Raw genomic sequence first — 559839 nt, forward strand, 5'->3', positions numbered from 1 at the left:
TGATGCCAAATCAATTAAGCATTACAAATAGCTTCATTTAGCTCAGCTGTGAATCTGTCACATCGATTCAGACCTTCCTCCCCCCCCCTCCTTCTCCTGCCGGCCCCGTGCAGCCATCATTCAGACGTGGCTTCCTTCAGGGCACGTGTTGATGAGAAGGATACACTCTGTTATGGAAACTGCAGCTCCAGCACTGGCGGAGCTCAGGCAGAGTTATGAGCTCAGGGAGGAAAAAGAGGAGGAGTCCAAATGAAGTGTCAACGTGAAAGGGATTTAAGGTTTGATTCCCTCTGGGCTCACACACACACACACACTAAGGACATATGGGTTCATTGTGCTGTGATGGATAAAAGTGTTTACTGTGGAATGGAACACTTGGATTCAGAAGTCAAAAGGGGGCGTGGCTCTTTGTTATGAGGGGATTCAAGTTGATGAGGAGAATCGAGTCTTATGTCTTATTCATTTCATTCCAATCAGTGTCTGTATGTGTGTGTGTGTGTGTGTGTGTGTGTGTGTGTGTGTGTGTGTGTGTGTGGAATCATCATCATCATTGTTGTCGTCGTCATCATCATCTCCCCCATCCAGATATTAAGTGTTGTTGTTTCTGATGCAGTCACTGATTTCTTATCTCTTTCTCTCTCTGCCTGCGTTCCCGTTCTCTCCGTCTCTCCACATTTGCTCCTTCCTCCATTTTCACTGCTTTTCAACTTCCTCATTCTCCTCTCTCCCTCCATCTGTCTCTTCCCTCTCTTCCTCTCACTCTCTCTCCCCTCCATCCTCTCTGTGTTGTGTCTTCCCTCCTTCCCTCTCCCAGCAGCCCTGGCAGCCAGTGGAGGCCAGCTGCCCATCTCCAGCCTGGAGGGAGGAGCGGGTCACTTGCTTCTGGGCGGCCACGGCGTTCCCTCAGTCACCGCCTCCCTCCGCCCTTCCCTCTTCCTCAACCGCCCCACCCTCCTCCCCATGGCGGCGGGCTCCATGGCCACAGCCTCATCACCCATCATGGGATTGGTCAGCGGCGGCTTGTCCGGCCTCAGACCGACCGGCCTTTCCCAGACTCCGCCTCCTGATGCCAGCGACCTCTTGAGCCCGACCTCCTGCCCCGAGGAGTCTCCTTGTTCAAGTCCCGCCTCTTTCTGTTCGTTCAGCGAAGCCTCGCCACCGCCCCTGGGAGGGGCCATGGCCAAGTGACGCCTGAGTGACAGCCAAAGTATCATATCAGAGGAGGACGTGGAGGAAAAGGAGGAAGCAGAGCTTTAAAATAAGAAATTTACAACCTCGCCTTTCAACCAAAGCCATCTCTCTGTCTGACCCATCTGTGCTGTCGTCTCTCTCTCTCTCCCCGCTGAAGTCTACCGAAGCCAAAAATATACACCGACGGATGAGGGGAGGAGGTAAAGAGAGCAACGGAGGGTGGAGAGGATGGAGAGAACAGGAGAACGGAGGGGGGAATTTGAAACCAAATAACGATCTATGGATGCAGCTGGAGAGGAGCGGCTTTGATGGGCAGCGGGAAAAAAACCAACGCCGTGCTTTTTATCAGATGGAGAGAAAAAATTAGGGCAGGGAGGAGAGGAGGATTGAGACTGTGCGCCTGTGTGTGTGTGTGTGTGTGTGTGTGTGTGTGTGTGTGTGTGTGTGAGAGATACACTGGCAAAAAAAAGAAGCAAAGACTTGTTAAAGAAGCCTGGAAGGTCGTGTGCTTGCTACCAAATAGAGAAATACAAAGAGAACACACTTACAAAGATGAACACATGCCAAAATCTCCAAATACCAAAAACTGAAAACCAAAAATCCACCAACAACAAAAAAAACAAAACAAGAGAAAAGCTTTAGCTCTGAAGACTTTTCCTGATCAGTCAGGATCAGCTCAGCATCCTTACATGTCAGTCAAACATCTGTCATCTTTATGTTCCGCTTCATTTACCAAACACACACACACACTCCTCTCTTGCTTTGTATTCCTCACACAGCTGGATGTTAGTGTCGTCCAGCTGATCCCTCCTGACACAGATCTACCTACCTCTCTCTCTTTACGCTTCACAGCTTTACAGCCACCCACCTCTCAGAACCGGATCAGAACCGGGGTTTGTTTTATCCAACTCAGAGTGGCAGACGGGTGGGGTTCACCACAGATACACACACTTCTCTCAGAGGCTCTCTGGTGTCTGTCAGGTGGTCCCCTGTGGTCAAACTCATCCTCCTGGCTTTAAATTGGATAAAACAAAGCGTAGTGTTTGGAAAATCCCGTCTGATGCAGATCTGCTTTGACTTTAAGTTCCTGCAGTGGTCAGATTTATGCTCTTACACTCATGGGCGCTAAAAGAAGCGGCAGTGATCCTCTGGATGATGCATTATGTTCACATCCTCATCATCATCTTCATTGTTTTAGGAGTTACCCTGATAGGTACACTGAGCAGTACTTACTCAGGCTGACAGGAACACATCACCTCGCCCGTCGTCATGGTTATTTGCCCGCTTTGGTCTCTCTCTCTCACTCCATACACACATCACACACACCATCGTCGTGTCATTTTCCAGACTGCTCATCACCGAGCAGACAGTCACTCTTGGATACCAAAGCATCGCCTCTGGCAGCGTTGTCTCTGGATTCGCCCGCAAGACGAGTGTCCAGACAAAACCTCAGCAGTGTCAAAGGGAAAAACACACACACGCACACACACACACATTACAAGCATAAATTCAAACCAAAAAAAAAGAACAAAAGAAAGAGGTGAAGCACCGACGTTCCCCCACACTGCCCCCAAACCCCTGCCTGCCCTCCATCCCTCTCTCTCTCTCTCTCTCTCTCTCTCTCTCTCTCTCTCTCTCCCATCTGCCCCTCTCCTTTGTCTCCAAAGATCAGATCAAAGGGCCAAAATAAAAGAGAAGAGGAGGAGGAGGAGGAGGACAAGAAGTAATGTCAGGACGCAGGAGCCAAAGGTACGAAAAGCTGCAGGGGAAAGCAAGAGGAGGAGGAGGAGGAGGAGGACGAGACGAAGGAGGAGGAAGAGAAAGAAAGAAGCAGGAGCGGCAGACCAAAAAACCAAAAAGTAACCCAAAAACCAAAAGCTACTACTACTGCTACTAATGTGTGAGTGACTGAAGCGACCCGCAAACGAAACCAAATACAAGACGTGAACAAAGAGGAGGGGGAGGAGGAGGAGGAGGAAGAGGCTGTCTGTCTTATTTGTCTTTAACTGTGATTGCTGTTCTTGTACCGGCAGACAGAATGAGTTCCCTCCGTCCCTCCGTCCCTCCCTCCCTCCCTCAGCCGGGGGACCTCGGCTTTGTTCACACTTTCTTTGTCCTGGATGGACAGAAGATGGAATAACCTCAACAAACTGACTTTGAGAATATATATTTTCTGTTTTTGCTTTCCATAGTGTGTCTGTTAATGATGTATGGATTTGTCTCATTGCTTTCTACTTATTACGCGAGATGGGTGGGGAGGGAAGGGGCGGGGGCGGGCGGTGGGCGGGGCCGGGGGCGGGGTTTAAAGCTCGGGGGTTAGGGTGATGTGTCGCCTATTTTTCATATCTTCTTGTCTCTTGGGTTGTGCTCCGGGTTTGATTTTTCTTCTTTATGGTTGGAAAGAACTGTGAAAATGTAACTTTCCTTTTCTTTTTTCGTCGAAACCAGAATGTTGTGAAAAAAGCAAAACCAAAACTGAAAAACCAAAAGCAAACCTTTTTTAGACGTACAAACCATGCCAAATAGAACAACCAAACCAATGCACAAATGGTGAACGTGAGGTCGGCTGAGGCCAGCGTGCTTCTGTGTGTGTGTGTGTGTGTGTCTACGTATGCATACATGCATGTGTGTGTGTGTGTGTGTGTGTGTGTGAGTGCGTCTGCATAGAGATAATACACTTGCATACAAACCAAACCGTAAAACACACAAATCACACACTCTTTCTGTCATACGTATTGTGAGTTGACGCTGATGTGAGACGCTCTGGACATTTTCAGCCTGATCCCTGTTTCCCCTCAGTCGGCCATTGCTCAGTTTGTTTACCTGCAGGCTCAACCTTCAGTTAGCTCCACCATCTAAGAGATTCTTCGATTTCTCTAAATGTCACGCAAATTAGATCGCAATCGGCTTATTCCAAGTTAAACACCCAGATAACAGGATTGAAAGAAATGTAAACAATCCAAGAACTCATATGCTGAGTCAGCAGTGTGTGATGTGTCCATGTGTGTTTGATCTTAATCTCAGTACAGAAACACCAGCGTGTCTTTCTATCAACGCTTGGGTTCAACTTTCCAGTATATTGATCATTCAGTTCTTACTAATCACAAAAACCTTCTCATCACTGCTGACCAGATTACAAATATCTGGATTAAAAACTCGTCCTCAGCGGTGCGTTCAAGGATTCTCCAGTATGGGAAATTACAAACTTCACTTGGTTCAAGCTTCTTTGAATGTAACAACGAGTCACAGCAAGTTTGTCTTATCTTACTGAAATGAATGGACGTCTATGGCGGCCTTAAGGAAGGGAGTAAGGAAGGGAGGGAGGAAACTTGCGTGCGAGCGATGCGTTGGAGGTCAAATGACAAAACTGTGGCCCAGGTTGAAAATGAACAGAGTCGGACATGAATGTCAGTGGACAGAGGCACTGAAGGCAACCAATGATAAGGACGATACTGGGTGGGGGCGGGGCTGGGGACGGGAGGGGGGCGGGGCGTGAAAGCTGGAATAAAGGCTTCAAGCGTCCACTTTTTAGAGAGGGAATGTATCCGTTAGCTCTTCTATAGATTTTTGTAGGAAGGTTAAAAAAAAATCTATGTTCAAACTGCTCTTACGTGTTGCTCATGTGTACAAAAAAAAGGAAAAAAAGAGAAAAAAAAAAAGTCTGGGACTATAATCCTCTGACGAAGATGACCGAAGATGATGATGATGATGATGATGATGACTTGATTTCAGAAACCAAAAGCTTTAAAACTCTTTATCTCTCATGGGCTCTTTGTTGGAAAAAGTATTTGTTATTTATCGTATGAGGGGCGGGGGTTGTTGGGTGGGCGGGGTTTGTGGGGGGGCGGGGTCACATGTAATTTATGAACCTATTTGTCTCTCACCTTATTTATTGATTTAATTTAATTCTGTATTTATTGGATTCTATTTAAGGCTTTTTGGATCTTTGTAATAGTTTTTGTTTGTTTTATTGTTTTGTTTTTTTTTAAAGGGGGGGTGGGCGGGGTCAAGGGAGGACAAGAATAGAAGATGCCAAACGAAATATTTCAAAACCAAACCTTAAAGACTGTTGCGGTAACGCCAGACTGAGACACGTGATGGACGGAGGACGCTGCATCTCAAGCCACACCCACACAGCTCCCAGTGTGTGTGTGTGTGTGTGTGTGTGTGTGCGCCCGTGTGTGTGTGTGTTACTGTTGCGCAATCTTCAGTCAGGGAGGTTTACTTTCACGTAGCACTTAAAATGTCCTTTTATTTCGTTTTTTCTCATTTATGCACAGAGTTCTTGATGGGAAACCTTGTGACCCCACAGTTTGACCTTTTGATTTGGTCACAAGTCAAAATGGGAATGTTGGGATCCAAGGTTTCCCTCCGCTCTGCCACCTGGAGGCATGCGGCCTGTCTCACACACACACAGACCGGTCACACACACTCCAGTTTTAACGCCTTTTTCCATTCATTTCCTTTTGAAATTTGCCAAATCTCCTCCGTTCGCGTCGGCCTCCTCTGCTCTCCAAAGCTTTTTTCCGACTCCTTAACTCATACCTCTGACGCTCTGATACAAGAAACCAAATAGACGTTCAAGCTTTAAAAATGTCAAAACTCAGGAGTGAGGGATGTAAAAGAAAAAAGCGACTCTGACGACAACAACAACAACAAAAAAAGGATAAACAAAGATTTCCATGACTCGTTGTTCTTTATGGCTTTAACCTACAGAACACATTTCCTTTCCTCTTTGCTGTTTAGAGTTTACAGAGGTGCTGTGTGTTTTGTAGGGAGGACTGTGTGTGTGTGTGTGTGTACATCCACCACTGCTGCCGGGTGAATCCCCTTTAACTCCGGCTTTGCTAGGGTGTTTTCTTGTGGTAATTCCTGTTTTGGGTGCATTTAGTTAATCACAGAGTTTCACAACTCAAAATAAGAATTTAATTTCTGTGTATTTGTGTTTTCTTTGTTTCGCCCTGGCAGCAGTGTGTTCTTACTGAGTGTGTGTGTGCCTGTGTTCTGGCTCTACTGTGGTGGACAGAGAATGATACCAAAGCTACAACCGCCACAGTGAGACATTACACACACACACAGACACACACAAACACACACGAAATGTCATTCCATGTGTATATAAACATTCAGGATTCTTGATAGACTGTAACTGCTAAAATAAAGGTATCCAGCTCCTGTCATTGATATAAGCAGACTGTCAGAATAAGAGCACTCGGCGCTGTGACAGTTTGTTTTTTTTACTGTAGTTCTTCTGTGGCTGTGAATGTTAAACTTTACTACTCTGCGCATATTAATGAAATCCTCAACTCTCCAAGTCACCGTAGGACATAAGAGACACTTTTGTTGGCCTTGAGAAACACACACGTTAAAATGTAAAAAAGAAAAACCCCCAGAACAGACAAAGAGTTCCAAAAAGAGAAGAGAGAAGAACTTCAGTCCATGTTTGCCCCCCTTAGCCTTCATTTGTTTGGGAGAAATGTTTCCTTTCTATTTTTTCTACAATGCAGCTTAAATCCAAAGGCTGATAAGAGGACAGCAAAGTTAAGATTTTACTGCTTATGAAAAAACCTCAATAGTGAAAACCAAAGAGCTCCACTGTATCTTATCTCACCTGAACTTTTTCCTTTCTTCTCTCCGCATCGTGCAACTCCTACCTTTTGAAACGACGGCTGTACACTTAGCGACGACGACGAAGTTAAAAGATTGAAACCAAGCAGCGCTCTGTAAAGCTTTTGGTATATATCTGTTCTTTGGGTCCTTTTTCTGTTTTGGAAGTATTTGCTTTAGGCTCTGCTGTTGTTCTGACCTGGAGGCTCTCTCTGTCTGAGTTGAATCTATAAACCCCGATTGATTCTGTTGGAAATGTTTTGAGTTTGAAAACTGTTCTCTACTGTCCCTTACTCATCGCTATCTGTGTGCCTGTTGTTTTGGGGGCCGGGGGAAAAAGGGGACAAAACAAACCAGTAAGTGTTAGGAATAAAGTGCGACTTTAGACCAAAGTGATCTCCCGTGTCTTTGCTTCTTTGCTCCCACAGAGTGAAAACAAACAAAACACTAGGCCCCGTATTTAACAGACGAAATGAGAGGAGTGAGTATGGAGCTGTGGCCCTAAACTGACTGATCTTGTGAAGAAATTTGTCCTTTTCTTGATAACAGAGACTATCATGGTTCCTGACAGCTTCAGTCCCAAAAACAAAAACATTATTAAACACCTCTGATATTTGTCAAAGCCTGATTTGGTCCAAACTGGCTTCCCTTTCTTTCCATCCTGGCTCCTTGCTCCGATGCTCTCACAGGGTCAGGAGTGCCCCGCGTAGTGAAAGCACCAGTGTGAGAACCGGGTGCCCACTCGGCGTCTGCGGATAAAAGAGGCCCAGTTTGTAGCGTTGGTCGGTACACGCTGTGCCTCCCAGCAGGTGGTGTGTTCTTTTAAAGTTACGGCGTGGGCGAGCACGAGCTTTAGGAAGAAGACATCCTTTATCTCGCCTCTCTGTCGCTCCCATCTGTCCTCTCACAACACTGGGATTATCAAAAACACATTTGCAGCGGGTTTGCGAGGAGCCAATTCGTTTTTTAGCCATGTTCTGCTTTCCATTCTGGCAGGGGAGGGGGAGGGAGGGAGGGGGGGACGGAGAGAATCCTGAATGATGCAGGGGAGTCAGACGTGGACAGGAAGGAGCCCTGACAGATGAACCACCAATCAGACTCAGCATGGATTGAGTTAAACTGTAGAGCTTTTCTGAGCTGTATGCAGCTTTGTGACATGGCGATGATTATCTGAGCCAAGATCCACTTGACCGCACACAGCTCCCGCCAGCTATATCACACACAGCACACACACACACACACAGCACACGCAGTCTGACCCCCACGTTACAAATCCTCCCCTTATGGAAAGAAGAGGGAAGTCTCCAGTTTCACAGCCAAGTCAGATACAGAGCAAAGTCTCTCTTCTCCCTTTGGTACATCTCTTGTTTTTCTAACAGTAAACCGAGTTCCTGTCAGCGAGGATCCACTTTATTGAAGACGGTGTGTTTGGTTTGACTTTGTCCCAGGATCATGAAACACTTTCTGTCATCACCTGCCAGCTGCGGCCCAGGGAAAGTCAAGATGGCAGATATGTGGCTTCAGCGGGAAAGTGATGATGTGCCGTTCTGACATACAGTGTGTGTGTGTGTGTGTGCGTGTGTCGCCTCCCTGATGAACCTCATGAAATAATGACACTGATGTTAAACTTGGGTGGTTGAGATCTGGGTGGGCCTGTGTGTGTGTGTGTGTGTGTGTGTGTATGTGTGTGTGTGTGTGTGTGTGTGTGTGTGTGTGTGTGTGTGTGTGTGTGTGTGTGTTTCCAGTTAGACCCGGCCCAGATGCTTCCCTTTTCTGGGAACTAAACTAACATGTAACCCACATGTCCCTTAGGATAGGTTTAACTGCTACACACACACACACACTCCTAACTCCATCTTGACCCTCCCATGCTGGTAACCATGAATAACTCTCTCTGTTTGAACCTTTATGTACTGTGTGTACCAGATGTAAATGAGCTGAACGTCTGAAGCCAGAATGAGATTCCAGGTCTGGAGCGAGCCTGAAACCTGTCACCTGCAGTCTGACCACAGCCACAGGGACGAAGACCTGAGGAAGAGGGCAGCAGAGTGGAGGGCAGTCAGATGGTGTTACAGAGCAAATGACAGTTAGTTTGTTTCCTAAGTTAAGTTAAGTTTAAACATAATCTTTGCTATTTAAGAACAGGACTGCACAGAATACTTCTCCAATCTTTAATGAGATACTGGAATGATTATTTGTCACTGTGTGTAGTTGGAAGAAGTTACACTAGATGGCGCCCTTTCACTTCCCAGTCTTTGCCCTCTTTAAATGGAAGCAACACCATGAAGTGAGATCTGCAACTGATCTTCACCCTCTTTATCTCTGGAGACGTGAAATGAAATGTGCAATTCATTTAAGCTCATAGATCTCACAATGCTGGGTCCTCAACATTCCTCTGGTCCAAACATTTACATCCCTAAGAAGGAGTGTGTTATCTCTTTAGCTGCACTAGACTACAGACTTTGGAGGAGTGTTTCTGTCCCTTTAGAGTGGAGGCAGCGGTGCTACTTCAGATTTGATTCCTTTAACGTTTGGTGTCCTTTGGCCTGATGGTGGCGCTATCTTGTTTCGCTTTAACAATTTTGTAACCACAAGTCTTGGATCTATTTGCACCCATCCATACAGGCCACGCCCATTTTCATTATTCTTTTTTGCATCACCCTATCAAGCCAGATAAACATTTACTCTTTCTTATTTTAATGTTGCTTTGCTGTGATTGGCTGCCAGAAGTGGGGGGGGGGGGCGGGGCTTATTCTTCAAAACGTGCTGTACCTCATGAGTTCATTAGTCTGCTGGAACCAAACTCAGTGACACGTGCACTCACTACAATAACATGTGATCAATCAGCCTGATGGTGGTGCTATGACAACAACAACAGATGAAATTTAATAATAACTTTGGAACCAGACGCTATAGAACCCAAAGTTTGTTGGTGTGTCGCTGTAGGGAGGGGCTTGATTAAGGGCTAAGCAACAACGTATCACACAGGCATAATTGGAGGACTGCTCTGCCTTGGTGGAGGTATGAACTCTCTGAATGCCCTGTTTTCAGCTATAGCATTTCAAAAATGAAGACCATGTTTCCCAAGAGGGCAACTGCTTTCTTTCCCAGCTTAAAAGAAGCCATGTGTGCTGGAAGTCTCTCCTCTCTCTGCTCGCCGCTCTGATGACAGACAGCTTTCACATCCAACAAATACCAACCATCCTCTCTCTCCTTACATATCTGTTTCTGACATGTTGCTTCATAAGGGGAATCATTATTATTACCATTATTATTATTATGAACTTGCATACATGCGACAGAGGAGCTTTACGTTGTGTTTTTGTGTTGTTATGTAGGAGAAACAGGGCGTGTGTGTGTGTGTGTGTGTGTCCATGGGTGCATATGGAAACACACTCTTCCTCCCTTTGACAGCCTCCATGTTACACTGAGGGCATAACAGGTATGTGTGTTTAATGGAGAGGCATGGCAGCAGTTGGTGTGTTTAGCCACATTTCATATGTAAATTGTTTCTCAACAGTTAAACTGTCTGTGTTGCTAAACCGGTATGGACATGGCATGATCTATTTTGAATAAATATTAAAATTACAAGGCAAACAGCTCAGGCTGCGCTCTTTAATGATTTTAGACTGTTGATACGCTATTTGTTTATTCACTGGTGTTTGTCTAAGTAACCCTGCGATTGTAACTGGTTAATTTGGTAGCACGCAGCGAGCAGACATGGCAGAGATGAAGGGAGCCGCTCAAGCATACTCAACTGCAAACACACACACACACATACACACACCACACTGACGGTGAGGATCCTGTAAGTTCAGTTCCTCCTGCACCTCAACTACTTTTTCCAAAAACTCAGCAACTTTCTATTGTTTTTGCAGGAGGAAACCAGAGCTCCTTTGGTAAAGAAACTATTAGGTTTGTGTTCTGCAGCGGCTCAGGAACTTTAAGACCATCGCTGACAAAACAGGGAGAAAGCTTCCAAAACAGATGGACAACCAATTGCTTAAATTTTGTGTTTTGGTTGTTTTTGTGCAGAGCGAAGCGGCGAGAGTGAAGCTTCAAGAATTCTCAAGAGGATGGAAAATGACACACAGCTGAATTGGTGAGGATGAGGAAACAGTTCAATCTTCTTTATGCAGATGAGGGGTTCCACTTTAACACTTTAGTCACTGTGATCTGCACTTTCCTGGAGCTCTGAATTGCTCCTAACAGAAAGCCTAACACCGACCTTGACTGGTTCACATCGCACCTTTAATCCAACCAACACAACCTGGCTCAGCCCACACACACGCTCTGCAGTGTAATCACACATGTTGACCATGAGAATACATTTGCTGCAATTACACTTTAGGACCCAGGACTCTGGTGGTGGTGTTAGGACATGTTGACAACTCAGCTGAGAGCCTAACTTTTACTTTAAATGTGTTGGGCCTGTGTGTGTGTGTGTGTATTAAAACGCCTTTACTTTGGTTTCTCATCTTCCGTCTCACATCAGATCACTATGGAGACAGATTGGTTCAGCTTGACGTAAACAAGATCACGTTTTCTCCCGCAGATTGCCAGGACAAATATGGTGACACGTTCCCCTGATCCTGCAGCTTGGCCCCCTCTCTGTGTGTGTGTGAGTGTGTGTGTGTGTGTGTCTGGATGAGAGCCCCCTGGCCGAAAATGTGAATGTATGAGTCAACACAACAACACATATCAGCCTATGACGTTTGATTGTCTCCCTTGATTCCATAATCCAGACACAGCGCCCCTTGGTAACCGCGGTGATGCATACAGCTCCTCTGTCACTATAGAAACAAAACTGTGTGTGCGCTCGGGGTGTGTGCGGTGAGTGGACGTCTGCTTGCGGTTGGTTGGTTGGCGCGTCGTCAGGCTGTCTAATCACCGCAGCTCTTGTGCGACGTCTGCTGCCTTCACGCTCGTCAGTGCAGCCAGACTCGGAGGCCTATAGGCAGATTTCCCACCCGGGGGCCAAACCTACACAAACACAGTGCCAGCCAGTCTCAACCCTCGCTCAGACACACTCGGTCTCGATCCAAACCCATCCGAGCGCGACTGCGTGTAGCCGAGCTCGCCGCACTCCACCCTGCTCCGACCCAATTTGATATTTCATCCTCCAGACATGATTTAGTTGACGGTTCTTTCGCCAGAGCAAATTGCAAAAAGTGCAAAACAGCGGAGTGAATCACCATAATTACAAGTGGTAGCCCAGCGCCGTGGTTTAGAGGGAGAGACTCAGAGTTCACACGCTCGCTGCTATCAATAACCGATGCCTCTGATCTACAACCAGTCTGTCCAAACGTCTCTCAGCGTGAGACGTGAATCATAAGTCTCTCCATCTTAGACACACAAAAGGGTGAAGGTCACACATTTTTGGCTCCTATTCGTGTGGCTCATCGCCGTCGGGCTCCGCGTCTCTGAGACACGAGGCACAGAGTTGATGTACAGCAGAAAGGCTTCACATGCCTGTATAGTACAACACTGTAGACTATACATGTCACTTTACATATTTACATTAGAGTGTGACAGGAAAGACAAAGAGGATGGGAGAAATGTAGAAAAAGAAGAAGAAATGTTGGCTGCTGACTCTCATCTCTGCTGAGCTGTCAGGAGAAAAGAGGAAACAGAGCAGGGAAAGGACAGAACGCCGAAGAGCAGGATGGGGTGAAACAGACGAGGAAGGAAAGGGAAAGGAGTTTGGGGAGGGAAAGACGGCAGAAAGAGAAAGAAAGAGCGCGACAGGCTGAGATATACGAGCGGCTCAGGCAGAAGTTATGGCTCCCGGGAGTGAGTGTGTGTACGAGTGTGAAGAAGAAGAAGAAGAAGAGGAAGAAGAAGAAGGCCCCGGCGGAGAAAGACAGAGCGCGCCGAGTAGAAAGCTTCAGAAATGTTTGATACGCACACAGATGAGAGGTTGAGCAGGAAAAACAGGCTGCAGGGTTCCACTCCTGCGCCGGCAGCGTCGCATCCAAGCCACAGACGTTCAGATCAACACCCCGCCAAAATCTAAGCTCCTCGTTAGTGTTTTCATTGGCCCGTCACCTTGTTAGCTCCGTCGAGCTCGTACATACTTTTACGTCTCTACTGTCAACACACAGAGAAACAGAATGAATCAACCTCTGTTCACTACTATCACTGCTAAATCAAACTTTATTCATTATTCACCGGTGAGCCCATGCTCTGGCTCGGAGCCAGACGAGGCTCAGGACAGAACCAGAGTAAACATCCTGGAGAATCTCTTACTACACAGCTACCGGGCCTGACGCTTCTGTTCCCCCGGCTGCTCACGCTGCTGTGTTGTGTAACTCTTTCTTGTTTCATAGATACCTGGACAAACACATGGGCTGACCTCATTTTCATTTTCATTGTTGCCCATTGAAGAGCAGAGCAGGGGAGAGCTACTGTTGGGTATCAGCTGGTTTGGGGGCCGGAATTGGGCCATCGCTGGATGTTTATAGGCCATCGATGACTAAGCCTGTGACAGTTGTCGGTCCAAAACCCTTGGCTCTCCCTTTGCCTCTGAGAACAGATTCACAGTAGCATGAGAAGCGATCCAGAAAAGCCTCAAAACTGAGATATTAGCAGAATAAATGGACAGAAACGACAGAAAATAGCTGCATTGTTTTCTCACAACTCAGTCGAGCAGTCAAGCCCATCTTTTCACCGGAGACGTGAGGCGATGCAACGCGTTTCATCAGCCTGTCTTCTTCTTCTGACCTACTTCTCTGAGGTCAGCTTGGGCTGTCTGGGCCCGGACAGCAGCTTCCATAGAAGAAGAAGATGAAAGAAGAAAGGCCTTTATTGTGATTGAAGCAGCACAATGGAATGATAGAAGCTACAGCTGTAACACACAGGGCAAGTTTAAGTCCAATCAACATCAGACACAGCATCAATACATAGAATACAGAAATAGAAATGCTCTGAAAAAAGTATATATAGTTAGCATGAGGCAGATATTATGTTTATTATTATCTCCCTCTCTGGCTGTAGCCCAGAATGCATTGCAGCCCCCCAGCACGTGTTAAACTGAGGCCCATAGCCGCCGCCGCCGTGCCCCACCTCAGTCTGGTGTGGCGATGGCCCGTTTTATTGAAATGCCCCCGAGTCCTGTATCACGTTCAAGGGATGATTGAAGATCACTCGGGGATCTGCAGGAGACGTTTTAAAAAGCAGCTTTAAGGAATGCGGCGAACGTTAAAGAGCAAATTTACAACCCTTCATTACGGAATCACTCCCGGAATGTGCTAATGATGGCAGGTTGACTGATTGATGACACGCAGCCTCAGAATATACAAGGTTGCATTTTTTTCCTGGGGCACACAGGCAGCGTGTGTGTGTGTATTGACGGAGTTGACGGAGCAGTCTGAGTATTTGGGGAGTGTATTATAGGAGGAAGCAGCGCATGGTGCCAATAGGAATAGGAAGAGGGAGTTCCTCCAGTGATAGACAGAAGAGTCTGTTAACACATACACACCGACTCTATATAGACTGACACCGTTCCACACATACCTCTCCCTCTCTCTCTCCCTCCCTCTCTCTCTCTGCCCAACTCTCACTTGACTTCCCTAATCTCTCTCTCTCTCTCTTTCTCACACACACTCGTGCCCACCCCCCTCCACTCTTTCTGCTCTATCACACCGTCTGTCCTCGTCTTTTGCCAACTTCTCCTTCTCCCCCTCTCTCCACTTTGCCAACTCACACTTCTCTCCTTCACTCACTGATCCAACCCTGTCTGTGTACTCTGCCTCTCGGGTTTCCCCTACTCATGTTGCCCTCTCTCTCTCTCTCTCTCTCTCCCCCTTTCTCTCTCTCTCTCCGTCTTTCTCTTTCTATCTCCCCCCTCTTTCTCCCTTTCTCTCTCTCCAGCACAGACTTGGCACAGAGCCGCAAATAGGTCAAATATAACTCTCACATTCCTCTCTGCAGTCTCTCTTCCTCTTCAAGGATTGAATGTGGCCTCTCTCTCTCTCTCTCTCTCTCTCTCCCTCTCTCTCTCTCTCTACATGAGCAGTTTATTTAATGTGACTTGCACTTTGCAATTAAACCTTCGCTTTTTTTCTCTCTCTCTCCCCAAGATACCACCAGTTGACAACAAAGCATTCTCCACTCTCCAAGGTCGTTACTCTGCTCAGAGAGAGTCTGTCAGAATTATCGAGCGAGCACAAAACACATCTGAGTGGTAATAAATCTGCAAGTTAAGATTAGAGAGCGTGTGCAGAGCAGAGCAGAACACAAAGGAGTTATGAGAGAGCAGGTCTGATTTCAGGCATGCTTGATCCTAACATTGATCCAAACTGTGGAGCATGAACGTTGTAACAGTATCATCCCTGTTCCTCACTGAGAAGATACACCTCCTGACCTTAAAGCTTCAATCTCGCCCTTCTTCTTGTCCTCAAAACACTTTTCTGCCTCTGAATTCCCTTTCTTCACTTGTACATACTGTATATTCTCAGACAGAGCAAGGACTCCTTCCAAAAATGACATTTCAGTCTATTTGGCCTTCATCAGGTGAGCTTGACTGAGGACCAGGGAAGCATTTTTAAATCTCTTCTGGCACACACTTTGTTAGTTTGTACCTATACACCTTTTGTTGCACTTTCTCACCTCGTGTGTGTGACTGCACCACATTCACTCTACTTTGGTTGTATTTCTGCGCATTGACCCTAATTAGCATGGCTGCAGCTGTAGACTCTCTCCTCTCCTGATGTCTGTTTACATGATGGCAGCGCTTCATAATGTTCTAGCAAACCTAAAATAACTAAACTCACTAATTACTACAAAATAAAAGGAGTTCTGTGTTGGTTTTCAAAGTTTTGGTATTAGGAAGTACACTTTGCTTTTTTACTTTTCACCTGTTCAAAGATCCTCACCAGATTTCACATTAATAGAGCTGAAATGCTGCAGTTTGTTATTGGTTTGAATCCCAGCTGTTGCTTGTGTTGTGCAGAGGGGTTCAAATTCAAATGAGGCCCAAACATCCCCTGTGACCTCCTGTAGCCTAATAACAGGCGCATGGAAAGAGCGGTGCCAGCCCTCTTTCCCTCTTTCTCTCCTCTATACATTTGTTTTCCTTTTCAACAACCTCACGCTCTCCTCCTCCTCCTCCTCCTCCCCCTCCACTTTCCCCCTTTACACTCCTCTCTCACCTCTCTCTCTCTCTCTCTCTCTCCCCCCTATGTTCCGACTGCCCCATTTTTTCCATGGCCTCATCCTCTCCTCTTTCCTCCATTTCTGTCCCCTCCACTGCAAGAGCATGTTAATCCCATTACAGAGTGTGTGTGTGTGTGTGTGTGTGTGTGTGTGTGTAGGGGGGGGGCTTCTAATGTAATATCATTTTATAAAACATACAGTGATACAACAATCTCATCCAGTTTAATATTTTACTCCTGATTTGTTTGTGTGTGTAAGTAGAACTTCACTTATATAACTTCATATTTATAATTCCTACACTTTTAGATGATGTAAGATAAATGTGTGTATAATTAAGTAGTGTTGTTGAAAAGTTAGAAAGAAGAAGTTAAACAAACGGCTCCTTTTGTTTTCAAATACACGACAAACACACACAAAGTATTTCAGGTGACGCAAAATGAGTAGTCTCAAACACACACACACACACACACACACACACACACACACACACAGGAAGCACTTGTTTTAACTCCATTTGAAAACAATTTTCTCCTCCTCTGAAGTGTTGAAGTGGCTGTGATGTTGAACTCTGGCTGCTTGAAATGTTTTGGTATTTCCAGCGCTGGTGTTTGGTTTTGTTGGGTCCAGCTCGCTCGTCCTCTCGGTGATTCAGGGCCGGTTGCTGGGATTTTTGGGGAGGCGATGAGGACGCGAGCGAGACAGCGCAGACAGGCCCAATGTGGCTCCTGAAGAGCTCAAGCGCCAAGAAAATAAACAAGTCTTTTGATCACAAAGGGCCCATTCAGGCTCTCTCTCTCTCTCTCTCCCTCTTTCTTTCTTTCCCTCCTCCTCCTTCTCTCCCTCTCTCCCCCCTCCCCCTCTACTTATCCTTGCTAGTCCTTGCTGCCTCTCCTCTCCTGACCCTTCTTTTCTAATCCCTTTTCCTCCTTCAAAAACCCTCCTCATGCCTGTCTCTTCTCTCCAATTGGAACCCTCTTCTTCCTCAGATGTTCCCTCTCAGCTGTCCTGTCTCTCCCGCGCGAACACATCCGTGACTGTCCTCGGGCTTTCACTGGGAAGACAACAGAGGCAGGGAGACAGGCAGCCGCCGAGGAGAGGGGGAGACAGGCAGACACCATCTGACCGGCAAACAGGCAGAGGGACAGACAGAAACCCAGACAAGGGCCTCCTTATTCAACAAACATACGGTCATGGTGCAAAGTAGAGGAACACGACATGGAAAATGTCTTCATCGCTCCATCTTTAGCACAAAAGCATGAAGAGGGACGAAGGCAGACTTTTCCCCTCTGGACACCCAAACACTTTAAGCTCTGTGTGTGTGTCTGTGAGTGTGTGTGTATGTGTGTGTGTGTGTGTGTTCATGTGGAGCCTCTTGTACATGAAATACAGTCAAACGGAATTTACCCTACTTCAATGCTACTTTATGTAATGTGTGTGTGTGTGCGTGTGTGTGTGTGTGTGTGTGTGTGTGTGTGTGTGTGTGTGTGTGTGTGTGTGTGTGTGTGTGTGTGTGTGTGTGTTTTCTTATGCATACAGATGGGCTGGTGTGAAAAAGGCCTCTCCCATTCCAGTTTTGTTGTTGTGAGTGGGAGCAGCTCAGCCTGGGTGTGTCTCTGTTACCATTTGCCCCCTCAGGCCTATTTTCCATTTTAAAACACTCCAGATTTCCTCTGATCCAAAACGCTCCACTCATCAGAACGCAAAGACACGACCTCATCTCTCCCGGGATGTCACACATCCTGCAGATTGGCTGATACTCATCAAATCTCCAAAACAGAATGAAAGAATATAAAATACAGAGACATTAATACATACATTAAATAAGGAAGTCAGTGTGGAGAAACCAGGAGTCTTTGAATTTAGTTGATTGATTTAAAACCACGATTGTGGATCTTTACATGATGTCCTCACTGATGAAGCAGCTGATTATTGATCCTCTCTAAGTTCTTATAGTTTCTCAGCACTCCTCATCAGTGGCGATTGATTGTTCCTGAGTCATTAATGCCCCAGTAATGAACTGATACTCACTTTGGTGATCAATTAGTCCCAATCACCCCACCAATTCACACGTATGTAGCCAGCAGCTCCCCTGCTGAGCTTTTGTTGGTGTTTGCTTTCACATGCGGCAGAGCGGCCCACCTCCCCCCACCATGGAGGACGGACACATGCTCAGCTTCCCCTCGTGTCTTCAGCACCTAACTGTTATTTCCACTACAGCTTTTCAGTTTTGGCTGCTTGGTTGGGATCATGTTGGCTTCAAAGCTGTCGCAAGCAGGGGGATGGACTCCAAAATTATGAATTTATTGCAAGAAATAAAACAATAATAGAGAATACTGCATGACCCAGTGGATCTGAGCTGATAAAGAAACATTAAACAGATTTAGAGGTCTTCAGGACAAAGCTTATAGGCCTTTAAGTCATAATGAACTCTCTAAACCCATGTGGGCAGAGGCTTGATGCATATAGGATATACAGTTTGTTATTGTTTGAATGGAGCATTAGCAGCTCTCACTACCTGATGTTGTCATCTAGGCGTGATGGGCAGACTGGACACCACAGGACCACTCACACCTCACTCTCTCTCTGACGTTTTGACACGTTGTCTGCTCAAGTGAAAGGTCAGCGTCAGAGCGAGAACCGGGAAATCTGCAGCATCGGTGTTCCTGCTAAATCGGGGGAAATAGAGGATTTCTGGTTGCAAGTGCGAAGTAGCTTATGGAGGTGAGAGGGAGAGGAACCTGAGAGGAGGAGGAGGACTGGCTGGAGCTGGAGGAAGAATTTGAGCCGAACAACTTTAAACAAAGGCAGATGAGTCCAAGGTTATTCTACTCACACTGATATGAGGCAGAGAGAAGCAGGATGTTTGGTATTTATACAAGATAAAACTTCCACAAGAATGAATCAGTTGGTTAATTAACTTAACTAATGGAGGAGAGGAACTTCTGAGAGTGAGGAGGAGAGAGGTGAAGGAGTAAAAGTGGGGAAGGTAAGCAGGTAGGGAAAGTGTGGAGGAGATGAGAGAAGCTGGTGGAGGAGGAGGAGGCTGGCGGATGTGAACCGACATGGGAAAGAGTGATGTGACAGAACGAAGGGTGAGGAAACATTGTTTGCGATGATGAGGTGTTTTCCGTTGTCTTGACGTTATTGTGCCTCTGCAGAAAGAGTGTGTGCGTGTGTGTGCATGTGCCATGGTGACACTGTGACAAACACATGAAACACTTCACCCACCGGCTGGCCTTCACTTCCCACACGCTGCCACTCAAAGTAAATGAGGAGAGCAGAGGAGGGAGATGGAGAGCCGGAGATGGAGGGAGGACAAACGGCAGCACAGGCAACAAGCGTGACGACTGATTGGGTGGAAGGAAAGAATAAAAAAAGGCTACCTAAGCACAATCTACACTTATTCTCTTCACTTCCATCCGCTCTTCAGCTCAGCCCGTTTGCTGCTCTCCAGTAATTACCGCTCCTTTCTCTCAACTCCCTCTCTTCCCTGCCTGCCTCCTCAGAGCTGATGTAAGTGCTGCAGGGCCCTTCATTAGAGATGAAGAAAGGAGTGTGGGAGAAGACGTGAGCGCGCATGTGTGTATGTGTGTGTGGTGGGTGCTTATAATGCTAATAAGCGCCTGATAGGCTACAGGCGATGTCCTCTTATAATTATGCTCGATGTAAATTCCAGTCTCACCCAGCCAGCGTCCATCTCTGTGGGACCAAAACACCTGTTGATTGGCCCTTTCTTCTTTCCTCCCTTCCTTCCTTTCTGCCCCGGGTTGAAATGACGGATGGCGGCTCCCTGGCTGCCTCGCTGCCGCAGTTTACAGGTAAACACGGCGCCTCTCCTCACCTGCGGCGGTAAAGGGTCTCCACAGCAACGCCGTGACGCGGCAACCGGGAGCGAGCGGGGCGACAATGTGGAGGCAGCATCGGGCAGCAGCCACTGGTCCTCATCCAAGATCATATATGGAGAAGATGACACACTCTATGGACGAAATAAAGATGAAACAAGGTCACGCGCGATCAAAGAGAGGGGACGTTTCACTCATCCCGCCTGTCCGGAGTGTATGGTGGAGTGACATTAGACGTGACTGTGTGTGAGGCTGCGTGGGTGGTACTTTTAGCACCATCGTGACTGAATGCAGCCATGTCGTGAACACACACAAATCTGATCCAAAATCGTGCGTCACTTCACAGCAGCCTGGTTGGAAATGTTTACCCCAGATTTTTACCAGTCATGTTGCTTTGTGCTTAATTAAATACAACAAAGAAGTGGCAGTTTATCAGCTAGATGTTTGAGCATTAATGCCCAAGTAATAACATATGTGGAATATCGGACGTTGATACCAAACTAACACATTCTAATATCCATTCCCCAGGTCACGATTGAGGTGGGAGGAGAAGAAGAAATCTCCCAAAAACATAGACGATCTTTGTCAACAAGTGGGCGTTGAGTTCCTCTCTCCCTCCCTCCCTCCGTGGGTCAGCGTGGGCGGCCCCGTGTGGCAAGAGGAGAGCGAAACACGACACCCCGACAGAAGAAGGGGGGGCCGAGAGAGAACACGAAGTGAGTGAGTGAGTGGAAAAAGAAAAAGTGTGCCGGAGAGAAGAGAGAGGCAGAGAAAGAAGAGAGTTCGCTTTGGTACTTTTGTTCCCTTTCCGACGCGCCGCTGCTGTGACTGTTGGCGAGAATGATGGCGCGGAGGAGGACTCGACCATGCGACACGGCTGCAACAAATGGGATGAAATTTTAAGACTCGTCCGCATTCCGTTGCTCCCTGACGAACCGACAGCAGCGCGACTCTCCCAAACTTCGACCTGCGCCATTCAGACCCGGGCGGCTGGATTTCCCCCCCGAGGCTCAGGGGAACTTTTCACATCTGAAGCCCCCGAACTTTAGAGAAAACAAAACAACAAACTCTACGGCGCAAAAGTTTTCAAGCAAACTCGGATGTCTCGATATAAAACGGACACTCTGAAGAAGTTATTTTGGGTTTGTCCAGTTAAAAAGTCGAGTTGTTCCGCCGCGCAGGTTCTTTCTAACGAGCCGCTCGTGAGAACAACACCGGAGGAAGGAGTGGGGTGTCACTGCTAACTCCGCTAGCGCACTTGGCTACCAGGCTAGCTAACTAAAGTCTAAAGTTACCAACCGGCGGGGACGCGGGCCGAGGCAGCTTACCGAAGACGACAACGATGAAAACCCCGTCAGACACGGGTAAGATGACGACCACACACGCGACACAAACTTTTTTACAAACACAACTGTTTTTGTTCTGGAAATGGAATCAACAGCGCTTAGCTTCGGGGGGCTAGCGGTTTAGCATGCTAACCAACCAACTCTGCGCTCGCGGAAAGTGTGACAAAATGATGGCGCTTGACTGAATCCATCCAACTCACTTGTTATTGTTTCAGTTCGCAAAGAAAGCGAGACGAGTTCAAGACTGCACCGTGTTTTAACGACACGGAGTCGAAACAACCACGAGGTCGCGTTCATTTGCATTTACGTGGCTTTTAACTTTTATTTCCGAAATACTGTGTCGAGCTATTTACTGCCAGGGTGAGAGGAGAGAGGATAACAAACACAAGTAAACAATAATGCACCTTTTAAACAACACTATGTGTAAGATCTAGTAGATGCACGATAGATTGAGCAAATCGACACAATAAAGTCAACTTTCCAAATCTCAGTCCCCACATGTTCTGACTACAAGAGTGGGGCATCGCGACCATCAAAGTCTCGATTATCCATTATGTTTCACTACTAGAGAAACGCCAAATAAACGACCAAAACAAGCTAAACGGGTTTGTGGAATGTTGCGTAAATTACACGCATTATGAAAAAGCGTAAATGTTTAGTTGAAGTAAGTTTGGGAATGCGTGTGTGATGTGAGTGGTATTGTCAAGCAGGATTTGGAGGCTATTCCCACCGGGACTCTCTCCTGTAAGCATGGGCGAGTGTGGAGATGTTAATGCGTCTCTATTGCAAATGGAGACCGTGGATGAAACGCACGAATTTACTCTAGTGCCGCTGTTGATCTGTTTGGAGTCGAGTTTTGGTTAGTTTCAGTGGTTTAACCCTTTCAGGTCATGTGCCTCCTTGCTCAAGAGTGTGATTTAATCAGGAAAATAGGGAATATTTCATCAGCGTGTGTGCATTTTCTGCAAGGAAATGTGTAATTAAACCCATTTGACTCTTATATCAGGTCTGGGTTCAAAGGTGATAGTATTACAGTTTTTGCCAAGCTGGTGTAAGGCTTGAATTAGACTTCATAAGAAGAACAAGGTGTACTGAATCATTTGGTCAGATTCATTAAGCAGAGTGGAGCATGTGTGGTGATGTTGCCCAGGCAAAGCTCCAGTATCTTGCCACAGCAGATCACGTGTCTTTATCTCAATTATGACTAAACAGATACACAACTAGCCCTTTTCACTCGGAGATATTTTACACATAAGGTTCATAGATGAATAAATGTGTTTTTTATATTTCAGAATCAACCTAGAAGGTGTTTTGTAGACGCTCATGGTGATCATATCTCTGAAATACTCTCCCTACTGTCAGCATGGTGACAATTGCACGCTATGACTCATAAAACAACCTATTTATTCTATTTGAGTTAATCATCCAGAAAAACTGCAGGCTTAAGGGGCAATCATACATAATTGATTTACTCCTAGTATTTGACAAAGAATAGTTTTTCCTTGGGGCATAACTATTCAAATAAAAGTTCTCAACTCCAGGAAACTGTTTCATTACTCACGTTTCCTGCAGCCAGACTGTAATCTTTACAAATGACACTTTGTGAGAATCCGAATCAAGCGTGGCCATTTCATTTTTAGAGTAGCACCGGGTCTAACTTGTCAGTGTGGCCTATTTTGGACGTCTGAACATTGCATTCTCTCCCAATGTCCTCCATTATCCAGGGGATCAGATTAGCAAGGTTAGTGCCAAACTTCCGCTTGGTTTTAAAATCAGACCGCCTTGCTTTGTCCCTGTAGCAGAGGATTGCCCTGCGTTGTCTCAGAATACTTTGCTGTACATTGTTTGGCTTACTTTTTTTAGAGGAATCTAGTCTGTTTGTCTTCATGGCTTTTAAATGTGACCTGATTTGTTCCTGGTTTCTATTCAGGTTTAATTGGTTATAAATGTTTTAAGACCATGTGTGTTTTATTGGTGTACAGAGAAGATATTAGGACAAATGGAAGAGAGGCAGACATCAGGACACTCGAGTAAGGTCAAGAATGGGAATTCAGTCCTGTGATGTTTCAAGTACATTACACGGGCCTCTCTCCTTAGGGGGGGATATTCAGTGTCTTGCTCAAGGACACGTCAGCAGCTGCTTGCATGTTGCTTGCGACATAATCCCCCTTACTGACTATTTAAAATTCATTGGACATTCACTGCCACTCAAAATTCTGCCTTTGTAATGTCCTATCTGTAGAGACACCACAGCTGATTGAGCTAAAGTTGAGATAAAGTTGTTCCTTTACATTGGTGAATTATGACTCTAAATGAAGTGTGTATCCTCTTAAGTAGGTCCATTGCTATGAAAGTACCTTCAGTACGATATGGAGTTAAAGCCCCATGCAAGTATCAAAACAGTCCACTGGATAACCTTGATTTATATCCCCACTCAATTATGCACACAGCGACACAGACCTTTTGTCTGTACTTCCCGTGGTCCTGCAGCCTGCTGACTATTTTATATATATATATATATATATATATATATATATATATATATATATATATATATATATATATATATATATATATATATATATATATATATATATATATATATATATATATGGGTCAACCCTCCACTGTCTTCCTATCAGGAAGTCAGCAGTCTGGCCCCACCAGCTCCAATTTTCCACTTGTGTTACTCCTTATATCAACAACGCGCCACATGTGAGACGTCACAGCTGTAGACGGGCTAGCCAGTGAGCCAGCACGCTTTGTTGCACTGTGTATGCGAGTATATGTTGGCACACACTGTGTGTTTGTGCGTGAGCATGTGTGTTTAAGCCCGTGTGAGCGTGTGTGTGGAGTGAAAGGACCCATACATGAGCAATTAGCTGGTGTTAAGTCTGGTAAGGGCAGGGCTGCTGTTTATGACTATGAGTGGATGTATGTGTGTATGAATGTGTGTGCACACATACATGCGTGTGCTTGCCCATATGTCTGTCATTGTGTGGCTCTACCTGACACCAGTGTGGTCACAACAAAGTGAGTGTTTGACTTTTACCAGTGGGACCAAATTGCCCTTGAGGAAGACCATTTGGTTGTGGGCACTTGACTCAGCCCATTGTAATTACAGGAAGAACAACTAGACGTCTTTATGCAGATCCAAATAGCTCTAATAACACTGGTTAGACTGAGGATAAGTCCAAAGGTAATGAAGCAAGTACTCATTTAGTTTAAAAATGGTGCTGTTCATTTCCTTTGGGAAGAACTCTGTTGTGTTGCTGTCTCACCAATATACTGAATTATACTGCTGGCACCAGCAACACAGACGGCACAATTGCACTACACGCTGAGGCCAAGTTGCTTGTCTCAGAAGTTTTGAAAAGTGGTGTTGGCAACCGACGTGCTGGGATGTGGTTCAGTCCTGCCGCTTTTGGACTTTATTTAGCTTATTTATGGACTCTAAAGGGAGCTGAACACTACAGTAAGATGAGAGGAGAAATGATAAACTCTCAAACCCAATTAGACGAGAATACAACATAATTCAAAACAGGTCAACTAAATGGCAGTGTTCCTCACAGGATGGACATTTCCCCTGTTTTACACTCTGAGTGATCAGGTCAACTCAAACTTTGGCCTGATCACATTCCTGATTCCTGCTACGACCCCAGGCAAGCAGACCCTGGAAAAAGCTTTCCAGCGTGACGTCAGCATATCTCTGGTGTGTCATCAAGAGGCTGCCTAGGTCGGCGTTACTGCAATCATCCCTCGGTGCTTCCAACAGGCCTCTTTTCCTGGAAGCGTGTGTGTACAGTGGCTTTGGTGACCCATACAAACCTCAGAGAATAGACAACAGGTTGCCTGAGCTCGGACATGTTGGCCAAACAAATACCAGGGCCTCATGCGCAGGAAATCCCGATGAGCTCTCTGGGAGTTGAGTGTTGGTAGACATCCATTTTGGCTCCTTAAATCACACTTAAACTGTCTAGAAAATCCAGTTTTCTTGCAGTGGTTTAATTATATAAACTTGGCAGCCAGCTATCCTTCTGGAAGTGGTTTAATTTGTTCTAAGTTAGTGCTATAAAGCATTTTGTGATGGCCTGTGATCTCAGGTGACAGATATGTTATCTTTCAAACACAAACAAAGCAATTCGAGGCCACACATTTTATTTTGAGGCAATGAAGCATCAAGCTCAGTTTAAATGAGAGATTGTGTTGATGACCTTTTTTAACTAGGCGTTAGGATTTTAGTTTTTCCTGTCTCTCAGCTTCAGTAGCGTGTTGGTGCATGGAACAAGTCTGACATTAGGAAACTAATATTATAGCTACACTGTAATGTTTGCTGCCACCTTAGAGCCTCTGGGCAGACACACTTGGAGCTGTTGAGTTTTAAGTGCCTTGCTTAAGGGCACTATTGTGGTTGTGGTGTAGCAACTCGCATATTCATGGAAAAATCCCCCCAGTGCTCTGGCTGCATTAGGAATGTGTGATGTTCCACTGCAGGAGTTATGTTTGTGTTTATAATAGCCATTTCCACTCAATGTTCTTCATCAGCTTCTAGAGCAATTAGCGATTTCCTACATTTCCCAGAATGCAGTTTAACTCACTTATTAGAGCATGCGTTGGATTGAAAATGCAGCTGTGGGCTGCGTATGTAGGTGGAAAAGCAATAATCGCAGCCGAGTGAAAGTTTTGCCGTTGGAGAGAAAATGTGAGTTGCACCCTTTTCGCTCATTAGAATTTGTCTTGGAGCGCTGTTTTGCATTGAAGCTCATTGAAGCCTCTGTTAAAATTGATCTTTGCCACATTTACAATTAATTTCTCTGTGCCAAATGATGTGTAGAAAAAAAGTGATGGGCTGAAACAAAAGTTCAATGCTTGGGGTTGTTCCATCTCTGGAAATCTCTTGACATGTTCCCACACACCCTGCCAGTTGTGCTGAGTGTGTTAATGAATGTACATTTTCACATGAGATGGCGTATATTCCTCTGTTTTAATCCACGAGTGTGCTGAGGGAGCCGTGTGGAGTCTAGGTGTTCCTAAGGATTATGCTTCTGTGTAATTTTGTCATGAGGAATCTGGGTTTGGCACTCTTGAGCAGCAGAAGTATAGGCTAGGCTTAGACAAAGTGCAGGTTGGTTATTTATCTGTGCGCTGTCATATCTAATGTAAGGCCTGCACAAGCTTTCAGTAAGAGACCAAAGAATGCACTCATCATTCAGAAAGCTTCTCGTCTGCCTGCGTTTCTCTCAGCCGGCCTGCCTGCTTCATATCTGTAAGTATTTATGATGGAGTGTATCCGTGGACCCCTGACAGAGCAGATGAAAGGACAGAGCAGGTCAAGTGGAACCAATGACTCGCCTCAGTGGGCAGATAAGGAAGACGTACCGTGGGACAGATATCGCTACAACACCTGACAGGATACTGGGCTTCTGGCTTCATTGTTGGGTCATGCTCTGATGAAGTCTTTTACATAAACTTGTCTTCATATGTCACTTTGTCAGTGTTGACGGCTTAGAAACACATTGAAGGCTTTCTGTTGCCTTTAGCTATGGTGCCTTCAGCTATATTTTGGCTACTTTTGGTTAAATAAGGCCCTGCTCTGTGCCACATAACTGAAGCTTCATAGATTCATCAACATTGCCCTCTGAATCAGAACGTGGAAAACTCTTGAGTGACCGATTCACACACCATTTGCCCTTGGAGCCGCTTTCGAGGTTTTAGTAATAAACTCAAGTAATAGACTGTGAGAGACACACAGGTGGAGGTATGACCATGCTTTGTCTGTGATTGTTTTGGCTGGAGTCATCCGAACTGAAACAAGTTGGGAGACTTGGGCCGTGTGTTATGGCTGTCATCCATGGTTCGTGGAGCATCAGAGGGAGGGGGGGGGGGGATTCCCTGGCTGGTTTGGCAGCGTTTTTTGTCCAGATGAATTCTGAATAGGCCTCTACCACGATGGTTTGTCTGGTCTGAGTGAAAGGGGGCAGACTAGGTGTGGCCACATTGAGACTGTTGGAAAGTTTCTTTCAGAGCAAATATATACCCCAAATGTCAAATCGGATTATGGTCTGGCAGTTCAGCTGCAACATCTAGGTTAGCAGGGTGAAGTCTACATTTTGATAAAAGCTCTGGTCATGCATGAACTAAATGTAAAGTACCCAAGCAAAACAAATGGAATAGATAAAGTATTTTCGTAAACAGGACCACCGCGAGAGCTGCTGAGGGAAATCCCTGCCAACAGGTTGCACAGAGAAAGAGTACAGTTTGGTTTTGTGGTTGTTTGTCCTGGGTCGATGCGAGCCAGAGTTTCCCTGCCCATACACTTGTTGGCACTGCACCTGCATTTTTACCCCACACTGGGTGATTGAAAACATGAAGCGACCTGCTCTCAGAAACATCAGGCAGACTGTTTTCTATCCCTTGTTTGGTAAACATATCGAACAGAAGTTCTGTTTTTCACAATTTTGGAGACTGGGGTACTTCTCATTCCACCCTTCTATACAAACCCTCACTGTTCAATATACCACCCAAACCTCCGCAAGAAGAGAGAGATGTCTGCCAGCTACACCATCATCGACTCCATACTGCTAGGACAAGCATTTTTAAAAATTGATAGCTATTCAGTGTTGAATGTGAGTTGCTATACAGGATTCAGTAGTAAGGATTGCCCAGTGACTTAGGGCATATTAAATATTAAATTAGATTCTGCACGTATTGGTCTAGGAGGCTTTCAGTTTCTTTTCTGTCTCTTTGTGCTGGCCCATTTCACACCCATAGCCAGAGGCAACCGCACCTCACCTGCACAGTGTGTTGGCAAAGCACCTGGCTGACATCCTCAAACCAGGTGGAACCAATGTGGTTTTCCTGTTTTGAGAAATGTAGAGAAAAGTTTTGCACCTGATGAATCTGTATAGTCTGGTTTAGTGCTGTAAATGAAGCTTCGGCGTAAAAGTGAAGGTAAATGATGTAATGTTTTGACTAAATGAGGTGAGCAAGAGCTGAGGAAGGTTCTGCTGACTTTGCGGGCGGTGGTCGGCTTGTCTGGGACCTTCAGTGTCGACCAAACCTTATGAGGGGGATTGACCCATTAAAGTCTGCTCCAGCTTTGTCTGTTTTGTCTGCTCCAGTCATGGGTCTGTTGGGAACCCTGTGTTTTTCTCTCTCACTCATGGCTGTCGAGACGTGCCCTGGGTCTCTGTGTGTGCGTGTGCATGTGTGTGTGTGTCTCATACTTGTAAAGTGAACTTTATTACTACTTTTCATTCCGTTACCACACTAACACAGATGCCCACACTCGCCTCTTCCCTTTTCTTAACAAATGCACAATTTCACATAGTCACGGGGCCTCGGCACATATATCACCTCTGGGCAGATCAAAGCGATGAGAACAAGAGGGTAGATAGTGTAGCTGAGGATGTGGAAGGGGGTTTCACAGTTTACAACATAATCTTAAAGTCTTCTGGTGACATTGTTGGCCAGATGCAGGTGACCTTATCTTTGGGCAGCAGTTAACAAGCTTGGGTGGCGAGCCTGAGCACACTGCAGTAATCACAGCCATGTGCTTTGCTTTGTTCTAGTCGCACAACCGCTGCCTCGCATGTGAAAGCACTCCAGACTTTATTTCCTTTGGAGTATATCGACAGTCATAGCTCTGCATTATGTTAACTCTTAACATCTAAAGCTGGAAGAACACAGAATGGCAGTAACTGACCTGGTGTGAAATTGAATCTGAATGATTGTTAAATAGATCATGAAGGGACACAGAACAAAATTTGTCCTTAATTTGTCTAATTTCTCAACGGCCACACACATTTCAAACATTGTAAGTAAGACCAGCTGGAGGGTCTCAGCTGAAGGTAGGCTATAAATTGCATTAGTGATAAGAATGGCACCATTTGATCAGGTCAAACCCATCAGTAGGCCATAAATTCAGTCTGCTTTCTCTCCCCCCTGTCTTCTTTATCTCCCCCAACACACTCGGGACCCGTACCTTCGTCCCTGTCTGTGCTTGCTTAGATGATAAACGAGCTAATTGTAATAAATAAACAAATTGAGAAGGAATGCTTTAATCATTGAACCCTGAACAGCAGCATGGTTTTACATGTTGAATGTATTAAATAGAGAAGAGTTCAGCCTTGGTCTGTTTGCAGACCCATAAGAAGTAGATTTGCGACCTGTTTTGTTGTTTGCAAACCTGAAACAAATGGCAGTGATAAATTAGTTTGGTCTCAGTTTTATTGAAATGGGAAAATCAGTTTTTGCACTCACTCACTCCTCTCCCCCACTCTGCCGCGCACACACACACACACACATATGGAGTACACACTTTATTAGGGGTCTGGACCCCCCACATGCAATGAAAATGGGTGATGTCTGTGTTGCATTAACACACGCATGCTCAGAGAAATGCACACACAGACACACTCTTTTAATTTTCTCACTGCAGCGAGCAAGTGTGCTCATTTGGGTTGCCGTCTCCCTGCGGTGACGCCGTCGTGCCTCTGTCTTTAATGTTTTTACACAGCGAACGAGCCATTCAGTCTAGAGACGGGAAGATCCAACTTTAATGCAATAGACTAAGGAATTAAGACTGCGGTAGTTCTGCCAATAGGGAAAGACTGACTAATGCACCCAGACATGACACAAGTAGAAAGTCCCCCGGTACACTGTTTTACATTTTGAGAACGTAACGGATGCTCTCATCCTAGCCAGTGCGATTTACAGTCACTGTAACTACAAATAAGCTACAACTCCTAGATCACCTAAAGTGGTACCCAGTGGTGAAGATTGACAGGTCAGAACCACAGTCTTGGCAGCAGATATACCCGTGTAGCAAGAACGATAACATATGTTAGAGAACTGTTGGGTAAAGATGAGGTTTCACTGAGGGAAGGGCCACTAGAAAAGAATGGGATGCTACCAAGGGTCCTAGATGGCTCCTAAGTGTTATAATAGTTTAAGATGGCTTTGGTTGTTTGTCTCTCTGCAGTTTGTGTGTTGAAGTTGAGAGACTGAAAGCAGAAAAGTAAAATATTGCCATTGACTTCAACATTCTGAACTTTTTCTTTGTGAAATGACTTTGACATGTTTGTCTTCACTTGACGATGTCGTATCGCGTTCGCATCCCTCAACTGAACCTCCAGCACATTGAGCTTGTTGTCCTAGTATTTGTAATTGGCAGTGGAGCCTCTTTGTCTGTGTGGAAAGATGCAGAAAGGAAAGCGCCATAATGGGTGGGAAGGAGGGTGAGCGCAAAAGTAGGAGATGAAATTTGATTGGCAGGGAGTACAAGACTCTGGATTTGGAGCCATGGGCCTATTCTGGGCTGTGGTGACAGAAGTGTGTGTGTTGTATCTGCACACGAGTGTTAACACGGTTCAATCCAACAGCTGAAGTCACCAATTTATCGTTATTGGCATGTGTGTGTGCGCGTCCACGTGTGTGTGTTGGAGGAAAATGAAAGTAGTCTGGCTACCAAACCACAACACAGAAGCCAGATTTAAACCCAGAAATTTATCTTCTCTCTCTCTCTCTCTGAACACACTTGCTCCAACACCACCACCACCATAGCCAGTCGCTCCAGCTCCATAGTGGCTTGTATCTGTTTGACTACTTCGCCCATAAGAAGTATTTATAGGGAACCTTTTATTCCACTAATAATAAAATATAAAAGCCTGCTCTGAATCAAAAGGCCTCACGTAACCGCCACCATCAGAGTGTTAGCTCAGACGGCGTCCTCTCCATTTAACAGCTACCATAAGATGTTCAAACGCAAGCAATATCTGCATCAAGACCCTGTAGCAGATGGATTTGCTTTGTTTCACTGCTTCTACCAAAGACCCAGAAGCCAATGGACGGTCTCTGTGTTCATACTGCCAATCTGCTGCCCAGTTTGATGTTGTTACGCAGCCAACCCACTGATTTAATTGTCTGACTAATGAGCTGGGTGGTTTGTTGGTCTTAACGTCGACTGTCTTCACACTGCAGGACATCAGCCTGTAACCTGAGGACAGACAGTCTATTGTGAACATGTCAGAGTAGTGGATATGTCTCTACAAGTACTGTATGAATACATTAATGTGTGTGTGGCAGTGCATTTGACCAAATTAGTGCCACCTCTGGATGGCAACATTATCTGTCTGCTGACTTTCCCATGCAAACACGCACACATTCCTAAAAATCAAATTCCATTCCTGACTATAGGAAGTAAGCATGAGGTCTCCAGTCAGGTATCCAGGAGCTCATTACAGCTGAATGTATTATGGGCTTGTCATAGTCTGGGAGGAAGACATGTTGAGGCGAGTTTCAAAACAGTGTGTGTGTGTGAGTGTGTTTTTGTTTTCTTTTCTTGGAGTATAGGCCTGAAGCTGATAAATCTCCAGTGTTGGCTGCTTTACTGGAGATTTAGATTGCTGATAGAAGTCGGGATTCTGTGATCACTGGTGGGAATGTTTGAGATGTTGTTTTTTTATTAACAACACTAATATTCATTTCCATTGGAGATTCCCTTTTTTCTTTTTAATCTCATTCTGTTTTTGTCTAGCAGCTTCATTTCTTTGCATGGATAGAGCAGGTTACTGACACAGAGAAGCTCTCCTGAACATGGATACAAACGTAACACTTTTATTGTTACATTTATTTTTTAATTCATTTCAGATTTGTTCTACGCACTCGGTCTTATACCTCCCCCATAAGCTGCCTCCGGCATCGTTTAAGGAATTTTGGAAGTTCATCCCACAGGCCCCACAACCGCAGAACACGTGTAACCACGTCAACCCAGGAACGCCACATCCGACCTCTTCACCTGCAGGCTCATCTGAGGCCAGCCACAAAGACAGCTGATCACACAAAGCTCATCTGCCTGCTCGCCATACTCACAGGGGTCTTGATTTGTCTGCAGTTTGCCGTCGTGAGTGGGCAAGAGCCCACCTTCTGTGGCACACAGGGGAAAGGTCCTCTTCCCTGATGAATCACGGTTTCAGTTGTACAGGGCAGATGGCAGGCGGCGTGTATGGTGTCAGGTGGGTGAGCGGTTTGCTGATGTCAACGTTGTAAACAGAGTGGCTGGTGATGATGGCGGGGTTATTGTACGGGCAGACGTATCCTATGAGCAGTGAACTCAGCCTGTTTGGGATGCTCCAGACCGGCTTATCCCAGTTCCCACCAATATCCAACAACTTTGTACAGCAATGAGGAGTGAGAGAATGTTCCACCGGCCAAAGTCAACAATTTGATCAATGAAGGAGAGTTTTACGGTTTACGTTTATTTTCTTTGAGCTCAGTAACATCTTCACATTTGACATGTGATCAAACTAAACTATACAGTGGAGCCATTAAACCGTGTCTGCAAGTCACCACGGTTGCATGACTGAGGCAGCTTTAAACTAGGGCCCTGCTTAACGCAACTGTTGCTTCCCCTCATATCAGTATAATAACCAACTCAACCCACACACACACAAACCAAGCCAGGGCTGGCTTAATCACCGCCTTGGCTGACTCAAGTGTGCTGCAGAGTTCTCTGGGACACGGCAGGTTTCTGTCTGGCAGGGTTTGTGCAGCCACTGTGTCACAGATTACACAGGCTGTCTCAGATACAAAGTTGATGTTTGATACACTGTTTTCGCTCCAAAGGCCCAAGTCCACACAAACGCTCCACTGCCACAAATAGTCAAACTCTCGTCTTTATTTTGTGCGCTTTAACTCTTTTCTGCACACTTCAGCAGTGCAGCTGTTTGTCCTCTCAAACTGCTTATCACAAATGGTGAGGATTTGTTTATCTTGGATTATTCCCCGTCTATGGGAAGCATCGTTCACAGCACAAGCTATTTTGAAGATGGATTTTGTTGCACTTAGGTGGAGCGCATCCACCACACCAGTGGACAACCTGTGGGCTGATTTAAGCCATGCAGTGCTTGCTCACTGATCGTGACTTGCAGCTGCAGTGCTGTTACCAACGTTTAAAAGATCAGAACAAAGTCAACTCTTTAACAACACAGCATCACCTGGTTGCTCAGGTTTGACTTCAAAATGAAACATCAAGCCTCTTGTCTCGCTATTCGACTGGCACAGATGTGATACCTCATTACTTGACTTGACCTTTTCCACTATTATTCCTTCCTGTTTTCTGTTACTCCAGAGAAGCTACAGACATTTTGTTGTTGGCATCAGGCTCTTCCCTTTCCCCCTGATTCCCCGTCTTGCCCTGTGCCCTTGCCCAATGTTGAAGAATGTGCAGATTTCTTTTCTTTACTCCTTTGTTCACCTCTCTTTCCCTGCCCTTGTCTGCACTCTCTTCCTCAGCCAATTTGTCTGTCCGTCTGTCTCCACCTGTCTCTCTTTAAGCCTTATGTAATTGCAGAATGACGTGAAAACTAAGGTGAGGGTTCATGTTGTGCACCTGCAGAGAGCCATCTTCCTTTTCTTTTGATCTCGGATGGATCCTGGTCCTTCATCTCCTCTGACCCTTCTCTTCCACTTGTTCTCCTCTCTTCCATCTGATTTCCTGCTCATCCCGTCTGCTCTGCTGACTCCTCCCCGGCTTTAAGCCACTGGCTCCTACATTCTAAACTCCATCCTTTAACAGCAATTATGAGATCAACACAATGAGGAAGGAAGCTTTGTTAAACAGTAGTTTGAGCCACAGGACTCATTGGTCTGTCTGCTGTGATCCTGGTATAAAGGATGGGTTCTTTGAGTAGCTAGAAAAAACTGAAAACACAGTCAAATAGGTGTTGGCTCCTAGATTAGTGTTTTCATTGGACTTTTTAAAAACTGGGTCCCACAACCAAGCATGTTTATTATTCTGTATTATGTATAGGTGTTGTTAATATGATTATAATATGTGAATGACAAACATTGTAGATTATTCATTTTTGCAATAGAAGCACATTGGAGCTACCATAAATAAGATACCATTTAGCTTCAAACTCTTTATTAGGTCTTTGTCATGCCCTTGGCATGTGGTGCTTAACATGAACACTGAATTCAAAAAGACTTTCAGTTCTTTCTCCCTGTCCAAGCTTTGTAAAACTTATCTGTTCTCAGTTTAGTTGCCCTTCTTTGCAGTAAAAGCTAGAACTTGTACTTCTGTATTAAGTGAAAAGGATTTAGTAAATCAGTGGATGATTTAATGTGCCAACTTTTCTGGGCCTTTTTCTGTTCAGAATCCAAATTCTCATGATCGCAAGTAAAACTAAAAACTATCTGCTTCTGCTAAGTATGAGTGGAGCACAGGAAGTTGGATATGATTCCTTTTTCCAGTTGCTTGTTTGTGTTTTTCCCCCTAATATCACTCTCTGGCCAGGCCAGTCCTGTTTACGCCCAACAGAGATTCCCCTTTTCCTGTTCTGTACTCATTTCTTTCCTGCTTTTCTGTGCTGTCCTGATCCCACGGCTGATAAAACCCCTCCACTTTTCAGTAGGTAGTCAACTCACGTCTCATTTAGCCTGGCCTGGTACCACTCTGTGCTGGTCTCCATGCCCCTGAGTCGTTAGCCTGTAGACAGACACAGGTCGACCTTTCCCGCTGCTAAATATAGATCCACCAAAGAATAGGAGGAAGGGAGGGAAAAATAAATGGTGGATAGATGGATGGAGGGAACAGCGTGTAAAAGAAACTTGTTGGGGAGAGTAAAAGACGCAGAGAAGGCAGTTTGTGTTTAGTCTCAGTGCCTGCAGGCATCCTGCACAATACCCCAATGATGGCTATCAGTTATTAAGAACACTATTCTCACTGTTGTGACGTCGGAGTCCCTAAGAAAAGCAGGACTTGGTGTTGAATCCCCCCACCCACTCACCTCTCGCTGTTTCACAGATCCTGTTTCTTTTGGAAAAGAAAACAAAGGTGTCTTATGGCTGCAGGCTAATAGTAAATTAGGTTTTGTACACTGTACTTGCCTATATATAGAGTCTAGCAAGGCCTGAGATGTGTGTGTGTGTGTTGTGTTTCACATCCACCTGACAATCAGAAATTCTTGTCTGGTATAGAGCTGGCCAGATAAGTACACGGTTCATTTGCCGACTTGTGTTGTTTTCCTAATCTCTAGCTCTGTGTCAGCCCTCCTGTGTCGTCATTCAGTTAAACTAACAGTGCAGCTGGTGATATACTATGATGGTCAATTAATTAGCAGCACAATGTAACTGGAGGTCAGTAATGATCCCTAAAGATTTACCTTTGATGGACCTTTAGTGTGACAAAAGTCGTCCTAAAACGTTGGCGATTGTTGCAGACACAAGACTGTTGACCACTCTTGTCTATTCTAGTTTGATTGTATTTGCAACCAAAGTTCTACGTCTCTCGGCTTCCTTTCTTTTTCTTTTCTCTCCCTGTATCTCTCATCTCTCTCTCGCTCTCCCTCTCTTGCTTGTTTGCTCTCGCTCTGTTCGTGCCTTCTCGTATCTATTAAACTCTTTTTTTACTCACGTTACATTAACCACCAGCTGTAACAGATGCACCTCCAACTGGACCGCCGTGGTGCATCTGTCAGCGTGCCACACTATCAGCCTCGCTGTCTGGCATTCTGGATCTGTCTCTCACTTTATCAACGTGTTGGTGCGGCTCTTACTCGGTTCAAAAGAATGAGCCTAATGTGAATGAAAAGGCCTTGTGTGTGTTCTGAGGCAACGTGCGATTGGATCTTATTGTGATTATTAAGTTAACTTGGTATTCGGCCTGATGCCTTGATGTGCTGCAGCCTGTTTGAAGACTCATTTGAAGGACAACTCTGAGACGCTTTCTCCCAATAGCAGCGCCAGACAAACCTGATTATTCTGGCTGTTACTGAGGCATTATTATAACTCCCTCCATCTCTCTTCTCTCCTCTTCTTGAGTATTGTAAGTACATAGAGATGAGCATTAACACCTTCAGAAGCATGTTCCGTATGTCTCATAAACCTAATGTGACAATGAAACCAATGGCTACAGATCTCTGCTGGTCCGTCTTGGACAGATCGTGCCCCTCGCTCCAAACTCCACTGGATTTGTGCCTAAACTCCATCACTTTTGGCAAGTTTCTGCAATTGAATCATATTTTGTCTTGTTTGTCGTGCCTCGACCATTTTATTTTTAGAGCTAAAAGCTTTCGTTGCTAGGAGACAGTGTCTTCGGAGAGAGAGAGAGTGAGCCAGTCGCAGAATAACGAAAAATAGAAAAGAAAGAAAGAGGTGGCGATGGTGTTGAGGGGGAGAAAGGCAAATCTGTGAAAGCTGAACGACAAACGAACAAGCTATGAGTCAGCAGGGACATCTGCAACACACACGCAGTGCGCATGGTTACTATTCCTGTGTTCTTTGTCTGTGTGCTCTGTGCACCTACGCATGAACCCACTTACCTATGTTGTATGTTTGTGTACTTCATGGCTGTGTGTGGGAGCAGTATTACCTCGCCCACTTTGATTCTATCCACTCATGTTGTTTGTTGTGTACTGGTACATCTTTGTATGAACATACATGTAATCATACTCCATGTGCATATGTAGATTTCCAATGTACTCTGTGCTCTGTGTCACGACGCCTAACCTGCCCCCAGTGACAACAGCCCCAGTGTGTGGAGTATGAATCATATGCTGGTACCCCATTAGTAATCTGCCATCAAATGGCTATTATCAGCGATCACAGCCAGCGTGTCTGTCTATTGGCTCATTCCCCGAGCACAATAGGAGCTCAGATAGCAGCATGTGGTTTATTAGTCATTAAGGGGGGGGGGTTGTTTTCAGGATACTTCTTTTCCTTCTTCAAAGATGCTTTTGTAAGATTTTAAAAGTGGAGCTGCCAGATACATGAAGTTTTATTCATTAATATTTTGAGGAGCCACTGTGGTTGCAGTTGCACTGTAAGTTCTGGAGGAGGTGATGTTCCATGGCACCTTCCTACAGCTTTCCTATTCAGAAGTAAACAAGAGATCTATAACAGTATAACCAGTCTGGAATCAACAACATGCATAAGAAGATGTGACAAACAAAGACACATGACACATCTAGGTAGTCACATGTAACCCTCTGTAACCTTTACTTGCAGATTTGTTCTCGCATACACACGCACACAATCTATCCAGTGCATGCAAAGACAAACACATACAGTGAATCCCAGTACAGAGTTTTAATCTCACTAATGCAGCATTCTGTGTATAAATGTACAGAGTTATGCTCTTGTATCAAAAGCTAGTTTAGTCAGTTGCAGTAGAATTTCACCTTATTTCTTTGTCTGTGTGTGTGTGTGTGTGGGCAGAGTTGTGATTTATCTTAGTTTTATGAGTTGTGTCATTTGTTGTGATAAGCCCTGTGTTGCTGCTGCTTCTATGTATCAACACTGTTTGAAGACACATGGCTGTACTTTGCACACTTTGATAGTGGACTTTGTTTCACTCCATCTGATATGCTTAGCTTTTCCATGACTCACTCGGGCCTCATTTACACCAAATCAAAACGTGATCTGTGTCTGGATGAGGGAGAAGTGCTTTTTTCTTGATCTGGATATCTGCAGATTTCCTCCAGCCTCCACACAGTCGGCCATTTGTGAATGCACTCAATATAGTCGGTTTGAACGCAGTGCCCGTGTGGGCAGCAGTGTCGTGACTCACAGAGATTTGCCGTCCGCTCTGCTTCGCCGGCAGGATCGGCTGCTTTAGTCACGGCTCCTTTCCCGTCGTCCACTGTGACGGTGAGGATGTAAATATGAATGCTGGAGTAAAAGCTCTGGTGTTCTGTGAGCAGGGACTAAAGGCCCTTTGCACCTTTAAGTCATCAGCTGTGGCGTATAATACAGGAGAGGGTTAAAGATCTGACATCCATATTTCAGATCAGCACAACTATTCTCAGAGACACTCTTTTAGAGACGTTGACCAGACCTGATGCAGCAGTGTTCATGTTTAATCAGCAGGCTGGAGTTCTGCCGTGTCGGAGTGACGAACGGCCCAAGCTGCACTGCTGGAGTTATATTTGGTCCAATTGTTAACAGTTCCTTTACAATCAGATATGAAGTTGTTTGTCCCGTGTGGGAACCGAAGTGTAACTTTGGAATTTAAGATGGCTACTTTCATTACGCTCGCAGTAAACGCACACAAAACACAAAATTCAGCATTGTTACAGTGCGGCCATATGTTTCCCACCCTCGCCTTTCTCAGACTGATTGCCAAGGCACATCTGGTCCTAATGAAGTGTGTGTATGTATGTGTGTGTGTGTGTGTGTCACTAGGCCGTTGGTATTCAGCCTGGCCTTGTGTTGAAGTGGTGTTGAGTCTTTAACTGCCACCCACTGCTTTACTACACAAAGCCTATACTTCTTACTTTGTGTCTGTGTGTAGTCATAAAAGCTTTAGCTTACAGTATATTTTGTCTACAGAGAATTCAAGGCCTGTTAACTTCTGTATCGCTTGTTTTAACACTGCTGATTCTCCAGCTTTGATGGTGATAGCGGTGAAGTTTTGATTTGACTGCGGTCTATGGGAACAGATTTGATAAGGCTTATCTCCAGAGCTTATGAACGCAGTACGACTGCAACACAGGCATTAAATGTTTAGCATCTGATCTTAAATGCTGCGTGAGTTATTACACTTTTCTTGATGTCTCTCCGCCTCGTGCCTCATGTTGACCCACCTCTCTCCTCTCTCTCACCCCAGGGTTCGCCTTCCCAGAGTGGGCCTACAAGCCGGAGTCCAGCCCCGGCTCCAGACAGATCCAACTGTGGCACTTCATCCTGGAGCTGCTCAGGAAAGAGGAGTACCACGATGTCATCGCCTGGCAGGGAGACTACGGCGAGTTTGTCATCAAGGACCCGGACGAGGTGGCCCGCCTGTGGGGGGCCAGGAAGTGTAAACCCCAGATGAACTACGACAAGCTCAGCCGAGCACTAAGGTGAGCCAGGCACCACATCCGTCAGCAGCAGTGTTTGCTCCTTACGTTCTGTTTGAGCAGATGAGAACCAGGCCATGCAGGATGTTGACATCTGAAAGTTACACCTCCTTCACACACACACACACACAAACCATCAAACTGAACACACATCCTACTATAAATTGTTGCCAGCAACGCATAGTAGGTTATCCTTATTTGAATCTGTATGTAGCTGTGTAAACATCACTGAGGGCACATAGACACATTATATAGCTGTGTTTTGTGTGTTCATTTGTGTAACGGGAGCAAAGTAACAATAAGCTGTGTGTTGTCGTGAATCACACTACAGATTGTGAGATTTGGAAACGCACACCTATAGTCTCTGCACAGCACATGTGGGATCTTGCAAAGTTTAATTTAGCTTCCAGTCTGTTGTCGCGTCATGATGGAAACAATCAGACAGACACACACACACACACACACACACACACACACATTCACACAGCTAGTCATCAGTGTCGCCTCCTGTGTTGTAGGTGGGTGTGGGTTGTAGCTTGCCATAGTGATGACTAGTTACACTGCCTCCTCCACACACACACACACACACACACACACACACACACACACTAACACCTTGTTTTATGTCAGTCCTCCTCCGGCCCATCTGTGTCAGCGTTATTGTATAGGCCTCCATCCAAACCGTGTGTGCGCGTGCGTGTGCGCGTGTGTGTGTGTGTGTGTGTGTGCTAATGTAATCAACAGAACACAGATCACCTGCTCAGGCTTGAGTCATCACTTTAACCGTTATGTTGGCTCTTTGATTGTTTATCTCAAACCTGTTGTAGTTGACTGCCATGCCTCATCTCTGCTTCTCCATCTCTCCTGTTCGTCTCCTCCATCTTAGCTTAAAGTCTCCTCATATAAGAAATGGAGTGCGGAGTGTAGATCGTCAAATTAATTATGAATTGAGCTCAAACTCATTTAGCATTCAGTTAAGACTTAAAAAGGACAATATTTTCCATCTGGCCTCAATGATTGTTTAGCCAGGGAGCAGCTGGAGCGTCAATATATTAAAGATGTGTTTATGTGGTTGATGAACCTCTGACATGAAGGAAGGATCTGTTCATTAATGATGAAGTCAGAGGGAAGAAAGCCGCCTCTCTTTTTGATGTAAAGCTTTGATTAATGACACTTTGAAGTGTGTGAGCTCTCATGAACATGTGTGTGTGTGTACAGGCATTTGTGTTTTTTGTGTTCATGAACTTCCACGTGTGCGTTCAATACACAAACGCTCGGCTCATGCAGTCAAAGTTCTTTCTAGTTTATTTGAAGGAAGTTCAAATGCTCTTCAAAGAGCTGCAGGCCTCCAGTCTGCAGGCCCGGTGTGTGTGCCACTCTGGCCCGGCCCAGATTGACTCAATACTTTAGCGCTCCAGTGCGTGTTCTTCTCACATGTATGTGCCTGGCCTTTTCCCATCCTCGTTCAAAGTCCCATTCATAGAACTATACATCCCTGAGCCTCCAGCTGGTATCTACCTCCTGGTGTGTGTGTGTGCATGCATTCACAGCATCACCCCATAACCTATATTGAATGAGGATATTTTAAGGGGCCTGACGTGCAAAAGTGTGCCAGCAACAAGGCCAAGGTAGAGAAATGATCACCACATTGATCAATAAAATCAGCAGCAATCAATTAATAGCTGATCAGTCATTATAGTCTGATAGTGTGGTTATTATGTGTACATCTGACTTTCATGTCATATTAATCTATAATCACTACGGCCACTGCACCAGATTATGTGTGTGTGTCTAAAATCATCATTTAGTTTTGCTGGATTCATGTAAAAGCTTAAATAGAGCAGCTGTAAGTACGATGAGCGACAGACAGAGGCGCTCTGGCTGCTCTTCTCGTGTAGATTAGATTCAGATTTGTGTGCCATCAAAGGACTATTACGCAATCTCATCTTTTATTGTGAAGTGCAGCAGTTCACCTCCTTTGTGACGGCGCTGATGACCAACATACACACACACACACACACACACACACAGCCTTCCTGGAAACAGAGCAGTCAGTGGCAGTTAAATGAGGAAACACTGAAGCTCTATGTAAAGAAATATGAATGTGCTTTCTTCCTTAAGCAGCAGATGAATCACCAGGACCCATTTAGTTAGGATGAGCTGTCAGCCTCTCTATTCACTGCTCTACACCTCTGTGTGTGTGTGTGTGTGTGCCGACAGGACAAGGACACTCTTAGTAATGGCCAATTAGCTGAACCACTCCAACACAACGTATACACACACAAACACTGAATACTGTACTTAAAGGCACAGTAAGACAAAGCTGTAAACACACATGTAATCAACAGAAGTCTGCCACTCTCCCACAAAACACGTAATCTCATTGAGGAGATTCAGGTGGAAGTGACGGACTCTGATCTGAGATGTTTACACGCCTGAATCAATCTATTCACACACACGCACACACACATCATCTCTGTTCTGTTTCTGTCAGAGACGATGTGATCGGTTTCACGTTTTGCAAGCGATGCCATAACACACACACACACACGCACACACGCACACCTTCCCTCCATGTGTTGCTGTTCCAGCATGATGTGAGCGATCGATGACACTGTGGCCTCCTGTCTGTCTGTCTGTCTGTCTGCCTGTCTGTCTCTAGGTACTACTACAACAAGAGGATCCTCCACAAGACCAAAGGGAAGAGGTTCACCTACAAGTTCAACTTCAACAAACTCGTGCTGGTCAACTACCCCTTCATCGACATGGGATCTGGTACGTCCTCACACACGCTTATACACACTGTACGTCTGCACACTCCAGCTGAGGTGACGTCTCCAAAAAGACCTGGAGGACTTCACCGGCTCAGGGTGTATGTCACATATTTCTAGACAGCCACTTTCAAGGCAAGGAGACGAGCGTGTAGACGTGCTTGTCTCGACTGAGTGAGTGAGTGAGTGATTGTGTGTGTGAGTGTGTGTCGTCTCCAGCATCAGTGTGCCACGTCGTCCCGGTTTGTTCCTCTCCTCCCTCTGAAGCCCTCTCTGGTTTTGATCCCGGCCACCCAGTGTAAACACGCTCCATATGGATACTGGGTGACATAAGTGCAGCACCAAACTTTAATTATAGCCTCGCTGTGATGTGGCCCACACACTGACATGTTGTGATATGATGGTTACATGGGATGGTTACACACACACACACACACACACACACATGCCACAATCAGCGGTGACACACCAGCACAGGCTCACACAAGCATACACACACACGCATGCATGCAAAAGCACACATAGGTTTTACGGCCATTTTCACACACACACACACACGCACGTACACACTCTGTTACTGGAAAAAACGGAGCAACCCAACCCATGTTTGTGATGGCAGCAAGAGCGACTTTTCCAATATTTAATTCTGGCACGTGCTTGGATGCCAAGAATTTATTGCAGTGCCACAGTCTCTCTGGCAGGAAAAACAGGGAGGGAGGGAGAGAGGGAGAGAGAGTGTGAGAGAGAGAGAGGAGGGGGTGAAAAGAAGGGAACTTGTGGCTTTGTGTTGTCTGTCTGCCTGTGACCTGCAGGGTGAAAGTGTTGGTGTTAGAAGAGACACACACACTTATAATTGTCTCTGCTCTTCCCCGCGTCTTCATTTCCTGCTTCTTTCCTGTCACCTCGCACGTTTCCTTTGTTTGAACAACACTAATCCTCCTCTCTCGCCCTCACAGGCCGAGGCGTCCCCCAGAGCGCCCCCCCTGTGCCGTCCGGAGGCACCCACTTCCGCTTCCCCCCGTCCACGCCGTCAGATGTGCTCTCCCCTAACGAGGAGCTGCGTAGCCCGGGCATGTTCAGCAGCGTGGCTCGCCGCATGGCCCGGGGCTCCGTCAGCGACTGCAGCGACGGCACCTCCACCAACTCTGAGCTGGAGGAGGGCGTGGGGGCGGAGGAGCGAGGCGTCGGGCCCGAGAGGGCGTACAGGGGCCTGCTCGCTCCCCGCCTGCCTCACGAGTCTCTCTTCAGGGTCTACCCCAACCCAGGAGGGCTCTCCAGACACCCCAGGGTCCACCCGGACTCCCTGTCCCCTTTCCCGGTCTCCCCCCTGCCTGGCCCCGGGGGTCTCCTGCCACCGACTCTGTCCCCGGCCCTCTCCATGACCCCCACCTCCCACCTGCCCTACACCCCCTCCCCCTCCCTCTCCTCCCCCATGCTGGGCTCCCACTTCTCCTTCAACCCAGAGGACATGAAGCGTTACCTGCAGCACCACACGCAGTCCGTCTACAACTACCACCTCAGCCCCCGAGCCTTCCTCCACTACCCCAACATCGTCATCCCTCAGCCGCACCGCCCCACCCCAGAGAAGCTCCCCGCCCATCACCTCCACGCCCCGCCCCTTTCTCTCTCTCACCCCCTCAGCCAGCAGGCGGGCGCTTCGGACGACGGGCTGCTCGGTCAGCAGCACCCGTCGCCTTTCAAGTTCAAACTGCAGCCGCCTCCGCTCGGGCGAAAACAGAGGGACACAGGGATCTTACTGGGTTCTTCCTCCTCTTCCTCCAGCCAGTCCTCCTCTTACTCAGGCCATCTAGCCAACTCTGCCTCAGCTGCAGGGCCGCCTAAGATCAAGGTTAGATTGCTAACACATCCAGGATGTGGCGTTTCCACAGAGATGCTCAAACATCTGAAATATGAGAAACATCTGTTCAGAGTCATAACATGTGTGTGTGTGTGTGTGTGTGTGTGTGTGTGTGTGTGTTTCCATTCTCTCTCTCCAGGTGGAGCCCATATCTGACATCGAGTCAGAGGAGGAGGTGGAGGTGACTGATATCAGCGAGGAAGAGGAGTTGAATAACCCCGACCGTGATGATGAAGAGGAAAGTGATGTCTTCCCTCCAACAGGTCGTCACCATCATCATCATCATCACCACCAGCTGCACCTGAACAACCATCACCAGGCCAACGGGCTCAGCAGCAGCAGCAGCAGCAGCCTCTCTGGCCTTCTTCACCCTCCTCCATCTAACCACCATGATGAAGACCCAGAGGATGATGAGGATGTCTTCAAGACCCCTGCCACGCCTTCTCTGGGACACGGAGGAGGCAGCACCCCGGCCTTCCCTCTGGTCAGCCTGAAGACGGAGCCGGGTCAGGGGCCGGCGCCGGCTCCCATCAGCCCCGGGGGAACGCGCTGCATCCCGCTCAAACTGAGGTTCAAGAGGCGCTGGAGCGAAGACCAGAAGATGGAGGCAGATGGAGAGAGGGATGAGGCGGAGGACAAGAAAGTGAGGGCAGAGGGAGAGGAGGAGTCGGAGGCGAGGAGAGAGGAAGCAAGGAGGAGAGGGGAGCATGTGGAAAACGGAGGAGGGAGAGGAGTAGGAAGTGTTAGTCTGGGATTGATGCTGCCGCCACCTCCCACCCAGCGCAGAGCCAGCTCAGAGCTGCAGAGGGCCACGGCACAGCTGTCTCTGGAAAACACAGGCTGCTGAGCACACACACACACACACACACACACACACACACACACACACACACACACACACACACACACAGGGGATTCTACTTGGATACAAAACACATGCCTCTGAGATATTGAGCACATTGGGTGGTTGAACAGAGAGCATAACGCTCTGTGGCCTCTGGTTGACAGTAGAATCTGTCTCAGGTTCTCAGTTTGACAGGACACATTTAAGAGACAAAACCAGCAAAGAAGTTAGACAAACACACCTTCCTCTTATTCTTCAGTATCTTGTGGTTCACAGATGATGAAGAATAAGACGACCATATTGAGATGATTGACAGTTCTGCCAAATTGGAACCCTTGGGACCCCCGCTGTTGACCTGAAGCTGCTGGGGCTTTATGGTGTGTGTGTGTGTGTGTAAAGCCTCCATCCGTACACACATAGATGTGCCTGTGCAGCTCCCGTGCACTGCCTGACAAAAGACTCAGCCTGAGTTAAAACACTAAGAGATAATCATGCTTAGCCTACATACTGATCTGCTCCCTCTGTCCTCCAGCTGAAGGAGTCTGATCTTAACCTCCCTTATAGATTGCACGCTGCGTTTCCAGTGCCTCCTCGCCCTTTTAGTGCCAGTTATGCTAATAATTCACTGCCAGTCAGGGACGACCTCATCACACGCCCAGACGCCTCGGAAGGCACCGGCTGATCAATTATGTGTCCTACATCTGTCCCACAAGAGTCGCCCTGGACTGTAGGGGTTTCATGAATTTCTCACCCATGCCTGGCTCCCTCCGAGGTGGGGAGCTCCCCCTTCTCCTCCTCCTCCCCTCCTTCTTCTCCCCCATCATGAACTGACACACCCGGACCCAAACAGCCCCTATAGAGATTACAGAAGTGCCTGTCTGTCTGCTCCCCTCGCCACGCAGTCGTTTACAAGACGGAGGGCATCGAAACAAAAAAACAGAATCAAGAACTCACACCTGCCAGATCCCACAGGCCGACGACAAGGGTGTGTGTGACAACAAGGCGATTAGGAAGAACTCTGCAATCATGGCCTTTTCTCCAGGGAATGGACTCAGACACTTAATACGGCCTCCATCCAACCTCTCCTCCTCTCCCTCGCCCCAGTGTGTAGAGATGTGAAATGAGCTGAAGAGGAAGATTGAACTGAGCTGGTGTTGACCTCTTCTGGACGCGTCTCATCAGACAGCTCGGGATACGACAGAGGGTTTCCCTCCACGCTGCGGCGCCAACCGGGTCTCAACAGAACGTTCTGCAAAAGCACAACCACCAGGATCTCTCTCTCTCTCTCTCTCTCTCTCTCTCTCTCTCTCTCTCTCTGTGTATATCTTGCTCTATCTGTCTTTAAGAAAGTGAAGAAGAGCAAGCAAGGCTGTAATTAAGGACGCCCTGAGCGTGCATGGACCTAAAGCCTTGACTGAGCCGTGGAGACGATCAGGATCCAGGATGTCCCGAGCGTCCTGTGCCCCCCCCCTCCCTGTTCTGACTGAGCACAGTCTTCAATGGAGGCATTTGGAGGTCTGAGGGCATTGATGTTAGTTTTGTTTTGGTTCTCCCTCCCCTGTTAACAGAAGAACCCCTCCCCTCCCCTCCTGGGTTCTCAAAAGGCCGTGCTCCTCCTCCCCCTGGACGCTCGGGCCTCTTCAGGATGTGGACAGTATTTTGAAAGCTGTTTCTAAGGGCATTCACACACACAGATCTGAGGCTTCACCAGGCGGCGGCCCCTCGGTTAGGAAGCCTGAGCCGCCGATGGGAACCAGAAGCGATTAGACTGTGAGAGACGGTGAGCGGTGTCGTGAATGTGGAGCGTCAGCATTAAACTCAGGCAAACCTTCACTGAGATCCTCAGAAAAACAAACCTTTATTTTTTAAGAAATTTTATTCGTATAGTTGAAGAAGAAAAGCAAAACCCAAGCATCGCTCCCGTTTTAATGAACAAACGATTTAAAGTGAGTTTGTGCCTTTTTATAACACACAGAAGAAGAGTTTCGCCAATCCCCCCGCCCCCAGCATCACACACACACACACACCTATACACACACACACACACACACACACACACACACACTACCACCTTGCCTTCTGCTTTTGTAACAGAGAAACAGAATAAGTAAAGCTACACATATATATTTTATTCAAATATATATTAAATTCAAATATTATATTTCAGTAAGATCATTTGATACAAATCAGGAAATGCTCCTCTTTTTAAAGGTCAGGTCTCTATATGCCCTCCTGGTTGTTCAGCCATATGATCCAGCCTTTGCCTTTCACTCTCTTGCCTTCTCTCAGCTGCAACGACAAAGGCTGCCGGTATCAGAGTTTTATATTTATATTGTCAAAGAAACGTCATTGTGTATTCAGGGGGGAAGGAGGGCGTGACGGGATAAGGATAGACCGGCGGGCGGGAACACGTAACCGGACCCGGGTGGAGCGATACCAGCCGGGTGTGCAGGAGCACACGGTGGGTTCAGTCACCGAACGGTAGATTTCTCTCTCTCTCTCTCTCTCTCTCTTACGTGCCAGTAAACGCGGCCGTGACCGGCGAAACCCCGCCCACGTGTGCGCCAAGGCCATTTGACACTGCCGCCGCGTGACCCAGATCTGCTGAGAAACACCTGGAGCCACAGGTCGGCCCGGGGGAGCTGGGCCGTGATCGATGGCGTGTTGAGAGCAGACGGATTGTGATTAGATATCCAGCTTTTGTCTGCATGACGTCACCTCACCTCACAGAGCCACAGGCACAGATACCACCGGACTTTGCTTCTAAGGTTGGACTGTGGCCTCGGGCAGCTGTGTGCACCAAGTGTGTATGGGCACACACACTCACTCACTCTCACACACACACACACACACGCCCTGGTTGCAGTGAGGCTTTACTGTGGCTAGAATAAAGAGAACATGACATCACACGTGACATCAGACGCCCCCGCAGTCTCCAGAGTAGACGGCCTATAACCATAGAAACTACACACACACACACACGCATGTGCATACACACACACACACACACAATGACAGAGAGGAAATGGCATCACAAAACCTAAGAACAAAGTGGAGAGAGGGACTTCCCATAATCGGAGCGGCTCATTGCTTGGATTGTTTGTACGTGCACTTGTGCATGTGTGGTTTCTATGGTTGTACTATGTACACACACACACACACACACATACTAAGAGGCTGGCTAAATGGTTTGAGCGGCGTTGTTTAGTGGCAGTTTTCTTGTTCAGTTCTCCATCCAGCTCCGTCTCGTCTGTATCTTTAAAGCATTCACTCATTTTAAAACCTACTTGCTTATTTTTCTTACCTGGCACAAAGACACACACACACACCCCACCCCCCCTCACACATGGATCATAGACACGTTGTGATTGGCTCGTTAGCGTCCCCGGTCCCAGACGTAAAGCGACCTCTCCAGGACAGATGTAGCATCGTGCCGAGTGTCTGGTCTCCATGCTGAGCTGTGTCTGGTCTTGTTGCACCTGTGCTGCCTTGCCTGTCGTGGCTTTTAAACAGAAAAGACGTTCAGATGAGCGTTTCCCCGCCCGGTTGATAGTCTGAACTCATCCATGCTGTTCTCGTTTCCTTCTGTATTTTTTCCAATGTATTACTGTTAACTCTTGTAATTATTATATTATTAACTTGACTCTTTTATTTTGATTCTTTTGTACCCTCTCTTGCCAAGGCCCGGCCTCTTCTCCATGAATTCCCGGTTGTTGAGTTTGCCCCTGTGTTCCCAGTTTGCACTCCCCCCTTCCCCCTCCCCCCCTCCCTCCTCCTCATCCTCCTCCTCCTCCCTTCACTCGGCCGCTTCAGTACAGACCCTATTTTTTTTTTTTTTTTTTTACTGTGCTTATTTTGTAATCATGTTACCATGGAGAAGAGGCGGGTCATATAATCCCCACACAGTGTACCGGGAGAAAACAACTATTATTTTCACATTTGATGTTGTATATATATATTTTTTTCCATTTTTGGGGGGGATTCCAGGAGAAAAAGCATTGTATTGTTTAACCATTGTATTATTTGGAATATGCCCCGCCCCCTTTTTCTTTCTTGTCGTTTCTCTCTCTCCTCTCCTGTCCACCTCAGTGGTGAGCTGTCACTCCAGAGGAGAGGCGGAGACTCAATATTATTCTGGAGGAACCATCTGTACTTCCGTTTCTCTTCTATCTGTTCATCTTCATTTGTAATTAAACAATAATCAGGGTTCATTAAAAAAGGTTAAAATGGAAGTGTTTTCCTGTTTTTCTTCACGTGTGTGTGTGTGTGTGTGTGTCTCTCTCTCTTCCTCCATCAGAGACTTGATGAGGAACTTAAAGAGAGAGTGAGAGACAAACGGCTTCTGCAGTGAACAGCAGAGTTTATTCTTAGATTCCCTGGTAAATACACTTCTACACACACATCCAGTACTCTGATCCTCCATGCGTGTGTTGCTGTATTGAACAGTCTGTGCTGCCAGCTCGTCTACGTATGAATGCTTGAATTCCCTGGCAACAGGAAAGTGAAGTGTTTGGCACGCGTCAAAGTTCTGCTGCAGGTTCAACCTACACATTTATGACAGAAAGGCCAAGACGGGACAAGACCAGACATGTCAGGCAGCTGCAACACCGAAGACCTGTGTGTGTGTGTGTGTGTGTGTGTGTGTGTGTGTTTGTGTGTGTGTGTGCGTCTTGGAGCGTCTACTTGTTTCAGAGGCTTTGACAGTTTTCAAAGTCATGCAGGTTAGATGGATTGAAAACTCTAAATTGCCCATAAGGTGAGAGTGAGCATGAACGTATTTATGTGTGTGTGTGTGTCTGTGGCTTCTGCCCCCTGCACCCCGTACAGGATAGGTATGGATGGACTTCAGTAATCATGACTCTGGTACTCAGTGTGGTATGGAGCCCATTAGGATGTTTAATTGTGGGATTTGTCAGTTGTGACTTTGGACCGGAGTGCCAGGACTCACCTGTGACACAGAGCCACGACTTTGTCCTCCTTTGTCCAAATCCCGACAGCATTTCAGCCCAAACTCAATGACATCACCGTACAAGTGAACCCAGTGTGTGAAGGCTGTGTGTGAACAGATCAGGTGCGTAAGTTTGAATAATTTTTTCCAGCATATTGACACACAGATCTTTTGAATCTCTTCTGCTTGCTTAAACCAAAGTCTGTGTAAATATAATATGTTAAATTATCCTTAATGGGTTATTTTGATGTTCAGAATCTTATTAAACAAGCTCAGACTGTTCATGAGATTCATTTTAATATCGAGGTGAAGCCTCTGGCCCGCTTCTCTTCTGCTGTTACGCTGACACACTTGCTCCCCCTGCTGTCGCTTTGTAGGGCTACACCTTCCAGAGGCCCCGCTCGGCTGCGTGAACTCTCGCGAGACCTCGCCTTGGACTCCTGGGATTGCATGTGAGGCCATAACAGCTTTATAATTAAATGTTTGCCTGAAGATTGTTTACATTCTGTTGCAAACATACATTTATGTCTAGACTGATCGGTCGCCCATCTGGAAACGAACACAGTGGATAAAGTCACCATTACACAAACATTAACCCTTTAGTGTGCGCTTAGCTGAGTTTTTACGGAACTTCAGATGGGATTTCTGAGGGAATAACTGCAAATATATTGGAGTAGAGAAACATCAAGTTTGACTGTTTGGCACATAAACACTGAAACCTCAAAATAACAAACAATTTATCATACATTTCTTGTTATGTTAAATGTTTTAAACACTGCAGACAGGCTTCAAATCAAACGTGTTGGTTAAATCATCAGCTGAGCAAGAAAAAGTATGCAATAGTAGGCAATTTAAAGTAGTCGGCACTCAGATTGTGCTCTAATAAGCATGCAAACATGCACCAGGTAAGATCTGTAGCAGATATAGACGTAACAAGCTCGTCCTCTTCTATCTTTTACAGTGTAATGCAGGAGAGTCGGGGTTGAACATGCATGTATGCAGTATCCCACAGGCCCTGAACCCACCATCCTCCCCATGTTCTCTTTTTTAACCCTGTTAATCATTTCATCCTTTACTTTCTTCACTCTGCCCATGAGCTCTCGTCCTCCCCTTCCATCCGTCCGTTTCATCCCTGACCATTGTCTCTGCAATGCGATGCGTTTGGATGCGTTTCTTTGGCTGCCGAGCCGATCAGGGGCAGGGCCGCATGAGAAGGAGGCTGATTGATGGGCTGTTTGGCTTCCAGTAGAGAGGAATTGTTGTCTGGCTGAGGGACGAGGTCAGAGGTCACAGCACAGGGAGCCAGAGACAGAAACCAGATCACAACAGAAGGCTAATTATCATGCATTGTTGCGAGCTCCTGCTGAGGCTCCACCTTCACTTTTAGCAGCAGATCACAGCCAAAGCTTCAAACAGCCAACATTTAAAGTCCACACAGCAGGACTCAGGCCTGCTTTGTGTGCGTTTGTGTGTGTGTGTGTGTGTGTGTGTGAAATAGAAGCTGCTGTAATCAGATTAATACTTTTTTTACAATTAAGATCATCTGATAATAGTCTTGGAAGTTATTTGTTAGAAAGAATTAATGAGACAATTTTATTACTTTAATCAGAGTTTTGTATATTTTACATTGTATAATTTCACAAATTTGAATCTTTAGATTGGCAGCTTTAGGGAAGCCTGTGTGTAAGTAAATGTAAATAATCAGATTAGCAGTGGACAGGTGAGGGTGATGTGATGTGGATCTGTGAGTAATGTGGCAGGATTACATGTGAGTGTGTGAGTGTGTGTGTATTTCTGGAGGCAGATTGTCCTTGAGGGTCAGTGTGTGTGTGTGTGTGTGTCTGTGTGTGTGTGTGTGTGTGTGTGTGTTCCTCGTGTGTGTCAGGAGAGGAGAAAGTCCACCAGCTGCTGCACAGATCTGAAGCCTGCTCAGCGTGTGGTGAGCCAAAGGTTCCCAACCTGTGTGTCTGGACCCCCTGAGGGAGAAGTGCATTAGATTATAAAGAGGTATCAAGGACATCTTACTTCAAAAGAGTCACTGTTGCATATTATTACTATATTCTTCACCTCATATGCAAATTTACTATTATGTTTACGGGTTTGTATTGTACGGTTTTGCAGCAGTTACTGAATTTTTGCAACCTTTGGACCTTTGTTGACCTAAAAAGAAAAATTCCAGCTAAAGACCTCAGTGCTGGAGTGAAACACACACACACACACACACACACACACACACACACACACACACACACACACACACACTTCAATTTTCCCTGCTTGACAACATCTCAGTCTTTAAAACCTAGCAGCATCCATATAGCTTAGCTAAGGCCTCTATGCTTAGTTGCAGAGTAGACAGCGCCATCTACTGACGCACAGAGCTAACTGTCACAGACTGAAGTGAGTGAACTAGACTGTAGTTACTGTTCCTGGTTACAAACACACAAATCAGTGCAATAACATAACGACACAATTAGCAACTTTAACATCTAAGTATTAAATGAAATGTATTACACATATCTTAAAGATGAGGTATTTGTTTACACCCAGATTAGAGATTGTAGAGGAGGGGTTGGGTGCTGTAAAGTCAGGTGGGGTCGGGACCACAAGGGCACAGCGGGGCACGGGGAGTTTATGTGCAATCCAGTGGCAAAGTTCATAACAAGCTAAATCTTTCACAATATGACTTTACAACATATTAGTTATTAGTTTCGCTGAGAAGAAAGAAGCTGAAGTTGTAACAAGTTACTAAATCACAACCTTTGGGCCAGTGTCCTCCTTCCACTTTACAATGGAGATTACTGCTCCACATGTACTTATAAGTATCTCCATGTAGTATAGAGTTGTAAAATATACTATTTAAGTGACATCATCCACCACACCGGTCTGGGATTCATTAGTCATCCCAGGTTGGTTCACAGCTACTCAAACCTCAACAGTGGAGTTAAACCTGTGTGGGCCACTTCTCTGCTTAACTCATTCACTCACTCACTCACACACACACACACACACACACACACACACACACACACACACACACACACACACACTCTTGAATTAGTCGGGCAGAGTGTTCAGGGGTCAGATTCCGAGTCCCCAGAGCTGTTTAGCAGTTAAGTGGCCCCATAATGCATTTAGTGAGTGAGATGGGGAGCTTAGCTGCAGCTCTGGGTCTCATTCTTAGAAAGTGCTCAGAGGGTTTAACACCACATGGACCTGTGTCAGCCATTCATGAGCAAAAGAGCAAAACTCCATCAGAACTGAGTCCCCCCGCCTCTCTCTCACTCTCTGTCTGTCTCTGTCTGCTCGTCCCTTTCTGTCTCCTCTCTCTCTCTCTCGTTTAGCTCCGTCACCCTCCCTCGGTTTCTTCCCGCTCCCCGTCTTCCATGTTTCTGTCTTTCATATTATTTTACCGCTTTAATGTCACCGTTGGCTTTTCTCCTGTAAAACCCATTGTCACTCAGAATCACACTCTCGCCGTGTCTCGTCTCCTTTCTGCTGTGAACAAAGTGAGACTGCAGCACTTTGCTATAAAGGGTGGGGAAGATGTCTGGAGATCCCACTCACTGTGCATCCGTTTGTGCGAGTGTGTGTGTGTGTGTGTGTGTGTGTGTGTGTATGGCGCATTACCACGAGTTACGAGCCGCAATTCGTACTTATGGGTGTGAAATTTGAACAGTAAATATATGCATGGATGAATGTTGGGCTTCTATGTAGTGTGTGTGTGTGTGTGTGTGTGTGTGTGTTGAGTGTGTGTGTGTGTGTGTGTGTGTGTGTGTGTGTGTGTGTGCATAAACGGAGGACTCAACAGGAAGGGTGCATACTAAACACATTATCTATCTTTACCATGTAGTGCACCATAAATGCAAGAGGGCATTTGTATATGGTGTGTATCCTGTATATTTGCGTGTGTGTGTGTGTGTGTGTATGCCCCAGTGCACGTACAGCTTATGTAACGACTAGGCATGTTATTCCTCCACTGTGACTGTTAGGTGTGAGTAGGTGCTCGCTTCTATACGCGCCCAGTTGTGCATAGCTGTTGTAAAAGCACCCGCTTGCGTGAGTGTGAGTGTGTGTGAGTGTGTGTGTGTTTGTGGCAGGCAGACTGCAATGCCGCAACCAGCTAGCTGTGTATCATCATTGACCAAACCCGCCATCTGTGCCTGTACACTATAGAAGCAGCACGTCGCACTGCTACACAGCGCTCCACACCACATAGGCGTCCTATTAAAGCACAGCAGGTGGCGAACAATAGAGCCTGTGTGTGTGTGTGTGTGTGTGTGTTTGTGTGTTTCTGCGCATGCACGCCTGTGTACCTCCATAAGTGCATCGGGTGTGTGATGTATCGCATGTGTGTGTGGGTTTGAGTGTATAAGTGCCTGCTCCTGCTTGCCTTTATGCATGACTCCCTGCTTACGTGTGTGTGTGAGTGTGTGTGTGTGTGTGTGTGTGTAGGCCCAGAGTGTATGTGGGTCACTCTCTTAGGAACCATAATCCCATGATTGTACTAATTTACTCACTGGGGTTTCACTCTTCCTGTTTGGCCAAGCTGATGGCAACAAGCATAATGACCTCACCACAGCACTCGGTCATTGGCCTGCAGACCCTGTGCCTCTCAGCCAATCAGACGGGGCTCTGGTGACGTAGGGCCTCCAGCGCCTATCCTGATTGGATGGGTAGGCGGGACACGGGACGCTGTGGCAGTGTGATTAGCCGGGGAGATAGGTTGAGTGTGTGAGTGTGTGTGTGTGTGTGTGTGTGTGTCTGGGAGAGAGAGAGAGCGAGAGAGAGAAAGAGTGGGAGAGGGAGAGAGAGAGAGAGAGAGAGAGAGAGAGAGCATGAGAATTTGGGAGTTACTGTTCTTTGTGGTCCCTGTAAAACTATTCAACCTGTAGCTTGCATAGATACGAATGTGGACACATAAGTTCAACCAAAGCAGCATACATAATAGGCAGCATCAATCGGGTTAGAGTGACGATACGACATCGGAGCAGAAATGACAGAATCCATATTTAATCTGGATTTGACAAAGATCTTTACTATTAAATATGATAAATGTCAGATTTCACTTTTGAGGGATTTCTGCCTCCATTTAAGAGGAGGGAGCGTCTACGCCCCTGTTCACATGTCCACAGACAGATGGAGGCAGAGACAGGCAGGCAGACAGACAGACAGACAGGCAGACAGAGGGACAGACAGCTCTCATCCCTGTCCTGACCGCCTGTGTGAGTCGGGGACACGCCCACTGACGCCCATTGGTCGCCGCAGCCTCGCTCTCCCAACAGCTGTTCTGTGTTTTCCCACACCGCCATTGGCCGCCGCGCGCTGCCCGTCAAATTTACTTTGACGTGTGGCTCCGCCTCCTCCGCGGCTCGGCGCCACCCCATTGGCTACTGTACGCGTTCGTGCTCGCCGATTGGCCGCGCCGGCTGGTTGTCAAGGCTTTGGGGCTTCATTCACCATTTTGCGACTGTAGTGTAGAATGTACAGGACAGTAGTTTTTCCTCCTTTTAAGTTGCTTTGCAGGAAAAACATGAACGGCCCCTTATCGGCAGCTGCGGTCGACTAACCACCCTGCCCTATTTTAACCCGCGGACTCCGCAGAGAGGCACCCCGGGCTCGTGTTTGTGCTCCGGTGAGTATTAGCTGCCCACAAATCTTCCTCCTGCAGCACTGCAGTGGAGCTTGTTGTGCTTCGGCCGAGCTGCTAACATTCTACATGTTTACCGGGACCGTAAACAGCGTTTGCAGTCGGTTCCGTCGCTATATTTCCCGATATCTGGACGACCTACGGAGAGGAATAGAGGGCGGACTGGTTGTCTCCGGCGAAAAAAGGGAGCGGTGGCTTGACATAGTGAGCTTGAAACTTTTCCACTAGAAATATATTCAACGCCATAACTGCTGTTGGACTTCCTAGAACAACTGTTATTCCCCTGCGTTGTAATAAATCCCGAACAGCTCTCCTCTGTTTGACGCTCTTCTCTCTAACAATGACACCATTTCTTCCTCTTTTCCACGATTCAACGTGGCTGTCTGGACGCGTCCGTGTTTTGGGGGCTTTGCGGGCCTTCTCCTCCTCGGACGAGTTTGTGGCCACTTTCCTCCTCTCGGTTCTCGTTTGTTACGATCGCAATAAGGCGAGCGACGTTTACGGTCGACACCAAGTTGTCTCCGGCTACATTCTAAAGCGACTGTCACTTTAACACGAGCAAAATAACACACTTTGCTCGCCGTTTGTGTGTAGACGTGGAGTGGATTGTCAAAGTTCCGTGTTTCATCTGTTTTGCCCACTTTGTCCGTGTCATGCAAAGAGGGAATACGGGTCGTAGCCGTGATATTAGAGGTTAATATGCACGCTAAACCGGCGATTTCCCGGTGACGGTGAGTGCAGGGTTTCCAAGCGGCCTTGTGTGTAGTTGCGGCCTGGTGCTGCACGCCTCGGCCTGCTGCTGTGTTGTGGAGTAAAACTGGTAGTAATCGCGGTACTACGAGGGCTTGACACATACGCGGTACTAAACCAGAGGTGACGACATCCCCCTGTTTGCATTGTGCTCTTTGGGCCTTGTGTAGAGATAAAGTTAACAGCTGCTTTCTACTTTAGGTTATTATTATGTCAAAGGTATTTATACACACACACACACACATATACACTCACACACACACGCCAGTCATTACGAAAAAAAACACTACTAGTCATTCTGGTGGAGACTTTAGAGAGGTGCGGTGCAGGTAGAATTCAGCTTGGTTGAAGGTCATAAAATGAAATGCAAACCGTTGGAAAGCGTTTAGAAAACAGCACAGCGGGCTGAAGAAGAAGTGCTGTCTGCCAGAAAGCACAATCTGTAAGGTTCACACAAGCTCAGCATGTGACACTGTGGGAATATTGTCGTGAATTCATGAGAGATTTGGCACGAAAAACAGAATTGTGAAGGGCGGAATTGTGCATATTAAAGCGTGTGTGTAGTGTAGTTATCAGTGTATTACCTGGATTTTGTTGCATGTTGCTAAAAAGGGTTCTCACTTTGTTTTAGCAGTCAGGTGAGGTTGAGACTGAATGAGTGTTAGTTACCTGCACCTGAACTGCAACTTAAATGATATTTAGCCAGTAAAAAAGGGCAGAAGTTCATGTTTGATTGAACCTACAGAGCCTATACTGTGTGATTATTAATGATTATTGATGAAGGATTATTTGTATGAATGAATGTCAGCCTATAGTGGAGCGTAGCCTCGTCTGCACACACAATCCAGGTGCAGTGAGGTTACCCTGTGTCTGGCTGATTGAAAGTTATCCAGGGTGAAGCGTATAGAGAGCCACTATAGTTCCATACGGGGCTTTCTCGCTCTAAATTTCACTGCGAGGGGTGTGAGTTGCGTCAGTTTGTCTTTAAGCTGTTATCTCTGGGCCCATGACTCTGACACCAGCTGTTGTACACACCGCACTACTCGGTAAACACACGTAGCACACTTCTATCGTGACCAAGTAAGGCAGGCTGCCAGGTTATTTTATGGTGGCTGCGCTACGGCTGTCTGTCCTAAATAGGGATTTACATATAGCACAGTGATGACTGTTAGGTCTGCAGGCCAGCTATCATCACATAAATGTTTTCTGTGTGTGCGTGGCCTTGAGACAGGCGGCACTCATCTCTGGAAATGGATTTCTCTCTCTCTGGCCGATATGATGTGGCAGATATGAAAAGGACCTGAATGAATGCGAGTCTTCACTGGCAGACAAACACAGAGGCAGCTAAAGGGAACAGAGACACGCAGAAAGACAGACAGACAGACAGAGAGAGAGAGAGAGAGACAGACAGCCTGGTGGGAGGACAGATGTAGAAATGTGAACAGACAGTCTGACTTACAAAGTGACCGACAGTGAAACAATCACAGAAAAGTAAAGCCGGCACTATTTTGGTAGAATGTGACAACGAATTTCCGAGCCGGGCGAGCAGGGAGAGAGAGAACCAATCTACAAAAAGACAACCAAGAATGTAGGGGGTGTTGTGAATCCTACTACACACTTGTTGACGTCTCTCTGACACTCCCAGCTCTGTAGAGACTATTGTATTGGAAGAAACGAGGCAGAGCACACAGCTGCTAGGACTTGAGGCAAGTCCCGCGCGTATCAGCCACACAGCAAACAAACCAGTTAAATGACAACAGTCCCCGTTCAAGCCCCGATGTCAGCAAAATCAATCTGCTTTACTCTCTAAATGGAGGCATAACCGTGAATGAGTCCAGTGTAGAAAAAGGTTGTACTTTGAATGACTGGGGTGGCCAAGAGTGATATTGAATGACTCTTCTGTGGGATAACAATTGTTTGGGGGCAACTCTGCTATTTTGGACGGGCTAGAGCTCGAAGAAGAAGAGTGAGACAGACCGGACGGAGAGGCGAAGGCGAGAGAGGGAGAGAGACAAGCGGCCGAGATGAATATTCGAGAGAAAATACAGAGATTAGAATGAAATTGTAATCGTAGCAAAGAGAGAAGAAGGGAAGAAAAAGTAACAGGAAGTTAGGTAATGGTCTTCCACAGGAAATGGAGATTGTAGGGGCGGTTTGACTCTGCTTTGAAATACATAGATAAAGGTTGCCATCGAGAGAGAGAGAGAGGAGTGATAGAGAGAGGGAGGGAGAGAGAGAGAGAGAGAGAGAGAGAGAAAGAGGGAGGGTTTCAATATGCGAGTGAACAAGGAATTCCCCCGCCTCTACTGCCCAGGCCAAGAAGTCGTGTGGGTGTGTGTGTGTGTGTGTGTGTGTGCGTGCGTATGAGAGAGTGAGTGAGTGAGTGTGTGCCTTTTTAGAGAGTGCATGCAAAGGCTTGTCTGGGCAAGCACTTGCAAAGCGCTTCTCACTATTTCCATACAGTGTTCCTCGACCTACGTTGTATTTACTCTACAATATCTCCTCTCGCTCTCTACATGTCCCTGATATGGATGTAGGCTCTGTGTAATGTGAGTAGACGTTGGCGTTACATAATGAATTAATGTGTACTGAATTTGTGGATGAGTCATAATCATTACTACTCTAATACTATGGTGCACCATTTTTGTTTCCACTCGTTTAATTTTTATGGCCGTTATTTACTCGCCGCTTGCAGTCAAAAGCTTTTATTTTGTCCTGCTTTTATTCTGGATTACCTCAAATTTACCACATTGTTGAATTTTGTTTTTTATTTAGTCATTTATGCCTGTTGGGGTTCTGAAATGAGTGTGTACGGTCGTGCATCGAAGGCCCTTTGTGCACAGCTAATTGTGTTTACCACATGAGTAACTGTGTTCCCTGGTCCCCCCCTCTTTCAGAGTCTCTGGAATAAGGTTGCCAAGTACTGAAGTCGTGCAACGAAGACGAGACAGGATGAGAGAAAGAAGTCCCGGCAGAGGAGGAAAATAAGAAGAAAGGGGAACAAGGAAACGCGAAGCATAGAGAGAGGAACGGCACGGAGAATCTCTGGGATAAATAAATAAAAAGACTTGTTTGAAGGAACGGAAAGCTAGATGAAAAGATGAAGCCAATAAAGAAGCGCTCTCCCCCCTCCACTCGGGCCAAGGGGGGAAAACGTCGCGGAGTAGGCGACGCTCCAGAAGGAGGGGAGAAAAGAGACTCAGACGAGAATAGAGACAGAAGCAGGTCCCACAAAAATCAGACTCCCTCCTCCACTTCGTCTAATTCAGACTCCTCTCAGGCCGACTCTGTCAGGACGCGGTCCACTCCAGAGCGGGAGGAGCTTCATAGGGACAACCAAGGGCTCTCGGAGACAACAGTATCACTTGTGATGGATTGTGGGAAATCCTTCAATGATAGAGCAGGGAGTTTGGCTGTGAGCGGCGGCAGCCACTGTGACTCCAGTGGTAGCAGTAGTAGTAACAGTAGTACGCCAAGCGCCAACAACAGCCCCAACCCTTCCTCCAACCGAAAAACAGCCACCTTCAAGGCACGCATTCCCAAGAAGAAGTACACATCTGAACACTGCTCGTCTGTTGCTGCTGGTAACCACAGTAACATCGCCTCCAGCACTCCCCCACCTCTGCCTCCGAGCAGCGCCGGTCACCCTGTGATCAACCAGGCGTCGTCGGGATCGGGAAGTGACGTCAGCTCTTCGTACCCGGACAGCAACAGTCAGAGCCGGAGCCTGATGGAGGAGTTTCACTGCAGGACCACGAGCAGGGAAGCACCTCACAACGGTTCGCCGGGACCCCCTACACTGTCACTGGGAGTGGAGAGGGAGAGATTGGGCGGTATGGAGGCGGTGAGAGATCCAGAGCGAGTCTCTCCCAGCCTCTTGCCCCGCTGCTCCTCCACAGATACTGCCAGTGAGCACTCAGCTGACCTGGAGGTGGTGGGCGATTCACACCCACACACCAAGACTTCTGCACATGCACAATCAGGTCTCTCTGATGCATTTGCCGACGCCTTGGCCAAAGGACTGAAGAACCAGCGTGTCCTCGCCCGTCTGTTCAGAAGAATAGGCGACGAGGAGGCGGCAGGTGAGAGAAGGGATAGAAATTTGGACTCTGTATTCCGCGCCGGGGTCGTCCGCAAGGTCAGCGGTGAGTACGGAAGCTTAGAGGTCCAGCTGAACGGGGAGAAGTCGCTATGCTGTTATCCATACAGACATGACAGCCCTCCAGGGGTGGTGGACATTATTCTTGATGCCCCGCCACCTGGTGCCCACATCATACCCATAAACACCCGTGTCTGCGTGCCGTTTGGCAGTGACAATGGCAGTGATGGACAGTGGCAGTGGTACCGGGAAGGCCTGGTGACCCAGGTGGACACACACCCAGCAGTTGCCAATCCTTATCGTGTCCTGCTCTCTGAGGACAAAGCCCCCTCTGTGGAGGACGAGGCAGCTGGCAGGGTCGCAGCAGGTGCCCCCCAGGCCGTTTGGGTGTCCAGACAGACTCTCCGGCTTCTGGTGCCACCTTGGGACCTGGACTTTCCCTCAGGTGGAGTAAAAGACGAAGAGATTGTTAGAGAAAAGGAGAGAGAGCGGGAGGACAGGGAGGAGATGGAGGTGGAGTCAGAACTGTGTCATCTGAGCCGTGTAATGGCCCCTGGCATCGGGTCGATGTTGGGGAGAGGATTGTCCTACCCCAGCATGGTCACTGTCTCCTCCTCGGCCCCAATCATCACCTCTCCAGTGACCCCGGCCTCGGTGCTCACGCTGGCTCCTGGCAGAGAGTGGGAGATAGAGAAAGATCTGGAGAGTGAGAGGGAGCACCAGAGGCAGCAGGAGAGAGAACGAGAAAGGGAGAACAATGCAATACTGCTGCTGCAGCAACAACAGCAGCAGCACCACCACCCATGCATGCCACTGACCCCCGAAGAAGACATGGAGGTGTCTCACTTCAACATGGTTCCCATGGGGACAATCATACCAGGGGCCAAAGCCATGGCAGTGACCCAACACCGCCACATCCTGTCTAAGCCCCCACCCGGCTACCTCAGCCCCCACCTGTCTGTGGTGCGGGGCATTGGGATCCCCTCGGCCCACCTGACCTTGAATCCCCACCCCCCTCCATCACCTGTCCTACTAGGTCTTGATCCAGCAGCAGCAGCAGCTGCGGTGGCCGGAGCTGTACTCGCCACCCCACAACTCCCGCCTCTCCCTCCCATGTCCTCCTCCACCCCGTCTTCCTCCAGAGGAGAGAAAGCCTCAGGAGGAGGTTCTTCAGGGGGGGGAACAGGAGGTGGTTCTGGTTCTGGTTCAGCCTCGTCTTCTTCCTCACGTTCTCGCACCCCACTGACAGCTGCCCAGCAGAAGTATAAGAAGGGAGATGTGGTCTGCACACCAACGGGCATCCGCAAGAAGTTCAACGGGAAGCAGTGGAGAAGGCTGTGCTCCAGGGAGGGCTGCTCCAAAGAGTCCCAGCGACGGGGGTACTGCTCCAGACACCTCTCCATGAGGACCAAGGAGATGGAGGCCAGTGGAGGTGGCCGGGAACGCGGTGGAGCCAGCAGCACGGGGACTCTTACACCATCTGATCTCCGCTTAGGTGGGGGGAGAGCCAGTTCAGAGTTTGACTGGGATGAGACATCACGGGAGAGCAGTGAGGCCAGCAGCCGAGGAGGAGACTCTCGTCCTCGGCTCGTCCTCCCTTCCTTGCTCCCCCAAGACCTCTCTCGGTTTGATTTTGATGAGTGTGAGGCAGCGACCATGCTGGTCTCCCTGGGGAGCTCCCGCTCAGGCACACCTTCTTTCTCTCCCATCTCCAACCAGTCACCTTTCTCCCCCACCCCGTCGCCCTCGCCCTCACCCCTCTTTGGGTTCCGCCCTGCAAATTTCAGCCCCATCACTGCTTCTGCCTCGCTTACCCCTCGCCGCCACCGCCAGCTGAGTGGCACTAAGATGGGCACACCAGGCACTGAACGAGAACGCCACCTGTCTGGCATCGTATCCACGTTTCAGACCAACCTTACCTTCACTGTGCCCATGAGCCCCAGCAAGAGGAAGCTGGATGTCCATCCACCTCCCCCCTTGCCTGTAGTCCAGGACTACCACACTAAGCCAGAGCAGCAGCTTGTGACAGGAGGTTTACTGGGAGACCCGGCCTTGGGCCACAACCCGGCTGCCTTCAGAGTCCTCTCCCCCCAGAGTCAGCCCACCACCCCTTCCTCGCTCTCCTTCCCTCGGCCCCGCAGCGCCACCAGCAGACCTCCATCCTCCGCTGCCTCCACGCCTCCACCCATGCTGGTCTCACCTACTCCTCCATCCCCGCTGCCTCAGGAACCGTCCCCACGTCGCATCGTTCCCCTCCGAGACTCCCCGGTCATTGTCCGCAACCCAGATGTCCCCCTGGCTAAGTTCTCTGACGGACCGTCGGGGAGGAGAGAGAGAACCAGATCCAGGGAGCACAGCCAGCCCCAGCACATGGCTCCCCCCGGACTGCAGGCCCCCGTCCCCATCAACGGAGCGGCTTCCAATGGTGCAGTTCTCCTGCGTAACCCCACATCCACACTGGTCTTGGTCACCTCCACCTCAGTAAGTCTGCAAATGATAAAAATCCTTTCTTGATGTATATTAATATTTGCTCTCCTGTCAGCTACAGCCATCGATTTTGATTGATCTGCCATATACGGTGCCATATACATTTCCCCCCAAAAACACATCGCATTATCCTGACTAGCAGGAAACACGCACTGAGACAGGAAGTTCCTCTTTCATAGTTATTATCCAAGATGACAGAAACAAATGACAACAAAAACATGAAACAAATTGAATCAACTAAATCAGAATGAACAAACAAGCGTCCAGTATCCAGACGTGCAGCCTGGTACACAGTCATACTGTAATGTACCAGCCTTGTTGATTTGTCAGCATAGGTATCTAAGACACTGTGTTCCTCTCCTCCCAGTCCCTGACTCCAGCCACAGCTGTACACACCGCTCTGTCCAGCCCCGCCACCCTGGGGTCAGTATCCACCTCCTGCAGCTCCGCCCTGTCCTCCTCCGGGGGCAGGGAGAGGGAGAGGAAACCCGAGGGACACCCAGACGCCTCTGGAGGGGCGCTGCCACAGCCGGTCGCTTGTCACCCTACGCCAACCGCCCTGCTGCCTCTCATACTGCCGGCCGAGTCGCCCCACCCTGCGCCGCGCAAGGAAATCATCATGGGACGCCCGGGGACAGGTAAGAAGCCACGGGGTGGAGGAGGGGAAACGGGGTGGAAGCTCAGGGCACGGCAGCCTTGACCCTTGTTCTCCTCAGATCCAGATTCTGCTGAGCCACACTTCTGCTAGACTGTAAAGTAGGAATGGATACGCACGCACCGAAGCTAATGTACTCTATCCCTCGTACTTCTCTCTTACATGACGGCTCTAGTGTTACAGGAGCATCATCAGAGTGCTGTGGCTCTGACACTTCGCTCATGCACACCTTACTATGCTTTGGTTTCAGGCTTTGTTTGTTGCCCTCTTCATCAGCTTTTTAAAGACACATCAGCCTTTTCTGGGAGTGGCTTTACTGAGCTTCATTGTGAAAGTGGCAAACACGCCGAGGTTTGGATTTATATTCAATACTAACACACCATCATGCACAGTAGAGAAAACAAGAATACGACTTGTTTTTCAGTATTAGAATAAGGATTGTAGCAAAGTGTTCAGCCACGGTGGAGTTATGCACGCTGTGTTTTCTAAGGATCCGTGATATGAAATGTTTCTCGGCTCATTGTGCTCCACGCAAAGTGTAAGAAAATCAGCACTGAGCAATAGAGGTGCTTGAGTTCAATATATAATCTTGTTTCCATGCCAACCCTTCAATTTTCTATACTCATTTCACTTGCTAGAAGGGATTGTTAGTTTTGAATGTACGTCTCTATTGAAGTTGTGTCTTGTGTGTCAGCTTGACTCAGACTACGCTTCCTAAAGCTGAAATCTCTGTTTGACTCATTTGTGCCGGAGAGTCACGTTTGGCAATTATGTTTGCTTTACAGTTCATATTCACCTTGGCCGACCAGAGAGTTGATACATATTCAAGTCAGATGACATAATGCTCCCTGTTCCTCCTCAGTCACTGTGGGCTTTCAGGTGCTTCACATGGATGTAATTGAAACTCCAGGAAGATGAGTGGCAACAGATTCAGATTAGCGATGAGGAGTTCTTTAGAAATCTTTATTTGAATTTCCCGTAACCTCTTTTTACAAATTCTCAGTTCTTAGTTGACATAAGGAGGATGACTTTAGAGTGAAGCGAGATGAAGTGGAGAGAGTCTGAAATATTAGTTACTATGCAACCGCACAGATCTGCAGTCTCTTCTGACATGTGGTGAGTAAACGGCTGTGCGTACACTACGTCTAGGCGGTGTCACTTTGTGTGTGTGTGTGTGTGTGCATGCTTGCGTGCGTAAGTGTGTGAGATAAGGGCTGGTACACTGAAACTTTAAAAGGCATGTCAAAAGGATATTGACAAGTCCAGACATGCCAGACTGAGAGCACGAGTGCAGGGACAGTCGACGCCTCCTCAGGCTCGCGTACAAACACACACACACACACACACACACTCGCCTCAGAGACACTTGTCTCCGTGTTCCAGACAATCAACAACCTCAGGCGGGGCATCAAGGGCAAGTCCAGCGTGATGTGAATGTGTTTCATCCCTCTCAGCAGAAAAAGGAGTAATCCTATTGCCAGCGTGTTGTCATGGATACACAGTTTCCGGCGGTCGAATTAGTGCAGTAAGGCATTGAGGCTTGAGCTGATTACAGGAGCGCGCCCTTTCTTTTCTCTCCTCGCGCCGCCGCTGATAGCAGCCTGTGCTTGTAAGCGTAACGTTTCCCCAGATATACATTTTTAAAAACACTTAGAGCTACAACGAGCTCAGAAACAAACACGGGCGGAGGGAGGGAGGAAGGAGGGAGGGAGGGAGGGAGGGAGGGAGGGAGGGAGGGAGGGAGGGAGGGAGGCCCCCATGGCTGAGGTCTCACCTAAATATAGCCGCTGAAGTGCAGCTGCATTAGCATCAGAAGTTTCATTACTGCATCCTTTGACTACATCTGCAGCGTTGGAGGATGAACCCTGAGATCAGCGCTCAGACACGCTCGCCTCTCGCCTCTCGCCTCTCGCCTAAGCAGTGTGTTATTGCTTTTACACCCACAGGAGAAATGATTTGCAAAGTTGTGTGGTGGTAGGTGCAGAGCAAAGTGGCATCTGCACTGCTGGCTGTCAGATAGATCCACTGTGTGTTCTTACTCTAAGCATTCAGACAGCTGCTCCTCCCATCAGGCCCTCTTCTCTCACACTGCTGCTTCTTCCTCATCATTTCTTTGTCAGCACTTGTGTCAGCAGATTGAGACTGTTGGAAGTTTTTCTGATATGTACCACAGCTCACTACTGTTACTGCTTAAGTTGAATCAGTCATTCAGTCAGTCAGTCAGTCTGTCTCTGTGTCAGCACGTCCTGCAAATGTTTGGGAAACTCAAAGTCTATTTGTTAACGACCTTGTAAATATTCAAATGCATTCTTTCGTTTTGGCGCCATGTAAAATATTTTTTCACACACAGGGAAGTGGAGGTGAGGCAGAGTTGGAAATGCAACAATTGTGTGTAGTAATTGTTCTCTGACCTGAACCCCAGGGGAGAACAGCGTTAGTTTGAGTTCCTAAGTAGTTTTTCTTACATTATGCACTCGTGTTCTTGTGTGGTGACATTCTGCCTCCCATGTTTGCTCTCATAGCAGCGCAGGACAGGAGGAGTTCATGCTGCTGGATGGCCCTCGTCTCTCAAAACATGTCATTTCCTGTTGTTCTTTCACTTCACTCTCCAGTCCCAGAACTGTATTTAGTGAAATTCACTCGAAAAACTCTCTTCCAACACCAGCAGTGCTTGTTTCATAGTTAAAAGCTCAGGGAATCATTGATGAAGTCATGCAGGTAATCAACATGTTTAGGTTTGTTCAGTGGAGATTACAGCGGCTGCCGCTTGGCGTGGAGCCTGACCTCTGACCTCTGACTCTCCAGGGAAGGAGGAAGGAGTAGAGAGAACTTCCATATGACCGTCATATCATTACTATTATCTCAGTCATAGTAGTCACAGTGACCGGTGATGATGATGATGATGAGTACAACAGTTGAATAAGTGTCACTCCTCCAGTTCCCTATAATCACACACCAGCAGTTAGTAGGGCAAAGGTCAAAACACACTGATAATACTACAGTGAGCGTTTAACAGAGAACTTCTTAGAGGGTTTAATGTGATTTTAAGCCTCTTCAGTACATCCGTGACTGTTCCAACTCTGTCTCCAGCTCAGGATGTCCATTTTGAATTCACCATAGTTTGCTATAAATAGATCATTTTCATACTTTATTTAAAAATGATTTGAGGAAATGGGAAACGGACATTGCACAGCCGGTGTGAGTGTGTGTGTGTGTGTGTGTCCGTCCACTCGCCCAGGCCTCGGTGCAGCAAGAGTGGAATGTTTGTTTGTGTGAGTAGTAAAGGCGGAGTAAGACTAAAGGCATTTGCCCACGTCACAGTTGTAAAGAGGTGTAATAGTAATGGAGTTAAGTGTACAGAATAAGCTGCTGTCCCGTGGTGGTTTAGGTTGGGTTAGAGCCGTTAGCACAGTGCGATGAGCCGTTAGCACAGCTGTGGCTCAACGTCACCGTATCTCCTGTAAAATGGTGACTGACGCAGACGCAGTCCAGAGTCCGCAGCTGGGCTACGGTGCGGCGGTCTAGACGGCCGGCAGTCTGGAGTCTTAAAGCTCTGAGGATAAAGTCACAGATTTCCTCATCACACCGCAGAAACACGTGACCCTTCAGTGTGTATTATCCTGAGGGATGAGTGTGTGTGTGTGTGTGTGTGTGTGTGTGGGGCAGAGGAGTGACTGAACACTCCATTCATGGTCTGTGGTCTCTGGCAGCTTCTGCTAAAGTGCTGACTGACAATCACATCACATAGGATTCCACATTCTGCCAGAGGGAACGACCACCGCCTTCACTGTTCACTCCCTGGTGCCGAGATGCATGAGAGTAAATGACATTCTACTCTTTGCCTCTTCTCTCTCTCCTCTTCCTCCTCTTCCTCTCCTCTCCCTTCCTCGCTGTTCCCACAGTTTGGACCAATGTGGAGCCTCGGTCCGTGCCAGTGTTCCCTTGGCATTCACTGGTCCCTTTCCTGGAGCCCAGCCAATCAGGAGCAGCTGCCCAGCCCGCCGACGGCCAACAGCTCGTCAGTCAGGGCAAAGGTAGTAAATGACCACACAGCTTTGCTTTGCTTTGCTTCGCTCCGGACACGACATCATCTTTTCTGTTCTTACCCAGGAGGAGGAAGCACAGGAGACCAAATGTGGGTTTCAGTGTTTGTGCAGGAAACGCTGCCCACACATCCCAAATACTTAGAACAACTACACAACTACACCGCTCAAGTATGAGTGATCACTGGAGGAGCAGACTCTCGGTCTTTCCCAAAATGACTCCACTCATTCACTGTTGTTCTAAAATAGACACTCCAAAACATCAGAATCACTTTAGAATCACTTTATTATGGGCCATTTCTGTATTTGTTCTTTATTTTACTATTTCCATTAAGCTGTTGACTTCTTATGAGGCATGAAGAGACGTACAATCTCACCTTTTTGCTGGATTATCTCTGATATTATTGTAAGACATGATGGAACCCTGCACAGCCTCGTTCGAGCCACAAACATCCCAGTTACATTCACATGTGTACCTAAAGTGTGTATGTTTGTCTAAATGACTCCCGTGCTGAACTCTCCTCTCCCCTCGTGTTCAGAGCCTCGCTGCGGCGTGGCCCTGGTGAGCGACGGCCGCACCGGCCCCCCGGACGAGCGGGGGTCTCCGTCTCGCCCCACCCCGGCCAACGACAACGCTCCCACAGAAAGGAGCGGGGCCGACAGCGAGACGGAGAGCGACACCGACGACCCGTGAGTTGTATTTCCTCCTTCTGGTTTTTTTGTCTTCCTCTCTGATGTAATCAACCCGTGATTGGAATTGTAAAATGTCTTGAATCTTACGCCTTAGTGCAACCAGAGTTCCCCTTTCAGCAAAATAAAGCTCAGAGTGTCTCAGCGGGACATTGTGGTGTTTTTCTGTCGGTGTTACAGCAATATTTGGGCCCCTGGAAACCAGACAAGATAAGGAAAATGGCGCATCGGGGGCAAATCCCTCGATCGAGCACAGGCCGACAGAGCAGCGCCGCTCTAGGTTACATAGAAGAGCATTGATTTATATCTTTGTGTTACACATTCGTTATCTCTCTGACGCTGCTCCGTCTCTGTCTGCATGTTTGTCTGCTTGTTCTCTCTCCATACGGGACATTTGATCGGCGCTTTACGACAAAGTTACAGGGCTTTTTTTGCTATTTTTTGTAAGGTTGTGGATCTATTATGAAGCCAGCCGCTCACCTCACAAAGTAAACGTTTCTGGTTCACACTGCGTTCTTCTGGTCGGCCTCAGGCTTAGTTTACTGTCTGTGTTCAACTGGGGCTGATGGAAACCAGGTCACTTCCCAATTTAACACCTTTCAGCTTTTAAAAAATAGAATTATTTACTGTATTTCATTCTTCTGTAGGCCTGAATCTTAGAAAAGGAGTAATGACTTAACAATTCTTCTACTGCTCTCATTTAAAAACCCGCAGCGATGTGTTTACATATCGACAACTGCCATCACACATGTGTTACACCAATGTTTGCCGTCTTTCCTCTACAACTGCTTGTGCTTGTGTGTGTGTGTGTGTGTGTGTATGTGTGCGTGTGACTCAGCAGAGTAATTGCAGCTTGTGTGCCGGCCAGTCTTTCTCTGTTTTCTCAGTTTGAGTCATCGCCTTCACAAACCAGAAGGAGGTGAAGCTCGAGCAGCAGCAGCAGCAGCAGCGGTGAAATCCACCTCTGACGGCAGAACTCAGAAGTAGCTGACAGAATAGAATGTGTTTTCCGGCAGCTGTGTGCATCAATGTATGTCTGGCGAGATGTTGATACGGCGCACTGTGCTCATTCTACTCAGTCTCAAGCTGTGTCTCCACGTCTGGCTGGGTTATTGCTCTTTCAGTGTGACTCAGACAGGCTGTGCGGCTGTCTGGCTAGTAGTGTGGTTTTCAATGTTTTCAGGGTCACCGTGCTTACAAAGGCTGCCGTCGGCGAGAAAGAAAAGCTTCAGCGATGCTAGAAAAAGGAAGGAAAAAAGTGTCATCTTCATGTAGTCAGAGTTTGCTCTGTTACAGAAGCAAAGGTTCAGACTTTCTCTGTGCCAACTCGCAGCTTAGAGAGACTTTCCCTCTGCCAGTGTCTGTTTTTCTGCTTTCTTTAAGAATTGGCAAAGTTTAGTCAAGGTTAATTTAACACCAACAGATTCTTACAAACCGACTTCGGTCTGGATTCACTGATATGCTGGTTATAATAGTGATTTAATAGACTATTCAGCTGCTCCATGAGGTCACACAGGCTTGGAACTCCTGATGTTGCCAACAGACCACAGCGTTTCTGAGCATCCTTGATTTAGCGCGGCAGGTAGATTCTTTAACCTGATCTTTCCTGGTGACTGTAGGTTCTCCCCCGGCGTGGCCAACGACCCAGCACCCTCCAGCGGCCCCACCAAGAGACGCACACAGTCCCTCAGCGCCCTGCCCAGGGATGCAGACAGGAAGGTCAGTCCACTGAACACATTGTGGAATAGGCAAAGACAAAGAACTTGACTGTGTTATTGTAAGTGTCACTCAGCAGCACCCTCATAAACATCTGCCCGTCTCTCCAGAGGGAGAAGGACCACATCCGCCGCCCCATGAATGCATTCATGATCTTCAGTAAGCGACACCGGGCCTTGGTGCACCAACGACATCCCAACCAGGACAACCGGACTGTCAGCAAGATCCTGGGGGAGTGGTGGTACGCCCTGGGGCCCAACGAGAAGCAGCAGTACCACGATCTGGCCTTCCAGGTACAGACACGCTCTTCGATTTCTGATCATCATCATCATCCCTTCCCCCTGTACAGAGCCATGTATAGTCTCAACCCCACATTCAGCGAGATCCAGCAACACCAGGTTGTCTGGAATTAACAGGAGACCTAATGTGGAACCTGGGTGGAGAGAAAACACAAAGACGCCATCTGTTCTCTTCCAGGTGAAGGAGGCCCACTTCAGAGCCCACCCAGACTGGAAGTGGTGCAACAAAGACAGAAGGAAATCACTGTCAGAGGGCCGAGGGACGCCAAAGGAACCACGGGAGAGGAGCATGTCAGAGAGCATAGGTGTGTGTGTGTGTGTGTGTGTGTTTGTGTGTGTGTTAATATTAGGTTGGATTTTGTTTTGTAGAATGGAAGTTTGTATCGATTCCCTTTTTCTCTCCTCTCCTCTGCAGAGGCTCAGTCAGAGTCGCCGGTGCCGGAGGTAAAGGGCGGAGGCTCAAACTGGCCGGGGGCGGCGGAGCGTCGAGGGGGGATGTTTGCGGGGCAGCACAGCCGTCCCAGAGCGTTTTCCCAGAGTGCCGTGCACACCCTGGAGCAGAAGGAGAGACAAAGAGACCTGGTGAAGGTATAACATCTGAGTCTTCATCTTAAAGGCTATAAACAAACCCGGGAGATCAGATGCCCTTCACGCTGCAAAGCATTCTGGGGGAACTTGTTCGGGGTTGTTTTTGCGTGAGCCGTTGCTGTTAAAAGCCGGCCGAAAGCTCTGGGGGAGCTCAGCCTCCGACTTCAAAGGTTTCCCTCTCTACTTTCTTGTTGCCTTTGAAGGTTGTAAAACTGTGATGTTTGCTTCTCCAGTGGTAATCACCGAGGAGTCGGCCCGCATGTGAGGCCTTTTGTTTGTTAAAGGCATTAATTTAGCGCCGACGGCAAACGCACAGTTTGTACTCGGAACAACGTACCGGTTAACTTTCAGAATTTGTACTTTTTTGCTTTTGTATTTGCGCTGCAGTTGCGTGTTTGTAAAACTCTGTGTGTGCGCTCTGTCAATTTACTTTGGTGTCGTTTCAATTTTCTCTCCCGTGTCAGGAGGACAGCGGCCAGACTTTGTTTCGCAACAGGGCCCCTCCTCCGCTGTACCAGGGCGGGGCTAGTGAGGACGTGACCAGCGACGAAGAGCGCATGGTCATCTGTGAGGAAGAGGGGGATGATGACGTCATGGGTGAGTTAGTTGAGCAGCGGGGCGACATAACGGTTCACCGGGCCTCGTTGAAGGAAGTGAATGTGGTTTGCAGGAATGTCTGAGGTCCATTGTTCCAGCAGTTCCAGCAGCACTGTTCTTGTCTTTATCATCGACAAAGAAGCTTCTTAGAACAATGGCCACATAATGAGCAACATGCTCGATGATGATGCTGCCCATTAGTTCAGCAGAATACTCTATCCAAATTGCCGTCGCTTCAATTGCAAATGAAGCCGCTTCCAGCAAGTAGCCCTATCCGAGTGCTCGCTATTGGAAAGCTGCGTTTAATTCTCTTTTTGTTGTGAATGCGTCTGCGATGTGGTGAGTAACTCCTCTCTCGTCTGTGTCTCCTTCTCAGAGGATTCGTGTGCTGAAGGATCCATTGACCTCAAGTGTAAAGAGAGGGTGACAGACAGTGATGAAGATGAGCCAGACGGACAGGTAGGGACACAGACCACCTGAGCTTCAATCAGTCCTCGTTTAGTCGCCTCTCTGTGATTCTGAGACATCGAGCTCAGGATGTTTAGTCTGAATGAGTCCTGATCTGCACTGTGTCTCTACTATGAGGTAGACATTGAAATTGATTGTGGATAAGTCATCAGTCAGATAAGGTAGATCTTAGTTTACAATGTAAAGCTTTTCTATTTTTGAAATCGAAAGTGTTCAGGAGGAGAATGATTGAATCTCTTGTCTGTCTGCCTCTCCTCCTCCATGCAGCCCGGCTTCCAGTCAGTGGTTCATTCCTCCCTCCCCTCCTCCTCTCCGTCTACTCCTCACTTCGACTCCACCTCGGCAAAAGGGAATGTGGGAGGAGGCGGCGCTGAAGATGACTCTGAGAGGAAGACGAGGAGAAGCACAGATGGCGAAGATGAGGGCAGCGTCGGTGGATCCAAGAGAGAGGAAGCGGCGCCGGCGGCCGCGGGAGAAGCCGGTGCAGACGGGCGAGTCGTCTCTCTGTGTATCGCAGCCTCAACACCCAGCACCCAGGCCCCCCTCTCTCTGGCCCAGCAGGGTCTGACCCAGGTCCTCAGCGCCGTCCGTATGGCCCCGGCCGCTGTGACCAACGTGCTGCGACCCATCGCCAGCACGCCCGTCTCCATCGCCAGCAAGCCACTGGAGGGGGCCGTCACCTTCAGCCCCCAGGACAACAAAGCCACCCTTCTGATTGGAGGAGGTGGATCTCAGCAGCTGCCAGTCACTGCAGGGGGTGGGTACTTGTCCTCATCCTCCTCCCTGAGTCCACTCAGTGTAAGCGCCGTGGGGGTCGGCGGCCTGGTCACTAGCCTAGTTCTGGGAGGGGCCCAACCTGTGCAGCTCCTGACCCCACAGCCGTCTCAGCTCCCTTTGCTCCAGCCTCAGCTCCACCCCTCCGCCGCCTTGCTCACGCCTCCCGCCGGCCCCAAGCCGGTACCGCAGGTCCAGTACATCCTGCCCAGCGAGAGCCCTTCCTCCCCTCAGCTCGCCCATCAGCATACCGGCCTCCTCTCCCTGCCCTCCGCCCTCTCCTCCACCCTGCCCATCAATGCTTCCCTGGCCAATGGCGTGCACTCAGGGGCGGGGATCAGATTTGCGTCAGTCAGCCCCGGGACCAGAGGTGAGACAGTAAGCAAGGATAGACCGACAGAAAAGAGAAATCCTCTTACTGATTTCACCCGACCACATCTCATTTCCCAGCTTTCTTTTCTCTGGAAACTGTAAATAGATTTGATTGGCTTACATAAAGAGGAGATGAATGATAGACAGGACGGCTGGAGGAGAATACTGTTGGATGCTCGCCACCCACCTATGGCTTCATCACTTTCTATTCATAAAGAGTCAGAAGCAAAACAAAACAGCTCTGCCTTGTTATCTGCAGCATATTTCCCTGGTATCAGAAGCTGAGATGTCCTCTTTGTCTCAGTTTGTCTCCCGCCCACCCGTGGTTGCCGTGGCGTCCTCACCTCTCCTTGTATGACTTGATTCATCTGCTCCCGGTGCTGAGTGATTTAATTCTCTCCCCGTCTCCCTTCTTTTTCTCGCTCATTAGTCCAAACCCAGTCACCGGTCTTGCAGAGCAAGATGTTGGTTCCCATGGCAACAGTGAGAACAGGGTCTACTCCTCCTCATCCTTCCATTTCCCTGGTGGCTCCGCCTCTTCCTGTGCAGAACGGCCCCCCGACAGGAAACAAGGTAGGAAAAGTCAACGCAGTGCAACAAGTGTCAACCGCATTAAAGGCACAGTACGTAAAGACCATGCAGCTGTGGCAGGGGATGATGTCATAGATCCACAACAACATCTGCAGCGACAACATGTGTGTGTGTGTGTGATAGGAAACTATCAATAACACAAAGCTGGTGGTGTGAAAAGAACATCTGTAGGAAGTGTTTGATTTGATTTCCTGTCGTCTGCGGCGTGTTTGCTTCTTTTTGACTCATCAGATGTAAACTAATACATTTAAAACAAATTCCCTCTTCATCGTTAGAGGCCTCAGACCCAGTGTGCTGCTGACACACTCATGTTGTCTACATGTACTCCTCCTCTCTGTAGATCATCCAGCTCACTCCCATGCCTGTTGTCCAGACCAACGTTCACCCGAGCGGAGCAGCGGTGCATCCTGGGAGTCCCTTTCCTGTTTCCGTAGCAACGATGATGGCTCCCTGTGCCACGCCGCCACAGACCGTTCTGCTGACCACTCCGCCCACCCGGTCAGTAACACAGACCTTCCGGCTGAATGGCAACTTACGTCTTCTTGACTCAGTGTTTGATTCATTGCTCAGCGACGCCTCACTGAAACCAGATCTCCACTTTCAGGAGGTCATAACATTTATTTATTCCATGCCTTAAAAGTCTGTCTCCTGGAGCTGTGTGCACCATGACACTGACTTTGGAGATTTTCAGTCTCAGTTTACCAAGTTTGCCGAGGTCAGAGGAGGTGTGTGTGTGTGTGTGTGTGTGTGTGTGTGTGTGTGTGTGTGTGTGTGTGTGTGTGTGTGTGTGTGTGTGTGTGTGTGTGTGTGTGTGTGTGTGTGTGTGTGTGTGTGTGTGTGTGTGTGTGTTACAGTTACTCACAGTTCTCTGAGTTCCACAGTTAGACTGCGTTCACATTACCTCACCATGTATTTGGAGTTTGGACACTCATATCTCTCCTCTCCCGCAGGATCACATATGTCCAGTCGAGCCCGGGTTTGGCCACTGCAACAGTGCCACAGGCCCCGCCCCCTCCAGGCCCCGCCTATCTCCCATCGCCTCTCGCCACTCTGGGCTTCACAGCCATCGCCCCGGCTGGGCAAACCCTGGTCCAGCCAATCGTTGGTCCAAAGCCACTGCTCGCTCCGGCTCTGCCCATGAGCTGTCAATCACAGACTCCCTCTTGCCAGGCACCAGCAGCCGCTGGCCGACAGGTGAGACCACAGACGGTTATGAGGTCAGACAGTAAACATGGCTGGCTGTCTAAAGTGCATTTCAGACAGACGGTGTCTAGACCATGGTGGAGACGGTGTCTTTGTCCAACTGTAATCTGTCTCTGTCTGCCTCCTCAGGTCGTAACTGCAATCTACCCCGCCCCAACCGTTACGCTGGCAACAGGTGTGGTCTCCTTGACCACCGTGCCGGCGGCCCTGGCGACGCCAGCGCAGGGCGCGGTGAACCCGGCCTCTCCTTTGTCAACCGGGGTGCAGGGGTCACCCAAGCCCCTGTGTGTGTCTGTGGAGCTGGAGCACAAGGTGGAGGTGAAGAGGGAGTTCAAGACAGATGTGGGGACGGAGGAAGGAGAGCAGGGGATGACCGGTAGTGCAATTAACTCCTTCATGGCCACTCATGCAACAACAGGTACGGGATGTTCACGCACTGTTACATTCTGTTATTATGTTTCTGTATCATATTTCAGTCATGGGTTTGACACTATGAGTCCAAAATGTGTGATTTAGCCCACAAAAAATGTTTACGCCAACAAATGATCGAGGATATTTTAAGGGCATAAACGTTTTCCCTTTACATAATATATGAAAGCTGCCACCTGTCTGGAGAGGAGAGCAGTGTGTGTGTGTGTGTGTGTGTGTGTGTGTGTAACTCTCCTCTGCCTCCACGTCACGTCTCTACCGCTCACTTACCACAGAGCTAGTCTACAAATATCACTTAACTCTCTGTGGTTTGGCACAAGACTCTATGCTGCTGTTTGTAAATGTGCTTCAGCTGAGTAGAATGTGTGTGTGTGTGTGTGTGTGTGTGTGTGTGTGCAGTCAAAGAAGAGGACGGAGGTCAGCGGCACATCAAGGAGGAAAACCTGAGAGACGGCTACGGCAGAGACATCCGGGCCGAGGTGGACGGGGAGCATGAGAGAGGGATGAAGGAGAGCAATGAAAGGAGGAGAGGCAGAGAGACGGAGAGGGAGGAGCACAGCATGAGCGACAGCAGCAAAGAGGTGAGACAGGCTCCGTTCAGTTACTCCTCCATTGATATGAGACGTCTGAGAACAGTGTTTCATCAGCCAGTCTCTCTCTCTCTCTCACCCTCTCTCTCTCTCTCTCTCTCTCTCTAGGCTGGACCTCGTTCTCCCCCTCCGCTGCCCTCAGGTCTGGACCCTCCTCTTCCTCATCCTCCTCTTCCTCCAGCAGAAAGAGAGCCTGCCTCCTCCTCAAAGAAGATTAAGTTCCGCCCGCCGCCACTCAAAAAGACCCCCGACTCTGTTGACAAGTACGTGGACAACATATTAGAGTGTGTTGGTGTGTGATGGGATCTCCATGAAGGTTTCATTTCATTGAGATGTTGGAGTTGTAATCTCGTCCCTCCTCACAGCACAAGTGTGAGACGAGCTTCTCCAAAACAAAAAAACAAAGCCCAGTCTTGGCGTCACGCATCGGTGAAATCTGTGCCAAGGCAAAATTAAACAAGTTTGGCTTGCTGACTCGGTGATAAGCCATGTTTCCTTTATTTAAGCTGTTTACTATTTCCGAGATGAGAGAGTGCTGAGGGATGAAGATGGCTCTGTTGCTCAGACTGGACTGCAGCCTGACACGCTCTCTATTCCCTCTGTGTGTGTGTGTGTGTGTGTGTGTGTGTGTGTGTGTGTGTGTGTGTGTGTGTGTGTGTGTGTGTGTGTGTGTGTGTGTGTGTGTGTGTGTGTGTGTGTGTGTGTGTGTGTGTGTGTGTGTGCAGGGTTCTGTCAGGGACGTACTTTGAGGAGCGTTTTGCAGAGCTTCCCGAGTTTAACCCCGAGGAGGTCCTTCCCTCGCCCACCCTGCAGAGTCTGGCCACCTCACCCAGAGCCATCCTGGGGAGCTACCGCAAGAAGAGACGCAACTCCACAGGTGAGACGGAGACAGAAGCGTGTCAGAGAACACGGTGCTTCCTCCTCTACTGGACTTCTACCCTGACTCTTTGCTCTCTCTCCCTTTTTATCTTTGTCCTCCTCTTCCTCCTCCTTAATTCTCCCACCAGAGATGGAGCTGACGGCAGAGGAACCCAGCTCGCCAAGGAGGAAGACCCGTCGTCTGTCCAGCTGCAGCTCAGAGCCCAACACCCCCAAGAGTGCCGCCAAGTGTGAGGGAGAGATCTTCACCTTCGATAGAGCAGCAGGTACAGCAGGTGACAGAGCCGCTCCACTCTTTAAACCTAACTGTACTGACAGTTGTCAACTACCGAGAGAAGCATTACAGAAAGATGTGGCTTCTTGTAAGAACCTGTACTGACAGCTCTGTGATGTTCAAGCAGGTACGGAGGCAGACGATCTTCTAGGAGACTTGGATCGCGTCCCCTACTCGTCTTTGCGTAGGACATTGGATCAACGCCGGGCCCTGGTTATGCAGCTCTTCCAGGAACACGGCTTCTTTCCTTCAGGTAAACCACCACTGAACTTTATGCCACACTGTAATTGTGCTGAAACAATTCATCAATCAATTGAACGTCATTTGACAGCAAAATAATGCACAATTTGTTTTCCTCCTCTTTCCCTTCCACTCCCCTTCCTTCCTCCATCCAGCCCAGGCCACTGCTGCCTTCCAGGCGCGGTACTCGGACACCTTCCCCACAAAGGTGTGCCTGCAGCTGAAGATCCGCGAAGTCCGTCAGAAGATCATGCAGACGGCTACGCCCGGAGCTGCAGAGCCCGGTGTGTCCATGGAGGCCATCCCAGCTGTGTCCCACGGCTACTCCTTCAATCAATCGGCTTCAGATGACACAGGGGCGGAGCAGCAAGGAGAGACGGGTCAAAGCCCGGAGGAGCCCAAAAGTGAAGGATCATAGGCTGGAGTGGATGAGAAATTGGGAAAAAACATGGAAAGGAGTAGAGAAAGAGAGAGAGAGAGAGAGAGAGAGGAGTGTGTTATCCCCATCACATGTCCATGTATGTGTTAAACCCAGACTGTGGATCAGCAGCAGAATCACTCTCCTGGCTCTATTCTCCACTGGACTCGGGCAGAATTACATCAGATTAGTCACAAATATCCAGTCTACTCGAGGTGCACCTGATTTGTCTTATCAAACATTTTGAAAAGCCTCAAAGTTGACAAATTACATGCAAGACATGATGAGTCACGTGCTCCTTTAGGTCCTTTTCTTTAGTATGGAGAATTCCGTTTGGTTGTGTGTTTGCCCAGGTCTGCCGTCAGCACATTTCTACAGTATAGTTTATAATTTGACACACAGACTCTGGTACACACTCTCTATCTCTCTGGCACACACACACACACAAAAAGCCTGGTGCATATTTAACCTCCAGCGTGCACATGTCACATAAATACACACACACACACGCACACACACACACATAAACCCTTACCAAATCAGACTGTTACTCTTGGTTGGCAGTCCCCTGGAGCTGCCACCCAGGACCACGATACACAAAGGCACTTTGTCACTTATTGTGCAGATGCAGTTTGCTGTTGCCAGCCGGCCCTCAGATGCCATTGACTTGACCTCCTTCTCTCCCTTCCACTCCTCAGCACAGTGGATGAGACAAAAACACAACCCCAATGACCTCCACTGATATTCCACAGCCCCTCGATGCTGCAAGCCAGACAGCACACATGCACACACACACACACACACACACACACACACACACACACAATGCATGGATATATCTGTGCAATGTGTGCACCTACACAAATACACGCACACACCTAGTCAACCCTGGTTTGACCAAGCCATTGGCCTGCACAGTTTTTAGTGATTGTAGTGAGAGAGAGAGAAACTCAAAGCATGAATACTCTTTGTTCCCGCACAACATAAAGAAGGCGGGAGTTGGGATTTAGTGTGACCAATCTTTGCACCTTCATTTATTGCCATTTTGACAGACTGTGTCCTCATTGGCTGGAGCAGATTGTAGTATACTGTATGTCTGTATGTATGTATGGGGGTCCCCCCCCCACAATGGTGTGGACAAGCACCGTAAAAAGAGATTATGTAAGAAGACTGTCGGTTGTGAAACTCGGAGGAATCAACATTAAGTCAGACACTGAGCGGCTCCCAACAGAGCGCAGAGAAAAGGCAGAGGAAGAAACTGGATGGTGTTCATTGTTTGGAAGTTTCATATTCCGCTGATAACAACAATGAATGAGGACAACAACAACGTGACAAACTTACCATCAGAGAAATAATAGAATTTTTAACCAAACTTCTCTGAATCTCCCAGTGGATATGATGTTGCTTTCTCTTGTTATTGTTGCTGTGGAAATAACCAGTTTTACTGTGGCCTGTTTTTCTCTTGTGGCTCTATGGTGTTTCTTCTCCAGCATAAAAAAAACACAACAAAAAAGACTTTGGACAAAGAAGGGGACAAATTCAGTCTCTGGCCCCCCCCACTTTTAATTGTACTAGGGGCGGATCTCCCCCTCCCCTTCCCTCCGGTTTCTCACCAGACACAGCGATGAAGGGGAGCAGGGGAGTTTGGTGTTTTGTAAAATGTTGAAATCAGGTGTTTGCACAATTTGTGCGGCCCAGCTCCTTTGGGTCCGCCGCAAGTTAAATCAGGAAAGTATTGTTTTTAGAGATTGTTTTAGAAAAACTAATAATCTTGTTCCATATGTTATCAACCACCTTTTCCTCCCCCCCCTGTCACCCCCAGCCTCTCTTATCTCACCCCTGTCCCCTCAGGTCTTTACCTCCTTCCTGTATTTGTTCCCCGCTCCCACCCCATCACCCTCAAGTGTTAGAAAGTGCCCTTAAGCACTGGTCCCGGGTCAAGCGCTATGTAGCTCAGGATGGTTCTGGTTAGGGTTAGTTCAGGGAAAGCAGATCCTAGACCAGCCCTGGAGGGCAGTCTCTAGAGCCCTCCCCTCCTCCCTCTCGTCTCGACACTTTATCCTTTCCCATCAAATGGTGCAATAGGACATTTATTTTTTTGGAAATGGGTGGGTTATCTTGTTTTTGGGGGACGGCTCTGTGCCATAGATATTGAATCAAGTACAAGTCAGTCAATCCGATGAATGAACTGTTGTGATACTATCTATAGTTATGGTTAAAAAAACAAACAAAACAAAAAAGAATGACACAATTATCGTTGAAGAGATAGAAAGCATAACTTACTAAAAGTCAAAGACAATTTTTCGAATAGCACTTTTTGGCTCTTTGCTTCCTCGGTGAAGAGTGGGGGTAGTTATTATTGTGGGTATCTCTTTTATTTGTCTGTATACAGTTGGATGTGTGAAAAATATATATATTTCCATATATGTGCATTTAGGTCTGTGTCTGGGTGTGTGTGTATGTTTTAGCACATGCATGTAGTGTGTTAACATGACCAACCTCTGGTTCTTTCACCACTCAGCAACATTATCAATATTCTATTTTTCCTTCCATGTATTATACATTCTATATTCTACTCTAGAGACAGTATTTTTATAGTCACCATGACTATTTTGTCTGCCATCTTGACTGTTATCAAATCGATCTGATTCAGGATAGATATGAAACATACATATATTCAGGATATATGATATACAGTATAAATATATAAATATACAGTATACTGTATATAAATACACACAGGTAATAGAAGACTATCAAATCACATCTATTTTGAGTTAGGCTTGCAATGTGTTCATCTGCATGCATGTGCAATCATATGCACGCATGCACACACACACAGACATACGTGCATACACACATGTATGCGTGTACACTGTATGATTGTGCTTAAAAATAAACTGTCCTTACTTTGGAGAAGGAATTCTAGGATGAGCGAGGTGAGTGTTATCTCATAAACAGGCATGTTGACCATGTGCAATATTTCTAAACAACAAAAAACTAAATATTGAAAATATTAAAGATCTAACACAATTTGTTTCGTCCTGGGATTTATTTCAAACTGATGAGGTGGAGCAGTGTTGTGTGCTTCATCACTTATTTCTACTAAACTGCCTGTTTGTAGTGTAGTGGTCTTGTGGCATCAACACACTTTTGAAAAGTTGAGATGCATAGATATCCAGTGACCGTGAGATAACTTCCTGATTAATGCAAAATCTCAATAATAATAACAATAACCGGAATAAATGCAATCTATTGATCTGTTGGAACCTATTGTATGGATGAAAATGTTAATGAATATACAAAGGGGCTGCCATTCGAGTGCATTATCTCAACCAAGGCCAAACAATTCTACAATTATGAATCATGATGAAATTTAAGGTTGATGAGTAAACCTGTTAATTATAATTACATACAGTTGATGAGTAATACAATACCAATATGCTTTTTTAAAATATCACAAACACCTAGTGGCAAAACATAATCAATGTATCACTTCATTGTAACAGCCTTTAAAATTGCTTACAATGCCAACAACTACGTGCACGTTTTTTTTAGAAGATGAGTCCGTGTAATTATTAACACTATTGTCGTATGAATTAAAATATTATCTGTAGTAATGTAGTTTCCAAAGTGCAAAATTTGTAATAAGACTAATTTACACCTGCATTAATGTTTGTACCATCAAAGCTTAATTAATTATTATTGATTGCTTTACTGATTATTTTAGCTGCATAAACGTGTTGTCGTTTTATTTCTTATATATAGTGTGACTCCTTCCCTTCTCTGGCCTACATACGCTCTGTTTGTCCGTGTTAATTCTGTAGTTGTTTTGGTTTGTGAAACGCAGGGGCGCGAACTTGAACATCGGCTACTTGGAACTCCATCTCCCATGTGGCATTGCGGTCCACTTCGGTGTCTAGCAACAGCTATCTGCCCAGACAGCCGGCGGCAACGGGAGCGGTGTCTTTCCAACATTATTCGCTGTCGGATGTTTGATATTGACAGTCGCTTGGTCGTAAATAGTGAAACAACAACTCTGACCCCTGCGCAGAGATATGAGCGGCAGCGGGCGGCCCAGGACCAGCTCGTTTGCTGAGCCGCCAGGTGTTCCAGGAGCCGCTGCAGCGTCCGCTGGATCAGCCGCTGCCGTGGGGAGCAGCACAGGAAAGTCCGGGGTCCCGCAGGCCTCCGGCAGCAGCTCTTCAGGATGCTCGAACCTGAAGCTGACCAGTAAGTCGTAGTTCGGTTGCTTTTCGAAATTATACATCAACTACATTCTCCGGTTGTTCTGACTGTTCATGCATGCTTGTATTTTCTGTCACAACCCAGAGGAAAGTCATTGTTGCCTCGGATCACTGCCAACCATCATGCTAGCTTGCTAACTAGCTAACTAACGCTAGCCACTTGTTTTGTGTTTTCCTAGTTCCCCCTCCTGCCCCAATGATAGGAACCAAAGAGGCTTTAATTTAGGGTTATGTCGGGCTATACCGTGAATTATTATGTTATCTGACTTGTGAAGTAATGTGAAGTAACTAGTTAAAGGCTAGTTTGGCTGCCATGCCCGTGTGTTCAGTGTTCAGCTGCATAGATGAGCCTCTGTTGTTTCCTTGTGACCAGGCGAGATCCTAATCCTTAACTTCAGAGCTGCATTGTGATGTTTGTGGGTGTTGTTGTCCTCAGTGCGACATCAGTTGACGGCTTGGCTCGGCTCCAGGGGGGCTTCGGGGTGGGAAGTCTCTTTTCACAAGGTCACTTCTGGGGTTTAGCAGCAGGTGGCCCACGCCTGGAGGATGCAAGTGATGCACATCTGACACAAGGAGCAATTTATAATATGCCCCTTTATCATAGTAGTGCCAGATGTATGTAGAGGTGTGTCTGTGTGTGTGTGTCATGTGTGCTGGAAGTATCATCCATTAGAAGGCGTGTGACTTTGATATTAGAGCCCATACGGGAGGTCATTTCCAGTTCAAAGCAGTGTAACCTGTTTTCACTCCTGCTGCAGCGTAACAATCAGGCCCTTTTAAACCCAGAGGCAGTGGAATAAAGCCTAATGTTTAATCTGACTGATGGGTGTTTGAGTGGGAGATTAAACCATTTGACCAGATATGTTTAAGAAATGATGAGAGGATTTGAAATTGTGAATAAAGAGCAGATGTAAACTCACACAGTGTTGAGGATGTGCTGCCATTGTAAGCAGTGATGAGCCACCGTGAACCCTGGAAGGTATCTTGTGATTATTTGTCAGAGTAGTGATATTTAAATACTCCTATTTATCTAAGTAAGTGCTTTGGATCCGAATGTGGCATCTACATATTCACACTCCCAGCGTGACCTTGTTGGAGTTCAATATTTGCTTTGCCTTTCTAGGTTTCCATTGGTTGAATACCTGCATGGTTGCTGAAGTAGTTCCATCTATGTTCAGGTTGCCTTCATTACAGCAGCAGGTGTGACGAGCCCAAGGAGAAGATGACAAGCCCAGACATGTTTAGTCAGATCAGTGTAATGGAACATGTGAGGCCATGGCTGTGTGCTGGAATGACACTGAACAAGCAGAGTGGCTGTGTGTGTGTGTGATGCATTCTGTGCTCCAGGTCATTTGTGCAGGTGCATCAAGACCAGGTGCATCAAGACCAGGTGGATCTGACGAGTGCCACGTTCGGAATTCATTCATTGATTAGTTCATATTTGCGTCTTCTTTTAATGGTTACCTTTTCACTCGATGTCTGATAGAAGATCCCGTTTGGTAAAGGTGGCGTCTTTCTTCACCTGTACCTACAGAGGAGTGTGTGTTAGTGTGTTTCACTAAAGAAAACAACCAGGGGCAAAGTGCAAAATTGTCCCCATAGACTAAATGTTTGCTTCTGAAACTCAAATAAGGGTGCAGAACATTCCCTCTGTGTAGCTGAGCGTCATGTTTAATAGTCAAGAATGAGAAATTAGACTTTGATGTCGGTGCAGTTGAGATAAGAATGATGAAGTCCCTGGTTGATCCACCTGAGGAAGATGCAGTGCAGAGGAGGTTGGCTGTAATGAAGTGGTTCTGCCAGTAATCCCAGCAACTCTTCAACCTGACAAATAACTCATCCACCGGTTAAGATGTTGAGATTGTATTTCACTAAATTGACCCCAAGTGCATTTAAACAGGCAAATAATCTCTTTATTTGGCTGTGTGAGCAAAAATTGCCAGATTTTAAAAATAGACGAACTTGACCCCTGGTGTGCGTGCGTGTGTGTGTGTGTGTGTGTGTGTGTGTGATCACGCCTGACCGGGGCATGAACCCAGTGGCCGGCTTAGAGAACTCAGTGCCCGGGTCGCTCTGCAGGCATTACAGCCTCAACACGGTACAAGTGTAACAGATATCACCACGGCTCCAACCGCACCAACGCCACTTTGGTTGCTGATGCCAATTCACTGTGAACAGGGTGGAGACACACACACACACACACACACACACACAAGAGCAAAAGCTGCGGTTCTGATTCCACAGAGTTCATATTAGGTCATTATATTGTTGTGATAGCCAGCATGGTGAGTGTGTGTGTGTGTGTACATGGTGATGGTGGTAATGATAGAGCATGATGACAGCTAGATGCTCCATTATTCAAGCTCCACAGGGTTCCATAGGAAACTGTATTTCCCTGCTGCAGGCCACATGGAACAAGGTGACACAGAATCCAGGGGCTTGTTTTAGTGCTTTGTCAGCCTGGTGCATAGAAATACATCTGCTGCTGCTGCATAAGGTGGACCACAAAGTTACCAACCAGTCTGTGGTCGCTCTTATATATCCGGGCCTTTTCAGGGTTTAAATGCAATGCCGGCTTACTTTGTGATTTGATGTCATTTGGTCTTTTCTCTCTCTGGTTGATGAAGTCATTCAGACGCCTCTAAAGGTGCAAACTGCTTGGATTGAACAGTATTTTCAGAAAAAGGAATGAAAACCTCTCAAGGTTAGCTCAGGAGAAAGGAAGTGCCTGGCTGCTTTATTGATGTATAAATATGTTTTGAAGGCTTAAGTTGAGGTCCATTCATGAAGCCATTATGTCTCTTCTTATTCAAGCAGTGTCCCAGATGTTGAGGCTGACTTGAATTTCAGCGCCGTGTGTCGCGTTGACCCAGACAGACTGATAACTGTTTCCTCCCTGTTTCCTAGGAGACAGTGGGAAGGTGACGACGGTCGTGGCCACACCTGGGCAGGGACCGGACCGCCCACAGGAAGTCTCCTACTCTGACATTAAGGTGAGAGAGGAAGGAAACGAGGCAACAAATGGTTATTAGGTGGGAGGTGTTTGCTCTGGACTCGGTGATCTCATTGTTTCTCCTTTCTGAAAACCCTGCAGGTGATCGGTAACGGGTCGTTTGGTGTGGTGTACCAAGCACGGCTCATCGACAGCCAGGAGATGGTGGCCATAAAGAAGGTTCTGCAGGACAAGAGGTTCAAGGTACAGCAGGTCTTTGATTTTATGACGTTGGGCTCATTTCTCCTCACGCTCCGCTCTTCTCAACTCCCCGTTTTGTCGTCTGGCCTCTGCAGAATCGGGAGCTACAGATCATGAGGAAGCTGGACCACTGTAACATCGTCAGATTACGTTACTTCTTCTACTCCAGTGGCGAGAAGGTATTGGAATTGTACAGTGTACGCTTATCTGCAATCCACCTGGCAGTTATGGGTAAACAAAGCAACACATGCAGCTGTGTCATGGTGTCGCATTCTCTCTGTCCTGCGCTGTCCAGAAAGATGAGGTCTACCTCAACCTGGTGCTGGATTTTGTACCTGAGACTGTCTACAGGGTTGCCAGACATTTTAACAAGGCCAAGAGCATCATTCCTATTATATATGTGAAGGTAAATTTTCCTTTAGAGTGAAGTCCTTTTAATGAAGCTTTTCCATATTGTGATTTTAATGCCATTTTGACAGCATATACATGATCTGCTCTGGTTTGACTCTTCCTCAGGTGTACATGTACCAGTTGTTTCGCAGTCTGGCTTATATCCATTCCCAGGGTGTGTGTCACAGAGACATCAAGCCGCAAAACCTGCTGGTCGACCCGGAAACTGCCATCCTTAAGTTGTGCGACTTTGGCAGGTGAGCTGCAAGCGAGCGGTTTGGTTTCTTACCCACAGACTCCACAGGGGTTTGACCACAGCCTCTCTTGCATAAACCTTTGGTCATGTTTAGTGTTGCAGCCGTGTAGCGTTGCTCGGCTGATGTATTTCTCCAGTCGAGGGGGAATCGGGAGGATAAACGATGAATTCCACACCATTTGAAACACCTCACATTGTTTCCAGTCCCTCTGGACCTCATCCATGCTTGGCTGCAAACTCTGGTCCATTGATTTGGTTTCATCTTGTCTCCCCAGCGCCAAGCAGCTGGTCCGCGGTGAACCCAACGTGTCGTATATTTGCTCCCGGTATTATCGCGCTCCGGAACTCATCTTCGGCGCCACGGACTACACGGCAAACATCGACATCTGGTCAGCGGGGTGTGTGCTGGCCGAGCTGCTGCTGGGACAGCCCATCTTCCCCGGGGACAGCGGGGTGGACCAACTAGTAGAGATCATCAAGGTGTGTGTGGGGGTTTGTGTGTAGCTGATCTGAGGGTAGAGTGAGTTTATATTCCCTGTTGTCAATGGTGATTATCAAAGGAACAGATGGTGGGATGAGTGTGAACTACTCATACTCCATTCTCTATTTATAGGTGCTGGGAACTCCGACAAGGGAACAGATCCGAGAGATGAACCCAAACTACACAGAATTCAAGTTCCCTCAGATCAAAGCCCATCCATGGACCAAGGTAAAGGTTCTTTACTTGATTCCTTTCGTTCTTAAGCAGAGATGTCTCTTCTGTGGTCATGTGTTCTTGTAATGAACCTTTCTCTGTGTCAGGTGTTCAAGCCTCGCACTCCTCCAGAGGCCATCGCTCTTTGCTCCCGGCTGCTTGAATACACGCCCGCCTCTCGCTTCTCCCCACTAGAGGCTTGCTCACACGCCTTCTTCGACGAGCTGCGCCAGCCCAACGCGCGGCTACCCAGCGGCCGAGAACTGCCGATGCTCTTCAACTTCAGTACCACAGGTACGTACACACACACACAGACACACTTACAGCTCGCAGATATGCGGATACCACAGGTCCCCACAGAGAAGACTAGACCCTGACCTATTGACCTGTGTGTGTGTGTGTGTGTGTGTGTGTGTGTGTGTGTGTGTGTGTGTGTGTGTGTGTGTGTGTGTGTGTGTGTGTGTGTGTGTGTGTGTGTGTGTGTGTGTGTGTGTGTGTGTGTGTGTGTGTGTGTGTGTGTGTGTCTCTGCAGAGCTCTCCATCCAGCCTCAGCTCAACTCAACACTCATTCCTCCTCACGCTCGTGCTCAGGCGGCTGCTTCTGGTCACGGTGAGACACACTTCCTGTCTGCTATCCTGAATCTTATTCTTCATGTTATATTGTTGAAGTCGCTGAAAGTCAGTTTGGAGTATAATTAGGAACATCACAATTAACAATGTCCAAAAATACATGACTTGTCTGGTGAAGTCCTTGTCATTTCCAACATGTAGTGTGTGTGTTCTGACACTAGATGGCAGCACTTCACTGTAATGGCTACACAGTGCAGTTACTCATTAGTTGATTGGCTGCAGCTGTTTGATTGAGACGCACAGGTGCCCCAAATTAGTCACATGATCAAGAGAGGGCGGGGTCATCTTCATCACCAGGGGAGACAACAGAACAAATGTTAACTCCCCTCTCTCACTGAAGCTTGTGTCTGTTCCTCTTCCTCTTCTGTCCTGTAGATGGCACCGTCTCTGACTCGTCTCACAGCTCAGTACCAGGATCTCTGAACAGCATCTGAAGCAGCCCTTCACCTATCTGCCTGACAGCCTCATCGTTAGCTCTCGTTTCTCACACACACACACACACACACACACACACACACACACACAGAGACACACACACGCATACACACACACACGCATACACACTCACAGCTTTCCACAGTGCTGCTTGCTCTCCTCTTCAGTTACAGGCGTCCGTCTTAGCACAGTACATGCGTTGAACAAACAGTAGCTCTCTAGCTGAGTGGACTGTCACTAGAATGCGTCAGAGATTGTTTTACACACGTACACACACAGTTGTCTTAGTGCTGCTTGGGTGGTATGTGAAGGTTCAATAGTGGGGGCTGGTCCTCTGTAATATAACCTTTTCTTTTCTTTCTTTTTTCTTTTTTAAATCATTTTTTCCTTTTTGTCTTTTTAATTTGTGATTTATTTATTTGAGTGATCACAGAGCATTTTGTCTCTCGAGTTCTGAGAATTTTTAACCAATTCTTGATCGTTGTTCCATCGTTGTCGGTTCGGGGGGTGAAACAAACTCTGCCTGACGACACCAGGATCGGCCCTATGTAGGTCAGCGGAGGAAGATGAAGTCCCAATTTGTTGTGAGCTCAGGGCAGAGAAACGGCGGCGTTCAGGTTTGAATGAAACCTCAAACCGTTGTGAAGTTACCTGCTTAAGTGTTCCGGCTCCAGTAGAAAAGGCATCGGTAGCAGGTCCTAGTTATTGACCCTTTCAGGAAACGCGTAGTGTGTGTTCTTGCTTGATCACTTCTGTGCCTGTATTGTGTTAGCGGCTGCATTCACCACAGGCAGGAGACGCGTATGTTTGATGACCTTCCATGTATCGTACAGGACTGGAATCTGATCTAGCAGCCAAATGAGGGTGGGAGTGTGTTGCCTCGCTCCTCCTTATTCAGTATCTAGTTAGTATCTTCCTGTTGTCTCTAATGAAGTGGTCCTGTGTTGTCACTCAGCTCCCTGACCTTTCCCTGTTTTCACCCCTGGATCTCGGCTCCTTTACAGCTTTTAATCGTCGTTTTAAGATTTTTTTCCACATCCAGTAGGACGGAGGTATGTGGGAAAGGTTCATATGTCAAACATGCAAAGGAAAACCAGTTTGTGTTCATTACCACATGGATTGTTCTGTAGAATTCTGCTCAATTTGTATTGAAATTGGGCCTTTAATGGTATTCACTCCTACCGATTAGTCATTGGGCTGCTGAGCAAGGCAGCAGTTTATAGCTCATGTATGAAAACGTCCAACCTTAAAGCCCTGGACCCTAAGTACAGTTTGTCCCTTATTCATTGTCTGATCTGTTTCTAATGCTGATCTGTTCTCTGTAATAAAATTTGGAATTCCCTCTTAGTACAAAGATCCTTCCTGTGGTTGGTGCAAAACTCTCTCTGTATTCACTCCAGAAACTAGGGGAAGATAAATGCCGATGCTATGACTTAGGCTTCATAAAGCTATGATGGGTAAATACGTCTGTTTAATCATACTTTGTGTGTTTCTTAATTTATCTTCGGATGCTAGGCTGTAAATGATAGACATGTTGGTAACAGACAGACTGTCATTAGTCGGCTTCACACCATCGGCGTCAAACGTGGAAATTCAAAGCTATTTCCCCTTTTCCTTGTCAACAATAAGCTGCGTAGAAACAATAAAAAGGACTATTTTGTGCGAAACCCTCTCCGCTTAGGTTAAGTGGAAAATCAATAGATGTGAGCTGTAAACATAAACACAAAGCAGGGAAATTGCTTTTAGACAACTTTGTGCGTGCGTGCTTGTGAGTGTGTGTGTGTGTGTGGATGTTCAGTGTGTGCCAGGCTGAACATTCAGAGCAGCCAGTGTTTTAGACGTACACCAGTCAAGGATCCAGATCAGTAGGAAGCAGTCGTGGACACTTGAGTGTTAGTAGTGTAGTATATTAGATACTACAGTCCCACACCGCCCCCTGCTGTTTATTTTATTCTTTTAATAAGCGACGGGTTCTGCTGAGCCTCTTATCATGTTTTTATCCCGGTGCGTCCACATATTGAAGGAGAACAGATCCAGATAATTCTCTCTTCCTCTCTGTGGTTCTTCCCTTCCAAGCTGGCCACTCTCCCTCTCACACTCTGGGGTAGCGTTGCACAAATTTAGCTTTCTTCAAATGTTTAATTCCGTCCACGCCAGGGTGTCACGTCCACCATGTTCACACTCAGAGCTGTCAGCGTCACTGTAGCTATGAAAAGGTGTGAACGAGCCACATTGGTATGCTCACTGACTGACTGGCTGGTTGATCTTGTTCCCCCGGAAGCCGTGTTTGTCCCGTCCATCTCCTTCCTTATCGCACATGTAAATATCACTGATTTTTATTTTCCTCTTTTTACTTTTTATTACAGTGTTTCTACCTTATATCTCGCTGTCGATGAAGCCGTCTCCGTTTGGTTTGCCAGTTTTTGTAAATGTGTCTCTTCTCTGCAGTGTCCTTTACAATCCAACATGTAAATACTGCCCAGGGGGGAAAAAGGGGGGAAAGAAACCCACCTACCGCTTTCCTCTCGTGTTTGTTGATGACGTCTCGCTCTCTTCCTCTTTCCTGTCGTCCAGTAAGAATTGTAAAGAAGCCGTCTTAACTCGGCTCTCCTCCCCATCCGGTCCTCTGTAGCGCCACCTTATCTCATGATTTCTTTTAGGGGTTCTGTTCCAAAACGCTCCGTATGTTCCATCTCTGACTGAGGCTTCAGGGACGCGTACCACTTCTGTTGTCTAACGCATCAAGCTGTCATTTATTTTACTAAGGACTTAAGTTGGCTACTGTCACTTAAAATTGCCATGTTTTTTTTATTTATTTTGACTCTATAGATCACTATTTCTGTCACTTATCACATTTTGGAACAGAGCTTTTCATGTGTGTGTGTTCTGACAGAATGTAATGTATTTATCCTGTGCAGTATTGAAAACCTGACTTGGCTACATGTCACTTGAGTAATATAAAAAGTGCTTAGCTGGATGAGAAATCCCACGTTTATCTGCAGCTAAGTACTCAACATGGGCATTTTTATATTACAGTATATTAATATTTTCTGTATGGAGTTCAGAATTACTACTAATGATCACAAGATGGCAGATTTGTGTAGCGACTGTGGCGGTGGGCCACCTATCAGCTCTGTGTGTGTGTGTGTGTGTGAGAGAGAGAGAGAGTGTGAGTGAGTGTGTGTGTCAGACAGAGACCAGGCTCATGACCGACTGTTTCTCATCAACAGGATTTCAAAAATTGCACTGTGCTCTGCATTTTTGAACTCTTTGAAGCCTCTTGTGTAATAATTTCCTCCTCTTTGTGAGAAAGCACTGTATCACTTTTTGTCTTTCAGATTTTTTTTTTTTTTTTTTTGATATTTAGTTCCAATGCTGTTACCTCTGCTGTCATTCTGCTCTAATGGACTGACACGTTAGGGTGATGGAGGAAGAGAGGGAAAAGGAGAGAGAGAGAAGGAAAAACAAAACATCCCCTCTGTCTATGTTCTGTGTGTGTATGATATGGACTCATATAATAAAGTGATGAAACTGTGTTCAGATGTTTGGTGTGTGTCACTTAGTTGAGACCTCAATCTAGAATCTTAGGGGTTCCAGTTGTGACCCCTGCATGTTTCCTCACAATTACAGATGCATTTGTGTATGTTGCTTAACATCAGGTCCCTTGTGATGAGGATCCCTGCTTGGACTGAAGGGAAAGACTCGGCCTTCCCCCCAGCCCAGGAGCCTGCAGTGTGTAATATTCCCATTACATTAAGTATGTTTAGTCTGGAGATACAATCTCAGCCCCTCACCCAATGTAAACCAAGTGCAGGATGGTTAAATTGACCAGAACCTCGACTGGTTTTACTATTAACTACATGAACATTAATCTAACTTGATCCTCACAGACTGTGTTGTTGTCCTCGGTAAGATCGGCCACAGAACTCCACATAGAAACACCTTAACTGCACTCAAACCCAGAAACCTTTATAAAATGATGGGTTCCTGTTTTAATTTGGGCTTTGCTGCCATCTAGTGGACTCTTTGCTCTTTACTTCAGCTCTACAGAACCTGCAGGTACTGATACGTGATTTATACCGTATGGACCGCCACTGTTAGAAGTGTGTCAAAGTTGTTGATCCAACCTTATAGCATGCTATTTATCTGTCTGCGTGTGCGTTGTGTCATTCTCTTATGTTTCCTAGAACTATATAGCGTGACGTCATCCCTATCGTTGCCGGGGGTCGTCAATTACGTCATATTTACGCCTAATTTACTAATTTTCCCGAACGGAAGAGTCTGCTAACGAGAGACTGTTGCAGACTTTAGCTCTGTCGCTGTATTTAAAGGGACTTTCCATAGTTTTCGAGCAGCGGCGACATGGATAGCGACCCTTTCATCAGCCAACAGGTACGTTTATAACTTTTCTTGTCCATTTTAGTCTTAATTAGACTTTGCGGTTCGGTATTTACAGAGTCGTGTTGTGTTTCACTGGCGGTAATGAAGCCAAAACGCGTTAATATATCAAAGATATGGATTAATACGTTCATTATGTGATCAATTGACGAATCGCGACGATTAGTTTTTTATTAAATGAATGAAGGTGAAGTGAGATAGGAATGATTTCTTCAAGTGTTTGGTCAAAGTGTGTATGAAGGAACTGTTTAGTTTTGTTTTGCAGAGGACCATGCAGACCAACCACAGCCTCTGTTACCATGATGAGAGCTCCTCTGACCAAAGCTCATCCTCCTCCTCCTCCGCTGATGATGATGATGAGAGCTCCTCTGACCACAGCTCTTCGCCTGATGATGATGATGACGGCTCCTCTGACAAGAACATCTCCTTCTCCTCTGTTGTCTTCTCAGCTCCTACTTCACCTCTTTCAGAGACACAGGAGTGGATTCCAACTGAGGAACCCACCGAGATCCTCCAGAGGCTTCCTCCTCTCAGAGCTCCTCATGAAGTCCCCACCAGAGCCTCTGTGGAAACCCCTCAGAGGTCCCCCCCGAGGTTCCCTTCCATGGATTCTAAGAGTAAAAAGTATAGTGACTTGTACTTTGGTGGTCCATTACCAAGGTGGGTGAAGAACATCCGTGCTATCCTGGCTGAGAGGAACAGGCAGCGTGCTTACAGGAGAGCTGATGAAGGAAGTGATCAGCCTCCATGTAAACGCAGATCTGTGGCATCCACCTGGTCAATTTATACTAACTGTTAATGTTTATGTAGTGTCACTGCCATGAATTGAATCAATCCAGTCAACTAGAGTAAAGCATCCAAGGCGCGTTTTGCTCATCGGGTTCAATGAAAACTTTCATGGTGCTGTCTCTGTTTCCCCTGGAGGAAGCCGGCCCTGAGTGAACACAGGCTGAGGAAGGGAGATGTCAACTCCTTCATTCTCCTACCCTGACCTTTGTTAATGGTTACTAGAAAGCCAGCCTGACAGGTAACTGCCACCTCACCCTCATCCATCATGATGTCAATGTGTCAAATGTGACCTCATGGATGATGACATATTTCATCCAACCCTTTGTTCCCCGCTGCAGGGGAGGCTGGATAATGATGTCATCCTTTGCACGCTTTAGTATGTGTGTGTGTGTGTGTGTGTGTGTGTGTGTGTGTGTGTGTGTGTGTGTGTGTGTGTGTGTGTGTGTGTGTGTGTGTGTGTGTGTGTGTGTGTGTGTGTGTGTGTGTGTGTGTGTGTGTCAACTGGAATGATTTCATCAACAACTGAATAATGTCATCATGGGGATCGTATTACTATTATGCTATTCACATTACTATATTTGGTAAAATAACAAATATAATGTAGATGAAAGGAAAAGCACCCTGTGCAAATGCAGGAATTCTTAACAATGTTTTTTTTTGCAAGTTTGGAGGAATGATGCTGATTGTATTGATGGACACACGGCCGTGCATGCTCTTCGCTTCCAACATAAGATATTTGTTAATGCACTTTGTTTATTATGTACTATGTATACAAATGTTTTGATGTGCAGATTGTTAACGGTTTCACATTTTAAGCAATTTGTCTGATTTTGTCTAAGTCTTTGTTTTTACTGTTCTTTAATTTCTATTATATATATTTTTTTATTGAAGAAAGAATTTGACATGACAATATGCATACAGGGGACAAGGGACATTTTGGTGTTTTTACATTTAGTTTTGACTGTTTTCTGTTCAAAATGCAGTTGTCAAAATAAAATGAATTACACAAAATGGACAAACTAGGCCAGTGTACTTATTATATATAGTATGATATCAAATAAATGCTTATACATAACTAAACTTCGGAGTTGCATCAATTCCTAATCGACCCCAGATGGCTGATGGAGCTGCAGTTCCTCATCCGGGTCGTTGAGTGGCGCTGTTTTTTTCCTTAGCAGCTGTTGAGCGCTGTAACCCTTCTCTGAACTTTCCTCTGGCTTTTCAAACTGAGAACGAGTCCGACAAAAGAGCGAAGAGAGACACATCAGCCAGGTAATGAGCCGCACAGTCGGCCTGTTTGTTGTTGTTTAAACGTTTCAACACACATTCTTGTGAGTTAATGGCCGCTTGTGGTCGACGCCGCTTGTATAACTTTAGCCCGTTAGCCGTGTGTAGCGCTGTCTGTCGGGGTCACATTTAAAGCTTCTGTAGTAGCTAAACGAGCTAATGGTGCTAGGCGAGGCGGCGCCGGGTGACGAAGGCCTTCCTGCTCCATCACAGCACTTTAGCTCTTTATTACCTTTTCTATATTAATAATAGTTGATAAGTGGTGGGAACCGACGCGTTTAGTTAAATAGTATCTATTTTAATCGCGAGTAACAGTTTCTAACTCGGTCTAAGCTGACCTACATGGTAAACATCGTACAGCAGCTGTGCCGGGACTCAATGCTAACATTAGCTTCACTTGCCGCAATGTCTTCCAACAAAGTTTATGAGCTAATCCGCGCAGGCTAACGTTGCGTTCAGGCTCACCGCACTGTGATGCGTTTTTGGGCCACTGTGAACTCTGCAGCGGTGTGTTGGTGGCCAGACATTCAGATACAACGGGTATTGTTTATGAATACTGAAGATGCTAACGTGAAAAGGGTCATGTTATCATCTGGTTATTGGATAAAACTCAATTCTGAATGTATTTTCAGACTTGGACGAACTTTGTTGTCATCCAAGCTATACATATAGTGTACGTTCGAATGAAATGACGTTGCAATTGGCTCACCGGATAGTTAAATTTACAGCAGAAAAAACTAAAGGAATAACGTAGGTATAAATATATACTGTACCAAACATATAAACAAATTCTTGTAAAACAGGATGCTAAGAGTAGGGTAAATGCTATGCTACCTAGATTGCACCGAATAAACTAAATGATTGTACTTATAATAGATATAAATATTAGATATAAAATATAATATGTAAAATGAAATTGTTACATACAATAAATCAACGGTGTCCATAAAAGTCTCGGGTGTGGGGGTATTTGTTTTTGTAGATATTATGACGCTAAATAGCAGTAAAGCCCCTCAACCATGTGCATAATCATAATATTCCATCATATCCAGATAATGTCTCTAAGATGGCTTGTTTCTAGTTTAATAGCCACTTCACCCATGAGGCGGCACTCTGTATGCACAGGTTAAGTGATTTCTTCTTCTGTTGTTTTATATTTGGTAGCTGAGGGCGATGGCTCGTGGACAGCAGAAGATCCAGGCCCAGCAAAAGAACGCCAAGAAGGCCGCAGATAAGAAGAAAGGTGCTGCTGCCGACCAGAAGACTGCAGCTAAGGCGGCCCTGGTCCACACCTGCCCCGTCTGTCGGGTGAGTCAAGACGCAAACAATTAACGCTTCCCTTTAATGATTCAATTCAACTTTATTTATACAGCAAAGGTTATCTCAAGGCACTTTACATACAGAGCGTTTAAAGAAGCACTCCCCCGTCTTCATTATCACTTGGCAGCTCATCCTCATCACTTTCTCCTCTTGTTCCAGACGCAGATGCCGGACCCGAAGACGTTCAAGCAGCACTTTGAAAGCAAACACCCCAAGTCCCCCATGCCTGCAGAGCTGGTAGACGTTCAGGCCTAAGGAACCACTCAAGGACTCGGCCACCTATAGGTGCGTATGATGAAGAGTAGAGTCTGTCCTCACTGAGCACAAACTGAAGCTCAGCACCTGTATATGTTTGGATTAAAGCTGTTATGGTAGTTTTGTAGCTAAATGATCTAAATCAGTGAAGTGACCTTATTCTATATTATTACTTACAGATACTGAATGACCCTGGATTAAACTTTGCATCGTGCGCCAGAAGGATGTTGACAAACACTGGGACCCTTTGGTATTAATGGACAGTATGGTTGTAATGGGTTACAGGGGGGTGGATGGCTGTACAGTATGTGCTGTGTACATGTGTGGGTGTGTTTGTGTCAGGGAACAAACCAATAACTAAGAACGCAGTACACCAGCACCCCTTTTTATATTTATTGTGTATAACTACCTTGCTATTGGAGAGGGGGGAAGAGAACAAGCATGTCTGCCAGCTTACACTGAAGAGAATTACCTGCAACTAAACATTCTAACAACATTAATATGTAGAACAACTGGGCCCGAGGTGAGTTTACATCATGCAGGCGGCTGGTGTTGATCTCTGGTCCGTGTGGTTGATCGGCACATTCCAGGCCCCTGTCATTCATGTAACTCATGCTCACAGGTCACGTCTTTATTCTTTTATTTGAGCTGAAGATTAGTTGACTAAAGATCCCAAACCCGCACCTAAATCAAGTAATTCCAGAAACAAACGGGTGTTAAAGGGGCGATCCTGTCCAGAGATGTAACCTTTATTTGGTCCAGTTCCAGCTTTGCCTCTCAGTGCTGCTTCACTCAGTTACACTTTAAACAGAAACCTCATGTCTGTGTTTTTGCTTTAAAACAAATGAATCAACAATCTCCTCAGTCATATTTCACTAATCAAATCTCTGCAATAACACATCTGTCCCACTCTGTTTGTGTAAAGTTTGTCAGGGCCGGTCTGAGAGTTTCAACATTTAATCAAGTATCTGCCAAAGTGATAAAAAGATGACTCCCTGTTTTGGTTCCTCAGATACGAGCGAGCCTCCGAAAGCTTCACTAACATTTCACTGTCCTTTTTGTTTTTTTTATTTCTTTTTACCCGATTAAATAAATTGACCGATGTATTTAACGTGACGAAGCTTCACCGCTGATTTGTCCTCTTAGGTGCATGAAAACAACCTGCACGCATGAAGGAGGTTAGTGTCTAGAATGGAACGTGTTTACAACTGTAGGATTTAAGAGTTCAACATGCTTGGTTTGGTTGTTTATAAAAGATGCTGAGTTTGGGGCAAAAGTGAAATTCAATACAGAGCTCAGAAGAATTTCCAGCTGTGTAATTTTATTATAAAATGTGGAGTGCAACAGTAACTACTTAAACTTTGAGACAATTGTACAAAAATTCACAAATGCAAATCCATTGTAGCTCTATCACAGCTCCTCTGTGTAAACAAAGCTGGCAGTATCATCTCTATATGTTTATGATAGGAGTGCTTTCATTTAGTCTAATGTATAGCTTAGCAAGAATCTCTGCTATCCAACGCAATAAGAACAATGTGACTGAATCTGAAAGACATTCTGTCTGCACAAACTGCAGCATTTTAACTTAACTTTGTGCTCTTAAATATTTAGTGAAGTACAGAAACTTGGGTGTGTTTAAAAACTTAATTCTTGACATTTCTGAGCATACATTTGTGGCACTTTTCCTCATTTGGTGCAGTTAGAGCCCAAGTTCCATCAGGAGCATTAATATACAGTCAACCCTGAAATACCAAAGAGATAAAGAAGAGGCATCGGTGACCTTTGACCTTCCCGGAGCCAGAGAGGAACGCCGGTCACAGATCGCTCCTGTCACTGCGAGGGACGATCAAACCTCATAGACAGCCGCAGTTCTTCACCACCATGTTGCGGTGCTTCTTGAGGATGACGTTGTTGTTGTCGTCATAGAAGAGGACGGAGATGGGGCTGAGCTTGGTCGGCGCGCAGCACGCCTTCGGCACCTCGTCCGGCTTCAGGAGGTGAACCTGCCCACACACAACAGACCGGAAGGGGTTAATACTCACAGTTAACACATTTAGCCGAAGCTCTCAAACTGTCGGGGGTCTTGATTGTACTGGTGTGGCAAACATTTCACTGGGTAAGTAAAGAGATGCATTGAAACACAATTTTAAGAATAAGATTGCCACATTAGCACTTTCCTAACTAATTTGTAAGTATGAAAAATCTAAGGCTCCATTTTCCTGCATGCAATAAAATGCTATCTCAGTTTGTTACACATGCTTTTGTCTGTACCGTCCCATGGAAAATCAAGTTACAGATAGAAATTGGAGGTTGCAGAGATAACAGAAGTGTGATGTGACACTGACCACTTGTTGGATGAGGGCGTGGTTGGTGGCGTTCATGCAGGAGTCCAGCGGGTAGAAACACTCTCCATGACAGTAGTAGGCAGAGTAGCCTGTAGGTGCCAGAACCCAGTCCTGACCAGAACACACACACACAGTATAGACCTGTCACTATGATATCTTTACACTGTTTATCAAGTTAAGTCCACATACCCATAAAACACTTAGTCAGTCCCTATTCCACCCTAATGTGACATTGTTACCATCATACTTTGTTGGATAGAAAAAACAAAATATAGCATAATGACACAAACAGCCTATCAGGAGGAAACATGAGGTATGAGGTTAGTTTGATATATTTTAAAGGCAGTTGGTGATGTTTTCAGACGGAGAGAAAAAGTAATCAGAGTGCAGCTTCACTGTGGCTGTGAGTTTGTGGTTCAGATCTGAGTGAGACGTCTCAACCTAATAGACGCACACAAGTCCATGAATAGATTTAAAGCCAAGCACCGGGATCTTCAAATCCACCAGCAGACTTAGCCTGAGGTCAGGGCCGGGGCATCAGAGCAGGAGAGAGAAGCACTTAAGCTTCCACAGCTCACTGAAGGAAAGTTCAGGTGTTTTTAGGCCAGCAAAGCAGAAAGATGTCCTTCAAATTCAACCCAAGGTTTAGATGTAATGTTGAATAAATGTAACACTGTCTACAAGAACTAAAGACTCTGTAGGTTGATTAGCAAATCTGGATGAAGCCGCTCACCTTCCACCCCAGGTCACTGAAGCTGACGTACAGTTCGTGCTTCTTACACGCCTGGCGTCCGCTGTTAGCATGGCTGTGGTCTGTAGGAGACAGAGAGGGACAGGATCATTGCTTTGTGTGTTTACAGGCAAATGCTGTTTTCAAACATAAAACATTCTTTTTCTGATATTTAGTGAGCGAGTGTCATAAAGGTTACCATGGATACTGGGAACGGGGAGGTCGTATTTGGGCTTTTTCTTGCGGGGGTGTGGCTTTACGGCGCGCGGGGGCCGACAGGGGATCTGACTCTCCCTGAAGAAGGTCACCATGAAGGGCTGCTTGGAGCGAGGACCCCGACGGCCCACCAACCCAATCCAGCCGGCAGAGAGGGAGCGGTCTGAGTGAGAGAGAGAGAGAGAGAGAGAGAGAGGGGGGATGGAGCACATTAGAAGTGATTAAACACAAACCACCGTATGGAGCTCAGCCACAAGCCTCAGTTTGGTTTAATGAACTCTATTTCTGTTCTGTCATTAGACGAGCCTGTGAGGGAGTGGAACCAATCATAGGAACCTGAAGTCAAATGTGAAACGGACAAAAATAATTTGGAAAGCCTTGTGGTGCAGTCAGAGCTCCAATTTGTCGTCTTTGGTTCAAAGCGGTTAGGAAAATGTTGCTGTTTAGCTTTGTTGCCCTCTGCTTGAGTACAAGAGAAGCAGACGTCACAGTGACTCACTCCTATCTACAACCTGCTGTTTAGGGTTCCCTTCCAGTTGCTGTTTTGGTTTGGATTGTGTGTTCTCGCCTACTCGTGTACAGGTTTAAGCTATCACTCCACCCACCCTCCTCCGTCTCCACGTAGAGCCGGATGCCCAGGTTGCTGCGGGGGTGGAGCAGCCATTGGTTGGAGGCCGAGGTGACGTCGAAGGCGAGCCAGCCCTCCTGACCTGCAGGCACCGACTGGATGTCCAGCAGCACCAACTCTGGCTCCCTGCAGTACAGACACACGTTAGTCTGGTTTAGATTAGTTTGACTCTAATTCCTGTCACAGAGGAAGGAGGTAAAGTGTATTAGGTGTGTAAACGTGGTGACTAATATGCTGAAAGAAGAGCGTGAACCTGAGTCTGTTCTCTCGTTTGATCTCGTAGACGGAGATGTGCAGCGTGCGGTTGGCCCTCTGGCCCAGCGTCAGGGTCTTATAGATGCGAAACTCCGCCGCCGTCACCGTTTCACCCTGAGGTAGAGGAGTCAGGTCGAAGCGAAACTCCTTCCAGTACGGACGGGGATGCAGGAGGTCGCGCTCCTGTTCCACTGTGGGAGGACAAACAGAGATAAGGGCGTGACCTCTCTACTAATGAGCTGATTCTCTCACAATGCAACAATACAGTCATCAAGCAGAGTAATGACAGGCAAAATGTTTCACTAAATCAAGAGGAAAAGCTCCTTTGTGCCTTGGATCAATCCCACAGAGTTAAACAACAGCAACACTGTACTGTACTGTGATGAACGCTTCAGCTGGACTGAGTCACTCATAGTGGAAACGAGTCAGAGGGGACAGGCAGCGTCAGATCAAAGCAGATGTGAGGAGACAATGCTTCACATACTGGAGCCACTCGTTTGACAGCAAAGGAGCGGTGAGAAAGAGCCAAGAAAAGGAGGAGTGTGAAGGAGCGGAGGAGATGAGAGCACAGGGAGATGAATCAGTGGAAAGGAGACGGAGCTTTATCCAAACGCTGCAACTCCCTGAGGAGCGAAGGCCTGCCTGGTTCTTAAAGAGGAGGATTCTGATAGAGAGAACTTGGAAAAAGCAACTGTCAAAGATGAGAGTCGTAGTAGTGGAAGTACAAAGAAACAAAGATGGAAGTGGAGAGAAGCAGGAACCCTTTAACCTGACCCAGCTGCACACCAGCAAATATAACAGAACCAAAAACTATAAACATGAAACTGGAGCTCTGGTCACACACACACGCACACAGATTGGGGACACCAAGGACAGGACCAAGATTGGAAGGGTGCACACGTATGGGTACACACACGCTGCGCAGTAATTAGAGACACTAAGTGCCCTGAACCACAGCAGCTGCTCCTCACACACACCACTAATTGCAGGCCTGCGTTTTATTTATAGCCTCGCTCCCTCCGCATCTCTCTCTCCCTCGCCGTGTGTCAGTGCCTTTTGTAATTCCAAGCAGCTGTGTCTTCCCTCCCTTACACATGTGTAGGCACGCACACACACACACACACACAGGCGTTCGATTCGATTTAGGCTTTTTATTTGATTAGGAATGAGACTTTGGCGCCCGCAGCGTTTCCGGTTCTCTTCTGCATTCTGAGAGCTTTCTGTCCCTCAGCCCTCAGATGTGAACACACTGAGCTTTCATGTGAGCGTTTTACCACCAAACGAGAAAGAGAAACTTGTGATTACTCCTATAAATGTCTGCTGGCACGACCGGACGCCTGCTCTTTACAGGCATTAGTCACTTTTGTGTACAAAACAGTGACGGTCGCGAGGCTGAAGCTGTGTGTTTGCACAGTGACCAGCGGCAAATTCCTGCCTCTGCTTTTTCTCCAAAAGACAGCATTTAGAAAAGAGAGACCCTTCATTTCATGCCAGTTCACGTGAGGAAATGGCGTTTCCCATGGCGACGCTGGGGCGGCCTGACGAGTTCTTACCAGGGAGGAAGGAAGCCATTTAGGAGAGGATGTTTAATTTTTATGTCGGACAGATAAGCTGTGACACACACGCACACACGCACACACACACATACACACACACGTCAGGTCACATTTCTATCTTCTTCTTAAGATCTCTTCTGCCAGTAGATTCTATAGATCCTCTGCCTCTCGTTACGTTCACCTCTTTGATCTTTGACCTCTGTCCTCGCCGCAGACATTCTCCGTCCCTCCCTGCAGTGTTTGGGTACAGCAGCAGAGGGACATGTTGTCCCCAGGGTGGTGGATTTAGGAATGCTGGGCTGGAATTCTAACCTTCCACTACAGATCCTCCATGCAGACGTCTCTGAGCGGGGAGACGACTCACTGCAGAGACGGACAAACTAAAGAGGGACACCAGGGACACCTCTGCTGCTGAGCCTCCAGTGCTCGCTCGCTAAGAGGAGTCTTTCTGGCTTCTGATGGTCTCTAGAGGACGCTCTTGTCTCGCTCGTACACATTTCTCCTTAGATCTTCTCAAACAGAAAAGTTTCCCAGGCAATAGAAAACGTTGCATAAAACTGTAAAAGCTAAGACTAAGCTAAGAGTTTCCCTCACTTTACTTTACTGTAAGATAATAGTTTGAAACAAAGGAAAACACTTTATGGTAAGACGTGGAAGGGGAACAGAACAGTTTGGCTGAAGACCTGAAGTGTGTTCTGTTGTTCTGTCTTTGTTTACTCACCCAGGTTGACGAAGCTCATCACCGTGTCGGCCTCGCTGACCACCGTCCCCAGCGGAGGTGTGTGTGTGCTGAGGGTCGGCAGGACGGCGTGGTTGGCGTGACCCAGCCCCTCCGCCCCGGTGACCTTCCCCATCCTGAGCCCGGTTCCCACAATGCCGTTCCCCTCATCCTCCCCCTCGGCCGACATGGCGTGGTAAAGGTCGAGCATGAAGAGAGGGGCGGAGGACGGCGGGCGGAGCGGCGGGTGCGGCCTGGGTCGCCCCGGCAGCCCCAGGATGGACAGGATCTCCTTCTGCATCTCCTTCTTCTCCCGCCCGCTGAGCCGGCGGAAGCTGGAGTGGACGACGGCCTCGGCCTGCTGGCTCCACAGGCAGAGGGAGAGCAGGAGCAGCAGGGGCAGCAGGAGCAGCGTCCTGGCCTGGAGGAGAGGACGGCGGGGGCCAGAGGAGGAGGAGGAGGAGGAGACGCTGCCTCCATGGCCGCCATGCTGCTGCTGCTGCTGCGTCCTGCTGCAGGAACAGGAGGAGGTGAAGGTGCTGCAGCTCTGCTCTAAAGTCATGACTCTGCTCTTTCTTCCCTTCCCTTAGTTTTGACTCTTCACAGGTTTCTTGATTTAAACTTAGACAAACTGAGAGATTTGCTCCTCCGAGTGTTTGCTCCTCCCGTCTTCTCCACCGCAGACAAATGCAGACTACTTGAGCCTGATGTGCTGAGGAGAGGAGAGCGATGTGTTTACTGACTTAAACTGCCTCTGTTTATCTCTCCCTCCCTCCTCGCCTTCCTCTCTCTCTCCCCCTTCTACCTTCTCTCAGCTTGCAGGGGGGGAAGAAAACCCAGCGTCTCCTTCACCTCTTCTCCTGCAGCAGAGGGAGCAGAGATAATGAGAGTGAGGACATAATTACTGAGCTTTTTGATGTGTTTGAATATAGACAAACAATGTCCCTGTGGAGAACCGCTCTCCTGCTTTGAACTCGGGACGGAAAAGCAATTTCAGCGACGACCGGGTGCCGAGGAAATTGGAGCGAAATGGGAGAGCGATGTGATCAGGAGCGGCTCCCGGGCCTCCCTGACCTTATGGGGAAGACGGTGACGAGGGTTCACACCTGCAGGGGTTCATGTCTCAACCACAGGAATCTCCCTCCGCCGCCGGGCGAGCGCGGCTCCCCTCCCTCCGTCCACGGCTGGAAGCTCTTATCCACTTATCCTCCAGCACTCATTCATTCATTCAAGCTGCTTCCTCCCACACGCCTCTCCACTTCCAGATGTTCCATAATCCGACGCACTTTAAAGAATAACTCCAATTGATGGTAATCCCCGGGAAAGGCCTTCTTTAATTATTAATCCGCAAGGCTTCTGCTTCACTCCTCCGCTCGGACCGTGTTAACGTGTGAGAGCGGAGCTGCGAGTGGTGTGTGTGTCCTGAGTGCGTCCACTGTATGAAGCTGTGGTGTGTGTGTGTAGCAGCTGAACAGGGAGTTTCCCCTCACAGCCTCCACCTCTCCTTTTCTTTCAAGTCCTAAACATTCTCTCTCTCTCTCTCTCTCTCTCTCTCAAAAGCGCCAAAGTTTGGAACACTTGTGTTTCTGAGTGTGAAATACTTGTATCTTTGAATAAGGTGCGTCTTTCTGATCATTCATTATATTTCAAACACACACACACACTCGTCTCCAGGAACTCTTTTTCCTTTCCTTGGCTTTTTATTTCACAGATAATTCAGAATCTTAACAGCTCGTTCTCTGAAGGGGCAGGTTTCCTCTGAGCTGTGAACCGGAGCCGGCCAAAAGCAAACATGCCGAGTGTGTGTGTGTGTGCGCGTGTGTGTGCGCCTGTGTGCACAAACGTTTGTGGAAGGGAGAGCAGTAAGTAACTCAGATGCCAGCCTGTGTGTGTGAACGCCCGGCTTCAAAGCACAACGGCACTTGTGGAGTCTTTGATGGGCCGAGGAATACTGACCGGCCCGAAGTGACCGCGGGTAAGTTTGTCCCGGGCCAGAAGAGTTCCTCAGCAGGACTCAGCTCATGTTTTCCTTTTGTCTGCATAGTGGCAACGTTTGGAATTCTGTCTGGAGAGATAATGGGGGAGAGGAGTGCGAGACGACGAAGAGGAGGAGGTGGAGGAACGGAGAGGAGTGAGATAAGTGAAGGGCAGAGAAGAAAAGCAACAGGATTGTGGGGAACACGGTGGCCTTGAAAACACACAAACTGGAGAAGAGGGAAGAATTCCATTCCTATGGAGAGAGGACGCGGCCATCAGAGAGACGTCTGATGAGAGACGGAATGCAGGGAGGGAAAGCATAGATGGATGGAGCGCGGACAGAAAATGAGAGGAGGGAGAAGGCTGGACTGTGTGTGTGTGTGTGTGTGTGTAAACACAGCTGCACAGGGTGGACTCCGAAAAATCAGACCTCATCATCTCCGGTGGAACCACCAAATAAACAGGATAAGGTTATTTTCAAATTCTCCCTCGCTCTCTCAAACACACACACACACACACAGAATGGCAGTGACCACCAAATTGTGACTGTTGTTATAGCGCCACCAACATGTTAACTGATGAAATGTAGTTACACTGAACTAAGGATAGTTTACCCTCATTGTTTGCACTAATTGTATTTCTAAGCTAACTTTACTTACAGTGAATAAGAATAAAGCCGGAGCTGGGGAACAAGCTGGGGGAAAAGAGAGAAAAACTAGGGAGATGGATTTTTCCTGCCCTAATCTTCCATCACCAAAGCTTTCTATGTTGACTTTCCTCAGTCAGGTCGCTCCAAAGAGAGGTGAAGAGTGTCTACAGCTGGCTTCCTCTAAAAAGGAAGTAAGTGAACTCTACAGTGTGCTCACGCTTTAAAAACTCTTTTTTAAAGAAGCCACCTGTATAAAGATGTGCAAAAGGACTTGTGAAAATTTTGTCAAAATATTCTTATATCAGTGTATACACTGTTGTTTTGGGAAATTGGACCAAAAATGAACTTTGCCCCAAACTTACAGAAAATAATCCTGGTGTCCTGTAGATGCTGTGTTTTCAAATTTATGAGCTCTAGCCGTCTTTTTAGAAAATCTAACAATCTGGTCCATGTAACCATGCTTTTAAATTGAGAAAAAAGTTATATACACATCGATAACAATGTTAAATTCATAATGTACAAGAGTAGTAGAAGTTTACAGTCAGAGAAAAAAAGTAAGTATTAATAAATAATAACTACTGAATGAATCAATGACACCATTCAGTTTTACTGCAAGCATAGTTTTAATACAAAACAGAACAAAAATTGTTGATAATTTTAATTTTAGTTTTTCACTTTTACACAATTGACTCCTAGTAACAATACACCCCCCCCCCCCCCCCCTCCATGCCCTCATAATCACACTGAGTAGCACAGCATCAAAAAGGTGTAGGACTCGTCTGGCCCCCCCCCCCTTCCAAAAAAGCCACAATAAATAAATAAAAATCACTTTAAGTTGTCTTCTTCCTTAAATGTCATTTCCTGTTTTCCATGACTTCCTTCTCTTTACAGCGAGAGGACGCAGAGCTCAGCGACGGGACGAAGCCTCAAAGAAGAGACGCCCCCCCCCCGCCGCCCTGTCATTGATACTGTAGTTCTTCCTACACATTTAAGGGTGAACCCCCTTTGGTCATGATCTGGGAATCGTAGTCATTAGTGAGAACGGAGGGAAAGCAAACGAGGCAGCAGCCACCAGGATGGGCGTCCCAGTGAATGATGTCATGTTACAATGGAGTAGAAACAAACTTTACACGCAAAACAGAGTCAAAAACCAGCGGATCAGAGCGACGCGGCCTCGGTACAAAAGAATCACAATGTCTTTGACCATAATACTAACGACTCTGATCGAGGTGAAAGAGGTGAAAATAAATATAGATTTCTTTCAAGCAAGTTAACAAAAGCATGAGTGGATTATAAATTAACCGGAGGAGAAAACAACAACGTTACATTCGCAAAGGAAAACAGTTTTTGCATACAGTGACTGGAGTCCATGACCTTTATGGTTTCTGTAACATGTGACAGTAACACACGTGACGGCGCTCCACCCCTTGTGTGTGTCTGGGTTGCTATTGGCGACACAGGGCGGCTTGTTAAGGTGGAGGTGCAGAGGAAGAGAGGATTAGTGCATGCTGGTAGTTGAACTCTGCCACTCAGTCGTTACCACGGTGTCGGGTCAGACTCTGTACCGTCGCTGTGCTGTGAGCTCAGTCCAGTCGGAACCCAGCATGTGACGAATCCACACACACTCATAGCTGCGACCGCGCCGAAGGCCGACCTCGGCGTTCCTGTGGTCGGGGAGATTTCGCTCCTCGGTGTGTGTGTGTGTGTGTGCGTGTTAAGATTGTTCGCCCACAGCTGCAGCACCGCCGCCGCCGCCGACCCTCTGAGCCTGAGGTTAGCCGGTGCGTTGTGAAGCGGGAAGCGGTCAGACGGAGGCCGGTCCCTCCTCCCGGATCAGTCGTCCTTGGCTGCCAGTCTCCCACCCACAGACATGCTGAGGTGACTCTTTCTCTGAGCCGCCCGGTCCAGAGGAAACAACATGGCAGTCGTTGCATATTTTCTTTTTTAACTCATCTCTGCGGCCTCTGGCCCGCGAGCCCACATCACGACCCACCACTTATTTATGTTGCGGCGGCGGCTGTGGTACATGGCCCTCCTCTCTCCTGCCTCTGTTTAAAGTGTGTTTTCATCGTGCGTGTGTGTGTGTCAGTTTGGAGACGTCTCTTTCCCTCTGATAAGGCAGCGTCACATCCGGAGACTGGAAGGCAAAACTGGGGTCGATTCTTAAAAGGGAGAAAAGTTTTCAGTTTCAACCCCCTTAAACTCTGATCTGGGGCAGCCGGAACCAGAACCAGAACCCTTCTCCTCTTGTGTTTCAGTCAGTCTGACGATGAGCAAAGAGAGAGAGAGAGAGAGAGAGAGCCTTTCGCTTTTTCTTTCCCTCGGCCCATAGAGAACAAAGTCTAAGGGAACCCAAAGTGTGGAGCAGCAGATCACCCAGGGTCACAGTGACCCACAGTGAGATGGAGGAGGAATGGTTCTGCATCTCACAGCTTTCACAGACCACCTTCTCCTTCCTCAGTCTCCTCATCATCATCATGGTCGTCTCCTGGCTTTATTTCTTAGCGGACCCCGGGGCTTTGGGGCTGGGGGCTTTCTTGGAGATGGTGGGGATCTTGGATGGTTTGGCTCCGCTGCCCGGCCGCCTCGGTGTGTCTGAGGCGTCCGAGCAGACCGAGCGAGCGTCCTGGAGCTCCGAGGCGTCCGAGGCGTCGCTGCCGCGCCGACTGCTGGCTCTGCTGCCGGCCCGACTGCCCGCTCGACTGGCCGGGCCGCTGGCTGAAGACGCTCCTCGCTTTGGATCTGCAGAAGAAGGAAGACGCACAAAACACAGCAAGTCTGAATATAAACAACAAGTGCTTCTCTAATGTTTTTGTCTGTTTTATCTAGAGACTAAGGTGTGTGTGTGTGTGTGTGTGTGTGTGTGTGTGTGTGTGTGTGTCTCACCTGTGCGTGCTGGTTTGGTGCTGGTGTGCGTCGAACCACCGTTCTCTCCGGTCAGGGAGCCTCGGCTGGAGTGGAAGGTCGGCCTCTTCAGCTTGGACCCCGATGTCGCCCCCTACAGGAGAACAGAGGAAACATCAGCTGAGGAGAACGAGGACCGGCGGAGGAGAGGAGAGGAGAGGAGAGGAGAACTCGGCGGGTTAAGATACACGGGGGAATACGTTTAGATACATGGGAACATTTTAGTTAAATAATCTTACTTACAGAGCTACACACATGTTGTACTAGAACACACAACAACAGAGCCACAGTAACACAAACATGTAAGTAACAACATTAGTAACTTAAGATCTAAACTTCATCACAACATTTAGTTTGTCAAATGAAGGAAATTCATTCAAGAAACTTTTAAATGTGTGTGTGTGTCAGAGTGAAGACCTGGGGAGGGAAGGGGGGGGGGTGTTAGTGCAGTAGCACATTCGGGGGAGGGGGGGTGGGGGGGGACAGGGTGGTGGATGGGAGCGAGGGGGGGGGGGGGGGGGGGAGTGTGTTACCTCGTGGCTGTGATCTGGGCAGCAGTGGCACTTGGTTGCCGTTGGAGTTTTACTGTGTGCCAACCAGGGCTTGGCATAGTCACGCGAGTTAGTGTGTGAGGACTGGAGGAAGGGATGGGCAGGAAGGAAGGAAGGAAGGAAGGAAGGGAGGGTGGGAGGGAGGATGGATGGAGGAGAGCAAAGCAGCGAAGGGAGAAAGGAGGATGGTGGGAGATAATGTAAGGGAGGGAGGGAGGAAGGGAGGAGTGGGACAGTGAGGAGGTGGAGTGCAGTGTGTGTGTGAGTGTGTGTGAGTGAGTGTGTTGATCACAGAAACAGTTAAAGAAGAATGATGGAGAGAGAGAGAGAATGGAAGAAAGACAAAAGAAAAAACAAGAACAACAAAAAAACAGTTAAAGACGTGGCGACTTTAAACATGTGACAACATGAGGATGACAGCCACACACACACGCACACACACACAAATCTAAAGACACAATGCTGACAAATGGAAAAACTCAACACATCACAACATCAACACTGATGAAGAGCTCGACTGTCTGATGAAGAAGTTACTGCACTTTGTCTGAACAAACCACAGATAAAAGTCAACACAGACAGTAACAGAGTGTGTGTGTGTGTGTGTGTGTGTCTGGTGTCGGCGCTCTCACCCTGGACGATGCGGAGGCTGTGGGTGTGGCTGGAGTGGACGGAGCGGAGGGGAGCGAGGCGCCGCTGTGGGAGGCGGAGGAGGAGGAGCGGGTGGGCGAGGCGTTCCGGGAGCCCGGCTTGGAGCGCCGGCCTCGGGAGCGGAAGGCGGCCAGGCCCTGAGACGCTCCCTCAGGCAGGATGAACTTCTCCCGCAGCTCCAGGTTAGTGCGGCCGCGCGCTGGACGGAGACGGAGGGGGAGAGAGAGAGAGGGGCAGAGGGAGAGAGAACACAAATGAGTGAGTTTGTTACAACATGTCTTCCTCCAGCAGGGGGCGGCAGAGGCAGCGAGCAGAGTGAGGGAGAGAGTCGGTGCTTCACCGTGCGTGTTTGATTTGAGGGAGCACGGTGGGGTTAGGGAGGAAGTTAAGTGCACTTTGGTTGAGCAGTTTTTAAGAGAAGGTAGAGGGAGTGACTGTCTGTGTGTGAGATGATCTTGATCTACTTGATACGCAACGAAAGCATTGGACCGATTCACTTTCAGAAGCATTGCAAGGCTGCAAGCACACACACACACACACACACACACACAGATCACAGCTTCATATCTCTGAGTGACGTTTCAGAGTGATGCAGACACTTTCATTGCGTATTTGCTTGGAAATCAAAACTCTGAGGGCGGGACTAAAGCACAGCCTCTCTCTGCTCTCGCTTTGATTCATTCCCGCTCTTCCTTGGTTGGGATGAAGAGCGTCTCCGCCATATGTTTCCCCCCCGTGTGCGTTCATGCCTGGCTTATGCTTGGCAAGAGAGAGAGAGAGAGAGAGAGAGAGAGAGAGAGAGAGAGAGAGAGAGAGAGAGAGAGAGAGAGGGAGAGAGAGAGACCCGAAGTTCCAGGTTTCCTCTTTTTCAAAAAACAAAACAAAAAGGAACTCGGCAGCATTCTGGGACAACATCAGTGCAGCAGCACGAGCACACAACACTCACAGCCCAGAGAAGCAGGCAAAAACAGAGAGGAGGAGGAAGAGGAGGAGGAGGAAAAGAGAGAGAGAGAGAGAGAGAGAGAGAGAGTGGGGACAGACAGGATGAATGAGAGAAGAGAGGAGAATCACAAAAATAAAGTTTGGAGTGAGGGAGGGCTGCAGGTTGCCATAGCAGCAGTGCGACTGTGGTTGCAAATGTCAGCAGCTCTAAGCCACGCCCCCGCCCCGCCCCATCGTCCCCCTAGCAACCGAGCGGCGAGGCCGGCCAGAAATGGGTGCACCCTGCAATTACTCCCCCAGCAGCAGCAGCCAGCCAGGTGCACCCTGTAATTGTGCCCCCCCCCCTCACACACACACACACACACACTTAAAAGAGCCACGCTGGAAGCCGGCGCTGTTAGGATCCCGGGTCGGCCACGCCCAGGTCGCACTTTACTTTATATACAAATGACATCACGCTAAGAACTAAGAGCCCCGACTGTGACCGACATGACATCATCCTGTAGTCATGGTCACCGGAATCTTATCTAATTATAAAATATATAAGCTAAACAAACTCTGTAGACCAGGGATTGGCCGGACCCTGCTGGTGTGAGCGAGGAAAGCATGACGACGTTAACATGTGGCACACAACACACACACACACACATACACACACAGAGAGGACAGGAGGGGGTTTCACATGAAGAGTGACAGCCATGTGGATGGATGGAGGAGTGAAAGAAGCAGATGGAGTGAGCAACAGGAGGAGGGAGAGAGTTAGAGAGAGAGAGAGAGAGAGGAAGAGAAGGAGGAAGAGTAGATACCTCGACAGCAGAAATAGCCGGGGGTGACTGTCACTAAGGGACACAAGAGACAGTGTGAAACAAGGGCATGCTCGAGGTGTAGTGAAGAGAAACACAAACACACACACACACAAAGGAAGTGACACAATTTTCGCCGTCTTTTTCCTTTAAGAAACCAACACACACACACACACACACACACACACACACACACACAAAGGGAAGTGTGGAGGTGAGATCTTATTCCTTCAGTGACACAAAACCACTGAAATATCAACACACACACACAAGGTGGCATTTGATTGCCCGTGGGTCCCGAGCTGCCAGAGAGGGGGGGGGGGGGGGGTCGTCAGGACAACAGGGAGACTTCATGTTAGTCTGGAGGTCACATTCAGCAAGGCACAGAAACAAACCCAAACCACAGCAGAGAGAGAGAGAGAGAGAGAGAGAGAGAGAGAGAGAGAGAGAGAGAGAGAGAGAGAGAGAGAGAGACAGACAGACAGACAGACAGAGAGAGAGAGAGCGAGAGAGAGAGGGGAGGAAAGACAGGCAGTTAGTCAGAAAGACAGAGGAGGAACCCAACCTATACGAGATGAGATGGAGCTACTGGAATCGGAGCGGAGAATCTTAAGTCCAGGGTGTTGCACTGGGGACAGAGAAAAAGAGGGGAGGGGAGGGGGAAAGAGAGAGAGAGAGGGGGGAAGAACAGGGGGAGGAGGGAGAGAACTGAGGACCATGCATCATGCAGCACTACTGTTCAATTTGAGAGAGACGATGGATGAAAGGGACAGAAGAAGAGGAGGAGGAGGAGAGGACCAGAGGGAGACGTGTGGACGTGTGGACAGAGATAAGAGGGAAGACTCAGAGACAACCACAGCCACGACACGACGAGCTCCCCGAGGATCCACACAGGGTGAGCTCGGACGAGAGAGAGAGAGAGAGAGAGAGAGACAGACAGAAAGAAAGAGAGAGAGAAAGAGAGATAAAACACAAAACAGGGACACACTAACTGGAGACGCCATCGGAGGTTAACACTGGAAAGAAAGATGGAGTCACCTGCTGCTACGACAACTGAACCACAGCGTTGGCACGTGTGTGGTTGAGCGTGAGTGTGTGAGTGTGTGTGTACGTTTCTCACCTCTGCACGGGTCGTTCTTCACCAGGAACTCGTCCAGCGCCATCCAGCCGCCGCCCACTCTCACCATCACCGTGCTGCGCAGGATCCGGACCAAACGCAGCTGCTGAGAGTCACCGAACTGAGAGGAGGTGGGAGAGGAGGAGAGAGAGAGAGAGAGAGAGTGAGGGAGAGAGAGAGAGAGAGAGAGAGAGAGAGTGAGGGAGAGAGAGAGAGAGAGAGAGAGAGAGAGAGAGAGAGAGAGAGAGAGAGGGGAACGGGTCCACCATCAGGAAGAAGAGGAGGAGGAAAACAGAGACGAGGGAGAGGAACAGTGAGTCATGTGATGCTTGAACACACTCATGATGAGCTTGAATAGACTGAGAGCCATGCAGAGACCACATGCACCGACTAAAGAGACTCAAACCCACAGCCAAGACCCCTTATTGCGCAATCATTTCTCCATTCAGCATTTCATTTCATTTCATTTATTTCCCAGGAAAATTTCCAGAATTCCCAGCAGCAGAGCAGAATTCCAGCAGAAACCCCAACAGGGCCGAGGCCTTTGTCATCATTCTCCAAACCAAACACACACACACAAGGACGGGACGAGGGAACCTGCCTACACACACACACACGCTCGCCAGCACACAGAGGTCCGTGTGCGGCGAGCGAGCGAGCGAGCGAGGAAGCAGATTCCACACGTCGCCTCACGGCAGCGGAAGTCACTTTACCTGGTTTCCGAGGAAGAACTACAAAACAAATCCAGCGGACGTGACGGAGAGGAAGAAAGAGAGGAGAAAGAAAGAGAGAGAGAGAGAGAGAGAGAGAGAGAGAGGGTGAAACAACATGGACTCACAGATCTGACCTGATGTTTCTGACTGCTTCTTAAACCCTAATGACATCACTAATTTGTATTCTTGCTCAAAATTAGTAGCGGGAAAAGGGGGGGAGGGGTGTGAGATGGAGGTGAAGAAGGGAAGGAGGTGAAGACACACATGGACATGAGCAGACAGACAGAGGAGACAGAGGAAGACACTGGACATCATTAATGTGGGGATGGATGATGATGAAGAGGAGGGAGACAGCGGCGGGAGTGATGGACGTTCCAGGAGGGGGTGCTGTTGACATTGTTATGGGTTTACATTCGTTGCATAGATACACACACAAACACACACACACAACCCACACACACACACACACACGCACACATACACACACACACACACACGGCTGGGCTGAGATTCACAATCCGATCCCAGAATGCAGTGGGACGTTATGTGATCGTTATGCAGCCGCGTCCACACACACACACACACACACACACACTCACTCACACTCACACACCTGTAAATACACAATGTGAGGGATGGACACACACAAGGGTTATGAGGCGGGAATCGTTAATCAGAAGTCAAGAATACAAACATGTCCAACTTTATTTGACTCTAAATCTCTCTTTTGTATTATGTGAAAGTGACAGACTGAATACTTACGCGGTATTTGTTCTCTCCTATCTGCTCCACCTGGAACCTCTTGGCACATTTACACTGAGCCACCTGCCGAGTCACCTGCACAAGAACACATGACATACGTATGAGTGTGTGTGAGTGTGTGAGTGTGTGTGTGTGTGTGTGTGTGACAGTGAAGGACTCCACATAACGACGTCGTCTCTCACCTCGTCCTCTATCTTATCAGCGTCGGTGGTCGGTCTGTAGGCGTCCTTGTTGGGGTGCAGCGCCGCCACAAACTCGTAGTAATCGATGTAACCGTCTCCGTCTCGATCGAAGATGTCCGCCACCGCCGTCATCTCCAGCCTGCTGGTGGGGAACTCTGCAGAGGGAACAGAGAAGAAGACAAACCACAGGGAGGGTGAGTGAGTGTGTGCCAGTAGATCTGAATCTACGTGACCAGGAGGGGAAACGTGACGCACTTGAGGCCAGAATGCCGTCAATGAACTCCTGCCGCGTGATCTTTCCATCCTGGTCCTTGTCGATGCGCCGGAAGAAATCCATGACGCGAGACTTCTTGTGGTTCATCCAGCGCATGTACTTCTTCCTCCACACGTCAAAGTCAAAGTTGGCAAACTCTTTCAGCTGAAAACCAAGAGGGTGGTTCATGTTTACTGAGGGTTAAAGCGCCGGTCTGAAGGTTCCACTGATGTCACAGACGAGCGTTACCTCCTCCAGACGGTCCAGAGAGTCGTTGAGCTTGCGCTGGCGGTCCAGAGCGAGCAGCCACACCTGCTGCCACCTGGCACAGAGCTGGTTGAGCCTCGGGTTTCCCCCTGGAACATGCATGGCCGCCTGCTGTTGCTGCTGTTGCTGGTTCTTGCCTGTAGAGGGAGCAGGAGGACACGTTCATTACTCACATCCTGTTTGGATCCTTCCTCATCCACTTCCTGTCAACGCCATAGTGTATCTTCTAGAGAGGTAAAGCTAAAGGACTCACGTGTTCCTCTCCTCTCAGCCAGGCTGCTGGGAGCCTCAGACGGCTTCCTCTTGTAGGACTTGGTCACTTTGTCCACATCTGGTTGCTTCCTCGTCATCTCCTCCATAAATGTCTGAGATCAACAAACACAATCAATAAGAGTCTGACAAAATCGTGCCAGTGTTCAGTTTTAACAGACGAGTCTATGAACCCACAGAACACCCACCTGATGTTCTGTGATGAGCATCTTGACTTGTGTGATGTCCTGAGGCAGAGGCTCCGTGTCTCTCTGGACCAGCGTGGTCTCGGCAAACTGTAGCCACGACAACAGCTCCTCCAGCAGGTTGGCGTTGTTGAGCACCTCGGTCAGAGCCGTCTCCAGCCTCTGCTCGTGCTGTTTGGCCCACGTCAGCACCTGGAGAGAGCAAACATGATGATTAATGTGTGAAGAAGAAGAAGACTTGTGTTTATTTAGTTTTGATCAAGCGCTCCTCCCTCACCTCCTCAAACCGCGCCCTGATGATGGTGATCCAGTGTTTGATGGTGGTGATGGAGTCTGGGTGGCAGACGGTCAGGATGGCTTCTCCCATGCCCGCAGACTTGTTGACGTCCGTCCTCTTTTCCTCCACGGTGCCCATGAAGTCGCGGTGTGTGTGCAGCAGCGTCTGCAGGGTTTCCGCCTCTTCGGGGAGAACGCCGCGGAAACGAAGGGTTTGCTCCGCCTCCGAGAGCCACTCTAGGATCACCTGGACCGAGGTACGGAACTCCTCAGCCTGGAGGCAAAGAAAGGGGGAACGGACCAGTAAGTTCATGGATTCAAGTCAATGTTTCAGCTGAGCACATTTGTAGCTTTGTAGCTTCCTCTCTGACCTGTTTGAGGGCCTTCTGGAGGCGTGTCTGCTTGGTGACGGACAGGGCGCACACCGTGTCCCAGCGGTTGCTGAGCTCCTGAAGCTGAACTTTGACCCAGGCCGTGTCGTCTCGGCCCGTCTCCATCAGCTCCCGGGCCGATCTCTTCAGAGCCTGGACACTGCTGGTTCTCTTCCCCAGCTCTTTCTGGAAAGCCTGCAGGTTCAGAGGTCAGAGGTCGTTATAGAGACATCGCAGGGTTTCTCACACTGGGATCCATGTTAATACTGCCCTCACTGTTATTCCATCCACTTCTACCCACACACACCTTATGTGAGTCCATGAGGTTGGACACCAGGTCCATGTCTCCGTGGACGGGCTGGTCATCAGCTAGCTGGGGCTCCACCCGGTACAACCAGTCCACCAGGGCCTGCAGGGCCTCGGCAAACTGGCCTGAGAAGAGCAGCGCCTCCTCCAGCTTGTGTTGCCTGGATCAGACAGACAGGATGTGTAACTGTCAGCTTTAGCTTCATATTCATGGACATCCTGTATGATCCTTTCCCCTCAGCTACTTCCTGTCTCCGTCTCTTACCTTTCCACGCTCTTGCCACAGACGGTGTCCCACTTGTCCCGCACCTCTCCCACCAGGTGGTCCAGCTTCTGTGTGTCTGCAGGCAGCTGGGCTTTGTCCCTCATGGCTCTCCCCGATCTCACCGTGGTGTCGTACACCGGCTGCTTCGATCCCAACGCCTTCTGGAACTCCTGGAGAGGTGGAGGAGGGAGGGGCAGAGATGGAGGTAAGAAATGTCCCACACTCACACAGTCTGAGGCGTGTGTGTGAAGGATCTGAACCTGTACCTTGTGTTTGGCCAGTTGCACTTTGATCTTGTCTGGTTCATTGGAGATTTCCAGCTCAGAGTCCAGCCTCTTCTCAGCTTCCTCCAGCCAGTCAGTCAGCTTCCTCCAGGCCTCGTGGAACTACAGAGAGGAGTCACACCACATCAATACACACACAAGGACAACAACTCACCGCCACACACACACTCACACAGAACCAGCTCCTTTCCGCTCCCTACCTGTTTGGCTCGTTTCCGGGCCTCGTCTAGGTGTCGACCCCGGTCCAGTGACCTCTGGACCAGTTTGTCCCAGCGGGCCTGGACGCTAAGCAGCAGGTTTTTGATGAGAACCACATCCTGCTTGAGGCTGGCGAAGCGGAGCTGAGAGCCGGCCTTCTCCAGAGCCAGAACCTGCTCCCTGTGTGTGTTCACCTCATTCACAAAGACCTGGAGAGACGCAGACGGAGTGGAATGGGAGTTAGGAAGCAGGAATCGAAGGGAACATGTATCAACGTCTGTGTTTTCTAAGAAGTGGAGTTAACATGTAAGCAGTTCCTACCTTGTGCTCGTCTATCTGGAAGAGGACGGTGTCCAGCATGAGGCTGGGGGGCTGGGCCGTGTTCAGGGTCTGCTCAGCCTGGGTCAGCCAGTTGATGGTGTCCTGCAGAGAGGTCTGGAAACCCGTCGCCAAGGAAACGGCTTCATCCAGCTTCCCCTGTAATGTTTAGAGTTCAAAGTTAAGAAACCTGGAAACGCTTAAATCTCACACTGAAACTGTGACTCCTTATCAACAACCAATGATGAAGAAGAGCAGATGAAGCAGCTTTACATTACAGCCTTACTCACCCTGCGGTCGTCCATCTTGGTGGTGAGGCTGCCCCACTTGTTCTGCAGCATGGCCAGGTTCTGATGGGTCTGCGTGGTCCCGGGTCCGGCCTCCTCCCCTCCGCGGGCCAACAGCATGGACTCTCCTTGATCCAGGAGGCGGTGGAAGTTCTCCCCTCGCTGGCTCACCTGTGCCTGGAGCTCCTGAGAGAGAGAGAGAGAGAGAGAGAGAGAGAGAGAGAGAGAGAGAGAGAGAGAGAGAGAGAGAGAGAGAGAGAGAGGGACAAACAGGTAAACAAACACCCAAACGTGAGCCGAGACGCCGGCTGATGGATGAACGTCGTGTATCACAGGTTGGTGTGGAAACAATGGAAGCTATTAAAGTTTCATGGTTGCCATACGCCAACTATCTGTGTGTAGAGACAGAAGTGTGTAAGGGAATACTGACTGTGCACCTACTTAAAACGGCACTTGTAAAAATTTGATATGCTTATAAAATGTGTTTATTACATCGTAAAGATACTTGTTGACTGCTTATTTTGAAAATCCGGCCCCATGTACAGCCGTCACTTATATATATTTATAAGACTGAGGGAGGGAACATAATAGGTACATTCACTGCCCTGTGTGTGTGTGTGTGTGTGTGTGTGTGGGTGTAACGTGATCCTATGTTACCATGTGTTGCTGGAGCTGCTCCCTGGCCGTTTCAGGGAGGCCGCCTGTCGGTTTGGCAGCAGACAGCTGGCTCTCCGTCCTCCTCAGCCACTGGAGGAACTCCTCCAGTTCACCATGGAAACCCTCCGCCTGCGCCGCACAGGGAGGAGTAAGGAGTCGTTATCTTAACCTCACTTTAAAATACTACAACAACACTGACACAGCTCATGTTGCTATCGTTGATATTATTTCATCTGATGCTATTTCTGTTCTTAATACGACTTCTTATGATAACAATAACAACTGTAATAATAAAGCAAGGTCACGACTTTGAGGGAAATGAGGACTGAGGCTAATCTTATCACGTTTAATATAGAACCATACAAACAATGAAACCTTACACACAGGAATGAATGTTTGGACGTCTCAGACTCTAATGGTTCACTTGAACCCGGGTCTTTTGCTTCCACATTTCCTTTTTGTTTTTATTCTCATAAGCTCTAATAGAGATCTAACAGACTCCAGTGTGTGTGTGTGTGTTTACCTGGTGCAGTGCTCCCTCCAGCAGCTTCTGTCTGTCCTGGGTCTTGAGCAGCAGACTCTCCCAGCTCTGGTTGAGCTTATCCAGCTGGTCCCTGAGGTGACTGGCCTCGTCGCCGGGGGACGACTCCAGCAGCTCGGCTCCGGCCCTGTTCACGTTCTCCACCGTGGCGTGATGGGAGAGGACGTCATTGCGCAACACCTGGGAGAGACGGGGGAGACGAAGACATGGGTCAGAGCGGGTCAGAGTATAAATCATTCACCTCAGCTTTGGTGGTTTTGTGAGCAATGTAAACCTACGTGGTGTTTGGCCAGTTCGATCTCGATGGCCTTGGGGTCCGAGCTGACGGGTCGCTGTACGTCCAGCATGGTGTGTGTGTGGCTCAGCCAGGCCTGCAGCTCAGACAGAGCGTGCTGGAACTGACCCAGAGCCAGCAGGGCCGCCTCCAGCTTGTGCTGCGGTGGAGGAGAGACAGACAGAGTGAATACATGTAGATAACAATATCAGACTATTTCAGTAGCTACATAACTATGAGGTCACTCTACCTGTCTTTGGGTGATTTTATCCCCCAGGTTTTCCCAGAGGTGCCGGAGTTCTGTCAGCGGCTCTTGGATCATGTCCCGGTCCGTCTGGTCTGACACCTTCTTCAGCAGCAGCTCCCCCTGGTGGCAGAGCTTCTCCATATCGATCTGCTGCTGGTACACGTCCACCTTGTACTGCTGCTCAGTGGAGGAATGACAAAATAAAAGATCAGATTAAAAGCTCAAGCTGGTGGATTGTTGATGGCCATAACTGCTGTGATGACTGAACTGTAACACCAACCTTAAGTTCTTCAATCTGTTGTTTGACGGTGCCCAGGTCAGTTCCCACAGTCGTCATGTCACACAGCTTGATCACTGCGTTGTCCAGGTAATCAAACATGGACTGCAAAGGAGGCAGACAGAGATCAAAATCACCCCAGTGTCACAAAGACACAGCAAAGGCTTTCTTTCCCTTATATTAAAGGCTCAGTAAAGTGTAAACACGCTGAGTACAAACCTGCAATGCATCCTGGTACTGCACAGAGGCGGTCATGGCCTCATCCAGTCTCTCCATCCTCTCTCTCCATGTGCGATTCAAGCCTTCCCATGCAGCGTTCATCTGAGAGAGACAGAGGCAGACAGGAGAAGAAGAGGGAGGAAGAAGAGGGAGACAGTCAAAAGGGATATTCCAGTAAGGTAAGGATAGATGTATCTGTTTTAGATGTTGTTGTTACGTGGTGCTGCTCTCTCACCTCATCGATGGTCTTCTTCACCTCAGGTTTCTCAGTTTCTCCACAGGCGAAGATCAGGTCAGCGCCAAGGGTCCTGACAAACTCCAGCTCCTCCCTCAGGCCGTCCGTCTCTGCCTTGATGGCCTACAGGAGGCACAGCGAGGCATTTAGAATAACTGAACACACAACACACAACCCACGCTCCATTCCAGCCCCTGTATAATCTCCCTTCCCTCCTTTCCTACCTCAGCAGCCTCGATCTGTTGCTTGATGAGCGAGGGGTCGACCCCGGGGTCCTCCAGCTCTTTCACGATGTCCTGGGAGTCCCTCAGCGTGCTCAGTAGCGCCGCCACGTCAGCCCAGAACTTGCCGGCCAGGTCCAGGACGTCGTTCAGCTTCCCCTCCCTCTCCTCGGCCCGCTGCCGGATCTCATCCCACAGCGAGCGCAGGCGCAGCAGACGAGAGCGCACGGCTGGAGGGGGAAGAAGAGGGGACCGGGTCTGGGTTGAGACTTCAAATAACTCCAACCAAATGGGTTTTGTGCGACTACATTAATAATGCTCTTTTGTCATTCCGTATCTACTTCAGCTGCACAGAGATGTCATTCATGTCCGTGCAGCGCTGGTGGGCTGGAGGGTCTGACAGTCTCAAGGTTCTTAGAGGGCGATATAACAAAGACGGATGTGTTTTTGTCTCAGCACGTGGTGAGGGGGAAGAAAGAGCTGAACTGTTCCACTGCATGGTTTGACAAGGATGCCCACTGGCACTGAATTGAGTAAAATAGAGACTCCAGCCAGCTGATTGGTCGGGTAAGAGAACTAGCTGGATCGCCGTCCGCGCAAAAGGTCCCGAATAAATATTTTTCAAGCAGAGAAAAGCCTGAAGTCTTTCTGACTCACTCTCCTCTTCTGCACTTCTTTCTCTGTCCAGAAGGAGAGTTGTGTCTTTGCTGGAGGAGGCCTTGATCACTCTGCAGTCTGTTGGACTGTTTCTGCCAATTTCCCAGCAAGGTGGCTCATTTTTTATGCAAAAGCAAAAATGACCACAACCCACGACAAGAACTGGCTGAACATAGTCTGTGGGTTACCCTGACAACCCTTCATCAAATCTGATTAATGTACTGGAAAGACAAATAAAAGGAAGAATGAGTTTCCCACTTTTCCAGCCGGCTACATCAACAGGAAAACCTCTAACAGTCGGTCACAGCAGCTCATCCGTGAAAGCAACAAGTGCAACAAGAAGGAATTCACATAAAACAAATCTAAATGTGTTCTCCCTTCTCTCTCACCCTGAGCTGCAGGGTCGTCGTGGGCGGCTCGGCCAATGAGCTCCTCTCCGCGGGCGCAGAGGGCAGAGAAAGACGGCAGCAGCTTGTCCAGCTCCAGTCCCTGGGACCGGTGCTCCGCCAGCTGCTCCCGGATCTTCTCCACCTCCGCTGCGACCGGAGGCGGCTGTCGGAGTCGCTGCACCGCTCCCTCCAGGGTTTCCAGCAGGGGGTCCATCTTGTCGTGAAACTGGGAGGAGAGGCAGAGGAAGGGAGTTATGAAGAGGAGGAGGAGGAGTGTGTGTGTGTGTGTGTGTCGAGCTGGTCGTCTGGGTTTCATATCTGGGTGATATGTTGAAAGTGGGAAAATACAGAGATAGTCCAGCGTGTAGGTGGTTAACCATCTGTGGTGCAGAGACGCCCAGAGCGTCGCCTAACAGACATGGCACCAGTCTCATCTCAGAGAGTTGATGGAGAACAAATGAACTGTTCCATATGCATCATCGCTCTGTGTCATATCTCTGTATTACACTTTCAGGATTTCACCCAAATAGTTTCACTCGGGGACAGAATCAGGCTCAGAATCAGGCTCAGTCTACCACACAGGAAGGAGAACTAGAGAGCAAACAACGACTACTGGAGGGGAAGGATCTACATAGGAGTCACCTAATCTAGGGACAAGGGAAGGTACAAGAGACTAAAGGCTGTAAGAACTTGGACTAAGGACTTGGACTAAGCCTGGTCTCCGTTTTGAACTAGGCTTAATCCAAGTAAGGAAACCTACAAACAAACACAGCTCCTAACACTTCTAGGATCACTCAGGTTTAATTCCACACATGATTGAGGTTCATGAGACACTGTGACTATGTGACAGCATGTATAAACAACAGAATGGGTACAGATGTAGATAAGAATGAGTTAAGAGCTTTGGTAGTCGTCCTTATTTAGCCGGTTGATGAAATCATGTGATGTAATGAGCCTGAGTGGCAGTTTAATGTTGACGTCCGTTAGTTAGTGAGCTCTTACCTCTACCAGCTGGGTGAGCAGTGAGCAGTGACCATGGAGGAAATGGTGATGGTGATGGTGATGGGGGGGCAAACACACACAGCAATCCACAATGAACGGAGGAGGTGACAGAGGAGGTGACAGAGGAGGTGACAAAGCAGGGAGGGGAGGGGCGAGTACAGGGTTGCAGGGGGGGGGGGGGGAAGGAGACGGAGGTGAGATTGTGTTAGAGGATGAAGAGGGGAGGGGGTGGAGGAGCGGGGGTGAGGAGAGTGTGGTAGTCCGGGTGGAGGGAGAGAAGAAGGAGCGACACACACAGATGGGTTTTTGAAGGGATGGAGGGTGGAGAAACAATATCATGAGTTAAACCACAGACATGCGTCCAGTATCAAACACCAGCAAGCAGTAAAACACTCAGACTGTGATTAAATGATGCTGAATGAAATGAAGAGCACAGGAACTCTACAAGGTCAGTCAAGATCTGTGCTCCTTTACTAATGTTTAAAAGAACAGCTAGACTCACAACTCAACACAATAAATCCTCCACACACACACACATACATGCCAGGTGTTTGTCTGCCTGCTATAACCAGGCAGCAATGATTAAGTGTTTACAAATGAGTTGAGGGCAAGTTAATGTATTTCATTCACTCAGTCTACTCTCATCTTACTGCACTCATTGCTTTCCTAATGTGAGTGAGACAGGTAGCAGTCAGGCCTGTGGGGCGTACCTGTGCAGACTGAGACACCGCCTCGTCCAAGGTGGTAGCTCTGCCCTTGACGTCCTCTTTGATGGCCAGGTAGCGTCTCTCTGCCTCTGTGTAGCGCTGCGTCACCCCGCCGCCCTCCTGCACACTGAGCTGGGCCAGCTGGGGGCCGATCTTCAGCAGTTTGTCTATGTGCGGCTTGTGCTCGGCTATGGACTCCCTGAGCAGCTGGGTGTTAAGGATGAGAAAGAAGAGGGAGAGGAGGTTTAAGGGAAGCGAAGGGCCGATCCTGTCCGTTTAAATACAGCATGGAACTGTGAAGCACTCTGATCCCTGTCCTCCTCTTACCCTCATCTGGTCCTGCTGCAGTCTGAGAGCGTCCGTGTCGATGGCTGGCGGTGGAAGCTGCGTGATGAGGGTTTCAGTCTCGCCCAGCCACGGCTCCAGCTCCTCGTAAGTCTCCCAGAAGCGGGCCACCAGAACCTGGGCCTGCTCCAGAGCTGAGAAGCGCTCACTGTGGCTCTGGTTCACGGCCTCATAACGAGCGTTTAGAGAGTCCGTCTTTACCTGAGGAGGGGGAAAGACAACAACAAATAAGCGTTTGATTTGTTCTCTTCATCGGACCACCAGTGTCCTTCCTTTCCTCCTTCCTTTCCTCCTCAGTTTTTCCTCCATGGTCCACTTACCATCAGTGCATCCTTCTGAGCGTCACTGCAGGTGTCCAGGATGTCGTCTCTGGTGTTGAGCAGCTGATCCACAGTATCTTTATGGCGGATGATGTCGATGTTGAAGGCCCTCTGCACCTGAAGCTGAGCCACGGTCACATCAGGCTCCAGGCTCAGGGGACCCAGAGATGCCAGCTTACGCTCCGTCTCTCCCACCCAGGCAAGCTCTGCATCCACAGCCTCCTCGTACTGAGAGACGGAGCATTTTGTAGTTTAGCACATTTAAGTAAACACACTGAACTAAAGGAACGTTGAAAAATATCACCAACTCTTTAACACAGATGAAACTGCTTGCAATACCTGCTGTGACCTCTGGATGGCCGCCTGTACCAGCTTTACTCGCTGTGTGATGGTTTCATCAGCCTGGCGGTAGCGTTGGTTGGCGTCGGCGACGAGGCGGTCCAGGCCTTCGCGGGCTCGCCACGGCACCAGATCCAGCAGGGCGCTGCCCACCTCGTTCACCGTGTCCAGCACCAGACGCTTCTCTGCTGACACCTTCTTCAGTTCCTGTGAAATGTGGAGGTTTGATTGAGGTCAGAATCACTAAAAGGTGTTTGGTTACAGCCGGTGCAGAAACAATAACATTATTATTATTATTACAAGATTGACTTGAATAGGCAATCACACATGTGTAGGTGGGGCTGCAGAGAGATTAGAACTTTATACATCCATCCCCTCCACCCACCTTCTGCCTGTCCTGGTAGGCCGGGGTGGCGTCCGGCTCCATGCTGTTCAGCTCCGTCTCCACTCTGTCCAGCCATTGGTTGATGTCCTCGTGTGCGCTGGCGAATCGCGTGGCCAGCTGCAGCGCCTGCTCCAGCGTGCGGAGGGCCTTGCTGCTGCCGGCCGTCATCTCAGCGTAGCGAGACTTGATCCCGTCCAGCTTCTCCTGGATCAGGAGGACCTCCTCACCTGGACGGGGTCACAAGACACACACTTATTCATCTCATAGAGTTGACGTGAGTGAGCGTGGGTCATGACATATGATGTGAAGAGAAACACAAAACAGATGAGGCTCAGAGTATCTGAAGGGTTAAGATGAAACGTTAGATCACAGAGGAAAGCTGTGGGACGTTGAGAAGTCTGTCTCTACCTGTCGTCTGTTTGAGCAGAGCTTGTCCGTTCTTGATGGCCTGATCCACCGTCTTCTTCCTGCTCACAATCTCCTCATTTAGAGACTGAAGGGGAGGAGAGAGTGAAATATGATCAACCACAACAGAACCATTCAGTAGAACATTCTGGCTTGATGGTGGCAGCTCAGTCACAGCTCTTCATATAGACTCTGACTGAGTCACTAAGCACTGTGTTGCTTTAGCAGAGTGGCTTCATGTGTGCGGACGATGAGGTCATACCAGGCTGTGTTTGTGCTGCTCTGCCAGTGTGTGTGGCTGGTAGCTCTGGACGGAGACCTGAGTGAGCCTCTGTGCCACCTCTGCCAGCCAGTTCAGCACCTCTACCTCATCCTCCCCAAACAACTGAGCGTTAGCCAGCGCCTGCTCCAGCATGGCCGCCCGCCTGGCGCACCAATCGGCGAGCTCGGAGTGACCGGAGCGCACCGCCCCCACGCGCTCGCCTAACCAGCTGCGGTCGGCGGCGCAGCTGAGCGGCGTCAGGGATTGGCTGAGGGACTCGAGGCGTTCAACCTCCACTTCTCGGGAAGACACGGCGTCTTGGAGGGCCTGGGAACGTTGTGTGTGTGTGTGTGTGTGTGTGTGTGTGTGTGTGTGTGTGTGTGTGAGAGAGAGTTTATAGGAGGAAGTGAAACAGAAACAGAACAGAAAAAAAAATGGATAAAAACTCAACATGAGCATGCAAATGAGAAATCATATTGTAACTGGAAATAATAGAACAATCAATGGAGGAATGAGAGAAAACACGAAAACAGAAAACTTAAATGACAACAAACAACAAACTTGATTAACTTAAACTTTGCATGAGTGAAAGAGGAAACGAGCTTGTCAAAGTGAGGGAGGGTCTTTTTGGAGGGCGGGGGTCCTCTGAGGGGGAGGGGCCTAAAACAGGTTTGTTGTCCATGTTGTTTGTGTGTTTGTATTAAAATGACACATCTATCAGCAGCATCTACACAGTAAGGAAGCAGGAAGGGTTACGGCCTCAGGTCACGGTTGTCGATGACCCCGAGGGATCAAACTCTCACTTCCATGACCCGACGAGCTCCCGTGAGGCCAGACGGTACCTTGTGCTTCACGATCTGCTGGGTGATCTTAGCAGTCTGGGTTCCCATGGGTTCAGCGGAGCTCAGGCGTCTCTCGGTGGCGCTGAGCCATTCTCCCAGCGGCTCCAGGGCTTCGTGGAACTGGAGAGCCAAAACCTGCAGCTCCTCCAACTGCCTGTGCCTGAAGAGGGGATCAGGGAGGGGAGGGGGAGGGGAGGAGGGGGAGGGGGAGGGGGGTGTCAAAGATATGAAGAAAGGCGGGGGGAGGGAGGGAGAATATGTGGTGAGAGCTTTTATTGGCATTTTATTGCTTTCGTAAAATTAGATTCTGTTTTGCTTTGTAATTGAATTGTCACCTGGTTGATCGTATACAGCTGTCCTCTAAACACATTACTGAATGTCACCAAATGTTTATTACATCTCATAGAAATGTTTAAAAACTTCTGCAGAGTGGAGATGTTTCATTGTGTGTGTGTGTGTGTGTGTGTGTGTGTTGGTGTGTGTCAGACTTATGATAGATAAAAGAACGGCGGTGTGTCACGGTGTGTTTACACAGAAACCAGTCGTGTTTGTTAGTGTTCCAACTAGACTGTATGATAAATGACACACACACATACACACACACAGAGACATGACAGAGTTCTTCCATCAACACTTACTACAGTGTGTGAGGTATGAATGTGTCATAAACGTTACTTCCCCATGAAACGGCTCATGAGCTGCAGAAGCATCCAGCAACACGACTTATTGAGCGTGAAACCCAAAAGCAATGACACGATTCCTTTTAAAGCGCTGAGGCACTGAAGAGGAACACGCAGAGATGAAGAAGAAGAAGTGAATGAGGTAACCACAAAATAACAGGCTACGTGGCTTTTGCTATATCAGATGATGATGTCGTAAAAATTGAGAACCGATGAGTCAACCGCCATTTACAGTTCGGCTGAAAACGCTCTCAGGAGAGTTTGCGGCGCCCACACACGCCCCGATAAGCAGGGATCCTGACGCAACGCATCCAGAGCAAATGTGAGGCTTTGTTGCCAATTGTTCCAATTTCACACCTGTCCACCTTCCACAGGGGTCAGAGGTCAAAGGTCAAGGCCTGGGGCTGATGGAGAGTCTGTGTATTATTTGAGTTTTCAGTGATGCAAGTCTCATTTGCTTGGAAACAGGCACCTCATAAACTATTCAACCATGTGGACCACAGAGGTGTGTAGTTTACCTGCCGCTGGCCTTGTCCAGCAAGTCGCTCCATCGCTCTGCCAGACTCTGGAGCTGCGTCTGGATCTTCTCTCGGTCCTGGGTTTCCGCCGTGGCCGCGATCCTCTCTCCTTCGGCACGGATCATCTCCACCGTCGGCCTGCGGTCATCCAGCAACCTCTGGAGCAGCTGGGGCGAGAGAGAGAGAGAGAAAGAGCACACACAGGTTTGAGTGGAATCCATATGAGAGTGAGCATTATGACACAGAGCAGCTGGACCAGGTTTTTGTACAGTTTGAAATTTCTAGATCTTAAATTTGTATTTGTATAATTGGAGACGACTCTGTCCTTCCTTCCTCCCTGGCCTCTCTCTCTCTCTCTCTCGCTCTCTCTCCTGCTCTGATGCGTCTCTCCCATCTGGGTTCTGCCTCAGGAATGCAGGTCCAAACACCAAACGGTCCCTGAACTCACCGTCACGGATGTAAACACCTGTGATTGATCGCTGGCCGAGACTTCTGCACTCTTATGCGCACAAACACAGGAAGCGTGTGTTTGGTAAACAGGGAAAGTGTGTGTGTGTGTATGTTTCTGAAAACAATACCAATCCACCGTGTGTGTGAGTGTGCGCGCGCGTGAGAGTGTGTGTGTTTTTTTATGCCAGTCTGACTGGCAGACAGACAATCAACTAGGGGGCTGTTTGGCTGCCAGGCAGACTGGTTGTTAGAGTGTCTGTGTGTGTGTGTGTGTGTGTGTGTGTGTGTGTGTGTGTGTGTGTGTGTGTGTGCGTGTGTCATTCAAATATCTATTGTTTCTAAGTGAAGGACACAAAGGAGATCTGAATGTCAATAATGTCTCCATTCCCCCATCAGCTGTATAAGAGAATCGACCAATCAGACTCAGACCTAAGCTGATGTTTCTGATCACTTCATTTATCTAAGATCAATTCATCATCAACCTGTCTGCCTCCTTCCCTTCCCTCTATCCATCCTTCCCTTACCTTTTGTTCTTGGATCTGGGCCTTGACTACTCTGTACTCTGCAGACGGAGGCTTCTGATTGGCCACCAGCTCCTCTGTGTCGCTCAGCCAGCTGAGCAGAGGCTCCAGAGCGTCCTGGAACTTCCCACAATGCAACAGCGCCTCCTGCAGTTGCGCAATCCGCTCTGCCACCTGGAGAGAGAAGAGGCGATTAGGGAGTTTTAGAAGGACAACGCATCTTTTCCTCATCGTACGACACACACACACACACACACACACACACACACACACACACACACACACACACACACACACACACACACACACACACACACACACACAGAGACACACACACACAGAGTCGTACCCTCTTGTTGAGTGAGTTCCATTGTAGGTTGGTTGTCTCCAGGTCGTGCTCCAGAGCCTGGGTGTCTGTGTGTTTGGCGGCGCTCTGGATCAGACCCTGACCCACTGCGTTGACGTGCTGCAACCTGGGCTGAATGTTGTCCACCTGCTCTCTCTCCACAGCCTGGGACAGAGACGAAGAACAGGAGACAGGGAGGTTAGATTAATGATTTAATGAGGCCCCATTAAACACCTTAAGAGTTCCTACTGTGTGACTGTTTGGTTTCATTCAGACGAAGCGGTTTCTTGGACAACAGAGCATTGGTAGAAGCAGCGGTCAGAAATACACACACATTCAATCTGCATGACAACAAAGCGGAGTGAAGCGTCCCACATACTGTACCTACATATAGAAGTGAGTGAATATGAGGAGATGAAAGAGGGGATGGAGGGATGTATGGAAGAGATAAGAGAGGAGCGGGAGACAGGAAGGGAATTAGAGAGAAGGGGGTCGAGAAAGGAGGAGGGGGGGAGAGAGAGAGGAGGGGGAGAGGGGATTACAGGGATTAGAGGGTTAGACGAGTAAGGGGCTGGCTGGAAAAAGCTGAGTTGGCAACAGACACACACACACACACACACACACACAGACAGACAGCGAACAGATGAAGTCTAACACACAGGCATATGTGCACACACCCGGCATGTAATCATTCTTACAGAACGCACGCCCAAATGTCCACACACACACACACACACACACACACACACACACACACACCCCTAAACACGGGCCGCCTTTCATCCACCCAGTAACACACACATTTAGGGGCACATAAATTGCACACGGTTGCCTGTCTCCCCACATCACTTACACACACGTACACACACGTACACACAGTGGAGGGCTGGAGCCATCTTGTGCTGACAATAGAGGCAGCCAGCCGACACTAAAGACAACCAGACTCCACTTCCACGGCTACAAAAGACACAACTAAAGCCAATAACGCTTCATTCTTTCCTTTTCTGTACGACTCACTGTGTTCAACACATGGTCTGGGGTCCCGCTCAGGGCCCATATTGTGTACTGGGAGGTCCTGGCTTGATTTAATTGCAGTTTCATTCAGAGTGTCAGATTTATAGTGACTTCTCTAGGTCCCACTGAGGCCCGTGTGATCAAATTCCATGACTTTCCATACTTTCTGACTGATTTAACCCAACCTACATCAACTTTTCAATACTTAACTTCCTATGTTTGTAGTCTAAACGGGTAAACAGTCAAGAATTTTGCTACAATTTGTCTTAAAATGGTGGAATTATATCATCAGGCTTCCTCCAGAGTATTTACAAATCCTGTAATTTCCTATTCCCAGACACAATTATAGCAATTTCACAATATTCCTAATTCCAGGCCTTGTGGGAGCTCTGCAACTCACCACCAATAACAGTCTTCCTATCGGGCTAACTGGACACAAATCCTATCATATGTGGCCGGGTGGCGCTGCTGTGGGTCCGTCTGGAGGTCGCGGTACAAACATGAAAGCACTTCACATGTCCGGACGCTCAGAGAAGAGGCGCAGTGAAGACGAATTAGGCCCCAGTGGTTTGCAGCGCTGCGGCAGCCAAAACCTCACCGGCCACACAGAGAGACACACACACACACACCCACACACACACACTGTATACTGACATTCACAAACAGCTAGATGCACGTTCAAGGACACACACACACACACTTTTGCTAAGTCCCGCTCTAAGCATGGGAGGGAAATATCTAGTAAAGAGGGTAAAACTAAAGGAGATTGAATGTGAAAATAAAAACGTTTGGGTTTCACTAAATACCACTGTGAAGCAGACGAAGATTGAATAATAACAATCCACGACTCACTGCTGGACTCGACAGGACAGAAATGCAATAAAGACGTTTGCATTTTCTCCCTAAACTTGGAGTCGTAACGTTCCACATGTTCCACTGAACTAAAGTCAATCCTGGTTGTTGCCGGGCAGAATTTGATTCAAGACTACGAAGAAACATGACTGAATATCGTGCCGATCCCCTGACTTTAAGTTGCAGTTGATGAACTTTGAGTCTTGGATCAGGATTTATGATGTGTTGAGGCTTTACAGGAAGCTGGACCTTCACCTGGAAGCGGTCGGGGCCGGAACGTGTTTGTGAGTCTTTACAGTGAGTCATGATCAAAAGGCTTTACAGCAGTTAAATATGGCAACAAAATACAGGTTCTCAAGGCCAGGGGTGTGTGTGTGTGTGTGTGCGTGTGTGTGTGTGTGTGTGCGTGCCTCTACAATCAGTGTAGTGTGTCTGCAGAATTATGAATGCATGTGTGGGATTGTGCGTGGAAACTAATGATAGGTGGTAAACACAAGTTAATATGAATGAAGCAGAATGTGTGTGTTTGCGTGAGTGTGTGTGTGTGTTCCTGTCCAGTTCGGACACAGCTGTGTTGTGGTGACGGGCGTCGCTGCCCTTTGGAACAGGAAGTCTGTCAGCCAGAACAACAATGAGCTGCGGCGTTGACCTGCTCCGCCCTACGTTTATCCTGCACACACTCATGCGTTTGTTTATGTGTGTGTGTGTGTGTGTGTGTCTGAGATAGAGGGAAAAAACAGGGAAAGTACAACAAATCAACATCCACAGGGATGTATAGAAACATGTTTTGAGTTTGCGTCTGCTTATATTTCTTTGCGTTCTCCATCTCTTCTTCTTTTTGCGTTTCTGTTCCTTCTTCTTCTTCTTCTCTGTCCTCTTTGTGTCTGCGTTGCCTTTTCCCCTCCTCTCTCTCTCTCTTTATCTCTCTCTCCTTCTCTCCCTCCCTCTGGTTTCTGTCTCTTGCCAGCTCATAGTGGTTGAATCCACTAAACCAGAGCTCTGGACGCCGTCCCACATACTTCTCATTCTTCCCCACCTCAGCCAGCACACAGCAGCAGCACACGCACAACTTCACCCCGCTCACTCCAAACCGCCATACTTGTCACTGTCGGCTCTCCCTCGCCCTGCTCCTCCTTTTTCCTCTCCTCCCTCTTCCTCCCATCCTTCATCTTTCCTTAAGCTCTCCCCTGCCTCCTCTCTTCCCCTCTGTCTCCCCTTTCACCTGCTCCACACACTCATAACGGTTGTCTCACGTCAGCTGCAGGGCGACAGCAGCTCCGTCTCAGGTCAGGGCTGAATCCAGGATGCCTCCATTACAGCAAAATGAGTAACATCTGCCACATTCTCAAGCATGAAGCGTCTCTCTAAGTGGTTTATCCCCCAAAATCACACTGCTACTGGTAAATGTCATCTGTCATTTCACGTTTGACACTTAGACTAAGAAACACTTGCACAGAGTCTGAGCAGAGTGAAAACGAGTGTGGAGGAGAGCGGCTCCTCTTAAGTAACCGCACATTTGCTCGCGGTAACGTCTGACAACAAGCGCCGTCCTTCACCGCTCCGTCTGGTGCATAATCCACAAACTCTTACCAACTACTGACTACTTCACAAGGTACCCTCTCTGTCATCACGGCAGATGAAATACTGCGCGGGAGTGTGTGTTCCCACATAGGACTGTGATGCTGCTGTAGAGTAACGGTCAGTCAAGCAGCCTGACCATCTAATCTACAGGAAGACATAAGGACATAGAACTTGCCTGACTTATCTTATCTATTTTTACTTCTACATGCCTGGCGTGTGTGTACTTGTGTGGCTCCGTCTGCAGCTGGTCCATTCTGCCTGTTACGGAAAGGATTAGCTGTTTGCGTGGCTCGTGTCCAAAACATCACTCAAGGACAATCAATTCCCTCATCAGAGCAGATGAGGAACATCAAGAGCCTCGTGTCTTTCGCTCTCTCGTCCACACAAACACACGCAGCTCTGGTTATTTTACTAATAAGGCCGCCTACGACCGCGGCAGGCTTCCTTTATCTGCTTATGTCGCTGCTGTGTTGAAACCAAATGGGTAACTTCAGCTTGAACAAAGGGATAACGCCTGTAAGTTGTTCACTATGAGAGCATTCCTGAATATTCGGTGCAGAGCGTAAATTATTCCCCCTGAAAGAAATACTGCTATCAGCCGCTGCTGTCAGCTCTCCACCTCCTCTACTCCTCCCTCCCTCCATCCATCACCCCTCTCTTCCTGCCTCAGCCCTCGTCCCCCTCTTCCTGGCTTTCAACCCTCGTCCTTCCTCACCCCACTTGCCTCCCTTTTATAATGGCGACCGGGAACGAGGGAGGAAGGAGATTGAAGGGGGGAGGGGGGAGGGGAGGCGGAATTCTTTTGCACACTAACCTTGATAGGAGAAAGTCATAACGCCAGAAAGGATTTCCTTCAAAGCCACAGACTGGATAAAGGAGGTTAATGGGTTAATAATGAATCCCATCTGAACTCTTTTGCTTATTCCAACATCGACTAACACAAACAAATCTCATGCAAATGCTGAATGCATTCAAAGCCGTGCGGTGAAATCATCCCGTCTTCTATCCTTCTCTTCTTCTCTCTCCCTTCCCTGCTTTGTCTTTCTCTTCTTTCTTAGGAATGCTATTGTATTTTACACACTCATTCGTTTTTTGAATTTATGGCACAAGCATTCTTTCCATTTCTGTGGGATTTGGGGAGTTGCTAGCGAGCTCCCAGTTCCAGACGGAGAGATGAATCCACTGCATGATCTCTGTTTCTCCTCTTTCCCTGGATGGAAGTTTTCCTGCAATCACGTTCACATTTAAAGAGGAAGATCAGGCCTCTGCCGTGTCTTCAGTGCTGTGCTGTCTGATATCGCTGAGCGGTGGATGCAGCAGCAGCAGATACAAACACGTGAAATCGTTGCAACTGTAAATATTTGATCTCTTTCTTTCCCCCATTTCATTGCAGCTACACTGAGATCCAGGCTCAGATCAATGCTTTCCTCCTGTTGCTTTCATTCTGTCTGTGTTCCCCCTCTCTCTCTCTCCCTCCCTCCCTCCCTCCTCTCTTCTCCTTTCACAGGTTTGTCCTGGAGGCGGTTCTTCAATCCGGCATTATCACATCAATCAAAACAGGTTTGCATGAGCCACAGACCTGCGGCCACCTGGTTTCTCTTTCGTCTCTCTCGCCGCTCTCTCAACATCCGTCTTTCGGCGCCTCTTCTCTCTCTCTCCCCCTATCTTTCCTACCCTTCCATCTTCTATTGAAAACGATTAGGGCCCAAACACAGAGTGAGAGCAGCTTTTCAGCGAACACAAACATCCTGATTTTCTGAGTGCCTCAGACTTGAAAAGCTATTTCCAAAGGAAAATAAAGAAGTGTAACTGACAGAAGCAGCAAATTTCAAACGTGCAACAAAAGGACAACAGTAGACAAATTACTAGCTGTCATATCTGATTATCATAAGTGAAGAAACTTTTATGCACTTGAATTTGAGGCTGCTGACAGTAAGCTAGCACATCCAGAGCAAACGGGCCAATTATCAAACACATTTACAGAACTACCCTCTCTAAATCTGGGGGTATGAGGTCATCGGTCAGTCTGCTTGTGCCCCCGCCGCAGCTCTAACAGCATGCTAAGCTAGTCCATCTGTCTGTCTGTCTGTTTGTCGGTGCGTGCACACACATATGCACATACACACACACACACACACCGCGCAGTGCTTAAAACGAGCCCCATATTAATCCAGAGGCCTTCTGCTCGTCTCTGACGGCCAAAATAGCCCCTTATCATTGTGCTAAAGTCTTATCTTGTGCTAAAAGGTGCTCCCAAACACAAACAATAGTTTCCTCCACCACACAGCCTCTGTCCTTGTCTCTATGTCTCTCCTCACCTCCGTCACATCAGCCCCCTTTTTATAAACGTCCAACAATGTCCTGCAAATACAACCAGATGTTTATTTTTGTGTTTATTTCTATTACGCATTGGAGCAGAATGGAGAAAGGAAAGATAGAAGGAAAGAGAGCGGGAGAGAGAGAGAGAGAGGCAGAGAGCCAGAGGTTTGGGAGAAGAAACAGACAGGGGAGGGGAGAGAGATGGACAGAGATGGAGACAAAGCACAGAACGAGACAAAGGAGGACAAGAGTAAGGTTACGTAAAAGAGAGCAGAGTGAAGTCCACAGCTCCAGTGTGAGCTCTGGCACATTCTTATCTCTTATCCAAGTTTATATTCCCAGGGCGACTCAGTGTTTGTGGAGCCATGTTGGCAGAGGCGACTGCTCCAATAGAGCCACAGCATTTAGCTCTCACCTCCCTATCTCAAAACTCACCCAAGCATGGAGGAGAGGAGAGGAGAGGGGGGAGACGTGGGGGAGAGAGAGAAAGAGAGAGAGAGAGAGAGTGAAACCTTCCTCTCATTTGAACCAACCATGCGGAGGTGGTGGTGTTTTGAATGGAGGTGCATTGGAGACAGAGTCTGACAAACTGTAACCTATTAATAATAATTATGCATTCTGTCCTCAAACTTTCCTCCCTCTGACTTTTAAAAAGCTCATTTCCTTGCTTATCCAGTCTGATGTTGTTCCTCTGCCAGACAGAACCTTTGCAGCACAGCACTCTGCACCGTGCCGCAGTAATCTCTCCCCTGTTAGTTCTACGGCAGAGTGGATAAGACATCTGATTATATTAAACTGGGGCCACAGAGGCCGAGTGCAGAGAAGACAAACTCCCTCCCACAAACACACACAAAAACACAGTTACACAACTATAGCTTTCTTTAAAAACAAGTCCAGTGACACAGGACAAGTCAAGGACCAGTCACAGGCTACATCTACCTGAGGGCGACTATACAGAGTAATAAAAGGGAGCAGCAGTTTGTGTCTTTATCTGTGGATCAGGCACATCTATGGCCGCCCAAAGGATACAATGTTTGTTCAAGAGGTGTGTAAACAGAAGAGAAATAATCTAATTCCTCTGCCTGCCATTATTATTTGTTTTTCTTATTTGCTTGTTATCTGCACTAACAGGTTTGGGCCGACGTTCTGTTTTCACTCTTGTGTTTAAATCAGATCAGTCAGTTAATTTGATTCTGGTCAGGATGAACGGGCAGAAGCAGCGACCTCGCAATTTCATTCACTTTGAAGGAAACACAGGGATCTGAATACACATGGGGAGCATTGAGTCAAATCTCAGGGGAGGAGGAGAGACAGGCGGCTGTCAAACACATCACAATTACATACCTGAGACATAAACACACACACACACACATTTGCATTCATTCCACACATCACTCAGTCGCCAGAAGAGGGGAAAGGAGAGACACACAAACCAAGATGAACACTGAGTGCAGATGAAGGCAGAGGAACACGCCTGACACACACACACACACTCACTGATCAGTCTAATCTGATCTCTGTCTGCACGCATCAGTCATGCCGCCAACACACTGTGACACCAATTACAACATTCCCAAAAGCAAATCCACTACAACAGGCACAGACATTCATAGATTTTGGTCACATATACAAAATTGCCGCATCCCCAATCGTTTATCACAAATGATTGAGGCCAGATGAGAACCTTTGATCTGCCTTTCTTGTGCTTGTGATGTGGAATTCACCATTTATAAACAGTTCAACCACCAGACTTTTTATAGAAACAAAATTTTCTGCACCCCATGTGCAGTGAGACCACAACAATAGCTGTTTGTGTTCCCTTTACCTACATTTCAGAAACCCCAAGTAGTAGTCTCTTCTCTTAATTACACACTCACTCACACACACACACACACACAACAAGTGAGCAGTCTCAAACACAGGAGTGTTTAGCCCCAACCCCCATCCAAACACACACACACACACAAACCATCTGCACACACACACACACACACACACAGTGAACAGCCCTGAGGCTAGTCTTCCATAAGAAGAAAGACCCCCCTTTGAGCATCGTGTTGCATTCATTTAAAGCCCTACTACTCAAACACAACTGGCTAATTATGGCATCTACATAACTTAACCCCCCACCCCCCCTCCCCCCCCCCCCCCCTCCCACATGCATTTTCCATGCTATATCTACATCGGTTATACTGGAAGCTTGGCTACCTGATCCAATTCTTTTTCCATTCTATGTCAGTGTGTCTCTTGTCTGTTTGTCCACATCAAATGCTTTCAGGGTTAAAAATACATATTTGTTTTACCTAGCGAGCCTCTCTTATTAAGGAATTAGCTTCATTGTGGATCAGTATTGGCGAAATGCACTGCTGTCTGTATTTGAACTCTTTGTAGCATGACACGTATTCCACATCCCACTAAAGAGCACCTGCTGAGTCACACACACGTATGAAGAAGCTGAAGCAAGGAAAAAAAGAATAAATCTCATACTCATACCTCTGTCGGAATGTCAGTGTCCGAGCATGGAAATGTAGTTGTTGATCCATTTCCTGCTTCAGAACTCTTTTCTATTTGAATGAGGGTTTTTGTGTCACAAGCCGTGACCCCTGTCTGGGGTTCATGAACCCCATCTCCCTGGGCACTGAAGGCCTGAGCCTGACTTGTCTCTATCTGCAAGAACAAACCCTGCAGCAAGCCTGGCTCCAGCTGGTCCCAGTCCATGTCTGTCGCATTGAAGGCAGGAGGGTCCAGAGCAGACCCGTCCGACTCCCAGTCACTATCGCCCGTCATAGAGCCCAAGACAAAGTCGATTGCATCCATGCCAGACTGGGTTCCTTCAGAGTATGAGTCCATGTCCAGCTCCAGAACATCCTCGCAGGCTGAACTGACATCTGAGTGGCCGGGTTGGGGCCGTTCAGGTGCTGCCAGGTAAACAAAACTGTCAGGGCAAAGGAAGGCTCCCTCCGCCTCAAGGTCTGGGCAGCTGGGAGGTTCGGAAAGAGGACTTGGGGGAATGGAGTCCTCAAGCGGAGAAGGGGGGCAGTCATTGGGATACTGAGGAGGTGCAGACACAGCCAAGTACACAAAACTATCCGATATCACAACGGGTTCAGAGTCTTTGCTGTCCAACCCAGCACACGGAGAACCAGGTTTAGATGGTGACGGAGGTGAAGGGAGAGGAGGTGCTGAGTCTGTAAGTGGAGGAAGCAGGGGAGGACCAGAGTCTGATTCAGGAAAGCTTGATGTCATTTCTGTTGGAGTTCCTAGATCTTGGTCTATTCCAGACATATCCAGTTCTGATTCTACATCTTCGGGGACAATAATACTTTGAGTCTGTGATTCTTCTTCTGTGTCCCCACATGTTCCCATGGCAACATCGCCGATCTCTGAGGGGACTGGACTGTCTCCACAGGGAATTAGAACATCCTGTGAACATTCAATGTCAGTGTCTTTATGAACAGTATGCAGAGGCTCCACGGATGGATCCATGACAACCCCCTCGCTACCATCTAAACTTGGCTCAGATTGATCATACACATCCCACTCTGTTCCCAACTCCTCTTCTTCTTTCAGTCCCTCCTCCTCCTCTTCAATGTCCACCTCCGCAGCATAAGGGTTTAGTGGGCTACCGAAAGGAGAAGAGTCTTTCTGAAGGACCTTATGTTCCTCCTCAGAGTTCTCCCTGTCTTCTCCATCAGGATCTGATGATGCCCCGCTATCCAGGTCTGTCTCAGTGTGTGCAGGTCTCTCTTGTTCACAGTCTGTCTGAGTCAAATCACTAATACCAGTTCTGTCAGGTAGGGACATGTGGACCCCACTGGAATCTGACTCAAGTTGGGGTCCAACAACAGAGCATGTTGGGTAACTCTGCTCTTCCCCATCCCCAACTGCTGCATACTCATTACAGTCAACATCACACTGCTCATCAATGAAACCATGTTCATTTTCATGGTCTCGCATCAAGTCAAAGTGTGGAATCTGTGGCTGTTCTACGTGTTCAGAGTTTACATTTGGATTATTTGTGGTTTCCTCTGAGCTCGACTCAGTTCTATCTGGCTCTACTCTGTTAACAGCATCCATGGGCAGAGTTCCTTCAAAATCAACTGAAACACTGATTGATTGTTCCTCTCTTTCCTCTACATCTTCCTCTTCACAAGGAAGAGAATATGGATCAAGAGGGTCGGGGTCTACGCTCATCTCTTCACCCTCCTCTCCCTCATCCTCACATTGCCTTTCCAGCTGTAGGAAGAGATCATCTGATTCAGCTCCTGAGCTGGGGCAGGGTGAGACACTGGGGGCTCCAGGCCCTCCAAACCCTGTGGGGGGTGTCAGTACAGGCCAATGTCCAGAAGAGCCTGATAAGTCCCATCCCTCTGAGTCCAGCGTCTCCCTGTCCCATGGATGGTCAATAGTCTCTCTGTTCTCTAATTTAAGAACTACCTCCCACTCTCTTTCCTCTCTCTGAGCTCTCTCTTCTTCTGCTTTATCTCTTTCTATTTTCCATGCCTCCTCTTCCTCCTCTTCCTCCTCCTCCTCAACAATTTCACTGCACTCTTCCTGCTCGGCTTGTTCTAGCTCCTCAATTATCCTGCGTTCATCCTCCTCAAATTTGAGCTCAGAAGCTGTGCGCTCCCTGAGCTCACCCCCCTGAGGGCACCAGCCGAGGAGGCCCTCAATACCTCCCTCCTGGCTGATACAGGGGGAAAGAGGCAAACCACCATATACCAGCCCCTCCTCCTCCTCCTGCAGAAATGGAGAGGGGGGGTCTAAGAGATAAAGTGTCTCTTCATCCATGTTGTTATCATCCCCCATTAGGGGAGGCAAAGGAGGAAGCACAGGGAAATTATGCCTCAGACCCAAATGTGTCCTCTTCCCTGTTGTCATACTCCGGGGCCAGGTGCGGGCCTTGGTGGGGGGGCAGAAGACTGGTTTGGGTGGGATGAGGGGAGTATCGTCCTCCTGGTCCTGTTCCAAAAGTGGGGAATCTCTCTCAGAATCTGAGGTCTTAACCGACTCGACAGGCTCCTCTGGGATCTGTTTGATTCCGACCTTAGACGAGACGGCGGTCCGTCTGTGCTCCTCCTTTCTTCTCTCTACATGTCTGCTTAGACTGGGGCTTTGCTGTGGTGTAGATCCAGAACCCTGGTGTGCCTGGGCCTGGCTAAAGGAAGGTAATTGTTCTTTTGACTGTACCGGCAGTGCACGGGCCTGTTTGTGTTGCTTCTGTAGCAAAGAATGAAGCTGCTTTTGCCTGCTGAGAGGATGCTGCTGGAGAGGAGGCACAGGGCTAACAGTGGGTGTTAGAGAAGGAGATGAAGACACAGGAGGAGTGTGGGGAGCAGATGAAAGAGGCGAGGGTGTATAAGCAGGTAAGGGAGGAGTGGATGAGGTAGGGGTGGATGGCGTGAAGTGAGGGGGAGGGGCCTGTAGAGGAGCGAGAGGAATCCCTGCCCCAGACAGGCGCTTCTCTGATCCATCCACAGACGAGAACTCTAGTCTTTCTGCAAACTCCGGATAGCTTGGGGGCATAAAGGCTTTCCAGGAGCGACGGTTGGGATTGTCTTTCTTATCCCCACCTTGATGCCTTCTCTTGGCCACTGCAGAGACCCCAACAGAGCCTGATGAAGAGGGCGCAATTGGTAAACCTGGACTTACAATACCAACTGGTGGTGGCATGCTCTGAAGATCACCAGTCAGCTTTAAGGCATCAAAGATCACCCTCTCATCCAGCTTCTTTACTCCAGCATTATCCGTGTTCCTGGAGACAAAAACACTTCCTAGATCAGCTCCGATGGTGCCGTTGCTAGAGAGTGTACTTCCTTCTCCTCTGGACTCTCCACCAGAACCTAAAGTGCTCCTGGAGGGCTGACTCAGTTTGGTCCCCTGGTCAATTTGTTCATTGATCCGCATAGTATCATATATGGATCGCTGGGGGACGTAGCAGTCTTCAATGTACGCCTCGTCCTCGTCACCTTTCCCCAGGCAACGAGGATTTTGCCTCAAACAGTCCGGACGGCTCAGTGGCTTCCCCATTCTGTGGCTTTCAGAAACTTTGGGGTGGTTGTGATGAAGTGTGCAGGTGTGGAATCCTCGCCCGTGTCGCTCACACGTCCGAGGAAACAACACTTCAAGAAACAAACTACAAAATAAAGTGGTATTTGCGGAAAATTAAATCCTTAACCTTCATCTGTCCACAGTTTGATAATCCACCATCCATTTGGCAGAAATAAACAAACACAACTGAGGTTTCACATTCTAAAAAACAGTTTTAACATCCACATTATAACTTCACTGGTGTAGGCTGTGCCGTTGACTATGTCACTTCAACAGTTGTGCATTCCCTTCGTCTTTCTGCGATGCTGTGTGGCATCAGTGAGGGAGCGAGGGAGAGAGCCCTCCCCTTCGGCACCATATTAATCACCAGCTCTGTTTATATGAGAGCCTGCTTGGAATGAGGGATAGGTGAAGGGATGAAGAGTGGGAGGGAGGAAGATAAATGGTCATCATCTCATCCGAGCGGTGCAAAGTCCAAGGTGAGATAATTGCCGTGCAGATAAGTTCCCAACGTTTTCCTTTCATAAAAGTACTTTGTCCTTCATCTGGCTCTGGCTTTCATGTTTAAGTACCAGCAACTGTTTTCCTGACTCGCCTCTCGCCTCCCTTCTGCCTCCTTCCTCCCCTGTCTCCTCTCGCTTTGCACAACAGGAAAAGGCAGCAATGGCTTAGACAACTTCAACAGTCTCAGTGAGAGGCAGGGAAGGAGGTGTAAAAGTCTCCTTTTAAGGTGAGAAGAACCCACTCCATTATATAAAGGACAAGTCTGCGTGGGGTGTGAAAAATAGCAAAGTACAACACTGTCATATTCTGTGGATCAACATGTCCATTGTGGAAAAAATGAATGAAAATGTGCGATTCAACCAATGGAAGACATCCAATAATGAAAATCTCTATCGCTGATAAATCCCGTTATGAAGTAGTGGTGCTGTGAATGTTCTAGCAGCCAGCTGCTGTCTGGTTTCTTGCCGTCTTCACCTTCTTGTGTGTCTGCAGGACGTACCTCAGTTTTGCACAAGATATCCAATCACCATCATAGCGCTTAGTCAAACAATCAACTCCTACTCCATCATCCACCGCAGTCTAAAACTTGGAGAAATAATCCATCCAGAACAACAGGACAAACAGACCTCTTCCACAGGAATAAAGATCTGCCAATGTTTCAGTTGTCTGTTATCCTGCTGTCTTTCAGTCTCATCTCCAGCGTATCCACAGCCCCGAGCAAAGAGCTGGTCCAGAAAATCCAAAGCAGGCAGGATTTAGGAAGTGTCGAGGCTGAAGGGAAAGAGGGCATCTGGGGGTAGATAGAGAGGGGGGCTGGGGGCTGAACCCTGGACCAGCCAGGCAAGCGGGGCAAAGCGGTGAGTCGTGGGATTGTATCCAGAGGGCAAAGACCCAGACAGCCCTCGCAACTCCAGTCCAAGCTTTGCCTCGCAGGAACCCTCACTCCTTTCTTTGCCACCCGGTCTTCTTGCAGCAGACGATCCCAGGACACGCTCAGCTTCCCTTGTGCTCTTTCTTTGCCATGTTTTTTTCCTCTCCTCTCACTTCCAGCTCCTTACAGAGAATCAAACAAAGTGCCACGCAATCCCAGTTTCTCTTCCCTCTCTGCGAGGCGTGTGAGCTCCTTAGCTCTGAGCTCTTTCTCTCCCAGCCTCTGTTCTCAGGCCACTACACAGCTGAAATGGTTTGCAGCTGCTAAAAAAATCTCTCTCTTTTCCTCTCACTCACTCACTCACTCTCGCTCGCTCGCTCACTCACTCCCCCCTCCTCTCTTCTCTCACATGTCCCTTTTCTTTCTCTCTCTCTCTCTCTCTCTCTCTCTCTCTACCTCCCTCCCTTCCCTCTTGCTGTTTTTGTTTGAATTCAGCTCCGTTTGTCCTGTTTCCTGCTCTGGTATTAAAACACAGGAAGTGCTCCAATCATGCTGGTTTCCTTTCTCCCGAAAAAAAGAAAAGAAAAACACATGAGATGGAGCATGCCAGAGAGAAAGAGAGAGCAAGGGAGAGGGAGAGAGAGAGAGAGAGAGCGCAAGGGGGAGTTAAGTAGCGATCGAGAGGGAGGCAGGGTGCTAAGAGGGGGCGTGGAGCTGGAGAGAATAAAAGAGCAGAGTTGTGCAGAGGAGGATTTTGCTTGTTACCAACAATCAAATGAATACGGGGATGCACCTGATTATCCCACGCTGAGGAACAGATCCAAATAAAGGGAGCAAAACAGGAGTGAATTAAAAGAAGCTAGAATGTAATCAAACCCAGGTGAGGCTTCCCCCTCTAAGCAGGCGGCGCAGAACGTCGTCTCACTCTCTCTGCCTGTCAGTGTTGGCAGATTTCGTGCGGTGAGCGAAAAAGAGAAGGAGCACGGTGAGGAGAGACGGCTACATTCGTGACAGCTTTGTAATCCACCTCCTAATTCTCCAAGGGCAAACTGCCTCCCCCCCACCTTTAGAGAACAAAAACACTGTCCGCCGAGAGTGAAATGATACAGACTCAAAGAAAGGGAAAGAAGGGAAGAAGGAGGGAGCAACAGAGGTAAAGAGAGGGAGGGAGGGGGGGGGGGAGTGGTAGTGCCAACGGGAGAGAAAGAGGCTTATCAATAATGAGCTGTGTTCTCTCCCCACAGCTATAGTCCGGGCTGAAAGCAGACGAGGAAGTGAGCCCAAGCTGTTCCTGTTCACTTCCCCATTTCCTCCTTTGTCAGTGGCTTTCCCAGGTTTCCAGCTCAGCCTCAGTTCCTCCCGGTGTGCTGGAATATTGTCGGGAGTGGAAGCAGACAGCCGGTGGGAAAAACAAAATCAATATGGAAAAGATAGAGAGGCGCACAAAAGTGGGTGATATTCACAGACTCCACTTGTGCATTCCCGTCTGCGCCTTCACTGAAACCCAATCCGACTGGTGGAGACCGGTGTGTGTGTGTGTGTGTGAGCATGTGCGTATATGAGTCAGAGGGAGAGAGCGAGGGGCCAGGAGCAAACGAGCTGTGCACAAAAAACAGGAGAGGAGGAGGAGGAGGAGGAAGAGGAGGAGGAGGAGGGGTGGTGCTGTATGTTTCCTTGGGATGCCACACAAAAGCTATGCACAGACATCCAGTCAGTCACAGGGCTGAAGAGCCAACATGGCAACTCACAATCCTGGAACAGAGGGAAGGAACTTTGTTTTTCTCCTCTCATCCCACGTTAAAGTCTGCACAGCCGTACTATTCCTCCTCCTTCTTTTTGTCCCTTCCTCTTCTGCTCTCCTCTTCCCTTTTTCAGTCGGTCTGTTTGTTTAAAGCCGTCTGGCAGAGCTCGGCTGGTCTGAACCCAAACACGCCTGCCTCCTCTCTTTCTTTCTGTGTGACTCCAGCGCTCGCTCCTTCACCCACAAACACACTTTGGGCCGATCACAAGAGGAGCTCTCTCCTTCCCAACTGTTGCTCAGCGCAGACCGTGGCCTGCATGTCAAATATGCTAAATACTCCACTCTTTCTTTTTAACTGCCCTCCCTCCCTCCTTCCCTCCCTCCCTCCCTCCCTCCCTGCCTCTCCCTCAGCTCCCCGCCCTCCCTCCCTCTCTCTGTCTCTGTCAGTTGCAGTGCAGCTGTCATTGCTGCGTCCAAGGCAAACGTCTTCATAGAGACAAAAGGGGTTTGTCACTGATTTGCTACACACATATGCATACACTCCCACACACACTCACACACAAAGCTCAGAAAGTCTCGCGTGACCCACGGCTAACCGACAATCCCCTCTACACACACCACAACAAGATTGAAATCCTAGCATTCTCAGATGTGGGCCAGCTACCAGGAGAGATGGAGGGACGGACGGCGGCGGCGGAGGGAAGGATCAGCAAAAGGAAGCGAGTGAAAGACGTGAAGGACAACAACAATGGATTGATTACGGAATTATGCTCATTTAATTTGCTCATTCAAACGAGTCCCTCCTTTCTGCTCTGACTCACTATTGACAAAGGCAAAGTCAATGCCTCCTCACATAACCCCGGGGTGATCTGTGAACGGATAGAAGAGCAGATTTAATCAGTCCATTCCTCCACCCCTCTTCTCTTGTCCCTCACATATTATTTCCCTCCCTTCCTCCTTTATCACGGCCGGTTTAAGAAACACAGACTTGACTCTGCGGCGGGGACTTTCTGTGGGAACAAACGTGGCCTGTCAGGGTGCCGAGTGGAACCTCAGATGACTGAACGGCGTGTTGTTCACACATTATGTTGTTGTGTTGCTGCCTCAGGTGAAGGGTCAGGCTGCTGCTGCTGGCTGCTGAGTCCAGGGACTTGAAACTACTTAGTGGAGTTAATTGACGTAAACAGTCATGCTTACATACACAGATAGAGGGCACAAAGTGTGTGTTATTGACTTTTCTTGGTGGTGTGTTTGCTCGTGGGAGAACACCTGTCAAGCTCTCCCTGCTTCGGTTTCTCTCCTTTAACCAACCTGAAGGGAATCTCTAGTTTCACTCTTCAAAACACTCATTTAATGTCATTTTCTTCCCTTCGGCATGTTGTTTTTCAGTCTCACTCTCTCGCCCACTCTCACAGTCTCCCACTCTCTCTCTCTCGCTCTCTCTCATGCTCTCTCCGTCTGTCTCGCTCTACTCTTTCTCACTCTAATAACCCCCTCCCCCCTCTTTCCCAAGTCTCTGGGGTAGTTTTATGTTAACTAGCTGAGTATTTCACCTACCTGTGTGTGTGAGTGTGTGTGTGTGTGTGTGTGTGTGTGTGCGTGTGCGAGCTTGTGAATTGTGAAAGCATGTATTGTTCTCAGACCTTCCTCGGCAGACACAAAGAGACACAAACACGCACACATAAAACAAAGGCATACATTTGCACGCACGCACACACACACACACACACACACAGACACGCAGCTCTCAGCGAAGTAGGCGTGTACTTCAGTGCTGTTTCACCACCGTGCTTAATAACCTTAATAAACATCTGTCAATCACCTGCACACACCACTGTTACTCCTAATGGCCGACCCAGACGATGTGTACACACACTCTCCTCAGTCTGTCTTGCTGTGTGGAGCCGTGTATTATAAATCAGCAGGTGAGCAAACATCTCCTGTACGCTACAGAGTCTAATGTCCGTGTGTCATTAATGCAGTCAACACTTCTCTGCAGGGGGGTGACATCATTTAGGGCATTTTAACATCGTAAATATAACTGCATTCTCTCTTTAATTGACACACACACACACACACACAGCAAACACCAGTGCGGCTTCTAGCTGAGAGGTCAGCGTTGGAGGTCATATCGCTTCTCACACACACTCACACACACACACACACACACACAGACAGAAGCCTCCTCCGCCTCCCACTCGTCCCACTCCCACCCCAGCAGCTCTTGTTCTCACCATGACAGCCATGACACTGCAGCTCCACTTCTCCATTTGGGCTCTCAGCCTGGGTGTAAAGCTGAAGTTCCCATCATGCTCTCTGCTTTCTAACAAGTTTGTTCGACGTCTTTATAAAGCTTCCTTTTGCCCGGATGATGTGAGCCAGCGCCTAGATTACAATCACACGCATACACACTCAACCAACCACCAAGAACTGCATAGCAACAGCCTAGCAACACACTAGCAAATGTTCCAAACGTAATAGCAAGCAGATCAACCCTCGCAACCACACAGAAAGCCACAGTAACCACCTAGCAACACCTTAGCAACGGCTCAGAACAGCATAGTAACCACCCCTCAACACCACAGCAACCATTTGCAACTTTAAATACATGTTCAATTTCCATCAGGAGACACTATTATGATATTGCTTTTAGTTTCAAAAATGAATTTAAAGCTCTAACACCGGCTCAAGTGTTCAAGTATAGCTCACATTACACTTCACTCTATTCCTCCACAGGGCCACAGATGAAACACTTTATTCATTATGTGCAGTCTACAAACTGAGAATGACAGATTCCGTCCTAAACACACTTTCTGGTCACATGTGTCCCCGTCCGTGCCAAACTAGTTTCAATTTAACTGAAGTGAGGAGAGGAAAAGTTAGAGAGTGAAAGGGGCTCAGCCAAACTGTGGCATGCCATTCTAATTCACAACAGCTGAAACAATACAGGACCTGAGAGTGAGAAACCTAATGGTTTACACACACACACACACACACACACACACACACACACACACGTATGCACTAACTCAACCCCCACCAACCCAGACACATATGAATCATTTAAATCATACAATCCCGACATAAGTATATGTGTGTGTGTGTGTGTGTGTGTGTGTGTGTGCCAACAAGTTACAGGAAAAGGCGGCCAGATGAATCAGGTTATATGATTATAGAAATGATGTTAGTCTGATGCAATCAGCCCCTTGGAGAGAGAGACACACACAGTAGACAGCCACAAAGTAATGCACACGGACACACACACTCAAGTGAGGAGCACACAGATGAGTCATGTGCACACACACGGACACACATGAATATGTGGATGGAGTGAGAAGAAAGAAAGTATTTGAGGAAAGCTCAGAGAGGCAGTAAACAAACTGGTGTCCAGATGATGTGTGACCTGGATCAGACTGGGAGTCATGGGAGGGGGACCAGGCTGTGACACAGTCAACTCTCTAACTGTGACGCACATGAGACGCTGTGTTAGACTAGAGAACATGTTAAGCAGTAACAGCGAGTCCTGCAGCGACGAATTAATTACAGTCAGAAGACAGGATGCAAACGTGGAACCGTCTTATTCCAGGAGTCTTTTTATCTGGAATTCAGCAGCGTATCTGTAGAGTTCATGTTCAGTGTGACGGAAACCTGTCTGCACTACTGAGGAGTGTATCTGGGGTTATAAAACCACAGAAGGTGAAACAAAAAACCTCAAATCTGACAGACACTCAGGATTACAGTTCCATTTTGACTGAAAATTCCATTTGGTTGAGTCTCTGTCTGCTAGATGAAATATCTGCTACATGTTTCTGCCTTCAGAGTTAACTTGAGTTCAGGTCAGGGAAATGAAAAACAGGACTAAACTACTCAGAAAGTCCAAACAATGTCTCCACCTAATTAACGGATGATCACTAAATCATCTAAATGCTGTAGGATAAGCAGCTTTAGAGGTTAAAATTAGGATGAGTTCCAACTTTGCAGCGTGGGCAAATGAACAGGCAGGGAGCTGCTGGCCCAGTTTGGCTCCACTTCCACACCCACCAGTAAATAGCTGCTGACACAGTGCGTGTGGGGAAGGACAGTGACTCAGACGCACAGCAGTCAGGATCTCCAGGGGCACGAGATTACAGGAGACTATAAGAAGAGATACTAATTGAGAGAAGGGGGTGAAAGGTGCGACGTGGAAGGAGAGAGGGGTGAGGACAGGGGAGGCGTGCGGTGGTGATTTAGGACGGGGGACTTTTTCACCGACATGTGTGCACAAAGACACACAAAGACAAAGATGCCTCCTCTTCCCCTGTCACCGAGTCTAACCAGCCCTGCCCAGGAATGTCCATCTGCAGCAATGGATTCAGAGCCTTGTAACGCCTCTCTGCTAATATACACCACTGTGTGTGTGAGTGTGTGTGTTCCCATCCCACCCGGAGACCCAGAGAGTCAGCTGCTTAGGGACGAGGGGAGCCAGCAGGGGCATGCAGAGGGATGTTGATGCCACACCCTATCTCTCCCTCTGTGTGTGTGTGTGTGTGAGGGTGGGGTGCAGAGACAGCTGAGATTCCAGTTGCACCCCGAAAAAGACTGGAATTTGAAGCATCCTCTCATGCAGTGTGTATGAACACACACACACCTCGACGGCCCACTGAGTAACCCTAAATACAAACACGGATTCCACAGTAGCACATATGCGCCGACAAGATGGCCATGTATAAACATCTACATGACAAATAACCATACTCTCACTGACTGGAGGGAGAGAGAGAGAGAGAGAGAGGGAGAGAGAGGGAGAGGGAGAGGGAGAGATGTTTTCATGTCTAACAAGGGGTTTGGATTTGCACCGTGGATGTGTGTGTGAGGCACGTTATTGAAAAAAGAGAGAAAGAAAAATAATGGAGGAGATGATGACGGCTACATGCCATTTTAAAGATGTGAACATCGTTTTTCCCCTCATTCCTCTCTCCCTCTCTCTCCCTCTCTCTCCCTCTCTCTCCCTCTCTCCACCCCCCCTCTCTACCTCTGTCAGTGACCCAGTAAATTTCAATGAGATCAGTGTTACGGGATCTACGTTATGGAGTTTAAACAATAATGTGACAACACTACCTTCCACTCCCATGACCCCTTATCCCCTGGCTGCCCCCCCCCCACACACACACACACACAGCCACACACACACTTACACGCCCTAAGCCCCATCTTTTTTTCTAAACGACAGCATGACATCATCCCTCTGGATTGGAAATGGGGTCTTGGTGGGGGGAGAGCAGGGAGGGGAAAGGGGAGGGGGGAGAGGAGAGGGGGGAGGAGAGGAGAGGAGAGGGGTGGCCCAGACTGTTTTGGAGCCAGACAGACATGTTTAGGTTTAAAATGACCCGAGCTGGATCAGTTACAGAAAGAGAAAGAAGGGGGGAGAGAAGGAGGAGCCTGGTCAAAGAGGCGAGGGGCTTGAGAGAGGCCACCAAAAGTGAGAGGACAGGAGAAAAGTCAATGTTTCCCTTTCTCTTCTATCTAGACTTTGTTACAGAAGGGTGGAGCTGAGGCCAAGCCGCCACATAAAGAAGCAGAGAAAGGAGAAAAAAGCTCCAAGAGGGTAGAAAGGGGATTGAATTTACTTTGTTTATCAGTTTTCAGGCTGCTTCTCTATTCCTGACAGAACCCTTTCCCCCCCTCTTCCTCCCCTGGATGCCCTCACACCCCACTGTCCGCCCCTCAGACACACTGACACACCATCTCTCCATGCTCTACATACCCGGCAGACGGTAGCGTTTATACATTCTGCCCCCGCGTCCGCTGTTCCACCCAAACTGCTCCTCCTTCTACTCATCTTTTACCTCAGTTTACCTCATGTCTACTGGCATTACTGCAGTTCTTAGCTTTGTTTTGATGAAGACAACAAAAAGGCAGAAGTGATGGGTTCCTTTTGATTTGTGTGTCTGAAGGAGAGCGAGCGTATACACACCCACACACACACGCTGCGGCTGTGAGCTATGTATACATCTCCACTGAAATATTGATTTAACCCACTTAATCTCAGTCACCAAAGACTTTGTGCTGGTGTAAACATTCTCAGACATAATTCAGTAAAATGCGCACGACAGCTTTACACGCCGCCTTTGTCTGATTCTGCCTCTGTGTGCGACTCAGACTCTCTCAGTCTATTTAGCCTTTCACAGCTCCGTCTCCACACCTCTTTATCTACTCCGCCTGTTTGTTCTCCGCCACACATTCATCTGGCTTGCTCTCATTACGAGACTGGGGAGGGGCGGGGTGGGGTGTGGGGGCGGGGGGAGGTTTGGGTGGGGGTGGAGGTGGGTTGATGAGAGAACTGGAAAGAGGAGTGAGACCCAGAAATAGGCGGAGGGATTGAGAGGAGAGAGGCAGAAGCACAGAGAGGTTAGTAGGGCAGGGACGGAGAGACGTGAAGGCCACACACATGAATCACTAAACGTCCGTATAATCCAATCAAGTGAGGTAAACGACGGGGAGAAATGAGGGCGAGTGGGAAATGTGGAGCCGGAGCGACTCGTGACGAGGAGAAGACGTCCTCTCCTCCACCTCCTCGTCTTTATAACAGTGGAGCAGCACACCTACTTATTTGACCAAACGTGTGAAAATGATCAGCGAAAAATATCTCATGAATCACCAAAAGCTTTATCAAAAAGGAAACATCTCTGAGGCGTCGTGATGAAGAAGAGACGGGAGCAGGACGGCCCAGCTTGCGTGGGATTCTTACATACTTTTCCGAAGCGGTCACATGCTGACATAGTTTGCTAAAGTGGACAGGATATTACATCATGGCGAGAAAATGTGCTCTTTAATGATAGTAGCCAGGGAGAAAGGAGCAGTGTGTGTGGCTGTGAGACGAGCAGAGGAGTGAGGCAATAAAGCACAATGGAAGAGCCAGCAGAGCACATTCCTGAGGTCCACTCCTGTGAAACACTAAAGACTTTACACTTTATACCATCACTACCTCTGAACTGTGACTGAGCTGATCTTACTCATCTATATGGATCCCATTTCCTATATCAACTTTTACCATAATGTCCTCCTCCTCGTTATCGACAGTTTAATTCCTAATTCTTCATCTTCAAAGTGTAGAATTAGAGATGAGAAGAGAGAGGAGAAAGGAGCTCTGGTATCAATTTTAAACCAGGATCCATCACCGTGGTGACATGTTTCCAATGGTACAGGGCTAGTGCCTGAACACCATGGCGTGGGAGGGGGAGTATGGTGTGTGTGTGTGTGTGTGTGTGTAGGCGATGTGCATGCATGAGTGTAGGAGAGAGGAAATGTTGAGGGAGCATCATGACTGTCCTTTACTGCAGAAAGAGTGTGTGTGATTCAGCAGCGTGTCAGGCATTTCAAAGAGGTGTGTGAATCGCCTATTCACCGCCTGTGTCTCCTGACGTGCCATAGAAGCCCCTCATGGCACACACACACACACACACACACACACACACACACACACACACACACACACACACACACACACACACACACACACACACACACACACACACACACACACACACACACACACACACACACACACACACACACACACACACACACACTCCATTACCTCATGATCTCTGGAGGTATGAGCAGGGAGAGAGGAGGGAAGCTGACCCTCCTCATCTATCACAGCCTCGACAAATATTGAATGTCTCCATTCATGACACACACACACACACGCATTTATACATACACACCGCTGTGCTATGAGGAGCTGCTTTATTTCAAGCCAAAATAAATTCCTTAGATGAAATCAAAGGCGATTATGAAAAAAAGGCAGATTATGAGCACATGGAAACATATTCAGCCTGATTGGGACCAGACTTCACTCAATGCTCCCACCGACTTCCTCACACGCAGCATCTCACACACACACACACACACACAGCCATCTGCACATACATACATACTCTCACCACTCCGTAAACAATACAAAAAGGTGAACCATCCTACCTTGAACTCCTGCAGCTGCTGCTTGATGGTCTCCACCTCTGTGCCCACGATGCCCTGAGCGCTCAGCCCTTCCTCGGCCTTTCCCAGCAGGCCTTGCAGCTCATCCACGAGCCTGTAGAACTCCCGAACCCTCTGTGCAGCTTCATCAATCTGGTCCAGCCTGGCTTGGCCTCGCTCGCTCAGCTGGAAGGGGAAGACAAGGTCAACTGTAGCTTCCACATTTATAACTTTATAGTGTTTGTATTTGCTTCATGTAACGAGCTCATTCATATGCTGCTGCTCTGTGATGTCATCATATGGTGAACACACTTATGCCACTTATGTCCGCTCACCTTCCCAGCCTGTCGGTTTAGAGCCTCCGTCTCTCTCCGCAGAGCCAGGAGGTCGGGGGAGGAGCCTTCTCGCCGCAGCATCGTGGTGCAGTCGGACGAGTGATCCTCCAACTCTGTCCTGAGGTTGGCCAGGCGGGACAGGAAGCCACGCAGGGCATCGGCCTGAGAGGCAAGGGAGTCTGCGTCCCGGCCCACAGGGCTGAGGGAGTCCAGTTCGTCATCCAGGTCGGCCAGACGTGAGAATACGTCCCGCACGTGAGTCTGGACCTCGCCGACGCCCTGCAGCCGAGACTCCAGAGAGGAGCAGCAGCGCTCGATCTGATAGAGGAAGAGGAGCAGAGGGAGAGACGGACATGAACAGGGCGGACAGACAGAAAATGATGTTTTGGGACAAATCTTTGCACTCTGCTGTTTGGAGACATTTTGGGATATCATGCAACCACAACAAGCTAAACTAGACTTTGTTGGTGCAGATCCAAGAGAGGCACAATAGAACAATTAAGAAAGAATCTTCAGTCCTTCCTCAGCTCCTCTCTAACATGGAACAGTGACTTCTGCTCTGTGTTTTACAAATAAGAAACATCTGAGTGGATGAGAGTGTGTGAAGTGATGGTTTAAGCTGTACGGATCAGCGTGGCCTTAAAAGGAATATTTGAAAAGGGAATAGCAGAAAGTGGATGCAGTCCTTTGACAAAGCTCTGGTTTACATTTCAAACTATGAAGTAAATGTCCACAATGACCATATATGAGGAGTGGGACTGAAATGCCTAAACGCTTCTGACAGCTTCAGATGCTCTGCTCTCTCTCAAGTCGTGGACACTTAAGACCCCGCCTCTTCCTCCCCCTCCCTCCCCTCTTGTTGTTGAATTATTCCCCCTGTCATCTCCAGTCCATGTTATCATTTACCTCATCCTTCCCTCCGGCTCCTCTTTCTGTTTTTCCAAGTAGATTTTGCTCTATTGAACTAAATATACCAAACAATGTTCCTCTCTCATTACCACGCTGTGAAAACTGTTTTAAAGTTTTCCAAACGATACAAATACTGATTCAATACGAGTACGTGCAGGAAGTGAAATGTACGACCTGTTAGTTCTTTGGCAGACAAAATATTTTTTGCCTCTGAAACATAACGACCAAGTGGAGTCATTTAAGGATAAATCTACTGAGTTAATAACTCTGTGTTCCAAATGTTCTGCAAGTCAATTAATATTCACTTTGTGATCTCAGCAATAAACAACATCTGGCCTCTTATTTTTGAAAAGCCCCGGCTGTCGTTCGCTCTGCTTTCTATTTGTTTTGGCCTTTCACATCCAGTCAGACTCTTTGTTCCGGTGACTGTAACACATTCCCAGACTTGTCCGGTGCTGTGACCTATGACCCTGATCCTCACCTTGTCAGTGACGCCCTGGTACTCTTTCTCTGTGTTGTGGGCGTGCTGCTGCAGCCTCTCTGCTCCCTCTGTGCTGCCCCCTGGTGTCTGGGGTGCGTCCTGCACCAGGCCCTGGACCAGGTCTTTGAGATAGCCCACCTGGGACTGCAGAGACCTCAGGCCATCCTGCTGACTTCTCAGCCGCTCCAAGCTCTTTGCACTACATGCCTGAATTGGAGGAAAGCAATCATGAATGGAGTTTGTATTTATGTGACCTCTAAATCAAAAACTTTTACACGTTGTGAATGCTTCAGTTTTTGTCAATACGAAAACACATCTTTCAGTACCTGAGGCCCGAGAGCTTCCTGGACTTCAATCTGGTGCTTGGCAGCCTCCAGCCTTCTGTCCACAGCCTGTCTCCCCTCCTCAAACTCCTTCAAGCGACCGGCCAGTTCTTCCAGCTGGGAGGTGCGACTGTGGAGCTTCTCCCCCATTCTGTCGGCCCTGCGGTTCAGCTGAGCCTTCTCATCCCGTACCTACAAAAACATTAGTTTAAGTGTATCAGAACAGAAGCTTCATACATGTATTGTGATACAACAGACTTGACATTGAACATGGATGAAGGTACCTCTTCTTCCCCAACTGGACACTGCTCCAGCAGCTGATCAGCTGCAGTATTGAAGGCTTCCAGTAGGGGCTGTCGTCTCTCCAGGTCCATAGACAGACCTCGGGCCGTCAGCAAGGCTTCATCGATGGAGGTCAGGTCGAGTGAGGGCTTGATCCCTTCTTCCTTCCCTTCACACTCTGATAACCACGGTGTGAGTTCAGCTTTATGCTGCTGGTAGGTTTCTGCTTTGTTTAGAGTGTTTTTGAGTTTATTCTGGTGATCTGAGATCCTCTGATTTAACCCATCCCAGTCCTGTCGTAAGGTGGCCAGTTTGCACTGCAAAGAAGAGCGTTCATCTCCTCCAGCAGGCAGAGAAGCCAGCAGTGAGGCCCCCTCAGCTTGGATGAGCTCATAGGAACCTCGCTGACTAGCAATCCCACGCTGGAGGTCTTCTGTATGGGCGAGCAGGGAGCGGATGGCCTCAGGCTGGCAGGGGAGAGACTCAGAGGCCGACTCTCTGCTATCTGCCTGGCTGTCCAGCCAAGAGCGCAACTCGTCAAACATCTGCTGGAACTGCTGAGTGGAGGACAGAGCAGCCTGCAGCTGAGACAGACCATCAGCTAGAGAGAAAACAAAACACAGGAAAACATTTACATAAACAAACCAGAGAGCCACAGATTAGAAATATAAACATTCAAATCCTATTGTAAACAAAGAATCACAAATAAGACTCATGCCTGTTGGTTGTACTCTAACTGTAAGTGGATTCTGGAAGTGGATTTGTTACAAATAAGCATATAAATCTGTTAGTGGTTACAATGAAAACATTGTTCCCATTACGGCTTCAGAGGGATGAAGTATTAGGGACAGCAGATTCTGTTTGTCTGCAGAGAAAACTTCACAAATGAATCCATTAAAATGTGCCGTTATCCTGACGTCGTAAAGCAGAAACATCTGAACACGCAGCAGCACAGGCAGCTCAGTGTGAGATCGGTAAACAAGGCAAAACAACAAAAACGACATTATCCATCATGAGTAAGCCAGCATGCTGCCCAGGAGTCTGGCAGAAAGTTTACTCAAACAAAAACAGGAGCCAGAATAACAGAGTGCCAAACATTTAAAAACACAAAGAGGTCATAAAGGCGAGCACATGTATAAGCTCCACCCACCAGCTCGCTCCTCCAGACTCTTCAGCGGTCCGCTCACACTGGACAGTCGTTTATTCAGCTCCTCCTTCAGGTACGGCTCGGCTACGATTGCGCTCAGCTCCTGGCACAGCGTCTCCGCCTCGCCCAGCTCGGTCCGTCGTCTCTCCAGCTCGGAGCGGACCTCTCCCGTCTCCTGCAGGCGGCGCTTCAACGCCTCGGGCTGGGCGCTCAGTGAGGCCTGAGCGTCCAGCCGGTCACTCAGCGTGGAAATGCTGGAGGAGAGCTCCCGAAGCAAGACCTGGACAGGGAACCAGAATCAGTGATTACAAAGCTGAATGTATTATGGTTCACGTTATAAACATCCTGCTCATGACAGCTGGAGGCCACACCCACTCAGTGTGACTGTGATTAGATCTATCTCACCTGGTAGCGTTCGCTGGTTCCTTGTGCCTTGTCGATGTTATCCGACCTCTGCGTGAGTCGAGAGGTCAGGTCCTCCCACTGCTGGGAGATGGCGCCAAGCTCAGCCCGCACCTCTGCCAAGTCCTTGGGGTCCTGGGGAGAGTCGCCGGTCTGAGAGAGGATGCCCTCGGCGGACTGGGTGAGCTGGTCGTACTGCGGGTGCCGGGTCTCGAACTCACGCAGCATGAACTGGAAGAAAGAACGAGGGAATGAAGTGTTTTGAAATATTTACTTCTATCTTCTTTACAAGTTAAGAAGAAGTCTCAATTGTTACTTGATGTATAGAACTGGGAATCGATGTTTTGGATATTCTGTGGCTTCATTTGTCTGTGTTTGCTGTTCTGGATCCTCCCCTACCTGTGCTTGCTGTTTCTGTGTGTTGAGCATGTTGGGATCGATGCTCAGCGGCCCCAGCACACTCATCATCAGCTCCTTCTCCCTCAGCCACGGGCCCAGCTGACTGGCTGCTGAGGCGAAGCTGCCCAGCCTGTCGGCGCACGTCTCCAACTCCGTCTGCCTCTGGGCCGCAGTCTGATTGGCCTTCTGCCAGCGAGCGTCTGGGCGAAGTGAGAGAACACAAGACGTCACGAGATCTGAACATTTCTGTTTCTTTGAGAAAAATGATTAGGTGGTCAAATCTTCAAAACTTTTCTTCTAAAGTTGGACAAAAATAATGAATGTCCTTAATTCAAACCTTAATTTAGACGTCTTCTCTTCCTCCTTTCATCTCTCAGTTTGTTTACATGGAATTCAATTAAACTGCGATTAAGCCAATAAACTAAATTTTGAATGTTCTGCATCTAAATCGGCACAAATTGAACGATGCCAAACACCATTTATTTATCATAAAGGATTCATTCAGGCATGTCAACATAATCAGAGCACTGGATGCACAGACTCGGTCCCGTTGCGTACAGCTTAATAATAATCAGGCCTATAATCACAGTCAGGCCTAATAGTCTGAGTATTGAGTGTATGTAAACACACAGACCGTTTCTCCCTCTCTGACTCATGTTCCGGGCATTTGGCAGCGTCTGGTATGAAGCCAGACATTATGAAATATAAAATATAAAGGCACCCTGCTTGGATTTCACCTCCAGTATTTCTGTCGGTTTAGCTCATAGGACACACGGGTATAAATATCCAGCAGAAGAGGGAACAAATAGAGTAGAGCCGTTGGAGGAACACTTCCTACTCTGCGTGGAGAACACTGAGCTCAGATTCTTAGAAAGATTATTTTAAATTCTGAGCTTGTTCGCTGCGTTTCTCTGAGCTGCTTTGGTTGATTGTTTATAGTGATGTTCGCCTCAGACATCAGGTCAATCCTCCACATGTTCAAGCTCAAAAACAACAAACTGTCGACTGGTTTCTGCATAATGGCTCTAAATACAGACGTCCCTTCATTTGTCAGTTTCTATCTCCATCTCTGTTTATCTGCCTCCCTCCTTTTGCTCTCTGGGCACCTGCTTTTGTAAAGATAGAGTTCCTAACATTGATTGTCCTATTAGTAGCTTTGATGTCTTCTGAGTGTAATTAAAGCACGGACCTATCTCCTGCAGCTGCTGCCTCCACGTGTCGGCCTCGGGAGAGTCGGGGTTATCGGCAATTAGCTTCCTCAGCGTGCTCTTCAGCTCCTCCAGCCTCCCAGAGTGCTCAGCCAGCTCTGACAGAAGGGCCTGAAGAGAGAGGGAGGAGAGGGAGAAGAGAAGGAACTGAGTTATGAGTTCAAAAATAAAACAAATACTGTGCCAATCTTTGTCTTTAAGGAATGGATGGTTTGAGCAGAAGCCGCTCTGAGTCTGACCTTGTTCTCCTGGGCCTGGGCACGTACCACCTCTGGTTTAGAGGGGGAGGAGGTCTGCCCCTGTTTCAGGCTGTGTTCTCTATCTTTCAACCAGCTGCTGAGCTCCTCTGTGCCCTGCCTGGCCTTCTGCCTGAGCTCCAGCGAGGCCTGCTGTCGCCCGTGTCGCTCCTTCAACTCCCCGCCCAGCGCTTCATAGCGAGTGTTCACGTCAGAGACGGCTACCTGGAGCGAGGTCAGGTCTGAGGACGCAAAGAGGGCAGGTGAGGGACAAACGGCACTGAGATGAGGGACATGGGTGATAATGGGACGCTTACACGTTTCCAATGGACAAAAAGCTGACAGACATTAGACAGTAGAGCAGACAGCTAACTATGAAACTAGCTGGCTGTTAATATGAAGCATTATAAGCAATACAGCTGATGTGGCTTAAAGAGCAGACAGTTATCACAAACAAACATGTTTCTCTTCCCTATGATGTAAATTGGGAAGAGAACAATAGACAGCGTGATTGAAAGAGTGACATCTAGAGAGAGAGACAGAGAGTGAAGGAGAGAGAGAGAGAGGGACAGAGAGAGAAGGAGAGAGAGAGAGAGAGAGGGGGACAGAAAGAGCGAGAGACAGGGAGAGCCAGAAAGGGAGAGCGCTGCTCACCTTTACAGGTGTGAATGCCATTGACACTGCTGCTACTAGTCGAGCCATTGATTTGTGGAGCACCTGAGAGAGAGACACACACCTGACTGAGACAGCAGCGCTACAACACACACCCATGCATGTTCACATGTGTGCACACAAACACACACACAAAGTCACATTCATGTAAGCTTAATGAGGGAACTGAAGCCATGGAAACAGACGACAACAGGGGGAAGACATGGGATCACCATAGTCTTTATAACACAACACTTCATAACACAAAAGAATTCATGGGGAAAAATAAGGATGCAGACATCATTTCCTCTGTTTATCAATGATCAGACAGTTCTGATGTTTGAGGTAAAACAAAGCAAATGGAAAACCTGAAGATCAAATTAAATCTGTCACAGGAAGCCTCTGTGTTGATGAGATGTTGAGTGAACTCCATCACACAGTTTCATTCTGATATCAGATTACCAGGAACAATGTGAAAATTGTGACCCAGTTATAAAATTCCTTTTTATTTTATTTGCCATCTTACTTTCTGTGCATGAACCATTTTAATGTTTGTACATTTTCAGCTCAAACTCTTTTATAAAACCCTTGGTGGTTTTATTCACTTAACCTTCATCTTCTGGAAAACTCACCAGACCACAAACGTTCCCATGAGCACAATAAATAACAAACTGCTGATGGGGAATTGCTTTGTTTGGCAGTGTGTCCTCTCCCCCTCACACACACACACACACACACACACATCTCACCGGTCTTGGTCTGTGGAGCGGTGATGTCGATGATGACCGACTCCAGCTCTGAGCCCGTCTTATTGAGCTCCTGAACCCTCGAACCCTGAGACTCCCAGTCACTCAGCAAGTCCTGAGGGCAGATAACAAAAAAGTTTCACTTCCTGACTGACAAACACTTTAACGAGCACGATGATGGACGCAGGCGTGTTGACGTCTGAAGGAGGAATGTGTCTGTTGCGAATCAAAGTACCTTGAGCTGCTGGACTCTCCTCTGCAGGCCCTCTGTGTTCAGGCTGGCCTCTTTGGGGGGCAGCTGGTCCTGCGCTGTCTGAACCCACCTGAGGAGGGAGCCAGAGAGGCCGCGGAACTCAAGCAACTGCTGCTCACAGGCCTGGATGGCAGAAAACCTGGGTTTTGCAGAGACGAGAGAAAGAACAGGAACGGAACAAGAGAGAGGAGGAAGAAGGGATGGAGAGGATGAGGGAAAAGAAGAAGAAAGAAGAAGAGAATGATGCAGGGGAGGAGAGGAAGTAAATTAAACTCAGATCTAATTTGTATAATCTTCACTAAATTGGTTTGACAGTTTAATATTACAACAAACACACAAAGCACCGTTATGAGGGAGCATTAAAACTCCATATGTGCCCTGTGACAGCAATAACACAGTCTTGACCTCCGCCTCTGTATGTAATCTGCCTCCAGCTACGGTTAGGAAAGCTCTGCCTGCTCGTAGAAAGAGACGCTCTGATTGGTCCTCTGGCACAGAGCAGTATCATTATCATGCTGCTATTTTGCCCTGTCTGGATTTGAGGCTGGGAGTTATCCAGAGGGCCTTTTATAGGACGGACAATGAACCGTGTCCACACTGCTTATATTAGCCCGCCGGACGCACTCGTCGGTACACACTGGCCACAGACACACACGCACACACACACTCCTATAGACACTCAAACAGATTGTACTTGTTAACAGGTTGTTTTGGAATAGCGTGCGACACAGAAACTAATCCCCAGAGTTATCACAGATACTCTGCAGCAATCCCAGCCCCAGGGAAACTGAAATAAGGACCTATTAACACACCTATGTTCAGATTTTATATTTGTGATGGACTCGTAAATCACTATCTATATCTCCTCCTATGATGTCGCCTTTATTCATAGTTTTATGTGACTGCTCAGTAAACTCAAGGATAACCCAACAATCTCCAGATGGAGGGTATTTATAAATTCCCAAACCTCCTCTGACAGAGTGTGGTAGAAAGTCAAAGAGGGTTGGCATAGCAACTGGGTTCAATATGAGGATCCCAATTTTAAATAAGTCTACTTTGGAGCAGCCAGTGGCTCAGTCTGTTTTGTAGTTTGTCTCCTGGTCTCACTGGTTTGGCAGCAGTGGGACATGAATTGGTGCCTGTCAGAGTTCAGCTCCATATACGAGCAAACACAGCACAACTCTGAAGTCATGAAGGCTTTGAATATGAGGACCCCTTGTGTTTGTTAAGAGGAACTGCAAGTGAGAACTTAAATGTTATCTTTGAAATATGTTCTTCTTCTTCATATTGATACCTTTGATTGACACCTGCTTCCAGATGGGTGAATCCATCAGACACTCCTTTGACATTATCCATTAGGCCCTGTGTGTTCTGGAAAGCCTTGGAGTGGCTGAGCTCTGTGCCCAGGTTGCAGAAGGACTTCAGCTGGCTGGATTCCTGCTCCAGCTCCGATTTGACCTCCTGGGGGAAAAGAGACAAAACGGTATTGACGTCTTTTTGTCTGTTTGTTCTGCTTCATTAGTGAGGTAAACACATCTGTCCCTGGGGCTGCTGATGAGGTCACTCAAATCGAATGGACTTAGAAGCCCTACAACAACTGTAACTTCACCTTTGTAAACAACTTAAACCCTGTTCACCTCCACGGTCTGCTTGTAGTCGTCCACACTGCGGTCAGGCTGCCCCACAGGGCTCAGAGCCCTCAGTCTGCTCTGGGTGAAGGCCTGCAGGTCTGTACCCAGCCTCTCGTAGCTCTCCAGCTTGGGCAACAGACCTCTGAGCTCAGCTTCCTTCTCAGACTGGCTGGCCTGTGCTGCTGTGTAGCGCTGAGTCAGCTCATCTAGTGAACCCTTGAGGCCCGAGGCTGTAGATGCATCGGAGCTCTTCAGGAGCTTAGAGATGGAGTCGCGTGTTGCTTCCACGCTGCCCTGCCTGGACAGAAGCTCCTGACGAAGTTTCTGGGGAAAAAGATGACAATAAAGTATGTTTATTAAGGGTTTGATAAGGAAACCCTGTGTTCTTCTTCTCTGTCTACACTCCTACCTGGTTCTGTGTCAGGGCGTCTTGTACAGCCTGTGCAGTGGGTTGTACCGGCCCAGGGGTCAGAGCCAGTTCATCCAGCCACGCCAGCAGACCCTTCAGACCCTCCTGGACGCTGACAGACTGGGCCACAGCTGTCTGAAGGTGTTCGGCCCGCTCGGAGACGGACGCTGAGAGGGAGCCGAACCTCTTCTCCAGACCATCTGACAAGAAAGACGGGCAAGGTACATACGTTAGATTTCCTTATTCACTGCCATCGTCTCAGCCTCAGGACAAAGGATCAAAAGGACCAGACGAAGTAGACAGAGATACAGGATTTAGTTACCTGCAGTACACAAGATGTCAACGGCTTTGAAGGAAGGAGATTCCTCTGTGCTGACCAGATCTCTAATCGCTCTCTTCACCTTCTCAAGCCGCACTGAGCGCTCTGCCAAATCATCCTGCAACAGCTGAGGACAAAGAAGACACTGGTTTGAACACTGATTGAAACATTTTCCACACTTAAGACTTGCAGGAGCTAATCTGTCCTACCTCATGGTTTAGTTTTGTCCCTTACCTGAACTTGTTGCAGAGTCCTTTGGAGGGTCTGGGGATCCGTGTCTCCACTGGGCTTGGCTATGCTCTCGTTCTGTTCCTGTGTGCTGAGCCAGGAGTGCAGCGAGACGACCTCGTCCTGATACTGCTGGTACCTCTCCAGCAGGCCGGACAGACGGCCGCCCAGCTCTGATGACTGCACAGCAACAACAGAGGAAGAGACAGGGAGGAGTGTTTGAGGACGTCCGAGACAACGTCAAACTGCTTTTCACTGTAACACATGATCAGATTCCGTCATCCCTCACCTTGCTGTGTAAGGTTGTGTATCTGTGGTTGGCGTCCTGTAGCTTGTCGGCCACCAGCAGCTTGGTGCCGTTCAGAGCCGGGTCTGAACCACCGACCTGCTCCAGCGCTCCCTGGACAGAATCCAGGACCTTTTGCCCGGATATGGAAACAAAACGCAGGTCCGCCTTGTGGCAGATGACATCCTCAGCAAGCTGGGAAGACAAACAAAGGTCAGAGGTCATTATGGGAGACAAGCTGAATGAATGCTCCTGTTTATTTTCTATGATTGTCTCGGCACACTGGACTCAGCAGAGTGGATTCTGTTCACCTTTCTGTGCTCGTCCAGTCTGCCCTTCAGCTCCTGTGCATCGGTTTCTCCTTCCCCTAAGGAGCGGAGGTCCTGCTCGTTCTGTTCCAGCCAGGTGACAAGACTTCCATGTTCGTGCACAAACTTTGACAGCTCATCCTTCAGCGCCTCAGACTTCCTCAATCGATCCTGGGAGAGGCAGATACAGCAGTAACAATCAGATCATATAATACAAAGACCAAGCAGAAGGCCCGTCATGCTTGCTGCAGCCGTATCCCCCTGATGAGTGTTGAGTACCTGGCAGCTCTGGAGCCTGTCCTGGTGCTGGGCCTGCAGCTGGTCCAGGGCGGCCCGGAGACGCTGCTTCTCTTCAGGAGGAACGGTGGTGTCGGGCTGCTCCAGGAGGGAGCGAGTGGACTGGGTGACCAGGAGCAGCTGGGACTGTTGAGACTGAATCTGTTGAAGCTCCGCCTAGGAGAGGAAGATTCAGAGGTATGAGATAAACGATATTTGATTTTATTGTAAAAATGTGCAACAGGCATGAGAGTGAATCTAAACTGAGTGTTGAACCTGGAGCATGTCTGTGTGTGACAGCAGAGCGCCCTCTGGCTGTGATGATGACAATGGCGTATCGATCACATCTTCAACTCTCCTGCCAGGTTGGTCAAGGGAAGACAACTCCTTCAGTAAAGAGTCTATCTGCCCTCGTGTCTCCTGGAGATCCTCCACAGCTTTGGCCTGGTGGAAAGAAGAGAAGATGAGATGTGTGAAGAGTTACAGGTCATAGTAAATCATATTCAGTTTGAACACAGATGAGGAACCATCTCCTCTCCTCACCCTTTGTGTGTTCTGCTGCACAGTGGTGCTGATGGCTGTGTCTAACTCTGACACAGATGTGTTTGCTGTATCTGTCAGGGCGCTGTACTGTGCCTTCATTCTGCTTAGCGCCCCCTGGAGGTTGGCTCTCTCTTCTGGACTCAGATCTTCTCCCCGCTCGGCCAGGAGGTCCTCCACAGAGCGGATGGCCTCAGCTATGCCCTCCCCTTTGGTCTGGAGGTCCTTCTGTACTTCCTGGACAAAAAAGATGATTGCTTTTAGGTTTATTGATAAGTACTGTACTATTCTTGCTTGCTTGCTTGTCATTTAGATTTGGAGAAATGAGCTCTGAGTTGCAGACGAGCATTGTACCTTCAGCTTCTTCTGCTTCTCTTGCAGGGCGTCCACATCACCTGACTCTGCTCCAGCTTTCTGATTGGCCAGTAAACTGGCAGCACCTGCCAACCACATGGTGAGACCTTCTAGTTTCTGAGAACACTCAGCCTTCTGCTGCTGTGCCACCTGAGAGAAACGGGAGAGAACGACGGGGGAATAGAGCAAAGACAGAAAACGTGAGCACAAACTAATATTGACATTTATCAGTCAGGAAAGCTTCAACCAACTGAGATGAATCATATTCTGCAGTTTCCAAAACAACCAACCGAGTGCACACTAAAGCACATTTCCCCCTTGTATACTTTTGTGTAGTTGTGCACACTTTGCCAAGCTTTGAGCAGATTGTGTCCAGAGTTCACACACACACACGCACACAGGCAGACACACACATCGTATCGTCACGTAAACATGTTGGTCACGCCACAACATACAACACAAAGAGAAATCAAACAGATATGTGTTTCTCTGCTGTTTTCCCCATCTCTCCTGTGAGCTCAGTGAGATCAGGGGGAAACAGCACTGCAGGTTTATCTGACATCATTTGGTTTCAAGCCTTTTTTCCGCCGTGACACAAGCAAATTCCCTCAGTGGCAATCTGGAACAGCAAAGCAAACAGGTTAATGACACACATGTTAAAGAGAGACGTGCAGAGTAGCAAACGCGCTTGTAGTGTGTGAGTGTGCTGTCCATGTCCAGTGGCAGAGCTTTAGCAACGAGAGCAACGGTGGGTTTGTATCAAGATCTGATGGAATGGTTTGTTTGAGACGATGATGTGTTAGAGTATAAACTGAAGTGGAAGTTAGCTTGTTTACATCAGGTGTTCATGAGTCCTACATGAGTCTGATATGAGGTTTTAGTATGAGTGAGTGATCTGTGTGTGAGAGAGCATGCCACACATTACAGTGTGAGTGATAATATGTTATCTGACTCAATCATCTTCATCCAAACCTCTCTCTCCCTGGCATTCTGCCTCTCTCTGTCCTTCTCCTCTTCTTTCACCCTCTTCCTGTGCCGGCGCTCCTCCTCCCTCTCTCTCTGGGCAGACAGCGCTCCGGCCCAGGCCTGTGCTTGGCCTGAGGCGCGGTGGAAGGCCTTCTGCAGCTGCTGGAGCTGCCCCAGAAGATGCCTGCTCTGCTCCGGGGCCAGGTCCTGGGCACGCTCAGAGATGAACAGCTGAATGTCAAAGGCCACGTGGTTGACCTCACCGGAGCGAGCCATCAGAGAGGACTGGAGCTCCTGAGATGGAGGAAGAAAGAAAGAAAGAAAGGAGAAGTGAGCAGAGGACAAACCACCGATGAGGTCATTAACTCCACTGATGCCTCCAGTTTGGACAGCTTGCCTTGCAAAGATCTAACTGCTGTGTGAGCTGATCATAGTTGCTGTCTCTCTCTGTCATTCCTCCATCCATCTGAGCTTCTGCCTCCTTCAACCAAGAGAGCAGTTTCTCTACTTGTGCTCCCAGAGACTTCTGTTCAGCTGTTACAGCCTCCTGAGGAAAGGGATTGATCACACATTGGTCAGCCTTGTTCTTGTCTTTACACCTCCAGCATTTACACATTTCTGATCAAAAGAACTCTGCTCCTCTGCTTGTTTTACCTTGTATGAGTCTCTGTGGTCCTGCAGGCTTTGCTGGATTTCCTCTGAGAGGGCTCTGGCAGCCTCGTACCCTCGAGCCAAGCTCCTTCCATCCTTTTCCAGAGCCAAGAGGAGCTGAGGAGGAACATCTTTGTTGTGTGTTTTGAGCAGCAGCTCAGCAGCTTCAACCTGCTTATTGATCTCAGGCTCCAAGTCGTGCAGCTCAAGGTCCAAAGCCTGTAGAGAAGGATGAGGAAGAGTCCAAATGTGTTCATGATACTGCTTCCTCAGGTTGGTTGATGCGTCCTATTCAAGGTGACCAACAATGTGAAAGGTTAATTGAGGTAAACCAGTGTGCAGATTCCTTTACCTTTGTCTGTCTGATGATGTCATCCAAGGCGATGAGACTGCGGCCCACAGATTGCTGTTGCTGCTGTTTGAGGCGGACTTCAATATGCCGCACCATGGATACCAGAGCCACGACCCTCTGATCATGTTCTAGACATTCCTGACGCATCAATGAGGACTGCAAGGAGAAATGTGTTGAAAAAGGAAAAACACAATATTCATAATAAAGAATTGTAAATCTTTGTTCTTCTTACCTTGCCTACCATGGCTGAGCTCTCTTCCTTCTCTCTGACGTGCTCCTCTTCCTCTCCCCAGCTCTCTGTGGCTGTATCAGACTCTGGAATGTCAGCTGACTGGGACGCAGTGGGAGAATCCTCTGACACGGAGGATTGTTCTGGAGACTCCTGATCCGGCTGGTGATCCTTCAAAGATTTTGATTCAGGAACGTTGGCACTTTCACCTCTGGGTGTTTGGTTCCCTTTCTTCTTTTTAGCTTTCCCAGTTTTTCTCACTGGTTTGGTGCTCGGGGCCACAGATGACACGGTTGGCTCGATGTGTGGGGTGCAAGTGAACGCCTCATGAGGGCTTTGGGTTAAATCACTCACATTCACAGGTTCTGAATCAAAGAGCTCTTTAGGTGTCTGGGATTCTGTGATGTGTTTAATGGAAAGCTGAGGCATCTCACGTTTGCCTTCCACAGGGCCACATTCTCTCTCTCTCTCCTCTTGTTTTTGTTCTCTAATGTCAGATGTTGGTTCCTCTGCTGGGCTGGAGAGCTCTGGTGCTATTTGCTCACTTGCCTCAGTGTCTTTAGGATAAATGGCAGAGGTCTCAGTTGGAGGCATTATGACATCACTGCTTGACAGACCGTCACTCTGCCTCTCTGGCGTTTGCTCATCAGAGGAGGCGGTGCTATCCGAACCTGGTTTTGTCATTGGTACAGGGTCAGACTCCAGTCTCTCAGCAGGCCGTGATGTTTCTGTAACAGGCTCAGCTTTGAACTTCTTGTTTTTCTTACTTCTCTTGTTTTGTTGGGCTTCTTTAGGTTGATCTAGTGGAGCCTCCTTAATACCTGTTTGTATTTCCTTCTTTCCTAAACCTTTGTCTGTATCTGTCCCTTTGAGCAAAGACTCTGTGTCTTGCTTGGCAGAAACTCCCTCCACAGTCCTATCTTTGATCTTGGCCACTCTCTTGCTCTCCTTCTCTGTGCTCTCTACCAGCAGAGCTTCAGGTCTTCTGCTGCCATCGTCGTCTTTGACAGAGACACTCTCCACACCTTCAGCAGTGAGCGTTTGTGCCTTTGCCTCTGTCACTCTGGTTCCTGGACTCTCCTTCTTCCCCGCCTCCTTGCGTAGAGCCTGCAGCTCCTCGGCAGCCTGCTTCTCACTCACTCCTTTCTCAAAAACCTTTTTCAAAATGCTTTCCTTTGCCTTCAGTACCAAGGCGGCTTTCTCGTTGTCTGGTAGAGTTGATTTATGAGCCAACTCCTTTTTATTCACCTCCTGCCTGGGTTGTAATTCAACAGGTTGCTGAGAGACCGAAACCTTCATCTGCTCTTTCTCAACCTCCTTTCTTTTCTCTTTCCTTGGCTTCTTTTCTCTCTTATCCTTCTCTTGGTCCTTTATTATCACTCCCTTCTCTGGCTCTCTCATATCACCTGTGTGTTTTAGAGGAGCTGCTGCTGCCTCCTGGTGTTCACCCTCAGTTTGGCCTTCTACCTTTGAAACACCGTCCTCTCTGCTGGCAGGATCCAGGCATAGTGACTGATCTCCGGTCTGTGATCTCTTGTATTCATCTTGTGACACTGGATCATCTGTGACCGGCTCAGCAGCTTTTGACAGCCCATCAATTCCTGCCGCAGCTTGATCGAGTTGAGGAGAACGTGTTTCCTCTTGAGGCTGTGCTTCACTCTCTGTCTCTTTGCCCTTTCCTTTCTTTTTGCTCTTCCTCTTTTTCTTGCCTTTGCTTTCTGTCTCTTTTGTTGGACACGTCATTAAAAGCTCTGACGGGTCAACTCCAGCGCTAACTTCGCCCTCAGTCTTTAGAGATTTCTCCTTCTCCACTTCTTTACTCATCTCCTTCACACTATCCACGACAGCTGCATCATCACTTCTCACAAGTTCCTCCTCACTAGGATCTGACAGTGTTATTCTGTCTCCATCATCCTGATCCCTAAATGTTTCTTTCAAAGATTCCTCATTAACACCTTGTTGTACCCCTGTTTTAATACCATCTCTGGCTCTCCTCTCCTCTTTGCCTCCCTTTGTAGGTTCCCCATGTGAGCTTATAACAGCTGGTCCTTCTCTGACCTCTTCTGGTGAAGTGTTGTCAGTAATAGCTGGCAAATGTTCTTGAATAGATTCTCCTTCATAAATTCTAAGAACACTCTGCTCCTGTTTACCACCAGTTTCATTTGCCTTCTGTTTTAGAATAGGCTCTGATTTCCTAACACCTTTCTGAGGTCGAATCTCTTCTATAGCTTGCTGAATTCTTTTCTCAACATTACTGGCAAATGAACGCAGCAGATCTATGGACTGGTCCGGCTCAGTCACTGCTGTTTCTTGTGCTTCTACTTTGTCAGCCTCTGCTTCCTCTCCATCATAACTCGGTGACTGATTTGATGCTGCAGATGTCTGTGTATTCCCTCTCTCTGACTCTGATCTTGCCATCAGTTCACTGTTTTCATCTGACCAGTCTGCTGGGCTGTCCGGGCTACACACAGATATTGTGATAGCAGGGCTGTATGTACTACTCTGTGAAGCTACTGTTGTGCGATTGTCGTCATCGTCCTCCATCTCCACAGAGGCTACACAGTCCTGTATCTCTGAAGCCATTTCCCCGGATATCAGTCCTGTTCTGATGGCGTCAGTAAGACTAGCAACTCGTTGTCCAGTGGAAGGGTCAACTAGGCCTCCTCTCATGATCTGGTTGGTGGCTATCGTCTTGACCGTATCTTCCAGTACTAAGCCTCTTTTAGAAGCTTCAGGAAGAGGGAGCCGACCCCCTGTGGTGATGTCGATGATCCCTCCACTGTCTGCCTGGCTCTGGAGCAGCCTGAGTGCTGGGATTGGGTCAACTTGGTTAGACGTAACTGCTTGAGGAAGAGTCAAACTTTCTCTCGTGTTCTCATTCTGAACGCCTCTAAACGGTTTCACCTCCAAAAAGCGTTTTCCTGTTTCGATATCTATCTTACCCTGGCTCACCAGCTCTGCGTACGGCACGATGTGAGCCGTGTGTGGGTCCAGCACGCCTTCTGTCACAGCGGGAGAAGCCATAACTTCACTTGCGGTGTTGTCATCCAAAAGACCCTTAGATACCGCCTCTGTTAATGTCAGTCTGCATCCAGACTCGGGGTCTAGAACAGCTCCTGTTGATGAAGCCTGGAAACTGAAGGCGTCTGGGTGTGACGAGGGGCTGACTCTCCCTTGGTAGGTCCACTCTAGTTCCTCCAGTCCGGGAGCGATGGAACGGTCCACCATTCCTCGAACTACAGCATCAGAAACAGACAGCCTGACACCTGAAGCGTGATGTATGATCCCACCCTCAGCCACCTGCTTGGACAGAGCTTGGTAGGCGTCCTCTGACCTAATGAAGCCCTTATGAATCGCCTGCTCTAGAGGAACAGGAGTCTTAGATTGAGGGTCAATGACTCCTCCCATCTGTAGCTGCAAAGTGGCTTTGGTGAGAGCTGTAGCTGGATCCGTGTCCTTTCCTTTGTAGGCCTTCTCTAAGACCACAAGAGCTTCTCTTTGTTCCTCGTCTATCAATCCCATTTTTGCTGCTAAAGTGACAGAGACTTTTTTATCCCTGCGCAGGTCGACGATCCCGCCCGAGGCCACCTGGGCCTCAAGGAGACGAGAAGCAGTGTTGGGGTCTATGAGCCCTGCCTGAGCCGCCTCTGTCACCCCACAGATCTGACCTTTTTCAACATCCACAACCCCGGCCAGTGTTTTCTCAGACTTCAGGACACCCCACATGAGCTCCTCATCTAAGAAGCCCTCCTGCATGATATCCTCCATACTGAGTGATTCTCCACGATTGGCATCTATGAAACCACCAAACAGCCCAGCCTGAGCCATTAACCTGACTGCAGTGTGGCCTGGGAGGAAACCTTGGGCCACTGCCTCGTCTGGGAGCAGCCTCTCCCCTTCTTCTGTCAGCAAACCTCCCTGTTTGAGCTCCACGACTAAACGTGCCAGCTCTGGATCCTCTTCTTTCTCCTCTGCTGTCGCTTCACCGATAGCAACCTGGACTTTGGCAGGAACTGAGTCTCTGTTTGTCTGTGTTTTCAGTGAGATGGGATCTTTCTGGGTCAACGTTTGGGCTGAGAGAATGTTTGTATCTGGTTGGAGTGTCGCTGTGACTGCTTTTCTATCTGTTCTATCTCTACTCTCGTGCTTCTGACCCTCCACAGCCCCCATCTTATCTGAAGCTCCTGTTACTTCTTGAGGCTTTGCAGCTGAAGTTGTGACACTTTGGAGAGATAATATTCCTTTATCTTTTAAACTAATATCATCTTTAGCTGCGAAAGCTGATTCCCTCTCTCCTGCTGCTTTGTGCTGCAATTTATTGTCAATTCTTCCACCAAAGCTTTCATCTACACCTCCTGCACTATTCGTTCTAACCTTGCCAGCAGACTCCTTGCTTGGTGCGATGATAACCTGCCCTTCATCTTCTATTCCAATCATCTCCTCATCAGTCAGACTAACATCTCTCACCTCTTGCATATTGTCCTGCCTATCTTTGGCTAAACTGCTTTCAGCTTCACCTTGGTTTCCCTGTCCAGCAGTCAGTCCTTTGACTAACTCCACCAGCTCAGGCTCTAGCAGCACCAAACGTTTCCCAGAATGAGCGTCCACATAACTGTGAGTCATCAGGTGAGAGAGCAGTTTGTAGTTTGCTTGTTCTTTGGGATCCATGTCAGTCTTCTGTGAAACATCCAAGACGAAATCAGTGGCAGGTGACAGAGGCGATGGGGAGGAAGGTGGAGGAGAGGAACAGGAGGAGCCCCAGCTCCAGCGGTTCAGTGATGGAGTGCCTGATGAGTTTATATTGGGAAGGACATCTGGGATATGGATGTCTTTGAGAAAGCCGACTACGCTGGGCTCCACAGCCTCTTCAGCAGCCGGTCCCAGAGGCATCACCTGGGTGGTTTCTGCGTTGTACAGAGCCCCAATATCATGGCGCTGCTTCAGGATCCTTCTTGCCAGATCTGTTGTGATCATCCCATTATGGAGAGCCTCAGCAATGGGCATGAGCTCTCCAGATTCAGGCCAGAGCATTCCCATGAAGGCCCAGAGGGACTCCAGCACCAACAGAGCCAAACGAGGAGAGAGAATGTCCCTGCGTATAGCCTCCTCTACCTCCAGACGCTCTCCACTCAGAGGGTCGAGAATTCCTCCATTCTGCAGCTGTCGCACCAGCATGGCACAGGCTAACTCCTGGTCCATCAGTCCGTGACGAACAGCCTCGTCTATTGTGAGTCTGTGGCCAGAGCGTGGGTCGGCAATACCGCCAGCAAAGAGCTGAGCTTCCAGAAGTCGAACGGTAACTTTCCGATCGATCAGACCTTCTTGCACTGCGCGGAAGATTCCAACCTTTCTTCCAGACCGGAGGCAGACGGTTCCTCCAGGTTGCTGGTTGACTGGGAGAAGATGGAGCCCCGATTCCTCGCTGAGGACACATCGTTTCTGTAACTCATAAAGGTTTAACTTCTCAGCTGTGTTTGGATCAATCAGCTCCCGGTGTTGGAGCCACGACTGGAGTTTGGAGAAAGTCCTGGCAGGCAAAAGACTCAAGTTTCCTGCCGTCTCCAAACTCATCCTCTCCCCTCTGGAATCCATCAGGCCGCCTGTGTTCATCTGGAGCTCTAGAACACGTAGTCCCACCTCCTGCCTGATGAGCCTGTTCTCCATGGCTGAGGCTACTGGCAGCAGAACGTGCTGTTGGTCACCTACAGACTTAGCTTGGTCCATCAAAACCAAGGCGCTCTCTAACTCACCGAGGGTCTGCTTGGTACGGGCGTCAATCAGGCCTCGAGTGAGACTTTGTTCCAGTGAGAAACAGAGTGAGGAGTCGGGTTGGAGGAGCCCACCCATGATGAGCTGAGCCTCCAGGATTACAAGACAAGTGTCCTGATCAATGAGGCCACGCTGGGCTGCCTGGAACACTGGGAATGTTTCCACTGTTCCCAGATCAATCACTCCTGCAATGGCAATTTGGCTCTATGAAAAGAAAGAGAAAAGCATATTCTAGTTGGAATTCATTCTGGTTGAAGTTTAAGCATATTTTTGAAAATAAATAGAAGAATGAACAAGATGGGAATCACACCGGAGCATCAGAGAGAGAAGGAGACCCACATCATGGAACTAAACATTACATGCACAATGGTAAACTAACTCTAAACTCAGGACTGCATGAATACTTACCACTCTACTCTAAAGCATCTAAGCATGCAACAAAGCACCCAAAGAGAGAAATGCAGAAAAGAACGCTACAGAAAAGAGGATTCACTTAGAAACACCTACAGGAACACACAAACAACCACAAGGATAAGGAAACATATGCCAAAGAGAGAGAAAAGGAAGAAATAATAGCAATGGTAAAGGAGAAAGCGAGCACCACTTACCGTGCGGGCTTGTTTCCACGGCACACACACTAACGGGCCAGCTTAGCACTCGGCACAGCGAGGAGCGACAGGTGAGAAGCTGGTTGTTAGAGTTCTGCATGCCACTCTTCCCCCTGACTGACCCTACATCTACACGCCCTCACACACAAGATGCTGACTATATATGAACTTCTGACACCTAAAAGAAAGGAAACTAATCTGAATACATGCTAACTATGATAAGGTACAAACGGTCTAAAACAAGACTTTTCATCAGTGATGCTGTCTGATATAAACAAATTTTAAAAGTGTAGCAATCATTGAGCGACTGTTCCTATTAAGACGCTTCCTGTTCTCTGTGCTACTGATAAAGATCCTCCTGGTGTCTACAGGCGCCCTACTTTGACTCCGCCCCTCATTCTGACCCTTGGCTATAAGCTGGGACGTCCACAAGTCTCCTTTTGGCAGCTGTTAGTGATTTTCAAGCAAAACGCTGGTTTAAAGTTTCACACATGAATAGTAATGCATTAGAACAAACAAACAAAGAACAAACTCTCATCCACACACACACACACACACACACACACACAGTAAATCTCTGGTGATCTGGACACAACATGCTCAAATGGTGAAGTGAGTATTTTTGCGTAGCTGGCCGACGGTGCACTTTGAAAGTAACTAAGAAAAGTATTTTAAAATGTCAGTATGTTCACTTTATAACTTAGAAATCCCCCATAAGACCATAAAGCATTGACATAGTTTGTAATACTGATATCAGGTGCAGTCATCGATACACAAGGACTGGCTTTGTTTCCACACACCCCCGATCCAGTGTGACCGTGCAGCATGTCCAGGACAGGAATGTTTCAGGACGAAGTGGAGCCGAGTGTGAAAATGTGAACGTGTGATCTACGACACACACACACACACGTGTACACGGTATGAACAACTTCTAACAATGGAATGGAGAGTTGTGTCTACAGCTACAGGGAGTGAGTGAGTGAGTGTGTATGAGAGCTGCTACTGGAATGAGCATCAAACGTGTGCGGCACCGCTAAAGGCCAAATATTAGCCATGTTAGCAGTTTATTTGATGATGATGATGACACTGGTGATGAAGACTACAGCGACTAGGATGAGGGTGGTTAGAGATGTGAACGCAGGCTGTAATGGTGAATGATGATGGAGGTGTGACGGTGGAGAACACTCGCCATGCTCAGGCCTAATTCAGACATTGTATAGGTTGAAATTATTATTCTTTGTTTTATTTGATTCAATTCAATCAAAGTTCTTTTTGGGTCGTCTGAGTTGAATGTCTGAATTGGGTCTGTGGTAGTTGTTAAACCAAACCAAATCCATGAGTGAGACTTTGAGTAGTGATCTCTCAAAAATGCAAAAACTCTTGTGAACACACAACATGCTGAACATCACACACACACGCTCCGCTGGCCCGTACAGGAACACACACTCAGCTTGCAAGCATATTCAGACTCAAAGGATCGTAAATAAACACAACCTTCACATCGCAGATTGTAGATAAACGCACAATTTCCCAAACTTGGTTCAGCAGAGAGAACATGTCATGAATCTGTCCTCCCCTCTTCATCAGTGATGAAACACCTTCCTTATCTTCCTCCCCACACATTTGTCTCATAAACCTCTCAGCCCGTCCCTCTGCCCCAGCTACCTTTCTGTCCTCCTCCTTGGCCAGTTGCTGCTCGAGCTGCTGCAGCTGCTGTGTGGAGCTGTCACACATCTGGCTGTACGTGGCCTTTAGCTCCTCCAGCTGCTCCTCCACACGAGCTCGTTCCCTCAGAGACAACCTGGGGTGGACACAAGGGAGGAGGTGAGAGCAGGCGGAGGGTTTCAATGGTTTAAGCTGAACTTCACCTGCTGATGATGTGAACTTACTTGCTGGCCTGTTTGGACAGCAGGAAGGCCTGAGTGCTTCTGATGGCTTCAGCCACTTCATCCTTCTTGGCTGCCAGCTGTTCACTGATGGCCTTTGGAGCGCACAGAGATCAATAATGTTAAATGATGGAGATGTAAACAAACATAAGACATAATACGCAGCAAGCAATATATCAATTTAACTGCCTGTGACACACTATCATCTCACTACACACTCATTGATCAGCTCCTCTGGGCTCTGTACCTGTTGAGCAGCAAGTGAGGACTCCATGTTGGGGCCTCCAGTCCGTCCCTGCAGGCCTTTGACCCAGAACAGCAGGTCTGACACCTGACCCACCCTGGCCTGCTTCTCCTCCTCCACCTCTTTCTGCATCAAAGGGAGGATGACAGATGTGTTATGGGCTGAAGATGATGTAAAGTAAGAAGATTTGACACAAAGTCCTACCTCTTCCTCTTCCAGTCTTCTCAGTGAGTCGCTGATGTACTTTACGTGTTGGGTTGTCAAGGTGACCAGGGCTGTGTAGCGTGTGCGCAAGTCCATAAACTGTAAAAATACACAGGTAGAGATATAACATATTATATCAAAGTCAGGCTAAAACATTGAAATGTCGAAAGATATTTCTCAAGAAAGTGACTTTTCTCTGCGTACCTCTTGGGTGATGGCGTCAGATGAAGAGTGCATCCTCCTCTTCTTCACAGGGGACTTGTGGGTGGACTCTACAAAGGCTCTGTATGTCATCAGCTGTAGTTCATAGTCCTACAGAAAACAAGACAGGAAGATGAGGAGAAAAGCACCTGTGTGATCATCTTCAAACATAATATCTCTGTTTGCATCCTGAATGGAATGTTTGTTTAAATCCCTTTGCTTGTAGGAAACACATGGGAAATTAGAGCAGCTCTTCCTCACCTTCACCGCTGTGCAGTACTGTTTAGAGTGAGTCTGGCACTCATCTAGTTTGGTCTGGTTCTGTTCAATCTCCACTACTAACGCCTGTGGAAAGAAGTCAGAAAAAACATTCAAGCATGAAATGTGTGTGTGGATTCCATGTGTGAGCATCTTTGCAGGCAGACACTCGCCCCACCACAGATCAAAGCCTAATGATTCACTGTTATCCTCACCGTCTGCTGGGCCAGCTGTTCAGACAGAGCTTTGCTGTCCGTCTGTCCAGATTCCATCTTCTCTTGTCTCTCTGTCGTTTCTTCGATCCACTTGATCAGTGCAGTGTGGTTTCCTCTGTACTGCAGCAGGACAGAGCCCAGAGCCTCCAGATCACTTTGTCTGAAAGAAAGCAGGTGAACCGTCACTCTCTAAGCCCTCTAGTGTTGTGTTATTGTAGTTGCATCACATTAAGTCAGAGTGTTGTGTGATCATTTCCCCCCTGACTCACCGAGTCTCCGTCTGTTTCTTGATCCCGCTCCACCGGTCTGCCAGCTGATTGGCTTTGTCCTGGTAGCGCTCCAGCTCCGGGCTGCGGTCTGCGTGCAGTTTGCTGAGCTGAGTTCCCGCCTCTTTGGCCCGGGACACTTCTGACTGGAGCGAGTGGAAGACGCCCTCCTGCTCCGTCAGCTCAGCCTGCCACTTCTGCAGAGGGAAGACGGACAAACCAGGAAAGGTCAAAGAAGAGGAATTAGAGGACGAGGGTGGGATAAAGAGGAGAGGACCTGGGGAATGAATCTCACCCCGAGTTGATCTCCAAGTCTTTTGATGGCTGTGGTTTCAGCAGGAACAACGTCTTCTTCACTCAGCCTCATCTCATACTTCTTGACTTGGTTCTCTGCGTCCTCCAGGCTGTGTATGAGGACGTCAACAGTCTTTAACCTGGGGATGGTAAAAGAGCAAATGGTTACTGGATTATTATATCAGAGCATATCAGGATGTTAAACAGGCTTCAGGGAGACAAAGGTTCACAAACTTTTGCAGGAAGACAGACGAGAGGTTGTGCAGTTTGTCCATCTTGTCCACAGCCTCACTGAGCTCAGACCGCAGCTGAGGAACGCTGGAGGATGACGGCTTCTCCTCAAAGAAGCTGACGCAGCGGCGAGACGTATCACCCAAACTGGAGCGCAGGGAATCCAGCTCGAACTGGAGTTTCTACACAAGAAAACACAACAACATTGTTTAACCTGTGAGGTAATGAGACCAGAAACTGGAATTAAACTGAAGCAGATCTCAGGAGTGGAAGTACTCCTTGTTACCAGCAGATGGAGCTCAAACTGACCTCTTGCTCTGCAATCTGAACAACATTGTCAGCGTTGCCTCGTGACAGCCTGCTGGGGGGCGGAGCCAGGATCCCCCTCATTAGTTTTTGCTCGGCCTTGTCCAGACTCAGCCTGACGTTCTGGAGCTCCGACAGGTGAGAGCGAGAAACTGACTCGTCCTTCTCCACTAGGGGGAGAGAGAGATGTAAAGGTCATGTATAAGCTTGTGTTTGTTGTTATAAAGCTTAGTGCCTTGCATAAGGGTAGTGGCATGAGTAATTCATTCTCCAGGCTCCATGTGTCCCTCCAGTCCTACCTGTCTCCATGTTGAGCACCAGGTCCCTGCTATGCTTCTGGGCCTCCTCCACCTCCTTCTCCAGATCTCGTCTCTCCACTGGCGTAAAGAGCGGACTCTCCTTGCTGTCGGACAGGAAGTCAGCCAGCTGGGCCTCCAGGTGATCCAGGACGTGCTGCCGCTCCGACGGAGACTGGCGACGAACCTGAAGGGAGGGACGGAGTACAGAAGACAAGGTAAGGAACAAGGAGTAAGGACACAAGGACAAATGGACAGAACAGCACCTAGAAAGACAGCCATCCTGAGACATACAAACTAAATGTGTCTCACCGTGTCCAGGTTCCATGCAGAGACAGTCCTGATGTCTTTGAGCAGGTAGTGCCAGGACACCACACTCTTCATGTTGACGTGGAGCTGATGCCACAGAGACATCACCTTCTGGTACAACTGCTCCATCCTGTAAGAGACATCAGTGTGAGGACACAACAACAAAGGACATGCAGGACATCAAGCTCTTGTTTCACACCTCAAGTTGGGTTTACCTGCTGGCTGTGTCGATGGCGTCCTGGTTGGGAGGAGGGACAGTGAAACACACGGAGGGGACCATGGCTTCGTTCCCCGTGGGACTGATCACCTTCCACTTGGTCCTCTGAGAGTTGTCCTCCAGCACACACTCCTCTCCTCGGCTGATCGTGATCTGTGAGGAGACGGGCGAAGGAGGGGAGAGAGAGAGAGGGAGAGAGAGAGAGAGAGAGAGAGAGGGAGGAGATGACACCACAGATTGAGGTGGATGGAGGATCAGTTAGGGATCATTTAAGGGTCATTTGAGGTCGTGGATGAGAATTCAGATGAAAAAGATACAAAGGAAGAAAGCAAGAGCGGTGGAGAATAAAGGGGAAAACACGTAAACCAAAAACGGATACACACAACGGAAAATAAGAAACGTTGATGGGTTTCATGAGGTTAGCAGAAGCGCCCAGATGACATCATGATGACATCAAGCTGCTTTACTTTTCAGAAAGCAGCAAATCCTCTCCAAACTCAGAGTGACTGAGCTTCACAATCTGGGTTTCACAAATTCACCCACAGCGGGAATGAGCATGATTTGATGAAACCCAGCACAGAACAATCAGGAGGATTTAAAGTTGGCGTAGTTCAGGATTGTTCTGAAAATAAATCCATTGCTAAAACGCTACAAGCGAAGCCACGGCTGCACATAAAGGCCATGATTGTCCTGTCTCTGCCTCTGCCTGACCCACCCACCCGCCCTCTCTCACCCCCGCCCTGCACACAAACACACACATCAATAATGCAAAGCCATGTACAGAAATATATGAAATGTAAATCAGCACTTAAAGCTGTGATTGATTAAAATGAGCCGGGGAGGCGTGAACGGTGTTAACAGTCACTTCAGCTCAGCTCAGTGTGACGCCTGCCCTCATCAGCTGATCTCAGGCCAACTTAAGCATAAGATCCCTTAACGAAATACTAGATCTAAGTGTTTCCCTTAATCTATGTCCAGTATATTGGCATCATTATGTTTTAGATCCAATCTCAATCTAACCCGTCATTTAGGATTAGAACTGTCAGGTGATAAGAGAGAGGCGACCAGGGCAGTGATTTGTGTGTGTGTGTGTGTGTAGTGTCAGTATCTGAGGCGAGAGAGGGAGAATATAGGCAGCTATACCTGAACGTTAGTCTTGCCAGCCCAACCGACAGACGAGAGGGAGGAAGAGGATGAGGAATTGGAGAGGGAGAGGATGAGGGAAGTGAGGCAAAAAGGTACATAAAGGTATGGAGAGAGAGAGAGAGAGGGAGAGAGAGAGAGAGAGGAGGACACAAGGAAGTGAAGGAGAAACAGATTACTTTGTGTGTAAGTTTATCCAGAAGTGTACTGAATGTTTCAGACAGCGCCCCTGCGTTACCTCGCCAGAACTCTCAGCTGTTGGCTGGATTGTGTCGTCCTATTTTAGCATTGGACGCAGCAGCAGAGCACAATATGGCAGGAAGGAGACATTATGGCAAACCACACCGCTCCTCTTTTCACCACCTCTCTTATATACAGAACGCTTCACCGAGCAACAGCAATCTAACGCAATGAGGTTTAAAATAGCATCAACCGGGGGGCGGGGGGAGCCAGGTGTCCAGGCCAGGGTGGAAGGCCAGGAAGAGACCGGGAGAGATGGATAATTGATAAGCTTTTACATTTCTAGAGGACAACCCAGCTATATATAAATATATGAGAGAGAGAGAGACAGGGAGAGAGAGGGAGAGAGAGAGAGAGAGAGAGACAGACAGACAAACAGAGAGAGACAGACAGAGAGAGAGAGGGAGAGCGAGATTCTATGATGCTATGATTTTTGGAGAATTTGAGGCATAAATGGAGGAAAAAACTGATAACTTAAGTCCGCCTCTCCTTTTTGATAAAGTTTTCTACCTTCATAATAATAAAGGGAGAGAAATTATATAATGGGAATCAAACTAAAGTGAACATTGCATGAAAAAGCTCCAACCAAACCCTGTAACCCTATAATCTGTGGCGTCTCCGTGCTTATTCAGCAGTTAAGTACAAACAGCTGGAGACATTTAGGCCATCGATACAGACCACAGAGTCTAAGACATAAATAAGAGGTTTTGCCGAACTTTTGCAAAGGGAAGCAGCCATAATGTGGTTGTGGGCGGGGCTTGGAGAGGACGCTGCTCGGCGGTGAAGCTTAGATCATAGAGCGGCGAGGGTCAGTGAACTCCAGTGAGGTCGTGCTGACGGCTCCATGGAGAGGGAACGCTTCAACCTCAAACCTTCAATCACTCAGCTAATGGACCGACTGCACTGGAAGCACTGACCGCTCATTAGCCTGCAGTGTGTGTGTGTGTGTGCAGCCTGCATGTCTGTGTTCATACAGGACAAACACACACTCGCAGATTCTAAAAGCAGAAATCAGCCCGTTCTGCTGAAGGGCTGAAGAAGAGGAAGAGGAAGAGGCCCCCTAACATCACTCCTCAGGTTATGAGGTCATAGTCCACTCTGGGTGCCGTACCTCTATCTGCCTGTAGTCACAGATGGCTTTGATGGGCGTGGCGGCTCCCAGGGTGGTCTCTGCACTTCTTGGTTGAAGCTGGACGACGGCTTTGGCGCGGCCCACCAGGCTCGCCACGCTGCTGCGGTACTCGATCAGCTGCTCCTTCTCCTCCTGAGGGGGGAGAACATCGTGTGTGTTATACAGATATCAGTCATGTGTCCGTCACTCACGCTCCTGTGGCAGAAAATCATGTGTGTGTGTCCATCAGGCATCAATCATATAAACAGGAAATGAGCCTGGATCAGGTTTTCAATTACGCTGCAGGTAAGAAAGAGTTATTAATTATTCTGACTCGCCCAGAGCCCAGAGTGGAGACCCCATCTATGACTATCAGCCTGTTAGCCTGTAGGCCCGGAGGTGATTGGACTCTGTGTCTCCGCTCTCTGCAGCACATGTTCGTTTGGCCACCGACCATAAAATATTTAACAACATTCTCTTCACGCTGACAAGTAGAATCATGCTTCGTTCCTGCCTCGCCCACAGCAGAGATTCATTAAGGATTCATCAGGGAGAGAAGATGGCTGTCAGAGGGACAGATACAGGAAATGTACAGAGAGGAGAGAGAGGGAGGGAGGGAGGGAGGGAGGGAGGGCGGGCGGAGAGAGACAGAAATAGAGAGAAGCGACATTTTACATTACACCCCAGAAATGAATTTGACACCCAGGTTGTATGAGCTGCAGTCAGCGTTCCCCTGACAAGTCAACTGATGAGCTGAGAAGATGCCAAGAGCAGATATGATGTAGAAACATAGATATGTAGAGAGATATGAGTTTGGTGAGGATGAGACAGACTGCTTCGTCTTCATATGGTCTGAGTTCATACACAACATGACATCACACAGGTGTGGATTTCTGCTGCATTCCAGTCTCATCTTCCCTCGGACTGGAAATCTCATTAACTGGAGGTGGAACCCGATTAACACACACACACACACACACACACACAACCTCAATTAGACACCGAGGCAGACGTAAACAAACAGAGATGCAAACATTACGCAAGCACACACCCGCACACACACACTCGCAAAGGCTACCTACAGCTCGTGGCTTTAAAAAGGACAGGTGCTAGTGACACACACACACACACACACACGTACCTCTTCATTAGAGGACATGCTTAGTGCTCTCGCCCAATGGAGCCTTGCCAAGAGTGACTGCCATCTGCTTTAAGTCAAGTGTGTGTGTGTGTGTGTGTGTGTGTGTGTGTGTGTGTGTGTGTGTGTGTGTGTGTGTGTGTGTGTGTGTGTGTGTGTGTGTGTGTGTGAAGATGGCCGTGTCAAAATGAGCAGCGGGGGTTTGTGATTCAGCGTAAGAGTTCTCTGGCTGATTATTTTCCCCCGTCATGCGGCGCGCTGCAGCCTGAGTGTATCAGGCGGGGGCGTTTGGAGGTCAGCGGTCTGCTGGAGACTGCAGATACTTCAAGTGTTACTCCTGTGTGAGGGAGTCTACACTGTGCACACAAGGTGGCAGCACCACGACACACACTCGACAAGGACGCAGACATGGATGGAGTTCATTATGTAACTTTGTGAAATCTGTATAAAGGCGCTTAGAATCATTTAAGGAGATGAAAGGGAAGAGGAGCGTGTGAATTCTCATGTGTGCGTGCGTCTGTACTGCAGAGGAGGAGACACAGGGTGAGGGATGAGGAGGGGAAGAAGGAGGCAGGCGTACCATGGAGTCCTGCAGTAGGTCCTCCAGTTTGCTCAGTCTGCTGTTCTTGTCACAGGTGTACTGCCTCTTGATCGTCTCCTGAAGCTGCCGCAAGTACGACTCACAGTCCCGCGCGTCGCCCATGAACTGACAGAGGACACAGAACAAAGGTGGGAAGGTCAGGATCAGGGTCAGGATCACATTGATATGCTTTGCATGAGTGTGAAGGCTGTCTGTCTCACCTGGAAGTAGGCCGTGTTGTCTTTGAGATGCTGCTCCACACAGGAGCACAGCTGGTCCACCCACTGCCACTGGGTCTGCAGGGCCGCACTGTACGCCTGAACACACAGCAGAGACACAGAGGGAAGACGTGAAATAAAGGTTTACTACCTCCAATAAGAGTCAGGCAGCTGATTAACACTCAAACACTCATTTTCAAGCTTCTAATCTGCTTTAGGAGAACAGAAACCTCCTTTCAAAACTGATTTTCAAAGGTTTGTGGAAGCAGAATTCTAGTATTTTATGTTGTGTAACAGTCTTACTTTCCTCTAACAATTGTTTTTATGTATTTGCCAAATCCTACCAGCTGCACAACAGGCGTTTAAGAGAATCACCTGCACAGTCAAAGGAAAAGAGGAACATCTAAAGGCTCAGCTGCTTTTAAAGGTCATTCAGAATCAAAGCTTCACCTCCACAGTCTGCTTGGCCGGATGGTTCTCCTGACACAGACGGTTGGCCGTGTCCTGGAGCGACCGCATCACTCCCTGTTTCTCGTCCAGCTCCGACCTCATTTCCTATAAACAAGACACAGAGTGAAGGAATCTATCATAACAGTTTTGTACTGAATGCATTCTTCCGTCCTGCTAAGCCCAGACAGAGGATGACCTCAGCATCAGCGTGTCTGCTCCCCTCCCTCTTGTACTCACAGTGTATAATTCCCTCTTGGCGGCCATGTTGGTGTTGCCTTCACTCCAGTCGAAGGCGATCTCCTCCTCCTCCCTCTCATTGAGCCAGATCAGCTCCTCAGTGCAGTGCGACACAAACGTGTGCAAGCTCTCCAAGCTCCGCATGCGCCACGACGAATGTTCCTATGGTGACGGCACAGGCAAGCATCCTCATCATCATCATCATCCTCATCATCAAAACTATAACAACATCCTCTCTTGTTTGGTCCCTACTGGAGCTTTGTGACATGTGAAGAAGATGAAGTGTAGAGGTACAACAAGTGACTGGTGAGGGAATAAAGGGAGAGAGAACACACACACACACGCACACACACACACACACACACACAGATGTTATAGTTCAGACTGACCAGTAGTTTGCAGTATTGGTGCTCTAGTTTGGCCAGAGTTTCAGAGTAACTTCCCCTGAAGTTTGGAGAGACTTTAGCCTGGAAGAGAAACAGGAAGATTCATTATAAAGCAAAGCTCTCAGCAGAAATGAGTATATATGTGTGTGTGTGTGTGTGTGTGTGTGTGTGTGTGTGTGTGTGTGTTCATTCGTTTACCTCATAGTTGCGTGCCTCCTGCAAACTGCTCAGTAACTCCTCCACTGCTGTGTGTATCCTGTTGTGTTGCTGCAGGTTGTTTTCCACAGAGGGAAGGTCTGCTCCCCACTCTGCATGCTCCAACAGATCCTGACACACACACACACACACACACACACGCAGCATTGACAAGACGGTCACATCGAGCAACATGACTAACACCCATTTCATATTCCTGCTGATGATGTAGGAGCTCATGGCCTCACCTGCGTCTCCTCCACCCAGCCCAGCAGCTCATAGATGAACCTCAAGCTCCCTTCGTCCTCAGATGAGGACATGGCCACCAGCTGGGATCTCGCCATGGGCCTGCGTAGGAGCGCCGCCCCGACCGCTCCCACAGCACCCACGGCTCCCAGCAGGGTCTGCCCCAGCGAGAGGCCGGCGTCTGCGGGCCGGTGGACGGTGCGCTCGGCCCCGGTGCTGCCCAGGGCCTGGGTGAAGTGACCTTTCCTGTAGACGCTGGAGCACTGCAGCCTGAGGGAGACCAGCTCCTCCTGGAGGCAGGACACTCTGAGAGGAGCAGCACAGCACACTAGATTAATACACTTGTTTGTTCCTGCTACACACACACACACTAACGGACCTTTGCCTCGTCTCACCTGAAGGCCAGCTGCTCCACCTGGTAGTATTTCTCATCCCTCAGCACTTTGAGTTCCTGGTTGAGTTGTCTGAGGAGCGACTCACAGTCTTGAAGGTAACACGCCATTTCTCTTTCACACTGCACCGACTCACCGCTCTCCATGCGGGACATGTCCTGCACGCAGGACACACAGGTTGATTAGTTTTCTGTTTACTGAGTGTCTAACTAACTTAAGACTGAAAGATGACTGTAGGGAGGATGAAGGTCATTCTGACGACGTTCAGACTCAGAATCTGAGATCACAACAATGATTCCATCAAAAATCAATATGTGACCCTGTTATAGTCTGCTTCCAATAACACACGATCACATTGATCTGTGAAAGAGCTGCAAACTACAAATGGCCACTAATGGTTAGTGTGTGTTTGTGGTGACACAGACACAAACACAGAACAGCCTGTACCTCCACACACACACACACAATACAACTCTTTGTTCAAATGCTGTAGATTCAAATGTAAGACGACATGCTCAAGAACCCTGCATAACCCTGTGTGTGTGTGTGTGTATGTGTGTGTGAGGCTCAGTACTCACAGCTTGCAGTGTGTTCTTAGCCAGGGTGAGCTTCTCTTCACAGTCCAGAGCGATGTTCTGGATCTTATTTGCCCTCTGAAGCAGCAGCTCCAACCTGAAACACACAAGCACACTTCAGCATTTCTGCCTGAACCACACGTCGCTGTGTTTGTGGTCTGCATGCGCGCCCATATGTGTGTGTACACTTACCTGTCGACAGCAGGTCGTAGAGCCTTCTCTCTCTCCAGCATCTCCAGGATGAGTTTCCCCCACTCCTCCTCTAGATCGTTGGGATGGAGACCCTGAGGAAGCTTAATACGACCAAACTCTATCCACACCTGGACACACACACACACACACACACACACAGTAAAGTACATGTCATCATACTGACAAACACAGTATCAGCTGAGTGGGAACAAATAATCAGCTGTTATATGTGTGTGTGATAAATAAAACAATCTGCTGCATTGATATCATCCAGATGTCTCCGCTTGAGGAAGCAGATTCATGACCAAACACTTTGTTACTCAATCCTCTCTCTTCTCCTCATGCACATGATAAAACAAACTCTTCCTTTCTTCTATTGACAAACACACGCACACACACACAATATCCCCTTGTGGTGCACCGCATGATTCACACAGAGCCCTGCACATGGTGTGAAAACATGGTTCATGGTTCATCCTTCCTCCCTCCCTCCTTCCCTCCTCGTGTCCTCACCTCCAGCAGTTTGTAGAGATGTTCTGTGTAAGCCTTCTCCACCTCCTTAGCCGGGATCTCTGTCTCTTTGAAATGGACGTACTCATTGTAAAGTGCCTGAGGAAGGAAGGAAGGAAGGAAAGGAAGGACAGGGTGAGGATTGTGAAGAAAGAAAGCTATTGATAAGAATATGGGCTCAAAATTACCACAGGATCAATACCTGCTATCAGAGGGGAAAGCTTTGTGATCACAGTCTCTCTATGAGGCCTCCAGCTAAGGGTTTCCCTCTTTAGTTTACTTCCTACATTGACTCAACGTCTCTGTCAGCCATCTTGTTAATGTCTGAGTCTATCTGTGTCACTCGGCTTTGCTCTCAAGGTTTTGTAGAAATCACTCGTTTCCTCCTTGAGTCTCATCTCTGCTCTCAGGTTTGTTTTGAACTTCAATTTTACACAAGGTTTGATAGTAAAAACGGTAAATAAAACAGTCTGTGTGAGGGATAAATGAATACTATGTACACTCCTGTCGTGTGTGTGTGTGTGTGCTCACCTTGAGTTCCACAGGGTTTTGTGGGAAGTTCTTGTTGGCCATGAGGGCCGTATGCTGCCGGCTCCACTGGAGCAGAGAGGAGAACCGGGACTGATACTCTGACCAGCGGTGGTCCACCTCCTGGAGGAAGAGGAGGAGGAGGAGGAGGAGGAGGAGGAGGAGGGGGGAAGATGAAGGGATATGAAGAGGCAGGGGGAGAATACAGATGAGGCAAACATGCATCTCAAATTTGGTCTCCCACAATGTGAGCTTAACCTCCAGAGGATTCCAATCTGAATAATCTGAATACAGCGTGTTCAGCTTTACTTATAAGTCTATAGGTCCACTCTCATGAGAAGAAAAATGGCCAAACATAAACTTTAAGAATATGTAGAGAAATGCAAGAGTAGATTTACTGTAAACTGTAAACAGGATACAAATCTAAACTATGTAACATTACATTACAGGTTGAGGTATCAGTGATCAGTGTGTGACGTACGTTTGCGGTGATGCCTTCTCCTCCCTCTGGGATCTTGGGGAAGGCATCATAGATGGAGGAGACGTAGGTGATGACAGACTTCTCATCAGGAGACGGAACATCGACGTCTGAAGAGAAGAAGAAGCAGAGAAAGTTAGAGAAGGCAGAGAGAGGAAGCAGGAACATGCAGCTTGAGTTCTCTCTGTCACATTATCAGAATTGTAGACAGAAAGCAGACACAAGCAGCAGACTCAGACACAGTAAAGTGACGGACTGTGTTCTCCCTGAAAGGTCACCCGGCCCGTAACTCAGTCAGAGGTTCATTCAGCCACATTAACAGTCTCACCCTCAGCGTCCAGCAGTCTGGTCACCCCTAGCGACTCGGCGATCTCGAAGGCCTGCTCAAGGTTCTCACGGTTACCCTGCTGCGACACCACCGCCATGTCAATCAGGTCGGGCCTGGAAAACACACAGACACACACAGACACACACACACACAGAACAGATGTGTCACCGTCTTGTTTTTGTTCTCCCACGAGTCTATTTTCATTTTTGTTCACAGATTGGCTCTATCTTGATTATGTGTGAATGGCTCCCATCCAAATGTTCGTGTTGTTCATCACAGTTTGAAGTGTAAGAAGGTAAATTGTGAAGAGATGTGTATGTGTGTGTGTGTGTGTGTGTGTCTGTGTGTGTGTCCCAATCCTGGTTGGTTCCTCCTCCCACCTGTATTTGTGCAGCAGAGCGTTGAACATGCGTCCGTCGCTCCAGCATGAGGTGAAGTTGACACAGCGGAGGCCGGGGTAGCCTTCTGTCGCCTGCTGGCTCCATAGTAACAGCTTCTCTTTGGCCGTGAGGTCAGCTGACTCGCCGCTCACATAGATTTCTGAGATCTGATAGGAGAGAGAGAAAATAGGTTCATACACACACAAAGACAAACACACACACCAGGTGCTGATGAGTGATTATGTCCATTTGTGCCGGTTTGTTGTAGCAATATGGACTCAAAAGCCTTTTTTTTTTATATGCAGTCCCCACTACACACACACACACACCCACACAGAGACAACAAACAGCTTTGTCTCTGTATGAGACAGACACAGACTCATCGGAGGTTTCAGTCACTCTAATTCCACCTGTCATCTCTGCTTGAATCCTTCATACATCTTTCTTATAATCAATAACCCACTGTGTGTGTGTGTGTGTGTGTGTGTGTGTGTGTGTGTGTGCGTGCGTGCGTGTGTGCGTGCATGTTTCAGTAATGGAAAGCTGGAATTCTACATTTCCCAGAGTCATCTCCAGTCTGTGTTTCCTGTTATACTTCATCTCCCAACATTCAATCAGTCTGCTCAGTTCTTCGGTGCCTTCCCTGTCTGTCTGCCTCAGATACTAATCAATCTGCTCTGTCCTCCTCCTCTTCCTTAATGTCCTGTTCATTTTCCCAGGCAGCATATTGAATCCGGCCCCGGATGGAGCAGAGACGATCCAGCTATGAAACCTGCCTCATCAGCCGCTGACTACCAGGTATTGTAGATTTCCATTTCCCTGTAATCAGCTGGTCTGTGTGTCGTCTTTACCTTGCATGATATCACAGTTTAGAAAGCAGCTACTATGACGTTCACCTTCTCATTTCAAGAGCTGGAACGGCTCCAAAACTACAAACCTTTTCCTCGCCTCATGGCCTCATTCCTCACTGGATTTAACCCTTAATAAGTCTTTAAGATATCCAAGTAACAAACAAACAAACAAACTGGACTGAAGCCTTTTGTTGGACGTCATCATCCACAGCCCATCATAAGCACACACTCCATGTAACCTGAGGGGCTTCCATGGAGACCCACAGCTCCTCCATCTATGCACTCTCACACACACTTTACTACATGTCCCTGTCTTTCCTTCTCTGTTTGCTGTGTTAAGTTACATCTGTCCATGACGGCTCAGTGACGTCTCTGCACTAAGCGCCGGTGCCAGACTCCTGTTGTCTGTAATCAGTATTCCTCTGTCGTCCCTCCGTCCCCCTGCTTACTGTCTGTCTGTCTGTCTGTCTCTTTCTCCTTGCTGCTAATATAGAGCGCTATGAAAGTCCAGAGAGCGCCAGGAGACTGCAGCGACGGCCAACATGGGCAAGGGGAGGATGAGGGGAAAGAGGGAGAGCGGAAAAGAGGAGAGAAGCCTGCAAACCCAACAACAAGGAGGGAGGGTGGGAGGGAGGGAGAGGGAGGGAGGGAGGGAGGGATGGAGGGAGTCTTCTAATGGCCTCCCAGTTACCGGCTTCATGTTGGGCCGATCTGTCTGCATCATGTCCATGAAACCATTACAAATAAGTTATGTAATCATAGATATGTGGCACACACACACACACACACACACACACACACACACACACACACACACACACACACACACACACACACACACACACACACACACACACACACACACACACACACACACACACACACACACACACACACACGTAGAGATAATAATGACTGTGACACAGGGCTTGGCTTGTTAGCTACACAACCGTAGCATGTGGTCAAGCTAACTACCAGCGTCTTGTAAACACACAGGACTCCCACAGTAAAAGCCTGCAATCAGTGAACAGCAACCGAAGACGAGCTGCTCTGTTCCTTCATCCTGCCAGAGACTCACACACGACCCCAGATAGAGGAGGAGATGTGCAATGTAACTGAGGAGGTCAGGGATCGACACCCGTGTGCTCATTTACATACAAAAGGAAAGTGAGAGAAAACTGTGGAGGCAATAATACACACTAATGAGAACACACACACACACACTAACACACAAATCTGGGACACTCCTCTCTTGGATTGAAATCAAAGGTTGTGTGTGTGTGTGTGTGTGTGTGTGTGTGCGTGTGTGTGCATGTATCTCATATGTATGCATTGACATCTGTAAATATGTATGAGTGTGTGTGTTTGTATGCATCTGTGTGTGGTGCAGCAGGTGGGAAAATGTAAAGCGTGCTAACGTGTCACACTGCACATAACCACACAGACACACACACGCACACACACACACCACTGACTCATAGAAGTTATGAATAAGTAGCACTATCGTTCCGTGCAGCCACACTTCTGTCTCAGACGTCGGTGATCCGGCCCCCCGGGACTCTGATCTGGCCCTTTTATAGAAACATGGCCTCTTTGAAGTTACAGAGGAGAGAGGGGATAGAGAGGAGAGAGGATGATAGCGGGGTGAAATGGAGGATGAAGAGCTGAATGGGTGGAGACATGGAGGAAATGGTTGATGGTTGGATGTGAGTGATGGTTTCAGAGGCTTAAACAGCAGCTCACTGATGAATGCGCATTACAAATCCCTCCTTATGCAGAGGACGTCTCTCTCTCTCTCACACACACAGACACACTACACAGCTACACTTTAAACCTGACACACACACCCTGACATCTATCTGTGTCAGGACACACATGCACAAAGCAGAACTGTTGATCACCACTGAGTGAAAACACTTTTAAACAGGCATCTCTGCTTTTGGCATTGTGCTGACGGGATGCGAGTGTGTGTATGCGTCTGTGTGATTGAGAGTGTGAGTGCACGGAGCTGTGCACGCTGCATTCTCATGACTCAGCAGCTACGCATCAAAGGAGACATGTAGCACTGAAGCTAGAAGCTGCCATGACGTCAGCTGCTGCACTGCACTGCTTTACTTCACTGTGCCGCCTTCATCATGAGGAGGAGAAAGACACAAACTGTGGCTGCTGCTGTGAATCCACTGGTTTGTTGTGTTGTGTTGCTACTGCGGTGGCTGCAGCAGCTTTTTGTCTTTTCAAGGTGAAGTAGAGCTGAAGAGGAAGAGGAAGGCAGCACAGAAGCTGCATCACTCAGATAAGAGGTCGTCAGGCAACGCCAGCATCTCAGTGAAGAGGAAGAGGAGTTTGGGTTTAAAGATGCACGTTTGACAAGTGAACGCATCGCTGTGCAACAAATGAATCCAGTCAGGATGAAATGTGATGTTTACATATCTGGAACAAACTGGAATAACTGGAAGCTTCATGAGTCTGAAGTCTAATATTCATGCTAGAGCTCGAATTCAAAATGATGTAAGAACCAGACCAGAACCAGAATCTGGACCTGGACCTGGCTGAACCTGGACCTCTTTGAACCTGCTTTCCGAGTCAACCTCAACCATATAACTATGAACTATATTCCAGGCATTATAGATTCTATATCCTGATCAGTCTAGACCTGTTGACCCCTCATGGCCTCTCGTTGACCCTCGTCACAAAACACTCCTCACTCTTCACATTCAACCGTTAACAGTGTGTGTGTGTGTATGTGTGGGGCAAAAAAAACAATTGACGGAGAGAGAGAGAGAAAGGACAAGAAAGGGAAGGAGAGAGGGAGGAAGGATACTGGGAAGGAAAATGATTAGAGGGAGAGAGGGGGGAGGGAGAGAGAGAGAGAGAGAGAGAGAGAGAGAGACTGTCTGTGCAGAGCTGATTACAGTCTGAGTGCAAAGGTGGGAAGAATGGAAGGAGAGAGGAAGAGTGGCGTTTCAGAGCTGATAACCAACACACACACACACACACACACACTTTCCTGACCTAAGGAATATGGATAGCCGCCATTAAGGCAAACAGGAAACACTCACTCAAGAGGTGTTTCCGGAAAAAGTTACTTTGCTACAAACGATCCCAGTGTTTCTGTGCGAGGAAGTCTAAGGTTTCTTTCTCTAAGCTCCTCCCCCTCTGTACAGCAGAAGTCTGGGTGATAAGACAGAAGCAAACCTGTGGCAGGCATGGAGCCGCATGCTGCTGCAGAGCCAGAGGACTCTCCATCATGGAGTCTAATCTCTCTGAGGAGCTGCTGGTGAGACCCCCCCACTCCGTCCCGCTGGGTGTGGTGCCCCCCGTCTCCGGCGAGGTCAGGGGCAAGTCGCTGGCGTAGCCCGACTCCAGCAGGGAAGGCCCCTCATGCGCACGGGCCGGCGTGTCCAAGCTAAACCCTCTTAATCCCGCCGTGTCCCGATTCCCAGTTTGGTCAGAGGACAGGAGGAAATCCACGTCAGACATTTGGGCTCCGCTGCTGTCCTCTGAAAGTTGGACTTTGAGGATATTCCCGGTGACCGGAGACGGGACGGGGGGCTCCGTCCGCACCTCCACCTCGCTGTCTGTGGCGTCGCCCCTCCACACAGGGGAGCCGTAGTCGCTGGGATAGACGGTTCTCACCACGCAGAGTTTCCCGTCCACCTCACGGATGTGGACGACACCTTTGTGCTCCGTCGCCGAAGCCGTTCCAACCATCGTTTCCACGTCTCCTCCCTTCACCCCTGCGACCTCTACTTCCTCCTTCTGTACCACGACTCTCCCTCTGTCCTTCTTCCCTTTCCTTTGCCGTACGATCCAGGGCTTTTCCAGAACCCCTTGGACTCTCTCCTTCACCCTGCAGACTCTCCCTCCACCTGGAGTGCTGCTGCCTAAGGCCGGCGTCAGGATGACAGGAGTGGTGGTGGTCGTCTGGCTGGGGATGCTGGAGACATCCACGATGGCGCTGACGGTCTCTTCCTCCCCCGGCAGGCAGAAGACTCCTCTCCAGCTGGGACTCGGCTTGGGGGAGACGTCCAGCCCCCTGCTGCCCATCAGCACCATGGAGGGGGAGAGAGTGTTGCTGGACTGCTGCATTTTGGAATGAGTTAGCTGGACGTCAGGCACTGTTGTCGGGGTTATTCTGGCTCGGTTGCTACCCTTATTAAAATCTAGGTCTGCCGTTTCTATGACAGCAACCTTTTCCTCCTCCTCGTCTTCCTCCTCTCCCTCTCTTCCACCCTGTGCATAACTCCTTTGTCGCTCATATACCTCCTGTTCTGCTTCCTGCTTCCTGCTCTTCTTGCCCTTGTGCTTCCGTCTGAAGCGCAGGCGTCTTTTGGGCGGGAGCGGCGGTTGGCCGGTGAGTCCGACCTCACGTGGAGGCTTGACGCAACCCATCGAGTTCCCCATCTGCTTTGATGGTGAGACAGGTGTTTAAGGCATTTAGGTGTCCATATATATTACAGTTTGTACGAGAGCACGGCTTCTCCACACCAGAAATAGAATCTACAGTGGAAATGTTCAGGTGACTGACAGCTCCTGAATCAATGTGACACCTGTGAGAAATGTTAATGTGGGAAGAGCAGGTTTGGCTCAATTTAGCGTGAATAGAGAGATGGAGGGGGGGAAGGAGCTGTGACACACGTAGAGAGGGAGGGACAGGCAGTTGGAGGCTCAGTCATGTAACAGCTGTCCTCTGCTCGCTCTCTCTTCCTCCTCCCTTCCTCTCTCTCCTTCAGCTCACCTCTCTTCGACCCAGGCAGTGCAGTGGGCACCTCTGCTCGCTGGCTGCTTGACTCAGGTTAGGATGTTGTCGAAGTCAAGGACGAGAGGACGCCGGTGAAAGTAAATGTGTCTCCGGTCAGGTGACAGGTTTGTCACTGGGCTGCTGGCAGCTGAGCCGTTACCTGGTGTGAGGCAGTGTGTGAGGCAGGCTGATACAGGAGTGTGTGTGGAGGTTACGCAGGAGAGAGGAACATGGAATGTAGTAACTCAGCCCATTAGTGAAGCTCCAGATAGTTGACCCGCACGCTGCATGTGTCCAGGAGAGTGCTGAGGTCAACAGCAGTCCCATCACATCGCTTGATTCTATAATATAATATAAAGCTCCTTTGTATCAGAAGTCAAGCGAGGCTCAGCGCTGACATCATCACACACATCAACTGTGACACAGGAAAAACGCGCCAATCCTCTGAAAATCCATGCAGATCCCTTCTTCCAACCACAAAGAGTTAAGATGTGTTGTTGACTCTCGTGCCGCCGTGAAGCGAGAGCTCTACCTCCACTCAGCTGTGAGCTCATGCATTAGTGATGAAGAATGTTGTCGCGTTGCAAAAGAGGTAAGACGGGGGAGACAGCGAGGAAGAGCAGGGATCCTCCCGTGGATGGCCGTAGTGGAAGCTGTATTAATGGCGTCGGTGTGGATATCCCTCGTAGTGACGCTGGGCTCGGTGTCTCATTCTGCCGAAGCAGCACAGTGTCCAGATTGGTTGTGGGTGAGGCATGGCGAGCAGTCAGTCAGCCAATGCTGCCACAGATTGCTGCGGGACTCAGCCAATATTCTGACAGGCTGTTAAATACTCAATCAGAGCATCGGCTTCCCGCTTCCGTGTGTCTTCTCCTTCATCCTCTCACAGGTTCTCCCGCTCATTGAGCTGTTTCTCCTGTTGTCAAAAGGTTTAGAGCTGAAATTGCTGCCGTCGATTCCTCCCATTGATGAAAGAAGCACGGGAGCAGAAAACTCAGGCGATGCTACGGTCCAGAGTGTGTGTGTGTCAGTCCAGAGTGTGTGTGTGTCAGTCCAGAGTGTGTGTCAGTCCAGACGTGGTAGCTGTCGAACGCAGCCAGTCTGCACCCTAAGCTCCCCAGACAGCTTAGCATCACATGCCTCTCTCCCTGGATACCAGGCTGAAGACACACACACACACCGAAATGTCAGACTCCCGGCAGATCAGAGGTGTCTGGGTAACGTAGTCCGGCGCCGTACGATACTCCAGGTGCATCAGGTGGTGCAGTGCGACTACAGCAGTGACAGAATCCACAATTTGAAGGAGACGGGGGGTTTGTTAGATGCCGTCTCACACACACACACACACACACACAGGCAGAGGGCAAGCGTAAAGGAGAAGGCAGTTACAAAGACTCTCTTGCTTCGGCTCGTCTCTCCTCTCTCGTGCCTTTTCTTCTCATAATAGCTCCTCACGTCCAACTGGATCTAATTAGGAGGAGGCGTCTGGGGTGGGAGTCGGTCTCTGCCTGTCTCACTGAAGACAAACAGACCGGCACAGGAAGGGTCTCCGTCTCAAACCGGCTCTGCTATCACAAACGGAAATAATAGAGATCTGTAGTCCAGTGGAGTTCCAGGTCCAGACCTCGTCCTCGCTCAGGCGGCACAGCGGCTCGGAGGGTTCACACTTCTTATCTTCTTACAAAGCAAAGACACAAAGGGAGCAGAAATAGGAACACAGGGCGTCTCCAGCTGAAAGAAGTCAAGCTCTGTCAGGCGAGCGTGACTGGAGAAATCCGACTGGAGCGGCGTTTGCTGGCGAGAGACGCCGATTGTGTGTTTGTCCACAGGAGAGGAGAAGTGTGTGTGTGTGTTTGTGTGCGCTTGGGCAAGCCTCTGGTCAGTCTGTGCAGGAGTCCTTCTGCATACGTGTGCGCAAGTGTGGCTTTGCCCCTCTGCTGCTGCTGCTGCCTCTGCTGCTGTGTGTGTGTGCGTGTGTGTGTGTGTGTAGGCCTGTGGATCAGGAGAAGCCTGGAGCTCCAGTGACAGCAGGCAGCCTGGATTCCTCTCTTCCTCCGCTGCTTTCCCTCCTCTGCTCTATCCCTCGCTCGCAGACACCGGCTCAGGGAGAGGAAAGCTTTTATCTCCCGGCTGCTGCAGCTTCACACTCTGTACAGCTCGATCTCTCTCTCACTCCCTCTCTCTCTCCCTCTCTCACTCTCTCTCCGCTCCACCCCTCCCACCTCGGCTCTCCTCCTATCCGCTTCCTCGTTACTCCCATCCTCTCTCTCTCCCTCTCTTTCTCTACTGTTAGTGAGCAGCGTTCAATCACACACTTGACCCAGAACCTTGTGTGAATGAGCGGCAGCTACAGGGACGAAGGAGGAGAAACAGCCAGCAAATGGGAGGCAGTTTAGCATCTCGACAGGTTCGCCTCTGCAGCCTGCTGCCGCCATCAAAAACCCCATCTAGCCGTCTACCAACAGGTTCTACAGAGGCTCTGGGGTTAAAAGAGGAAGACGGGGGGAGGGAGGGAGGAAGGAGATTAGAGGGAATTAAGTTGAAATGTGAAAAGGAGAGAAGAAAAGAGGAGGGAATGGACTGAGGCGGTGAAATGAGATGATAAGGGGGAAGGAGGGGGGCTGGAGGAGAGGGAGGGGGCGGGGGGCAAACACTCTCACACTCGTGCATTTCAACACATACACACATCAAAGCCATCACACACACACTTCCATTTCCAGGACCTGTTTGCATGTTGAGTCTTAAATGGGTCACACAGGCTTCCACCCACCATCATCAGCACACACACGCAAACACACACACACGTGATCCTGTAGCACACAGCAGGGAACACAGCAGGACCCCCTCAGTGATTTGTCTCCCACCCTGGCTTCCCCCTGCTAGAGATGCATGGATTCATCTCCAGGGAGCTTCACAGTGCCCGGTGTGACCTATAGAGTCTATATGGAGACAGCTAATGGCAAACATCCTCTGCTGGCAAATCCACAATCCATCTTCCCTCATTAACTGGGAGTATAGCAAAGGAGGACACACAAACACACACACACACACACACACACACACACACACACACACACACACACACACACACACACAGGTACTCACAGGAGCCTGGACCAGTGGTAAGAAGGCTCTAATCAAGTCCCCGAGGCCTTCAGCCCCTCACTGCAGCTCCATGCCATCAAGAGCTCTGGTAATCAGACTGCAACCTGCGCCTGAACCCGTAATCAGCTTGAGCCAACACACAATCCGCTGGTCCATCAAAACCAAGACTTCCTGATCACACGATTAGCAGAACTTGTATTTAGAATCACTTCACTCCTGTGATGTACTCGGATATTTCTCCTCTAGCCACCACTTGAGAGGAGCTGCTGGGAACAAACCCTTACACACACACACACACACACACACACATGAAGAATAATGACAAAGAACTCAACCACCTCCAACTTATAGCAAACACTAAATCACATCCTATAAGAAGGTGACACATGATTGTACATGATAAAAGGCACTCCGTCTAATTTACAGTGCTGTTGCTTGGAAACCCCATGTGTGACTCTGTGGTACCTGCGGTGTTTCATCCCGTTTCTAACAATGTATGTGTCATTAAGGAATGAAGGGAGGTGTGCAAACGCCACTGTGTGTGTGTTCATGTGAGTGGAGGCGATGGAATCATGTTGGGTTTGGGGCTTTGGCTACTAAAACAGTTGAAAACCTGTATCTACTTAATGCTGTTTGATTGCTCCAAGTGGGCGATTGAGCTCCAGCCTGAAATGAAGTTCAGGCTGATAAAGTAGGATGGGGATCGATGAATGGATTTGAGTCCTCAGCAGTTCAGGAATGCTCTCCGTTGAGCCGTTTCAACCAATCACAGTGAGACACAGAGCAGGAGGACTTGGATGGGGACGTCTACACTTTCAATGAGACCAACTCGTGTTATAGCAAGCTAACTGGTGACACCCAGTGGCCTGGTAGAGTAACTACAGCTTTAAGGTTTATGTATCTAACGGGACTATTGATTGCGCAACAACATTTTGCTATTTCAGTTGAGGTGGGACACTTCTGAGACTTTGGTTTGATTCCAGAATGACGTCATCTGGGAATACAAGATGTCTCAGCCATCTGACAGAGGAAGGTGTGAGACAGACAGAGAGACAGACGGTCCTCACCTCCCCTGGTTGGTGACATGTTGTGAAAACAATGACTAACAGCTAAAGCCTAAATTAAAAGCTCAGTGTGAGAGCTTCTCAGACGGGCCGGTGTGCTGATTCATCATTCACACTGTCTGGAGAGCTCCTTCATTATGATGCTGGTCAGGATCGGCCCGGTGGGAACAACATGGAGGTGTGTGTGCTGTCTCCAGTGAGCTCAGGCACATTTCTTTGTGGCAGGAAACAGATTAGTCTCAAAGCAACCACAGCTTTAAGATGGAGACGTGTTTGGCTCTTTGACTGGATACATTATTACATTTACAACCCTGCACTGTGATTGGTTGAGTGGAATTTAACGAGAGCGCCAACCCATCACGGTAAATCAAATATAAGAAAGAAAGATAGATTTTAAAACCATTAGCCTCTTTAAACTGATGTGTTTATTCTTTTATAGGGTGTTAAAGTTCAACATAATGGGTTTGAGATAGAATTCAAAACTGACGCAACGACATATCAGCAGATTAAAAGGAGTGAAAGTGGTGGGAAACGGTTGAATAATAGCTTTAATTGCTTAATGCCTCCCCATTAAGAACAAAACAATCCATCTTCCATAAAGAAATTGAGAGATATGTGATATAACTATTCAATAAACTGACAGATATGAGGAGTATGAATGTTATTGTACAGTCAGAACAGAAGCGGGGGGGGGGGGGGGGGGGGGGGGGGGGGTATGGGTGTGTATGTGGCTGTCTAAGCTTCAGGGAAACACTGGAGGGGTTTCACACTGCAGATGTCTGAATGACCTGAACTCACTCAACCCTGGAAACTCTTCAACCATTCATGGCTGACTTTCTATTCCCCGTTTTCCCTCATTCATTACTTTCTTTTCCCCTCCACTCTCCCTGTTTCAAGCTGTTCTGCTGACTCACGCTCACTGAATAAGCTGCTACACTGTCACGTGCTCCCGTTTCCATGGTCACCAGCTGACAGTGTCACCTTGTTAGAGGAGCGATGCCGCCTCACAGCACAGCACGCTCTAGCGGTGAGCTGCAGCAACTACACCGGCTCCGTGACCTAATTTAGCTTCTGCCTCCTTCACAGCCTTCATGCTCGACTTGGACCAAACTATAATGGAAGTCTCAGCGTAATGATTTAGCAAAGTACAAGCATGTCTGCAGGCGATGGTGAGGAAGGAACATTTGGTGGAAAATGAACGTCATCAACCCTTCTTTGGCTGAGTGACTAAATGTAATCAGGCTGCCCACATTTAGACGGAAACATTTCCCTCCTGAACAAACTAATCAGGTGAAACTCAATCACACTCACACACAGCCATGATGTCGGGACAATGTGTCACATATTTGTACTAAATACAATCAAATGCATTCAACAAGTGCACATTAACCACACATGTGAATCCAGCATGGTTGCTTCCTTATAAGGTTAAAGAGCTTTTGGATCTCTGACACTTCTTTCTCACTGTGCAGACCAAAGCTCTCATATCAGCAGGAAACACTTTCACAATTTACATTCTCGCTGCATCGGGCTAAGAAAGTCCATAACAGCACAATAAACCACTCACACACGCACGCACACACACACACACCTTATGTGGTGCTCGCACATTGCCAACACACACACACACACACACACACACACACACACACACACACACACACACACAGATCTAAACTCACCCTGGCAGGGCTGTCTTCTCTACAAATAACAGTATTATTGTTTTAGCAGTTTGCTTTCATTCTTCCATTTAAAACTCAGATTGAATACGACTGTAATGATGTCACGTGTGCTCTAATTCACTTGTTACACAATCAAAGCCATTATTTCAATTATGTGCCCGATGTCAAGAGCTCCTTGTTGCCCATTAACTCCTCTAATGTGAGATTCAAGGACAATCAATCCCTGATTTAACTGAATGAGTGCAGTCCAAGCCAGGAAGCACAGAATCACGAGCGTATGCTGGACACTCACCTGGAAATGAAGGATGATGGTCCAGATGAGACCCAACGTCAGCTTGGGGTTCCCGTCAGTGATGTCATCGTTCCTGATGTTCACAAGTTTGACCTGAAGATGAGGAAACAGAAGATTTGTGGTTTGATCTCAGAGATAATAACACTAAAAAAACATTGTGACATAGTGAACAGCATGTTGCCATTATTGTGACCTTCGGCATAAACTGAAAAACAAACAGATTACCTGACAAGTTACAACATTAATGATCACCAATAAACGATGCATGACAATGAGATTATCTGACAGGAAACTCAATATGTGGCTTGGTTTGTATCAATACTGAATATAATTGATTCTACCTGGAGGAGAATGTGGCCTGTATTAATGTTAAACTGTTCAGGGTGAAGAATGAGCTCTGCTACATGTAATGGCGTGTAAAAGGCTCTCTGAGACCTGCTTAAGTCATGTAGGGCCTCTGGTTAAAGGCAGCCACCCGTGCTGTATAATTAGACCTGGATTAAAAGAGCCAATGCACCATGACTGCCTGGGAACATGAGGATGAGGATGTAGCTGAAGAAAAAAGAGTAAAGAGAAGGGAAGCAGCTTCAGAGTGACACTTTAAGTGAGGCAGAGACCGATTTGAGAGGAAGTGAAGCCTGAGAGGGAGAAGAGGGGATGAGAGGAAGATGCTGCAGATACAGGATGGATAAGAACAATGGAGCTCTCTCCTCTACCGCAACTATGCATCATGTGGCCCAAGAGGCTGGACTCTATTATTCATACCTTCTATACATTTGCAGATGCAGCAGAGGTAACGACATCATTTAAGCACAGTCTTTGCCATTTGAACTTGAACGGCATCAGAAATGTTATTTTTCCGCAGGAGTTGGTTGGTAAAAGTAAAGAGTGTTGTGGCTTATGGGGAAAAACAAGAGGCTTTATGGGATAAAGAAGGAAAGATCCAGATGTCTGATAATGAGCAACACAACATTGGGAAAGCCTGCAGTAACAGTGTGAACCGTGTGACTCAAAGAACATCACAAGTCTCTTCATCCCCCTGGAGTCAGTGCTCTATTCTCACCCCTCATCTAGTTTGTACCGGTCACTCCTTTATGCAGTGCAGAGTGTGTGTGTGTGTTCATTACCCACCTGTCTCTGTTTGAGGAAGTCCAGGGCTATCTGGACGTTCTGCAGCCGATGGAATCTCATCCGCCCCTTTTCTCTGGGCTGGAAAGGAGAGAGGAGAGGAAACAGAATGAGGAGGAATCTTACAGCAGTCTGTGTTTTTCGATCCGAGCGACACAAATGTGCAAAGCGGCCGTGTGTGCAGAAACGGCAGATCTCTCAGATCACAGTGCAGTGAGGCCAAAACACAGCGTAGTCGGAGTGTTAACATGACATCCTCTGGGGGGCGCCGTCTTCCACAGCAGCCAGTAAACACATGCCTGAGCTGTGGAACACATCAAACTCAAACCATGCTGCTGAGGAATGGCAAAGGCTTCCTTTAGAAATGATTCACTCAGGGATGTTTGTGACGTTTCAAAGTTAGAGGAACTCTCTTATAATACAAACAACCGCTGCAAAACTAGTTAGTCTTAGAGAGGAGAGGAGAGAAGAGAAGAGGAGAGGGGAGAAGAGAAGAGAGAAGGAGAGCCAAAGAGCAGCAACAATAAAAACCAATGAGCTGTACAGTGTATCAATAGAATGCCAGAGAGCACACACACACACCCACACACACACTGTTTCACTTTGCCTTACAGCTTGAGTGGCACTTATATTGTTTATCACTGTGTAATGTGTGAACTGTAATTTAAGTGGATACCTTCCAGCTGCCCTGTTGATCATAAAGACATGACTGATATGATGAAGACCAGCTGAGACACCTTCATGACTTTAACAGCTTTATAATGCTAGGATTGTTATTCTATGGCAATAAGTAAAACTAAGCACATATGCAAATATGTGTGGATTTCCTGTTCACTTAAACTGAGGGAGAGTTTTGTTTTGTTTACTTCTTTACTCCTCAATGACACAACTGCAGTTTTATAAGCAAAACACACTCTGTGGTGTTCTGTGTGATACATGCACAACAGCACTACCGCTCTATTGGGTGAAAACCTCATATTTCCAAATCAGAAGTCAGTGTTTGAGGCCGAGACGCTTTTATAACTGCTTTTAAAATAGTTTCATGAGTAAAGCAGTTGAGGTTTGGAGTTTTCACCCGATAGGAACGATACATGCTGGACCACACAGGGACACAACATGATCTGCTGTATGGTCTCATGTAGCACGGTAGGGCTGAGGTCAGTGGCACAGCACTCTCATGCAGGCTCCACCTATGGGATGGAGAGTTAAGGGGTCAGAGGTCAAAGGTGAAAGACTGAGCGGTGGAGGGGGGTGGGGGGCGGGGATGCATCAAACGTACTCCCTGAGCTCCTTCCTCCTCCTCATCCTCTCCCCCGAGCAAGATGAGAGGGGGGGCCCGTGAGGCATAGGCCCGTCTCATAGAGGGGCCGCTCTTCTGTTGCTACGGTAACAGAAGGGAGGGAATGGGAGGGGGGGTAGAAAGAGACGGAGGGCAATGGGAACAGAGGGAGGGAGGGAAGGAGGAAGGGAGGGAGGGAGGGAAGGAGGGAGGGAGGGAGGGAGGGAGGGAGGGAGGGAGGGAGGGAGGGAGGATCAAATGAAAACTGGCAAAAGTACAATAACTGCAAATAAAGGAGTAACACACCGTTGCTGGAGGTAAGAGGAGCAAACGTGAGAGCAGCTCCTCCTTCCTCCAACGTGTGTGTGTGTGTGTGTGTGTGTGTGCGTGTGCGTGTGTAGATAAACACAGTCAGCAGTCTGCTTCAGTGTCTCACTGTCCCAGCCTGCGTCACACTGCTGCCCGTCTGTCTGTAAGCATTATGACATCATCATGCTGTGATCAGACTCTGTGGCTCAGAGCTGCAGACTCTTAGTTACTAACAAGAGCGCTGATCTCAGAACTTCAGATTGTTTAGATTGTTCTTCAGACTTGTTGTGAGTCATGATGCAGAGATCCAGACTGGACAGGTTTGTGATGAAACAGAGATCATAAACAACAGAAGAGAGTGTGTGCTTGTGCTTGTGTATGTGCTTGTGTGTGTCTGGAAGAATCCATACCAGTGCGACTCCAGAGAGGACCTCAAGCAGCGAAATGAGGTTGTGTCCATCCCTCAGGTCCTCGTACAGGTCTGTGATGTGCTTCCTCACCTGACGGGGGAGGAAGAAGGGAGGGAGGGAGGAGGGAGGAGAGAAAGAGAGGAAGTTAATTAGACACCCACATCAGCTGACATATGCCAGGCCTTTCGGCCCACAGCTGACGGGGCCGGTGGCCGCGGTTGCCGGGGCAACAGAGACGAAGCACCAGCTGGAGCCTCCGTCTCTGTTGCCATGACGTCTACTCAGCAACCGATGGGATTGGCGGGGGTCGTGACTCGGCGGCTTTAGCAGAGCCGTGTCACCGCCATCACGTGTTTTCGGTTGAAAGTGGGCCAGTCAGTGAGACAGACAGACAGACAGAGAGGCAGACAGACTGAGTGCTTCAGGCTGAATGCAGAGGGGGAATAAATGGAACAGTCGAGAAAGTAAGAGGAAGAAAGTAAAGCTTCAAGAACGTTTCTTAGCTCTGCGGTGTTGTGATGCCACCGGGCCGCTGCTTCATTTTTAACTTGTTATGTAACAGAGACAAAGGCTTCCAAAGGTCAATAATAGAACAGGATGGGGTTTTGTTTACCTCTGAGGGCTGTGAGCACAGATTTATTCGATTGCTGTTGTTGTAATTCTGACCTTGTGCCTCTTTTCATTACTTATTCTTGAAGTAAACCGACTGACTAAGCTGCAGACTGAGGTGTTGCTGTAGAGGATGATGACTGGACTCACTGGTATCTGCATTGCAGTGTGTAGAGCAGTAATGCATGTCTACCTGCATCAGTGTGTGCACTAAATATCCTCCACTTTCACACTCGGGGACGATGAGTCGCATTCCCTCCTTCTACCAGAGGAGGGCAGCACAGTCACAAACCGAGTTCACCCTCCAGGAGAGGAAAGCTCTGGCTCCCTTGTTTGTGTGTTTTGTTTTCTATCTTGCTGCCTTCCTCCCTCTCTAGGAGGATGACATCAGCTGTTTATGAAGAGATCTGATGGAACAAGTGATGATAAGAGGCCGGGAAGAGACTGGAAACGAGCTGCTGATCATTTCTAAATGTGTGTCAGTGTGTAAGTGTGACAACGTGTGATGAGTTATTTTGGACATGGAAGCTGATAGAGATGATGACACATCAGCGTTTCCAGATAAACATGAACACACACATTACAGTGACTTGAGAAATCCTCCATGTAGACTCAGAGAGTTAGTGTGTGATATTAGCTGCTATGATGACAATTCCAATCAATTAAATGTGTGTGTGTGTCTGTGTGTGTGTGTGTGTGTGTGTGTGTGTGTCTGTGTGTGTGTGTGATTCATGCAGAGCCAGCTGTGTGTGATGTGTTGAGATGGCAGCTGTCAGAAGCCTTTAGCACTCTTGCATTATGTCATATAGAGCACGTCTGACATACAGATGTTGACAAAACACTCCACTACATCCTGTCGCCTGTGTCGTCTTAGCCGTCTAAGTTTATCATTATCCTCATTAATACTGACATCAAGAATGACAAGCATCTGAATTTAGCATGTTAACACGAGGAGCAGTGGCTGATCTGGCATCTAATCAAACCCTTAGAATCGATTACATTATAATCAAATACAGCAAATGAACCTTTAGCTCCACTCCACCTAATATTGTCTGCAATCTCTCCTCTGCTCTTATCTTCTCGTCTAACACTGAAGCATGTGATGTGTGTTTAGTGGCCTTAGCATCATTCTTAAAGCTCTGCTCAGTGATGTTGACGGTGTTCTTGCGGCATGATGTCATCAACCACACTGTCTGACACTCCACTAGGTGTTAGCCATGATGAATTAGCATCATTCCTTGGTGTGTGTGTTTGTGTGTGTGTGTGTGTGTGTGTGTGTGTGTGTGTGTGTGTGTGTGTGTGTGTGTGTGTGTGTGTGTGTGTGTGTGTGTGTGTGTGTGTGTGTGTGTGTGTGTGTGTGTGTGTTTGTGTGTGTTTGTGTGTGTATGTGTGACTTGCTGCTCTCTAGGATTTGCTGACTGATTTGTCTCTACACACACATAACAAACACGACACACGTCTTTGTTAGCCTACTGAACTGGGATTACTCAACTGCACGTGCGGCCCTGGCCTGTTAATCCCTGGCTGCAGGATTAGTCTCATCCTCCTCTGTGTGTGTGTGGACACTCTGCAGGGTGACAGTGTCACTGCACTGCCAAGAGGTGAACTCAAACTCTGCTTAACTTGGCAGAGCAGCATTTACATTGGCGTGTTTGCACCGGATGCACACACACACACACACACACACACACACACACACCTGCTTGAGTGGCAGAAACCAGACGAGCCACCACACATACAAGATAAGAACAACGCAATCGTCACTGAGAGGGAAGACGAGGAGAACCTTAACGTCTCTCTTAAGTCATCCCTTCCTTTCCCGTCTGCCTTTCTTTATCTCTTCCTCTTCCTCTTCCCTCTTCTATCGTTCTGTTTGTCAACCTAAAGCCCTGCTGGTAGGGTGGAGGGCTGAAGAGTCAACAGACCTGGTTTTGAGTCAATAGATGACATATGGCAGACAGCAATTCCATTCTTCTGCCTATTACACAACACAGTCATCCTCCTCTTCACCTCTTTGTCATTCAACGGCCGCGGTTAATGAAGATTTTACATCAAAAAATGAAACCAGACAGGGATTTAGCAGAAACGTCCTGTGGCTGACCTACATCTACAGCCAGTGGTGGGTTCAGCCGCTGCCAGCTGCTATAGAGTTACACACACACACACACACACACACACACACACACACACACAGAGCAGATCTGCCAACAGTTGCTCTGGAGTTATGGGGTCAGACTGACACTTCATTCCTGCGTCAGGTGACAGAAAGGCTCTCCATTCTCCTCCTCGCTGACATGTGTGTGGGGCATAAGGCATACATACCGTACATACAGTATGTGACACATGGTTGTGTGTGAGAGTGCAGATGTGTAAGCATGTGTGAAGGAAGCCTGAGCAGTTGTCTGGAGGTCAGAGGTCAGAGGGGTTTGTTCCCTGCCCTTCTGTTCTCTTATCGTGTGGAAAACCATTTGAGGTTCCAGAGTCAGCAGAGTGTTGGACTTGGCAGCAGAAGGTGAGATGGTGTATCCAGATAGGTGATGATGTAATTCACTCAGTTGTTGCCTTGTTAATGTTCCAGTTAGACAACAAAGCTGTTTAATTATTCACTGTGACCATCAGGAGGAATATTTCTTATTCAATAACTCATCAAATATTCATTGAATGCTCACATTCACTTTAGTCATCACTTAAGTTTTGCCTGCAAAAACAGGGAGGAAGTGTTACAGGGAGAGCTTCAACCTGCAGGAACATCATCATCCTCAGCATCCTCATCATCCACTGCACTCTGAGCTGAGGCTCAGCGTCTCCTGCCTGATGCTTCATCCTTACACAAAGACACGTGGGCCAGACTGTTCCATTATTAAGCCAAGCCACAGCTGGAGACGGTGTGCGATGTGTGATGTGTGATGTGTGCATGACCCTGACAAACATCTCCACCATTCCACACTAAAGGCCACAGTAATCCAGCGTCAGTGCCGTACCTTGATCAGATGCTTGTTGACCCATTTTGTAAAGGTTTTCTTCTGCACCCTGTCGCGCTCATCTGGAGATGAGGAGAGAGAGAGGGAGAGAGAGAGAGGGAGAGAGAGAGAGCGAGAGAGAGAGGGGGAGACAGAACAACAACAGTGGTTAATGACATAATACAAATCCATTCATCTAGCACTGCCATTCACCCACCATGATAATTCTACCAGATTTGCGTAAAAGGATTGATTGTGCCTTTACACACACAGACACAGAAATAAAAACAGAACTCTAGTCCGTGCCGTTTACTCGGTTTATTCCGTAGTAATAGATATAAAGACATTACTATGTTACTACTTTGTGTGTCCTTAAAGACTCCTAAAGGTCTGAGCCCTCTCTCAGGTTCAGTAACTGTAGAGTGGAGCTGTGGGTCAGGCAGAGGTCCAGACAGGCCTCCGCAGTGAGGCAGCCAGGCCAGGAATAGAGCCTGATGCTGGGGCACCTCTGCATCATCAGCCTCCTCCTCCTCACCCAGCCTTCCTCTCTGCTCTTATCAGTCCGTCTGGGAGAAAGCACAGACCTTCTCTCCTCTTCCTTTCCCGCCACTCGCTCTGCTCACTACCTCACTTCACAGAACCTTGGCTCGGATATCACAAACATTCTCTCTCACAAACTGACTCGCTCTCATTTCTCCCTCCAGTTCATAATCACACAGTTTTCGTTTTCCGGCCAACCAGAGAGCAGTTTGCTGCAGGTGCTTTCCCTTTACCGGTGTTGTTAAACGGTTGCCACGGTAACACCAACAGCCATGCAGCCATGTGGAAGAGAGTTCTGCTGCATCACTTCCTCCTTCTGAGCGTTCACGGTTCCTTCATACTGAAGCTGCAGAGCTCATAAAGGGGAAACCTGATTAAGGATTTAGGTCAAATATCTCAGCTAGATAAAAGCCAAGGTCAGTCTCTATCTCTCTCTCTGTCACACACACACGTGTGCACGGTGGCATGTGGTGACTCAGTGAGAAAGCTTTTACACGGCGGGAGGGCGAGCCCCCCCGGGGACTGAATACACACATTTCAACAAGCTCTTGCAAAATAGTTTCACCACCAAACCTGCCGGGTTAGCCCAGCCCGTCAGCCCAGAGGACACAGTCGTGCTTTTACATGTAAATAGGTCACACACACACACTCACACACACTCATCAGGCGGCCACATACTCATCAGCGTGCAGCTGTCGAGTCTGTGGAGGCGAATTAGGGTCATAAAGGTGCGATGATAAAGGGGAGACATCATTCAATCCAAAGTGATGTAACTGACTGTGTGTGTGTGTGTGTGTGTGTGTGTGAGTGACAGCCACGGAAAGGCGCTCATTCAACTGCAAAAGGGAGCATTGTTCACATGTGTACACACACCCTCCACACTGACCACAAACGCGCACAGAGACTCCACACACACACACACACACACACACACACACACACACACACACACACACACACACACACACACAATCTGTCCTTTGGTGTGAAACCCTGTCATCAGGATGTGTGCAACCCGCCACTGTTCAAACACACACACACTCACACGTGCTGACAGGACCACACTGCACAGCGTAGGTATGTAAACAACAACGGCCAACACTACACAGACTACAGTATATGGGCATGTAAAAACACACACACACACACACACACACACACACACACACACCCACACACCCACACACACACACACAGGCTGAGGCATACACTGACCTGCACAGCACATGAGAGTGTACAGGTGTGCGTTGAGGTGACATTCACTCCTGTAGTCCGGCCACATATTCCTGCACTTAAAGCCTCTGTGTCTCTGTCTGTCTCTCTCTCTCTCTCTCTGTCCCCCTGTCTGTCTGTCCTCCTTCTGATGCTAACGGTCCATAATCCACCACAGACAGATAATTATAGCAGTAAGACGTCTTTGGCAGCACTTTGCCTCCACGTATCCAAAGTCTGCTGGGCTGAGAGCCTCCAAGCAACACACAGGCAGGTACTACCAGTCTGACTCAGGCTCAGCTGCTCTCACTCTCTCTCTCTCTCTCCTCCTCTCTCACACACTCTCTCTCTCTGTTTTGCTTTCAAACTATCTCCCGGTCACTCGTTCCCTCTCTTCCTCTCCGCTCGCTGCCGTCGCTGCCATGTCTCCCTCCCTTGGCCGCCCCTCTCTCCCTCGCTGTCACTCTCTCACTCGCCCTCTTTCCTAGTAGCAGTTGCTCTCACACGTGTGTGTCAAGTCAGTGGAGGCTCCTCCCCTCTGTCCAAAAAGGGACAGCCTCCCTCCCACCCTCCCTCCCTCCCTCCATTTCTCTCTCTCTCTCTAGCCTCTATTCTGCTTCCTCACCAGGCAGTGTCACTCTCACTCTCTCACTCTCTCTTCCTCTCTGATTTGTTCTCATTCTCTGTCTCTTTCCAGGTCACAACAGACGTCCTGTGCTCTCAGGCGGCAGCTGCTGGAGACTCTGCAGAGCTCAGTTCAGCTCTCTCTTTTTCTCTCTCTCCTCTACACGCGTCTCTCTCTCTTTGCGTGGGTAAGCAACTCCGCTTGCTGACGTGCTTTGTCCTTTGGGGCGATTTGTTTACTTATTTTTTCTCCACTTGTTATTTATGAAGTCACACAGCAAAAGCACAGCTGATAGTTCCTGCAGAGCGGGTTAGGGTCCCACCCTGGTCCCTTCAGGTCCACATGATCCACTCTCTGGGGTTGGGCTTTACATTCCACAGAAACACATATTCCATGACGGCAGGTAAGCAAACAGAACACACACACACACACACACACGTAGGACTTGTTCTCCTACACAAAAGCAAACACGCTTCTTTCCCTCATTCAGGCTGACAGAATCCAGACAGAGCCGCCTCTCCATGTCTCCTCTTCCTGGCTTTTACACACATTTCCCTTCCTTAAGAGGCAAAAGCAAACTTCCCGGGTGTGTGTTTTGTAAAAAGAGTCGCCAGCTCCAACGGGATTCCTGCTGCTGGAGATCCGTGTGGAGAAAGAGGAGGGGAGAAGGACGGAGTTGAGCCTGGTCAGGAGACGCGTGCTTCCCTGGTGACGCTGTCTAATTCAACAGGAAAGGAAGACAAACCCACGATGACTTCATCAGCGCGTGTGTGTGTGTGTGTGTGTCTGGTCATCACGGAGATAGTAGAAGATTAGGGTGCATCTCTCTCTGCAAAGATGCATCCCTGGCCTCGGTCCAGCAGAGCCACACACACACACACACACTTTACCTCACCATCACTGGCACCACACACACCTCCCAGATCTCTGCCAAAAATAAGTCCCGCCTCCTTGATTAATGCACCCTCTCTTAAAATAGCTCGCCCGTGTCGGACAGCATCCGCACACATTTTCATCAGTTCTGTGGTGCCACGTTAAACACACACACACTGATGAAGGGTCGGCAGTGTGTGGAGGAGGAACGAGGCTGCTGGGCTCAATCAGTGTTTCCTGTGAGGTCATGTGACCTGGCCAGGGGTCAGGGGGTGAGAGGTGACATCACGGAAGCAACGGCCTCCTCTCCTCGTCCACCACCATCATCATCTTCATTACCATCCCTTCTCTCAGATTCTACAGGTCATCGTCTCTTCTTCTCCTCTGAAGGTCCGTCCACACTAAAAATACCAGGCAGCACTCGCAGGGTTAATACCTCAGAGTGAGCTTATCCCTCACTCTCTCTCTCATTAACACTGCTAATCTCTCTCCTTCTCTGTCACTCCTCCTCTGTTCCTCTGCGTCTCCTTCCATCATAACTGAACACAGAGGGGACGTTTACAAGCTTCTTCCTGTCAGCTCCTCTAATCACGCCCCTCTTTCACTTCCTCTTTCTTTCCCTCTCATTTCTCCAGCCCCGCCGGCTCCCAGGGTTCATGAGTTCATCTCTCAGACTGCCAGCAGCCTCTCTGTGCTCCCTCTGCTCCTTCTTTCCTCCTTGTTCTCAGCTCCTCTCTTTGCATGTCAACTGCCCGCCAAACAAAACAAAGCAGAACCTTCATCTTGAAACTGAAACAAATCTCAAATGTGTCAGCAGATACTCGGGAGTCGGGACACACATTCAAGACTAAATAGTAACTCCAGCTTGTTGTCTGAATACCTCAGATATCATTCAGCTGCAGGCTCGCTAGATTAGGACCAGAGGAAAGAGACCAACCGCTACATAACACACTGAAGCAGACACACACACACACACACACACACACACACACACAGACAAGACGTGCAAAATCTCTCTCTCTCTCCCTTTTCAGTCAACTGATTTGTTTTAATTCAAGTAAGACCGCAAAACAACCCTGAGTATGATCACATCATATAAATATATATAACTGTTATCTAAGAACAACATGGATCAGAGATGTCACCATCAACCACTGAGGTTTAGACACTGTCGGCTTTGATCAGTCACAGTCACAGGCACACACACACACACAGCTAACACCCAGCATGCTTCATCTACCACTGTTATGTGTGTGTTTCTTGTGGTGGCTAAAAATAAAGTCAGCGCAACAGCGTCACACTCAGGCTCCACACACACACATGCACCATATCTATGTGTCCTAGTGGTTCAATATGGGCTAAAGGTGGTAAGGGATCAAACACCGCCATGCAAACACACACACGTCGATTATGTCAGACGTGAGCGTTACAAGGCCGCTGTTTCTCCTTCAGCACCAACATCACTAAAACTGTTTTCCTACCCTTTCTCCTTATTTTCCCTGACTCGCCCTGCACTCTGGCCTCCGTGTCTCCGTGCCCTCTGACCCCGCTGACCTCACTGATCAGCAGCCCTCTTGTGTCACACCACTTATTTTCCCACTCATGACTCCAAGCCGTTTGCATTCAGATGGAAGTCGTCCCGTGTTTGTTTATGGCGTCTGACAGCAATGACAGAGCGTCTCCCTCTATGAGTCCCAGCTACAGCACAGAGGAGGCGTACAGTGCAGACATAAGCACCATGGTAACCTGCTTCTATAGAGTCTAGATGTTAGATAATGAAGGTATGTATGCATGCGGCTGGAAAGGAGAATTTGCATTAAGCATCGAGGATAAACAACAAAAGCCTTCTGGAATTTGTTTAATGCCACAAAAACCTCTGTGTTTACCTCCAGCCTCATGGAGAGCAGCTTAATGGCAGCAAGGCAACGTGCTGCTTTGGTTCAACACACACACACACACTGATAAAGACATCGCATCAGCAGCCAAAGATAGGTGAGACTGTTGGACGCTGCAACAATGGCGTCTCACCATCATGGAGTTACAGGGATCTGGACACATCACACAACATGACGGAGGAATGAAGCACAAGAGCCAAATATGGAGAATTCTGCTCCAATGACTCATTCAATAAAGAGAGCAGAGACACAAACGCAGCATCCTGCATCACAACTCCACTGATGGAACAGCAAATACGACTGATCGACACTGAGGAGAGAGGGAAGAGGAGGAACGCGTCGACACAGAAAACAGATCACATGCAAGAGTGTGAAGGCGAGTCTGCCATTGAGAGAACTACAAGATACTTCAAGTCCCAGTTTAGTCCCGAGGTCAAACCCAAACACCCCCCGTCTCACCCCTCTGAACACAGAAGCTGTCCGTTACATGAGTCACAGGGGACGAGGGGGGGCAGAGCCTAAACAGGAAGAAGGAAGGGGTGATGTCAACGCTTCCACCTCTGTGCAGAGACATATCACACTGAGCCGTGACATAAATAAAGAGGGAACAACGCTGAGCCCGGCGTTCTTCCTCACGGCCTTTAAAGGAAGAACTACACACCTGGTTGGAGGAGAATCCGTGCGCGTCGCTGCCGTCTGCGGTAAAACCAAAACCCGGCAGCTGTCAGGAAATGAGCAGCGGCCACGAGGATGGGAGTTATGATTGACGGGTCGGTTAGGAAGTCCATCTCCTCTCACCGGCGACCCGAAGCTGGTTCAGCTCCTCAAATGTGTCAAATATCAGAGATCTCCAGCAGCTGGAGGGTCCAACTTCATGCTCCTCAACACGCAACAAGCTCTCTGAATGTCAGCCGAGACGATCCAATAACTTAAACACAACTAGAACGATTCCTGAGTCGGTTCTTCCTTCCTTTCTCCAACTTTCCTCCCTTTGAAAACGCAACCGCTGGAGCTTAGAACTTTTCTGAGTCCTTCTCTCCATTCAGACGCCCTCCCCTGTTGCCACCGATGCATCTCTCTCTCTCTCCCCCCCCCCTCTCTCTCTCTCCCTCTCTCAGTCTCGCTCGCTCTCTGACACTCTTACAGTGAATTCCATTCCCCTGAAACAAGCGACCAGACTGTAGCCGTTGCTCGGTACCGCGTTAGAAAGCTCTATACGGAGGGGAAGTTACGTATGTGTGTGTGTGTGTGTGTGTGTTTCGAGAGGAAACCACATGGGAGATACCCAAATGATCTCTTTCCTGTGTGATTGTGGGTATTTGTATGTCGGCGTGTTACAGTCACATTCAATTTGTTTGTATGCAAATTAGACTTTTATGTGTTTTTATACAGGGACGCTGTAATCGTCAGGAGTGATCAGCAAATAAATGTCCTAATGTGTGTGTGTGTTGGCAGCAGTTTGTGGATGTATGTGTAGGAGAGAGAGACTGAGAGACAGAGAGACAGAGAGAGAGAGAGACAGACTGTGTGTGTTTATCCCCGTTGCTATGAGTGAGCAGTGCATGCAGACTGTGGTATTTATTAACATCCCCCTTTCAAAGAAGTGTGTGTGTGTGTGTGTGTGTGTGTGTGTGTGTGTGTGTGTGTGTGTGTGTGTGTGTGTGTGTGTGTGTATAAAGGTAAGAGACGTGACACGGTGATTCAGCATGATTCAGGCTGCAGACTGGAAGGCCGGGGGTCCTAGAGTTACTCACACCTTGCAGAGCATTGCATGCATGTGTGTGTGTGTGTGTGTGTGTGAGAGTGTGTGTGTGTGTGTGTGTGTCCTATCAGGTCAGCTCTGAACAGCCAAAGATATAACAGCCCTAGCAACCTCTAAACAAAATAATACACAAGACCAATAAAAGCAACACGACACGACCATCAGAGAGTGGAAACCTGTGAGTGTTGGAGATGAGATGCAGCTTCAGAGCCTGGAGTCATCCTGCACTATGTTGGTCAGTCCTCCTCCATGTATACTTTGTATTGTAGGAGGATCATACATATAAAAAACCCTCTCCTGAACTACATTACCCAGAATCCACTATGTGCCCAATCATCCTGCCAGAAACATCCCAGCATATAGAGAAGGAGGGAGGGAGAGAGAGAGAGAGAGGAGCCTGAGGAGGAAACAGGCCAGGGTGAAGAGTGTGAGGCTGCCACTGTGGGGCAGAAGAGACCAACAAGTGTGTGCCGGGCTGCAGAACACACACACACACACACACACACACAGACATCATCTAATTACTCCTGTCACTTCTTATCCACACTGTAGTAATATTAGCTTTTTCTCTCCCTTAACAGATTGTTCAGACACTAAATAGTGAAAACAAAACAAAACCTTTTCCATCTTGCATTCAGATATGCGTTCATTAAAAGCTCACTCCTGTGCATGTGTGCGTGTGCGTGCGTGTGTGTGTGTGTGTGTGTGTGTGGGGCAGCTCTTGTTGCTGAAGAGATCAGGGGGTCCCAATCTAATGTGTTTGCCCTCTGCAGAAAATGCTGTGTCTGGAAACTGTAGTTACACACACACACAGAGACAGACACGCACACACGCACACACAAATGTGACCTGGGAATGATGTCAGACTAGCAAATACATTCAATAGAAGCAGGACAGATAGAGGGATAGAAAAAAAAGCTTAAAAAGGGAGTGAAAGGGGACAAAAGCAGGAGGAGAGTGCAGCGTGATTGTGGTTTGGAGCTTCATCGGCTGTTTGTGTTGGGAGGTGAAAGAGTCTTTTCATGCAGATATCACAGGAGGAAATCTCACACTCACTGCCAAACACACAAGCGCACTGAAAGGCACTGACATACACACTTTGCACAGGCTCAGACTCGCAGTCCTACTTTCACAACAGCAGAATATGATGCATTTGAGAGATTTCACTATTGTGGTGGATTCTGGTTTTTGCAGCGCCTGCACCCATAGAGCGATTGGACTCCCATGCATGTTTAATGCTGCCACAGCTCCCAGTCTCTCCCTCTGCTCCCCTCCTCCAAGTCAGCGTTCTTCACTTAACACACAGCCAAGGTCATCCTCACACACACACACAGACACAGATGCTGTAAACATGCAAGCGTTTCCTAATATGTCCTTTTGCATAGCCAGCGTCGGCGGTGTGTGCGGTCACATGAAGGCCTTTCCTCACACACAGATATGACATAAACTGCATCTGCATATGGAAATGTGCTGCACAGCTCCCAAACAAAGAGGCTCTGTTCACACATCCTGCAGCATCATCTCTTATTCTACTGGCTGCAGTGAATCATCAGAAAATGACACAATTTAATTTCTTCCTCTGAGCAATTTCACCCCTGAGTTTTGTCTGTTTCCCCTCCGAACAAGCAGGAGGACACCCGTCATGTTTGTCTTTGGCGCCGCTGAAGGACGTGACACTGAAACATGGCGGATGATCTCTGTGCGCCCTCACACAGCATTCTAACAGAGGAAGACATGTGAGGAAGAGGCACAGGAAGGAAGGTGGACCCGGCTGACGAGGTGGAAAAGGACAGACGGCTTCCATCAGAAAGATGAATCCTCCAGCCTTGGACAGAAACAAAGACTCCATCATTTTACCCAGCATGCCCTTCACTTCAAAGTCCCACCTGCCAGACTGAAATCAATATCTCCTGCCTCTGTGTGTGTAATCACCATCTGATGCACAGCCCTGATCTGTGTGTCCAGCAGGTAGGAGCTGCTGCCTGTAAGTAGATATGTTTCACTCACAGGCACACACACACACACACACACACAGCAGAGGCACTAAATGCTGCCACTGACATCAGGACAACCCGGTGCGTCCACACAGGAATAACGCTGCTATTCTGAGAGTCCAGTCACCGCACAGCTGCATGTGGTGTGACCATGACACATCAACATCGCTGGCCAGCTTTCCCCCCCCCCGCCCCTTGCCTCCCTCCCTCCAGATCCCGGCAGCTTTACGACCTCTGACCTCTCCACTGGCGAAAGATAAGCCCAAATGCTTCCTGTCTGGAAACTGAGCCGGCCGCCAGAGGCCTGACCCGCCATTCTGGAGCTGTAACACTTAGACTGAAGAGGCAGAGGAGTTTTCACACAAAACACCCACAGGTCCATGGAAAGTAGAGCAGGATGAGCCCAGATGAGAGGATATGGATTTGGGAACATCTATTGTTGAAATATTTGCAACCCACATTGGAAGCTGCTTAGAGCCTCAGTGAAGGACCTGCAGTACCTCACTCCACAGTGAGGGGGCGACATGGGCCCAGCTGTGGCTCCAGCACCTCAGGCTGCAGGGCATCTTTACATCTTTAGTCTCTCTCCTGTGTCCAGGCTCAACACACTCATATTTATGTTATTATGGGGGCCAAACACTGGATTAGGACTTTATCTGTTTAATCTGCTAATTCCAGTGATGTCATCAGGTTAAACACTGTGTCCTTGCTGGCGTTATGATCAATATGAAATACAGTAAGAGTACAGGAGCTTCATGGTGAATGAATGAGAGAGACACACACACACACACACACACACACACACACACACACACACACACACACACACACACACACACACACACACACACACACACACACACACACACACACACACACACACACACACACACACACACGCGAGCGATCATAAGACTGCCGGTCAGTAAGGCATGAATAATCAAACACTGAGGCGTCTGACAGCTTCAGCTCCGTCACCACAGTCATACAGTTTCTACTCTACTACTAGACACACAGATTAAGACACATCAATTTAAACAGTGAATAAATTAGTAATCAAACTAATTCTCCTACATGTTGTCAGTGGTTGAGTCACTCTTGATCCAGCTAAGCAGCGGTTGCCGGCCTCGTATCTAAGCTATGAATGATTGTGGGCCTAAGGATGAGGAGGAGCGCTGTGAAGGCCACTGGTGCCGCTGACAGCTTAAGTCTGTTTTGACAGAGGAGCTGTGCGGATCACCACACCAGTTGGAAGGAGAAACACAGGAGCCCAGCCAGGAGTCGTCAGACAGACGGACAGAAACTCAGGGAGACAGTCAGACAGACAGTGATCCCCCTGAAAACTCCATTAAGAGATTAAAGGACGGGAGAGGAGGAAACAGGAGAGCACAGAGACAAGCAGGGACGGGGTGCGAGGGGGGACTAACCGGGCTGGATTAATGAGAGTCGACTGGACACACACACACACACACACACACACACACACACACACACACACACAGACACACACAAAACTCAAAACATGGGGAAGTAGGCAATTATGTGAGAGGACAGCAGATGAGATGGAAAGAGACGTCCAGGTCTGCAGAGAGACCTGCAGCGTCCCAGCCAGTGCTTCACCTGACAAGGTGAAGAGATAACATCACCTTCCTCCTCCTCTCTATCAGCTCTAACGACAGCTCTAATCTCAGACACTTGTTCATTACACACACAGGCTCACTGTGGGAACGCCGCTTACACACACATTCCTTCTCACCCGGCAAACAATCACGTATTAACATTTCCCAAGAGCCAGTGACTGAGCCACCTATAGGCCTGAACAATCAACCTAAACACACACACACGGCATCACCCTGTTTAAACTTTGGAATAGAGGATACACACTACACACTGCTGACTCGCAAAATGTCTGGAGTGCAAGTTTATTTACATCAGGCTGGATTCCTGCATAGCAAAAACTGGAAAAGTTTATGAGCCTAAAAATACTGAACACACACACACACACACACACACACACACACACACACACACACACACACACACACACACACACACACACACACACACACACACACACACACACACACACACACACACACACACACACACACAGCAGCTCTTGTTATCTGAAAACAAAGCCCGATTACCTCGTCCCCCCTCTCACCCTCACTCTCACACACACACACACACATTTAATCGTTTCATCTTGTAGCATTTCTTATCAGAGTCACAGAGTTATGAAGAATCTGTCTTGTAACTGCAGAGGAAGTTGTAACTACAAGAACACGTCTATCTCTTTACATTATTACTGACAGCAGCCTGATGACTTCACTCCCTCACTTCCAGTTGTGGGCCTGAGCCTGCATGTGACCTGTGTGACCTTCATCAAGCTCTTCCTCATTCTCAACCATCACAGCCTGCTAATGGAGCCGCATGAAAACAGCCATGTTAACCTCTAGAGCATTAACTCCCTGGTCAATGCCCTCCTGGGGGTAAAGGGCAAAGGTCATGTTGTGTGTGGGTGTGTGTGTGTGTGTGTGTGTGTGTGTATGAACAGACATAAGGGCCAGCAAGTCACGTGAATGCTGGCCCAGCTGTGTGTGGACGACACTTTAAAGCCCTCACACTAAATCTGACACAAACACCACTTTGAAGGAATTAAGGCGGCAAAAACAGGAAGAGGAGAGGGATGAATAGAGGAGGAAGAGGAGAGGAAGAGGAGCTGTCAGAGTCACAGAGGAGCCCGGCGTGGATGGATGGTCGGAATGGAAGGAGGGGACGGACTGAGGGAGTGAAGGATGGAGGACAAGTGAGAGATTTATGGGTTAGGAGGAAAAAGGAGCGCTTCATTCAAACTCTCTGGATTAAGGGCCTTTAGTTAATCACAGGTTAATGAGCAGGAGAGAGGAGAGAGGAGGACGGATGGGCAGAGACAGAGACAGACAGAGGGGGAGAGAAAGAGAGAATCGGAGATAAATGATGGGGGAAAGAATGGTTTAAGAGTTTAATTGAGAAGAATCGGTGAGGTGAAGGAGCGAGGTGGTGGAGCGGCTGCAATAATACGTCAGTGTCAGTCAAAGAAAAGGGGACATGAGGGGAGACGGAGACGCAAAGGCCAAGAAGGATGAAGACAGAGTGACGCAATGAAAACAAGAAGAAAGAAGAAAAGAGAAGAAGAAGGTGAAAGAGATTTTTCCACATAACCCTGTGAGAAGACGGATGGAGTCATGTGTGTGTGTGTGTGTGGAGGCGTGTGGGCATTTAGAGTTTGGCAGCCAATGAAAGAGAGGGACAATCAAATAAATCAAATGAAATGAAACCTGCACTTCAGCGAGACAAAGGAGAGGAAACAGAACTCCCATCCCCGTCTTCTGGGTTAGTGCCTCGCTTTTTTACTGCACACAGGTCGGGAGGATGAATGAGACGTGGTGAAGAAGAGGAAGGAGGGAGGGAGGGAGGGAGGGAGGAGGGCGGGAGAGACATCTATAGGGTCGTGAGAGAGCGAGGCAGAGAAGGGACGAAGACGAAGAGGAAGAAAAACACTCAGACGATGAGGTCAGTGGATGGGAAAGGACGGAGACGGAGGGAGAGGAAGACAAAAAGTGAGGGAATGAAAGGAGAATGTGAAGAGTGTACACAAATACAGGGGACCCTAACATATAACCACGGTAACCGGGCCCTTAATTTTAACCCCGGCCGTTCTCATTACCATGGCAACCTCTCAATTAGCAACACCCCCCGCCCCCCCTCCCGTCCCCTGGCCTTTCATTGGGCCACTTGACCTGACCTCCAAGAAAAGCTGTAATTATCAGGCTGTCAGGGCGTCAGGGCGTCCGCCACAATGCCTGAGAAATGGAAAGGTCCTCTGTGCCGTGACGTCGGCGTTCCAAAGCGCTCCGCTAAAAGGCCTGGGCAGCGGAGGCCTGGGTTCCGTACCTGGCCAAGGATGAGAGGGAACGCTGCCGGATTTAGAAAAGCCTAATAGATTTAAGTTTAAGTGTTGTATAAAACGTAAGAGGCCTCTTTGTTTGAGCGATGGCTTGCGTTGGAACCGGACGTCACAATCTGTCTCTGTCCAATTCCCCCGGAGCTTCACGACATCATTTGTAGCAGCAGGTCTCCCCTAATGCCTCTGGTGGTAAAAGCGTCCGGGGAGCAGCTTGTTAAACGTCTCAAGTGTCCCGCCTGAACCATAAAACAGAGAGAGGGACTCCCTGGATTTATCTTTATGGGGTCTGGGACTCGGCTACGGTTAAGGTGTGTTTGTTTGTGTGTATGTGTGTGTTGTAGACCTGGGGGTGTTGTGTTTGTGTGGGATACAGATCGGTGTGATGCGTGCGTGGGATCCGGAAAAGTCACCGGAGCCGCCGGCGAGCGAGCGAGCGGAGCCTTAGCCCCCGTGTGTGTGAGAGTGAGAGTGTGTGTGAGAGTGTTTATGTAGGGAAGACAGTGGCCTATTGTGTGTGCAGTTGCTCAGTCACGATAAAGCCAGGAGGGGAAAGCCACCGGCCACCTAGATGAGCCATCAAACAAGAGGAGAGGGGCGGAGCCGTCGTACATCAGCACAGACACAAGCCTGTTATTCAGCCTCACTAATGGCTTTGTGCTGCTTTGCTGCCTCCCTGCAAAGAGCTTTTCATCGTTTTCACACTCCATAAACACGCACACACACATGCATACACACCGAGTGGAGTGTTTTTGTGTGTGTTGGGAAGCGGGGAGCAGCAAGCGTCCCCAAAAAAAAGTGACTTCCCGCCCAGCAGGTTCATTAGAGAATCAGGTAAGGTTCAGATGATCGGGCAGTAATCCCCTTTTAACAAGCTCACGGTGAGAGAAGTTAGCAGAAGAAAGGGGGAGAGACGGGCGAGGGAGGAGAGGAGAGGAGGGATGGGAGGTGAGGTGAGGGAGGAAATGACAAAAGAGCAGAAGGAGACAGATTACTGTGGGAAAAACACAGAGGGAGGCGGAAAATCCAGGTGGCTAAAAAAGAGGGAAAAGTGCTAAACAAGTCTCCAATCAGCAAAGATGACAAATGAGAACATAGACACATGATGACAAGGCTGTGAGAAAAGGGTTGAACACTGAACGAGCCACATAACACACACACACACACACACACACACACACACACACCTCCTTCCCATCTCCTTTTAGCTTCATGTCCAGTCTGACAGCGTGTAAATTACAGGCTTGAGAGCAGCTGCTCTGCTATCACACTGAGATAACAACACCTTTCCCACGCTGCCCCCTATCTGCAGGAAGTGGAGCAGCCTGAGCTCTTCCAGGTGGAGCCAGGGGGAAGTAAACAGGAAGCACAGAGGAGATGTGTGTGTGTCCTTCCTGCTCAGACAGCAGAGAGGAACAGATTCATTTAAATAAAGCACATAACTAACTGGACTGAACCTTCAGACCTTCACTGCTCGTCTTGGACGCTCGATCTGAACTAAACTGAGCCTGTCCAACTAAAAATAAACCCTCATCTATTCAGTCTCTGCTTTCCTCCTCCACAAGCTACAAATCATTAACGTGACAAACTGTTTTGACAAGCAAGAGCGATTCTTATCAACCAGTACAGCGACTGAGAGCCCGAGGGAGAGATCAGAACCAAAGAAGATCTCAGTCTATGAATCACTACTCATTACTAACAACACACAGACACAAAGACAAAGCTTCTATAGGTCTGAAGGTATTTAAACATTTAGAAAGACAAAGACAAGAAAGTATCGTTCCCATCCATGCAGCGACCTGAGAAGAGAGAGACCTACACACACACACACACATCACTGCTGAGCCAAATCAAATCAAACCAGATTCCATTCATTTCTCAGAGCACACACTCTCACACGGAGACAAACTCATGAAGAGAAAGTATGTAAACAAAATACCTGCGTGCAAGACAGCTAATGAGCCGGAGCAGCAACAGCTTCTTTATCAAGCAAGGGGAGGAACTGCAACAAACTGTTCTGAGACGACCTGGCAGCAGAGCCTTAGACGCCATTAGACGCAGATTAGATGCAGTAATGTCATTTTCATTCATTCAGTGGGGAAATATGTTCCTACAGCTTTGGATGCCAAGGTCTGATCCAAAGCACACAAACCGTGAGCCGCAGTGAACCTCTAACTCTGCTGAAGTGCTGCGTGACATTTGGAGTTGTTCTACGGTGTCATTGACCTTTAGATGCCCACAATGCCTCTGGTCAGAGGAATTTCAAGCCTCGCATGAGAACGAAGTGAAAGTCCCGAGCTCTGATGGAGGTTTAACCAGGCTGTGTTGACATAGCGCCGCTCTGATTGGGCCATTATTTATCATTATAACAACTGGTGGACAGATATATGGAACCCATATTTAAAAGGGGAAAGACCGAAGTATCCCTCTATTTATAACTTTATAGTTCCTACTCAGCTGAAAACAAATCCATGAAGTGGATGGCGTTCTAGACAGAGGCACTGGATGGCTTTAGGTCATAGGACATGAATCAAAAAGGTTTAGGAAACAACGAGGACGTAAACAAGGAGACATTAGCAGAACTTGTCAGCCTCTAAGCTAAAGCCCATGCCGGTCCTGGTCCTGACTCTCGTGCGTCTCCATTCCTCACACTTCACAGTTTGATTCTGCTCCTTGTTCCCCGCCTACGCGCTGCGGTCACGGCCCCGCTGTTACACCGCTCGGGTACACAACACACGGTATCATCAGCACCTCACACACACACACGCAAATTAGTCATTACATGCAGACTCCGTGTTCGCTCTGGCGTGATTACAGCCCTGCCGGTGAGCTGAGGGTCACAGCTACAGAGTCAAAGCCACCGTAGAGCGAGACTGAGGGGGTGGAGGTGGGCACGCAGACGGTAATAAAGCCGTGACAGAACGATCCTGCCACAGCCACATGTGGACGTGATAAAGCAGCCTCTACGTCTCTCTGCTGAAGCCTTTAAGAGCACATTAAAGAAAATAAACCTGTGCCGCAAATCAGCACTGGATTAATAATTCAACCTTTAGAGGGCGCTATAGTCTTAAGGGCGCCGTTGGTTGGTCACATGTGCCGATACAGATATGCTGTACCCGGGGCTGGTCTGAGTCTGGGTCTGGGTCTGACCTGCAGCCATGTGTGCCAGTGGGGCGACGGAGGGGCGTGGCCCAGCTGGCATCAGGCTGATAAACACCAGAGAGCACTTATCACAAGCAACACATCTGGGTGAGTGGCACTGGAAACGCACTGGAGTGTGTTTGTTTGCGCGCCAATGGTTAGAAGGGTGACCGGACGACCTTGTGATCCCGCTCAGCCCTGATAGAAACACTATTTGGCCTTCAGATTAGAAACAAACTGCTACAAACTGCTCTATGGAGTCCAATATGTCTGCATGATGGATATTATATATGACAGATGTACAGTTTAACACTAATCTGCATATGAAGGCAGAGTTCAGCTTCACAGCCCTGATGATTCTGTCTGATCTCTCCTGTATGATGGAGTGAGATATAATGAACACAACTAAATACCTTGATTACCCATAATGCTCAACATCAGGCTCTGACAGCACTTTGATGCCGCCTCATTATGTCAGGGCCAGACCAGCTCTCTGATGTTAGCAACGCCTAGACACACACACACACACACACACACACACACACACACACACACACACACGCCTTCTGAAAGCTTCTCCTGTAGGACCAGAAGCTTGAACACTTAAAACTGTGCCCTTGAGCAACGCGGCTGGATCAGATTTTTAAAAAGCAATCAGCAAATGTTGTCATGTCAAGTTGGATCTTGCTTGAATGCGTTGGGCGAACGTCTCCGGTTGCGTTCTCCTTCCTCAGCTTCTCTTTGTAATCACTTTGTCGTCTTAGTTTGGAGACCGAGCCGCTCACACACCGACACATGAAAACAAACATACAGCTTTACGTAACCTGATGGACGGGCTTTAAAGTTCAGACCGTCTGCTCGTGATACAACAGAACTTATTACAACTGTTGGTCCGTTAAGTAAGTGTTTGTTCTTTGGGCTCCAGTCACACTGAACTGATTTGTACTAACAGGGCTCTCACAGTTGAGGTCTGAGAAAAGAAAATGTACAGACAGATTTAGACTCGTTTACTTTCTCAGGTTTAAAACTGTGTTTTAAACCTGAACCGCTGTTAGAAAACAGTTTTAATCTGAATAAGCTGACTTGACTTTAGAGTAATGTGGGAGGTCACGGTGCACCTGACTCTGCTTTTAAGTGAATTAGTAAAGGATCGGTACAAAGCTAGGACTTTACATGAACGTATTTTGTTAACAAAGCTTAAACGTTATAAGCCTCCATCAAGTCACACCAAGGCACAAAGTATTCAAAGTATTTCAGCTATTTCCCAGCACTGGTTGCTATTAAATGTGTACCATCACCTCAGAAACACACTAACTCTGTGAGGTCTGTAGCTTTCTGTAGGTTTGGTTGGGCCTTAAGCTTCTTCAGACCCACACTGAGTCAGGTTCTGGCTAAGTAAAGACTCGTCCTCGTCCTCAGAGCTCCACTAATTATACTGGACCACAAAACCTGAGACCTTTGAAAGTCTCCAACAACATTGAGCCTAATGACTTTAAAGTGCTGACACGGGGGAATACTTTGTTTTTGTAAGTTTGGGAACCTTTTTGTTGAGCCAACGGGACTCAGCTTCCAGAGTAGTGTGGTAAAGACATTCATCCTAACCCAAGTCCATGTTTTTCCCACATGAATGACATCATCATGAAACATTAGATATGCAGCCAACGGGATCTCCACACTGACCGCTGAGCTCTTTCAGCCATGTTTGAGTGTTTGATGCCTATTAAGGACTCAGACGCTGTTGGATTAAAGTCAAAGAATGGAAGCCAGACAGAGCGGGAATATTTTAACAGCTACTTTGAAGAGGACTTTGGGAATCGGCTCATCTACATAATTAAATATGCAATCAATTTCGGGTTACTACTGCCAGGCTTGGAGCAAGGCAGCAGACGAGGTGAAGAGATGAGCGTTCTCTATGAGGGAGGTGTGCGAGTGTGTGTATGAATGCCGGCACGTGTGAGAGTTTGGGGTTGTTGTGTAACAGCGTAGGTGTGTTGGGGAAGGGATTGGATCTGAGCAGGGTTAGCCTGGTGGATTAAACTGTCAGTGGGGAATGAGACAAGTCAAGGCTATCTGGCACACACACACGCACACACACTTATACCTGCTGTGCCAAAAACATGTTGGCTCATCAACCAGCTGTCCTTCCACGAGCAATTGGACCTTCTTTCAACATCAAGAGCCAATTAACCTAAACACATCGTACTAACGTCACACTCAAAATGTCCTCACCATTGTCCCCTCTGTACACACACACACACACACACACACACACACACACACACACACACACACACACACACACACACACACACACACACACACACACACACACACACACACACACACACACACACACAGCCAGCTAGACCTCATTAACCACAGATAATTCTCTGAAGCAAGGCACCCCTGTGGCCGACAACACAACACAGTAAATATGAGTTTAAATGTACGATGTAATCTTTTCCATCCAAGCTAGTTAATTCAAATCCATGCATTCATTTATCTTATCAGAGAGTGTGTGTTGACAGATGACAAACTCATGCCAGAGGAACAACAGAGGAGTGAGATTTATAAGACAACAAGCTCACAAAGGACTTCATATGAGTGGATTAGTGTAGAGAGAGGAACACAAGCCAGGGATCAAACATGGCTGCTCTTTGTGTTTCACTGCCTGGAAAACATTTATGTGAGTTCACTGCCGGGCTTCCTAAACAAAGGCCTCATTTATGAGGCTGCACTGATAGATGATGGTTTGGCCCAGTCCGTGTCCACACACAGGTTTGGTACCTTCCGTTCAATCAAAAGCCTGAAACCCTGCTGCCTTGTCGTAAAGCACTTCAGCCCCGTTTAGACTTCAGAGAGGTGGAAGGAAGGAAGGATGGATGATTCAAGCCTGGGTGTTGTCCCAGAGGCTATAAATGGACGGCTAATCGCAGTTGCATGGGCGACACGAGTAAATAATGAGCCAGCATGGACGCCCGTACGCCATGACTCACTCTCACACACTCAGTCAGTCATAGGAGAGACACGCAACAAATGGAGGCAAACTGGAGAGAAACACATGAATGAAGGGATGAGGGCCTACAAATGTTGAGGCGTGTTGCGTTTGCTGTAAAGTGCTTTGATCGTACAGGCGATGAAGTTGAAAACACAAACCCCCATGTCAGAGCTGGGGCATTGACACAGATGTTGTGTGACACAGAAGAGCAAAGGTACACGAGGGTAAACAAACAAATCAGAGACCACACCCCCACATATCATGTAGAAAGTGAGGAGGAGAGATAGAAAAACAGAAGCTGCCAGGTGCTCCACCTTCATCAAACAACCATCACACACCTTGGACAGGCGCGACCCTTCACACACACACACACACCATCTCCGTCTCTGACACAGATATTTGTGGGGCCATTTGTCTCGTGTGGCAGGTGACAGCAGATACACACGGGCTGGGACAAAGCAGCGGGCCGCACAAGTGCACTCCTGCTTTGGTTTGTGAGGGAGAATGCATTCCTGGCGGCCTGGCTGAGGTGAAGCACAATGTGAGGAACACGCCGGACAAAGACATCTGAGTGGTTATAGACGGCCCAGGCACCGTGTGTGTGAGATGAAAGGGGGAGGTAAACACTCGTATGGGCACAAAGTGAGCACCGTAAGGCCAAGGACAAACTGTATCACACTGCTGCATCAAAAGAGCTTCCTGTGATTAGAAACTACAACAACCAGGATCCTTAGAACATTGGCTTCTTCAAGATCTCAAGCTTTTCTAGCTGATGAGCAACAGAGAATCAAGGCAGGGATGGATTTCGGTTCCCAAACAGCCTCAAAAGCGGCAACGTACTTTAGCTTCAAGTGTAATTGAGGGGGATAAAGGAGATTGGGGGTGATTGTAACCCAGCATGACACACACACACACACACACACACACACACACACACACACACACACACACACACACACACACACACACACACACACACACACACACACACACACACACACACTATGCTGAGGCTTCACACAGAACAGCTGTTTTAAAGTAGGGGGGTTCACCGTATAATATCACCAAACCTCAAGTAGTAGCAGGTGTGGTCATGGTCGAAACTACAAGACAAAGGAGGAGGAGGAGGAGGAGGAGGAGGAGGACGAGGGGGGTTTACAAACAAAATCCTTCATAATCTCAAATCTCCCTTGGTTTGGCTTTTATGGAAACTGGGACAAGTACTGGGAGGAGAAGCCAACCTCTGCCATTAGAGGCTTCATCTGGCCTCGTCAGTGAATATAGAATCATTTCCTGTTATAGACCCTGGCTAAAGTATCAAACGAGTAAATATTTCTAGAAGAACTTGACCCAGAGGAAAGCCTGGTTTACGCTACGCCACGCTGGCTGTGGTGATAACAGCTGCTGGAGCCAGGCGTCGCCTCCTGCACGTCACCCGACACCTCTGCAGGCCGAGCTGCTGTTGGCGCTGCTGTTAGCGTGCCGGCGTCTGGCTGTTTTCACGCAGCGTGGGTGTGTTTCTGAGCCGGTCTCGGTAACAGCGACACGTCTGACACCTGGACGCCACCGTCAACAGCCGCCGGGGTTACCATGCGACAGGCTGCGACCAATTGTCCCTCCTCTAACCTGCATCTTATCTAGACGGCGGTACAGTAGGTATGTACACACATGCATTGACCTTAATCTAAGCCGTTACCTTGGAGGGTTCAGACACAAAGAACCTCAGAAGGTACACAACAGATCTGCTCCTTTCAATCTTTGTTTTCTATTTTCAGCACAGCAGCTTAGAAAATACTTAAAAACCCATTAAATCTTTTCCTACACGGTTTGGAATCCTGCTTTTATTCCACACATATCCAGAGTGGAGCTGAGTCGGCCTTTGTGCGTTCAGGAGCAACACACCTGCTTCACACTCACGTATCTACAGACGGGTTGCTGCCCGGTACAATCACAGCCTGCCAGTGCAGCAACTGGCGCCTTGCACCCACATTCAAGGGCGTCTCAACAACAGCTGCTGTGGCTCTGAGGGTCGTTTGGTTTAAATCGCCAATCGCATCTTTAAAGAGTAGATAAGGGATTTAAACCAACATCGCTCTGGTCATGAACTCTAACCTATAGAACCATAAGTCTGGCTCGTACAGGTCTGTAGAGTCGCTCTGGAGTCTTTCCAACCTTAACCAAAACGTTTAATTAAAAGCTGAGCTGTTATCTTTGATATAGAAGCATGGATTTGCAGATCGCAGGCGTATAAATTCCTCCAGCAGCGATAAGGAGAAGATAAGATCCTGGTACCATTACAGCCTAACAACTCCATGATAAGTGAGGTGACATCAGTCCTTGCTAAGCGTTTGATTGTTGTTGTTTTTATCAGAGGTTTACTGCCAAAATAGTAAAAGGGGTCACCAACCTCTCTTTTCCTCCAGATCCTGGAGGAACTGCCTGTAAGAAGCCGCAGAGCTCATCCCTCCCTCCCAGGGAGAAGCAGAGACAGGGGGAGGGAAAGAGAAACGACTGGCAGAGAGGGGAATCCAGAGAAGAGGAGGAAGGCACTGAGAAAGGAGGAAGTGATCGGGAAACCTCACCGACAGAGCTGTGAGGAGCTGCTAGGAAAAGGTGAATGAAAACAGAAAAGTGGTGAAGAGTAAGAGAGAAGAGGAGGAGGAGAGGAGGAGGGAGAGTCTGGTGGCTGTCGCTGATCTGTGCGGCCCCGAGGATCCAAACTGTCAGAGCGCAATCCTCCTTAATCGTGAAGAACAATCCCTCATCTCTTACTTCTGTCGTAATCGTTGTCTCCTTCCTGAGAGTGTGTGTGTGTGTGTGTGTGTATATGTGTGTGTCCCAGGTCCCGGTAGCTCCGACAGTGGCGGTGTGTTACAAGCTCTGAGCCGGATAGAGGAACTGGACTTTGACCGCAAGATAGGTGATGTCACCGGGGAAGCCAGGAACATGTGTTTCGCTTACGTCTAGAGCAAGCGGGTGTATGGGTGTGTGTGTGCGTGTGTGTCAGTGTGAGAGTGTGTGAGTCTGAGTCTGAGAAGGAACTCAAAAAAGAAGGAGGCGTGTTTCCTCACTGCTCAGCTGTGCCGGGTTTTTTTCATACACATACTTCTGAATGAATGCTTGACTGTCAGATTAGTCATTAAGTCACAAAGTGCTCTGTGTGCGTGTGTGCGTGTGTGCGTGTGTGCGTGTGTGTGTGTGATTGACTTTTCTTTGTCTGCTGGATTAACATACTAGGACAGATTACATTGCAGCAGAAGGAGGCACTATCTTTTTGGCTTCATAATCACAGATGAAGGCGACATCGACACGACTGATACACACACCATCAACAAACAACAACAACAACAAGCATTAAAGTCAGGATTTATAACATCTCTCCTCCTCCTCTTCCTCTTCCCACCTTTGTCCTCTCTCTTCTATTATATCTCACGGAAAGCACACAAGGTCAATAATTACAGTGCCTGGTTTTGGAAAACAACAGGGGGCAGATTGGGCAAGACGAGGACTATCACTATGGCAACCAAAAAGTGTGACGACGTTTCATCAGCAGCAGTATTTTACTTACGGTGAAGCTAGTGTGTGTGTGTGTGTGTGTGTGTGTGTGTGTGTGTGTGTGTGTGTGTGTGTGTGTGTGTGTGTGTGTGTGTGTGTGTGTGTGTGTGTGTGTGTGTGTGTGTGTGTGTGTGTGTGTGTGTGTGTGCGTGTTGACTCCAATATGTTTGCCACCCACCCGTGAATTCCAATCTCATTCGTCCATAAAGCGTGGATGAGAAGGGGCTGAGTCTGATTCTGAACCCCTATGAGGCGATTTGTGTCTAACGGTGTCATCATACATGTAGCCAATCACAGCTCCTGTTGCGTAATCAAGCTGGTTCTGGTGCAGCTACAGGTACAGGCAGAGGGCAGCACCATCGTGAAAACAGAGTCAGTGTGTGGAGAAGATGAGAGAACTGAGAGGAAGAGGGAGATGAAGGTGGCAGGATAGAGACGAAGCTGTGATTTAGGCTCACAAACTAAACTAAGACCACTGCTGAATGAATGTAAACAACTGAGGGCAACATGTGGTTCCACAAACCAAACCATGTGCTGTAACGTATTCCTGTAGTGACTCAACACAGCGCCATCATCAGTATTGACTCTGCCATGCCTCACACACCGTCTTGTGTGTAATAAGCCATGCAGACACATTATGGTGATTGTAATTTTGTAATTTATTTTTTAATTATTGCACTAATGTGTGTTAGAGACATAAAGCTGTTGTGGAAACACCGACCCCTCCCTCTGGGGTTCTTTAATGAAAGTCACACTGACTTCCCCTCACACACACGCACACACACACACACACGCAGACACAACAAACACACTCTTCCATCCAAACATGTCTCAGTTATTGCAAACACACACATAGAGAGATTAGACTGAGCGTTCAAGAGGATCCAACGGCGGTGACAGTAGGAGAAATGTGTGCGTGTGTGCGTGTGTGTGTGTGTTCCAGGATCAGAGGTGAACAACGGTGGCAATGACCTGAGGCACAAAGGTCAAGAGGTGACAGCTGCTGATTTGCTCTCATTAAGGGGTTCCCTCACACATCAGTGACACTGTGGGGAGATACATTGATCCATGGGTCCCAGGGTCCCAGGGTGGTTGAACTAACACACACACACACACACACACACCCCCACACACACATTCACACATCTTTACTTCTCTCACTACATGTCTACATACGTTACACACATCCAAAAACATCCTTGTTATCCACGCAAACTCACACACACCTCAAAAACGCTCAGCAGAGGATCAACCAGTGCAGTTCAAAGCCCACACACTCTTTTCAGCGTTGTGTTTCAAGTGCAGAAAACCTCACAAAAGCGCGATGAAAACTGTGCAATGATCCTGAACGCTCCCCTGAGAGTCTCCTCCTTCACGTGACCCTGTGAGCAGCAGGCTGCACCATCAAAGGCAAGCCTGGACACACACACACACACACACCACACACACACACACACACACACACACAGAGGAAAACTCATTCTTCACACAAGCATTACCAGTTAAAATATCTCTCACACACACAAACACTTCCAGGTTTCGTCACACACCGGGGCAAGGAAGGTGGTGTGGCTGGTAACCATAGCAACGACAGAGCAGCTCCCCTCTGGTGTGTTCCCCCCCCCCCCCTTCTCTACACGTTCCCAAGGATTACAAAGATCCACTGCCTAGCTAAACACTGGAAAGAGACTGGATTGGTCTGGAAGAAGCCAGAAAGGAGAGATGTTTCCAGAAGAAGTGAAAGAAGAGAGCAGGGAGGAGTTAGAGACAAAGTCAAGCATTTACCTTTAATGGAGGAAGACGACAGGAGCAGCAGCAGCAACATGGAAGAGAAAGAAAACAGAGAAACATTAATAAATACACTTTTATAACAGAAAATCAGCCTGAACATGAGACGTCTAAGGTTTCAAACAGCAAAGACCTGAATGCATTTCAATACTGAAGAATCTGCAGAGGTAAAGATGATCAATCACATGATATACTGTACTGTGGGGATGCCACACACACACACACAACAACTACTTAGTATTGAATGACTTTCTGCTAAGGGAGAAATCTGCCAAGTGCACCTAGTGTTTGTGTGTGTGTGTGTGTGTGTGTGTGTGTGTGTATGCATGTGTGTGTGTCTGTGATGAGTAAGTACATTTCTGGATCCATATTTGTCTGCACTTAATTTCTCTTGCCGTTATTGTGTGTGTGTGTGTGTGTGTGTGTGTGTGTGTGTGTGTGTGTGTGTGTGTGTGTGTGTGTGTGTGTGTGTGTGTGTGCATTTGTGCAATAACGGCAAGAGAAACGGCAAGAGAAATTAAGTGCAGACAAATATGGATCCAGAAATGTACTTACTCATCACACATACACACACACACACACACACACACGGTTCTCAGCCTATATTAAAGTAAACGCACACAAATTCCGAACACCTTTCTGTTTCTATGAGGTTTGGTTCTTTCTCACTGCCTCAATCAGGATAAAGTGCAGACAGACAGACAGACAGACAGACAGACAGACAGACATATAAGACTGATGAAGAATGAAGGAATCACAGCATGCGTACTGCAGAACAAGCATGTTGACACTTCAGCAAACAACAAACCAGTAAAGTGGAATAAAGGTGATTCAAAGGGTTCCTCTGTGAACAGGACTCATACTGTATACACACACACACACTGTATGCTGTGCACACACACACCATACTAAATACACAAGCCTCAATCATGACATATGTACACATGACACACTCATAAAGGGGTCAGGGAGGGCGTGGGTTCATTCCTCTCAGACATGAACGGGCAGGAGGCTCCTCACTAAATCTCCCAGCAGATTGGGGGAGATTAGTAGCTGTGTGTGTGTGTGTGTGTGTGTGTGTGTGTGTGTGTGTGTGTGTGTGTGTGTGTGTGTGTGTGTGTGTGTGTGTGTGTGTGTGTGTGTGTGTGTGTGTGTGTGTGTGTGAGTGTGTGAGAGAGCTGCTTCCAATCCACATCACCTGATCTGTCAAATCATAGCGACACTGAGCTTCTGTGGTGCAGAGATCATTGGAGGAGTTTGTAACAAAGAACAACACACAGACAATCATCTATTTACTGTGCAGTGATTGACATCTCATCACACACACCACCCAGATTGTTCTGCTGCTCTAAGCTCCGCCCACACCAGCAGATCAAAGAGCAGATCTGTATCTCAGCACTTTCCCCAGAGATCCTCACCGCGGTAACCGGACCTGTCAAATAGTTTAAGATCTAACATGTTCACATGATCACAGAGCTGGAAGACACAACTCATCCTGCACTGTCATGGAGTCTCTGATTGGTTTGCACCTTCTCACTTTAAGAGGTGACATCAGACAAACTGGGACAGGGAAGGAGAGAGAATGTGGGGAAAGAAGTGGAGGGAGAATATAAGGCTGCTGGTTAAGGCTACAACCTAAAATCTGACTCAAGCTATCATTAAAATCCACTTTCCACGCCTGAAAGAAACCTTAAAAAGTGAATTCCAGAGTGTATAAGTGACCACTGGGATGCTAAATGAAGGGGGAGAGCTTCCTGACCCACAATGCTTCAGTCAGTCACATCCATTACACCTTACACACTCACACAAACCCTAAATGTGATTACCAACCACCGCAGTGAATTACACAATATGTTGAGCCAATAAAGCTGCCACATATGATAGATCACGTACACGATGCTTTATAATAGTGTTGTTGGTTCCATAATGTAGGTCGCCGCTCACATATGAGTCTGATTCAACCTTTAGCTTTCATTCCACTGGATAGAAACACTGTGGATCCATTATGGCCTGGCATTTATGGCATGCCTGTGGAACCTGGGATGGAATAACAGGGCTTTAACACACACACACACACACACACAGAGGAGGGGGTCTGGAGCCAAACAGGTCTCTACAAGTCCACCTACAAACATTACAGGAGCCGTTACTGCAGGCCATACAAATTCCATTTTAACCAACAATCTAATTTTCGTGGAAACAAATGCTGAGGAGGGACGAGCTGATTGGTCGGTTAGTTACAGGAACATAGGAAACTCGTGGTCCACCTCCATTCATTTAGACTGTTGTGTAACATCTCTGCAAATACTGTAAAGGTTTAATAACATTAGATTATTACACAGACAAGCAGACAGACCAGGTGGGAGGGAAAGTAAAGAGGCTTCTAAAATAACACCTGAGAGACACAAACACACACAGGTCTGAGTATAAAGGAGAAGAGGAGAGGAGAAGGTGGGCACAGAGTGAAAATGACGTGGAAGTGGATATGAGAGTGAGAGCAAGATTGAGAATGAATGAGTACAAGGGGACGAGTAGGAGGCAGAGAGAGGGAGAGAGAGAGAAAGAAGGAAACATGCAGAATCAAAGAGACATAGAGACAGAGAGAGAGCGACAGAGAGACAGAGAGACAGAGAGAAAGAGAGCACAGCTGTTTAGACACAGACACATACGTCCTTCAGTCTCACACACATGCATGTATTTAAGAATAAATTAAAGAAATGAGTTTCCCACTGAGCGACTTTCCCGCTCCCTAAACAAACTCCTCCCCTGTGTGTGAAGTAACTGAACTCAAGGTTTGCAGCTTTGAGCTTTTCATGGCATATGAGGTTAATGTGACTAATGTGCTGGTTGCCGTAGAGACGCTGCACTCCACAGGAGTTCCCAGACAGGAGAGTTATAATAAACTCACACAGTCGTATTAATGAGCTGACGACATCTTCAACCTGATGAGCACCAAACTGCTGTCAACACAAACATCAAGGGAGAGATAGATCACTGCTGAGCAAAGACATGAGGTGATGACATCATCGTGGAGAGGGACCCAGACAGGTTCTCCTTCCATCACACTCTGATTCTCTTCTCTGATGAACTAAAGTGTCTCTATTAGCCGGAGTCAAATGCAGAAAACCAGAACAAGTGGTGGTTTATCTCTATCTCTCATCAGTATGAGTCTGAGTTAAGGGTCCTTAAGTAAACGGACTAAAATCACAGAAAGAGAAGGAACAGTAGCAGAAACAGGAAGCACTTTCTGCTGAAAAGGATAAACACACTCAGGTAAATGGTTCTCCCTCAGTTAGACCATAAGTGCCACATGTCAACAGTCAGATTCACGCTGTGGTTGTTTTGGAACAAAGATTGTCTTCAGTGTTTTCAGAGGGGCGGAGACAGAGAGACAGAGAGACTGAACGGCGAGCTGGAAGGTCACTGCGTTTGGATAAACAAGAGATACGACGACACGTCAAGGGAAGAGAGTGAGACAAGTCCAGACGAGTCCTGCTGAGGAAGAAATCATTAAGTCTGGTCAAGCTTCAAGAGGATTTCTGAAACATGAACACACACACACACACTGCCAGCTCCTGGTTGGCTGTAAGCGCCTCATTTCATTAGACAGTGGAATTAATAAGCAGTCATTAAGGCGAAAGAGAGGCGGAGGAAAACATCAAAGAGTAAGGAAAAGGAGGGAGGAGGCGCAAAAGGAAAGAACCAAGAGAGAAAAGAGACATAGGAGGACAGAATGTTAGAGAGGAGGAGAGAGGAAAGATGGGAGAGAGCTTAGGAGAGGAGGAACGACTGAAGGTGGGACAGAATGATAAAGAAGAGGGGAGGAGGGATGAAGAGAAGCTGGAGGAGATGAGATCAGAGCAGATCGATTTAACCAACAGGAGGGAGCTGTGTGTGTGTGTGTGTGTGTGTGTGTGTGTGTGTGTGTGTGTGTGTGTGTGTGTGTGTGTGTGTGTGTGTGTGTGTGTGTGTGTGTGTGTGTGTGTGTGTGTGTGTGTATGTGTTACTCCTCTGGTCCATCATCCTCATTACTGTATGTGTGTTAAGTCATCAGTCTATTAGCTGATGCGTCAATCAACAAACATTTTCTGAATATGTTCATATACATCATCCATTTCACCATTTTCCCCAGAAACCTGGATCATGTAACCTGATCAGGCCACACCGGGACAGAAAGCTTAGAACACGCTTGGTTACTTTCACCGCTCCACCGACCAAATACGGGGAATTTGGAGAGCGCAGGAAACTCCAAACGATGACTGACTGACTGACTGACTGACTGACTGTGTGCCTGCTGGAGCTGATAAAAGTCACCAGCTGATGTCTCACATAAGACAGTTTAGCTCTGGTGGTAATCTCCCACCCCGGTCACACCCTGAAGCAGAGAATCTACAGAATGGCACCAGCGTCGCCCTCTGAAATGACACTCAGCTGTCAATCAAGAGGGCTTCCATGCTCTCCTTCTTCTTCTTCTGCTGTCATTGGCAACACTCAAACCTAAATAAACGACTGCAAACTGATCAGCAGCGACAGCAAATAGGAATACATTAACCTCTAGTTTCACAGCCTCACTGATGTGTTTTGCAGCAGTGTGTCTGGTTATATAAAGTGAGTATCCGTCCTCTTCCTCCCCCTGTGCAGTGACAGCAGCTCGTCATAATGTACGACGTGCAAATACCGATCCTGACTGCACCCAACAGACCCCTGACACACCCAGAGACCACAAACAGCTGGGGAATACGAGAAGGGGGCGGGGACCAAGTACAGAGGAGCTGATGATGGCAGAGTGTGTGTGTGTATGTGCGAGTGAGTGTGTGTGTGAGGATATACAGTAGGTGAGTAGAGAAAGGTGGGCGCCATTACTGGAAGCTACAATTGGTATCTTGGGTTTTGGAGGATGATGCAACATGTTAGTAATCTCTCCTCTCCTCAGACGGTTTCTTCTTCTGTGGTGTTTCCAGCTTTATCTGGAGGGAGAACTCATTGATGCTTAGCCTAAGAGTTCCCACCAATAACCACAAACCTCTACGCTGTCATGAGGGATTGATCTTAACTTGGGGGGGCTGACTGGAGTCCGGACCGCAGGATCACGATCCCTGACTAATTCGATCCTGGCGCAGACCGTCATTCCTCATTTTGGTGAGATGCTGGATAGCATGACTGGGGGGAGAGGAATGCTCAAGAGCAGAGGGCAGAGTCCGGCGCAAAGGGAAGTCCAGACAGGCCCGAGACTTTCAGGAATGGTGCAGAGCGAGCGTGCCAAGAGAGACAGGTGGGCTCCAAGAGACGGCAACAACTGGGAAACACACAGGCACGGATCAGATTCACCCCCGCCCCCGCCGCCGCCGCCACCCCTCCATCAATCATCACCTCCATCCTCCCTCTATACGCCCCTCACAGGCCCTTCACTCAGCACTTGCGGGGACATTTCTCGGGCGGGGCCGGGCCTCAGTCAGTTGTTCTCCTGGCTTGTGTCCAGGCGTGAGGGAGAACGCCGTCATCTTGCTCTCACACCTGTCCAGACCTCTCTGACTGAAGCTCCATTCTGTTTATTGATGATTCTGGTAGAGATGTCATTACTTGTTTGGGGGAAGAGGCCGCAGGATGAGTTTGCAAATTCTATGTGAGCTCCTGCTGTTTGCTATTTGGTTTCCTTTAAGTGCAGACGAAACCCAGCGAAAAGAAGCCACTGTGCAGACTAGGCTGATGAAGTCGTTAGGTCTAAGCGGCGAGTCAGCACTGCTGCACAGCGGCTGAGCCTGAGCAGTCACACAAGATGTTTGGAAGCACAGACGCAACAAAAGGCAAAGGCAAACTGCTGCAGCACAAAGTTACACTGGGCTGCAGAGTGGATGAGATAAAAATAGATCTCTCTCTCTCCATCTGCCCTTCCCGCTCTCCCAATTTTCTCTTCCTGCCTCTTAGGGTCTCCCTCCATCCTCCTCCCTCCTCAATCTCGACTTCTCTCTGGATCAACGCCCCCCCCCCCCCCCCCCGCCTCCTCTCATTGTTCCTCTTTCCTCCTCCCTGTCCTTCCTTCTTGTATCTCTCTCATGCAGTCTCCTCCTTATCTCCTCCCCGTTCCTCCTCTGGTTTCTCCTCGGGTTCCTTTCCCTTGCATGTTTCCTTGCTTCGCAGAACGTTGCTCCCTGCAGATTCTCTGACGGCGCTGCATTCCTCTAACACAGCTTTCTCCCTCCGTCAGCAGCTCTCTGACGTTTACACTCACAACATCTCTCTGCTCTCCTGTGACACTGGAATCAGAGGTTCAGACACTGAGTGGGCTTCTATCATCAAAGACGACACAAAGAGCAGAGCGAGGCCGCGGTGAAAACACGGGACTCACAACACGGAGGGGCTTCTGCATGGACACGTTTGAAAGTGTTACATGTAGTTTGCCTCAGTGCACTCACAGGCGAGGAGTCACTGGAGGAGCATGATTGAGTTTCCTTCCTTTCTACCCACACAGAGATGTGAAGCTCCTTTAACGAAGGAAAGTGCAGCATCATTCTGCATCTAAACACACTGAAGTTCACTTGTTTTTAATGGACTTTCCCACCCATCAGGCTGCCTTCCTGTTGTCATGCTTCAGTGTCGTAACACAGAAGTTCCCCCTGTGTTATGATCTCACGCAGCATTTTTAATTTTAGTTTCTTGTGAACTTCTCTGACGCAAAACCCCCGTTTCAACCTGCTTAAGGCCCAATAAGGGACATCAGTGTCAGCCGCTGTGTTTCCCTTGGTGCATTGGGACATCGTGGGCGTGAAAACAGGCCCAAGGGTCAGAGAGGTGATTTGTTTGTACGTTCCCGTTTTCTCTAAAGGGAGAGAGAGAAAGGAAAGAGAAACCTAAGCAGAGAGAGTCCTCTGACCTCCACCAGGGGGCCCAGATCAGAGGAGGAGGATGGGTGACGGAAAGAGGAAGGAGAGACAGGCAGAGCGTGAAGTACAGTAAAGGGGAATACCGAAGAGTATAGAGGGGAGGACGAGGACGGGAACGCAGGGAGGGGCGGAAACAAAACCAGCAGCAGGAAGTAAACAGAAGAGCGACTAAAGAAACAAACAGATAGAGAAGATAAGAGCAGGGAGAGAGGAAGATACCCAAGAGCTGCCTCGTCTACCCTCAGTCAGAAATAAAGATTTCATTCACAGGCCGCGGACAAACAGCACCACTCTGTGCCCTCGCCTCCTCCCCTCCCTCTGTCCCCTGTGCTCTTGGCCTTTGTTGCTCTCACCTCCCCTCCTCCCTCTGTCTCTCTCCCCCGCTTTCTGTTGCTCTGCCTCTCCTCTATTGATGTGAACAAAGTGAAAGGGAAACGGCCTGGTGCAGGGCTGTGATCAAGCCCCTGCTCTCACTCACACACACACACACACACACACACCCACTCAGGGAGCCGGCACAGCGCGAGTCACACTGGAGCCAGAATGCGGACAAGAGTTCCCCCCGCTTCCCCTGGTAGGAGGGGGAAGCTGCTGCAGCCAATCGTCCCCGGAGACCGAAAGAAGCTCGGACTGACAAAACCGGGAGCAGGAACCAACGACAAGCCCCGCGGCTAAACTGATCTACAGTTAATGAGGTGAAGCTGTGGAACGGACACTGGAAGTATCCAAAGATTTACACAACTTAAACTCAAACTGAGCTGGAGTCTGAAGGGTTTGGGTGCGTTGTCATAGTGATGACACGGTGTGAGGGGTGAGTGATGGACAGACGGCTCTCTAACAGCCTCTGAGGGAGTGACAGCAGGGTGAGCTGGGTGAGTGAGGAGAGCGTCCATATAATGAAGGTCTCATGTTGACGCGTCGGCCCTGGAACAAGCTCCTTCCATGTGACACTGAATTGCTAATCGCTCTTCTGAAGCTGACCTCTGACCTGACTGCAATGCATTTCCCCTCTGGGCTCCACAGAGATTATGGTTGGGTGTTATTTTTGTTGGTATACAATAGTGTTTTAATGGCCTGTGCATGGAGAGCTGGTGTGATATGGTTTTAAGATGAAGGCCGCGGTCATACAGGAAGTCCTGCTGGGCATGAATCGGTCAAGGTTACAAAACAGGATGACTCACATGACGGATTTATGCTTGTTCAGACAGAATCACCACTGCTTTTAAGGCTAAAAATACAAAACTAAACATAGTCATGACTATTAACGATCTGGAGCCCGTTCTTTATCAGCCCTCTGGGGTTTTTAAAGCTCGACATGATTCTTATGAAACAGTATTCCATCCTGTCAGAGCAGGAGGCCTCATCTATGGTTTCACTACAAACATCCGGGTCACTCCTCCTCCCTGGACACCGTAGAGCTCGTGCAGCGTCGTCACAACAACCACATGTCAGTCGAGCCGACACTACAGCTGAAGGCAAGTTGGAACTTTAACCCTCAGATACAAATGAGGTGATAAAGAGTTGAATATGTAAACAGAGATTAAAATAGCAGCTGTTTGACTTTGCTGTTTTATTTCTATATAGAGTGGTAAATAGGCTCATTAGGTCATAAATGGTAATCTTTGGTCAAACACAGAGCTCTGGATGCTCTGGAATTTCTTGCGTGCTTATCAATCTAGTTCATATTGATTGTTCCCGGGGGGGGAGGGGTTTAAAAAAGGTGAACAGCTCGTAATGAGAGAGCGAGGCCGACCACAAGCCCGGAAGGTCAAAGGTCAAATGTGATCAGTGAGGGGAGGCGGTGGTTATCTGATGCCTGGAGAGTCGTTTCCTAAACAGACAGATTCTGATCTCGCTCCACTGCCCGGGGACACAACACACTTAGTGACTGAGGAGAGACGCACAAATGAGGTAACACACACTGATGAATAGGAAGAGCGGCCCACAGGGAAAACTCAGACGTACCTTCACTGAAAACTGGATGTAAATAATAATTTGAGAGATTGAAACTAATCTGCAGCTTGTACTTGCATTTCCTCTTCATCCTCTCTTCCCTTTCAGTATCTAATACCTTTATTATAGCTTAAATAACTAAGACCTTTCACTGGTGTTAGTGATTAGATGTACATGATGGTGATTACACACGTGTGTATGGTCCAAACCACAGAGTCAAGACACAAAGCTTAAGCCTCAATGAAGTTTGAAACTCCTGAAAGTCCGGCTGAGCAGCTTGCCCACATTATTATTAGACTTAAGTAATTATCTACCTAAAGAGTTATGATGATAAGGAATGAGCAGGGCTGCATCCAGTCTCCTGCACTATTGAGAAGTGTGTCTGTGTGTGTGTGTGTGTGTGTGTGTGTGTGTGTGTGTGTGTGTGTGAACTGTCAGTCACTGTGGGTGAGAATGTAAAGGGAAATGGAAAGTAGGGAAGGAATCCCACTTTACATGTCATGATATGGCATTATCACCATGCTGCAGGACACGGTCCCATTGTACAAAAAGACAGGGAGACAGGTAGCTGAAAGGTAGATAGGCAGGCTAGACACACACACGCACACACAGGAGACACATAAACAGGAGGCAGCAGGATGGAAGTTAAACGGGCGGGCGGGCGAGCGGGCAGACGGCCAAGCAGACGGGTTGAAGGACAGATTGTGGAGAGCTGCGGGAAGGAGGGGAGGCTTGACTGTGTCAGTGTGTGTGTGTGAGCGTGTGTGTGTCCTGAGATATGTGGCACGTCAGTTTAATCTGTCAGAAGACCCGAAAAATGCTCAAACACACTCACCAGGACATGCCACAACTGGACCTGTGCTATCGCTGCACCGCGCACAAGCAGGTGGCGCCACACACACACACACACACACACACACACACACACACACACACACACACACACACACACACACACACACACACACACACACACACACACACACACACACACACACACACACACACACACACACACACACACACACACACACACACACACACACACACACACACAGACAGACAGACAGACAGACAGACAGACACACACACACACACAGGAAATTCACTACTTATCTGAAATTCCTCATCAAATATCTCTTAAAGCTAAAGGCCTTTTAAAGTGTTTTCTTATTTGGACATCAGTGGACTGAAGCGTCTCTGCTCCTGTTCACTCAGCTTCACAGTCAGCAGCTTCCATCTCTCAGTGAGCTGATGGCAGACAGATGCTCCGCTCCAGCATCTATAAGGCCGATTCCCTCCACCGCTGCATTCTGGGTGTCGTTAAGGAAACTGGCCGAGGCGAGGTAACGTTAGAAAGTGGGTCAAAGCTCCACAGAGGGGAACGCTTTCATATGTGCACATGTGAGAGCAGCAGAGAGACATTAGAGCGTCTGGTGAAGTCAATAGGAAACTGAAGTTTAATGCCCTCTTCCCCAATTTACGTCACTTTTAAAGATGACGATCGCTTTCAACCGCAGCAGACATCCCAGATCTACGACTGATGTGAACAGCAGAAGAGACGCTGATCCAGAAAGTTAAAGCAGACGGAGGCCGAGTCTAGACATGCTAAGTGTAAACAGAGCTCAGGCCAGACTCACTGTGGATGCTGTCCTCTCTCACACACACACACACACACACACACACACACACACACACACACACACACACACACACACACACACACACACACACACACACACACACACACACACACACACACACACACACACACTCTCTTACATTTCTACACTTATGACCCACTGATGCCTTTAAATGGATAGAGTGATGAGGGGAAATCTGAGGCTCCCAGTCAAACGGGACGATCAGGACTTTGTGTTTGTGTTCCACTGTGAGTTGGGATCAGGGTGCAGACGCGTCACAGTGGAGCGGCTGAAACTCGTCAATGAATGTGCTCATAACTGTTAGTGTGTGTGTGAGAGTTCATGTCAACAGTCTCCGCTCACACACACTCCGACCGCAGCTCTGATGTTGCCTCTTTAAGAATAACAGAAGGAAAACACAGCTTCAGCTTCCTCTCTCCTCCCGACGTCTCGGTTATTTCAGGAATGTTCTCTGGCCGCGATCACTCTCTCTTTCTTTCTGCTCTGCTGTGTCACTGCTGGCGGGCGCACACACACACATGCACACACACATCCACAATATCTCATACTAGTGGATTCACACACAGTGAAGCGCCCAACACAGACATGAGCACTGCACAGAGACATGCAGGATATTCACTTAAACTCACGGGACATGGACAGACACACACACACACACACACACACACACACACACACACAGAGTCTGAGTCACATAAACAGGAACATAGTACTCACCCTGGCAAATGCCATATACACCCAGTCATCTGTCATACTAGTATGACCTGATCTGATTCAGACACGCAGGTGTGTGTGTGTGTGTGTGTGTGTGTGTGTGTGTGTGTGTGTGTAATGATACCAAGCTTACTGTAAAATCAAGAGAAAATCACATGTAACATGCTCACTTTGTAGAATGACAGTGGCTCCTCAAGCTCTTAAGAACGCAAACACACACACACACACGCGCTGCACATATTGACAGAGCAGCCTGGAGCTATAATGTGACGCAGGCGGGTGGCAACTGTTGTCTCCTTAGGGTGTCATTCTCCAACAAAGAGCTCCGTAACTTCACATTCTCATTCTCCCTCATCCTGTTCTACAAGAAGTGCTGGAAGCGTTCCACTCGCTCGCCAATACGATACGACCTGGAGATCACAGTCAGAGGCCCGACACTCTGCTCTGAAGTGTGAGGCTCGCTAGAGAACACAACAAGGCATCTGCTAATTTACTCAGATTGCTTCATTTAAAATTGGATTCATTCTATATTACCCTAGTTGGCGCCATCTCAATCCTCATCCTCATCTCTTCCTCTTCCTCCCCCTCTGACCCTCCCCCCCTCCCCCCTCCCCCAGCTGAAGCCATCACACCTCTAAGGGATGGCTGTCGTCATCCCTCTCTCTCCTCTCTCTTCTCTCTCTCTCCCCTCCCCCTGCCGCCATAAATCCATCCACCCCCCCCCCCAGGAATGTTATTGTCTGATTAAACTCTTTGGATTAAAACGCTGAAGAGGCATAGTGAGAGATCGACCCAGGGAGGGAGGAGAGAGGGGGGGGTTACCAAAGGAGGGGTGACAGACGGGAAGTCAGGGAGACCTGCTAACATGGACCAGAGCAGGAGAGCAGGAGAGCAGGGGAGCAGCAGCCCCGCCCCCTCCTCCACCCCCGCCCTCTGCGTCCCACAATAGATGAGAAACATGAAAATCTATGTAAATGTGTTGTTAGCGATGCCGCATGTTAACATATCCATGAATCCCTTTCATCTCCTCACATTCAGTGTGAACTTCCCTGTCCACATACCAGCTGAGAGCGACCGCTGACTTACATAGCATCACCTTCCTGAATTAGACTTCTGGCCTTAACTCAACACACTCTCTTGTCGTTGGCTAATACGGCCTGAAATAAAGTCAACGACCACCGTTTGGGAAAACAAGACGCTGGCTTTTGGCCTGTGTGAGAGAGAGAGAGAGAGAGAGAGTGAGATGGGCTTCAGAAAACATGAACAGGGTCACGACGCTGAAGCTCACTACAGGGAAAAGTGTGAAAGTGTGTGAGAGAGGACGGCAGAGAGGCGATAAGAAGGACAAGTGTGAAGCAGAGGGGAGGGAGAGAGAGAGAGAGAGAGAGAGAAGAGAGAGGAGAGAGAGAGAGAGAGAGAGAGAGAGAGAGAGAGAGAGAGAGAGAGAGAGAGAGAGAGAGAGAGAGAGAGAGAGAGAGAGAGAGAGAGAGAGAAGAGAGAGAGAGAGAGAGAGAGAGAGAGAGAGAGAGAGAGAGAGAGACTGCTGGGCTCTGTGGGTGAATTAAAGAGGGCAAACACCCGCTGACAGATGGAGCAGGTCACACAGAGCGGAATGTGCCAGGTCTCGCGCACGCACGCACACGCACACACACACACACACACACACAATAAGAAATCACACATACTGTCCTACGTTTGCACGCATGCTTGTGTTCACCATGAAGTCTGCATGAAACAAAGGCACCCAAGGGTAAAATGAACCCTGAGCAAGAACAATAACAGTCACACTCCATTGTGTGTGTTTGGGTATACACACACACACACGCACTCTTCCAGCCAATATCAACAATCGATCACAGTAACAAACACACCGTCAACCCCTCAGGGCAGAGTGTGTGTGTGTGTGTGTGTGTGTGTGTGTGTGTGTGTGTGTGTGTGTGTGTGTGTGTGTGTGTGTGTGTGTGTGTGTGCTGTCAGATGAGCCCTGCCTCCATCACAGACGATTCCACACCAACTGCTCACTTTCATCATCCGTCACCATCAGACATCATTACTATGACTGACAGCTGCTCCGACTGTTAATGAAGCAGCCGTCACACAGAATCAGGCCAGAAGTACAGGAGGGCGGGAGAAGTTGGGTTTGTATTTGTAAACACTACATTTCTACCGGCTCATCCTGCTGCTTCCCTTCAGAATTAAGTTCCATTAACAATGAATTGACAAGTTTCTCTCTCTCCGTCTCTACAACCAGCATTTCATCTCCTTGACAACGCTTATTGATCGGACACACTTAGGCCCCGGAGCAGAGTTTTCCAATCGCTTGCATCAAACTGCGTGAGATAAATGGACACGCACACACACGTAGAGGAATCAGCTGATCTGAATGGCAACCAGTGTGTCCTTAATGAGAAGAGGTTGATGTAAAGATGATGTAATTGCAGTCAAAGTCAAATCTACTTTGTTCAATTGTGTGAACGCTTCTGATTGATCGTCTAATCTCTGAACAGTGACAGTCTATCAACTGAACAGCCGCTTATTAGCCTGGACCCATTCAGATATTGAGCTCCCTGCGCCGCTAATGGATTGAGGCGGACGATGGACACACACACACACACACACACACACACACACACACACACACACACACACACACACACACACACACACACACACACACACACACACACACACACACACACACACACACACACACACACACACACACACACACACACACACACACACACACACACACACACACACACACACACACACACACACACACACACACGTATGAATCCCCGTGACAGAGGCGCACGCATGCTGGGCGTCGATAGCGTTGCCTGACAGGACGGTTTAATTTTAGAGTTTCTCTATTAGGAGCAAAGCCTGTTAGCTGAAACTACACCGGATTAACAGGAGCTGTGACCTCTGACCTCGGAACAATGGCAGGAAGAAGGGACAATATGAGTGCATGCATGGAAACATCTTAAGGTACAGAAGGTTATAATAAGAACACTAACCAGCGTCTGCTCTGTTAATGTGTTGTCTTTATCCCTTACAGTCCAGGCTGAAGGCTGAAGGCTGAAGGCTGTGCAGTTTGTTTACATTTTGTCTGGAGAGGTTGCCAGTGTGCATCTCTGCAGAGCCAAGGCTGGAATAATGCTTCCCACCTTGCCTCAAGCTTTATACTTTAAACCATTTAAGGGAAAGTTTCAATAATTCAATACAAACAACTAAGAGATCAACACCAGGATCTTTACTATTGCATCACTGCAGCTGAAGTAAAGAGCAAAGGACTCAAATCTTCAAATCATCAAACTTACACCATGAAAGGATGAAAGCTGATTTTTGTTTCCAAGAGATCTTACTGAGAATATCTGACAGAATTTGGATGCAAGTCCTTGTGACCTAAAAATCTGTCCTGTGCTCTGGAGAGGTGGGAGGAGAGAGAGGAGGGGGGCGTTTGTGCTGACACATAAAAGACAAGAGGCTTAGGGGGAGGAGGGCTGGGACGCTAAAATGCTCCAGCATGAAAAGAAGAAGAAGAAGAAGAAGAACGCTTTAAACACTGTGGGCTGATTGCAGCAATTTCAAGTGAACAGTAGCAGTTAGAGGTTTGTGGGGGCAGGTGCACATTAACTATCACGACCATTATGTGTGTGTGGACCATCGAGACAAAATGATGAGGAAAGATAATAAGTACAGCTGTGTTATATTTCTCTCACAGACAATCAGGCAAACATTCATTCAGAAATCTAATCAAAGGTCACATTGTAGACTAAATTATACATGAAACCCCCCTCTGACTGTGGCACAGTGGTACAGGCCGGGGACCAGAGAGCCATGAGGCAGACGGGTCAGTCCACTGTGAGGGGGGTGTGCTGCCCCCCTGCCCCCCTCAGTGTTGGTGTGGTAAAGTGGATGAATGGGATTAAGTGTTGGCCCTGTTGGGGGGTCTGTCTGTGTGACGCTGCACCAGGATGGAGCAGATTACACACACACACACACAGCCTGCTTTAAAGGGACAAGCCTCACACACACACACACTGATGTACCAGGGGCAGACGGGTAAACACACACACACACACACACACACACACAGAGACTGTATGAAATGAAAGAGAAAAGGAACAAGAGTGGAACAGGCGCAGAGAAATATGCTTAATAAACACACACACACACACGGAGGTGTTTATGCCCACCTGCCTTGGTGTGTGTGTGTGTTTGGTGTGTACCTGCTAAGTGACCCAGATCCAGAGTGTGACCTAGTGTCTCATAGTGAGTGTGCAGTCAGCTGAAGGAAGTGGAGCAGATTAAGAGTCACCCTGCGTCTCTCCGGCCCCGACACTCACAGCCACTCAGCACTTCCTTTCATCTCACGGGAATTAGGAGGTGAGCGTGCGTCCAATCAGACGGGGCGGGCGGTTCACACAGATCTTTAGGGGCCTAGACTTACGTACACAAACACACGATCAATGGCTCATCTCAAACAATGACTAATAACAGGTGATTTCCATGTGCTTGTGATGTTTTTAAGGGCGAGTAGAGGAATCCAGCATGCGTCAGAATCAAACTCCTGACCCTGGTGGTGTTCCATTTCCCCTTGTTAAGTTCTTTACTGGTCTCTTTCTGCTCTCACCTTCAGCCTGTCCACTCTCTCTTTGCTAAGAGCCAGGCAGAACCTTCTCCCTGTTCCTCCTCCTCCTCCTCTCCGTGGTGTCAAACACAGGAGCTGCCTCGGAGCTTTAATAGCTTCCGACATCGCTGAGATTTGTTTCCGATATGTGAAAGATAAGCGTGTAAACAGAGGACAACTGTTCTGAGGGAAAGAAACAAAGCTGCTTTCTTTGTCATCTGATGTCTTGTTGTTGCTGTATTGTTCTCCCTCTCTCTCTCTCACGCTCACTCTCTCTCTCTCTCTCTTCAGCCATTCGATCCCTCACACATCAATCTAGCGGACAGGATGATGGACAGACAGGGAAAGTAGCGGCGGTATAGATTCACCTTCCTCATCCACCTGCAGCGTCGACAAGCAAGGAGGCAATAAAGGAGACGGAGTGGAAAGGTGGCAGACTTCAGGGTTCAGAACAATATCAGACCCTTCTGTCCTGTATAATGGAGATGAACAATGTGAGACAATGTCCAATAAAGAATAGTAATAAAAGGTTTAAGAGTGGAGGGAGCAGCATGAGCATCAGAGGAGAGACGGCTCAACTCACAACACAAAACAAACAAACAGAGAAACATCAGACTCTAATCTCTGAATGAGCAGTTTAGCCTCTAACAAAAGAGTTGAATGTTCAGAGTGAGGAAGAGAGGAAATGAAAACAGGAGAGGACAGGAAGTGCAGGGAGAGGAGGCGAGGAGGAGGAGAGGCTGACAGAATGATGAGGGACAAAGCAGCAAGACCTACTGTCAGAGAATGTGTGTGTGTGTGTGTGTGTGTGTGTGTGTGTGTGTGTGTGTGTGTGTGTGTGTGTGTGTGTGTGTGTGTGTGTGTGTGTGTGTGTGTGTGTGTGTGTGTGTGTTCTTCATTGCAGCAGCATGTAATCAATGCCCTCTGCAGCCCAGCTTCAGTCTCCTATAGTGCTTCTTTACAGCAGCACCCATGATTAATTCATTAACCCTTTCTGGCTCTCATCTTACTTCATCTTGACAGTTCTACTGCATTTTGCAAATACGACGCCCACACACACACACTCACACACACACTCACACACACACACACACACACACAGAAACGTTCTGGTGCAAAACTGTGTGACTCAGAGGTCAGAGCAATGTAAAAATATTATTGATTCAAGTTAAGAGACACACACACACACACACAGTAGGAGCATGCGTGGGATGATTGACAGACATCATTGACCAATTTATATTCAAATAAGTGTATGCACACGCACACACACACACACACACACACACACACACACACACACACACACACACACACACACACACACACACACACACACACACACACACACACACACACACACACACACACACACACACACACACACACACAGTGCTGACAGAGAGGAGAAACATTTCTCTGTTCCTTCGTCACAACAACGCAGCGCTGCAGAAACGCTTAAAAAACATAAAACGGATACACAACCTTCTTTGTGTCTGTGCCCGTCATGAATACAGGCCCTGTGTGTGTGTGACTGAGAGAAGAGGAGGCCACTGTTACTGCACACACACACTCGCACACAAACAGAAACATGCACCAACACACACATTTATACACTGGAGCAAATATTTCACACAGCCTGGCCCTCAGCCGTCGGCACCATTCAACTCAATTTTCTCCTCTGACACACACACACACACACGCGCACACACACACACACACACGCACGCTCACAATGACGCTCATTGATTATTTTCCTCAGAAATCAGCTGGGTGCTGGTTATGCAAGAACCCCCGAGGGATAAAGAGTGCAGAGCTGCTGCTGATGGTGAGGAGGAGGAGGAGGAGGAGGAAGCAGAGTGGGGGAGTGAAGGAGGCTAAAGGAGGGAGGAAAGAGGTAGTGACAGGGCAGATTTACGGCAGGTGAATATGTGGAGAATGCAGGAGACGCACAGAGCCTGAGGGATGAGATTCTGCCTCAGCACTGATTGGTCTCTGTGGGGTTTCCATGGCTGCGTGCTGAGTGCGTCCACTAAGCTTCTAAATGAGGATAAAACTCTGATTGTTGCGCTGATTTGCTCATTTGCCTTTTATCACATTCTATACTTCATTTCTATGGTTTAATGTTACTGCAAACCAAAAATCTCAATCGTCTCTGTCTTGCCTCAGTCCATTGTTTGTTGTTTGGCATTAATGAGGAGCGTTGTGTCCCGGCGGAGGTGACCAGGCTCCTCAGCAGAGCCCAGAGCTGTGTGTGTGTGTGTGTGTGTGTGTGTGTGTGTGTGTGTGTGTGTGTGTGTGTGTGTGTGTGTGTCTGACAGCTCCCCCCGCCCGCCTCCCTCAGCTCTGCAGGCTCTGTAGCTCGGTCAGCGATTGCTTCCCCCTGCCTGCTTGCCTGTGCCGTGCCGCAGCTCTGGCAGCGTTTAGTTTCCCTGCCAACACAGTCAGGTGCTGCTGGAATGAATGTGACCAAACAGGAAGTGGAATGGAAAGACGGGAAAGCGAGGCAGAGAGAGAGAGAGAGGGAGAGAATCAAGAGTAATTGAATGAAGTCTGTGAGAACGTGATGAAAATGTGAGTGAGGCGGACGAGACCAGCAGTGAAGAGGAAAATCAATGCTGACATGAGAAAGAGGAAGATGAGGAGAGTGAGGAGGCAAAATGAAACACAGCAGCTCTGACATCGGTGAGACTCGTATGAACAAAAGCTGCTTCATATGATCACAGATGAAGTCAGAGTGAACATCAGCTGAGGTTTTAACAATATAAATCATGTTTGAGGTTTTGGAATAGTGATGAAATGGAGGAATCTAAGGACATACTTATCAAGAACGTGACTGTTTTACAAACTAACTCAGGCCACGTGCTTACAGAGCTTTGTTTACAATACAGGAGGGATGGTTACATTTCCCTCTTTTCCACAGCTTGCTCCTCTATCAAAGACATCTGAGAGGGAGATGTGGGGGGGGGGGGAGAGAGAGAGAGAGAGGGAGGGAGAGAGAGAGAGAGGAAAGAGGCGAGCTGAGGGAGGAGGGGAGGCTGTGCTGTGATCTTGCGGGCAGAGAGGAGAGCAGCAATAAGGGAGGTGGAGGGGAAAAACTAGGCCACGTGGAAAAATCCAGTTGTAGGGATCTGACTCCAGGACCGACTGACAGCCTGCCTCTCCCTCTCCCTCTCTCTCTCTCTCCCTCTCTCTCTCCTGTGTCCTCATGTTTAGTTGTATCAACATCATTTTCCTACATTCCTCACATTCCCTCCCTCTCCTTCTGGGCTCTTTCGTCCCTTCCGCTCCCTTCTCCCGTGACTCAGGCGGAGGCAGGAAGGCGGGAAACACGACAGATACAGAGAGTTAAAAATGTCACAAAGCCACGCGCTCTAACAGGGGGGGGGGGGGCTTTGTACCTCCAGGCTACGCTAAGACCAAAGGAACCAGGTCCAAACACACTGACAAACACAGCCCGGCGAGACAGGAAGGGGTCGTCCCTTCACTTCCTGTGTTCCAAATGAATGTAGGATGTCAGCAAACACATAACTACAAACCCTTCCTGTCTCTGCCTCTCCCTGTTCAGCGTCTGGACGTGTGAATGTCAATGCTGATTTCATTAGAAGAGAGCATGTGAGCCTCCTGAGCGTGCGTGTGTGTGTGTGTGTGCGTGCGTGCGTGCGTGCGTGCGTGCGTGCGTGCGTGCGTGCGTGCGTGCGTGCGTGCGTGCGTGCGTGCGTGCGTGCGTGCGTGCGTGCGTGCGTGCGTGCGTGCGTGCGTGCGTGCGTGCGTGCGTGCGTGCGTGCGTGCGTGCGTGTGTGTGTGTGGGGATGACTTGCACACTGTAACACATTATCCTGAAGGGCACAAAACAAGTCAAAGAGAATGATTCATCCTCTTCATCGCCACAGATGAGGTTAGAGGTTGAACTAAGGGGAGAATCACAGAGACCCCGTTACCACAGGTTTGTACCGCCGACACACACGAGGACGAAGAGGAGGAAGAGGCGCTAAGCACAGAGGACACTGTGATTCCATTACAACCTGCAAGTGTTAAACCCACTGACCACACACACACACACACACACACACACACACAGGATACAGAAGAGTTAGCTCATGTTACCCGTGGATTAACATTTAAAACTAGAGGGCACTCAGAGAGCACATACCTCCACCAAGGCCGGGCGATTAGAGAGACTCTCACACACACACACACATTTCTCAGGGGTCTATATTTGCGAGATGTACACTTATGGCCGTCACTTCCTGGTCATCCTGTACCTCTGCATGTCATAGTTGTATAGAATAAGTCTATACTGTGTAGCTTCCTGTAAAGTAATGATGATGTCGTTACTTGGATAAACACAGCGTTCATGTTTAAGTTTCTGTTTGTCTCTGAGCAGCTGAACACTTTACTGAGTCACGTCCTCCTGTTTTTCCATATAAGCACCGTCACCATCGCTTTAGATATCCTGTCATTGTTCACACACACACACACACACACACACACACACACACACACACACACACACACACACACACACACACACACACACACACACACACACACACACACACACACACACACACACACACACACACACACACACACACACACACACACACACCTTTGAATGATTTAAGTTGCATCAAATGTCAGGCTCCTGTTTCCGTCAAGTGAAGCCGTAAGCAGGAGGCCAAGTTCACATTTCTCTGCCTATTCTTCCCGGCAACTGCTATAAGTGACCGATACGTGGATGAAAGAGAAGTAAAACCTCACACACACACACCCATACTGTATATATAGTATATATATATAGGATAGTGGTTTATGTTGCCATGTTCACGCCAGCAAAACACAACTGCGGTCCAGGGAAACGGGCAGCAGAATGACAGCAGAGGTCCGATTGTAGCGGCGTGACTCAGTGGAAATGAGAGCGAGCCTATAGGGTTACAGCCTCACTGTGGGGCTGCGGGAGATGAGCTGTCAATGTGTCCGGGAAGCGATCCACATCTGAAAATCCACTTATACACACACAGAAACTAATCAGAGCTCAATACTTCATCCTAAATCTGCTCAACAACACTTGAAAGAGCAGAGAAACCATCTTCTAATCTGTTCAGGTGGTCTGAAGAAGCCATTTATCATGATAGAACATTCCAGCTATTACTTTTAAACTCTTTCAGTAAAACAGAGAGCAGTAAGCACTCGAGTTAGAGAGCTGACTTGACACTAATGGCCTTTCCTGGCTGTTATCTATGGAGATTTGTAATCGGAGCCCGTGTGGAGCAGCGTGAGGGTGAGCCTCAACCAGCTCTTCTTCTTATACATGCTCCTGTATTTCCTCACCTATATCGTGAGAAACGCCCTCTCTAATGTTTTCATCCATCAAAGTTAAGCATCGAGGCTCGACAAATGGACCTTTAACGGGAAACAATATCTTTACTAAGGCTGAGAAATGGACAGATTCACCCAGACTGCACGCCGATGTGTGTGTGTAAAGAGGTCTGCTGCCTTCCAATGAAGTTCATCACCGTTTCCTGGTACTTCTATGGGCAACACGTTTGGACTTATTCTGACATCAACCAAGCTCCTGAGCACAGACACACATCCATACAACTCTCTGTATCCACAAACACACACACACCTGACACAGACAGCTTTTACTTTAACCCACATGAGAGGGATTTACAACAAAGTCAGAGCCACAACTTTAAATAAGAAATCACAGGGAGAAATGTAAGTCCATTCAGTGACCTCTTGTGTTATTAACGTCTGGCTCAGCAGTGTGTGAAGTGTCCTACTGCAGTAAAGATCGTTTCATCTGGGGCTCTGGACCTTTGTCTAATATGTGGGCCAAGACACTTTGCTTACAAGTTATATTCTAGATACATCCAAGCAGCTGATGGTGATCCAGTACGGAATTCCCCGAATGTTTTACACTTTATAGGATGGAGAGCATGTTCCAGGGCCTGGAAGCAATAGGTTGCCATAGCAATGATGCTACAAACTCACTGAAAGGATCTCCCAGAGGGCTTTTTCCTCTGAAGGCTTGTTGTTGAGAAAGTGAATGTTGGAGGATGAAAGAACTGCTGATTATATGAACCCCCTCTCTCTAAACCACACACACACTTTTGGCAACGCTCACAGGCAAACACATGAACCCAAAGGAGTTTCATTACAATAATCAATAATTAAAAGCCACCTCCTTTTCATCAGGGCCAGCCTCACAGATGTGACCTGAGACTGAGGCTGTCTACACCCCCATCCTACACACACACACACACACACACACACACACACACACACACACACACACACACACACACACACACACACACACACACACACACACACACACACACGCACACACACACACACACACACACACACACACACACACACCGCCCCTCCCAACCATAGTCAATTTCAGCAGAGGCATTCATTTTTAAAGCACCCGGGGTCACAAGGATTAAACAACAGCAAGACTCAGTGCTGCAGGGGGTAACAATAAGAGAGTGAGACAGGAAGGCAGCACCCAAACAAGCACGGCCATGTTTTCACCCTAATGTGACAAACTGAACCTTTCCTCTGCCCACACAGCAGCTGCTTTGGTATTTACAGGCCAAACAGCAGAGCTAGGGTGAAATATGAGGCCATGTGGGGAACATTCCCTCACGCCGGCATGCAGGCCGACTTCATAAAGCAGCTTCCTCTGAGGTGAGCCGTCCCACAGGCCAGATGATCACCATGTGAGCCTGCTATGTGTGTGTGTGTGTGCAGTATATATGCAATTACACAGAGGCACACAGCGGCACACAGATGCAGGTGGAATATTTGGCAGGACGAGAGACTTGACTGTTTATACAAAATGATGAAACGACAATGAAACAATGAAACAATTGAGATTGTGAAGCGAGCAGGTTGGCTCTCTGTGCCAAGATCAACTCTCACCTTCAAACAAACCGAGAACCAACCTCCTTTGATCTCATTCGTGGGAAAAACCATTAATGTCCCTATGGGAACTCATGATCATGTCTCCTTCCATCACTAGCATCACATCAGGTCTACTGTGCCTCCTGTGTTCTTGGTAAAGATCCAAACATTCCTCTAACACCTCCATAGGTTTGCTATCTCGTCTCCATACCTTTGTATCTCTCCAGCACATCTTCGTACGCCTGGGCGAACTCCTTCTCCTGAGAGTGGTTGGTCGGCAGCAGACCCGGTATGAATCCCGCCATGGTGGCTCTGCACGCCGGCCTGAAGGCACACAGGGGTCGGCCTACAGACTACCGCAGTGACCCGCTCCGCTCTGAGCGTCAAGCCCGGGCAGGATGCGGCGCGTCCCGCTCTCTCTTCCCGGCGTCCAATTCGACACCAGCCGGTGTGGCACTAATGGACCCGGCGCAGTGTGTGAGCCCGGTAGCTCACTAAGCGGCGTAAAAAAACGGGGGAAAGCGTCACAGTTAGCTTTTGAGTATTTATAAAGACATTTAAGACGAGTTATCCTGCTACTTATCCAGCTACGGTTACATAAACGTTATCTATCCATTATCGCCGAGTGTGTATGTGTGTGCGCGGGTACACACGGTCCCGGGCGCATCGCTCGGTGTGTCGTCTCCGGTCAGTCCCGCTCCTAATATCGGCGTCCACCCGGCGATTGCTGCCTTTTTTTTGTATCCTGAAGGAGAGGGAGGGTGTCTAGGCTGCGCAGCCCAGCTGAGAGGGGGTAGGTAGTGTGTGTGTCGGTTTCCGTTCCCAACGCAGCGGAGCTCAGACGGAAAGCGTCTCGGGGCTGGAGCTTCCTATCCCGGCTTGTGTCGGCGTCCTGCGGATCCGGGGCAAAGCCGCCTGACTCCTCAGCACGCTTCCCAGCCGTAATGGCCGCTTCTTTTCTGGGCTTTGCGGTCGCCGCCGTGTGCGTCTGTCTCTCCCTCTGCTGCTCAGGTTTCTCCTCTCTCCCGGCCGCGGCTGCCTTCCATCCCTCTCTACCGGCCACGCCAGGAAGCTCCGCCAGAGGAAATTCAAGTGCCGGGTAGTCAGGACAATATGGCAGGCAGTGGAAAATGAAGCTACACCGCCCCCTGGTGGTCATAAGGCGAGGCCACACCCGACTACTGCCCTAACATTCACCTGCCGAGGCTGCAGCAAGAAACTGGGCCAGAATAAATCCGATTCGAAACCAAGACAAATAAATGACGACATACAGACCTATGAATGTGTCTTTGCTGCAGATCCACAATGACTGTATGCAGAGAAACGCAATGATTGGCTCACTTTAAGTCACAGGAACATATAGATATATAAAGTATGTTCACTTCCTCAATGTGGAACCTGCAAGTTGCTGAAATGGAAATCCTCCTTTCAGACAAAAAACACATTCCATTTAGTCAATTACATAGTTAGGTTTCTAAAGCCTTCAGGCCTTTCACACTGAAACATAATCTGTAGATGTAAGAGGATCAGGCCAGCGGAGGAACAACAGTCTGCTCATCCTGAGACACAGAGGTGTGCCACGCATGAGGAAGAACATGGGAGGCAAGGGTGAAATATGATGAGGGGTATGTGTGGGTGTGTGTGTGTGTGTGCTCATGTGTGTGCTTGTTTGCCTGTGTGTCAGTCTTCCTTTGCGCCAATGCTCATCTCATCTTTCCCTAATCGACTGGTCATGTCTGCACAGCCTGTAAGTGCTCACATGTGTGTATGTATGCATATATAATGCTGGTGGTCTTTATGTGCTTGGATACCTTCAACTGTAACAGATCTCTCTCTCTCTCACACACACACACACACACACACACACACACACACACACACACACACACACACACACGCACACACACACACACACATCAATAACATGGTGATATTAATTTCATTGCCACACATAAGTAAGACAGCCTGAAACAGATATGGACGGGATTCTGGATCACTTTTTGGGACCAATCAGGAAGTGGCTGCTTTCTGGATATGGTGCACGGTGGCTCAGGCTACAGGCTGAGGTAAACACTGATTAGACCTCAGGAAGCCTTTCGGATGGATGACCAAACCTCTTCAAGCTCTACTTTCAATTCCAGCAATAGCCCTTGACCCTGTTTACCTGGAGGACTGAGCTGAGCCTCCACAGAGGAAAATGGGAAAACATCTAAAGTGAAGGGAGCGGTGAAGGATTTGGGTCAACATGGTACAGAACTTTCTTCTTTTCATATATCTACTGCTCTGTTTGTGTGTCTTCATCCACACTCCAATGAATATGTAGACAGACGCCTTGACATTCCAAAATCTATGTTCTACAAGCATGAACAGAGAGAGAGAGAGAGAGAGAGAGAGAGAGAGAGAGAGAGAGAGAGAGTCAGTCTTGTTTCAAAGCAGGTAACTGTTTTCATGATAAACATTTTACCTGACTCTGTACCCCCATCTAGTGGTGAAGGTGCAGTATGGCCTGTAAACTGTGAGCAACCTCTCTTACTTGTTTTACTTCCTTTCTTTCCTGTTCTTCTTATTCTCCATATGTCCTTTCATTGTCATAGAAGTTTGTCTGATCCTCATTACATTAAGCATCATGTGTGACTGTAAGTGTGTCTGTAAGTGTAAATGTGTTCCTCCTCTATCTTCACCTCTTACTGTGCTTTATGTGTAAGCAGACATGCCTGACTGTGTGTATGAGCAGTGTGTGTCTGTGTTTGCCCATTTGTATGTGTGTGTGTTATGTGTGTGTGCGTGTGTGCTCCTCACTGAGTCCAGCTGCACACTGAACACACCCCCTGAGCTACAAGGACACACAGTCCTCCACATGTGGACCTGACCGCCACATCAGCTGAGCTCAAATCCCTCCTGAACTCCAGCTGTAAAACAAGACCTTCTCCTCAGAACAGAAACACTTAACACACACACACACACACATGTGACCCGTCTGTGCCCTGCCAACACATGCACCTCTACTACTGCTGGCAGCATGTCAATCTATAAGAAGCTGAAGCTAATGTGATCCTATTTGTGTTCCAGGAGCCGTCATGTGGCCTGAGAGTCATAAGACAACAGGAGACTAAGATCCAATCTATTGTGAGCGATTGTGACATTTCAACAGATGAACACAAACAGAGCCAGTCAGTCTTCCTACCAACCGCTCTCTGCTCTATTGAGTTAAAATGGATCTGTGACTTTGATCTGTTGACATTTCTGCAGTAAATTCTGTGACAATCTGAAACAGAAACACATCGTCAACGTCACCAAACTCATTCTGATATATTTTTGAAATGAAATTCAGTTTTGCCAGTGTCTTGATATCCTTTAGTGAAGTTTGATCTCAGGTCCTCTCAGTTTGTTTCATTTAATACTCAATACAATATAATCAACTTAACATCAATCCTAATGAGATTCCTATTAGCTCCTCCCCTCCTTCTCTTTCTCTTTATTCTGCCTCTCTGTCTTCACATCCGTCCCTTAATCTCTCCTTTCTCCCTCCCTGCTCTCCCCTCTTCTCTGTTTTATGACCTCCATTATAGAAGTCATCATCTCTTCCCCCTGCACCTCCTCCTCCTCTTTGAACCTTGACCTCCTTTCACTCCTCTCATCTCCCCCTAACCCCCCCTCCCTGCTTTCTTTCTCTTTTCCTTCTTCATTACCTTTAGCACATAGAGTTGTTCATTCACTCTTCTCTCTCCATTCCTTTACAAACTCGACCCTTTTTTCCCCCTCCAAATTAAGATTCTGTCACTCTCTCTCTCTCTCTCTCTCTCCCTCTCCCCTACTGTTTCTCTATTTGTTTTTCTTCCCTTTTATATCCTGTGTCAGTTTCTCTCCCCCCCTCCTCCCAGACGCCATTGCTTCTCCTCGTCTGGTATAACCATAGAGACGGAGGAGACCACGTCACCACGGCAACGGGGTAATAGCCGGGGCCTGAACCGAGGCGTCTATTCAGCTGCCTGCAGAGATATGGAGGAGGGAGCGAGGGAGGGAGGGAGAGTGGAGGCAGGCAGGGTGGAGGACAGCTAAGTTACATGCAGGCACAGTCACCCGGGGTCCTGATGTGCACGCACATTACTCATCAGTGCTGCAGTGTTGCACATACGTAGACACACACACACATGCACACACAGATGTAAAGCATCACACACACCTAATGTATCGTTATTATCCAGTTTGGTTGCTTTTTGGTTGCAGCTGAGGATTTTATTTTGAAATGATCTTGCTTTTTGTCTTACTCATCTGCATAGATTTACATATTTTTGTGTGTGTGTGTGTGTGTGTCACTTCCCCTCTCCTTTCTGACGCAGAGCTGAAAGCATATGCATATCACCACAGCTACACCTCCACACACACACACACATCCATATCTGTGTCAGCTCAGCTCAGCCTCCTCTCTGCAACCAGATCTTACAGAAATCACTCCGAGCTGTAAATGTTTACTTTATTTTTTCCAATTCTAAGAGGGAAACACACGAATGCTGTCGTTCACGTAGAGAGAATAAAAAGCTGCTGTTGGGGTTTTCATTGACATTCATGCTGAGCCAGCGAGTGGAGCGCTCCAGGGTGGTTGAGCGCCACAGTAGGCTCTCTTTACTCGCCTCCATCTTGGGAGGAATCACCAGTGAACCCTCTCCCTTGCATTTCTGTGCCATCTTTAGAACAAACAAGACTCTCTGGTTGTTGTGACTGCACTGTAAATCCTAATGCATTCATATTCAACATTCCAGCCTCAGCCTGAATGGAATGGAGGTCGGTGTAAACACATGGTCTATATTATGTTAAATCTCATCATGACAATAGCCTTTATGGGTGAACGAGCAGAGGCCACGCCTGGAAAAGTCTGGGTGTTACCAGAAACCTCAGCTTGTGTTGTGGCACTTTATGTTTACAGAACTGCTCTGCTTTACGCCTCCAAGAGTCCAGAGAGAGGAAGAAAAGCCTTTAGGAATCTGTGAGAGGAGCCATCAATGTGACTGGTTTAGAGAGAACAAGGCTCACAGTGAGTTACAAACAGCAAAAGGTTTCCAAAAGGTTTCTAAAAACAGCCTGAGAGGAAACTTTACACAGAAGAAGAAGAAGAGGAGAACTGTTAGGTTTGTGAACTCAGCAGGTTCTGACGTCGACTCCGTCACGACCTGCTGCCTTAAATCCAAACAATCTCCAGACAAACAAGTTTGCTGCGCTGACTCAGACTGAAGGTTTGAGCCAGGACACCTCCCCGTCTCACTCTCTTTCTCACTCTCTGTCTCACTCTCTGTCTCGCCCTGTCGCTCACCCATGCTTTCATCATTTCAAAATCTTATTTTCTGTCACAGTTTCAGACCTGTCAGCAGCCATGACTTTATCAATCATCTCACAAACAAGACTGAATTAATTAATTGTAAGGGTATTAGATCCACCAACACACGTAAACCTTTCTGTCTCTCTGTCTCTCTCTCTCTCGCCCCTAAACGCACACACACACACACACACACACACGCACACACGCACAGACGCACACACACACACACACACATACACACACACACACACACGAGAGAGAGTCCTGTATAATCTGCATCTCAGTGATTGATGCATTCAGGCTCATTTTGCTATTCCATTCACTCTTCAGCCACTTTAGTCTTTAGTCAGAGGAAGCAGCAGCCGAGGCCGTCCTTCCTTCCACTTACATGCATTTATGTGATAAAAGCCTGAAATCCTGAACGCAGCACAATGATGATGCGATGTTTGAGTGGAAATGATGAGGATAAGAGATGCAGCACTTTTATCAGGATGTACATTAAGTCTTCATCTCCTAAAGCTCTTAATGTGTTCCTAGTGTCTCCTTACTGGAGCAGAGGAACCTCCACTACAGGCAAGGACCGCCTACACCCCCCCACACACACCCCACACACACCCCATTATCTGTTAGATGACTAAGAGAGAGACCTTCAAAAGAGCAGAGACGTCCATGTGGCAGGAGAGAAGAGAGGAGGCGTGAGACACACTTGCTAACCCTGACCTCTGACCTTAGACCCATGCAAGCATTAAAAACAGTGTTGCCTCTTCTCTTATTAACATTACCATTTCCATAACAACCAAAATAGGAATGTATGTGCATTTTGTATAGAACTACTATAAACTGATATGTTGTGTATTTATCAGATCTCTTAGACCTGAAATGCTTTTAACACACTGAAAAAAACACCATAGCAACAATCTAGCAACAACCCTGAATACCATAGCAAGCACCCTAGCAACCACTCTGAACACTACAGCAACAACCTACTTCTTCTTAGCAACTAACCGACAACTAACCGACTATGATAACCACCAAGCAAACACCCAGCAGCTGAAGTTTAAGCCTCAAACAGAAGCCTTCTCTATCATCAGTTGCTTCATACTTGGGTCCCCTCTGAATCGTACCTGCTACACGGACCACCGCCCTCTCTGCCGGGTCGAGCACAGAGTCCTGGCTCTTCCTCTTCCTCCTCTCGTGCTTGGACAGGTTCCATGGCAACGTGTCTCCGCGTGGCCCCTGGGGTCCTGCGGGGCACGGGGACAGAGACCCCCCTGAGCGCTCACTACGGAAGGACCGCTCACTGATACAGGAGCGCTCGCTCAGCGTGTCGTCATCTGAAGACTCCATTGCTGGTGGAGGCCTGCAGGGAGGAGAAGAGTGAGGAAGAGGAAGGGAGGAGAAGAGGGGACGAAGGAGAGGAGCGTTAGAAAAAGTGGAGACATTGTATAATTCATGGCTGGCATGCAGTGATTGCGGGGGGCTCATGAATGATGCAGCACTTCATGTAGTGACTGAAAGTTGCCTTGGTAACAAAAGCATAGTAAAGTAACCATAGTGACTGGGAAGAATAAACAACTAGGTTAAACCGATCATCATGTCTAGACAACGGTTAAAGAATCTGAAGAGGATGGAGGAAGAAGAAAAGAAGAAGATGAGACACAGCACACACAGGTCTGCTGACTGACTGACTGACTGACTGACACAAACAACAGCCTGTATTCATGAACATAACAGATACTAATAGTATAATAATAATATGTAATCTTACATCATATTCATAATAGCAATATAATAATAGAATGACATGAATATGGTTGCTTTGAAAAGATATGCTGATGATGCGGTTGATGACATAACAAAGATAACATTGCTTAAATGTGGGATGGTACTAAAGTAGAGAGAGAGAGAGAGAGAGAGAGAGAGAGAGAGATGGGATTTCAGTGATGTTTCTATTTTTAAAGAATCGTCAATATCCAGGTGAGACAATTGAAAGCAGTTTCATCTTTCTTCCTTTTCCCTCTCTCAGCCTTCCTTCTTTCTCTCCCTGTACTTCTCTCATCTCGTTTTCCTTCCTAGTTAAATTGTGGTAACGTGACACTCAAACTCTTCATCTCTGTAAACTGAGCTCTGGTTTATACACATAACTGTGCAACCTCATTAAAGAGGAGAAAATAAAGAACAGTTGCTGCATACACACACATCTGAGGTGTGTGTGTGTGTGTGTGTGTGAGGGTGTGGGTATGCGTCTGTAGCCTGCGGTGAACTGATGCTGGTCTGATTCAGCGCAGCAGAGATCAATAACTCAAACCTAAGCACATCACTGTCCTGTGAGAATACACCGAGTCCAATCAGCTGATATATATACAGCACCTCAAGCAGTTTAGCAAGTGTGTGTGTGTGTGTGTGTGTGTGTGTGTGTGTGTGTGTGTGTGTGTGCGTCTGAACCCATCTCACAATTCATCCATGTCTGATAGTTTCTATTGTTCTCAGTGTACTGAACAATAACAATAAATGAATATCCTTTCAAATATAGAACGTTTCAAGATATAAGCTGAATGAAACAATAATTTAATCTTTATTCTCATACAGAATGACACATATATGTAATCATATTAACTTATCTGTTTGTTAAACCTTGGGATTGTGTACATTGTCTGCAATTATACAGATTGTTAATCCTCTCACATGATGTCATCACTTATGCGTTGCAGCTGATGGAGAAGTTACACAGAATGGAAATGGATTATTGCTCTAAAGCCATGGAAGCATCTTTTAGGTTTCTCTTGTATGCCAACAACATCAAATACAATCATAAAAAGGACGACACTGACTTGACAGCGATACACACATCCTCCACTCTGTGACCCAGTGTGTGTGTGTGTGTGTGTGTGTGTGTTTCACAATGCCCCACATTTCTAATTTCTCCCTTGGACCAGCTCCACTCGTAAACTTTGTGCTCACTGACCGACTTGCCGGCCTGCCAAAGAGTCTAACAGCAAATCTGTCTTTGTGTAAAGTATCCAGAGTGTGCAGTCTAAACTGTCAGGGCCTGTGAGGCGGCAACACCGGGAATGTTTCAGTGAAGCCGGCCGGTACGATCTCATACTGGGATTTCCATCTGTGTTACTACTGCCAAGAAACCCCTCCTCCTGGCCCCTGGCTAGACCGCTGGCAAACCCCACTTCCTGAATCCCTGTCTCCACGGCAACGCTGCTAGGAAGAGGTTAAAGCCTTCCCAGAATTCTCTGCGGTTTGCTGGTGTGTGGAGTGTGTGTGTGCGTGTTTCTCCTCTTTCTGTGTGACTCTGCGTGTACGAGTGTGTGTCTCACAGTCCTAGTTTTAATCTTGCTGTTTCTGCACACACGTGTTTGTGTATGTGTATGTGTATGTGTATATGTGTGTGCGTGTGTGTGTGCGTATGTGTGTGTATCATCAGTCCGTTTCCCTGCTGTTTGCTGACACCGAGTTGGTTCCTCTGCAACTAGCGGTTTTATAAATAGATCCAGAATGGGAGCTTCAAAGCCGAGCTGTGTCATTACAGCACTTTGAAGGGAAACAAGATGTTTTAAAGACTGGAACAAGTGGAAAGACAGGAGAGGGAGAGTGAAGAAGACTGAGATCATCTTCCTCTCTCCTCACAACCACCTCACTCATCTTTATCAACACGTATCCTCACAGATTCACACACAGATATAAATATGATATAAACTTCCATTAACAGATAGCATTCCCTACATAAATGAAGCCATGCAAGGATGTGATCAATGATGTCATCCTACTGTCTTCTAGGAATCTAACTATACACCTTCTGTACTATGGAGGTCAAACACAGACCGTGTGTGTGTGTGTCAGCTTTTCCTGACTCAAACGTAGGAAAATCTCAAAAGTGGGAAAAACAGGTTCAACAGGTCCCTGTGGAATTATCATATTATTACACACACACACACACTCACTCCACAAATATAGACACAAGGTTGTTGACTCTGTCTTGAGTACATTTTACTGCTAAAGTGTCACTTTTCCTGAAGTAGAATTTGAATGCAGGGTGTTTACTTTAAATAGAGTTCTAGTGTTGTGTGAGTGTGTGAGTAAGAACTGTTCCACCACTGTTACTATGGGAAACTGCTACATTTTAAGGACAGGCAAGGAAGCTATATAACTGTGCACATACACACACACACACACACACACACACACACAGGTCCTTGCAGGGTTCTTGGCTCCTGCCTCTTCCTGTGACAGCGAGCAGCAGCTCATGCAGAGACTCTGGATGCTTGACTGGCCTGATTTATAACTCACAAGCAGAATTTGCATGGACCAGGGCTGTTCCCACCACTAAGCCCCAGCAGTGTGTGTGTGTGTGTGTGTGTGTGTGTGTGTGTGTGTGTGTGTGTGTGTGTGTGTGTGTGTGTGTGTGTGTGTGTGTGTGTGTGTGTGTGTGTGTGGCAGGAATCAACAAGAGGGAAAACAAAAACAGAAAGGAGACTTATTGGTAGCAGTTAAGAGTCCAAGCAACTGGGCGAGAGACAGGAAGAGAGAAGAAAAACAAGAAGGGACACAGGGAGGAGAAACGGACTTTTTGCAGAATAACTGCCAGTGAGAGCCTCTGTGTCATTCCAGGCCAGCATTCCAGAACTCTCTGCCCCATTAACAGCTGCTGTCACCGACTCTCACTGACATTCATACTAAACAGACTGACAACGTGTAGAGACATCTGTAACACACCACTTACTGAGCAGAACACACACCTGGTTTACCTGTTACCACTTCCTCTTTAACAATCAGATCTTCTTCTTATCTTTACTGCTTTGGTCCTGTTGTACTGTCCTCTACACTTTACTGTATAGAACTTTATGTTAAAGGCCAACTTGTTGCATTGCTCATTAAAAGTGTGTGTGAATGAGTGTGTACAGCTGCGGCCCCCATCATGATGAGTAATGCCTACACACTAAGGGGAGAAATGAATGACTAGACCTCTCCTCACACACACACACACACACACACACACACAGATAAACAGATAAAGCATGGGCGGTTGATTAATATACACACACATTCTGTCTGTCTGGCCAAGAATACTACGACTCGTACTGAGCATTACAGGGAAGCTGAAGGGGGGAGAGAGAGAGAGAGAGAGAGTGAGAGAGAGAGAGAGAGAGAGAGAGAAATGTGGCGTCATGAAAAGTGACGATGAGCAAATAAAGGTGTGATGAGAAAGAGAAGGAGGACAAGGAGGGAAAGAGCAGAGCAGTCAGAGAGGCAATGATGCAGCTTTAACAAGAATCATGTGTGATCATATGGTGGTGTGGACACTTGCACACACATACACACACACTCATATAGATCAATACTGACCACTAAGGAGCTTTATTGATAAACTGCATAACAGACGATGTGACGATAGCAGATAATCTCTCTGTCCCTGTTTCTGTCTCTCTGTCTCTCTGTCTCTCTCCCTGTCCCTGTCTCTGTCTCTGTCTCTGTCTCTCTGTCTCTCTGTCTCTCTGTCTCTCTGTCTCAGTCTCTGTCTCTGTCTCAGTCTCTGTCTCTGTCTCTGTCCCTGTCTCTGTCCCTGTCTCTGTCTCTGTCTCTGTCCCTGTCTCTGTCCCTGTTCCTGTCTCTGTCCCTGTCTCTGTCCCTGTCCCTGTCTCTGTCTCTGTCTCTGTCCCTGTCTCTGTCTCTGTCCCTGTCTCTGTCTCTGTCCCTGTCTCTGTCTCTGTCTCTGCTTCTGTCTCTGTCTCTGTCTCTGTCCCTGTCTCTGTCTCTGTCTCTGTCTCTGTCTCTGTCCCACGCCATGTTAAGAAGCTCTCTGCATACCAAACAGCAGAGGGGACACCAATCCAATTCAGACAGTTGGCTGGACCGACAGAAACACTGACACACACACACAAACACACACACACACAGAGAGGGAGGTGAAGGTGCCAGTGGATCTCTCATCATTTTAAATACAATGTCAGTTTCTGGGCCAGAGTGAGGTTATTAAATGATGTTTATGATGATGTTACATTGCCAATATGCAACATAATGTGTTGATGCTCCCTTCCACTATAACTGAAGAGTGTGTGGCCACATCAGAAGAGTGAAAGGAAGGAGTGATAATGCAATCAGATTTCAGCAAATAGTAGTGATGGATGCACAGTTTGTGTCTCCCTTCCGATTCTGGCTGAATGGAATAGTCGTCTACTAGATGGAGGTCCAACATAAGGCCGGAGGGAGACGGGAGTGTGTTTGACCATCTGGCACAAAGCGGCAGGGGAGCAGCTGAATCTTGATGTGTTTTTCTGTTCCTCTCTTGGCTCCACCTCACATTATATCACTGAGCTTTCACACACACACACACACACACAGACAGACACACAGAGAGACAGGGAGCCTACGGTGATGGGGCTCTTGGGGCTTCACCCTAACCTGAAACAGGGTGGAGGTAGTGGTGATGGAGGAGCTGCTGCTGGTGTTTAGAGGTTATTAGTTGTGGTAAAGGCACAGATCAATGAAAGCATTCCCTCCCCAGCGTGTGTCTGTGTGTGTTGCTGCACATTGAATCCAGTTTGAATGCAGCTGCGTGTCATGTCGACGGTTTTGCATGCATGCCTCTCTCTCTCTCTCTCTCTCCCTCTCTCTCTCTCTCTCTCTCTGTCTCTTTCTCTCTCTCCCTCTCTCTCTCTGGTCAGTGTGTGTTTGATGTGAAGGGGAATGTGTTTGCATGAATGGACATCAGACATGGCGAGGAGAGGAGAGGCTGTGCGTGCAGGCGGACAGACTACAAGCGAGCACGGGGCTCTTTGTGTCCAGCAAATGATTACATTCGTCTATTTATCCATGCACAATCTGAGTCTGTCATCAGTGGAGAGACAGCTACTGCTCTCTCACTCTCTCCACAACCCACAGAACCTCTCAGGCTGTGTGCTGTGTGTCCTCCACAGAGCCCAGCCCTCCCTACCTCCCTCCCTGCCTCCCTCCCTCCAGCACAGCACTGGGATCACCAGCAGTGTGCTTACAAACGGGGCAGTAAGAGAGATTATTATAGCAGTAACACAAACCGGACATGTATCTAATGAGTGTCAGCCTCTGATCAACAAGCCTCTGCACTCATTCCCTCATTAGATGAAGCTAGTCTGGCTGATGGAGATATGCCTGGTGGCTCTAAGGTCCATCTGGGACTCGTGCTGTTGATTTACTCTCCACAGTTCATCATAATAGAGATGATAAAGATGATAGGCTCTAATAATGCTCATCTGAACGCGTCAGGATGGAGGTGGAACCCCGTCTGTGTGTGTGTGTGTGTGTGTGTGTGTGTGTGTGTGTGTGTGTGTGTGAGCTCCGGAGCCGCTTACCTTCACCGGGCAGCAGCGGTCCTGGAGTCCGAGCGCAGAGCGAGGGAGGCCGGGGATGCTGCTGCCGCCGCCGCCGCCGCCGCTCGTGTCCGTCTGTTGGAAGAGGGGATGAAGGGATGAATGGACGGACCGACGGAAGGACGGACTGCGTGTTTTCACTCGGCTGACCGGCTCCGTAATGTTCCAACCCGCTTCCTCCCAAAACGCGATCGCAGCCGGTGGGAGTGAGGCAGGCAACGTGATCCTGAGTGGTAATGGCTGTCCTAGTCCTCCTCCTCCTCCTCTTCCTCTCCTCCTCTCCTCTCTGTCTTCTTCTCGCCTTCAACCCCCCACCAGCCCTCCGCGCCGGGTCCAACACACACTCGCACACACTCGATCCCTCTCTCTCTCTCTTTCTCTCGCTCTTCAATAGGCTGTGCTCACGGCTCCTACTCTTAACCCATGTCCATTCAGTGTGTTAAGTGTCGCGGAAATTCAGATTTTGGGTTGTACCCCTGCGTCATCATTGGCTCAGCAGCAGCACCACCACCAAACCACGATCTACACACACACACACACACACACACACACACAGGGAAAGGGAAAGGAAGGGTGTACGCGTGGGCATTTGTACTCATTCACACACATTTCGGTACAGGAGGCAGTGAAACCTCTGCTCTCTGCTTTTACATCATATGGCACAGTATTAATCTGGGATTTCATAATCCCGCCCTTCATGACACACAAACACCACCGCCCCCATCCTCCTCCTCCTCCTCCTCCTCTTCAAACAGCTGGAGGAAGAGAAGCTCAAAAAGTAATTGATTACAGCTGGAGAGAGGAGAAGAAGAAGAAGGAGAAACGTTTTGTTTGGCCTCATGCTTTCCTCATGGGTTTAGGTTTGTGCTGACCTCCTCAAGCCCTGGACTATGATAACAACCAGGGGTCCCAGACCACGAGGACCCGGAGAGATCAGGCATTCTAGATCAAGAGAATACTGGGAAGAGTTCAGAGTATCCTTTGAATGGCCTGGTGAACTTCTGTTTGAGTTTGAACAGCAAATACAAGAGGATCAGATTCCCCTAATGTAACGTTTTGACCATGGGAATTGTATGATTGATGTCTGTTTATGTCTGGTTGGTTATCAGCCTGGATCATGTTCCTTTACTGTTAGATGACAACACAGAGTGAGAGGAAGAGGAGTGAGATGAAGCAGAACAGCACAACACTGATAATGACATAGAGCCGTGTGAAGAAAAGTAGTTATAATTATTTTGAACTGAGAAATGCTTTTGTGTTTGTTCACATTTTCGCCTGTTTTGACCTAAAACGTCTAGAATCTATAAAGTGTACTGCAGGGTCTACTTGATATCAGAGGAATTACATGTGTGTGTAGCAGAGGGAGGGGGGTTGTCCTGGTGTCTGGGGTCCGCAGCAGGATAATCCAGGCCGACCGTCTCTCTCCGGTCCCATCGGTCCTGTCAGAGAAAGCAAATGAACTCTGGGCCACAGTTCAGGATTAACCCAAGGGCCTGACTGTAGCTGTTTTTAATCAAATAGCAGCTAATGGTCGGACCAGACACATAAACACAAGGCTACTGTGGCATTAAACAAGGTCAAAGTTCACTCTTATCACAGCTGAGGGTTTGTTTATGTACTCGCTATAGAACAGTGCAGCTAGTTTGATCCTCGAGTTTGAACAGGAGTGTGTGGGGTAAGAGCAGAGTAATGTAGGTCAGTGACACTGAGGGCCGCTGGTGTAGCAGCAGCATAATTGAATGAGGATGCGGACTGAGACGTGACTTCATTTATCCAATGAGACCTTGTGACCGTGCCTGAAGTGGATCCACGTATAATATTCTGCAAAGCAAGGAATGTTCCCTGTAATAAAGCTGGTCTCCCAGGACAACCAGAGGAATGAGTTCAGACTGATTAATGATTCAAATAAGTAGAATTAATTAAGATTTCTGCATTAACTTGGTGCAAAAGCTGCAAGATGATTAAGCTATTGATGCTGCAGCGGCACCACTGAGCTTTCACTTTCACTTTGTCTGAAACAAAGAGCTCCACCAGGATCAGTATGAAGCAAGCAGGCTGGTTGGACTGTGACTCCTCCACTGGGGCTCAATGTGGTTTCATTTCTGGGATAGAGAGAACACAATGTTAAAGCAGTTTATGACTCATAACTCAACGCTCTCTCTATTAAGAGTAAGGACATTATAGACGTATTAAGGTCAAAGTGCACCCAGCTTTAAACGACTCTATTCAGGCTCTATACTTCCGACTATGATGATTACTAATTCAAATTAAAATGGGAAAATAATTATGTGTCCACAATCAAAACTTGTTGCATTTGGGAACTTTCAGAGAAAAACATTCCATCCTTCAGCAAACATCCTCTTTGTAATTTCAATGAGAGCAGGTCGAGCTGGGGTTGTGGGTTCAATACCATTTGGATTGGATTCACGTCTTCTCAGTCTTCCCTCCCGTATTACCGATGCTTTCGGCGCCCCCTTGTGGCACATCACAGAACTTCCTAATCCCATCAATCAGACTTTAAATGCTGGTAATTAAATCAATGTTGTCAAAGTGCTTCCCTTCATATCCATCCCTCATTACATGGGTCCAGTGGTCCCTCTGGAGCGTTTAGTCTAATCCATTGAATTCCACGCTGAAATGAGGTCAGGAGGTTAAGGAAATGGACTGTAAATGCATCTGCAGCTCAACTAGTTTCACTTATATTAACAACCAAGGCAAAGATCACCAGAGAACAGACTACAGGACCATCTCCCCTGGGGTAAAAGCATGAAATCATTCACTAGAAACCATTAAAGCAGCGGTACAAAGAGGCAATTAATGGGTCAAATCCCATTCATCAGTCCAGTCATCTGCAGTTCACATGATTTGTGAGGTTTACAGGTTTAAAATGTGTTTAATTGTCTCTGGTCCAACAATTTATGGGCGACTTCTTCAGCAGCTGATGATGACATAATGCGGTGACATCATTTTATGGCTTTATTTTACGGTGTGTCTACCAATCATGCATTTTTGAGCATACACACACACACGGCATCATTATCTGATTACACCCGTCTGCACATGAGCTAAGAAAGGAGAGAAGTAGCAGTGATAACATTAGAACATTTATTTGTAAAGTTGTACAGGGCAAATGGGCAAATAGTGATATCTGGTTTACTATACACAGGGACAGGATGGAGGAGGGGTCGGTGCTCGCTCATGGTGATGCCTCGTCCTTGCCCGTGTGGCAGCTGGGCAGTATGTAGGTGCCCTCCTTCACCATCTTGTCCCGCTGCTGACGGATGGTGGACAGCCTGTTGATCTACAGGGAGGAAAAGGACACGAAGAGGACACAGGGTTAATCCAGAGACATGATGGAGGAAATGACATAAACGTTTAAGAAGCAAAACATTCTGCTTCATCTGCATGTGGTGTGGAGAGAACTGGACACTGCTGGACATTTGAGGTACTGCAGCACATTCAGCAGTGTCTCTCTCTCTCTCAATCTGCTATCTGCTCGCACACACAGACACAGACACAGACACAGACACACACACACACACACACACACACACTTTGCAGTAATTCCATTCTGAAGTTCTCTTACATGCTGCCACTTAATGACAACAAACCCTGAGCAAGAACGTGACAGTGTAACGTTGCCATGGTTACTATATCAGCTAAACCAGACTGAGGCAATTTTACACGATAATTTCTCATCTGTGCAAACTTAATATAAGGCATTTCAACCAGAAACTGCCAGTTATAATACTTTTATGTGCTTATAACACACACACTCACCATCTTCTTCTTGTGCATGCACTCCAGGAAATCCTCATACTCCAGCTTGCACTCCTTCTTGGCCCGAGTCTGCCCGATGCCACTGGAACATTCCACCCACTCCTTCTCAAAGGCGTGGCAGCGAGCCGCCCGCTTGTACGGCTGCTCTCCGCTCTGAATGGAAATCCAGCGGTCCAGGTTGATGCCCAGCCGCGACTGAAGGTCCACAAACGGCATGATGCTGCTGCAGGAGGAGGAGGAGGAGGAGGAGGAAGGGGGGGTGTGATGGGAAGGGAGAGGAGACAGGTGGAAGGAGACGTTAGATGGGAAACATGATGAATACACGTCCAAAAATTATAATATAGCAGCATGACAGACTTAACCTTTCAATACCCTGTGTAAACTAATAGAACCAACACTACGGTCCTGTATTATAGTGCGTCTTTGTGGAGTTTATAACGCTCAGCTCTGTTGACAGGGGATACATACAAAGACTCACTTAAATGTTAGGAACGTGTCTCAGTGTAATGAAGCCACATAAACATACAAAATACTGTATACAGCCACTAAATGACCATAAACACCATCATATAGTGTTAAAGGATACATACAGGAAACGACCACCAGCCTGTAGAACTTAACTTCATGCACTAAATCAGTTTCCTCTCTGTTTATGTACTGAATGTAAAAGCTAGGTTAGGTTAGCTACTGCTGAAGCGACTAGCTTCTTTAGCTATCTCAAAGCAGCCTCATACTGTGGTGTACAGGCGTTACGTATGTATACACAGTGTTATATCCATGGCTGACGTGTATTTATGCATAGATTAGTAAACTCGTCTTGACTCAGGCGAGTCCCGGCTCAGAGTTCTGTGACTCTGTCCGGTTTGAACCTGTCCGCTTCTTCAATGACCTATATGTTCATGCTAACCAACAACAGGCCGCTCTCAGTTTCAAAAGAACAACACGTAGATGTTTCCTCTAATCTTACATAACATTCACATCGTTTCCTTTACTAAACCACGTAGTTAAAATGCAATAAATGTGCAAAAACGTCTTTATTTACCGTGTTTGAGCAGGAGTCACCTTCCTACTATGCCTGCGTTTTGCTTGACGTTAGAAAACACTACCGTAAAAACGGTCGGTTGTGTCGTGCAGAGTCCGCGGCAGTGTTGTGACGTCTCTGAGCACCATGAGAGCGCCAACTTGTGGTGACATTTGTGTAATTGGTTTATAAAAACAACATAAAGCAACGTTATGTCATTCGAACACACCGTCGCGTTTTCTCCAATTAATGACAAAAAGATAATTTATCATATATTTCTGATTTCAGTGCATCTCCATATTTTCAGTCATGGGTCATTGGTGCCTTCACTGGTTAGTGTATGTCGTTATGAGGGTGGCAACTATGGTGTTCTGGGTGGTTGCTAAGGTGATGCTGAATAATTGCCATGGTGTTTAGGGCAGCTGCTAGGGAGGTTGCTGTGCTATTCTGGGCTGTTGCTATGGTGTGTGTGGTTACCCAGGTGTATGTGAGGGTGTAGGGTGGTGGCTTGGGTGTGTGCATTGTTGGCATGAGTCAGTGTAAACAAGAAATCTGTAGTTGCTGAAAACTGTTCTTGTGTTGGGTTGAAAAGTAAGAATAATAATTTTAACAGTTCCAATGACATGATACTAAGTCTAGTAAACTGTAAAACACACACAAACACACACACACAATGTATGGTTGACAACAACTCAGCTCTTTGGTGCAACACAAGTTTATTTATTTTTTCCCCAAAGGTCCACAGATGTCTTTCACAGTCCAGCATGTTCGGCCCTACAGAGTGCAGGGCTTTAACAGTGGCAGGAAATACACAGAATAACACTTAAATATTGCTATCTATATACTCTAAAACTTTTCAAACAAGTACAGGACCATCTGTGTTCTTAATGGGACATTTCTCCATCGACACTCACTCAGGCTCTTTCGGGAAGTTGGGTTCGTGGTACATTCGTGTGTTTCAATAGGCAATAACTGAAAACATTAAGTCACCATAAGCAGCTATGTCCGTGAAACTACTCTGAGATGAAAAAGGGCCTCAGGTTCATCTTCTCTAGCACGGAACCTCTGGGAAAAACCTGTTTAAACATTCAGTTTAAATGGGTTTAAGGCGATAGGAAGCTAAGAAACAATACTCAGGATTGATAAGAGCTCATCAATCAATATCTGTAGAGTGTTGCTTCCAAAGTTAGACGTTCAACTTTGGATAAAAGTGACAGACCTTTGAATATAATGAGTACAATGGAATAAAATGTTTTAAAAAATAAGGAAATTGGCCGAAGTAACAACCGTTTACTTCCAATGAGTTAGAAAGAAAATACTGAAGAAACAAGGACAGCTTTTCTCATTTCTATTTTAAAATGGTAATACAATATTTGGGAGTCGAACCTTTCATTCCTTAAATCCAACATTAGATGTCTTCCGGTACAGACAGTGATCTATTTTGGTCAAATCACAGACAACTGAATGTGAGTACACTCAGTTATTATAGCAACGATGACAATGCACAGCAACAAAAGAGACATTGGAGATAAAGTGCACAAGTGCTCATTCAACACAAAAACAAACACAAGGGAGACAAACAAGTACATTCATTAAGAGTGCATTCATTCCTGTAGGCTTTCATGTAAAGTCTCTCACACACGCCACAACGTCAGGCGGCCCGTTTACAAGTCGGAAACGGATGGGAGAAGCAGATGGCTGTGTGTTATTTGGGTCGGTGTGTGTGGCTGTCTATAAGGCAGGCGGGGCAGTCAGCTGTGTGCGTCTTTAGTGGTCACGTGACACACACCAGATCCATACAGTGAGAGAGTTGTGACAGTGACACGCCTTCTGCAGCTGTCGGAACTTGAGACAACACTGAATGTCCCAATTCCACATTAAATCCTGGTGCTTCCCTAAACACTATGTGCTAATTTGTGTAATTTACTCATTTGAATCAATGTGTAGCTCCTTGTTTGCACAGTGGCCATTTTGAAACAACAAGGGTGGGAGACTTGTTGAGGTTTGGCATTGGGAGATAAACTCTTCACCTTCTAGTGGTTACATTCCTACCAAAGTACAATAATGAGATCAACATTGCATTGCTGTTTTTAAACACGTGTAGCTTGAAATATTTATAATCAAGCCTTTTTCCACTGTAATACAGCAAAGCTCCCACCAGGGGGCGACTTTACCACAGTAACTCAACATACTGCATATAGTGGTCAGGCCCTAGTATGTAAGATAACATTGGAGCTCAAGATTAGACTGATTTAGTTTCTGTCACTCGAGTCTTGTGATTTATATATTTATATAACTTTGTCTTGGTGAAATCTGGAAAATAAAAGTCCAGAAAAGAGCTCGACTCTCGCTGTTCCTGACTGATCCACAGCTACAGAGTGAAAAAGGAACAATAGAACGTCTCAGTGGATGTCATCTCTCTACGTCATTGTCAGAACTGAATCATTTCTGTAATCCAGCACGCATGGACCCCCTGTCTGTCCCCATGTTCAGCTCCCTGTCTCCCTCCTCCTCCTCCTGTGCAGGCCAGTGAGACACTTCCCTTACATAAACTAATATCTCACCAGTGTAATGGGAACTCGCTGCCCTTTAACCTTCCACACAAGACGGAGCACATGCAGACTGGTGAGGACAGCAAATACAATTTTGAAAGTTGTCTGAATATAAACAGAGCAAAAGAGGAGGATAAAGCCAACATGACTGAGTACGAAGTCCACATTCATCCACATTGTTATAAACATCCACTTCGTCCTCAGTACAAATCTATTTCCCCACAATCCGTCACCCACTGCTGTGCTTGGCTTCGTTTCAACTTCATATTTCTCTATTTCTTGTAAAAGTCGTACCTCTTGTTTGTTTTTTTTCCTTTCTTTTTTTGCTTAAGTAGCCAAGGCATTTTGCACCAAGGAGTAAACATAAATCATCTTATAAATCTCAGAGGTAGAACCCTGACAATTGACTCAGTGAGGAGATTGACAGGTAGATAGATAAGACAGACAGACAGACAGACAGACAGACAGACAGACAGACAGACAGACAGACGAAAGTAAACAAAGGCTGTCTGTGTTTAAGACGGTTTCTGTGAGTCACGAAAGCAGCAAAACAAGGGACAACACCAGGCCAAAAGCTGAACACAGGGAGAACTGAAGTATAATTGCTGGGGGGGGGGGGGGGGGGGCTTGTTAGTTTTATTTTTGTGCAATCCTGAGGAGCTTCTGTTCTCTCAGACGTAGAGGATGACGCTGCTGTCTGCAGGACAGTGAAGGCCTTCGGTGGAGAGGTTCAGGGTTTGGCAAGATGGGGGCTGAGGCTGCTGGCCGGCCGCCGGGCGACAGCTTTTTGGGTGAGGCGAATCACAGTCGTCCGACGTCAGCTCGGCGATGTCATCCGACTGCGTGTCTGACATCTCCAGGTCGCTACGGATACTCTCCGGCTGTGCCAGTGTGACGTCCCGGAGCCCCTCCCTGATCGACGCTCCCGGCGACAGTCCCAGAGCTGAGCCAGACAAAGCCCCGCCCCTTCTGGAGCTGCAGTCCTGAGGCTCCTCCCCTCCCGAGGCAGTTGCCATGGCAGCAGAGCCCGGAGGTGGGGTTAGATCCTCTTCGCTGGTCAGGCAGAGATGGCTGGGTTTGGTCTCGATGTCCACCTGGATCTCCAGGTTGGTGCACTCCCTGAACAGAGACACCAGACAACAAGCAGGTAAACAGAGGATCTAACAGAGGAGCAGCAGGATGAAGAGGGGACACAGCTCACACTCTTCACTCCTTTCTCATATTCTCGTTTTGACATTTGTCCACATGTCCATTTCTGAATACTTCACTAATTCTAGCTTTAAAAAACCTACAGTAAAGAAGAAATGATAATTTGCAGCCATATGCAGATAAAGAATGAACCTGTGTTGTTGTACGTATACAACAGTTCCAGTCAAAGAACTACACCTGCCACTAATCTACAGAGGTTTATGCAGGATTATGTGATCCTATGGAGGAGAACAGCTGAAACCACAGCATCAACCAGCCTAGACATCAGATTACTTACAATTCTGTTTTCTCACACACATCACATCTAAATCAAATCAAATCTCAGGGAGCAGCAGACAGAGCTGAAGCCTGACACCTAATGAAATCCAAGAGGAGAGGAGAGGAGAGGAGAGGAGAGGAGAGGAGCTGAGCTGAGCTGAGCTGAGCTGAGCTGAGCTGAGCTGAGCTGAGCTGAGCTGTCAGTGTCACCTGTCAGGGAGTGTGTAGGAGGAGATGATGGATCCGGCCATGCCTCGAGTGCTGGCACAGTCGCTCCCTGCACCCAGGCTGCCCGTCTCCCTCTGGGCTGATTCTTTGGCCAGCTCCCCTGCCTGCACCTCCAGCCTGGAGGAACACAAACACGCATGTTCATCAACTATGCTCCTCAGGTGTGCAAAGATAAAAGTATTTATCTGTATATGTCCTTCATCCTCACCTGCTATACTTTCCGGTGCGGGTCCCCAGAGCGCCCCCTGCCAGGGTGTTGAAGTGGGGCGTGTCACCCAGAGTCCCAGGGGCGACAGAGCGCCCCTCGCTGGGTGACGTCGTGCTCAAACCGCTCACTGCCCCGTCCATGCTGCTCTCTCCAAGACTCGGGGACTTCAGGGCTCGCCAAGCATCCGCCACTAGACAGAGAACGAGACAGAGGATGCTCTTTACACTACACTACTTACTTTAAACTACAAGCCCTGTGAGTAGAGTTATAACACTTGAGTGGCTTCAGTGTGTGTTCTGTGCCCTCACCTGTGATTGGTCCATCGTCCTCGTCAAAGTCGATCCGTACGCCTCTGCCCTTCCCTCTGCTCACGCCACAGCCGCCTCCTCGGCACAGAGAGATGGGCACGACGCCGTAGACGTACGCCAACATGATGGGCACGCCGATGCCTGAGGAGACAGGATGAGGTCATAGAGGTCTTTTGTTGTGCAACAGTAAAATTCACCATCATTGCACCAACACTGTTATGATTGGCAACGATCAGTGTGTTTACAGACTGATGCAATCTGAAACCACAGGTGTGTGTGTGTGTGTGTAACGGGTCAGGGTCTTACCGACGCTGACGGCGGCTATGACGGGGGCGGTGAGGATTGACAAGGCCACGCCCCCCGTCACGGCCAGGTTCCTCCTGTGACGGGACGTCTTCAGGTCATAGTGGGCGTGGATCTGTGAGAGGACAGAGAGGAGACAGGTTAACACAACATAAACATTTTATTATAAAGTTCAGAATATTACAGTGGACGGTCTGGGACTGAAGGATTCTTGTTTAGATTTTCTTTGCTTTAATCGTTTGTTGCCATGGTTGCGAGGTTCACATCTAATGGACACCCGGTCAGTGCAAGGGAAGAGAAATGAAAGTATTTTTCTTGGTTTCTGAGGAAATCTTAAATGTTTATCTGTGTCACTGTGACTTCTGCATAATGAAACTAAAACGTTTGTGTAAATTCCAGAGAAGTGAGTGATTGTGAAAGCAGAAGGGTCAGTGGTTTCCACTGCTCTGGACCATTTCACTGGAACTGACCATAAAAAGTATTTATGGGTATGAATAACATCACTGCTAGCCACAAAGAGGAAAGAGATACGTAGAGAGGTTTCATAGCTTTTAAATCTCTTATTTTCTTTTGAAGTAAAACACACACTAACTTTACTTATCCAGAGTATCAGAGAGGATTTATAATGTTTAACATCCTTAAAGCAAAGTCTCCTTCATCCTGATCCAGTCTGACATCTTCTACATTCAATTCACAACTCACAAAACTCAAAACTGATTCAAATCTGATACATAAAGGATGAACATTGTTTCTTTTATCATATTAAATCAGTATATTGATGTTGTTGCTGAACATTATGTTGCGTTCATGTTTCTCACCTTCCGTCCAACATAAACAGGGATGCCGATCACCATGGCGGGCACGGCGATGCCTGCGATGAGCGTGATGCCGACAGGAGCTCCGATCAGAGTCCCCAGCTGCCACAAGATCTTCTTCTTCCTGCTCCACGGCTTCTTCCCCCAGAACGTACAGCCGGACGGGCTGAGGGGCGCAAACAGAGAAACCAGGTCAGATTATTATTTCAGGTGTGTTGACACGGCAAAGTCACCTTGACATACTTCAACAAGGTACACACTGATGTTGACCCCCCCCATCCACACACACACAGACACACACAGACACACAGACACACACAGACACACACACACACACACACACACACACACACACACACACACACACACACACACACACATACCTGAGGTAGTGCAGGTCAGAGATCTCCTTCATGCAGAGCCAGCAGAACTCACAGCCGCACACGGCGCAGGTCATGTGATTGCAACTCCCGTCGTTCATCTTGATGATGTAGGCGCCACATCGTGGACACGGCTTGATGTCGTCAGCTGGAGGCAAACACATTCCAACCATTTAACCTCATACATTCTTACCTTTGGTTCCTGTACACACTGTACTGTACTGTAGCTACGAAGAATTTACTCAAAACAGAACTAATACAAACATGCTGCTTCCTTAAATCACACAAGTGGCCCACGTGTGAGCGCTTCAAACCCCTCCATTCTCCTCTTTAGTCTTTTTTTGGGCTCTTGTATTGGCATCAGAATCAAAGCTCATTAGCGTAATGGATTTGGGCCATCAGAGCACTTTGTCCTCTGATGGAAACGGGGAAGCAAACGAGCGCAAAAAGGAGTTTAGTGTTTTTAACTGTAGATGCTGGGAGCACAATGTTCTTTTAAAGGGGGGTTTGGCATTTGAACTCAACGACACTGCAGCCGAGGCACTGTGTGTGTGTGTGTGTGTGTGTGTGTGCGTGTTGGAGTCTGTATGCTGCTGACATGGCTCACCATTTCCCCCTCTTATCCCTTCCTGTCTCTCCCTCTGCACCAACTGATATCGCACAGACAGACAGGCAGTCAGACAGACAGACAGGCAGACAGGGACTTTATGAGTCAAGTCCCGGCCTGCTGTTGTCGATCTGGATATCTGGCAGAGGGACCAGAGACTGTAAGTGGTGAATCGAGGGAAAATATGACTGAGGGCAGTTGGAGGGATTTATCTAATAGACTTTTAATCAAATTGGGATTAAGAGGACGGATGGCGCTCAAATCTGGATGTTTGTAGGTGTGTGTCATGTGTTCCCACTCTCTCTCATCGCCACAACAATCACTGTGTTTGATTACGATCTCTCCGAGTCCAGAAATCTTAATGAAATCCCTTCAATACGGCGTCTACATGAACCCAGATCTCCATCAGAGGCATTTCTCCTGAGGGAGCGTCGACCCTGGGATCAACATCCAGACAGCTGCCATGTATTGATGAATTTGTTTGCGATGTTTACTCCAGGACCTTTAAGACCTCATTTTATTTTCTCAAATGTTTGATGGATTTCTGGGACTTGTGGGAACACAAAGTCGCCAAACAAACACACACACACACACACACACAGAATATGCTGCAGTCATGAAACTACCAAGTGAGTAAAGTGTGTTATAAATAGTGTCTCATCCACGGCTGAGCAGCGTTCCCTTTCCCCAGCGGCAGGAGGGGAAAGCAGCGGAGCCAATAGAACAGATGTAAGACGAGGCTGAGTCACGACGCTGGCTGACGTGCGAAGAAGAAGAAGAGTGACGACAGACAACGAGTCGGGGCATAATCAGAGGCGTGATGGATTGTTTTGAGAACGGGAACGCCACAGGAGAAGTAACTCAGTAAAGCTACAATCTGCATCACAAATCAAGGAAAGAAAGAAGATAATGTGGAAAATGTGGTTTTGGCTGAGAACTCACTGGGGCCCTGCTCCTGTGTGTAGCTGGGTGAGTGGTTGCTGTGGGTGTGCAGGGACTGCGCCCTCTGCTGGCGGGCCGAGTCGCAGGTCTGGTTGGGGTGCCAGGCCTGTTTGCAGTGGTAGCAGAACTCGGCGCCGCATCCCTCCCTGCGGCACACCAGCCTGGGGCAGCTGGCACAGCCCGACGCGATGACGGCGAACCTGAGAGAGAAGCAGAAGCGAGGTGATGATGAAGAGGAGGAGGAGGAGGAGGGGGGAACAGAACAGCCACAACATCCATCCAGGGAGAAACTGATGTAGTTTCCCTGAGAATGAACACTGACTGCTTCACACAGTTTGCCGCCCGCATCTCTTAACAAATCAAACGACATGTGAGACATTTATCAACAGACAGGAAACAGGAAATGATGTTTAGTGGTGGACTTTAATGTCGCAACGGCCTGAGGGGTTTTTAGTCTTCGTACAAACTTATATTTCTGAAAATTTTTCCACATCCTGATAAAGGAAACAGATACAGCTTAGGTGGTTTGTCAATAGACTGACTCGATACTACACTTAAGGCAGAAACGTCACAGGATCAATCGTAACCTGCTGCTCTCTGTGTGTTCATGACGTGAGGAGTGATCGCAGGATGAGTCTGTTAAAACAAAAATCTATTGTCTTAATCCCAGTAAATATAGAAAATCTTATGCATGATCAAGAAATGATGGAGGACAAATCAATTCAAACATGAGACTGTGTGTGTTGGGATGACATCATCACACATCCTGAGCACAGGGTCACATGATACATATTTAAAGGTCCATATCTATAAATATATACATGTAAAGAGAAGTGATGCTCCACTAAAAGAGGAGGTGAGGACGACAGAGAGCAGAGAGAAGCTGAAGGGCTGAGAGCGACGGATCAATGGAGGAGGAATCATTCTGTTACACCGGTGGCAGTAAAGCAAAGAAGGAGACGGGATGAAGTCGATCAATGTACAAATTACAAAGTTCAATATTGAGAAAGAAGAGCGATGAGTTAATCAGCGGCGTATTCACTGCAGCGCGGCGAGCGAGAGAGAGAGAGCGGGCGAGAGAGCGAGCGAGAGAGCGAGCGAGCGCAGCTGTGACGGCCTCATTCAGAGGGCAAGTGGGGGCTTGCGTTTCACCGGCTTTCATATTTTAACGTAGGCTTACAGTGACTCACTAAGAACGCCGGTCTAAATTTAGGGTTTGAACGCTCAGTGTGTGTGTGTGTGTGTGTGTGTGTGTGTGTGTGTGTATGGGACCACAGACTGCATGAACCCTGAGGTTGGAGTAGAGACGTGCTGAGCGTTTCACATTCAAAAGTGGAGGATTCTGAAACCTCTGCATTGCTTTAATGTGCAGAGAAAGACTTTGATACACTTCCTCTGCTCTCACTTGCAGCAGCAGCACTGCCGTGTACCCTGAGTGAAAACGGGCCCTGATAAGCTAAAGACCATGCCGGAGTACGATGGTCACACACCCACGTGTGTGTGTGTGTGTGTGTGTGTGTGTGTGTGTGTGTGTGTGTGTGTGTGTGTGTGTGTGTGTGTGTGTGTGTGTGTGTTCATTTGACAAAACTAAAGAAGTAATCCAAAATGAAAAACCTGTTTGAGCTACAAGGCTGTTAGATTCTGCCCGTCCGTCTGGCTGAGCTCTTCTAATCTACACATAAATCCTCCTTCATTGACTTCATTTATGTTCTTAACTGGAGCTACAGGACCAAAAAGACAACGGCCAGATCATGAATTGTCTCTTTTGTAAGTTGATAGAGAATAAAGAATGTTGTCACCGGCACAATAACACACTTTAGTGCCGGCGTTAAGCCTGCTCATCTCCAAAGACGAGGCGCAGTAAAAAAAACAGCAACCAGCGCCGTTGTGTCACCTCATGACAAAGAGGCGAATTACAGAGCGAGACAGGCTGGGATAATAGAGGCTGTCGCTCACGTTAGGCAGCCTGTCAGCAAATGTTGTTACCCAGCTAAACGGGAGAAAACACCATTTGAGTGAAAACCAGAGAAAGGGATTTGATTTGTGCCCGAGAAAACAAAAACACTGCCACTTCTCTGCGTGTGTGTGTGTGTGTGTGAGGCTCTGATCTGAGCCTGACATCTACTTTAATTGCTTTGGCACGCCTCTGTCATCTCCAGCTCCTTAAGCAGCCTGTGACGGGAGACAACGACGCGTTTGGAAGAGAATAAATTAACAAATCTTTTTGTTTTTTGGTCGGGACAAGATGAGACAAGAGCCGGAGTCCCACAGGGAAGGATTCGGGTAAATAGAGTCATCCTGCATCACAGAGTTTCAACACCAACTGGCACCAATGATAGAGTTGTGCAATGCCTTTTCTCTCACATGTTCGCACGCACACACAGAATACTAGAATCGACAAGCTTAGAGTCATGTTTAATAATACTAAGTAACGGCTTTAATAGGACTCATACATCATTTATTAATACTTTGTAGATCAATAATGAGCCGTTGATTGATTTTAGAGTTGCCATTATGTTAGATTTGTTAGTTCAGAGTCTTTTAAAGAATTGTTCACAACCTGGCAACACCAAAATCGTTCTTTTTATGAATTCCTATTTATTGTACCTCATTCCTAATCAACTAAAGCTGACAAATCATTATAAAATGCTCTCTGTCCATTCATTATGCAGGCTTGTACCTTCTAAAGCCATACTGCAGCTCATCTTACAGGAAGGTGGCATTTAAACCTTGAATTAATATAAAGAAAGGCAGAAACAGCAGCTGTGCTCTTTGTGCTGTGATCAGTGCTGAGTGTGAAGCTCAACCAAACACTGGTGAGCAGCAAAATGTCACACCAGCAAACGAGCAAAGTCTGCACTGCCGTTTGTTAACCATTTCCCCTTCACGCTCACGCTCAGTTCCACTTAAAAGTCTCTCTACGTCAGCAAGCGGCCTTATCGGCGGCACCATCTCAATGCGTGGCTCGTCAGCCGGTTGTGCGAAGATGGAAGCCGTAAACAGAATGAGGAGAGCGCCTCAGAGAGCACGTACGCGCTCTCCTCAACGTGGGACGTGTTATGGTTGGGAGTGCAGGTTGCTATGGCAGCTTCCCCCCGTGGAGAGCATCCTCTCACAGCCGGCAGATTCCACCGCAGTGCAGAGAGCAACACGGGCCGACAGTTACCCCGGGAGACGAGAGACAGGGAGAGCAAAACAAAAGGGAGAAGCAGGGAGGATGGAGAGGGACAGGTGACATCATCAGCTGCTGGGTAGACATGATACAGGGGCGAGACAGACGGAGACGAAGAGGAGGAAGAGGAGGAAAACAGGAGCTTTACGAGTGGTGAGGGAAATCGTGCGTGGATATTACAGGTTACACACACACACACACACACACAGTCAAATGAGTACATAAACGATCTCTTCAATTAAGTCCCTACTCCTGTCGCCCATGGCAACGTTCCTTCTACTCCGCATCAATAGTCTCCATAGCAACTGACAAGACAGGAGAGGCGGCAGAGGGGCCGCTCCTGTTCCCATTGGACGAGCCGGGCCGCCGCTCAGGCTGGGAGAGAGCCGATTGGCCGAGGGAGGAGAGCGGGTCAGAGGGGAACAATGAGCGCAGGGAGAGAGGTAAGATGGACTCTACAGTCAAAGTGTCCATTGTTAAGTAGGGAACAGAATCTGATCCCACTGTATCACCAAGAAGCTTCATCTCACTGAGGGACGACACAGATTCTGTTTAGAGATGAGAGCAGTCACTTCCTGTTGTATATGATGTTCCTTTGAACTCTGGGACAAACTAAAGATAAGATGGAAAAACTAGGTCACACTGATACACACACACATACGCACACACACACACACACAGGTCCATTTTTACCCCTAAGCGTCCACATTCACAGCTACAGCAGAGTAATTCACACCTCATGCACTCATTCATCAGAAGTGTGAACTCCAGTGGCCAACAGGGGAGAACAACTGCTGCCAGAGGTGTGTGTGTGTGTGTGTGTGTGTGTGTGTGTGTGTGTGTGTGTGTGTGTGTGTGTGTGTGTGGGGCAGTTTCTCTATCTTCCTCTGCAGCTGTTGTGGTGAATGAGGATTTGGATTGAGTCAAGTTGTCTGATTTGAGTGAGTGAGGCAGGACGGCAACACTGAGTCACTCTGCTGGTGTCAGGCAGAGGATAAGATATGTAGGTCACTGTTTAGTTGGCTTCTCCACCTTTAATGCTGCTGACACACACACACACACACACACACACACACACACACACACACACACACACACAGAACTCTTATAGTCCTATAGTTTGTTTCTGACTTGTATTCTCTTGCCTTGCCCTCTACTTGACCTTCTGTAACCTTTATCTTCACCACAGCTCCTCGTCCAGCCCTGTAATCGTCCCTTTACACTGTGAGGAACAGACCAGCATGACCAGCATGACCAGTGTGACCTCCGTGTCCTCGTGTGCTGGTGTGTGTCCAGTAAACACACGCAGCCTGAGTGTGACTGGACATGTAAACACATTAGAAGTAACAGTGTTTAAAGGTTTCACTGCCTAAGGGCCTGTTGTTACACTGTAAGGGCAGCAAAGCAACAAGTGTGTGTGTGTGTGTGTATCTGTAGATATACACACACACACGATAAGATTCTGAGAACCACAGAGATCACACACACACATGCGCTGGCAGCTGCAGAACTACGGCCTTCCCCTACGATTACTGTACAAACCGCAGCAGACAATATCACTTCATACCTGCGCTCTTCCTCCCCACACACACACAGACACACACACGCACATGCGAACACACGCACGCACGCTCACAAACACAATGAATCACCGCTGCTTTCTATTACGAAACGCCTCTCATTTGTTCCTGAAACTGAACGCAGCGCTAGTCTTCCTCCGGCCGGCTCGACTCGGCCCTCCTCCTCCTCCTCTGACGTCCCTCTGACCCACTTACACTCTCACTCCCCCACTCTGAGAGTCCAAACTTCCCCCAGCACACACACACAGAGCGGCTCAGGCTGGTTCCTGCTGACGTTGACCCACACAGGGTCGCTTCAGAAACGCTGCTTATCTACCGTCAAGGAAACCGTTTGTGTGAAGAAATAAACAAAGGAGTGACGGAGATGAAGAGTGACGGGAAGAGGACACAATGTGAACAAATAACAACCTCCCACTTCAAACCTCATGAGTTTGAGGAAGAGTTAACAGCCAAATCAGACGCTGAAGCTACAACATCCTTCATTTTAATATTCATTTGCTCTCACTTTGTGTACCGCTTTGTCTTAAGGGGAGCCGAACGCACAAACACACAAAACCACAAACACTGAGTCACAGATAAGGAATGACTTTGATCACTGTCTAGACTTTGATCACACATAGATACTGTTTGATATGGAAACACTTTAGCCTCTTTTACTTCTTCACTTTTAATCCATCTTCATATTATAATTATATAATAGGTTCAGAACAAAACAAAGCCACACACTGTAAGTTACTTATGAGCGGCCTGGGGATCAGGGCCCAGACTAAACAGGCATGACAGCAGAGAGGACAGGGGGACAGGAGGACAGACATGGACAGTGTCTTACCCGCAGTCAGGCGCTGGGCACCAGCGACAGTCAGGGTCTGAAGCCAGGCACCTCCGCAGCAGGAACTCTTCATACTTCTCCAGCAGGGCCGCGTCGTCCAAGATGTCGGCCACCTGTCTGGGCACCAGCCGCTCGGCACACTCGGGGCAGCTGAGCTGGACGCGGCTCTCTGTGATCTCGATGCGGAGGTACTGGCGCAGGCAGCAGAGGCAGGAGCGGTGGCTGCAGCCCAGCAGCTCGGGGAGTTGCTCGGCGGGCTGCCGCACCAGGCACAAGGGACACTCCAGCAGGTCGGCCTCGTCCGAGGAGGAAGGGGCTTCGCCCAGGGACGGCTGGCTGGCGGAGAGCGGCTCGGCAGGGGGGCCGGGGTCAGCGTCCGGGGTGGCCGTCTCTGCCGGGGCGACGACGGGCGGCGGTGTGGCAGAGACCACAGGGGCGGGCGGGGAGCTCAGGGCGGGGGGGAGAAGCTGCTGCTGCTGCTGCTGCTGCTGCTGCTGCTGCTGCTGCTGCTGCTGCTGCTGCTGCTGCTGCTGCTGCGTGTGGTGGTGCTGGAGGGCCAGAGGGGCGGCCGCTCCTCCCTTTGGACCCCGGGACCCCCGAGAGCCACGTTTGCTGTGGAAGAGGCTGTGGAAGGAGATGCGGCCCCGTCGCTTGGTGGCCGCACGGCACTTTGGGTTTGCCACGCCGCTCACGGAGGAGTGAGGCGACTCTGAGTCCTTCTCTGATCCCATGTTGCCACAGGAGACACACACAGGGCCGGTTACTATCCTCTGACACGCCTTATGAGCACACACACACCGAGCCCAACACACACAAGAGAGGATCTGTCCTCTTGGGGGTGCCAAGGAGGAATGCAAATGATAATCAGGCTGCTGGCAGAAAAACTAGAAGTCATTCACCTCCTTCTCTTCCTCTAATGAGAAACACAAGCTTATCACCAGATAACAGCGGCGACTAAACACAAATTGAGATTGCGCAAGTTCAAAGAAAAAGTGTTCCTTTCAAAGTTGTGGGTCAAAAGAGTCACAAAGAAGTCTGGAGTTCCCCGGGCAGAGGTCCAGGTCCAAACATCACACAGAGTCTGAGTGTCAGAGTCAAACAGTGAGGAGAGGGAGAAAGAATAAGAGCAGCAAGAAAAATCAATGAAGCTCTTTAAAAATGAAATGTCACAGAAAATCCACAGAGCCGACCCGGGTGGCTTCCTCTCCCAGAATGCTTCAGTTTGGGTCCAGATCCTCCTGCGGTTCTATTCAGACTCTTCCCTCCGCTCGTCTTCCTCTCCTTCTTGCTGCGTGCCGGTCTCTCGCTCTCTTTCTCTCGCTCTCTGAATCCGTCTTTTCTGTCAGGAAGAAGAGAGCAGGAAGTTAAACACAAAGAGCATGCTCAGTATGACACACACCTCTCTTCCTCCCTCTCTCTCTCTCTCGCTCGCTCGCTCGTTTGCTCCTCCTGTGCTTCGATTTAATCATTAACTCTTGAGACCCTGAGCAGATTACACGTGAGGAGCAGCAGCTACACAGACACAGACACGTCTTATTGATCTGTATTGGCTCAGAAACAGCAAAGGCAACAAAAGTAAATGAAGACTAAAGCCACCAATTAAACAACAGCATTACATCACCTTCCAATATTGACCAATCATCTGCTTATTCAAAGCCAGACATCCTGTTGTCCTTGTGCCTGCTCCATCTCCTCCTCCCTCTCTCTCTCTCTCTCTCTCTCTCTCTAACACACACTGAGCGCCGCAAGCTCTTCCTCCACTTCACACTGCGCTGCTAGTGCCGTTGCCATGGCGATGCTCACTTTGAGCGAGGCAAACAGTGACCCACTCTGTGACTCTGGCACTTATGTATACGCACACAAATACACACACACACACACACACACACACACACACACACACACACACACACACACACACACACACAGCATACATAATCGTTCATTGGTAAATGAATACCTGACGTCCTCTATACACTCCCACATGCACACACACACACAGACACACACAGACACCAAACAGGTTTCAATGTGTGAATAGATGAAGTCATCAGGTACACACATTCCAGGATCATACATGTGTACACACGCTGCCCTGATGAATGATGCACGCACGCACGCACACACACACACACACACACACACACACACACACACACACACACACACACACACACACACACACACACGTCTCTATGAACTGACATTCAAAATTCAAATTTGCTATCACAAGTCAGATCATAGCTACTCGTCTGTCACACACACACACACACACACACACACACACACACACACACACACACACACACACACACTTTCAATCGGCTCAGAATCCATTTCCATTGTTGAATCCAGTAAAGAAATATACACAATATACCAACATGCATACAGGCTCTCACAGTCACAGCTGCATGCTTTTTTATACACACACACACACCCACACACGATCATACACATCCAATCCCAGTTGCCATGGCGCTGCATCACTTGCCAAGTTTTCAGGGTCAAACAGGGGCTTGACGCTAGAAAAATGTGTGTACTTGTATGAGTACAACAACAAAATAAAGCTCAGGCAGCTCCTTAATATACTCTCACCAGCTGAGACGCTCCGGTTAGAGAGCTCACACACACACACAGCAACAAAAAGACAGCAACCATATATAGCTGCCATCTGTGAGATCACTGGAGAGAGAGGGGGGGGGAGAGAGAGAGAGAGAGAGAGAGAGAGAGAGAGAGAGAGAGAGAGAGAGAGAGAGGTAGCGCTGAGTCACAGATACAGAAGGCTCCAGCAATCGGGGACAAAGTCCAGATGAAACTGATGTTTGCTGACATCATGCAGACACGGACACGTTCACTAACACACACACACACACACACACGTTACGCCGCGGCACATGGCTCAGGATGGCAGAGCGGATGTCTAGGGATTGTAAGGTTGCTGGTTCTATTCTGGGTTCCTGTGGTTTGAGTGTTCCTGAGCAAGGCACCGACTGACTGACTGAACCTCTCACTCACTGCTCCTGGTGTCCTCGCCTGGTCTGACCCTGCCTGAGAGTGGATGGATGAGTGTGTGAGTGTGTGTGAGTCATTCCATACTATAAACGGATGTATGTTTACGCAAATGCTGGGCTCAGTCAGGCGTCCTGTGGGGACAAATACAAGACTTCCTGTTACTCAATGGCTGAGTGCTCCAGTCATGCTGCTCTAATGTAGAGCCGTCACAATCTATGAGAAAGGTTACAAATAAGAACAGTAGGTTGGTGTGTGTGTGTGTGTGTGTGTGTGTGTGTGTGTGTGTGTGTGTGTGTGTGTGTGTGTGTGTGTGTGGAGCTTCCATCCTCCTCCACTGCTCCCAGTTTTAGCCCCAAACTGGTTTACTGTCAATGGTTTATTGTTAATAATAACATTCGTGTTGACAAGTGGCCTGAACACACACACACAAACACAACCCATTTCCAAAGACAATCAACTCCTCCACTGCGTGCTTTTGCTTTTGTTATCAGTAAAGCGGGGGCGAGATTCTCCACTCAGAAGGTTGATTGGGACAGACGAAGATGAAGATCTGCTGTTTCTCGAGAAGACAACATCAAACCACAGAGATCACAAAGAGGATCTCTTCTTCTTCTTCTTCTTTTGTAACACCTCTTCATCTGCTCGCCTCCTTCTCACGCTTCCTGTTGAAGACTCCACTCTCTCAGTTATCTGAAGACATTCACATGCTGGAAAATGTGCAATGATGACTGAATAATAATATTGATGAGCTGCATAACAAGGCCGTGTGTGTGTGTGTGTGTGTGTGTGTGTGTGTGTGTGTGTGTGTGTGTGTGTGTGGCACTTGTGCCTTTCCATGACAGATGGGCCCAAACAGCCTGAGAACTTGACAATCTGGACTTGATTTGTTATCCGTCCGCTCACACACACACACTCACTTTGTTCCACATTTGTCCTCCTACTCCACTGCTGCTCAATTCAGCACACACAAGCTCACACGTGCACACACACACACACACACCTACCTCCCATCACACTTAAGACACTGGCTATACATCTCCCTTCTCTCTCGTGTTATGTTATGTTCTCTCTCACACACATGTGCACACACACTCACCTCCATTGTTTCTGATGCCAGTGCGTCAGAGACAGCTGCCCTTTTGTCTCTAGACGTGTCATGTTCACCTGTGTGTTTGCATACATACAGCTGACTGTCCTTAACTGACCTACCTGAGTGTGTGTGTGTGTGTGTGTGTGAGAGTGTGTGTGTGTGTGTGTGTGTGTGTGTGTGTGTGAGAGTGAGAGTGAGAGTGTGTGTGTGTGTGTGTGTGTGTGTGTGTGTGTGTGTGTGAGAGTGAGAGTGTGTGTGTGTGTGTGTGTGTGTGTGTGTGTGTGTGTGTGTGTGTGTGTGTGTGTGTTTCCTGCATACAGCTGCGTGGATTAACTTTCACTTTTACTTTCCCAATCAATCTGATTTCAGATTGATTGACAACGATGTATCTAATCATATTAATAATGGAACCCAGTGGCGGGACAATTATTAATTATATTCTTTACACATCAACCAGTAAACTGTGATGAAGGCCGATAAAACGAGGCGGACATGAGCTGATTTCTAGACAACGTGTGTTTCGTTCCCACTGACCAATAGGCTGCAGACTGCTGAGTGCTTTATGTAGGCTGTAATAGTTCAATCTAAAAAATGATGCCCCTGTCTGTGCTGGCAGATTCCATGAAACGCAGCTTGGTGTTATTTATAGTTTTGCTTCTCAAAACTGAATCCTGCTGCGTTTCATCTCTGCCAGGTGAATGCAATTAAGTGTAATTAAGGAGCTGGCAGGATGGAGAAACAGCCTGACTGTGGCTTCCCGGCACACAGAGTGCTTTGTGTGTGAGGCTAGCGCAGCTCTTGTGCGCCCATTGAGATTGAGGTGTCAAGGTTTTTAAGAACAACAAAAAAAGCTCCAAATATCAAAGCGTTCCACTTTCAGCTGGAACACTAACAGCTGAGATGCCATTCATAGAGCCAAGTTCGCCAGAGGATCGGCAAATTACAGTGAATGAACTTTTCTATGGCACCACTTTCAGCCCAGAGTATAATCACATCACACGAGCTATCTGATCGTCTGAGAGCAGAGCGGTGGGCACATTTGTCCCGGCAAGATAAATCCTTTTGATATTGACGAGCCCATGACCTTCCTCCCCTTTCTTCCCTCACAAAACATGAAACATTTCACTCCCACTGCTGAAGGCTAAATTCTCAGCATTTAGCTTGGCTGAGGCTAAGGTGTAGTACCAGTGACTGCCTCAAGGGGCCACTAGTGAGGGCATGGGATCGTTTTTGTGTCTCTGATGATGGGAGGTTCCGACTTTGTTTCATATCTCTATTATACTCTAACAATAATGACACCTAACAGCTCAATTCCAATTTCATAATGGATAACCGTGAATCAGCTGAATCAGACCAGAGGGAGAGAGAGAGGGAGAGAGAGAGTGCGAGCAAGGCCAGTGTGTTCTGTCAGGTCTGTTCTCACACAGACTGTTCTTTCTGTTTTGGGCAGTAAATCCGTCTCAGCACTTTGGGATCACCGCCTCTGTGTCTCTGGGGCTCAGGCAACATGCTGCAACCGGCTCACTGTGTGTGCGCACACATACCTATGTACACATACAGCGCACACACAAACACACACGGACACGGACAGTACAAAGTTCATGCAGGAATTGGAACATGCGTGTCGAGGCACATGTTCCTGCAGAAGTTCATTTGAAGAGCAGCAGTTCAGTTCACAAAAGCAGGGGATTACATTAAAATGACTCAGCATTTAAATTGATTCATTACAACTAAATTAATTGGTGATGATGATGATGGAGATGATTGATTCTTTTTGGTCTCTGTCAAAGTTTGTTTGCCAGATTTCCAATGAATATTTACCAAGGAGTTTTGGATTTCTGCAGGAATTAAAATCTGAAATAAGATCGGTAACAAATGAATCTGTAGTAATCTCACTCTCTCTGTTTCCTATGAAGGAGCTACATTCAATAAAGCAAGATCTGGACACAGGCATGTAAATCACACTCAGGTGGTGTCACTGTTAACACCCATACACACACAAACACACACACACACACAGTCATATTGGCTGCAGAGAAACCACCTGTGAGCTACAGGTATACCGCTGTGAAAGCTTATTGCTGTTAGGCAACAAGATGATTCACTGCTACTTAGCGCCGGTAGGGAATGTCAGCACAGGATTCACACTACACATCACACAAACAACCATACACACACTTGCTGTATATAGTACGTGCCGTATGTGAGGTGACTCCAGGCACACATGCTGTACATCCACAACACATTCAGCCTGCGACCCAACACAGCAACAGAACCAAGATAGGAACTGAGACTGCTGTACTCAGACACCAACTTGCAAACCCACACATCTGGATCAGGACCGGGTCAGGTCTGGTTTGAGTAACGCCCTTATATGGCACCGGCACATCTAACTGAGTATTTAATTCCGAAGCACAAATTCAGCTCTGCGCTTTAAAAGAGCGCCGCAAATCCCACGACATCCTAATCACAACGTTGGTACATTGTATCTTTTTATGTCTCACTCATCAGAGCCAATCAGACTGAACTACAAAGCGTGCTGATTAGCCTGCTGCGCCGCTTGCTGTCTAAGAGCATCTTTTCAGTTTGGATGAAAGCGTCGGCTAAATGGCTGCAATCAAAACTGACTGATGATGTTGTTCCAACACTGGAGCAGACAGACAGGAGCTTCACAGAGCAGACAGACAGCAGATTCACAGACAGAATGGCTCAGATACGGACAGAAGGGTAACAAGAGCCTGAGACTCATTCTGGACAGAGCAGGTGGACCCTCCTCAACCAGGGACTAATAACATATAGTGTGTGTGTGTGTGTGTGTGTGTGTGTGTGTGTGTGTGTGTGTGTGTGTGTGTGTGTGTGTGTGTGTATCTTTGCCAAGGAGAAAGCTAATTAGACGTGATCAGCTAAAAGATGGTGGAGAAACAGACTGAGCCTCTACCTGCGTTTATAGTTGCGACCTCACAGCTTGATTGATGTTTACTGAGTGCCCTCTGTAAGCAGATGGTTGAGCCTTCACACGTCATCGCCCACCTGAGCAGGCCACGGATCACCAGCACAAATTGGACACGCTCATTATTAACGGTGAAGAGTTCCTTTAAAAGATGTGATAAGCCCTTTTTCCCTTTTATCTCTTTATCTTCGTGAGAACATTTGGTTCTGGATCCAGGAACACACAAGCCAAGGCTACTTCCAGCGAACAGCAGGACAGGCTGAGTCACGCTGATACGCAAGACGTGATGACGGGCAAACTAGGTTGTAACAACACATTAGTGCAGGAAGAAGAATGATGCGCTGAAGTCACGCATCTTCCCACACGGCACATCAGAAGGGAGGGGGAATGAAGAACACACGACTAGGTTTGTTATCATTAAGTAAAAGAAAATGAATAAGGCTGTCAAGAAGAAGAAGAATAGGGGGGCAAACTAGGGCTCCCAAACTAGGGGTCCAGTTTGGCTCCAGTTTGTCTATGGGCAGGACTGCAGCTACAACTATTGAAGTGCTTTGGTTTGTGTGTGAGGGCACTGATTCCAAAATGGCCACCAGTAAAAAATGCTGATTCACTGCCTATTCAAGCCCCAAACCACAACCGGCCAATCAGAGGCTCTCATTCAAAACATGATGACAGAAGCAAACACAACAACCGATTGTGGTGGTATGAGGCTAACAGGCTGGATCTACTGCCGTGTGTGTGTGTGTGTGTGTGTGTGTGTGTGTGTGTGTGTGTGTGTTCAACCAAACATCATATCTGCAAGATATGATGTTTGATATGATGTTTGATGATTTTTGCATTCAGGAAATTGAGCCGAATACTGGTGTTGATTGCCTGATTGCTTGAATACAATGTGTGTGTGTGTGTGTGTGTGTGTGTGTGTGTGTGTGTGTGTGTGTGTTTGTTTGTGTGTGTTCTTCACCTTGTTCACTGGAAACAGACTTCGCAGGAAACTGACTGAATAAGCCACACCCTAACACGCTCCTGTTTTCCTAGGAATTTCAGCCTTTCCTTTTCTCGAACATTTTAATTTTATTAAGTGGATCTGGGATGATGTCACTCCATATTCATTAGTACACTGTAATCACTCATCTTATTCTGTATTAATAGTTTACTTGTCTTTCTCACAATCTTATAAATGTAAATGTACACATCTGATGTAAACAAATTGGAATAAAGGTTTAAATGCTTTTTGACGACATGTGAGTTGGGATTCTTTCAGGTATTGATTGATGCTCTTCCATCATAAAAAGACCAGAAACTTGCTAATCAACAATTAATAACATCTGTCCTGAAATGTGTGATGGTGGTGAGTTTGCACAGACAGGCAGATGGAAGTATGGAGCATCTCTGTCTCTACATCGCTCTTTCTCACTCACTCTGATTAACACCTCTCTCTCTCTCCCACACACACACACACACACAGACACAGATAGAGCACATTCAACAGAGCGCTGGAAGGTGGAGGTAAAGGGAATCATGCTGGGAGCTTATATAATTAGAGGAGTGTTCAGGAGACACACTGCTGAGTTGTTGAATATTTAATGTCGGGCCTGCAGGCCCTACAGTGGCAAAGTGCAGACCTCTGAACCTAAAACACCGCTTCCCAACACACACACAGACACCCGTAACAACCTCGTACACACGTCACACTCGTAACACTCACGCCAACACACACACACACACACACACTGGTCTGGTCCAACGCCTGCACAGAAACAGATGAGGTAAGCGGAGCTACAATTGCAAAGTGGATACGCGGTTTCAGGTTTCAAAAAGGAAGGAGCAGCACAATACATGGACACAGACGCACAAACAAGTATGTAATTCCTGGCAATTGTCAGTAACCTAACACACAAAATGGATACAGGAACCCAAACCTCCTCTGGATGAGGTCATGCTCAAACACGTGACAGAGGAGGTGGAGGAGGAGGAGGAGGACACTCCCAACGAGAAGCCACACACACTTTATCAAACAGGGACTTTTTTCATTGTTAGGCTGGGGATTTTTTCAAATGTCAACATGTGGTGTGTTGGCAACGCTGTACATGTGATCTGACACAATGCAACACTTCTCTAATATTCTCCCTTTGTGTCAGAGAGGAGAGGATTGAATTCTTTGGTCATCTCCAAGGCTGTAGCATCAATGAGTGAGCCCCAATCTGCCATATATTAATAAATTAATTGTTTAATTTACCAAATATTTCCTATCTGTGATACTGAAATACTTCATACACGTCTAAACATGAAATATCCACCCATTATGTTCTTTGGCTGAGCTCTGCCTCACACAGGCTGAGTGGAGACCTGAGGGAAGATGGGAGCAGTCAGCATCCCTGTTGTTTGGAAAATGTATTAGCTGTGTCCCCTTTGTTAAGAATTAAGTGGGAAAAAAGCTCACACAAAACAATTTACACACACCTGCCATCTGCTTTAGTTACATCAGAAAAAATGTCTCACCCTCACAAAAACAGAAATGCTATTCAGGTTTTATCCATTATTTTCATTATAAGGAGACGTAAATGTTTATAAAGCAGTTAGAGTCATCACTATACTGACCTCTAACCCAACACATAAACCAACTCAGACTCACTCCGACAGCCCTCATTACCGTGGAAATCCACACAATCTTCCTCCCCTTGACGCTGCTGCCTCTCTCTCCCCTGGAGGAGGCTCTGCAGAGCTGCATGGCTGTGAGCAAACACAGGCTGAGGAAGCTAGATGCCAACTCGCCCATCGTCTCGCCCCTGAACTTTGTTACCGGTTACAGTGAACGTCAGCCTCCTGCCCGGCCCGCCCGTCACACACTCCCCCTCGTGTTTCCCCCCCCCTCACTCCAGCCCAAATATGGTGCTTTGTGTTGCCCGTTGCCGACAGTGACGGTCGCATGATGCAAACGTCTTATCTTTATCTTTTTCACCCAAGATAAGTTTGTTTTCTTAAAGTATCGTGCGTTTCAACTATGACATCATTCACGACGTAATTAACACCTGTCACATTATTCATGATTCTGGAGTGTGTGAATGACATCACTAATAACTACGACATCATTCATGCCTCTCATCTCCCTCTAGAATTATTTGGTAATGCAAATAAAAAGAACCTATTTTATGTAAATGTGAAACAAAAAGCTGCCTATGCAAACGCCTGAACCCAGTTTCAGTTTCAATGTTTCAGGAAAGTTTGGAAGCAATTTGAGGACTGATGCTCGTTGTGTTGATGTACACACACTTACATATGCACACACACACACACACACACACACACACACACACACTGTTCTCCAATGTGACCTCAAAGTGCAGCAGTGTCATCTGTCAATCACATCATTTAAGACATCAGAAAATGATGTCAATAACTGACATCATTCATGATTCCATTCAATCTCCCACAACTATAATTCTGTGATGCAAATTAAAAATAGAATACAAATGTCATGGCAACGACATGAGAAGCCCCCCATACAAGGGCCGGACCATGAACAATGATTCAGAGCAGAATGGAGGCAGTTGGAGGGATGGGGCTCATTGTACACACAGACATACATGTACACACACACACACACATTGTAGTAGTATATGAGGATATAAGATGATAAAATAATCTGGCTTCAATCCAAACAAATTCCCTATATCATTCTTGTAGAGAGAGAGAGTGTGTGTGTGTGCGTGTGTGTGGTTGTCAGCGTTATGATTCCGTGTAGTTTCCCTTCATATGGAAATACACAATGTCCTCTGTCCAAACAGTAGCAGGGGAGTGGCAGGCACAGGAATGCTTTAAAGGGAAAGGGAAGGATTTGGGAGAATGAGGCGACGCTCACGCACCCCGACTCAGACTGAGAGCAGACATGGACCTGATCTGAATTAGGCTTTATTTTAATAGTGTCACTTAATGTTTATGTCCAAATATGCAGCATTGGTGTGTGTGTGTGTGTGTACGAGCTTCCAGTCTGTTTAGATGGACTCTCCTCCCTGTGTAAAGATGATGATGATGATGATCTTACCCATCCCTGACCCTCTTGACTGACAGACTCAGATCATCTGACTGTCATGTTGGTGATGATGTTATCATACATGTAAACTGTGGGGGGAATCTGGGGTGCATTGGTTCAAACTGACTGACACACACACACACACACACACACACACACACACACACACACCCTCCCTCTGAAGCGGCCCGCTCTCTTCTGTCCACGCAAACACCAAACATGGAGGGGAACCATTCAGAACCAACCCGTCTGATCGAACACACACAGTCCGAGGTAACAGCTCGACTTACCTGCGCAGGAGCGGATTTCTTCGACGGGAGCGGCATGCAGCGATGCGCAGCGGCCACCTCGGGACGAATACTGGCGCTCTGCTGCCTGGTTCCGGTCCGGGGGTGGGACGGGGAGAACAGGACCGAACCAGTCCCGGTGTGGAGCGCTTGTTCTGTTCTCGTTGGCGACTGCGGTCCTAAGTTTCCTCGCCGTGTGTCGGTGAGAGAGTGTGTGAGTATTCTCCGCAGTTTTTACTGTGCGACTCCCCGCTGCTGCTGCTTCTGCTGCCGCCGACGTCATAGAGGAAAGCCCCCGGTAGCGCGTCACGCCGTGTCGGGCCTGGAGACCCCACCCTGTGACGCGCCCCTCCGTGGAGCGCTTTACTGTAAATGCTGTGATTTACTGACGGAAAGTGCGGAGTGAAAGTAACGAGTTTGGTCTCCAGGGGCGCAGATGAACACAAGTATCACCAACCAAACGCTACACGCTACACTATCACTACATCCCGCTACACAGATGGATCAAGCAGTCAGATCATTTAGCAGTTTAGTAGCAAACCTGAACTGATAACTAAACTACACGTCCAACCACAAACTGTTCTCTATGACAGTTATTTGTGTGTGTGTGTGTGTATGTGTGTCTAATGGAACACATCTTGGGACATGAAAGCCTAAAAGGGCGTTACTGCTGAAAACTGAAACCAAATGTACTCGCCTTGGAGCCAAAGATTCACACCTTTAAGCTCAAACTGCATTCTATTCTGTAGTTTAGCGACATGTTTGTACAGTAGAATGTCTCTTATTCTTCGTCACTAATCAAGGCGCAATCTCTACAGCTGGTAAACAGGACATGTCAGTTGTAAGTCATCGTCTCTCAGCTGAAACATACCTGAGGCGCCCCCTGGTGGTGCAGCAGATAACTCTAGAAATGAATGCAGAGAATAAAGTTCAACTGTTTGATTAAGAAGCCCGTCTCAAAGTTCAGGTATACATATTTATAAACACGTCATGCATCTCATTCACCTAAACGTCTGAGCTGCAAAGTGAGAATGAAAACTTTACAAAATGTCATAGTAGAAAAGCACGAGTTTTATTCGTAGGGGGGAAATGAGGAATATTGACCCACAGCTTTGTTCGTTCTTTGCCGGAGCTCAGCAGAACGACAAAGAATTTAAGTTAAACTCCCTCCTACATCCATCCAGTCCTCCGGTCCTCCCACCTGAGCTCTTTTCTCAGCCCGCATTCCTTCACCAGGCTGCAGCACGAGCTTCAACCAGCTGAAACACAAAGGGAGAGGAAGGGGGAGAAGGCTTGGGTGAGTTACAAAGACACAACAATTAACAGATGGTCGTGAAATAGCTGAAAATGAAAAGACAACAAATAGTCAGCAACATTACATCATTTTAAGTCATTAAGTGCCATTACAGTGTCAGCATCCAATTGCATTATAAGTCAGTCAGTCAGTTCAAGTTCACCCTCAGCTACATGAACCTTGAACCGAACCCGACAACATTCACAGCTTTCAAAAGTGAAGTTAAAACGAGCCGAGGCAGCAGGGAGGCTTAGGGAGCGACAAAGGTCAGAATTCAAAGCGTTTGTCAGAGGGATGTTTCCTCCGTCTCGTCTCTGATCGGATTCACACCATCTCTGATGCGGTGACGTCCGTGCTCCTGCTGAGCGACCCGAGGTTCAACCGTCTGAAAAACTCTGAAGACATCACAACAGACGCATGCGACAGAGGGATCCTGATCCAGAGACATAAATGAGTCTACACTTGACAGTTACATCTATAATAAGGCAACAACAGCAACGTCTTCATCAAGGTCACTTCAACAGCATAGAAGTTTGCTAATATGGTTCCTAATAGCTTGCTTAAAATATTTCCTCTCTCCTCTGGTACACATTTTCTCACACACGTTTGTATTCTGCAGTACCTCCTTTCATTACAGCTCTGACCTTCTTTGTAAACTGAATGGCTGTCATTGATCAGGTCAGGATCACTTCTGCTGTTGAAGATAGCGTGCAGCATGTGGCCCAGTGACCACTGAGCCGCCAGCCAACGCAGTCAAGTCTGCACTGGAAGGTGGAGTGGATCTCAAAGCAGCCAATCAGAATTGGGGTAACATTCACTTTAGCAAAGGGTAATTATTTGTTTTCTGTGTGTTTGTACCCTCCACATGATTTTAAAAGGACTTTAAGTTCAGTCCCTGCTCATCTCTCTCATCTTATCAGAGTCACTTGCTGTATGAGGCAGTTAGGAACTTCACACGAGCAAACTTCAGCAGCTGAAATGCGACTGATCAACAGCGGTTGTTTCTAAGTGGCACACTAAGTTTAAAATATATTGCTGTGTTTCGTTGTTTTACAGATCCCACAGATCAGCGGTGCATCCCATCATGCTCTAAAGTGCTATGAGCTACAGGTCTGACTACACATTCATCACAGTCAAATCTATTTGGTCTAATAAAAAGAAAAGAGGGATGGAGAGACGCATGCATTGCCTGATGTGAGGTGATAACGGCACATCGCTACTAAACTGTAGTAAACATTAAAGCACAGATGGTATCGAGCGGCGCTGAGTCACATCACATCACTGAAGCGTTCAGGACTGCAGAAAATACTGTACAGTCTGTGTCACAGTAAAGAACCTATAGATCTGACATAACAATGGCATGCTTAGTCAGTGTAGTCTCTATAATCCCATCAGTCTGAGATGAGGCCAGACGTCGGGTCAAGAGGGTGAGGAAGAAGAGGAGAGGAGCAGAGGAGGAATACTCTGACCAGTAGCCAGGAGGAGAGGAGGCAGCAGGCTACAGTGTCAGACAAAAAGGGATGAGGATAAAAACAAGGAAGGTGCTCCTGGGTGAGGAGGTGAAAGATGTCAACCGCATGATGCAAGGGGACACAGTAACTGAATCAACGACCTTCTGCACCGTCGGCAGGAGTGAAACCTGCGATGGGGACGGGAGATGTAGGTTTTGCTGTTAGGCTGCAAACCATCAGGGATTTTCTATTCATTTGTGACTTGAGGGCGCTAAAGGAGGAAGGAACACAGCAGGAGTGCATGAGAGTCACGTCGGTTAAATGAGTGACCCAAGGCCGTCTAGAGTCAAGACAAACGATAGGGTTAAGAAATCAATACATCCAAACACGTTCCAGAGGAAAGCATCCCTGGAAATGTGAGCCGTTCTGTTCGGCTAAAAGTCAAACAATTCAATCTCACTTCTGTAGTTGTGAACGACAAACGACAAGCTTTGTTTGTGTTAGTGATGATGGAGGCAGACGTGTTTTCTTGAAGAGTCTCAAAGTGACACGTGCTTTGTTGGCACTGTGACTCATGTTCTACTCTAAAGGGCATAGGTGTGAAGGTGGAGGGGAAACGGGGAGAAAGAAAAGGATTTTAAATGAAGAACACTTGGTCTTTACAGGCGGAGGCACGTGCGGGGGTTTCCATGGTGGCGGAGAAAGCGGCGACGATGGACGCGAACACGACGCTGGGGCTCTGGGCGGCGTTGACGGCGGCGTGCAGCCCCTTGGCGCTGTAGTACTGCACAAGAGGGACCGTCTGCCGGTGGTAGGCGTCCAGACGGGAGCGCAGTGTCGTTTCATTGTCGTCGCTGCGGCGGATGAGGGGCTCGCCCGTCACCTGGGGGCAGGGAAGAAGAAACGCAGACGCTAAACAAAACGTACACTTTGTTCATTCAGGTCTAAAATCACAGCAGGAGTTTGTTTCCTGTCGCTCGTCCAATCCTGGCTTTTATTGTGCAACCTAATCAAACTGAAATCTATCTCTTCTGTTGTGTCAACAGAACAAGAGCAGCAGGAACTACAGAGCCGTTTACTCAGAAACATCGTCTAATACAGGTATCAACGGTGAGAGACGTAGTAGCCTCCATGACATCATCAGGAGAGTCTGTAAGCCTGCATTAAGGAGACACTTTCACATGACGACTGGAGGGCAAATAGTCATTTACTGTCCAATAAAGAACAATCATCCATCCCACCCAAAGTCCCAACTGTCTCTGATCTGGTGTGCAGCCACACAGTACAGCTCTGTGTAAGGTCAGGGGTTATGCAGAGGAATCAAAGAATGATGTTGAGCTCAGCTTCAGTGCTAAGTGGGTTGATGTAGAAACCACTTACATCATCTTTCATCGGCTCCTTGGGGGGGTTGAATTCCTCATGGTAGGAGCGGCCGCTTGGTTGATGGATCAGTCTGGGGAGACGGTGCCGCGTCAAAGTACAGGACAAGGAGAGAAAGGACATGAAAGTGAAGGAGTGAGAAAGAGGAAGGATGAGGGTCACACAGACACAGTGAGTCACTGACTACATAACGGCCTCGCTCATGGCCCAGATGCTGCCCTCGTCCTAGTTAGGCTTGAAAAGTCTGCGGGCAGCCTCGTCCTCACAAAAGGACTCCCACAGACACAAAGAGGGCTTTTCTATTCAGCCAGGCGTCCAGATAACAGCCTGCTTATTTCTAAGAGCAATAACAAACGTAATAAAAGAGTTCACGTCGCACGAATCCTACAGCCTTGCCACGAGGCTCTGATAGAGCATTATGTCCCTCTGTGGACCAGCACTCTGGAAAAGTGGCCCATTTTTAAAACACAGCATTTGATATTAAATGGTTTAGAAAAAGTATTTGTAAACCATTTTGTGTTCAGGGAGTGAAAAGGAAAAATATCAGCACACGACAGAAAGCACAAACTAACACGTTCCCAAACTGTATCAATCAAAATATAAGACTGAAACATCAAACCTCTGACTCATGGGATTGATGCTCCAGATCTTGACTTTCCAAGCTGCAATGTCAATAAACTGTCAACAGTTCCAACATCTACACTTCATCGAATGTTTTACATGTGTATCGTTTTTCGAGATACACAAACGAGTGACCATGGCAGCTCAACGTCACACTGAGCAGCTGGGATGGTTTTGTGTCTTCATACAACACATCTCAGCAGGAAGGGACCCACTAAAGTCTTCAACCTTTGACCTTCACATCAATGATAATCGCACGCTCCACATCTTTCCTCTCTCTTCACATGAATCTGAAACGATCCTCTCCTAAAGCCTTCTCTCTGGTCTTCTCTTATTCATTCCCTCTCTCGTTGCTTCCTACCTCCCACAGATCCGGCGCACCAGCAGGGAGTCGTCGACGGCAAACTCGATGACGGAGTCCAACGTCTCTTGTCTCTTATCCAACAAGTCATCCAGCTGGAAGAAAGGAGCACAGGGAGTAAATATGGCAGCTATCTACTGACGGGCGGTGGCTTGCCCAGGCAGACCTCACTCACCATCTTCATCTTGCTCTTGTTCATTTTCAGTAAAAGCTTAAACATCTTCATTGGATGCACAAAATGTAATCAAATGGATCAATTTATTGGTATTTATTCTTTTTTAATCAACTCGTTCCGATTTGTCCCCTTACTCTGTTTTGTTGCCAAATCAATCTCACACAGAGACATTCCACTACGGCCTTATAGAGAAAGTCAGGTGGTTTTACTCTTCATCGTTTAATCCTCACCATCTCCGCCTGTTTGACTGTGCGGGGGAATCCGTCCAATAGGAAGCCTTTCCTGCAGGGAGGCGTGTCCAGGTTCTTCTCTATGAGCTCCACCACCATCTCATCACTGACCTGCACGCAAACAAAATAAACAGAAATAACTCCAGGATCCACGGGACGACAGCATGTCTGAAACTGAGACGTGTTGATGCGCTTCAGTCTTTCCTGTTGTACTGTAATTGAAGTCGGAGCCTAAATCTCACCAGCTTGCCGGCGTCCATGGTCTCCTTGAGCCTCTTGCCAAGTTCAGAGCCTGAAGCCACCATGGCCCTCAGCATGTCTCCGGTGGCCAGGTGGCAAACACAGTACTGCTCCGCTAGCCGGGGGGCCTGCAGAGAGGAGGGGGGGAATGAAACCATGACTTAGAGCAAACTTCAGTCTAACAGAATGGCTCCATGCACTGAAACAATACAAAACAATATGATTGATCAGGTTTCTACTGCTCATCCATTTGAATCTGCAGCTCACACACACACACACACACACACACACACACACACACACACCAGTTGTTCAAGCTTCAGTGCAGGTGAGCACTCAGAGACAATGGAGCATATTTGACTGAGCCTCAAGTATCATAACTGAAACAAACAAACTTTTCCAGCATGTTCAGTTTACTCAGCTGGTTTTTGACTAAGTTAACATGTTCAGCTCAGGGAAAAGACAAATGTAACGAGTTTAACAACTAAAACACATGTTGCACAACGGAGGAACTTCTATTAATTTTGCATTTGGCTTCATCTGTTAAAACAGAGCCATTTACTCTTTTATGGAACTAAAGTACAAATCTACAACAATCAACCTTTCCTGGGCAAACATCCAGAGCTTCACACAGAACAAATGATTACAAAGCTGATTACAAGTTCAAGTCTGAAATGTGTGTGTGGAGTTTTCGGGGTGAACACACTGAACAAGGTCACCGTGACTCTATTTTGTGATAAATAAAGGCTTTTTTTGACACCAATATCAAATCTAGTCCAGCAGTTTGTAAGTAAGAGCAAAGTTATGTAAAAATAAAAAATAAAATAAAAAAAACCAACAAAATATAGGACAGCTGCATCTCCTATGAAAAAAAGGAAAAAATGACTTCTTTCATTCTTCAAAGTACTTTAATGTCACATGTTAAAGCTCAAACACAGTTCACTGCCTGCAATGTTGCCACTTTATGTATAGTGTGTGTGTGTCTGTGTCTGAGAGAGACAATAATCTCTTCCACATTGATCATGCGTCTCTGAAATAATTGAGTGAAGACACTGGGATGACAATTACAAATGTATGCAATGTCAAGTTCAATAATCCCTCAGTACTTTACAATATGGTAAATTCAACACTTAGTTGATGTTATGAACGGATAAATAAGACAATAATAATCTACAATGAGATATTAAGCACTGCAGAACAGTTACCAAGGTTACTGTAATAACACACTTCATGAAAAAGTGATGGATTCACATCAATGTAGCACAAAGCAGCAACTAATCAGCCGGAGCGTAAATGAGCATATGTTCCTAATTGTTGACCCAGGTGTGCGCACAGGTATGTTAGCTTAGCTTTAGCACTGGCTTTAGCGTTTGACGTGGGGCGCGAGGACTGTGCCGTCCACGCGCCTATTGCTTTTCCAGGCTAACTGATGCTAACGCTAGCCGGTTATCTCCGCCTCACCTGAGTCCCCTTGCCGGCCCCGGGCGGTCCGAGCAAGATAGCTCGGATTCCCTCGTGTACTTCGGCTACTGCCTCCTTGAGCTGCGCGCTGGGAGCCATGTCTGGAGTGGAGCAGAAACTTTAATAATTAAGTCTGTCTGTCTGGTCCTGCTGACAGCTCAGCCAACTTGGCCCGGAAAGGAAGCACCACTGCCTCCTTTTTGCTATCAGCAGGAGCTCACGCCCCCTGCTCAGAGTTCGCGCATTTGATTTGTTGACAGAGCCGCCAATCGCTTTTACGCAGCACTGATTGGTTTAAATTATGTCATTCATGAATGCAACGTCCGGGATGTTAAAGTTGTTTTACGAACTCTAAAAGGGCAAATTCAGATGAAAGAGGTTGAATGGATAAAAATACAAAAGTTATTGGGAAAATGTGTATTTATTTTGACCTTGACTCTGTTTATAAACTTGATCATGTATTTGGAATGAGTACGTGTTACAATTAGCTTTTTTGAATAAAGTTAAAATATTGACTGATACAAAGAGTCAGCATCTTGCCTGAAAACAGGAAGTGATAAACATATTAAAAAGACAACCACAAGCTGCAGCAGCAGTCCTGCCCCTCTGTGTGTCAGGCAGTTGACAGCTTCTTTCCTGTCCCCACATAAGACAACTGCTATAGTTCCCATGAAAAATGACTGCGGCTGATGGAGTCGTGTACTCTGATGTTAGGTTCAGGGACCTTAAGAATGCAGAGGGTGAGTCAAAAACAGATCTATATTTCTATCTATCTCATCTGATCAGATATTGTGACCTTCATGTCTCTTGATTGACTTACAAAGTCAAATTTGAAATATTTGACGCTCACAAGTCCAATCTCACGGTGAGATTTGTGTTGCAGCAGCTGCTTCCCCATCAAATGACACGACTTACTCTGAAGTCCAGATCTTGAAACCTCAGCATAACAATTCTGGTGGGTAATAACTGGTGATATAATGGTTAACACGCTGGTAAACCTAAAGACCTAATGTGGTGTGTTCGAATACAGTTACAGTAACTTTGCTCCATCGACACACACTTTTCAGAGTTATGTAAAGAGGGGAAGAATAAGAGGTGGAAATTAGGAAGTCAGCCATTTGTTCACCCTCACTGACACTGTTGTAATCTGACATCACGACTGGCGTTTAACTGATATCTCTCTTTCAGACCTGTCAGCCGGTGGGGTCCCTGTTTCCCAAGTGGGGTCAAATGGAGGGTCGAAGGTCACATCGGCAAAAGTGCCCTTGATTGTGCTCTGTATTCTCCTGGCAGCTGCTGTTGTTGGTCTTTGCCTTGTGTGTGAGTATGAACTTAAATGCACTGCTGCTAAAAAGCTAATTGTATTATGATCTGTGTTTTCAGAAATGTTCATTATTTTTGTATTTTGTGAAGTGGAGAGTTGTCTCTTCCTCTTTTTGGCGGTCTTATTAACCACTGACAGATTCACATTCATTCTTCCTTTCTTTCATGATGTCATTGTGGGGGTGTAAGGGTGGTGCCATTCGTATCAAAGTGAAATGTTAATTGTAGTTAACTGTTACCCGATTTTTGTGGATATTCCTTTGCTCGTGTCAATCTCTGGCGCTTTGCATGGCGTTCCCGACAGTGACGGATGTTTCTTCTTTGGCATGATGCAAATGGTTTTAACATCAGTCAGGCTGGTTCCATTTGTGTTTCCCTCTTTCTTTCTTTCAGGTTATGACAACGTGCAAACCAAGAGAAGTCTCCAACTGCTGACAGATAAATATGAAAACATCACCAGTAAGTCTGTGTTTAAACTGTGTTCAGTCCATGTTTCATATCACATAAAATGTGTCATATTTGGCTCTGGACCAAACAAAACTCACCTGTACAGGTTACAGTATTTCTGTTCAGATGTTTTGACTCTATTGAGACATTTGATATACAAGAAGTGTTTCACTTCTTTCAACAGTGATGAATTACTTTTACATTTCCCTCTAGTATACTAATTGAATAATTGTACCAACAACCAATTGTTACATGCAACATGCAGTAAATTCATTTTCAGGAAGTGAACTTTTTTCTGCCTGAAACCATTGTTTGCTTTACTCTCTTCAAAGGTGAGGAATATATGGAAGGTGAAGACAAATGGGAGCTATCTGGAAAAAACTGCTATTATTTTTCCAACAATAGTCTAACCTGGCGTGAGAGCAGGATTGCATGTCTGCGTGCAGGAGGAGACCTGGTGAAGATCGACAGCAGGGATGAACAGGTAACAGCACTGCACAAGGCTCAACCATACACCGTCTGTGTTAGAGTTTAAATGAGCTCCATCTTTGCTTCCCTGTGGTGGAAAACGTCAACAAATCATAAACACAAGCAGGTTACATGAATTCAGTTGTAATACTGCATGAAAAAAGTTGAAACCGTCAATAACGTCGCAGTGCCACATGACACTTCAATTAAATGAATTCAGAGCTGCTGAATGACTTTTTTCCCAAAGGAGGAATTTTACTTTTCAGGAAGTCATTTTTTAATGTGATGTGTTGTTCATGAGTAAATGTAGTTTGGTTCTTCCACTTCTGGTCTTTGACACAGTGATGTCATGTCCTGTATCATGATTTCCTTTCTTGCTTTTGAGAAATTCCTGGAGGAAAAATTGAAAACAAAAATGATGTTTGATGAAGACAAGTTCTGGATTGGACTGACCGACTCCAGGAAAGAGGGAACCTGGTTGTGGGTGGACGGTTCATCACTGAACACCTGGTAAAGACACTTAATTCAAGTATAGTCACTGAATCTGTTCCGTGTTGGTGGTGTGTTAATGTCATTCTACATGTTTTAGGTTGAGGTTTTGGAGCGGGAAAGAGCCGGACAACCATGAAGGAGAAAATTGTGCAGGAGAGGACTGCGTGAGGATGGGGGAGAGAGAAGGAACGACCGATCAGAAGTCTTGGTTTGATAAATCCTGTGAAAGTCCGCACAAAAGCATATGTGAGAAAGAAACGCACGAAGGTGTATGTGCGGCTCACACTTGTCCCAGTCCTCGGCGTCCTTAATATTCTGAGTACAACCTGCAAACACAGCGATGACAAACCAAGTTACGTAGTTTTATGACTGAAAACAGCTGCTGCCAAGAAGAAATGTTAGACGAGACCTTTTTGTGTGATGAAGCTCAGTTTTTCTCCCCTGTAAACATTGATTGAATTGCAGGTTTTAGTCTTTAATCATTCGCACCTGCTTGTGTATAGCTGGACTCCACACACACACACTTCTGCTTTGGCCTTTGTTTGAGGTTTGCGCCTGCATACTGCTTGTCCTGTCTGTTTCATGACAATATTAAAATGTTTGTATCTCTTGATGAGCTTGTTGAGTTGTGTTATTAATTATCATGTTATGATTCTCATTAATGCAGCCACATGGTGTGACGGGTTCATTTGCACTAGCTTTAGCTCACACCAATGCGAATGCCGTTAGCTCTCCTGAGCCCTCTGGCCCGGCCATCATCTTCATCAGACACACATTAAACCCACTGAAGGTTCACTCACGTTTCCTCTGTGCTGAATCTAAATTTCATCATTTACAATCAAGATCATTAAAAAGCGTAACAGTATTTGTGTTCTGATGATATTTGGTGAGTTAATCAAGTTCCACTCCAGGGTAATTCATTATTCTCTGAAGTGAAAAAATGAATTACATGAAGATAGAAATACTTTTCTAACTTCCTTTTAAAATATGTTTGATAAAGCAACGTTAAATATGACCTCGTGACTTCCTCTGTTAAACCATCCAACTGAGGTTAGAATAGAATAGAATAGAGTAGCTTTTATTGTCATTGTACATGAGAATACAACGAAATGCATCATTTAGCATATACTTCACACCCTTTCAGTGCCTTGTCTGAGAAAACGGAAGCCCTATAAAACACATATTTTGCAGAACATGACTGATAAGAATCTTGTTGGTCTCTGTGTCAGGGAGGAAGATTTTTAAACACGCTCATGTCAGATCTCACAAACTCAGTCATGAGGAAAAGGAACGCTGGCGGTGGTGAGTCAGAAATATCTATCCATCTATCTATGTATGAAATATTGTGACCACCTTTCTCTCTCGATTATCTGACAGACCATTTGATCATTGCAAAATTAGATTCTTCATCACAAATCGTACATTGAAGTTTGTGTTTCAGCAGCCGCTTCTACATCAAATGACGACACTCTCACTGAAGTCTGGTTCTTGAAAACTCAGGATAATGACTGTGGTAGGTAACAACCTGTGATGTAATGGTAAACACGTTGGTGAACTGTCAACACATGTAACGCTGATCCTTGAAAGAAAGACCTAATGTGGTGAGCTCGCACAGAGTTAAGTTAGTTACACTTAGATTGCTCGATCGACACAAAATGTATTAAAACAAACTGCTGAAGTTTGAAACAGAGTTGTGTAAAGAGGGGAAGAAGTAGGCATAGCCATTTGTTCACCCTATAAACGCTGTGGTAACCATAACCAGACATCCTGACTGGAGTTTCAGAATGGTCAGCAAGTGGCACCCCTACTTCCAAAGTGGAGTCAAATGGAGGGTCAAAGGTCACATCAGAGAAAGTGGCCTTGATGGTGCTCTGTGCTCTCCTGGCCGCTGCTGCTGTTCTTCTTGTCCTTCTGTGTGAGTACGAACTTGAACTTGGAAATGAGTGAGAAATCAAATCAAGATCAATGATCAGAAACAAAGGATAAAATGATATTATGATCATGTTTTCAAAATTGGTCGTTATTTTTGTATTTTTCATTTGGATGGTTGTCTCTTCCTCTTTTTGGTTCTACATCCGTATCAACCACTGACGGATTCAATAAGAGAAGTTATTCTTTCTTTCAGGTTATGACAACGTGCAAACCAAGAGAAGTCTCCAACTGCTGACAGACAAATATGAAAACATCGCCAGTAAGTCTGTGTTTAAACTGTGTTCAGTCCATGTTTCATATCACATAAAATGTGTCATATTTGGCTCTGAACCAAACAAAACTCACCTGTACAGGTTACAGTATTTCTGTTCAGATGTTTTGACTCTATTGAGACATTTAATATACAAGAAGTGTTTCACTTTTTTCAACAGTGATGATTTACTTTTACATTTCCCTCTAGTATACTAGTTGAATAATTGTACCAACAACCAATTGTTACATGCAACATGCAGTAAATTCATTTTCAGGAAGTGAACTTTTTTCTGCCTGAAACCATTGTTTGCTTTACTCTCTTCAAAGGTGAGGAATATATGGAAGGTGAAGACAAATGGGAGCTATCTGGAAAAAACTGCTATTATTTTTCCAACAATAGTCTAACCTGGCATGAGAGCAGGATTGCATGTCTGCGTGCAGGAGGAGACCTGGTGAAGATCGACAGCAGGGATGAACAGGTAACAGCACTGCACAAGGCTCAACCATACACCGTCTGTGTTAGAGTTTAAATGAGCTCCATCTTTGCTTCCCTGTGGTGGAAAACGTCAACAAATCATAAACACAAGCAGGTTACATGAATTCAGTTGTAATACTGCATGAAAAAAGTTGAAACCGTCAATAACGTCGCAGTGCCACATGACACTTCAATTAAATGAATTCAGAGCTGCTGAATGACTTTTTTCCCAAAGGAGGAATTTTACTTTTCAGGAAGTCATTTTTGAATGTGATGTGTTGTTCATGAGTAAATGTAGTTTGGTTCTTCCACTTCTGGTCTTTGACACAGTGATGTCATGTCCTGTATCATGATTTCCTTTCTTGCTTTTGAGAAATTCCTGGAGGAAAAATTGAAAACAAAAATGATGTTTGGTGAAGACAAGTTCTGGATCGGACTGACCGACTCCAGGGAAGAGGGAACATGGTTGTGGGTGGACGGTTCACCACTGAACACCAGGTAAAGACACTTAATTCAAGTATAGTCACTGAATCTGTTCCGTGTTGGTGGTGTGTTAATGTCATTCTACATGTTTTAGGTTGAGGTTTTGGAACGGGAAAGAGCCGGACAACCATGAAGGAGAAAATTGTGCAGGAGAGGACTGTGCGAGGATGGGGGAGAGAGAAGGAACGTCCGATCAGAAGTCTTGGTTTGATAAATCCTGTGAAAGTCCGCACAAAAGCATATGTGAGAAAGAAACGCACGAAGGTGGATGTGCGGCTCACACTTGTCCCAGTCCTCGGCGTCCTTAATATTCTTGGTACAACCTGCAAACACAGCGATGACAAACCAAGTTACGTAGTTTTATGACTGAAAACAGCTGCTGCCAAGAAGAAATGTTAGACGAGACCTTTTTGTGTGATGAAGCTCAGTTTTTCTCCCCTGTAAACATTGATTGAATTGCAGGTTTTAGTCTTTAATCATTCGCACCTGCTTGTGTATAGCTGGACTCCACACACACACACTTCTGCTTTGGCCTTTGTTTGAGGTTTGCGCCTGCATACTGCTTGTCCTGTCTGTTTCATGACAATATTAAAATGTTTGTATCTCTTGATGAGCTTGTTGAGTTGTGTTATTAATTATCATGTTATGATTCTCATTAATGCAGCCACATGGTGTGACGGGTTCATTTGCACTAGCTTTAGCTCACACCAATGCGAATGCCGTTAGCTCTCCTGAGCCCTCTGGCCCGGCCATCATCTTCATCAGACACACATTAAACCCACTGAAGGTTCACTCACGTTTCCTCTGTGCTGAATCTAAATTTCATCATTTACAATCAAGATCATTAAAAAGCGTAACAGTATTTGTGTTCTGATGATATTTGGTGAGTTAATCAAGTTCCACTCCAGGGTAATTCATTATTCTCTGAAGTGAAAAAATGAATTACATGAAGATAGAAATACTTTTCTAACTTCCTTTTAAAATATGTTTGATAAAGCAACGTTAAATATGACCTCGTGACTTCCTCTGTTAAACCATCCAACTGAGGTTAGAATAGAATAGAATAGAGTAGCTTTTATTGTCATTGTACATGAGAATACAACGAAATGCATCATTTAGCATATACTTCACACCCTTTCAGTGCCTTGTCTGAGAAAACGGAAGCCCTATAAAACACATATTTTGCAGAACATGACTGATAAGAATCTTGTTGGTCTCTGTGTCAGGGAGGAAGATTTTTAAACACGCTCATGTCAGATCTCACAAACTCAGTCATGAGGAAAAGGAACGCTGGCGGTGGTGAGTCAGAAATATCTATCCATCTATCTATGTATGAAATATTGTGACCACCTTTCTCTCTCGATTATCTGACAGACCATTTGATCATTGCAAAATTAGATTCTTCATCACAAATCGTACATTGAAGTTTGTGTTTCAGCAGCCGCTTCTACATCAAATGACGACACTCTCACTGAAGTCTGGTTCTTGAAAACTCAGGATAATGACTGTGGTAGGTAACAACCTGTGATGTAATGGTAAACACGTTGGTGAACTGTCAACACATGTAACGCTGATCCTTGAAAGAAAGACCTAATGTGGTGAGCTCGCACAGAGTTAAGTTAGTTACACTTAGATTGCTCGATCGACACAAAATGTATTAAAACAAACTGCTGAAGTTTGAAACAGAGTTGTGTAAAGAGGGGAAGAAGTAGGCATAGCCATTTGTTCACCCTATAAACGCTGTGGTAACCATAACCAGACATCCTGACTGGAGTTTCAGAATGGTCAGCAAGTGGCACCCCTACTTCCAAAGTGGAGTCAAATGGAGGGTCAAAGGTCACATCAGAGAAAGTGGCCTTGATGGTGCTCTGTGCTCTCCTGGCCGCTGCTGCTGTTCTTCTTGCCCTTCTGTGTGAGTACGAACTTGAACTTGGAAATGAGTGAGAAATCAAATCAAGATCAATGATCAGAAACAAAGGATAAAATGATATTATGATCATGTTTTCAAAATTGGTCGTTATTTTTGTATTTTTCATTTGGATGGTTGTCTCTTCCTCTTTTTGGTTCTACATCCGTATCAACCACTGACGGATTCAATAAGAGAAGTTATTCTTTCTTTCAGGTTATGACAACGTGCAAACCAAGAGAAGTCTCCAACTGCTGACAGACAAATATGAAAACATCGCCAGTAAGTCTGTGTTTAAACTGTGTTCAGTCCATGTTTCATATCACATAAAATGTGTCATATTTGGCTCTGAACCAAACAAAACTCACCTGTACAGGTTACAGTATTTCTGTTCAGATGTTTTGACTCTATTGAGACATTTAATATACAAGAAGTGTTTCACTTTTTTCAACAGTGATGATTTACTTTTACATTTCCCTCTAGTATACTAGTTGAATAATTGTACCAACAACCAATTGTTACATGCAACATGCAGTAAATTCATTTTCAGGAAGTGAACTTTTTTCTGCCTGAAACCATTGTTTGCTTTACTCTCTTCAAAGGTGAGGAATATATGGAAGGTGAAGACAAATGGGAGCTTTATGGAAAAAACTGCTATTATTTTTCCAACAATAGTCTAACCTGGCGTGAGAGCAGGATTGCATGTCTGCGTGCAGGAGGAGACCTGGTGAAGATCGACAGCACGATTGAACAGGTAACAGCACTGCACAAGGCTCAACCATACACCGTCTGTGTTAGAGTTTAAATGAGCTCCATCTTTGCTTCCCTGTGGTGGAAAACGTCAACAAATCATAAACACAAGCAGGTTACATGAATTCAGTTGTAATACTGCATGAAAAAAGTTGAAACCGTCAATAACGTCGCAGTGCCACATGACACTTCAATTAAATTAATTCAGAGCTGCTGAATGACTTTTTTCCCAAAGGAGGAATTTTACTTTTCAGGAAGTCATTTTTGAATGTGATGTGTTGTTCATGAGTAAATGTAGTTTGGTTCTTCCACTTCTGGTCTTTGACACAGTGATGTCATGTCCTGTATCATGATTTCCTTTCTTGCTTTTGAGAAATTCCTGGAGGAAAAATTGAAAACAAAAATGATGTTTGGTGAAGACAAGTTCTGGATCGGACTGACCGACTCCAGGAAAGAGGGAACATGGTTGTGGGTGGACGGTTCACCACTGTACACCAGGTAAAGACACTTAATTCAAGTATAGTCACTGAATCTGTTCCGTGTTGGTGGTGTGTTAATGTCATTCTACATGTTTTAGGTGGGAGTTTTGGAACGGGAAAGAGCCGGACAACTATCAAGGAGAAAATTGTGCAGGAGAGGACTGCGTGAGGATGGGGGAGAGAGAAGGAACGACCGATCAGAAGTCTTGGTTTGATAAATCCTGTGAAAGTCCGCACAAAAGCATATGTGAGAAAGAAACGCACGAAGGTGTATGTGCGGCTCACACTTGTCCCAGTCCTCGGCGTCCTTAATATTCTTGGTACAACCTGCAAACACAGCGATGACAAACCAAGTTACGTAGTTTTATGACTGAAAACAGCTGCTGCCAAGAAGAAATGTTAGACGAGACCTTTTTGTGTGATGAAGCTCAGTTTTTCTCCCCTGTAAACATTGATTGAATTGCAGGTTTTAGTCTTTAATCATTCGCACCTGCTTGTGTATAGCTGGACTCCAGACACACACACTTCTGCTTTGGCCTTTGTTTGAGGTTTGCGCCTGCATACTGCTTGTCCTGTCTGTTTCATGACAATATTAAAATGTTTGTATCTCTTGATGAGCTTGTTGAGTTGTGTTATTAATTATCATGTTATGATTCTCATTAATGCAGCCACATGGTGTGACGGGTTCATTTGCACTAGCTTTAGCTCACACCATGCTAATGCCGTTAGCTCTCCTGAGCCCTCTGGCCCGGCCATCATCTTCATCAGACACACATTAAACCCACTGAAGGTTCACTCACGTTTCCTCTGTGCTGAATCTAAATGTCATCATTTACAATCAAGATCATTAAAAAGCGTAACAGTATTTGTGTTCTGATGATATTTGGTGAGTTAATCAAGTTCCACTCCAGGGTAATTCATTATTCTCTGAAGTGAAAAAATGAATTACATGAAGATAGAAATACTTTTCTAACTTCCTTTTAAAATATGTTTGATAAAGCAACGTTAAATATGACCTCGTGACTTCCTCTGTTAAACCATCCAACTGAGGTTAGAATAGCATAGAATAGAGTAGCTTTTATTGTCATTGTACATGAGAATACAACGAAATGCATCATTTAGCATATACTTCACACCCTTTCAGTGCCTTGTCTGAGAAAACGGAAGCCCTATAAAACACATATTTTGCAGAACATGACTGATAAGAATCTTGTTGGTCTCTGTGTCAGGGAGGAAGATTTTTAAACACGCTCATGTCAGATCTCACAAACTCAGTCATGAGGAAAAGGAACGCTGGCGGTGGTGAGTCAGAAATATCTATCCATCTATCTATGTATGAAATATTGTGACCACCTTTCTCTCTCGATTATCTGACAGACCATTTGATCATTGCAAAATTAGATTCTTCATCACAAATCGTACATTGAAGTTTGTGTTTCAGCAGCCGCTTCTACATCAAATGACGACACTCTCACTGAAGTCTGGTTCTTGAAAACTCAGGATAATGACTGTGGTAGGTAACAACCTGTGATGTAATGGTAAACACGTTGGTGAACTGTCAACACATGTAACGCTGATCCTTGAAAGAAAGACCTAATGTGGTGAGCTCGCACAGAGTTAAGTTAGTTACACTTAGATTGCTCGATCGACACAAAATGTATTAAAACAAACTGCTGAAGTTTGAAACAGAGTTGTGTAAAGAGGGGAAGAAGTAGGCATAGCCATTTGTTCACCCTATAAACGCTGTGGTAACCATAACCAGACATCCTGACTGGAGTTTCAGAATGGTCAGCAAGTGGCACCCCTACTTCCAAAGTGGAGTCAAATGGAGGGTCAAAGGTCACATCAGAGAAAGTGGCCTTGATGGTGCTCTGTGCTCTCCTGGCCGCTGCTGCTGTTCTTCTTGCCCTTCTGTGTGAGTACGAACTTGAACTTGGAAATGAGTGAGAAATCAAATCAAGATCAATGATCAGAAACAAAGGATAAAATGATATTATGATCATGTTTTCAAAATTGGTCGTTATTTTTGTATTTTTCATTTGGATGGTTGTCTCTTCCTCTTTTTGGTTCTACATCCGTATCAACCACTGACGGATTCAATAAGAGAAGTTATTCTTTCTTTCAGGTTATGACAACGTGCAAACCAAGAGAAGTCTCCAACTGCTGACAGACAAATATGAAAACATCGCCAGTAAGTCTGTGTTTAAACTGTGTTCAGTCCATGTTTCATATCACATAAAATGTGTCATATTTGGCTCTGAACCAAACAAAACTCACCTGTACAGGTTACAGTATTTCTGTTCAGATGTTTTGACTCTATTGAGACATTTAATATACAAGAAGTGTTTCACTTTTTTCAACAGTGATGATTTACTTTTACATTTCCCTCTAGTATACTAGTTGAATAATTGTACCAACAACCAATTGTTACATGCAACATGCAGTAAATTCATTTTCAGGAAGTGAACTTTTTTCTGCCTGAAACCATTGTTTGCTTTACTCTCTTCAAAGGTGAGGAATATATGGAAGGTGAAGACAAATGGGAGCTTTATGGAAAAAACTGCTATTATTTTTCCAACAATAGTCTAACCTGGCGTGAGAGCAGGATTGCATGTCTGCGTGCAGGAGGAGACCTGGTGAAGATCGACAGCACGATTGAACAGGTAACAGCACTGCACAAGGCTCAACCATACACCGTCTGTGTTAGAGTTTAAATGAGCTCCATCTTTGCTTCCCTGTGGTGGAAAACGTCAACAAATCATAAACACAAGCAGGTTACATGAATTCAGTTGTAATACTGCATGAAAAAAGTTGAAACCGTCAATAACGTCGCAGTGCCACATGACACTTCAATTAAATGAATTCAGAGCTGCTGAATGACTTTTTTCCCAAAGGAGGAATTTTACTTTTCAGGAAGTCATTTTTGAATGTGATGTGTTGTTCATGAGTAAATGTAGTTTGGTTCTTCCACTTCTGGTCTTTGACACAGTGATGTCATGTCCTGTATCATGATTTCCTTTCTTGCTTTTGAGAAATTCCTGGAGGAAAAATTGAAAACAAAAATGATGTTTGGTGAAGACAAGTTCTGGATCGGACTGACCGACTCCAGGGAAGAGGGAACATGGTTGTGGGTGGACGGTTCACCACTGTACACCAGGTAAAGACACTTAATTCAAGTATAGTCACTGAATCTGTTCCGTGTTGGTGGTGTGTTAATGTCATTCTACATGTTTTAGGTGGGAGTTTTGGAACGGGAAAGAGCCGGACAACTATCAAGGAGAAAATTGTGCAGGAGAGGACTGCGTGAGGATGGGGGAGAGAGAAGGAACGACCGATCAGAAGTCTTGGTTTGATAAATCCTGTGAAAGTCCGCACAAAAGCATATGTGAGAAAGAAACGCACGAAGGTGTATGTGCGGCTCACACTTGTCCCAGTCCTCGGCGTCCTTAATATTCTTGGTACAACCTGCAAACACAGCGATGACAAACCAAGTTACGTAGTTTTATGACTGAAAACAGCTGCTGCCAAGAAGAAATGTTAGACGAGACCTTTTTGTGTGATGAAGCTCAGTTTTTCTCCCCTGTAAACATTGATTGAATTGCAGGTTTTAGTCTTTAATCATTCGCACCTGCTTGTGTATAGCTGGACTCCAGACACACACACTTCTGCTTTGGCCTTTGTTTGAGGTTTGCGCCTGCATACTGCTTGTCCTGTCTGTTTCATGACAATATTAAAATGTTTGTATCTCTTGATGAGCTTGTTGAGTTGTGTTATTAATTATCATGTTATGATTCTCATTAATGCAGCCACATGGTGTGACGGGTTCATTTGCACTAGCTTTAGCTCACACCATGCTAATGCCGTTAGCTCTCCTGAGCCCTCTGGCCCGGCCATCATCTTCATCAGACACACATTAAACCCACTGAAGGTTCACTCACGTTTCCTCTGTGCTGAATCTAAATGTCATCATTTACAATCAAGATCATTAAAAAGCGTAACAGTATTTGTGTTCTGATGATATTTGGTGAGTTAATCAAGTTCCACTCCAGGGTAATTCATTATTCTCTGAAGTGAAAAAATGAATTACATGAAGATAGAAATACTTTTCTAACTTCCTTTTAAAATATGTTTGATAAAGCAACGTTAAATATGACCTCGTGACTTCCTCTGTTAAACCATCCAACTGAGGTTAGAATAGCATAGAATAGAGTAGCTTTTATTGTCATTGTACATGAGAATACAACGAAATGCATCATTTAGCATATACTTCACACCCTTTCAGTGCCTTGTCTGAGAAAACGGAAGCCCTATAAAACACATATTTTGCAGAACATGACTGATAAGAATCTTGTTGGTCTCTGTGTCAGGGAGGAAGATTTTTAAACACGCTCATGTCAGATCTCACAAACTCAGTCATGAGGAAAAGGAACGCTGGCGGTGGTGAGTCAGAAATATCTATCCATCTATCTATGTATGAAATATTGTGACCACCTTTCTCTCTCGATTATCTGACAGACCATTTGATCATTGCAAAATCAGATTCTTCATCACAAATCGTACATTGAAGTTTGTGTTTCAGCAGCCGCTTCTACATCAAATGACGACACTCTCACTGAAGTCTGGTTCTTGAAAACTCAGGATAATGACTGTGGTAGGTAACAACCTGTGATGTAATGGTAAACACGTTGGTGAACTGTCAACACATGTAACGCTGATCCTTGAAAGAAAGCCCTAATGTGGTGAGCTCGCACAGAGTTAAGTTAGTTACACTTAGATTGCTCGATCGACACAAAATGTATTAAAACAAACTGCTGAAGTTTGAAACAGAGTTGTGTAAAGAGGGGAAGAAGTAGGCATAGCCATTTGTTCACCCTATAAACGCTGTGGTAACCATAACCAGACATCCTGACTGGAGTTTCAGAATGGTCAGCAAGTGGCACCCCTACTTCCAAAGTGGAGTCAAATGGAGGGTCAAAGGTCACATCAGAGAAAGTGGCCTTGATGGTGCTCTGTGCTCTCCTGGCCGCTGCTGCTGTTCTTCTTGTCCTTCTGTGTGAGTACGAACTTGAACTTGGAAATGAGTGAGAAATCAAATCAAGATCAATGATCAGAAACAAAGGATAAAATGATATTATGATCATGTTTTCAAAATTGGTCGTTATTTTTGTATTTTTCATTTGGATGGTTGTCTCTTCCTCTTTTTGGTTCTACATCCGTATCAACCACTGACGGATTCAATAAGAGAAGTTATTCTTTCTTTCAGGTTATGACAACGTGCAAACCAAGAGAAGTCTCCAACTGCTGACAGACAAATATGAAAACATCGCCAGTAAGTCTGTGTTTAAACTGTGTTCAGTCCATGTTTCATATCACATAAAATGTGTCATATTTGGCTCTGAACCAAACAAAACTCACCTGTACAGGTTACAGTATTTCTGTTCAGATGTTTTGACTCTATTGAGACATTTAATATACAAGAAGTGTTTCACTTTTTTCAACAGTGATGATTTACTTTTACATTTCCCTCTAGTATACTAGTTGAATAATTGTACCAACAACCAATTGTTACATGCAACATGCAGTAAATTCATTTTCAGGAAGTGAACTTTTTTCTGCCTGAAACCATTGTTTGCTTTACTCTCTTCAAAGGTGAGGAATATATGGAAGGTGAAGACAAATGGGAGCTATCTGGAAAAAACTGCTATTATTTTTCCAACAATAGTCTAACCTGGCGTGAGAGCAGGATTGCATGTCTGCGTGCAGGAGGAGACCTGGTGAAGATCGACAGCAGGGATGAACAGGTAACAGCACTGCACAAGGCTCAACCATACACCGTCTGTGTTAGAGTTTAAATGAGCTCCATCTTTGCTTCCCTGTGGTGGAAAACGTCAACAAATCATAAACACAAGCAGGTTACATGAATTCAGTTGTAATACTGCATGAAAAAAGTTGAAACCGTCAATAACGTCGCAGTGCCACATGACACTTCAATTAAATGAATTCAGAGCTGCTGAATGACTTTTTTCCCAAAGGAGGAATTTTACTTCTAGGAAGTCATTTTTGAATGTGATGTGTTGTTCATGAGTAAATGTAGTTTGGTTCTTCCACTTCTGGTCTTTGACACAGTGATGTCATGTCCTGTATCATGATTTCCTTTCTTGCTTTTGAGAAATTCCTGGAGGAAAAATTTAAAACAAAAATGATGTTTGATGAAGACAAGTTCTGGATCGGACTGACCGACTCCAGGAAAGAGGGAACATGGTTGTGGGTGGACGGTTCATTACTGAACACCTGGTAAAGACACTTAATTCAAGTACAGTCACTGAATCTGTTCCGTGTTGGTGGTGTGTTAATGTCATTCTACATGTTTTAGGTGGGCGTTTTGGAGCGGGGACGGACCGGACGACCATAAAGGAGAAAATTGTGCAGGAGAGGACTGTGTGAGAATGGGGGAGAGAGAAGGAGCGATTGATCAGAAGTCTTGGTTTGATAAATCCTGTGAAAGTCCGCACAAAAGCATATGTGAGAAAGAAACGCACGAAGGTGTATGTGCGGCTCACACTTGTCCCAGTCCTTAACATTCTTGGTATAACATGCACAGCGATGACAAACAAAGTGATGTGATTTTATGACTGAAAACAGCTGCTGCCAAGAAGAAATGTTAGACGAGACCTTTTTGCGTGATGAAGCTCAGTTTTGCTCCCTGTAATTCATTCTCAAATCCACATGTGACGTAAACATCGATTGAATTGGAGGTTTTGGACATCATAACAGTATTTGTGTTGGTGTTCTGTTAAATTCATTATTCTCTGTAGTGAAATAATCATTTACAACAAGATTGAAATGTTTTTCTAACTTACTCTTTAAGTATGTTTAATAAAGCAATACAAACCATGACCTCGTTACTTCCTCTGTTAAACATTCACACCATTTCAGTGTCTTGCCTGAGAAAACAGAAGTCCTATAAATAAATGAGAACACATATTTTGCAGAAGAATAATAATAATAACTAATAAGAATCTCTCTATAAGGAAGCTTGTTTCATACAAGATAGCAGAAAGAAAAGGTCAAAATCCAAATGTTCAGAGAATAAAGTTGTAATATTTCAAGACAAACACTGAAATGTGAGTGGAATAACGTCAAAGTCCCACAGAAAGGAACAAGAAAATGATTTAACTTGAAATTACTTTATCCACCACTTTTGTGATATTTTCTGACTTAATCTGTTGTTGATTACAAAATTCTAATCTCAAATTAACTATACAAACAGATAGAAAAAGTTCACCAAAAGTAGAAATATTCCAAAACAAACTTACTATAACTTAACATAACACTATACTAGAGTGTTGCACTCTTTGTTTGAAGGGGACAAGTTGTGGATCGTACTGACAGCTGCAGCCAATCGACTAATGAGAAACTGCACTCTGCGGCCATTGCCCTGAGGACAGTGAAGTGCTACTATCTAGTTGTGAAACACACACACACACACTACTTCTTGGTTATTACAGGGAATTCACCAGATCATGTTTTCTTCAATAAGAATGTAAATAATGCGTAGTGAATTGTTTGCGTGTGTGTGTGTTTGTGTGTAAGCGATGCCCTCTGGAGGGGTGCAGTGAAGCTTGAACACCTAAAAAGAGCACATGGCCACAGAAGAGACATCTCTGCTTAAGAATTAATGGAATCAAGGGAGGAACCTTTACTGGATTCTGGGTATGGTCTAGGGTTTTATCATCAGAACTGGGCCGATGGAGAGCCCAACAGTGAGTGTTCAATGAGAGATGCTTTGAAATTAACCAGTCAGGTAGAGTAATGACTGTGAATGTTTTCTCTGCTTGAATAACAATAAGCATAAATAACAACATATAGTATGCTGACTGTTTTCTCTCTGGTCTCCTTATTAGAGTGCGGCCGTAGAACGTTCTGCCCAGTGAACTTCAGCTTCCATTGGTAATCATAAACTGGTCACGCCCTGCACATGTTTATGCTCCCAGTTCTGCTTTTGCCTTTTGCATGTCGGGTCTACTTTATGACAATAAAAAAGTGTTAAATGTCACTTAATCAGCTTGTTTTTATTTATTTTTATTAGGGTTGTCCTAACCTAAACCCTGTTATTTATTTAGTAATTTATGACCTTCATCCAATCTTTAAACATGTGAAATTTGATAATAAAACCAGCGTTTCAAGAAAAGGAAGCATGCTCTACATGCTTTACTTCTTGCTTTAGAAAAGTCACACAGAACTGACTAATATCTGTATAAGGAAGTGTGTTACCAATGTGTGTCACAGCTCTCACAAACTCAGTCATGGGGATAACTAATGAGGAGGACAGTGTGTACATAAACTATGGTGAGTCTCATATCCATCTCTCTGAATTTTCAACTGGAATTTCCTCTTTTATTTCCAAATAAGCTAGCGGGTTAGTAAATTTACCAAAAAATTAAAAATATCAATTATGGCGACCACTACTGGCTCACAAGCTACAGATATTGAGTTAAATATGGATGTTTACAAGTGCCTTTATCACAATTGTGTACAGTGTGAATGTAAACATCGTGACTGATTTCTAATTGTTCCACAGTTGTAGCAAACCGAGCGGTGGGGGCAAATTGGAGGTCAAAGGTCACGGTGGCCTTGGTGGTGCTCTGTGCTCTCTTGGCAGGTGCTGTTGTCGGTGTTTTGAGTGAGTGATGTTCCTAAATATTCTATCTTCACTTTTGGAAATCAGTGAGAATCATAAATAAGCTATCAGACGTACAAGCAGAGCCGTCTGGTCTTCAGACAACCAAGATAAGTTTGGAAATTGGGTTAACATTAACATTATGACTATTAGTGGCTTCAGAGTAATGTGTTGACATTTAAACATGAACTATTGTAACCATCTTTCTTTCAGTTTATACCATCCATCTGAAGAAAAGCCTCCAAAGTTTGAGAGCTGAATATGAGGCAATCACCGGTGAGTTTGATATAATGAAAAGGCTTCAGTCTGCGAGTCACACAGGGTTAACACATGTGTTTGACCCGAGTTGACTGTTTGCTTTCCTCTCTTGAAAGGTGAGGCATGCATGACAATCACAGACGGCTGGGAGACTGATGGCAGAAATAGCTATTTCTTCTCCACCAAAAAGCTGAACTGGACTGAGAGCAGAGCTGCATGTCAGCGTGCAGGAGGAGACCTGGTGAAGATCACCAGTGTGGAGGAACAGGTAACAACACAGAACAAAGCTCCACAATACACTGTGTGTGCTGCAGTAGATGAAGCGCCAAGTACTTGTTTCAAGCATAAGAAATGAAGGAAAACTAAGAAACAGAAGGAGCGAACTTTGGAAGGTAAGACACTTAAAACACTTAAAATATTCCAGTTTTTGAAAAAATACAACAATAAAAACCTATTATAAAAGTGAATTTGAAGAGGAGCATCCTGCAGCTCCCAGCCAGTCCACAGGAGGTGGTAAATAAGGACAAAGAAGGGACAGAAGTAGGGAAGCAATGATTTTGTCTCTGTTTGACCATAAACCTGCAAAATAACTATAAGATCACATAAATGTAGTTGAATCAAACTTGTACTTCTGACATGTCCTTTATCAAGACTTCTTTGTTGTTGTTGTTGAGACATTTCTGGAGAAAATGTTGAAAGAGACAACCGGCATGTTCTGGATTGGACTGACAGATTTCGAGGTCAGAGGAGAAGTGGTTGTGGGTGGACGGCTCACCACTGAACAAGAGGTGGGACTTCAGCAAACCAGCTTCCTCTTGAAGCAGATTGACTGAACATGTCCTGTCTTGGTGATGTGCTGATGAGTCTACGTGTTTCAGCTTGAGCTTTTGGGGTCCAGGCGAACCAGATGACTGGAAAGTTGAAGATCCTAAAGGAGAGGACTGTGCATGGATGGGGGAGAAGGTTTGGAAGGACAGATCCTGTGTAGTACTTCATCAAAGAATATGTGAGAAAGAAGGAGTGCTTCCACCTCTGTGTGACTGATCATGTGTGTCGTGAGCTCACTTAACATTCCCGTGTTTCATTATGTCGGTACCCCCTGCTTCCCAAAATCAAGTCGTGTGGTCAAACGGAAGGTCAAAGGTCACATCAGACAAGGCGGCCTTGGCCTTGAATGAATGAACACAATAGGTTTTTCTTTGCATGTTTGTCTTAATAACCTTGTCACCATGCCTCGGTCCTACTGTAAGTGGAAATGATCCTAAAATGATTAAACTTACTTAGGGCCAACCCTGGTGTGTGTGCGTGTGCGTGTGCGTGTGCGTGTGTGTGTGTGTGTGTGTGTTTGTCCGGTGTTTGATTCACCCCCAACCAACAGCCATGCAATAACAAACAATTGTTGTTTTTTTTTAATCCTCAAAACTTTAGAGACAAAATGCTCTGTGATCACTCAAATAGGTCTTAAAATAGAAAAAAGACAAAGAATGTGGCTGAGCCAAGTTTACTCACATTTGTGATAAAGGGTGTGTTTGTTCTTCTGTAGTAAGCAGGGGGAATTTCCTCCTTTCCTCTTCTGCTTATTTCCATTACTGCACTCTGGGTAGGGCTGGAACCAAACACAGGTTCTAATAGGGTTCTGTTCCACTGGGTCGGTCTCCTGCCTGTGTGTCAATATGTTACACATTATATCACAGCTTAGTGAGTTGTACATTGGTGGTTTGTATGTGTGTATGCATATAAATGTTTAGCTTTGTGTGTTAACATTTGTTTATTTTTTCGTTAACTCCCCTGGTGACGAAAATGGTCCCGCCCTCTCTTGATCACGTGACTCTAATCAGGGGCACCTGTGTGGCTCAATCAAACAGCTGCAGCCAATCAGCTAATTAGAAACGGCACTTTGTAACTAGGACTGTGCGGTGCTGTCATCTAGTGTCAAAACACACACACTACGTGTTTGTTAATACATGGAATACACAAAACCGATTCTATTAATGAAATTCAAATAATCCTTCACACAGTGCAGTGCGTAGTTATTTACGGAGTCAAATAACTACGCACTGCAGTATGAAGAGCCAACAGGTCAAACTAACAAGTCACAGCTATCAAAAACAAACAATAAACCTTTTGCAACATTCACAGACAAAATTAGACAAACTGTTTAAACTATGATGGTGAAATCAATAATGGGTTTTTTTAACATGTTTTATTTTTGAAGAGCGAACCATTTAAAAATATATTAACAATCTGTATAGCAAAAATATTTTTATACAACACAACGTACAGTAGTGAATGTAAGTCTGTATGTAAAGTGCCTCCAGATAAGATTTGTTGTGATTTGCCGCTGTATAAACAAAGTTGAAATGATTTGAATCCACAAACTGCATTATCAAATATTTACTTAATTGATTAAATTCATGGTAGTGATTCATTGATACTATATTTAATCATTAAAGCCATTAGTATAAATTGACCAGGTGGATGCCACAGATCTGCGTTTACATGGAGGTTGATCACTTCCTTCATCAGCTCTCCTGAGGCCCCTGTAAGCACGCTGCCTGTTCCTCTCAGCCAGGATAGCACGGATGTTCTTCACCCACCTTGGTACTGGACCGCCAAAATACAACTGACTGTACTTTTTGGGTTTATAATCCATGGAAGGGAACATCAGGGGGGACCTCTGAGGGGTTGCCACAGAGGCTCTGGTGGGGACTTCATGAGGAGCTCTGAGAGGAGGAGACCTCTGAAGGATCTCAGTGGGTTCCTCGGTTGGCATGAACTCCTGTGTCTCTGAAAGAAGTGAAGCAGGAGCTGAGAGGACAGAGGAGAAGGAGCTGTCAGAGGAGCTGTCATCATCAGAGGAGCTGCCATCATCATCAGAGGAAGAGCTGTGGTCAGAGGAGCCCTCATCATCATCATCAGAGGAGCTGTGGTCAGAGGAGCTGTCGTCAGTGAGGTTCTTATAGGACCTGAGAGCTGCGACCCTCTTAAATATCAACTTGCTATTGCTGGGACTGTGGACATCACGGACGATCTCACTTGTCCACATGCCAAAACCCTGCTTGGTCATCTGTAGGAGGAGAAGAACTGAAGTGAGATTGATTCACTGTAGGGATGGAAAATCTGTTTTGTTGTCAAATTACTGACTATCTGTACTGAAGTCAGTATGATACTACACTATAATATACTCAAGGTTGGCACTATATTTGTTATTTTCAATTTTAAAGCTTAAAATTGTCCTTTGATTACAGTGAATCACAGTAAATATCACAGGGTTTGACAATAATCGCATATTACCTTTGCTTCTATGTGTTGTTCAGGCTGCACGGTAGGGCTGCCAGCAGGAGGCCGAGGGGCTGTCATCACTCTGCGGTCAGTGTGACAAAACACAACACAACACACACACACACACACAACACACACGCACACAATGGAGCTCCTTGTGTATAAGCAGAATTACTTTTAATTCATACACACCGCAACACAACACCAACTGTGCGGTCACCTGAGGATTTCACGGCGCTATTGCGTGTTTAAAACCAACGTGTCGTAAATTGACCATATAATTAATTCTTTAAACCCGCCCCGTGATAAGTTCTAAATGTACCTGTTGGATGATGAGAGGGTCGCTGTCGATGTCACCGCTGCTGGAATACTTTTCAACAAAATACAATCACAGCGCTAAAGTTTGCAAGTCTCTCCTTTGTAAACTCTTCTAATCGGGAACATGAGTTAATTACCTTTAACTCTCAGATGGGCGATGCATGACGTTATAGCCGAAACCTCGGCAATAGATGGGGTGACGTCACGCTATATGGTCCCAGGATAGCCAATAGAATAGAATAGAATAATACAACGTAAGAAATGAATGCAGTCAGAGATACAGCATGCTGTAAGCTTGGATAAACACCTTTGACGCACTTCTGCAAACTAAAGAAGCTGTTGCTCGGCTGCGTACCTGCGTACTTGCAGGTTCTGTTCAGCTGAAGAAGAGTAAAGCGTCCACTAGAGGGCAGCAAAGCCCAAACATAACGGGAACCTCTCATTCAGTCCTCCATTTTCCGCCTGTTTTGGAGAACAAGTTCACTGCAGTTATATTGATATTTTTAAGGGCTCCTATACTTATTAGCTCATATATCTGCTGACTTTTTAGACAAATGTATTTTTCAAACAGGAAACATGCAACAATGCGGTCACATCACACTTCAGACAACAGTGATGTTTCAAAAAGGTTTTAATAAAAATAAAAAAAACATACAAAAAACAAAACAAAATCCAGAGAAAAATAGAAGTCAAAGTAATAGAACCAAGATATACAGGAAAGGACAGTATGTATAAATGTTACCTTATTTTCACATATATAATAATATATAACAGTTTAAGGGCATGTAAAAGTGAGTCAGTGATTGAAAACATCTCTTTAAACTGAATGAGCCAACATGTCCACAATGACTGTAACGCAAAAGGTTATGTGATGTGAAGACAAAAGTACAAAATTGTAAAGTTGTGAGTGTATGAAACTGTTTCTGCCATTATGAGCTCACTCACAAGCATGATTTTAAAGTAAAAAGTAATTCAAAATGTCACATTATTTTCCCCTTTACTTGGAATAGTGATGTAAATAAGCAGTATAGTTCAAAAACAAACAGATTCCAGGTGTTAGCAGGTTTGTATGTAAATCTATAGGACTAATTATCAGAGTTGCAAGTTGGAGAGGCCCCTGAAAAGTGGACACTGATGTCTGCTGGGGTCAGAGGTCATCACACCTGCATAGTAACTGCGCTGTTTAATGGCTTCCAGATGTTTCTTTTACTGCGGCTCATTTGAGCTCTAATGTTCCTCCATGTCGCCTCTGGCCTGAGCCGAACATCGCACAGTGACTTTAGGAACCAAAATACACTGAACTGAAGATTTATGGGAAGAACTTTAATCCTGTTTGATTTGTAATGGAAGAAGTCGAGCTTCTCGTGTGCGTACGTTAGAAATCTCTATAGGATTATTGGGCTCAGCTGGATGTGAACACTTTACACACATGTACTCATTAAAAAGCTAACTGTGTAGCTATAGGTCACTTCTGTTCCACCTAATCAATCAGAATCGTCCTCTCCCGCCTCATTAAGTACACACAGGGAGGAGGAGGAGGAGAGGGGGATTCACCTGATACCTGCTACTCCTTCCCCGTCCCGAGGTGCAGCTCCCGGATGGTCAGGATGCGGATGAGCATGGCCTCCATGGTGCTGTCATCCAGGGAGGCGGAGGAGAACCACAGCGGACTGTTGGGAACGCAGCAGCGCTCGGGGTGCAGGTAGAACAGGTTGGTTCGTTGTTTGACCGACTCAGAGCTGGATGGGGGAAAAGAAAACTCCAAAAGTGAAGATATAAGAGAAACAAAAGCAGCAAATAGTTGATTAGTTGAAAGGGAGAGAGAGCAAGAGGGAAACATTCTCACCACTTGGACAGGTAGAACTCGTAGAGTCGGACCGGGCAGCGGAGAGGGTTCTCTGTGTTCTCCATCATCTCCAGGACTTCCTCTTTACTCTCCTCCTCCTTACGCTTCTTAGCTGGAACGCCGTCTGTAAATGGAAATCTGAGTTGGAGTATTTTCTCAATGGAAAGACTTAGAAATCCCTAGAAGACGGCCTGATCGTACCCGTCTGTGCCTCTTGCTCGCCGGCGGCCATGGGGGGGTAGAAGCGGAGGAAGGTGGTCTTGGTGTTGTCGGCGTTGGTTTTGGTGCAGCGCATGAGGTGAGCGAAGGACAGCTGGCGGTGCTGCTCCACCGTGGTGAAGCCAAAGTACTTACAGGAGAAGTAGAGTAGCGTGTTGAGGAGGACGATGGGTGAGTACGCTCCCAGCTGCTTACACTCCCACAGGAACTCCTCCTCCACCCGGGAATGGACGTAACCTGGCCGAGGGACGGGTAGACATGTCAGACACTGACACACAGAGAGGGAGGGGAGGGGGGAGAGGGAGAGAGAGAGAGAGAGAGAGAGAGAGAGAGAGAGAGAGAGAGAGAGAGAGAGAGAGAGACTCACCCCTGGCTGTGATTACGGGTTTGAAATCTTTCAGCATCTTGGTGAATTCCATGGAGAAGTTATTGTAGAACCTGTCCATGAAGATGTTCTCCACACGGCCGTTCTCAAACAGATACTACAGAGAGAAGGGAAGCAGACGCATAATGAGGAATGGTTCGATTCGGAGGGAAGAGCCGCGTGTGGAGCGTCTGGTATCTTGCCTGTTGTATGCCGAGACACAGGTAGATCAAGCTGTCGGTGGCGTACGGCTCCCCGCTGGGCCGCCGCACCTCGGTGATGAAGCGGCAGAGGCCGTAGCTGAGCTCGGCTGTGGTGCAGCGAAGGATGTCTTCTTTTAGCTCCATGGGTCGAGCTGAGGGGAGGATTTCAGTCAGACAAAGTTAATGTGGCTTCTTTAACACTTTATAATCTCAGAGGCATGACGGCGACATCAGGCCACATGGGAGTGAAGCGGTTTCACCAAGATAAGCTCAGAGAATGGCTCATCCACACTTACAGCCAATACGAGGCTGCTCCATGTTGGGCTGCGTCTGCCTCCACTGGATCCATCGCTTCCAGGCGTCGATTCCATACTGACTCTGCAGCCTCATGGAGGGTTCGGCCGGCGCCTTGGTGGGTGCTTTTGGAGAGGACGCCTCAGGGGCTTTAGCCGACCGCTGCGACTTCACCGCCATGGAGAGGAGATGACAAAGAAGATGGGATGAGCACAAGAATGTTGATGTTGTGCAAATCTAATCTTTGTACAAAGCCTTTAAGGAGGTGTCTTACCTTCTTTTTATCCCGAGCTTTCCTGCGACCTTGTCTTCGCCGAGTGGGGGCGGGCGGAGGGCTCGGACTGCGCTGCGTCTGCTCTCTCTGCCGAGCGATCCTCTCTAGAGTTTCTGGCAACGACAGTGTGCACAATGTGAATCCACACACACACACACACACAAGCTGTAGTAACGTAAACACGACTAGACCCCACAGTGTAGGCGTCATCTTCTCACCAACAGTGAAGTCTGCTTCTATGTCCATGGGGGGAGGAGCTGCGGGCGGCGGCTCAGAGTCCGGCTCGCTCTGCACGCCCATGGGAACGTCTAAAATCGGGGGGAGCTTCTCCTGTGTGAACGGTCGCCCCGGTGACCGGACGCTGGTGTCGGAGGACGGATCCTCCCAGCTGTTGAGGAAATTGGCCAGCTCGTCCGTGTCCAGGTCGTCACTGTAGTTACTGGTGTGATCTGGAAAATACACGGACAGAAAAGGAGCCACGGTTGATTACATTTTCTATTACAAAGACATCAGAGGGAGCACAGACTCACAGACACTTAATGTGTCACAGATGATGATTGTCTCCCTCGTCCTTCCTTCCTCTCACCATATGGGGTATGAGCGTCCTGCCGCTCTCGCTCCTTCTCCGCCGCTCTGTCCTTGGGCCGCTCGTCCTTGGCGCTGCTCTCTCCTTGCTCGGCCACCATCTCGGCCATGAGGATGAGTTCCGCCTCGAAGGGGTCCGACGGGATCTTCTCCTTGATCTCCTTGATGGTCTCCACGATGCGCTCGGCGCTGTTGAGCGTCACGGGGAGGAACATGGGCACGGGCAGCTGTGGGTGAGGGCAGAGTTGGGAGAGTCACCATGAGTCCGGTGCATCTTGTCTGAGTGAGTCGGGTCCCGAGTCGTTGGGGTTAATGTGACGTACCGGTAAGGGCAGACCAATGGGCCTGGGGGTACACTGGCTGTACATGTTCATGGGCACAGGGACGTAGACCGGGACCGGGACAGGCAGGACTATGACCTTGGGGAGGGTCTCATCTTTGAAGAGAAGCAAAACAGATGGGCAATGAGAAAGAGCCAGGAGGATACGTATGAATGCACATGTACAGATGTGTGATGACGGCTGTTTACCCGTCTGTGCCTCGGCGTCTGCGGTCTGGACTTTACAGGAGACCCCCTTGTTCTGGACCAGAGGTTTACAGAGCAGAGCTTTGTTCTTCAGGTTCTTGGGCGGCGGAAGAGCATCCGTCTGCACGCCGATCTACAGAGCAACCAAACCACAAACACAATAACGCCTCCAAACTAAAGAAGGAAGGAATAATAATGTAAGTTCATAAGTATTCATTATTAGCAGGAGAGCCGAGTCCTTCTTTATGGAATAGATGGAACACTTTTTGATCGCACTTACACTTCCGCATTTCTTTGCTCGGGAGATTCCTGGGGAGACAAAAGGCAAAGAATGAGCAAGGAACCCTTTGATCCTCATGCGTAACACGTCTGTGCCTGTGTGTGTGTGTGTGTGTGTGTGTGTGCATGCATGTGTGTACGTGTGTGTGTGTATTTTTCGTGTACGTTGCTGGGCGGCTCGGTCGACGGCGTCCGATCTCCCCCTTTCAGTGCTGGCCAGTGAGACGACGTTAGCGATGATGGGCGTGGCCTCGTCTGCGTCTGCGGGTCGATGAAGAGACGACGGGGGCGGGTGAGAGGAAGGAGATATTAGGCTCCCAATATCCAGACAAATAATGGAGATTTGTGAAACGATTTGAGAATAAAGCGTGAAAGATGGACGACGACAGCCCGTACCTATGGTGACCACTTGGCTCTGGGTGGACACGTTAACGGAGCAGAACTGCAGGAGACACGTCAGGTCACAGAAGTGTTTGACCGCACCCAGCATGGCTAGACTCTGCTTCAGCTTCCCCTTCCTGCCGCAGCTGTCACACTTGGCGACCTAAGAAGAAGAAGAAGAAGAAGTAGAAGAAGCACAGAGCAAACATATTTAGCGGTGCTGCCATTTCAGCCGTGACTGAAGCTGCTCCGTGGTCTCTTACGTGGCAGAACAGCATGGTGTATCTGGACCGGCACTCGTCGGAGCAGAACTCCTCGGTCGTGCCGCCGTACTGGGCCGACACCAGCTTCTCTGAGACGGAGAGGCAGAAGGCGCAGGTGTGACAGTGTTTGCCCCACACCTTGGCCAAGTCGTGTCTGAAGAGCAGCTTGCAGCCTGAGGAGGAGGGAGGAGGAAGGAGGGAGGACGAAGGAAGGAAAGCGTCAGGATCTTCAACACAAAGCGGGCCTACACATACGGTTTTCCTCACCGTCGCTGCAGAAGTAGCAGTCTTTGTCGTTGATCCTGACGGCGGCTGTGGTCATCTTCTCCACCTTGCAGTACTCACACAGGCTCATCACGTTGTTGGCTTTCTTGAACTCAAGCGAACACGTCGCGCCGCACACAAACACCATCTTGTCCTGCGTGCGGAGTCGGCTCCAGTGAGCTATCATCACAATTTCTCAGATAAATCAAGTTATGCGGCAGAAAGGAGCGTAAATGGGAACAAAGACAGAGCATTCCTCGTTGGTACATTCCTCTCAGACTGTACCACCTCAGACATTCATCACCTTCTCGACGCTGCCTGTCACCTTTTCATTTTCTTTAGGGAAGAACTCTTCTATGTATCTATGTACTCTTCTCTGCTTGTAAAAACACACACATCTGCGTTTGTTCTACTCAACATACAAACAAGTTACCTCCATCTGGATGAGTTCTGGTTTGGAGGAGATGGCGTGGGAACACTGGCTGCAGTTCAGCGGCGCCGCTCCTTTGGAAGCGTCCTGCAGCTGCTTGGCTTTGGCGCACTGGTTCTGCACCGACGCGACTGGCAAGTTGGTGAAGATATTCAGCTGTTTCTGCGACTTCTTGAACTTCGCCTGTGGTACAGAAAAGCAACAGGCGAGTGATGAGGAGCAGGGATCAAACACAGAGGAGGCTGTGACTGTAAGTGTGGGTGCTGAGGAAGTTTACTGTTCTGCGTTAAGAAAGCATTACAGAGGTGACGTCATGTGATTCAGTCGTGTAGATCGTCGTCGGAGGAATACCTGTCATGGTGCGCAAGGTCGCATTACCTGAAAGATCATGACACACGGTAGAGTGCAGAAGTTCCTGATGGAGGTGTCGGACATGGCGAGGTGGTAGGATGGGATTGAATTTTTACCACAGGTGTCACATTTCACCCGCGTGCCTGTGGGAGAGGACGGAAGCACAGAAACAAGACTGTGAAGGTGAAGACTGTGGAGGAGAACATGCACAGTATTTGGCACAACAATAACAAGTGTATAACAACAACAAGTCTATATGAAGTTATACGTTCCATTAGTAAAGTCCTCCTCTGGATTTAAAGCGATGTTAGTTGAAATCATCAGATAGAATTCCAGCAGTGCCACATTCACAGACAGTTTGAACCTTAACTTTCAAACTTCTGTCCAGTACCTGATGTTGTGACCATCTGGACCTTGTGCGCCATCACGCAACTGCTGCTACAGAAGAGGGTCACCAGCCCGTCGCCGTTCTTGTTGTCAATCATGTGCGCCAGCGGCCGCGAGGTGAGACACATGGTGCACGTCTGCAGCGTGTTGTTGTTCTGTGAATAAGGGGAAAATTAACCGTTGCAGGAGCTCCACGTTGGCTTGTAAACCTTTCAAACTGCTTTTCTGTTTCAATTTACCTCTTTGAACTCTTTGAAACACGCCGTGCTGCACATGGGTTTGCTGGAACCTTCCATCTGCACCAGCAGCGGCTTGTCGTGACAGTAGGAGCCGCAGTTGCCGCAGCTCGCCATGGCCAGGTTGTTGAAGGTGCGGAAGCGGCCGAAGCAGGCGTCGCTGCACAGCTTGTGCACGGTGCCGTTCAGGACTACCTCGTGTTTGGCCTGCGAGAGAGAGGGCAACATCATTGTTCGCTCTACAAATAAGGTTAATGACTCAAGATTATTTATGAGGAACAGAGGGAAAGGAAACATTTTGAAGATGACAGATTTAGCTTACAATGCTGCACTTGCTGCACATGCTGCAGGCCGACTCTAATGAGGCGCTGCTGTTGAGGTTGAAAGACGTCAGGCAGCTCTGACCGCAGAACTCCTTCATGATTCCTTTGGCGTCCACTGGAGCCAGAATGACATCCTGCGGCCGCAATATCATCCTGGGAAGGAAGAGGGATGAAAAATAAATCCTTTAAACTTCACACACATGCTGACAACTGCAGTTGCAACTGGCGTCCAGCTGAGAGGAAATGAACCCAAGACCACTTTTGCCTGCAGACTGGTTGGGGTTCTGTCACAACTACCTACAATGTGCACAAAGTTAGAGTGATCTGCATTACACACTCACTTCTGGCAGGAGTAACAGATCTTAGCGAGTGTTTTCAGCGTGGGCACCGATGAGGTCAGGCAGTTGGTGGAACAGAAGAGTGCCGCGGAGCCTTTCCTCTGGAACGCCGTCTGTCCTTTGAGCAGGCTCTTGGTGCAGTGGCTGCAGGTCACCAGCCCGGTTGTGGGGTTGAGCTGTGTGGTCTGAGTCGCCGCGGGCGGTGGAGACGCAGAGTTTTTGGTCACGGAATAGACGGAGCCGATCATCAAGTCCTGTCAACAGCGGTTAGGAGACAGCACCCCGTGTTAAGACCTTATCAGCCTGAGGACCAATCAGAGACGTCCTACTGTCCTGACCAAAGACTGGGCTACAACTCCAAGGTGTGTGTCTCACCTTTGCAGGACTTGGCTCGTCTTTCACGCTGGCTGTAGACGCCGAGGAGACCAGCAGCGCCTGGTCGTACTCCTCGTCCACGGGCTCATCCTTCACCTTGACCTCAGGCGGCGAGTCGGGACGCTGCACGAACCGCATTTGAGCCTTCAACGTCTCCTATTGAGGAAGAACGTTCTGATTTGACTGCTACAAATTACAATGAGGAAGACTTTAACAGCTCTAGTTTGTTTGAGCCTTTCAATGATCTCACAGATGCCCATTTGAGCGTTTCACACACTAAACCTAAACAATACTATGAATTCAATGCTTTAATATTTCTATGGGAAGAAGTCTGGTAGAGACACAGAATACTTACACTGTCTAACCTTGGTAATGACAGCTTGACTACTTTCAGCCCATTAACAAGAGCCAAGGACGGCAAGCTCACACTGCCTGTAGGACAAAACAAAGAGATAAGACCTGGAGCAAACTTGGAGCATAACGGCAAGAAGGCTTAACGTCTTGCATTTCTAAATATAATCCTCAGTTAACTGTTTGGCAGGTACCTCAAGCCACACCCCCTCACCTATATTGGCGGCAGATTCAGACGGTGATGACGAGCTGGGCTGTACCAACTCTGATGGCGGTAACGTAGCGCTGGGTTTCACATCGTCCTCGTCGGGTGAGCCTGGGCAAGAAGACGAGTAGACCGCAAAATAAATGCTTTTTTCAGTGCACATAACTAAATAATACATTTTTACACACCACCTTCATCACAGCTCTATGACATCATGCACTTGGTTCAGATTTTGTTTTGCTTAAAGTTTAAAGCAGCCCCATTAAACAGTGAGTATGACTGATTACGCAACACCTCAATCAATAAATGTGATAAATGCCGATGCTTACTTAGTGGTTATAGGAATATTAGAGTGTGTGTGTGTGCATGTGTGTAACAATGTATGTATGCAACTCCCCTGCATTAATAAATCAACAACAGTACTTTACTATTCATGTACGTGCTGTTACTATAGCTATATGTAAATGGAATCTTCTCATTGATTGGGATTTACCTTCCTCTTCTTCCATTAGAGCTTCCTGCTCCAGCTGGTCCACTGTTCCAATGTCCATCATCTCGTCAAGTTCACAAGCAGAGAAACCCGTCTCTTTACTGCCAGCTGCCTCCAGGTCCTCGTTTGTGTCACAGGTTGTGTCAGTATTTGCATCTTCAATCACATGATCTCCTTCTTTCTCCAAGCAGATGTCTTCCCCTTGGATTCGCTCGGTCTCAGACTTTAGTTCTTGTGTAGTTTTCAGCTCTGTGCCCTCTTTGTCGGGCTCACCACCGCTCACAAACAAATCTGTGCAGTCTGTGTCCATAATTGCTGGTGGATTTAGGACAGAGTGGGATGGAGGACACTGGACCTCCTCGTCTCCAGTTCCATTACAGTCGCCTTCTTGTTCCACACACGCCGACCCTGCATCATCTTCTTTAAGTACAGGCGGTTCAGGGGATTCTGCGTCTTCCATGTCTACTGATGCTCCCAACTCTGAAACAGCGTCCACAGGCTCTCCATCCGTCCCTGCTTGTCCCTGCATGATGACAACATATGTCAGACTCTCCTAGCTTCTTGGCTGATCCTGAAATTTGTTTCCCCACTAACTGTTGTTACAATGTCAACTCTCCTCTTGTCATAATAGTGTGATTAATGTCTCATGCGTACAGAATACACGGAAAACAACACAACAACAGAACTCAATAATTTACTCACAATGACACCGAGCACTCTGACACAAAACACAATATAACATTTAATGCACATTTAACTCGGCATGCAGTGTAAAGTGTCATAGGTTAGACTTGTGTGTTTTCAGTGATGTTTCGGCTGTGATGATGACAAAACAGCGCGTAAGGTAGCGGAAATCAGCAGACGTAAACAAACAGAAGCAGACTCGTCCGTCCCGCCGACAGCTGCAGCCTGACCGAGGACGGGACCAGCTGTCTGAGGCTCTTCCTCGGACGCAGCCGTGATTTGGTTGACGCCACTTCACCATTTAAAACAAGCACTTCGTCATGTTTGCTCGGAGCTAAAGCTAGCAAGCCCCCCCGCGCGCGCCACAGGCTGTTAGCTAACCTCTCCTCTGCAAACACGACAATAACAACAACAACAAAGACACTCAGAGTGAATATTTCCTGTGTGTTAATGGTCATGTTTTCATTGACTATATGTATATTGTTGCGACAACGTGCAGAGAATTACCGCGCCAGGAACTTGGACAGGCGAGACTTGATTGGCGGCCGGAGCGTGTTGTCCATTGCCAGTTTCCGTTGTTGTCGCCATTATTTGGTGCCGTTTTAATTTTTTAACGAGATATTCTGCGACTCTGTCCAGTCCAAGTGTAGGTATAAAGTTGTATGTCACTGTCTGGTGTTATTAAAAAGGCCTTTCAGCATGATTAGACCCCTGCAGTAAACCTCTCGTTTTTGCAGGTGTCTTCTTCTTCTTTTGATTTTACTTTTGGAGGATCATAAACGTAGAGAGTGCCCACTAGCGCCCCCGTCGGGTACTGCAGCTTCCGCCTATAAACGACACTAGACATTCTTATACAACATCTGCTTACAGTACAAATGACTTATAACAACATGAACAAAACAAGTACCACTGCTCTTAAAGAAAGCACATTTTCCGCCATGTTCCTGATTTTATTGTTTCCTCGTGAGCTTCCGTCCCTGAAAGTTTGTGCAGAAAGTTTAGTCAGCTTCTTTAGGTAAAACACGAAGAAGACTTAAAGGGAATAAACACCCAAATTAATCTTGCAAAAACAGAATTGTAATGTTATGCGAAATGTGTAAATACTTAGAAGTAGCAGAACAATATTGCATTACAGTACCATATAAAAAGTACCATATATTTTCCTTTGAAATAATAATAAGCTTTATTTATATGATAGCTTTCATACAATGGATGGAGAATTTACATTTAAACTTTAAGGAACCCCGCCAGTTCGAAAACTGGCCATGTAGCCCTGAAGACACATAAGGTATGAGAAAGTCTACAAAATATAACCTGGGTCTTCCATTTTCAGACTTTTTGTGAGACTTAAAGCACATTTCTGAATGCTACTGGAAGCCATTGGAGTGTGACTGCGGAGATCACAAAAAGAAACAAATATCAATAACAATCTTCACATTTGAACGGGAATACAGTATGAATAAATATATATATATATATATATATATATGTTCTTTCCACTGTCAGGAAATTACTCAAACATGCCTATACATGTTGCTCTCCATGTTTTCAGTAACACTTGCTTAAATAAATTCTTTGATTGTCCAGCTGCACGTGAATGCATCACCTTTTAGCAGCACCCAGAAACGCACTTCAGGCCCTATTTAACGACCCAACAACGAGGCTTTCCGTTTTAAAGATCTTTGGCGCCCTCTGTTGGAGCTTTAGAGAGATTATTTTACTGTCCAATTCATCCATGAAGCCTTCATCCACAGACTCACTGTCCCCCTCCTCTCCATCCCCCTCTGTGGGCAGAAACACATGGAGCTGAGGTCGCGTGGGAGCTGTGCGCATACTACAGCTGGGAAGACACGGCTTCCCTACGATGGACAGAGGCTCTGCCTGAGACGAAGAGTAGAAGCGATACGACATCACTAAAGGTCGAAGATCACCCTGTATCATCTCTGCACTGGGGGTTTGGTTATGTGAGTAACGCCTCACAGGTGCAGGCTTGGAGCTGAGCTGTAGAGGTTGGGAGATGTGAATGTAGGCAGGTCTGCTGTAGCTTCGGGCCTGGTGCTGGTTCTGGCCGTTCTTTGCGGGGTGGCAGGAATTGCATGGGGTTGGAGGTGATGACCTGCCAATGGGAGTCGGAGGAGCAGCCCGTCTTTGTGAAACGCTGGGGCAGCGATTGCGGGAGAATCCCTCATACATGGCTTTCTCTCCTGGATTGAGGAGAGACGGCTCACTGAGGCTGGGGAGAGAATGAATGGTGTCACTGTTGATTCACATGCCGGGTCATTCAAAACCTTCTCTGCCTGGGTGAATGAGGGAGGTGTGTGTATGTATATGTATGAGGGAGAGTGATCCAAGTCTGGAATGTGTGTGTGTGTGTGTGTGTGTGTAAGTGTGTATCATCAGGTTTCTCCCTCCTGTGAGACTATCAGATCTATCAAGCCAAGTGGAGCCACTACAGCACCCCTGGGTGCTACAGCAGGTGACAGATCAATTTCCACACCTGAGATTTATAGTACACTAGGTCCCCGGCCTTCTGTGCTCCAAGTAAAGCAAAGGGAAGTGTAAGAGCGCTCCACATAATACTATTGGTCAATCAAACTGGGGCCGGGCAGTAAAGCATTACAGTGTAATTCCACTCAAGGCCTCAACCTGAGCTCCTGACTGAAACTACTGAAATGAATCATTCTCACACTTCAATCAATGTCAAAGTTCTGTGTTTACTTCATGTTCTTCATTGATGTTATTGATTTTGTTAAGTTTGAATACTTTTTTCAAATATTCATAAAACACAGGGTCAGAATTGGTTGATTACTACAAAAGCTGCTATTTCCCTGCAATCATTGCTTAAGTCGTTCCTAGTATTGCCAATTATTAACAATTATTTGAAGTCTTCAGAGAAAACAAAGTTTTTCCATGTGAATCAGAGAAATCAATTCATGTCTACAATCTCAGAAACAAGGTGGAGTTGTAAGAATCTGTTTTCTAGGTTAATGTTGAATAATGTAGAGTAATGTAATGTCCATGTTGTCTGTATGTGAGGGCGATGTTCCTCTGTGGTATTTGATTTGCTCATTCAGGTCCAGAATCTATATTCCCTTACCTCAGAGGAGCCATGTTGCTCCGTCTGTGAGCACCTTTGGCTGAGGGTACGAGGGAGGGGAGCCTCAGTGGGGTCTTGGTCCCTCTGCTTCCTCCTCCTGCTGGAGGCGGCAGGACAACAGACTTGGAGAGCAGGTAGGTTCGGACCAAGGCTTTACTCTTACTCTCTACGGCTCTGTGGTGCCACGGCCCATCGATGTCCAAGTTCAGGACGGTGGCCAGAGGTTCAGCTCCTGTGGTGCCACTCATCAGTGTCTCTACACCGAGTCTCAGAGTGAAACTGAAGGTCCTGGGATAGTTAAACTCGAAAAAGGGATTCCCAGTTCATCCTGTAAGGCATGAACATCCTAGGAAGTGGAAGCATAATCACAAAGATGGCAGACGGTTTTCTGCTGCTGCCCTTGATGTAAGAAGTGTTTCAGGTGAAGCAGAGGAGAAAGAACAGCAAAGGCTTTGTGTCTGTTCAAACAGTGCCTAGTTACCGTCCCCAGGGGGGTGAAAGGAGGGAGGGGGACTGTTGCGTTCTACCAGCGGGCAGCGGACACCATCAATGATGCATGTCCATGAATGATGCATGGCTGGGCCTGGTCAGGAGGACACCAACTTCACCTCCCCTACATCGCTCCCTTTCCCTCTTGCCCAGGTCAGCTTATTGAGCAGAGGGCACAGGTGGTAAACAGACGAGGCTAAGTGAGGATTAGATCAACCACCAGGGTTTGATACAGAGAGTGAGCGTCAAACAAGCAGTCTCGCTCAGTAGTTCATTCTGTATATTGTATATATACGCATTTAAGGCTTTAACTTAAGTAGAGTATCAGTGCGTGCGTGCGTGCGGCCCTGGGCAGACAGAATTGAAGCGACCCACATTTGGCCTTCCGGTCCTGGCTCGTGACTTCAGGCTCCTCCATATCGCTTTGCTCGCTCTGGCTGGACCTCCTCCAGAACTGACAGCCAAGCCTCAGGATACAAGAGTGATCCGACAGTGGAAACCTTGAACCTTTATCCTTAATTGTAACTGGCCTGGCCTCAGTGAGCTGCTAACACGGGGGTGTGGAAGGTAAACGAGCCGGGCACTGGCATACACACAGTATATGATTGCCTGTTACAAGTGTTTGGTTTTCTCTTTATGCATTTGTTCAGTAGCGCCCCCTGCTAAGCTCAATTTAACATGAACCTGACTTTAGAGTTTACTAAGCAGAAGCATCAGTCACTCAACCTGGCGATCATCAGCAGGTTTATAGGAAGCACAAACAAAACTTCAGTTCAAACCATTTATTTTTTAACTTGTAAGTTTAAGTCTGCCCTCCTCACGTCTGGTCCCCTGCTGGACACGTCATGGTACTGCATCTACATCACAACCCCGCAGCTCTGTAAAACAAAGATTGGACTATTAGATGATTTATAGGGAAAGGGCACGGCGAGTTAACAACACAGGTGATACGGGCCATAAATAACATCAACATTTGCCTGTGAAGCCCTTAGAGACATGGTAGGTGATTGTATGAAAGTAAAGCGTACATGAAGCCACACCGGGCCGGGTGGCAGTGCCGTCACTGGGCCTCCTGCAGCTGTGGCCTTATTTCAGCCGTCAGTCTTCATTTCACCTGCAGAACAGAAGAAAGTTAGCCATCTTTGTTTACGAGGTGTGAATCTGGGCCTAAAGTAAGACTGTAGGTTATTATTATTATGACCTCACCATGATTCTATTTGGTGGATTCTCAGCCTCCTTCCACTGCTCGAGGCTCCTGTGGTGAGAGACAGATAATGAGTGCCCAGTAATGAACTGATCAGTAGGTTCTCACCTCTACCAGCTCTATACTACATGGACCTGTGTGTGTGTCTGTGTGTGTGTGCGTGTTGCGGCAGTAACCTTTGATGCATATTTGGTGCAGATTAAAGAAAACCAAACAGATTTAAGTATAAGTATTATGATATGGACATGCATTACATGTGAGCAAATGTTAATGTGTCTCTAGATGTGAGAGGAGGAGGAGAGATACAGATGTGTAGTATGAACTGTGTGACAATACAAAATACAGAGAAGAGTTGTAGAAAGGCACCTCAGCACTCTTAAGTCGATGCATTTGCTGTTTGGAAACTGCAGACGTGATGGGACAAATGCATTATGACAACATTCAAATCTGTTGCAGACCTTGAGATGGGCGTTCTGTTACAGAGCGAGGTAACCTGCTTATCGGACAGACGAGGCACCAATGTTACTGCTAAACCCCAAACTGAGCTGGGAGCTGTACCGGAACAGAGCAGTGACCGTGTGCAGAGGCAGACTTGCTCATCTGCACAGTCAGTCTGGCAGACAGAGTCCTCTGATGCGGCCGTAGGAGGCCAGAGGGGGGGGGGGGGGGGGGGTGGGGCGGTGGGTAGTTCTGGCATCACACTGAGTCGGTGCATAGAGAGGTGGTTTGGCCAATCAGGGTGGAGGGACTTGATAAGAAAATGGCTCACAGTGCAGAGAGATACATATGGACAGCCTCTGGGGCTGCACTCACCACATTGGTGGGACACATTGTACTTGAACAAGTACCTCCAGAAAGTAGCACGGCCCGTTAAGACCATCTCTATGTACAAGCAAGACCAATACAATTGCCACAGGCTTCCTGTCCTGAACTCTTACAAAGTGGCTGGCTGGTCACTGGCATGACAAGGACTCTCAAGGTAACAAGGAGAATAATGAAACGTGAGCACAGAGTAATAAGAGAGAGAGAGCGAGAAGGGGGGGAGCAAGAGAGAGCGAGGGAGAGAGCAGGAGAGAGGGGGAAGGACATCAAGTGCCATTAAGAATGAGTTATTTAAGTTGAGATTACAAAGAATTTCATGTCACGTGGCTCCACAGAGCTGGGACATTACTCGTCACTTTAACCCTAGAGTGACTACGAGTGGCCGTGTTTTGAAACGCTGGCTAGTGAAAGAGTGAGCCACTCTGACTTTATTGTATCTAAGCACGCAGATGATCTGGAGTCACAGCAGCACTCATCTTATCCTCATTCAAATATGAGCAGACTATTAAAAATATCTGAAATCAAGTCGAGCCCAAGTAGGTGCCCAACATCAATCAGCCACATAAAGGCTCTGAATGATGAACACAAGACTTTTGAAAGACTTTAATTGATCGTAGTCGTGTTTCTCATCCTTTCACATTTAGAATTGTGGAGTCAAAATCACATCAAGGTGTGTTTAATGTTTTTGACCAAAACCGTTGACTATAGAAACTGGCAACATGTGATAATAATGATAATAAAGTTCATCACAGTTCTCAGCAGATAACTTGAGGTACAGTGAGTAAAGGTGAAGCTGCCAGACATAAACACCTCCACATCATTTAATATGTATAGAAGGACATATGCCCAGCACGATAGGTCGTGGTTCAAAAACTAGGATTTTGTGTTCTCACCCCCCCAGACCAACCCCAGAGCTATAAGACCAAACTGCAAAGATATCCCAGCCCAAGAGCATAGAGTCACGCACTGAGACATTTACATCCATAGAGGGAATCATGAGCACGGAGGATCAAAGGTGTACTTGTGTGTATAATGGTGTCATTATTGTCAACACGACTATGGAGCTACAATGGAATACAAAGATACATCTGCACTTTATTTCACTAATGTGAGAATTAAACTGGCCGATGGCCAAGACTTTTATTTTTGTAAGGGCTCGCTTTAGTTCCTGAAAATATTGCTTGAAGTCAAACGGTAACCTGAGGATTGTGTGAGCTGCAGTTCCTACATTAATATTATGGCAAAGAGAATCTGCAGAACCATGTTGCTTTCAGCAGAACAAGAGAATCCTCTTAACTCTGTTAAGTTCCTGCTCTTATTATTTTTCTCAGACCAATATATTTCTCACTTATTACTGCAATGTATTATATAATATATATACACACACATTTCCAGACAGTCAAAATGGAGTTCCCTTCAGATGTCACAATTTGTTCAAAGGTTGTACCGGCAATTTTTTACAAAAGAGAAACCGTCTCAGACAGATTGAACCTGTGCTATGATGACAGCATCGTCAAGTGTTTTCAGCTCTGGAGAAGCATCCTAGTTTGGAATCTGAAGCAACAAACCAGTGACTCAGCCATCCAGACGCAGTTCAACCATACATACATGGAAACCCAGTACTACGAGCACACATACACACACTGCACGAGCTACGACTCTTCGCCACGCCAACACACAAAAGGGAAGAACAGAGATCTGCACTGTGATGCCATTCTTCCAAAGTGTGATGCCAGAAGCCCTGTAGGAGACACCGGGCAGGGACACGGTGTGTGAGAAGACAGGAGAGTTAAGTTATGAGGTTCTGTGCATCTTTGATTAAAAACATGGATCAGACACTTACCTTACTTGTTCAGCTGATCTGTGTAAGCATACCTCTGGCTGCAGTGCAAACAAGTCCAGGCTTTACTGTCCACTCACTTCTGCAGAACTACTCATCCTCAATGTAACCCATTTGCAGGGAAGAGCCTCTACTGTGGACTGGGGCAGCCTGTCTTTGACAAGCTGGCTGACAGCAGCTAACACACTTCTCATCTCCCAAAGACATGTTACAGACACACACACACACAAACACAGCATTCTCTCTTCAATTGTAAGGTGCATGGAAATCCTGCCTGTAAGGTACTGTAGGTCTCTGAGGAGAAGATGTAGATACGGTCTGAGTGTAGGCCAGAGTTTAGAGCCCTGAGGGAAGTGGGGTTGGGGTCATAAAGCTGTGAGACTATATGTTAAAGAGTACATCCTTTCATCGAGTCAGATGCACAACCACCACCTGGCGCCACGAGGACTAACCGTCAAACGTTCAAACACAGCCTCTGCAATAGGGCAGCACTAAATTAGAAAAGAGTCAGATTTCATTTTCATCATAATTTTTCATATATTGTGATATTAAAACAAAAACGGGTTGAAAATTCACCCAATCAAACTAAAAATAAGTTTTAGAGTACAAACTGTTTCAATACAACAAAAGACGACGTGCACATACGCTTGCGTGCTACATTTATCTTCATAGTTCTTTTTATTCTAGGATAGGAGATAGATTTTTTTTAGGATAGCAGATACTAAAACCGTGACACTCACACTCCTGCTCAGGTCCTTCATCTCCACTCCTGGAAGCTGCAGTGTAAGCAAACACTCAGAACCAGAGAGATAACAAGAAACTCCCTGTTCACACTAAGAAATTGAGCGTTTCTGTTATTAATGCAATATAGAAGAAAAGTATTGTTACCAGAATGCAGGGGATGAAATCATCTAGATTTCTATGGGGCACAGTTTGCCACACAATTGAGGGCATTTAGTGAAATACAAAAATGAACATCTGAACTAATAATCATATCTAAACAGCAGGAAAATACATATTAATGAGCGTAGTCTGAGGCTTACTCCATCAGAAGATGAGACCTTAGGTGACGACATCACCATTAATAGAGGATGGATCAGTCTTTGCCAGGCTTTCAAAAGCCAGGCTTTTTTAGAGACAAAAACGTAGAATATAAGGGTGACTTTGTCCTTGCCCTATACTGCTGGCATGACTGGACTGTTAAGTAGTTAAATGCATGCACGGAAATAAGTAAAGTAAGCTTCCGGAGGTCGAGCTCCCTGGTTTCCTGCAGAGCTCTAAGTGACTTGAGTTTAGTGTCACAGGATGCAAACCTACAAATCACTAATGTTTCTGTTTTGTCTCTGACTATCTTGAGTCCTTACATTGTGAAAATGGAATGTGCAAAACATGCAATGTTGTTATCATCGCACATCATGTGGCCTCCTACTCAGCCAGTCTCTCTTCAGTGAGAGCGAGGTGTTAAAACGTCTAGACCTGCGATTACCACTGACATTGGATTTCTTGGTTTGGAATGTCCCTTCTCATAGTCCAAAACCTTTCAAGATGGTCAAACCTGTTAAAGAAAAACAAATGCATACAACACCAACACATAGATATGACATTACAAGCTTTCAGAGTTACACGTAATGCACCAACTCCACCTCAGGCTTTAAAGTTCCTAGATATGCTATGTGAAGTTGAAATCTGATTCAATACCTCACTTCAGTTAAAGCAAAAGCCATAAAATGGCCAGAGACTATTGATCATTACTAATGAGAGGCACGTTACAGCAAGCCATGATCCTAGGTTAAGACAACTCCATCGTAGTTGTGGACTACACAAGAACCTGCTTCATCTCTCACCATCAGGACTTACCCGGGTTTTCTATTCCAAGCACTGAATGAGTGAGCAGTCCTATGGGTCATCTGTGTAAATAACACTATGACCAATTTAAACATATAGTAATGTACTAGCAAGTGAGAAATCTCAAACTTCTATTTTTGGTAATTAGAAAGAAGAGTGGTGCCTTACTAAATGATGGGATTTGTAATAGTAAGGTGAAATGGACAAAGATTACGGTACTTGTCCTCTAAAATACTTTTATCTTTCATTTGTACTCCACTGGATCAAAGTTGAATCATGTCCATAACAGTGAACCTCAGTGTTGCACACAACTGCATGGTGTTCAATCAGAAGCTGTTAAACATCTCCAGTCCATCCGACTAAATATCGCTAATCTGTAAAAAGGTCAACTGTTTGGGATTCTTCCTTAGTTCATTAAAATGGAGAAACCTGTTAAAGAAAAATCTGTGCAACATCAACACAAATATACAACATTTGTTGAATACTCACTTATCTAATGGATTCTCACATTCCATCAAGTATCTGTAGTTCTGTTGCCTTGTTATAGAGAGAAGGTTCCATGAGCTTCCATGAGCATTTTAGACAGCAGAGTTAGACATACAAATGTTTCTAGTCGGCCATCCAACTGTCGACTAGAACTACAAAAGTGAATCCAAAGTGAAGAGCTACTAATTTCCAAAACTTGGATATTACGAGAAAATTTCTGAATAAAATCTAATAAAATCTTAATCTATAACGGGTGCTTAAATCAGAGACTATTATGTCTCATTTAAAAGTACACTTTTGAATGTCAACTGAAATGTACTTTGTCTGCTACATTGTGTTCAATTTCTTAGGCATCTGGTGAATGCTGATAGGACTACCACGGGAATATCAAATTTAAAGACACAAATGAGAGGTTCTCCCTGTTACAGTTAAGAACTGGGTGTAGTAATCCATATTACTGTATAAAGAGCTTAAAACTAGCAATGGGAGACCCCCAGGGGTACAGGGGTACCCAGCTGAATGACATCACTGTCCGTGTTTCACTATTGAGGCTAAATCTGGTAACTACAATGGTGGAGAACCTTTCAGCAATATGGGCTGAGGCTTTCAAAGGGTTGGGTTGATTGTATATTATGGTTGGTCTGTCAGCAGTTCTTTATCCACTAAAATCAGACTTGCATGGTGTCATTATCAGAGCAAGAAAGGGGTGAGTTTTAGACACTGTTGGGGTTCTTTCTCCATTTGGGTTTGGGTTGCCCATAAGTCTTATTTTTCCTCCATCTTGGATTGGGTCAGTTGGACCTCTAGTCCATAGCCATACCCTTGTAGCTGCAAAGCAATGTGTCAGGTTTAATTGCACAATTTACCTCAAGGATCAGATTGTATGTCCACAAAACTGATGATAGTGTTCACCTAAATACGAAACTTCAACATATATGGTAACAAAAGCTGAAAGGTGAAGCTTGGGTTCATCAGCGGGGATAAAGCATAGAGTCTTCTCCACATGGGGCATCCCCACGTCGTTTTCCGTCAACAAAGCCAGACGCCAGGGCAATCCACTATGCACTGACATGTTTGAGACTTTGAAATCTCCTGTGAGGGGCTGATGATTCCAACGGGTCCAGCAAAGTAAGAGCCGCAGGAGTGAGGGTGCTAGGATTACCGCCTTTTTCACAAGGTGATCCCAAAATGAATGTTCCCAAAATGAATGTTCCAACGGTGTGCACGCTCTATGCATGACGGCAAATCAGGAATGCAGATCTGGGTCATCCGGCGGCATCTTTTACAAATCCACCGTGCAACATCTGAGACTACCCTGCCAAAGTAGCCAAATCTGTTGCACTTTGCAATGTCATCAACAAGGGGTTCACAGTTGCTTGAATACTTTGGAGATACATTTAATCCAATCCTCAAATAATAGACTAGAAAGATTCCCTGATGGAAAGCCTTTAATGTGAAACGTTGCATTAGTACTTAGACCCAACGTCATTGATGTCCACTGGTTACAGAAAGGTACATTTCATGGTGTGGACTGAAAATCTATCCCACAGAATATAATTGGTGATGTACTATCAATCACAGCACGGCGGCTGATCGGGGCAGCATAGGCCGGCAGATCAAATAAAGCGTCAGCGAGGTGGTCTGCTCAAAACGCAGCCCCTCAAACTGAATCTGTGTTTTTAGGGGCTGAGTAGTTGCTCCCTCAACTTAATTCACATTACACTCTGTTAAGGGTGATGCAAGTCAATCTCATGTGTTGTGAATAGCCATCTAAAGAGAGGTTCTCACTCATTCAACTCACACACGCACAAACAAACACACACCCCTGAAAGCTACGGCCCCAGTTTACTTTCAACTCCCCCCTTAAGTCTCCAATGAACAGGTGATACAAATCCCCAACTGGCTTGGAGTACAATAAAAGGCGGTTCTCAAGTTCTTAACAATGCTGCGTGTTGTGGTCTTTTGACGGGCTTTTAAAACCCAAAACGTGACCTCGATGGAGGCAGAGACACAGAGCCTCGTAAACTCGTTTCACAACCAGCAAAAAGTCACTCGGAGGATGTGACCAAGAGAACATACGCAAACAAACCATGGTGTTATTGTATCGTATGAACCACAACATTTAAGTAAAGCAATTTGTGGTAGGTAAGTTGTCAAGTAGGGCTGGGCGATATGAGCAACAAGTAGCGATATTTTTCTATCCTTTGGCAATATTCAATTGGGGTACCAAGACCAAGATCTCCTGCCACAGTGCGGCAAGAGAGTGGACCGCAGGCTTTAAAAAAAAATAAAAATAAAAAAGTATGGCAAAGAAACGTTTCGTAACCTAGTCAGTATCTTGACCTACTGCGAACATTGCTAGCACTTACTTGCAGTCTCCATAATGCTACACCTTGTGATCTCAGGGAGGTGCAGAGTAGCTTAGACATCACCAGCACCATAGCAAGGAGTTGAGAACAGCTGAGAAGAAACCTAACCATGTCTGTACAAAAATTATATTGGCCAGATAAAATATACCGCCCAGCCCCATTGTCAAGTACATATCCATGGCAATCTGTTCAATCTGTTCTATGTTAGCATTAGTGCTAGATCAGTGAGAACCATCTAGTCTCTGGCTGCTTTACGCACGGCCATGTAACCACCTTCAGAAAACAATTGGACTCAATAGCCAGCTTGCTGTGAACTTCTGATTCTGTTAGAGACAAATCCCAAATGAGGTCCCTACACAAAGACCTCATTAAGCAGATCTACCCTAATTTTGTTTTAGTAGCTTTTTGTCATATACATGACTTTCAATGTTGGAAAGGAGAAGTAGTATTTAAGACATCTAAGAATAACTGTTAAAGGTGTGTCCTGATAGAACCACTTTCTCTTTATTATAATACATGCTCGACTCCAAACGTATGGCACAAAACACAGCCATAGATAGAAAATTGAGAAAGAAGTTACAATTATCACTTCACGATGACTCACAGAGCAAGTTACATCTAGAAAAAAAATGATACATGGATAGAACTAACGCATCACTCTTAGGTGACCTATGTTTCCATACTACTCAAAATACAAAATAAAACAAAAAGGAAAACCTTGCCATAAAATGAGTTAATTATCAGGCTAAAATGACAACATTTTGAACTTAAATACAACAAATCTTTCAACATGTTGGGTCAGGGGAATCTACACAGATATAACGCTGCCGGGCCGCAAAAGAACGGCTATCTAAAAGCGGGGTTTCTTAGAGGGACCGTCAAACTCCTCACGCACCCTGCCAAAGCCAGGGTTACCAGGACCCATTCCTCTAGGGCCGCCTTGGGGGAAGCGCTCGTTGCGCTGTGGGGGATGATTTGACAGGTTGTGAGATTCGAGGGTGGGGGAGTGGTGGGTGGTGGGAAAATCAGGAATGGGATTGGATCGGTGCAAGAGCACAAAGTTCATGTCCGTATGAAGGAGGAAATTTAAGTATGTGGCAATTGAAGCGTTTTGTTCGTTTGTGAGCAGTTTTTACAACACAACCAGCAGGAGACACATCCGAAGAAACGGTTCGTTCCATTATGAAGGTCCACAGGTGCCACAGGTAACATACAGAGAAGGAAGAGAGGGTAATGCTTTTGTTAGTTCAGTGCCTCCCTAGTATTGTCTGTCCAGTGCATGCCAAATGCTAGTCTAGAGCCAATACTGCTAATCAGATGAAGCTTTTTGTAAGTGCTGAACACATTTAGGCCTTCAATGATTACATCAGATAAAGGCCAAAGGTCGAGGTGAAGGATGCATTTACAAACCTCACACTGTCATTTATATTTCAACGAATGAAACTTAATGTTTGTTTTCTTTTGCAGGGATATCAGGTACTTTGGGAAAAAGAATATGAATTGCCGCATTACTGTCTGATAAGACGACAAGTTGCAGTTGACGTCTAACGATTCCTGCAAACAAATTAACAGCTTGCATAAAAACTGGCCACCAGCCTCAGAGACTAATAGGAGTGGATACGGAATGCGACTGGACAAGATGAAACCAATGTTTTCAATTGTAGCCTGTGACTGGAAATACTAGTCACTACCAGCAGCACACCTGTAGAATATTGGCAGAACAAAGTTTAAACTTTACATTACATTCATTAGAACACATGTGACAACATGAAATCAGTTTCTTTATCAATATGCAAGACACAGCTTTGGTGAAAATGGAAGAGCTTATGTGAGAGTGAATCTTTGCCACCCAAACCTCGAGAAGCACCACGGCTTCCATTTTGAACAGCCGTGACTGCAGTTCAGAGTTTCAGCGAAATCAAACGTATGCCTTAAAAGTCCAACATCAATTTCTCAGCCTACTAGATATCAAACACGTTTAACAGAGCTTCACAACCCAGTATGAAAAGTGTACCAAGCATGTGAGGAAGGTATCAAACTGCATGCTACATTGTTAACATCAACCAGTAAGGTGTGTCATTCCATGGTATACCCCGAAAAATATTTTAGACAAAGGCCCACTTTAATTTATTTAGTGTTAAGAAGGTTTTTAAAATCAATAGCAAGACTTTGATATGAGGCCAAGCCAAGTAGACGTATGCTACCAACGAGCAGCAGATGAATTATGATGCAAAACAGTTCATACAAGTTCTAAAAATGCATTTTAAGCCTTAGGTGTTCAGGACAAAGAGCTTGGTCAAGCAGTCAGATATACTGAAAATAAAAATAACTTTCCCCATAGCCAAATACTAGCCAACAAATATGAACCGACAACAAAGTCAACATCGTTACAATTCCATTCCGCTCCTGGAATTGACCATTACAAACCTTTGCACACAAAGCTGTGCCTTCCCCCAGCAATTAAAAATGCTATGGTCTACAATTTAAAACATGATCAGCGTTTCCCCTTCAATTTAATTGCGTCAGCCGGCCAACAAGAGCACCAGAACAGAATATTGTATTCCTTTACAGATAGGAGCGCGGTTTAGATGCAGAGGAAGAGGGGGGCGGTGGGCTTGCAGCTCATCTCTTTAACATTTTACGAACGATGGCAAAGATATGCCAAGTGGACCAATTGGACAGAGCCGATAGATCCGGTGTTCTGAAAACTTCAGCAGGAATTATGAGATTTTAAAGAATGAAGTGCTGCCAAGCTCACTTTCATTTGTGTGATTTTATAGTTGGATCAACCGTCCAACTGTCTAATTGTTCCTAAATAAGTACCACCTGCAGAAAATCTCACAAAATCAGTGAAGACTTGTCACGTCAGGAGAAGCTCAGTAATCAAGAGGAACCAGCAAGCACAGAAAGTCAGTTTGACATTGACAACGCCACAAGGACAGCCAGTATACTACCCAATACTTCCAACAATGCCGCTTTGAAACCGTATTCCTTTGTTTGTGGGAAATAGTATTGTGTTAAGGTTAAGGTCTGTGTGTATTTATAGTTATTTTTGACTTACAAAGGCTACTGTCAGACCTTTACCTCTGAACCCCCCAATATACACGAGAACCGCAGCCTAAGGACAAAAGGTTCTTGGACTCTTGGGGAAACACCTTTGACTGTCAACCTGCACTAAAACCTTGGTATGTGCTCAGGAACAGAGAAAGTTTTCAGAAAAGAAATACTGCTGACACAGAAGGTGAGCTGCTTGGGAGGTCATTCTTTTTAAACCACCAAAAGAATTTCAAACTACCACCATAAAACACAAAAAAAAGGTTTGATATACAACTCCATTGTATCTCATGACAAGTGGTGCATGAAAAGCTCTGGCACAATGTGGAAAGGTGACTTAAATGCTGAACACCAACACTATCAACATTTGAAGAAAACGATGGTAGATGACAGCCTGCCTCTTGCCAAGAAACATGCCTGTCCAGCTCACAGGAGACAGGGCTTGCAATGGTGGACCTATACGCATATGGAGTGAGCAAAGCAACTGCAAACTGTATATAATATAGAAAACACACCAAGGAGCAATTTCCAGTCGTTTAGTGCAGGTTGACATTTTTCATCTGGAAACCAGACTCCAGTGAAGGCAACTGAGGGGGCTTGGTTCACCTTTGAGAGAGACGCTAAAAGACCGACCGCATGTTTGTGTGCGTCAACATGACACAAGCAAGCTCCAAGTATAAATCACCTTTGTTCACGCATTCTGCCAGGCCAGCTGGCCCCCAGGATTCAAATCAGCTCAGTCATTCCCAGAAGGAAAGCCAAAAAACACACATCAACTATTCATCTTCCCATAAGAGGGATACATTACCATTTCGTTGTTCATCATGCCTCCTGGAGAGGGTCCACCTATTCCCTGCTGGCCCTCAAAGCCCATTCCGCCCATGGGGAACTTCTGGCCAGATGCGCCAAAGGCCATTTCTAACAGAAGCATAAGCAAATGTCACCCATTCATACTAATCCTAATAAGGCCCGTCACCACATCCAACTACTCCATAGTTAGCAAATCCATTTTCTTATTATAATGTAACTCAAATTCAAGTTTCTGTTGTTTCTCACTCACCAACTCTCACTTAATGATAGAAGCTAATTCAGTCTGTTTATTATGACTGAACACATGTAATCCCATACACACACACACCAATAAAATCCACCTAAATCTGGAAAAAAAATGAACGAAACTTACCAGCCATGCCCAGAGCTCCACCAGCATTCATTCTCATTTCCCTTTCCCTCTGTATTGCAAAGACAAAGAGAATGCCACACATTAAACCAAACCAACACTTATAAAGTAATCATCACTCAGTGTTACTTTCCATCTTGAAGTTTAACTCACATCCATGAAGTTTCCCATTCTGTAGTTTTCTTCGCGCTGGCGGCGCATCTGTTCCTCCACTTCCCTCTTGCAAATCATCTCTTCTTCTCGTCTGCGACGCTCTTCCTCCTGTCTGTTTACAAACATGAAATGCTGAAATAATGCTGTTTACTAAACAAGCATTGGCCAAATGGTATATGGTAGCACGAAGGAAGAACAAAATAATAAATACCTGATCTGCATCTCTTTCCTCTTCTTCATCTCCTGACTGTGCATCTCCTCCATGCGCCGCAGTTCCTCCTGTCGCCTCTGAAGATCTGGAAATACAGAAATTAAACTATTAAAATGTTGCACTGGAACATTGAATATCTATAAATGTTGACTGGTGCATTCTTCAGTCATTCTTTCAACCCTTCACATGCCTTGTCGGATCAGGTTGGCCTGGTGCTCATGGTAAGCATCCTCCATCTCACTCTCCAACTTCTCACGGGCCTCGCGCATGTTCTTCTCCACCTGCTGCCTCTGCTGCTTCTCCATTTCATCAAGGGACTTCCAACGCTTAGAGTACTCAAATTCAAAAGTCCCTTGAATGGCAAAGCGGGGCGGCTCCTCCCTCTCCCTGTAAGCAGATGGTCAACTTAATGGTGCATGTTACAGCAAAAATAAAATCTGCAATCTCTGAAAGTGTGAAGAAGAAAATCCCCTCCAAATGAACCTCTGAAGTACAATGTAAAAAAAGTGGAATTACATTTTCTTTTACTTTAAGACATTGCTCTTTGTAGGGCACAAAAGAGAGGATCATTACTGCAAGACAGTCTCTGCTTTACTTAACAGAAGTTTGAATTAATGAATAAGACTGCATGTCATAATGTTAGAATTAAGTCCACAAATAAGTCTGTGTACTGGAGAGGTATTGGCATGCTTACGCTTGATATCTGGGGTTCTTCTGAGCCAATTTCTCCGGAAGTCCATCTTCATCATCAAACTGCTCAAGAGGCTCAACAACCACAGGCCTGGGTGACCTGAGGAGGGGGGGGGGGGAATAAGCACAGCGAGTGTTAAGCATTAAGTCAATAAATGCATGTTCACTACTACACGTGTTTTATCTATCAATGGGTTTAGGCCCCAAGCAGGAACTTAAAAAATAAAATAAAGCAAAGTGCAGTGAGAAAAGATATTCTGCATGGATTCTCTTAATTTCTTTTGTTGAATGCTGAACCATTGATCCACAGAAGTGAACACAGTTTCACTTACGTGGTGAGCAGGAACACGCCCTCGTTGCATCTGTCCAAAGCCTTTCGGGCGGCATTTCTGGAAGCAAACTCAACGATGCCCCTTCCTGTGGAGCGCCCGCGGTCATCTACAACAACAACGGCCCTCTCCACCATTCCAAACTGTGTGAAAGCCTCCTCCAGGAGCTCATTGGAAACAAATGGTGACAGGTTCTTCACAGACAGGGCTGCTGAGTGTGTGGCAAAGCGGACCCGCAGGGGCCTGCCTTTCATTGGTGTGTCATCCAACTCTACTTTAGCTATCTCTGCTAACGCACGGGACTCCTGCAACAGAAGAATACCACCACTTAGAATGACTTACGTTTCTTTAAATTGAGATGCTTTGTTTGTCATGTCCTACTGAAATGTGTCAGTATTTAATAAACATTCCTTCTCAAATATGAATGCGGTAACTTTATCATAATTTTTAACAAACAAAGCTACGGTAATTGTGTTTTTCCACAAAGGAGATTAGATTGTACAGCATATTTCTTACCAGTCTGATGAAGCCAAAGCCTTTGCCTTTGTTGATGAAGACCTCGCTGGGCTCTCCGTATTTGGAGAACAGAATCTTGAATTCGTCCTCGGTGATGTCGTTGGGCAAGTTGCCGATAAAGAGACGACAGCGCTGGGTGTAGGTCTTCTCTCCAGGTTTCCGCAGCATGGACAGTTTGAATTCCTGAATGCACAAATATAACATGATATCACTCTTGACAAACCATACCGAGCACAATTGTAAATGGAAACAGGAGAATTCGTGATTTAAAGGGACAGTTTGTCCCAAAATACTCAACGGTACTTCAAAGAGTTGAATAGGTGCTACAGGGTTAATCTGCCGTGTCGTCCATTCCTTTATTCGACCCATCCCCCATGGATGGTCTTCACACAGAAAACGGCCGATAAAGTTTCAAATTGTTAATTTTTTGGAAAACTAACCAATATGAGATGTTGGTAGAGTAAACATGTTGGGACCAAATGTTCGCAACTTTAAGAGTATTTATGCAGCTTCATCCATTATCCTTACTGGCTGAACAAAAGATGGCGGACGTGCGAAGCGATTCAAAAATCGGTGTGCTCGTTTCAAAAACAGGCCAGCCGGGCGGCTATGGCAAAATCCCTATGGGCTCCAGGACTCCGCCTGCTCGGGCTGATATTTCAGATGAATCGAACATGCCTTTGAATCAGCTAGCAACGACGCTTGTCGACGTACACAAAACAAATGGGCATTATTTAACGTATTAAGGAGGATCAGAGACAAACGTTATACTACAACACCAAAATAGAAATTAAAACAAACCATTGGCTTCGCATTCGGGTCGGCTGGTTCTCTTTTCACAATTGGCTCCGCTTGTTTTGGTTTATTGAAATGTGGTCCAGGCCTGTGGCCTTGCTGGGGCCCTGTCCTCTGGTTCGGGTGTGGAGCCGGCCTCTGTTGTTGTCCGTTAGCATTTCCTATCGGCGATTTCATTTGATTTGCTACCGGCGGCTTCAGTTGCTGGTTCTGGTTCTGGTTTTTGTTTGCCGGCTTGGGTTGAGGTACGGGCACAATCGGTTTCGGTTGTGGTGGTGGTGGTGTGGCCTGTATTTTCGGCTGGGGCACCGGTGTCACCGCTGGCTTTCTTTGCGGGTCCTGCTTCTCCTGTGGCGGCGTTGGTTTGGGATCCTGCTGCATCGGGCCTTTCATCGTCAGAGCCGGTCCAGGAGTTGGTGGAGGGATTATTGGTGAAGACTGCGGTTGTTGCGGCTTCTGCCCGTGTGGCGACTGATTTGGCGGTCTATTAAAGTTGTTATTTTGTCCTCCCCTCCGGTTTTGGTTTTGAAAAGGATGACTCCTGAAATGTGGGTTTCCCATTAGCCCACCTCGCATCGGGCCGCCGGGGCCGCCGCCTCTGCGTGGCTGGAAATGATTCATTCCGATGCCGCCGCGGTTGTTGTTGAATCGAGACATTATCGCGTTTTATTAAGAAATTGCTGGTTTAAAAAAATGCGAAAAACACTATTCGCTAAAAAGGATACCCCCGTAGTGATCACCCCGCTATGGTGCTCGGTGGTCGTCCTTCTTAAAATGGCGACGGTGCGTAGTTCCGTCTTTCTCCTAGAGCAGAGAGATCCGCCCCTCGCCACCCGCCCAGAACTGGCTGCTGGGGTTTGAAAAAATAAAAGAACTCAATATCCCTTTGTCCGCACCAAAACACGTATCTCCTTCTTCCGTTTACTGAAATATCTCTTAATTTAACCAAGATAACACATTAAGGCTTTTCAAAATCTGACTTTGCGCAGAGAAGGGTTTTTGATGATAGATACGCAGATACAGAAGCGTTGTATAAAGACAAGAACGACACCACATTGCTGTTTTTTTTTTAGAAAGACAGGACAATTATTTGATATATTTTGTCATAGAATATCTACAAACACAAAGGCTTGACTGTCTGAATGTTGTGAACATGTTTGTTTCTTGAACGTAAGAGCAAAGTAACAAAACTATTGACGGATTTACTAGTTATAACAAGCTAATACAGCTAATCATAATGGTCATGCCTGGAAACCATTTGCTATGCTAATATCCTGAGGTCAAAGATTCTAGCCTGTTCAAAACAATTTTATGTAACTTTGTAATGCAAAAACCCATGAAAGTAACTTATTAAATATGAAAGGTCATAGTTGATAATATGTGGTCTTTTAAATAAAAAAAGGGGGACATCTACCTGTTGGTAATCATTTGGCAGAGATGTGGACTCAAACTATGAGAAAAGTAAACTCACCTTTAAAATTTGATACATTGCTGTTGATGTAATGTTTTCATCCTTCAATTGTATAAACTCAGAGGTCTCCATCCCAGCCCTAAATGAACCAATATCCAGCAGGGTTTCGATCCTGGAATTAAATGAATTGCTTGCACCTGGTATTCCAACTACCTGAGCGCACTTGGAATACAAGGTGCAGGCAATTTATGTAATGGCAGGATAGAAAACAGCATTTAAGAATGCATTATGATGAATGTATGGCTCCAACTTGGGATAAACAATGACACAAGTTGGGTTCCTTCATCAGCCGGTGTGAGCGTCTGCAGCTCTCTGGCCTGCAGTGTCTATCTTTACAAAATGAACATGATCATGATAAACTGTTTTAGTCATTTATTATGCATACAGGTGTCTTGGAATCAAAATAAATGAGACCACCAGTCTCACCTCAATATGTTTTCATAATGCTTAATGATGAACAGACACAAAACAAATGAGATGAAAAATAGTGACAAAACACAAACAAAAATCCAAAGACCAAAAATGTTAAAAAAAAGAATCAATGAAAACATACAACCCAGGAAAATACACACAAGACAGTGTAACATCATCACATGGGAAAATGTTGGAATAATAACAGAATGGCAAAAGTAATAATGGAAAAAGGATAACATTAAAATGGAGGTTCAGTATGAAGCACCGGGACATAAAGACAAGAAGATGCATCACAGAAATCAGTATGGAAGGAAAAAAAGGGATATTCATGAACAACAATGAAAATATCTCTTTCCTCCTTTCTGATGTTTCAAAGTAAGGAGAATAGAGTAAAGATCAGGCAGTTGATGGGAGAGAAGTAATAAACATACACAAAGAAAAATGCAGAACACCTGATATATTTATTTAAGCACACACGACTCCTCTGTTACACTCCTATGTCCAAGGGTCACACGTTGTTCAAGATCTTTTTCCCTCTCAAATCACCCCTCAGTTTGAAGACTTTTGAATTCTAATACTATTGGATTTAACTTGGAAGTCATTAATGTTGCATTAGTGGGTTACAGTAAGTGGCAAAATGAGGGAGCGATGGGAGGAATAATACAGTGGGAATAAAATGGTCTATGCCAGTTTTAAACTCTGTCCCATTTTAATGAAAGATATAGAACAATGCATCACCTTGACAGATGTTTAAGGGGAACAGTTAGTAGGAGGGACAATAAATCATACTGTGTACAGTCTGGGTCTGCAACAATCTGGAGTGATTCATTATCAAATGCTTAGGGGTAAGAAGTACTTGAAGCCTACAATCGTATTGAAAAATAAATCAACTGAGGTACTTAAACATTAAAAATAGAATCACCAAAACAAAGCAGAAGACGTCTTCAACCACAGAGACCAAGTGCATGCAAGTGAGTTTGGAAAATAACAGCACAGGGTGGGAAAATTATTCATTAGTTTTTTTTATTTCACCTGAATTTTCTTTACAGACCTGCATACTTTTTTTAAAACCTCACCTGCATTAATCAATGTGTTTTTTATATTAATAAGTGCAATGTGAAAGGGTTGCCCATGTGACAAACCAACTGATTCTGAGCTTTCATCTACGTCTGGCTCATTGTTTTGGTTTGAACTGTCACACATGCATAGTTGAGTCTTTGTCACATGAACAATTTCCCGCTGCAGAAGGCATTAGTTTCCATTAAAATCTGTAATAAGCCAACTGTATGATACTTTCATAGAGTTAGTTTACACCAAAACAGAACTAAAAGGAGGGTGAATGTTGGACTTACATTCAGACTGAAATACAAGTGAGCTGTTATTGCTGCTCTGTGTCTGCTGAAGGTGTAAATAGGCAACTACACATCCAATCAGCCATCCCAAATTAAAAAGAGATAACATGATGATTCAATCAGCTTGTATTCTAATTTGTCTGATATCTAGTAGTCAAAACTTGCGTAATGCCGTTTAAAATCACTTAATCTCACTCACAAAATGAGACACTAGGCCCCTAATTATGTCAGTGTTTTATTAACGAAACAGGAGACAGGGTTGGGTATTAGGCAGGCATGATAAACAATGCAAGACTGGGACAGTCTGCAGAGCACTGGGGGATTAGGAGGGTTTCTTTAAAAGGGAGGGGGTGTCATTCCACATAGAGCTGAACTCATCAGGTTTGAGTTCTGAAGCCACTGCCACCTGTGGGCCTGTGCCCTTGTTTGGTGGTACTAATACTGTAATATGGTGGGTGACACACTGCATGGGCTCAGCGGCTGACCAGCTGACTGACTTGCTCTTATTGTAATTTTTTTTAATGAATGTCTTACAAAGTGACACACAGCCACACATGGTAGGAGAGGAGGGGCCGGGGAAGCGAAGAGTGATGCTGCAGTTAAAAAGGGAAGAGAAGGAGTGAAAGGAACAGAAATAAAAGTTTAAATAAACCCCAAGGGAATGTACTGTGTGGGTCAGGCTGTCTCCCCCAGAAGACTAAGACTTGGGAGTGCAAGCACTTGGATAAGGTTAAAAAATAGTGTTTGATTCGTCTTTATTTTCGGTACTGGCTTGGATTGCATGTGAGGCAAGTGTGGATCAAATCATCATAACTGTGTGTGTGTGTGTGTGTTCATGCGTTGTTGTTGACTTGTCGATGTGTGTGGAAGCGGGGGTGCTCATGGCTGTTTCCTGTGGGAGAATGGCAGGTCTGGGGTGAGAGGTCAGTGTTTTGGGGCTCACAGTGGGGATGAGGTGAGGTCAGATCCGGGGCAAATACTTCGCAATAAATTCCTTTACAGTCTGCATCTCCTGCAACAGAACAAAATCCATGTTGGTACAGCTGCCACATCCATTTGAAAGCATATGAACACATTAGCAGATGAATAGCACCAAAGAATAACATTTACACATTAGTTTAATCTGTAATGTTTCTTTAAAGCCTAAAATGATCTTGAATTGACATTTTGCAGCATGAACCTGTTCATTGGAGCAGTGGAGGAGATCTGGGTAGACTTTCAAGGTGACCATTTGAGGGCTGATGATTTCCTTGAGCTTCTTTGATGTCAGCTGTCCATACTGCACAGGAACCACGGGGTCCATCTCCCCGTGGCACTGCAGGACCGGCATGTTCTTCAAGTCGTTGCCACTCGACGCCTGGAGGGCAGAGACCACACAATTGTGTCACCAAATGCATCATGGATCAATGGATTGGTATTTTTAACCATTTAAGGTTTATCAATACTTTAAGGATACAATGGAGCAGATTCCTTCAGAGCTTTCCCTTTATTTCAACATAATTATATTGATATGGTGTTGTCTTTTACATAAGTTGCATTATTAATTGAAGAAAGTGTCAATATATATGTCAGTATCAGTGTATTTTGGATATGAAATAACAGAAGGAAAATATCTCACAGTACCTCGTCCTCACCACTAGATGGCCTTAACTACTGTAAACAACTGTGACATGTTGCTTGGATATTTTTCTTTCTTTTGCTGAATTTTCACTCTTTTTGATGAGGTAGTCAGGTAAGAGTACTGTGCAAATGGAATGTTTTCATACTCTTTCCTTAAAATGGATGCAGTTCTTTTTTTCCTCGCCAATCAACGCACAATACTGCACAATGACAAAGCAAAAACGAAAGGTAACCAAGAACCCTGTGGTCACTATGATTGAGATCCAGAGTTACTTTGTGGAGATGGGACAACAACAATCAGTGCAGCACTCAACCAATCAGGCCTTTAAGTAAAGAGCGGCCAGACGGAAGCCATTTCTCAGTAAAAGGAGCATGAAAACCCACTGGGACTTTTGACAATGGGCACCTGAACAATTCTCAGACCATTAGAAGCTAAGTCCTCTGCTCTAATGAGACAAAGGTTGAACTATTAGGCCACAATGTATGGAGGAAACCAGGCAGTGAGCATCAACTCATTAATACCATCTCTATAGTCACACACGGTGGTGACGGCATCAAGCTGTGGGGATGATTAGTAGTTTACTAGTCAGGATGTGAGCAACACTGCAGAGAAAATGGCTGTGTAACAACACCCTATAGGAGCCAGAGAACAAGTCATAAGTACAATTTAAAGTAAAATGGTGAGTATACCTGTGGGAAGTCCTTGTTAAGTGGCAGCCAGCAGCTGAGAGCCACAACGCCAGCCAGCTTATGGCGGCAGGTCAGGGCGGTGTACAAAGACAAGGCCCCACCCTGATGAGTAATCAAGGAAACAGAAGAGGGAGAGAAGGGAACAAAGAATCTATGAGCACCAGGATGCAATTAGATCATCTTCAGTTGCATATAGACTAGAGAGGTTCCTACCTGAGAGAAGCCGCCAAGCATGATACGGTGAGGAGGGATCCCATTTTTGGCCTCATGCTCAATTATCTCCTTGACTGTAGAGATGGAAGAACAGAAAATAAACCATTGGGTGTAACTCAGTGGAGGAGTTATACACTGTGTCCAAACATCTGGCCCCGAGATGTGACTGGGTGGGGAAGGTTTGTTAACAAGTGGCAACCAGCAGTCAGGCATAGTAAAAAACAAAGTAAATAGATAGTTCTGAAAGATAAACCCTTGAAATCCTGGCTTCTTATTCGGCTGAGAGCTGAGGCCCGACTCCCACTCACATTTGGGTTTTTGCTCTGACTACATTTTCCTTATTGATCCCTTTACAGCATGAAATCCAGCGTGTGTGTGAGGGCTCACTGGGCCGACTTGGACCACAAATACATCCCTTACTGAAAAAATAGCGTGTCGGAAATCCAACAGAGCAATCAGCTCAATATTCACAGCCAGTCAGCTCCGCTTGCTGCTCATAGTGAATGTAACAGCTTGAAGAGTGCTGATAATAAAAAAGCTGGCCTACAGCCGAGCAAAACACCAAATCCTGCCACAGAAAATGTAATTACATTTCATTTTATCACAAATCTAAGGCTAAAAAAAGGAAATCAAAGACACTCACTATTCTCTGAGGCCTGTTTGATTCCGGCTTCATCCTCCGGGGCTTCCAGGCTCAGACCAGCCAGGTCAAACCTGCACACAAGCACAGAGCAAAATTCAACATGCTCAATAAACACAATTGGGGCATTGTCATTGTCAATGTGGGAGCCTATTGTGGTTGCCATGGAAACGGCAGCATTCAGTGCCGAGCGGCGAGGGTGTCTCCCTTTCATCGAGGCGACTCACCACGAGGGCATTAACATCCCGCCATTGAGAGTGACGGGGATTCGAGGTCTGTGGGAGAGAAAGACAGAGGAGGAGTGAGAGAGATTAAGGCTACGAGAGAGGAAGAGACCGCGGAGAACATGATAGCCATTATGGCAACTCAGCAACCAGCAGCTACGGTAAAAGCTGGTGAATCCATTTACAAAGGCAGCTGAACCATCATTTACAGCTGCTTTGATCCATTTCAAAAAGAAGATTCTCCCTGCAGACAACTGGCAGGAAGAAAATCACACAATCTGACATATTGTAGGAAATGCTTACGCGTGGGGGCAGATATACTTGACATGAGGCAGCCGGATCGCCGCCAAACTCTGTGCCCACCCTTGCCTGACAGGAAGAAGACAGAAAGCACTTTGTTTTTGATCAATTCACAATACACAGGCTGAGATATGCTGCAGCTACTGTACATCAAAAACCAAATCTTCTACAACTTCTAGTGGAAACTGAATCAGCGTCAGGGTAATAATGCATGTTTCCATTACTGGGGGGAAGAAATCATTCACCAAAGAGCCGTATAATGTTGCTGTCTAGTTAAAGCCAAGGATTTCAAGCATTTTTATTGACTTTATTGTAGAAAAGGGTTCTGCTTCTTAGGAATAAACAACAAACCTCCCCAGCCTGATTGAATTTAGATTCTCTTCAGCACAAATGGATTGAGGAGCAGATTTAAAATGGAAGTCTGCTAGTTTGAGCTCAGGATACATTTGGACACGGAGTGAGCCACAGCTGTTCATCGCTCAGCACTACATGTGATGTGAACATGAACTACTTAAAACTAAGGCCAAGAAATGGACAAATCTTTGGCCGTAATTATCAATTTTCTAAAAATAACTACAAATCCCACCGTGTCTTCAAATTGCTCACTTTGCCCAAACAAAACACGCTTTTGTTCAACATTTACTTTGATATTAAGCTATTTGTGAGGTGTTTAAATACATTTTCTGTTTTATTGCCAAGTTAACTGGATCACAGACACATCTATAGGGTAGAGGCAACACAACACACCTACTTTAGAGGTGAAAACAGAAAGCATCACTCACCCTGTGTCCCCCAGCCCATGAAGGAAGATCACCTGCAGCAGAGAGAAGAAGAAGAACAGTTACCCTTCACTCAATGTACTAGAAGAGTCCTAACACTTCAAATCAAACACAGACATGCAGGTGTAAGGATGGCTTTGCTGGTGACTGACACAGAGCAGTGTGTTCATCTACAGATTGCACATTACAGATGACAGGGAATCGTAAGTCATGACACGAGTCGCACTACAAAGCCTTTGGAGATAAGAAGATGGTTTGTTTATAAAAGGCCTCCGAACCTTGAGCCAGTTTATCACATCGTAGTAAATGTGTTGCACACTTTGCGGCTCAGATAAGCTCTCCATGCCAACTTACACACATGGAGCTCCCGACTGAAAAGCCATGAAAGGGAATAACAATCATTTTAAACACTCCTTGTTGGCATTAAATCAGACATTCTGCTATCTGGGCAAAGATCAGATCTCTTTTTATTCCATGTGGCGTTGGAGCAAAGGTACAAGGCAGAGCTGGAACCGGTTGATCCTCATGTCAATCCCAGCACTGAATTTGTTACATGCAGTTCACAGATGTGTCCCTCTAATTAGGGAAGAGAGATAAGAAGTGAGGAATCTGTGTTGTGATGAACATAAGGTCCAGATCTCATTCATTAGAGTGACTATATAACTGTAGAAATACTCTTTGGTGTCTGTCTGGCAGCTGTGTGTGTGTGTGTGTGTGTGTGTGTGTGTGTGTGTGTGTGTGTGTGTGTGTGTGTGTGGGGAGCGGCCGGATTTCATGAACGTTCTAATCTAAAATGAATCACAAGGAAAATATATTGTGAAGTGATTTGGACGTCTAACTCACCGCAGCGGTCTCCTTCTCTGTCCCAGACACCGTCTCGGCATGAGCGAGCAGCGGCACAGACATGTTGTTGCCACACATACACTGTAGGGGGGTGCTGGGGAGGGAGAGGACAGAAAACCATAAGTCAAGTCAGATTCCAGTATTACAGCACAATTTGTAAGCTTATAGAAGCCTTCTCTCCATAACCGAAGAAAGAAACACACACAATCTATTTCTAACCCCTCTGGTCGTCAACGTTGGCACGCAAAGAGTCAAATGCTCATTGAGATTCATTCAAATCCTTTTATTCAAAGGCCTGGCCGGCCCGTGTACAGTGGCTGTGTCGTTTGGGTGCAAGTGTTTGTTGACGTTAACGGCGGCCATAGAAAGTCACTGTCTGACAGTCAAACTCCTGCTGATGGCCGTGCAAACAATCAGGCGGCGGATCGTTCAAACACAAACAAGAGGGCTACACTTCCAAACCTGAACGACATGAATCAACAGGAAGGTATTACTGGCAAATATGTGTTTATCGTAAATATAATGGATCACACACCTTTAAGGACTAAATGAAAGCTATATCTTCTTTAGATTTGAGCGGCTTAGTTTAGTTCTTGAGATATTTTGCTACATTTCTTTTCAATCAAACGTGATTCATATTTTCATTTCCTGTGACTGTGCTGTTAAAGCTTCACTGTTATTTGATGCTTGCTTATATAGCCGAGCACTGCTTTAATGACATCATCATCATTACTGGATGATGATAATGTGTGACACAATGACGTGTTCGGCACTGTGAGGCGAGCGTTTAGCGTTTAATCATCTGAAGAGATTTACTATAATATCAAACATTAGCATTGGAGCGCTCTCACACTGCAAAATACAGTAAACACACGTAATAGATCTGCTGTGGTACCTACAGTAGTCACAAGGTGAGTGTGTGTGTGTGGGTCGGTTATTGCAGTCAGCAAGTGCTGAGACTCATTAACTAAATGAAGCACAGTCCCTCCACCGCATTCCAGTTATTAACCAATAAAAGGCCTCTTTATCGTCTGCAGGCTGCAGGCGGTCATGACGCTGTAACAGTGATTCAGCCTCTGATTACACAAAGAGACCAGGCTGTTATTTTACAGTAAACACAGGTTATAAACGCCTTGAATGCCCTTTCATGTCTGATGGTGCGGGCGCAGGATGGGACAATATAAAGGGGCACGCAGTTAAGACTGTGCCAAGAGTGATTTGTAAGCGAGGGATGAGGAGGAAGGCAACAAACTGAAACACAAAGGTTAATGTGCAAACCTGGAGTTTACATTCCACCACACTTGATGGTTACAGCTTTCCAAACATGATTGTCTTCTGTCCATTTTATCATTGTAAACTTCTTCTTCTAGTCTATGTAAATAATCAATCAAAACAGTGTGTGTGACTAATAATTATTGGTTGCTGTGAGGAGATTGTTGACTAAGTAGGCGGGGGGGCAGAGGAACACTGGGCAGCCTGTAATTTGCCACAAGACACAGGCGGAGAATTCATCCCAATCGTGAGATGTAAAAAAGAAACTCCCCTCCACTTTCCTCAACTTCTTATTGTGACACAGACTTCACAATGACCCGTAAACTTGCATATCCACATCAAACGCTGTGTGGGCTTCCAATCCCTGCTACAAACAACAATGGCTCACTCATGGTGCCGGTGGAGGAGACCGGGGGTTTAAAAATAGCGTCAGGCTGTATACAAGCATCAAATCCAGTTCAGGTGGGTGGGGGGGAGAAACAAAACAGAGAAGGGGTTTGTTTCAGAATACCAATTCAGTTTGTCCATGACTCAAAGCACTCCAGCTGCAGACAGGCCGTGTTGCTGCCAGGCTTTAAGGACAGACTGTTTACAGCAGCAGTCTGTAAACAATTCACTGATAATGCCGGATTGGGCTAAGGATCATTTTAACACTTCATATCAATCGGTGATGTAATAGAGAGAAATTGGAGAGAAATCTTTGGTCGGTTTTGAAGCAACGACGAAAATATAAAAGCACGACTTCACCTGTGTTTAACAGTCAACCGACTAAAAAGGCGTGACGCCAACTCTCTGAACACACACACACACACACACACACACACCCAAAGGCTGCATTTGGCTTCCAAAAACTGTGTATTAAGGGAAACAAATGTGTTCTCTGCCAGTTCCCCCTACTTACACGCAAAACCACCCCTAAAATAGTAGATATTATTTTAGGATTCTCAAATCTTTTAAACCAGTTATAGATTTGTTGAACTTTTATTATCAGATAATAAAGATTTGACATGTCTAAATTACCTCAGTACCAGTTTACACTAAAACAAAAACACTTTCCTTGGATAGCTTATAACTGAATTTGATTTCATGTTCCCTTCCATCAGCTTTGTAAGCATTTTATTACAGTGCCTTGGGATATTTTATGTTTTTTACACCGTTTTCACTCATCAAAATGACGCAAATCTAAATCCAGATGAAAAGCTGCAGCATTTAGACTCGATAATCCCGGACTGTTACACTCTCCGAGACTTAGCTTCAGTATTCCTGACCTCTTTATTTTATTCGTGAACGTTTTAAAGGCCGAAGTGAAGCTCGCGTGTTCGCTCAGTGACAGCTGTAGTGATACAGCTGGGAGGGAGGCTGACAAACAACGGAGAGAGTATGCGGAACTGAGTGACAGACACCTCCACCCCCCACACACACACACACACAGCTAACCTGCTGCTGACGGAGAGGCGCAGATCGGCTCGGTAACAGAGCGTAAAATGAAAAGAAATAATAAAAGCGTCGATATTTGAAAGCGGAATGTTCCGAATAAGGATAAAATATGTAAATAGAGCAGAGGAAGCGCACGCGGAGGCGGAGGTCGACAAAGAGGAAGGAGACAATGAATGGTTGAAGAGGCAGCAGCTCAGCTATGCGGCCCCTCGACATCTTCATCAGCAGTAGTGATGGCATTCAGGGGGAATAGCCTACGCTGAGTAAATCCCCCCCGCCATTCCACAGCCTCACACTCGCGTCAAATCCCGCTGGAGCAGAACACACACACACACACCCCCCCATACATACATACAGGGACTGGCAGAACCGGAGCTAGCTAACGTCATTGTCTTCTACCTCCCCGCTGCCGGCTACCTCTCCGTCTGCCGCGGCAAACCCTTACGCTTCAAATTCGGACTTGAAAACCGGGCCATTGGTTGAGTGAACCGTCTACAGCCACGGCCCGGTCCATCTACACCATAATAAAGTCCTAAAAATGACCCCAGCGGCCTGCTAGCTAATGTAAATTTACACTCACCGAATACCGTCCCAGTTCACAACGGAACTTCCGCTATACTGGCTGCAAACAGGCAGGGGGTAGAGACGAGCAGGTGTGACGTCATCGTAGCCACGCCCCAGTACCGCCCATGTCGCTTATGTCATGTTGCTTTGTGAGCTCTGGTTGTTGTGATATCCGGACCTGTTGGAATACCACAGTGTCAAAATCAAATTCTACTCAATTTAAGAGTCGAATCTTTACTTTAAGCAGCAGAGCGGCACCCAGCGCCCCCTTGTGGTTCACCAAGCGACCCTACTACTACTGAATATTTCTGTAGAGAGAATAAAAACGGCTTAGGTCTGTAAAAAGTCAGTTTCTTGCCAAATTACTGGCAATAGAATAGACAAACAAAATGTATTGGGTAGACAAATTGTAGATTTGCTAATTTTTGCATATTTATCATCTTATTACGTCTATATTTGATACATCAATTGGTTTATGAATTGGTTTTGGGTTTATTAACTTGTTTCTGAAACTATAAACTGTTCTTGGAAGAAGCATCTCTTTCCAAACCCCCCTCACTGAGTTCACACCTCGCTGCCTGAACACACAGAGGCTGCTGCAGACTGCATGGTGACACACCGCATTAGTAATGAAATGAAATCATGAACGAAATAACCCTTAAAGGAGAAAAAACTAGGAAGAGTGTGCAGGAGGTGAGATTGTTTGTTTAGTGTTTTTATCAAAAGATGCTTTGGTTTAGCAGCTTTGTGAAGGTTTAAAATGATATTTGCTACTCCAAGTCTGGGTATCATTGCTTCACTATAAAGCTTCTTTCTGCAGCAGATGACAGCAAATCTATGCGCTTAACTATTTTTAGTGCTCCTCCGTCTCACCATGGAGGTAAAAGGAGTTGAACAGGTAAATAACAATTGTACAATTGTATAACACTTATTTTTAGTCGATATGTATATTTTGGATTCATTTACAGCTATCAGCACAACTTTATTGAGATGTTTGATATCTTGTCAGATGAATCAGTTGGACTTTATATGTAAAACTGACAAGAGACTCTGTCCCATTGCAAAATAGTTCATGCATTTATTAAGATTTTGCTCAAAATTCTTTAAGCCTTCACACGGTATTGCCAAACAAACAAACAAACAGAGCAACAACTTGGCACTTCTAGGCTGATCTGAGACTCTTTGGTCTCCAGACATCAGTGCTCAGCCTCAGTCAAGCTCGACCAACTGCTGGGACTCAGCCTCAGTGAATGCAGCATTGAACACATCTTGGACTTTTCGATCTGTGTTGGCAGACCCCACAGAAGCTCTCATCCTCCTGTTCCTCCAAAGTGTTCAAGAAATGAAATTAGTTTGTGGGATGATGCTCTCCACTTTGTGATCTGCAGGATTTGCTGATGCTTCGTAGTTACAGATGGTCACTTCGTGTCTGTAGGCCTACAAGGAGCAGACAGGATGAGATGTTGAAATAATGTAGAGAAAATGATTAAATACAAAAAGCTAAGAATAATGACAATAATTTGCCTCAGCCGTACGACTCACCTCTGCATATTCTCCCCTCAGACCAATGTAGTAGACCCGAGTGTTCTCCTCACCAAAGTTCTTTGACACATGGATGGAGAGATGATTCACATTGGAAAAACGAGCGATCCTGGAAATCAAGACAGAATCAGCAGCAGCTTTGACTGCAAACATATTCAGGGGCCATACTAACTCCCTGTATGTCTGTCTGGGATGGAAAGGTGATGAGATAATGGAAATACTTTCATACTAATGGCAAACTGTGTGAGTGGGGGCTCTCACTTGGTAGGGTACTCCAGCTCGGCAAGAGGGTCTCTATTTAGGCGGAAGGCTTGTTCAGGTTCTCTCCCGGTGTCATCAAAGGACATCTGGGGAATGTTCTTATACCTACAATGAAGGTTAGTACATGACTGGAATCAGTATTATTATCAGTTCTCACATATAAATATTAGTCCAGGTGAATCACTTAAATGTGATGTGGATAATGACTTCATTTAAGCAAGACACACACAGATGGTACATTTATTGTGTTACGTCCTGATCTCTAGTTGAAGTGCAGCAAAGCACATACTCACAGTCGGACCTCAGCCGGGTGGGAGCAGCCATCTTCTCCAGAGATAATGATACCCTTTAGCTTCACACTGCCAGTGAAACTGAAAGGCAAAGACATGTAGTTATTTTGTTACTATCAAAGCAAGACACTTGAGCAAACAGGAGTGAATAACAGAGAAGGAAAAGCACAAAAAAACAAGATGCTGCAGCTGAGTGAAAGACAAGAACTCTGAGGCTGGCAAGGAGGCTGAAAGTGAGCAAAATGAAAAATGAAATCAGAGCCAGATTCACTTAATGCTGCATTTTACTGACGCATTAGAAGGGGTTGTCTTGGTGTTAGTGCTACTGAACTGCATCAGCAACTTTCGTATCAGTAGATGAACACACACCTGTATACGGTGCAGCAGAAACAAGAGACACTACATCTTGGACTTATGATACTGTTAAATACTCTGTTGTGTGTCATAACGTAGTGTTCATACAGGGGGAAATGTTAATAAATGTTATTCACTGTCAGGACTTACGGAATGTTGAACAGCAGCTCTTCATCGGCGTCACTCTCGACGTACTGAGAGAGGAAAGACAACCAAGAGTGAATAGTTTCTAACATACAATCACCAAATCATGTTTATGGAAGATCCTATGTAAAGATGTATCCTAAATACAATTAGAAGAGAGTAAATAAACAATATCATTGAAATACCTACATAAAAAAGCCATCAACAAGTAGCATATTCATATTTTTACGCATTATTGCTGTAGATTTTAATCAGAAGGTCTCCATTTCGTATAAGATGACGAAGCACGATGAAGAGGAGATCCTGTCCTCTGTCTCTGCATCTGACAGGGACAGGAAGTGGATCGTACCGTGTCCCGTTCGGTGCGCCGCTCCCACGGTTTGAACACCAGTTTGCCGTCTCCGTCCCTGCTCTCGTTCAGACACTGCATCTTGTCCAGGTCGATGCGCCGGTACAGTCCGTACTCCAGGCCCCTTTCCGCGGGTTCATGCTCTCCCTCACACCCGCAGCCTTGACTGTGACCACCGTGTCCATGCCCGTGCCCGGACATCGTGGAGCTGAGACAAGTGGCAGGAATGAAGCTCGCCGGCGTTCTGTCGCACTTTTCAGTCGGTATTTAGTGAACTCAGCAAGTTTCACTTAGCAGAGTGAACATTCATTAAAGCTCGTGTCGGTGTCAAGAAATACATCATCAAAAACATCCGGTTCAAGATTTTCACAATAAGACTAAACGACCCGTCTTGTTACGACAATGTTGGGCAAACTGTGTGTACCATAAGGGCGGACAGTGGATCAAAGCATCAGAAAACGCGCTGACATTTATCCTACATGATATTGAACCATGACTGTGTGTATTTGTGCAATTCAGTACTTACGTTCTAAAAAATTATCTTGAAGCTTTTTTGGGAAACCGGAAATTCCTTTGTACAGCATTACACTTAACACCAAACACAACTAACTCGCTCCCTGATTGGCTTGTAACCATCGCCGTCAATTGTGGCAGCTGTCGCGAAATGTTTACAACTACATATTTAGGATTTGCGGTTCACGTTTTTGTTTAATACTCACGACAGTACCTAAAAAAATCCCCAAATAACTTTTTTTTCTTCCAATTTTACCTTTAATTGTCATTGACTGTATCTGCTGCTTTTATTTCAGGGCTACCACCAATCACCACGAGATGTCTCTGAGGTATCATCATAGCAACCTCTTGTATAAAACATTCAGTGTTTTGTTTAAAGTTAGTTTTTGTAGTTTGATGCATTGCAGACAAAATTATTTATTGAGTAAATCTGTTCCTTCTTCTTACAATACGTTTTTTTCTGCTCTGTACCGATTTAGAAAATGAATATAGAAAGTGAAAGTAGAAGTACTAAAGTAAGATCTTTATTAAAAATAACAAAACAAAATACTTATTACCTTACAACAAACCAAGTATTAATGCCCCTTCCACTGATGTAATGTAATATCTCTCCAAGTTGCATCATCTCTAAGGCATTTTGAGTTCTTTCATTCAAACATAAAGTGAAGCAACAATCTGTTCTCCTGATGACACTTTATTTCTGAATTTGATGTAATTTCTTTACAGGTATATTTGTTCAATCTCTTAGTGCAACTGAGGACCTTGTTGACAGCAGACAGGATGCTTCTGTCGCTTGATCAACACTGGCGTTGCATTCACAAAATGCTGCACCATTTAACTCCACACCACACCACACAAAAAGCACGTCAGGGCAAAAGTCAATTTTATTAAAAATGACCATATAACATTTTTTTAAAACCTATTAAAATTACTATTTTTTAATGTACCTTGTTTAGGGCCCAAGTTTCGGGGTCCCAGTGTGGAAAATAAATACATCATCATCATCCTTACCGTCATCAAAGACTGAAGCTGAGGGGTCCCATTCACACACTTCCTTATCATTGTTTTTGCTTTCCAACAGTCTTCAGCTCTCACTCATGGGTTTTGTCACAGTAAAGCAGATACATATAGGGATACACATCTGACAGCATAAAAACATGATTTGTAGCCACAGGAACGTTAAAATAAGTTTACAAGATGTGTGTGTGGGTGTGTGTCATCCACTGATCCCATTTTATGCCCATGTATTTTAAAATACACAGAAAAACCTGTGTACGCCTTGATTTGTTGTGTTTTAAGAAAATTCAGAGGCATTAACCAGCAAGTTCACGTCTTGCATGGAGTGTTAATGGCAATGCAACTGGAAAACAAAACAGGGGTTTCCTAACGTAGTGTTTTGATGGCTCACTGTTGACAGTAGCAAATTAATATTATTTAAATGAAAGAGTTTTTCTGTCAATTCAAAAATTCTACAAGAAGAAGACGTAGAAGAAGAGAAGTAACAAGCATGTGTGCATGTACAGTATATGTGTGTGTATGTGTGTGTAAGAGCTTTGCTCCATAGGTGACTGGCTCTCCTTTGCATCCTTTCCTGACACAAAATCATACTCCTTGACCATATTTCTTAATTAATCTGATCTTAAATAATTAATTACACCCCTCCCCCCCTAGAAAGAAAAAAGAAAATCCTCCATTTCCGAGTTCCTACCTGGACTTGTAAAAATTTTAGTGTAACAAGAGTTGATATGTTGAAGTGGGTCGATGTGATGGTGGGTGTGTGTGTGTGTGTGTGTGTGTGTGTGTGTGTGTGTGTGTGTGTGTGTGTGTGTGTGTGTGTGTGTCTGTGTGTCTGTGTGTGTGTGTGTGTGTGTGTGTGTGTGTGTGTGTGTGTGTGTATGAGTGCTAAGGGAAGTCGTCTATAAAATCTGCTAAACTTAAATTAAAATGTTTTCCTCTTCCACGTTGCTGACAATTGAAACTCATAAAACACAATCAGTCTCGTTCCCTTTCACACTATCGACGGGAGAATCTGTTCTTGAAAGCTTTGATAGTTTTGGCCATCATGGGGGCAATTTCTGAAAGAGAGGAGCAGGATGAGAGATGAGAAAGGGTTTCATACAGACACACAGCACAGATTCAATTCTATTTTCATTCTTATAGAAGTTTAGACTTACTCTTGACCTGTGGCTTGTCCCTAGGAGTGTGTCCTCCTCCTCCTCCTCCTCCACCACCACCACCACCACCTCCTCCACCACCACTGCTGCTGCTGCTGCTGGGTGCTGAGGAGCGAGACGAGCAGGAAGAAGGATCGGAGGAAGAGGAGCGGCTGGATTCACCATAGTAATCTACAGGAGCTACCTTTGCTCTGAAAGACACCAAAGAGGAAAAACAATCACTGAATGCTCTGAATCTAAACACATAGACATGTATTATCAAACGCTGAGCTGCTTTATTGTGTTTCTTATTGTATTACTGCATGAATTCATTACTTTAGGGAGAAATATTCACCAAATATTGCAACATTTACACAATGAAGAATATTGAGTTTCATGCAAACCAAAGCCTGGACCATCTGGACTCCTCTCTGTTCCCTCTCTGATAGTGAGAAGGGAGGGAGGTAATCCGTCAACGGCTGTCATTTTCTGACAGAATCAGAATTCTACACATGCACTCATATCTGCCGCATCTTGCTGTTGTAATCAATCCTCCAAGTTTGACAGATTAACTCCTTCCCTGTTGCGATAAAGCAAACCACCAGCGCTGCTCATCTTTCAAAATACTATTTTCAGTTTTGGGTCCCTGCTCAGATTGTGTTATTTGTGATGTATTCACCTGCATTCATTGTGCAGCAGTACTTTCCCGGGGGCGTGTCTTATCACAACAGAGACTAAAAAGCGGTTACACCGGAAAGATGCAGCAAATACGGGAATATGAGTCAAATATACTGGATAGATTGTAACTATCACATTATCATGGGAGTAAATTGAGGGAGGATGAAAGTACTCACAAGTTTCTAACAAAGTCATGAGCAATTGAGCCAGTTAGGTAGGAGAGAGTAACTGGTACTAACTTAATGGGAGCTGCAGCAGCAATAGAGGCAGAGGAGGAACCACTCGTCGTGCCAAATCTCTCTTGTCGCCGACGGACGTCACGTGGCGGCTTGGCAACTGAATTCACAAACGCCATCTTAACCTGCCGTCCTGTCAGAAGAACCACAGCGCTCACATTCAGGATGGAACATCAGAAGTGAAAGATACCTACAGATCTGTCAGTCATGTGCTCCACAGTCAAACATGTGTGATTCAAAGTGTGGGGCACCTTTGGGCTTGTTGGCGTGTGCCGAGGTGATGTTCTGTGTGAGCATCCTCAGGCGCTCCTCCCGCTCGTCGTGCAGCCGCAGGTACAGCTCCCTCCACGACTCGTACTCCTGAGGTGATTCACGCTTGAAGTCCCGCTGACAGTGACGCATCCACAACTCATCAGACTCCTCTGTGAACCACTGAGCAAAAGAAGAGTGTGCAGAGAAATCAGACAAATCAGAACGTGCTTTGATGAATCCTAATGTTGATTCTCTTTTTTTGGATGCAGGTACAACACCGATCACATATCCCCTCTATTTTGTGGCCGACACAAACGTGTGTGTGTATGCAAAGGCCTCGGCATCTCTCACTGGCTTCACTGTTGTTCTATATACCTGATTGCTCTGCTCGATCCGGTACAGTTGCTCTGGAGTACATCTCTCCAGAACGGGCTCCAGGATCTCAAACGGCACTCCTCCCACCTCAGCGATGGCTGAAAGAGCACAGACACACAGAGCAATGACCCCAGGCCAGATAATGAGGAGGGTCCAGTTTACCGAGAATGTAAACAATGTTTAATGTACCTGAACACAGTCTGAGCCCCTTCAGTACGACAGGTGGAACTATTTAATCACTCCAACAAATCAGCTCATTTTGAACATCTCTAAATACAGTTATGTTTGTATTTGATATCTCATCTTAGCCAGTTAAGTTACATTAGTTACTCATGTATACTCGGTGCATTAGGTGCATTCTATCCACTCACAGTCGATGTTGTTCTGCAGCACACGGATGCACTGCTCATACAGAGTCATCATCCTGGGCAGGTAGGCGGTCTTCGATCCCGAATAAACCACCATTTTAGAGTTGAATCGCTTCCCCGTGAAGCCGGCGTCCTCTTCGTCGTTGAATGCGGGAACTGCGAGCAAAAGGGGGGGGGGGGGGGGGGGGGGGGGGAGAAAGAAGAGAGGTGAGACACGACTTCAGGCTTAACAACCTCAGGAGGTTGAACAATGCACTGAGAGGACGCTACCTTTCCGTCTCTGCGGGGACAGTGGCGTGACATCGATGGAGGGCAGAGGTCTGTAGTTGGGCTGAATCGCTGGTAGAGGGATTTCTGGTAGAATTGAAACGGCCTCCACCACCTGCACAAACCATACGCTTACAACAACCTGCTGCAAACAACGCCACGGAAAGACAAAGTAGTCAATATTGTGCCGGAGCTCTTACCCTTTTACGTTTTTCCGGTGTGGGTGCAGCTGCAGCGGCCGTGGAGCCTTGACGCGCTCTTTTAGTGCTCCGGGTCCCATTACTCTTGCTTCCTTTAGAGGAGGAGGACGATGAGGAGGCCGCAGGAGCAGCATTGTGTGTGTGATGGGAAGACGACGTGGAGGAGGAGGAGGAGGGGTGCGGCGGCCGACCGTGGTGCGTAGAGGAAGATGACGACGACGGCTTCTTCTTCTTCTTGACAGTCGGGGCGTCGTATGTGAGAAAAGACTCGAAGGACATGGTGGGAATCTCAAAGTGGTCTTCCTCCTCCACAGCCAGAGGGTCCTTGGGCTGTCTCCCTGGTGACGAAGGTATAGGAAGTACAGAAGCATGAGATGTCCGTGTCTTAGCTCAGGTTAAATCAAACATTCATGCCAAATCTATTTGATTTCCTACAGCAAATCATGGGAAAAAGAAAAAGGAAGCTGTTTGGATCACAGCCAGTCATTACAGCTTGATACCACCACATGATGAAAAGGATAAGAGAGAACAAACTCTAACGCTGCAGCTCCGCCTGACACGAGCGCTCGCTCACGTTCTGTTCTGCTGCCGTTTCCTGTGGGCAGAGTTGCTCAACACTCGTCCTCCATTTGCACAAGCAGCTTGAACCTACAGCGTCTCTTATGTTTAGGACAGCCTGTTCTCTGTTTTGGCTGCGTTTTGAGGCCGATGCTACGTTTTAAATCAATATGTTTCCCTGCTGCACGGGGCTGCGGGTGTAAACATACAGTATAATGACATCGATCCGGATTTAGGTCAACTTCTGTCTCCTCTCCCTGTCCCCAGATCTACGCTCTTATAAGTTACAAGCTGTCAAAATGACCGACACTTTCATTCTTTAACATTAGAGAAACAGATTTCACCTGACAAAACTATTTTCATGTGAAGATTTGCACATTTGGGAAAGCTTGAAAAGTTTTCAGTCAACTGTTACTATCACAAAAAACTGAACGAAACATAGTACTTAACATGTGCAGCTTTAACAGATGACTCCTGAAGCCATCTCACCCCTCACAGGTGAGACAGACACACTGACTCACCATCTTCTCCTCCTCCTCTCTTCTTCTCCTCCTTCCTGCTCTCCTGCTGGGTGGATTTCCGGCTGTGCTTTGCAGCTTTGGGTGCTGGACTCTTTTCTCTGTCCGCACTCGGCTTCTTCCCTTCGCCTCCTTCCCGGTCGTTACTCGTCTGTGCGTGCCGTTGCCGCCGCTCCTCCTCCCTGTCTCTCTCCCGGTTCCGGTCTCCATGGGAACTGTGGTGGTGGTGGTTCTTGCTGGGCTCTTTGTGCGACTTGGCGTGGCGAGACTCTTTGCGAGGTGGAGGGCTGGGCTCTGGTTCTGGCTCTGGTTCTAGCTCTGGTTCTGGTTCTGGCTCTGGCTCTGGGCTCTCATACTCCTCAGACTGGTAGAGTCCTGGCCGTTGAGGGCTGTAGTGCTCGTGCTGTGGTGGCGAGGGCGAGTAGCTGCTATGATAACCTCTTTCCTCCTCCATCATCATCTCCTCCTCCTCTTCCTCCTCCTCCTCCTCAATGTATGACTGCTCCTCCTCGGCATAGGGTGCCCGAGGACGTTTGTGGCCCCCTCCTCTGCTGACGTCAGGGGCCCGAGAGAGTGTGTGTGACCGTGGTTCCTCTTTGGTGTGGCTGTTGCTGGGCCTGTGGTGGGACGACAAATAAATTAAGAAAACAGGAAATACGGAAACATAACGATGGATGTTTAACTCCCTCTCATGGATCTAAGAATGTTCGAAACTTTAGACACTCAAGTCAGATGGGATTCATATAAACGTCCTGGAAAACTTGGATAATCGAGTTTGTCCAGGTTGTAAGAGCCGGGGGGGGAAACTGGGGGATTTGTATTTCATAACGTCTTGGAAGAACAAGATTGTTAAAAATGTGACATCATTGTTGCAAATCATAGTTTCATTACATAACCTTGATCGTTTGATGACGTTACAAGCTTTTACCTAAGTAGTTTCAGAGTTTGGCACAGTGTTTGTCTGTACGTTTGACTTTGTAATGTTGGATTCTGAAGTCTGCACCTTTTTCTGATGGACAGGTGGAGCACTGTAACATGATGGTGTTACTTCTTTCATGCACACACAGTGTAGAAATGGGCTCCTCTTTCCTACACAATACACACATTTCACCTTTTGATTGGTTTTGATTCCTAAAACGTTACAAAAGCACAAGACGTCTCCTCTCACTCTGACATCTCGGTGCATGTCGGGGCAGAAAAGCGGCCGAGTGACTACGGTGAAGATGTGTCTTACCTGTCTGCAGACTGAGGAACCAGTTTTTTCCATTTGGCTACGAGGATTTTTGCCGCCTCCCCAGCGACATCGTGTTTCCTAAACGAGTTCACAGTTTTCCCCACTCCAGTTTCCTATAACACAATAAAAGAGTGGAAACAGTCGGTCCATTACGGTGGATCAATAGAAACATAAATTAATCAACACGTACAATATTCTGATTTCAGCTCCTCAGACTTCTCCTCTGTGTCTGATCCCTGTAATTAATGAGCTTTTTAGTTTTATGGGGACTAAACGAACAATCTCAGACACTCACTCGGCCTTGGGTGCTTTATATGTGGCCTTGCTTTCATCTCTGACAATTTGTAAACAATCCACAGAATAGTTGATTGTGATAGTTGTGCGTCAGTAGCTGTAGCTCTGCTCTGCTAAAGTCCAGCGAGCTGAAGTGTAGATTTTACTTTTACAGCTGTTACATCACAGCCGACGTGAGCTCAGAGATCTGACTGGTCGATTACATGTTCAGGTTGTTTTGCTGAGGCCATAAATCAAAGCTCGCTGGCAAAAAAGCTGACATCCAAACCGCACTTCACATCCTCATTTACATAGATCTCACTCCTGAGGACTGGAAGATGCAAGCAGCGCCTGAAGCAGTCTTCTACTGAGCAGTTAGGGGTCAGATGCCTTGCTCAGCAGCACGACTGCAACAGATTCTTATTCTATTCTTTACAAGATTGTTTGAAGAACAAAGGGAGATGAATAACAAGTGGACGAATCCTTACCACCAGGATGTCCACGGTCATGGGAAGCTCGCCCAGTCTTCGCAGAGTCTTGATTAGCTGGGAAAAAGGGAATTATGTTAATATCCTTGCCAGTTCTGTGCAAAATAAAGCAGCATTTACATTTCGCATTGAAAAAATGCTTTCACATCCCATTCCAAGTGCATCATTTGAGCAGCTTCCCATACAAGAGTTACAAGTTTATTACACCTCTTTGTATTCTAAAGGGCTTAATACTTTGTTCCCGTCGTTTATGATTGAACGTGTTCACCATAATACAGTCTAATACAACAACAATAAGGCATGAACACATCACAGAGTCTAAAAACTACAATTGTGACCCTGCGTCCATTCATATTAAAGGCATATACATACAGATACTATTATACCAAGCAATGGAAGCCTTTCACAAATTAAATGAATGAGATATTGTTCTAAATCATTACTTAAGCTGTACCATTATACATGTAGATCCTGGAAACAAGTCCTGATTGGGCCATGGCTTTAAATGATTGAGTTTGGTGTAAACATGAGCGCTTTGATCACAGCAAAGCTCAGTTAATGTTTAAACTAAACTCTTTGAAATTATTTGTTTTCTATTAAATATGCAGCTGATTACAAACACAAGTTGTTGTCTATTTCTGCTTTACACTGGGCTCTTATCTGAATGACTGCATCATAAGAGTGAGTGTATCATTTCTGTGGAGTTATTTCAGTTACACACCAGCGTGTTAAAGAGAGACGGGGGCTGTTTAAACACAATAAACAAAGACTTGGTTGTGTCAGTTCAATTTCAGGGGAGAGAAAACACACAAAAGGTGTCAGATAGCGTCACGTTTCATACATTTTAACCTTAATTTCTCATATTCAAAGAGCAAACCGCGGTGAAGTGGAGTGTAAACACAGGCAGGACGGTATTCCAGGCCTGTCCGTTAGCATTAGCAGATAATAATCGCTGCTGCTTCCCATACAACGTTAGCGGGATGGCTAACAGCTACAATGGCAGAGTTTCGTTAGGGAGGTTTATCGATGTGTTTGTTTAATTGTTGTCATTGTAATTACGGCTCATCTGGTTCAATCGGTTATTACACGAGGCCGGCAGATGTGGGCATTGACGCTCAAGTGGGCTTCGTTCGAAGTACACACAAGTCAAAGCCCCTTCATTGTCGTGACGTGCCCATATGATGCCTTAAGTGGCTGTCGGAAAAACTGGGACAACAAGGTGAGAATACGTGTGCGGGTTGTGATGACTGGAACTTTGAATGTAACACACACGATTCATTCTTATGATAGCAAAACCTGCAAAAACTGTGTGTTCTGATCCGATTTATTGTGTTTGCATCATTGGATATTGCTAATATGTTGGATATTTCCCATAACTTATTACTGAAACGTTTACTTATTTGAACGGTTCACTTGTGGTCACAGTTTTGATGTTTGGGCATTAGTTACGTCGCTGATGAAATAGAAATACCTGCAAGTTACACGGTCACAATAAAAGTTTCCAGTTATTATCCTGTTGTTTCGTAGGTGTATGTAGATAGTTTCGTCTTCCGCTCTTGTGATTTACGTATTGGCGTCATTAGTCGTGTTTTCACGGTCGTGATAATAACGGGCACACTAAAATGTAATGCATTTCAATAAATTATTAAATAATAACTACTATGTGTGGTTTTTGTTTTGTTTTTACATTTTGAATGTCGAGGATTGTGTTGATGTTTCACTTGTCACAGTGCAATTCTTTTGGAAATTAAGAGCTGAATTATACTCTTTCACTCTTTCTTTCATTTCTTGCCTTCAGCCTGCCATTTTAACATAGCATTTCTAGACAGAAGCCACCTAAGAATAACATTAGTTGACCCATGAGTTAATTTGAGTTGCTAATATGTTTAAATAAATCAAGTAAAACAACATTTCAACACATGAATGTAGAAATTCCTAAAGAACGGAGCCTAAGAGCAGCACCTAAAAGCAGCATTTAAAAAACGTAGCGACTTTTACGGAACTGCCGTAGCCGCGGCGCAGTTTGTGGCCGCAGAGACAAAACGTCGCATTTTGGGAGCCGGACTGTGGTGATTAACCAATTCTGTGTCTCCTGGCCTGTTCGGTTGTTACCTTTCTAGGCTCCAGACCCTCCAAGAGCCGGGACTGAAGTCTGTCCACTGTCTCCAGCAGCTCCTCCGCCATGTTTACTGCTGGGACCTGCTCCAGCCCGGAAACGACTTCATGATGGGAAATTACAAAATAAAAGCGATACTTAACTAAACCTTTATTTATTTCGGTCAAAATGCAACTTTATTAAACGTTAGAAAAGTGCAACAGCAACAAGTCAAATAAAGTTATCACAACTAATGTCAAAAATTAAATAACCCTTTAGAGCGAAGTCAGAGAGGCTCAGTTGATATACAGTATTTTTCCGTGTTTATTAATAGTTTTTGATTGCTGAACAAAAGAAAATTAGAAGTCAAAAACCTTTTATCTCCAGTCTGTGAGAATTTCAAGTTTTATGTCAGGATTACAGTACATGTTGACTGTTATCAAAAGATGACTGCAGGAAGTGAGTGCTTAACTTGATAACAGCCATATACAGTATCTCATGGTGAGTGTAAAATCTCTCCTCAGTGTTCCTTTAGTAAAGTACTGAATAGATAGATGTCCAAAAGAAAATGTCCAAAATCTCAAAACAAACACTCCAGCACCAGTACTGTACTTGACTGAATGTACTAGTACAGTACTGATACTTCCCACCATTGATTTGATAATGGATGTGACGTGATGTGATTTGTTTCTCCTTCTGAAATCAAATCCCAATAAAGCATAATAGGTTATATACGGTTTGCTGCATAATATGTACAATTAAAATGAATGGGTATAAATGAATGTAATCGTCTTGTTTCGCTTTATCGTCATCAGCCTTTCTGTTTCGTGTGTGATATCCTCTCTAACACCTCGGCCTGTCTTTCCCCTCTCTTGTCTTTGTTTTCAGTGCTTGTATCCTGTCTCGGTGTGTGTGTGTGTGTGTATGTGTGTGACACAGGATGACGCAAATCCAACCCACGTTTAAGCATAAGTGCGTGATTTAAGCACATCTAAAGATTGAAGGTGTGTTATGGGTCATTCTGGACCTTTTGTTGGTACAAATCTAAATGAATTAACTATTGAGTATCACAAGTGTCATTCCATACCTAGTCTGCTGAATTATTGTATATGTAGCTCCATTCATCAACATGTGTCTGTGTGTGTGCATGTGAGAGAGTCCACCTTATGGGATATTTTTGGAGGGGAGGAAGCCCACGGCTGCCTGTATTTGGAAATGGAGGTGGCCGGTAGAGGTGGCGGGTGGAAATGAAAAGGAGGAGCTGTGATGTGAGCTTGGGGAGGCGGGTTTAGTGGTGGAACTCTGAAGGTGTTTTTTTGTTTTTTTAAAATCCAATTGGGTCCACTGACACTGACCCAAGCACACACACGCACACACACACACACAGGAGGACGGAGGGACAAAGCAAAGAGGAACAGAGAGCGAACTGTGAGAGAATATCAGCGCAGAAATATCAAGAAGAGCAGAGAGAAGAAGAAGAAGAAAGAAAGAAACCAGGAAAGGAAAGAAAGAAGAACGAGTAATCAAGTGAGCGGAGGGAGAAAGAGGTAAACTCAACTTTACTTTACTGCAGGACAAGTTGCAGGGAGGTAATTTGTCATCAGGGGTTAAAGCACTTTTAGACTTTAGAGTTCCACTTTTGTTTCAACTTCAAATCATAAAACCAACAAATGTTGACATCCATGGCAGTGTTACAATCAATGACTGCTGTGATTTTAAATGGACATGTCAGTGAACTGAACTATGTCAGTTAGGAGCTGTGTGAGAGTTCACTGCTGTTGGTTGTGTATCTACATGTGATAGTGTTGTGCCTAATGTGTCACATCATCAAGTACAGTCCATTTACATCATGAGCTCGTAAATACGTAAGAACATAAAACTTGTATCATGCATTTATTCTACTTGGTAATTGGTCAAATGTAACTTTAAAGAGTAAGAACTAGTTTGTAACGTTTCACCATGTCATGATTAATATTACAGAAAATATCACAACACATAAATACACAATATAAATGTGTTTGTTTGAACATTTCTACACATCTATTAACTACTAACTGTAGAATGGAAACAATCTGATGCAGGCAGTTGTTGCTGGGATCTTACTATACTGCAGGGGGTGTCAGTGTTTCCCATTCCAGCCATACACACACACACACACACACACACACACACACACACACACACACACAGTAATGGGTCAGAGCCTATAAATAGATGATGATTGAGATAGGCAAAGGAATCTGCTGCTGGCACCCTGGGATGGAAGTGTGTGTATGTGTGTATGTGTGTTCATATACAGGTGGTCAACAAAAGGACAAGGACAAATCACAAAACAGGACAACAGCGCAGCAGTAGATGATGATTTAGTGAAGCTCATAATCTTTGTTGTTGTTTACTTACTTATTGATTTTCCGAATAATTTTGTATTTGCAGTGTCTACTACTTTACTTTAACAGCTATAAAACAATTACAAAGGCAGATACACAAGTAAGCCATACTGCAGGAAGTTTAGTAATACAGGAAACCACACAGCATTACTGAGAATAAGAAAGTGATCACATACACAGCATCGAAATTATCAATGTGTTGGATCAATATCCATGACAGCCTGGCATGATATGTGCGTGTGTGTGTGTGTGTGTGTGTGTGTCCTGTGATGGCCTGTCATGGCCTGTTAAAGAGCTTTACATTGAGTAGATCTTTGTCTCCAGTGCTCTCATCTTGCAGCTACTTGAAACAATACTACTGCAGAATATGTAAATGTAAAATGATTAATTTAGTAATAACCCCCTTTACAGTTCAAACAGCTTAACTGCAAAAGTGTAGCAATAACAACACAGTAACAAGAACAAACAACAACAACAAATGAATCCAGGCCTAACAAACAAGATAAAGGGAATGTAAGTGAGTGTTCTTAAATGCCCCTTAAAGTTTGTGGCTTAAGTGTTAAAGTATATTCTCCTGGACTACCGCGCCCACAAATCAAACACAGTGACACTGAGCCATGAGAGAAAAACATCCACATGCATGTTCCCCCCTCTCTCTTTTCTAACACCCCTCCTCATTGGCTCTGCCTCTGAACTCGTCGCTTTTTAAATAGCACCCATTGGTGCTCAGACTCCACCACACATGGACAGACCAGGGACAGGACAGGACAGCAGCTGTTGTGGGTGTCATATGAAGAGTGTGATCTGGACTGGAGACGATGTGAGCCACTATATATGATACTAGCTATGTCGCAATCCTCACTGAAGCAGTTGAAGCAGCAGCTGAGAGGGGAAACGAGCTCGTCACATCATGAACAAGAAAAGCAGCGATTAGAGGAAGAGATATGGAACAGTCCATGTTTCCTGCCTGTAGAGAGAGGAACAAATAAGCCAATTAGAATCTCACAGAATTTCTGTCTTGTATTTCCTCTGATATGTGACAGAGACACAAACTCATTTCCAGACTTTTTATGAAAGTTATTTTCCAGCACTGCTCTTTGATAATGATTGAATATAAAGGTTCTGCATACGTACTAACCACTGGTTTCCAAGAGGTCGTGTGTTTGAATCCTCCACCACAATCAAAACATGAGTGCACAGATAAAGCGCCTGAAATTGCCCTTGACCAAGGCACCTGAGGTTGATCCCCTGTTGCTCCTCCTTTTTTTTCCGATCTTGTACCATAACAACAAAAAGAATCATTTAATCCACTGTTTTGAGTGTTTGAAGCAAACAAATCACTTGTTAACTGAGCGATTCAGTGACATGAAAATAAACCTTGCACACTTCAGCCTTCTTAAATATCTGGGACCAAAGTTAGAGTGAGTCACAGCTGCTGTCATGCACCAAACTGGGAAATAGAGCTCCTCAGCCTTCGTCCCCACTCCCAACCCCCCCAAAGCCACCATCATCCCTCACAAATACACTTCTGACAACTGTGTGTCTCCTCTAAAAACAAATACATTCAAATTGTCTCCTGCGCGACACTGGTTACATACGTTGCTTTATCCGATTTGCCTTTGTAACCTGACTTCTAAAGTGCCACAGACAGCAGGAGCAGGTCAAGTGTCAGTCTGCTCTCACAGACACCAACAGAGACAGAATTCATATTAAGATTTCAAAACCAAACAACTGAGTTTAACAAAATAGTTTGGATTGAAGTCAGTTAATAATTAGGTTGTGAGAACTTTTATTTTGAAGTTCATTATGTCAAGTAGAGATGACTTTCCATGTAAACATGCAGGTGGACAGAAATAGAGTTGAGGATTAACATGTGCTGAGGCGGATCACATCTCTAGGGTTGCCTCGGGTTCTCAGGGTCGTTATAGTGACACTACGGGGCACAATGGGTGAAAACAGAGAACGGCCAGAAACGAACTAATTTATTTACTAAACAAAAGATCAGGTTTATGGGTGGAGTGGGAGTCAGAGTAGGATGGAAATGGAAGCGTTGAAGTATTAGAGGCAGACCTGGTGTACTTCTTTAGATTGTAGTTTTGTTGGAAACTTAAAACTGGTGTGTGATTTATGATGAGGAATAAGGAGAACTACACACTTCCAGAAACACTTGAGAGCGACAGGATGAAGTCGACATTTGCTTGTTTCAGGATGCCAGTTTTGTTAACCTGTGTTGACCCGTGTCATATTATATTTAACAGATTTACTCTACAGCGGCGTCATGTTTGTTTATCTCACACAGCTGACTTCTCTCCTGATCTGCAGACTACAGGCCATTGCAAGCATAAATAAGATTCCCCAGTTGCTCAGAGGCTGAAACGCACAGCATTGCAATTCTGCTGTGAAGTCAAACCGCAAACCTCCAGTCCCCTTCGTGTCTGCACGGCCTTGTGGGCGACACCTGCACCTGTCATTCACAGTGAGAGTGAGAGATCCAACGGCCTGTAGAAAACCGTTGGCCCTCACTCAGTTTGTTGTGTGTGGAGGGATTAACACATCCAGGCTGATGTGGAGCTTCAGCATCTGTAGAAATGAAACAACACACACATTTGCATGTTCTTCTTCAACTTCTTGCTAAATCAGACTAAATTTTTTCGGATTCAATTTAACAGGCCGAGGGATTGAAGCAGCTTGAGTCGTCACATTGCGTAAGATAATGAGAACTTTGGCCTTTCCCTCTTGTCCTTTCAGGTGCTGTGTGTGCTGTGTAGCACTGAAACTGAAAGCAACAAAATCTCTGGTTACCTTCTGCCAGTTTGAGGCAGACGACACAGCAACATCATCCATCCAACCTATCACTACTTCTGTCCGTCTTATAAGTAAAGTAAGGCTAACACAACCAAGCTATGGCACCCAAGAAGAAGATCCCACGACAGAAGAAGGTGGCCGTGGATGCCATCGCTCAAGTCGCCATGGAGACCGCCCCGACCGCACTGAAGGTGGAGAGGCGTGGTGATGGTGTGGTGGTTATGGAGAGCGGGGTGAAGAAGATCGAGCAGATGGCGGCGCTGGACATCGTTCAGCTTAACAGCCTCAACCTGCCCCTGCCGCCGCCCGTCATCAAGCCCGGAGAGAGAGGCCTCGGCCTGGGCAGCGAGCTGACGCGGCCCCTGCATGGAAGCGCTCTGCTGGAGGAGCTCAGCAAGATGCGACAGGAGAAGTAGGTTCTGATAATTAGGACTTACTATAATGTGTAATTAGCCCGAACAAGAACACAGACATAAAAGAGGAAACGCTCCAGTTTCTGACCTGCTCCAAACAAACATACATACGGGTGTGAAAGTGTGTTTACTCACACAAATTTTGTCCTCTTGTGTTTCCTCCGCCTCAGGTTTCTGACCGACCTGGAGCTGGCGTGCAAGACCAAAGCCTTCGATGTGCATAAGCTTGTCATCTCTTCAGTCAGTCAGTACTTCAGAGAGATTCTGGCCAAGGATCCTGGAATGAAACGGCTGGAGCTTCCCTCTCTGTCCCCTCTGGGTGCGTCCATCAATCCAGTTTACAGCAGATTAAGCCAATACTGATACATAATGTCACTCTCACCTGCTTTCCGTCTGCCCCGCCTGTCTCCTCTCTCTCCACAGGCCTGGCCAACGTCATCACTTTTGCCTATCTGGGTCGAGTCCACATGTCCCTCTACACCATCGGCTGCACCGTGTCAGCAGCCTCCGCCCTGCAGATCCCTCAGCTGCTGAAGATGTGCATGGACTTCCTGCTGGCCGAGCTCAACGTCCAGACCTGCGTGTACATCTGGAACATCGCCTCCGCCTACGGCCTGCTGAAGGTCCGAGACGCCGCCCGCCGCTTCGTCCTGGAAAACTTTGTGCAGTTTGCCGAGACGCCGCTGTTCAACCAGCTGACCCTGGAGCACATTACAGCTTTCCTGCAGGACGACACACTGGTCCTGCCCTCTGAGATGACGGCCTTCCAGGTCAGAGGTCATGAGTGAACCCAGAAACAGGTTTAAATGGGACAATGCTCACAGACGTGCTGCGTTTCCGTTATCCAGCTCAGCGATATGAACGCTCTCAGATGTGATTCATGTTTGAAACTGATCTAATGGCCTCTCATCTCCTAACTGAGAAGAAATGCCAGGTCAGGAGAGGATGCCCTTTCCCCTCTTGGTTTACACTTCAAGTTAAGTTTGTCTGACTAACAGGACCTTCCACCTATTTTCAGCCGGGCCTATAAACAGAGCCCAAGCCAGCTGTCCAGACCGTAGGACAGATCCATGAAACCGGCAGAAATCACCAAGTATAACTCGCACTGTATGTGAAAGAGTTCGTTTATTAATACAGCTCCATGTTACAGACCCAAATAGCCACACAGCTGAGGCGGAGGGAGCGGTGCCGGTTATATTTATAAGTGGCCAAATGTGAATCTGTCAGAGCCGGAATTTATATAAATCAATTGGTTTAATTCAGTCTAGATGAACTTTCGTTGTCTCTGTGCTGTTTTCTCAGATTGGTCTAACAAACTTTAGATTATCAGGTAGATTCATGTAAAACCTCTATTTCCTCAGCTGGCCATGCGGTGGTTGGATTTTGATGCCGACCGTCAGGCCCACGCCGCCGAGCTCTTGGCCCACATCCGCTTCGAGACGATCCCGGCGAGCGAGCTGGTGAGCCAGATCCAGCCGGTGCCCCGCATGATGATGGACCCTCACTGTCACCGCCTGCTGGTGGACGCCATGAACTACCACCTTCTGCCCTACCAGCAGAACAGCCTGCAATCCAGGCGCACGCAGGTCCGAGGGGGACAACAGACGCTGCTCACCGTGGGAGGCCGACCCTCCCTCACCGAGCGGGCCCTCAGCCGCGAGGTCAGGGCTCTCTCTCTCTGTGTGTGTGTGTGTGTGTGTGTGTGTGTGTGTGTGTGTGTGTGTGTGTGTGTTGATGTAAGTGGGAGACAGAATTGAGACTTCAACAACATCCTCATCACTGTATCACATGAAACTCAAGAGCCACACTGACCTTTGACCCCTGACCCCAGGTGCTGTGGAGGGACCCTCGTGAAGGCGGTGCCACCTGGCGTCACCTCACCCAGCTCCCTGCTAAGAGCTTCAATCAGTGTGTGGCTGTGATGGACGGGTTATTGTACGTGGCAGGAGGAGAGGACCAGAACGACGCCCGCAACCAGGCCAAGCACGCCGTCAGCACCCTCAGCAGGTGTGTATCCAGGATGGACACAGACACAGACACAGACACACACACCCCTAATCATGCCCCCCTCCTTCAGATACGACCCCCGCTTCAACACCTGGCTCCACCTGGCCAGCATGAAGCAGCGTCGCACCCACTTCTCTCTGGCCGCCAGCGGTGGTCGCCTGTTCGCCATCGGTGGCCGGAACGTGGAGGGCCTGCTGGCCACAACGGAGAGCTACCTGCCCTCCTCCAACACCTGGCAGCTCCGTGCGCCCATGGAGGTGCCGCGCTGCTGCCACTCCAGCACCACCCTCCCCTCCGGAGACATCCTGGTGACCGGCGGATACATCAACTGCGCCTACTCCCGCTCCGTGGCCCGCTACAGCGTGGAGACTGACTCCTGGTCCGAGAAGGCCCCCCTGGAGACCCCCCGCGGCTGGCACTGCTCCTCCACTCTCGGCGGGAAGGTGTACGTGGTGGGAGGAAGTCAGCTGGGGCCCGGCGGTGAGCGTGTGGATGTCCTCTCCGTGGAGGTCCTCACCCCGGAGAGCGGCACCTGGAGCCGGGCCGCCCCTCTGCCGCTGGGCGTGAGCACCGCGGGTCTCTCCCCTCTGGCGGAGAAGCTGTACCTGCTGGGAGGCTGGAACGAGGCGGAGAAGCGCTACAAGGCGGCGGTGCAGAAGTACGACCCGGCCACAGACAGCTGGTCCATGGCGGAGGAGCTGCCCGAGCCCACGGTGGGGGTCTCCTGCTGCGCCCTCACCCTGCCGCCCCGCCACGCACCGCGTCGGCAGCAGCACCGCAACACCCCGGCCAGCGAAGAGCAGCAGGCCGCCAAGAACCGGAGCAGAGAGAGCAGCACGGCCCCGACACAGAGCAACACGGCATAGACAGATAGAGGGGAGGGGGAGAGGACAATACATGGAGCAGCACTCACAACTTAACCCCCAAACATACCTGTAGAAACTGGGACTAAGTCAGGAGGTTATACAGTTATGTGTATTAGAACACTTTGATTCATAAACAGATAGAATTATTGGTCTACAGGCCTGAAACTAGGGAACATTTGTTGATTAATATTGTCTACAAAATGTAAATGATAGAAAATAGAATGAAAGTATAAGACTGAAGTCTACAATCAGTGCCAATAACATGTGGCGTCTATGAATCAGAGCAGGATGTCACCAAGAGGAGAGCTTCTATGGTTCTATGTTGTCTGTGGGGGTTTAAGGGGAGATGAAGAAGCAGAGGGAGGAAAAGGTGGAGTGTAAGGAGAGCTGAGGAGGTGAAGGAAGGGAGTGTGAGACTCAGTTGTAGGCAGGGAGGGGTTCAGAACAAACATGACTGAATCCACTGGCAGTACCGTGTATGTAAAAAAACTGTATCTAGGTAGTGTGTGATGCGTGTGTGTGTGTGAATGAGTGTGAATGTGAGTCCAGATAGAGTGAAAGGTTAGAAGTGAGCCATTTACTGTTTAATACTGCAAGAACATTTCATCAGCAAACTTCAACTAGTGTAAGGAGTAACTTTTTAAAATACTTATTAAAAAGGGTTGTAGTCGTATTTAAAGATTTTTTAAGTGCAATGGAGTGGAATGAGGCAGGAGGATGGCAGTGTTGAAGTAAGTCGACACAAGAGATTCAAAACTTTAAGTAAGCCGTGCAACTAGATATCAAAATGTCCATAAGTAAATCAAAAGCATGCAGCTCACCTGTTTGAATCTCAACATTTGCCATTGTTGCATTTCATTTAAAAAGTAACTGACAAATTACCAACTGGAGCGCCGGTGGAACTCCACAACAGGTGGAGAGAACCTGCTCAGCACAGGTCAGAGGGAAAACATGGCTTGATTATGTAACGGTGAGGCCAACGAAGCTCAGTAGATTGGCTGAATGCCTGTTGTGTTTCTGGTTGGTAATGAGCTGTGGGCTGCAGGCTGTGCTGGTGTTTGTGTGGAGTTTCACCGAATAAAGCCAACATGATCTTAAAATGCGTAAGGGTCATCTTTTCTTCACAGGCCATCTGTCAAACCTTGATCCTTCAAACTTTTGAAATATGCGATGTCTGAATATAAAAGAACACTTTCAAATAGAAGACCAACTCCTTAGGAATAGAAACAAACCACACATACACCAACTCAATACAGCAGCAGTATCTTCTGTCTGGTAGTCACCTCAAGTAGGTTGATATTTAGAATTTAAAAACTTACATTTTTGAAAGAAAGATGAAGCTGCAGTACTACATTCTCTCTCATAAACGACACAACAACAAAGTCTTTTTTCCCATTTTATTAATTACAAACAGGTCGGTGGTCCTTTACTTGCCAGGGAGGATGATGCCATCATACTGAGAGAGAAGAGAAGGAAAAATTAGAAACAGTAACAAAAAAGTTTAAGTCCTAGATGACATTGTCCAGAGGTCGTGACAGCAATCGTCTCAGCTACAGAAAGAAAGAAGCAGCATTTGCATTGTTGTGTAGATCATCGTGTCCCTGTCGGGACGTAAACTCACTTTCTGCTGGAACCAGCGCATGGCCTCCTCTTTGCGGATGCGGTGCCTGAATCCAATGCGACCTCTTTTCCGCTTCTTGTCGGCAATGCTGAAACCGGGCCTGCCCATGACCTAAACATGAAGCACAGATCTGCTCAGAGAACTCCTTCAGTAGACAACAAAGCTACAGAAGCATCTACGCTTGTTACATCTGCCCAGGAGGAGGTATGGCTGGTGTCCAACTCGGGGGATTTAAATGCTTTTATCAATTTGGGCTAAGTTATGATTTGATCAGATAATTAGACCAGTGCAAAAAACACTGCGTGCCTGCCCTCTGGTGGTGTGTGAGGAGTGTGGCTGTACTGAACAAGTGTCAACTTCACATAGAAGGAGCTGCAGTTCCTCAGATAATCTATGGCCAAAGTTCAAAACTCTGCATCAACCAATGTGTGTATGATTAATCCAAGTATAAGTCCAAGCACAACAGTTCATTTTTCACTATTGTCCAGCTTATTAATGAGATGAGAAACCATCCTGACAAAAGAGCGCTATACATTTAAGTGACTGCAGGCTTTACTAAGCTCCAACACAGGTGAGCTCTGACTGTGGAACATTTCTTCTATTCCTGCCAAAAACTCTCATCTACCATACGATTGATATCTGATAATGTGACAGTTGCTGGTTTCAACCGTTTACAACAAGCAACTAAATGTACACATTCTTAAAAGGCATCCATATCTTAGTTCAAGTTATTATTACTTTAATGCGTCTTGGTGCACAGACTCCCTACATTAGTCGCAACTTTCTGTACGGAATCGATAATATTGTGTTGCGCCACAAATAAAATGCACAATGTCAGACAATTAGAGGCACTCACCACGTAGAAGTCCAGTCCATAGATGCCGATGCTGGGGTCGTACTTGATGCCCAGATCAATGTGCTCCTGGATGCCAAAGCCAAAGTTGCCAGTATCTGAGAAGTTGTTCTTCCTCAACTCGTACTCACGCACCTGGGAACAGTAGAGTGGATCCACATTAGAACAAGACTCAACATAATTTAAAAGAACTGATCAAAAATGAGTAAATATCTTGGTGTGCTACAGACTACATATTTATCCACCAACAGCTCACAGACACAAAAGATGTCAATAATGTAGCGGCCACAGTGCTCAGTAATATGATTTTTTACAATGGCTGTACATGACAGTAATCTCAAAGGCAATAATATGACACTTTGACGATGTGATCCACTTAGTGTGTGTAAGTCAGAAGAAAGCATTTTGATTAAACCAGTTTCTCAACTCCTCCTCAAAAAGGATGTGCTGTTAACCGTGAGCTGTCCTGTGTTCAGTGAAGTGAAGTCATAGCAGTTGGTGATGGAGGCGAGTAGCTATAAGACTTGCCTTGAGTCCCTTCTCCAAGATCTCCTCTGCTTTGGCTCCACGGACAGTGCAGTGGACAGCAATCTTTTCATTTCTGCGGATGCCGAAGGATCGCACAGTGTAGCGGGCTGGAAAGTAAACAACCACGTTAAAAAAACATGAATGCCAGGTGCAGCCTTATGCCACATTTAACTGGAGATTGGGTTCAATAAGTGCAAATTCCGATTATTAAAAAAATCCTTGTGTGTAGTTTCACGACATCCATTCTAAGACAAACAGACCTGGGCAAAGCAACCACATGGAGATTATGCTGGGATGTAGTTTTAACTTAAACAGCCAACCAATATTGTTCCTGAGATCTGTGTGGCGATACTCAAATAAACAATAGAAGCTTAATTCTTAAAAGACCCAGTAAGGATCTGGGTCGGGCTCATGGTGACGCACACACACAGAGACACCCACCCTTGGAGAAGACGGGGGTCTGCCCTGTGAGCTGCTCCAGCACCTTCGCGGCCCGGGTCAGCCTGTCTCCACTCTCGCCGACGCAGATATTCAGGCAGAGCTTGCGGATGCGAAGCTCTCTCATGGGGTTCTCCTTCTTATCGCCCTGGTCCTGAAAGACACAGAACATGGCGACTTAATGTACAAGTATCACAGAGGACATAACTTTCTATTTTAGCTTAGCCACCGACTGCAGCAACTAGCAACACACGCCGGCCGGACATGTCTGTACACATCACCGCTAGTACCGCTGCCAATGTAGCTGTAGCTTAACTATACGTAGCGATTAACATATTTAATTGAGGAAATGAGCGACTATAACACAAATCATCATCACGGAACACAGCGGCCATGTTGTCTATAGTTCATTGTGATAATTTCGTGTTGGTTTGAAACACCGAGTAGTAGCGAGGCTCTGTGTTGTGCGGCTAACGTGTTAGCACCGATTGGTGTCAGCGTTTAAATTCTTCCTGTACCATTTATTGAATTAATACGACCCCATTTTAACTCTCCACATTTGCACAAAGGCCATCGTGATTCAATTCAGGGCTCGGATGGCTCTGTGGGCCCGATGAAAGTAGATTTCATCAGCTAGTTCCATTTTGGCCGCTGTCGTATAATGTGACACAGTACTCACCGCCATGTTGGACTATTGGAAGAGACCGACACGTTTCCGGCGAAAGGAATTTATAGAGGTGTGCGCTTCCGTAATAGGTTGTAATAAACAACGATATCACGAGTGTTCCGCTTTACGTGTGAATCTACCTGATACTATCTCATGAAAATTAACCTTCAAAATACTACAATTTACCACAAGAATCACTCTGGTGAAGAATTACAAGGAAATCATATGAAGCAATGTTGTCACATACACACATGCACAAACGCACGCTGTACTGTATTATACATACGATTTAGTTCTTGAAAACGATTTGACAATTTTGAAAATAAAACAAACGGAGCAACGGACGTCCTACGTTTGATCTAGTAAACAACGATAGCAGACCCATAATTGACGTGCTCTCTAAACTTAAGTGATGTTAATGTAAAAATGTATCTCCATTTCAACAGCTTTCCTTCCATTAATTTTACTGTTAGAATTATATTTACAAAAACAGTGTAACAATTGCCCAGATTCCTAAAAAGTATAGAGTTACCTTGTGATCTTCTTTTGATTTAGACTTCATGCAGCTGTAGGTAAACAACATAGTTCTGATTTCTTGAAGATCTCTCTTCCTCTCTGTGTGATTAGTGAGATGTACACCAGGAAAATTAGATGTATGAATATAACATACTACTACTTTTATTATTTCTATTAGTATTATCATGTTTATCACTACTTCTATCATACAACTGCCGGTCACAACTACTGCTTATACTAATATAACTACTTTTGTTTCAACTACTACCACACTTGGTAAAGTAACAACTGGTAATATTACTATTAATACTAGTACTATGCTTCCTTCTAATGCTTCAACTCCTTGTGCTGAAACAGGAACTAACTGAGACTGGCACTATTAAAACAATTTCAATAATTGATAATTGAAGATGGTACTGTACTGAAATGAAGGCTTAATGTTGTTGTCATTGCATATTGGAGGGAGGCAGTGGCTCAGTGGGTAGTGCTTCCACTTGGGAACCGAGGGTCGCCGGTTCGAGCCCCTGCCGAGGTGCCCCTGAGCAAGCCACCGAACACTCAATTGCTCCCCCCTCTGCGAAGGGTGGTAATGTAATGTAAGTCGCTTTGGATAAAAGCGTCTGCCAAATGATCGTAATGTAATGTAATGTAATATTGAGGCAAATTTGAATCACTAACGATACAATTAACAAACTATCATTTCCAATAAGAAACACAATTTAGTCTTAAGATGACAATTTGTGAAATGTAATCAAACACAAGAAACTTCATTAGACAAGGAACAGTTAAACAATTTTATTTTGTTGGCTTAAACTTAATTATCATCGTACTTTTCCCAAAGAGGCAGAAGCCTTCCTTTCCTGCGGAAACTCTTCCGATGGGTTCTAATCAGCATAAGCCAGTCCTTGAGTAGAGAACTCTGCCTCAGAGGAGACAGTGCAGGGTGGCAGGGAACCAGAGGGGATGGGGTAGCCCGGTGCTGCTGAGACATGTCTATTCGCTGGATGTCTTGAATGAGAATTCATTTCTTCTTGTCAGCCTTCTGTGCAGACTTAGTGACCTTTCCACTAGAGGCCGACTTCTTTTCAACGGACTTAATGACACCGACAGCCACAGTCTGCCTCATGTCACGCACGGCAAAGCGACCTGAGGAGAGAGATACAAGAAGAGGATGAAAATATACCTTTCAGATGGCTGTCTGAGTATTGTAGATGCAAATGGGTGACAGTGGTAATAAAACCACAGCTGCTAATGACCAATTACACTGATTTTGATTGACTTTACTCACCCAGTGGGGGATACTGGGCGAAGCTCTCCACACACATGGGCTTTCCTGGCATCATGGTGATGATGGCAGCATCTCCAGATTTGAGAGCCTTGGGGGCATCCTCAAGCTTCTTGCCGGAACGACGATCAATCTTCTCCTTGAGCTCCATGAACTTGCAGGCAATATGAGCAGTGTGGCAATCCAGCACGGGAGCGTAACCCTGAGAGATCTGACCTGGGTGGTTCAGGATGATAACCTGTAGGAATAAAGGAAAATATAAATGATCATCTTAACTGCAGTTCTTCATGTTAATGGTCTTCACCTGGGAATCCCTTTCTCAATAAAGTCATTATGTCAATTTCTTCATTCCAATTCCTGGGACTCACTTGGGCGGTGAAGTTGTCAGCCTGCATGGGAGGATCGTTTTTGCTGTCACCAGCCACGTTTCCACGGCGGATCTCCTTGACGGAGATGTTCTTGACGTTGAAGCCGACGTTGTCACCAGGGAGAGCCTCAATTAAACTCTCGTGGTGCATCTCCACAGACTTCACCTCAGTGGTCAGATTTGCGGGGGCAAAGGTGACAATCATACCGGGCTTCAGGATACCAGTCTCCACACGACCCACTGGAACGGTTCCAATACCTGAGAAGGAGGAGTGGGATTATGCTTCTTGTACCCTAGTCTGTTCAAATAAAGCATATTTGATCTGATCTGTCACTTTAATTTAGTCAATATTGAGTATTGAAAAGTCAAGGATGGAGTGCTATGACACCACAGCAGGGGTTCATTTCTGTTTTCCTAATCAAAACCAACATGAAGTGAGACTTGACGTGCTGCTTACCGCCAATCTTGTAGACGTCCTGCAGGGGCAGACGCAGGGGCTTGTCAGTAGGACGTGAGGGGGGCAAGATAGAGTCAAGAGCCTCCAGCAGGGTAACGCCAGTGGCACCACCCTCCTTACGCTCAACCTTCCAGCCCTTGAACCAGGACATCTGTAAGCATGTATGTGAGTGAGAGAGAGAGAGAGAGAGAGAGAGAGAGAGAGAGAGAGAGAGAGAGAGAGAGAGAGAGAGAGAGAGCCGGCATTGCATCAGCACCAGTGTTGAGAAATTTGAAATCATACCCATTTCTAAATGTGCTCTAAAAATGCTCTTAACCTTTGTTTATCTTGCTTATTTTCTCACCTTCTCACTGGCCTCCAGCATGTTGTCTCCATGCCACCCAGAGATGGGCACAAAGGCAACAGTGGCAGGGTTGTAGCCGATCTTCTTGATGTAGGTGCTCACTTCCTTGGTGATCTCCTCATAACGCTTCTGGCTGTATGGGGGCTCGGTGGAGTCCATCTTGTTGATACCAACGATGAGCTGCTTCACACCAAGAGTGTATGCCAGCAGGGCGTGCTCACGAGTCTGACCATTCTTGGAGATACCAGCCTCAAACTCACCAACACCAGCAGCAACGACCAGCACAGCGCAGTCAGCCTTAACAAGAAGAATGTATTACAGAACACACAAATATTGTTAAACAAGGACTGACTCCACCTAATTTTCAAGATAGCATTAAGGCACTTGTGACAGGCGTTCTTACCTGGGAGGTACCAGTGATCATGTTCTTGATGAAGTCCCTGTGTCCGGGGGCATCAATGATGGTCACATAGTACCTGCTGGTCTCAAACTTCCACAGAGCAATGTCAATGGTGATACCACGCTCACGCTCAGCCTTCAGTTTGTCCAGCACCCAGGCGTACTTGAAGGAGCCCTTGCCCATCTGTTAATCCGGATGTGGTTAAAACAACACAAATAGAGCATCAAGACATTGAGTAATCACAATAATACAAGTCAGATCTAAATGATTTTGTATAAAAATGTACAACTTTCCTTCCAAATTTACTGAATGTGCGTACCGCCCCTCCCAAGGTTTCTTCCTTCTCCTAATATGTTAAAGTTTATGGGGGTTTTCTCTGTCTTCCTAGAGAGCTTTGGGCTGAGAACTGTCTGTTGTTGTGAGCCTGTAAAGCTCTTTGAAACGTTGCATGTGATATTGGGCTGTAGCAACCAACTTGACAGCTTTTCCTCTACCAAGATATGATTGTAATAAGGAATGATAGTGATCCATTAACTTAAGTCATATTCATTGACATGGCAAGTAATTATTTATTTAATTCTAATAAATGAATTCTATTAAGGGGTAACTAAGTATTTTCTCCACTGTATTAGCCATCATGTATAATAATGTACATTGTGATATACAATATCAAAACATTTGTATGCCCCTTTCACTTTGTGGTATTCTTGAAACCATCTTTGATATATTCTTCTTTACTATTTCCTTGGGGGTGTTCAAGCATTTTATCAATTTTCTTTTCACAGCAGATTTCCATCATGGATAAGGTTTCACTAGTTGGATTGATGATACATGATGGCAACTGGGTGAGAGGGATTCCAACCCTCTTTACTGTGTAAATGCGCCTATTATGCCTGCATTTTATGACATAACTTTTGTAACGTCTATTGAAATCGTTCTGATTTCATGTGCAATATTCGAAATTAACCAGCAGATGGCACATGTCACCAAGCCAAGGGCCTCTATCAAGGTCCATGGTGCCTTCTGTCGACGTGACAAAGCTGATAAAATTGTTTTACTATTATTAGTGTTGTCCCTGTTCAGCCTGTTAAGTGTCCCACGGGGTGATTTTGACTTCAATCTATCCACACGATTCTCCAAAACCAACCTCAGCGGCTTCCTTCTCAAACTTCTCGATGGTTCTCTTGTCGATCCCACCGCACTTGTAGATCAGGTGGCCGGTGGTGGTGGACTTGCCGGAGTCGACATGGCCAATGACCACGATGTTGATGTGAATCTTTTCCTTTCCCATTTTGATTTACTGCTTTAAACAGAAATAACCTATGGTCATGTATAGTCACTTCACTGTGTTTCATGTTTTAATCTGTTGCTTAACCAGGCAGGGCGTTACAGTCACTTCAAAGTTATTACACAACGTTTTGTTCTTAGTCACAATGGAGCGGAGAGGTCGACATAACTGACGCGCGTGCCACTTCATTACATACGTCACATTATGGCGCTCGTGCACTAAGCCCGGAAAGAGCCGAGTCACGCGCCACGTGCTCAACCTCCATGTTGCATCGGGGGGCGCAGAGCCGCCATGTTGTCTGCTACTGCAGGCGCGTACTCGGACAGGCGCTGACGCAACAAAGGCGCGTTCACAGATCTACACTAGAGGAAAATGAAATACCCGATATTCTAGGCACCAGTTTAACAGCTTTGAAGGATCAAGACTATTACAAATCCAACGCTATAGGCCAACACAAAAATTGATATTAATTCTCTAGCAGTAATCTTCATTGAGTAATCCAGGTTTGCTCCAGCACCATGTGGGGGAGTTAAGTCGGTTCCCACAAGATCTTGTCTGTCAATGTCATGCAACATGCACCAACTTCATTTGTTGCTATATTTATGAGCCATTGTACAAACCTCTGCCCAGACAGCCAAGACGTCCCGATTGACAGATGGTAAAAAGGACAGAATGTGACCTGCTCTCAGCTTTTATAGTGAACCCAAACAGGGGGCGTGGGGTGAGGTATGCATGCTCACTGGTGTCACCCAGAAAGGCGTGACACCATTTGACGCAGCGTAACGCAGGCAAGGAGATTGGATCACAGCGCATCACTTGACTGCCTGGGCAAAAACAGCTGCAACACTTGATAGTGGACAACTGTGGCACAACTACAGAAGGAGCACTACAGTGTCGGGTTTTTCAAAGACATTTATTAGTTACCAGCAGCTTTCTTTCCAATTTATTGGTGGCATAATCAAGATGTAGTTCAAAACTCAACTTAACTAAGAGGCACTGTCTTGTGATTCAGGTAAGTGACAATGCCATGTAGTTCTTTTTTCCTGCGAAAACTTTTGCGATGGGTTTTTATCAACATAAGCCAGTCCTTGAGTAGAGAACTCTGCCTTAAAGATGGTGAAAAGTGAGGTGGGGATTGGGGTGATTGGTAGCCCTGCTGCTGCTGCCGCCAACACACTTTAGGTATGATGTCCTGTGCGGTGATTCACTTCTTGGTGCCGGCCTTCTGTGCAGACTTGGTCACCTTTCCAGAGCCGCCCTCCTTTGTCTCGACGGACTTGACGACGCCAACAGCCACCGTCTGCCTCATGTCACGGACAGCAAAACGACCTGAGAAAGAGCGTGGACAGCCAGGTTAGCAACTGGTATGAGATTGAGTTTACTGAAAATACAAGGCAGAGTAGTACAGCACTCTGCATGTAGTCACTAAGTGAACTGACAAACATGGGTCTCATTCAACAAATCTGCCTTTTTTCCAAAATTGATGACTTCATAGTTTGTAGGTGAGAGGCGTAATATCTCAAAATGCAATTTCTATGCTAATTCCATTAATTGATAGATGACAGAAAGACATCTTTCAATAGTCAAGTGCGCATTACTGCTACCAAAGCCTACGGGAAATCAAACCCTTTGCCCTGGAAGTAAGGGCATTGCTGCCAAACTGTGGCTACAAATAGCTTCAGGTTTCACTCACCCAGGGGGGGAAACTGGGCGAAGCTCTCCACACACAGAGGTTTTGTTGGGACCAGTTTGACAATGGCAGCATCTCCAGACTTGAGGAACTTGGGGGCATCCTCAATCTTCTTGCCAGAACGACGGTCAATCTTTTCCACGAGATCCATAAACTTGCAGGCAATGTGAGCAGTGTGGCAATCCAGCACGGGGGAGTAACCCTGGCAGATCTGACCTGGGTGGTTCAGGATGATGACCTATGGATTCAATGAAGACAGTTAGATTTTTATTTAACTTGCAGTTTGTCGTCCATATTTCACTGGAACCAATAATCTACAAAACACTCGCCTGGGCATGGAAGTTGTCGCACTGCTTTGGTGGGTTGTTCTTGCTGTCACCGCACACGTTTCCGCGACGGATCTCCTTGACCGACACGTTCTTGACATTGAAGCCAACGTTGTCACCTGGATTAGCCTCAACTAAAGTCTCGTGGTGCATCTCCACAGACTTCACCTCAGTGGTCAAGCAGGAAGGGGCAAAGTGGATGACCATACCGGACTTCAGGACTCCAGTCTCCACGCGGCCAACGGGCACAGTTCCAATACCTAAGGGTTGAAATCATGATTTTATCATTGGAATCTAGAGGAATCTGTCAAAAACCAGCCTACCAAAAGAAAGGATATCCTTTTATGTCTGCTCACCGCCAATTTTGTAGACGTCCTGCAGGGGCAGACGCAGGGGCTTGTCAGTGGGTCGGCTAGGGGGTACAATGGCGTCCAGAGCCTCAATCAACGTGGTTCCGTTGGACCTGCCTTCTTTGCGTTCAATGTTCCATCCCTTGAACCAGGGCATCTGTTGGTGAAAAGTGGGAATAAGTTTTAACTTGTAGTTCAGCACATTACTTCAACCAACATAATAAACACTATTGGCGATTAACCATTGAAATCAATTGTTGCAATATTCTCACCTTCTCACTGCATTCCAGCATGTTGTCTCCATTCCACCCAGAGATGGGCACAAAGGCAACAGAGGCAGGGTTGTAGCCGATCTTCTTGATGTAGGTGCTCACTTCCTTGGTGATTTCCTCATAACGGGCCTGGCTGTATGGGGGCTCAGTGGAGTCCATCTTGTTGACACCAACGATGAGCTGCTTCACACCCAGGGTGAAAGCCAATAGGGCGTGCTCACGAGTCTGACCATTCTTGGAGATACCAGCCTCAAACTCACCAACACCAGCAGCAACGATCAGCACAGCACAGTCAGCCTAAACAAAAAACAATGGATATTTAGTAATGAATATGGACCAGCTCATTATGACTCAACTACATTACGATTTTCAAGATCAAGCAATCTGCTTGGTGGATGTACTTCCTTCATTTGTGCCAATACTGGTCCTGAATTAGAGCCTATATAAATGTGTTTTTACCTGGGAGGTACCAGTGATCATGTTCTTGATGAAGTCCCTGTGTCCAGGGGCATCAATGATGGTCACGTAGAACTTGGCGGTCTCAAACTTCCACAGAGCAATGTCAATGGTGATACCACGCTCACGCTCAGCCTTCAGTTTGTCCAGCACCCAGGCGTACTTGAAGGAGCCCTTGCCCATCTGTAAGATAAAACAAAGGTTAGATTAAGCTGTATTGCTAGCAAGCATTCTTCATCAATTCTATGCTTCATGGGTGTCATAAGTAGCCATTCCTGATACGGAAGTGGGCTAAATCCGTGTTATTACTTTTAAGTCATTTTCAAATGCTTTACTTTAATTTACAAAGACTGGATAGTTGTGTTGTTACACTTTAAGGCCTCTGAACAAACTGCCGCGTCACGCTCAGCCTTAAGCTCCGCCCTGCGTGCGCGCACCCGGCGTCTACACCCTTGTGCCGGGCGGCAGTGACACGCCGAGTCCGCCATCTTGGACGCGACAATAACGAAGAAGCGAAATAATATAGTTCAAAGTCTTACCTCAGCAGCTTCCTTCTCGAACTTCTCGATGGTTCTCTTGTCGATTCCTCCGCACTTGTAGATCAAGTGACCGGTAGAGGTGGACTTGCCGGAGTCGACATGGCCAATGACCACGATGTTGATGTGGATTTTTTCCTTTCCCATTTTGATTTACTGGATAAAACAGAAAGGGGATGCGGTCATTTAAACGTGGTGTTCTCATTTAAACCATCCTAGTTGAATGTTCACACAAAAAGACTCAGTATTCCTGTCAGGCAAGCTTCATCCTCCGGCTTATAATGGATGACCCAGTCATTTCCGACACGAAGTTCAATTTAACACACTTTAACGTTCAACAACGTTGTAACCTTAACATGTTTAATATATCCCAAAGCCAAACGAAAATGTCGGGTCTCAAATATACATATCCTGCCACAAAGTAACCGGTAACTCTAAGGGCTTTGAGGCGGTGGCTGGTAGGCCTCAGCCACAGGCCATGCGGAACACGTGTTAGCACGGCCCGCGTCGCATTGAGTTACAAAGACTTCCAAAATATTCACAAGCTGTGCCATCCAGACTGCCCAGCAGCTGTTACTGGATACTGCAGTTGTTTCGGGGAGGATGGATAAATAGAATCCAATCCAGCATCCTGTATCCGCTACAGCATCCCTTTGTCCCTCTATATTACCGCCTCGGCAACCCATTTTGTTAAAAATGGTTTCGTCCGATTTAGCGCATTGTAACCCAAACGGCGCTAATCAAAGCTACGAGTGACAAAAATTCAAGTCCACTTTTTTTGTCAGCTCGTCTTCAGGGAAATACCCTCAAAAATATCACACTGGTAATGCATTCTATTGTTACATAACCACACTCAAAAACGCCGGTCTAACTTTACGATAACAATGTTAACACCCGATGGAAACAAATGCCTTCGTAAATGAGAAAGACAGTGCCAACACAGAAGGCCCAAATCCGCCGAAAGTGAAGTTTAACTTACCGGGTATTTCTGGGTTATCACGGCCTAAGCTGCTGCCCCGAGCCAGGTAACAAAAAAGAGGAAGACGAGGGGAGGACCGGGAGCTTTTATACTGAAGGGGAGGCAACCGGAATGACACACATTCCTGCATGGAACGTCATCACGTCACCAGATAAACCGGCTGAAAAATGTCGGAAATGTACATGATCAAACCTGACGTAAATTAAGTGTAATACTGCTGTTTCTAAATTATTTGACGCAATACCAAACTGGGATCATTGACGTCATTTTATTTTGTGAGATCTGAAGACATTTGAGAGTGGACTAGAGGATTGTCGCCATAGTTCACAAACTACACAGAAATTGTATTTTATCAGGAATAAAGTTGAAGAAGGATGGGCAATATACATGAAAATAAATTAAAATATTTAAATAAGGGCAATTATCAAATAAGATTAATATGAAGAGTTGTGATTTTGTCTCTAACTTTCAAGCGTTTTGGGGATTGATGTACAAATTGTACTACATCACGTCAACGTCAATACATGTTTTGTACAAGATAATATTGAATGAATTTGTAATGTTTGTTTGAATGGGGTCAAACAATATGGCATAACATGGGCACAACTTATATTCATATATTCAGACACAATAACATAGTATGTAGACTTGATGTATCCATCATCCACTGGTCAGGGCAGATTGTCATAACTACTTAAAGTGACCTTGTTTCTTCAAGCTTTTATTATTAGTTTTCAAATTGCAAGCAACCCCAAACACATACACGTAGACTTCCACTCCATGCATGTATTTGCTGGCACACATATACAACACTGCTCATTTACTCTTACACAACATGCATAGCAAACACAAACTCAGACTTGATGATTATTTTGATGTAATCACACATAAGACCATTATAGTAAAATACCAGACCACCCCCTACCCAATCCTCACCCACCCACCCCCACCTCCTGATCCTAACAAGATTATCCAAATCCAGATGAGATTTGCATTCAAACAATGCTCTGTCTGAGAGAAAATAAAGACACTGTGATCGTCACCTTATCGGCTGGGCGTTACCATTCATATCAGGTTCATTCATCAATGTCCCCCTAAGTGTAGTATCAGTAGTAAAAAGGCACATTCTATGTCTAATAATAATTCTCTGTCAACCAACGTAGCAGGATTCTGACGTAGAGTTCTCTGCAAAGACTTTGGACGGTACATTGAGAAACTACTGCATGTAATCATTGCTGTCTACTCTGATGTTGTTTGGGTGAGCTAAATCTCTTGCCCTAACCAAGGATGATTTCTCCATATGTACAAACACACACTATATTTTGCAAAGCACACAATCATTAACATATTTGATATTTAAAACAGAAGGAATTCAAGAAGTGAATGGATTTTGTTGCTGGGATGCTGAGTGTCTGGAGGTCAGATCCTGTGTCTTCCTCCATCACTGTGGCATGTTGCCTTGCATAGAGGCAGCTGGCATCCCTGAGCTGCCCTAGTAATCCTCATATGCGCGCGCACACACATACACACCATGCACATGTCCACACATACACTTTGCTTGGCCTTCTTCTGTCCAGTTCAGGTAACAGCCCCTCTAAATTGGCAGCTGCTCCTTTCGCTCAGTAGAGTTGAGGGCAGTGGTGTGGTGGGGGAGCAGAGAGAAAGGCAAGAGAGGTGCAGAGGGAGCAAGGCAAGCTGAGGTCAATATGGAGAGAAGGAGGACAGCGAGAGAGTTTACAAATTGAGTCATGCAATCTGAAAAAACTCTTCCCTTATTAAAAAACCTGTTCTGATGACGGAACAGCTCGTAGTAGAGCAGCCGCTTATTTCAGCGTGGTACAAGAACAGGGCGGGAGAGATGAGGCTGTTAGGTGTGTGCATACGCATGTCAGAGTGAAAGGGCCTGTGAATCAACAGGCAGACTGGCAATCTTTGGCATAGTATCAGTGATGACTCATCATTAGGAGAGCTGGTTATAGAACCAGAAGTGTCTGGGACATTATTGTAACTATTGCTGGTGATACTGAGATTGTAGTGAGCAGCAACATTAAGATTGAGACTTAATTCATTGGTGTCCTTTAGGAGTCATGAGAAACATTACTTGGTGAGGGGACCACATAAAGAGTATCAGTGATCCACCATTCACAAAATCCCATGGTGTTGACATTCATGTATTTCAATTACATTTTGCAACGTCAGCAGGGTCCATGCAAAATTCTGGGTCAGGGGGGAACAGTCGATGTAAATCCAGCACATTTGCAACACACAGTGGTCCCAGGCTGCCTGAGGCCCCCCATCGCCCCAACTGTTCACACTTGCAAACAACCCCAAACTCTTTGGTAGTCTGTGGTTTACCATCTCCATTTGTCTCTCATCCAGTTTCATGAGGGAGGTTACACCTCTGGACCTGATCTACACGTGAAAAACCCTGCTGTGGTTTCTTCTTGGAGGATCGTGAAAATAAAGAATTAACTTTGAGTCATTTCATTTTTTTTTTACTATTGGTTTATAGTGAATGAATGAATGATTTTACAAGACAGTGTGCTTACAGTTATAGACAATGTTTTATGCAGAAAGAGGGGAAATGGAGAGAGAAAGAGAAAGAAAGAGTATTATTATGACTATTGTTGTTGTTTAACTTTTTTCCATAGACCCTGAGGTTAAGTAGGCAATATGAGGTAAAAGTGGATTAAAATTGAAACAGCAGGAGGCCACAATCGCTGGAGGTTGTGAGATCCTGGCACGGCAGTGTTTGATTTTTATTTTGAGTTCATTTCATGACCCTTTGATCCATTGTCAAAATATGTAGTGTTTTGCTGGGACGATTTTTAATTTTTGTTATAGTATAGTATGGTGTTTTGTAAACACAATCTGTTCTCCTTGAATAGAAATGTGCATCAAAACATCTTTATACATGATGTAAAATACGCAACTGCGCAGTGAGAAGCGGCCTTTGGAAACGTGGAGCTTTTGTTTGATTTTGAAAACGTTTCTTGTCAGTGTGACCGTAAATGCTCTAATAAACCCGCACAAGTAAAACTGCATTCATCTGCATCATTATGCATCTTATGGGGACTGTAGTTCGATAAATGAAGCAGAAATAGGGATATTAAGAAAGAAGTAGGTAGGTCATTAATGAACGGGGACAACAAACTCACTGCGACTACATTTTCACACGGTGAGCGCAATAGGAACATACGGGTCATTCAGCAAAAAGTCTGATGCAAGCTCACACTATATCCGGGCAACCGTTAAGAACTTTCTTTAGAAAAATAATTTCACATATTTACAACTTTAACGTTCACAAATAGGTCAAATGCCTCCACGCGCCTGGAAACCGACGAGAAGATTAGAATAAAATATAAAATATAATAGTTTTGAGTTTGAATCCTATTCGACTTTTCTTTTTTCGGAAAAATCTATAACCCTATCATTTACTCTGAAAGAATAGAAGATAGAGGTACAACTACGGTGAATGTTTGCTCTAATTTATAGAATTTAACAAGACAAATTCGGTAATTGCAAGTCGGAATAATAACACTGTTAGGGAATATAAGTATTATTTCACAAAAGTTGTATTTAAGAACTTTTCAATACCTACAAACTACTTTTAATATTTCTCCCCCGAAGATTCTATTTTGTTTGTCATTTTTCCTTTTCCACCTCTGAAAGTTCACTTTGGCCTCTGACGTGTTTGTAAACTCTTTTCCAAGCGCCATCTAGTGGTTATAGGAAAAAGTTATATTTGAAGCAGCTTGGCCCCAGCTGCCCCCATCAGCTGTTATTTGAGTACATTTATATTTTAAATCCAGTGAGAGGGGAGTGAAAGTATGTACTGCAATATTAAAACCCTCAATAAGACAATGTTGACTAAAGACACCTATGACCATTTGTGGGATAAACATTGCTTTTAGAAACATCTCATCTTATCTTTCTTTTATATGTTGTATTTATCTCTACTATAATTACAGCACCTGTGTGCATGTACATCAATACAAGCACCATTTCTCCAATCGTCTCCAATCTTGACAGAAATTTGCTCAGTGGTCCAGTATCTGCATAGGGATGTTATGAGACATGAACAAAACCACCCTAGCAAGTCAGTTGTTAATGACATCATGAGTTGTAAATAACATCATCATTGGAACCATCTGCCAAACCCCATTATGACCTCAAGAATGTTGTCACAGCTGGTAATAACATGATTGAACCAAACTACCACCCCCTTTTAATGTTTATGAAGTTCATGTCTCATGATGTGATGCAGTGATGTTGGCAGGATGTCAGCATGACGGTGACGATGCACAGGGCAGGTTTTTGGACAGCTGAGGGCAGAGGCACCGTCACCTAAATATCATTATTTTAGTCATTTAAACATCTTATGGCCTGAAAGCTGATGCATATCACATTGAGGATTACTTAAATAAAAATGACAGTCACAAAGCCATGACTTTGCATCCATTTTTTGTTTTGTTCATAAATATAAATGTCTTTTTCACAATAAAATGCAAAGTAAAATTAACATCATACATTTTCAAAGCACATAGAATGTAAACCAATCCACTGAAGGTCATCATGTCTTCACAGTCACAGTGCATCTTCATCTGCTGTATGAGCCGAGTACGTGTTTAAAATGCTCTGTGTTCCATAAAGACAAAGTATTATTTCAGTTGAAGAAATATATAAGCTTCGCCTTGATGCGACATCATCAAGATGTGATCACATCACATTTAAAATCCCTGAAAGTGCTTTGAATAAAAGATTATGGTCCACAAGGTTTTGGCACTGTTATCAAATATAAGGCCTTCTCTGCATATGCACCAGATTTGGAGTACCGGAGATGTTGTATAGTACAGTTATACTATATTTTCCACATTTCTGAAAAGGCACTTCTTCACCCAAAGAGACAGAATGTCATGTTGCACCTTCAACTAAGCATCTTAATCATTCCATCACAATACATGTCACTTCATATTAAACCCTAACCCAGTCCTCTTTAAAAGTCGATACACATTTACTGTAAAATCTCATTTTGGTGTACCATGATAAAATTATGGTACCCAAAGCTACATATTTGCCCAAAGTTGACCATCAATCTCCCACAGGATTACCTGTTGACCTGTATAACTTTTCCTTTAAAGTACAATACATCTGTCATTCTTGTCTATCTTTGCATAACTATGCAGATTTGTTGACGTATTGACCACTTATGTGGAGACGGACGTTGTCCTCTCTGCCTCTGCCCTCTCTGCCTCTGCCCTCTCTGCTTCTGTCCTCTCCTCCTCTGTCATCGCCCATGGCTGCAGCTTTCCACTGCCCCACAGTGTGAAAACGATGGCGCCGATAAAGTTGACCCCAGCGGCGACCCAGAACACCTTCCTCCAGCCTGCTAGGGAATGCTAACCAGCAGAGAGGAAGAGGGGGCATTACTCTTCTATCCCTGTGGTGACAGTGTATATGTGTCAATGTAAAGCTTACTGTACACTGTCTGCTGCAAAGTAACACTAGTTGTAAGAATGCTTACAACCCTAAAATGATATACTGCATGTCTCTGTGCCTCTGTTATTAAAAGCCTCACCTGTCACTGTGCAGATGTAGTGCGGTTACATGTTAATAGCCCTTACATTATTGATACGTCTGATTTGAGGGACTCAAACTAACCACTCAGTTTACTCACATCTTCTGTGAAGTAGCCTGTAACAATGGGAGCTATAACACCTGGAATGGTCCCAAATGTATTGGTGATTCCCAAAAGAACTCCTGCATACCTGGAGAAGAGAGAACACATATTCTTTAGTATCGGCTGTCTTCACAGCACAAAGACATGGAGGCGGGTCTTACTCACATTATATCAGAGGGGGCTATGGGATATGTTCATGGATGTAAGTCTTAATAAAGGTTTGAATTCCAGGACGGGGGACAGCGTACAGACTTTGACACTCACCGGGGAGCAATGTCTATCTGGTTTATGTAGACTCCAGCAGCGGTGAGTCCTCCTACTGTTGTAGAGAGTGTGAGGCAGGTGATGGCAATGATGCTGCTGCAGCCAGCGTAGGACACAGCCACAAGGAAAGCTGAACACGGCACCAGACCTGCAGAGACAGAGAGGGGGGGGAGGGGTCCATCAAAGTATGATGCAAAATGTACCGGAGCATCTACTGATTTATCTTGATTGTCTCATCGGAAGACACATTTACTCCAATTATTGTCGTTGTCAGTTTAGTAATAGTAGTACCATTAATTTCACTATGATTTGCGTTGCTTTGGCTGCTTAATTTGATAGTTCTGAACTATTTCACTGGCCCTCATGACCACACGGGGGCAGTATTACACCATGTAAAGCCCTGCGTGTCACTGTGATACGCTTCAGTCCTAATAGCCTGTAATAAATTGTGAATATAAAAACATCACACCTGTCGCCTGTGTGGCACTTTTATACCCTCAGATATTAAAGCATGACTGCATGTGTCACACACTCATTCACACACTGAGCCTTCCTATAACTCCAAACACTTTGTAAAGGAGGACATGGAAAAATATAGAGGGCATGTAAAGAAGGTGCACAATGTTGTTAAATAAATAAAAATAGTTATAGTTTACTGAGCGATACTTTTTTACAGGAGTTCAAATCACTCAACTTTGAACCAAAAGCAATCAAATGTTTCAAACATTAAAAAACAAAACTCTTCCTTTAACTTCCTAAAAACCTGTAGAGAGAAACACACACACACACACACACACACACACACACACAGTCAGCACACATTCAGAAAGAGAACCAGTTAAAGTCTTCATAGGAACAAGCAAGCGAGCATATGTGGACACAAAAAGAGGAAATGATGATGGGACAGAATCTCTTACCTGCGAGTGTAAATATCTTGCGGACAGCTGTGACACTAATCAGCTGTCTGACTATGAGATAATCTGCTAGGAGGCCAGAAGCCAACGAAACCAGCCAGCTGCCAAGGTACGGCAGAGCAGACAGGAAGCCATTCTGGAGAGACAGAGAGAGGCCATCCATTATATAGGGGTGGTGGAAAGTGGGAGAATAGGTTTTTGTGTGTGTCTAGGTTTGTTTAATTTCATTTCCAAAATAAAAGAGAAACTAATAATTCCAAGCCTCACTGATTTGAGGTCAAAGTGCAGGATGCTGTCCATATAGGTGGGCAGGGAGGTTAGCATGGTGTAGTAGAACCAGTTTCCACACATCTGGGTGATGATGATGGCCCACAGAGGTCCAGACAGCAGCATAGGGAGCACAGGCACAGACCAGCCATGAGCTGTACCCTGGAGATAAGCTTCAGTTTAGTGGATACAAGTCCATAAAGCCAAAACTCTGCATATCTACATGGAGAACATGAAAGATTAACAAGTTTCAAGGTGCTAGGAGAATTTGCTTATTCATTACATTCAGCAAGCCCCGAACTTAGTGAGACTAACACACAATCAACAAGCCTGATAATGTGTGCACAATGTTGCACCTGTTAATATTTAATTTGCACCTGAGGTCCAATCGAGTTGATGATGTAATCCCTCTCCTTTTTGCTGATTCGTCGATGGGTGCGAGGGTCATCTGACACAAAAATAAACCAAAAGACTGCCCAGAGGCAACCACTGGCCCCTGAGAGAGAGAGAGAGAGAGAGGGCGAGAGGGAGGGAGAGAGAGAGGGCGAGAGAGAGAGAGAGAAAGAGGAGACGTAACAAAAGAACCTTTTATTCTACAGTACATGATTTAGTAATTCAGTAAAATGAACACTATGTAGCTGAAACTGTGGTTGTATGAGTGTGTGTGTGTATTTTGTTTGTGATAAAGTGTGTGTTTGTTGTCACTCACCACAGCAGTAGAAAACCCAGGGCCAGCCCAGGGTTTGGCAGAGGTAGCTGGTGAGCGGCAGAGCCACGAAGGCTCCAAAGTTGGACCCGGCTCCTGACAGGGTAATGAGGCGAGAGCGCTCCAGAGGAGGAGCCCACCGAGTCCACATCGCCATCATGGCCGGGAACGTCACACCCTGCAGACACACGGAGACCAAGATTAGGACAGACTGACAAGCAGCATTGAAAATTGAACATTAAAACCTCTTTGTTCTTCATATTTCCTCGTCTGTGTCTGTCTTTCCCTCACCTCTCCAAAGCCCTCCAGAGCCCGCAGTGCAAACAGCGCGCGAGACCCCAACTGTGCGGCCAGGGGGGTGAGGAGTGTGAGGAGAGCCGTTCCCAGCACTCCCCCACCCAGGAATACGGTCCCACCATAGTGACCGGACAGATAGCCTCCGGGGATCTGGGTGCACAGGTATCCGAAGAAGAAGGCTCCCAGCAGCCAGCCCTGAGTCTCTGAGTCCCACTTGTACTGAGGCACCTGAGGCAAGAGAGAGGGAGAAGTGAAGGAATCAAACAATAAAAATCAGGTATGCTGTACGCTGTTTGATCCTTCATAAAAGGTGTAATGCCATGACCGCGTGCTTGTTACCCCGTCAATCTGGGGCAACGTCTGGCTGCTGTTGTCTTTCCCTGAAGGCAGTGGACAAGCGTGCTGTATGGAGGTGTTCAGACCTCCATCAGAGTCAGTGCTGTTCACCATGACCACCATGGCAACACTCAGGTTCACACGGAGACCGTAGACCACCGAGAAGCCAAAGAACATCAGGATGGCCAGGTTGAGACGAGCCGAGCAACACTTTGGGGGCGGCACTGTGGACAAGTGGACACAAGGGAGAAACAATAAGCTTAACTGGTATAATATAACAATAACAACTCATAAAACTCACTGTTATAGACTCCTCGACCTTAAAGTAACAATAATACGTTCTTAATCGTGTTCATGTTTTGTTTCTTTTTAGAGATACTGAGTCACTTCATTTCAATACAGCTGTGAGTCTTTACCAGTGTGACAGAGGCAAACCACTGTGAGGGGGAAATGAAGTGTGTGTTCCCTTTAACACTTCTGATGTTGGTGTATTCAGGACATTCCACTGACAGAGTGTGTGTTCCGGACCACAGGGCCTCCACACTCGGCTTCAGCTCTGTTCAGGTGGACAGGGACAACAAGCTAAGCAGTAAGAGGGAAAGGGGGAGGGACTGCAACGTTTATAGATTTGTTACAGCCATCTTATCTTCTCTTATCTTACTGCTATACCTACAGTTTATACTACTGCAATTAGAAAGCGAGGGAACTTGTGTTTGTTTGTGTTGAGTTGCAGCGACGGTCATTTGCGCCTCCACACAGAAATCATGGATGCTGTCACAGCTGTCATGATCGCCCTGGCAAAACCTTCTCTCTGTGCTGTGTAGTATCGGCTGCAGAGATCGCTTAGTGCTGTCAAACTAAAATCCCCCCATCTACTAAGTATTGTAGTTTTATATACTGTATGTAGCTTCAATCCCTGTCTTTTAATATGTTTTCATGTAAGGCACATAGAGTCGCCCTCGTGACGCCTCGTCTCGCCTCACTGTTAGACTGACAGCCAACCAATCACAGAACTGTCAACAGTGTCAGACATGTTTGATTTAGAGAAAACAGAAAAGACAACAAACACTGAAGCAAACGACACATTTACTGAACACTTTATATTTACTGAACATGTGTTGGACATACACGCATACCTGTATCATCCTTAATGAGGGCTTCAGTGTCTTCGCTGGTGTCCGAGGCGGCTGAGTTGATTGAGAGGTTGCGTGGTGGCGACATGGCGAGCAGTTTATACCAACAAGTGTTTGTTTGCAAAATGATATCATTGAGCCATGGTGCTCTGGAAATGCTGGAGGGATGAAGGCAGTTATGGATCAGTCAAAAGTGTGAGATAGCGTGTGATCATGTGAGATGTTGAGAAAGAATATTGATGAGTATGAAATGATGACTTTTTAAAACCTGATTGTAAGCAACTTTTGAGGATTCTATCTGTGTAAACACTTCAGTTATGTTCTTGATTTGACACGATGTTGGACAATAAGTTATTGTTATTTAGAATATCTTCACTGGAGACAGATGTAGACGATGATGAAGCTCAGGGCGAACTTGTCTCGTGATGAACCCTTTAACCGCAACCTTTTCTGCTCTTTCAACAGACGCCAAACTATTTAGCTGCTGTCAGCTCAAACTTTGTATCTTGTTTCTTCAATATGTGTGTGTGTTTTTGAGGAAGAGAAGCTGCCATAGCTTGTAGGGGTATTTTGTGTTCACGCTATAAAAACACCCTCAAATGGTGAAAATGTTAGTTATGGACCTGCCTGCTGAGATAAATTGGAACTTGACACACCAGTTGGCCAGAAAGATACCTGTACTAAAAGTGAGAGGTTGAAGATTTTCTCAATGTGAGGAAGAGTCCAAAATCAGTCTATAAACACAGATACTGAACTATCCATCTTTGTATGTCTGTGTCTCTACTCTGCTTGGACGAGATGAGAAAGCAACTTTTTAACACTTTAACACTACACTTTACTATAAAACCTTACATAGACAAACACTTTTACCCCAATGAGTCCTGTATATGATAAGTATATGATTATGACATCATTGGAGGCACAAGGTAACTCAAGCAGTGTTTATTTAACTAATAATTGAAGCATTGCTGTGTATTAATTACTTCTGCTTACCTCGTAGTTAAACGTTACAAGCCGGTCACGTCTGGTTCAGGCCCTTGGGTCGGTTGAGCCGGTGTTGAATGTACAAACGACATTAACACCGACGCTCATACAGGATATCGGATGTGTCAAATCGGCAGCGGCGAAAGAAAACATATCTGTTTTGCTGCAGTCATATGAGCGGTTCTGTTTTTTTTGTTCTGCGGACACACTGATCTTAAAACAACCCCACGCGCTGGAATTTCATCGGTGGACGACCGGTTTAGCCAATCCGTGTGTTTACGAATCTACGCTGACTACTTGACGTCCCGGCACGTGACCAGCAGGGTAACCCTTCCTGTCTAGCTAGTTTTGAGGCCAACTGTTTACTTTCGTCACATATAAATATCTTTGGCTTCGTGATTCTAAAAAATATTCAAGAACTCTGTGTCTTGTTTACGAGGTTAAATTGTTCTTATTATACATTGTATCTAGTCTGGAAGATGTATTTCCGCATTGCAGTTTCACGTGTTGTCATAGCAACTACTTCCGTACTCTGGACTGAAGCAAACACAGCCCAGCTGCCGTAAGTCTCCCTGAACGCTACCCATGAGCAACATTTCTTTGATAATTGCCGGTATAGTACATCGTCGCATTGATGGCCCATTACAGCGTAAGTAAATGCAACTTGTTTTGTATATATTATACATAATGTATATATATAGTAATCATAATATGTGTGAGAAAGCGTTTTGTTTCTATAGCTCGTGTGCTAACCAGTAGCTACATGGTCATAAGTGAAGGAGTTCGCATGAGACACCGCAAACAAACTGGAAATTAAGGAAGCTTTTGTTTTGTTTTAGGCATCAGAATCAAAGCGAGAACAGTTCAGAAGATACCTGGAAAAATCAGGGGTCCTTGACGCCTTCACAAGTGGTAAGTACACACACACACACACACACACACACACACACAATTCATGGCCAATCCAGTATTTCCAACCACACGTGTATTCATTCATTGACATTGTTTTCATTTTGTCATTTATAGTGTTAGTATCACTTTACGAAGAGAATGACAAACCCACTAACGCAATGGAGTATCCTTTTTTTGCTCTACATGTTCAAATGTATACAAATTGACATCTCCAATATAAAAGCACTATGTGTATATCAGCCAGTAATACCAGGACAAATACATTACATTACATTACATTACGGTCATTTAGCAGACGCTTTTATCCAAAGCTACTTACAATAAGTGTGTTCAACAAAGGTAGATAAAAGAACTTCAGGTCACAAGAAATCGTAAGCGCATTACCTTCCTAAACCAACAGCTAAGAGCATAACTAGAGCTAGAGTAGAAGTGCAATAAGTATAGTCCATCCAGCCTTATTCCTGAAGTTAGAATGTGTCTCTTGCTGGTGGGAAACATACACTTTTCAATAAGATCATAAAACAAACGTATCTTTATTCCTACATGCATCGTAACAACGTTTAAAAATCCTTTAACTGTGACGTCGGTGCAAATAAAAGCAAAAACACACAAGTACATAGCATCTGGGCTCATAAGCAACACGTGGAGTTATCACTGTGTTTTGTATGCATGGTTACTGGGGCTCATCAGGGTCAATACAACACTAACATGATGGGAGTGCACGTTGACCTTCACCTGCACAGCTTCATAAAACTCCACCTTGGTGCGGCGGCTGCAGAGCCAGCAGACGCCGGCGCTCTTCGCATGGAACTGTCTGATCTACAGCAGAAGTGCAACCTTCTCATGGAGGAAAACAAAGAGCTGAAAAACAGAGTGAGCTGCTACTGACTAGGTCTTTCTCCATGCAGGTGTAACTGACTGTAGTTTGAGTGTGTTGCATGTATTGCTTGTATAAACTTTTACAATCTCTCTTGATGTCTCTTTTACAGCTGATGCAATATGAACCCCCAGCTGAGGAGAGAGCAGCAGAGTAGAAGAGTGTGTGTTTGACCTTATATGGACAGTTGTCATAAATAGTGTTTCATAGAAGTAATGTAAATGTTTATTCCGCAATAATAGATGAATGTTCGCATCTCTACAGTTTTTGTAATGTAACAACGTTTTCTTTCTCATCATTAAAATGGTTTTGCAGCATTGTTGCATTCTCCTTGTTTCCAAAGCAAAGTGTGTGTTCTACTTAGGCCAACGATCTTAAATAACAACATTCTGATTCTGTTATTCATGACAGTGATCTTAAATGTGTCGACAAAATGATGCCGATATCAGGAACATGACTGAACCAGGAACCGAGTCACAGTGACACATGTTAGAATAGTTGTAAAATGTTGCATAACAACATTATAGATTTTCTGCTTCGGTTTCCCACCACGTTTTCCTGTATACTTCCTGTGTACGGCACAGAATTAAGGGTTCATGAAAAACATTGTGTGATCCCTTATGAGTTCCCACTGAGGAAATAATATAATCTAGTGTCTTGATTGCAGACATTGAGGCAGACCAAAAACAGAGATGCTGTTCCACAAAGCAGTTTTAATAAGCATATTTCTATTAGTAGAAGCTAGATTGCAAGTTAGACGGCAAATGTGCTTCTCAACTTGTAACAAAGATGCCCTTTGAAGTCAAATGTAATATCTTCAAATAAAGTGAAAGCCATATTAACAAATGATAAATGCTTTCAGGTTTTGTGCAAAATTCACACAACTAGCATCCAAACCTAGACTATTAAATCTGCAAATCCGTTGGAGCTCGCCTGCTGCTGCCGCTGCTGGCTGCTGACACTCGATGGTTGGGGGAAGATGCAGTGGGGCTGTTGCTCTCACGGCTGTGTCGAGATACAAAACTCAGCTCCTCTGCAGAGTCTGGGCTCAGAGACCTACTCAGTCTCCTTGGGAAAGTCCTAGCTCGAGATGCTCCAAAGCTGCTCCGTGGCTTCATATTGATGTTCACATTGTAGGAGTCTGTACTGTCCGAGCTGTTCCTCTCCCTCACTGTAGAGCAGTTCCATGTTGCACTGATTCGCCGTGATTTCCTTGCAATCCCCAACAGTGTAGGGCACGAGGAGGTGTCTGCTACAAGGAGGGTGGGATACTCAGATCTTCCACACTTGTCGTCTTGATGGGGTGAAGACGCCTCGCCCAGCTCATCCCGTTTGTCTCCAGGAGGAGAACGAGTCTCGCTACTGGTGTTGTTAGAGGTTCCCATCTGCTCTGTGGGGCTTGGCACATCCTCCCTGCTGTCTTTGTGACTGTCCGAGCCTGGCTTTGCTCCAGCCTCCCCTTGTACTGGGACAAAGGAGGCATTGAGGAGTGGGTAATTAGGGCCGTTGCCCTGCTTTTCTAACAGTAACGTGTACCCACTTGGTGCTGTGGGAATGGTAGTCTTGCCACCCACTGACGTGCCCATGCACACCTGATGAATAACAGAGTTCTTCTTTGACTTGATGTAATCGTCATCAAGGTCATCTTTACTATTTTGGTAGTAGTCCAAGATCCATGTCTTCAGCTTCTTGTATCCCAGGTGCATCATCTCCAGCAGGCTGAGAAAGAGAGAGATGCAGGCGATCGCTTGCATGAATATCATGAAAACAGTTTTCTCTGTGGGCCTGGAGACAAAGCAGTCTACAACATTTGGGCACGGCTCACTTTCACACTTGTACAGAGCGTTCAGATGGTGGCCATAGAGAACATACTGACCCACCATGAAGGCCACCTCCACCACTGAGCGAGTAACAATGTGGACCACGTATGTACACAACAGAGAACCCCTCAGCGGTGCCTTGTTGAGCTTTCCCTGCTCCAGCTGCCTCATTTCCCTCTCAATCCGCCGCCGCACCTCCACCAGCTCCAGGTCTACTGACTCAAGCTCCCGGCGAAGGGCCACCTTTTTACAATGGCGCTCCTTATCCAGAGCCCGCAGTTGGTAGATGGCGTGGCCCATGTACATCAGGGAGGGCGAGGACACAAATAACACCTGGAGGACCCAGTAGCGGATGAGGGAGACGGGGAAGGCTTGATCGTAGCAGACGTTGCGGCAGCCGGGCTGGTCGGTGTTGCAGATAAAGTCTGACTGCTCGTCGTTCCAAACGTCCTCTGCAGCGACGCCCAGCACCAGCATCCGGAATATGAACAGTATGGTCAGCCAGATCTTTCCAACCATGGTAGAGTGGATGTGCACCTCCTCCAAGATCCCACCAAGGAAGTTCCAGTCTCCCATCTTCAATAAAGCAGTGCTTTGAGTGGAAACTTACCTTTCATTCTTCAAAAACCACAAATCTAAAGGTTCAAGCCGTAGGAGAGATTCCAGGCTCCTCATGGTGACAACTGGGAAACAAGTGAGAGCTGCCGGATGAAATCGTGTCCAACATGGGAACCGTGGACTGAAATCAATACTGTGATGTGCTGTCATGTTCCTCGCAGCAGAATGACTAGACTGCCATTGATGATGCCCTGAGTCATTAGAGGTGAAATATGAGTATTCAATCATGTGTGGCCTCTTTTGCACTACAGCTGTTACATCATGAAGCTTTCTGTTGTGTGGTGTAAGAATTACATCACACACAACACAAGTATTGAAGTTAAGTAATCAATTTGGACTGTACAAGATGAAGTACAGGCTTCAGCAATGAGCAGTATGGACTTTGTTTATCATAGAATAAATGGTACTTATTATTGTCATGGGGAGTAAACACAGGAAACTGATCTGTTGGGGTTTATTGTGATATTGCAACTATCAAATACAAGCAGACCCATAATATTCTGCTGCCATAGTTGTGGGGAAACGGAGGTGAGGGGTTTCATTTCCCATGTTTGCCTTCAATCAACCTAATTAACTTGATGTGATGATATACTAAAATTATAAACTGAGATGAAGCTGTTACCAAAACCCTATTCCAAAGGTTTTTCGGTCATAGTGGCTCCTGATGCACACTGTACTTTTGTCATCAGTGTTTTTTTGTCAGTGCTCTGATCAATAGGACACGTCCCATTTCATGCATGGTTGCCTCACCGCAAAAGTAATTTGATGTTCTCCCTTCCAGCGAGTGGAAATGCATTCCATTAACAGGAAATCAATGTTCATGGCTGGAGTAACAAACAATACTGAACTGTTTTCATGAATTCACATATTAGCAATAATAAATCATATCTAAGAGTTTTTAAATAGCATCACAGGAAGTTAGAAGTTGTTTTCATTTTATATAAGACGTTACAATGCCACTTCAATTTCCATGTTATCCATTTATTACTCCCAAAAAACATTCTTCCCAATAACAAAAGAGACTATCAGGAAGATGAGACATGCAAATAGTGACAAGGTTCATTATGAAAAATAGAACGGTCAACTGAAGAGCATAAACAACACAGATTTGGACAAATGTTCCAAAATGAACCGAAAACCAAACTCAAAACTATTTTACATTTTTAACTGTTTCAGGTTGATGTTAGCTAACAAAATTGCAATACTTTAAAAATACTTTGACAGTGTTTTGAGTTTCATATTTACTTAACGGATATTCCATGGCGTTCCACACGGCACTGTAAGGGTTCACTTCCCAATCTAGACTTAAAATGTTTGAGATTAGTAATCAATCACAGTGAACATTCATCCGACGTGCATTTTTGTCAAAGTTACATTAAAACAATACAAATTGGAGAATAAAATAAAGTCAGATATGATCTTCACCGTGACGATCAGTCAGCTCAAGCAGGTTTGCATTCTCTCCAAATTAAATGGAAGCCGTCAGGAAGGTAGTGTAGGAAACTTAAACTGCTACAGCATGTTTCATAAAAGGAGAAGCAGTAACTTTGAGTTTACGCAACATTCTGGAAATAAAACATTTGTCTAAAACAGCCAAACCATGGAGCTCCTGAACAGACTGGGTCATTTTTCAAATACTGGATTTTTCTGTCAAGACGGGTGCATAAGTTTGATGAAAAGAAAGAAAAAAAAAAAACTGTATATAAAAAAAGGCAAGAGAGGAGAGAGGCTCCTCTAGGCTATCACTTTAAAGGCTGACACTCCTAAAGGCAAGTCTGAAAGTTACCAGAGCATTTCATAAACCAAGCAAAGGACCAACATTGTTAAAACAGAGCAGCAAAAACAAGCATTTCAATCTGTTCACTGGATATCTTACATTCAACTCCACTTGGATCAGAACTGACAAAATCATTTCGTACAAACAACATCTTGTTAAACGACGGCTCCCTTCCAGTTTGCGCCCCAAGTCCATATGTCAGAGTCAGAGCGACGCCTCCGCTCTAGCGTCCTCCTGACTTGCGTCCAGCCCAGGAGCGCGAGCGTGAGCGTGATCTGGACGCCGACCGGGACCTGGAGCGAGACGGGGAGCGCGTCTGCCGCACTTCCTCCTGGGTGTAGTCAGGCGCCGCTGCCGCCGCCGCCGGGTTCACATCGTCTCGAGGGGTCGCAGATCTGGAGCGGGATCGAGACCGACCCCTGGACTCTCTACGAGGCCTCCGCTTAGATCTGAAGACAAAGAACCAGAATTTCTTTTAGGGATTATTCATTACATCATGGAAATTTTAGGGGGGGGGAGAAATCTTGAGGTCAATCAGAGGTCAACTGTGTAGAGATGGTTTACCCCTCTTCCTCACGACTCCTGCTTCTTCCTCTTCCATGCATCCGCCCACGAGACCTGGAGAGGAGAGTTAGTTTTCTATGTTGAATCAAAAGCTACAGCAGCTCTTCTGCACAAATGGGAACTCACTCTCTGGGACTCTCGGATCGCCTGCGCCGGCGGTCGTGAGACGGGCTGCGTGATCGGTACCGCTCGTAACTGCGGCTACGAGATCGGCGGCCACGGCGACCGTCTCTGTCGTGGTCGTCGTATCGCGAGGACCTGCCAGGTGATCGCCGTTCCTTCGACTTCATCTGATTTGGCGCTGTGATGTGAAGCCAGGGATTATTAAGCATCATACAAGTAAATGCGTCGTCGTTTCAATTTTGGGTGTTAAAGAACAAATTCAAACCACTTACTCTTTCTGTCGCCCTGGGCAAACTGGATCTCAATCTGCCGGCCACTCACCCACTTCCTGTCCAGGCTGTGAAGGGCATCTTCAGCGTCGCGCACGTCTTCAAACATGCGGCGTGGTTAAGGGTTTTGTTTTTGTTGATTTTGGCTTTATTAGTGAGGCCACACACATTTAAATATAAATCAAATCACCGTCTGTGGGATCAGGAATCCACGGGTATGGAAACAAATGAAACACAGTCAATCAACTTGTCTTGATTAAAAGGATGATGTCATTGGGACAGCTGATTTGGATGCCATGTCAGATTAGTGGCTTGTCGTTGGGAGGATACAAAATAATTCAGACTTGTTACCTTTGCCCATGCTTGGCTTTGAACTTCATCTTGACCTTTACACTCTTTATCGACTCCCAGAGGGACTTGGGGCTTTTCCTCTTTAAATCCCTTTTTTTCTTTTCCCCATTCTTTGCCGCCATATCCAAGCCTTGTCTCCGTCTCCACCCTTTTCCTCTTCTTGCTTTACATTCTCTTTTCAACCTTTTCCCTCTCTGTTCCTGAAGGTCTTTGACTTTGTCTTTACAGCTACTCTACACGGGTCTTTGTTACTCTGTGTGTGGCCGCTTCCACAACGGGACGCTTTTACATTTTCTGAAGCAATAACAGAAAAATGTACGTTAGATATTTATGTGAATGAGGCAAGGCAGGCAAAAATACAAACATCACATGACAGCAAACTCTTCTCCGCTGAAAGAGACGTGACACAAATCGGTTAGCGTGACCTGGAACACTTGGTGACACACACTCAGAAGGAAAGGATATTGAATGTAAGCAAATCCTCTTGATTGACGTGTATGGAAGTCAAGTGGGATGTAGACATCTACTATCGGCCCATAGCGGCCAAACTCACGCCGCAAATCCTCAGGCCTGAACACCGTAAATACAAATATGACTCAACTGACCAAGGCCAACACAACTACGCATGTGATCAACCAATAACATCTGGAAGAGAACGCTAAAGGGACAATTCAGCTTCTACACACTTTTGAACTTTTTGTTTTGGAACAAAACATGAATTTGAACAGATTTTGTCTTACCAGAAGAGTGAACTGTCCCTTTAAAGATACATTTTTTTAATGCATGCGGGTTAATGCAGTATTTCAAATGAAGAACCTCTCAGCAAAGACAAGGTGGTGTGTGTATGTGTGTGTGTGAATATGGTTACAGGAAACACTGTTACTTTTCCACGATTATCTGAACTCAAAACTGGACAGTAATTATCACAGTACATCTGGACACATGGAGCCAGTTTAACGTTCATACTTCAGATGATAATGACAGGAGTGAGAAACATCTTTTGGGACTACTTTACACCACTGCAACTTAGTTTGTTTTGGTCTTATAAGAGGATATTTGTCATTTCTGGTCACTTAAAATGTCTCCTATGAATTTAACGGTGTCAAATGAAATCAATTCGGTTTTTAAATCAGTCAAATAACGAATAAATAAATCCAAAATGTCTCTAAGATAACAGGAATGTTAGACAGCTGTTCAGCCTTTTGGACTTCAGTCAATGACCTTAATGTGGAGATTACGTCATAGTCTGTACTGATAATATTTTAGAAATTAATGAAGAAAAGTGCGATATAAAGACTAAGTTTATGGGCTAGATTAAGATAGAAGCTATTTATAATGTTTCAGTCTTACTAGTAGGCCAACTCAGTCCGGGTGTAGCCTCTAATATAAATAAAATTCCTCAATAAGTATGGAGTTGTATATTTATATCGCTATGACAAACGGTAACCGACTTATTTATAAACAGGACTCGTAGCTTTAGACACATTACAACACTAACACACGCCATTTAAGATACATGAAAACAGACAAAACGCTTAGAACGTCGGAGAAATGATAAATAACTTCTCAAGGCGTTGAATGAACCTTAGTTGAACGTAACGTGAAGCTTTTTACAATATAACCAGTAACCAGTTAGCTCGTTGGCTAACTGGGCTAGCTGCCGTTGGTTTGAGTTCATTTCAGAGTGTTTTAGTGGGAGCGGCTCTGCGTGCGGACTCACCTGGACTCGTCTGAGATGTTTCGGACAAACAGAGACGTGTTTGGAGGCCTCATGTATCTGGACATAAAGTTACACACGCTCAACAAAAAAGAATGTATTTAGCCCGGGCAGTGCAACCGAAAGAGGGACCAAAGCTGCATGCGCATGCGCACTGAAGTGAGCTGTGCAATCGAAAGCGGGACCAAAACTGCGGCGGTTGCGCACTGAAGACGGCGCTTTTATTCCAGCAAAAGCCACAGCGCTATCTGCTGTCTGACTGCGGTATCTCACCGGTGCGCTGGATAAACAGTTAAATCAGTGGTAAATAAATATTCGGTTCGACAGTAAGTACATTATGCCATTATTCTAATCTATTATATTCCAATGCTCATCCCTAAGCCTCTTTAAGTATTTATCTGTTACCATTTAACCATTAAATTGGGGATTTGAGGTTTTCAGCAAACAACAAAACTAAATCCTTCTTCACAATTATAACTTTAACTTATGACAATTAACTACACAGGCGATTATTTATTCATTTATTTCATTGTTTATGTGTTTATATTTCTAGTCAGTTTATCATCTTTTATCTATTATTGTTTAATTTTTCATTGGTCCCCTGATAGATGTCCTGAAGGTTCCGTGTGGTCTCTGAAATTGATCAGGCACGTTTACTCTTGCTGATGAAAGTCACAGAGCCAGCAGTGAATGTCTGCCAGGGAACAGAGATACAAACAAAGCATGTTACAAGCAATTAAACATCCCTGCTAAGAAAGTCCGATCACACATATTTTGCAAATAAAGGCACTGACCTCAATCATGTCATCCCCTTGGATTTCGCGGACACAGGTGAATTTATCCGACTTAGCAATCAGCTTCCCATTCTCCTCTGTCATGGTACACTGACAAGGAACAAATAGTGAGAGTACTGAGGGACCACAAGCACATTTCCCTTTCAAATGAAAAAAGTAAACGCAGAAAGCCTCTCTTCATATGACATGCTGCTCATTACATCATGCTTTCAACATGCACCAAAACAGGACTGTAGCCTTATTAGAATGAAAGGTTAAGCACTGTTTTACTGTTTAAGGGTGGCATGTGGGAACGAAAGATCTGGACCATGAGTGTGGGGAACAACTCTCAGGATCTTAAACTACCTTAACCTTCCTGCCGTCCAGAGTGGTCATTTCTGTCTCCTCTCCAAGGGTGAAGGAGTGGCTTTTGGTGACCATGGCAAACTTGATTGTGTGGGTGAAGTCTTTGCCGTTCTGTTCGATCACCACCACAGGTTTGTTATCCTGTCGCATTTTTACAACCATTTCAGGTGCGCCTTGGGAACAGATCAAAAAGACAAGCAGTCAAATAAAATCACATACCCAACTTAAGAATTTATCTTAATCGTTCAACATTATGCACTAGTTGATAGCAAATTCTGTAAGCAATAAGTAATGTACAACATTAACATTAAGTTCATGAAACATATGGATTAAATACAGATCCATGAACGAATGGGGATTTACATTAAATCCACAAATGATATTGATGCAGTCGTAGGATTAACTATTGGTTACATTCAACCAGTGAATAGGAATTCATCAATTGCTTTCTTCTTACTTCTGAATATGATTTCATTGTAATTTCTTGGTTGTGAGGATGATTGAGAGAAAAAGTCCGTTGTCATCAGTTTTATCAGTAATCATGTCAGAATATTAAACATACTGTATGATATAGTATATATATAGTAGTGATGGATCATTCTTACCGATTTCTTTGAGGAATTCTCCAAGATTCTCCTCAGAATAGACTTTCCATGTGCCGGTGAAGTCCATGTCTGCTGCTTGTGTTGTGGCCTGAGGGTATTTGTTGTTCTTGATGTCACAATCCTGTCACACACCAGGGGGTTGGCATGTTGGGGACTACAAACTCCCTGTTATTCAAAGGGAAATCTCCAGTGAGGGCCATCATGGGCTGATTTTCCCTGATATTGCCTTCAGTGACAGTGTAACCACGGCCACAGCACAGGGGACACGGAAACTGTATGTCCTCTGTATCACTTTCATTGACGATTGTGTAAATGATCCTACTAGGATAAACATTACCGCATGAATTAGCTCATCTCATCAGTAAGATAACAATGAGCCTGATGCTACTAAAGAACGCCTACTTGCTCAAAATGACAACATATGATTGCTAAACTTAAGGTTATGACAAATATTTATTTCACATACAAATTAAAGCTTTTCTTCAACATACAGGTTCAATAAAATAGAAAAAACAATACATGTGGCGCACAAAAGCAAAACATTTTTAAGGCAACTATGTGCAGGCAGCAAAAGCTCAGGGATTTGATTCAGTAATGAAGTGAGGGTCTTCCTCTGGGGAGCAGGGATGATGGAACCAAATGTCATGCCAGTGCATCCAAGCACTCCAAGACATTTCAGTCATAAATACAATAGTGGACAATAGGACTAATACTTCTAAAATGTGTGTGATTCTGTGAAAGCTTTGTTGCAGTTTTCTTTGTCATTTCATGAATCTATCTAGGTCAAGACGATGTTATGTTTAGAATAATTGATGTTTGCAGCCTCAATTCAAAATCTTTTACATTATTTTATGTACGTATAATTATTATTTGTAGCTGCTCATGTGGATAAACTGTGACACCCGGATCACTGGTGGAATGTTATTGAAGACTTAAGCTCACATCGGTCACATCTAGATGCAAACACACCTGTTTTGTTATCATACTGTGCCATGTTTCAATCCCTGAGAAGAACACGCGTCATCATGCAGCCATGTTTGGAACCACAAAAACACTGCTAAGATTGTTCACAAATCCTACTTATTAGATATTTTAACATACTTGGAGAACCAGATTGAAGGTGTTTGCTCCATGGGGGCACTCTGGGGGTTGATTGTTCCTCTGAAGCTGCACCCATCTGGTGCTTCAAGCAGGATAAAATAAAGGTTCATGCTTATCTGGAATATTCAATGCAGGTATGCTGGTTAACATACGAAGCACAAACACAGATGGGTTTGACAAGCAAGCCATCATAAAATTTGGAAATGGTAAACAGCTGTTGGTGTGAGCTTTTTAAATGCATTTCAAAATAAAAGCTGATCTCATCAGTAATAATACTGCCGTCACTTGAAGTGATCAGTATCTGGTTTCTCTCACAGTGACAGTGAATCCTCAGTTTTAATGTCTTCCCCAAGTACTGCAAGTATGTGCTTCATCAGGAAAGGAAGCGCTGGTCCTCTTCCTCGTCCTTGTGTGGACCGGGGTCACTAAGGCAGCGGGACAGCTTCAGTTGGTCTTGGTCTTCTGGGTTGTCTGGCACGTTCTCCTTTGGCTTGGAGTCGCCCTCCGTCTGCAGCGTGCTCCTCCCCTGATTGGGCCTGTGGGAGGATTCGTCCACCAGGTCGACAGCGTCAGGAGGGAAGCTGGGATCTGGCTGGGGCACTCGACTCTCACCTTCCTCGTCGTAAGTGTAAATCTGGTGTTCTGGGAAACAATTAGTGACACATTAGACTGTGAAGCCTTTTATAATTACACACAAGATTATTCATTGTGCGTTCGCTTGGATTGGGATCATTGTGTAGCTGTTTATTGGGTTCATCCAATTAATTTCTATAAGGTCAACTGAGTCTATAACTCACCTGGTTCAAAGCAGACTTTCCTCACTGGAGTAGTTTCCTGGCGGTTAGCAGGAACAGTGAGGTAGTGACTCATCTGGACATGAGACAGAAAACAAGAAGCACCAGTAAGAAACTCATTTTGGTTGAATGACTTAAGCAATGCAGCTTTTTCCACAAAGCTCTACAATGGACGACAACATGTCCTCTCCTCTGGTGCCACCTGCAGGCCAAAATGTAGAGTTAAGCTGAAGAACACCAGTCACTGCAGAACTCACCCTCCTCTCCATCTCCACTCTGCGCTTCCTGAAGCGAACTTCACTCATGTTATCCTCGAATGGGTCCACCAACAGATCATGTCTGCTGTAGGAGCGGAGCTAAGGACAAACCAGACCAAAGACATGAGCATGAGCATCACAGACGTAACTCTCCTGCCTGAAACGTGTCTCAATGATTGAATACTCCTGGAGCAGAGCAGGATGGAATAATTAAAACCCTGAATGCAAGCCCGGCTCCTCACATTGTGTGTGTCTCTTACCCTCTGTCTGGTGTTCTGCAGGTTTGCTCTCAGAATCTTCCGGATCTCTTCCTCACGGCTTTTGGAGATGCTCGGTATCGTCCTTCCACTGGACAGACGTGGCTGGATGTTCCTGTGCAGATCACAGATATAAATGAATAATGTGCTTAAAGTTTAAATTCTATTTGACCTTCACAGTCCCAGCTTCATACTCACTGCATGGAGACTGCAGGTAAAGCAGTGGGCAGCTTGGCCGTGCTCCCGCTCTCCACCTGCATCATGGCCTGTTTCAGCTCCATCTTGTTGTAGAAGGAGATAAGCTGTGGCTCAGAGGAGCGGTCGCCTGCGATCAGCCACTTCTTCACGTAGGTTTTATTGAAGCGGTTCAGCCTGGGAAGAGGAGGCACAGATCACTCACCTGATTAGAGCCATGAGTGGAAAATCACAACAGACAGCAAAGCATCACAGCAGCTGGAACCAGTAATTTAGATCGATCTGAATGTGGCTGCTCTCTGTTTTCCTCTGCTCCCTCCCGTAGCCTCAACATCCATTAAGACTACGCAGGAACACCAGAACCACAGGAAGGTGTTAGATGACAGGATCAAAGTGCTCCTACTTGTCTTTCCAGTGATGATGACCATAATGACCACAGATGTCTTCAATCCCAGTGAGGAGATGATCCAGGAACTGAAAGCAAAATGATGAAGGGTTTTACAAAGACAAACAATGATGATCTAATGTTTTCCTTTCTTTTCTTTCCTGGTGAAACATTCAAACATGATGGCCGTTTGTTTACCTGTGTGTGAATCTCTTCATTAATGGATCTTTTGCTCTCCTTCTTCTTCTTCACTGCCAACAGCTCAACCAGAGGCCTGATTGTCATTCCCTGAGAACATACACACACACACAATAGGTCAGTAAAGGACTTTAAAGTAAGTCAGTCACACATTCACAAAGTGACTCTTACCTGCACAAACACGGTGAAGAAGACGACTGTGATGATGGCGGTGAGGAACATGTTCTTCATGTGACTTTCTGCCAGCACAAAGCCCAGAGAGAAGGCGATGGCTCCTCTCAGGCCACCGTAGGCCACGATGAACTGATCCTTCTTGGTCAGTTTCACAATACGGAACTTATTGATGATGGACGTGAGGCCGATGACGCCTGGAGAACACAAACCGTGACTCACATTAGGAAAGAAACATTTGAAAACACAGCAAATCAAAGTGTTTCCTTTTGGTTCCACTGACCCAGCACTCTGGACACGAGGCAGAGGAGGACTGTGCAAATGACGAAGGTCCAGTTCCAGGCGTGAGGACCTTTCACAGTGGAGACACCCAGGAAGATGAAGATGAGCGTCTCACTCACGCTGCTCCACATCTTCAGGAAGTATTTGATGGTGGTGTAGGATTTGTGGGAGATGTTGGCCTCCACATACGGCCGCATCGCCACACCACAGGCGATCAACCTGTGTGGAACAAGGCAGGAGAAACGACTCAAGTGATACAACCAGGACATCTGAGCCAAACGGAATCTTAGTGAGATCCCACAGACGTGCAATTTGAACCCAAACAGGATTTAGGATAGTCACCCCTCTAATAAATGCCTCATCAAATCAAACACGACATTATTGGAGAGCAGAACAGAGTGTGTATACAGAGCTTGGTGTTGCAAATGGGGCAAGAACTCATGCAGGCAGGGATGTCATCATGCGTACAGAATATCTAATAAAATGAACTGGAACTGCTGCAATGTTCATGTGTATGCACTGAGGTGTTAGTGAGGTGTTTGGCCACTAGATGACAGACAAACACACAAACCAAGCCAGACACACAGACACACACACACTCCTGAATGATCACTCTGTTACATTAACTCTAAATTGCTCATTTCCCTGCTGTTGTTTCTGGTTCTGGAGAAAATTGTGTTTACGCAGCTGTTTTGTAAGTAGAAGCATTAAAAAGATGACAGAGTATTTGAATGTGTCGCAGAATGGCACAGTGATCAGCTGTTATATGAGATCTGTCATCTGCAGCCCTTCTTAATACTTCAAACATTTGTTTTGACTGACAACGTCCTCTATTTACACGTTCAGTAGTCAAGGGGCAGAGCAGAGACACACTGTGGGTTTGTCCCTATGAGCCCTCTCTCAGTTTTCCTACACAAACTTGGCGAGCACGGATCCCGAGGCCTGGCGAGTGAACGAGTCGACTTGTACTTACGACATGATTCCCGACAGGTGGAAGACCTCGGCGGAGAGATAGGCCATGTAACTGTAGAGGAACACAAAGAGCGGCTCGATGACGCGTGTGTGCGAGGTGAAGCGGGAGGTGAAGGCTCCGAGGATACCGTAGATGGCTCCCACCAAGATGCCGCCCAGGGAGACCACGAAGAAGCACACCACGCCAAGAACGGCATCCAGCACGGTCACCGTCCCCGCGTGGGAATACTCCTCAAAGAGGTGATAGAGAACCTGCAGAGAGACGGAGAGAGAGCAAGGCCATTCAGCAGGACCTTAAACAGACACGCCAAGATCAGAACTTGCTCTTTGTTCCATTTGATCTCTGTCCCCTGGTCTACATTCACCCGCCTCCTCCTCCTCCTCCTCCTCCTCACTCACCACAGTGACGGCATCGTTGAGCAGCGACTCTCCGAACACGAGGATGTGCAGCAGCTCGTTAATGTGGATCTCCTCGAACACAGCCAGGACCGCTACGGGGTCCACGGCTGAGATGATGGAACCAAACAGCAGGCAGGACAGAAGATCCACGCTGCCCAGGTTGGTCGCATCCAACTGACACACCAGGTACATCATCCCGCCGATGAAGAAGGCGTTCCACAGGGTGCCCACCACCGCGAACACCAGGATGGTGCCCATGTTCTCCGTGAAGGGCCGGATGGGCAGGAAGTAGCCGGCGTCGAGGATGATGGGGGGCAGCAGGTAGAGGAAGAAGAGCTCGGCGTCGAGCACAGGGGCGTCCATTCCGATGGCCTTGATGATGCCGCCCACCAGCAGGCCCACCACAATCAGCAGACAGCTCTCTGGGACGACGCTGGACACCCGAGGGATAATGTGGAAACCTGAGGGAGGAGGGAAACTCAAAGATGAACAGCAGAATCGTGTCTCCTCAGTATCTGTGATAGTGTGCCTATGAGCAAGGCACTCAAGGGAAAGTGACATTTTCCTGATCCCGATTTCTCCTGCCAGCTCGAGAATCAAACCAGCAACCCTTTAGGCCGCTGCCGACACATTCAGAGGAAAGGTCACCCTACAGACTTTACAGAATTATCGACAGGTTGAAAATAAAAACAAAGCTCTTCGTCCTCATCCTCTCTGCTTCTTCAGCTGCATCCCAGCAGTAAATCGTCACTCAAACTTGAAGCTTCCTCATGAAATATTAAACAGCAGAATGTTTACAGCAGCGCTCAGAGAAGCTGCAGGGCAACAAACAGCTGCTGATGGGTTTGTGTTTGTTTGTTTGTGTGTCTGCGAATGTCTTCTGGGGACAATTTAGCTCTATTAGGATCCAAACCAGCAACCCTTAGAGATCTGAACAGAACAACATAAAGGCTGAGAATGGAGGATACGAATGTACAGAGAGAGTTTAGCTCCCTAATTGTTCTCTGTTGCTTTCAGCTCTTGGTTTTCATGGCCTATGCATCAATCGGTACAATCCAGTGTCTCAGCGTCCTCTGTCCTCTGTCCTCTGTCCACTGTCCCGGGTCAAAGAGGCCTTCACTGTCAGTCATGTGACTCGCACCAAGCCGCTGTTTCCCATGTGTCTGTGGCGTTTCATGCAGTCAGTGGTCTTGTGTGTATGTGTGTGTATGTGTGTGTATGTGAATGTGTGTGTGTGTGTGTGTGTGTGCTGCCATGACCCCCCCGCCTCCTCCCACCTCTACACTCTCTGACTTTGCACACTGTCGTCTTTGTTATCGAGCGGAGCATTAGGACAGGAAGCCGGGCCGCCCCCTCGGAGACGACAGCTGGAGGAATAGATAAAGCTGACGGGCGGGTTTTAAACTCCACCATTCCATTAATGCAAGCATTTAAAGCATCTACACGGAGCAAAGTGGGGCTAAAATAAGGCTGGATTCCCGTATGAACTCATCCAGCAGGAATAGAAGCTGGGAATGAAGACATCTGGGGCCTGTTGTCATCTTTCTGCCCCAGATAAACATTACTTATACATGAAGATGAAGACCAACATCTCCTCAAGTGACATGTTCTTGCACCTGTGGTCCATCAAAACTCAGATTTACCCCTGGCTGAGCTGCAGAAAGATCAAAATCTAAACAAAATGTAAAGATATGACATGAAGCTGTCCAGAATTGAGTGATTATCATGAAAACTGAGATGGAAATGGGAAGTTTGTGTCACCTTCACAAGCAGACACCTGGGAGCCAACACACACACACACACACACACACACACACACCACCTGGACTGATGCCGCAGTGTGTGTGCGTGTGTGTGTGTGCGTGAGATCCAGCACTCACCAAGTTTCATGAGCAGGGCGAGCAGGATCCATAGTGCGATGGCAGACGGCTTCCTGACGTGCTCGTAGTTGAAAGAGAGGACGGGGAAAGACTTTCTGTGATGCGTGGACAAATTCGAGGGCTGATGGGAATCCTGCTCCTCTTCCTCTCTCACTCCTCCGCTCCCGTTCTCCGGTATGTCACCTTCGGCGCAGGCAACGGCGGCGACGAAAACGATCAATAGAACCCAAACGAGGACGAGACGGGGACGGAAACTCGTCTTCTGTCCGCCAGGATCGAGCCGGAGGCTGAGGCGCACAGCCATTTTCAGACTTTAGACGGTTAAACTCGAGCGGAGATCCGATGAAGATGATGCAGATAATGATAACGGTGCGCCGTGGATAAACGCGCACTTTTACGCACCGGTTTCCCAGGCATGCTGAAATCACGCATAGTATCAGGAGATCTAACGGCGGTTGGAGCAGATTTGAGGGAGCAAACGAGCTCTATTCGTCGGTGAATGGCGATTTTAAATTACATTGTTGTTGTTCTTCTGATGCGGTGATGCGATGAAGTCAGTAGCAAACCTGTTGCGTTCGCGTCTGGACCTTTAGTTGTCTCTCTGTCCCCCTGTCTCTCTCTCTATCACTCTCCCCACCCAAGTCAGCCTCCTCCACACAGTGTTACAGCGATACAGCGACACCTACAGGAGGGGAGGAGTCATTCAGCCACATGACCACAACAACATACGGACACGTTTCATTGTACAGCGGTTAAACACTTAAATACAAGAGTTTTTAACACAATATTTAAATAAATTACATATAATTAATAATATTAAAAATATTACAAATGCATTAAATGTTAAATTTAGACTGATTCATATAGGGAGAATAAAGCAAATGACCTGTCAGAGCCTCATATTGTTGTGTTTACCACGACAAATAATCAAAATTTACATCCCTATAAGTACAAATGCCTTTTTAACGTGTTAGGTGGCATTTTCACAATTCCAGGTCATTCAAATGATTTGACAATCCATATGGGTTCCTGTTAATTCTTTAATCTTCCGTCCAGTTTCCTTCTTCAGCCTCTTCTGGAATGTAAGTGCTTTTTTTAATTTGGAACTTTTGCTTTTATTATCAACTCAGGGTTGCTTGGCATCTGAAGGCATTTAACCTACAGCAAACTCGATTGTTACAACTTTAATCTAATTGAGATTTTGTTTAGGTCGTCCTAGAACAAAGTAGTTAATGGGTTTGATCATGGTTTCATTGGCCAGTCAGGTATCACTGAAAATGAACTTACTGTATATATTGGAGCAGATCCAAAACCGGGTGGACATTACAAAGTATTTACAGCAATAACAGTGGCGAGGCCTGTGTAGCCACAAAGAAGGTATGTGACCTCAGCGTGCTCACCAGTTTCTCCTCTAATGGATTAAATCTAAATAAACCACTGGTTCACACTTCACACACCCTGCTACCAGGCCTCCTCTGCCCCCAGCACAGAGGCATTAGTAAAGCCAACAGTCACACTGACAAGGATTACAGTGCTTTATTCAACATACTCTTCTTTTCCAAATACCACAGGTTCCCACAGCATCAAGCTTCATCCCTGTCTGCCTGCAGCCTCCTGATGGCTCCAAAGGGCAGAGTGTGTTACATTCACAGCTAGGAAGTTTGCAAAAGTAAATCATGAGAGTCTACAATTTAGCTTTTACTCTTTTGTCCTTAGAATCTTGTTATTTCCTATCTTCCTTCTGTTCTTCCATCATTCCTTTACAATCCTTAGACTGACCTGGCAGCATTGGAATCCACAAAGCAGCATATTTAACACATAGGTCACACACACTGGGGTCAGCTGGGTCGACTCAGGTGAATGTAAAGAAGTTAGACATCAGTCTATCTGCGATGGATATCATTTGGCCTATAGGTGGCAACAAAGAGCCATTAATGTTCCTGTCACTTCTAGGGACAATCACTCACATGAAGATATGGATCTGACCACACACACACACACACACACAGTCAAACAAACCTCCACAATGTAATTCCACAAATAATTAATTCAGGGAAAGATATACATGTAGATCTTTTTTGGAATACTGTTTATTCATTCACATCCGGGGTCTCTAAGTACATTTTCTACCGCTGGCAGACATGTTACAGTTCTTATGTGACATGAGAGTACAGTTATTGTTTCTATCCACTGATATCGTACCAACTGATGCAAATGAATGGTGGTAAAATCACTTCCTCTGCCTGAGCCTCACTCTGATGAAAGGCTCCATACAGGCTGTGCAGTCAGCCGGCAGTCTGACAGTATCTGTGTCCCACGGAACGTTCCGCATGGATGGAGAGGAAGTACCATTATCATGTTTGCACAAGTACTTTAAAATGTTAATATAACACAGAGGTCAGTGCACGGATGTCAGAAACGTGAACGTAGGGATCGAAGTTTCGGAGTTACATGAATTCTGTTTACCAAATATAACACAAATTGAAAAGTAAATTATTTAACTGTGTTTAAGCATTTTGCATTTAATGACATTCATTACAAATAAATTGTCATTGTAAAGTAGCAGATCAGATCAAAGGTTGTGCTGCTATGTTTGGGGATATCTTTGTACAATTGATTACCTTAAGGTGCTAAACTATATTAATAATATTTTGAAGGGAAAGTATGTTTGACTAACTTCTTTTCATATTTAAGCAATATTAGTTTTTCCCCTGATTATTTTGCTGTAGTGTGATTTTAATTAGAATGCTGAGACCATTTCCGACCCAGTTGGGTTTCAGTCTGTCTATAGAAGTGTTAGCTCTCAGTCAAATCACAAATCTGCTCACAGGGGACGTGACAGTGAGTCATGCCTCCTTTTTCCTCCTGGGACATGTTCCTTTTCCTCCAAGCAACTACACACAGACTTAGACTCTCTTAACACACACCTTCTCCGGCACATTCGGTAGACACACACAATCTGTAACACAACAATCTGATCTCCCATCTCCCCCTTAGAGCTGAACTGACAGACGATACCAACAGTACCATCAGGCTTGTGGCTGTTTGAGATGGACCCTCTCTGCCATCTGCCTGGTGCTGTACAGGGACACCCCCACGCCCACTGTGGCCATCGTCATGGCGATGGGACCGATGAGACTGTCTTGTGGCTGCATGCGGACCTCACCTGAGACCTGCCTCTAAAAACAGGAAGACACACAGACACACACATGTATGACCAGGCCACAGTTGAATCATCACTATGCAAATGTGACACTAAACTAAATAAAGACGTCTATTTACCTAAATGTCTACCTAAAGAATGATGTAACCTTAACTGTTGTGTCTTGGGGAGGTGAATAATTTACCAGTTTTCAGCATAAACAGCACAGCTTCAATAAAGTATTGAAACGAGCTGATATTGAATATAAATGTGTGCTAAAGGTGATAAATAATACAATATTTCAGCTTCAAGCAGCATCAGATAAGAGATGCAGCAGAGTTGAAGGGGTTATGTAACCTCCTAAGATGGGTTTTATAAGCAAACTAAATTATTCATTTCAATCTTTTCCAGTGTTCCATGAGAAATAGCAACATCACAATTCAATCCATGACTTTGATTCGCAGGTTTATCAGTTCGGGGTCTTTGGATGAGGACTTTTTACGGCATTTTGATGTAAAGATTTAAAGTAAAGGTTTCATCACATCCAGACACCAACCTGGAGGAGACGAAAGTATCCTGGCGTCAGTCTTCCCAGTCTGATGATCATCTCTGCTGCTGGATCTTCTCAGATGAGCCAACAACCTTCCTGCAGGACAACAGATCCATCATTTACTCCTCTGGGTCCATCATTTTCACTTTTTCCATTATAAACCCACATTACAGGGAATTATAAAGCTGGAAAAATGTCCCTCTGAACTTGAAAAGGTCAAAAATCTCAAAGCGATACCGCTATGTTCATCAATTCATATTTCAGCCAAGAACAGAAGGAATAACTCAAAGCGTTGCACCATAGAACGACATCATCACTCTCTTGGTTTGAAGTTAACACCTAGCAGGGATACCAAAGAAGCTCCCTTAGTGGATATTCACCTTCACCGACGGCAGCAGCAGCTCAGCACCCACACACGCAGACACCATGTGAAATCCCAGCAAAGCTCGGGCCAAAACAGGCGAACCTGCTGTACTGGAGGAAAGTCCCGTGTTGCACTTCCACACAGCTGCATGAATGTGAAAAGCTTCGGCCTGTCAGGGATGATCTGGTCATCCAGCCAGCAAATGGGAGGGAGCAGAGAGAAGTGGCTTTTGTGCCGCATGTTGCACGCTTGAGGGAACATGTGTGTTAATGTGCTGCAGTAACTTATGTAACCCCAAAACACACAACACAGAAAATGTCTTTAAAATACAAAAACTATAAACTATTAGGGAGAGACAACAGTGAGGCTCCCTTAGATTCATTAGCCTGGACAGAGGTTAATTAGTCAAATAATGAAGAGTTGCCCTTATTCTGATGTTACATAAGGCCTTTGTGTGTCTGTGATGCCACACAGTCTGGCCCCTGTCTCCTCCGCTGGTTTCATAAAAGGAATAAAGATTAGACAGTAAAGTAATCTTACCTCTTAGTTTAGTTATTAGAAAACAAATTGAAGATAAAGTATTGGAACGCTCCTTACAAATAGAAATATGTACTTTTAGATTCACCACGTTTTAATAGTTGTATCTACTATTTGCTCTGTTTTGTGCATATAAACAGTGAGATTGAGATGTGACAGGTTTGTATTCCCACCCGCTACAGGAAGCTGAGGATCAGTCTTTGACAGATACAGGACTGATGTGTTCTGGGTCTTGTTTTGAGGTTCCCACTTCACTGAAAGTTGCTCCCTTGATGGATGCTCTGGACAGTGTTACCTTGATCCCAGCCGGCCCCCGTGCAGCTGTTTTCTGCATGGTCATCACCTGACCAACAAAATGCTAAAAACAGGAAAATATAACAAGAAACAAGTTTGATTTTTACACTCCACAACGCACAGAGTAACCATAGAGATGAGATATCGCTGTTGCTTTCAGGTTTGATCAGTGTTGTGTTAGTAACAGACCTGTGCAGGCTGAATTGCAGCATCGTCATGCTTTGGTTTGGGTCTGGTTGATTCCCTCTGTGCTTTTAATTCCTGTATAAAAAGTGTATCAAGTATATGGTTATTTGAACAGATTCTTTAGTAATAGATGTGACTAGTAGATATTTCTGCAGAAGAGGAAGATCAAACCTGTAGGATCTTGTAGTTTGAAGTCTTGGAAACGTAAGCGTCCCATGTCTTGGCTGCAAGCTGCTCTTGCTTCCACGTGAACTTAATCTGCGATTGAAAACACCATGATTTGAGATGTGCACTATATACTTTGACTTTCCCATATGCTGCTGTGATGAACTGAACTTCTGTAGACTCTTGTCACCTCTTTGTACACAAGTTCCTCCTCTCTGTTGTTGTCTTTCTGGTCTTGCTGCAGGACGTTCATTTCCACTGCAGCGATTGACCTCTTTGCGTCTTCTGTCATCTTACAGGTGGTCTCCAGAGCCTTTTCATCAGGACTGATGGGTCTCACACCATCTAGGACTAGTTCCTCACTGATCTCCTCCCACACCTCACCAACCTACAGATTGTGTGTGTGTTTGTCAGTCAGTTGTCTCACACCCAGCACTGATAATAAGAGGAAAGACATGTCTACCTTCAAGACCAGATATCTCTTGATGATGCCCAAGGTGATGTCATCTCTTCTTGACAATCCAGGAAGGTCCTGATAACCTGAAGGCGAACAATAACAAGTGATGATGCAAGTCCACTGAGATTTCCATATGGCATTTTGCTTAAGCTATACCACCAAATATACTGTAGATATTCTTAAGGTCAGGTAGGCGGAAAATGTCATCCAATTTAAATCACGAATGATAATAATATAATATTTATTGTCTGAGCCACTGACCTGTTTATGACCTAAATTAAAGTGGCTGCAGTGATGGCTTTATGATATAACATGTTTCCATATGTAGTTTGTTCTTCATTCAATATTATTTTACCAAGTTTGCAGAAGATGGAGTAAATCTTTGATCGCAGGTTCTCAGATATTTCCATCACTGCTGCGCTGGGCACATTAGCAGGAAATGAGAGCTTGATCTCCTGTTGGAGATGACCCTGGAGCGGCCTCGTGGGATCTGAGAGAGCATAGTTACAAGAAAATGGATGTGTGGGAAATTGGTGCGCAGATGAAGAAGTGCAAGTAACTTTGAGAGGAAGAATTAATCACTTCACCGACCCAAAATCCCTCCGTGAGGGTCTCGGCGGACCCCCAGTTCTGCTTCCTCCTCCCTCCAGAGACGCAGCAGCAGCCTGGGTCCTGTCTGGCCACCTTGATCCTTCCAGGTCAGGACATGATGCAGTGTGTTGGGGTTGTCGCATAATTCCAACAAGGTGGCGAGGACGATGCCATGCACGCTTCTGGGGCTCGACTGAGGGAGACATAGAAAGGACTTGGGGTCAAGACTGTGGTGTGTCTCCAGCTGTCTCTGTCTTGAGCCACCACCTCAGGATCCTCAGGCCAGATGGAATACCAAATCCCTCCTGCATATTCTGGATCGCCTCCAGGAACCATTCAGCCCAAATCAGCTACTTACACTGAGTAAGTCCAGCAGAAGAGACGCTCCCTCTTTGATCAAAAAGTAATCTTCTGTGGTGTAGCAGCCCACAATACAGGACCTGGTGGAGCACAAACACACAGAGGGAAACCTCCTCAGCTGCTTTCCTGTCACCAGCCTGCCGGATCTTCCAACACCCACATGCTACACTTAGTCAGTGTTATGACAGAGGAACAGGTGTGTGAGTAAGAGAGACGCGTTAATGTGAGCAGTTGTAGATTACAGATGAGTTTGTTACTAGACATGAATGGTTCCATGAATGTAAGCTGAGCTGTTTGGTGAACTGACCACACACAGTCCACTGTGGAGAGGATGAGCTTATTGTGACCCAGGCCGCTGTAGAATTTGTCTGAGCCTTTCCTCAGAAAGTGCAAGACCATCTCAACTCCCATCGTCCCAAACAGCTCCTGTGGAACAATATTACAGGAGAGCAACAAGACAGCACAAAGAAGTCTTAAAGGAAGAAGAGACGATGTCACTAAGTGTTTCTATCAGGGTCCCCATGTCAGTTGTACCTTTCTGTGTGTATCGCTCTCACACAGTGCTGACAGGATCAGCAGCATGTCTGTCTTAATCTCCATGGTGACTTCATCCTCCTCATCAGGGTTCACTTCCATCTGCATCAGAATTCCTGAAGAGACGGGACTAAGTCTTGAGCCCCCTGTGCACAGCGTGATATTTAAATCAACATACTGATTTGATTTTACCGAGAAGTTGGTTGATGACTCCTTGATGACAGAGGTCCTGGTTAACTGGCTCATCACCAACGGATGTCACAGCTCTCAGCACTCGTATACAATATCGCATCTGAGCCCTCTTACTGCCTCTCCCTTCAGTGCCATGGCAATTCTGAGCATGGCCAAAGTAGGCATCTACAGAAAAACATTAAACAGGACAAATCCAGATTTTTAGTTGGACCCTATTTCTCATGTTTTTGCCATTTATACAGTCTGTGGCACTTTACAATGAGTATGCAGGGCGTCATAGACCTGCTCATGGACACTTTTGGATCTTATGTGTTACCATCTCACCTTGCCCAACACACCAGTCCAGCAGGAACAGCAGACATGTGTTTCCCTGACAGGACATGTAGTCGTCCAAAAGGAGAGGCGCAATGGTGGCCAGGGTGGCCAGTCCCTGGAGTTGCAGCTCCTCCTGCTGGGTGGAGGACCAGTGACGTGAACCTGAGACAGCAGGTGGCTTCACAAGTGTCAGCAGAGCCAGCATCACTCGGCTGTCTCTGAAAAGCTGAGGGGAGGAACGTGAAAGTAAATCAAATGTCGAGCCCAGAATCATCACTCCAATTACTCCAACCCTTGACAGAAGCACTGAATGAGCCTGTGACTGACCTGCAGAGCAGAAAAGTCCTTTGACATAACAACCACCAGATTGAGCAGCAGCTTCTTCATGTGAAAGTCTTCACCCTCGTTATGAAACTTCAGGTTGTGAACCAAAGAATTGTGACTTTTCACTAAAACATAAACAAAGAAACACTGTTGTGATGGAATTCAACCACACAGGAACTGCTGAGATGTATAAGAGAAGCATGGCCTCACACTCTGGGGATGTGACCAAAACCATGAGCTCCTTGGCAAATAAACTCTCCTGGAAACAGAAAACTAAATGTCAAACCCAGGTGACTCATAGGCACATAGACTATGTTTACATATATTGTTGAAAATATAAGTACTTTATTTATTCAATTTACTCACAATGAGCTTGGAGTTTGGATTTTCAGCGACCAAAGTTGTGATCTCAAGGAGATCGTTTCTGAGGTGGACGTCAGAATGTTGTGAACCGTTCAGCATCGAGTGACAAAAAGCTTCTTTCAAAGATCTGTGACACAAATGACACACACACACACACACACACACACACACACACACTCTAATTATAGTACAAAGATGAACTTGTTCCCTCCCCTTCAAACCTTCTCCCCCTTTAGTCACAATTGGAACACTGTTAAACTGTAAGACACTGACACATACATGATACACTCCATGCTGCTGAGCTGAGCAGTGACCTCGTTCTTGTTTCCTCTCTCCAGAAGGTTCCAGAGGATTTCAGAGGAGCAGCACAGGACCCGCCCGGATGGATCCGGCTCATTCATGTGGAGACAGATTGTCTCTGCTCCTTGTGCGTTTAGTATTAAGGCACAGTTCACATCTGTGGTTATAAAATGACATGTGATTAATGATTTAAATCCAGTCCATTGACCTGCTGACACTGACACAAGGACACTTCAAATCACTGTTTTGATTGTGTATGTGGTTGTTATCTGGTAATGAGATGATTTATGCTCTTGAGAGGGAGCTACTCTGTCTAATAATAGAGGTCATCTGTTGGAAAGACTGACAGATTCCCTCCCTTCTTTCTGCATAAAGAGCAGTTGCTGACCAGAAGTGCTTGAGAGGATCTGAAGTGTCTGCAGGAGCTGCAGCTTGATGGCAGGCTGGTTCTCCAGAGAAGCCATGGAGAGGAGCAGAGTCTGAGCCAGACCGCTGTGCTCCAGCAGCTGCAGCCTGAAGCCAGGAGAAGTCGGCTGGAGCCCTGCACAGATCCACCATGGTAAGAGAGTCAAACAAATGAAAGCCTCATCACGATAGAAAGAAAGAAAGATTTGGTGTGGCGGTCTGTACCATCAAGCAGCTGTTGGGGAGCCACACAGCTGTAGAACGACTTCACAGTATCACATATCTGCTGTCTCACATCAGTATCGGACACCCTCATCAGACACCCTGCCAACAGAAACACACCTGTCAATCACATCTGTTTCAAGAACGTGCCACCTTCATCTCCGGACCAAATCTGTGTTTTTAGATGATTGAATTCTCTGCAAATTGATGTTTTAAGTGCACTGAAAACAATGGAAACTTGTAAGGACGGAAACCATCTATTCAGGGACTATAAACAGTACAATACCAATGTGGGTGAGGAACTCTGTGAGGTCCTTTGCATAGGTCAGCTCATCAGACACCTTCTCCCTCAGGAAGGGAAGCCTGTGACAGAAGCAGAGGAACATGCTGATGCTCAGACTTCACACATTGCAATTATCAGTGATTCAATTATCAGTGATTCAAGCTTCATTTAGTTTCTTACCTACAGATATTTAGAGCCTCACACAAAATTGGTATGTATTCATGTTGATTGTTTACTTTCTCAGCACAGATGTTGAGGATTTTAGAGATGCCTGCTAGTTCCTTCAGAAGCTGGAAACAGTTTGGTTCAAGAAGTTCTAACACTTAGTGGTGTGAAACAGAGATCAGTCCCTGGTGACGGAGGGAAGTGATTGGGCAAAGAGTCGTCATGATAAGGAGGTTATTTCTTAGAGAGGAAAATGCTGACAGGGACGATACAGGTGTAGATTAGAGCCTTAGGGATGTTTGGCTGTGTGTGTGTGTGTGTTCCATGAAAGCAAACCTATTTCCACCACCGAATTAGGAGAAAATAATGAGGAAAGATGAACTGTTTTGCCATTGGGAGAGACTTTTAGCAATGAAAATTAGACAAAAATCAGTCAGCTAAGTGCAGAATAAAGGATACAAAGCCATTTCGGCTCCTTTTCAGCAGTTTCTTCAGTCCATAAATGTGCCTTTCCTTCTCAGTAGTCGAAGGGTCCTCAAGAAGACAGATCACCTCACTGAGTTCAGGACATTCAGTGTTCACCTGTTGATGCATTACACCTGACATGAAACTTCATCATCATGCTGGTTCATGCATCCAGCAATGTGATTGTACTGTATGTGTTTTTGGCAGTTGATAGTAACATTGAATGTGTAAAGGTATTAAGCCTTTAACAGATTTTTTCAGAGCTTTTAATTTCATTTGTCTCCCTCTTATGAATTGATTTAGTTATAATTGTGAAGTATAAATACTGGTGTTATATTTGTTTATCTGTTTTCATGGTGCTTGACATGGAACTTGATAAATGAGATAAAAAGCAAAAGCACCTGTTTGAGCCTCTCCTGGTCCAAGCCAAAGGCTGTCACATCTGGTTTTTCTGTTTGGACCACTTCGCCCAAATCCATATGAAATTTTTGAGGAACTACTTGTGCATCAGCTTGTTTCAGTAAAGAAAGAGGAATTCCACACTCTGTCTCTAGACACGTACCTATTAAAGAGGAGCCAACCAGGTGAAAATCGTTATGACATCAGAGGATAGTTTACCTGGCCTGCATAGGTAGGCGTGTCATTGGAGGACAAGATGACGTCATGAGCGTTAACGAACAGGTAAGCACTGTCTGAACAGGAAGACAGCAAGGTGTCCAACTTTGTGTCCTCACTAATCATCAACGTCTACTTGATGACCAATATTTAAGTCACTTTTAGAGGTCAATATAAAGCCAAGAACTTGGTTTGAAGTTAACACCACACATATACACACACAAACACCAGCAATCATAATTCTAAGTTTAATTATTAAAAACCAACAATAGAAAATAAAGTTGACAATGTGAAGCAAAGTTTAGGACAACAGCAATGTGACACTGCTTACAAATACAATTCTGTACATACAATTCACTTTCAGATTCACCACATATTAATAGTTGTATCCTGCATAAGATGTGCCTTGCTATATGCTGTATGTGTGTGTGTGCGTGTGCGTGCATGCAAATCTACTCACTACATGCCTGCATTTGCTGCTTGATTTGGTTAAAACTAAAAATCTTCTCCTACTCTTTGCTGTTTTGTGCATATAAACAGTGAGATAAAGGTTCAATAAAGATGTGACAGGTCTGTATTCACACCCGCTACAGGAAGCTGAGGATCAGTCTTTTATAGACACAGCACTGATGCATTCTGGGTCATGTTGAGGTTCACTTTCCCCCGCTAGTTGCCCCCCTGATGGATGTTCTGGACAGTGTGACCTTCATGCCTGCAGGCCCCTGAGCAGCCGTCTTCTCCATGTTCATCACCTGAGCAACAAAATGCTAAAAACAAAGAAATGTAGAAATGAATACAAGTTGAACTCAAGTAGAAGCTCATAGCCCAAACCTTAGACATTCCTATTCATATCATGTTTTAAACAGTTTCTTTGTAGACTTTCCTGAAAACCTCATTACATCCTGAAAATGATCACGCCTGTAGCGCCTCCTACTGATAGCATCTCATTAGGGGAAACCTTAGCCTCAAAGCCTCAAAAATACCAACATATACCACAGGGGGCGTCATTATCTCAGTTAACCATGTGTCATAGCAACTGTGGAATGAGTGGTGGAGGCAGGACTTTGAATCCAATCCTATCCTATTGGATGAATGATGTCACAGTTGATATGAATGTACCCACCCCAGCAATCCCCTATGATGACATCATGAATGAAAAACCATTTAAATTGAGCTAAATGTGTGGTGTTAGTGACAGACCTGTACAGGCTCAGTGGCAGCATCCTCATGCTTTGGTTTGGGTCTGGATGAGTCCCTCTGTGCTTTTACTTCCTGTATAAAATTAAAAAGTGCTTGTTGAAGTAGGTTATTTATTAAGAGATATTATTGGTGGATATGTGAGCAAAAGAAAAAGATCAAACCTTTAGGATGTTGTAGTTTGAAGTCTTGGAGACGTAATGGTTCCATGACTTGGCTGTAAGCTCCTCTTGCTTACGGCTCAACTTTATCTACGAGACAGGAAACACCAGATTCAGCCGTGAGTGATCTATTAAGATGAATCTCTTACCATCCCTATGCTGACGAAAACTCAACTCTTCCTGTCCTTCCCGACAGCATGCCTCACTAATATTTCAGCCTAAAATGAAGGACCAGCATCTTTAGCTCAACCTATCAAAGACTGAGCTCCTTGTCATCCAAGCCAATACTTGCATACGACCACCAATCAGCAACTTGACCCACAAAGTCCACCAGAAAGTTGGGTGTCACAGTTGATAACCGACTAAACTTCACTGAACACGTTGCTTCAGTATCTCGGTCATGCAGATTTGCCCTGTACAACATCAGACTCTTGTCACCTCTTTGTACATGAGCTCCTCCTCTCTGCTGTCGTCTTTCTGGTGTTGCTGCAGGATGCTCCTTTGCTCTGCGGCGACCCTCCTCGCTGTGTCCTCTGCTATCTTACAGATGGTGCTCAGAGCCTCTTCATCAGGACTGACGGGTCTCACGTGATCTACGACCAGTTCTCTGCCGATCTCCTGCCACACCTCACCAACCTACAGCACCATGACAACATTCATTTACATCTAGCACTGATAATTAAGAGGACATTAAGAGGACAAGAGACATTTCTACCTTCAAGTCCAGATATCTCTTGATGATGCACAAGGTGATGTAATCTCTTGTTGACAATCCAGGAAGGTCCTGAAAACCTGAAGGTAAACAATAACAAATTGCAATTTCTCATATGGCACATATGCTTAAGTTATACTGAGAAATATTATTGCTGCAGTGATGTCATGTAGTGGGATTTTCAAATCTATAACATGATTTCATATGCAGTTTCTTCATCCATTATTATTTTACCAAGTTTGCAGAAGACAGAGAAAATCTTTGATCGCAGGTTCTCAGATATTTCCATCACTGCTGTGCTGGGCACATTAGCAGGAAATGAAAGCTGGATCTCCGGTTGGTAATGACCCTGGAGCGGCTTCTTGGTATCTGAGAGCATGAATACAAGAAAATGAAGAAGTGCAAGTAACTTTGAGAGGAAGAATCCCTTGACGTTAGTTTACTGACCCATAATCCCTCCGTGAGGGTCTCGGCGGACCCCCAGTTCTGCTTCCTCCTCCCTCCAGAGACGCAGCAGCAGTCTGGGTCCTGTCTGGCCACCTTGATCCTTCCAGGTCAGGACATGCTGCAGTGTGTTGGGGTTGTCACACAATTCCAACATGGTGGCGAGGACGATGCCATGCACGCTTCTGGGGCTCGACTGAGGGAGACATAGAAATGATCAAGACAGTGATGGCTACATTTAGGAGCCTATAGACAGTGTCTCAGGCTGTCTCTGTCTTGAGCCACCATCTCCAGGTCTTTCTTGGGTGATCCTCAGGCCAGATGGAATATCAAATCCTTCCAGCATATTCTGGGTCGCCTCCAGGAACCATTCAGCCCAAATCAGCTACTTACACTGAGTAAGTCCAGCAGAAGAGACGCTCCCTCTTTGATCAAAAAGTAATCTTCTGTGGTGTAGCAGCCCACAATACAGGACCTGATGGAGCACAAACACACAGAGGGAAACCTCCTCAGCTGCTTTCCTGTCACCAGCCTGCCGGATCTTCCAACTCCCACATGCTACACTTAGTCAGTGTTATAACAGAGGAACAGGTGTGTGGGTAAGAGAGACGCGTTAATGTGAGCAGGTGTAAAGATTACAGATGAGCTGTGACTACACACGATGAGAATAAAATATGTCTTGCTATGTAACACTACACACTTACTGGTATGTTTAATTTTAATCTTTGAAATTCATTAATGTGAGCTGAGATTGAAGTGAACTGACCACACACAGTCCACTGTGGAGAGGATGAGCTTATTGTGACCCAGGCCGCTGTAGAATTTGTCTGAGCCTTTCCTCAGAAAGTGCAAGACCATCTCAACTCCCACCGTCCCAAACAGCTCCTGTGGAACAATATTACAGGAGAGCAACAAGACAGCACAAAGAAGTCTTAAAGGAAGAAGAGACGATGTCACTCTGTGTTTCTATCAGGGTCTCCATGTCAGTTGTACCTTTCTGTGCATGTCGCTCTCACACAGTGCTGACAGGATCAGCTGAATGTCTGACTTAATCTCCACTGTGACTTCATCCTCCTCATCAGTGTTCGCTTCCATCTGCATCAGAATTCCTGAGGAAACGGGACTTAGTCTTGACCACCCTGCCGATATTATGCACGTTTAAGTCATGATACCGATTTAAGTCTGTTTACCCAGAAGTTGGTTGATGATTCCTTGATCGCAGAGGTCCTGGTTAACTGGCTCATCACCAACGGCTGTCACAGATCTGAGCACTCTGATGCAATATCGCAGCTGAGCCCTCTTACTGCCTCTCCCCCCAGTGCCATGGAAACTGTGACCTTGGCTAAAGTATGCATCTACAAAAGGAAGGAAGAGGAGGAATGGACTGATTGATCTGATCCAGCTTACTATCTATGACGACATCTATAACAGTTTTCAATGAGTATGCAGGGCGTCATAGACCTGCTCATGGACACTTTTGGATCTTATGTGTTACCATCTCACCTTTCCCAACACACCAGTCCAGCAGGAGCAGCAGACATGTGTTTCCCTGACAGGACATGTAGTCGTCCAAAAGGAGAGGCGCAATGGTGGCCAAGGTGGCCAGTGCCTGGAGTTGCAGCTCCTCCTGCTGGTTGGAGGACCAGTGACGTGAACCTGAGCGGCCCTCATGGGAGACAGCAGGTGGCTTTACAAGTGTCAGCAGAGCCAGTATCACTCGGCTGTCTCTGAAAAGCTGTGGGGAGGAACGTGAAGGTAAATCAAATGTCCGGTCCAGAATCATCAACACTTGACACGAAGCACTGAATGAGCCTCTGACTGACCTGCAGAGCAGAAAAGTCCTTTGATATCACAACCACCAGATTCAGCAGCAGCTTCTTCATATGAAAGTCTTCATTATTGTAGCTAAGCTTCAGGTTGTGAACCAAAGAATTGTGACTTTTCACTAAAACATAAACAAAGAAACACTGTTATGATGGAATTTAACCACACAGGAACTGCTGAGATGTATAAGAGAAGCATGGCCTCACACTCTGGGGATGTGACCAAAACCATGAGCTCCTTGGCAAATAAACTCTCCTGGAAACAGAAAACTAAATGTCAAACCCAGGTGACTCATAGGCACATAGACTATGTTTACATATATTGTTGAAATTATCAAACTACTTCATATAACCTGTCCAGTACTCACAATGAGCTTGGAGTTTGGGGTTTCAGCAATGAGAGTTGCGATCACAAGGAGATCGTTTCTGAGCTTGATGTCAGAATGTTGTAAATCATTCAGCATCACTTGAAAAAAAGCTTCTTTCAAAGATCTGTGACACAGAAGAATGTTTGTTTCAAAATAAGTTTTTACAAAGTTATTCATTAACACTGCTAAATTGTGCAAACTTGTGGCATTTCTGGATCGATGGAAGCTAATGTCTTTATAGATAAAAGCTCCATCATCTTAGACCTTCAACGTGATGAATTTCTAGAAATTAACTTGTTACTTTTCCTTCAAACCTTCTCCCCCTTTAGTCACAATTGGAACACTGTTAAACTGTAAGAGACACATACATGATACACTCCATGCTGCTGAGCTGAGCAGTGACCCCGTCCTTGTTTCCTTTCTCCAGAAGGTTCCAGAGGATTTCAGAGGAGCAGCACAGGACCCGCCCAGATGGATCCGGCTCATTCATGTGGAGACAGATTGTCTCTGCTCCTTGTGCGTTTAGTATTAAGGCACAGTTCACATCTGTGGTTATAAAATGACATGTGATTAATGATTTAAATCCAGTCAATTGACCTGCTGACACTGACACAAGGACACTTCAAATCACTGTTTTGATTGTGTATGTGGTTGTTATCTGGTAATGAGATGATTTATGCTCTTGAGAGGGAGCTACTCTGTCTAATAATAGAGGTCATCTGTTGGAAAGACTGACAGATTCCCTCCCTTCTTTCTGCATAAAGAGCAGTTGCTGACCAGAAGTGCTTGAGAGGATCTGAAGTGTCTGCAGGAGCTGCAGCTTGATGGCAGGCTGGTTCTCCAGAGAAGCCATGGAGAGGAGCAGTGTCTGAGCCAGACCGCTGTGCTCCAGCAGCTGCAGCCTGAGGCCAGGAGAAGTCGGCTGGAGCCCTGCACAGATCCACCATGGTGAAAGAGTCAAAACAAATGAAATCCCTTATCTTGGAAAGGAAGGAAGGGGGGTCTACTAATCTATCAGTCAAAAAGAAAAGAATGAAACAAAGAATGACAGAAAACACAACCCTGCCACCACAGAAGCCAGGAGAGGGCGTCACCTAGTGAAAGTCTAGAAAACCGGCTGTCAGACTGCAGAGAACGAGCCCCGGGTTTGGTGTGGCGGTCTGTACCATCCAGCAGCAGTTGGGGAGCCACACAGCTGTAGAACGACTTCACAGTGTCACATATTTGCCGTCTCACTTCAGAATCTGACACCCTCATCAGACACCCTGCCAACAGAAACAGAGAAACTGTCAATCACGTCCGTCAGGAGGATGCCACCTTCATCTCAGGACCTAATCTGTGTTTTTGGACAATCCAGCCATTTACATGAGAGGGTATTCCATCACAGTAAACATCTGGGTGAATGTGAGGTCAATGGACTGCACTTATTGACCTCTGATTACTTGTATAGCGCTTTGAATAAAAGTACTACTGCCTTGAATTGAACAAGGAACCAGGGAAGGGACTATTTAAAGTATAAGTACCAATGTGGGTGAGGAACTCTGTGAGGTCCTTTGCATAGGTCAGCTCATCAGACACCTTCTCCTTCAGGAAGGGAAGCCTGTGACAGAAGCAGAGGAACAAGCTGATGCTCACACATTGTCACACATTATGATAATCTGTGATTCAAGCTTCATTTAGAGTTTCTTACCTACAGATAGTTAGAGCCTCACACAAAATTGGTATGTATTCAGGTTGATCCTTCACTTTCTCAGCACAGATGTTGAGGATTTTAGAGATGCCTGCTATCTCCCTCAAAAGCTGGAGACAGTTTGTTCAAGAAGTTCTAACACTTAGTGGTGTGAAACAGAGATCAGTCCCTGGTGACGGAGGGAAGTGATTGGGCAAAGAGTCGTCACGATAAGGAGGTTATTTCTTAGAGAGGAAAATGCTGACAGGGACGATACAGGTGTAAATTAGAGCCTTAGGGATGTTTGGCTGTGCGTGTGTGTGTGTGTGTGTGTGTGTGTGTGTGTGTGTGTGTGTGTGTGTGTGTGTGTGTGTGTGTGTGTGTTCCATGCAAATCTATTTCCATCACTGAATCAGGGGACAATAATGAGGAAAGATTGACTGTTTTAGCCTTGGGTGAGAGTCTAAAAGCAGAATAAAGGATACAAAGCCGTTCTGGCTCCTTTTCAGCAGTTTCTTCAGTACAAAGATGTGCCTGTCCTTCAAAGTCATCTTTAACACAAGCATAGGGTATGACACCAATGTAACATCGCAAATTCAGTCGGATTAATTTAGCAAAAAAACCGAATGATATACAATTTCAAACTTACAGTCAAAGGGTCCTCAAGAAGACGAATCACCTTACTGAGCTCAAGACATTTAGTGGTGACCTGTTGGTAGATCACAGCTGACATGAACATTCAGGCTCATGCTTGTTTGTCAGTGTGTGACTTCTGCAACCCTACTTGAGACAGAACCACTCAAACCCACTTTTAGTCACAAATTGATTATGGACCTCCTGAATTTAAGACATATCTGACCCAAACACATTGATCAATATGGACAGGCAATCATCATTTGTATTCACAGACCATGGGTGTGTTCACATAACTGAGAGGATGGACGTGCATTTTGTGTGATTTAGATAGATATTAGAAATGAAAATATGGCTCACTGGCCTTTTTTAACTTTGTGTTTAAACATGTTGTCAATTAAGTTTTAATATAATCGAATCAAATTGAAATCATCAACACTCCAAACCAAAGTTATTTAGTGTTCAATAGAATTTTCTAACAATTTTAAACCTTTTTTTAGCCTCTAGTATTATACTAACTGCTGTCAGAGGGTCTATAAAACGATAATTACTTTTAGCAGTTAATAAACACTTAAGAAAAGAGCATAACATACCTCTGATACATGCTGTCTTGTGTGTGGTGTTGTTTGTCTCATGACAGGAAGTTCTGGTCTTCTTCTTTGCACAACTTTGCCCCAATCCATTTGGAAATTTCTACGAAAAAAACTACTCGCGTGTCGACTTCTTACTTCAGCCAAACATTTCTCGTTCACTAGCTATTTCCCCTAAATAAAGTCTGGTCCCGTCTGTGGGTTTGTCTTAGAGAGAGCAGCTCGCTTAGATACCGTTTCTGAGCTGCAAACGCCAGCTCGTGAAGTTCATTTTCCTGCCTCATCGAATGACAACATCCCACCGAATCCGCCTGCTGATTAGCAACACAACTCCAGTAAAATTATCTATCAAAAAAGACATCAGTTGTCCTCGTTTCCCCCTGAATGCCTGTGAACGCGTACTGATGTTACTATAGTTACAGTGTAGTACGGCGAACAGGAGAGCTCAATATATATCAAGAACGAAACGCCCATTTGCCCCAGTCACGGACCAATTCCCAGAAGTACCTGGGTGTGGGTTTATCCTCTTGGAAATACCGCTGTACCCTTAAAATACACGTTATAGAGACAAATGTCCATAATTGTGAATATGTTATCTTGCAAATTTAACGTCTTCACAAAATACATTTGATGATGGCTTCCGTCGTCAAAGCAATGAAACACCACAGTTTAAACATAGAACAAAAAAAACAAAAAAAACAATCTAATGAAATAGATACATATATTTCTATTTACTGAATAAATAAAAAAGAAAGAAAAATATTGCAGTACAAATAAAAACACCTTGCGTTTATTTGTATTCACCACGCCCACTTCCGTTTTTAAAACCGGAACTGGTATTGAGGTGACAACAGCGCCTTGATTCCCCCCCACAACAATAAAAGGGAAACGAATTCAACAATAAAATTCTTCATATTAACTCATAAAGACACCTTTAAATCCTGAGCCGCAACGAAAGAAAGCAGTCAGTCATGCTGACGGACGCAGGTCAGTCTCCAAAACGCGCTGCTACTCACTGTGTGCTACGTGCTACGTTTGACAGGCTGACATTGTTTGGCTGCTTTAATGATCTTGCTGTTGTTTTATTGCTCACGTTGTTTTATTGCTGCTGTTAACCTGCAAATTCACATTTCACCTCATTAACGAGGCACATTTCCGACCTATTCTACGTGGTTACTTGCCGGGATACACTTGAACTTCATTTTGTCTCTGTGCCATAAATGGCTATATAAGTACGAGGCTGAAGTTGGCTTTTTAATAGTTATTTTTCTGTTTAGCAAATATAAAAACTGTTCTATGAATGTGATGCAGTTTTTGCTTTACTCTCGTGAAGGTTTGAGTTGTCAAACCACAGGAGATTTGAACTCCTGTGGTCTGCAAAGACAGAAAGCATTTGAAGCTTCCTTTTCTCTTTTTTCATGAATATGAAACCTAATATCTTCATGGCGTAGTTGTTAATCTAGACCAGTTTGACTAGGTTACATAGAGACATTATGGTGTAAACCAGACTAGGCTATGTGATCTAGCTGTTTGTTTAGGTGAAATCATCCATCTGTCTGTTTCATGTTTCACAAATATTATACAGCATTTAAAGCTTCTTGGTATATTTGTTATGGTGCAACAGTAGAATCACACAAGTGTTTTCCTCGACTGCCTAAGGTGTGAATCAGAAGCCAACTATGGCTTCATTAAAGATCCAATTTCAACTAAGCATTCACATGGGTAGTCACACATCTGAAAACATCATGTGGTCTCTCATGTTTAGACTATCCTGGTAATGCATCTGCTGCTCGACGGGCCAGGAAGAGGAGTTCAGGAGAGTCACCAGGGGATCAGGGTCAGGGGCTGCGCTCCTCTGGAAGGCAGCTCAATGTCAGAGTAAAGCGTACCAACAACCCTCCACCTGGACAGGTAAATTGCAGCACAGAGCAACACGCTTTCCGTGTATTTCAGGAGTTTCCATTTTTCTTAATGCCACTTTCCACTGGATTCTAGAGCAAAAGGAAAGCCACAGACACAGAGGAGGAAGATGACCAGTCTGAGAAGAAGTATAGGAAATGTGAGAAGGCTGGATGCTCTGCTACATACCCTGTTTGTTTTGCAAGTGCATCTGAAAGGTAGCACTCTTACGCCTGCTGTTTATTATTATTTTTATTATTATTTATGATTATGATTTATGCTTTTACAAAAACAATGAAAAAAATCCCATTACAATTTCTCCAGTTTCTCCAGATAACACCATCCAATAAATTCACGGGTTATTAAAATAGCTCTCAATACATTTTCTGTCTTTGACTAATTGATTCGTACTTCTTCTCTCTTCTGTTTCCTCTCAGGTGTGCCAAAAATGGATATACATCTCGCTGGTACCATTTGTCATGTGGAGAACATTTCTGCAATGAATGTTTTGATCATTATTATAGAAGGTAAAACATAATGTTAAGTGACTCACACTTCCATTTCCATGTAGCAGTCCTTTCTGCTGCTACTTGAATTACATGAATTCAGGTTTATTTGTGTCAGATTTGCCAGATATCACATACAGTGTCTCAAAGGGCTTTACAGGCCCACACAATAAGTGGTTCCTGACCCAGCCCAAGGCAGACAAAGGGAAAGCTCCCTGAAAGCCTTGAAGGGAAAAAAGAAAGAAACCTGAGAAGTGACAAGTCAAAAAGAGATTTACGCCTTGAATGGCCAGGTGTGCAATAGGAGCCATACAGGAGGAAACAAAGTACAAAGAGACAGTAAAAATGAGGATCTGGAGTCTATAAAGTCAATAAATTAATTTTGATTCAGTGACTTGATTCAAATAATGCTGCATTAAGGTCAGTGCTCTGTCTTTTGTGGTTATAGAAATTCCCATATTCTAACACAAACACCCATTTTGATGTTTTCTCTCACACTTCAGTCACAAAGATGGCTATGAGGTCTATTCTTCATGGAAGAAGGTTTGGACAAGTAATGGAAAAAGTGAGCCCAGTCTTAAAGCATTCATGGCAGATCAGCAGCTACCATTCTGGGTAAGTCCAACTTATAAACATGTCCTTTCAAACAGCCCATTGCTGGTGTTGTTTACAAGTCCAAGTTCAAGTTGTCATGTGTTCCTCTCAGGTTCAGTGCACCAAACCAGACTGTAGGAAGTGGCGTCAGCTGACCAAGGAGATTCAACTCACTGCCTCCTTAGCGGCAACATACCGATGTGGAATGAAGTTCAACAATATCAAGGTTAAACACAAAAAGACTATAAAGACTGGATAAGAGTGAAACAGTGTTACAGCCGGTGGTGATGATGTTGTGTTTTTGCCTCCAGAGTGAAGGACCAGACCAGTGCTCCCAACCAGAGGACCTAGTAAGTTAACAACCACCTCAAACAAGCATGAGTCATTTCCGAAGGTGTGTTCAGACAGTATCTTTGTGAACAGTTCTCCCCCTTGTATCTAATTCAATGTTGTTTTGTTGACACAGAGAGTGGCAGAGGTGTCAGACAGCTGGTGGCACTCCATGCTGATCCTGCCCCCCTTGTTTAAAGACAGCCCAGCCAGCCCCTTCCTCGCTTCCTACTACCCTGACTGTGTGGGAATGAGTCCCTCCGGTGCTCTCAGCAACGTGTCTCTGACTGAGTTGCGTGCTGATCACTGTAGAGCCGTCCAGCCCCAAAGTAAGTCTGTGGCTCTGAAAGAAATAACGTCATTGAAGTGGAATCTGTCATTTTACATATCAGTACTTCAGCGCTTTCTCCACATTTTATCGGCTAAGAGGTCAGAAAAAGAGCTGAGTTGTTCTCTGTAGTATTCAGCTAGTTGAGAGTGTGTGAATAGGTGCTCTGTTACTAACTGTACAATTTTGTTTGGGCTCCTCAGTTCCAGGACTCTCTTCATACTTCCAGCCCTTCTATCAGCCTAATGAGTGTGGCAAGGCTCTGTGTGTGAGGCCGGATATGATGGAGCTGGATGAGCTGTACGAGTTTCCCGAATTTTCTCGTGACCCCACCATGTATCTGGCTTTGCGCAACCTTATTCTGGCCTCCTGGCATCGGAATTGCAAGGTGTGCTGCAAACATTCCCCGGATATTGACATCTTTTTCATGTTTTAGTATGAACAACAGCGTTTGTCATTTTGCTTCTTTTAATATTCCATCTTCCCCACCAATAGAAGGTCAAAACTGTGATGAAATATCCTTTATTTCCCAATAGGAGGTGTTGACAGCCCAGAGATGTGCCCCAAACATCATTGTTAGGGGGCTGGTGCGTGTGCGCTGTGTGCAAGAAATGGACAGAGTGCTCTACTTCATGACCAGGAAGGGTCTGATCAACACGGGAGTACTGGCAGTCAAACAGCCTCTGCTCCCTGACAAATACTGCTCTGTGTGTATTCTCACGTTCATTTCACATGAAATGGTTACACGTCTACATACCTTCCTCAGTTTACTGAGGCTTGTACTGTTTTTGCTTTGTTTCTTTGCAGAAGAACGTTGTGGTCATTGGTGCTGGGGCCTCTGGGCTGGCTGCTGCACGACAGTTGCAAAACTTTGGCACTCGGGTAACGCTCCTTGGCTAAACTGACTGTGTCATGTCAATCATGTGTCACTTATGCTTTCATAGCACTCTGTTGGTCAGTCAAAGAACAACAACGTCCCCTTAACACTCTTTTTCCCCCATGTGTTTAAAGGTAGTGGTACTTGAAGCAAGGGAACGAATTGGAGGCCGAGTGTGGGATGATACTTCTCTGGGTGTCATTGTGGGTCGAGGAGCTCAGATTGTCAATGGCTGCATTAACAACCCAATTGCCCTTATTTCTGAACAGGTAAGAATTTTGTGTACTTAAAGCTGCATGAGGTGATTTTCCGGTCACTGGGCAGAATGTTGTTATAGCAACCACCAGTGTGAGAAGGTGTAAAGAGTAACATAGAGCTTTCAGTTGGTACCCTTATGTGTCACATTATGTTTCAGTCCACCTAACAAATATGCACTCTCCTTCAGTCTTCTGTCTGTTTGCTTGCTTTCTTAACTAATTTTGCTCACCAAATATATAATGTGGTGCCTTCGCGTAGTTGTGAGTGCTGAATTCCAGCTCAACTGACTTTATAACTCATCTTCTGCAGATGGGCGTCAGGATGCACAAGCTGGGAGAGAGGTGTGATCTGTTCCAGGAAGGAGGTCAGGTTACTGATCCAGCCATTGACAAACGCATGGACTTCCACTTCAATGCCATCCTGGATGTGGTGTCAGATTGGAGAAAGGACAAGTCGCAGAACCAGGATACACCACTGGGAGGTGCTGCACTCATGTATCCAGTAGCCTAATGATCATGTTTAAAACAAAAGACATCTGAAGTTGGCTCAGTGCTGGAAGCTATCATCCATTCATTTGTATGTTTTGTATCTCTACAGAAAAGGTCCAGGAGTTGAAAAAGAATTTTCTGCAGGAGTCTGGGATCCAGTTCAGTGAGTTGGAGGAGAAAGTGCTTCAGTTTCATCTCAGCAACCTGGAGTATGCCTGTGGGAGCACATTAGACCAGGTCTGAAAATGGGAAAGAGCTTCTTTTCAGATTTATTTGCTGGCTCTTGAATTAGTTATTTAACACTCGGTCTTCTGGAGAGATGTGCATTTTATATCATATATTATCTTTGTAGGTATCAGCAAGATCCTGGGACCATAATGAGTTTTTTGCCCAGTTCTCAGGAGACCACACTTTAATCACCCAGGGCTACTCTATGTTACTCCACAAACTCGCCGAAGGTCTTGACATCCGCACAAAGTGTCCGGTTTGTAACTCGATTTTCCAATTTCCTCTTAGTGCTTTTTCCTTTCTTATGCTAAGTTGGAGATGTTTAAATCAAGGAAACTCAAATGTCTCTCCATTTCAGGTGCAGACCATTGACTACTCAGGTGACCTTGTCAAAGTTTCTTGCTCAAATGGATCCCAATGGACAGCACAGAAGGTAAACCATAACGTGTTAATAGAAGTTAAAGAGTGTTTGAAGATTATTGTTGTTATCCATGGAAAGACCTTCACTTAACTTTGATTTATTGTCTTTTGATCTGTGTTGTATTTTGACCACTGTCCATTTTATTTTTAAGAATGTTGGCTATGTTCAACACTGATTTTCATAATCTTATGTTTTAGGTTCTTGTTACAGTCCCACTGACTTTGCTTCAGAAAAACGTGATACAGTTCCACCCTCCACTGCCCGAACGGAAAATGAAAGCGATCCATAGCCTTGGAGCAGGTATCATAGAAAAGGTAATGGATGTAACGGCCAGTATCAGCAGTCACTCATCTGCCCAGAGTGTTCCTTGTCGTTCACTACATTTATTTTACAATTTCCTGTAGATTGCTCTTCAGTTCCCGTACAGATTCTGGGACAACAAAATCCAAGGGGCGGACTATTTTGGTCACATTCCCCCGATTCCTGACAGGAGAGGCATGTTCAGTGTCTTCTACGACATGGATCCACAGGTTAGTTTTTCTGCACCTTCACTTACCAGAGAAAAGAAGTTGGACCTGTTGAGGTTAGACAGACCGTGCTGTTCATTCGGGTGCCTTGACAGCATCCTTATCCTCATGTTGTCTTTGTGTGGTTGCAGGGGAAGCAGGCTGTCCTCATGTCTGTTATCACAGGTGATGCTGTACCTGCCGTGCGGGACATGGAGGACAAGGAGGTGGTGGCAGAATGCATGAGGGTCCTACGCGACCTGTTCATGGAACAGGTAACCATCACAGTCTGCCAAGACTGAACCTACTTATATGTTTTGCTGGTCACTCACTTGCAACTTTGGTGTTTCTAGACTGTCAAATGTTTGACTTGTTATTTCCTTTCTGTTGGCCAAGGAGGTCCCAGAGCCACAGCATTTCTTTGTCACACATTGGAGCAAAGACATGTGGTCCCAAATGTCCTACAGCTTTGTGAAGACAGGGGGAAGCGGAGAGGCCTATGATATCCTTGCTGAAGACGTGCAGGGAAAAGTGTTCTTTGCTGGAGAGGCAAGGCTACTTTCACTAGTTACATCAATTCCATGTTTCTGAAATGTAGCTGCTGTTCTCCACCAATGATGCAAAGTTTTTACAGCCACTTTTCAAGCCTACAGGAGAGGAGTGTTGGATGCTCAAATCATAGCTTTTGGGTGGACAGTAGTGTGACATCGGTTTTTCATGGTTTGTTGTTGCTTTTCCAGGCCACCAACAGACACTTCCCTCAGACTGTGACAGGGGCCTACCTGAGCGGGATCCGAGAGGCCAGCAAGATGGCTGCTGTTTAAACTCCCTTTCAGAAGACTCCAAATCACCAGCATTGAAACACGGGTTGCACAGGACAATATATCAGACTCGGACTGCTTTACTCAGACCGCTTCACTTGAAATAATACTGTACTGTACTGTAACATTTCTTCCTCAATAACAAAACATGTAACTGCTTTCTAACAGTGGGGTCAAGAAGGACTTGAGGAGGAGTCCAACCGTTTTTATATCAAACCATGATCCATTTGGCAAAACATTGTTTACTGGTGAGGGGAGGGAAACAATCCTGAACTGTGAAACATAATAAGATGTTAATATTCGATAAACTCTCTTCAGATCTGCGTGGATCCAGGTTGAACGTAGACTGTGTTGCACGTCTGTGAGAAAATGGTCCATCAAATTTTGGTTTGAGAAATAAGGATGCATGGAAACTGTCTGATCTTTAGTTCAACTAAGTCAAATTTCATACACGGTTAAGTTTCAAAGACATAGGTCATGACTTTTAAAGAAGCATGATGTATATTTTGTTTTTTTTCATACCAATGTTTTACACACCAATAACGAATTTGCATTGTACAGTCTGTGATTGCTGTGATAGTACAAATGGTGAATTAAAACGTCTGAAGGGTTAGAGGTTAGAGAACGGTTATGTTAGTCTTACTTGTCCAATAGCACTTTTTAAATTAGAACATCTCTTATTTAAAACGGTTAAAAATGAAAAGAAATGGGTGGGTCATGTGACGTGTTGACTTATTTTCTCAGGGATACAATGAGGACAACGCCACACAGCAAGAAATCAGAACAGATTGTACAGAACCATCCGGAGCTGCCACTGTGTTTTAAAAAATGAAAAAAAAACAACCAAATCCCTTAAAACAAACATTTTCTGTTCCATTAGTCCCTGAACAATGTCCTTATGTTTTGGGTTGAGAAATGGCACAATTGAGTACTTGTTTGTTTTCTACTAAGCTTTATGTGTATGATCCCATATTTGTGTATGTTGTGTTTAGGTGACGTCCTGTTCGTCACAAGTTACGCTGTTCGAGTATTTATCTTGTACATGTGTAATAAAGCGAGCTGTCAACTGCCATTTAGATCCATTTATTTAGTTACCTGGCTAAACAAACACAGACTGAGAAGGGTAGATACCAATTTGCTCATTTTCTTGACCCTGGTCCTGACCTTTGTTAACAGTCACTGCAAAAGTTCGCCTTGTGGGTGTGTGCTGCCTGATAATGTGAAGGGAAGCTCATCATTTTTTATCATGGTGAGGCTTCTTGTCTACAGTACAGCTGTTGGAGGTGATTGTAGGAATGGTGCTCGTCGCAACTCCATACAAATAAACTACAAACAGACACATGCCCTTCAATTTTTCTTACCAATCCTAACATAACTTCCTTGATATTTCACCCCAGTCCTACCCAGCACCCCTTACCCAAGCCTCATGTTGTGAAGGATATAACGTTATGGAATTGGGTTGGGAATGGAGACTAAATTGTTTTTTTTGGGGGGGAAAGGGGCTTAATTAAAAGACTGTGAAACAAGTTTAACCATGTTACTGTTGCATGTTATTGTTGCATGTTACACGTTTTAGTTAAATGTTACTGTCCAGATAAATATTGTATCATCTAAATAAGGTAAGCCCCACAATGCAATGCGGCGGAACTTGGGTGATATTTTTACCCAATATGGCGGATGTGGTCGAGACTGCAGCGAGCGGCGAAGTTATTTTCAAATGTAAGTTATTTCTACTAATTTTGAGTTTTGTTTAAATTGTATTTGTCATAAATAATTACATATAAATTTTAGCAGTTAGAACGCGTGTTGTATGAATGCTCGTCTCGGCAGTTTTGGTACATCCCGCCTAATCGTGGATTAGCATGTTAGCTTGTTGTGTTGCCTCGGTCAATTATTTCGAATGGACTGGGCTAGCTGGTGCTATCGCTAACGTGGACGGTAGCGCGGAAATGGATGAAATAGTCTGAAATAAGCAGGTTTATTAAGATAACATACCAACCGGGATATTGGCACGTAACTTTAAATAAGTGGCCAGCGATTAATTCGGTTGTTTTCACTAACCGGACCTTTCTTTGGTCACTCTTACACACTTTCAGCCGACCTGCACGTAAAAGTGCTTGGCAATGAATGACATGTTTGAGGCGATAATAGTGATTTTAAGTCCCTTTTCATGACAATGTGTGTGATTCCCGCCATTTTCTTTGGTCTCTGTGTGTGTGTATGGGAGAGTATTGCTTCGTATTCGTAAAACCGGGGTTAATTTATGCGCTAGTGGTTTGAATGGTTCTTAAATTGTGGTATACGTGAAATACAGCACAGTTTGTGGAGAATAGACATTACATTACATGACATAACGCTCATTTAGCAGACGCTTTTATCCAAAGCGACTTACATTACATTACCACCCATTACAAAGGGGGGAGCAGTTGGGGGTTCGGTGCCCTGCACAGGGGGACCTCGGCAGCGACTCGAACCGGCGACCCTCCGGCTCCCAAGCTGAAGCCCTACCAACTGAGCTACTGCCTCCCCAGTAGCTCAGTCCAATTCAAATCTATGGCAATTTTATCGTGGTGAATCATTCATTGAATTTCCTGAAAGTGTTAATAGTTGATGTTGATGAAGTTAACTAACTCAAGAAGCTGGAGCCAGCAATTATTTGATCTTCCTAATTGATAACGCATTTGTGGTTACCAACTAATACAGTTGCTGTCAATTGTCTTCTTTTTGGTCTTTAATATTGGAAGATAAACCAAACACTGCATGTAGAGAGACAGTGGTATTAATCATTATTTCAGAGATTGTTGCAACATCATGGATGATCATCTGGATGATTCAGATAATACTGATAATTTATATTGCATTGCTTCAGGTCAAGATGGTTCCAACTCTGATGAAGATGTTCCTTTGTCGAAGCCCCTGAAGAACACACACACTTCAAGCTCCAACACGATATCAGAAAAGGACCATCATGGTGAGGAAAGAAGGTTGAATAGACACTGTCAGCAGTGTGTGTGTCACCTGCTTTGTAGCCGCTGCTTTGTTTCCATTTTCACCTTATTCACATATGTATCGCATAAACTTGCTCTCATTATGAGTTTTTTGTTATTATTTTCTTTTCTCCTCCCCCCCTCTAGAAAACAATCTACAAAATATTTCATAACCGCATGCTCATTGTTATGTCAGATTCTTTCTTCAATAAAAATATTCAGCCATAAAACAATGTATGTGACCTGCTTTACCAAGGCCAGTTAAAGGTTCAGCCTGTTTGTGGGTGTGTGTGTGTGCAAACAAAAGAATCATCCAACCATCAACAGTAATCAATTAGTAATAGCTTTTACTAATTGATTGAAGACATTTATACACCCTCACCTTTGATGAAATCTAAGTCTTAGTTGCTGTTTTCTGGTCTGTTAAAGGGCAGCTGGTGTAGTAATGTCACTGCCCTCTGCCGTTTTAGCTGCGGATGAAGCATCAAATGATGAACCGCCAATAGAAATGAATTCAAACTCTGTGCCAGCTGAGAAACCAGAAACAAATGGAAAGAAACCAGGCAGCTCCAATGGCATCAACGACGAGGAAACAGGTAGTAACATCATATGTCCTCCAATCATGCACCTTTCCACTGCTTCCTGCCTTCTTATTGATGTGTCAATAAGAATGTAACATTCTATTGCCATTACAGATTTGAAAAAGCAGGACAGTGCTGACGATGAGCCTTTAATACAGACCAAAGCTGCAGAGACACCAGATGATACAAACAGGAAAGGTGTGACACTGTTTACAAAACTTATTGACGTTACAGAAGCTGCATTATGTGACATTTGATTATGAGCTATAGAGCAGTAACCTTTTTAATGGAAGAAATGTCCAAATACCTGTTTGTGAATATCATAATTAGCCAAAACACGTGAACAGTATGATGATCCGTTAAAATATCAGTTCAGGATTGTTTTACTACTAAGAGTCACCACTTTTAAGGTTGTCTTTCATGGTAACGGTGTAATCGTTGACAGAATTCGAGTTTCCTGGCTTTTACAGAACATCAAATTACAAAAATCTAAATATTAAAAGCTGAATGTTTCACATTTGAAAGAGGAGGAGAGTTCCAATGATGAGCATCTGACGAAGGTGTCCAAAGAATCTCCCAAGGTTGGAAAGAAGACTCCGTCTCCTCCTCAAAAGAAATCTGTTCATGAAAACAAGAAAGGTAAGAAGTCCTCTGTTAGTACTAAAAACCTCAACAGAGCAGCTGGCTTCTGTGAACATCCATAACTGTTGTTCATGATTTTTATGCAGATGATGATGGAACGGATGAGGATAATAACAATCATGAGGATGATGATGGTGGTAGCTCACAACCTGTTAATGAAACTCCTAAGAAGCGGGGGAGGCCACGACGGAAGCAGTCAGTCGCAGCTGCTAAAACAACAACAACCCCCATTACAAAATCCACGAGGGGCGCTGCCAGGAAAGAAGGTAGGTGTGAATCCAGAGCTCAGCCTCTCTGTGCTGAAATGCTTTTCTCCCTATAGTAAACACTTGTTTGTCACTCCCAGTGAAGTATGCAGAGACGTCCAGTGAGAGTTCAGAACATGAACCACCGGCTAAGATGAAGAGGAAGACGACAAAGTCTCCTGCAAAGAAAAAGGCAACAACAAGCGGCAAGAAAACAAAACCTAAAGGCAAATCACTTGAAGGTGGGCATCATTTTTCATTTAGAGTGGGAACCCATTTTCTCTCAAATTTTGAAATCAGGTGTTTGATCCTGCTGTCGCTGATTGATTGGACACTTACATTTACAATCCAACCATTCATGACATCTAAGTCAAACATGTTCATGTTTCAGGCTTGTTTATATGATGAGGGATGAGTTTCTGCTCTTTCATCTTTAGATGACCACACATCAGATGATGAGCCGCTGATAAGAAAGACAGTAAGCTCCCGGCTCGCTAAGAAACCAGAGACCAGGGGAGGGAAATCAACCAACAAGGAAGCAGGTAGGAACATCATCTTGTCACCCAGCCAAATGAGTTAAATGCCATGTATGATGAGCCCTTTATGGTAACAGTGTAATCGTCGACAGAATTCAAGTTTCCTGGGTTTTTACAGAACATCAAACTACCAAAACCTAAATATTAAAAGCTCAATGTTTCACATTTGAAAGAGGAGAGTTCCAGTGATGAGCAACCAGTAAAGAAGGCATCCTCCAAAGTTGCAAAGAAGACTCCTCAAAAGAAACGAAAAAGAAGGGCTCATAAAAACAAGAAATGTGAGAAAAATCATCGGTCAACACTGAAAACCTCAACAGAGCAGCCAGCTACTGTGAGAGTCTCTAACTGTTCCTCCTGTTTTTACGCAGATGATGATGATGATAGTTACCATGATGATGATGCTAGCAGCTCACAATCTGTTCATGAGACTCCCAAGAAGCGGGGGAGGCCAGGACAGGAGAAGCCAGTCTCAGCTGCTAAAACAACAACAACCCCTATTTCTAAATCCAAGAGGAGCGCTGCCAGTAAAAAAGGTAGGTGTGAATCCAGAGCTCGACCTCTCTGTGCTGAAATGCTTTTGTCTCTGTAGTAAACATTTGTTTGTCACTCCCAGTGAAGTATGCAGAGACGTCCAGTGAGAGCTCAGAATATGAACCACCGGCTGCGACGAAGAAGAAGAAGACGACAACGGCCCCTGCAAAGAAAAAGGCAACTACCGGCAAGAAAACAAAAGCTAAAGGCAAATCAGGTGAAGGTGGGCATCATTTACTTGTACACAGGCCAGAAAGAATAATGGAAAGTCTGGATTTCAGTGCTGATATCTGCCAGCCATTCTAAGTCTTTGCTGCTGTGGCTGTTGTTTGGGCAGAGTTGTCTGATGAAAGCTCGGGAGATGAACCGAGTGTTTCAACAAAAACCAGAACCAAGGCGTCAAGTCCAAACAAGAGAACCTCCAAGTCCAAACAGCCAAGGAAGACATCTGTGTCAGGTAACGGCTCCAGCTCAGCCACGCACATCAAAACACCTCAACTCTATGTTTGTCTGAGCCAGCACAACAATTCACTACACATGGGTAAATACATGTTAATGAACGTTTCCAAGAACACTTTCCCGATTTGGTTCCATTCATATAGGCGATGTGTTTTTGTCTATTTTTCTAGGGTCATCAAGTGACAGCTCAGACGACGAGCCCTTATTCACGGCAGCTAATTACCCACAATTGACCAAAACGCCAAAAGTAATCCTGCAGAGGTGCGACGCTGAAGAAGCCGGGACAACAAGAAGCACAAACGAACCAAGTACAGGTATGACCATGCATCCAAGTTACTGTCAAATGCATTACAAATAGGGTGTAACATTGTTTTTCTCTCCAAAGCAGAAAAATCTGTGTCTGAAGAGGCCACAGGAGCTGAGTCAGCTGAGTCAGCAGTGTCAGCAGAGTCAGCGGAGTCAGATCACTCCAAGGAATCGCCTGAAGATAAAGAAAAAGAAGAAGCAGAAGAAACATAAGGAAAATGGTCACCAGTGTTTAGGATCGGTTCTTTTTATCACATTTTTACTTCTCTACCTGTCCGTTAAAGTGAAAAGTCGGTTTGTGTAGTCGGTGAAATTGAACTTTAGTGTTAAATCCATCTGGGAGTTCAGCTTCAAAAGTGATACTTGGTGTTTAAGGACATTTTAATACTGTGTTTTATATACACTAATTTATGCTTCATGTTAGGTTTTAACATTTGCTACACATTTTCCTCAACATTGTAGTTTTGGGACCAAATTGACTGGTACTTGTGTAAGTTCATACTTTCATGATTTGTTGTTTTCACTATGTTTGTATCTGTTTGCATTCGGCTTGTTAATCGGCCTCCATATTAATGAGGAAAAATAGTTCTATGCACATTTGTTTAAGTTGTATGTATTTGCTCCCATATGAGCAAAATGAGCTTTTGCAGATGTGAAAATGTTTAATTAAACAATTTTCATTATGAAATTAAAATAGCACAAGTCTCTGTTTCTGTTTATTGGCCACAAACTGAACTGAATATTTATACTGATTTAAAAAGTTTGACATTTCAGATTCTTATTATCTCCCAAAAAATCAAACTGACCTTGCAAAATGTAAATATATTTAAAGGATTAATCTTACGCTGGTTCACGCTGTATCGCTGTTTTGATTTGTAACTATTTCTCTTTACCTGTGGGCTCAGGCACCTTTTCATGTGGCCACTAGAGGGCAATATTGATTAAGTTGTAATATTTCCTAAAAATAACTTCCGGCGCCAATTCTCAAAAATAAAAGAGCCGTCTTAACTAACAAAGTGTTGAATTGAAACAAAAATTACAAATTATATTTCGCATGTTTGTGGTTTAAACTCGCACCTTAATTGCCTTTGTGGAGTTTCAAGCAAAAAACCACGCCCGCTCAGCTGATTGTTTGTTTATATTTATGCGCTCTTCTTCGCCTGTTTCACCGCATCCGTAACTTCCTCCATGCTCAGGCTTTAAGGGAGCCGCTAGCTCGGTCCGGATCAGTGTGCAGCTGTGCCGGTTGCTGAAAGAGAAGGCGCATGTTCACCGGCTGCAGATTCGCTTTTCACAGGCCAGCAAACTGCTAACGATCGAAGCGACCAGCTGTCATCCAGGAAACTGCAGCGCGTCCCATAATCCAGCCGGCTCATCTGGGTTACTAGCTCGTTACCTAGCATGCTGGTGCTTCATCAAGTCAGGAAACTTTCGGATTAAATTCTCTCGTCATGACGGAAATAAGATGTCGGCAATCGGCGAACGTTGATGGAGATAAAGAGGAAGATGAGCAGCAGACTAGTAAATTGTTTTTTCGCAGTTAGCTAACAGGAGTCGTGTTTACATTATTGACGTCAACCTTGTAATCTAAAAATCATAAATTAAAGCTCCTTAATTGTGTTGTTCAAATTGAGCAGATGTAGATGAAGGGAGTGTGAACGGTGAAGAAACGGAAGATAAACAGCAGCAGGAGGAGGAGGAGAAGGAGGAAGATGGTGAAAGGAAGACTGATGATCCCCAGCAGAGAGAGGAGGAAGTCACCACACAGCAGTCAGCTGTTAAAAGAGCCAAGAACTGCAGCTGTACGTATGTTTACCATCTGAGGAGACTTAGTCCAGGAACAAGTCAACAAGAGATTCATATCAGCTCCACAGGAACCTCACAAATCTATCAGATGTTCATATTTGTGTTCCCTTTCACTGCCTTAACACACTTAATTATGCAAATATTATATTCTAATGGGGCAATCTGACTGTCTTCCTCTTCCTCCTCCTCAGCGGTTCTCCTGCAGCGTCTTGTGAAGCTCTTCTTCGGCTGTCTGGCAGCGGTGGCGTGCGGCATGTTTTACGCCATGTATCTCTCCACCTACCACGACAGGAAGTTTTGGTTTTCTGCCAGACAGGTGGGTTGCACTTTGTGTCACACACACTTGTTTAGAGAAGCGTGTAGATGGTTGGTTAATATTCACACCTGACTCGATGTTTTCAGGAGCTGGAGCGTGAGATCACCTTCCAGGGAGGCAGCGGCTTCTACTATTACTACTACAAACACATGCTGAAGGCTTCATCCTTTCAGAGAGGTACAGTCTTTCTTGTGTAGTCTTGAAATCTGAAGTTTAAGCTATTTGTTTCTGTTTCTAACCTAATCTTTCCATATGCATTTAACATTAAACTTGTTGGCTGAAGTGCTTAAAATAATCAAATCCGCTCCGTTGTCATTGTGTTTGTGTGTTTCCAGGCTTTTACGAGCTGATGATAGATAACAAGACCGTCTCGGGTCAGACCATCAACGCAGTGGAGCGTCTGTCTCTGTATCCTGAGCTCATCACCAGCTTCATATACAGAGTCACAGGCTGCAAGGTCAGCTTGTCTCTGTCTAAAGGTGTGATGGCGTTCTGCTTTGTCGTGTCTATAAAGTTCTATTCCTCCCCTCTGCGGTTAGGATTTTGTGGAACCCATCTATTTCTACGTGGGCGCCGTGTTCGGCCTCCAGGCGGTCTACGTCACCGCCCTGTTTGTGTGCAGCTGGGTGATGAGTGGCACTTGGCTCGCTGGCATGTTGGCTGTGGCCTGGTATGTGATCAACAGGTGAGGGGCATTCTGTCACAGGTTTGTTAAGGTTTGACCGATAATGCCTCACGACTCCCATCAGAGAGAGAGAGATACACTACTTCTGTTGTTCATGTCTCCCTCAGACCCGATACGACCACAGTGGACACGGCCATCCCTCTGAGAGACAACTGGGCTCTGCCTTACTTTGCCTGTCAGGTTGCAGCTCTGACTGGATTCCTGTGCAACAACATCAGCAATGCTACTGAGGTAAACTGTCCTGCTTCTGTTAAAGGGTTAAACTGCTTTTGAAGTGAAGAGGAACGTTGCATTAAGTGAACCCTTGTGTCTCTGTAGATGTTGTGCTATCTGACCATGAGTGCCACGACGTTCACCTTCCTCCTGATTTGGGAGCACAACCACTACGTGCTCTTCATCCAAGCCCTCTGTCTCTTCCTGCTTGACTCCTTTGACTTGGTGCCGCCCCGTAAGGTAACACAACAGGCACAGTGTGGGATTACAGAACAGAGCAGAACACAACGGCTTGATTGTTGTCGCATTGCACAATTTAGATGGCAAAAAAATGCCTGTTGTGTGATTATGGAAAGCAGCCGCGTTGGGTCCATCTCGCTTTCCTGTCTGTCTCTCCTGGTGTACAGATGTCTGACATTCATAGGGTGTACATCAGCTCCCTCTTCCTCGCCTACCTGTTCCAGTTCCAGAACGCAAACCTGCTCAGCTCACCTCTGCTCAGCCTCTTGGTTAGCTCGGTGATCGCCAGGTACTTCAAGGTAGAGTTGGCCACACCCCCACAACAGAGCCACACCCCCACAACAGAGCTGATTATCCATTACAAGTGTGTTTGTTCCATTTATTGCCTCGATTCCAGAGATCACTGGCTTTCCATGTTAGTTGTAGAAAGTCTCATTGTTTTTGTGTTTTCATTCCAGCAAAACATAAAGATGGGCCCGTTTGTGGCCAGGCTGGTGAAGCTCTTCCTGCATTTCTACCTCGTCTTCACCGCAGGCATCACCTTCAGTTTTGTGGTCAAGGTAAAGCTTCACAGACATGGGTTGACTGGCAATCATCTAACATTAACACTGAGCATGCGGTTCTGAAACATTTTGTAGTTTTGATACACAGAGAGGGGAAGAAAAAAGGAAGAGGAAGAACACAAAACCAATAATAGGAACACAGATATTTGATACACGAGTGAATCACGTGAAAAAGGAAACAAAAAGTGAGGACGACAAAGCGCAGCCACTTATGGTGACACAACATGACAATATAACCCTGGAGTTTCGGATGACATCACTGCTGTTAGTACAATGATATCGAAGGTGCAACTTTTGTAGGATGAAATAATTCCATCGTTCCACAGTCACAAAAGGCATCATGGCCATGGGAAGATGAGAGAGAGGAGTAGAGAGAGGGGAAGAAAGGAAGAGGGGGGAAAGCAGGGTGTCATTGATAACCGGAGATCGTCCCTGCTGCTGTCCTTAACCTCTCTTCTCATTTCAGAGGCTTACAGCTGTTAGTGACAGTGACTTCATATTGAAGTTCCTTGAGGTCAAATTTGGGCTCAACACAACAACGTGAGTTACAGCAACACAAACTAAACTATAAATGTGGTTTTGAAAAGTAGTAAATATGCTGTTTCTCCGTCTACATCATGTCTCAGCTAATCAAACAGTCATATTCTGTTTCCCTCTATATCAGCGACTTTGTCACCAACTTCCTCCTGTGCCAAGAGAGTTTCCAGGCCCCCAGTCAGGACCTTTTCTTACGGCTGACCCAGGCCTCAGTCCTTCCCTTCTATATCCTGGTGCTCGCCGTCTGTAGTGTGTCCACTCTGCAGACCATCTACAGAAGACTCAGGTGAGACACTCTGGTCCACTCTGGTCCATATGCCGTCTAATAGCAGTTGTTTACTTCTCGTAAACGTCCCTGATGGTTCTGCTTTTGGCTGTGGCTTGTCATTCTGACTAGCTCATCTTCATTTATCCCACAGTGGTCAGCCAATCAAACCCTGCCACAGGCTTGAAGACAGACAAATAGGAGAGCAGCCTGAGGTCGTCTATCACGTCCTTCACACTCTGCTGTTTGGAGGCTTAGCTTTGTTTTTTGATGGGTAAGTTTCATCACTTCCTTACATTATGCATTTCTTTATATTTAACCTTTAACAGTGTCACCTAAGATTGTGTCTTTCTTGCACAGGATGAAGTATTTATGGACGCCGTACGTCTGCATGTTTGCAGCATTCGGTGTGTGTTCTCCAGACCTCTGGATGACGGTGTTCAGGTGGCTGAAACTCAAGTTTGTCCACCCTGTAGTTCTGGTGAGCCCCAAACATTCACACTTTTACTCCAGTATGCATGGTGACACCTCGTCAAAGATTACACTTTGAACCTTCCATTATCTTTCTTTTTGTCTGTAGGCTCTGATACTGAACACAGCAGTTCCAACTATAATCTGTTTCAGTTTGTGGAGAGAGGTAAGATTTCGACTGTTTTAAAGGACACTTGTGATTTTTGTTGTTTTCCTTAATTTATATAGTGTCATACATTTAAAATAAGGAATGTGTACTTCAAGTTCAAGGCTGGAGATTGTTGTGTAAAGTATTGTGTATTTTGCGTATGTTAGTTTTCTGAATAGACCTCTGAATGAAAGTAAGAAGAAGGAAAGCTAGTGTCACCTTTATAGTCACATTATCTCTGCTGGTCACTGCTCTCCTCTGTCTTGCAGTACTTCCCTCGTGTCTTATCAGAGTTATCAGATCTACAGGAGTTTTATGACACGGATACAGTGGAGCTGATCAACTGGATCAGGTGAGAGGTTAGAGCAGCTCAGGAATGTGGTTTCCTGAACAGGCTGTTTATTAAAGCTTGATCCTGGTGTTTGTCCCTATGGGACCTCATGTCTATTGCTCTTCCTCCTCCTGATAGGACGCAGGCTCCAGTGGCAGCCGTGTTCGCAGGAAGCCCCCAGCTGCTCGGCACGGTGAAGTTGCACTCGCGCGCCGCCGTCACCTCGTTACCACTTTACTCAGACATCAACCTGCTGAGGCGCAGTGAGGATGTGAGTGTCTCATGAGAGAAAACGGCAGTTGGTGTAATAAAGATTGTGATAAGATCGTCTCAAACAAGACACCTGCTGTTTTGGGTGGAGGAAGTCTGGTGCAGCTTGATTCCCTGGGTTATAAACTGATGGTGCTTGGAACAGACAGTACAAATGTAATTATGTAAAGGCATGAGAATCCTCCTAAAATGTTCAAAAGTAGTGTGTGCAATGCAATAATGAAGCATAAACTAATGACAAAAAGGTCTGATAAAGTTTATTTAAGAGCATGTTTAGCATTTTTAATATCCTTTTCTTTTCTCCCCAATTCTAGACTTTCCAGGTTTATGGAATGAGATCTGCAGAGGACGTCTATAAGATTCTGACCGCTCAAAAGACAAACTATGTGATTATTGAAGAGTCGTTTTGCAATGAGCTCAACCTTAATAAGGGCTGTAGGATCAAAGACCTGCTGGACATAGCCAACGGACACGTGAGTCTACCTGCTTATTCTGCAATCCCCAAGCAAAAATCTTACTCTTAAAAGACCAAGATTACATTATTTTCAAGATACTAAGCCATAGTGTCAGGATGTTTAGGTTTGAGGTGAGATTTTCAATTCGCTCAAGAGTTTGTGTTTACCATGATAGATTGCACTTCACCACCAAGTGGAAACAGTAAGTAAAGGCTACAGAACTTACCGCCGCATTGCTGTACTAAAGCCACAACTGCTGATGAGCTTCAAACTAGCTGCGTAACATAATTCACTCATCAGCGTGTTCACACCTTCTCGCCCCCGTCCAGGTGGTTTACGATAAAGGAGAGATCTACTCTTTCTCCAAGCACGGACGCTTCTGCCAGGAGATCAAGAGGAACTACTCGCCCTACACAAACTACTTCACCCGAGTCTTCTGGAACCGCTCGTACCAAGTCTACAAAGTGAACTCTGTCATCTCCTTTCAGTACTGACAGTACCGAGGCCGGCTGTGCCCTCCTCCGTATTCACCATGGTGCATTGTGGGAGCCTCTCACGCCGCGCTCTGCAAACGCGCTGGCAGGCAGTTTTTTTCTTATGTTACACATTCAGGTGTGGATGATGACGATGATGAAGCTGCAAATACACAATAAGGCAGCTGACCTAAGCACACTGCTGACGTATTCATCCTGAACATAAATGGGTTTTGTTAAGGTAGAGATGCCATGTTCAATATTGTACTGTAGTTTCATGAGCCATACATTACTGTGATGCTTTTATTGAAAAGGGAGGTTAACATGGGAGCTCTACGTCTTCACTGCATACAAGACTTAAATCATCTACAAGAGCAAGACAGGAAATACTGCTTATATTTACATCTATTTGCTCATGGCCCCAAGATGACAACGTTTTCAAATACTTTATTGTGTTCATGGTCGGTCTTACATAATCACACATGGGAACAAATAGAATTGAAGAAAAATGGTTGCGCTTGGACAGATCGAAACTTCAAAGTTACATCCTCAGAATACCAACAATAAATCCAATAATGGTACAGATTTCTAAAATACTCTTTGCTCTATGTTATCAGCAAACAACTTGTCAGTGGTTAAGATGGACTCAAGTCACATTACACACAGTAATGTTTATAATAAGCATAATTATCAGAGAAAATACAAAAATTCAAAACATATTTTGTCATGAACTCAAACCTGCATCTTGAATGTAAAATACAGTAGTATAATTATAATTAAAATAATTCTAACCCTTATAAAATCATTCCTCTACAAAGTCGCCTCACGCTGTGAGTGTGTTGTGTCTTCATAAAAGTTGCATCTGCTCTCGTGCTTTGATAGGGAGACACATATCTTTGTATGCCGTCTATAGAGAGATATGCCAAGTAAAAGGGAAGTGAGTCAAGTTTCAATGAGTAGCAGAGCTCTGCTGTTGCTATACAAGTGTTCAGAGTTTCAGGGGTCCAGCATGAGACAATGGGTATTATGAGACCAAAACGATGTGTTGTCTGATGTCACAAGACACACTTTCACACATGTGGAGTTGTTTCAGAAGTCATGAGTGGAAGTATGAATGTATTCAACAAACTTAACTGCCCCTCTACAGAGAACACGTACCTGTTATAAGTTGTATTGAATTACTGATAGAAAAGAAAATTGTGTTTATAAGGTGATAAATACAAAAGTGTTATGTTTCGCCACTTCATGTCTTCAAGAATTGTGTTGTGCATTTTGCCAACTGTACTGTTTAGAAAAAAATGTTTGACAGGCCATTCACTTCTGGATCCGGGTTCTGGTCCATCAATCAGGTCTCACTTTGAGTTAAACTTCAACAAACAGCATATGTTTGGACACGAAAATAAACACATATCTTTATCATTACAAATATTAAAGTTACATATTGACTATTTTGGCTTTAGTAGTGAATGTACATTACAAATTTTTCTGATCTTATATTGCAGTATGACCCTGTAATAAATCATCTTTCTCTCTGTATTTTCTATGTAAGTTTATTCTTTTGGGAATGTTGGGCTACTCCTCAGTGCCGAAGACAAACTACTTTCCTTTTTAGGATTAGGCCGGAATCGAACCGCCACCGCACTGTGCTAACCACTCCGCAGAGTATAAAATGCGCAAAAGCGGCGCAGCAAGTATCATCCTGGAAACAAAGCGGAACCGGAATTACGTCGGAGAGTCGAAGATGCTCAGAACGAAATATGTGAGAGGGTGTCTGTAGTTGTCTGTGTGAATGCAAGCTTTTTTTAAATTGTACATTTGCAACCTATTTCCCCTGCTTGTTCATTTTCACCTCTTCAGGTAAGCTCCGCCGTTTGTTTATCTTCGAGCTCGGAGTGTTTGACGTATTTGTTTACTTAGCGAGACTGCAAATTATCCCAAACATCTCGAGCTGTTAGCTGGAGACAGAACACATATTGGTTTGGTCCAATATGAATGGAATGGCCCAGACTAATTCATATTGACATTCATTTGTTAACTAAGATTGTAGCTTTTTAACAAGTGTAGTTACAGTTGCGTTAAATTTGCCGTCTCGTATACAACGTCCGAAAATATCTGTCTTTCCAACAGAGATACATGAGCTATAACTTGTATGACTCCCTTAACTCCCCCTTTGTCAGGACTAAACTTGAACTGCCATTACTTACAGTTGTTGACACCCTTAGTTTATCGCCTTATATCTCTCTATTCCTTATTAGGATTGGTAATATGCAATATTTCATTTAGTTATAAACGTTTAACCCCAGTTTCGCTTTACTATTCCACGTAGGTTAAAGTTGTTGACTGATTCTGTTACACAATTCTGATTTATTGTTATGGCTATTTTTCAAGATTGTTAGAGCATTTATGCATTAACCTACTGACCTTTTAATAATGATATTGAGGTTATTAACCAGTAACTAAAACACCCATTAGGTGGGGCCCTATTGTTTAGTAGTTGTAAGCAGAAGCCTTGATTCATTGTGTTTGTTCAGGACTCTAGTTTGGTGAATCTCTTTCTTTGTCACATCAACTTGGTAGGTTGGAATCCCTAAGTGCAACTTAGCCAATGCAATATCTTTACAAAATAAAACTGAAATGTCTGTCACTGTTCACGTAGGGGAGGATGAGTGCAGAGGTGGCAGACCGGGTGGCCGCTGTGGCCCCCAGCCGGCCCAGCACGCCTCTTCAGACCTCTTGGTTTGAGTTCCTCCTGGACGGCACCCTGCTGGAGAAACATCTGCAGAAGTCTAATGCAGGTCAGATCAGCACCACAGTTTATTATACAGTGTGTCTTGCTTGTTCTGTAGAGGTCTGGTAACCTCAGACAAAATACATGTGTGTGTACTCCTGCAGACCCAGCCCCTGTGCAGCTCATCGTCCAGTTCCTGGAACAGGCGTCCAAACCCTCAGTAAACGAGCAGAACCAAGTGCAGCCCCCAGCAGACAACCGCAGGAATCGCACGCTGAAGCTGCTATCACTGAAAGTAGCTGCACACATGAGGTGGGATCTGGATGTACTTGAGAAATGGTAAGTATGTGTGTACTCTATGTGTGTAACTGTATGTTCTGTTCATTACGTCATACCATCCAGGCTCTTGTGCCACATAATGTTATCTTCATTCTTCCCTGCCAGCTTGACCATCCCAGTGTTGAACATGTTACTGAACGAACTCCTGTGTGTGAGTAAAGTGCCACCAGGGGTGAAACATGTGGACCTGGACCTGTCCACTCTTCCTCCTACCACTGCTATGGCCGTCATCATCTACAACCGCTGGTGAGTGAGGACCTGCATGACAACAGGAACACAGTCTGACTAATTCACTATGAGCCTGCATTTAACAGTTAATTTATCCATAATGTATGTCAATGGCAGCTTTGATGAATTCAAACATTCTCTTGGTGTTACAGAATGAATGTTGACCCTTTCTATCTCCCATGGACTGTGTGTGTTACAGGGCCATCAGAACCATTGTGCTGAGCAGCTTTCCAGAGAAACAGACTAAGCCCGGTCCTCATCAGATGAACATGTACGCTTGTGCTCCTTCTTCCCATACACACTTAGTAAAATAAACAAATGTTATGCAAGTGCTTAGTTTGAATGTTCATTGATGCATTAGTGAGGATGTTTCCTCTGCTCTGTCCAAGGTTGAATATTGTGCAACAGGAGAAAGAAATGACTGAAAATATCCTGACTGTGGTTAGTGAACACACATAACACACACATGAATATAAGCAACAAAGCATGGCTGTTGATTACATTATTGTCCATTGTCCACTTTGGTCTCCATGATGGAGAGCTTGGTTGATTCTGAATGTCTCCTTGTGTAACCTCATGCTTCCAGCTGAAAGAGCAGGCGGCCGATTCCATTAGTGTTCTGGAAGGAGCCCTGAGGCTTAAGAAGGACTTCTACGTTCACACCATGAGGACGTTGGACATGTTGACGGCTGATGCTGCTGCCAATGGAGAGACGGAGTCGTCCACTGCTGGGCTCTGCATCAGCGCAGTTGAACTGCATTGTCAAGTGAGTAAACCGGCTCAGGGTTTCTATGTGAAGCTTCAGCTGGCTCTGATAGATACTTTCCAATTTAATAATGCAAGCAACAACTTTGAAATGTTTATTTTCGATTTCAGGTGCATTATGATTTGGGAGGTATTTTCTTCCAGCAAGGCTGCACAGATCAGCCAGCCTATGAGAAAGCCAGTGAGCACTTCAGACAGACCAAGGAACTGCAGAGGAAGGTAACAATAATTAACACGACATGACTTCTTCTGATGTGAAACCACTATAGCCCCAAACAAATCTCATCTATCCTTCTCTTCTCCCAGCTGGATTCCACCGTCCATGTCCATCTGGATGAGAAGCGTCTGGCAGGATACTGGAACGCCTGTCGGGCATTGACTGGAACCTCTGGCCCCTCGGATTCCCAGACTGCACCTTATGACCAGATCAACAGCCTGATCAGAACCTGCAACTACCAGGTCTCAGTCTAAACCTTAAACAGTCTCCGGGGTTAGAGTGGCTGACATCATGTAGATCCTGTGAATGACTTTGACCTCTGCTCCTTCCAGGCTCTCATTGAGGCCTTAGTCAAAGACAACGTGTCCCACAGTTTGCCAAACCACTTCAGACGCTCTGTTCTCAGGGAGTTCCTCTATAAATTCCAGCAAGGGTGAGAATTCCATTCATTCAGGCCTTTGTATTTATATTTGTATCGTATGTACTGAACTCTCTGAGTCACTGGGAGCTGTTTCAAATCTGAGCTGTGGTCTGTGAACATTTTCCAAAATGCGGATGTTGATGTCTGTGCAGGGAGACGGGCCTGGACGATGTTTGCCACAAGTTGTGCATTTGCAACTCCATCAGAGATACTCTGGAAGGAGAAGTGCTGAGTGTACGTTTCCAGCAGCTGCTCCTCAAACCCAGCAAACGAATGGTGGACTTCATCTTAGAGGTACACGCCTTCTTATATACCCTATACATACAGCCTGTGGTCTTTGACATTCTTTCATTGCTTGGAGTGTCTACGTCTCCTGATGCATCACATTTAAACTCGATTTGTTCCTGCAGGTGTGCACGCGGTCGTTGGAGAAGGATCGTCCATCTGAGACATCCAGGAGACGCATGGCCAATTTCATGAAGTGAGTTACATAGAGCAGAGTCTGAATCACGAGCTCTTGGAGGTTTATACAGTTAACACACATTAAACAGCCTTTTCAGTGACAGTGAGATATTCTTTATTTACCGTCTGAGTTTGTTTTACCTCCACAAACAATTCTGTGTCTCCATCCTAAACCAAAGCATTCTGTCCATGCAGGACTCTGTGTGAGAGCATGGAGGACTTGTCCCTGGTGTTTGTGGTCTCTTCTCATAAGCTCTTTATGGAGCTTCTGAAGGAGAAGGAGAGAAAGGTCCTGGTAGAGCAGATGAGGAAGAGGTCTGCCACAATCAACCTCAGTGCCAAGCCTCTGCCTTCATTCTATGACATTCCAGGTGCAGTGATGTCCCAAAGCTTTCATCCCAAACTGTTTGCTAATTGTTGGTTAATACCCAGGGGTACATTTTGGCATGTAGAGCTTGCAAACTAATTTAGCTTTGTGTCTCCACAGCTTCAGCCAGTGTGAGCATTGGGCAGCTGGAGCAGCAGCTCATCCTGTCCCTGGAGCCACGCAGGATCAGGCAGATCCTCATCGAGCTTCACGGCATGGCTGAACGACCCTTCTGGAGGGTCAACAACAAGGTCAGAGCTCATTCATTCTTATTCAGAATGACTTGTAATAAAAGTGAAGACATTCACTAACTTTGTACATTTACTCACAGTAGCAGATACATCAATGTTTTTGCCTCTTTGTATTTACAGTGGGAGGTTCCTTCAGACTACATCAATGTGATCCTTGGTATCAAAGATAACCTGACTAAAGACCTGGTGTACATCCTCATGGCTAAAGGCCTCCACTGCATATCAATAAAGGTCAGCTTACATGTTCAATGCTTCATTAATGTAAAATCGTGTATGGTGGGAAATATGGATATAAATGGAAAGACCAATAAATCAGCTAATAAGTCTAACCTGAGTCCTCTTTTTCAAAGTGCTCTGGACAGAACAAAGACATGTGTACTGTGCACTGATCTCCTCCTCTGCTGTGTGTTTGTGCATCAGGATTTTGCTCACGCCCGTCAGCTTTTCTCAGCGTGCCTGGAGCTGGTGACAGAGTTCTCCCCCAAACTGAGGCAGGTGATGCTGAACGAGATGCTGCTGCTGGAGGTTCGAGCCCACGAGAGCCTAGCGGCCGAGGGCAGCAGGGAGCGGCCGCCCTCTGACCTGGTCAGCAGAGTGCGAGGTTACCTGGAGATGAGGATTCATGGTGAGTGCACAACATTTCCTGGGATTCTCCTTCTCCCATGACGGGATGAACCTTATGTCCTTACTTTGTTTTTGTGTTCTCTGCTCTTTACCTGCAGATCTACCATTACGTCAGGTGGTAGGGGAGGAGTGTGTCGCCTTCATGTTGAACTGGAGGGAAAACGACTACCTGATTCTGCAGGTGCCCCAGACTCTGGTTATGAACAACCCATACATCAAGGTATAAAGTCTCACTGCTTTACCAGTTTTATGCCAATTGCCGATTCCAGTGGATGTTACATTTTCATTCCAGGGCTGTAGTTTTGTACCAAAGTTGTCTTGTAACATGGGTCTGTTTACTTGTCACTGTTGTGTTTCCCTCTGATAGCTCGGTCAGCTCTTGGCGTCCACCTGCAAGGAGCTCCCAGGTCCTAAAGAGAGCCGGCGCACAGCCAAGGAGCTGTGGGACGTGGTGGTGCAGATCTGCAGCGTCTCCATTCAGCACAAGAGGAACAGTGATGGCCGAGTGGGCCTCATTAAACACAGGGAGTCCACCATGGGCATCATGCAGAGGTAGAGCAGCATGCAAAGAGCAACTGACATGTGCTTTATGGATTTATGAATTTACATTGATGCAACTTTCATGAAAACTAATTCTGGCATGTTTATTTATTTTGTTGCCCATTTAGGAACAAATTCATCACTTTTATCAAGAAACTTAGAGTAAGTACAGAACAAGCTAACCCTGATCTGATTGTATTAGTGTTCCATTTGTCATTGGATGAGACGATGCTGAGGTCATGTCTCATCTCTTTTCTCCCAGGAGCCATTGGTGCTGACGACCCTCATCTCACTGTTTGTAAGGCTGCACAGCATAGTGAGGGTAGGTCGAACTTGAGACGGTGAAATTACTGAATTATAAACATTTCAGTTTGTGTGTCTGCAAAAAAATGGAAAATGAACAGTTAGGCTGGTTGCTGCAGCTCTTATGTGTGTAACCAAATGTTTTCCTCTCTCCAGGATGATATTGTGAATGAAGTGACAGCAGAGCACCTCTCCATCTGGCCTTCAACACTTTCTAAGTAAGAATTTATTTCTCAAAGGGTGAATGTTTCGCTTTTCAAAAACACATCAAAGACTTTCTTAGCCTGACTCGTTTCATCAGTTTACACAATCATTTTCTATTTTCCAAATTCTTCCTCTGTTATTTTGAGAATGACTGAATGTGATGTTTGTCCCGCCCAGCATCCAGGCCGTGGATGTGGAGGCGGTGGCTGTGACGGTCAAAGAGCTGGTGTCCTACGCTCTCACCCTGAACCCAAACAACCAGTCCTGGCTCATCACACAGGCCGACATCTACTTTGGTAAGAAACACCAGCAGCACTTTAAAGGTGGAAAGAACTGATGCAAACCAGCGATATATATTTGCAGATTGTTTCACCCTAACATGTCCACCATGCGTTCCTTTATCTCATCTCTGCAGTGACCAACCAGTACTCTGCTGCCCTGAACTTCTACCTCCAGGCTGGAGCTGTGTGCTCAGACTTCTTCACTAAAGCCGTGCCCCCTGACGTCTACACTGACCAGGTAGATCAATGTTTACAGGCCACTCACACTGCTACAGATGAAGGGATACACATACTTTCAATGCAACTTGTTGATCACATGAGAAATCTAATGCAAACATGATCAATTACTGATGTCTTATTATCGAATTTCAATCCACTCATTCTGTCTTTGTAGGTACTGAAGAGGATGATAAAGTGCTGTTCCATGATGAACTGCCACACACAGGTCAGAGGTCGAACATGACTAAGTTTTTCTTCATGTGTTGCACTTTGCAGTATCGTCTGCTTTAAAGAGAATCAGTATATTTGAAATCTTTCTCCCTCATCAGGTTGCTGTTCTCTGCCAGTTTCTAAGAGATGTGGACTATATGACCGCATTTAAGGCTCTTCAAGAACAGAACAGGTACAGTTAAACTTCCTATGCCGCCCAACACACTGACCAATGGCCCCATCCTTTACCTCTCTAATATTATGTTGTATCACCACAGTCATGACGCCATGGACTCATTTTACGACTACATCTGGGACGTCACCATCCTGGAATATCTCACATGTATCCTTTCTGCTGGTGATGCACTGAACAATGTGGCGAGTTTGAGCGCTACCAAGCTCTACCTGCTGAATTCACTGATTAGCTTCTACTCTTAAGTTAGTGATCATTGGATTCAGCTGTGTGGCCTCTCTTCCTTGGCACTTATTTTGTGTGGTGTTTTCTGTATCAGATGTTTCATTCTTGACTCTACATTCAGATATGCACAACAAACGTGGTGAGACTGAGAAGAGACAAATAGCGGTGAGTAATGTAATGAGCTTATTTTCCAGCCAGTTTATACAGGCGTATAGCAATAAGCTGCTCATGGATTTGTGTAGGGTTCAGTGTTGGTTATAGTTACAGTTGGTAATATGATTCAGAGTACTTGGTTGAACAGGTTTCTCATAAGTTCCTCTTTTTCCTCAGGTAAAAGCGATTGGCCAGACGGAGCTGAACACCAGTAACCCAGAGGAGGTGCTGCAGCTGGCTGCACAGAAGAGGAAAAAGCGATTCCTCCAAGCTATGGCCAAACTGTATTTCTAAGAGACATGAGAGATAATGCCAGACTTTGGAGAAAAAAATGTACATTTTATTTTTTTGTAGAAAATAAACATTTTAAATACAGGTTTGGTTTGTAGTCATTTAGAATTCCACTGTTAAAGATGTCAACCAGTTCTGCCCTGAGTTACAGTGTAACATGTAGTGTAGATTGTGTACATCAGTCACTCTCACTGCAGTGTACAGCACCGTAATGACCAAATGCCTCTCAACAGGTAATCACACTTAATATTTGAATGTAAATTATTGTATTCCATGTTGAATTTCAGGTGCACACTTCCTTGATACAGGAGTCCTAATTTATAACAAACCTTTGTTCTAGTATGCATTTTGTTACCTGCATGAAGCACCACTCTGATGTTTCTACTCCTTACCACAGGTGATGTCCGCTCACTCATTCACTAAGGCATCTTATACTCTGGATACAAAGCAGCTTTGGCAGACTCGAGTTCCTTTAAAAGGTTTGGAATAAGTAAGATTTCCCATCACCCCAACAGGATCTGGATCCCTGGTTGAAGGTGTGACAAACTCATCCTAAGGCTTTAAAACAGTATGTTAAATAATTCTTAATAGATGTTTTATATGCTGCTACCAGTAATTAAGTCATGACGCATCTTACCGCAAGTAGTAACAAAACAGTCAGTCAACAGGAACAGAAAGCAACCGCAGCAATGCTTCACAATCAGAGCTGGATCTGTTTACAGTTCTCCTTTTAGCTGAAGAAACTGTCCTTTTCAGCTTACCACCTTAATTTTTATGATCTGTTTTATCTACACACACACACACACGCACCATAATACACTTTTTTAGAATTGTTGCCTGAATTGTGATCCATTAGCCCAGACATAAAGTAATACCGCCCCCTACTGGTTAAACAGCTTTATGGCACCAGGTTCAACATGTGAGATTATGATTTCTTTCTCTCCATCATTTAACTGGTGAAAAGACGGTAACCATGACAGCTCCATTTAAGGCGGGCTTACATGTTTACATCTCACAAAACCATACTTTCAACAAAGGATCTATGTAATTGTGCATTATTATGGCATACATTGTATTTCCTGAGCCCTGATAAGTGGGATGGTCAGGTCATAGGCAGCACTTCTTCTCTTGTTGCATGAAGGCACATCGTGGGAAGTGTTGCCAATGCAAGGGAACCAGAGGAAACCACATTTTGTGCAGATAGGCTATAAAGATCACAAACACGGTTCTGCTAATCTACAGAGTTTCCGTACAGAAGCAGCAGCAGCAGCAGCAGCAGCAGCCTTCCTCTCTCTGTGTCAACATGAGGCTGGTGGAGTGCATTATCATTTTCCATGTGACGTATCTTTGTCAAGGTAATTTAATTGCTCTTACACATTTACAAACGCTGTATTTAAATGCTCTTCACTGCTGTGGCTATACTCAGTTCATTCAGTGTATTGAGAGAATATGATGAACTTTTGTGACTCTTTAATACGATCTCTGTTTTTGACCTCATTTGAAACAGCTTTGTGTTGACTTAAAGCTGAAAGCACAGTAAACACAGACTACAGCCTATTAAGAAAAGTTGGTTATTTAAAATCACTCAAATAATAGGAAAGTAATTGACGGTAGTATGACTAAGAAAAGGGGAAATAGGCTGAAATAAGCTTCCCTACTGTAATATTATAGAATGTACAAAAACTATTTTACGTCATTAATTCTTTTCTTTCACCTTCATAGTTCTGAAAGAAATATAATTTTAATTCTATACTACAGAAATACGCTGAAAGAAATATTTTCTTCATTCCAAGGTGACCATATTTATCATTTCAAATAAAGTACAAAGCTTAAGGTAAAGCTACGTTTGAGGCATTTGGTTTAGATTTCTCGCTCCGTTCCATTCTTTGGTCGACCTTGAGTGTGAAAATTGCACGATAGCTTTACGTATTCAATCCCAACATTTTGTGGAGGTTAAAGTTATGTAACTTCTTGTACATTTTGTTTTCATTTTTTTTTTTTAAACTAAACTTTATATTTAAGACAGTTATATTACAGGTGAAGCAAATATCATTACAGATAATTTAAGCTTTAAACTGTGACCTTTTGGGAATAGAAAATAGACGGATAGATTAGAATGTATATAGATATAGAAAAGATTATAACAGCAACCAGTCATGATAAAGGGTTATGGTTTATCACTGATTTTAACACTTCAGAACTCTTTTAATGATGGAAATGTGATTCTTATTTTAGAAACACACAACGTGCACACCATCTTAAGTCATGCATAGATTTCTCCTCCTCTAATGTTCAAACTCATACCAATATACTACACCAAACCACAGACAATTGGTCAAGTGTGCAGGTTTCAAAGGTTCTTGAGACTGTGTGGTGAGTTGTGTTTGATGTGGCAGTGTGTGAGATGGCTTTAGTCGTCCTTTTAAGCTCAGACCTCACACAGGCTGTGAGAAAGCACTGAGATGTTCCCCGTGTTTCAGCTCTTCAAAACGCCACGCAGGCCCCAGAGAGCCTCGATGGAAATCACACGGTGCTAAGAGACGCATTAGAAGGTAAGAGAATACATCCCCACGTCCACACACTTCCCACTGAGGGAATCCATCCTCTCACACAGCTCTTTTTGTGTGGAGTCTGGTTAAACTCTGTCTGTGTGTTACTGTATTTGTCTGTGTGTTCTCATCCTCCACATTTTAAAGTGGGTCACAGGATGTGGAGGTGGCCTTAAACGCAGCATAGTGAGCTTTGCAGGTGCAACTCAAACCTCACACACACACACACACACAGGTACAGACAGTAGCTGCTCTAAAGATTGTTTAGTGGCATGAATTCTCATCAGCTTAGAACAAAATTATTAGCTTTCATTTAAGACTTCGCTCCAACAGCAGCAGTGTAACTTCTCTGGGGTTTTCTTGATTAGTCATGGCAACAATTCTTCCTCTCTGCCTTCCCACAGGCGTTCCTTTGGTGTTCCAGCTTGCTGTGAAATGCAGCTGGACGCTCAGGCTGCCCGGTAACAGCAGCGACCCAGCAGCAGTGACGGTGGCGCTGGGTGGAAACGCCACACACGTCTTAGCCGAGCAGATCTGTCAGGATCTCAGCTGCGGAGGCGTTCATATTGTAGAAAAAGAGAGCTTGCCCCCCAACACCACCTGCTTTCAAAACTGCGTTTACCACAGTGGGCGCCTGCAAAACTGCTCACAGAGTGCAGGAGGGAAATGCACTGTGATGACTGAAGTTGTGTGTGGTAAGGTCATCTCAGTCACACAATAGTGAAAGGAAAGAAGGAAGTTTATGCATTAGCTACAAACCACTTAATAAATCCAAGAATATTGGTTTACACTTTATAACTTTATCAAATGTAGTTCAATAGTTTTTTGGTTTTATTTGTAAGTTTAAGTAGTTTATTTTTGTCCTGTTGAATTCCAGCATTTGTTTTGAATCTCTTTACATTTATGAGCTCACTGGTGCATTAATTTGTTCAATGCACTTTTATATTCATCAGATATTTATCCAAACCAACAGTTGTTTTTGTGAGGCCTCCCCAGTCCTTCATTAACACGGATCACATGATCCTTTTCTCCTCAGACCAACAGGCGGTGCGGCTGGCAGATGGAGCAGACCGCTGTGCTGGACGAGTGGAGTTAAGGCGCAATGGGGACTGGGGCACAGTGTGTGATGACCAATGGGACCTGAGAGATGCTGAGGTTGTGTGTAAGCAGCTTGGCTGTGGTTACGCCCTCAATGTGACGGGGCAGGGGGGCTTCTTCCCCATCGGCAGCGGTCCCATCCAGAGGGACGAGCTCAACTGTTCAGGCTCGGAGGAGAACCTGTGGGACTGTCCTGCTGCTCAGGACCCACATGACTGCGGACACAAGGAGGACGCTGGGGTTGTGTGTTCAGGTCACTATCTATTTTCTGTTCATGCAGCAATACACAAAGAAGGAAATGTTCTGATTGGAGTCGTATGTTTCTGTATTTTCTCTCAGAAATGAAAGCAGTCAGACTGAGCGGAGGTCTGGACCGCTGCTCCGGTAAAGTGGAGATTCACCGCAATGGCAGCTGGGGGACGGTGTGTGATAACTGCTGGGATAAGGACTTGGCCTCCATGGTGTGCTCCATGCTGCGGTGTGGCGCCAGCGTTCAGATGTACACGCAGTTTGATCCTCCGCTCACACACAACAACGGCTCACTTTGGTTCTATCACTGCACCTCGGCGCACCGGGACCTGTGGCAGTGCAAAGAGTTTGTGAACAGCGCCTACCTGTGTAAGCTCTCCAGAGCAGCCGGTGTCATCTGTAACGGTGAGTCGTCCATTTATTTTGTCTGCTTGTTGTTACAAAACGATTTAGACATTTAAAGTTTCTACTACTTTAAAACAAACTGCAGGTTCCCGTGGATTTCCTGTCGCCACTACACCTGAGTCACCTGCTTCAACCACCAGATGGCTGACAGGTAATGATTATCATTACTGCATCTGTTCTTTATTACAACAAAGCCAGACCATAATAATAATAAGACTATATATATATATCAGATTGATTGGTACATAGAGTATATTATTATTATATGATTAGAATGCACAGTGATGATCGTGTCCGTCTGCCCGGGCAGAGACGACATCATCAGATCATCCTGACACGCATTCCATGACTACAGAGCAGCTCATCTGCATCGCTCTATTGGCTCTGCTCTTGGTGTCTCTGACTGCAAACGTCACACTCTGCTGTCATTGCAGGAGGAAACGAGGTTGGTTCTGCTCAGCTTGATGGTATTATTGTGTTTATCCTGAGATTCTATCAACTCTTTTGTTTAATTATTTTTGATTTGTTTTTATTCTTGCATATCAAATTTGACTGAATATATAAAAATGCACCAATTTTTTTTTAATTCCTTTGTATTATACTGCATTTAACCCTTAGATCTCTCATTAAGTCAACTTCCTCCTTGTTAAACTATTGTTGTTGTTTTGTTACAGTTTGTTGCGTTTTAATTTCACATTTTCCTTTCTGTTCTCAGCTTTCCCACTCAAACAGGAGAGCTTTAACCCGCCATCATCCGATTATGAAACCAAAACCTACCATGATGCTGTGGGCCTCATCAAGGTCACTGCTCACCCGGGGCAGAGCGACGGTCAGCGGTTTAATATTTCCAAGAATGAGATGGAAATGTGTGGTGAAGCTTGAATGATCTTTAGGATGTTGACCCTGGAATCTTACAAGATGAATGTTCAATCCATTATAATAGTCTTCTCATCAAGTCATTCTTTGTGTGTTTGTCTGAAGAACTCCCATCCAACCCCAGGTATCTTTGGACCCAGCTTAGTAGTGTTGACAGCCCATCAGTAGATACAGACTATGAGCAGTTTGACCCCCAGTTTGACCCCAACAATGACCCGTCTGTGCTTTTGTCGACCTTTCGGAGTGAGCTAACTTCTCTTATTTCTTCTTGCATTTCCGCTCCACTGCCTATCATACAAGTTCTCTCCCCCCTTTTCTGCATTTGCGGTTTGCCGTTGCTTGCAGATGTGTTTGCTGTTTGCGCTGCATTTTCTGCAGGATGGTTTCTGATTCAAACAGTGTGTCGCCTGTGTGTCACTCTGAATCTAGACTCTCGGCGATACAGAACAGACACAAACCCTTTGATGAGCAACCTCCACTGCCTCCCTGAGGAAGGTGAGCCTGTAGCACATCACTAAACATCACAGGGCCGTGACATTACAGAGCTCACACTCACACTCAGTCATATCAAACTGCTCATCCTCATTATTTGATTAATACTGCGACACAAAAAGCACAAAGTCCGTCTCTGGATAACAAAGTGTCTTCAGCTTTTTTATTTATGAATTTTTCTGTTTCTTCCTGGTATTATTTGTTTTTCTTAGCCCCTGCACACAGACATGACATCACTCAGCACAGCCATGAGCCCACAGGATATGGACAAGTATCAAGCCACAGCAACTCTAGTAACAACATTTAGAAATCTTAATTTCTCTAAAAGGATTGTTCTAGTTGAAGAATACAGACTAAGATGATCCTTCTCCGTTGCAGAGGACACCTTTGACTCCTCCAGCACCTCGTCTGGGGAAGACTATGAAAACATAACCAATGCCTACGTCTCAGTCACTCCTGGTCAGTCTCCTGTGTCCAGCAGCTTTACCAGGAAACATAAAACAAAAGTATTTAACCTTTGATATCTGACTTTATAGATCCCTGTCAACCAGCTGTGAACTACAGCACCAACGACTCCTTAAAGCTCAACTACAGTAACGACCAGCTCTACTCTGGACCAACACGAGCACAGAAACCAGGTGAATATCACTCAGTGAGGAGTTTAGACTCTAATGAGCTTTCTGATCCAGCTTTTAATGTGGTGGTCTCTTAGGTGAAGACAACGAGCCGCTCTACTCTGAAGTGAGCCCTGACTACAAGTCTTCATCCTCTAACGACGACTACGACGACATTGACATCAATGAATAAACTGAGGAGGTAACGACAGGTCACGACCCCAAACTGAGATGCTTTTGACATAAAGGAAGGAGACACTTTACATGTGCATGAACTGTTGGACCGACCGCAGCAAACTATAGGAACAAAAGGAGGTTGAATGTATAGTTTTCAAATCTATAGTTCTCTCTAAAGTCATCTAGATATGTTAAAGTTTGATAATATACTATGGTAGACTATAATATTCAGTAAATGACCATAGAGCACCATGTTGTACTGAAAGGATACGAACGGAAAGGAAAATGTTTCTATGTATATATTTGTCCCATGTGCCAAGCTGCAATCAAACTATTAAATTTGACCACAAGGTGTCACTATAACCACGCAACTCCAGTTTCCGGCCCCTGAGCGGAGTGAGGGACTTAAAGATGTAAATGACACTCAATAAAATGCAACAGCAGCGTTTCTCATCTCTAACCAGTTGTGACCAAAGCCTGTTTGTGCGTGAGCGAGGGAGCAGTCAAAGTAACGCTGGGTGCAAACGTTTGTGAGAGGAATTCAGCGGCGGCTGGATCCTGATCAGGGGCCAACATAAACCAGCAGAGTGCTTTGAAACCAAACCTGGCACGGCTCGTCTTGGTCCATTACAGCAGCTGCTGAGCGTCAACCAGCCGCACGTTGGCTGCCTCACCATCCACACTGATGACTTTGAGTAGAAAAGATGTGGAAGTAAATATGACAAACTGCTTGAAAGGCGCTACGGGACGGAGAATAGGGGGTAACGCTGCTGCAGGGATAAATATGGATCAAGTTGAGCCGGTCTAACGGGAGAGGTGGGAGTGGTGATGCATTAAGATGATAACCAGCAGAAGAGGGTGTTTTCTGAAAGGAAGGTATTTAGGAAGGAACAGAAGAAGGATGCACGTGTGTGTGTGTTGGGTGTGGGAGGTTTAAGGGGTGTAGCTGAAGGGAAAGGTATGAGGTAGAAGGAGAAGGAGGCAAAGATAACGCCCGTCTGAGGGAATCATAGATTACACTCATCTGGGGAACGAGGCTCCGCATTGAGATAAACACACACACGTGAATTAACCACCAGATCTCCTTATGAAATACAATCTCTTTCACATGCTGGAGAATTCAGAGCACACGCACACGCACACGCACACGCACACACACACACACACACACACACACACACACACACACACACACACACACACACACACACACACACACACACACACACACACAAACACTACTTAACAGAGACTCCATCTAAAAGTATGTGCTGTGATATATGGCAGCTCTTCCTTGAACACTTTTGCCTTTTGTTTTATTCGGCTCCCAAAGATTGATAAGACAGAATCTTTAGATCTGTGGATTTAGCGGCCTGATTAACATCAAGGGGAAGAAATGAAATACAACAGCGCTTCAAGTAGCTTGTGTAGAATTTGAAGGATTACAAGATCAAACCTGTGTTTTTGCTTTGTTCATTAAATCAGTTACACACAGGAGGATTACGCCTCTGTAAGAACATAAGTTGCTTAAAGTGTCCATACAACTGATCCTGCCCCGAGATTGAACTTTTGAACTCCCAGGCCTGGAGACTGCAGTACCTGTCTGCAAAACATAGAGTAATAATCTGAAAACTCTGCGGCTGCTTGTGAGGAACATCGTGTGAAAGTGTGTTTGGGGGTTTGTCCCCTCCTTGAAATGTCTAAGTGTATAGATCTAATGTGTCGGCGATAATTAAACTCTAATCTCTGCACCTCATCTGCAGCTGCTCCATACTGTGCTGTGGAGTCCATACTAGGATCATGCCCTATTGTTTTCATAGAGATTCATGTCATTAATAAACTGAACAACATCTTTAAATGCCTTATAATGTGAAATAAATTTTAAAAATCCTCAATTCACACTGGATCCGGATTTGTCAAGTTCATCTAAACACATCCAGCAGAGTTGAGGTTTGCCTTAACAATTCTAAATAAATAAATGTCCCTCATCATGTTTGATAACCCTTGACAGCAAGAGAAAATATAAATAACTTCTATTAGTGTTAGTCTGTTTATTCAAATATGTCAATCATGTAAAAACAATAATATGTTCCAGTTTTTTGCAGTTTGTGTTTGGATCATGAATTGTTGCTCTAATCTATCTATTTATGTACATTATACATATATATATCCTCTGTGTCTGTGCAGGAAGGACCCAAATCCGTTTGTTTACCCCGGGGACTGAGCGGGGGTTCCACTGCTGAATAACTGTTTAGTGAAATACTGATTTCATTGTGGTTCCTCACTCAGCGCTGTGTTCTCAGTGCAGCTCTCTGGGTCATTCCAGCAGGTTTCATATTCCATTACAACAATAAGAAGAAAAGAAAAGCAGGGCCATTAAAATAGTTTGGTCTAATTAGTGTCTTACTTCAGTGCTTACGGTTCTTAGTCTTGACTCGGCCTTTGTATTGCCACTGCTCTTTGATTGCCAAGGACATGTTATAGGATGGACTGCAGCCAGTGAGACGCAGTGAGGTCATCAGTTTAGGTAGAGCCCCAGATGGTTACAGACCCCGGCAAAAAAAAAAAAAGAGAAGAAACCCCACTTCAGCTCATTAATCAAACCTCTGTGGTCTCGCAATGGCAAAGATTGATCCTAAAGCCGTCAAACTCACCAATATTCCCCCCACATCTCTGCTGATTACTCATCTGAAACAGCCTGTTCTGCTGCTACAGGCTGTAAACGGCATTACTGCCTGCTGCGCCCAGGCTGGGGCACTCTGGGTAATAGTGTTGGTTACTTGTCACTCATTAGGTTGCTTTCACTGCCGCCGCTAAGCCCTCATCAGGAGGTTTTTGGCTGAGTGGCCGGCAGGGGCCCTGATCCAATTCACCTTTAAAGTTCAGTGGAGCTGTCTGGGTTTCCACGGGTCAGTGCATCACTCTGCATGCTGGGCGCTCCCCAAGAGGCCCTCATTACCTCATTTCCTCCTACTACTGTAACCAGACATGCCTTTCACTCTCATGTTTGGTTGTGTACAGGTTTGTAGAAATGTAGAGGAGGAAATGTTCCAATCCTTTATCTGTGCAGGAGTTAGGAGCTGTGGTCGCATGTGGAGAGGATTGAGTTACGGGTAAAAGTCCTGGATGCAGAACTGTTTAAAGTAAAACTAAGTATTGTTAGGAAAAGGAAAGGAAAGGAAGGACAGGAGAGGAAATTCTTTGGAATCCTCAGTAGATCCCAATCCCAAATGAAGTTTGGTTTGAATTCATACAAAGTTGCCATTAATAAAAATAAATAAATAAATAAAATGCTTAACAGAAGCTTAACTTATATCTGTAATTCTGCAGTATCTGTGTGATAAGATTTACTTATGTATTATTGTCGGAATGTTGAGTCATTTATTTATTTATTAGGCTTTTATCCAGTAATATTAATTCATAACATATTAAGGCTGTATGTCATGCTGAATTTAAAATGAAAAAAATTCAAATCCTTATGTATCTAAAGTAACTAATAACCTAGACTCATCAGATAAATGCAGGGGAAAATAGAGTTACTCCATTAGAATATAACTTCCTGTACTTTCATCCGTTCTTGATACCTGTGTGTCTTATGTTGGGTCTCTGTGGTCATCCCAGAATGCAATGGAGCCAAGTCCCTCTATCACTGTGTGGATATACACAGACATGAATAAACACACTTGGTTCCTCTCCTTCTCTCTCATCTGCCTCAGAATTAGTCACGCTTAGCAGTTCCTCATAAGACCCGTTTATTAGTCTAAAAAAAAACCTGAAGTTGGACTTGAAAGCCGGCCGGGCAGTGCAGCGTTCAGCTCATTAAACTTCTTCTTAGCACCTTGCTGCAGTTAAAAGTCTCTGGCCTCTTCCCCACCAAGACACATTCAGCGAGCTGCCAATCAGGTCAACGGTGCAATTAAGCAATGCTTTAAACTTGTTCACTGGTGCTTGGAGGCAGTAAAAATACTTCCGTTTGAGTGTCACTGGGAGCCTGTGGTGGTTAATGCCGCATTTGTGGGAGAATACATTGTGTGTAGTAACTGTAAGTAGTCTGGTCAGTGGGTCAAAAGGCCGAGTCGACCGCAGAATAAAAGGAAGTTCAGCAGTTTAGACAAATTCATTGATTTTTGCCCGAGCAGGAAGTGAGAGTCTGACCTCAGTTTAATGTTCCACCTCCACCGGTCAAACTTAAAAAGTTCAGTTTTGATATTTCTTCCTCTTTGCCGGTTCAAAGATTCAAATTTCTAAAGCAACTAAGAATTTATGGACATGTTTTCCTTGTTTGTCCCCGACCAGATGGACTGAGGTTTATGAGTGTGCGGTCCATGTCAGACAGCAGCGTCTCGCTCAGTCAGGACAGGCGTCATCAATCTTGCCCCCGCGCTGAATGGCGGACGGGCTGCCATAAAGCGAGCCTGATTGCTGTATGCTGTTCCCAGCGGAAGAGTTCTCACCAAGGGAGGCATGGAGACAAAACCCCGCACATGCAAACAAAGTCTGTGAGGTCCCGTCCTGCCACGTCGGACTCTGGAGATGTTTGAGCCACAATAATTCTGTCTGCATGTAGCTGTAGCTCTACTTGTCAGCATGAGTGCGACCCTTCTCTTATGTAATTCCCAATCATCTCTGAAGAGTTTGGCACAAAACGTTTCTCTATGAGTTTAAGAACAGACGGATCACATTAGAGGATTAAAAAAAAAAGCCAAACCCAAAGTGGGAGAGACTGAAACTCCATTGTTAGTTCACAGGCTGATCTCACACTGTTCTTCTTAAGGCAACATAAGGTGAAATAAGCAGTTTGATCTATCAGTCCTGGAGAATGAGCTGAGCTCAGAAACGTCTCCAACATGGCATCTGGATCAGGACCACCAATCCTGACTGAACGTAGAGCTGCAGGCTACAGTCAGACTTCCTCCTACGGCTCAGCTAAGTCTGACTCTAAGGGTTCAGGATGGTGCTGCACTGGTTCTGGCCCTTTGTGCTTTCAGTTCAGATCTGGAACACTAGAATGTAAACCGTTGTGTACTTTGAAAAAGACTCACCAAGTAATCACACCCACATCTGCATCTGTACAGAGGTTTAGCCTCATCTGACTCTTTCTTTTGGTTTTCCACCGATGGGATGTATGTGCCTTGGCATGGATCGTGCAGATTTCTGGATCACCATCCCAACACATCTGGTGTTTTGATGATGGCGGTGGAGGACAACCTGTCTAACCTGTCAGACTCAATCTCTCAGAAGTCATCAGTTGGGTTGGGATCTGATGACTGAAAAGGCCGCAGCGTTTTGTTTACATCAGCTTCGCACTCATGGAAGCTTTCTGTGATCCTTTGTGCCTTATTGATGGTGGCATTGTTATCCTGTATGAGATCACAGTCAGACTAAGGAACCTTCACACTTCAGGCCCAAGTGGACCTGAGCCATGTCACCAGAATGCCCCCTGCCTCCTCTGCATGTACGGGTGGGTTTCTGGTAATGCACTCTTAATGGACACAGTGGAAAAAGCAGGTTTGGCACAGACACCACGGCGGTCCAGGTGAGGTTCACAGTGGGTATGAGTCATCTCTGTTGTCGTGGTTACGCAGCATCGTCATGTGTTGTTGCGCCCCGGGCCGGGTCGTTGGTTACAGAGTCAATTAGGGACGCTGTTAAACAAATCATGTAAATGTGAATGGAGGCAGTTTGTGCCAGATTACAGCATGGATGGAGAGAGGAGGAGGAGGAGGAGGAGGAGGAGGAGGAGGAGGTGGTCCAGATATTCCTGATTACATCTCTGCCTTTACAAGATGTATGTTGTTTTTCCAATCAAATGAGGTCACAGCTAGATTGATGTAGGTGGTATGGATGATGAGTGAGGTCGCCCAGCCTCAGGTCGGAAGAACTCTCTGTGTGTGTGTGTGTGTGTGTGTGTGTGTGTGTGTGTGTGTGTGTGTGTGTGTGTGTGTGTGTGTGTGTGTGTGTGTGTGTGTGTGTGTGTGTGTGTGTGTGAGAGAGAGAGAGAGAGAGAGAGGAGAGAGGAGAGAGGGGAGAGAGAGAGAGAGAGAGAGAGAGAGAGAGGCTGAGCCAGCTTCAAGTTGAAGACCTGTGTGTGTGTGTGTGTGTGTGTGTGTGTGTGTGTGTGTGTGTGTGTGTGTGTGTGTGTGTGTGTGTGTGTGTGTGAGAGAGAGAGAGAGAGGAGAGAGGAGAGAGGGGAGAGAGAGAGAGAGAGAGAGAGAGGCTGAGCCAGCTTCAAGTTGAAGACCTGTGTGTGTGTGTGTGTGTGTGTGTGTGTGTGTGTGTGTGTGTGTGTGTGTGTGTGTGTGTGTGTGTGTGTGTGTGTGTGTGTGTGTGTGTGTGTGTGTGTGTGTGTGTGTGTGTGTGTGCGTGCGTGCGCGCGCGCGTCTGGCCAGCCACCCCATGGCACCAGCTTAACCTCTGGATTCTCCACATTCTCCAAGTCAGGCACAAGTCTAGCCGTCGGTGCGTTTAAGGTGATTGACGTTATTTGCTACCATTAGGCACTACTATGTAATTGACCTTTGACCCCTCGCAAGCGACCTGTTGAAACTGCTTTAAACCAGATCGTCTAATCTCCATGGGAAAAGCCCTCAATCTAGACTTAGGGCTCGGAAAGCAATCAACACCTAAAGGTGAAAGAGGGGAGCGGGGATCCCTGCCACCAGATCACTCTGATCCAGACCGGGGCCGTGACGCTTGTTTGTTCCTACGCACAGAGCCGCAAAAACATCAGGACCCACCTCCATACGGCTCCAAACACTGCTCCAGGTCATTAGCATTAAATTAAAGCTAACACACTCTAATAGTGTGATTATCAGCATGTAAGAGGACAAAAGCTTCTCATTGCCTCACATTTCCATGCTGTGCCTCTACAAATGTGTAACAAACTACAGAGGTAAGAAAGAACTGATTGATAGATTAAAAGGAGGCCAGATCAAAGCTTTAATAAAACAATGATTTGATCTTTTATAATTCTCTGTTAATGCTTTGCTTTCTGATTTCACTCCCAGGAGCCTCGGGCCAACATGGAGCTGATTGACAACTTTATCAAGGCGGTGAAGTAAAGCTGCCACATCTCGATGAATCCATGCATTGTGGGAGGTCTGTGTGCCTTTGGTGTTAATGCCCATAAACGCTGACCTCTCCCATGCCATGTGCCTTACAAATCCAAATATGAAAAGTGGCTTACAGATTGAGAAGATCAAAACAAGCTTCCATCGAGGCGCACACTCAGATAAAAGCCGCAGCGTACACACACACACACACACACACACACACACAGGGGCAGCAGATCTGTGAGTGAACCTGGCACTTTGGTCAATCAATGCCATTCTGCCGAGTGAAAACACAGTTGTGATGAGGTCATTCATGGAAGAATAGGTAAAGAAAATACAGCCAACACTCAGGAATGTGCCTTGTTTACACTGTACACCTCCCATTCATGCATGAAGTAGAAGGGGAAGAGTTCAAAACAACACCAGGGCTTGGGTTTAGTTTGGCCAATATTTGATCAAATTGCCAAAAAAGAAACAATGTGAAAAGAAAATAAGCTGATATCTTTGCGCAAAATGTTCTTTCAAGTGTTATACATTCATTAATATTCTGTCTTCTCGTCTTTAAATCAATAGAAACGCTCTTATTGTTTTAGATTAGATGGATCATACAGGAACGTTCTGGTAAGACTGAATATTTTCATTTTTCTCTCCTCTGTGTTGCTTTGATCTGCATTCCTCCGTTTAGCTTTAGATGATGGGAGAGCTTTTGTTATTCTATGTCACGTCGTATAAGTGTGTTAGAGATCACAAACGGGGGTGTCAACGTAGCGAAAACAAGAGGCTTTGAAAGTGAAAATCTTTATTCAAATGTATTCCTGCTTCTGTTGGGTGCAGCATCTGGCAGCTTTCCTGTCCGCACGTCCTCTGTAATTACTCCTTCTGTGTTTTCGCCGCTTCGAGATAAAACCCAGATCCAACAGTTTACACAGTCGGAGTTAAAGCACAATGCTCCACTATTACAACCGTGACATGTCAAGTATTCCCTTTTTGAAGTTTCCATACATTTCTTTTCCTACATTAAACGCTGTAATTAACAACAGACAGCGTGTGTGTGTGTGTGTGTGTGTGTGTGTGTGTGTGTGTGTGTGTGTGTGTGTGTGTGTCGCTCAGCTGCAGTAGCATGAAATCTGTTCAACCAAATGACAGAAGGACATAAATTAAATTAAAGCTATTTGTTTGACTCTCAGAGTATTTTTGGAAATTTTGAATTGTAGCAATCCAGTAAATGTTGATTTTAAAGATGTTTCACTCTTCATGTTTCAGTTTAAACCAACTGTTTGTGTATATTTCTCACAAGTATGCATGGGAAAGTGCGTCGGTGCCAGGGCGGAGAGAAGGAGCTCTGTGAATACATGCATGAATTTATGTGTGTGTGTGAGTGTGTGTGTGTGTGTGTGTGTGTGGCATAGCAGCGGGGCTTTTCCCTCTTGTCAATGGAAAACATTAGTGTCATGGCCCTCTCCACCCTCGCCCCCTCCCCTCCCCCCACCTCAGCCCCTTTCCCCCTTGTTTAATTCAGTCCATCAACACTTCCTCCTTCAGCCTGTTAGTGTCACACTGCATTTCCTCTCCGACCTCAACCAGAGCGGCTCGCCACAATCGGCCCGGTTTAGGGTTTCCCTCAAACGGCAAAGGGCTTCAAAGCCAATAACTGCTTTTTTGATTTTTATTGACCCAAAGACTCAACCCCCTACCCAAATACCACTCGCCCACATCTTTAAGCCGAATAAATTACTGTAAGGGAGGCGATTGTGGCGAGGTTGGAAACTGCTGGTGTCTTGCCGATTGCACCTGCAACTGATTTAAGTTAGGTGCTCCAGAAATGTCCGGCCTTCAACACCTCAGAGGATCCTTAAATGGCTTTTGATTCTCGCACAGAAGAAGACTGGAGGAATGTGAATGTAGTGCCTGTAATGAGTAATGAAGGAGGTGGGGTTACACCGGGCAGCCACGGATCCACCGCTCCTTTTCTGCATAGACGCTTTCCATCCGCAGATTGAATGAAGCAACTTTCCAAAACATTCACAAAAACTCTGGCACATCGTTTCCTTTTCACTGCTGCTTCTCGCCTTAAACGACGACTCTTTCAGTGAATGTTTCTTCTGTGCACATGTGGAGAGGGAGAGGGAGACATGTACCTAGGCTTCATGACTGAGACCTTTACAGAGACTCTGGCTCTTTATTTGAATAGGTTTTGTGCTTTCTGGGGTAGAGGAGACTTTAATGTAGCAGGAGGAATGATTTGTCACAGAAAAATGTGTTTGAAAGCTTTTATTGTATTTCCTCTGTGCACGCTGTTTCTTTACGATGACACGCTACTCACAAATTTGATTATACTTCCAGGTACACACAGATCTACTACTTCTTGGAATTCTCATTTGTTTTTATTGACCGCCTGCAGAACATCATAGTAACAACCTACCAACACTCTTGGAACAGCCCCAAACACCATAGCCACCACCCAACACCTTCCTTGTAACCACACAGATCACGATGGCAACAGCATAGCAACGCTGCAGTAACCTCCAACTACCAAATACCTCAGCAACCATCCCGAAAACAATAGAACCAACCACCACTGCCCTGACAACCACACAGAACACAATAGCAGCTCCCTAGCAACACCCTAGTAACGACCTATTTAAAGCCCAGCAACCACCTGCATGCCCATCAGGATGATCTTTGACAGAAGCGTGGAGTCAAAGTCCTGCTGGGGCTGCAGTTTTTTTGTTTTATCTTTGCTAGAATCGGATTTTTATGAAGATAAATCCCCGGGAACATGTTTCATATTTTCAGAAGGACTGATGAAAGAACGCCTATATGAGAGAATACATGCTGGGGTCAGTCTGGCTGGGAGGGAGGGGGGGGGGGGGGGGCTTTCTATTGCAAAACTAATCCAAGCAACCAAAGTTTTACCACAGAAGAAGGATTACACACACACACACACACACACACACACACACACACACACACACACACACACACACACACAAAGAAGCAAAGGGGGGGGTGTTTCAGTGTCCAATCTGTCCCTGCGGGTGGAAAGGTGGAGAAAGAGCAGACAATCTGTAGGTAATCAACCGCCCAATGAATGCCTGTGATCTTTGGGGGGAAATCGAGTCGCTAATGGTTCGCCTTGTGTCCTGTGTCATTTCCTTTTGATGTGATCGGGCAGTGATGATCGGTGATCTGCCCGCGTGTAGTAAAGAGCTCTCAGCAGGCAGTTTTAATTACAGTGGGTTAGGGGGGGGTGGGGGGGTTCCGGGGGGGTCGGGGGTCCTCTGATTTTGCCGTGCAGCCCACCCCATCTGGTTTGCATTTCCAACACAGACTGACTGTAAAACAACACTCGCAGCGCTGTCACCCAAAACCAAAGCGTCTCATGTACAAAAGAAGGCCCAGGCCCTGATTATCATTCGGTCCCGGGCCATGTGAGCGACAGTTGCCCCCACCGACACCCCCACCCCCCAACCTTCCCCCTTCCTCCTCTCCTCTCCTCTCCCCTCCCTCCCCCCCTCCCTCTGTCTTCTCCCCCTTTAAGTATCTTTCTCCACGCATAAAAACTGATGTCAAGTGCACACGCTACATACACTATCTCAGACAAATCAGAGCCAGGTGCTTTCATATTAGAGAGCTATTGCAAACATGTGCGTGTTCTGCGTGTCCTCATCATTTTGATCCCTGTGTGACAGTAAAAGGCTGCTGCGGCCCGGTTAACGGGGAAGGGAACACCCGTTATAACTCTGCCTGGTTTGTTCTGCTGCCAGAGAGCTGACTGATGGGGCTCTGCACACACACACACACACACACACACACACACACATACATGCTTACTCTCTATCTGTCTTATATTTTCTGTCTCCCTCTCTTTTCTTTCGCCGCTTCTCTGAATTTTTGGAATTTCATTTACATTTGTGTGTGTTTTAACTCTTTATTGCTCTTTTTTATTGCTTCTTCTTCCTCTCAGCTCCTCTGATTTGCTCCCTCGTCTTCTTTTCATGCATCCTTCCTCTGTACACACCTTCCTTCCTCTCCTGCACGTGACTTGCCGTCTTTTGTCCATTTCTCACTCTTTCTATCTGTCCTCTGTCATTCCTGTCTCCTTTCCCTCCATCCTCTCTCTCTCTCTCCTCAGGTGCAGAGATATGAAGGGAATCGAGGATTTCCCCAATCTTCACAAACCTTCACCGTTATGAGGTGTTTTGGATAATGTGCGTCTTTAAAATGTCAAAAGAAAACGTGGCCGTGCGTCCTCTGCCCTCTGCTGAAACCTTCACTCCCAGGACTCAGGAGCCTGGAGGAGACGAGAAGGATGGGAAAGTAAGGGATTGTGTAAAGGGCGCAACTATGAGGAGCTTGTTCAAAGTGAGGAAACGCAACATGTGTATGCAGAGTGTGTGTGCTGAGAGAGAAGGAGAGAAACATGGGGGGGGGGGGGGTAGTAGAGTGAAGGAAAATAAGAGACAGAAAAGGACAGATATGGGTTTCCAGATTTAAGATCTCCAGGGAAGGAGTGGAATGAGAGGAATCACTGCACAATGAGTCTGTGTTGTTTTAACGAGTTCAATCTAATTCTTCCTTTGAACTTCAGAAACCATCAGTACATTTTCTTTAAACCACGAAATACAAAAACAACACCGCAGGCGTTGATAAGATTGTTGATCAGTGTTTGTTGAAACGGCTAAACTCTGTACAAGGGATCAAAGAAAACACTGTAATGGACTGCAAACGCCGCAGCGCCTTCATCACTAAAGTGTTACAGTCTGCAGTCCAGAGAGTTAAGAGTTATGGCTTTGCTCACCAAAGCTTTCCAATTCATTTTTCCCCTCATATGTTTTATTTAAGCCCAAAGCTGTATTTCACAAATGGGTCAAATGCATCACTTTAGGGAATATAACAAGTAATAGATCATCTGTGGGATCCTAAACTTCTCCACTTCAGGCATCTATGACAACACAAGCTATGACATCATTCTTATAGAGCGAACACGACGGCGTAGATGGCATCCAGTTTGCTTTCATGTGTCCAAAGGTTCAGTGTGTGGCCCTGTGATCGGCCTGTGATCTGTACTGAACTGGACTCTGGACTCGGCGCCCCCTGTGGCCCAGCAGAGGACCAGCAGGTACACAGAAGGGAGACTTTCACTTAAACTGCATACAAACAATGTGGTGAAACTATTATGTTGTCTGTGTAAACTGACAATTGTTCAGTTGTTTCAGTTTCCGACTGTGGCAGAAAAGCAACAGAGGCCAAACAGAAGTGAGCGTCCACCCAGTAACCTTCAAGTGGACGCTGTTTGCCATCTGCGCTGACCCGGAGAGGACAAACGTCTGTCCCTGGATGAGAGAGTGTTTCTCTGACCTCCTGCTCCTCCGTCTCTTCACCTCCTCACTCAGCCGTGTAATCCCTCTCTGCTCGGGCCGTATCAGTCAGCACGAGCGGACGGATCGCCCAAACAAACTGCAGCTCCTGACTTCAAGCATATCTGAGTAAGAGTATTCAACTTAACGCTGCAAATGTTAGTTCTGCTTTATTTGTTTGCGGTGCATTCATGTGTGTGTGTGTGTGTGTGTGTGTGTGTGTGTGTGTGTGCGCATGTGTTCTCTGCAGATATGTGGTGGATCCCTCTCAGAGTATGTGGATGCTTTTAACGGTGAGACTCAGAGCCATGAATCCCTGATAACGCTTCACTAAACACAAACACCAGGATTAACTTTCATACATGGAGTAAATCTTCCTCTGTCTAAACATTCTGTTGCACCAACATTAAAACCCTAAACATGGACATACTGTATGTTGTGTTCTCGTTTTCATTCAGTGGCAATCCTACTCCATTGCGGTGCAGCGTATATGTGCACACTGAGTGACAACGTGCGCTCCCCTGTGTCAGGCCTGGACAAACACCCAAGAGCTCTGGGTTCACTCTACTAGATTCATCTTGAAAAGTTGTGTTTCTAGCTATTTTACACTTTTTTATTATAATTAGGAACCATAACAAAAACACAAGTGACTCATATTCCTGCAAATTCCCATATCAAGGGCTTCCCTGTGTAACCAATGTCGGCCCGAGCTGGGATCGAACCCACACTTGAGGGTTTGGGAGGCAGACACACACTCACTGCAGAGGAATGTGTAGAAAAAAGAGTTCAAAACAGTGTGAAACACAACACACACTTTAGAGCCTGCTGCGATGTGACTGTGTGTCTCCAGCCTCTAACACAGGCCGGCGGTTTAGCAGCGCAAACACAAGAGGTCAAGATGGCGACACATCAGTCTTGCCTTGACGGAGAGCTAAGAATAGACACGTGTCGGAATTACATAGTGTCAATACTTCCGTGTTGTCACTTGGAGAGATGCTTTTCCCTTTAGAGGTGAGATGTTGAAGATAAATGAGAGGAGGATTTTCCCTTCCTTTCCTTTCTTAGTTTGCGTCTTTTTTTCTACGTTTACACCCAAAGTGTCCTGTTCACACATCTCGGCGTGTACAAAAAAAAGGCCGAGCAGGATTCCCACTTGGCTCCGACTCTGAGAGGGAAAAGCAGAAACACACTGCGGTTGTCTTCCTCCGATGACAGCAGCGGGATCCTGCTCTCCATTACAAACCATCTTTGTTTCCCCGGACACACATTTCCCCGTCTCACAGCAAATCTGCCGCAGTGAAACGACGCAGAAACGCCTCCATATGCCGCTATGGAGACGGAACATTCCGGCCCTTTTGTCCCGCCGTGGCTGTTCAGAGCAGCTGCTGAAAGACGGCCCCGCCCCTTTTTTATATCTTACCTTGTTGTATGGGCCACTGACAGCCAGGGCATCACACACATTCCTTTCCCCCCTCCGCTCCGACTTGATTGCCGCCCTTTTCTAAGGGGACGTGTACGTTGTTTAATGTCCACAGCCCCCTGAGACAATGGGCCACTTGACCTTTGACCCCCTGTGAGGAAAAGGCAGGCTTAATCTGATGTCGAGCTCCTCCACCGCCATTGTCTACGGGGACGGGGGGGACCCAGTGTGGCTGGAGACTAAAGGAGGGTCAGTCATTGCATCTGCACACCAATTTGTTTGTCCTATTGCTGCCTCTGACTGACACACACACACACACACACACACACACACGGCCCACCCATGGAAGATGGCGCTCTCCCCACTTGTCTGCTGACCTTATTTTAACCCCTCAAACTGTCACTCATCCTGCTCATCCATTTATGTCAGAGCAGGAACACTCCACACCATGCGGCTTCACGTCTTCATCACTCATCCACCTTCATCCACACGTTCACTCAGCAGCTGAACTGGCCTTCGTTTCTCAAGACCAACATCAAACTGAGGCTCTTCGGTTAGACAGGTACATATAAAGCTTCAATATCATACAGATTAAAGCCAAATAGAGCTCGGTATTACACTTTATTGTGTGTTGAGAGGATTCTTGGTCATGTTTACTTATTCTTTACCGAGCCACTTCCTCAATCCGATCATGCCTTGGTTCATTTCACCCTGTGTCAGTTACAGGTTTCTGATGCCGGCCAACATCAGCATCTGTGACGTCGCAAAACAGGAAGCATAGTTCATGAGACTTTAATTTGCTTATCACTCTACATATCTTACACTTCTTACATATCAAAGTAGCAGAATCATTCGGTTAAACAACTTTACAGATGGATACTGAGGATGAACACTTGACTTAACTTAGTGAGTGAGTGAGGGAGTTTACTTTGCACGGATAGAAGAGATCAGATAAGGGAATAAAAACATTAAGCGTTCCATTTCTACCTGTCGGTCTCTATCAGCATTATATATTAGTTTCAGATTTGAGTAAATAATGAAAAATATAAAACCAAATATAAGAGGCTCAAACGTCTAGCTAATCTGTTTCTAAAGCCTAAAAAATAAATCCACCAGAATCAAACAATGATTTCTCTTTGGTGAATCATTATTTCCTATCCATATTTACATCAGAAACACAGAGAACACGTCCCGGTCTGTGACCAACACAGAACCCTCCCACATCCAGATGTTTGACTCATGCAAGGTGGAAATTGGGAGCAATGTGGACAATAAAAAAAATGCAATAACTTACATATAGAACATAAATTATTTCCATATCAAATATTTACACATGGCAACTTTGAACATCAGTGCATTACAGACAAAGGCATGCATCTCCTCCCACGTGAACGAGCGAGCCGGGGAGAAACCCTGCAGGGTCCTGGTGGGTTTCATCTGAAAGAGAGGGGGGGCTTCTCCCGTTCACGTTCTCTCTCTCCAGCACTGAAATACTGTAATGTTCCCTGAGTCATAGGCTGAGGTTCATCCTGCTAAACGGGGCAGAGATACGTCTGAACCTGAACATCTGCACACTGGCAAACACACACACACTGACCTGATTGGAGCTGTAAAGTACAGAGAGGACAATTTGCTAAAGTGTAAGCGGTGCATCTGTTGTTTCCACCCAATTGTCATTTGAAGTGACGGGATTGGCTCATTGTTTTATTTTTGTACCTTAAGAGCAAATATCTTACCTTAAATGGTGAACGTCTCATTTTGAACCAGAGCGATCTAAAGGCCAAAGTGTCTCCCTAAACATTTCTGTCGGCGGTTTGGCCCGATTTTGTGTTTCTGATCTGACGTCTACAGCCCTGAACAGAAACGCATGAGGTAATGAACATGCATGACCTCATTGGTGCAGAGTTGAGGAAAGCCTCTTTATGTAATGTGGTCAAACGGCCCGAGTCTCACTTTGAATCGTCTCAATCTCCATTTTTCCTTTCCTTTCCTCAGGTGCTGTTTTATCTGGGATGTGTTCTAAACTGTTGACTGAACTCGAGATGGCGCTGTTTCTCACACTTCCATCCCAAAGTCCCATCAAGAGCGATAGCACATTTGTTTTGTGGGTGACTTCCATGTTGTTGTTGCTTTAACCCCTTGACACCCACACACTTTTTGGAACATGCTTACATGACACAAACACCAAGGAGGAAGGGTGAAAGTCCAGATCACCATGGATACGACCTCTGGAAGCCGTCGGCAGAGTGTATTTGCTTCATCTGAGTTTATTGTTGTTTTTAGGGAGGTTGTGATTTCAGAAACAAAGCCGTTTAGAATCGCGGATGAAGACGGAGGAGCGGACAGCAAAGCGCCCGTCCCTCCTACCTACACCCGCACGACTCCACCACCATGTCCTCGTACTGCTTGTAGACCACATTGTTTCCTGAGTCGATGTAGAGGATGCTGATGGGGCTGAGCTTGGAGGGGGCGCAGCAGCTGGGCGGCATGTTGCTGGGGTTCATGGAGTTCATCAGAGTCTGGATGATGGCGTGGTTGGTGGGCTCCAGGTGGGAGCGCAGAGGGAAGTCGCACACGCCCTCGCAGTGGTACGCTTCGTAATCCAGCGGCGCGATGATCCAGTCGTCCCAGCCCAGATCTCTAAAGTTGACGTGCAGCGGCTTCTTGCTGCACCTTGATTTGGACTTCTTGCCGTGTCTCTTCCCGTGCCGTGTTTTGGACACGGCCGTCCTCCTCCTCCTCCTGCTGGTTTTGCTTCGAGGCCTCCTCTCTTTGGCCTTCCTCTCCAGGCCCAGCAGAACCCTCCCCTCCCTCCTCTCACTGAAAAGCGTCTGCCTCCTCTTGGACCGGGTGAAAACCACCAAGATGGCTTTCTTCTGGTGGGGCCGCCCGTGCCGGTGCAGACCTAGAAGGTGCAGGTCCAGCTCCCTCTCTGGGTTGTCCAGCATGGCCCGGAGCTCCAGGCAGAAGTGTTTCCCGTGGGTCAGCTGCTGCCACTCTCTGAATATTTCCCACACATCCAACACCTCCCACTTTGGCCTGTGGGAATCTTGAAGGTCCAAGGTTTTGGAGTTGAGCAGCTGCTGATCGTGGCACGAGAGGAGCTGGATGTCGACGGGCTCTGTTTCCGATATCCTGAAATTCCCAGACACTTTGGTGTATATCCTGAGCTCAGCCCCCAGCACCTCCGCTTTCTCACTGAGGGTTGAGACATCGAACAGATACTGCTGTCTCCTCAGAGGGGAGAGTGGGAGGTCATCTGTGGAAAGCATTAAAGCAGCAGGGTCAGACGCATTCTCACGGCGATGATGTGCATGGAATTGGACACAAAAATGACACTTTTGTTGGCTGAATTAATCTGAGAGACAAAGTGTCTCAAATATGAAGTGGAGGAAGAATTCAGATCCCTCATGTCAGCACACATGAAGCACATATAAGGGAAGTCCTGCATTCACACTACAGTCAGTTAGCGTGTGTATTCATTGGAAGTGCAGGCAAGGACACACACGCGAGCGTTTGACATCATTATCTCTGTTGGATCCCTGGCAGCTGAGTGTCTTGTATTGCCACAGATTCTGTTTTGATTTAAGCTCTCATCATTCTTTCATTCTTACTGTGGCTATAGGATAGAACAGCATTCAGATGTAGCGCCCCCTGCTGCCTGGAATGACTTATAAAAGCATTTCAAAGTCAGACTTCACAGATATAAACTAACATAGCATTTATTCAAGTGCTCCACACGTTTGTTTACTTGTCCTATTTGTGTTTTTTGGTTCTTTAAATTCAAAATGAGATGACCTTCTAACTCCTGTTGCCTTTCCTCACATCTCATTTTTACTTTGACTAAATGGCGTTTTGTGTGTCTTTTGGTGTTTGCAGTAAAACTTTGGAGAAATGATGGAGAATCCTGAAGAAAAACCGGAAATATCGAATTCTGGAAGGGATTTAATGACAAAGGTGCGAAAAGGACTTTGACTGCAGATTTAGTTTAATTTCTTTTGCATCATTTTTACCTTTTGACATCAGAAAACATAAGGAACTGCAATTGTGTCTTTTCATGTTTTCTAATTGTTAGTTTAAGTATGTCATTAATCACCTGGTTATAATAATAACTATAATAATAACTATAATAATAATAATAATGATAATAATAAGCCTACCTTGTCCATGGTCCACAAAACTTGCAATAGTATTCGCTGCTTTAGAGGATCTAAAGAAACTCGCGTTGAGTCCCAGTTTCTCCGCCGTGGAGAACGTTTTGTAAATGGACATCATGTAGTCGTGAGGCTCTATTAATTCTTTGGACGTTGCTTTATTGTTTCTCTCCACGGACGGCGGCGCGTAAAACTCCTTGAAGTGTTTGGAAGCTTGTTGTCCATCAAAGATCCTCGTCACTTTGCTGTTTCTGAGGGCGGACGGGGGTAAAATAGCAAGAGCGTGGACACAGGAGGTCCCCCACGCAAACACAAGAGCCCCGCAGAGGACAGTTAGGACACACAGATCCATCGTCTGCTCTTCTTCTCGGGGGTCAGGGTCGGGGTTTGTGGCCGGTGGACCACGGGTGCGACTGAAGCTGGACTCTGCATCCACTGACAGCCAGTCACTCTGCTCAGGACAGGCGGTCCAAAGTTAAAAAGGGAGTAAGAACACGCCCCCCTTGTACTCTTCTCGTTAAGCCTAAATGGTGACCGCAAATTAAGGCAGTAAAACTAATTGTCCCTCTGGCAGCCATCGCCGCTCCACATGTGCGCGTCAAACTCGTGAGTCCCGCGCTGAAGCGTCTCCGAGGACGAGACAAACTCACTCTCACCCTCAGCTTTGTCTCTTTCGTTGCGTCTCTCCATCCGAGCTCCGGTGGGAATTCTGCTTCGGTGCGTCATGAACCTGAGGATTGATGTGGACTCTACCGCCCTCTAGTGTGCGGGTAGAATATCACACTGGGGGGCGACAGAGCGAACGTGAGGAGACGCAGCCAATCAGCGTCCTTCAGCACCATGGACAGCGTCTTCACGACACATGAATCATTGACAGTATCTGTGTTTACTCTTATTCGAGTATTTCAATACAACAAAGGCGGGGTTTGGAAGTAAAAATGGATTTTATCTGCATAGTTTCAACATAGCATCAATTTCAACATCATATCCATCTTATTACAGATTCAGTTAAGTGTTATTAAAATGAGAGGTAGACAAGAGTGATAGAGTGCAATCATCATCATTCAACAGCCATCAGTGTGTGTGATGACACATAGGAAAGACCCAAAGAACAAAATACAACTATCATGTAAAAAAAGCAACTGTAAATTCCCAGATCTACTTTATACCACTGAATATACCATATATATATAATCCTTCATATTTCAATCTATTGCACAAAGTTGTAAATACATTTTATTTGACATTTTAATCCGAAAAAGCACCCACAATTAAAAACACAAGGTATGCCCTCAAATTGTATTCAAAACCAAGAAAACAAAGTGAATAATATAACAGCCATCAATGCACAATGAAACATAGAAAACCCCCCAAAACTTTAAAAACTTCAAACAATTTAAAAAGAGATTAATTGCAGATTTGTTTCTTATTTCTGTATTTTTGTATCCTTCACAAAACCCTCACAGTTGCTGGTTTTCATTAGCACTAGTAGCACACAGTGTTTTAATGCTATCTGAGGAGCAGGCACGTGAGAAGATGAGTCAGGATAACGCTAAGCAGGCACAGGCTGGTGGCGGTCACAGCAGGGCTGGTGTTGTCAAAGATGCTGTGGCTGTCAGTGGTGGTGTCTGTGGTGAGAGCCGTGGTGTTTGAGGGGGTCAGGGTGGTGGGAAGGACCTTGACCTCGAAGCCCCTTGACTGAGTCTTCCATTCTTTCAGAGTGAAGGCAAGGACAAGGCTGTCACCTGCAGAGAGACGAGAATTGCAGGCATTATGGGAAAATACAGATTTATTTGCAACAACAAAGGTACAGAGCAGGATATCATACCACTGTTGGAGATGGACAGGTCAGTGTAATTGGCCCAGCAGCCTGAGAACAGGATGGTCGTGTTTCCCTTTAGTCCGCTCACAACGTTTCCACTGGAGTCCTTCAGGATGGCTGTGACGGTGAGCGTTGTCACACCCACAGCAACACATTTCCCCTGCAGACAAACACAGCTCAGCTTTCAGCACAGCAGCAGAATGCATCAAAAACACCTGAGGCTCCACATCAGCCTAGAGATATTAAGGTGGACCTGATGGCGGCGCCCAAACCTCGTAAGAAGTCATAACAACGCCATAACTTGAAACAATGAAGAGCTTCTTACCGCCTCATCTACAGCCATGATGCTGGGCTGCTGGAGGAGCGGGCCCACGTGATCGGCCATCGGCTCCACGATCATCAGCAGCTGCTTCACTCCGGACACGGTGCTCGGCTGAGGATCTTCTCTCGTCACCTCCTGTGAAGACTCCTGGAGTTTGAAGCAGAAATCAAAACATGAAGCATAATCGGAAAAAGCACATTGATATGAGCTGGACACTCAATCTAGGAATCAGTGTGTTATGTTTCACTGAGCAGGAGTCTCACTTCTTTCCAGCTGGGGTCAGAGGTCGGGGGAGGAGGAGGAATCATTCCCATGGAAGAGACGTTGAAGCCGATGGAGGAGCTGAGGTTACCTGAGACAGCTGCCTGACCCAAATTATCTGCAACATCCTTCAACAGCTCAAAGTCCTCCTCATCTACAAAAAAGACAAGAAACAGTGACATTAGAAACATCTGCACCACTTCTCCTTCCTCTCAGCTGTGGAGCTCTGACTTTCTTCCCACTAACCAGCGGTACTGTTGGTCGTTTGTACTGGAGGTTTCTTGATCTCCACCTCCACTATCAGGCCTGTGGCCCTCTTCTTTCGCCGTGAACCTCCAGCCTCTGAGACGATCTTAGTGATCCGGATCATGTTGGGGGGAACTTTGAGGAACAAGGCCAGGTTGTTCACCAGGGCGTCCCCAAAGAACTCATCCACAGTAAGGGCAGGCATCGAGAAGGAAAGGAAGAGAACCGGGGAGGTTCGGACCTCCGCTGGGTTGGAGCCTTTCACCGTGATCATCAGCATCTTGTTGTCTGGATCAAAGAAGTTGGAGCCATGAGTGGCATTCATCTGGGGATAATACTGACCTGAGGGGATAAAAGAGGAGAGAGGAAATTAAAATACTGTAGAACTCATCCATCAGTTTTGTAAGTTGTTGTGACCTCATCATGTGTGATCATGATCTGGGTACCTAAACCTGACGTCTGACAACCAAACCATACCTGTCGTCATCGGCTCCTTCAGGGTGTAGTCGGATTTGTCTTTGTTCCACTCGGCGTTGGTGGGAGCGACCAGATTGTTGGCCGCGTATACGTCCAAGCGCTGCGGTTTCGAGAAGAAGATGGACACCCGGACGCTCTGAATGGAATAAAAAGTTGAAAAAGGATCAACACACAATCAACAGCAACGCTGCCAGCTCAGGAGTTGTGGAAGAAGTTAAACTGACTTCAGAGGGGTCGGCGTTGAGCATCATGACGCGAAGTTTCTGAGGGCTGACGCTGGTGAAGAAGACTTCCACGGGGAAACCGACGGGCACGAGGGCGTGGAAGAGGGAAACTCTCTCCTGACAGGTGTAACCAGAACACCAGCCGTGATCCTGAGGACCTGCACACAAAGTCAGGGACGTCAGGGACAGTAATGTTGTATCATTGCAGTGTTTGTGCAGGTCTCCATCAGCACCCAAACCTTCTGCGTCATTGTCATATCATGAACTAAGAGACTCATCATCCTACCATTGATCAGATCCAAGTAGCCGTTGACGAGCACGGCCACGGGGGACAGACGCCTGGTCTCTGTGTCGCTGTCCAGACTCTCGATCACCAGCATTCTGTAGTTGTAGCCGTGGCACTCGTAGCTCTGCCATGTTGGCCTGTACCTGCAGCCTTTCCTGGCCACACCTGAGGACCAAACAACAACAAGGACTTTTAGAGATCTAGACTTTGATTACAGTCATTTGTTATTATTCATTCTCTACTTTCTGCACTTTTAATACCAATATGATGGTCTACCTTTGTGTGGAGCGATGCTTTCCACAGCGAGGCGGCTGCCGTTGGCGGCGGTGAGCATGACCTTAGGGATGCGGAAGTCGCCCAGCCCCCTCCTGGGATCCCCCCCCCACTCAAACTCAGACTGAGGCACCACGGCGCCCACGCTGCCCAGGAAGGAGCCGTCTAGATCCTTCAACAAGGACTTCTTCTTGGCATCACAGTCCATGTCCACACAGTCAGATGGGTTAGCTTTCCTGTAAAACACACACACACGCACACATCAGTGATTGGTTGAACTTGTGAGCTTGTTAGATGCTGCTTATGTCTAATCACTTACTTCACATCAGGCCTGTGGATGAAGACTTTGGCCTCCTCTGCGCTGTCGACAACCTTCATGTCCCAGACCTGCACCGGGTGCTGCAGGTCCTCGTTCTCAGGGTTGGTGATGAACATGAAGTCCGTCTCAGTGGAGCATGAGATGTTTCGGAACCCAGCAAAGGTGGTGTCTTCACGGGAGACATAGAGAGACATGAGGGAGACATAGAGAGACATGAGGAAGACATAGAGAGACATGAGGGAGACATAGAGAGACATGAGGAGGTCAGACAGGAGGTTCAACCCTTCATGCAGTATTTCATGTTGTTGTTCTTCACTGCGAGCTCACCGCTGACTTTCATCACTCCACTGATGGCGGGATAGCTCATAGTTCTGGGGTGGGGCTTTGTTGGTGCCTTGTTGTGGCCAGAGTTGAAGGATGGCCAGCAGATTCCGGACTTGCCGCCTACAGAAAGACGAGATAGATACAAAATTAGACTTCCAGTGCTGTAGATGATGTCATAAAGTCCACTCCTACTCCCTCTTTGAGGGGATTGGGAAGTGTTTCAGCTTGGTACCGTACCTTTAGGAGGCCTGGGAGCTCGATTGGGTTTGGAATTCTCGATATTGTAATCACCGGAGGGCAAACCGTCGGAACAGTTGAAGTTTGGACTGCTGCCCACAATCAAGGAATTCTGTGAAAGTAGGAGGAAATGTAAACTTTGGGGAATTTGAGACGACAAAACAAAGGAGAGGCGAATAAACACAAAGCTCCTCACCGTGATTTTGACAAATTTATCAGAGTAGACGTGGGAGACTGAGGGCGGGAGGAAGACCAGAGGCATGACGCCCATCCCGTTGTCCACCAGAGTCACATTGGAAATATAGAGGCTTGTGGTTATCTACACAGAAAGAGGAAGAAGATGAGGCAAAAATGGTCTCTCACATTATAAGGCTCTCTTTTATTTGTATAAGGATGAATGGAACCTGTCCCGTTTTCATACCTGGGTGTAGATGGCGTAGTCAAAGCTCCTCCACACGTAGAAGCCTTGGACGAGGGTGCAGCCCGGCATCCCGTCTCTGTTCAGATAGACTCCAAACAAGCCGCCGTGAGCCTCGTTGCCGACCCATCGCTCGTTGTTGTTTGGGAAACCTACAGAGGAAGAAACGTGTTTGAGAAACGGTTCACAGATCCCAGCATCGCCCGTTGAATTCCCAGCGTCCCTGTGCTGTTACCTGGACACGGTTCACCATCGATGCGGTAGGCGACTCTCTCATAACCGGCCACGATGTTGTACTGCAGCACAAGGTTGGTTCCCTCGTTGCCCTGATGTGGTGAGGAACAGAGTGTGAGGTTTTGTTATTGTTTTTGTTTACAGTATGATTCCGCATGTACTCCTTTGAGAGAGAGAGACAGGGCAGACCTCAATGGCAGCGTCCCAGTCGTAGTTGAAGGGCTCCTTCCTGCCCTGATAGGATCCAGGCCACATCGACAGCGTCACCAGGTTCCTCCTCACTATGATCCCGTCGCCCCGCAGTTTAAAAGCTGGAGCACAGGGACACAAGCAATAGAGAGAGAGAGTTACGCAAAGATTCAACACACAGGCTGGTGACTATTTACTGAAACATACCTTTGTTATCTCATACTTCAGTAACTTTAGACTAACTTGGTGATGATGATGATCTAATAAACTGATCACTGAAGTACTGAAGTGGTTTTGAACAGCCCAGTGTCTCAGCCTACCTTCTCCCACAGAGCGATGAATGACGTTATCATCCACCTTCAGCCCGTCTGTGCCCTGGACCCAGATAGCCGAAGCGAAGCCGTTGTGGAAAGCACAGCCCTGAATGTACGACTCATCTGCTGCAACCTTTAACACAGAAAACACAAACACTTTACATGACAGACCAGCTGCAGCTCACTGGAGCCGCCTCTCCTCTGAAGACAAGAGAGTTACTAGTTTGAGCAACAGAGCCTCCTAGTGGACAACTTCTGCCATTACATATAATTGCCTTCATGTACACGAGTGGATTATTGGCACATTTAACATATAAAGTAAAATGTATTCAATTTTAGCCAGAGGTTTAGAGGGAACTGAATTAGTAACATCCAAGTTTGACTTAATTAAGTGTGTGTGTGTGTGTTTGTGTGTGTTTTACTGTACCTTTCCCAGGTTGAGGAAGGCCACAGAGGCGCGGGGGTCTGCAGTGTTGGTAAAGCCTTCCTGACCGGAGTGGAAGAACTCCACATTCCTGATCTGAGCTTTTCCTGTAGGGACAAAACGCCACAACATTTCTCAGACGACGACGACAGACACAAACGTACGTCTTGTTTGTTTGGGGCTTTCTCCAGAGGGGGCGCTGCTACACCTCCTAACAGGCACAGTCAAGCATACTACCTACCTTTGTAATCAATCCCTTCAGACGAGAACGTTCCAACCAACAGCCTGGCTCCAAATGATTCCTTCTGCATCTCCGGGTATTCCTGACCGATGATCTTGATGTTCTTGGTCAGGAGACCAACATCGGCAGCCAGAGTGTAGGTCTGCTTTGTGCTTGCGATGGTGTGAGTCTCACCTGCAGAGCGACAGAGAGAAGAGAGAGGAGCGAGGCAGAGGTCAGTGCTGCACCGTCGTAATTGCTCTCAACCAGTAATGATGCTGAATGAAAGCCAGATGCTGAACTGACCAATGTGAGTGTGGGTCAAAGGCTGGTTCAGGGTCAGGACGGTGCCGGCTGAGGACACGGCTGTAATCTGACGTTTCTCTGTCTCCCACGCGTTGTAGCCAGTGGTGGAAATGACGACCTCATCTCCGACCTGCAGGCATAAGCAAACGTCAAGCAAAGGCTGAAGTAACAATTACCATTTAACATTCTGAGTTAGAAGGGGAGGGAAAGCACAGACCTGCCAGTCGACGGCCTGAGCCAGGGTGAGCGTGTTGTTGTTGGCCCACGTTGTGGAGGCCAGTTTGGTGTGACAGACCGTACTCGCCCGCCCATAGAGCTCCAGTGTTCCAAACACGCCTGTTCAACAACAAACAAATGTGCCAATTTATTTTATAATATTTTGCAAAGTAGATGTGCACTGATTTGTTTTTTGGAGACTGTAGCTCTACAGATTTCCATGTGTTTTGTGTTCCTTACCCAGGACCTTGGACCCTTGGTTGGGTCCATTAGGTAGAAGCCAGTCAGGAGTGCGATGGTTCCCTCTCAGTCTGATGTGGAGCTGACCGCTGAACGGCGTGTCAGCCTTTCCTGCGAACATCCTGCCACCCTGAGAGAACCAGACGTAAGCCACAATAAGTACAATCATCATAGTATTGTTTTAAGTTTCTACGCTACTACATTCTAATGCACCCAGCCCTGTCTAATGTCTCATGTGCTGCTGCGACTGGATGCATGAAACATCTCCTCCAGCTGTACTGAGAGCAGCAAATATAGTTTTCATACTTGTTGCCTCCTGTGGCTCTCGTGTGCAATCTTAAAGCTGAATCAGACATCTGTACAGTGTCGGTAGACTTTAGCAGACGCTGACCTGGATGGAGATGTAGACGGCATCGATCACCACAGTGTTGTTGCTGGGGACAGAGCGAGACTTCCTGGACGAGGAGCTCGAGCCGTCTGGGATCTCAAGAACACCGACGACGGTCAGCTTATTGAGAGGCGGAGTGTTTGTGTCCAGAACAACCCATTTCCCTGTGGTTTGACAAAAACACAAAGGTATTTTACTAAAACGATCCCACCTACTACCCTCTCTTATTGAATTTTGATTTTTACGACCAAGTATACAGGAAATAGGAAAGGATTTGTCCCTCTTACCTGATGGGATGACCACATCAGCGCCCTCTGCTGGTGCAGTGAAGTTATTCTCAGGTGAACTTTTCCAGAAGGATGAATTGGACCAGGAACTGGAAACAAAAAGTTGAACACATAAAGAAAGAAAGATCACATCAGCAACAAGAACAACGTCATTTTCAAATTTGTTTTTATTTATTTCCCCTTTGTTTAAATCCTAAATTGTCTTTTTGAGATAATCGAGACATTTTGCCGTTACATAAAGGAAATGTGTTGCATTTTGGAAACATACATGAAGTCAGCAGGTCGGCCAGCGGGAAGAGGGGCGAGTGTGGCCGGAGGAGGAGGAGGCGGACGGATGCATTTGGGGAAGAAGCAGCTGTGAACCTTGAAGTTGACCGCGACGTCGATCATGGAGCGGTCGACACTGTCGCGACGTCGCCGGGCGGCTCTCTTGCCGGATACTGAAATAACAGCGTAACAGTGAGTTCCAAATCACTCTGCTGTTAGTGAACCACGTTCTAAGGTGAGTCAATAGTAGACTACACTAAATTAGGACAAGCTGGATAGATGAAGATTGCAATCAAAGTGTGTGAGTGTCTCACTGATGTAGTAGAGGTTGTTGTCGTCCTCGTTGAAGTACCAGTCTCCATTCTGGTTGTTACTGTAGCTCAGCGGTGTTGTTGACTCGTTCCTCTTGTCCACTACAGTGAAGCTGTCTGGACTCTGGGTGAAATTGTGGTTGATGATCAAATATTGACCGGGCTGTATGAGGGGGAAAAGCAGATCAGTGTTAAATGGTTTCTGAGCCAAGGTGTGGCTGATGTTTCTCACATTTACATTTTGAAACAGCATCGTCACTAAACACGTCTTGATTTACCTTGAAGCCGTAGAATTTTGCCGTGTAGGACACATTTGTGATTTGATTCATATTGACAAACTCCATAATGTACGTGTGGTTGGAGGGGAGCAAAGCCATCCAGCCAAACTTGTGGGTCATTCTCTTCTTCACATATGGAACAAGAGAAGTGCCTGAAATATTGAAAAGAAACAACTCATCACCTGAGGAAAACCTCATTTAAAGTGGCAATTAGTACAATATCTATGGAAACATTCTGAACAACACAGCTATGACCACAATCTACTATATTAGTGTGTTTTAGTACCGAAGGAGTTGGTAAAGCTGACGTCCTTGGCCCTCAGAGACTCAGGTGACGGCTCGTTGAATGCCAGACGATGGAAGCTGACTGTGTTGTCGCACACAGCACCGGGAAAGCCCAGACTCCATGCGGGATTCTGGGAACAGTGAGCCGGGTCCAACAAGTTGCTTTGGGGCACCGCGATATAACCAGCGTTTCCTGCAAATGTGGAAGTATGGATCGCCGGGTTTAGGGTTAAAGACAGAGATGGAAGTTCTGTTAATCAGACTTTACCAGTTAATATACTGTAGATGTTTATGGTGCCTGATTGGACTACATTCAAAATATTGAGTTTATCTGGAGAACAATGTAAGAACCAGTATCATTCAGGTAATATGAGACTGCAAACATGACTGATTACCTGTGAGGGAACCATCCATGTCCATCAGCTGCACCTCATGCTCCCATCTGAAGCTGGCCTTGTTGGGGCTGTTAAAGTACTGGATTCCACTAAATCTGGCAGCCCAGCCCCCGCACTTGTCGATACACGTCCCGTCGATCCTGGCTACCCCGATGGCTGCACACGAACTGCGGTCAAAGTTGACAAACTTGGTGTTGGTGACCGACATGCCATCGGACAGCGGCAGGATGACACCTCGAGCCGTGCAGTAGTTAGGTCCGAGGCCGAGCTCATCTACGTGGCCCACGATGAGGCTGTTGGTCACCCTGGCCCCTCCTGTGCTGTCAAAGCCAGAGACGGCCCACTGCATGATTTGTTTGGTTTCGATTCCGGCCTTCTCGTTGTTGACCATGACAAAGCGGTCGAATACCAGAGCCCCCCCGTTGACCCACTCGGCGCCCTTCTCACAGTTCCAGGTAGTGAGGCCGCGGAAGACAGCTGGCTCTGGGGTTTTGGAGCGGCAGCTGCCATCCTTCATCGGGAAATAATCCTGGAAGATCCAGATACCAAACCAGCCCTGGGAGTGCACAGTGTTGTTGGTAAACTCCCCCAGGGGAACTTTCTTCTGGCAGATGTTTGGGTCGTATGACGGGCCGTCAGGGTGCGTGTGCATTCGGTACCAGAAGCCAAAGTGGGTTCCCCCGGCGGCTGCGTTGTGGCGGATGATGTTGTTGGGGTTGGTGACCCAGTAGGCAGCGGGCGTGATGTCATCGTTCAGCAAGCTGGTACTTTGTTTGACAAACACAGCCAGGTTATGCTGCAGGATGTTCCCTGTCTCAATGCCGTCCTCGATAAAGAAGGCCCCGCCCCTGATGTCATAGATGACATTGTGCTCCACTAACAGACGGTGGGTGTGGTGTATGGTCACGGCCCTGTTGAAGGTCTGATGGATCGCACATCCTCTCACATAAGACTTAAAGTTGATGTCTCCCATCAGATGGAAGTGGATTGGATAACGCCCGAGTCTGAACGCCTGGCCTGCATGGAAGATCTGTGGGATCAAAGCACGCATGATTAAATAAGGGAATGAACTAATTGTTGTGGTGAGTAATTTGATGTATTTATCCTGGTTATTGTAGTTATAACTTAAGACATAGAGCAGATTTGTGCTCTTTACCTCAACATATTCCAGTCTGGCGATTGCCAGATTCTCATTTGGCTTGGGTGCATGTAACATGATGCAGGCTCCAAACTCATCGGTGCCGGCCTCATCCCCAAACCTCCCCAGGAAACACGTCTGAGTAGTAAATTCACCTGCAACACACAGAAAGATGGCAATGAAGCAGATGAGAGTACTAATACGTGACTCTGCGGTGAGTTCAGGTGTGTGCGACGGCTCAAAATGCTGTTACTTTACATTTGACGTACCTGTATTAAACCCTGCCGGGCACTTTTTGATGTCATCGTTCCATTCTATGTTCTGGGAACCTTGCACCAAGATATTCCTGGTGAGGACGCCCACTTCGGCGCAGAGATCTACCACGCTGCCATCAGGCAGCGTGACGGTCACCCCCAGGTGGGAGTACTCCAGTGGCTTGTCCAGAGTGAGGGTCCTGCCGTCAGCTGACACAGCGGTGATCTTCCTCACCTCGTTCTCAATCTGACTGTGCCTGGAGAAGGGAGAACATCAAATGGATTAGGATCAGACAAGAAGTTAACATACAAGTTGTTTTAGCCCAAAAGAAAGTTTGTTTTGGTTTCAAACTAATGTCTGAAAAGTGGTAAACGCTTAATGACTTCATCAAAAGTTATATCATGATATTACCATAAGCAGAATCCTGATATGGTCTCATTTCACAGAATTATCTTTGTAGTAACTCTGTGTAGCTTCTTAAAAAAAATGGATTGCACAATGGGATTTGGTTACACAAGTACAGTATACACCTGCTTACTCTCCTGGGGGAGTTTCAACTTCATACTCAGCTTAAATGTCTGTGTGTGTGTGTGTGTGTGTGTGTGTGTGTGTGTGTGTGTGTGTGTGTGTTTGTTTACATTTCAGTGTGTGTGAGAGTGTGTCTTCAACCTTTGTGCGCCCTTGCCATGGTCACATTCTTTACCTGTCTCCAGTGGAGGCGATGACGATCTCGTCTCGGACCTTCCATGTCACCGACTGTTTCAGGGTCAACGTGTTGGAGCCATTCGCCGCTGTCCGCTCCAAGTGTGTCCAAGGGGTGGGAATAGGAATACCTGGAGAAACAGGTTCAAAACAATGAGTGGCACCTGAGGGGGGTGGGTGAAGTGTCATGGATAAGAACAACCCAAACAGGATCTGAACTCAAATTACTCAGGTGACATCATGACATGCAGTCAGGGGCTTTTTGGACAAAAAACAGGTCTGGGCTATTTCTGTGAGAGCTGTGTGACATGACAAGACTCTAATTACACAGAGTCCAGAAGTTAGAAAGCATTTAAAGACTGTCAGGTTTAATTTTAGGGCATTTTCAGCCATTATGGAACATTTGACATTCTCTACAGTCAACACTCTGATTGCTTAGAATGGCTGGAATGTTAATAGTCCAACGTTTTACATTTTTAAAAGTTTTAGGATTAAGAACAAAATGATAGTGTGTGTGTGTGTGTGTGTGTGTGTGTGTGTGTGTGTATGTGTCTATACCATGAAAGTCCAGCTGTCCCTCTCTGACAGCCAGTGTCTTAGTTCCGTAGACAGGAAGTTCTTTGGAGCGTGGGTGTCCGTGCAGGGTGATGATGGCTTTGTGCTGGAAAGGCGCCCCCTCTTGGCCGATCTGGAGCCGCCCTCCATCAGTGATCAGAATGTTTTCTGCCTGCAGCTCAATGTCTGCCTCATCGAAGATCAATGTCCCTCCTGGACAGAAAGAAATGTCGTTAAACTGCTTCTACACAACAACGCCTGTGACTCCTGAGGAGGTCATGTCCGCACCTTGAATGAGGAGCATCTTCAGCACAGGCGTGTTGACGTCCAGCAGGATGGTCTGGCCTTTTGTGACCACGGCAAAGGTTCCCTTCTCTGGCGGAGACAGCCCCCCCCAGGTGAATCTGGACGACCACACGTCCACGTAGAAGAAATCAGCGTTGGTCTGAAGGAAGAAGCACATGCCAGATAAAAAACATGAACTTACAAAATCTGACTGTTTAAGGTTACCGTCTAGATTCCATCAAATGTCTTCTGTTACCATGGTGGCGATGCCTTGATCTTTGATGCTGACTCGGACTTTGGTTGTCTGAGACTTTGGCTGAGAGCTCGTCACACAGATGATGTGTGTGTTGTTGGTGGAGCGGACGTCGCACACGGTCTCTGCGATGGTCACGTTGACTTCGTTGATGTTGGTGCTGTGAGGTGGAAGCACGAGTGAATGTGAGCAGATTGGAGGGAAAGATGGAGAGAAAAGGAGAAAGAAAAGCACAGAGCAACATAAGAATCAGTGAAGAAGAAGTCATGTTTACTTCTCATTTGATAACCTCCTAATTCTATTTTTTATTTCTGGTATTCATGACATAATAGCTCTTCAATCCCTTTAACCCTAAAGGGATTGAAGAGCTATGAAGTTTACCACATGCCAAAAAGAACACAATGTCTTTACATAACACGCAATAAAAGCAGAGGAAGAAATCAATTGTTGTGTAAGCTGGCCTTTCAATTCATAACCAATGGCCCATAATCTGGGTGTGGCTCCCCATTGTGACACTGGCACACTATGTTATCACTGCCGAGGTTCTTATTGCACACCTGAAACCTGAGCCTGTGATTGTGAGTCTGGTGCCTCCAGCCGTGCCGCCTCTGCGTGGGTAAACGTCGGCGATGGTTGGAGTCAGCAGAGATTTGTAGGTGTAGCCATTGGAGATGTTGACAGCGTACAGCTGATTAATGACAGCAACCTGGCAGCTCAGGGCTGAGTCAGTGCCTGAGTTCAGACATGGCAACCACACGACCACAGACAGACAAACAAACACACAGTCACGTACAAAAGGGCAGAGAGAATGAAATTGCGTGAGTGAAGAGATAACAATCGGTCTAGGATATCATGTCCTCGTTGACGAGCCATTGTCTCGTCTGACATGCCTGTCATGTTGTCTGTCTAAAGGCTGACAGCATTCCTCACATGCTAAACCAGTCTCCTTTAGCGCTTCAGTCTGGTTTTGTTGAAACATAATGGCATGAAATAAAGCAGCAGGTGCACATATTTTCCACAGAAAAACAAAAGCAAGAAAATAATAAGTCTCTCATCAAAGTGTGGCGTGACAGAGAGTTCAAAAGACGAGCGAGCTCATGGATGTGAAACTGTTTTAGGCTGAGACAACTGTTGCACGCACATGCTGCTGAGCCGACCTGCTGGAGGTCCTGCTGGAGGCTCAGGTTCCAAATATCAACACCGCATTTATGCTACGGAATATGTGTGTTTTTTGTAAAACAACATCCAAAAATGTCATTCTTTTTGTAATTCAGAGCTTCTTTAATGCATTCAAATTCAAAGTGAGCTGAGCAGAAACACTTACCGTTGTTGAAGGGAGACCAGCAGTAGAGACGCGTGGAGCTGGACATGCCTCTGTTAACGCGACATTCCTTTCCACAGATCTGCACGGTGGAGGTGAGGGGATCAAAGCCAGAACCCTGAACGGCCAGAACTGCGCCGCCGCCAAAGCTGCCTACATCACAGACGAGAGACGGGAGAACTCAACACAGCAGCAAAGAATCCAACACGGCTTCTCTCTGTGTGATAGGTTAGTATTGAGTCTTACCCGCATTGGGCTGGACGCCGCTGAGAACCAGTTCATAGGTGAAATCAATATCTCCCTGGGCGCAACCTTTGACCTTGTGGTGGAGCAGGACCGGGTACGTGCCCCCCGGGTTGGGCCCCGCCGCGCACCGGACCTCTGTGTCGGTTAATGCGGACAGAACGCAGGGCACGCCGTTTATGGTGACGGTGACGAGTCCCTTGTCGGTGCCAAATCCGGTTCCTGTCAGCGTGAGGACTGAGCCGCTTGGACCTGTGGAACATAAGCAGACAGACAGGGAAGGTAAGACTGGATAGTAACAAAATATCACATATTCTCTCATTATGTGGTTACTTGGAAACGTATACTCTTGTCTGCAAACGTCTCTGAATCGTGGGTGTAGTCAGGTTAAACTTTAGAGAACAACAGAGATTCTATTCTTTTGTAGAAGCAGTACATTCGCCTGTAGGGGTCAAAAGGCCGCTTGCCTCCTTCTCTATAGGCGATTAGTATATTATAGATTGTTTGTCTGTGTGTGGTGAAGGTCAGTGATTACCAGTAGTGGGGCTGATGGTGTTGATGACGGGCGTGTGGGCTGCAGAGTAGGTGAAGCTGAGAGGAAGATACTTCACAGAGAAGACCTGGATGTTCACGGTCACCTGTCCCGCACTGCCGGGCTCCGTCATGCAGACAACCCGACCCGGGTCCATCTCCTTGATCTTACAGGGTTTGCCCCCAACCGTCACAGTTGTGTTTCCCGGAGCAAAGCCGTTTCCTGTCAGGACGAGAGGGGTTTTTCCAGCCAGACTACCCATGTCAGGGCTCAGGGTTGCCTGGGCAACGCTGGTCAGAGTTAAAACGCCAGACGCCAGGCCTTTGCTTCTCACAATCACCCGGAGATCGTGTGGACCTGCAGGCAGAGCGCGTACACTGAGTGCGATACTGCCATCAGTTACCGCGGTGACCTTCAGCAGAATGTTACTGGCGAAAACTGCAACATCGCCCACTAGGCTGCCAAACCCAGATCCAGAGATGGTTACCACGGTTTGATTGCCGTTGGTGGTGTTGGGAGAAATGCCGGTGGCGGTGGGAGTGACAGCAGCTGAGTACTGGAAGGAGCAGTTGGAGCTACAGGAGCTTTTGATCAGGCCTTTCTGGAAGACGACATCACCTGTGCGTGCCTTAGACGGCGCTGTGTCACAGACGATCTCAGTGTAATTGAGGGACACGACAGAGCAAAGCACGCCGGCCGCAGTCACACGCCCCGCAGAGAAACCAGAACCGCGGACTCTGAGCCTCGTGAAGCCGTTGGTGCTGCCAATTTGAGGCGTAACGGAGTCGATCACGGGCAGAAGCACCAAACGCCGCTCGATTTCTTTGGGCACAGCGATGACGGCTGTGCCCAGGTTTTTGACCTTGACTTCCACGGGGAGAGGAACGCCGATGGGGGCGCCGATATCTGCGCTGAGGCTGCAGTTGATCTCTGTGAGAGAGCTGCTGATCACATGGCAGCTCTTCCCTCCCACGGTAACCTGCAGCACAGAGAGGCATTGTGTCAAATACAACAACAAGCTTCACCATGTTACATGATCACCTGAACTCTTAAGATCTGCATCAGATCTGATATTCCAAACATCATATTCATTTTCCAACAAGTTGAGAAAACTTGATCCAGTCAAAACATCGCTGTGTCAGTATTGTGCTGCTGACCTCATTGGCACAGGCTATGTCACTGAAGCCAGAGCCCTGGATGTGGACGATCTGGTGAACCGTGCCCTGGTGGGGGGAGATGGAGTGAACCATGGGGGTGGAGCAGGAAGAGACGGTGAAGGAAAGGCCATCTGACGTGGAATTGCACTGCGTGGAAGCGACGCACTGCTGGGGCGAACTCCTCCGACTCCTCTGGCCTTTTTTAAACAATCAAGACATCACATAATTCATCAGATCAAAATGAATGTATTCTCCACTAAACACTACATTAAGGTTTTCAGGTTGATTGATGTACCTCCTGGCCTGTATCTGGCCTCGATGTCATGCAGATCGACGGACACTCTGCTGCTCTGGTCCTCACGAGTTACCACGTTCACCACGCCCGGGAGCTGCTCGCTCTCAGAATCGTCAGTGTAGCCGCTGCTGTAGAAATATTTACCAGGGATGGTGAAGCGGTAGCTGAAAAAGCCTGAGGGAAGGGAAACAAACAATGCATTTGATGGAGACAGCTAATTACATAGCAGGGTGACATCTTGTCTTCTCTATGGCCTGTGCATAAGGAAAGGTGTGGCACTCATAAAACGGCTCGTGTGCCTCACAACATGCGGCGTGTAGCTCATAACCAGAGGAGAAACGATTTGATGGGATTGCTGGCTCACTACTTTACCTTCATTGGACTTTTCCCCGCTTTTGATCGGTCCACCGTCGTATTCCTTGTCTCCATACTTGCGAACACTAAACACCCGGTACCCTAAATTCTGGAAGGCCGGTGCCTCCCATCGCCAAGCAACCGTATCTCCAACAAACGCGTCCTGGTAGGCAGGAGCCCAAGCATGACCCGGTCCAGAATCTGAACAGAGAGGCGTGCAAAGCTTAGACACAGTAACGCGTGGGAATGGGTGAAATTCTTTCCATCTGGATGAGACATGGTTAAACAAATATGTGAAAGAACAGGACAATTTAAAAGAAATGCGAGATTGACACTAATTGTCTTGAAATGATTTCTAAGTGCAATCCAGTTAATGTTGACTGACTGATGATGTGTTTCCTTCTTGACATCTGATTTCTTTAAGCCCAACCGGTTTTGCTTGTTTGCACCTTTGAGCTGCGGGAATTTGGAGTGATGGCAAGACAAAGAACTGAAATATAAACCTACCGGCGACGGAGCCCTGGTTGGTGACGATGTGAGTCTTCTCTTCTGACTCTAAAGCACACTGCAGCTCGTTCTCTGAGGCAGAAGTCACTTTACACTCAGCGGCCCCTGTGAAATGAAAAACCCCCCAGAGACACGTGAGAGCAGGTGAAACTTGGCATAAATCAAGTTGTATCACTTTTCCATATTTGGAGATTCAACACCACTATGGACTCATTCTGACAAAAGTGACAAAAGGGAAGATTTGTATTATAAACGCTGCTGTGAATGAAACAGTCGGACGCCATGATTCTTACCGACAGAGACTTTGTAGTCAGAGATCATATTGCTGAAACCAGAGCCAGAAATGGTCAGTTTGGTTCCTCCCATCAAAGAGCCAAGGCGAGGGGAGATGCTGTGGACTTCCAGGATGTATTCAATACTGGTATTCACACTGTGGCAATGAAGCAGAGGGCAGAAAAATCAAGTTTAGTCATTTGAGATAGCAACTTGCCCAGTATGATTGATTCCAATGCAAATCCATCAGTGTCAGCAGCTTGAAACAAATCAAAGCCCCACAATCAAGAACAACGACACAACTGTAGCAAATTTATGAAACCTTCCATTTCTATTGGAAGGGTTAATAAACTTCTTCCCCAATTTTTAATGAACGAAATTGAACAAAATGACTTGATAAGATGGAATTGTTACGTTTTCTTTTGTCAACAATTAAAGGTGTGAAAAACAAATCACATTTGAAGTCAAGGCCAATCAGATAAAAACCCGAGTCAGTTCCCACATAGGAACATTGTCATCATTCTTCCAGGAGCGTTGTTTTGTTAAGACTGTTACCAGCCAGACTATCTCCAAATCAACAAGCGTAAGAAATGCCTTCCATTGTATCTGTACCTTGAGAGGGGGTAACCATTGTTTTGGACCTGTACATCCGCCTCATACAGGCCGGGTGGCAGCACAGGAAGACGGCATGTGATGTTGGTGGGGGTCCACTGCAGGATGGGACACTCCTTCTTGCCGACGAATACCATGCTGTCATTGTTTTGGCTTCCGAAGTTTGTACCCAGGATGGTGAGAACTCGATGTCCTGGTGAACACATAAAGACATCGCGTGTTACCAACGTGCTGAAAAATAATAATTATCATTCTTCAACCAGTTGAGTCCTTTTAGAGCTTAATTAATGTCCGCCAGATTGACAGCTAGCTGGATGCTTGTGTGTGCAATTATCTCAGTAATTATCTTAGCCTCTTTACTTTAGCCTCTTAGTTTCTAGTTTTGGCAAAAGGCTACAGAGAGGAAACCTGCAAGTCAACATTACAGTGCAGAAGACAAAACGGCTGAGCAGCGAGGGCTAACAAAGGCTCCCAGACACACAAAGCTCCTGGTGACAGCCGAGTCATGCTAGCAGACAGACATGAACACGTACCCAAAGCTGCTCCATTCTTCTCTTTATATCACTTTATATTTAACAAATGTTCTCTCAAGTAGAATGGCTTAACTACAAAGGTTCTGCACCTGTGCATCGCTGAGCATATATAAATACAAATATAGACTGGGAGGCATTATGAAGCTGTAGACTTAAACTCTATAAATCAACATTGGATCTTATTCTTTTCTTAAACAAAGGAGAAGGACAGCACCTTTCATCTGTTGAACCCAGACAGACAATACACATTCAGCACAGGAAACAAGAGTTTAACCAGACTAACAAAGTCCATTATAGTGAACTGAAAACACATTCTATACACCTCACATCTTCATCATCTTACCAAACACAGTGGTGGACTGGGGACTCATGCTTGAGATGGAGGCTGTGAGGCTGTTAGAGTAGGTGAAGGAGGTACTGAGTGTTTGTGTGTTGCTGTCGGTGGTCAGTGTGACCGCCTGTGCCCCTGCAGCGCCCTGAAAACAGCAAGACAGACGTGTGATTGACAGGTAAAGGTGTAAGATAGCGCAGGCAGGTGTTGAGCTCTTTCACACACTCACAGCTGGTGTTCTGCATTTCAGCATCTTCGTAGTTATCTCCTCAACTCTGCACTCATTACTGCCGGTGACCACAGTCGTGTTCTTGCTGAAGCCGGTCCCTGTAAAGGTCAGCAGGGTGCCTCCTGTGAAAAAGGAGCCAAGTATTGGTTACAGAGTCGGATGTGCAGGATGAAGGACCACCAGTTTCTGCTCAGTTGCGACAATTCTTACTTTGTATTGGAAGTGTCAGTGTATTTCACAGAGTAGAGCTGTTACAGTGACCTACCTGCCACGCTTCCAGAGGTTGGAGAGAAGGAGGACACTGTGAGCTTGAAGGTGAAGAGGGGCATCGTGTTGCCAGTGTAGCGGGAATCGCCCAAAGAGGGGAAGCTGACTGACACGGGGAAGGTACCAGCGCTGGCATTGGTCAGTCTGCACACCTGGGTGGTCGCTGAAACACAATTCACAAAAAACTGTTTGGAATCTAGCTGGAGAAAAAAAGCGACACCAGATTCTTTTTCATTTGATGCGACCATATCTGCCTTTTTGATTTGATTTGATTTACCTGTGGCCTGTTCCACCTGGCACCTCCCCTCACCCACCATGATGACGCTCTCGTTGATGAAGCCAGTCCCAGTAACAGTGATAAGGGTGTTTTCTGGGCCTGACAAACACATAGAAGATATTTAATATATGAAACAACCAAAATTATGCTAATTAAGTAATATTTTATTGATTTTAAAGAAGTTTCCTTTGGGGTACCTTCAGGGGGGCTGACTCCTGTCACAACTGGGGTCTTTGCCTCTGACCAATCAAAGCTGCAGTCACCAGAACACTTTGAGGGAATGCCGTTGATGCTCACCTCCACCTGTCAAAACATCACACAGCTCATGAAACTACAATGATACAATGGGCTGGAATAATAACTGGAATGTAGGGAACAGAGTCATAAAGGAGGACAGGATAGCAACAAAAAGCGTTTTATTAATAGAACGAAAAACATACTCCCAAAAAGCAAACAGTTATGTCATGCAACTGTATAGACTTAAGATGATTTGTAGCTCGTAAAGTCATGAAGGGGAGGAAAAAGGGTCACAGCAGACAATAGAGAGAAGAATAACACTGCAGCTGAATGTGCCCCAGGATGTTTGTATTACTTTGTACCTGTGGTTTGGGTTCTATGACACGTAGTAAATCTCCTGATATGGCTCGCATGAACAGTCCACCCCTTAGAACTTCCACTGATTGGGCCCTTACGGTTTTCCCAAACTTGCCGTAAACCTGCAATGACAAAGACTCACAATCATGACCATTCTGATTACTGGAATGTTATTAGAATACAAAAATGAAGAGTTTTTGTATTGCACATTCCAAAACACAGTTATAGGGGGGCTTTCCAAAAATAAAAACAGAATGAGATCTGTATCCTCAGTGATATTAGAGTCTGACCTGAAGCGGCGGATGGTCTCCGGGTTTGGTGAGCCACCTGACCGACCATCTTGGGTTTCTGCAGGTTCCTGCCTTGTCAACTTTCAACTGGCCCATCTCTGGGATTTCCTCCAGAGCGTATTTCAAGTCCATCTCACTGATATCCGGTTTCAAATCTGAGGAAAGGCACCGATCGTGTCAACAAGAGGGCTTATTGCCAGAGTTGTACCTTTTTAGATACAGATCCAGGGACAATAAAGTGCCCGAAAGATGCAACTAATGCACCTATAAACTAAGTTATCCTCTTTAGATGCAACTTCTCAACATAATTTGCAGCCCGTGTGATGTACCTTCGATGCGGTGGCCATAAATCTCCAAATCAAAGGTGCCGTTCAGTGGAGGGGTGGCACGGTTTGGGCGAGTTATGGTAGCTGCTCCTTGGTTGAACTCAGCCATGTCCGCGCTGCTGTTAGTCATCTTAAAGTAAAACAGTACAGCTCAAGAGATCAGATGATGTTGATGTTGTCAGATACAGATGAAGGTGTTTGGTATGGAATGAACCTGTTACCTGTAGGAAGCCGATGTGTAAAAGTGGGAACCCAGAGGCGCAGTCTTCGGGCGTGGCTGTGATCTTGTAGCTGATCTTTGAAGGAGCTGATACGTCTTTGGTGACGCTGATCTCGCTGAATACAATGCTGGACTTCTCAAAAGGTCTGGGCTTTCTCCTGATGTTAACAGCTGTGAGGAAACGACACAAGCCAACAAATTGCATCGTGATTAAGGCTGCAACATCTGCAACATCTGCACAGTGCCATGTTTACCTATTCAGCACCTAAAGACAACATTCCTATAGAGCAGTTCGTACCCCGTTCATCGCCTGTGGTGGCTCTTTTTCCAATGTAAATAGCATCCACATAGAAATCCTCCTCAGCTTTGTACAGATAGATCTCCAGGGCCTTGTAATCGCTTCCGACGAAGCTTGACTGCAGGGTGTTCATCATGTCCACGCATTTGTAGCTCCAGCTGCAAAGAAATGACCACGCATGCTGCAAATTCTGCTCAACAATACCAAAATTGAATCAGTAACAAACTGCTGCTGAAATTAAAATCTCTTGTTTGTTTTGTAAGAACCTGTCGCCCTTATTGAACACGGTTGGGATCTTTCCAGTCTTTGTCACGGTTTCACTTTCGGAGTTGGTGTAAGTAAACTTCACGCCGATTTCATCCTTCAGCGTCCCCTTGTATGCAAAGCAAAGCTGGTGGGAAAAGCATGACAGGATTCAGAGGCATTATGTTTCCATACTTTCACAATAAAAGGGATGAGTAAATAAAGCAGGTGGGTGATTTACCGTGGGATGATCTTGCAATGAAATGGCTCCGTATTCAGGACCATTTTGTTTTGTTTTGTAACCTTCCTTGAACAGGGCTGCAGGGCTCTCCAGTGACCAAAGGCCGCAGAAGGAAGTGCTCTTCTTGGGAATCCCTGTCACGGAACTATCGTACTGGCGAGTGAATCAAATCAGGAAACTGTCAGAAAACCGCTTTGCAAAATAAATTCTGAACGATTCTGCCTGATTTTTATATGAACACGGTGTTAATGCAGTCCTCACTGACCAGAGAGTTGTCGCCTTCAAAGTCTTTGAAGTATTTCACGTTAACACCTTCAGTGGGCAGAATCTCAGGAGGACACTCAGCGCTCAGCATTCCCTCCATGGCGGACTTCACCTGTTCACAAGTGCACATGTTAGTCTTTGGTAGTTTTCTATGTAAAAGAAGCTGCAAAAGCTCATTTAAAATTCGGAAAGAAAGATCAATGCACAGGAAAGGCAATGCTAGACATTGAGGCAGAGTGTGAAATTAAACATTGCATTCAGAATGGTTTCTGACCTCCTCCCCTGAAGCATTGAAGGCGATGGGCTTGGTGGGGATTCCCTCCCACAGCAGGGTGAAGGTCTTCATGTTGCTCTTTCCCTGGGTGACCTCAGCAATGGTGACCTGGGTCTCAGAGCCTTGAACCTCAGATTTAAGCATTTCAAAGTCCCCTGAAATGGAAAATCACAGATTTAGTTTCTGGGATATCTTCAGCAACGCAATGCTTTGCTGCCAAAGGCAAACAGGAAATCAAGCAGGGAGATAAGATGTGCAGCAGTTGGCTTAAAAGCCTGTTATGCTCCGATCCTGATAAACAATGGCTGCGACCCGCATGAGTTTCTCTCTCTTCTTACCTCTGTCTGAGTTGAATGTCACTGTGAAATCAGCTCCTTGACTGTGGTCCTTTTTGGTGACCTGGACTGTGTCGGGTTTGATGGTCCAAAGGTTGTTCAAGGCCGCCTCCACCACGTCTGCGGTGGCAGTGATGGGGATCGGTTCTACGCAGAACAAAGAAAAGCTTGTAAGGTAAAGTGAATCCTTAATTTACTCATAATTCTTCTTCTACAGAACAGACACTGTGATGCACATTACCAGTCATTGCGGCCCAGGAGCCCAAGCTGAAGAAGGTGCTCGCACACAGATGGCTGGCACAGCTGCTTCTCACGCTCACACGCTGGACCTCTTTGACTGGACTGGCAGGTGCGGGCCAGGAGTCAAACCAAAGCACCTGGGTTAAATGGTGAAAACGAGAGAAGTTGCTGAGTCACTGAGCGAGGATCTGTTGGCTCCAATGATCACATCCTATCATATCATCACTCTGTGCCGTTTCACACATCTTTCCCCTCCTTCCTGTCTGGTTTACTTTTGATAAGAGTTTGAAACGTTGCCCAGAATGACCTTTCATAAATGCAGGAGAACTCAGAAGGAGTAGACTGGTGATCATGTGAACATATAGAATGACAACAAAACAAAAGAGAGAGATTTGTAAAGATGATTGACACTATTTAGCGTTTTGTTTATTTAGTGTCATCCGTGTTGTGACTGGCAGACTCAAGCCATACATGAAGACTTATAATAAGACTTTATAATTGAAGAACCAGTAAAACCACATACATGCTCTTCATCTGTCCAATCATAGTCGAGCTTGATCCGTTGAACCTCATCCTGGGCGTCGTCTGTCTGGGTTTGTGTGTAACTGCTCTCTGGTGTGAAATAGCCGAGGGTGAGCGAGGCCTTTCCGGAGTATTCTTGCATCACAATCTCTATGTAGTATCTGCAGAAAAGTGAGGTTTAATGACGTGTTAATGAATGGTTTTGACTTTTGATGAGCAAAGTAGAGCCCAGGTCCAAGTACTTACAGCTTTCCTCCCTCCAGGGTCCTTTCCTCAACCCTTTGTGAGTCAAACGCCAAGAAACCTTTCACATACCGAGGTTGGTATGCCACTTTAACCTAAAAGGACAGATATATACAGTATGTTCTTCCAGAGTTTTGCAACAGTTGGTAACTAACAGTAGGCGCTCGTCCTCATTTGTGGTAGAAAATCTACATTCCTTCTTTATCTTATTCTCTGACATCACTCCTTCGCCTCTCTTAACCTGTACTCCTCTCACATCTCCGCTCTGCTAATTAAACCTCCCTACCCCCGCCCAGATTTGCCTCATCTTCATTTTCCACACTGACCTATTTCCACGTCATCATTTCCAAAGCAGACACCTCCGCTCTTACCTTGTCCTCCGGGCGGCTGGAGTTGCTCATGTAGAGGTCGCATTTGTCATCGCAGTTCAGATAAATGACGTACTGTCCGGTTTTTGGTGGCCTGAAGAAGCCGCTGGTTTTTGCCGAAAAAAAATCAATCTTATCTGTGAACTCAAAGGGCATGCTGTCCATCCAAACGGACCAGTAGTTGTCGTGGCTCTTGTTGTAGCCATATATTTCGTCCAGCCTTCCTGGTTTTGTGTCGTTCCATATGTCTAACTTCAAGCCTCTGCTACCTGCGTACAGGTAAATAAAAAAAAAGAGGACGATCATTACAACAATGTCAGTGATTGCTTTTAGGTAGAAGGGATTTCTGAATGGGAGGTTTCTTCCATTTTTCCCCCTTATATAATGAAGGATTGTTAGAGCTTTTCCTTGTCTTCATAGCGAGCTTGAGCCACATACAGTGTACATGGGTCTGTAAAGCTGTTTGAATCATAGTATTTTAATCTATATATGACTGATGATGATGATAAAAGCAGGGGAAATGAACAAATACCAATACTAGTAATTTATCACATTAAAATAACAGCAGCAGTTTGTTGCAGGAATGATTCTGGATTCAGAATACAATGTGTTGTGAGAGATGAGGTCAGAAATTCCCCTTTCTTTTAGTTTTGCTATGGAGGCAGGCCGTGGCATTGACGTCAGCTTGTAAGATGTCTGCTGTGACGTCTTTGTCTTTGTCTCAATCTCATCTTATCTTGTTCCAGCAGACAGGACATAAAAGTCGTCTTAATGTCGATAACGTACGAAGTGACAGGACAAGCGCTTGATCTTCCAGATAATATCTTTGTTGACAGATGACAAGGCATATTCTTAAAATTCTTTCAAAGATTAATGTGTCAAGTGTTGTCTAGCGATAAAGAGCGATTAGGACATCAAAGTAATAACAGAGATGAGAGATGTGTAACGTTACAGGACAGATCGTAATGGTATAATGGAACAAAGGGTGTGTTCTCACCTGCGTAGCCTGTCTTCTTCATCTGCGGCTCTGGTGCGGTGCGGCATGTAATTCTCTTGGGAGAAAGACTGATGACTTCACAAGGCTGGCCTGAGAAAAAAATGCATTTCAGTTTCAGGATAATTTGGGACAATTGGAGAGAATTGGGACAAGATCACGAAACATTTACAATATTTATGCATAATTCCTCTAGTTCATACTGTGAATAAAAATACTTATAATGATATAGTGATAGTGAAATAGTGATAAATGTCCATCACAAGCCTAATCCCATCACTGTATAAAGGCCACATACACACAAGTCTTTCAGGTATGTCCACACGGAAGCCCACATAAGTGTGACATTTAACACAATGCACCAGGCTGTTTGTCACAATGTGCTGTGTTGCAATGCAATGATTGCTCTTTGTCTGTACAGTTGACACTTAAAGAATGCACCTGGTCTGTAGTGTAGGACATGATTAGACACATTTTATCACCTCACACCAGATCCTAACAATGTCTTTGTACAAAGACGCGTCACATTCATTCATTCATCCGTTCGTTTGGAACATTTTGTACCATTACAGCAAAAGTCTCCACCCAGACAATAAAGTTCTCACCTCCAACAAGGACGACTGCTGGCTCATCTGTCTGGTCAAAGAAGCGGCCATAAATGGTCAAGATTGTTCCGCCCATTACGCTCCCATGTGCTGGGGAGACTCCAGACACGTCTAAACGAAAGGCACAACAAATGCTTTACAGTAATAACACCGAACGCTACATGTCCTTACTTATTGTATGAACATGAGCCAGATTTCTTATTAATATGAGTTTGGACTCACCAGCAAAGCTCTGAAACATGGCAAACTTGTCTCCACCGAAAACCCTGAACAATTTCTTGTCTGGAAGACTCCTAAAGAACAAACAGCAGGACTTATAAAGGCTGAATGAACCAAATGGTTGGAGAATTTTCAGAAAACCCCCATCCCTCTATGAAACACAACATCATCCAGATTGTTTTCTCTCTACCTTCCGTAATGACTGTCGACAATGAAACTGAAGTTGTGGTGGCCTGTTTCAACACAAAATTCAATGTATTAATGAAGTTCTTTCACTTTTCACTGTTAACAGAAGCTTAACCAAGAAGCAAACTGGCTTACCGATGTACGATCCAGTCATTTTGCAGCTAAAGTCTCCCCACCAAGATCCAGAATTATCCAGAACCAGTTGGTAGCTTTTGGGTACATTTGATACAAGCGTTATAAACTATACAAAGCCCCGGTATATTTATGTTTTAGCTGTGCTTACATCATTTATTAACTTCATCGTTGTGTTTTTATTCAATCTCGTACTAAATTTCAGTCATTTCATACACCAGAATTGTGGAGTTCATGACAAGCTACTTACAGTTCATCTGAGTTTAGCTTCAGCAGGTCGCAGGGCATTCCTCCCATGTAAGCTCTGCAATCAACCAAACCAACCAGGTGATGTATGATTTAATTTCAAGAACAAGGGGGGGTTGAACAATGTCAACGTGTAAAACAATGTAAACTCAGAGCTTTAAATCTACAGGGAGCCACTGCAGAGGGGCTGAAGAGCCGCATGCAGGCTGCCGACCCCTGGGTTATTCTATAAACTATAACATTGTTTTTCAGAGAACAAAATGTCAAAGAATTGTAAGAAATGACCATGACAAGTTCCTACATCTCCCGGTGTCTTCAACTTGCTTATTTTGTCTGAACAGGAGTTAAAAAAAGGCATTTGAAAATCTGGATCAGAGATTTGGCATTTTAATTGAAATGATTAATTAGTAAAATGATTTATCCACGATTTAAGTGGATTCTTCGATCTCTTGACTTAATGATTCATCAGCTAATTGTTTAATCACAAGGTCAGGGCACAAAATGGTTAAATATTAGCACTGTATTTGTGTTATCTGTGTGTTTTTCCTGTACCTCAGAAATCGAGCATTGATGCCGTTGCTGCTCTTGGCAGTGTTGCTTCCATAGACATCACTGAACATCCGTCCTCTTATGGTCATCAAAATGTCTGTGTTTGTGAAGTGTGTATAATGAAAAGGATCAAGCAGAACTCAGAGAGTCCAGCACAATGCAATGGTTTATGGGTTAAAACTGTACCTGGGAAAGCACTGGGTGGTTGCATCGAGTTAATAGTAGGTGTGCGATACCAGACCGTCTGAGGAAAGATCAAAATGGGAAAACCTTTTTAAACCTGTGCAATAAATCGCCAAACTTGTGAATGTGCGGTGTGAAACAAATGTTACTTACATAGAAGCTGCAGTGGTATGATGTGATATAACCTTTGCAAATGGATTTGTCAGGAACAGGAACACCGTTCACACTGACACGGACCAAATAGCGGGTGCTTGGCATGGCTCTGTGAAGGACAAGGAAAATAATGATGCACATCAGATTCTGCACAGTGAAGTGAAGCAAATTAGATGATTGGTTTCAGAGTTTCACAAAGTGTATCATTTTAAATAGGAGACTGTGGAGAATGCGGTACCTGGTGTAACACATGATCTGTCTGCCGTGGGTTGAGTCTCTCTCCACATCACAGATGAATGAGTGGGTATCAGACACCAGCATCACACGGTTACCGTATTTGTCATCTTGAGGATTCAGTTGGAACTGTTTCTCCTGGGCAAAACCTAACAACGTGTACAAAAAGTGCTTTAGATTTTGAATATTTCCCAGGGAGGTCAACAAGCTCATTTAAGACTCAGCACATTTAATATGTCAATGAACTCTTCCACAGCAGGGCCAATTAGGGCTTTAGATATCATTTAACATATAACTGCTGACCCGCCCTTTGCATTTATGTGTGTTGATAAAGTGTTGATAAAAGAAAAATTAGCAAGGTTAGATTGAACAAACTCCTGATGAAGAAGGAATTTAGGACAATATTGTACATTTACCATTTACTTGAGCCTAATTGAGAGAGACAAACTGTTCTGTTCGGAGTTCTATCAGCTGTTCAGACATCAGATAAAAATAAAGAAAGGAAACATTTTGGCGGCAGCTCAAAGAGTACAGCTGGGTGGGAGTGATAACATCTCCTTTCTTTGCGTACATGTATCTGGAGCACGAAATCAAAAATGATATGACGGCAACGGACAAAATATTTCAGTGATTAGGATTGTGTTTGCAATCACACAATGAAATGAAAGATAACGGTCATAAATTGGCAACAAACTCTAATCCTTCTCTCACCATCTCCAATAATAGTGAGCCGTGTAGCTCCATTGAAGCTCCCAGTGTGTGGTGTCACTCTGTCAATCCGCATAGCATCTGGAAAACAAACATCAAATTACCCTAAAGATTATGTGGTGATTTTATTAATTAAGATACAAAACGGGAGTTAAAGAAACGTCCCCCTGTCTCTGCCCGTATATAACGGCTTTACTCACTGCAGCAGCTCAGGAGAGCCAGGAGCAGAGCCGCTGGCCGGAGAGGACGCATGGAGGCGCGCTGCATCCCGCCGGGATCTGCTTCAGGCTACTGGAAGGGCCAAATCTGAGGGGCCGTGACAAGAGATCGGTAAGTGCTGCTATAAATAAATAAATAAATAAATAAATAAATAAATAAATAAAATGAATTTATGACGCCATTAACGTGAATGCATCACCCTAACAGCTTCTCCAATATTCAAAATGACGTATGAAAAATGAAATACAGTGATTTGTCGTGATTGATGAAAATAGCAGTTGTAAGTTAAGTCAAATAAAGTAAATCTCTGACCTGTTTCAAAGACTGCGTCAGGTATCCAGGTACCGGGAGGGAGCGACTGTGTGCAGGTTGGAGGTGCGGGAAAGTTTTAAGAGGTCACTTGGCCCGGCCCGCCCCTCACCTGAACCTGGGCGGTGACTCGTGAGACAAACCCATCCCACTCATGGCAGAATGGAATTGCATCAAAAACCAAATGTGAGGTCATCACATGTTCAGACAGAAATGATTCAGATTATCTCTCTTCCTGTCACATGGGCCCTGACTAACTAAACTGGAATGAAGCTCTTTATAGATTTTTAGATTGGTTTGTAATGTTTCCAGATTTGCTCAGTGAGGAAGTGAAACCTGTTGACTCTGGAGTTTGTTGTGAAAAACACTCACTGTATTATCTAGGTTGATTTTATGTGTTGTACGTGGATACAACAACATTTTTACAATACAATGAAGTTCCGTTACCATTGTGAATCTTACAAGCAATTGCAATTATTTTTGAAACTCTAAACATCCCTACACAATGTAATCCAGTAACACAGCAGTGTTTGTCTATTTGAGAGTTGTACTTAGCTGGTGTTCTTGGTGACCAATCTCTTTTTATTGTACTCACTCAACAATGTAATGGACCAATTACCTGGGGCTCAACTGCAAGTACTTCACCTGGAGGATGATAAACACTCTTTGCTCTTTGGTGAGTAAACTGGGCGCTGACTTAATGTAGCTATGCAATTTCACAACCATATAATTTCAACACAAAGGATTTTCCCCGTAAATTAAGCTTACCAAGTCAAAGACTAATGGTTTGGCATCTTGGGAGGGTTTTGATGTGGGCCAAGGTGAGCATGCAGTGTGCCTACACACCCACCCACACACACGCCCACACAATGTAAGAATAATTGAAAATGATTTCGGTATCAAATTCTTTAACTTCTGAAAGCAAAGTTACACTGTCAAAAAAAAGAAAGAAATAGGAAGGTGCGTGACTCCTTTCTTCAGATCGACAGCGAAAAATGCCTCTAAAAGGGAAGTGAATGCTATTGTCTTGTAAGAACTGCACCTTTATGAGATGATCTGACGTGATTTGTGTCTCCATGGTTACATTGTCTTGTCATTTCAGCGTATCTTTGCTGGTTGTGGTTGGTTGCTGTCGCTGTGTACATAACACATCCTTGCTCTCTTCATTGTTTTCGTTCTTTTCTTTCCTTTTGTACGTATAAAATAATCTGGAAAATGGTAATACTAGCAATAATAATACTCCGTGTACAACCAGTTTATCCAGGAGGAAGTTTAAATCCACCTTTGCCATATTTCTAAATTATCTCTGTTGTGTAACTGAGTCAATCATTGAATAAAACATTCTCTTGTAACTTCAGTATTCATGGAAAGACTTGAAACATGACCCCTTGTCACATTCCCACCAGAGCTGCAGAGCTAAACACACACTCAATTAAAGCATTTTATGGTGACATCTGTCTGTCATTCTGTCTTTCCACAAGAGCTTAAAAATGTTGTTTCACAAGACAAGATGATGAGATGCACAATGAAAGAAAGATGACAGCTGGAAGTGAACTTCTGTTTCATCAGTCATTCCATCAACTTCAAATGACACATTTGAGATTTGAATGATTATGTTTTTCAAAGATGAGTAGGCAGCCATGTAGAGGCAACCAGCGCGGCTTTCACATGAGATAATGTAATACGGTATGAATAACATTTGCACTTTAAATGAGGTCTAACAAGCTTCCATATGTTAATATCAGTGGATTTCTGACCAAGGAGGAGGCGAGAGCTCAAAACATCACTTTGGCTGCAGGCTCATTCATGTGAGGTTTAATCCAGAAGCACTGGATTCCCATCTTGTCATGAATTGAAGTATTCATTGTCTCAAGCTCAACATGATGTGAAATTTTCCATATTTGCCTCAGCTCTTTTAAAAAACACATTTAGTTCCGTGCGGTGTGTCTGCATGGCGTGACAGATGTTGTCTTTCTGATTGGTGATTACAGTAAAAACATCAAAGCCTGTGAGATGTGCTTTGTTTGGAAGAGACAGTTTCATTGTGTTTGTTTTCTGTGATATTAACGCCACATTCCTGCTCTGTCACCGCGTCTGGGAAAGTCACCACTGCTGTGCTTGGTGACACTTAGTATGCTGGTGAAAGAGAATCAGGCATCAAACGTCTTTCACACGACAACCAGAAACCTGCTCTATGGAAACAAATACACATGCTCTCACGCCACACAACACACACTTACAACACAAAAATACCACTATAATTATCAGTAGCATTAGGGGGTTCGTTTTTAGGACTTGAAAAACATCATTTGAGTAAGGAAACAACAGCAGATATGCTGTTGTGAAAGTTTCCTGTCAAGTTCCCATTAGCAATGGAAAAAGTCATCATGGTTACTGAAAGGTCATATTGCATAACTCCAGCAATATGAGCTCATACACGATGCAATGATTTCATTTCATCCTCATTTATTTGTTTGGTGTTGGTAGGATTACTGAATTAAATTAAACTTGCTAGTCGATCGCCTCGGGCAGGGACGGGAACAATCTGCTGCCAATCTACGTCCAGGAATCAAAAAGTAAAATGAATGCCATTGAATTTGATTTGGTAGACTGAACTAGTGGCTCAGACAGGGAAAATGAAAAAAATCCTATATTTATACATCAGAATCAACCCAAAGTAATGTTTGTCATCCTGTGAGTCAAGGCACATGACATGTCATCATTACAAAAACAACTAAAGACGCTCAGTGACCAAAAATAGGCATGACTTTATTTTTCCAAAATTGCTGCAAAATAAACTGAAATCAATATGAAAACACACAATACAAAATAAAAATAACACTTCAGCATTGCTCACAATGAGAACAAACATCAGTATTGGATTTAATTGCGGCTCTACAGTGAGTAAAAAAAAAGGGCCTAGACGGGAATCTTCTCATTCACAAGGTTGCATGTTGAGCTAGAAACGCTCGGATTCTCTGCAGGAGCTCTTTCTTCACGCTGTCTGGGACGAGAGCTGCAAAGGGAGGGGAGACACAAAGGGATGGGTTGATCAAGTTAAACATAATGTGAGAAAAGTCAAATTGTTACTGTGTGTGGAGAGTGGCTCTTACTGGTGAGTGACAGATACCTGAGATCCAGATTCATAATCAAACACGGCCAATTGAGGCTTTTTAAAGTAACTAACATATGTATGGAGGCAGGATGTGGATGAGAGCTGAACTATAAACCAGATAAGCAAAGAGGACAGGAAGTGTAAATACAAGATAAAGGTGGAACATGAACAGGTGAACTAAATAAGAAGGGATTGAGAAGAGATGGATTGGATGAAACAACAGTTAGAGTAGAAAATACTAAATACATACTGAATGTATTATAAAGATTTTGGAATAAAGGTAAAGGTGATTTATTTTGATCCCAGAGGGGAAATAAAGAATGAAGACACAATTTCTATGTTTTATGAGGTAGATAACTTGTATTTTACTTTGTCTCCTCCCAGTAATGCTGGAGTGGGTGTGTGTGTGCGCGGGTGTGTTATACCTCTGCCTTTTGGCGTGACTTCTGTGACGAGATCCTCCACGGTTACATGCTCCAGGCCCTTTTCTCTGATCACATCTGAACACAAGAATAACTTGAGACACTCAGACTCATGGGAAACACACACACACGCACACACACTATCACAATAACACACACAATATCTCAATAACACACATTACATTACATTACATTACGATCATTTGGCAGACGCTTTTATCCAAAGCGACTTACATTACATATTACATTACCACCCTTCGCAGAGGGGGGAGCAATTGAGGGTTTGGTGCCTTGCTCAGGGGCACCTCGGCAGGGGCTTGAACCGGCGACACTCCGGTTCCCAAGCGGAAGCACTACCCACTGAGCCACTGCCTCCCACACACACTATCACAATAACACACACACTATCACAATAACACACACACACACACACACACACACACACACTAACCCCCCCCCACACAATATCACACACACACACACACACACACACACAATATCACAATAACACAACACACACACACACACACACACACACACGATTCCCCCCGCCCCCCGCACACACACGCAAACCTTACCTTTGCATTGCGCCTTCAGCTGGTCCTTCCAGCCGCACTCCACCAGCTTGGCCCTGAGCAGCTCCTTCAACCTGCAGCCACAGAGACACATCAGATGAGCTGAACTCTGACCTCTGAACTCTGTCTGTAATTAATGAAACCCTTCATTCATGGCGGCAGATCAAAGCGCTCTTACCGCTCCCGTTCTCCCATTTCTATCAGCTTCTGGTTTATTGCAGCCCTCATTTGTGAATCCTTACTCATGATCTGTCGGGCACAAGAATATAAACACTAACTGTGACGCCTTAAAGCATAGATTTCATTAGAAATGGTTTTTGTTATGCTGGTTATCAGACAGGCGTTACCTTTGTCGGGATGTATCAGCTGTGGAACGCTCGGTCCTACCCTGTTGAAGTACCGTCGAAAAATCAATCCCTTAGCTAAAGGGTTCCGCGACTGATAATACCCAACCAACCGACCAAACAATATCTATAAAATCTGAAACGCTATTACATTTGGTCTACTGTGCGTATATTTGTGTGAAGACGGAATACGAACGTTTATTTTGTGGTAATGAAACGCTTTGTGGTGAGTGAGGAACTTCATTTCCCAGGAGCCTCGCGGTTGCTCGTGTGCGTTCTCTAATGGTTCCGTGTGACACAAACAGGAAGCGTCACTCGGTGCTTCTTCTGCCGCTCTACAGTGCAAAAGTTGTGAATAAACTCGTCATGGCTGCGCCTAATTATTCCCTTAAGGTCAACAGAGAGCTACTGGACCCCAACTTTGATTCTTACAGGTTGTCTCTGGACACCATTCCGACTTACGACGTAGAGCTGGATGCTGGTGAGAATAAATAAACAGTATTCTAGCCAATTAGCTAGATGGCTACATGCTAGCACATGTCTTGCAGCTGTGATGTCACATGAATCACTACAGAGAGAAAACTTCAGCTACAAGCGAAGACGTTTAATGCACGTCTTCGTTAATGCACCCGTTGTTGACCTTCATTCCCTTAAAGCTCAGGCTTGCACAAAGTGAGGTTCGCGGTCCTTCAGTCATCCATGAGAGAGTTTCAGAGGGACAGCCACAATGATAACAATGCTGCTGTTTAAACATTTCAAACTACATTGCTTTACACACAGAGAATTACAAACTGTACAATTCCACACTTTTACATTACAAAAACATGTAAATGAAGATGCAGCCAACAGGTGGATGACAGTGAGTCTGCAGTCATGACATCACAGAAGAAGAAGAGAAGAAGCCACTTAGATCACAGCCTTTGACTTTAACATACTTGCTGTGAAGTTGACTGTGATTCGCTTGCTTATCTTAAACTTGCTCTCCTTTCCTTCTGCCCTGCAGCTGTGGAGGAGCTGAGACTGAAGGATACTCAGTACACACTGGGGCATATCCGTGCGTTCGGCATGTACAACTACCTGCACTTAGACCCCTGGTATGAAGAAAGTGTTTTCTTTGTGGACTGTAAAGGACGCGTTCTCAGCCTCACCATCACACTGGTAAGCTCACGGTGCTTTCCTCTTCAGAGTTATTGTTTCTGGCAGACATTGAGGCGTTGAGTTCCCCCTAATGCTCACTGTCCGGCCTCTGTGATGAGCTGCTGATGTGATGGTAGACTGGTAGTGCAGCCAACACGCCAGTAGGGGGCGAGCAAACACTTAACAAATCCTGTGGTAACGGAGCCAGCAGCACCAAATTGCATTTCCTTCATGATCTTCATGTGATACAAAATATAACATAAACAAAATCTCTTCCTCTTGTGTTTATCTGACTCATTACATAACTTCTCTCCTATTTAAGACGTTAAGAATGTCAGATTGTGAGAGAGTATGAATATTAGGAAGTGACAATTATTCTTTCAGTTTGTTCAGCGTATAATTCTGTTCAATCTTTATCTGAAAAGATGACATTTTTTTTCTGAAGTGTGTCTGGTTAATCACAGAGTAATGAGGTAACCGATGCTCCTTTGAGATACTGAAACGAGCCGCCGAGTTGGCAGAGTGACCTTTTCATCCCAGACTTCTTTTATGTCTCAAACACACACACAAAGCGTCGGCTGTGATTAGATGTAATTTCTCTACGCTGGTGTTTAAACCATCTTGAGTGGTAATGACTTTAGTCTTTAAGCCTAAGAGGCAGCGTTTCTGGCTTTTCAGCAGCGCCATTAAATTAATATTTATGGAAATGTCTTACTCAACTTGTAATTACAATCATCAGATCATAATTGTCGTCCTTGGCAACTCTTTTATGTACGTTTGTACAGCAGCGGCTCTGGGTGTATTGTACGTTGCCGGGTCACGCTCTGTTCGAGGCTTTAACAGTGCGGGTGCTGGAGAAAATGATTGCAAAGGTGCTTCATACATTAGACTCTGCTATAATACACCGTGTCACGCACCATGGCAACAACAGGACAGATGCTGCCCAGACCTTTTAAAACACTGTTCCTTCATGCGATGAGTAATTGAGGCTTATGTTTATGGCATATCTCTCTACTACTAATAATTTGTGAGAGTTGTGAATCACATGCAAAACAATCACATGGGCGCCCATGTGAGCTTGGATAACTTTACCCTGGTTGGTTTACTGATTGAAGTGATCTTCCTGTGGCTGCCTCACAGTCAGAACAGGATACAGATTGTGTTTTTACAGTGTTTTCATATCTGGATTAGAGTGGCTACTTCAATACCAAAGCAACAAGATTTTCCCTTTCTGTAAGAGAGTTCATAAAGGTTAAACGTTGATGTCCAGTTTACATTTTTTATCATTATTAGTGTCAGTTTAGTGGTGCAGTGACGACCTCTGTGTGCCGTTCCCATGCTTCTCTCCATCACCACACAACCAGCTTCCTCTCTCCCCCATATAAGCATGACTCAAACATGTCTAACAGCTGTCATCCTTCTTGTGTGCCTTCTGAACGGCGTGCTGAATGACGTCTCTGTGATGTCATGAATCCAGGACACTGCCCTGGGGAAGCCGAGGGAGGTCTTCCGCCTAAGCACCGACTCCAGCCAGTGTGAAGATCGTCTCTGTGCCTCCCTCAGCCTCACCTCCGCAACCTGGGCTGCGCTCTCTGACGGCGCTGGCAAACTCTTCCTCCTCCGCACCGGAAAGAGGGGAGAAGGCGCTTGTGTGAAGTGGGAGGTAAGAATGACAGCCGGGTTTTCGGCTTCCATTAAGTGCAATGGCATTTTCAGACACTCATGTACGATTCCTCCAAATTACAGAGTCACACAGACTCTAGAGTACCTGTTAATCTCTAGCAGAGTGAAGGTAAAAGGGCACTAATGAATCTGTGACCTCTTATTGACCTCTATTGGCAAATGGCTGGAAGTGCAACAACACTGATTGAACTTTGCTGTCACCCTGAGGCCTCCAGCGCTCCTCTCTCCATGAGGGAACGTTTGCTCCCGCAGACACAAACAGCCGTTACACTGTCACAGTTGACTCAAGTGAAGTAAACAGACATGGAACATTGACTGGCACATTCCTTTATCCTGTCTGAATGATATCTGATATGATTCATGGCTTATTCACAATAGTTGGCATGTTAGAGTTGAGTTGAAAATAGCTTTCCCTGCTGCCATAACAACATTTATTGTGTTATACAGAAAGGAAGAAAGCTTTAATTAAGATTAAAAGGTACCAAACTGGATCAGGCAGAGTTTCATTCTCATAGGAGTCCAGATAGTAATGATGAGCCCAGGCAACAGAATACTACTAACACAATCTGCAGGCCAGAAGTCATTTACTCAAGTTCTTAACATGTTGTTTGCGTGTTTGACTAGAACATTTCATCGATCTGCATGGAGACATGCTCCTTAGTGGGAGGAGTGGGAGGAGTGGGAGGAGTGGGATTTACGATCCAAACACAAACTATTACCAGCAGATGCATGTTCTGGTAAACGGCTGCTCAGGACCGGCGTCACATCCGTCACACCAGCGTCGCTAACAACTGTGTAAGATTGAATGAAGGCGCTGATACCCTCTTCCATGGCACTTGGCAATGTCAAGAGCTTCAAGGACAAGATCAAGTTGTAATTCACCGTCCCCTTAGGGAAATTCGTCTGGGGCTCAGCGGTGCAGCAGGAATGTTTTCACACAACATAGACGCTGTACACACACACACACACACACACACACACACACACACACACACACACACACACACACACACACACACACACACACACACACACACACACACACAGCACATAAACACTGTCCTGGCAAGATTAACACATGGCAATAAATGCAATAGTGTAGCCGCACTGATGCCTGTCAGAGGGGGGGGGGGGGGGGGGGGGTGTTAGTGACTGTAGGAAGGGAAATGTGAAGCGAGTTATCAAATAGTATTCTTGCTCAGATTTAATCTTGAGAACCACTTTTGGTTTTAAACAGCGTGGGCAGACATTGGAAATTGGCCCGCAGCAGTGAAGGATGAAGTCTTTGATTGAATGAGGCTTTTTTCATCATGTCCTATTAGCAGGCCTGAGATTGGGATTGGCTACAAACGCATTCATCCTCTGGCTAAATGCACACTTGATGTAAATCCAAACGCAAAGAGGAGAATTTCTCATGAACCTTTGAGCTCTTAAGTCTCCAACTTTCATCTTTTCTCTTTTAACAGCTTTATGTCAATACTAAAAGGTTTTGGTCAAGCCTTGTTTGAACTTTTACTTTACTGGCCTTTTAAAAAAGATACAAGAAATAAGCATCACATCGTCTTTTTCAGGTATAGACACTGATTTAGAAGCAGTACTGATACTTCTAAATACGTTTATTCTTTCATTACAGGTTCATTTTATTGATGGATCAACACAAGAACCTGTTTTCTAAAGTTACAGCATAAAGTTGACAGGCTGGGCTCATATATGTCTCACTTATCGGGGCTTAATTAAAACATCACTTACTCTAGCTGGCATAATGTTTTGTAACTCTTAACAGATCCTTACTCAAGTTCTATTAGTGTTGTCATTTGTTTTCACAGGGGATCTAATGACACCAAAGTAGACAACAAAGTAGAGAATGGATGGATTGACACACAGACGGAGAAACCTGAGAGTCTGTGCTCCTCATCATGATTTAACTTATGTGTTGCTTCCGTGTTTGTAGCCCCTGTTCAGCGAAGACACCGGGGAGCCCTTCATCATCCTCCACAGCGTCTCACATGTCCAGGCTGGAGTTCACGCCGTGGAAGTGCTGCTCCTCCGCATCCAGAAAAGCACCTCAGAATCAACAGGAAGCGGATTCTCCGTCTCCCTGGAGTGGCTCACGGTTACAAACACCGCAGGACACGGTGAGCACGGCGACCCGGCGTCAGGGAGCTAATTGGGCGTGTAGTAAGATGAGACAGGCGTGGAATTAGTAATTAGGTCTGAATCAGAGTTTAAACTTCCGTCTTAGCATTTTGTCTTCGTGTGGATTTGAAGGATCGCAGTATTCATGCCAAACAGAGCACAGAAGGATTTAAGGAGGTTAGTCATACTCTGCCATGAACTCAATTTGATTATTATGCCTCACATGAGATTCCTGCATTCTGCTCCAAACATTGGCAACAACAGTTTTTATTAAAGTTCTGGGCTCATGCTGGGAAAGAAAGACACCCTGACTAATGAGGCCTCATAGACTGAGGAGACAGAAACAGCCTTCCCTAATTCTGTTGGTCTATAGATGAAGACCTTTGATACCTGCTTGCTCCAGCTTCATCTTGTCTTATTGCTTTAGTGCCTCAGTGTTCACACCAAATCTGCATATTGTTTAAGCCCATCAGTGCTGCTGGTTTAGTCTAATTTGACACGACTCCCTTATCTGCTAAGGGAAATATTTCCTCTCAAATTAAACGTGACATGAAATATGAGCATCGATGCAACGCAACCTTCAATACTCGCATAAATTAGTATTAAAAGGAAATGTGAGTAGTATTGGCAAATGAGAACAAATCAATAATATAACACCGACGCTCCAATCAATCATCATCAATCATTTGATCCAGAACTGATCACTGACACTGAGATGAGGATTGGTCCAGTGTTTGCTGCAGGTGTGTGTGATATTGTGTTGATGGGAGGTTTAAGCCTGAAAATGTGTCCATAACCTTTTAAAATCACCTCCGCGTCTATTACTGATCTGAGCAGACTGGAGTGTGAGCCCAGCAGCTGGCCAGATTGCCTCTTGACGATGACATCAAAGGGATCTACTTTGTTTTGTCCGTCCCTTTGAAAGAGACGCACCAGAGGAAAACACATGAGATGATATAAGACATTTAGTAAAGACTATACTGGGGATTCAGTCTGGAAAAGGGAGAAACTAGTCACAGAAATCACTTTTTGTGGTTGGAAAGAAAAGTCAAATTCATGTGGAGCTTTCCCTGAGTAAGAGTAATGTACTGCTTAGATTGTATAATAACCAATGTGTCCTTCTGGTTCCATATTCAGGGCAGGAGAAGTACAAGGTGAAGAAGAGGAGGAGCCTGAGGGGGGAATCAGTGCCACACTACGCAGCAATCGAGCCGCAGGGTAAGGGGCTGATGGTGGCCTCTGAGAAACCCTTTCGCTTCACACACATGGATGGTGTTCCGGTGGAGCAGCCCAAAGCAGAGCCCAATGCAGAGCCCGATGCAGAGCCAGATGCAGAACCCATGGAGGTAGAGAAGACAGGTGGGTCTGGCTCTCTAGGGAAATGGCTAAAATGTGGTTAAGGGTTTCTTCTGTAAATGCTAACATCCCAGTCTGCGTGAGGGAGCTTCTCTTTAAAACAGTTCAGACAGATTGAAATGCTGTCCATTCATCATCTGGACTCTTTCATGAGCGACACCTTTGCAGTCGTCCCTGAATGACGGCACAGCACCCCACCAGTCAGTCCTTGTCATCTCTCTAATAAGACTGTTCCCGCTCTTCCTGCCATGATTCATCTTGCAGCTGCTTGTGTTCTACGCAACCTTCACTAATTCTGCTCATTACCCATAAGCGCTCCAGGTTGGAGGCACAGACTGACAAGTTGGGTTGTAGCCATAGAAACACCAGAGCAGACTGGTGCCAGCAGAATCTCTTCAGTCAGAACAGGTTCTCTCTCAGATCTGTGTGTGTGTGTGTGTGTCGGCGTACATAGAGGTGTCTGAGCAAAATTATTTTGATCTAATTGATGATTAATGAAAAAACAAACAAATTTGTAAGCTGTTTGATAAATTGGCCTTATTGTGCTCGATGTGTTCAACCAACCCGCTGAGCATCTTCACCTTATTAGAGGGATACTGTCATGAGTCACCAGAACTTTCTACAACTTATTGATGAACGAGGCCAAACTTCCAAATGAAACAGTTTTAAGGCTTAAACAAGCAGACACCTTCATTTCCAAAAGGCTGAGGATGACCCAGAGTGGACAAAGTGTGTATGTGTGTGTGATTGTTGTTGATGAGGAAGTAGCATAATGGCCGCCTTTTACCCAATCCTTTTATCAGTACTCTGCCTTTCTCTCTGTGGAGCAGAGGAGGGGGATTACATGTCAAGAGATGAGGCATCTTCAAAGAGGAGTGTAAGTGACAGGAGAGGAAGTTCCACAGGGGCAGGAGAGACGGAGAGACCCTGATGCTGCGCTAATGGAGAGGGGGCATAGATATCATGTATATATGACAACGTGTGACTATAGGGTCATTAGCACTGTTAGTCATTTGCTGTGAAACTCGACCTTTGCTGTGCCGGTTGAGAAAGATATATTTTTCTCTGACAGTTTTGCCTAATAAGAGAGGCCGGGGGCGCAGAATGGAAACAAACAGAAACAGAAGGAGAGAGAGAAACATTGAGGAAGAAGAAGGCTAATGAAGATGAGAGTTTGGGCCGCTCGTCTCTCTCCCACTCGTTAGTTTCCTTGTTGATTCAGCCGACAACAAAAGGTGATAATGAACGTCTCCGTCCCTCATGTGGCTGTCGGATAAGGGGCCGTGTCTTTTGGTTTACAAAATCATAATAGAACTCATTTCAGTCCTTAAGCGTTCTCCCTACACACTCCCTCTGCAGTGTGTGTGAGTCTGTTCAGTATACATGACTGTGCTCGGTGTAATCTCTCCCTTCTGTCTCATCTGTGTTTATTTATCCCACATTTATTTCACTCACCAGTCTGGATCGGAAATATTTAGTTAAATAGCGTTTAACTGTAATGATTTGATGTGGAGATTAGAGCAAAGGCAATCAGCACGACCGCATGCTCGCTTATTCCCACTCGTTCCCCCCTCCAGACACGTTTTAAGACCGTTTCCACTTTCCCTTTCCTCTCCCAACAGTTTTGATTGTGTCGTGCTTCAGATGAACAAATGTGTTTGAGTCCAGCAAGCTCCAAGTTACTAATCAGACTCGGATGATGAGCAATTGATAATAAGCCCCACGGGCACGGTGTCAGTGGGTTTGAGAGAGAATAATCATGTTGTTGATAAAAGAAAGTCAAAGTCAGACAGGGACAGAGCGGTGTGGCTGTGACAGGCAGCGACTCATTAGACTGACAGTCGAGCTCAAAGTGTGAAAGGTTTTTTGTCTGCAGCCCAGCTCAAAAGAGAGTCATCAGAAAATGATCATGACCAAAATTATATCCACACCAGACCATTGTTGTGGCAGCACTTATCTGGCTCTGCTCCGTAAACACACACCGTCCCAATTCCATCAGCCACCTATCAACAGTCGCAAGCAGCAAGGAGCAGCTGCTCTCTGAAGTCCCCGAAGACATTTGCTGCAGGGAGAATTGCTTCTTCTGAGACTGTGGCTACTTACTTTCTGACTTGTGCTCTCTGTTTCAGTCCCTGGGTAAATAATTGGCATCGTGTCAGGCTTCAGATGCAGCTTGTTAATAAAATCCAGCCATTTCCGTCTCAGCTTGGGACTCATGGTTAAATAGAAGGAAACACCGGCTCTGCTTTGAATGTGTTACTGTGTTAAAGTCACAGAAGAAGTTGAAGCCCAGAAATAAATAATTCAAGCATCTTCACGTACGACACAGCCAATCTGAGTTTGTGTGTCTGCAGATAGATTCAGAGGGGCTTTTAAAAGGAAAACTGTTCATCAATTTGCAAACAAGACAGAGGAAAAACACCGACTTGACTCGGAGCTCAAGCATAATGGTATCAAAATCAAACGTGTACAGAAACTCATTTATTCCGTGTCATCAGGACTGTCGCTTGAGGAAAATGTGAGACCTGCTGTTCATACATATTCCAACAGGCCTATCCACAGACAGGAAGTGTGACTGTGTGTACATTTGTTCTCTGCATCGCCAGGAGCAAGACCCACTTCATGACGCTTCCAACTCTGACCACTTTTTGTCTCGTCATTGGTTTCATAACTTCACATGACAAACGATCTCTAACAATGATGTGACTGCAGGTTCACTGTCAGCGTTCTGTGACTCTGGTTTTAAGATGTACTTTAGTAAATGAAATAGAAAATATATAGTCTGACTTCATTACATTTCAGGCAGTTGTGGTGGTTGATTTGCACCGTGCTTAAATGAAGCAGAGGTAAGGTTATAATGTTCGTGTCCATGTCATCCTGTCTGTAACTCATCTCCCCACTCTGCGGCTGTGCTGGAGTCGTTTACCAGCACTGGATCACATGTGGCTGCGTCAGCGTTTATCACCATGGATCCCCTCTTTGTGCATAAAAAGGTGATAAATCCCAGAGTTCAGATTTATTATTGCCCACTGCGTTCCTATTCTCCCCAATATATAACAAAGGTTCCCTTCAGATGAAACCACAGGAGCCTGGGTGGTCTCATGTGCAGCCCGGGTGCTGTTGAATGAATTTTCCATGGAGAGTGTGAATGCAAGTCACTGCCACTACTGTGTACATGAATATGCATAACCATGAGGCCCTCACTCTTCAGGACTGAGGTCTGAGGAGTGAGGGTGACTCATATGTCTGTAGTGTCAACAAATGACTCAAAGGTTTCATTAAAACATTTATTAGAGCCGTGGCATATAGAGTCACGCAGCAAAAGGTGCCTCGCCAAATTCAAACACGGACATTGGCAGAACAAATGTGTGTCGTGCGTCTTAACCACCGAGCTGCCAGATACCCGAGGGTCTTGACATTTTTAATGTCAATCTTGACATCTTGACATTAAAGTTCAGATTGTGCAGGGGAATTATCTTTATAACCTAACTGAACCATCACTCTAATTACTCTATGATAATGCATTTATTTTAATATCCTCCCTTCTGCTGTGGGACTGCATATTCAGGAACAAATCCCTCCTATTCATCGCATTATATGATGTATGTACGAATGTATGTCTGCATAATTCATTGATTGAGGTCTCTAACAGCTGGGACACTAAAGTACATTTATGTCATTAACATTTCTTTTCTGATTGTATTCAGATCCCATTTATTTCTGGCTGCAGACGGTGGAGGACATCACGGTGTGTGTGCGCATGCCTAAGGGGTTCACTAAAGAGGAGGTGCAGTATAGACTGACGGCGAGCGACCTCAGCATTGGAGTTCAAGGTTTCCCTCCCTTGCTGGAAGGCCAGCTGTACGCAGCCGTAGACCCGGAGAGCAGCGCCTGGATCATCAAAGATGACAAAAGGTTTGCAATCAGACCGGTGCTTTGCGGTTATTTAGGAGTCGTGTGATTGCAGACAGTATTTGCAGAAGCCCAGCAGTGACACAGGAAAGCTCACAGTACATGATAGCAGTATTTCACTTGTCCAGATAGAACATTGCCTCTAAATGAGCTCTGTGAACTGGCTGCCACAAATTATAGGTCCCCTCTCCACAAAGGAACAGTTTCTATCTGCAGGCTTCTCTGCTCACAGTCACTGTTTGACAACCTCATCTCACACTCGTACGTCTTACACAAATTGCATGCAGCTTATCGCACTGTGGATTTCAGTAAAAGGAAGTTGTTTAGCATTTGACAAAGTCTGAAGTTGTGAGCCATCCCAGGGATTATGATAGATGCTGCTGCTCTGTTGATGAGTGCCGTCAAATTAGTTTCACTTCATCATAATGACTTGGAAATGTTTTGTTACGTAATTAGACAATTCCCAAGTTTTGGCAAATTAGAATGGTGCAGGTATTGTAAAGAAGTATCATGTTTATGCAGAACTACACACATTAAGGTTCAGCTTATGTCCATTAAATCACCATAAAGAGAGATGGTGTAAAGAGGAAAATTAAAATTGTATCGGCTCTGGAGGAAATGGCCTAAGTACTCTCATATCAGGGTTCTGTGTATCTTAGTCATCTTAGCATCCAATAAGCAGGTAGTGAGTACGAGCTGAGTCATATTCCCACTGAAAGACCTCTCTCCTCTGTCTTTTATGAGTTTTGAATTTCTGCTTCCTGCTCTTTAAAGACGGCTCATTCAGGGCTCCATTCATGCTAAAAGCATGTTACATAGTTGCTTTGTTAGTTTCCGGACAAACCTTGGCAATGGTGTTTTGCTTGTATGTAAGAGAGAGAGAGAAGAGAGCGAGAGAGGGAGAGAGAGGAAGACAGGGAGAGAGAGAGGACACTTAAATTCTTCTGCTTTAGGTTTAAAATAACATGTTTGAAATGGTAACATGAGTGTTTCCTTCACAATTTTTCCCACTTTTCATACTTTTTCCTCTCAAATCAACCTCTTCTCATCTGACAAGACCAATACAATATTTGGTATTGAAGGATTCAATATGTGGGTTTGCTTATCAGCACATTATTGCTGTCTTTCTTGTATCATGGTCTGAATGAAGAGGCTTGGCCTTCATTTGTCTTTCTCTTTTTTTCAAATAGCCACCGCTTGTATAACATCCAGGAGCATAATAAGAGTATGAGCAATCCAGGCTTTAGAAGGCTGAAGCTAAAGGCACTTCCTGTTGATACCAACACTAACATAAAAAAAAAAGATTTTTATCTGGTATGAAATGTTGAAAACTAATCATATATATACTAATAATATATCTGGCAATTTTGAATTTATTTTACATTAACGCATGAACAGGCTTTCTCAGTGAGGTTCTATCAAACATGATCATTAAACAGTTGTGTTTTACACATCAGTGTTTCATATTTTAGGCCAACAGTATAGGAGCACAATCACAATGGTCTGGAAAATATAGTTTAGTTTAAAATCACAAATACAAGAAAACAATCTGATGTTGAATGAAAGTCTTATTATATTTCCTGTTTGTCTTGCTGCATATTATTTTATGTTTTTATTATTCTGCCTTTTTGTCGTCGTACCATTCCATCATACTCAGTGGCTCACAGTGGACTGGAGGAAACACAGCTGCAGACTTGTGTATCATAACCTCCTTACTGAAGACTAAATGCTCTCTTAAGCTCCTTCTCTCAAATCTGAGATGATAACATACATGTCCATATATCCATAATGACATCCATCATGAGCATCATTACTGAGACTTCCTCATATAATGAATTGTTTGGTGTTTAATGTATTAAATTCCGTTTGCACCCTCAGGTCCTTTGTGATCCACTGTATTGGTCTGCTGTGTATAAAGGGAAAATTACAACAACAGCTTTAACTAGACAATAATAAGTCGCAGAGCCACAACATACAAGTAACATTTGATATTGTAACAATCAGTCATATTGACCAAAAACTTGTATTGCACTTATTTTTCCAAGTTCCAACACAACATGCAGACACATAGGTTTAATTTGAGTATAACACTCAGAGAAAAGACAGATTTCTTTCTTTTTTTCCAAATCTTGGTATTGTGCCTCAAGTACTAAGAGGTCTGCTGTGGGCCAGAAAGAGAGAAAGTCAGCCTGAGTAACTCGCTGTCCTCTCACATTCCTCATCAGCAGCATTTTAGCAGACAGGACTGTTCCTGATTGGATGTTTTATGTTTTGATTGCACCGTTTCCATCCTGGAGGTTCTGGGATGCATACAGAAAATATTCCACAACCTCAAATTATCTCTGAGGGACTGGAAGCTGTGCTCACATTTTGGTGTGTGTGTGTTTCTACAGTCTGGAGGTGACCCTGCAGAAGTGCGAGGTGGGCCCCGTGTGGCCGGAGCTCGTGATTGGCAACACCAAAGGGGAGCAGATGATGAGTGACGAGCAGGCTGCCCTCATTCATGAGAGGCTGGCCCACCTCACCTCTGAAGACCTGGTGAGGCCGACTCTACCACTGCACTGCCTGGCAAATGAGCTGCACAAAAGATTGATGCTGGGAATATATCACAATCATAACATTACATTCTGTTTATTTGGCAGTGTTTGTCTGCTATATTTTGTCTTAAATGTGTCTGCATTAACTTTGATGATTATATAGTCACATTATTTGGATCCAGGGTTTCCTCTCTCAGGGTGGTCCCCCCTACAGATCTTAGTAGAGTCCACTCTTTTATCTGTCAATGTCCCTTCCCTGTCTGAGTTTCCCTCTCACTCCAGTTGCTCAGGGCCCTCTTGTCTCCATGTTGTACACATAGTCACACTCTGGCCCCCCGAGTCCCACTCCAGGCTTCATGTCTGGCTGAATGTTTAGCCCCTTCGCGTCTGGCTCTCACCCTTCATTAGTCCCGTCTGGGCCCTTCTGTGTGAAGCCAGTCTTTTAGATGTTAATACATGCAAAGCGATGAGTCTAACCCCAGTATCTGTCCTGCTCTCCTGTTCCTGCTGTATGCACAGAATAGTAACCCTGACAGAGACAAGCCCTCTTGTAACTCTCTGGCGCTGGAGGACTGTGACAGTTTCCCTGAAGACAGCTTCAGCCTCACGCGCTTTGACGGGGCCTCGCTGAAGCCCACTCAGGTGGTGAGTAACACATCTCTCTTTCACTGGTAAACAATTTCAAGCCCTCAATCCTGAGCCTTAAGATGTAATGTTTTCAGTCCAATCTGTTCTCTCTTGCCTTCCCTCATTCCCCTCGAGTGCTCGGCTGGATACCCGATGGTTCAACGCTCCGATAAGAGCGCCTTCTTATTCCACCCGACCATCAGCGAGCAAGCCAGTGCTCCTTTTAACCTTTAACAAGCCACTTGACCAAAGAGGCTCCACAAAGGCTCCGTGGCGACAGAACAGGCACCCCTTCATCATTTCCTTCTCCCCTCTGCGTGCCTTGCATATGAAGAAGATGATCCAGTCTATAGTCTGCATCTATTTTTACAAACACGTATTCAGAGGATGGATTCTCTTGGGTCCAGCCTGTTACTTGACGGTTTGCCCTTTGGTTAGAGAGACGATATCATAATTAAAAACACTCAGGTAGGCGACAGCCAAAGTGTCTGTCTGACATCAAAATGGCCTGAGGTTTGCTTTGTGTGTTTTCTCCCTCCTCTTCAATGCGTTTTCCAGATCTTTGTGATGTCGTGCACAACACAGCTGAGCCACAGATGGACTCTGTGCTTCTACAGGATAAAGGCACATATAGGAGGCATATTTCCACAGATATGCTATCACTCAATCTTCTACAAATCAAAGGGGTTTATTGTTGCCGCTTTGCAGAACATTTTGACCACGGACTCACAAAAGAATCCATCTACCAAGGTGGCAGGGTCGGCTACAGTGAGCTTTGACTTCTCAACAAATACCCACAGCAGGTTTATTTACTTCAACCAAAAGCAGGTATTAACAAAGAACACATGTCCAGAATACTGTAGAGCTCACAAGCTGTAATTTTTAATTGCTTTCAAATGGCTTTCAGGGATGATCACCTTCTGAAAGGCAGATAATGCAGGCATTATCTGGGCAGCTTTTAGTGTGTGTTAGACATTCTGTGCTTTGGAAAACACAAAGGAGGGACGACTCTCCCAGGTAGAGATAGAGGCGAAGGAACGCTCGTGTGTTTATCAGGCTGCTATGCAGGACAAATACAAAATGGTGCCTCTCTGTTTTTGTTCCCTCGCCTTTACAGCAGCGGTCTGCAGGAACGGCTTTATCCTGAAATGTTACACTGTGAAATCTCAGCTGTGTGTTTTCCACCATTTCCGTGGTCTTTGAAGTGTTTGTCTGGCTGGGAAACGACACTCAGGGGAAGGAGAGTCGCTCTCCTCTGGAGACTCTTCCTAGCTTCCTTCCCCCAAAGTGAACGACTCTGTTGACAGTCACTTCTCTTCTTCTCTCTCTCTCGCTCGACATTCAGATCTGTTATTAGTTGAAAAGCTGTGCAGACCCTTCAGTGAGGGATATACGGGCCGACAATTTATTCATGTCTGCGCCTCACAGCTGTTTTTAATTGAGCCTTTATTTTATTTCTGCCGGTTCATGTAGATTAAATAGTTTCTCTTCTCTGCGGCTCCCGAGCGTAGAACCTCCTGCAGCAGTCAGAGACGAGGCCTTTTATTATGTAATGAAAGGCTAATGATGAGCAGTGAATGTAAGGTATAGTGCCCGTGTCCAGGCCTGATGAAGGGCTTGATGGGAATAAAAGCCCCCGCAATGTTTTCCCTCCATTTGCTTTGTAAATAGCACAGATGGGCCGCCTGCGGTCCTTAAGTGAGGGAGACTGTACTCCTGCCTCCAAGACATTTATATGTGCATGTTTATCATCTACACCGCATGCAGCAACTTCTGAGAGTGCACGTGTGTGTGCGCAGGTGTGGATGTGTGTATAGGTTTATTCAAGAGGCCTCGCTCCTCTGTTCTCCTGACCTCTTCCTCATTTGATTTGTCGCACGCCTCATCACTCCCTCCTCCCTCCCCTCCCCCTCGCCTGCCCTCCAGGATGTATGCAGAGCTCTTTTAAAAGCTTTTCTGCTCAACATTACGGTGTCTCCTTTTATTTTGGCACCTGCCGACGCAGGTTCTAGTTCTAGTTCAAATTGAAAACTGACTGAAATCACCAAATTGTAACCTAAACACACATGTATATAATAGATCACATCATATAGAGCAAACATCCATTTAAAATGACATATACATTATATAAACATGCAAATAGAGCCCTGCCCGTCAACATCACTGTCCAGTTTGATTTAAAAGACGCTATGGAGCGTAAACTATGATTTGTGTTATGGTGAAATTGTGCTTGTGTGTGCACATCACCGGCTCAGGGACGAAGCCAGCGGTCTTCATCTTTCAGCCGATGACAGCTACACTGACTTGTAGCCGTAAGCTCTGCACATACATCAGCGTGTGTGAGGTGTAGATCAAACGTCTGAGGGAAAACACCTTTTGGAGTGTGATGGCTCTTTAAAGCTGAAGAGTGTAATTTATCACACATTGCCTCTGCAGTGACAAGAGGTTCCAGTGGTTTCATCCACTGAGGAGCTTACCTTTCTATTCCCCTGAATCTGTTTGTTTGTTTGTTTGTTACTTAATCCAAAAGTCCTTGTGCTGAACAAGATGGTGGAAGTGTTGACAGTTTCTTCCAAACTAATGCACCGATCCCCATGGAAGAGCAATGGATCACATGATTGTAAAAAGAAGCAATTTGGTGCAGAGGCAGATACATTTGCAAAACTCTCTCAAGTGCCGACTGAAGGAGGTAGCAGACTGTACTGTCAGATGTCAATTAAACCCCCGACTTTACTATCAAACTAACCGCAGACCTTCTTTTAAAGAGGAAATGGTTCAGCCCCAGAGACGGGAGGGGAACTAAACAAACAAAGATCTGTCCTTGCTTTGAAAAGGAGAAGGAAGCAGCAGCCTTTAGAGGAACATGACAGCTCGCCGTGACGACGTGGTGTTAGACAAAGATTTGGCATTTCAGCTGTTATTGCAGACATCTGGCCTCTGTGTACCGCTGCAACACCATAAGTGCTCAGTCTGACAGCCAGGGGACGCCTCTATGCAGACTGCAAACACTTCACACTGTGCTCACATGCTTTAGTCCTTCAGCAATCCAATTCCAATCCGAGCACATAAGTCTGGTGTCAATCATCATCATTTAACAAGTATACTTTCAAATGCGACAACTCAATGACAACATCGACTGCAATTCACTTTCTTTGTGTTCTTTATAGTAAAGCTCTCCCAAATTGATTTCATTACACAACATCATTTTAACTCCCCCTAATATGTGTGTGTTCATCACCCTAATACAGTGTGTGAACCTAATTTAACTACATTATACAGGGGAAACACCGTGTGGAGCAAATGATGTATTATCACAAAGTGCGGTAGGATTACATATATTTCTAATGTCTTAAACTATTCAGTGGAATAGTTGTGTTCTGGCAGAGACTTGATAAGAGTTAGTGTGTGTGCTCAGGTCATCCACAGCCTCTGATTGGATCTGAGGCCTGAGCTCAGCCGTCACGTTATTTATCAGTGTTTACAATAACGCTTTGCATCGTGGCAGGTAACGGGAATTAGTGGGAATTTAGATTCTAGATCAAACTGGATGATATGGTACTTTGTTCTGCTGCTGAATGTGTAATCCTCTTTGTTCAATATAGGCTTTGTGAAGGAACTAAAAGGGAATAGAACCTTTTCTTCTGCTTATCTTCTTAGATTTGTAGCTGTTTGGAGATTATTGTTCACATTGCCCTTGCTACAGAACGTGCTGTTGTGTGTGTGTGTTATAAAATAATGACAGAAGTCTCACATACTCACTGAATAACAGGAAGTGATTTTCCTTTTGCACACCCAGGTGTAGGGAGAGAAACGTCCTTGTCAGAGGAATGGAGTGCTGAGGGTTAGACTTTGAATGAGTCTTACCTTGGAAAGAATTAATAAATCAACAGAGGATCCTTCCAGTGTAGAGTTTAGAAGCTAATTTGATCTTTTTAGGAAATGTAATTCACATACATGTATGATATCTGCCATCATTGTGATATTAGAAGAAGATATCCAGGATGTGATTCCTTTGCAGTGAGATGACAGCGACCTTACAAGTTGCCAGATTTCTTACATGTATATTTTCTTCTTATCTATGTATTCCAGTTGAAATAGAGACTTTTTCAACTCTTTTCTATAGATCTTCTCTCAGATAATCAGACAGCATCTTATGCACAGCAGCACAGCGTGTGCAGGGAGCACAGGATGTCACTGATTTAACATCGGCTCATTTATTCTACACGGTGAGGTCGTATTTACCCGTCTTACCTTCTGAATATACTGCAGTGTTGAAGTGTGCAGTGCAGTGCAGAGATGGGATCGGTGCCTCTGTTCACCCCCACACACTCTGCTGGAGGCGTAATAATATGAAATATAGAATAAAATAATGATTTGAGCCTGAGGCTGCATACACACCCAGCACGTATAGAGCAGTGTGTTGATGAGAGTAATGCATTCATGCTGGGACGGGACCATAGAACCACATGCTCTTATTAAAGATGTGCATGTTGATGTGCTTCTAAGAACACTGTGGTACAGCCTGGGAGCATGGAAATGTAGTCAACCAGCCGCAGTGAGGATCTCAATATGCCCGGTATTTTGAGTGCAAAGATGAGATTTGTTTTGATCTGATTCCATAATCTCCTCCACGTGTGCCGACAGCTTCCAAACCTGGAGTAAATGAGCTTCTTGAGATGTTCTGGCTCTTCTTATAAGACATCATGTGCTTGTGTTTTAGGTCTTGACTGAAGTATCCAAGGCTTCCTTTACTCATCCGGTCACTCCAGTTCAAACACAGCACAGGTAGAAGAGGAACATGGAGGGATCTGAAGTTTCCCATCATGGTACAGTCTTGAGTCTCATTTGGACTTGTGACTGTGTGTGTGTGTGTGTGTGTTCACTCTGATAAAAGCAAATCTCAAGACATTCCAATAGCTGCGTTAGGAATTTGACAGTGAAAGTTCACTCAAATCATTTCAGCCGTCCATAATGCAGCGTCTCTGCCAAGTTAAAGGTTATGTTATGTGTTATGTAGCTTCATTCAGAAATATGATGAGAGCATAAAACTGATAACTGCTCTCTGTTAATTACAAATGACCTAAAACGTCTGAGTCTTAAAGCACCAAGCAATGAAAGTGCAGACTCGCACCTTTCTTTCCTTCCTTTGTACCCCTGGACCAAGGTGCTCGCATGTTGATCTGGAGTCTCTGAAGTCAAGAGCATGTGTAAGCATGTGTGTGGCATTATGCAGGTTGTAATTTCATTCATCTGCACATTTAAATGCAGAATAGAATAATTAATCATTGAAACACTTTTCTATATGTAGGCTTTGATTGCAAACAGAGCTCTGCTGTCCTTGTGCCATGATTGAATATTCCTGCTCCTGAAGTGTCCTCATTATTTTTCTGTATCATCTTATGTGAGCTTCATTGTTAGTCACCACACACACACACACACACACACACACACACACACACACACACACACACACACACACACACACACACAAGATACACTAAAGCGTAAGTGAATGTCGTCTTTGTGCTTGAAGTAAAAACACAATTGGCTTGAAAATGAGTTTTTGAGTGGAGGAGTGCCTGCTGGCTAAAAGGCCTGTCATCGTGCTAAGGCATTAACCAGCACATATTGGGCTCTCTGCTGCATTTCAATGCCTGTCAAGTGTGTGTGTGTGGTGACAGGGAGGACAGTGAAACATGCGAGGCGCTGGAACTCGCAGGATGTGGGTTTACTGGGAGCGAGGCTGACATTTGGTGTGAACACTCAGCAGTCCCACAAACAAATGGAGTCAGACTGGAATAGCAGCGACTCACACGTCACACACATTCATTAGTATGAGGCCGTTGTGTTGCGGATGCATAGATTTCTACGCTGGCTTTAAACTCCTATGCGGTGACGCTGATGGAAATGTGGCACACACACCGGTGTTAATCTCTGTGTGTAATGCGTGCGGGGAAAGAAGCTTTCTGGGAAATTGCACACACACATCCTTGGCTTGATGTTCACAGGCGATTGATTTTGAGGGTGTTGTTGGATGTTGTACACACACACCGTCAGAAGGCAATCAACCTGATGAATGAAACAATGTTCTTCTTTGTACTTGTTTGGCACACTGGAGGTTGTGCAAAGGGGAAATCACGTCCAGTAGGAAGAGATCACGGGGACAAGGTCGGCTCGGTGCTTACAAAAGGCCTGCAAAGGGAGAAATTCAGTCAGAAAGCTTTGCAGTTTCACCTCTGGATTCAAACTTTATACTGGAGTTTGCGGTTTCTTCTGGTTTTGCCATTCGTCCTCTAGATCAGTGGCGTTCCCTTTCACTCTCAAGGTGGGAAGGCAGCAAAGTAAGCCATGTCTGTCTCTGCACTACAAGGCTCTCTAACTGTAGTATCAGGTGAAGAGCTTTCTGGCTTAGCTGTGACTACATGGAATTATAGTAATCCACCAGCAATGATACAAAGGTCTTGTTTGAGATCAGCAGGAGAGATTGAGGGATTACAGAAAGGGGAATTGCCCAAGCATTTCCTTCTCTGAGCTCTCTAATGCCTCTCCCCCCTCTGCCTGTCTCTCTCCAGGTGAACCTCGGGAGCCACCAGTACCTCTTCACAGTCGACGTCGACCCTTCAGACATGCCTTGCTTCTGCCTCAGACACGACGTCGACGCCCTACTGTGGCAGCCTCGGCCAGACAACGCCGGCAACATGTGGGAGCACATCGCCACCTTCAACGCCCTGGGTAAGAGCTGCAGAAGACGCCTCCGTCAGCGGCCTTACAGATACAACACAACAAACAGCGTCACATTAAGATATGTGAAACAACCTGATATCAGTCACAGCTGTGCCATGTAAACAGCTTACTCAGTGGAAGCGTGTGTGTGTGTGTGTGTGAACCGTCAGTTCTGATGAATCATGACAGTCGCCAAATGTACCTTGAATCATTAATTCGTACAGCTATTAACTTTTGTTTACATCGGCTGTCAGACAGCTGCTGTGCCTCCGGTGTTTCAGTAAATAGATGACAGAAGGTTTCACACAGGATCAATGAGACTGCAGTTAGTGACACGGTCGTTAGCATTAATGCTACTCACTGCCTACAATCTCAACTCTGCCCTCATTTCTCTCACTTGTGTCTTTCCCTGCCATCTTAGTCCCTGAGATAGGAGGTGTGAGGGAAAGACACAATGATTCAAGGCGAGGACAGAGAAAGTGAGAGATTCAGTCTGACAGAGAAGTCACTTGTTGATGACAGCGGCGCAGCAGCATGAGTGCCTGCAGCCCAGCCAGTGTCGTTTCTTATTCCGTCATCGCAGTAAAGAATGTGAAGTATTACTCCAGGATCATTACTGTAAACCCTGATAGGAACGCTCTGACAGCTGTCCACACATTCAGCACCGTGCAGCCCCGAGGACCAGCGAAGGGTTGTGTGTGTCTGATAAAAGACTGAAGTTTCCTTGCTCTTCCATCCTCTGGGAAGCCTCCCAGCTCCTCACTGCAGAAATAGGAGAATAAGAAATCTTAGAGATAGCAGAGCAGATCGATTTCTGTGCGAGTGTTAGAATGCACCCCTGTCCATCTGTCTCTGTGTCCCCCCTCGACAATGGCTTCCAGAAAAAGTTTCATTCCAATTTCAGCGGTGTGACAGGTCTGACATCCTCATTTGTCTTTTTTACACAGTGGAGTTTTGCCATTCTGTCCAATTAAGGATGCGATACATCATCCAATTTGAGATGCAGATGCTCGTGTTTACAGACATTATTAAACTGCGACATAGAGGAAATTGTGTGCAAAACATAGCTGAGCATCAGAATCCTGCTTGCCAAGAATGCACTTTAGGGTGAGTGTGTGTACGTGGGTACGAAGCGGACGAATTAGAGAACTGAGCCTTAACAACTTAGCCTTAATAGGACCTGAGATGCAGTGGAGAGCTCAGGACTCTACATGTACTGCTGTCAGGTGTGTGTGTACTGCTGGGAAATATCAGAACACAGACAGATTTTGCAAACAACAAAAAAAAGCAATAATTCTGTCCAGTGAAGCTCAAAATCTCCTGCCTGTCCTCTGGTATGAAGCGACCTCAGCACAGCTCCTCTTTAAACTCTCTGCACCTTACTGATGTCAGAGTTCTACCAAAGTTTGAAAAGTTAACCCCTTGCAGATTTACAGTCAATGTTAACCTGAAGCTCATCACATCACAGGGTTGTTGTTCCGTGTGTCAGTCTGTCTCTGATTCTGCTCTTGTTCCACCTGCAGGTTATGTTCAAGCCTCCAAACGGGAGAAGAAGTTTTCCACGTGCGCTCCAAACTTCTCCTACGCGGCGCTGGGCGAGTGTCTACGTCGGGCGCTGATATACCGACAGCCAGCGCCCATCGAGACCGTCCTTGTCAACAGGAAACGGGGCTTTCAGGTAGGACACGTTGCCAAGCAACAGGTGGCCAGCCTGGACTCCAGCAAACCAATCCTGGGCTTCCGAGCGACCAATGAGAGATTATTCATCCTGACCTCCAGTAAGCTCTTTGTTCTAAAGGTCAATAATAATTAGATTTGGGGCTGGTTTCAGATTTTCATCTGATTACGCTCTGAGAGTGTGAGCGTTCACAAATGAAGATCTATTATGACTGAGAAATGACAAAAACCTCTCTGTGTCATTTTCTCCCACATCAGTCTTGACAATGTTTCAATTGTGCTTTTTGGAAGTTCTGCATGTTTTCAAACTCATGTGTAAGATAAGAAGTGATGGAACTCAGACGGACGGTAATAAATGTTCAGCAGGAAAATGTCCATAAATGTCCATACTCAAATAAAAACATTCCTACAGACTTCATATTTCATCTGGATAAATGTCACTGTGCAGCATTTCACTATCACAACTAATAGTGAACAACTAATAAACACAACATTCACCTAAATTCCAATCCACATGCATTTATGAATTCCACATGAATTGTTGTTGCTGACTGTTGACTGGTTGTGTTGTGTTGTGTAGTTGCGTGTTGTTGCGTGTTTGGTCAGATGGTCCGTGGGAAGACACCACTGAGGGAATCCTTCTGCTCGGCCTACTTTACTGTCATCACTGTGGAAGTACGCAAAAAGGGATTTTAATCATAATTTCCATAACTGGCATGAGCACGTCCACACAGGCTCCTGACACATTAGTCTCAGTCTTGGGCGGATTTGTTGGAATCCTTGAATCCTAAAAACTCATTCACAGTTGTAATTCACTCTAACCTGTGTATCTGAGGTCGGCTGGGATTTTAATGAAGATGGAACTGCATCAATGTTTATTTAGGTTTCAGTCATTGCATTCGGAGCATGACACACACACATTCAAAACCACAACACTCGTTTCAATACAAAACTAGATGAACTTGTGTGTCTGCCAGTGAAATCGGTTCAGAAGGACAGAAGATCTTTTGAACAAGGCAGTAAGTAAAGCTCATTTTTCACATTTTTATGCTGACACTAAAATCTTTTCCATTAACAAACATTCTACCCCGCTTGTTCAGCCACTTTTGAATTTTCCTTTCAGTTTTCTCTTCCTCTCTGAAGACGCCGACTCAGCCTCAGCATCGACCGCCTAAACACAACGGGTTCAAGAGAAAGACTAATTGATTCTTGCAGGACAAAAGATCTGTCCCCTTCCTGTCTTTGTGCCGTGGGGGGGTGGGACACACACACACACACACACACACACACACACACACACACACACACACACACACACACACACACACACACACACACACACACACACACACACACACACACGCTGCTGAAGGCTTTAACATAATCAGATCCTATTGAGACTGAACATTTGGCTCCTGGGATCAAATTGACTCGTACCAGCATCTTCCTATTCAGCAAATACATCAGATCGGAAAGGATTACAGAACTTTTGTTGATCGTTCCTGATTCTTATAAGAACTCTGATACATTGTTGTCTTTGGTCACTTTTGCAGAATTAACGAGTAAATGCAAGTCCTGCTCAGTGGGTCTCTCCTAATCTGGCACATTGGATTCACAATTCAATCTCCTTCATTAGCCGGCTCATTTCATGGAGCTGATGTGTTTGGTTGAGCTCCTGAGGCCATTTGCTGTCCTCCTACTAATTAAAGCACTCTCCTCTTTGGGCCGTCATTGTTTCGCCCAGGAGAATCTAGTTTTCCTTCGTTTTAACTTGATAGGTGTTGTGCAATTGAATTAGTGTGCACCACTTGTTTTTATTAGCTGGCCCAGTGTCCCTGGATTAGTTGAAGCAGACCTGTCAGACCCTCGTCCTGTCTCTGTGGATGCCCTCTGTGTTTGCCCCCAACACCAAGCAAGACGTGCTGTCCGACCTGTGTGCCTGCAGAGAAACGGGTAATTATAGATTCCATAGTTATTGCTTGTCCTGGACATCTCAGGTAAACAGAGAAGCTTCTCCAAAGTCAGCTCATTGTGAACTTTAATAAAAGAGTTCTCCAGATGGATTGACAGACAGCTTTTTGAAATTGAATCTGCACTCCAGGATGGTTCTCCTTGGACTCCAGGGTCAGGAAACTTGATTGAGCTTTAAGATTAAATTTTGCAAAACTTTCCCCACAACGTCTGCATGGGATTTCACAGCAGCGCCATGAATTTTAGTTTTCAGAAGCATATACTAATACTTAAAGCGATGCCATCGGCTCACAGATGATGAGTGCCTGTGCGATCCTAGTTTGCATAAAGTTAATTCATCCGTCATAAGCAAGTAACATTGCACACAATAGCCTACATGTTGGTTTTACAGTATCGTAGAGGTCAGTCACAGTATTCTTATTCAGTACAATGCATGTATTTTTAAGTGTTCCTTCATCAATCTGAAGCTGGGTGGCTGTTTTGTTTTGGCCTCGGGGAAAAAAATGATTGGTGCTGAGGCTGCAGGAGGGATCGGCACTTAACTAAACAAACCCACAGTCACGGTCATCTAGGTACTTTGGTAAACCATTATTTGGCTGATTGCACATTCTTTGCTAATGCTTGGAGCTCCTCCCTGATTAAATTACTAGATGAGAAGAAAGTAATGAGACCCGATGAGTGCAGAACCTGATTTACTGGGTGTTTTAGGCTTTTTAATCGCCTCAAAATCTCTCATTTGAATGCTGTCACGTCCTGATAAAAGGTCAATCTCATAGGTAATGTGTCTGCATGTGAACATGTGCTAGACTGGCTCACAAATAAAGATTGGATTTTGAACAATTTGAAGCTTTCTGAACATTTCCACTGAAAATAAATGGAAGTCAGAACCCGAAAAAGAAAATGTCAGGGCCTAAAGTGGGCGCTGTGATGACATCATGCGTGGGTGTGTGTTATTCTACCCTCCTCGCCGTGGCACAATGACCTGGTCCCACAAAGACTGAACTGAACTCAGATTGGAAAAAAAAAGCTCCTGCCTTTTCCTTCCATTTATTGTGACTTCTGAATTAGCAGCCACTTCAGCTCTGTGCATTTTTTGTTCTTAATGAATGCATAATTATTCATAAAGGTTGATGCTACTGCCTTGTTACAGTGAAGGTATAATTACACCACCCATGTCTTTGTTGCTCTGGTGTCATAACGATCATTATATTCCCATTATCACAGCACAAGGAGCTTTATACTGCGCTGAAACACATTTATTCCAGAGTTAATGAGCCACAAAATAAGTTTCTTATCTCTACCTCTGGGCTATATTTGTTCTCTCGCTTGTCTCATCTTCTCCCGTTTCCTTGATTTGACTGTTTTGTGTCTTCCGCTTGGCTCTTCCTCAGCCCTCCGCACACCCTGCTCTGTTTTGACATTTTGATTAAGTTAAATTCAGACAGTTAAGTATTAAAAGGAGGGGGGGGATGCACTTTCATTGGGGCACAAATGGGATCGGTCTAATTCAAGGTGGTATCCGCAGATAGTCCACTAATTATATCCTGTCACAGAGGGAAGAGCGCTTAAAGGGGCAATCTGTGAGCTTTTTGTGATTTTCATTTTGCCAACGCCTGTGTATTAAAGGGTAATTGCTGGCTGCTCTGCTGTTTCTGGAGATCAGCTGTCAATCAAAGCTTGTGGGGGACTGTTGTCTCTGTGTTTTCAGCCGTAGCGGCTCATGCGAACAGTCCAGCACTTAAATCCCAGTACTGATGTGTGAAATGTCTCTTCCAGAGGATTTCACCACGCCTGCCAGAACGCTTCCTGCCTCTCCTCCGCCGTCTCTTCTCCTGCACGATCCACATATAGGCCAAGGTTCATTCTGCACCGGAGAGGGAGGAGAACAGGTTTGTTTTGTTTATGTCACATAGGAGGAAGAACTCATTTCTGGAATCAATTTCAGCTGTTGACCCTCAGAATGGCTTTTTTTTCCGTTTGGGGAAGGTGATGTCATCCAGACAGACAAGATTCTGAAGTAAAGGTGCAGTTTTTGGGCACAATCCTGCTTTTTATGACAGAATTTGAATATTAATGAGACACACTCGTCCAATTCAACATGAAGTGAACACAAGTGGAACATTTAAGCACATTTAAACATTTACAAGATGTGTTTTTGGCTCGTATTGTTTGTACGCAGAACTTGGATTTAATTATGCAGCAGAAGATGATTAACAGGACAAAGTAAGCGAACCCTCTGCTGTCTGGGGTTGTTTTGCCGAATGATGATGATGATGATGATGATAATGATGATGAACTATGTGTTTTTGAGTGTATAAACACAGCACCCTTGTCATTTCTAGCTAAGAACACCGGCTGCTGATCGATTGGCAGCAGAACAGAACACATTATCTAATCTTACACGTTGTTAGGAGCACATTGCTATTGATTTAAATCACAAAATGGCTTTTCTGCGAGAGCTTTTAGGCGAAATATAAACACAACAGCAGAAGAGGATATAGGATTCTATCTCAGCTCTTGTTTTCACACTACACACTAACTTATTAGTGCTTTTTGTTGCCAGCGGAGCTTTAGGTTTGCAAAGTTGGCCTGAACACAGCGCTTATTCAGCCACTTGCTATTCAAAAGCAAGAATTCAACAAAGTCCCAAAAATCATCTGAGTTAGAAATCTTACTAAGCAACAAATTCCAGAGAGGACTAAACTCTCAAGCTAAGCAGCCTTTGTTGAGCTGGAGGTTATTTATAAAGGCTGATAATTTCAAGAATCAGAGCAATTTGAGTCAGTTTGTTCCTAATTTGTTCAAGTCTGAGTCATGATTTGAGCGTATTTTTGCTTTCTCCCCCTCTTTGGCTTCTTCTTTCAACAGGGACTTCTGATCTTCTGACCTCTGAGCAGCAGACAAAGCACCAAAATGTGTGGAAGGAGATCGACAGGCTGGCAGGAATCAAAGGTTCACGTGAAAGCTTTATTTGCCCTTCAGAGAAAGTGGATAAAGCCTTTCTGAGATTCCAGTCATGCAGTTTAATCTTGAGCGATGTTAAATTAGCCCTTCGCTGGGAACGATGCTCAGGCTGGAGTGTACAGTAAAGGCCTGGGGCTGCATACGCCGGCAGGATTTGCATTTATTGCTGTGGCATGCACTGTTTATGACCCTGAGATAAGTGTGACCATCTGAATATATATGAGCGTCACGTTCACGTCTGCTGTGCGGTGATGGAAGCTGTGGGAAATGCCTTCTGATACTAAGTGCAACACATTTCCATACTGTGGTGAGCGTCCCAGTCTCTCTCCTCCAGTATGCGGTCCTTCCTGTCTCACTGGGAGGAGGATGTTGTGTTTCAGACTAACAGGAATAATCATCAAGCGTCGGCGTATTTGTCAAATGTCACATTCATTTGAGAAAATGAGGCTTTTTGGATTACAGACAAAAACAAATTAATAGCACAGAGTTGTTTTTACCGGCTTGTGTCAGTACAGAGGATCAGTAGAGGGTTGTTGTTGTTTTAGGCGGAAGGATTTGTAAAATAGTCACGTATGCAGTTCAAAAGGTCAAGTCTTTTCAAGTCTAGTGTTTCAGAATCTGCTACAGGTGCTGTTCTCTGTGTGTGTGTGTGTGTGTGTGTGTGTGTGTGTGTCACAGCAAAAGATGAGAGGCTCGTGTTTGATCCACGGAATGTCAAGAAAATGTTATGTCAGGAATCTGGGACGTGCCACTTTGATCAGCCTTTTAACAGAGAGAGAGAGAGAGAGAGAGAGAGAGCTCAACTAAAGACGAAAGAGCAAATCACACCAGGCTCTCTGATTTCAAAAACCAACTTTATTTGGAACATCGTGATATAAATGACAATGAACAGCTGTTTTCCATCAAATGTTTTCACAGAGTCACAGTCATTTTAAAAGCAACAACCTTCAGACAGAACATCACAGAATAGTCTTTACTCTCTGGAGACTTTATATAATAAGAAGCAATCATAAAGGCAACAATTAAACCAAAACATAGAGTTAGATATTCCTCTGAGCCTGGCAGACATTCACAGTATAGAACTATCACTTTCCACACACAGGGAACACGCCTACAAAAGCATGAACGCACTGATACTGAAGGCATATGCAGCATTGGCACGGTCATTAAACACAAACTGGAGCTGCTATTCCACATTTCCACACACACGGGCGTGAATGAAACGCTGGCTGCTGGTCTGCACACGTTCTCTTCCTCTTCCTCCTCCTCCTCCTCCGCCTCCTCCTCCTCTGCCGCTGTGGCTCCCACACAATTCCATCCCCCAGCGTGCGAGACTGATCTTTAGAAACTCACAAACAGCTATTGATCTGACAGTAAAAGCAACAGTAACAAGGACAATATCAGTGTTGTGGTGCTCGTCCAGCCGTGTCACAAGCCAACGCTGCACCGCACAAGCAGAGCAAAGCAGGGTTGTTTTTTTTGTGTGTGTGTTAAATCCTACAGGTCACACGGTACAGAACATCAATGAAAACACTCATTTAACCCATGTCTCGGCTCAATCACAGATATTGAAGGTGGAAATCGACCGGAAGTCTTCACGTATTACACATTTCACATTGTAAGATATCGAGATTTACAACCACGGCTGTTGTTGTTTTTTCTGTGAATTGCAGAGTGAGAGAGCTGCTGCTGCTGCTTGATGCTGCACGAGTCCAAGGATATCCAATCAAACCATGTTTTCCAATGAAATCTTCAATTTGCTTTTCATGCTCTCAGTGAAAGTGGCATTCAGAATTGTAAACCTGTTGAATCCGGCCTGGAGAGCACAGAGGTACATACATACATTACGCTGTATCTTGGTCTTCACATTGCACTCAAGGCCTATACGTGTTCTTTAAATAGAAAATAGCACTTTGTCCATGAAGGTCCACTCTGTGTTCCAACCCCAACAGAACTGAAGGCAGATGGCTGAGTGTGCAGCACACACACCCTCTGAGTGAAGCTGCACAAGGTGAGCTCTTTGTGTAAAACTCTGCCTTTCCTTTCAGAATCTTCCACCCCTGGGTTTCTGCACAATGCTGAAAACATACAAGTCCTCCCAATCAGCAGCAGGGGGCGCTCACCTGACTGGTTCATGGATTCAGTAGATGTTGATGCTTTTATTGTCTCTGGTATGCTTTGGTGTAAAACCTTACTGACTTGCCAGGCTGGTAAACATGCTGATGATGTGGATAATTAAGTTCACAGTACAGTAGCTTTGTGCAGCTATAAAGCCAGACTGTGGAACTTTACGCCACAGAAAGCAACTCAATTAGGGAAATGTAGGCAAAATGTAGATTGCCAATGTCTTGCAATTACCACTTTCGGCCACAGAGGCTGCTGTTGAGCCAGTATGTGTGAAACTACAGGACCCGTGAGTGTAAGGAGCTGAGCCTTGATACCCTCATTGCTTTAATTCAAACCTTTTAAATATAGAAGTCATCAGATGTGTTTTTTCTTAATCCTGAATGAGTGTGTGTTGTGTTTCTGCTCAGGATCATCAGATACCACACAGGCTGTGATGTTCACGTAGCTCTGAGATGGGATAACAGCTTTGTGGTAGGAGGATTCTTATTGTCTGGGACCTTTGTTGTTGATGAAGAGCTTGTTTGTCATGTGGAAGTGGAAGTGGAAGTGGTCTGGGTTTACGTCTCAGTCTGACTCTCTAACTCCATTAGCTCATACTCTTAACTCTTCAATCCTCAGAAGCCTCGCTCTCTTGTGTGTGTTGACTCTCTCCCAGCTTTCATTCAGGCGTCAGTGAAGTTCACCTCCCTGTAGACGCTGGGCTCGGGGAACATCACCTTCTGCTCTGACAGCAGTCCGTCTGTGACCG

General features: G+C 46.1%; 43 protein-coding genes across 87 annotated transcripts in view; 19 read left to right on the forward strand and 24 right to left on the reverse strand.

The window, feature by feature from the left end:
- The window catches only part of pou2f2a (POU class 2 homeobox 2a), a 50290-nt gene extending 46875 nt beyond the window's left edge, over window positions 1–3415 (forward strand). The window contains exon 16 of the mRNA XM_076139153.1: window positions 818–3415. Coding sequence (XP_075995268.1) covers window positions 818–1188 — 371 coding nt within the window. The 3' untranslated portion in view covers window positions 1189–3415. The remainder of the gene's footprint in view (window positions 1–817) is intronic.
- A 17002-nt stretch (window positions 3416–20417) lies between these two features.
- erf (Ets2 repressor factor) lies at window positions 20418–48682 on the forward strand. Its single transcript, XM_076139147.1, has 5 exons — window positions 20418–21160; window positions 38751–38985; window positions 41645–41757; window positions 42710–43602; window positions 43751–48682. Exons 1-5 carry the CDS (start codon window positions 21139–21141, stop codon window positions 44456–44458), a joined length of 1971 nt encoding a protein of 656 aa, XP_075995262.1. The 5' UTR covers window positions 20418–21138; the 3' UTR covers window positions 44459–48682.
- Window positions 48683–54852: 6170 nt separating this feature from the next.
- cica (capicua transcriptional repressor a) lies at window positions 54853–80238 on the forward strand. 6 transcript variants are annotated; one of them, XM_076139076.1, is made up of 22 exons: window positions 54853–55038; window positions 58701–62383; window positions 62757–63027; window positions 66947–67078; window positions 67627–67777; window positions 69397–69496; window positions 69604–69786; window positions 69971–70097; window positions 70208–70380; window positions 70845–70977; window positions 71354–71436; window positions 71713–72589; window positions 73022–73164; window positions 73523–73680; window positions 74133–74376; window positions 74515–74803; window positions 75214–75395; window positions 75513–75667; window positions 76130–76281; window positions 76412–76549; window positions 76682–76810; window positions 76953–80238. In XM_076139076.1, exons 2-22 carry the CDS (start codon window positions 58904–58906, stop codon window positions 77213–77215), a joined length of 7563 nt encoding a protein of 2520 aa, XP_075995191.1. In that variant the 5' UTR covers window positions 54853–55038; window positions 58701–58903; the 3' UTR covers window positions 77216–80238. The 6 variants fall into 6 exon arrangements, with proteins under 6 accessions (XP_075995191.1, XP_075995188.1, XP_075995192.1 ...); XM_076139073.1 differs by having other exon boundaries at window positions 54854–55038; window positions 76412–76558; window positions 76685–76810; XM_076139077.1 differs by having other exon boundaries at window positions 54854–55038; window positions 76685–76810.
- An 891-nt stretch (window positions 80239–81129) lies between these two features.
- gsk3aa (glycogen synthase kinase 3 alpha a) lies at window positions 81130–90602 on the forward strand. The gene is made up of 12 exons (XM_076139412.1): window positions 81130–81448; window positions 84370–84455; window positions 84557–84658; window positions 84751–84834; window positions 84951–85061; window positions 85172–85302; window positions 85577–85781; window positions 85915–86010; window positions 86103–86289; window positions 86528–86605; window positions 87001–87677; window positions 87708–90602. The coding sequence occupies exons 1-11, from the start codon at window positions 81274–81276 to the stop codon at window positions 87057–87059; spliced, it is 1314 nt and encodes a 437-aa protein (XP_075995527.1). The 5' UTR covers window positions 81130–81273; the 3' UTR covers window positions 87060–87677; window positions 87708–90602.
- A 2832-nt stretch (window positions 90603–93434) lies between these two features.
- LOC142989586 (zinc finger protein 706) lies at window positions 93435–96225 on the forward strand. The gene is made up of 4 exons (XM_076139151.1): window positions 93435–93519; window positions 94699–94842; window positions 95014–95139; window positions 95289–96225. The coding sequence occupies exons 2-3, from the start codon at window positions 94708–94710 to the stop codon at window positions 95107–95109; spliced, it is 231 nt and encodes a 76-aa protein (XP_075995266.1). The 5' UTR covers window positions 93435–93519; window positions 94699–94707; the 3' UTR covers window positions 95110–95139; window positions 95289–96225.
- Window positions 96226–96328: 103 nt separating this feature from the next.
- On the reverse strand, window positions 96329–103045 carry bmp8a (bone morphogenetic protein 8a). Its single transcript, XM_076139150.1, has 7 exons — window positions 101561–103045; window positions 99282–99474; window positions 99006–99154; window positions 98384–98563; window positions 98188–98267; window positions 97455–97565; window positions 96329–97112 (listed from the first exon to the last, which is right to left on the reverse strand). Exons 1-7 carry the CDS (start codon window positions 102117–102119, stop codon window positions 96963–96965), a joined length of 1422 nt encoding a protein of 473 aa, XP_075995265.1. The 5' UTR covers window positions 102120–103045; the 3' UTR covers window positions 96329–96962.
- Window positions 103046–105542: 2497 nt separating this feature from the next.
- On the reverse strand, window positions 105543–256563 carry macf1a (microtubule actin crosslinking factor 1a). Of its 8 annotated transcripts, none has more exons than XM_076139130.1 (100): window positions 256341–256563; window positions 202823–202884; window positions 199233–199322; window positions 197238–197315; window positions 196107–196199; window positions 184372–184538; window positions 183992–184104; window positions 183667–183773; window positions 183189–183308; window positions 182661–182756; window positions 182148–182275; window positions 181959–182052; window positions 181384–181538; window positions 180991–181294; window positions 180746–180874; window positions 180551–180628; window positions 180162–180323; window positions 179925–180029; window positions 179478–179573; window positions 179257–179382; window positions 177539–177691; window positions 175043–175197; window positions 174831–174957; window positions 174522–174705; window positions 174226–174392; window positions 173920–174098; window positions 173687–173825; window positions 173395–173588; window positions 173126–173285; window positions 172914–172997; window positions 172656–172763; window positions 172452–172550; window positions 172251–172373; window positions 172007–172098; window positions 171783–171918; window positions 161543–161692; window positions 161192–161425; window positions 160925–161092; window positions 160652–160825; window positions 160376–160543; window positions 160068–160259; window positions 159785–159958; window positions 159554–159677; window positions 159232–159431; window positions 158829–159146; window positions 158486–158652; window positions 157174–157330; window positions 156942–157053; window positions 156196–156258; window positions 155545–155783; window positions 155287–155416; window positions 154098–154297; window positions 153702–153929; window positions 153300–153576; window positions 152148–152750; window positions 151871–152055; window positions 151545–151751; window positions 150155–150472; window positions 149823–150005; window positions 126931–127092; window positions 126585–126755; window positions 125611–125777; window positions 124413–124572; window positions 123571–123897; window positions 123312–123396; window positions 122904–123130; window positions 122519–122725; window positions 122180–122407; window positions 121842–122060; window positions 121518–121721; window positions 119806–120031; window positions 118763–118989; window positions 118539–118661; window positions 118304–118405; window positions 118088–118189; window positions 117811–117984; window positions 117565–117720; window positions 117269–117466; window positions 116746–116874; window positions 116092–116274; window positions 115805–115960; window positions 115486–115692; window positions 115268–115387; window positions 115002–115171; window positions 114738–114897; window positions 114431–114625; window positions 114061–114333; window positions 113787–113975; window positions 113582–113693; window positions 113311–113465; window positions 113064–113226; window positions 112809–112963; window positions 112627–112701; window positions 111865–111882; window positions 111155–111272; window positions 110600–110662; window positions 108271–108488; window positions 107621–107722; window positions 107070–107181; window positions 105543–106925 (listed from the first exon to the last, which is right to left on the reverse strand). In XM_076139130.1, exons 1-100 carry the CDS (start codon window positions 256561–256563, stop codon window positions 106678–106680), a joined length of 16383 nt encoding a protein of 5460 aa, XP_075995245.1. In that variant the 3' UTR covers window positions 105543–106677. The 8 variants fall into 8 exon arrangements, with proteins under 8 accessions (XP_075995245.1, XP_075995249.1, XP_075995251.1 ...); XM_076139134.1 differs by lacking the exon at window positions 256341–256563 and adding an exon at window positions 250114–250880; XM_076139136.1 differs by lacking the exon at window positions 256341–256563 and adding an exon at window positions 224195–224773.
- On the reverse strand, window positions 188313–189626 carry LOC142989612 (uncharacterized). The gene has a single exon (XM_076139199.1). It carries the CDS (start codon window positions 189624–189626, stop codon window positions 188313–188315), a length of 1314 nt encoding a protein of 437 aa, XP_075995314.1.
- Window positions 256564–265662: 9099 nt separating the features above from the next.
- ndufs5 (NADH:ubiquinone oxidoreductase subunit S5) lies at window positions 265663–267520 on the reverse strand. 2 transcript variants are annotated; one of them, XM_076139068.1, is made up of 3 exons: window positions 267394–267520; window positions 266352–266574; window positions 265663–265872 (listed from the first exon to the last, which is right to left on the reverse strand). In XM_076139068.1, the coding sequence occupies exons 2-3, from the start codon at window positions 266565–266567 to the stop codon at window positions 265768–265770; spliced, it is 321 nt and encodes a 106-aa protein (XP_075995183.1). In that variant the 5' UTR covers window positions 266568–266574; window positions 267394–267520; the 3' UTR covers window positions 265663–265767. The 2 variants fall into 2 exon arrangements, with proteins under 2 accessions (XP_075995183.1, XP_075995184.1); XM_076139069.1 differs by having other exon boundaries at window positions 266352–266571; window positions 267394–267490.
- A 1836-nt stretch (window positions 267521–269356) lies between these two features.
- On the reverse strand, window positions 269357–292993 carry rnf19b (ring finger protein 19B). Of its 3 annotated transcripts, none has more exons than XM_076139569.1 (10): window positions 292136–292993; window positions 280764–282102; window positions 275183–275382; window positions 273637–273781; window positions 273257–273419; window positions 272442–272553; window positions 272136–272276; window positions 271828–272017; window positions 271602–271736; window positions 269357–271043 (listed from the first exon to the last, which is right to left on the reverse strand). In XM_076139569.1, exons 2-10 carry the CDS (start codon window positions 281492–281494, stop codon window positions 270596–270598), a joined length of 2265 nt encoding a protein of 754 aa, XP_075995684.1. In that variant the 5' UTR covers window positions 281495–282102; window positions 292136–292993; the 3' UTR covers window positions 269357–270595. The 3 variants fall into 3 exon arrangements, with proteins under 3 accessions (XP_075995684.1, XP_075995686.1, XP_075995685.1); XM_076139571.1 differs by lacking the exon at window positions 292136–292993 and adding an exon at window positions 282385–282852; XM_076139570.1 differs by lacking the exon at window positions 292136–292993 and having other exon boundaries at window positions 280764–282339.
- Window positions 292994–293182: 189 nt separating this feature from the next.
- Window positions 293183–299544, reverse strand: ak2 (adenylate kinase 2). The gene is made up of 7 exons (XM_076139572.1): window positions 299346–299544; window positions 297887–298012; window positions 297645–297755; window positions 297240–297334; window positions 296258–296330; window positions 295541–295760; window positions 293183–293391 (listed from the first exon to the last, which is right to left on the reverse strand). Exons 1-7 carry the CDS (start codon window positions 299442–299444, stop codon window positions 293384–293386), a joined length of 732 nt encoding a protein of 243 aa, XP_075995687.1. The 5' UTR covers window positions 299445–299544; the 3' UTR covers window positions 293183–293383.
- A 366-nt stretch (window positions 299545–299910) lies between these two features.
- On the forward strand, window positions 299911–302688 carry LOC142989527 (C-type lectin domain family 4 member E-like). Of its 4 annotated transcripts, XM_076139062.1 has the most exons (8): window positions 299911–300085; window positions 300229–300300; window positions 300534–300665; window positions 301062–301127; window positions 301448–301465; window positions 301562–301599; window positions 301969–302093; window positions 302173–302688. In XM_076139062.1, the coding sequence occupies exons 1-8, from the start codon at window positions 300022–300024 to the stop codon at window positions 302384–302386; spliced, it is 729 nt and encodes a 242-aa protein (XP_075995177.1). In that variant the 5' UTR covers window positions 299911–300021; the 3' UTR covers window positions 302387–302688. The 4 variants fall into 4 exon arrangements, with proteins under 4 accessions (XP_075995177.1, XP_075995173.1, XP_075995176.1 ...); XM_076139058.1 differs by having other exon boundaries at window positions 301448–301599; XM_076139061.1 differs by having other exon boundaries at window positions 301448–301599; window positions 302179–302688.
- Window positions 302689–303288: 600 nt separating this feature from the next.
- Window positions 303289–305827, forward strand: LOC142989776 (uncharacterized). 7 transcript variants are annotated; one of them, XM_076139451.1, is made up of 7 exons: window positions 303289–303377; window positions 303517–303588; window positions 303838–303990; window positions 304201–304266; window positions 304587–304738; window positions 305108–305232; window positions 305312–305827. In XM_076139451.1, exons 1-7 carry the CDS (start codon window positions 303329–303331, stop codon window positions 305523–305525), a joined length of 831 nt encoding a protein of 276 aa, XP_075995566.1. In that variant the 5' UTR covers window positions 303289–303328; the 3' UTR covers window positions 305526–305827. The 7 variants fall into 7 exon arrangements, with proteins under 7 accessions (XP_075995566.1, XP_075995568.1, XP_075995569.1 ...); XM_076139453.1 differs by having other exon boundaries at window positions 305318–305827; XM_076139454.1 differs by having other exon boundaries at window positions 303853–303990.
- A 600-nt stretch (window positions 305828–306427) lies between these two features.
- LOC142989774 (uncharacterized) lies at window positions 306428–308966 on the forward strand. 4 transcript variants are annotated; one of them, XM_076139447.1, is made up of 7 exons: window positions 306428–306516; window positions 306656–306727; window positions 306992–307129; window positions 307340–307405; window positions 307726–307877; window positions 308247–308371; window positions 308451–308966. In XM_076139447.1, the coding sequence occupies exons 1-7, from the start codon at window positions 306468–306470 to the stop codon at window positions 308662–308664; spliced, it is 816 nt and encodes a 271-aa protein (XP_075995562.1). In that variant the 5' UTR covers window positions 306428–306467; the 3' UTR covers window positions 308665–308966. The 4 variants fall into 4 exon arrangements, with proteins under 4 accessions (XP_075995562.1, XP_075995564.1, XP_075995563.1 ...); XM_076139449.1 differs by having other exon boundaries at window positions 306998–307129; XM_076139448.1 differs by having other exon boundaries at window positions 306659–306727.
- A 599-nt stretch (window positions 308967–309565) lies between these two features.
- Window positions 309566–312104, forward strand: LOC142989779 (uncharacterized). Its single transcript, XM_076139466.1, has 7 exons — window positions 309566–309654; window positions 309797–309865; window positions 310136–310267; window positions 310478–310543; window positions 310864–311015; window positions 311385–311509; window positions 311589–312104. Exons 1-7 carry the CDS (start codon window positions 309606–309608, stop codon window positions 311800–311802), a joined length of 807 nt encoding a protein of 268 aa, XP_075995581.1. The 5' UTR covers window positions 309566–309605; the 3' UTR covers window positions 311803–312104.
- Window positions 312105–312703: 599 nt separating this feature from the next.
- Window positions 312704–315244, forward strand: LOC142989778 (uncharacterized). Of its 7 annotated transcripts, XM_076139465.1 has the most exons (8): window positions 312704–312792; window positions 312932–313003; window positions 313253–313405; window positions 313616–313681; window positions 314002–314019; window positions 314116–314153; window positions 314522–314646; window positions 314726–315244. In XM_076139465.1, exons 1-8 carry the CDS (start codon window positions 312744–312746, stop codon window positions 314928–314930), a joined length of 726 nt encoding a protein of 241 aa, XP_075995580.1. In that variant the 5' UTR covers window positions 312704–312743; the 3' UTR covers window positions 314931–315244. The 7 variants fall into 7 exon arrangements, with proteins under 7 accessions (XP_075995580.1, XP_075995573.1, XP_075995575.1 ...); XM_076139458.1 differs by having other exon boundaries at window positions 314002–314153; XM_076139460.1 differs by having other exon boundaries at window positions 313268–313405; window positions 314002–314153.
- A 1357-nt stretch (window positions 315245–316601) lies between these two features.
- On the forward strand, window positions 316602–318335 carry LOC142989780 (low affinity immunoglobulin epsilon Fc receptor-like). Its single transcript, XM_076139467.1, has 6 exons — window positions 316602–316701; window positions 316934–317035; window positions 317246–317308; window positions 317407–317558; window positions 317965–318078; window positions 318169–318335. The coding sequence occupies exons 1-6, from the start codon at window positions 316629–316631 to the stop codon at window positions 318199–318201; spliced, it is 537 nt and encodes a 178-aa protein (XP_075995582.1). The 5' UTR covers window positions 316602–316628; the 3' UTR covers window positions 318202–318335.
- A 3231-nt stretch (window positions 318336–321566) lies between these two features.
- On the reverse strand, window positions 321567–331308 carry zmym4.1 (zinc finger MYM-type containing 4, tandem duplicate 1). Its single transcript, XM_076139531.1, has 27 exons — window positions 331066–331308; window positions 329878–330397; window positions 329394–329495; window positions 329184–329260; window positions 328829–328984; window positions 328457–328707; window positions 328115–328268; window positions 327796–327999; window positions 327561–327711; window positions 327197–327312; window positions 326822–327001; window positions 326392–326542; window positions 326125–326297; window positions 325877–326024; window positions 325646–325741; window positions 325482–325510; window positions 325205–325334; window positions 324999–325111; window positions 324677–324902; window positions 324309–324539; window positions 324091–324203; window positions 323819–323984; window positions 323523–323674; window positions 323323–323437; window positions 322938–323192; window positions 322737–322860; window positions 321567–322629 (listed from the first exon to the last, which is right to left on the reverse strand). Exons 1-27 carry the CDS (start codon window positions 331144–331146, stop codon window positions 322455–322457), a joined length of 4389 nt encoding a protein of 1462 aa, XP_075995646.1. The 5' UTR covers window positions 331147–331308; the 3' UTR covers window positions 321567–322454.
- A 3588-nt stretch (window positions 331309–334896) lies between these two features.
- On the reverse strand, window positions 334897–350427 carry sfpq (splicing factor proline/glutamine-rich). Of its 2 annotated transcripts, XR_012960707.1 has the most exons (12): window positions 349645–350427; window positions 348844–349026; window positions 348331–348632; window positions 348003–348098; window positions 347499–347695; window positions 347309–347393; window positions 347098–347209; window positions 346948–346996; window positions 346573–346682; window positions 335351–335399; window positions 335173–335258; window positions 334897–335022 (listed from the first exon to the last, which is right to left on the reverse strand). XR_012960707.1 is itself a non-coding variant. In XM_076139327.1 (10 exons), exons 1-10 carry the CDS (start codon window positions 350293–350295, stop codon window positions 343561–343563), a joined length of 1896 nt encoding a protein of 631 aa, XP_075995442.1. In that variant the 5' UTR covers window positions 350296–350427; the 3' UTR covers window positions 337639–343560. The 2 variants fall into 2 exon arrangements, 1 of the variants encoding a protein (XP_075995442.1); XM_076139327.1 differs by lacking the exons at window positions 334897–335022; window positions 335173–335258; window positions 335351–335399 and adding an exon at window positions 337639–343671.
- Window positions 350428–351466: 1039 nt separating this feature from the next.
- Window positions 351467–361578, reverse strand: lypla2 (lysophospholipase 2). The gene is made up of 10 exons (XM_076139379.1): window positions 361474–361578; window positions 358185–358278; window positions 357345–357376; window positions 356566–356631; window positions 356266–356313; window positions 356042–356112; window positions 355399–355472; window positions 355186–355287; window positions 354056–354232; window positions 351467–353887 (listed from the first exon to the last, which is right to left on the reverse strand). The coding sequence occupies exons 2-10, from the start codon at window positions 358260–358262 to the stop codon at window positions 353837–353839; spliced, it is 699 nt and encodes a 232-aa protein (XP_075995494.1). The 5' UTR covers window positions 358263–358278; window positions 361474–361578; the 3' UTR covers window positions 351467–353836.
- Window positions 361579–362515: 937 nt separating this feature from the next.
- On the reverse strand, window positions 362516–364745 carry pithd1 (PITH (C-terminal proteasome-interacting domain of thioredoxin-like) domain containing 1). The gene is made up of 6 exons (XM_076139384.1): window positions 364398–364745; window positions 364055–364098; window positions 363554–363631; window positions 363261–363365; window positions 363000–363108; window positions 362516–362894 (listed from the first exon to the last, which is right to left on the reverse strand). The coding sequence occupies exons 1-6, from the start codon at window positions 364596–364598 to the stop codon at window positions 362793–362795; spliced, it is 639 nt and encodes a 212-aa protein (XP_075995499.1). The 5' UTR covers window positions 364599–364745; the 3' UTR covers window positions 362516–362792.
- Window positions 364746–366739: 1994 nt separating this feature from the next.
- Window positions 366740–374716, reverse strand: eloa (elongin A). Its single transcript, XM_076139502.1, has 12 exons — window positions 374623–374716; window positions 372511–372567; window positions 371750–371862; window positions 370519–371132; window positions 369440–369777; window positions 369243–369354; window positions 368976–369128; window positions 368605–368702; window positions 368229–368409; window positions 367981–368110; window positions 367085–367275; window positions 366740–366985 (listed from the first exon to the last, which is right to left on the reverse strand). Exons 1-12 carry the CDS (start codon window positions 374692–374694, stop codon window positions 366924–366926), a joined length of 2121 nt encoding a protein of 706 aa, XP_075995617.1. The 5' UTR covers window positions 374695–374716; the 3' UTR covers window positions 366740–366923.
- A 1234-nt stretch (window positions 374717–375950) lies between these two features.
- klhl43 (kelch-like family member 43) lies at window positions 375951–384194 on the forward strand. Its single transcript, XM_076139332.1, has 7 exons — window positions 375951–376152; window positions 379741–380209; window positions 380381–380529; window positions 380634–380980; window positions 381572–381871; window positions 382042–382217; window positions 382288–384194. Exons 2-7 carry the CDS (start codon window positions 379896–379898, stop codon window positions 383081–383083), a joined length of 2082 nt encoding a protein of 693 aa, XP_075995447.1. The 5' UTR covers window positions 375951–376152; window positions 379741–379895; the 3' UTR covers window positions 383084–384194.
- A 272-nt stretch (window positions 384195–384466) lies between these two features.
- Window positions 384467–386710, reverse strand: rpl11 (ribosomal protein L11). Its single transcript, XM_076139333.1, has 5 exons — window positions 386527–386710; window positions 386086–386192; window positions 385561–385692; window positions 384705–384815; window positions 384467–384539 (listed from the first exon to the last, which is right to left on the reverse strand). The coding sequence occupies exons 1-5, from the start codon at window positions 386693–386695 to the stop codon at window positions 384510–384512; spliced, it is 549 nt and encodes a 182-aa protein (XP_075995448.1). The 5' UTR covers window positions 386696–386710; the 3' UTR covers window positions 384467–384509.
- Window positions 386711–388486: 1776 nt separating this feature from the next.
- Window positions 388487–396565, reverse strand: LOC142989560 (elongation factor 1-alpha). Of its 4 annotated transcripts, XM_076139102.1 has the most exons (9): window positions 396456–396565; window positions 395480–395632; window positions 391706–391849; window positions 390562–390741; window positions 390159–390455; window positions 389816–389966; window positions 389360–389616; window positions 388995–389229; window positions 388487–388852 (listed from the first exon to the last, which is right to left on the reverse strand). In XM_076139102.1, the coding sequence occupies exons 2-9, from the start codon at window positions 395621–395623 to the stop codon at window positions 388728–388730; spliced, it is 1533 nt and encodes a 510-aa protein (XP_075995217.1). In that variant the 5' UTR covers window positions 395624–395632; window positions 396456–396565; the 3' UTR covers window positions 388487–388727. The 4 variants fall into 4 exon arrangements, with proteins under 4 accessions (XP_075995217.1, XP_075995220.1, XP_075995219.1 ...); XM_076139105.1 differs by lacking the exons at window positions 395480–395632; window positions 396456–396565 and adding an exon at window positions 392467–393055 and having other exon boundaries at window positions 391706–391858; XM_076139104.1 differs by lacking the exons at window positions 395480–395632; window positions 396456–396565 and adding an exon at window positions 392467–393055 and having other exon boundaries at window positions 391706–391861.
- Window positions 396566–400902: 4337 nt separating this feature from the next.
- On the reverse strand, window positions 400903–407220 carry LOC142989558 (sialin). The gene is made up of 11 exons (XM_076139101.1): window positions 407046–407220; window positions 406056–406210; window positions 404923–405143; window positions 404578–404811; window positions 404290–404464; window positions 403958–404076; window positions 403581–403742; window positions 403317–403449; window positions 402400–402547; window positions 402133–402223; window positions 400903–401854 (listed from the first exon to the last, which is right to left on the reverse strand). Exons 2-11 carry the CDS (start codon window positions 406138–406140, stop codon window positions 401663–401665), a joined length of 1560 nt encoding a protein of 519 aa, XP_075995216.1. The 5' UTR covers window positions 406141–406210; window positions 407046–407220; the 3' UTR covers window positions 400903–401662.
- Window positions 407221–407347: 127 nt separating this feature from the next.
- Window positions 407348–409142, forward strand: mycbp (MYC binding protein). The gene is made up of 5 exons (XM_076139107.1): window positions 407348–407685; window positions 407876–407948; window positions 408063–408111; window positions 408692–408821; window positions 408938–409142. The coding sequence occupies exons 1-5, from the start codon at window positions 407671–407673 to the stop codon at window positions 408980–408982; spliced, it is 312 nt and encodes a 103-aa protein (XP_075995222.1). The 5' UTR covers window positions 407348–407670; the 3' UTR covers window positions 408983–409142.
- A 588-nt stretch (window positions 409143–409730) lies between these two features.
- On the reverse strand, window positions 409731–411221 carry LOC142989793 (gap junction alpha-9 protein-like). Its single transcript, XM_076139480.1, has one exon. It carries the CDS (start codon window positions 411219–411221, stop codon window positions 409731–409733), a length of 1491 nt encoding a protein of 496 aa, XP_075995595.1.
- A 1002-nt stretch (window positions 411222–412223) lies between these two features.
- On the reverse strand, window positions 412224–416232 carry LOC142989618 (uncharacterized). The gene is made up of 6 exons (XM_076139208.1): window positions 416068–416232; window positions 414813–414917; window positions 414000–414103; window positions 413731–413905; window positions 413605–413658; window positions 412224–413489 (listed from the first exon to the last, which is right to left on the reverse strand). Exons 1-6 carry the CDS (start codon window positions 416130–416132, stop codon window positions 413264–413266), a joined length of 729 nt encoding a protein of 242 aa, XP_075995323.1. The 5' UTR covers window positions 416133–416232; the 3' UTR covers window positions 412224–413263.
- Window positions 416233–416627: 395 nt separating this feature from the next.
- On the reverse strand, window positions 416628–417890 carry LOC142989619 (fatty acid-binding protein, liver-like). The gene is made up of 4 exons (XM_076139209.1): window positions 417809–417890; window positions 417204–417376; window positions 416859–416948; window positions 416628–416758 (listed from the first exon to the last, which is right to left on the reverse strand). Exons 1-4 carry the CDS (start codon window positions 417873–417875, stop codon window positions 416708–416710), a joined length of 381 nt encoding a protein of 126 aa, XP_075995324.1. The 5' UTR covers window positions 417876–417890; the 3' UTR covers window positions 416628–416707.
- A 363-nt stretch (window positions 417891–418253) lies between these two features.
- LOC142989617 (Na(+)/H(+) exchanger beta-like) lies at window positions 418254–425340 on the reverse strand. The gene is made up of 12 exons (XM_076139207.1): window positions 424700–425340; window positions 422820–423280; window positions 422422–422672; window positions 421450–421667; window positions 421167–421363; window positions 420996–421085; window positions 420816–420886; window positions 420416–420589; window positions 420221–420332; window positions 419961–420059; window positions 419707–419779; window positions 418254–419551 (listed from the first exon to the last, which is right to left on the reverse strand). Exons 1-12 carry the CDS (start codon window positions 425001–425003, stop codon window positions 419283–419285), a joined length of 2319 nt encoding a protein of 772 aa, XP_075995322.1. The 5' UTR covers window positions 425004–425340; the 3' UTR covers window positions 418254–419282.
- Window positions 425341–429380: 4040 nt separating this feature from the next.
- LOC142989784 (cilia- and flagella-associated protein 69-like) lies at window positions 429381–435654 on the reverse strand. Its single transcript, XM_076139472.1, is given in 22 exon segments — window positions 429381–429650; window positions 429776–429847; window positions 429944–430030; window positions 430128–430325; window positions 430401–430477; window positions 430750–430884; window positions 430986–431178; window positions 431344–431425; window positions 431653–431771; window positions 431880–431995; window positions 432072–432236; window positions 432396–432612; window positions 432714–432835; window positions 432921–432969; window positions 433077–433200; window positions 433353–433530; window positions 433762–433980; window positions 433983–434102; window positions 434287–434363; window positions 434464–434573; window positions 434908–435030; window positions 435532–435654. Coding segments are annotated over 22 exon segments (2871 nt in total). The 3' UTR covers window positions 429381–429485.
- A 174-nt stretch (window positions 435655–435828) lies between these two features.
- LOC142989764 (cilia- and flagella-associated protein 69-like) lies at window positions 435829–443530 on the reverse strand. The gene is made up of 23 exons (XM_076139436.1): window positions 443129–443530; window positions 442552–442611; window positions 442388–442453; window positions 441924–442033; window positions 441757–441833; window positions 441328–441498; window positions 441011–441163; window positions 440602–440779; window positions 440234–440357; window positions 440073–440121; window positions 439866–439987; window positions 439546–439777; window positions 439233–439397; window positions 439036–439151; window positions 438809–438927; window positions 438436–438517; window positions 438046–438238; window positions 437833–437967; window positions 437602–437678; window positions 437325–437522; window positions 436890–436976; window positions 436729–436800; window positions 435829–436295 (listed from the first exon to the last, which is right to left on the reverse strand). The coding sequence occupies exons 1-23, from the start codon at window positions 443216–443218 to the stop codon at window positions 436182–436184; spliced, it is 2790 nt and encodes a 929-aa protein (XP_075995551.1). The 5' UTR covers window positions 443219–443530; the 3' UTR covers window positions 435829–436181.
- A 434-nt stretch (window positions 443531–443964) lies between these two features.
- Window positions 443965–451453, forward strand: kdm1b (lysine demethylase 1B). 2 transcript variants are annotated; one of them, XM_076139532.1, is made up of 21 exons: window positions 443965–444112; window positions 444891–445036; window positions 445121–445242; window positions 445462–445551; window positions 446034–446145; window positions 446237–446350; window positions 446436–446474; window positions 446591–446783; window positions 446986–447170; window positions 447319–447489; window positions 447590–447664; window positions 447794–447928; window positions 448227–448398; window positions 448515–448642; window positions 448758–448889; window positions 448992–449066; window positions 449252–449368; window positions 449459–449584; window positions 449713–449835; window positions 449957–450109; window positions 450301–451453. In XM_076139532.1, the coding sequence occupies exons 1-21, from the start codon at window positions 444097–444099 to the stop codon at window positions 450382–450384; spliced, it is 2508 nt and encodes an 835-aa protein (XP_075995647.1). In that variant the 5' UTR covers window positions 443965–444096; the 3' UTR covers window positions 450385–451453. The 2 variants fall into 2 exon arrangements, with proteins under 2 accessions (XP_075995647.1, XP_075995648.1); XM_076139533.1 differs by having other exon boundaries at window positions 449960–450109.
- Window positions 451454–452019: 566 nt separating this feature from the next.
- Window positions 452020–457326, forward strand: LOC142989886 (uncharacterized). Of its 3 annotated transcripts, none has more exons than XM_076139621.1 (14): window positions 452020–452100; window positions 453251–453352; window positions 453839–453964; window positions 454064–454147; window positions 454475–454588; window positions 454678–454857; window positions 454938–455078; window positions 455274–455378; window positions 455546–455650; window positions 455741–455905; window positions 455986–456126; window positions 456241–456360; window positions 456533–456676; window positions 456751–457326. In XM_076139621.1, exons 1-14 carry the CDS (start codon window positions 452052–452054, stop codon window positions 456879–456881), a joined length of 1707 nt encoding a protein of 568 aa, XP_075995736.1. In that variant the 5' UTR covers window positions 452020–452051; the 3' UTR covers window positions 456882–457326. The 3 variants fall into 3 exon arrangements, with proteins under 3 accessions (XP_075995736.1, XP_075995737.1, XP_075995735.1); XM_076139622.1 differs by having other exon boundaries at window positions 455986–456120; window positions 456748–457326; XM_076139620.1 differs by having other exon boundaries at window positions 456748–457325.
- Window positions 457327–457789: 463 nt separating this feature from the next.
- On the forward strand, window positions 457790–464977 carry LOC142989817 (putative C-mannosyltransferase DPY19L4). Its single transcript, XM_076139511.1, has 19 exons — window positions 457790–458189; window positions 458306–458470; window positions 458666–458790; window positions 458877–458967; window positions 459126–459247; window positions 459330–459475; window positions 459583–459706; window positions 459794–459928; window positions 460096–460227; window positions 460387–460488; window positions 460958–461031; window positions 461156–461314; window positions 461448–461567; window positions 461654–461774; window positions 461874–461930; window positions 462182–462264; window positions 462382–462514; window positions 462828–462986; window positions 463298–464977. The coding sequence occupies exons 1-19, from the start codon at window positions 458120–458122 to the stop codon at window positions 463460–463462; spliced, it is 2283 nt and encodes a 760-aa protein (XP_075995626.1). The 5' UTR covers window positions 457790–458119; the 3' UTR covers window positions 463463–464977.
- A 204-nt stretch (window positions 464978–465181) lies between these two features.
- ints8 (integrator complex subunit 8) lies at window positions 465182–472561 on the forward strand. 2 transcript variants are annotated; one of them, XM_076139630.1, is made up of 28 exons: window positions 465182–465298; window positions 466098–466236; window positions 466334–466508; window positions 466614–466754; window positions 466936–467007; window positions 467126–467177; window positions 467323–467502; window positions 467613–467720; window positions 467808–467960; window positions 468051–468151; window positions 468292–468433; window positions 468550–468620; window positions 468797–468972; window positions 469089–469219; window positions 469340–469450; window positions 469640–469844; window positions 469942–470063; window positions 470211–470395; window positions 470512–470545; window positions 470646–470705; window positions 470843–470904; window positions 471068–471186; window positions 471306–471409; window positions 471566–471616; window positions 471720–471793; window positions 471879–471943; window positions 472140–472183; window positions 472349–472560. In XM_076139630.1, exons 2-28 carry the CDS (start codon window positions 466104–466106, stop codon window positions 472463–472465), a joined length of 2988 nt encoding a protein of 995 aa, XP_075995745.1. In that variant the 5' UTR covers window positions 465182–465298; window positions 466098–466103; the 3' UTR covers window positions 472466–472560. The 2 variants fall into 2 exon arrangements, with proteins under 2 accessions (XP_075995745.1, XP_075995746.1); XM_076139631.1 differs by lacking the exon at window positions 465182–465298 and having other exon boundaries at window positions 466102–466236; window positions 472349–472561.
- Window positions 472562–473481: 920 nt separating this feature from the next.
- On the forward strand, window positions 473482–480780 carry LOC142989746 (T-cell differentiation antigen CD6-like). Of its 3 annotated transcripts, XM_076139414.1 has the most exons (14): window positions 473485–473817; window positions 474943–475014; window positions 475416–475706; window positions 476048–476362; window positions 476449–476763; window positions 476849–476914; window positions 477074–477208; window positions 477479–477592; window positions 477745–477882; window positions 478069–478134; window positions 478344–478424; window positions 478510–478590; window positions 478668–478769; window positions 478844–480780. In XM_076139414.1, the coding sequence occupies exons 1-14, from the start codon at window positions 473766–473768 to the stop codon at window positions 478936–478938; spliced, it is 1923 nt and encodes a 640-aa protein (XP_075995529.1). In that variant the 5' UTR covers window positions 473485–473765; the 3' UTR covers window positions 478939–480780. The 3 variants fall into 3 exon arrangements, with proteins under 3 accessions (XP_075995528.1, XP_075995529.1, XP_075995530.1); XM_076139413.1 differs by having other exon boundaries at window positions 473482–473817; window positions 477745–478134; XM_076139415.1 differs by lacking the exon at window positions 477745–477882.
- A 12702-nt stretch (window positions 480781–493482) lies between these two features.
- gdf6b (growth differentiation factor 6b) lies at window positions 493483–497568 on the reverse strand. Its single transcript, XM_076139435.1, has 2 exons — window positions 496915–497568; window positions 493483–496013 (listed from the first exon to the last, which is right to left on the reverse strand). The coding sequence occupies exons 1-2, from the start codon at window positions 497258–497260 to the stop codon at window positions 495118–495120; spliced, it is 1242 nt and encodes a 413-aa protein (XP_075995550.1). The 5' UTR covers window positions 497261–497568; the 3' UTR covers window positions 493483–495117.
- A 265-nt stretch (window positions 497569–497833) lies between these two features.
- On the reverse strand, window positions 497834–525831 carry pkhd1l1.1 (PKHD1 like 1, tandem duplicate 1). Of its 2 annotated transcripts, none has more exons than XM_076139201.1 (77): window positions 525789–525831; window positions 525458–525563; window positions 525261–525338; window positions 524554–524698; window positions 524316–524424; window positions 524166–524223; window positions 523983–524076; window positions 523435–523488; window positions 523188–523261; window positions 523057–523099; window positions 522870–522940; window positions 522648–522758; window positions 522046–522135; window positions 521052–521317; window positions 520684–520775; window positions 520439–520598; window positions 519917–520052; window positions 519679–519822; window positions 519341–519495; window positions 519068–519178; window positions 518803–518955; window positions 518585–518709; window positions 518319–518476; window positions 518022–518191; window positions 517804–517930; window positions 517475–517629; window positions 517190–517306; window positions 516788–516893; window positions 516591–516689; window positions 516312–516476; window positions 516047–516168; window positions 515830–515962; window positions 514954–515146; window positions 514362–514498; window positions 514069–514173; window positions 513580–513762; window positions 513208–513381; window positions 512913–513109; window positions 511759–512734; window positions 511227–511475; window positions 510984–511133; window positions 510217–510391; window positions 509663–509819; window positions 509410–509566; window positions 509125–509334; window positions 508568–508697; window positions 507879–508120; window positions 507628–507764; window positions 506472–507501; window positions 506078–506269; window positions 505792–505943; window positions 505517–505676; window positions 505204–505375; window positions 504936–505024; window positions 504652–504812; window positions 504261–504390; window positions 504022–504140; window positions 503805–503934; window positions 503520–503693; window positions 503282–503385; window positions 502861–502987; window positions 502541–502662; window positions 502353–502443; window positions 502121–502269; window positions 501896–502018; window positions 501700–501811; window positions 501466–501582; window positions 501139–501307; window positions 500823–501055; window positions 500547–500711; window positions 500261–500418; window positions 500037–500172; window positions 499560–499901; window positions 499316–499467; window positions 499056–499199; window positions 498737–498890; window positions 497834–498653 (listed from the first exon to the last, which is right to left on the reverse strand). In XM_076139201.1, exons 2-77 carry the CDS (start codon window positions 525522–525524, stop codon window positions 498418–498420), a joined length of 12603 nt encoding a protein of 4200 aa, XP_075995316.1. In that variant the 5' UTR covers window positions 525525–525563; window positions 525789–525831; the 3' UTR covers window positions 497834–498417. The 2 variants fall into 2 exon arrangements, with proteins under 2 accessions (XP_075995316.1, XP_075995317.1); XM_076139202.1 differs by having other exon boundaries at window positions 525458–525594.
- Window positions 525832–528528: 2697 nt separating this feature from the next.
- LOC142989762 (transcription and mRNA export factor ENY2-2-like) lies at window positions 528529–530320 on the reverse strand. Its single transcript, XM_076139434.1, has 5 exons — window positions 530245–530320; window positions 530076–530146; window positions 529901–529971; window positions 529326–529400; window positions 528529–528801 (listed from the first exon to the last, which is right to left on the reverse strand). The coding sequence occupies exons 2-5, from the start codon at window positions 530141–530143 to the stop codon at window positions 528725–528727; spliced, it is 291 nt and encodes a 96-aa protein (XP_075995549.1). The 5' UTR covers window positions 530144–530146; window positions 530245–530320; the 3' UTR covers window positions 528529–528724.
- Window positions 530321–530539: 219 nt separating this feature from the next.
- nudcd1 (NudC domain containing 1) lies at window positions 530540–552242 on the forward strand. Its single transcript, XM_076139420.1, has 10 exons — window positions 530540–530722; window positions 531245–531399; window positions 532856–533041; window positions 535013–535196; window positions 536335–536556; window positions 540261–540468; window positions 542859–543003; window positions 543522–543647; window positions 550202–550361; window positions 551876–552242. The coding sequence occupies exons 1-10, from the start codon at window positions 530608–530610 to the stop codon at window positions 552163–552165; spliced, it is 1791 nt and encodes a 596-aa protein (XP_075995535.1). The 5' UTR covers window positions 530540–530607; the 3' UTR covers window positions 552166–552242.
- A 7298-nt stretch (window positions 552243–559540) lies between these two features.
- trhrb (thyrotropin-releasing hormone receptor b) overlaps window positions 559541–559839 on the reverse strand; it is a 2486-nt gene continuing 2187 nt past the window's right edge. Inside the window, exon 2 of the mRNA XM_076139421.1 lies at window positions 559541–559839. This exon is cut by the window's right edge and continues 340 nt beyond it. Within this exon, the coding sequence (XP_075995536.1) occupies window positions 559754–559839 (86 nt within the window). The 3' untranslated portion in view covers window positions 559541–559753.

The sequence above is a fragment of the Genypterus blacodes genome, unplaced genomic scaffold (genome assembly GCF_046128005.1).
Source record: "Genypterus blacodes isolate CSIRO-AG114 ecotype Tasmania unplaced genomic scaffold, CSIRO-AGI_Gbla_v1 ptg000438l_1, whole genome shotgun sequence".
Taxonomy (NCBI): Eukaryota; Metazoa; Chordata; class Actinopteri; order Ophidiiformes; family Ophidiidae; genus Genypterus; species Genypterus blacodes.

Excerpts from the sequence above, each read along its gene's own strand:
- erf (XM_076139147.1), top strand. The coding sequence starts at position 21,139 with ATGAAAACCCCGTCAGACACGG. Across the intron at positions 41,758-42,709 it reads CTTCATCGACATGGGATCTG|GCCGAGGCGTCCCCCAGAGC; the intron begins GTACGTCCTCAC and ends TCGCCCTCACAG. Across the intron at positions 43,603-43,750 it reads CAGGGCCGCCTAAGATCAAG|GTGGAGCCCATATCTGACAT; the intron begins GTTAGATTGCTA and ends CTCTCTCTCCAG.
- cica (XM_076139073.1), top strand. The coding sequence starts at position 58,904 with ATGAAGCCAATAAAGAAGCGCTCTCCCCCCTCCACTCGGGCCAAGGGG. Across the intron at positions 69,787-69,970 it reads ACCACGATCTGGCCTTCCAG|GTGAAGGAGGCCCACTTCAG; the intron begins GTACAGACACGC and ends GTTCTCTTCCAG. Across the intron at positions 76,811-76,952 it reads ACACGGCTTCTTTCCTTCAG|CCCAGGCCACTGCTGCCTTC; the intron begins GTAAACCACCAC and ends TCCTCCATCCAG.
- gsk3aa (XM_076139412.1), top strand. The coding sequence starts at position 81,274 with ATGAGCGGCAGCGGGCGGCCCAGGACCAGCTCGTTTGCTGAGCCGCCA. Across the intron at positions 81,449-84,369 it reads CTCGAACCTGAAGCTGACCA|GAGACAGTGGGAAGGTGACG; the intron begins GTAAGTCGTAGT and ends CCTGTTTCCTAG. Across the intron at positions 85,062-85,171 it reads TTCCTATTATATATGTGAAG|GTGTACATGTACCAGTTGTT; the intron begins GTAAATTTTCCT and ends ACTCTTCCTCAG.
- LOC142989586 (XM_076139151.1), top strand. The coding sequence starts at position 94,708 with ATGGCTCGTGGACAGCAGAAGATCCAGGCCCAGCAAAAGAACGCCAAG. Across the intron at positions 94,843-95,013 it reads ACACCTGCCCCGTCTGTCGG|ACGCAGATGCCGGACCCGAA; the intron begins GTGAGTCAAGAC and ends CTCTTGTTCCAG.
- bmp8a (XM_076139150.1), bottom strand. The coding sequence starts at position 102,119 with ATGACTTTAGAGCAGAGCTGCAGCACCTTCACCTCCTCCTGTTCCTGC. Across the intron at positions 99,475-101,560 it reads GATGAGCTTCGTCAACCTGG|TGGAACAGGAGCGCGACCTC; the intron begins GTGAGTAAACAA and ends GTCCTCCCACAG. Across the intron at positions 97,566-98,187 it reads TCAGTGACCTGGGGTGGAAG|GACTGGGTTCTGGCACCTAC; the intron begins GTGAGCGGCTTC and ends TGTTCTGGTCAG.
- LOC142989612 (XM_076139199.1), bottom strand. The coding sequence starts at position 189,626 with ATGGGGAACTCGATGGGTTGCGTCAAGCCTCCACGTGAGGTCGGACTC.
- macf1a (XM_076139130.1), bottom strand. The coding sequence starts at position 256,563 with ATGGAGTCTTCAGATGACGACACGCTGAGCGAGCGCTCCTGTATCAGT. Across the intron at positions 181,539-181,958 it reads CTAAGAACACACTGCAAGCT|GACATGTCCCGCATGGAGAG; the intron begins GTGAGTACTGAG and ends TCCTGCGTGCAG. Across the intron at positions 172,998-173,125 it reads AACAGCTGGCCCAGCAGACG|GCGTTAGTAGTGGAGATTGA; the intron begins GTGAGGATAACA and ends TTCTTTCCACAG.
- ndufs5 (XM_076139068.1), bottom strand. The coding sequence starts at position 266,567 with ATGCCGTTTGTGGACCTTCAGTCGCGGCTGGGCATCAACCTGGACCGC. Across the intron at positions 265,873-266,351 it reads GCATGCACAAGAAGAAGATG|ATCAACAGGCTGTCCACCAT; the intron begins GTGAGTGTGTGT and ends TCCTCCCTGTAG.
- rnf19b (XM_076139569.1), bottom strand. The coding sequence starts at position 281,494 with ATGGGATCAGAGAAGGACTCAGAGTCGCCTCACTCCTCCGTGAGCGGC. Across the intron at positions 273,420-273,636 it reads TCTGACCTGCACTACCTCAG|CCCGTCCGGCTGTACGTTCT; the intron begins GTATGTGTGTGT and ends TGCGCCCCTCAG. Across the intron at positions 272,277-272,441 it reads CATAGCCGCCGTCAGCGTCG|GCATCGGCGTGCCCATCATG; the intron begins GTAAGACCCTGA and ends CTGTCTCCTCAG.
- ak2 (XM_076139572.1), bottom strand. The coding sequence starts at position 299,444 with ATGGCTCCCAGCGCGCAGCTCAAGGAGGCAGTAGCCGAAGTACACGAG. Across the intron at positions 297,335-297,644 it reads CAGTCAAACAGGCGGAGATG|CTGGATGACTTGTTGGATAA; the intron begins GTGAGGATTAAA and ends CCTTTCTTCCAG. Across the intron at positions 295,761-296,257 it reads AGGAGCCGATGAAAGATGAT|GTGACGGGCGAGCCCCTCAT; the intron begins GTAAGTGGTTTC and ends CCCTGCCCCCAG.
- LOC142989527 (XM_076139058.1), top strand. The coding sequence starts at position 300,022 with ATGACTGCGGCTGATGGAGTCGTGTACTCTGATGTTAGGTTCAGGGAC. Across the intron at positions 300,301-300,533 it reads ACCTCAGCATAACAATTCTG|ACCTGTCAGCCGGTGGGGTC; the intron begins GTGGGTAATAAC and ends TCTCTCTTTCAG. Across the intron at positions 300,666-301,061 it reads TGTTGGTCTTTGCCTTGTGT|GTTATGACAACGTGCAAACC; the intron begins GTGAGTATGAAC and ends TCTTTCTTTCAG.
- LOC142989776 (XM_076139451.1), top strand. The coding sequence starts at position 303,329 with ATGTCAGATCTCACAAACTCAGTCATGAGGAAAAGGAACGCTGGCGGT. Across the intron at positions 303,589-303,837 it reads AACTCAGGATAATGACTGTG|ACATCCTGACTGGAGTTTCA; the intron begins GTAGGTAACAAC and ends AACCATAACCAG. Across the intron at positions 303,991-304,200 it reads TGTTCTTCTTGTCCTTCTGT|GTTATGACAACGTGCAAACC; the intron begins GTGAGTACGAAC and ends TCTTTCTTTCAG.
- LOC142989774 (XM_076139447.1), top strand. The coding sequence starts at position 306,468 with ATGTCAGATCTCACAAACTCAGTCATGAGGAAAAGGAACGCTGGCGGT. Across the intron at positions 306,517-306,655 it reads GAAAAGGAACGCTGGCGGTG|CAGCCGCTTCTACATCAAAT; the intron begins GTGAGTCAGAAA and ends TTTGTGTTTCAG. Across the intron at positions 308,372-308,450 it reads GGTTCACCACTGTACACCAG|GTGGGAGTTTTGGAACGGGA; the intron begins GTAAAGACACTT and ends TACATGTTTTAG.
- LOC142989779 (XM_076139466.1), top strand. The coding sequence starts at position 309,606 with ATGTCAGATCTCACAAACTCAGTCATGAGGAAAAGGAACGCTGGCGGT. Across the intron at positions 309,866-310,135 it reads AACTCAGGATAATGACTGTG|AATGGTCAGCAAGTGGCACC; the intron begins GTAGGTAACAAC and ends CTGGAGTTTCAG. Across the intron at positions 311,016-311,384 it reads TCGACAGCACGATTGAACAG|AAATTCCTGGAGGAAAAATT; the intron begins GTAACAGCACTG and ends CTTGCTTTTGAG.
- LOC142989778 (XM_076139458.1), top strand. The coding sequence starts at position 312,744 with ATGTCAGATCTCACAAACTCAGTCATGAGGAAAAGGAACGCTGGCGGT. Across the intron at positions 313,406-313,615 it reads TGTTCTTCTTGTCCTTCTGT|GTTATGACAACGTGCAAACC; the intron begins GTGAGTACGAAC and ends TCTTTCTTTCAG. Across the intron at positions 313,682-314,001 it reads CAAATATGAAAACATCGCCA|GTGAGGAATATATGGAAGGT; the intron begins GTAAGTCTGTGT and ends CTCTCTTCAAAG.
- LOC142989780 (XM_076139467.1), top strand. The coding sequence starts at position 316,629 with ATGTGTGTCACAGCTCTCACAAACTCAGTCATGGGGATAACTAATGAG. Across the intron at positions 317,036-317,245 it reads TGCTGTTGTCGGTGTTTTGA|TTTATACCATCCATCTGAAG; the intron begins GTGAGTGATGTT and ends TCTTTCTTTCAG. Across the intron at positions 317,559-317,964 it reads TCACCAGTGTGGAGGAACAG|ACATTTCTGGAGAAAATGTT; the intron begins GTAACAACACAG and ends GTTGTTGTTGAG.
- zmym4.1 (XM_076139531.1), bottom strand. The coding sequence starts at position 331,146 with ATGGCGACAACAACGGAAACTGGCAATGGACAACACGCTCCGGCCGCC. Across the intron at positions 329,496-329,877 it reads TCTAATGGAAGAAGAGGAAG|GCTCACCCGACGAGGACGAT; the intron begins GTAAATCCCAAT and ends CTTCTTGCCCAG. Across the intron at positions 328,269-328,456 it reads ATCTGTTACTCCTGCCAGAA|GATGATATTGCGGCCGCAGG; the intron begins GTGAGTGTGTAA and ends CTTCCTTCCCAG.
- sfpq (XM_076139327.1), bottom strand. The coding sequence starts at position 350,295 with ATGTCTCGATTCAACAACAACCGCGGCGGCATCGGAATGAATCATTTC. Across the intron at positions 347,210-347,308 it reads AGGAAAGAGATGCAGATCAG|ACAGGAGGAAGAGCGTCGCA; the intron begins GTATTTATTATT and ends GTTTGTAAACAG. Across the intron at positions 346,683-346,947 it reads TGGAGCTCTGGGCATGGCTG|AAATGGCCTTTGGCGCATCT; the intron begins GTAAGTTTCGTT and ends TGCTTCTGTTAG.
- lypla2 (XM_076139379.1), bottom strand. The coding sequence starts at position 358,262 with ATGTGTGGCAACAACATGTCTGTGCCGCTGCTCGCTCATGCCGAGACG. Across the intron at positions 356,632-357,344 it reads CATGGGCTGGGGGACACAGG|GCAAGGGTGGGCACAGAGTT; the intron begins GTGAGTGATGCT and ends TCTTCCTGTCAG. Across the intron at positions 356,113-356,265 it reads GGGATGTTAATGCCCTCGTG|GTTTGACCTGGCTGGTCTGA; the intron begins GTGAGTCGCCTC and ends GCTTGTGTGCAG.
- pithd1 (XM_076139384.1), bottom strand. The coding sequence starts at position 364,598 with ATGTCCGGGCACGGGCATGGACACGGTGGTCACAGTCAAGGCTGCGGG. Across the intron at positions 363,632-364,054 it reads GAGCTGCTGTTCAACATTCC|TTTCACTGGCAGTGTGAAGC; the intron begins GTAAGTCCTGAC and ends TTTGCCTTTCAG. Across the intron at positions 363,109-363,260 it reads GAGCTGGAGTACCCTACCAA|GATCGCTCGTTTTTCCAATG; the intron begins GTGAGAGCCCCC and ends CTTGATTTCCAG.
- eloa (XM_076139502.1), bottom strand. The coding sequence starts at position 374,694 with ATGGCGGAGGAGCTGCTGGAGACAGTGGACAGACTTCAGTCCCGGCTC. Across the intron at positions 371,863-372,510 it reads TGACCGTGGACATCCTGGTG|GAAACTGGAGTGGGGAAAAC; the intron begins GTAAGGATTCGT and ends ATTGTGTTATAG. Across the intron at positions 368,703-368,975 it reads GCTGCAGAACAACATCGACT|CCATCGCTGAGGTGGGAGGA; the intron begins GTGAGTGGATAG and ends GTGCTCTTTCAG.
- klhl43 (XM_076139332.1), top strand. The coding sequence starts at position 379,896 with ATGGCACCCAAGAAGAAGATCCCACGACAGAAGAAGGTGGCCGTGGAT. Across the intron at positions 380,210-380,380 it reads AGCAAGATGCGACAGGAGAA|GTTTCTGACCGACCTGGAGC; the intron begins GTAGGTTCTGAT and ends CCTCCGCCTCAG. Across the intron at positions 381,872-382,041 it reads AGCGGGCCCTCAGCCGCGAG|GTGCTGTGGAGGGACCCTCG; the intron begins GTCAGGGCTCTC and ends CCCTGACCCCAG.
- rpl11 (XM_076139333.1), bottom strand. The coding sequence starts at position 386,695 with ATGTTCTGTGTCTTTCAGGACCAGGGCGATAAGAAGGAGAACCCCATG. Across the intron at positions 385,693-386,085 it reads TCTTGGAGAAGGGACTCAAG|GTGCGTGAGTACGAGTTGAG; the intron begins GCAAGTCTTATA and ends TACTGTTCCCAG. Across the intron at positions 384,816-385,560 it reads ATGGACTGGACTTCTACGTG|GTCATGGGCAGGCCCGGTTT; the intron begins GTGAGTGCCTCT and ends CTTCATGTTTAG.
- LOC142989560 (XM_076139102.1), bottom strand. The coding sequence starts at position 395,623 with ATGGGAAAGGAAAAAATCCACATCAACATCGTGGTCATTGGCCATGTC. Across the intron at positions 391,850-395,479 it reads TCGAGAAGGAAGCTGCTGAG|ATGGGAAAGGAAAAGATTCA; the intron begins GTAAGACTTTGA and ends CAGTAAATCAAA. Across the intron at positions 389,967-390,158 it reads TGCTGGAGGCCAGTGAGAAG|ATGTCCTGGTTCAAGGGCTG; the intron begins GTGAGAAAATAA and ends ACATGCTTACAG.
- LOC142989558 (XM_076139101.1), bottom strand. The coding sequence starts at position 406,140 with ATGTCGCCACCACGCAACCTCTCAATCAACTCAGCCGCCTCGGACACC. Across the intron at positions 405,144-406,055 it reads CCTCATTAAGGATGATACAG|TGCCGCCCCCAAAGTGTTGC; the intron begins GTATGCGTGTAT and ends ACTTGTCCACAG. Across the intron at positions 403,743-403,957 it reads TCAACTCGATTGGACCTCAG|GGTACAGCTCATGGCTGGTC; the intron begins GTGCAAATTAAA and ends GCTTATCTCCAG.
- mycbp (XM_076139107.1), top strand. Across the intron at positions 407,949-408,062 it reads CCTTGACGCCTTCACAAGTG|TGTTAGTATCACTTTACGAA; the intron begins GTAAGTACACAC and ends TGTCATTTATAG. Across the intron at positions 408,112-408,691 it reads AAACCCACTAACGCAATGGA|CTTCATAAAACTCCACCTTG; the intron begins GTATCCTTTTTT and ends TCACCTGCACAG.
- LOC142989793 (XM_076139480.1), bottom strand. The coding sequence starts at position 411,221 with ATGGGAGACTGGAACTTCCTTGGTGGGATCTTGGAGGAGGTGCACATC.
- LOC142989618 (XM_076139208.1), bottom strand. The coding sequence starts at position 416,132 with ATGTCCAGATACATGAGGCCTCCAAACACGTCTCTGTTTGTCCGAAAC. Across the intron at positions 413,906-413,999 it reads TGCCCAGGGCGACAGAAAGA|CGCCAAATCAGATGAAGTCG; the intron begins GTAAGTGGTTTG and ends TTCACATCACAG. Across the intron at positions 413,659-413,730 it reads CGATCCGAGAGTCCCAGAGA|GTCTCGTGGGCGGATGCATG; the intron begins GTGAGTTCCCAT and ends TCTCCTCTCCAG.
- LOC142989619 (XM_076139209.1), bottom strand. The coding sequence starts at position 417,875 with ATGGACTTCACCGGCACATGGAAAGTCTATTCTGAGGAGAATCTTGGA. Across the intron at positions 417,377-417,808 it reads AGAATTCCTCAAAGAAATCG|GCGCACCTGAAATGGTTGTA; the intron begins GTAAGAATGATC and ends TCTGTTCCCAAG. Across the intron at positions 416,759-416,858 it reads AAGGGGATGACATGATTGAG|ACATTCACTGCTGGCTCTGT; the intron begins GTCAGTGCCTTT and ends GTTCCCTGGCAG.
- LOC142989617 (XM_076139207.1), bottom strand. The coding sequence starts at position 425,003 with ATGGCTGTGCGCCTCAGCCTCCGGCTCGATCCTGGCGGACAGAAGACG. Across the intron at positions 420,887-420,995 it reads ATGAAGAGATTCACACACAG|TTCCTGGATCATCTCCTCAC; the intron begins GTAAACAAACGG and ends TTTTGCTTTCAG. Across the intron at positions 420,333-420,415 it reads TTACCTGCAGTCTCCATGCA|GAACATCCAGCCACGTCTGT; the intron begins GTGAGTATGAAG and ends TGATCTGCACAG.
- LOC142989764 (XM_076139436.1), bottom strand. The coding sequence starts at position 443,218 with ATGGATTGGGGCAAAGTTGTGCAAAGAAGAAGACCAGAACTTCCTGTC. Across the intron at positions 438,518-438,808 it reads TCCACAGTGGACTGTGTGTG|GTCCTGTATTGTGGGCTGCT; the intron begins GTCAGTTCACTT and ends GTGCTCCATCAG. Across the intron at positions 436,296-436,728 it reads CTGCCACTGAGCCTGTACAG|CATTTTGTTGCTCAGGTGAT; the intron begins GTCTGTCACTAA and ends CTTTGTTTTTAG.
- kdm1b (XM_076139532.1), top strand. Across the intron at positions 445,552-446,033 it reads TTTGATCATTATTATAGAAG|TCACAAAGATGGCTATGAGG; the intron begins GTAAAACATAAT and ends CTCACACTTCAG. Across the intron at positions 449,836-449,956 it reads GCGACCTGTTCATGGAACAG|GAGGTCCCAGAGCCACAGCA; the intron begins GTAACCATCACA and ends CTGTTGGCCAAG.
- LOC142989886 (XM_076139620.1), top strand. The coding sequence starts at position 452,052 with ATGGCGGATGTGGTCGAGACTGCAGCGAGCGGCGAAGTTATTTTCAAA. Across the intron at positions 452,101-453,250 it reads CGGCGAAGTTATTTTCAAAT|GTCAAGATGGTTCCAACTCT; the intron begins GTAAGTTATTTC and ends GCATTGCTTCAG. Across the intron at positions 456,127-456,240 it reads TAAAGGCAAATCAGGTGAAG|AGTTGTCTGATGAAAGCTCG; the intron begins GTGGGCATCATT and ends TTGTTTGGGCAG.
- LOC142989817 (XM_076139511.1), top strand. The coding sequence starts at position 458,120 with ATGACGGAAATAAGATGTCGGCAATCGGCGAACGTTGATGGAGATAAA. Across the intron at positions 461,032-461,155 it reads TTTGGGCTCAACACAACAAC|CGACTTTGTCACCAACTTCC; the intron begins GTGAGTTACAGC and ends CCTCTATATCAG. Across the intron at positions 462,515-462,827 it reads TGCTGAGGCGCAGTGAGGAT|ACTTTCCAGGTTTATGGAAT; the intron begins GTGAGTGTCTCA and ends CCCCAATTCTAG.
- ints8 (XM_076139630.1), top strand. The coding sequence starts at position 466,104 with ATGAGTGCAGAGGTGGCAGACCGGGTGGCCGCTGTGGCCCCCAGCCGG. Across the intron at positions 468,973-469,088 it reads TTCATTCTATGACATTCCAG|CTTCAGCCAGTGTGAGCATT; the intron begins GTGCAGTGATGT and ends GTGTCTCCACAG. Across the intron at positions 469,451-469,639 it reads TCCACTGCATATCAATAAAG|GATTTTGCTCACGCCCGTCA; the intron begins GTCAGCTTACAT and ends TTTGTGCATCAG.
- LOC142989746 (XM_076139413.1), top strand. The coding sequence starts at position 473,766 with ATGAGGCTGGTGGAGTGCATTATCATTTTCCATGTGACGTATCTTTGT. Across the intron at positions 476,363-476,448 it reads CGCTGGGGTTGTGTGTTCAG|AAATGAAAGCAGTCAGACTG; the intron begins GTCACTATCTAT and ends ATTTTCTCTCAG. Across the intron at positions 478,591-478,667 it reads CTACGTCTCAGTCACTCCTG|ATCCCTGTCAACCAGCTGTG; the intron begins GTCAGTCTCCTG and ends CTGACTTTATAG.
- gdf6b (XM_076139435.1), bottom strand. The coding sequence starts at position 497,260 with ATGGATCTGTGTGTCCTAACTGTCCTCTGCGGGGCTCTTGTGTTTGCG. Across the intron at positions 496,014-496,914 it reads TTTTGTGGACCATGGACAAG|ATGACCTCCCACTCTCCCCT; the intron begins GTAGGCTTATTA and ends TGCTTTCCACAG.
- pkhd1l1.1 (XM_076139201.1), bottom strand. The coding sequence starts at position 525,524 with ATGCAGCGCGCCTCCATGCGTCCTCTCCGGCCAGCGGCTCTGCTCCTG. Across the intron at positions 518,192-518,318 it reads CACCACAGGCGATGAACGGG|CTGTTAACATCAGGAGAAAG; the intron begins GTACGAACTGCT and ends GTTTCCTCACAG. Across the intron at positions 499,468-499,559 it reads AACGACCAACAGTACCGCTG|ATGAGGAGGACTTTGAGCTG; the intron begins GTTAGTGGGAAG and ends TCTTTTTTGTAG.
- LOC142989762 (XM_076139434.1), bottom strand. The coding sequence starts at position 530,143 with ATGAGTAAGGATTCACAAATGAGGGCTGCAATAAACCAGAAGCTGATA. Across the intron at positions 529,972-530,075 it reads GAAATGGGAGAACGGGAGCG|GTTGAAGGAGCTGCTCAGGG; the intron begins GTAAGAGCGCTT and ends CTGTGGCTGCAG. Across the intron at positions 528,802-529,325 it reads AGTCACGCCAAAAGGCAGAG|CTCTCGTCCCAGACAGCGTG; the intron begins GTATAACACACC and ends CTCCCTTTGCAG.
- nudcd1 (XM_076139420.1), top strand. The coding sequence starts at position 530,608 with ATGGCTGCGCCTAATTATTCCCTTAAGGTCAACAGAGAGCTACTGGAC. Across the intron at positions 536,557-540,260 it reads CATGGAGGTAGAGAAGACAG|ATCCCATTTATTTCTGGCTG; the intron begins GTGGGTCTGGCT and ends GATTGTATTCAG. Across the intron at positions 543,648-550,201 it reads CGCTGAAGCCCACTCAGGTG|GTGAACCTCGGGAGCCACCA; the intron begins GTGAGTAACACA and ends GTCTCTCTCCAG.